This window comes from Ochotona princeps, chromosome 10, assembly GCF_030435755.1.
Source record: "Ochotona princeps isolate mOchPri1 chromosome 10, mOchPri1.hap1, whole genome shotgun sequence".
Lineage (NCBI taxonomy): Eukaryota > Metazoa > Chordata > Mammalia > Lagomorpha > Ochotonidae > Ochotona > Ochotona princeps.
In genome coordinates, this window is record NC_080841.1 from 66,264,710 (window position 1) to 66,755,802 (window position 491,093).

A 491,093-nucleotide genomic window follows, 5' to 3' on the forward strand; every position below is an offset into this window, starting at 1 on the left:
TGTCTTTTTCATTTGTATTCTATTTCCAGTAGTTCTTGGCATGAATGAAGTTTCCCCACCAGCACCCTTGGACTCCTTTATGCCTTCCTCATTGCATCAGCTCACCTAAAAGCTGCATGTAGGGCCAGGTACTCAATCTGCACCGTCGTCTTCCTCTGGGTACGGACTCTCCAGGTTCTACATCTGAGTAAATCCCATTCCCTTGTACTTTGCAGGACCCGCTTTTAGCACCATGCCTGATTTTTATGATTGTTTTCTGTATGTTGGTTCAGTATGTTCTTATTAGTCATTATTAGACACAAAGACCTTTCTGATCTCATTAAATAAAGACTTTGGGCTTCTATCACATTTGCTACTTATTTTTCCCATTACATTTTCAAAAATGTTTTTATATTTTTAGATCCTGTCAACAAAGACGGGAATCTTGTTCTGTCTCTCCCTTTATATATTTTTGAATCAATCATCATGGCTATTATAAAGGTATGCTATTGAACTGCAGAAATTCTTCCTATAATTTATGCCACCACATTACCAACATTTTACTTTCTTTTTATTTCTTTTTTTTATTTCTAAAGGGAAAAATGTGCCTCTATAAATAGTGAGTTAGCTTAATATTTTTTTATTTCCTTTCTTATTGGAAAAGCCCATTTGTTTGCTTTCTACTCTTCATTGAAAATTCAACTTCTCTACCAATGGCATCATATATGTATCTCAGCATCATGCCTGAATAGTTTGAAAGTGTTTTTTTAGAATAGAGAGGAATTGAGGCTTTTTAGAATAGAGAGGAATAGAGGAGCTTTCTTTTCCCCAACCTGACCAATTTGTTTCAAAAATGCCAGAAGTAATATTCAAATACAAGGTTTCAGAAGATATTTTAGATTAAAAACAGTAAGAGATGCTTTCTTGGAAACAGTCATTGAAAATGAAAGAGATGAGTCTGTTCTTAAATTTGAGTTTTGCTAAGGACAGAATTAAGCAAATTTTTAAAAAATGTAGTAAAAATGCAATGGAAGTAATCTAAATTTTCTTGGCTGAAATGACAAAGTACAGAATTAAAGAAATTGCATGGATATGTCAAAGTTTTTCTTTGTCATATCCTGATAGTTCAGTACAAAGTGGAGATCTAATTTGCTTGAATTATCAGTGATTTTTTATCTCAATATTATAAATGGGACAATAGTTATTATTTTTTATTTCCCTCCTTCCACAGAAGGGTATTTTGAGCTATCTTTTAAAATGAAAGCAACAGAGAATCAGGAAAAACATGCAAAGAGGCAGTTGACAAACTACATCACAATAGCCTGTGTACGTACAGAAGTAACATGTACCTATTAGTCTGGGAGATTATAATGAAAGCAGAGCGATCATTTGGCCTAGTGATTAATATTTCCACATCCCGGGCCTGGCGCAATAGCGTAGCAGTTAAAGTCCTTGCCTTGAATGCACTGGGAATCCATATGGGTGCTGGTTCTAATCCCAGCGGCTCTGTGTCCCATCCAGCTCCCTACTTGTGGCCTAGGAATGTAGTCGAGGACAGCCCAAAGCCTTGGGACCCTGCAGCCACGTGGGAGACCAGGAAGAGCTCCTGGCTTCTGATTGATTCAGCTCTAGCCATTGTGGCCATTTGGGGAGTCAACCATCAGACAGAAGCTGTTCCTCTCTGTCTCTCCTCCTCTGTATATCCACCTTTCCAATAAAAATAAATAAATCTTTACTAAAAAAAAAAAAAAAAAAAAGATTGCCACATCCCCTTTCCGAATGCTGGATGTTTGGCTCTATGTCCTGACTAGCTTTCTGCTAATGCAGATCCTGGGGCACAGTAGAGATACCTCAATTAGTTTGCTTCTTTCCACCAATGTGGGAGGCCTGGATTGAGTTTCTAGCACCTGACTTCACCCCAGTCTAGAGGTGGTCAGTGCAGTCATTTGGAAAGTGAAGCATTGGATGTAAGCTCTCTCTATATATTTGTCTGCCAATCCTCAAATGTGTATAAATAATAGCCAGGTTTGACCTAGGCTGAAGTTAGGAGCCAGAAACCCCATCCTCATCTCCCCTTTAGGTGACAGGGCCCCAAATAGTTGTGCCATCTTCTGCTGCCTTCCCAGGTGCCTTAGCAGGGAGCTGGATTGCAAGGAGAGCAGCTGAAACTGGAACTGGGGCTCCAGTGTGGAATGGGATGCCTGTATCACATGCAGTGACAACCTGCACCACAACATGGGTCCAAAGATCTTTTGGATGTATAAGTTCAACCCAGCAGTTCCATTTGTAGGAAATAGCAGAATTACAGTTAGCCTGTCAGTCTTCCAATAATGTGTCCATGAAATATTGTTTGCTATAGAAAGCTGATTTAAACTTCTAATTTTCTATCAGTAGCGAATGGTTGAGTAAGTTAGGGTATATCTAAGTAATATGAGGGTGTGTCAAGAAGTTTGAAAAAAATTGAGTTAAAAGATGAGTTTACTTTTGTGTAACATGATTTGAAATGTATGCAAAGTTTTTTCTCACAATTTGCATTCTCATGAATGTTTTAAAGATTCTTTCATATGATATGTCTTTGTTCATTTGTGCTGCTATGACAAAATACTGAAGACTGAGTGATTTGTAAACATTTTCGTCATTGTGGAGGCTATGCCTGGTAAGGATTGCTCTCAGCTTCCAAAATGATCCTTGTTGTGCATCCGCTGGAGGGAGCAGGTGCAGTGTCCTCATGTGGGGGACGGCTGAAAAGCAAGAGGAACAAATGTTGTCTTCCCAAACTCTGGTAGTCAGTCACAAATTCCACTCCTGAGGGCCTCCTTCAGGCCTGATCACCTCCTAAAGGCCCCGCTTAAAAATCTGCACATGTTCAGTACAGGTATGATTTTTTTTTTTGGTATTTTGAAATATTTAATTTGAAAAGCAGAGCAGGGACTAATGGGACCTTTCTGTGCTGGTTCCCATCTTCCTATAGGAACCAGGTGTCCAATCTATGTCTCTCACATGGGCAGCAGGGACTCAAGTCTGTGATCACAATAGCAAGAGGCTGGATTGGAAGCACAGTAGGGACTTGAATTGAGGGATTCTGACAAGGGATGCAGGTATCTCAATCACCAAGCCAAATGACTGCCCCAGGTCCCACTTCTTAATACTGTCATAAAAGGAATTAAGATTCTATGTATGAATTTTAAGGGACACATTTAGAACATAGCACGATATTCTGAAAAGTTAATTACATGATACAAATTGATATGGGAATGTTTGCTATATATTTTGAAATTTTTATTTATATAACTGAGAGACAGAGTTAGAGAAATCATCCATCTACTAGTTCACTCCCAAAATGGTGGAAATGGCCAGAAACAAGCTGAGCCGATGCCAGGTGTCAAGGGCATGCAGATGCAGTGGCCCGAATGCTTGGGACATCTGCTGCTCCTTTCCCAGCCTCATTAGCAGGGAGCTGGATCAGAAGTGGAGCATCGGCGACTCAAACTGACACACATGTGGGATGCTGGGACCCACTACAGCACAAGCATTGGCCTCTATAAACATTAAGAAAAAAATTACCAAGCAATAAGCACGATCTAACAACATTTTGTTCACAAGATTACAAATGTAAAGGCACAGAAAAGTTCTTGAAGAATAGGCATCAAATCAATTCTTAATTTCTGAGAAATTGTATTTAAGGGAATAAAATTGGACATTTAAATAACAAACATTTTAACAATGACTATGAATTACTATTAAATTTTGAGAAATCACTACTAGGTTATAAAAGCAATGTTTTAAAATTATAAAAACAATGTATACAACTTCACAGTCATTAGGATGGCTGTTATTTTTTAAAAGTCAGAAAATAGCAAATGTTGGCAAGACCATGGAATGATTTGAACTCTTACAACTTTTTGCTGGAAATGTAAAATGGCATGACTTCTATTAAAGACAGTCTAGTGGTTGCTCAAAAAATTAAACATAGAATTATCCTATAATTCAGCAATTCCATTTCTGAGATGTATGACTAAAAAGATTGGAATCTGATTGTCCAGACACTTGGGACACTTGTTATGAGGTTCAGATACTTGTTAGGAGATTCATAACATCATTATTTGCAACAGCTGATAAGTAGATGCAGCCTAAGTGTCCACCAATGGATGATCAGATGGACAATACAGACATTCAACAGACTGGTGCTCAGCCTTCACAAGAAGAGATCCAGACACAGGGAGGAACTGTGAGGACATGCACAGTGTCAAGTCAGGACGAATACAGCTGATTTCACTTCCGTAAGAGACACAAGTCAGTCTAAATCACAAGGAGAAGGTAGGGAAGACTTACCAGGAACTGAGAGGCAAAAGGAGGTAATAGGTAAAGAATGAGGAGACAGCTTTTACTAGGTCAAGAATCTCCCTTGTGGAAGATGAAAAGTTGGGGGGATGGATGGTGGTAATGGCTGCACAGCGGTACACATGCACTTAATGTGACCAAATATACACTTAAAAGCAGTTAGAATGGCCAATTTTGTGCCATGCGTATTTTATCATAATGGAAAATAAAAGAAGAGCCAATGGAAATAAAAGTGATAACCTTTCACTATAAATTAAATGCAAGCCATATGAAAGCATGTGAAGTCACAATTGAGGTACTCTAGTCCTTCTGGGCCTTCCTCCTTTAATTTGCTAGTGGATGAGGTCAACGTGAAAACAATCATGTATGATTTTCTCATTTGTTCACATGCACATACACACACACGGTCGATTTACAAAAATGAGGTTGCATCATATACTATTTGTTTTTGCTTTTTGACATACTAGAGATATTTTATTCCTCTCTCAGGTTTGGCATATATTTAAATTATTTCTTGAACAAGTCACTACTCAGGTCTCAATTTCATGCACAGAGAGCCTACAGCTTTGTCTAGCATACAATCAATGGTATGGAATGCTGAATGAATGGACAGATGTGTCTTTAATGGCAAAATTAAAGCCCTCAAAAAGGGTGAGGGCCACTCAGGCTAGGTTGCAGGACCCATCAGTGAGTGCCAGGACTGGGGTAGGCCATGTCAGGCTGGGCCACAGCACCCACCAGCACATGCAAGATTTGGGGCTGGGAGTGGGCCTAGAAGGGAAATCTGGGGGAATCCCCTGTTAGGTTACAGTTCACACCGGTGAGCATAACAGCCTAGGCTGGGAGCAGGCCTGTTGCCGACCAGCAGTGACACTAACGACAAGGCATACTCTTGAGGGTCTGGGAAAAGCCAGAACCGCAATCAGATCCCTTATTGCCAAAAGCGGCAGCATTTATACCCTTCTCTCCGCTGCCTTTTTCTCGTTGGTCTTAGCTTTTCTCCCTGCTTCTCTAGCCCTCTCTCGGACGCTTTTCCCAGTTCTTGTCCCCGTACTTTTCTTTCTTTTTTTTTAATTATATATTTTTATTATATTATTTATGTATCTGAGGTGAAGGGGGATATTGAGGGAGAATCCCCACCCAGTCTCCCACCCGCCCAAGGTCCCAGATGTGGGGCATGCTGAGATACTTGCTCAAGTGGTCTTAATAGTCTTCCAGTTATGGATCGCTGCCAGTCACATCCCTCCCAGCTCGATTAGGTCATTGAAGAAGCCACTGATTGTCACAGTCCATCATGGAGTCTTCTTTTGCCCAGTATTTCGCTGCCCAATTTTTAGCTGAGGTGGTTGATTGACCTGTTCCGTCCTCCGTCCTCTCTTAGCCAGGGCTCTGAGTCCAGCAGTTCTATTGGGGAGATCACCAAAGAGACTTAGAGGTATTCCCAGATCAGATTCCCGCATGTTCCAGCTAGTACCAGTTCCGGCACAGTCCATCGCCACAATCAGTTGGTGGTTGCAATCGCTGGGCTGGCTCCGTTCTCAGTCCTGACTTGCACTGGAACCAAGGGTGTTGCAGTCCAGCCTGGTTCTGCCCAGCATGCACTCGACTCTTTCATCAACCAGTGGGGTCTGCAGCCCAGTCGGGGCGACCCACAATAACCGCCACCAGGCCCGCTCCTCACCCTGGCCTGCTAGTATACATAGCAGACTAGTCCAGTCTGTCCCGCTTCCCATATGGCTCCAGTACCTGTCAATGGGCATTGAAGCTTAGTTCCCTCCAACCAACTCAACTCTCCAGCCCTCACGGATATTGCTGAGTGCCTCTCCTTCTAGCCACCCCAGCCCCTCTCCTAGTTTTCATGCCCTCTCGCGTGAGTAGTGACCCAAGAGGGGGAACCCCACCACTTCCCTCTTGGGTCTCTCTCAGCCCCGGTTTATGATCTCTTTGGGTGGTTCTGTGGTTTGACTTGACAGAATTAGCTCCCAGTGCCAGCTTCTGCCAGCTGTCTGCGGTTAAGCCCAAACAACCTTCACCCACTCCAATTTATGCTAGAACCGGCAGGAATAGTCAGCCCAACCTGGCTTTTCCCTGTTCTAGTCCACGTGCGGCGCTCAGGTGTTGCAGCCCTGCCCAGTGTGGTCCATCCCCATCCCATCCCACTCTATCCAGTGAGAGTAGCTGTCCGGCGAGGGGACCAGTCCCTCCATCCCCCCGCTGCTCTGCCCTCTCCCATCCTGGTTCTCACGCGTGTTGGTGTCCCCGTACTTTTCTCTCTGTAGGTCTTACTGCTTCTGTATCGCTTTTGTATCCCTCTCTGCCGCTTTTTCTCCCCTTACGCCTTAACTTTTCTACCCTTCTCTGCTACCCCGTTCTTCTTGTTCCATCCCTCGTTCTTCTCCCCGTCTTTCTTCTCTTTGTCCTCCTCCTTAGCTTTTACCGGCTGCTTTATATACCATTCTCCACTGATCACTTCTTCCCGTGGATCCACTTGGCGCTACCTGATAGGCCAGTAGCAATGACAAAATCGCAGCGAGGACATAAGCCTATTGCTGTGACTTCCTGTTTGTCTGCTGGCAAGACCAACCCTGCCCGCCATCCTGCCACAGCCTTTCCTATTCCAGGGAGCAGCTTCAGCACCCCAATCCCCACACAGGCCAGGCCAGGCAAGGCTGCAGCACCCATGGGCATATGTGTGAGCCAGGTTTGGGGGCAAGCCAGGCTGGTCCAGTCCACAGCACAAACTGGTATGAGTGAGAGCCAGAACAGGGTGCAGGCAAGACAGGGCTGGACCACAACACCTGCCAGTTCACATGAGGGCTTGGCATGGGCCAAGAAGGGCTAGGTTGCCACACTCACTGGAGCACACAAGAACCAGAATGTGTGTGGACTAGCTGGGCTAGGCCACAGTATCTGCTGGCAAGTGTGGGGACGGGGTGTGAATCATGCCAAGCTGGACTGCGGTACTTCTGGTAGGCACAAGATCCGGGGTTGGGAGCAGGCCTGATAAGGTAACTGTGGGCACTCCTCTGCTGGGCTGTAGCTGGTGCTGGTGAGCACCTTTAGATATGCACAAGAGCCAGCTGGGATGCGAGATAGACCAGGCTAGGCCACAGTACATGGTGGCACACACAAAAACCAGGACTGGGGGTAGGCCTGGTGAGGGTTCTTGGGTGTCACCATGACAAGGCCACAGCACCATGGTGTGTGTGAAGACTGGGCCTGTGGCAGGCTTGGCTGACCTAGGCTGCAGCACTATTTGGTTCACGTGAGAGATGGGGCTAGGGGCAGAATTGGCAAGGCAACTGCATCCACCTGTATGTACATTGCCTGGTGCAGGTGAAGGATCAAACCTGACTGTGCACTGGCAGGCACACACAAGAATCAAGTCTGAGGTCACCCTGGGCAAGGCTTCTTGGCAGACTCCCCAGCTAGATCACTGGACTCAAACCCCAGCCACAGGGAAAATCACAGTGTATATGGTCCGACCTTGGAGTGCATGTATAGGGGTTGGGTCTCCTCAGTTGCTGTTGCCTGTGGCATGGGCAGCATGCCCAGATGCACATGGAGTAACATGACAGCCCTCTAGGCCAGCAGGGGTTGTTGAGTGCCTCGTCAGAGGATGGAAAGCAGAACAAGTTGGACAACTCTCTTGGGCAGGCTTTGCAACATGTTCCCAGGCCTGTGGATGCACTAAAGTATACTTGTTAGCCAAGAGACCTTGGAAAGGTTGTCTGAACTCTGGTGCAATGAAGCTGACAATGTCTTAGAACTATCAAAATCCCAGAAGTAGCACCCTCGGAACATTCTTCCCCACATTGTGGTCTGACATCAAGGAGTGACCCCTTTCCCTCCTGTGGACACAGGAGAAAAAAAAATTGAAACATTGTCCCATCCACCTTCCTCCATCCCTCAACCCTCAAACCCTCAAACCCTAAGCAGAGACCCACATGAGTGTGCATCCCTCTTAACTATGTAAATAATATTAAAAATAAACCTTAAAATGTTTGAAAAAGTTAGACTTGGGATATAGCAGGTCAAGCCCACATCTGGTGTGCCTGGGATGGAGTCCTACCTCCACTTCTGAGCCAGATGTCTGCTGATCTCACTGAAAGAGAGCAGAAGGTGGCCCACATGCCAGGTTCCTGCCTCCCACATGGGAGACCCAGATGGACCTTCTGGCCCTGGTCCAGCCTTAGCTGATGCTGGCATTTGGAAAGTGACCCACAAATTCAAAATCTCCATGTTTCTTTTAACCTCAATCTCTCTCTTATCACTGTCTTTCAAATAAATAAGTACTATTCTATAAAGTTACTTAAGATAGATGGTTTGTGATCACCACATTTAGATTGTCAACATAACATTTGAACTTTATTCTGGAAGGGCTCTTTCACCTCCTCTGGGTAACTCCCAACCCTTTGTGTTGGTATGTAGCTGTGCAGGAAATGTGGCCTAAGAACCTGAGACCTGGAAATTCTCACTGTCTTCAGGTCTGGGTGCTGAGGGAGTTTTCAGCTGTGCAGAAACTGCTGTGATGCCATTTTTCTCCCTTCTCTGTTTAATGACGGGTGGTATTAATTCTTTCTGAAGAGTTCCCTGCTGCCCTGTTGAGACACTTTCAGCCTGGCGCCCCAGCTGGTTCCTCCCTGTACTTGCATCTCTTCTGTGTCTCCCTCTCAGGCTGCTGGCAGGGCACAGTCCTGAGGGACCTTCAGGTGGTCTCAGGTGGAGTGTGGATGGACACCCGGGTTAACATAGGTGATGACGCAACGTCAGATTCAGCATATGCTCGGCCCTTACTGGCTCTCCAAACTTTGCTCAGGGCTGTGCCTGCCCTTCTGGCTTCTGGTATGGGATCAGCAATGAGGAGAAGTGGTGGGGAAGCGGGCAGGGCCTTCGTTTTCTGTTCCTCTACTAAAACATGGCTCTGAGGAAGTGGGGGGCGGGGAAGCGGGCAGCTTCCTTAACATTAAGTTCTCCAGCTTCTTCCTTACTCTGCCACCACATGTGTGTGTATGTGTGTGTGTGGTCTCCCCTTCCTCTTGCCTCTGCAGCCCAGGATGGCTTAGGTCTGTACTAACGGCCCTGCATATCCTGCCACTTCTGATCTGCCATGCTAAATGTCGTACCCTCATCAACCATCTGCTACTGTTTCACCTGAGTGTGACATCCACATCTGACAAGCACCCTGAGTCAACCTCCTGTGCACAAGTCACAAGGTTACCTGTGCAGCATGCCCAATGGACCTAGATTCACATGGAAGGGATAGTGGAGGGAACCTGCAGGAACAAGCCTTCAAGAGAGGGACAGGATTGAACTGAGACCTTCTGAGTCGTCAGTCTCAGGTTCTCTCAGCAGCTGAAAATGCAGAGTGTCTGAGTGCCCCCTTCTTGAACGTGATCTATGGTCACAGTTCTGCATCCTTGTCGAAGTCTGGCCTCTGTGGTTGAGCCTGCAACCCATGTTCCTTTTGTAGCTCCCTTTTTGCAAGAAAATGTGCACCCAGCAAATTTCTTATAGGATCCTCAAATAACCCCATTTTTAAGTTAGTGATTGATGCTTCTAGAATTAGCAGATTCAAAAGATTTTGTTTTCCCCCAGTGGAATACCCACACAAAGTTAAGAACCCCTGTGGTAAGAACCCCTGTGCTGCCACTTTTTTTTTAGTCATCCAGGCTTACGGAGCATTTGTAACAAATCCTGAGTAACAGGGGTATGCCAGGTAAAATCCTGAAAATTATTTGAAAATAGCCATTTTCTATCTAGAAGAAGGGTTGGTAACTTGGGATAAAACTACACAGGAGTCTGGTCCAGCCCTGGGGCACATCGGGACCTTGATTGTGCAGTTATTTGACAGTTATTGAACTGAGCTGTGCACAAGCCCAGCCCTGGATACTGCCCAGTAAATTTAGAAGCCAATATAAATTATTTACTTATTACTCCTTTTCTCTGCCCCAGGACAAAGTCTGGCTTTTTTTTTTCTTTAGAAAAGTGATTAAATGTTTCCCGGGTGAGTTGAAGGTCTTGTATTTCCTAATTGACTTGCTCTGTCAGGTGCTTGGAAGTGCTCACAGCTTCTCCTGTCTCTGTGCTCCTTGTGGGGCCTGTGTCAGATGCCTGCAGCCCAGGATCCTGCTGGAAGTGCAGCTGTGAGCTGTGTCCAGACTCCAGAGGCCATCCTGGGGCATGCCAGGTGCTTCATCCCCTAAGCAGAAGTTGGGGTAACTACCCAGCTCAAGGGAGAGCCCAGAGACTCTGTCCCATATCCTGGATCCCAGCTGTGGGAAAGGCACAAGATCTTTCCAACAGAACACACATGCTGTTCTTCCTTTGCTTTGCTATCCCTCCTGGAATTCTCACCAGTATGCACTGGGTGTCTGATACCAAACCTCTGAAATGGAGAGGTATTGTATAGTTAATTTCCTGTTACTTAAGGTGTTGGCTTATCCACCATGACATTTCTATCATGTTGTTCCAGCCCAGGTCACATGGGTTTTTGTGGCTGTGGATCTGATGCTGAGATAATGCCCATGTGCTATAGCCAGTTTGAGTGATAGATTTGCTACCTTGAATTGGGGTTGTCTTACCCTGTAGGCTTACGCCCACCCTGGAAGACTTACCTTTTCCTTCCCCAGGGGTCTCAGTGGGGACACTATTACATCCTCTTTTTTTTCCTTTCTTGCTGTGTCCTGCCATCCAGCAAGCTGCCCACATGTAAGTGGGCACATACATAAGCATAACTGAGCTTTTCCACCAGCCTCAAAGAAACAACAGTAGGTATTTGTTTTGAAAGCACAATAGTTAATTGGCACCATCTCTACCTTAAGGACTGAGTGTTTATGGCATTAGAGATGCAAGAGTGAACTATGCGAGCTGGGCATTTTGCTCAGCTGTTAGGGTACCACCCAAGGGCCTGCATTCCATATGAAAGTGTCTGAGTTGGAGTCCAGTTCCACTCCTGATTCCTGATTCCTGATTTCTGTTAATGCTCACCATAGGAAGCAGCAGATGACAGCCCAAATACGTGTTTCCCTTTCACACATTTGGGAGACCCAGGTTGAGTTCCCCAAACCTGGCTTTGGCTTGCAAGTGTTTGCAGAGGGAATTAACAGATAGGAACTTTCAGTCTGTCTCTCTTTTTACCTCTTAAATAATTTTTTAAAGTGAATCAGGGGCTTATCCTCCTCCTATGATAAGACATTAAGCCAAAAGCCATACGTGCAGAGTCTTAGAAAGCACAGAGCACCTTAGCACAACTGAATGCATGTGGAGATGTGGCAGGACAGTGCTCACTGAGCCACTTTGAGGGGACAGTGAAATAGGAAGGCATTCAGGCCCTATGGAAGAGAGGTGTCTAGAAAAGCACTTGTCATTGTCACAGGTCTTTAAGAACCTCCAGCCTCCTGAGTCTACCTATAGCCCTAAAGTGCTATGAGACCATTTTTTGAGGATAGGTCAGGTGAGGAGGGAGAAAGGAGAAAAGCTACCTGTCAGTCATAGTCAGAATATATATACTTTAGGGACTTGGAATGGTGAGATCTGGGTCCTCCATGTTCAGGCACGTCTGTAGCCGGCTGGGCTGCTTAAAACCTGGCTGGGTGGCTGGGGTGCCAATAGCACCTGGCGAAGTCTTCAGGCCACACAGTGGTGCACTCTGGGGACTTGGGTGTGTGAAATTACATATGGTCTGGGGGATGGCACAGGTGGGGGCAAGCAGGGAACCAGGAGAGGAATGACTTCTGAGGGTCTTTCATGAAAAAGGTCACTATACTTGCAAGGCTAGATCACAATGAGGGTAGTGGGTTGGGCCGGACATGGCTGCAGTCTCCTATGGCATGGGTGTGGACTAGGTCTGAGGAGCATCAGACTGGGCTAGACTCCAGCACCAATTGGTACTCATGCGAACCAGGGTGGGTGTAGAACATCCTGGGCTAGGTCTCAGCTCCCACTGAACCCCCAAGAGCTGTGTCTGAGTGTGAACCAGGTATGCTGGGCTGCGACACCCATCAGTAAGAACCACATTGGGTATTGGTTAGGCAAGGACATTGTTTCTGCCAGGACAAGAGGTGGACAAAATCAACTTGGGCCGAGGACCCACCAGTGTGGGCAAGATCTGCCATGGGGAGGTGACCTGATAGAGGAGCTTGGGGAAGCTCCTTTGTTAGGATGCAGCCCCTGCAGGTGAGCACAAGAATCAAGGCAAGGAGTATCCCAAAACAGGCCAGGCTATAGGACCTGCCAGCATACATGTGGGTCAGGCCTGGAGGTGGGCCAACCTGGACCAGTTCATAACATCCAACGGCAGATCTAAGGACCAGGCCAGGATGTAGGAAGGGCCAGTTTAGGCTGTAGCACCAACCAGCAGAGGCTGGAACTGGGGACAGGCTGGACGAAGCCAGGCTGAAGCACCCACTAGCTGATGCTGAGGTGAAGTAAGACATGCCAATCTAGAGGTGGTGGGTGCCAGGGCCTTTAGTCCCTGGGGTGAGGGGTCCAGTGGAATCTGGATCGCCTGTGTCCTTGGGCCCATCTGCTTGGTGGATGCCAGGCCCATGAGCCCTGGAGGTGAGGGGTCTGGTGAGGCCCAGGTTCCTTGGCTCAGGTCCTTGGGCCCACCTGCAAGAACTGGTCAGGGGAAAAGTGGAAGACAGAGTAGTGGATGGCTGACCCAGATCCACATAGAGGACATGGTAGCCCATTGGGACCTGCAGAAGACATGCGCTACCATAACAAAGGAAGAACAGAAGAAATTGGACGACTACCACAGGCCAACGATGACAGCAAATATCTGGATGAATGGAGATTCTAAGGTGGACTATGTCAGCCAATGGACATTGAAAGTGTTCCCTCATCCTTGGATCAGTGAGATCAACAACAGAACTATCAAAACCACCTGGGCAGTACCCTCGGAATGTACACTACATCAGGACCCTGGATTGATACTGAGTGGCCGTTCTCTATCCCCGGGTCCTGGGGTGATTGGGAGGCTAGGTGCAGCTTATCTTCCCTCCTCCCCCCAATACAGGATAAAGAAATGGAAAACCTGGTAACAATGATCACACCCACATTTCCCTAACCCTCAATTCTTTCCACACTGATCAACTATATAAGCCATCACCTAAAATTAAAAAAAAAATTTAGAAGAATGTGTAGTTCAGGTAGTGGACAATAGGACTAACTTGTACACATACACTAAAAGAGCAAGAGACATCCCACAGAAGCATCCCTGTCCTGAGAGAAGGGTGTTTCTAGAGCAGACATGGAGAGCAAAGCAGGGCATATGGGACTCTGGTCAACTGGGGAGGATGAGGTCTCAGCCAGACAGGGTAACACCATAGCGACTTCTCCTGGAAGTCCTATGCAGAGAGTGGCTGAGCCTGTGACACCTGCTTAGCCACTGTGGTGGTGCTTTACCCCCCGACTAAGAAAACCCATCACCAACAGGCCATTTGACTAGTCGGAGTCCTTGCATCCAGTCATTAAAGCTAAGAAACCTGATGTATATGAAATATAATTTGTGACTGCTGTTTAAGTGAAACAATAGCTTGAAAAACTGGCATGATTCGCTCTCCCTCTTTCTCTGTAACTTCGACTTTCAAAAATAGATAAGTGTTTCATAGAATAAAGGGAGGGGCAACATTGGCAAGTTAAGTCGCTAGCACTGGTTCATGGTCTAGCTGCTCCGCTTTCGATCCACCTGCCTGCTTATGGTCTGGGAATGCCACAGTGCTGACTCAGCGCTGGCTGCTGTGGCCATTTGGAGAGTGAACCAGTGGTTGCAACATAGCTCTTTCTCCCTGTCTCCTTCTAAGACTGTTTCAAATGAAATAAATTTCCCTCCCACCCTATTAAAAAAAAAAAGGCAAGAATATCTGAGGGCAGAATTCAAAATCTCTTAAAATTTTCCCATTTAGAAATGAACAATTTTTTTCCCTCTGAAAGTCCAAATACTGTTTTTGGCTTTTTAAGCTATGTGTTCTCTGCTGGGTCGATTCAGCTTGGCCATTGTCAATGTGTAACAGCCATGGGAGAAGCAAATTAACATTGTGTTTGCGTTCCAATAAAATCTTATTAATAGAAACAGGTGACAAGCCTGAGCTGCCTCCAGTTTGCCAATGCTTTGGCAAATTGATTAGTAATTTACCAGCTACTTGTTCTAGTCTCATGCCTTCATCTGGTTTGGTCCAAAGCATTTAACTTAGTTTAGAAGAAGCAAAGTATCCATTCTGCTAGCTGATAACCATGCTGATGTTTTTGTTTTGGCTTTTGTTTTTGGGGGCTTGTTACTTGATTAGTTCTTTTCTTTAAAAAAATTAATTTGCTTTATTTTAAAGGTACAGTTACAGAGAGAGAGAGAGAGAGAGAGAGAGAGAGAGAGAGAGAGAGAGAGAGAGAGAAGTGCTTCTACTTCCCAAACAGTCACAATAGCCAGGGCAGGGCCAGGCTGAGGCCATGATCCTGGCATTCCACTAGAGACTCTCATGTGAATGTCAGGGGCCCAAGCACGTGGACTTTCTTCCACTGCTATTCTAGGCATTTTAAGCAGAGTTGAATTAGAAGTGGAGCAGCCAGGACTCCCAACTGGCACCCATATAGCTGGTGTTTCAGGCATAAGCTGCTATGCCACAATGCCAGCTCCTGCTTCAATGCTGCTATATCCCATATGTGACCTATCAGCAAACCCTGACCTTGACTGTGAATGAAGAGCCTGTAGTCTTCACAATATCTTCTCCCTAACCCTACCCCTTTGCCAGCATTCCTGTGGTGGCTCCTGCTGGGTTCTACCCAGCAACCACAGACTCCTTTCAAAAGATGAGTCAGCTCCTGTCACTTGAAGCTAAGATTGCCAGCCTCCCCGACCTCTCACTCCTTAACCTGCACCCCCTCTTCTAGAGCTCTGCACCTCACCCAGCTATAACCCAACACCCGACCAAGGGTTAACCTCCTAACCCCCATCCCTTGCTCTGGCCTGTCCCAGAACGTGAGCAACACTGACAGATGCTCTTCACTTCCCTGCCTTCATGCTTGCTGCCCTTGGGTGAAGACATGTGCTCAAGATCCCTACAATCCACCCTCTTTTCTTTCCCCATTCTCAGAGACCTTGCTTTCTACTGCGGGAGAGCAGTGTTACCCTGTCTTTGGTGTTCCATCTTTGTGTTTGGCTCACAGCCTCTTTTGCTTAGCGACGCTGTAACAGGATACCGCAGAATGGGAGGCTTACACAGCAGTTCTGGAGCCTGGATGTCGAAGGACATGGGATTGGCAGGATGGGTTCTCGCTAAAGCTGTGAGGCACAGTTCGATCCCACATCTTTCCTAGGTCTGGGTGGTTAGCTAGCAATGCTTGACATTCCTTAGCCTATAGACATGACATCTCTACCTCTGCTTTGTCTTCATATGACATTTTCTGTGCAACAGCATCTAAACGCCCTCTTTTATAAAGGCATCAGTCAAGTTGGATTAGGAAGCATGCTGCACCAGTAGGGATCTCATCCAAACTAATCAATCTGCAATGACCCTGTATCCAAATAAAGTCACATTCAGTGGTAATGGAGGAATGAATTAGGTGTGAGACCCAATTCAACTTATAACAGCCCAAAGCACAAAATGCAAGTCCCATGGAGTCAGGGATTTCATATGACTTATTATCAATCTAGCTAAATGTTTGGTGCACCTGAGATACCCAGTGACTGTGGAATGAATGAACTCCTTTTGTACTCAGAATTCTTCTGTTCCTGAGCATGTCTCGTTAAATGACGTGAACGAACAATGAACCAACTGACCTGAGCAGATTTGGTGCTGAGTGGTGAATGAGCAGATGAGTAGGGTGAGCTGCTGGTCAGAGTTGTATGTGTGAGTGCCAGCCAAGATGCCTAGCAAAGGATTGGTGAACAGACTCAGCTAAAAACGTGGCAAAGGAGGCTGCATACAGGAGTCTCACTGTAGACTGTGCTTTCATCTTGGCTGCATGCCCTTTCCGGGTTTACAGAGGCTTCAAGCAGGGAAGGAAGGAAGATACACGGAAGCTGCTGTTAAGAACCACAGCTGTTTGCAGTTCTTTTCAGTTCTGCGTTTGAGCAGCTTTGAGACAGAAGGAAACTGATGAATGAGAAGTTACAGATTTTTCTCATTTAAATTTTGCATTTTAAATACATTTCAGGCTTGGAGAATGAAACATTATGGTCTGCCTTAGAAATGACTGGAGCCCAAGATGGCTGGTGTGGGCGTGATAGCTGAGGCTGAAGGTGGTGAAGGTGAGAAGCGGATAAGATGGACTCGCACAAGTGGTGGGCATTCTCTCAGTCCCAGTTATGTGTTCAGAAATGTGAACTGGATCCTACAAGCAGATGGGCTCAGCCACCAGATACATCCCCTGCAGGTGGCAGAGTGGGTAGAAGGGGACACGGGAAACATGTCCCTGAAGGAATAGTGGAGAGCTTGTCAGCACGTGAGCAAGACAACGCACTCACCTGAGCAATCTGAGAGTAACTTACTGAAGGGGCTGATTACACATGGGGCATGAAATAGTGATAGCCTGGGGGAAACGAAACAGCAGGACCCTGGAGTGGAGGGGAAGCAGAAGTGAACCTGGAGAGAGTTACATGACAAGGGCTGTGATCTCTGCTGGGCAAGGACAAGGCTTGGCCTCCTGGCCGGGAAGGAGCCCCGGGTGGCTTCTCCAGCTCTCCCCCTCCTTCCTCTGAGATGAGCAGGGACTGGTCCAGATGGGCCAACATCCCGGAGCGCAAGCAGAAGACAGAAGAGCAGAGAGAATGTTTGAGAGTCCAGGTGAAATGGATGCCGTGGGAATGCAGGCGGTGGTTGGACATAGGAATCTTCGTCTGCTGGGATAGTTCAGACTGAGAATACAGATGTGAACCTGTGCTACTGTCTATATCCAGTGTGAAAAGTGAAATGTCACAGTTTCAAGCATAAAATGTAAAGAAACATGAACATTTTATGTTCAGGGAAGTATTTGAGAAAGAAAAACCAAAGGCATGAGTTAAATATCAGAAGGGGGCTGGTATTGAGACAAAGTGGGTTAAGTCACCATTTGTACACTGACATCCCATATAAGAGTGCTGGTTCAAATCCTACTTCCAAATCCAGCTGTCTGCTAATACACCTGGGCAGGTAGTAGATGATGGTAGAGTGGGTCCCTGTCACTCACGTGGGGTTCCAGCTCCAGGCTTCAGCCTGGCCTAGCCCGTCCACTGCAGCCATTTGGGCACTGGTTCATGTCTCGGCTGCTCTAGTTCCCTTCTAGCCACTTGTCTGTGGCCTGAGAAAATAGTGGAAGATGACCCAAACCTTGGGATTCTAAATATGCAAAAGAGACTTGGAAGAAGCTTCTGGCTCTTGGCTTTGGCTTGGCTCAGCTGTGGTCATTGTGGCCATTTGAGGAGTGAGACACTGGATAGAAGATCTTTCTGTCTCTCCTCCTCTCTGTAAGTTTGCCTTTCCAGTAAGAAAAAAAAAAGAAAGAAAGAAAGAAAGAAGAAGAAAAATTCCTTTTTTTAAAAAAAAAAGATTTATTTATTTTCACTGGAAAGTCAGATATACAGAGAGGAGGAGAGACAGAGATGAAGATCTTCCATCCACTGATTCACTCCCCAAGTGGCCGCAATGGCGGGAGGTGAGCTGATCTGAAGCCAGGAGCCAGGAGCTTCTTCCAGGTCTCCCATGTGAGTGCAGGGTCCCATGGCTTTGGACCATCCTCTACTGCCCTCCCAGGCCACAAGCAGGTAGCTAGATGGGAAGTGGGACTGCCAGGTTTAGAACCAGAACTTACATATTATCCCTGTGCATGCAAGGTGAGGACTTTAGCCACTAGGCTATCACATTGGGCACCCAAAAATTAATTCTAAAAAAAAAAGATGACAAATGTACATACACATGTCAGCCGTGTTTGGTTAAAATGTTCTATTTAAGCTATAAGTTTGATTAGCCAAATATGCCACTGCATGGCTCTTGGTGAGTCTCAGTGTTTGACAAGTAAGCCTTCAAATGGCTGGTGAACCAAGAGAGCCAGAAAATGAAAGAATCGAAGAGCATATGGCCAGAGGATATGTTGTGTACACAGCTCCTTTCAAATTTGCTCCTCGAGTGGAGTGGCCTGCACGAGGGAGGGGCGTCCCTTGGATATTCACTCCCTAAAGCTCATCGGCCTCCATCTGATCACCACCAGCTGTGAGCCTTGCTGCTGCTGGGATGTCTTTGTCCTTCCAGGAAATTGTACGGGAAAGTTAACCTCCCATCTCTTCATCACTTCACTGCCTCTGTGAACTATGCCTGCCATTTCTTCTTTTGAACCAGCTAAAGGAAGTGCTTTTTATCTGTTCCTCTTGTTTCCTGGCAGGATTTCCCCCACAAGCTCCTCCTGGCTGACCCTCAAGCTCTGGCTTCTCGTTAGGTTGTGTACCGTGTACACCAGTGGTAGACTTTGTCCAAAAGGTCTTACTCACTTGCTCTCACTAAAAAATCAGTTTCATTGCAGAAGCTTCTTATTTTATCCTATTTGGGCTCAACTTCTTCTAGTAAAGCTCATTTGCCCAGGTCTTATAATTTGTTTTCACCTCCATTCCTCATGCCTGTCCCTTGCCCTTCCTCCCTTTGCACATGTAGCTGGGTCCCATGTCTCCTGAGGTCCCAGTGTATTACTTAGCACAATATCAGCCTCTCTTTCGCCTGAGATTCCCTTCACTACAGTTGGCATCTCCTTGTTTTTAATTATTTTCAATCTTTGGTTTGTCTCCTCGGGTGGATGAAAGGAGCTCTACTGTGCAGAATCACATTGTGATGTGCCTGTAAGTTAACATGTGCTTAACGTATTTGGAAGTGAATGGTTCTGAGTGACATTCTTTCCTAGCCAGTGTTCTTCAATAATTATGACCCTGCTTAATTTGCATTGTCTTCCTTTTTTCATCTATAACATGAATAAGTAACAAATGAAGTCAACAAAAGCATCGGTTGAAGCCGTCTTGCAAATGAATGCTTTCATTTTTATCTTTAAATGTCTTTTAATGAAATTCGCTGAATTGGATGAACAAGTTTAACAGAAGGAATACTTGGGAAATCAAGAATGGGTAACCTATTCAGCAACAGGTTCGTAAACTGGGAAAGTGGGCCCAGGATTGTGTGAGATCTCATTAGACTGAGCTCTGAAAATCGTGGTATTTATTCATATTGCTGCTGCCTGCTCCAGACCCTACCCTGAACAGAGGTGGAGTTCTATAAACTTTAGAACCCAACAAAAGTGTTCTGAGGACTCAAAAACTTTACAAGTCCCATAAAATTTTTGGCAAATTCAAGCACAGATATACTTTGTTTCCAGAGAGCTTTTCATGATCAAGCAACATGATTGGCACTCAGTCACCCTGTGACCCTGAAGTAATGAGTCAGAAACAGACTGTTGGCGGGAGGAAGCAGGGTTTCAAAACTCAAGATCAAGGGCCCGGCGGCATGGCCTAGTGGCTAAAGTTCTTGCCTTGAAAGCCCCGGGATCCCATATGGGTGCCGGTTCTAATCCCGGCAGCTCCACTTCCCATCCAGCTCCCTGCTTGTGGCCTGGGAAAGCAGTCGAGGACGGCCCAATGCATTGGGACACTGCACCCGCATGGGAGGACCCGGAAGAGGTTCCAGGTTCCCGGCTTTGGATTGGCACACACCGGCCCGTTGCGGCTCACTTGGGGAGTGAATCATCGGATGGAAGAATTTCCTCTCTGTCTCTCCTCCTCTGTATGTCTGGCTGTAATAAACTGAATAAATCTTTCAAAAAAAATAAAAAAAAAAACAACAAAACTCAAGATCAAATATTTTGTTTAGTGCCTGGAGCCCATCTCTTTGTTAGAAACTGTGGAAGTCTAAACAGCCTGGCAGTTCTCCGTTAAGTCCCAGAGGAACTTATCTTTTCTAGAGACACTTTGAATAATGTTCACCAAATGTTAATAGGGTTTATTTCTGCATATTGCAATTTTGGATGATGAAAGTTTTTAAAAATATTGGTTTCTGTATGCATGCGTCTTTTTTGGAATATTTATGTATCATTTTTTTATGTATCATTTTTAAAATCAACAAACTTACCTTAAAAATGTGTATGGGAAAAAATGTGTATGATGGTTTCATACTACAGGTTGTGAGGAAAGATTTTGGCTTTTGATTCATTTTATAATATTGAGCAGGCTGCATATTGAGGTTTTTAACCCCATTTCATGCTACTTAACTGTGTAGCACAGTACCTGGTATAGACAGCTTTCCAAAGAATTCATTTATATCACACAGCTTAATGAACTTGTGGAAAACAAGTGACTTAATAGTTATGACATCAAACAGCTTTAACAAATGAAAGAGCAATGTATGTGGACAAAAGTATTCATGACTTTCTTTCATAAGTATCTGTTTTTTCTTTTCTTTAACATTACTGTTAACGTTCCTTTCTGTTTTTTAAATTGCATACATAAATGTGTAAGATGACATAATCAACTAATAGTACACATTAAAATTTCCATATTTTGATCATTTCCTATGTTAATGAAATTCTCCATAAATATAATTTTGACAATCTTATTACATTAGATGAACATACTTTAACTCCTTTAAAAGTTACTCTACTGTTGAGGATATGTGAAATCTCCATCGCTTTTCTCAGAATGGGTAGAAACTAGATGGGTCATTAATTTGCCTTATAGAAGCCTTCTAGGATGTAATCCTGTACTTCCACAAATTTCACACAACAGAATGTCTTACCAAAGCTCAGTTTATAGACAACTGATTTATAAAATGCTGTATTTTACTACCTAGGGAATAACGGGCATATATAAATATTGTAAAGCTATGAAACTGAATGTACTTCATATTACCTTCAAAAATAGTTTTATCTTTTGCCTTTTTTGTAAGGGTCTAACATGCACAAAGATTGCTTCACAGTGAAAATATCAAGAAGAGAAAGTTTTGGGTCTAATATCGATTGTGGTCAAACAGGAAGAGTAACCATGCATTTCATTCCCACTGTTCCTTCCCCTTTGACGGTAAGGCACTATCAGTCAGAGTCAAATATGACTTGTTTGTAGATGATTGTTTGCACATGATTGTTCCCAGTTCCCCTCTGCTCTCACCGTGTGACCTCTGACTAGCTTTCTTCTAAAGATTTATTTATTTTTATTGAAAAGGCAGATCTACAGAGAGTTGGAGAGACAGAAAGATCTTTCATCCAGTGGTTCACTCCCCCAAATAGCTGCAGCACTCAGAGCTGAGCTGATCCAACGTCATGAATCTGGTTTTGGAGAGTGAAAATGTTGCTTTTGTGGTAGAAAGCTTAGCCAGTTGATGTTCTTGGAATTTTTCAAATGGTAAGTTAAATGTTATGAAGGCACCTATCATTAAATGAGTTGTTTCAGTTCATTAGTCTGGGAAGAACATTGAGGAGGAGAGAACAATGTTCAGCAGTCTGGGTATTTTAAATATTATCTATTTATTTACTTATTCAAAAGTCAGAAAGATAGATCTTCTTTCTATGATTTCACCCCCCAAATTCTCACAACATCTGGGGCTGGACCAAGCAGAAGACAGGAATGTGGAACTCTATCCTGGGCATCCACATGGGTGGAAGGCCTGCTTCCTATGGCGCATTAGCCAGAAATTAAAGTAAGGAGTAGAGTCAGGACACAAGCTCTGGGCACTGATTATAGAATATGTCTGTCTTGAGCAAGAACCTGATCATTGCATGAAATCCCATCCCATAAACTTAACTTTTTTCTTTTTTAAGAAAGGTTTATTTTTTTTTAAAGATTTATTTATTTTACCACAAAGTCAGATATATACAGAGAGGAGGACAAACAGAGAGGAAGATCCTCCGTCCGATGATTCACTCCTCAAGTGAGCCGCAACGGCCAGTGCGTGCCAATCCAAAGCCGGGATCCCGGAACCTTTTCCAGGTCTCCCACGCGGGTGCAGGGTCCCAAGGCTTTGGGTCGTCCTCGACTGCCTTCCCAGGCCACAAGCAGGGAGCTGGATGGGAAGTGGAGCTGCCGGGATTAGAACCGGCGCCCATATGGGATCCCGGGGCGTTCAAGGCGAGGACTTAAGCCACTAGGCCACACCGCCGGGCCCAAGAAAGGTTTATTTATTTTTGTTGGAAAGGTAGATACACAGAGAGGAGGAGATACAGAGAGTAAGATCTTCTGTCTGCTGAATCATTCCCCAAGTGGCCGCAATGGCCAGAGCTGAGCCAATCCGAAGCTGGGAGCTTCTTCCAGATCTATCACGTAAACACAGGGTCCCAAGGCTTTTGGTGATCCTCAACTGCTCTCCCAGGCCATAAACAAGGAGCTGGAAGGGAAATGGAGCAGCTGCAGAAACCAGTGCCGATATGTGATCCTGGCTACCATGGTTTTTGTTTGCTTGCTTGCTTGTTTGTTTAATGTGAGATGTAAACCTGACTATAAGTAGCACTGCTTTCCTCTTGAGGAGGTTATCTGGTGTTCAGTTTTTGTTGGAGTTTCAGAAGTAGCTTCATATTTCTAAAACTGCAAGGTGATCCTTCCAATGACATTTCCTCCTGGTGTCTACATGAGTTTTAGAAGTCTGCTTTTCATGTGGTCCCCTCAGAGGCTTTCATTCATTTCACATTAGCATATAAAATGTGAGAAGTTCTTTAGTATAAGAAAATTACTTTGTTCAAGGGTGGCTCAATCAAGGTTAGTTGACAGCAGAGCCACTTTTATTTGTTTCAAGCAGTGCTGAACACATCTCTCTTGGAACACTTCTTAAGAAGAACTACTTTATCCTGTGACATATTAAAAATGGAAAAAAAAGAGCTCTACAGACAGACCTGGACCTTGCCTCCTACTTCACCCTGTTCATTCTCAGTTATTTCTCTGTAAAAGAGAGTGTCATTTTTTCTCTCTCGTGGATTATGTGAGGATAAGTCAAAATGTCCGTATAATGCCAAGATGTGGGTCTGGCATAGAAAAGTGCTTATTCAATAAACCTGAGACCCTCTCCCCCAAGTGATCTACCTTCTTTTCTATTTTCTAAAAAAAAAGGGTTACTTTTTTAATTTGAAAATTAGATCAAGAGAGAGAGAGAGAGAATGCACTTTTGCTGGTTCTGTAAGTGAGTCGAGCTTATCCAAAACCAGGAGCTTCTTCCAGATCTCCCACGTGGGTGTAGAGGCCCAAGGTCTTGAGCCATCCTCAGCTGCTTTCCCAGGCCATAAGCAGGGAGCTGGATGAAAGTGGAACAGCTGGGACATGAACCAGTGCCCGTAAGGAATGCCAGCACTACAAGTGGAGGATTAGGTACTATGCCACCATGACAACCCCTGTACATTCTTTGCTTCAAAACTGAGATTTTAATTCTGAAACTATAAATTCTGATATTTTAGTTACGAAAACTAAACACTGCATTGTAACCTAGAGACAAACTTCATGTTTATTTTAGCTGTTTTTCTGTTGCTTGTAACACAATACCACAGACTGGGTAGGTTATAATGGAAGGAAGTTTATTTTAGCTCATGGTTCTTCTAGGAGGGTGAGGAGCCACATTCGTAGATGCCACTCTTACTGGAATCATCTTTAGGTGGCACCACATGGCAAGAGGCATGGTAGTGTGGTCATATCTCCGGATGTATCTCCCCTTTCTTATAAAAGCCACATCATTCAGTTATAAGATTCCCAACTGGTGACCTCATATAATCCTAATGACCTCCTAGTGCAATATTTGAATGAAGTTTCACCTTGCCAGTGTCTCCTGATGAGGAATTAGCTTCCAACATGATTCTTGGACAGGACCAACCATATTGAAGCCACAGTACCACTAACATACACCTCACTGTACATTCCTTGTCATCTTGTAAATTCACAGTGCATATACTTGGGGGCTCTGTGTCTCCTTCCAAACTTAGCACTTTGGCTCCGGTTACTGGGATGTGACATTGTAACTCAAGCTATGCAGAGCTTGGACCAAAAAATAACCTTGTACAACTTTGATCTCTAGTACTAATTTACTATTATGAAGGCTCTGGGTGTTTGCTGAAATATGGCATAATTTGGACTCTGCGGGCAGTTGATAATTAGGATAAAAAATACTGAATAAAGACCAGAGAGACTCTTTCCTGGTAAGTCAATTATATACAAATTGGTTGTTAATATATCTTTATTTTCAAAAAGAAAAGAGAAGAGGAGGGGAGAGAATAGGAGAAAAGAGAACCCTGACATCCTTCACCCTGGCCTGATGTAAGGTGTCACCAGCAAGGGGGGTATACTCTATCGATGGTATGTTCATACATTTTTTTCATACAGTAGTTATTCTACAGTGCTTGAATTTTATTTATGAAATAAAGCATTTATACTGATTAATTCAGCTATAACAATTTTGTCTTAATTTTAACTGGAAGCTTAACAAATACTTAAGCTCTTGAAAAAGTCAAAACATGAAATTTTTTTTTGGTAGTCAACAAAGGCAAACTTGTCAGAGAAACTGCAAAGAATTTTATCCCAAGTTAGGCACATTTAAGAATAGAAAGGAACTTATGACTTTATTCTGACTTATGGTTCTCCAAATGCCCTAAGCTGAGCCATGCATAGTTGCATGCTCACCATAGGATGTGGTGCAGTCTGGCCTCCTCCAGTGGCTTAAACCAATGAAACCAGCCATAAAGAGAAGTCTTGAAGGGCAAATGGTAGAGCAGCCAAACAAGGGGACTTAGAGCTGAAGTAGTATTTACAGGTAGCAAGTAGCTGTGATGTGCACACACCCACCAACTACCCCTTGCGTGGGGTAAGGTACCCATGAACCAGATCTTTTGGCCTGGTAATCCTTTCTCCCTTGCTTCTCCGTTTTCCACAAACTCCCATATTAGCATCTGTGGAGCCTAGAAAAGCAGAGAACCCAAGATGAGCTTCATTTTTGTGCCTAAGATTTACGTCTGGGACATTTTTTTAATCACAAGGAAATGATACACATTAAATCCCAATAAATATATATTATTATGATTGTGCTATCACCTGTGACATCTACCTTTATAAAGACAGAAACTATACTATAAAATCTTGCAATCAGATAGGGAGAGGAAGGAAGCATAGAGATTACCTTGTCTTTGAGTTACTAGCCCTGGGTATGTCTTAGAAACACTTAAGGAGTCTAGAAAGAATCTAGAACCAACCCAGGCCAATCACTTCACTGTCTCCAGGGCTGATTTTGAAGAACCTTTCAAGTGATTTCAGTTACTCAGGGCTGAGAACTGCTGAAGAATCTCAATTCATATTTCTAAACTCAAATGAGGGAATTGAAACTGACTTTAGAAAACAAGATGTTTGAGACTATGGGGATGCCTCAGCCTTTTGGTAGAGATCTTCCTATTACCAGTAATTTTTAATAGATAGAAACATTTTATTATGGTAGACTATCATTCATTAAAAAATATATATTGGAAAATGCTTATCATTATTAATAATAGCAAAAATGATCACCATATTGTTATGCTGTAAAATTTCATAGTGTATAGACAAAAATGTTTATTTATATTTTAAGAAAAAATATTTATGTTACTGAATGTTAAGAAAATGCCAGTGCACCCTTAAGCATGCATAGAAACCAATTGTCTAGTTTTTTTTTCACTTGGGTGAAACCAATTTTCTAGTTTGTGATTTTTTTCTATTCAACTTTTATGAAATAACAGGAAGTGGTGAAACTTTAGGGATTTTTAGTGTAAAAAGGTAGAGATTGCATTGAATGTATATATTGCTTTTGGCAGTATAGACATTTTAATGATATTGATTTTACCTATCCAGGAGCATGGGATGTTACTCCATCTTTTGAGGTCTTGTTCAATTTCCTTTTTAAGCAGTTTGTAGTTTTCTTCAAATAGGTCTCCTACATTTTTGGTTAGGTTTATTCCCAGATACTTCATACTTTTCTCAGTTATTTTGAATGGTATCTTGCTGGTTAGGTCTTTTTCCATCTTTGGGCTATTTGCATACACTATGGCTGTTGATTTTTGTTCATTAATTTTGTACCCTGCCACTCTTCCAAACTCTCGTATAAGATCTAGCAGTCTCTATATTGAGTTTCTTGGGTCTTCTATGTAGAGAATCATGTCGTCTGCATATAGTGAAAGCTTGACTTCTTCGATTCCCATTTGGATTCCTTTGATTTCTTTTTCTTGTCTTATGGCCTCAGCGAGTACCTCTAGAACTATGTTGAATAGTAGTGGAGAAAGTGGACATCCCTGTCTTGTTCCAGATCTCAGTGGGAAGGGTTCCAGCTTTTCTCCATTCAGTATGATGCTGGCGTTGGGCTTTTCATATATTGCTTTGATTATGTTGTGGATTTTTCCATCTATTCCTATCTTGGTTAGGGTTTTTAGCAGGAAATTGTGTTGGATTTTGTTGAAAGCTTTTTCTGTGTCTATTGATACTATCATGTGGTTCTTGTTTTGCAATGTTTGGATGTGGTGTATCACATTTATGGATTTCCGGATGTTGAACCATCCCTGCATTCCAGGGATGAATCCTACTTGATCTGGATGAATGATCTGTCAGATGATTTTTTGAATTCTATTGGCTAGGATTTTGTTGAGAATCTTAGCGTCGATGTTCATCAGAGAAATAGGTCTGTAGTTTTCCTTCTCAGTTGGGTCTCTGTCGGGTTTTGGGATTAAGGTAATGTTGGCTTCATAGAATGAGTTTGGAAGGGTTGCCTCTTTTTCTATTGTATTGAAGAGTTTGTAGAGGATTGGGGTCAGTTCTGTTCGGAATGTTTTGTAGAATTCTGTAGTGAAGCCGTCTGGGCCTGGGCTTTTCTTTGTTGGGAGGTCTTTAATCACAGATTCAATCTCTGCTTCAGTTATGGGTTTGTTCAGGTCGTTTGTTGCCTCTGGGCTAAGTTTTGGCAGGTTGTGTGAGTCTAAGAACTTTTCCATTTCTTGGTGGTCTTCTGATTTGTTGGAGTATAGTGCTTTGTAGTAATTTCTGATTATGTTCTTAATGGTTGCAGTGTCTGTTGTTATATTGCCTTTTTCATCTTTGATGCTGTTAATTCTTGCTTTCTCTTGTTTTTTCTTTGTCAGTCGGGACAGTGGGGGGTCTAAATTGCCCAAAACATTCTTCACAGATCTGGAAACAATGATTCAAAGGTTCATCTGGAAACACAAAAAACCACAAATAGCTAGAACCATTCTCAGGAACAGGAAGTTAGCAGGGGGAATCACAGTCCCAGACCTCTGGACATACTATAGGGCAGTGGTTATCAAAACAGCCTGGTACTAGCAAAAAAATAGAGAAAAAGATCAATGGAGCAGAATAGAAACACCAGATGGGAACCCACACAAATACAGCCAAATAATCTTTGACAAAAAGACAAATGACAATCCAGGCAAATGGGAAGGCTGTTCAATAAATGCTGTTGGGACAACTGGTTGATAGCCTGCAGAAACAAAAAGATAGATCCACATCTCTCACCATACACTAAGATCAGATCTAAATGGATAACAGATCTAAACCTACATCCAGAAACCTTCAAACTTTTGGAAGAAAATGTTGGAAACACACTGCAACACTTAGGGTAGGCCCTCACTTCCTAAAAAAGACTCCAGATGCAGTAGAAATCGAGACCAAAATAAACAATTGGGACCTCATCAAACTAAGAAGCTTCTGTACAGCTAGAGAAACAATCAACAAAGTAAAAAGGCAACCCACAGAATGGGAGAAGATCTTCGCGCATGACATAGGTGATAGAGGGCTAATCTCCAGAATATACAAAGAGCTACAAAACAACCAAAATGTCAAAACAAACAAGCCACTCAAGAAATGGGCACGGGAAATGGGCAAACACTTTACAAAAGAACAAACCCAAATGGCAAATAAACATATGAAAAAATGCTCAAGTTCCCTGGCAATAAGGGAAATCCAAATTAAAACATCAATGAGGTACCACCTAACGCCAGTAAGACTGGCCCACATGAATAAAAGCACCAACAACACTTGTTGGTGAGGGTGTGGGGAAAAGGGGTCCCTACTCCACTGCTGGTGGGGCTGCAGGCTGGTACAGCCTCTATGGAAATCAGTATGGAGAACATTCAAACAACTCAAATTCAACATACCGTATGATCCGGCAATAGCACTCCTAGGAATATATCCAGAACACTTGTCTTATGAGAAACCAACATGCACTCCTATGTTCATAGCAGCACAATCAGTAATTGCAAAAACATGGAAGCAGCCAAAATGCCCATCAACAGACGATTGGATAAGAAAGCTATGGCTCATCTACTCCATGGAATACTACTCAGCTATTAAAAAAAACAAAATGCAGTTCTTTGTGGCCAAATGGGCCAAACTGGAAACCATAATGCTAAGGGAAATGAGCCAATCCCAAAAGGTTAAATACCACGTTTGCCTTAATTTAAGATGACACGATGTTATGTATAACATGTTATGTTAGGTTTGTTATATGTTGTGTATAAACTAGGGTTGAGGTGTCAGTGAGATGGTCACAGAAGGTGGTTAAGAACTCGCATTTACTTTTACTATATTGGTTACTCATTACTATGTCAATTAATTCCATAATGATGTAAATTTTGGCTGATGGTATGTTGGAGCTTTTATTTGATCGGGATGATACTCTGCTGGCTCTGTCTTCAGACCAGAGAGGGTATACCTAAGAAGCCATTGAACTTGACTGGACAACAAGATGATGGACTCTATGTTTGGTATATGCTTGCAATGGGGGAATCACAACTGAACTTGAACTGTGGTTATGCAACAAGGTGGAGGAATCCACCATGGTGGGAGGGTTTGGGGAGGGGTGGGAAGAATCCAAGTACCTATGAAACTGTGTTACATAATACAATGTAATTAATGAATTAAAAATAATAATTAAAAAAAAGCGGTACTTACTGAATCCAGGTCTAGGATCAAATCAATGTGAAATTTTCTTAAATGCAATGAAAACGTACTTTCTGGAAAACCCCACTTAGGTCATAATTTTCCCATGTTTGTAAAAATGACATGACAATATTTTTTTTCCAAATAAATGTCGAGTGGACTAAAAAAAAAAAAGGTAGAGAAATGCAAGTTTTTTATTCGTGAATAAAGGATAATGGGGTATCAGGAATTCAGTGTTAAATTTGACATGCAGATTTCAATTTTAAAAAATGTTAAGAGCAGATGGCTCTTGTTCTTAATTGATATTGATCTGGATAACACAAATCACAATATCCCAAAGCAAGCTACTAGCATACTTCCAAGGCAGAACTCATGCTGTCAGCATCTAAGATATGGGGAGATATGTACCAACATTCTTTGTCTTGGGTTTTCATCACCTAGTAGATAAGCAGAATAATAAAAATAACCAAAGGAAAAAAAAAAGTGCATCAGTTACCCAAAACTACCAGACTATTAAGCTGATCCTGAAGAAATCACAGATGTTCGAAAAAAAAATTTCTTTTTAACTTACAAAGGGCAATTTCATGGGACTAGGTGTAACTTAATTTGAAGAATGTCCCAACTTAGACATTCTTCCCACTAAGTTGCAGATATAGGATCTATTCTTTGATTTCTGACTGAAACCCATTTTGAGCAAGCGGATCCTTGGGTGCCCCTCTATCTCCAAATCTGCCTGGAACCAATGTGATTTTTTTTCCCAAGGCTTTGCCTTTAGCCAGTTAGTAGGTGAGGCCAGAGCAAGCGTCTATCCAAAGCTCATTTTTATGCACTTTTGAGACAATACTGATCAGTACACTGGATATTAGATATACCAGGTGATGCCCAAGTTTTCCACTCTGGGTAATGAGAACAGAAACTAGCCTTGGCCTTACAAGAATCATCATTTCAGTTGTTTCAGACCGAAGACAAAAGTGGGTCCCTTTACTACATCTTGGCTGGAAAGAGAAGTCTGGTAGATGCGGTTTTAATCTGCGTGAAAGAATTAAGAGAAATATGAACAAAAAGGTGTAATAGAAAATGAGGTTTACCTTTTGGCAAGAACCACTCATTCTAATTCCAACGCTGGCACACCAAAGTGTGTTTTTGCACTCCAAGATGGAGCCAGAGGTTAACAAAAACTTAAATAAATCATGTAAGGCCATTTTTAAAAGTGCAGCTAATGTGCATAGAGCCATAGGGTTAAGGGAACACAAGCCAGGAAGGTCAGACCTTTACATTTTCATTACAGATACTATTTTACTTTTTAATAAGTTTTATATTGTTTAAATTGCCTCATAACATGATGTTTTATTATAGAAAAAATTTGGAAAAGCTCATAGATAATGCTCGCTTTAACAGCAGGTGAACTCATGGTTATGGAGTACACTCTGAAACCCTGTTAAACATTTGGGTCTTCATATGAGGAAAGACGTCTGAATAGCTCTAGTTCCCCTACAATGTCTCAGTAGGGAGGTCTATTACACTTTTATTTAACCAGATTGTTCTTTGATAGGCACATTTTCAATAATCAGGGGTTTTGGTATAGGTTCAAGTAATGAGAGTAGCTTTTGGTGGATTTTTCTTTTTTCTTTCAATGTTATCCTGAAATCCATCGTCTGACATGGGAATAAGCTACTAAACAGGCTTTGTTCTGAATTGACACTTAAGAAGAAAGACAGGGGCAGGAACGTATCAGAGGAGTTCATTTATGGGAGAAAGAAATATGATTGTAAAAAAACGGAAGTCTCTTCAGTTTTCCAATGGGAAACTATTTGATGAACAAGACATAAAACCTTTCAAAACCGTCAGTTAAATCACATTCTGTTCCTTATCAAACTTGTAAGTCATTTCATGAGAAGTTATTTTGGTTTTAACAGTGCACGGATTCAGATATTTGACAAATTTTTTTTGCCAGAGTCCATTTAGCTTTTATTTATATCTGTGTTACATCCCTAGAAAAAGAATCCCAGGATTTTTTCTCTTGTGTGTTTGTCTGGCCTCTTCATGGTCCCTGTTGCCAGCTGAGGTTATCAAGACGATGAAACCAAACTAGCGGGATGGCAGCAGGTTATTCTGCCATTTTTCTAGATCTTTGAGCTGCCCGTGAGGTTCACGATGATCTTCCCAGCTCTGTGATCATCAATGATTTCAAACTCGGCCATGCAGCCGTGTTTCGTCAGCACGGTGAGGAAGCGGACAATGACCTTGGAGCACGGCGGCTGAGCACCTGCAGCTTGCCTCGCTCCTCCGCATTGTTGATGCTCTTGAGGGCATCGGCCAGGATGTTCATGTGCACCGTGGTGGCGGCACGGAAAGCTGGCGGAAAGAGGACGAGAGGGGCCAGGACGCTGACAAATTTTAAACCAAATGAGTTTCTTGTGTAGAGCTATTGAATGAAGTGTGGGTGGGGGTGGCGAATGGAGTCCATTCCTATTCTGCTTCATAACAAAGACAGCATTTTTGCCCAGGGTTTTACGTGGCTTGTTTAACTTTGTTTCAGAAAAGAATCTTGCATCAACTCCAACAGTCTGCATGTAGGCTTTTCTCCTTGATGCCTTTACGTTCCGGATGGACCATGTCAGCTGTCTTCAGATGTTTGTGATCACTGGACAAGGGCACTCCTTTGTGGATGACTGCCCAGTCCCCTGGAGGACACCAGAGCCTGCGACAGTACCATTCCACACCCCACCTGTCCACATCAAGCTCACGTGGTTTCTAAGCCACCTCTGGTCCTGGAGTACAGCCAAGAGTTTTAAAATAACTTCCTTATCATTTCTATAGTTCTGATATAGGAAGAATGAACACAAGGGCATGCGCAGGTGAGCATGTTAGAGCTAGAACATACACCTGTCTTTAACAATGGCAAAGGTGTGTGTAGAGTGCATTAGGATCAGTGGGAAACTCTTTGGTCCAAGGCTGGTGCAAATGTCTGCTGGGAATTATGGAGCCTTTGTCACTGGCAGCGGGCTGATGGATGGACGGACTGGGGCTGCTTCACCATTCCGCCATGAGGAGCTTGCATTTCAGTAGCTTGCTCTGGCCACAGCAACTGTGGGAGCCAGAATGACGCATCCTCACTTTGTATCTCCTGCATCCATGCTGAAGTAAGGATAATAAATACTTGACAAGTGACAATAAGCTGGTGAGTGAGCGTCTGCATGCACGTGGGAGGGCAATCTCTGAGTCAGAGGACAGTCACTGCCACAGGGCAGAAGGGAGACTCATCCCGGAGCCTGAAGCGGGACTTGGGACACACTGATGCGCAGTCCGTGCCAATGCTGTCCCTGCCTCCAGGGAACGTGCGCAGAGTGTTCTTAGGCATAAAGGCTGGATCCATCTCTTCCATCCATCCCTCAGGCTGAAGCCTTGGTAGGATGCACAGATGCTGCGTTAGATACTTTGTGCTTTTCATCGGAATTCTCTTGAAGGAATTTTACAGGCTTAAATTAGCATTGATCAGACATGCTATTTCCATGTGTGACATGGCTTTCCTGATTCAATGCAAGATGAAATATGCCGTTGTGCTTAGAGGGTCAGACACAGATGGCATTTGCACTGCTGGGGCAAAAAACTTGACGGAAAGTGAGGGACATCAGGTAAAAGCAGGAGAATAAAAGGCAAAGGGGTTGGGGGCTGGGCAAGCACCCGGGTCCTACAGGTGACAAGCAAATTTTTGGTTTGTTTGCTTCTTAGATTTCAGTATTTTTGTGGTTTGTTTGTTGGTTTTTAAAATAATGTTTACATAGTTGATCAGAATGGGAAGGATTTAGGGTTGGGGAAAAGTGGGTATGATCATTTTTTCCAAATTTTCTATTTCTTCCTGTTTCTGGGGGAAGGGGAAAGATAAAGGGAGAATCCATACCCAGCCTCCAGACCATCCTAGCATTTCAGAACTATCCAAACTACTTGGGTTGAACCTTAAGAGCATGCACCACATCGCGACCCTGGGTTGATATTGGGACAAGGAAGCTGAGTGGCAAAGCAGATCATCTAGACTAGTATCTTAACATGTAAATATCCATTGTAGGAGATCAATAAGTCCCCAGGAATCTGCAAGCAGAATATTTATGTCATTGAATGGCAGTTGGTTGAGATGAGAATCCTGGTGGGCTTAGTGGGTCTTAGTCCTGGATGAATTTGCTTTGAAGCCATAGAAGGGCTCATCCTTAGAAAACCAAAGGATCCAAAGATATCAAAAAGGGTTCCTTTCACTGATGCAAATCTAGTTATGACTTTAATTTGGGCACACCATTAAACCTAGCAGTTAGGAGATAGGTTGGGGTGGCTGTGTGCCACATTACAGAGCCTGGGCTCCACTTCTGACTGTGCTCTGGGATTCAGCTTCCTGTTGATGATACTTCAGATAGTAGGGACTTTACCACCCACATAAAGACACCTGCGTTGGTTCTTGGCCTCCACCTGGCCAGCCTCTGCCACCTCAAGCATTTGGTGAGTGAACCAGCTGATGGAATTGCTCTCTCTTTTTTTCTCTCTCAAATAATTGAAACTTCTAAAAACCCTTTTGTCTGGTCCTATCCATGATCCATCTGCTATGATATGCTCTCCAGCCCATCCCTCCCTCTTACTTGCCAGAGTTTCTGAAAAAGCTAGACCCGCCTTCTATTCCCAAGGATATAAAGATTTCTAAACATAGAGAAGATAAACCAGCACTTTCTCCTTAAGCTTCCGAACCTCGGTTTTCAAAAAAAAAAAATCAACAGGAATTACTTTCTGTACTCACACCAAGGATTCATATATAAAGCTTGCAATAAGATTAAATTTCACCTACAAAGTTCACCTAGAATTCAACACAAATTGGCTCAGGATTGATGTGAAGTGATCATTTAAACACAAAAGTGGGAATGGATCATTGTAAAGATCCCTGCATCCTACATTCCTACTCTGGTTCCCCATCCCACCTTTCTGCTAATGCAAGTGCTGGGAGGATCGAGTAGCTGGGTTCCTGCCAGCTATGTGGGAGATGTGAGTTCCCAGCTTCTAGATTCAGGCTGCCCCAGTCCTGGCCGTTGTAGACATTGGGAATGGGCGATTCATCTCTCTCTGTGACTTTCCAATAGATAAATACAAATTTCCCAAATAAATGAACTACAAACAGCCCTTCCTGGATTTGAGAATGACGTGACTATGACTCTGAGCTCTGTCCAAAGCCACGGAACAAGGCAGTTGGGATGTACCTGTCACAGTGGCTCACACATGCCGATGGTGTAGTATGGCCTTGAACATACTCGTCTTGGAGTAATGGAGATCCAGAAGAGGGTTGTAAATGAAGAACCTCGCGAGAGGCAGAAGTACCACAGGTATCAGATGAATAGAACACACTCAATGAATGTTCACTGAATGTGTCCATGAATTATGGAGAAGACGAATAAATAACAAGCTGGTCTGGGAAGTGGCAACCCCAGTTTCACATTTCCAGTGTGTTACATAGTGCTTGCATGATCTTTAGTTAACATCACCTCCCATGGAATACACAGGTCTTTGAGAGAAAAGCTCACAGAAAATGTATATCACACACACAAAAATGCATAGGATTCAAAAAATTTTGCCTGGAGGTAGGAAGCAGAATCTAAGAGAGCATGGACACACACCACATACACACACACATGCACACACACCAGCCTGTCAAAATTCCCTGTTCAACTCCAGCCATAGAACCCCTTCCTACAAATTGTCTTCCTTGTATTTGAACATAAACTCCAATAAATCTTGTGTGGGTAATGCATTTGCTGTATGCCAATTTACACATTGCTAAAGTGTCAAAGAACCTGCGGTCTATACCGCTAGAGTTTAAGCCTGTCATTGAAATGACTTTATTTTGTATGTTGCTGAATCACAAGAGCATCCAGTAGAGACAGGAAGTGTTTGATAGATGAGGTGAATGGGTGAATGGGTGAACCTGGTTTCTATTCTCTAACTTCTTTGGGTTATGCTTCTCATGTTTGGACCCACTTTTTATATGGTTATTTTCAGGCTTGAGGGGAAAATTATATTAATAATAATATCCTGGGATAGGCATTGTGGCTCAACAGGCTAATTCTCCACCATTAAGTGCCAGTGGGATCCCATATGGGCATCAGTTTGTGTCCGGCTGCTGCACTTCCCATCCACTGTCCTGATTTTAGCCTAAGAAAGTGGTTGAGGAGGGACCAAGTGCTTGGGACCCTGCACCCACATGGGAGACCTGGAAAAAGCTCCTGGCTTCAAATTGACTTAGCTACAGCGGTTGGAGTCAATTTGGGGAGTGAATCAGTGGATGGAAGATTTTTCTGTCTCTCATTCATTCTATAAATCTCTTTTAAATAAATAAATAAATCTCTTTTAAAAAGCAATATCCCAATTTAATGACAGCAACAGTTGGAAAAGGGAAAGCGAATAGACCACGGGAGCACTGGCAAATTTATACCAGTTACAGCCATTTTAGATAATATTAAATAAAAATAGGGGAAAATCTCAACTGGCATCATCTTTTAAATCTCATTTGCAGGAGGCTGCTACTATGAAGGCCATTTTTGTCAAACTGGTTGGACCACAGATTTCATCATTGCCTGTTTCATAAGCAAATGTGCGTCCAACCCCAGCATTTATGACGTTTTGGATGCTCAACCTCTATTCCTCCTTTTTTGCTAACAGAGTAGGCTGGTTCTCCTCTGGGAACCATGCTTAGCCCACGCTCAGCCCTCACAGTTCCGGTGCAACCTATTTTACCACCATTCCTGAGGACATGTATGTAAATGGCATCTCTGCCTATGCCACTGCACTGCATCATATGATCCATTCAGGACAAATCAAAGCCAGAGAGAAGAAACTGGACATCACAGACAAAAGCTTGAGGAAATAGTTGTCATTTTTTTTTGGGCCAGATTCCAGAATGAAGCTAGACTTGAAAGATGAACTCACAAGTGATGACATTGTTAAATTTCTGAGTCATGCTTTCCCCGAAGTCTGTGCTACTGCTGAGCCTTTCCATCTTGTGAAGCAATCATTTCTTATTTCCTGGACTCCAGTTTCAAAATGCAACCAGAAATATGCAGAAAGTGTAGTGTATGAGGATGCTCATCAAGGGGTGTATAGCAGCAAGCAACTGAAGCCAAGAAAAGTGGATCACTGTGTAGCCTTTAGCAATCGCAGGCTGAGAGTGAGCATCTGGGAGAGTGGTTAAGATATGGCCTGGGATGTCCACATCCCAAGCCAGAGCACCTGAGTTTTTAATACCCAGCTCTGCTCCTGAATGGCTGCTTCCTGCTAATATAAACTGTAGGGACACTCAAGTGATGAATTTCCTTTATGCTCATGGAACACTTAGACTGAGTCCTCAGCCCCTGATTCCAGCCCTGGTTAAGGATATTTGAGGGGAATTCCAGCAAGTGGGCCCTCCAACACCTTGCTCAACCAAGTGTAAAATGGATAATGTGCTATACAAAACTGTATACTGATCTGGACAAATCGTTCAACATATAATTTTGGGTTTATTTTGTCTTTGGAATGTTTAAATGTGAGCATTTGCTTGGAAGAATACGTTTTTCAGCCTTATCGAGGCATAGTTGACAAAGATTGAATATATTTACCATATATGACATGATGTTTTGATATATGTAGACATTGTAAAATGATCACCACATACATACTCATTAGCCTAACCATCACCTCACATAGCAATCTTTGCAGGTATCTATGTACATGTGTATGTGTTGAGAACATTTAACAAATTTAAAGTATGCAATATATATTGCTGCTGTTTCTCATATTCCCAAAACGTCTTCATCTTGCAACTAAAAATTTGCTTTCTTTCATCAACAGCTCCTTACTTCCACTAAGCTCCTGGTGACTACCATTCTAATTCAACTTTTTTGGAGTCCAGTTTTAAAAAAGGATTTTTAAAAGTTTTGTTTAAAAGAGTTATTTATAGAGAGAGGTCTTCTATCTACTACCCCCAACTACTACCCAAAATGACCACAAATGGCCTGAACTGAGTCAGACCAATGCTAGAAACCAAGAACCTCATCAGGGATCTAATCTTCCACTGTTTTTCCCAGGTAACATAACAGAAAGCTGGACTGGAAGTGGAACAACTGTGACTGTAACCAGTATTTGAATTGGCACATATAAGAAAGCCAGAACTGCAGGCAATAGTTTAACCTATCAGTCCTTTGAATTCAAATTTTTTGAGTATACGCATAACTGAGATCATGCAGTATTTATCTTTCTCCATATCTCTTATTTCACTTGGCATCATGCCTTTCAGTTCCATCTATGTTGTTGTAAATGGCAAAATTTTTTTCCTTCTCATGGCTGTAAAATGTTCCATTATTCCTGTATTTTACATTTTTTATTCATTCATTTAGGTTTGATTCTATTCCCTGGCTGTTTCTGAGCAGTGCTGAAAGAGAATTCAGATCTTCAGTATCATGACATCATTTCCTTTGGATATATATCCTGAAGAGGGATCACCGAATTGCTAGGTAATTATATTTTTAATATTGAATCCTGTGTTTTGCAGTGTTTTCTGCACTAGTTGAATCAGATTACATTCGCACTGATAGTCCACAATGGCTGTCTTTTCCTGATTGCTGAATCCACTCCGACACCTGTGATCTCTGATCTTTCTGACAATCACCCGTCTTACAAACATCAGGTGGTCTTAGTGTGGTTTTGATTTGTAGTTCTCTGATGGTTAGGGGTGTTGAGCATCTTCTCATGTACCTGTTGACGATCTGTATATCTTCTCTAAAGAAATGTCTGTTCAAGTACTTTGCTCCTTCTTTAATGGACTTGTTTTGAATTGTATAAACTCTTCACACCTGAGAGTATTTCAAAAGTTTTTGGAGAATGGAATTAAAAGATGCTCACTTTGGTGCCAAAAAAGTTGAAGTCCATGCGTAGTGTGCTCATACTGCACATTTTCCAGCGACTTTTGGAACACTGACATTTGGCGGTTAACTTCTTATCATTTAAGTACCTGGCAAATACTTTCTGCTTTTTGGCAGGTTGCTTTTCCTTTCATTGACTCCTCTGCTGTGCAGAAACTTTTAGTTTGCCATAGTCTCACTTATTTATGTTGCTTTTGTTACTTGCTAACATTATGATAGAAGCACAATATTTTTCAAGTATAACAATTTATAAAATTATTGTAACAATTTATAAAAATTATAAAATTATATAAAGTCTTCAGATGAAAGGTCTGCAGTGATCTATGCTTAAATCCAACTCCCCTTACTTGAGCCATTACTGCTGCCTGCCAAGGTCTGCACTGACCGGGAGCTGGAGCCAGGAGCTGTAGGCAGGTAGTGAGCTCAGACACTCCATCACGGGAAAGGGCATCTTAACCGTTAGATTAAACTCTAGCCTCAGTGTATCTCTTCCTCTCTTCTCTCTCTCTCTCTCTGCCTCACAAACAAAAATAATTTAAAAAAATTTTTTATTCTGAATGTCTGACCTTGTAGTTCTATGAGTTGACGGTATGGTCAATCTAAACCAAAAACTGTAATTCTAGTTGCTTCCGTTTTTACTTAGAAAAGATGCCCTTTCAACATTTAAATTATAGCACTGAGAATGAAATACCTAAGAGAAATTTATTTATGATTACGCTGAAATGCTCCTCCAGGTCTCCCACGCGGATGCAGGATCCCAAGGCTTTGGGCCGTCCTCAACTGCTTTCCCTGGCCATAAGCAGGGAGCTGGATGAGAAGTGGAGCAGCTGGGACATGAACCTATGCCAATATGGGATTCTGGAGCATGTAAGGTGAGGACTTAAGCTAATAGGCTACCACGCTGGCCCGACAATAGTTATTTTAATAAGAAAAAAAATGAGGGACCCGGTGGCATGGCCTAGCAGCTAAAGTCCTCGCCTTGAACGCACCAGGATCCCATATGGGTGCCGATTCTAACCCCAGCAGCTCCACTTCCCATCCAGCTCCCTGCTTGTGGCCTGGGAAAGCAGTCGAGGGCAGCCCAAAACCTTGGGACCCTCAACCCAAGTGGGAGACAAGGAAGAGGCTCGAGGCTCCTGACTCCTGGCTTTGGATCAACTCAGCTTTGGGCGTTGTAGCTACTTGGGGAGCGAACCAGCAGGCAAAGGATCTTCTTCTCTGTCTCTCCAATAAAAATAAATTAATTAATTTTAAAAAACAACTATTGTCCTTACACGGCAGTTCAATGGACTCAGTTCTTCAACACTCTGTGAAGTTTGGGTGATTTTTCCACATAGAGCTGTATTTCTTTGGAAGCAGTTAAGAAGAAAGAACCACATAACCTCAGTGATAAAAAGGAGTAAGTACTTAGATGAGATGCCCCATGCTGGGTCCCTGCCAGGTACAGCAGCAGAACCAGTTTCCTGATGCCAGGCATTGGTGCTGCCCTGCCCCCATCTAGTCATGGTGCTGGTGCTTAGCATCACACTCTGCTTAAACAGAACAGGTTTAAGAGAATTCACAATTCATTTTCTGGAAATTTCTTGCATAAAACTAAAATCCTTAATATATACAAGTTATCTTTCCCCGGGCATTTCTTTCCTTAAACTCATTTGTAATAAGTGTTCACCAAATGATGTCATGCTTTCTGTAACCATCATCTTGTTGAAGTTTCTCCATGAAAGTAAAATTTTTAAAATTATTTTTTAATAATCTTATTTAGTTCATTAGGGAACAAAGGGTCAAGGGCTACAGGGTGAAAGTGGGTAATACTGGCCTGGCATGGTAGCCTAGCAGCTAAAGTCCTCACCTTGCAAACACCAGGATCCCATATGGGCGCAGGTTCTAATACCGGAGGCTCTGCTTCCCATCCAGCTCCCTGCTGGTGGCCTGGGAGAGCATTTGTAGAGAGTCTAAAGCTTTGGGACCTTGCACCCATGTGGGAGACCTGGAAGAGGCTCTAGGGCCCTGGCTTAAGGTCAGCTTAGCTCCAGCCACTTTGGCCACTTGGGGAGAGAACCAGCAGATGGAAAATCTTCCTCTCTGTCTCTTTCCTCTCTGTATACCTGCCTTTCTGGTAAAACATAAAATAAATCTTTTTAAAAAATGTGTGTCCACTTAGTCCACTGCAACACTTAATAGGAGTAGTTTTTTATTTGATTTGATTTTGCTGACATTTTTGTTAGCGTGTAATACTTCTACATTTTTTGTGGGGTTCAGTGCAGTATTCCAATACACATGTGCAGTGTATAGTGGTCAATTCAGGTAATCAGCATTTGCATGTCCTTCTTTTTTCTTTTTTAAAAGATTTTATTTTTGTTAGAAAGTCAGATTTACAGAGAGGAGGAAAGACAGAGTTGAAGATCTTCCATCCGTCGATTCACTGTCCAAGTGGCTGCAACAGCTGGAGTTGAGCCAATCCAAAGCAGCAGTCAGGAGACTCTTCTGGGTCTCCCATGCGGGTGCAGGGGCCCAAGGTTTTGGGACATCCTCGATTGCTTTCCCAGGCCACAAGCAGGGAGCTGGATAGGAAGCAGGGCTGCTGGGATTAGAACTGGCGCCCATATGGGATCCTTGAGAATTCAAGGTGAGGACTTCATGCTGTTTTATGGTCCCACCAACAATGTACTATATGTATGGCCAACCTTCCACACATCGTTAACAGCATTTTGGTGTACCGTGCCGGGCCCTTTCATGACCTTCTTTTAAATTTCCTTGTATGGTACAACAATGTTATTGTGAGCTACAATTGCTCTACTGTGCTGTGGAACTGTAAAACTTATTTCTTTAGTAGTTTGGGAGCTGTTATCCAATCTCCTATATCTCTTTCCCTCCACCTTTCCCAATCTCTAGTATTTACTTTTTTAAGTTCATACTGACTATTTTTTTAAAAAAAAATTCCATATATGAGAGAAAGCATACAGTATGTTTGTGCCTGGCTTATTCACTTAATGACTCAAAGTCCCATCCACTTACTGGAAATGTCAGGGTTGCATTCTTTTTTATGACTGAGTGCTATTCCATTGTATATGTATATGCTACATTCTCTTTGTGCATTTATGTATTTATTCATTAGCAGATACTTAGGTTGATCCCAAATCTTACCCATTGTGAACAGCGCCACAGCGTCTATCGCGATTCAGTTATCTCTTTAATACGCGCACTTCATTTCCTTTGAGTATATATGCCCGGAAGTGAAATAGCTGGGTCATGTGGTAGGTCTACTTCTAGTTTTTTGAGGAACCTATATGCTGTTTTGCATAATGGTTCTAATTGCTTCCCTTTGCACTAACAGTATCTAAGAGTTCCACTTCTTCACATTCTCGCCAGCATGTGTTTTTTGTCTGATAGTAGCCATCCTTGCTGGATGATGTTCTCTGTGTTTTTCGTATTTGCATTTCTTTGATGACTAGTGATACTACATATTTTCCTCATATATTTGCTATCCACTTGCATTTTTGCTTAAGAAGCTATTGACTTTTTTTTTAAGTAATGACAATTTTGGATTCAGGGTGAAGAACACATATATTCTTTTATAGTGGAAAAAAACAATATCTTGCTCCTGCTAAATACACATGGGTTTTCTCAGCAAAATGTAACAAATATTTGAAACTTTTTCATATTTTTTTTTTTACTCAAAGAACACTGAAGATTACAACCTTTACAGACACTAAACTCCACAAATTGAAAAGTGATGAAATTTACTGGCAGACTGATGAAGGCCCAGCATAGCTGAGAATTTTATTCTCCTTGCAAGAACATAAGCAATAAATACAATCATAGATTTTGCTGCTACATTTGATTTATTCAACTGTGTGCCTGATTCCTTTTCTATGGTCCTTAAATATATACTTTGAAGGTGTTTAAAATTATTCCTAGAGTTAGATACATCAGAAATGATGCTTCCTATTTTGTTCATTTACGTAAGGACATTAAGACACTTGTTTGTTCAAGAAAATGTTAAATATGAGCTTGTTTTTATCATTGTGGTGTGTCTGGCTGGAATATGTGAATGGATTGGACACTGTACCTCATTGCGGTGCTGTGAAGGAGTTAGTTTGACTCAAGTAGGCAAAGAAAGATTTCAGAGACTGGATTGACATAAACAACAAAGATAGCTGGTGGGTCTCAAATCTGGCAGTGTTGCTAAGCTAAATCTTCCAGCTGAAATAAAATGATGGAATAAAAAGACTGCGTTGGGGAGAAAAAAAGCATTAAAGATCTGAAAAGAAAGTGGGTAACTCCAAGATCAATCACTGATGATAATAGAAAAGTCAGGGAAGCTGGAGTCTCCTGACCACTTCCATCCTGAGGAAGTCAGTCACTGAAAGCCCTTGGGACATGTATAAGCGACCTGGGGTGGGTAGCCAGCGAGGGCAGGACCTGCCCAGGAGAGGAATTCTTGTAGGAGACTGGATTACATCAACTGGGGATTCCCTTTGTGACCTGACCCCACAAAGGGAACAAACCACGTCGATAGCTGGAACAGAGGCTCCCGGAGAGGCTGTGGTTGGAGGTCAACCTGGGCACAATTTGCTCTACTCTTATCATTATGAGCTCTGGGAAGTCTTTTAGGAAGATGCAACACTATGTATAGAGAAAAAAGAAACAAATCTCAACTTGTTATATCAGACCAACATAACCTTGAGTCAAAAGCCAGTTCAGGACATTGCCAGGAAAGGAAAATTACAGGCTAATTTCACTCTCTATTGACATCCTAAACAAAGCATTACCAAATTGAAGTCAGTAATAGAAGGAGAAAAAAGGTCATAGTTCATGACCAAATTGGATATATTCTAAAAGTAGGTTTAGTATTAGAAAAGCAATGAATATAATTCACCACACTCTCACATTAACTGAGAAATGTATTTAGTTGAAAGGAATGGTTGCAGAAAGGGAGAGAGATCTTTCATTCACTGATTCACTCCCCCAGATAGCTACAATGCCGAAGGCTTGGTCAGGTCAGTCAGGACAGGCACTAACTCCAGGTCTCCCACCTGGGTGTAGGGGCCACCTTCCTCTGCCTCCCCAGGTGCAGCAGGGAGCTGGGTCGGAAGCAGAGCAGCCAGACCCAAATCAGCTGCTGATGCTGTAGGCAGTTATACCACAAGATCGATTCCTCAAACGTTTTGAAAAACAGAAACACCTGTCAATAAACTAACACTGTGAACAGGCTTCCTCAATCTGATAAAGGATAGATACAAAAGATCACCATCATACTCAAGGGTGAAATGTCAAAAATCTGCCTTTGAGATGAAAACCAGCAAGGCTGTCAGCCAGCACCATTTCTAGTTCTGGTCAGAACTTCCAGACCCGCAGTAATAAAAGAAACAAAAGTGACAATAATTATCGGGGAATAAATGAAACTTTCACTATTCACAGATTACTGTGCATCTAGAAAACCCAAAGGAATCTACTAATCTATTACACAGAACTGACTAATTAGCTTTGAAAGGTTATTGCTTGTAAGACCGAGGATATAAGATAAATGTACTAAAAATTGCAAATATGTATTCAAGAAAGAAATAATAAACATTTGGAAACTCTCTTGTTAGAGTAGCATTGAAAGGTATACAATTGCACCCATCGTGGTGGCCTAGTGACTAAAGTCCTCACCTTGAATGCGCCGGGATCCCATATGGTCACTGGTTCAAGTCCCGGCAGCTCCACCTCCCATCCAGCTCCCTGCTTGTGGTCTGGGAAAGCAATCGAGGATGTCCCAAATCTTTGGGATCCTGCACCTGCGTGGGAGACCCAGAAGAGGCTTCTGGCTTCAGATTGTCTCAGCTCCAGCCGTTGTGGTCACTTGGGGAGTGAACCATCAGAAGGAATATCTCTCTGTCTCCCCTCATCTCTGTATATCTGCCTTTCCAATAAAAATAAATAAATCTTAAAAAAAAAGAAAGGTATCCAACTGGGGCAGGTATTTGGCACCGTGGTAAAGCTGCATTGAATGCCCTCATTCCATATTGGAGTGTCTGGATTCACCTGAGAGGCACCAAGTGATAACTCTCACAGTTGGGGCTCTGCCATTCCCACGGGAGACCTGATTGACTGCCTGGCAGTTGCCTTCAGCCTAACCCACTCTCAGCTGTTGCTTCAGGAAGTCTCAAACCCAGGCACCTTAATGAAGGATGAGAGTATTTTAATCAGCATCTTCACCAGTAGGCTCACCCTTGGAAACTTTGAATCGTCTCATTGTCATTATGAAACTAATCTGTGGTGTTCTATTCATTTCCCCTATGAAGGCTCACTCCTTTGTTTAGCAGTTCTTGGTGGCTGGGCCTGAACCACAAATTGTTTCATGAGTGGCAATCTTAGTTTGTTCAGAGCTTCTGTCTTCAGCAGGGTGACTAAGTCTGTCACACATCTGTGTGGGTCAGAGACCCATCAGTTACAAAACTAGACAGCACTTAGAGATCCCCTTCTCTGACTTCTGCAGTTACAGAATTTTCCCAAGCTGCACAGTTGTTACATATTCCTGGCATCATCTTCCTGCTTTCCCATGCCAGTGGCTACCGCACATCATTCTGCCTGAGCAGTCACCACTACACGTGGTGTGGGGGCTATACTTACACTCAGACTAAAAAGACCTCCAAACAGGCTTACTTATATATCTTGCCCTCTGTGCCCATCATAATATGCTTGCTTCTGTCACTCAGCAAGTTCCTTGAGATAGTTTATTCTCATTTTTTTTTTTTTTTGGCATCACTGGGTGCTAACAAATGTTTTCTGCGAAAGGAAGAGAGTTCTGCGATAGTCTTAGTCAATAATAATCAGAAACAGAAAACTTAAAACATTAAATGTGGACATGAGCATCTTAGAAGGGGCTATCTGGTCTTGTGAGAGGGAAAGATTTCTTAAACGAGACACAACACTAATCATAAAGAGGAAAGATTTCTAAATTTTTAACACTAAAAGTAAGAATTATATTCATCAGAGTGCACATTGGAAGAATGAGAAGTTACACTGCGGGAACTATTATTGGAAAACGATTAGTATCTAGCATGTATAAAGGACTTATAAAATTAGATCAAATTTTCTAGTAGAAAATGAACCAAAGGATTTGAAAACGCTTATCACAAAAAAGGTGATCCAAAGACATGATGATACACTCAATCACATCAGCAGTCACAGAATTACAAAATACAACCACAGCATCAACATGAAGGTACTCCTTTACTCTGCCATGATAGAAAAAACATCATGTCACATCAACTACTAACAAGGATGCAGAGCATCAAGAATTTTCACACAGTGCTGCAGGACTGTCAAAGGTGCAATTACTCCAGAACTGTTTAGCATTATGTGTAATTAAGTCAAAAATAATGATACCCTATTATCTAGAACTTCTACCCTATGGATATAACTCAGAGATATGACTAACTATGTGCCTGAAGATACACATATAAGCAAGTTAGAAAAGTGGCATTGGACCAAGCACAGTGACCTAGTGGCTAAAGTCCTTGCCTTGCATGAACAAGGATCCCTTATGGGAGCCAGTCCTAATCCCAGCAGCCCCACTTCCCATGCAGCTCCGAGCCTGTGGCCTGGAAAAGTAGTCAAGGATGGTTCAAAGCCTTGGGACCCTGCACCTGTGTGGGAGACCCAGAAGAGGATCCTGACTCCTGGCTTTGGATTGGCTCAGCTCCGGCCATTGCGGCCATTTGAGGAGTGAATCATTGGACAGATCTTTCTGTCTCTCCTCCTCTCTGTATATCTGACTTTGCAATTCAAATTTTTTAAATATTAAAAAAAGAAAAGTGGCATTATTCACAGTATCCCCAGATTGGAGGTAACCCACATGCACATCAATAATTGAAAGGGTACATGGGCTAGAATACATTTGTTCAATGGAGTTTATTCAGCAATGAAGATAAATGAATGGCTGATACAGAAAACAGCATGGCTGAATCTTAGAAACATAGCATTAAGGCGAAAGGGCAAATCCCCAAAGAGCACATGCAGTGTGATTTATTTGTATACAATTCAAAAACAGACAAAACTAGAGTGTACATTCTAGGGAGGCACACACATGTTCTAAAGCTATAAAAACCAGCCATGATAGCTCAAAATGTCATATTCCCCTTAGGGAAGCACTTGAGACTGTAAAGAGATAAATGTAGATTTGTATGTTCTTGTTTTGGGTAGTAGTCCCAAGGTGTTAGACGTTCCATATTGATGGAATTGTATATAAAATCTTTTGTGTGTATCTGTGAATGCAACCATTATAAATATGGATAAACAGAGATAACTGTTCTAGCGGTACAATCAGCAAAAGTAAAACTACCAAGCATTTTTTTTTAAAGATTTATTCATTTTATTACAGCCAGATATACAGAGGAGGAGAGACAGAGAGGAAGAGCTTCCGTCCAATGATTCACTCCCCAAGTGAGCCGCAACGGGCCGATGCGCGCCGATCCGAAGCCAGGAACCAGGAACCTCTTCCGGGTCTCCCACGCGGGTGCAGTGTCCCAAAGCTTTGGGCCGTCCTCAACTGCTTTCCCAGGACACAAGCAGGGAGCTGGATGGGAAGTGGAGCTACCGGGATTAGAACCGGCGCCCATATGGGATCCCGGGGCTTTCAAGGTGAGGACTTTAGCCGCTAGGCCACGCCGCCGGGCCCAAAACTACTAAGCATTTTAATTTGAAAGGAATAGACAACAGTATTTTCAGACCCCAATGTCTTGCTCTTAGCTTCCCTAAAATCTCAAAAGCTGCAAGTGACAAGAAGACACAGATCTGACCAGATATAGGAGGATGTCCCCAGCACATGCATTTCTTTGTAGGAAGAACTCAAGTCCTCATTGGAAGATATTTAGTCTCTCTTTTTCTTTTTTTCCATTTCTTCCAGTCATAAATGCAGACCTCAAGTGACGATCCAATGGGTTGAGAACAACATATTGGCAAGAAGGATCTTAATGACACTACTGGGCTAACATATTAGCTGTGTGCTTTCACCCTGAGGCTTCCTATTGGATCAGATAGAGAAATAATGTTTATTGGCATTGAGTTTCTGTTTAGGTTGGCTATTAGTTGAACAATGGCCTAGATGGCTTGAGTTCTAGTTGAAGCTTTGCAGTTTAACATCGCAAATATAATATTGGCAAAGTCACTTAACCACTTAACTTTGACAGTTGGTACATTTTTAATTAATCAATTAGTTAGTTTAGAAAATCTCCAAGGTTTATTCCAGCTTAGAGTTCTGACTATGTAGCTGTGTTCATTTTTCTGCATGCATTGTACAGAGCACCATGCAGGAGCTTATGAAACTCAGTGATAAGCAATACAGGGATGGTGATGTCTACACTGCTATTACCTTGATCCCATGAACTGTTCAAATAAAATAGCAATAAAAAACCAACGAGAGTCTGGGGACCTATAAAACAACACTTTTCACTTTTTCATGTGCATTTATTCTGAGAGAGGAATATATTTTAATAGCTATTGAGCTGGATTCTTAAAGAACCCAAGCTATTATCTTGGTACTAACTTAGGCATTTTTAGAAACTACATTAGCTGCTATGGTCCATAACCCAGGGCAAATTGAGGTAATAACTTAGAAATTTTGCATGACTTTTCATTCCACTTCTCTAGACTGTCCATTGAATGTTGGGACTCCAGGCTTCCCTCTGGGACCACTTTTACTCCACCTGATCAACTAGTGCAACTTCACCCAACCTCATGGTCTCAATTATGTGCCATGTACCAATAACTCTTAACTCCTTGCTCCTATTGCCATGTCCTTCTGGGTCATGGATTTACATATATAACAACCTACTGAAGCTTCTGTCATCTCAAACTTTACACATTTCAAATTTAACTTGACATCTTGTCTCATGAATATGCTTCTCTATCTTTCTCATCTTGGTGAAAAGGCACCATTAATGGGTCAAAGAAGAGTCATAGTGTCCGAAGTTGGTTGACACCAGGGCTTTAGGGTTAGTTGTCTGTAGGCCAGCCAAGGGAATCAGCATGAATGCATTCAGGATTAATGCAGGGAAGTCAAGTCCTCTTATTATAAGATCTGGTAAGCAAGCATAGGGTTGCAAGTGGTGATGAAGTCATGGGTCTGGTCAGCAGCCAAGGGCAATCCTACAGGCAGGAGGAAGGACTAGGAAGCTGCATTGCCCTCCCTACCATCAGCTGCATGTGACAGCTCACAGAATTCCTTCCTGGTATGTGCTGTGTGTTCTCTCATGCCTCTATGATTTTGCACACACTTCATTGTCTTCAAGAAACCTCCATATTTTTTTCTTTTTCCAAGCTCTTGTAATTATTCAAGACTCAGCTGAAAGATCATTCCTTGTGTTACATGCAAGCTAATTAGACAGTCAGTTTCTCTACCCTGTGTTCATCTTGTACCTGATTCTTTGTTTGAAGGTCCTACATTAAAAAAATTTGAGTGTTTTTAAAAAGCAGAGAAGGACGAAAAGATACACAAAGACAGAGTGAAGACTCAGTCATTGATTCATTTTCCAAATGACTACAGTGGTAGCAATTGGCCAGGAGCTGGGGTGGACTGCAGCCAGGAACTGAGAATTTAGTTCAGGTCTCCTGTGGGGGAAGGAGGGAACAAACTACCTGGGCCATTACTGCTGCCTCCCAGCTAGCAGGAAACTGGAGTCAGATGCCAAAATTAGGAATTTCGACAATCCAAAGTGGGATGAAAGTATCCTGTTAGTCCAAACGCCTACTCACTCATGGTTTTTTTAATGGTCTAAATCTTTTATTTGAATGACTGTTTTTGAAAGACTTACTTTTATATTTAAGGGCAGAGCTAGAGACAGAGATAGACACCAAGAGAGATTTTCAATCGAATGCTTCACTCCCCAAAGAGCTGTAACAGCCAGTACTGCAGCCAGTACTGCAGCAGGCAAAAGTTCCAGGAGTGTCTGAACTCTACCTCAATATCCCTTGTGGGAGACACAGACCTAAGCATGCAGTCCACTTTCCATTGCTTTGTCAGGCACATGAGGAAGGAGCTTTATCAGAATGGGAGCAGCCGGAACTCAAACATGCATCCACGTGGGATGCTGGTGCTGCAAGCATCAGTTGAGCTTACTGTACCACTGTGCTGACCTCTTACTGTGATATTTGAATTGAAACTTCATTTGTAAACTTCCTGTAAGCTTCTATTTTTATTTTATTTAAGTTTAATTTTAATGAAATTAGTATGTTAAAAAAAAGACTCCAGTTAATAATAGCTTGTGGTTTCTAGAAATATCAGATTGGATTAGTCAGACCAACTCACAAGTTTAAAACAACCTAAAAATGCTACATTATCTATTTTCCTCAATAACTTTAGAAGACTCAAAAATGAGAGTCAGACATTTGATCTAGAGGTTAAGTTGGGGGTCACTATGCTCGTATCACACACGGAGTGCCTTGGTGTGGTGCTATATCCACTCCTCATTTAAGTTTCCTGCTAATGCGCTCCTTGGCAGGCAACAGGTGTTGGTGCAGGTTTCTTGGTTCCTGCCATCTGTTTGAGAGGTATGTATAGGGTTCTCAGTTTCCACCTTTGATCTGGCTCATCCCCAGGCGCTGGAGCAGAAGTTAAAATGTAGGATCTGCATTGACAAAAAGCTTTAGTCAGGAGCCAGAACTGGGAAAGAATCAAATCATTCTTCACTGCTAAGCTAAAAGCCACTAGCTAAATGGCTGTTCCTAAAAGGAACTTTGAAAGACATATCCAGGCACAAAATAATAGTCCCAAATGCAAACTGAGATAAAAAAATAATAAACAACAAAAACAGAAATTAAGTATATAGGCAATTATATATGAATGTTGCCAAAAGCAACATTAACAATAATATTTAGTGGAGTTTAAAAAGAGATAAATTATAGGATGCAATTGGAATTAAAGTGTCTTAAGGTACTTATATTATTTAAGAATAAAGATTTCAATTGCCTTTTAATCTTAACAATTCAATCTTTGATGTTTTAACTTTGAAGATAATCAATAAAATATTTAGGATGTAATAGAGGGGAAAATGATAATAAGGAATTCTAACACTATTAGAGCATCATAAAGGAGAGAAAAAGATGGAAGACAAGCCAAGACAGCAAATCATGAAACATGATAGCATTTTTAAACTTAAAGATTTTAACCATTATTTTTAAGATTTACGTTTCTTTTATTTGAAAGGCGGATTTATAGAAAGATGGAGAGACACACAGAGAGAGAGAGAGAAATTTTCCATCTGCTGGTTCATTCCCCAAATGACACAACGGTCAATGCTGAGCTGGTGCAAAGCTAGAAGTTCAGAGTTTCTTTCGTCTCTCTCAGATGCGTGCAGAAGTCCAAGGGCTTGGTGCCATTTTGCCCTGCCTTTCTAGGCCATAAACAGGGATCGGAAATGGAGCAGCCAGGATTTGAAGTGGGGCCTACACAGGATGCCAGTGCCACAGATGGAAGCTTACCCATGGTGCTGGCCCCAAATATCTTAATAATTATAGTAAATGTAAATGAAATGCAGCTTTTGTTTTTGAATAAGATAAAGTATTACAATTTTTTAAAAATTAAATTATATCATGAAGACATGAGGAGAATAATTGTAAGAGGATTAGAAAAACATACCATTTGTATTTGTAAAAGATATTTTGGTATCTGTTTTGGTAAGTAGATTAATACTATACAAAATAGATTACTATAACACAAAAAGTGAACATAATGAACATTTCAAGATTATGACAATTTGAATTTATCATGAATGCATGATTATATAAATTTTTATGTTACCTCATAAAAATAGTTTTAAGATGCAAGCAGCAAAAATTTGATAACAAATGAGGAAAAATAGACATTCACAATCATTATAGAGGTATATTTTAGTGTGCCTACCTCAAGAATTGAGTGATTGAAATGATCAGACCAGAAAATATCATTTAAAACATAAATGAATGAACCATATAATTAAGCTTGGTTGATGAAAGCCAATAGCCAACTGCAGAAAAGGCACTTTCTAATACACACTGAGCATTTAAAAAATGTGACTACAAGAATTAAACCAACTAAGAGGATTTTAAGCAATGTTTATTTTCTGATCATAATATAATTAAAGAAGAAATCAACCAAAAATAGCAGAGAATTCTCATGTCTTTGGAAATAAGAAATATTTTAAACGAGCGTGTAGTAGTAAATTATAATGAAAATCCCATTTGCAACTGAATATTGAAAACTATATATACTGAAGTGATGAATGAAGCCGAAGAAAGGCTTAAAGCACAGTGTATAGCTTTGCATCCATGTATTTGAAAGTGATTGAAAATTACTAAACTGAACAGTCATCAGAGCATGCAAGTTATCCCCCGACCAAAAGGAAGAATAAATAAATAATAAAGATAAGAGCAGTCACTTAATAAAGCAAGCATATAGTAGGAAGTACTGAGACACACAAAAGTTATATTCTTTAAAAACACTAATAAAATTAGCAACAGCCTCTTGTGAAACTGATTATTCCAAGCTGTAGGTTGCCTTGTATCTAAGCAAGTGTTACACTGCTCGGAGAAAAGTAGTTAGTAGCTGACAGGAATTCTGGATCTGGTTAATGCCAAATTTGTGTTAACTAAACCATTGTGCCAGTGTAGTTGCCTATTCTATTTTCTTTCTTTAGGATGTGTGGAAAAGGTGGGGAATGTCAGACCAGGACATGCCACCTCAGCCCCACCCCCATTGGGAAGTATCATAGAATTGCCTGGGGAGGGAATCTGGGGACATATTGGAGTGGAAGCAGCTTAGGACTTGAATGACAGGGGACTTCTGGCGTCTTCCACAGACTGGAACACTGTACTTATAGAAAGGCAAGGGAGCTGAGATGGAGTGATTTAGAGGAGGGAAACTGGAGGGCATGTGTGGGTCAGGCCAAGGCACCTGCTAATGTTGGGGGACCTGGGATGGGCTAAATAGCATCACTCGCCTCCCACTGGTATACCCAAAAGCTGGGGCTGAGGGCGTGGTTAGGCTAGGTTAGGCTGCACGGGTAGAGGGTTGGCCAGGTCAGGCTGCCACAGCACCCACCAGAATACCAGAGAATCAAATTTGGGAGGTGTATTCTGTAGGGGACCTGTGGCCTCACCTCTGTGAGACTGCGTGGAGAATTGGGGGAGATGAAGGGCTGAGGCAGGCTGGACCAGTGCTGTGGCCTGGTCCGACCTGTTGTCACTTGCAAGGCTAGGAGTGAGGGCTGTGGTACCTGAGGGCATATGTGAGATCCAGGGCTGGGTGCAGTCTTGGTAGGGGAAATTGGGGATCTCCCCTGCTAGGCCACAGCTCCTGCTAGGGAACATAATAGCTATGTCTGGGGGCAGGCCAGGTTAGGCTATAGTAGGGTGTGGACACTGTGCCCAGCTGGGCAACACTATAACGCTAGCCAGTAAGAGCTGAGATGAAGTTGAGTCATGTCAGGCTGCAATGAATTACCCATCAGCACACTAAAGATCTGGGGCTGGGAATGGGCCTGGTAGGGGAACTTCAAGGACTCCTTTGCCGGGCTGCTGTTTCCACTGGTGAGCATGAGTTCTGGGCCTGGGGAAAGGCTGGTCTAGGGGAAGGGCGGGCTGGGCTAGGCTGCTGTCCTGGGCTGGTGCATAGGAGAGCCAGAATTGATGTGAGTCAGCTGGGCTAGGCTGCAGCACTCATTAGCAAGTGCTGGGACTGGGTACGAATCATGCCAGGCTGAACCAAAGCACCCCCTGGTAGGCGCAAGATCTGGCGCTGGGAGCAGGCCTGGTAGGGAAACTGTAGGCATTCCTCTGCTGTGCTATAGCTGTTGCTGGTGAGCGTAAGAGCTGGGGCTGGGGACAGGATAGGCTGGTCAATGTGGCAGTACCATCAGCATTGTATGATGTGCACAAGAGGCAGGTAGGATGCAAGATGGATGAGGCTAGGCCACAGCACATACATGCACACACAAAAACCAGGGCTGAGGGCAGGCCTGGTGAAGGTTCTTGGGGGTCACCCTAGCAGGACACAGCACCTGTAGTGTGTGTGAAGAGTGGGCCTGTGGCAGGCTTGGCTGGGCCAGGCGGCAGAACCCGTTGGTTCATGTGAGAGATGGGGCCGGGGGTGGAACTGACAAGGCAGTTGCATCCACTTGTACATTTATTAGCTGGTGCAGGTAAAGGTTTGAATCTGAGCCTGCACTGGCTGGCCCAAATAAGCATCAAGTTTGAGGTCACCCCAGTTGAGATTTCTTGGGAGACTCCCTGACTTGACCACTGGACTTAGACCCTGGCCACAGGGAAAATCACAGAATATGTGGTCTGATCTTGGAGTGCATGTATCAGGACTGGGCCTCCTTAGTTGCTGATGCCTGTGCAGTGGACAGCATGCCTAGACACAGATAACAGCCAGCTCATCTAGAGCAGAAGAGGATGTGTCTCGTCAGAGGATGGAAAGCAGAACAAGTTGGACAACTCTCCTAGACAAGCTTTGTAACATGTTCCTGGGCTTGTGGATATACTGAGGTGGACCTGGTCAGCCAAGACACCTTGGAAAGATTTTCTCAGTCTGGTGCAACAATATCAATGATGTCTCAGAACAATTCAAACCACTCAAGTAACACCCTCAGAACACTTTCCACCACATGTGTGGGGGTCTTTAAGGCGTCACGAAAAGACTGTCCCCTATCTCCAGGTGCTATGTAGTATGACAGCAAAGAGTGGGCCCCTTTCCCTCCTGTGGACACAAGAGAAGTAAAAATCATTTGTTCCACCCACCTTCCTCCATACTTCAACCCTCTGCACCGTAATCAGAGGTCCACATGGGTGTGCATCCCTCTCAGCTGCGTAGACAATACAAAAAAAATTAAATTTAAAATAAAACTGCTCAAAAATAGAAGGTATAAATATCAGTATTGGAATAAAACAAGAATTTCACTGTAGATGAATGTATCTGAAAAAATGTAGTGACAGTTTTGTAGCAATAGATATGAAAATACAGGTAAGATATACACATTTCTAAAAACACACACACCAAGGTATACTCGGGAAGAAACAGAAGAAGTCCAAAGATGTTTAAAGATGTAAGTCAGATGGTACATATCTTTCTTCAAAGCAAAAATCCAGGCCCAGCCGGTTTTACCAGGTAATTATTGCAAACATTCAGGAAAGAAACCATTCCCTTTTAAACTAACTCTTCTAGACAACACACACACACACACATACACAATCCTTGACATCAAATACAAATAAGAAAGGAACATTATAGACTTTTTTATGCATTGTTATTGGAGAGATAGAGTTACCAAGAATGAAGGCAAGACAGAGAGAAATCTTTCATTTGCTGACTCACTCCCCAGATGGCTGCAGGGGCCCACGCACTTGAACCATCTTTCTCTGCTTTCCCAGACCAATGGCAGGGAGCTGGATTGGAAATGGAGCATCCAGGACCTGAACGAGCACCACTATGGGATGCCAGGGCTGTAGACAAAGGCTTACCTTGCTATGCAACTGTCAGCCCCAAGGCTCATTTCATATATTAGCATGGATGTAAAAATGTTCAAATACATAAAGCCCCATGAAAATGAAGCCCAAATAAAACCTATTCTACAAATATGTATTCCATTACTTTGAAGTCCATATGTGATCAACTGAAACTGGAATCATTAATCAACAATTCTAGGGAAGAGCTGTAGAATTTCAAACAGGGCCCAGTCCCTGTCATGGTTACATATCTTTGGAGGCTCTCTCTGTGGGGTGTGTGTATGTGTGTGTGTGTTTTCTTTTAGCTCTCTCTTTGTTATTTCTGTCATATGTTTGTTAAGGTTTTACTTACCCATCAGCAGAGAAAATTGAATACTGTGACCAGGTGGGTTTTCAAAGACAAAGGCATAGTTTTCAGAAATCTGATTATTAGTAGCCCTTTGAATCAACCTAATCTGTGATGTTTAGCTTAAACAAATACTGGGGTTCCAAAGGCTTAGCTTTGCAACTCCACTTCTCAAAAACTGACTTGTTTAACAACAGCCATCCTTGCAATCCTGTACAACCTCCAAAGAGGTTAAGAAAGCTAGTCAGGGCCCAGCACTGTGGCCTAGTGACTAAAGTCCTTGTCTTGAACATACTGGGATCCCATGTGGGCACCGCTTCTAATCTTGGCAGCCATGTTTTCCATCCAGCTCCCTGCCTGTGGCCTGGGAAAGCAGTCAAGGATGGCCCAAAGCTTAGGGACCCTGCACCCGGGTGGAAGACTTGGAAGACACTCCTGGCTCCTGGTTTCAAATGACTCAACTCCAGCCGTTGCGGCCACTTGGGGAGTAAACCATTGGATGGAAGATCTTCCTCTCTGTCTCTGTCTCTCTCTCTTCCTCCCTATATATCTGTCTTTCCAATAAAAATAAATAAATCTGTTTTAAAAAAAAGAATGTTAGCCAATTTTTCAAAAAGGATAAGTAAATTTTCCAAGTTATTTTGTACCTGACTTAGTTGAATTCCTGTTTGCCAAATGCTACCTATAACATTTATGCTCATTTCTGTATGTTATAATTTGCCATAGAAATGTTTTTCTTAAATATTATAATTAAGCTTCCAATGAAAATATATGACCACATTGAGAATTAGTTGGGTTTCTACTTATTAAGTGCAAAACAATTATGTACCTTTTTCTTAAAAAGAAACATGTAATTTTACAATTAGACTTACAAAGAGAAACAAGTCACCAGGCCTGTCCCATTTCATTTACCACAGGCACACACTGTTAGTGTTTCTGATATTTCTTTCAGTATTTGTCTCCATATTTCTAAACAGTAATTTTACAATGTTTATTTTTTGGTTTTGGGTATTATTTGACTTTCTATATCCACAAGATGAGGATTTAACTTTCTAATCTGTTCAAGTTCCCATACATACATTTTTAATTCTATTCCTTCTCAGTTGTGTACTTTTTGTTTTTTATGTCAATTCTCAGAAGTAACATTTTCTTATGGGTAGGTAAATATCACTCATATAAAAAAATTCAACTCCAATTCGCTTTTAGTATGCCAGTTCTGTCAGTTTTATATTCTCTTCTTGAAAACATCCATCCAGATTTTTCCATTCTTTTTCTCTCCAATCCAGGCTAGCATTTCTATTACAATGCCTTATGAAGATGTTTTTCATATGCTACCAGTGTGTTAACAGTCAGTGATGCTGGGGTTGCTCTCCACTGAAAACATCTATAAATTGGGTAATCTGTTTCACAATTCTCTTTGGACTTTGGAAGAAAGGAAATCCATCAGGCAAGCCCAGTGTTGCTCATCATTGCTTTGACTTTTAACTTGGAGATGCTTTGCCATTGCAGAAGATGGATACACCCAAGCACAATATCGGTCTTCCTAAACTGATAAAGAAGAGAGTGAAGGTCAAGTTTTTATGCTGTGGGAATTCGCTTGATGGGTTTTCTGAGAAAATGATGCCACACAGAGAGGAACCTAAGAAACCTGCCTGGGAATTCACCGAGGGTCACTGGCTGAAGTCTAGGTTACATGAGCAGAGGGTGAAATTCTTGGAGGCTTAGTCGAGATTATTTGCTGCAGACCTAGAAACACTAGAAGGCATGCAGTTTGGGGAGACACTTGGGTGACAGCTTAGGCAGTGGAAAAGCCTCCCTGAGAATTTGGGTATAGAGTCAGTCTCTCAAAAAGATCAAGTCTTAACAGCAACTTACATTATGGAGTAAGAATAATGTCATAAAAATAAGTTATAAATTGAAATACATCCACTCTAATGAAGAGTAAAATCAAAATTGCTAAAACCAAAAGTCAGAACTAATGATTTATCTGTTTGCCAAAACTAACTCAGCATCCTGTAAAAACAGAGGACATGATCTCCTCTGTCTCCAATAAATGCCCATCCTGCAACCAAAAATTAATAGATGCATAGAGAACTGGAAAAATATGAGCCATGGTCAAGAAAAATGCAATTTAAGGAGACTGACACCCCCCCAGATCATCTGTGAGATGGAGTTGGTAATCAAGCAACTGCTAATACTGATTAAAGACATACTTACAGCTACTTGAAGAGATGCAGTCATAATGGGTGAAGGATTTGGCCCCTGTGCCCATGTGGGAAACCAGAAAGAAGCTCCTGGATTCCGTCTCCTGGCTCCTGGCTCTAGGCTCGCACAATGACTCAGTTCTGGCCACCACAGCCATTTAGGGAATGAAGCAGTGGATGGACGATCTCTCCTTCTGTTGCTCCTTCTTTCTGTAAATCTACCTCTCAAGTAAATAAATCTTAAAGAAGGAAAAAATAGCTGAAGGAGTAGGTATTGTGCTGCTGCAAGTAAGCCATCACTTGAGACACCTGTATTCTAAAGAACCCCCCAAATTGGGCCAATATCCACTGCCTTCCAGGAGCATTAGTAGGAAGCCAAATTTGAAGCAGAATACCTAGTGTTCAAACAGGTACTTCAGTATGGAATGTGGGCACTTCAAATGATGGCTTAACTCATTGAGTTACTACATTTGCATAGAACAGGATTTTAAAGTTTTGAAAGAAAAAAGTTATCAAGCCAGAATTCCAACTCCAACAAAATCTCATTAGAAGTAGGAAATACAGTAAAGATATTTTATTGCTAGCATAATTGTACAAGAATGTTACTGGAAGTTCTTTATGACTTTAAATAGAAATTCACATCTGTAGGAATGAATGAAGAGCATTGAAAATGATAAAAAGAAAAGACAATATACTTTCAGTCCTTTCTCTCAATTTTTAGAAAGACTTATGACTATTGAAATAAACAGTATTTCATTGTTTTATATAAGCACTTATGTATGGCTGTTTTATATATATATATATATATATATATATATATAAACTAAACCAAAAGGTATGGAAAAAGTAGTAGGATTTTTTAAAAAGGCTTATTGATTTATTTGAAAGTTACAGAAAGGGGGAGGAAGAGAAGCATAGAGAGGTTTTCCATTGATTGAGTCACTCCATAAGTGAGTGTAATGGCTTTGGCTGAGCCAGGCTGATGCCAGAAACCAAGAACTTCATCTGAGTCTCCTATGTGTGTAGCAGGGGCCCAAGCACTTGGGTCATCTTTGATTGCTGTCCCAGATCAATGGCAATGAGCTGGATCAGAAGTGGAGCATCCGGGACACAAACTAGCACCCATATAGGATGCTGCTGTTGCAAGTGACAACTTAATTCACCACACCACATTGCTAGTGGTCTCCAAAAGCATAAGACTTTTAAATATAATATTGAAAAAAAATCAAGATTTTAGGAGATCTTCCATCCACTGGTTCACTCCCCAAATGGCCAATACTCTCTTACCAGCAAAGTAGGATTGGTTCTTTCCACATCTTAGTATGAAAATAAAAGGTTGGAGTTCTGATATGATGGTTCAATGGCTAAATCCTCACCTTGCAAGCATTGCTGGGATCCCATATGGCACTGTTTCATGTCCCAGCTGCTCCACTTCCCATCCAGCTCCCTGTTTATGGCCTGGGAAAGCAGCCAAGAAAAACCAAGTGGGACCCTGCACCCACTTGGGAGACCCTGAAGAAACTCAACAATCTTAGCTTTGGATCGGCTCAGCTCTGGCCATTGCAGCCATTTGAGGAGTGAACTAGTGGATGGAAGATCTTTCTCTCTGTCTTATTTTCTCTGGAAATCTGACTTTCCAATAAAAATAAATAATAATAATAATTTTAAAAGCCTGGGATTGGTTGCAGACAGACAAGTTTCATTTGTGACATGAACAGTTACTTGAAAACAAGCAGGAAAGTGAAAGTACCTCCCAGGAGAGATCCAGGAGACAAGGTTATCTCCTGAAAATAAAGAGAGGCCAAGGTTTCCCAAAGTGTCTTGGGTTTTTAAGGGTTTCATGTCTTCTTCTTGTCTGGGTGTGAACCTGTAGAAGAGCTACCCCATTGGTCCACTCTAGCCAATTAGGAGGTGACTGGGTAATTCCTGTGTTGCCCACTTGAAAGCATCGTTGGGTGACTGACAAATACAAATGATAAATGTCCCAACAGTGTTCATGCAAACACGGGACAGTGAAATGGTGGCCCAGGGAGAATGGGCACACAGTATTTGGCCCTGGACCTCACACATCATTTTAGCAGGTTTTAGGTATTCTCAACAACAGCTGGGGCTGAGCCAATCAAAAGCCAGCAGCCAAGGCCTGTTTCCTACGTGGGTGCAGGAGCCCCAGCACTTGGGCCATCCTCCGCTGCTTTCCCAGGTTATATGCAGGGAGCTAAACTGGAAGTTGAGTAGCCAAGACACACTGATTGTCCTTTTAGAATCCCTAAGCCAAAATCTATGGATAAGCTTGTCATTGCCACTGCTCTGGTCCTTGGTAGGAAAAAAAATATATATCATGCAAAGTGAAGTCAGGAAAGAAGAAATAAACAAAAAGAAGAAAACAGGGAAATGATAGACCTAAGTCAAACCATCTCAGAATTGTATTATAAGCACATATTATTCAGAGCTTAGCGTTGTATTGTACTATGATGTGGGTGCTGTTTTGTTCCTTTCCTCCCCTAATTTTTCCCTTTTAATGAGCATTTTGGGAACCATTCATAATTTTTCCCATACCTCATAATAGATTCCAGCTACAATTTCCTGCTAGGTACATCACATCAATCAATGGATCAATTTCAGTTTTATGATATTTTTCTTTTAGCATTTAGTACAGCAGAGCTAAGCTGCTGATTGAGAGGAGAGGAGCAGAGAGGAGAGAAAGGGAGGAAGAGGAGGAGAGAGAAACTTCCATTTGTTGTTTTCCCATCTATTCCTAGATGCTCATAATAGCCAGGACTGGACCACACTGAAGTGGAGGGTTAGGAACACTGTCCAGGTCTCCATGTGATGACAGGGACCCAAGTACTTAAGCCATCACCTTCTGCTTTCCAGATTGGTCTTTAGCAGAAAGCTAGAATTGAGAGCAGAGCCAGGATTCAAATTCAGCGATGTTTGTGCTCATCTCAGCAGCACATAAACTAAAATTCAGGCACTCTGCTATGGGATGGGAGAATCGCAATGTGGCAGCTGAAACGCTAGGACAAATGCCTGTGTGTGCCTTTTGTAATTCCTTGATTCAGGATATAAAGTGCTTATCAATATTTTTCCTTCATAGTGATATCTTTTATTGGTTGAATTATGCCTCCTAAAAGAAGAGATGCTGAAGCTCTAATGCCTCATCCCTCAGAATGCAGCTTCGTTTGGAAATGGGGTCTGTGCAGATGTAACCAGTTTAGGATGAGGTCAGTAAGGTCCGGTAAGACTGTTCTCCTCACAAACAAAGGGAAGTTTGGAGACAGATTGAAGGTGGCAAAGTGACAATGGAGTCAGACCCTGGAGGGATGCATCCACAAGCCAAGAAATGCCAAGCATGGGTGTGGCTTTCCAGACACCTGCAAGAGGCAAGGGAGGATTCTTCTTTACAGCTATCAGGAATATCATGGCTCCTCTGATTTTAGGCTCCAGCATGAAACCTAAAGTTCTTTGCTTAAAACTAACAGATCGGTGGCACTTTATGTTAGTCCTGGGGAGTCTAATACAGTATCTAGTTTCCACTGCAACATTTAAAAACTACATTTAGTGGGGAGGAGAGCTGTTTAACGTAGCAATGAAGACACCTGCATTCCACCTTGGAGTACCTGGCTTCAGTCCCATGTCCAGTCCAGTTCCATGTCCTGACTCCAGCCTCCCCTCAGCACAGCTTCTGTAGTGATGGCTCAGCTGACTGAGGGAGACTTGGATCAAGTTTTTGACCCAGTCCCAGTCCTCATGAACATTTGGGGAGTGAACCACCAGCGGAAGTCTGCTTTCTCTGTTTGTCTCACCAGTAAACGGATTTTTAAAATTAAGGGTAAATAAAAATAGCATCATTTTCCTATTTTTACACGTTATTTGATTTCTACCTTAAAAAAATAATCAGTTTGGATCTATTTCTGACTTTGTTCATCATTTCTCCCAACAATGTGTTTTTATGTTTTTTTTTAGTGTAGAATTCTTAAAACTGTATTAGTTTTTTTTTATTGATTACATTGCATTATGTGACACAGTTTTATAGGCACTGGGATTTCCCCCACCCTCCCCAAACCCCCCATGGTGGATTCCTCCACCTTGTTGCATTACCACAGTTCAAATTCAAAAACTTTATTTCTTAAACAATATGGTAACAGATCAGATACAATTCTAACTGCTTTTCTGTTTTTGACACTGTTTCTACTCCTTGATACACATGCATTGGAAAGATCAGCCATCCACTTGTTAATCTCCTTCTGCTTTTCTTGCTCCACCCTCCTTGACCTTATGGAGGGCAAATGGGCAGAGGCAAAAGACTGCAGTACCTCCCGGAAGATTCCCATGGAACAACCGTCCCTCCCAAGTTAGAAACGCTGACTAGAGATCAAAGCTGCAACTCCAGAGTCAGTGGATTTCTGAATTAACTTCCTCATTCTTTACTCAGAAGCATGTTATTCATATGGCACTTATTAAATTCTGCTTTGTTCTCCTGTGATTTGTATGCACATCCTTTTCTTCCTGAGGTCTAAACTACCGAGATATTTTTTGAAGAACCCTCTGTGAGACTGCCTGCTCCAAACAAGAGGATGCCAAGAGGGCTGTGCCAACAGGATGGGTGGCTCTGCGCCTTTGGGGCTGGGGTCACCACTTTAGAACAAGTGTTCTCCTGTGTCTGTCCTAGGTCAGTTTGAGCTGTTTGGAGGTGGCATTTTCATTGAGACATTTTGTGAATTACACACATGACCTTGTGTTTACCTTTCTCAGGTCATATCTTCAGAGAGGTTGTGTTCTTAACATTGGTATTGTATAAAAAGCCAATAGGCAAGGCTTCCCCCTTTGTGCATTGAAAAACAACATTATAGGAACAGGGGATGATAACCCCAGAGATTTTCTTTCTTCATTTCAGATTTATTTTATTTTATTTCATTTGAAACACAGAGTAACAGAGAGACAAAAAGAGAGATCTTCCATCCACTGGTTAGCTTCTCAAATGGCTGCAATAGCTAGGGCTGGGGCAGGCCAAAGGCAAGAGACAGGAACTTCTCCGAGGTCTCCCACATGGACAGCAGGGGGACAAGCAGTTTGGCCATCGTCCATTACCTTCCCAGCTGCACTATCAGGGAGCTGGATCAGAAGTAGAACAGCCTGGACCTGAACCAATGATCATATGGCTTACTGGCATCACAGCTGGTAGGTTTATCCACCATACCACAACACTGGGCCCCAGTCCAGAGGTTATAAGCTATACTAGGTTAGCTCCAAACTAGGGGTAAGATGGGAAAATATGGAAGAATAGAGAGCCACACATATCTCAGAGGGGTGTTGAATTCAGGGTGCGACCAACAGGGCCTCCCCTTTATCCAAGGCCTTAATTGTGACACCCAGAGAGAAGACACCTGCTGTGTAACATATGGCTGAGGACAAAACAGCTGGATCTGCCACTGACCAGTGAGAAGCAGAAGCTGGCCATTACATGCTTTGTTTTATGACATTAGAGATGTGCAAGAGAACATTTTATATCAGAATTTGTGGACAATATGTGATACTTCACAAACTGAGGATTCACTCAGTGTGTCTAAAGCAAATACCAAACTCTAAAGGATTATCTCTTCCATGAGCATTGGCTTGCTCTGTTTGTTTTTATATCTCTTGCTTGGGTGCAAACTTTATGTGAGTGCAAATGAACGAGGGGTTAGGAGCAACACACACACATCATTTAACTCACTGTTTTATGAAACTTTACTTGGATGACTAAATGTCTAAATTCCTCATGAGTTTATGCGAAGCAGGGGGATCTTTTGAACTTAATTTTTGGCTTAATTAACTATAAAGAGTAAAAAGAGTAACATTATAAAAAAAAAAACCCAGAAAACAGGTCTATTTTTTTTTACCCTCCATAATACAGGTTCCTAACTTTTCGTGAAACTGCTCACCCAGATTCACTTCTGGTGGATGTGAGTAACTAACTCCAAGTGTGACTTCTTGTGTGGTTAAAGTGTAGTTGAAGCAATGCCTGTTCCAAACTGGCTGAATCTTGCTTTACCTACTGTCAGTGTTGCTACTCATGGATCACATCTGCTCACTTTCTTGATGGGATGAGCTGACAGGAAGACCAGCCCAATCCATGACTAACTGATACAGTGACTACAAGGCTGCTGCTCTTGCCTGGAGTGCTGACAATGCTGTGGTGTCTGGATGTTATACTGGGAACAGCTCCAGTCCTGAAGCAGGCCATGATGGTCTGATCACTGTCCTGCTCTGTTTTAACCACTCTCTTCCAATCTCTCAGTAATAGCACACCCTCAAGAAAGCATGAGTCCATAGGCTCCTGGTTCAGGCTCTATTTCTTGGGAACACAACCCAAGGCATCATCCAATAACAAGACTGTAAGCATAGCAGGGACCTGAGGCACCTGCACCTACTAAAACATCTTTCAACATAACTGGAGTTCAGATTTTTGGGGGTTGCCCATCCATTCTACTTGGTCCTGTTCTCAAAGGAAAAAGTTCTATCCTCTGGTTTTGCATGGTGATGGTTGGGCAGCCCAGGTGTTGTGGTCATTGAGACTTTCTCAGATGAGTCATCTCCATGGTAGATGGGATATACTTCACTTTGTCCATTTTTACATACTTGCATTGTGTTTGGAGATGAGGTTGTTCAGACTGACTAAAAATTGTGTTTAATTAATTTTATGATAAGATTCTACATTTGATTCATGAATGTTTAGTGGGGTTTTACTTGGTATGAAGGGAGCTATTGAAAAACTGCTTGACTTGGTATATTCATTTTCTCTGTTTCAAAGAGATGAGGTCAACTTTTGTTGTATTTTTCCACATTTTGGGTTTTAATGGCAAGATTTTATTCTTCTACTTCAAAAGCTCATTTGCCATTTGTCTCAAGCCATTGCTTGGTATAAGTTCTGCAAGTGACAATTAATCTTAATAATAGCTTAATTAAGCCAGGCATTAACAAGTCATAATTGGCAAAAGAAATATGCTGCAAAAAATATTACAGCATTTAAGACTAAATAGGAATAATTTTGGCACAATTTGCTATTCTCTGCTATCCGTGCCATCATTAATTTGCATAAATGATTAGGAATTCACTAAAATTATTCAAGCTATCAGAAATAATTCTATTATTGACAGTTTCATATTGATTTGTAATAACATAGACAACCAAATACTTAGGTGATTAAAACAATTTTTAGGAGCAGAAAGATATAACGAGAGAGAGAGGACTGCTGATTAACTTCCCTAATGGCTACAATGCTTGGGCTTTGGCCTGGAGAAAAGCCAGGATATGGGAATGCAATCCAGGTCTCCCACATAGGTGGCAAGAACTCAATTACACGAGCTATCAACTGCTGCCTCCCAGCATCTGCATTGGCAGAAAAGTGGAGTCAGGAGCTGCAACTGGGAATCCAACAGATATTTTATTGGGTGCAAGTGTTTTTAACTGCCAGACAACTCCCCTCAGACAATTTGCCTAAGATAAATTTCATAATTTATTTTCCCACCAAAACAATTTTGAATGACAGCTAAATTCTCAGTTTTTCCATCAAAAGTATATAAAAGTAAATTAATTTCACTTCTGTGGGATTACTTCTCATTTCTTCTGTTTTGTTAGTCTATTTGTTCTTGGGTGAGTAGGGTGAACAGTTTGTTACTTCTAGAAGAAGACAACAGCCAAAGCAGGAATAGTGTGTATGAGTCACCAGGCTTCATCATGTCCACCTTATTTAGCTATTGCTATAATGATAGAAAAACCAGTGTGCCAAAAAGTGCTAATAATCTCTAGAAGGCATAGAAAACTTTCATTCAAGAGTCTGAAACAGTGTTCTTAATGCTAATGAATTAAAACCACATTGATCAGATTATGCATCACTTTCGTGTTTTCTTTAAACCTAACAGTCTGTCCAGGCGGAATTTCTGATAAGATGACAAGAAAAATGAAGCGACCACAAGCATAAGTTGCTAGACATAGTTTCTTGTGTAAACTGCAGTTTAAGAAGATTTTTGTCACAATAGGGATTATAAGCTGTCACCCTACCCCTATAAGGTTTGTAAGTACCTGACCAACTCTAGCCATAGGATTTTATAGTTAATGCTTCCTAGACTTTGGAAAAGGTAAAAATTCACAAAATTGGGACATACAGGAGACAGCGCAGCCAGAACAAATTCTATACTAATCTGATCAGGAGTGAAATAATCAACTCTTATCAGCGGGTAAGACTTTAGTCAAGGTGCGACTCTGAGATACACTCCTGCACATGGAGCAATTACCTCTAAGCTTTGTATTTCCTTCCTGTTAGCTATCTCATGAATAAATAACCCCCTCTGCCTGGCACTGATACCTTTAGCATACTCTGATTAAGCACATTCCTTTCCCACTGCCTTTCTCCCGCAAACAGATTTTCTGACCCAGAGCCCTGTTATAAACGAATAATGAAGTTTTCATTCATTAGAATGCACTTAGAATTCAAATAGACAATAAAGATATGAAACAGGTTATTATTTGGTGTGTTGGTTACTTAATTGCTGAATTACATATATGTACCTGTCTGCAGAGATTGAAACACTGTTTCCAGAACTTGTCTAAGCGAAACTGTTGGATAGCAACGATAGTTCATCGTATCCTGTGTTGGCATCTCTAACCTGCCAGCCTCCTGCAGCCTGCACCCTGCCGGGGTCACTTGGTGATCGATGTTGTGTCTGGTGACTCAGATCCCTTGAGTCTGGTTACGTACAAGCTGGCTTGTCTGATACACTATGCCATGTTATCATGTCAGTAAGGCTGACGGTTGTGCAGCTTCCTGCCCAGTGACAGTCACAAGTTTTCCCAGTGGTCTTCTGAGGATAACTGACCATAGTTTAAAAATGAGACTTTGATCCCAAATGGAAATGTCAGGGCTTTTGGCAGAATGTTTGATGTCAGCAGTCCTGTGGGGTTTTCTTGATTCCTTCTCACAATCAACCATCCGACAACGCTGGGCCTGTCATGACACACATTCAAACCAGGTTATTGTATTTAGAAAACACACGTTCCGTGAGGTCAGCTATGAGTAGAGCCAAATGACACAAGTGAAACAGGCTGGACTGCCCTTTGAGAAACAGTATGCTGTTTATTCTGTCATTCACCACAAAGGGAGGACTAAAGATAAGTTGGGTGCCAGATAAGACAGGGATATAAATTACTAAACCCAGGGAAAACAGGTAGATAAAGGGGTGTGTAATTCCAGTGGTAGGAGAGAATCTTTCTAACCAAGACATTAGAGAAGGCTTCACAGAAGAAATGTTGTTTGGCCTGGGGACTTGACCAGGTACAGTACGATGTGTGGCTGTCTTAGGTTGGCAGGAGCAGAACAGGTGACAGAAGGGGACATGCTGGCAATACATAGACACAATCACCTGAGAAGTAGCCATAACAGCCAAGAATTCTTTAACTGAAAGAAGGGCTGGGCCCTGTGTGAGGGCTCAAAGGCTAAATCTTTGCCTTGCAACCACCAGGAGCCCATGTATGTGCTGTTTGTATCCCAGCTGCTCAACTTCCCATCCAGCTCCCTGTCTGTGGTCTGGGAAAACAGTAGAGGATGGCCCAAAACCTTGGAACCCTGCAGAAGACTTCTGGATCAGTTCAGCTCTAGTCGTTGCAGCCATTACGGACTGAATCAGCGGATAGAAGGCTTTTTTAAAATCTTTCCTTTTGTTTCTGTCAAACTGCCTTTCAAATAAAAAAAAGTTGCTTAGTTTTGAGACAGAGTTGTTATATGTCATAGAGTGATAGTACTGTGACTTATTCAAAAGGATTCTTTCAAAGAGTGATGTCGGAAGTGTTAGGAGGGAAGATCAGCATGGTACTATGAAGGCCTTGAAAGGACAGTAGCTGTAGGGCCAAAAGGAAGGGATGGGATATGGGAAAGAAATGCTGAAGGTAGAAGTTACTGAAACCTGGAATGAGGCATGGCTCAAAGCAAGAATTCCGAGAAAGGAATGCTGGAGTTAGGAATTGCAAACCGGTGGGAGGACTGTGTGATTCTGGGCATCCAAATTTTTGAGGAGATGGTAGATTTCAGGGATAGGAATGATGTGGCAGGCTATTAGGAATGCTAGTCTTTGGCTCAGGGTACACCTTCTAATGGGTTTTCTTGTAGTTCCAAAAGGGCCTGCTGAGATGAAGCACCATTGGGTCAGAATCGGGCAAATGACAAGTTTGGAACTAACACCAGTTAAATCATCACACATAAACCATGGCAACCTATTCCAACATTAAAAATACAGTGCATATTTTCATTTTTGCTATCATCCTGCTCTAAATTGATTTGATACCATTTATTGTTTGAGATGTGCAGTGCCACTTTTCTGTATTGTCACACACTGAGTGTTATGATCTTGGAGACTGGGATTTGAATCCTGATTCCATCATGTTTTATTTCCTTTCATTTGTGACATGAAGCTCATCTCTGGGGCTAAGTGGGTGATGGGTCACTTGTCTTGGAGAGAGGAGAGATGTGACCATCAGTTTTCTCTGTCTTTGCATGTAGACTTCAACAGAAAACCCAACAGCACACCAGCAGGTTTCAGCACAACACAGATCCTACAGCACAGATTCTAAAGGCCTTTGGGGTTCATCTTTTTCAAGCTTCTCATTGTTAGTTGCCTACTTCTCACAACTACTCTCCTGGAAAGATAGTTCTCCATGATCTGTCAAGCTGCTGACACGTAGCTAAGCTGTCACAGCTGCCAAATCAGTGGGAGGCCTACGAGGAATATGGCTCAGTCTTTGTCCTTAAGGAGTTTACATGCGGGGCTATACAGTGTCAAATAGGACAAGAACAGTGAGGGTAGGAGCACAGTAAGGGAGGTGAGATTTTATTTTATTTTATTTTATTTTATTTTATTTTATTTTATTTTTGGAGTTGATATTAGAGATGGTTGGGGAAACTGTGAGTGGAGAGGTGAGGCAGGTACTTCAGGTTAAGGCTCCATCCTGTGTACATAGCTACATACAGTGCTAATTAGCACCAGGTCCTCAGGGACCTGAGCATGGAAGAGAAAAGGCCATGCTGTAGAGTGGCACACACTCCAGTCTCAGGCGAACAAGTGCAGTATGTGGGCTCAGTGCGACAGCGTAGTTGGCTAATCCTGCCCCTGCAAGTGCCAGGGTCCCATATGGGTGCCAGTTCGTGTCCCAGCTGCTCCCCTTCCTATCCAGCTCCCTCCTAAGGACCTGGGAGAACAGCAGAGGATGGCTCATAGCATTGGGACCCAGCACCCATGTGGAAAACCTGGAAGAAGCTCCAGGTTCCTGCATTCAGACTGGCTCAGCTCTGGCTGTTTTGGTCACTTGGGGCTTAACCCAGTGGATGAAGATCTTCCTCTCCGTCTCTCCTTTTCTCTGGAAATCTGTCTTTCCAATAAAAATAAACACGTCTTTTAAAAAGTGTGATTTGTGTTCACTGGCCAGTGCAGTAGAAATCACAGCCTGTGTTTGAGGAGGGGGTGAATGACAACGTCGGTCACAATTATCCAAGGGACGATGGAGGATCCAGCTAGGTGATCTTTGGGAAGCTGTAGCACGAGGGAGTGGCTGAACTGGGAAGACCCGTTCCAGGAACAAAAAGGAGGCCGGATGGTGAAGATTTTGCGTAGTGGAGTTCTGGGGAACAGAGGATGAGTGAAGACCAACGAAGGTGGAGCAGTGCAGATAACCCCATCACCATCTCTCTGAATGGCAAACATGCTACCCAGTTAGAGTGCTAGAGATGATCTCTACCAACCTTCTCATGTTACCAAAGAGTTACCTTTGGGAAATAAAACCCATGGCAGGACCAGTGAAGCCCGGGGTCTGAATTGTTAGAGCCAAGCTGTACTGAACACTCCAAAGAACGATTGGTATCAAGCCTGTAAGAAACAGGTGGCGTTAGCGTTTGTGGAGTTTAGGGTGCTGGGGGACAGGTGAATGAGGTCACTGACAGCTGGGAGACGCAGCAGATCTGGAGCCAGCCTGGCAGAGGTGACCTTGATGCCACAGGAGTTAATAAATAGTCCAACAAGGGGTAAAGAAGGGAGCGGAAGGGAACAAGCAGGCTAGAATCAGCCGTGATGGCTAAGGCGTGGGGGGTGTGACGCCCTGCCGAGTAGGACAGGGCCACCCCAGTCTGAGACAGGACTGGGTTCTGGGGATGGGGCACGATAGAGCAGCACACTTCAGGGTTGAGGTGACATTTAGGGACTAGACGCTCCTGCCATCGCTCAACGGCTCCCCCTTCATAGAGGGGAAGTAAAGCTCAGGGAAAAACACCCAGTAGCTCAAGGTCATATGCTAGTTGGTTCTAGATCCAGAATTCATGCACTGTCCGAGCAGTCCATGCTAGTCTTGTATCGCCCCTTCTAAAAGTATTCATTAAAAAAAAAGAACACCTCAAAACAGCTAGAGCACTTGAAGTTTTAGCTGAGGCGCCAAGAAGGATTCCGTACATCAACCCACAGGGAGACGAGGTGCTGGGGTCGGGCTGCCAGGCCCCTTTTGGACCGGGAGTCACGGGGTATCCGAACCCGGGCCCGCGCAGCCCCGCCTGGCTCTGCGCTTGTGCCGGCCGCGAGGGGGACCACCGCAGCCCCACGCTCTCCCAGCGCGCCCCGAGGAGCGCGTCCGCGCGCGCCCGCCCAGGAGCGCGCGCCCGCGACCCCCCCGCCACCCCGCCGCCTTCCCTGCGCGCGCCGCCGCCCACGCGCGCCCCCTGTCGTCACGAGCGCGCGCAGCGGCGCTCCCGCCGGGCTGGGCGGCCGCGGAGCAGCGAGCCGGTGGCCGTGACCGCGGCGGCCGCAGCGCCAGGAGCCCGCGGAGCGCGGGGCTGAGCGGGCCGGGGCCCGCGTGGGGGCGCGCCGAGCGGGCGCGAGGCCGCCTTTGCGGGGCCGCGCCGAGGAGGCGCCTGAGGGAGGAGGAGAAATCCCTGCGCGCCCGCCCGCCCGCCGCCTGGCCGCCTGGCCGCCCGCGCCCGCGCCCGCCGCCTCCTCCTCGGTGCGGTTCCACTGGGCGCGAGGAGCGGCCGCCGAGACCTCCGCCTGCGAACAAAGAGGAGGCCGGCAGGGCGGAGGCGTCTGCGGTGCGAGCATGGCGGACCGCAGCCTGGAAGGCATGGCTCTGCCCCTGGAGGTGAGGGCCCGCCTGGCCGAGCTGGAGCTGGAGCTGTCGGAAGGTAACCAGGCCCCCTCCCGCCCCGCTCCTCCTTGCCCCGGGCCCAGGGCCGCGGGGCCGTGCCGATCTGTCAGCATCTGGGAGGGCCCCGGGTCGCCGAGGGTGGGTTGGTGGCGAACCCCTTCAAGGGGCAAGGGGGCGGCGGCCGCGGCGATCGGGCCCTGAGGCGGCGGCCGGCCCCGCGCCGTGGTCCCCGAGGCCGGGCCGGGTGCGTGTGCGCCGCGGCCCCCGCCCTCCTCGGCCGTGCCGGCTGTTGTGCTGCCGCGATCCCCCTGCTGCGCGCTGCGGCGGGGCCTTGGCGCGCGGCGTTAGAACGCACCAAGATGGAGCAACCTCTGGGGCCCAGGAGCGAACGGCCTTGCTGTGAATGTACGCTGTGCCCTCCCCGGGAGCCGCGCGTCCGTCCTTGATGCGGCGGCGGCGGCGCCGTGTGCGCCTGCGACCACGTTCGCTTGTCTTAGGTGGGCAGATGGAGAGGACGGCCTCTGATGGTGCCCCGACCGGCCTTGTTCTCCTGTGAAACTTGTCATTGGACTTTCAGATCCGCTCTCCACCACGTCCTGGGCATCCTGGCGTGACCGGGGCTGGGGCGGGGGTGGGGGTGGGGGAAGAAGATACTACTACTATTGTTCGCCCTGGATTGTGATAGGAAGGTGGGATAGCTTCGCGTGGTACCTCCTTCTTCTGGCCAGTGTGGACATCTGGCTTCCATCCCAGCGCATCGAGATTTGGTGACACATTGGCGACTGTGCTTTCTTGGTGGTGGAGATCGTGTGCTCAACTGTCATTAAGTTTTACATGGGATTTTGCTAGGTCTTTAAAAAAAAAAAACAGGTGGGAAGGGGGAAGCCCTCCAAAGTTCCAAAATGTTAAATATTTCCTAGCTGTTGCCTGAGGCCCACTGGGAGACCACTCAGGTAAGGTGCTGAGTGGGGGAGAGGTTGGCTCCTCTTCAATTTCTATTTGGAGCATGGCGAACTTTTTTTTTTTTTTTTTTTTTGTAACGGTTTTTTAAGGGCTGCCGGCCAGAAAGTCAGTTCATTCGTGCCAGCTTTCATCAGCTGGGAGGAGCTGAAGTCGGCTTTATGTTTTCCTGTGGCACACTGTTTGAGCGCAGAAAGTGGTGGGGGTGGTGGGAGCATCAGCGTCGGGGCTGCGGTGTGGCGTCAACCGGCTTTTCAGTTCTGCGTGCCCTGGGAGTGTTCCTGTCTCCCACCCGGGCATTCAGTGGGGTCTGTGGTGTGAAACAGGCTGCCAGCAAGAAGGTGGAAGAAACAATCTTTTCCTGGAGTCTCTGTGCCTAGCGGTCACCCGTCTGACTAGGTGACGATGCTGAGGGGCGATGGCTAGAGGCAGGAAGCAGAGCGGCAGGAATCCGCTGGGAGCAATGTACAGGTTGGCACGGGCTAGGGAAAGCGTGCAGGGCGGGCAGCTCGTTGGAAGGGAGAAAGTAACTATGAGAAATCGTGCGCTCCAGCTCTTTGGTTTTTGTCAGCCTTTTGCGGTTAGATTTGTTTCCCTGTGGAGGTTTTTTTCCCCCACACTTGCCTCGCCAGGGCCTCTCTTTAACGGCAGAACAGGCACCTCTGCTGTGTTTGCATTTACTCAGGTAAGATGTCCCATCCATGTCAGTGACGCCTGAAGCTGTCCTAACTCAGTCGGTTGGAGTCCACCTGCGAGGGGCCACCTCTCCTGCCTCTGCCAGCCTGGGAGTTGGCTGCCATGGGTTCTTAAAGTCTGGGACGGTGCCTGGGAATGCGTGGCCTGGCTCGTGTCCCCGCTCAGGGCCACAGAGTGTTGCATTTTTAGGTAACATGCTCACCTGCCCTCAGCTATCACTCTGGGGAGGGTGAGCTGTCCTGAGGACAGCAAAGTTACTTCCAACTAAGGTTATACCGAGTCTGAGTCCTTTGACCACTGTGTGTTTGCACACTTTTGTTTTTCTTAAAGACTTATCGAGATTCTTGTGGAGTGACAGGGTAGAGGAAGGTCTGTTGTTTGTGTGTAGGAAGCTCATATGTTTTTCTGCAAAAGATTTGCTGAGACCTGACCTGTACTTGGAAGAATACAAAAATCCAAGGGATACCGTGCTGCTCTGATCAACCTGTCTCCTTCCTCTGCCCCTCCTCCTGGGCTATCCCACTCCACCTCTCCCTCCCCCCCACCCCACCCCGCCCCATTAGCTGTACCATCTTTGATTTTATCATGAAATTCCATTTCATCAAATGTTGAGTTTTTAGATTTGTGCCATGAGGTCTTTTGGGATTCGTAAATCACGTAGAATTGTTTTTACTGGCGTAAGTTAGATGAATCAAGTTTTCCAGGATAGCTTAATAGGTACCCTCAAATGGAAGGATCAAAAATCCCAATGTCTCTATGTCGTGGAACTTGAGAGAGAAAAAAAATTCTGCAACAATCCACTTTGAAAGCAAAAACTTAAAACAACGTTTCATGCTGAATTAGCTCAGTGTATTGCTTTCACATTTAGTCTTCAATCAGAATTTATATGGAAGGAATTCTTTAAGTTGGCTGTCATTGTTTTATTAAACTATCAGAAAATATATTGGAGAAACACATGTGGCCTTTCCAGTTCTCTGTTCATACCGAGGAAGATGGAAAAGAAATTCCATCTTCAAGCACAGAATGTGGACTGGGGGAAAAATTAAGTAGAATGGTTTCTTAAGGTTCCTGTGGAGATTGCCAGCCTTTAACAAGCTGGGTATCCTCTGAATTTCTAAACACTGGTGTATTTTTGGTTTTTACCTTCCACCAGGTGCTGTTATATACTCCAGCGTTGTTTTCATGTTATTGGGTCATTGTTTGGCAAAAGGCTGAAAATTGACTTCTTGGCTGTAGGTGTCCATTTTTTTTTTCACTTTGTTGATCCACTTTCCTCCTCCTCCTTGTCCCCCTGCCTCTCCATTTGACTGGCCAGTGCTTCCCGCTGACCTCTTGCCGGGGAAGGTGAGGCTGCGAACAACCCCCCGTCAGCCAAGTACCACAGCTTGCTGCGGGCAGATGTGGCGGGCAGCCCTTGTAAGGGCCCTGGCAGCCTCTGCCCCCCAGTCTGGGTGACTTCAGTGGTGTGGTGCCAGGGATTATGGCTCTGCTGGGATGGAGGAGAAAGCCACAGCGGCATACCAGCCAGCGGGGCAGTGGCGGCTCCTTTCCCACACCCCTGCCCTGAGATGATTTTCTTTTTCCCTCCTGAAGCCTGCATGCTTATCTTTTGAAATAGCACAATCTTTCTTTAGGCTTTAAGGAACTTTCAGATAAACATCATTTGGCTTAAGGAAAACCTTTACTTGGAGACACAAGGTAAATTTGAAAGGAAACAGGGAACTTTGCAATAAGGACAGACTCGTGTCTTATTTAAAAAAACAATTCAATCGATGACTGAAAGTTGGAGAGAATTTCATTTCATTCGTCACTATTTGGGCTGTGCACACACTTCAAACACTGGGCTTGAATCTAAAGAAGGAGCGGCTTCCTGATATTTCAGGGGTGTAATTTTTTTTTTTTGGCAAAAAAGTCTTTTTTAAAAAAAAATCTGTAGGATGTTTTATACCTTTTGGCTTTATAATTGTTAGTGTGTTTCTTCTTAATGCTAATGGGAATTTCTAAATTTACACTCAACTTTGCTAAGTAATAGACCAGATTAATTCAACTATATTATGTTCTACAGAGATCTTCAGAAAGTTCAAGGAAAAACCATGTATATTGTTAAACAAAACTACCTGGGTTTCAGAAGTGTTTTGCATCACAGTTGAACTTTTAATTCCACTTTCTGTGAACTTTCTGTATAATAGAGTTTAACTTAACATGTTCTCAGTGAGTATGGAACTGCTAGCACTTTCATAAATGCTGGTTCTTTTCTGATGGCAAGGTGGAGGGTGTGTAGAAGTTTTTCTTTTTTTCCCTAAGATTTATTTATTTGAAAGAATTAAACACGCACATACACACACACACAAAACACAACACAAAGGAAAATAGAGGCAGAAAGCGAGAGTCGTAGCTTCCAGCCACTGGTTCATTCTCCTGAAGGCCACAGTAGCTGAAACTGGGGCTGCTGAAGCCAGCAGTTTCATCTGGGTCTTCTGTATGACTGCAGGGGCCCAAACACTTGAGCCATCCTCTGCTACTCTCCCAGGTCATTAGCAGGGAGCTGGATCAGAAGTGGAGCAGCTGGGACTCAAACTGGTGCCCATATGAGATGCCAGCATCACAGGTGGTATCTTTACCTGTGAAGCCGTAGCACTGGTCCCGGTTTGTAGATTTTGACAGTCCCTTTTTCAGGACCTTTGGGCACAGTAGGTGTATTTTGCTGTGGAAGTTGAGATCTGTTCACCTACTATCTTCCTCAGCCTTGGGGCTCTTCTTGGGAGATCCTGGTGCTGTACAGTGCACATCTGTGCTAGAGCTTTAACCCTGAGGCCACCTTTGACCGTGTGTAAGAGGAGTCTCAGGTCTCCCTGTTGCTATGCAAAAATTTTGCATGGTATTTTTGGTTGAAGGGTAATTAGCTTACTTGTAAACCTAATGTGTGAACAACTGTTACTTTCTGGAACCTCACTGACAATTTGTTGTTCTTGGGAGAGGAGGAAAGAGAAGGTTCAACAGATGTGGCTGTGGTGTTGGATTAAGCAAGTGACTCCATTGGAGTCAGGTCTCAGGCTTAACCAATATGTTAACTTTGTTTTGTCCATCTGAAAGTTGTTATAGATAACTCTAAGTGTTGTGGTGGATGAAATGGAACCATTGGCATGATAAAATATTGTTTCTTCTATTAGCATGTCAAATGGCAGCAATGATGTTTGTGTTTTTAATTATGTAGGCTTTTAAAAATTCCTGAGTTATAGCAATTGCTCATTTAGAATGTTCCTTTCTAGGTAAATAATTTGGATGTCAAATTTAGCCAAGAAGCTAGGAAAGTAAACACACACACACACGCATACTCTCTCTCTCTCTCTCTCTCTCTCTCACACACACACACACACACACACACATTCATGGCACAGATATAAGGTTGTGCCTAATGCTAATGAGATATTTACAGTGCTGTAGTCATTCTGTTTGGATCTGAACTTCATGGGACTAAAGCTGTAACCGGGTTCTCTATTTTGTTTCATGCGGGATCCACTTAAGGCTCTAAGCTGTGGGATGTTATGAGTCACTTTTTGCTTTTCTCCTCCCAACCTTCTTCAAATGGGTTGTCTCTTTTTTTAGAACTGATTCTTTTTTAATGCGGTGATTTATGGGATGAGTTGTAGCATTCTTATGAATTGTAAAGAGAATTTATTGAATAATCTTAGTTTTGATGTCATATGCACCAAATGACTCACCAGTTCAAATCCTAGTCATATTATTAAGATCATTTCTAGTTCTTATAATTATTCAGGCAACATTAAAAAAAAGGAAACTCCTGGTTGGTGTTGTTTGAGTTATATTTGCAAACTGATTTTTATCTTGGGGATAGGGAACATTTCATTTCTTGCAAAATGGAAGGCACTATTGAGTGAAGTGATTGGTTGCTGACCACCGTTTATTGGATTAGTGTTCTTCCCATGTTCCAGTTTCCTTTCCGTACACCTGTTGTCAACATTGCTGGCTTTCAGTTCCCTTCTTTTATGATTTTATTGTGTGCCATACAGGGTTACCCACTATTGTTTGGCAGTGTTCTGTTCTTGCTGAGGGTCAAAAACTTGTCATGTCTCAAAAGAGGTAATTGCATCCAATTGTTCATGAAGATAATAAATAGTGCTCTTAAAGAGAATGCTCTAATTGGGAATTTCAGCTGGTGTGGGGTAAGAAGATAGGCGCTGACATGCCGCAGGAGTGAGTTTAGCTCTTCTGAGCATATGCATACCTTCTTTCTTCATTGTTTTAATTGGAGAATTAATTTTAATAAGCTCTCCAAATAAAGCCAGGAAATGCTAAGATACTGAGCTGTGAAATTTTAAATTACAGCCAGCAGTCTTTTTGTGAAACTTCCTTGGATGTCTTGTATTATAACATGGGTTTTCTGTAGTATGTGAATTGTAACTTGAGATAGTTTTTTCCCTAAGAGCCTTATACTATACCCCAACTATCCAAGGTAGTAAGGTATGGAGGGATTTTGTGATTCACAGTTAGGGCACATTTTTATCCTTATTTTAATTGTTAGAGAAATGCAATGACATTAATACTGTAAAATGACAAATTATAGGTGAACATATCATCTCTTCCATTCTAGTCTTTGCCTTAATGTAATTTTTAAAGGAGTTGAATCACAGTGCCCTTATACTTTTGCATTCCTTTAATCCCAGTCTATTTCATTTTTTTGTTCTTTTTTTTTGCTTCTTAATTTAGATTTAGTCTGTAACATCCTTAAGACTTAATTTCAGATATGTACAAATGAATACAAGGGCATCCTGAAATCACTGCTAGGAAAGAAAAAAACCAACTAGTTTCTATTGTGTGTTATGTACCCTTCACTTTCATTTATTTTTACTTGAGAGGCAGACAAGGGAAGTGGAGGGAGCTCTCCCATGTGTTGGTTCATTTCAGGCCAAAGCCAGAAGCCAGGAAGACAAGCCAGGTCTTCTTAGTCCAACCACGTGGGTCGTTCTGCCTTCCGGGGCACATATTAACAAGAATGGGACATTGAATCCAGGTACTCCAGGAGGAGGTGCCTCAAGTGGGCGCTGTACAAAACTCCAGTCTCCTATTATAATTTTTAATCACTGGATTTATGACAGCATGGGCATTCCTTGTGGATGACTGAGGTTTTCCTGTCTATTCTACGAAAGTTTGGGTTTTGGTTGGTAGTTTCTTTAATTTTTTTAATTATTTCTTTTGCAAAGAGTTATTTATTTGAATGGCAGAGTCACAGAGAGAGAAGGAACAGGGGAGAGAGAAAGGGACCAAGAGACCTTCCATCCACTGGTTCACTCCCCAAATGCCCACAATTGTGTTTATCCAAAGCCAGGAGCTTCTTTGGGTCTCCCATGTGGTTGTAGGTGCCGAAGCACTTGAGCTATCCTCCACTGATTTCACACACTCATTAGCAGGGAGTTGGACTGGAAGTGGGGCAACTGGGACTTGAACTAGTGCCGACAAGGCCATCTGGCTGCAGAGGTAGGGGGTCAGCCTGCTATGTGATGACTATGCTGGCCCCTGGGTGGTGGTTTTGACATGACTTTAAACAGGGCCTTATTTAAAGGCCTGTTGTCTAGATTTATGATCTTTAGTTTAGGGGAGATGGTTGAAATCTATTCCTTTGCTGGAAGTTGTTAAATCACAATGAAAATATGCTAGATTTTTTGAATGTTGTGACTCTTCTTAATTTGTGGTGCAAATTCAGGGGTAGAAACCATCAATTGGAGATGGCCATTGGCTTTTTTGGCTTGGGATCCTGAGTGTGTTGTTGGAGGAAGTGGTGGAGGGACTAGAACTTTTGTGTTATAGGCGCGCTGTCTCCTTGTGAACAGCCAATTGCTCTAGATACAGCAATATTTGAGGCATCCTGCTTTGGAGCTCACGGTCTGAAAACCAGGAAAGAATAGAGGGTAACTTTGTTGTATTATTAATTCAGCTAAGAGGCTTTTACCCAATACCTGATCAGTGCTATGAGAGCTTACAGAATGGAAAGCTAGTTGTTGTTCTGTGAGTCACGTGCTAGGCTCCTTAGATCCGTGTTAGGTCCTTGGCTGCTGCTAGGTGTTCAGTAAGCACTGGGCAGCAGTTGAGGGGCACAGTGGTTGAACGATGGCCATGCAAATAGCACCAGTCGTGGGTTTTGAACCTTTGGTCGAGGTTGGAGGAGTCTATGGGCTGATTTCTGGATCTGGGTTTTGCATAGACACTGTAGGCAGTCACTGGAGTGAAGTTAACACAACAAATGAAACCTCAAGATGGGGAAGTCTGCATTTGCCGGCGTTTCTCCAGTCTCTTCACTGGTTCCTGGGAAGCTAGTCTTGCATATCGGGAGTGCGTGGATTTGTTTCCTTGGATTCCTTTGCATTGACCCAGGGTCACATTTCTTAACTTCATCATTCCTAGGAAGTATGTAGCCATGCATTTTGAATCTCCATTCTAGTTCTTGTTTGCTTTCTCACCAAAGTGCAATTCGCTTCCCTGTAAAGATGAAAATACTGGACCTGGTATGATAGCCTAGTGGCTAAATCCTCGCCTTACATCTGCTGGGATCCCATATGGTTGCTGGTTCATGTCCCTGCTGCCACTTCCCATCCAACTCCCTGCTTGTACCCCGGGAAAGCAGTCGAGGATGGCCTTGGGACCCTGCACTTGTGTGGAAGACCTGGAAGAAGCTCCTGGCTCCTGACTTTGGATCGTCTCAACTCTGCCATTGCAGCCACTTGGGGAGTAAACTAGCGAATGGAAGATCTTCCTGTCTCTCCTCTCAGTAGATCTGCCTTTCCAATAATAATAATAAAAAAGAATAAATCTTAAAAAAAGAGAAAATGTTGTGAGTCTGTCCTGATGATCTCCATAAGGAAGTTAAAGGACAGACCACAAGAGATTTGTTAAATTATAGTTTGCCTGACATAAAGATGGACAAATAAAATAGTGTTATTAACCATATTGGAAGATCCTGGGTCTTTCTCAGTGAACAAAATAATACAAAGCAGATTTGCCTTCTGTCTCCTGCAGATAGAGCATCACCAGTTATATCAGTGTGCAAGTTGCACAAATGTTGAGAAAAGTGATTTATAGATATGTAAGGATGTCAGGTCTGCCTAAGAATGGTGGCGGAGCCTGAGACTATCGGAGGGAATCCTTTAGTTGGCCAGGTGCTATAGGAGGGCTGGGTTCCCTCAAGGGCTGGATTTCTAGGTATGCTGGGACAGCAAAGTGCAATAATCCATTTTAAAATTGTGGGCGATTTTCTTCTATGCTTCCTGAATCTCTTTGGGTCTTTCTTCACTTCCCTGTTTGAGGTGTTTGTGCCTGGGTCTTGCAACTTGTCTGGGCTGCCTGCCCCTCGCCCCTGGTCCTTCCTGAGGGTCAGATATCTGGAGAGTTCAAGGTCATGCCCGCTGAGTGCACGGCTTCATCCTGGGTCAGCCAGTCTGTCCTGTTTGCAGTTCCCACAGCTGCCCCAGGCTGCCCATCAGATCTACTTTTATAATGTTGTAGTAAGGACCTGACAACATCCCGTCGCAGCTTGGCACGTGTCCCCTCCTTGGCGCTGTCAGCTGGGGCGCAGCTTCCTGAACTCGCTATTTCTCATGCTGGGTTGCCTCAGTTCAGGCTACAGTGTCTATCTAGAAAGAGCCCCAATGGAGGAAAAAAAAAGTGGGAAAATGTAGCTTTCCAAGGACCAGGAATGTGAGTGAAGGTACCACCATGCAGTGACGTCAGGAATGTTGAGCTTTTCGTTCAGGAGGCACTGATGTTTGTTCTTGGACCCATTTGTTCCTCATGATGTTTCTGGGAAAGATAATTCCATGTGGGGTTCCAGGAATTACATCCTCGGCATCTCTACAGGAAAAGGGTGACCTCCCTGGAAGCTTCCCTGTTACTAAGCAGAGCGATTGTGACTGTTTCTACAGCAACCATCCATCACTTACTAAGCAATCAATTTTTTTTAGTTCTTTTATGTAGAGTGCTTTTCTTCTGAGTTAAGTGCCCTCCTATTTCATAGTGGTCTCCAGTTCTTCCAGGAATTGGGGCCGTATAATGGACTTGAACCCTGATCCTCCGTGGCCTCCCCAGAATCTTAGTAGAAGTAACTCGTGTGTAAGTGGGACTTTATAGTTGAATGTTGCTCACTGGTGGGAACAGAGGCTGTTATCTGTATCTGTGGTGTAACCAGAGTCACTACCCATTCATCACTGGCACACGATTCTAGGACAATGTTTAAGGGAAGTGTAGTCTCCAGAAGGCACTTGACTTGTCACAGCTGCAGTTGGCTTAATAACGTCTGAATTTGTGACTGTCTTCAGTTACTGTATTTATATCTTTACCTGCTTAGCAGGAAGCTATTTACTTATAACTCTGAAGGTAATCTAATGATTACAGAATATTGTTAGAACATATTTTCCTTTTTATGTAAATAAAAAAGTCTTAATTCAGGTAAGATTTTTTTTGTTGTTTATTTGACAGATACTTATTTGGGGTATTGTCTCAAGAAATATCCTAGAACATCTGTCTTTTTTTATTCCGATTTCGTTCCACCTCACCCTCATCCTTGATTATTCCCATTTGCAGTGGAATTTTGAATCCGTGTGTGTGAGACTTTCATTGTGTATGTGTGTACATGTGTATGCATTTTAATGTGTATGCCTTTTCCCTTTAACACATTCGATTTGAAGTGTTGTTAGGTAGTGACAAATTCTCATGTCCTCAGTCAGAAAATATTATCAATAAAGACAGTTATGTGAATGTCTGGAACCCCTGAAGATTTTCCTGTATGTTGAATAAATTCCAAAACAAAGATAATTTTCAATACTCTGTCTTTGCATTGAGCTTTCTTTTTAAAAGTGAAGTGATTGCCTCCTGTGTGACTGGCTCCGACATACTGCAAGTCTCATTATTAGGTTAAATGTAAAACGTGGAATATTGAGTTTGTCCTCAGATCTGTGTGTTTATGACTACAGCTGTTCTGTAAACTGTGAAGACTGCTCAGTCTCACCCTAGCTGGTATCATGGTTGTTACAGTCAAGGGAAACGTTAAAAGGAAGCGGATTTTATGTATTTCATACATACAGCTTTAAGAGCATAATAATACTTTCCTAACAAACCTCCCTCACACCCACCTTCTTTTTTTTATTTGTCTTTTAACTTTTGCAATGATTTTCAGTTTTCTTTATAATCACAGGCTTAATCCTACAATAAATATTTAATAAGTAGCAAGAAGAAAAAGTGCCGTCAGGAGTATAGATAAAGGCTGTAAGCAATCAAATCCCAAAATGTCAATTTCTGTTTGTTGGTTTTAAGTAGCTTAAATTCCAAGTCGCATCTTATCTGCATAATAGCCCAATCTTTTAAAAAGATACAATTTTACTTTTAGTGAATTATATTAATTTGATGATCTGTATCTGTATCATTACACAGTATTATGGATTAATTTTAGTTTTGAATTTGTCTCGATAATAATAGAATGGTTCCTGAATATTGACTACAGCTCCAAAAGAAAGTATGACATTGTTACTAGTAACTTAGACTAACTCTTGGTTTCTCTTAAGTAATCATGGAGTATATATTTAATTTCCATTTGTTATTTCTACATTTTAAATTCCTTCTTAAGTCATCTCGTCCCATGCCTTACTCTTTCTCCGTTCTTCTGTTTTGTCTTCTGACTATAGACTCAGTGTATTAGCGGTGTCTCTGTGTATGTGTGTGTATGTGACAGTTGGCGTCTGTCACAAATCTTACATAACCTGTGGAAAGAACTTTCTTTTAAAATTTATTTTAGCTTTATTTATTTGAGAGACAGTACTCCCATCCACACTGGTTTGGTTCCTGAATGCTTGCAATAGTCAGTCCTGGACTAGGCTAAAGTAGGGAGCTGGGAATTCAACCCAGGTTTCCTACAGTGGTTACAGGACCCAGTTCTTTGTGCTTAGCAGGAAGCCTGAGTTGGGGATACAGCCAGATACCACTGGGCAGTCCAGTGTGGGTTGCAGGTATACTGAATGGCATCTTAACTGCTAGGCCAAATGCCTGCCTAATTTTTTTTTTTTAAAGCAAGATAGCTAAATACCTCTAAACTTTCTGTTATCTAAGTATCATCTGTCCTGTGGACTGCAGAGATTTTTAAAGCGTTTTTCCTTGGATTGTGGCCAATCTTTCTCTGTCTCACTGGATAATCCCCAGATTGATATGTGCTGAATCTCAAGATGCATGAGAAGCTCTTTCAAATACTGGATAATTAGAACCCAGCTTTGTAAAAAATTATATGGGGCCCAGCATGATAACCTAGCGATTAAAGTCCTTGCCTTGCATGCACCAGGATCCCATATGGGTACTGGGTCTAATCCCGGCAGTCCCACTTCCCATCCAGCTTCCTGCGTGTGGTCTGGGAAAGCAGTCGAGGATGGCCCAAAGCCTTGGGACCCTGCACCTGCGTGGGAGATGCAGAAGAGGCTCCTGACTTCGGATTGGCATAGCTCCAGCTGTTGCAGCTGCCTGGGGAGTAAATCATTGGACGGAAGATCTTCCTTTCTGTCTCTCCTCCTCTCTGTAGATCTGCCTTTCCAATAAAAATAAATAAATCTTTAAAAAATTATATGGCTTTGTCAATAGTCTTCCCTGCCATTGCATGCTGGTTGTGTTTTGTTTTTTCTTTTTTATGAGATTTTATTTATTTGAAAGTCAGAGTTATAAAGAGGAATAGGGAGAGAAATCTGCCATCCGCTGGCCTATTTCCCAGGTGGCCATAACAGCTGGGATTGAGCCAGCCCAAAGCCAGGAGCTAGGAGTTTCCTCTGGTTCTCCCACAGTGGTGGAGGCTCAAGTTCTTGAGCCGTCGTCTGTGGCTTTTTCTAGGCCATGAGGTGGGAGCTGGGTCAGAAGTGGAGCAGCCAGGACTCAAACTGGCACCCATATGGGATGCCAGCATTGTGGGTAGTGGTCTTAACCACCATGCCATAATGCTGCCCGCTATACTTTGTTCTCATGAATGACTCATGTTTGTAGTAACTACTAGAATTCATGGGGCACATAATAAAGATGATTTCATCTGAACAATGACTGAAAAATAGGATCTGTCGTCCATTTGGGATTTTGGATGACCTGTTGACAAAAAGCACTTGGCTGTTGTCATATCTCGACAACTCTGCTTATATGGCTTTCTATTTAATATTTAGAGTTTGTGCAGTTTTTTCTAGGGGTTATTTCCTCAGGGGGTAATTCAGCAGTACAAATACTGTCTGGAAATTTAGATGGTATAGTTTGTTACTGGTTTTGGGTACTATTGAATACCAAATATAGTAACTTAAGTAGCAGAACATGTCTCCTTCATGTTGAATGTACTAAGTGTATTTCTGTGTGTTTGTGCCTGTGTGTGCATACATACATACACACATAGCCTTAATTAGTCCAATTGTATTTGCTTGTACTTTGTTTGATTAGGTAGAGATTAATTTCTTCAAGCACCGATTTTATTAGCAGCTTTTTAAAAATGAGGTTCTCTATTAGGCTCAATGAGAGTGGTGACTACCTGTTTTATAATCCAGAAGGAGCTAAGACTGAATGTGTTGTGAATTCAGTATTGCTAGCACACACAAGTCATTGAGTGGGACCTGTCCCAAGTCATTGTGAAATGTGCACCACGTGAGTGGTCTCAGCAAGGAGTGATCTGAGTTCAGAAGAAGGAACAGCTGGGAACTTGTGGAGCTGTGACTCTAGGGACTGTAGAGTGACGGTGGGAGTGCTTGGGTACCAGGAAGCTTGGAATCAGTGACTGGGGAGTGGGGTGCTGAGGGGTTGGGGTGCCCACAGATCAAGATGTCTGTGGGCCGTCTGTGTTGGGCTGAGGCTGTCCTCCCTACCTCTGGGCCTCTCCTGCTTCAGGCTGAGGATTAGGGGAGGTGGATCAGACATCCAGCCTGTTGAACCGTTGAATCCGGGCCTGGTCATGTGCTTTCCTGGATCCCAAAGCCACAGATCAATGATTTGGGGTAATACTTTTCTTTTTTTTTAAATATCACTGCATATTCTGTTTGATAGAGTTGCTGTGTCAGAGCTGTTGGGATAATTTTTAGCATTGATCTTGAATTATAATTCCACTCTCTCAATATTACTCTTGAACCTTGTTGGGCGAGTGTATTTGACCTTCCCATTTTCTGAGTGAATTTGCGGAAGCCCAGGGAGGGATCAGCGTAGCTGGCTTCCCTGAGGCAGACTTCCTAACAAGTGTTGTGATACTGTAGTCAGTAAACCGTTAGCAAAAAGGAAAGCAACCCATGCCTCAGTGGTTTAAATGTGTGTGTGTATGTTTTGTGTGCTATATGTGTGTCCTGTGAGTTGCAGATATTTTATTGTGTGTTCTATATGATGTATGTTATATGTGCGTGGCATTTGTATCACACAAACATTTGTTGTATGTGATGTGTGTGTCCTGTTGTGTGAGTGGTGTTGGGTGTGTTTTTGTGAGTTGTGTGCTGGGTATTATATATGTGTGTTGTGTTTTGGTGAGTTGAGTATTGTACATTTGTGTGGTTTATGCCTGCATATGAGTGTTGTATGTTTTGTGTGTTATGCTGTGAGAGAGAATGGAGAGACCACATGTGTGTGTGTTATGGCTTCTAGATCATTGTGAGCCAGTGAGTCTTTCAGAAGCAGCAGCAGATTTGGTCAGTGTGCCTGAAGACTTTGGTGGCCCACAGATTGGCTGGGCCCTCAGTTCTGGGTGCAGCTTTTGTTGCCCCCTGGGTGCTGTTCTGTGGCGTGCTCTGCAGACCATTGTGGAGCTTTAGTGTAATTTTGCCTTGTCTGCTCTTAAGGACCTTCTTCCCCTTCTAGCCTTTAGCATCAAGTCTCAGTTTTTAGAAGGATAATTGAATGTTTTTCCAGAAACTGTGCCACTTGTAACTTTTTTTTTTTTTTTTTGTTACCTCCACCTGCTGGTTCACCTCCCCCACCCCCCAAATGGCCACAGTATCCAGGGCTGGCCCGGCTAAAGCCAGAGTCTGGGACTCCATCCCAGGTCTCAGCACAGTTGTACTGCTGCCCCAGGTACTCAAAGCAGCTATCATGGGATGCACCACAGCAGCAGCCCCTGCTTGTAGTTTTATGAAGTTATTATGTTTTAAAATTCCTGCTTTTTTGCAAGGCAGGGACACACACACACACACACACACCCCCACACACACACCATTTCTGTTGGTTCATTCCCCAGATACCCACAACAGCGAGGTTGGACAAGGCTGAAGCAGGAGCCCGGGACTCAGTCTAGACTGCCATGTGGATGCAGGGCCTGAAGTACTTGAGCCATCCTGACTGTGTCCTAAGGCCTTAGCAGAAGGTGAAAGGAGGAGCTAAGGCAGAACTCAAACCTAGGCACTCTGCTGTGGGATGCAGGTGTCCCAAGGAGCATCTGGACTGCTGAGTCAAATGCTGGTCCCCTCTGTGAATCTTTCCATTGGCCAGTGAACAAAAGGAGTAGGTTTTGGTGAAAGGAAGTGTCATATTTTACTTTTGGAGATGCTCTGGGTCTTACGTGGAGAAAGCTGAGCCAGCAACATAAACAGGACTTCTCTCTCAAGGATTGGGATTGAAGGGGGACCCTCTCAGGGACAAGGATCTCCCTACACCCCTGCTCAGTACCTGCACCTTATACCTCACTGTTCTCCTTCAGTCACTTTAGTGAAGTCAGTAACTGTATTACTTTGTGGAAGGTTTAAACCTTCAATTATCCAGATGGGGAAAACTAATACTTTCTATTATTTAAGATCAGAGAAAAATCTCCTTTTGTCCCGTGTGCCTTTCAGTTACAGCGTGTATGTTTCACGCTCCAAGCTTCACCCTTCCCAGGTCAGAATGCTGGTGTTTCTCCTGCTGTCTGATCAGAAGATTGTGTGTGGGCAGCAGTCCCTCCCTTGGCTGCATGGTGCCTGATGTGGCCCCATGGGGTCGTGGGTGATGACAGGTCTGCCCTGGGGCTGGTTCTGACGATTTTTCTGTGGGACACTGGCCAAGGTCATGGTAGAGAGGTGTTTATCTGTCCATCTGTCTGTCAGCCCATCAGCCTGTCTCAGATGGGCTTTCCTGCCTAGTATTGGACCCTCCCTCGTGAGCTCTCCTGTGCTCTTGATCTGGTGAACCTGTTCTTCTTCTGCTGCAGCCTCGCCCACCTGTTGGTTCTCACCTTCCCTGAGAGTTCTTAGTTTCCCCTGCTGGGCATCTGTGCCCTTCTTAAGAGTATTTATCCCCTGACACAGGTTAAGATGGACCTACTCAAATTCTGTCAATCACGTGTTACCTTTATGAATCTATGATTCAGTAAAATGGTATTCTTTATTTTTAAATATAAAAACATAAAAATGATCTATTTGGAAGAGAGACCAGCAGGTCAAGAGACCTCTGATTTGCTGATTTGCTTCCCCAGATGCCTGAACCAGTGATGGGCTGAGAGAGGCTGTTGTCAGGAGCCAAGAACCCTCTTCAGCTCTTCCATGTGGGCACTTGAGGGCCATCCCTGCTGCTCCCAGGGTGTGCATTCACAGGAAGCTGGAACCTGGAGTGGAGGTGGGACTTGAAGCCAGGTCCTCCCATATGGCGTGCAGGTGGCCTAAGGTGCCTAATGCCCACCTCTCAACATCATTCTTACCAGGAAACTCGCTTGTAGCATAATATTATGCAGAAGATACCCCCCCCCTTTTTTGTGAAAAAAATCAATTTGAATATATAAGGGAAGGCGGTGCTATGGTGCACTATAGCAAGCTAAGCTTCCAACCTGCAGTGCCAGCATCCCGTATGGGTGCCAGTGTGAGACCTGGCTGCTCTACTTCTAATTCAGTTCCCTGCCAGTGTGCCTGAGAAAGCAGCATAGGATGGCCCAAGTGCTTGGCCCCCCTGCTGCCCGTGTGAGAGACCCAGAGGAAGCTCCTGGTTTCTGGCTTTGGGTTGGTCCACCACTGCGGCCATTTGGGGAGTGACCCAGCAGATGCAAGATCCCAACTCTGCTTTTCTCTCTGTAACTCTGCCTTTCAAACAAAAACAAATCTTTAATTTAAAAAAGAATATGCATGAGGAAGGAATCTGTAAGCTGTCACTAGTAGATACTTTCTGAAGAATGATGTTAGGGGTAAGAATATTTCCTGTATCCCTTTGACTTTTTTTTTAAAAATGGAAGAACATTTATGTTCCAAAACAAAACTCATGGTTTATGGAATAAAGTCTTCTGAAATAATAATGGAAATTTTGGAAATATAAATTCATACAACTGTTGGTCATTACAAATTGAAGTTGCTGTCTAAACTGAAACAAGATTTTATCGTTTTCTTCCATGACAAAAAGCCAATCTGTTCCCTTTCCTGTTTTTCCCGTGGAACCCTTTCCTTTGGCTCTGCGTGCTTCATTCTGGCCGCCTGTGCTTTGGGGAGGCACTGTGTCTCTTCCTAGGAAAGTTGTGCCTGCTGGGAGATGTTCTGGAAGAGTTCTTGAGGAACCACTTCTGTCCTTGTGGGCACAGTGGAGCCAGAGGGCTGTGATCACACACCTTGATGAAAGCAGCAGGTCCTCCTAGCCCTGGCCCTGTGTCCAGACGCAGCTGGCCCTTCCAGCACACATGACCAGTGGTCCCTAGCACATCCCGCCTGTGACCTGTGGTTAGCCTGTTCCATTGCCTCTTGGAATTACCGTATGGAATGTTGTTCATTCCAAACTTGTTGGCAAATACTCAAGCCCACTGTTATCTTCATTGCCTTTGTTTTACCACCGGTTCTGGGGAACTGATTCCACAGGTTTGGTTTTGCTGGCCCCAAGTCAGGTGTACAGAATCTCGGGTCAGGGTGATTCCAGGGCAGCTGGCCAGCCCTTGGGAGCCAGTGGCTTCTCCGTTGTTTTTCAGTTAGTCATGTATTTGTATTGGTGTATCTGAGTAGAAAAGAACAGGACCGTTTTGGTTTCATCTTGCGCCTGCTATTCCCTAGCTCTGTGAGCTTGTTTGAGCCCAACACTCTCTCTTGTTTTTCCCTGAAGACTCAGCATTTTGGGGATAGTGAATGATTTCCTTTGTTGCTGCTGCTTTGTGTAGTTTGAGGAATATAAAAATTCTTATATTTATATAAAAATATAAAAAGGGCAGTTGGAAGAATATAAAAATTCAGAATTAATGTATGTTATGTGAACCTCGGTTAGAAGTTTTATTTTATTTTTTCAAGTAAATAGCCTGTCTCTCTCTCTAATGCAGAGGAGAAAGAACTGTTCCTCTCTTCTCTCCTAAAGGCACAGGTCAGGGTAAAAAAGTGGGAGCATGACTTTTCTACCAGCCTAACCCAAGTACCCAAATGGCAAAGCACCGTGTACATGCAAAGGCTCAGACTGCTCAGCTGTATTGCTTCCTTGAATGGTGTCCACTTGGCTCTTTGCTTTGGGTCGGCGGATTGTGCTCAGGGATGAGGGAATTCCCTGCAAGATATCCAGTCTCTTCCACTGAGATCAGTGTGGCTTGGCTCTTGTTTTTATTTTGATCCCACAAGCTTCATCTTCTCCTTCTCTTGACTGATGGGATTTTTGTTTGGAAAGCTACCAGAGGACAGCAGTGTGAAGTCCTTGCTGGGGTTTCCCCAGTTTATGAATCTGGCTCTGCATTTCTGTGAGTCAACATTTCATATCAGAGGGATGGGCCAGGAGTGTATCCAGTCAGATTGTGCTGGGGTGAAAGTGTAAATTCTATAGGATTTTTGTTAGAGAAAATCCAGAGACTGCAGAGAAAAATTGGGTATGTTGTTTCTCTTTTGAAATCTATAAAACCCACTTAATGTACTTAGAGTTTATTTAGTTTTTTGTCCCTTTAATGTGACTCTTTCTGGAAATCGTTAGAATATTTCCATACAAAGTACAAGATCATGTAATTGCTGGAATCATGTGATTAAAATTCTTGCTTTAAATTATGTTACTACTTCTTTTTTTCAGTTAGCCTCATGCTACAGTATTAATGACAGACTACATTTAGTTTTAGAATGAAGTTAGTAATGAAAAACGATCACGGATATGTAACAAGAACACATAGTTAATGTACATATTTTTAAAGTCAGACAAAGTGAAAAATAGATATTGAGATAACTTGCTGGTACAGAAATGTTATGATTATTTTCTTTTGTATTCAGGAAACCTGAATCTTCAATGCTCTGTTTTCTTTAAGGTCAGCTCCAGTGAACATATCTATTCTCCACTAGCCCCCCGGTGATAAGTATAGGTGCTAGGGAAATTTTTTTGGAATTTTCTTGTTATAATACAGCTTACTCTTATTAGTTAATAATTAAGAGATTACATAGTTTTGGAAGTTTACTATACTTTTTTGAGTTTTATTACTACAGGTTCTAGCAGGAATCTATGAGAACTCAGTTTTGCCATTACAAATTATAATATTGGTAAATTAGGTATTTAAAAATTTCTCCTGCTCTAGTATTTATGAAAAATTCCTTATGTATTTTTTTAGATTTATTTATTTTTATTGCAAAGTCAGATATACAGAAAGAAGGAGAGACAGAGAGGAAGATCTTCCGTCCAATGATTTACTTCTCAAGCTGACTCAACAGCTGGAGCTGTGCCAATCCGAAGCCAGGAGCCAGGAGCTTCTTTTGGGTCTCCCATGCAGGTGCAGGGTCTCAAGGCTTTGGGCCATCCTTGACTGCTTTCCCAGGCCACAAGGAGAAAGCTGGGTGGGAAGTAGGGCCACTGGGATTAGAACTGTTGCTCATATGGGATCCTGGCATGTGCAAGCTGAGGACTTCAGCCACTAGGCTACCGCACCAGGCCCTCCCTATGGATTTTATATGTATTTTGGTATGTTTTACGATGATTTCATGTCTTAAAATCTTAGACATCAAAAATATTTTAGAATATCCATTTTTAATTTCAAAGGAACACAAACTTGGGGTAAATATTAAAAATAATCTGTAATCTTATGGTTTTTAGCATAGTATCAGTACATTTTGTTTCTGCATAGTATCTTAACGTTGATTAATCCAAACGTATAACAATGATGAACAGTGTTACTATCCTAGTTTATAATACGGTTTTGCATCTGCCATTTTATTGGATGGTTTATTACCCACATAGACAGATGGTATTAGAAAAAATAAAAGAGAGGTTCAAAGTTAGAACTCTCTATGGGTGTAGCTGGTGATGGACATGAAGCCAGGGACCACACCAGGACTGGTGATGCCCCGACGTAGCAGTCTTGATAATTTGTAGTCACAAGCTTCCAGAACTCTGGTTGATCTCCCCAAAGCATTTCTTCTCTCTTCCTGCTAAGCAAAATGAAATTACAAGGTCCCTGTGTTATGTCTCATGAAGGTTTGCGTGTTGCAAGGAACCATAGTTTGCAAAAGAGGTTGGCAAAAGTTGACATGTTAAGAAACCTGTGAGTTTGTCGAAAACACAAAAGAATTGTGCGAATCAAGATTTCTCATATTAGCCTCTTGAACTGTTGGATCCAAGAATCCTTTGAGGCAGGGGTGTCCAGTGCAGTGGAAGGTGTTTGATGTGCACTTTTGTTGGCCTTGTACCCATCACATGTCATTAGCATCCCTCACTCCCAGAAGAGTATTTAAAAATTTCCCCAAATAGAAGAAGCCTACCGCGTGAGGTGGTGTGTGTGGTGAGATAGGTTTGTATTTTTCGCTAACACTTTTGATATTTTGATAATTGAGAAAAAAAATTTAGAAAAAATTCGCAACAAAATTGGTGGATATCGGCTAACTGCTTTTTTATGCTTTGTAAATGAGACCATTTTCTTAATTTATTTTTTCGTAGTTCATTGTTAGTGTGTAGGCATGCTTCTGATTTCTGATATTATACAGGTTTTGACTGTGTAATGGTATAACAGAGCTGACCTTCAGTCTTCCACGGGGCTCCCCCACTCACTTCACAGGCGCCTTGGCCTGTCCCTTGAGCCTGGCCTACATTTATGTGCAAGCTTGCTTCTCAGAAGTGACAGCTTTTTGATGCATGGATCCCGAAGTACTCTGCTGCGTATGTTCCACAGTGCTTCTGCCATCTGGGTACTTGGAGGGGGCTATAATGTTCTTTCTGTCTCAGATATAGGACTGTGGAACTTTCTGTGATGTTCCATGAGAAGTTAAAGGAATCTGGGGAGGGTGATTCTTTGCTTATAAAAGACTTCAGACTCCCTTTCCCCCGCCAGCAACCTTTTAGTTGGGGATGTGTCTGCTGTCATCTCTGCCTGCGTCCCCTCTCCCTCCGACGGAAAGGGAATAGCAGACACCATCACTGCATAATGGCCTTGAAAGCTGTTATTAGGTTCCCTCTTGGCCTTTAGTTTCCTAAACCAATTCTAGTCTATTAAAGCCTTTCTCTTTCAGGTCTTTCTATTCATTCAGTCAGTGTAACTACTTTCTTGTACCTTATCCAATTCCCCCCACCCCACCCCCTCTTTATTTAAACCGCATTCAAAAGCTGGATGTAGAATTACAACAAAAACCCCAACCCATGCTGGGTAAGAGCTGCCTCAGAATTCTCACCTGGCAGACTGCTGCCTCGCAGAGAGCCAGTGTTGCTTGGCTTTGTTCTCTACCCGTCCCAGTAAGGTCTAGAACATTTATAAACCTTCCCTAGTTAGTAGACACCAGATCAGAATCACTGGGTTCAGGAAGTAGGCGAGGTTGCAGTTAGGAATGGTGGATGTGATACGTTCATGCCTCACTGGAAGACGTAGGAATGACATGTGTCAGTCTTTGGAGGCTGGACTGAGGCATTTTCTGAGGATGGTTCTGCCCTTTGGTCAGCTGTGACTTCTTTCTTGCCTGTTATGCAGCCATAACAGACTGTCTGTAGCTACAGGTGTTTTTTTTTTTTTTTTTTTTTTTGTATCCGAAGAGAATAAGCAATCAATTTGAGAAACAATCTAACTTGAGAGGCTAGATTTGATTATTTTTGTTATTGCTCGTAATATTTTTGTGATTATTTGCCCACTCATAATTTGAAGTCAAGATTTTTTTTTTAAATGAAAGCATGTTTTTTTTTTTTTCTATCAAGTCTTGGCAAAGCATTACATTTAGTTTTTGTAGAGTCAGTTGATCTTTTTGAAGTCCTGTTTCATTGGTGCAAGTAGTAATATGGCTAGTACAAGGGACAGTAACAAGATTGAGGCCCAGTCACAACTGTCCCACGATTAACAAACAGTTCAGCTGATGAGAGCTCAAGCTTGCATGGTCGCCCTGGCTGGGAGGATTCTGCGTGGCACGGCATCTGTGCCTGAGTGAGTGGAAGAAGCCGAGCCCTTTGTTCAGCCGCTGAGGAGGCGCTGGGTAGGGCTGGGTCCAGCCCGCCTGGACGGGCCTCACTCTCACAGCCTTCCGTTCTGGTTTTGCAACAATTTGTATTTTCTGGGAATGACACAAGGATCAAGAAAGTCATTTAAAAATATTTTTGCTAGGGCCCGGCGCCGTGGCCTAGTGGCTAAAGTCCTCGCCTTGAACACGCCAGAATCCCATATGGGCGCCGGTTCTAATCCTGGCAGCTCTACTTCCCATCCAGCTCCCTGCTTGTGGCCTGGGAAAGCAGTCGAGGACGGCCCAAAGCTTTGGGACCCTGCACCTGATGGGAGACCCAGAAGAGGTTCCAGATTCCCGGCTTCGAATCGGCGCAGCACCCTCCTCTGGGTCTTCTACATGAGTGCAAAGGCCCCAAGGACTTGAGTCATCCTCCCCTGCTTTCCCAGGCCATAAGCAGGGAACTGGATTGGAAATGGGGCAGCTGGAACTCGAACCAGAACCCATAAGGGACACCTGTGTCAAAGGCAGAAGCTTCGCCTACTGTGTCATGGTGCCAGCCCCCCAAAAACCTTTTGGTTCTATTTTGCTTGAGGTTTTTGAAGCACCCCTGTAAATCAGAGCAGGATAGGTAGCTGCAGGGTGGCAAGTCCTTCCCTGTCCACATATGAAGGAGCCAGAGCGGTTTTTGGAGAGAATCTTGAGGTCATCCATGGTGTGTTGCTGATGTGTACATTAGGCTGTGGCACCTGGAGACAGCTCGACATAGTTTCTGAGTCTGGTCATTTGAACCACGGGAAAAAAGGAGCAAAAGGAAGGGAACAAGTCAGTTGAGGAGAGAAAGTGAGGAAGCAGGAGAAGGTGACCAAAGTTTTGAGTCTGCGCAGCTTTTGCACAGGTTAGTGATAGTATACTACATTGGAAAGCAGGTGGGACAAGGCCAAGATGATGATCATTTTTTAAAAATTTATTTTGGAGCCAGAGAGAGAGAGAGAAAAAAGAGAGTGCTTCCCCATCTTCTGGTTCACTCCCCAAATAGTCAGGGCTGGGCCAGACCAAAGTCAGGAGCCAGGAATTCCCACCTGGCTGGCAGGGACCCAAGCACATGTGTCATCAGCACCTGCTGCCTCCCAGCGTGCACGCTTGGCACAAAGGTGGGATGGAGAGCAGAGCTGGGACTTGAACTTCGGCCCTCCATTGTGGGATGCAGGCGGCCCCAGTGGAACCTTCGTTTCTGGGCCTAGCACCTGTCCCCTCTTTTCATTCCTGAGTTGGTTTTTCTGAGTTCTTTGTAGTTCCAAGAAAATTCCAAAGGGCACTTAAATTCAGAGTGTGCCTTGTGCTTTTCAGGACAGTGTGTTTAGGTTTCGGATTATTGTTATGAGTAATTCTTAGCATGTCTTTTGTTGAAGCCTGTTGAGAGAGCCTTAACCATCACTGGAATTTGCACAATGTCTCTTGGAAGAGAACACAATTCTGTTCATTCCCGTGCTGTCTGGAGGCAGCATGCTATACTGGAGGTGACAGCAGGTTTTAGAGTATGTAATTCCTCATTTTCAAGTTCCACATATGCGTAAAGTATATGTGTATGCATTATTTTGTGTCTTTATCTGTGTATCTTTGCATGCAGTTTTTTGGATTTAATCCCTAATTGATACTTACACTATACTTGCCCTAGCGAGCCAACAAACTGCAGTAGGAAATGACATGTGTCATACCCTGAAGTCGTGTATTTGAGTTTTTCATGTTTGCTTCTACTTTGGTGAAGGATAATTGAACCTCTGCCTTTTTAGTCCAATGCATTTGTCTCTTCCCCTCTGCTAGTAATAACAAGTGGAAGTTACAAAAAACCTTTGCAAATCTCACCTCAAGCCCATATCCACACAGTGCTCTGACTGGAGATAGGACAGTGGAGGAAGGAAGAGAGCTTGTGAGAAGAGAGCTTGTTTAGTCCTCTGTGGACAGCACGTGAGCCCTTGTATGGCTTGGACAAGGCCCCTTGCTGGGAGGGAGATGGGCTTCGGATGAGAAGCTTTGCAGTACAACAGGTGACTCTTTTAGGAACCAAAAATTTTGGACTGTTTGCAGATAAATTATTGTAACTGTTTTCATAACCATTCTTACATGGAATTTGATGGTGAGGGCAGTTGAAGGGGGAAAAAAAAGAAAGGTTTTGAAGAACTTTAGGAATATAGCTTATGTTCTGATTCCCAGATTTTTGCCTGAAATGCCATTTTTATTTTTGGGTAGGTGTTTTTGGCACTTGTGTTACAGCATTTGGAACACTGTATATACACATATATGTATATACATTTCTGCATATATATATATATGTATTTCTGATGTTAGCAGTGAAAGTATTTAAAATTACTCCTAGAACTAGGTAATGGGAGCTTATGGCTACACTTGCATAGGTTACATTTGAGCACCTTATAGTGGAGTCCTGTGGTGGCTCCTGTGAGTATTCTTAGTGTGTGTAGAGCACCCAAATCATGATGCTGCGAGCATGCTGCTGTTTCCTTGGCAAGCCTGAAGTCCAAAGACTTTGCAGAACATAGCCCTCTCTTATAAACACACTTTCATGTGCTTAGGACATGTCCTCATTGTACTCTTGTAAAGCAAAGAGCACGCATGTGGAAAGTTAACCTACTTTCTTTTGTCTGTAGCCTACTGCTCATCACCTATTTCATTTTCCTTTACGGCAGCTTTTTGTAGTAAGGAAGGCAGGAAGGGGATCTTCCTTCTATACACAAAGAGCTGAACCAGGCTGGGCAATCTACTCCAATTACATCTGTCAGTTGGTGTCCTGAGCGGAAACGCGGGTCCCTAGATTGTTTTGTTTTGTACATTTCCAAAAGGAATCTTTCTTTGTCCTCTCTGGTTTCTTCTGCCGTGGTATTACTTCTTAAGGCTGTTTCTTTGCCTTCACTCTTGACAACTATGATTTAGTTTCTGAGATGATGAAAGGGTAGTGAAAAGGGCATGGAAAGAAAAAGCAGGAAGGGAAAAAATTATCTCATGATTCCAGGCAGAAGGAAATCATTGAGACAGAGAAAACGTTAGAAGTGGGTCAGATCGCAGGAAGTTGGATTGAATAAGTGGCACCATGTTACACAGCCTTCTTTTACATTATTGTTGTTACCAGGGTAACCAAAGGAAAGAGTATCCCTACCTCCCTCCCCCAGGTCTAAAATGTATCTTTGCTGACTCTGACTCTAGCATAATTTGTTCGATTCATATTTGAGACACAAAACAAAGTCTTTGTATTTATGTATTGCACATGTGTTAGAATGTGGATGTGCGCATCTGAATGTGTGCATATGTATGCATGTCTCATTGGAAATGAAGAAATTGCAGTAAAATGGACATATTAATGTCAAGAAGGTACATTTGGGAGCTGTTGCCACTTTTTTGTAGAATTGAAGGATGGACATCGCTTCTGGTGTTTCTGTGTTTGCAGGTTTTCATTACTGTATTTGTGTGAGTGTACATGAATATTGTGCAAATGTGAGTATGTGTAAGCATATATGTACAACATATAACATATATATGCATGCATACATTATTCAATGGATACATGCATGTATGCCTATGTATATACTAGCGTATTTCTGTGTGAATGTGTACATGCATGAATATTATATAGTTATATATGTGCCTATGTGTATAAGAGGATTTGTATGTGTTATGTGTGTGACTATGTTTGAGTTTTTGTGTTTGTGTAGATGCACAGGCATGTTTTTGTATCCTGTGTATGCAGGTGTTTATAATTGCACACGTGTGTGCGTGCTGTGCAGTTGTCACTTGTTACTAACTGAAGTACATTATTACCCAGTCTGTGTGTGACTCTCTAGGTGTCCTTTTAAAGAGGGATAAAAATTCTAAATATTCTAGCCACTAGGAAAATGTGCCTGAAGTTATATAAAATATTCATCTTTATGTATTTTAATTAAGTCTAAAGATATGACAGTCATATAACAGTAGTAATAATATCAATGTCTCCTTTGTTGTAAACTTTGTAAACTGTTTCTTGGGCTTGTGTTTTAATATGCTCTATATAATTACAGCAGGGCAGTGGTGATACTTGGCCAGAAGGTCTGGTTAATGATTCATGTTTCTGATCACAAACATGCAGTTTGAACTTCTCTGGGCCTACACATGGTTGCTGACACTGCCCATTTTAGCATGCCAGACTCTCTGTTCCTTCCTTGTCAGCTTTTTAGTTTCATCCACATCTGGGATAACTGGTATCAGGTGTATTTTTCTTCTTTCATCCCCTAGGAATCTGCAACGTTTGTATCAGTTAATGAGGAATGGGAGATACAGCTGTCTTTCCGCAGGAGCAATGTGAAAATCTGTCCTCTGCTGTCGATTTTATCAATTTTTATCTAAAAGCAGTCGTTGCTGGTATACACTATTGCTGCTTCTATTTCTTTTTCTTCTTTTTTAAGGGTAGAATTTGGCTTTTGCTAAATTGCAATTCCGTGCTGTGTATGCTAAACCATCAGTGTGATTTTCTGTGTGAGCAGGGTGGTCATCCCCGAGCTGTGGTACATGTTGGTGACCACCTCAGTTCCAGAATTTACTCTGTCCATATTACCTGCAGACATTGACAGTCATGTTCCACTGCTTTTCCCAGGCCTTTAGCAGGGAGCTAGAACAAAAGTGGAATAGCTGAGACTCAAACTGGCACCCATAAGGGATGCTGGTATCTCAAGTGGCAGCCGCATCCACCATGCCACAAAACTGACACCCCAAAACCAAAGTATTTTATGTAGACAGCCAGTTCTTGCTTGGCCCAAGTCAAATTATCAGTGAATTTTAGCTCTTTTCAATACTGTAATTATTTCTCTACAATACTTTTTCTATTGGCAAAAAGAGACAGTAAAATTATTACCACCAGTCAATTTTAGCAGAAATAGGAAAAAAGAAAAGAAAAAACAAGTGCCGATGTTCAGAATGCCAGGGCCCCTGGACAGTCTGTACCTGTCCATGTGATTGTGGGAAAGGCCTTTCCGTTTTCCTTCCTTCCTGAGGCATTTTTGTCAAGAACCCCTGACTCGAGCTTCAGAAAAGCGCCCAGCAAGCGGGGCATTTAAGGATCAGCTGTGGAGGGTTGAAAGAGGCACGCAGCCTTCTCAGGCTCACCTGAGGAGGAGGGACGCTTCAGTAGCTTGTTGACTGCAGAAGCCAGATTCCCCCACCACGCTCCCCACCTGGGCCCACCACACGCTGTGCTGTAGGGGGTCATTTCCTCATTGGAACTGGCTGGAGCCTTCTGAAGGGCACAGTGGGTGAAGAGGATAGAATCAGGCAGTTCACAGAAGGCATTTCCTGGCGTGACCATTTACAGTCCACATGCCAGTCTGAAGAACTTTGCCTTCAGGGTCTCGGTAAATCCAAACCTGATTAGCAAAGGGCATCCCTTCCCGCTAGGAATGGGAGCAACTTGGCTATTTCTGGCTGCGTCCTTCCTCTGAAGGCCCTCACAAAGTGAAGCTCGATTTCTCAAGGCTTCAGAATGAAAGATAACGATTTAGTGTGCCTTTTCAGATGCCAGCCTCACTGTGAACACTTTATGAGTTCTTGATGGTTAGGAGATCAAAGCCACAGTGCACAGGTCTCCTGTTTCCCCCTCCCAGGCGCAGACTTTGTTATCCAAGAAAATACGTTCTCCAAACATAGTGAATCAAGGAATTTGAATGAGACACATATTTGTGACCCTTGTCTTAATTTGTAATAAATGGTTGCAAGCTGAAGATTTGTGTAAGGAGTTATTCTAACATGCCACACTGGGCCCGGCCTCATTTTCTCCTGAAAATGAAATTCGCGCGGTCCACCTGTTCACCAGTCAGATGTAACGCATTTCACTTGAGAATCCCACCCCGAATCTCTCCTGGGACTCTTCCCCAGTCCCGCCCACTTACCAGTCATCCTTAGGCATTCACCTGCAGGTACTAATCCCGTTGGGCCTGCCTTCAATCCCTCCCAATCCCGCCCCCCCCCCCCATGTGTTTCTCGTGGACTCCCCTGACATAAAGAGCCCTGGGAGCCACTGCTCTTTCTTTTCTCGACGCTCTCCCACCACCTCTGTCCTGCTCCTGTCTGGCTGGGATGAACCTCCTAACCTACCTCGCTGAGTCTGGTGTTTTCAGCTCAAGGTAAAAGAACTAGGCTGCGGGAATTAGCTGTGTGTAATAACGTTACAACTGCAAGAACTTGAAGTGCTTTTAAATAACTAAATTTGGATTTGTGGTGCAGTTATTACAAAACATGGGTCATGAGCACTTAATGAGTGAGTGTCAACTCCACTGCAGTGAGCTCTAAAGGGTCTGGAGTTGCATGAGCTTGGCCTGTTGCAGTTCCACTTGTTCTGAGGAAGGCCCACCCTCCTCATGAAATCGTCCTTGATCTTGAGATTTCAAGTCGTAGGGATGTCCTTGGTTTTGGCTGTTCTTCTGATTGTCATCATGCAAGATTCGGAACCCCTGAAGGTAGAAATTGTGTGGTTCTTCCATTGTGTCTTGTACAGTGCCTGGGGCTCTTCTTGGCATTTAGAATCTGCTTGCTGACTTTTGGGCTTCATTAGAGTTTGTGGATGCCATCCCCTTGATCCCTGCGCAGCTGTCTCTGTGAAGTGCACCACTGCTGGCTTCTGCAAAGAACTCAGGCGAGGGCGTGACTGAGGCTACTTTAAATTTTTGAGAAGCCTTTCACTTGAGTCAAGATGTCTGTATCTCAGACTTAGCACTCCCCCCACCATTAGATAATTGTTGAAGATAGTTTGTTTCTCTCACCTTGCTTAGGATGGCACTTGTGTATTTCAAATGCTACCTTTGTTTCACTGTTGGCCCTGAGCTGTTAGATCATTAGTAGGGAGAAACCAATGTGCCGCGATATTTTGATAATGTAAACGTCTTGCGGCATCTGAAAAATTGCAGCCAGAATAGTGCGTTTGAGAAAGTCTGTCTTCCCCATAGCACCTCCTGGTACTGTGGAAAAGCAGGTGCCTGGGGCTTCCATGGGAAACAGCTGTGTTACAGCATGGACGCTGATTAAGAAATTTTTAAAGAAGCTAGTTATTTGTCAAGTACACTGGATTTTTTTTTTTTCCCTTAAAGCCATTAGGGCTTTTGTGAATGTTTTTTGTTTTAACTTTTTCCATTTTTAATTATATTTTTGGCAATCTTTACATAGTTAATTAGAGTAAAAAGGTTCAAGGGCTACGGAAAGTGGTTAATACCATTATTTCCACATTGTTTCCTTCATGTATCTGAGGTAAAGAGGGTTTTAAGGGAGAAGCCCAACCCAGTTTCCCACCCACCCCAGGTCCCTGTTTTGTGAATGTTAATAGCTATTAGGATACTTGTGGTTATTTCCCGGGTTTATCCAATCCGTGTAATTTTTGGACCGACACCTATAAGGGTTGATGGACAGGAGCCCAGTGAGATGGACCATTACTATTGTGTCTCCTTCTCTACTGCCGTCCCCAAAGCCTCATTAGCCCTTCCTGCCAAGGTTTTCTGCTTCTGAGGCCCCTGCCAGGATGCTGCACACACCCAACCACTGTTTCTGACGCGCATCCTTAGGAAAATGCACTCCTGTTCCAGCTGGCTCCAGCAGGGGACTTGGGGAGCACTTGTGAGCCCAATTGCTATGGTGGCCTGGAGTATTGCTCAGAGTCGTGCCCACGTCTAGGGAGAGTCCCTCCAGAGTGCCTCAGAACGTGGAGAACTGGTAAAACTTGGAGCTACCTAGCAAGGCTGTCTTCTCTTTGTTAAATTAATTAGGCCCAGAGAAGCAGTGGTTCAAGACTGAGAAGCACTTAGCAGGAATGGAAAAGGAAATGAGGTGTCTTAATTTGCACCAGCCAGATTAGGATGGTGGCACCTGCCTGCTTCCTGGCACCTGCTGGAGGAGCCCTGGGCTTGGGCCCTAGCTCCTCCTCCCCCACTCCCAAATCCTGCCCCAATCTGTTAGTCAACAGATGTACTGAATGATCAGCGTAAGTCCTGATTGAGCTGTCTGGTGGTAAAATTAGGCAAACTGCAGTGATATAGCGAAGAAGGTATTAAAATAAATTCATTCATTTTGTTCATGAAGTGACATGAGTCATACACATTTCTAAGCAGCTAGTGTGATACGGATATTTGAGATCATAAGAATATTAAGAATTTTCAGATCTTAAGAACGTTAAAGATTTTCTTGGGAAATTTTTGGTCTCCAGACATTCAGATGCTGTCTTCTGACTCTACATGAGTGGTTTTAAACACAAGGGAATGTGAATGAGGGTACACACGCAATCTGGAAATACTCAGTATTGAGCAGACATGCCAAAGCCACATTTCCAGCTCACCAATGGAAGACCTTTCTGGAGAGTGGAATTGCAGTATCATGGCAACGTTGTTTGGGATATTCACTCAAAACAGGAGGATGGGATTCATCATCTGTATTAGGAGGAAAACAGTTTTTGCTTGGCTACTGATTGGAAGTGACTGACTGTGTTTTGTGCTGGAAAAGCTCTGTATCCAGAGGTTATGGTCTGTAAACCAATCTGATGTCAATGTGCAGCCCAGAGGAGGGGTGCGGGGGCATCTTCGTGGAGGGAGGGATTGGCCTTTGCCCTGGTTCACTCGGACTGCCATCTGCAAATGCAGTGTGACCATGAAGGCAGCTGCAATGAGGGAGCAGGACATTTGTGAGGAGTCGTGGCCCACAGGCACAGTAAAGATGTTCTAGCTTGCTGGAAGTTTTCTCTCACTTGTGGAAACTTTGAATGTTGGTGTTGATTATCTGTACTCATGGACTCTATTGCATAAGTGTGCCATTATTCAAGGCTTCTCAGGACAACAGTGATTCTCTGGGATTACTGTGGCGTGGCAAGGAGGTTCCCCTGGCTCTTTTGTCCACGGGTCAAGCATTGTTGGTAACATGGAGTCCTGATCTTTGCGCTCATCAAGGATTTGGAGTACCTAGAGAAACATTCAGCATTCAGAGGTGCTGGCAATTGCAGGGCTGTGTGTAATGGACTACAGATGAAACTACTCAAGAAGGGAAGAACAGGGCTTGTCCATGCTGATGTGGAGATTTGCCTAAGAAAGTCAAGTGCAGACCCAAAAAAGTGCTACCTGTCCTGCCTCAAGGTGCATTAGTAGTCCACACTGCTTGCGCAGGGGTAGACATAGGCCAGAAGGATGCTACAGGATTACGTAGAACATTAACTTTGAGACATGAGATCGTTGGTGAGTGGAAAGGGATACTTTTGTATTACTTCTTTTCTACTTTATTTTGTAAAGCAGATGATTAAAATTAAGCTTGGGTGTTAGGTTTACTTAGGCTATGGTTCCAAGTGGAACCTAGTATGTCATGGCTTTAGCCTACAGTGGTTTCTACTTTTTAAATTTTTTTTTATCTCATTGACCATAACATTTGGGCCGGGCCAGGGCAAAGCCAGAGCTCCCAACATCCAGGACCTCCATGTGGGATCTCAGGTGAGCAGCAGCAGGAATCTGGAAGCCAGGATTCGAACCCAGAGATTCCCATATGGGATGCAGGAGCCTTAAGTGGCCTCTCAACTGCCGGGCCAATTGCCTTCCCCCATCAGTTTGTTTCTTTATTGTAAATAAGAAAAGGTGGTGAAGGTTCTGTGTGTGGGCAGAGATGAGGCTGCCCCAGGCAGACCCTGTTGGCAGCTTGCTGTCCTTGGCAAGTGACTCTGAAGGGCGCCTAGGGAGTGGTGGAGGGAGACGAGTTGGGAGGGTCTGAAGGACTGCTTGAGGTCTGTGCACTTCACCTTCCACTCCCTGGACCTCAGTCCTCAGTGTCAGTGGGCTGGGAAGGGCAGTCAGGCTTTCTGGCAGGAGGAAGGCAGAGTGCATTTTGATCCACAGCCAGTGGCAGTCTTCACCGTAGCTGATGTGCCACATTCCAACTTACTGAAGTAGACACTGTTTTAATTTTGAATTTTTGTTTTGTGTGTGTTGGCCATTGAAGGCCATTGAAAGACACTGCTACCTGGCCAGGTTGGAATTAATGTCAGTTGCATATCTCAGTAACAGATCATAGGCTTTTTTTCTAGTTTCTTTTTACACATTCCCTATCATTATATTCTTGCTGACGACGAGAGCAAATTACCTAGGCGTGGTGGCTCATACACTCCTGCTGCCTCCATGGGCGGGCTTCTTCCTGTGTCAAAGATGCTCTTTGGAAAAACCTAGATTTTTAAGATTAGGCCAAATATTTTTAAAGATATATTTGAGTAGCAGAGAGAAACAGACACTGAGATTTTCCACATACTGATTCACACCCTGCAAACTCCCAGGGTTGGGCCAGGCCGAAGCTGAGTGTCAGGGAATCGAGGGCTTGAGCCATCATTTGCTGCCTTCCCAGGCACTGGCAGGTGCTAGGTCTGAAGCAGTGCAGCTGGGACTTGAACTTGCACTCTGAGAGGGGATGCAGACATCCCAAGAGGCTTAAGCCACTGCACTGCAGTCCCCACCCAAGGAAGATTTTGAGGAAGTGAATTCATTTAGATAAATGTTGAAAGTTTATATTCTTCTATTAGAACAAATACACTTTGTCAGGAAAGATCTTTAGAAACTTTATTGAAAGTTTTATTGTAACAAGTTAAAATCTGAAGTTCTTTGTGTGTGCTGCTTATTATATGAAATTGTATCACACATACCTGTTACTCTCTCTTTGCTGCTTTCTACTTAATGTACTTATTTATTCAGTCATTTGATTGTGCCACAGAATTTGGGGGTGCTGGCCTTGGATCTGGGCAAAGGCACAAAGGTGATTTCTGCTGTTTAGGAATTCCTGTTACCGGGGCAGGCAGGCAGGCAAACAGCCAAACTCTAAAGCACAATCAGCAATGCACTGCTGGTGGTGGAAGGAGCTACAGGTATGCATGTGGGGCTGTGGAGGATGCGAGTACTGTGAGGCTGAAGCTGAGTGTGAAGTGAACTGGCGTGGAGAGGAGGGAGCTGCAGGGACTGTGCTGGTGCGTGGGAAGGTGGTACCCTGGGAGAGGAGCTGGAGGGGCGGGCAGCGACGAGGACAAGAGTTAAACGGAGGCTGGAGCCCTGGCCCTGTGAAGAGAACTGAGAGCCGTGCAGAGTGACATAGCGCTTGGTGAGAAGCAGGGGAACTGGGACTCCTATCACCTCGGATTTGTTCATAAGCACATCTGTGACTTCGTACATGGGCTGCAGAAATATTATGGGGCTTTGCCTTATGTCACAGCTGTGTCATAAAAAGGGCAAAGGCAGAAAACTTGAGCTGGGCTGAAGCTCAGCTGTGATTGAAGGCCAGCACGTTCTGGCCGGGTACCAGCTCCTGTGTCAGGTGTCCAGCCCAAAGGGCAGGTGGAAGGGCCCGCCTGGCAGCTCCTACTTACCTGAAGAGACTGACTCACTCCCTTGGCTTGGAAACCAAATTGTTTTAGGGGAAGGATGCTAATGATCCGCCTCCAGGGCAGGTTTCTCTCTGGGTCATGGACTGTGAGTGAAGGGTGAATAGAGCAGATAGTCAAAGTGGCTGCTGGGATCCCAGGCTGTCCATGAAGATGGCTCCCCAAAATTGTCATTGTTCTGTTGTTACTGCCTGCCAGCCACAGGGATTGCTGTCCCATAGGGAAAAGGAAAGGCCCTGCCTCCTGACAGTATTTATCCGTTCTGCAGAGCTCCTGGATTTGGCAAGGACCCTACCAGATCAACTCATGGGTAGGATGTGAGTGGTTGATTCTGTGTCCTGGCCAGCCCCTCCCAGATGCAGAGTGGAGGTTCCAAAGTTAACCCTTCCAGTAAGGAAAGGTCAGCTGGGCGAGTCAGCTTTATTGGACGTGGACTTTGGACAACAAACATGATCTGTTTCCTTTTCAAAACAAAGCATGGTGAATTACTGGTGTGCCACCCAGGCATGAAGCTCAAGTGTAGGTGGTGTGGGAGAGCAGTGATCTCCTACAGGGGACCGTTCACTCAGTATCTGATGTGGGAAGAACCCCATTTCTCTGACATCAGAAAAAGTGCTCCGTCCTTTCCTAGCAGAAAGAACAGGTCCTTTTAAAACTGAAAGTAACTAGAGGCTCACTTTGGCAAGTGATTTGGGGTTTGGGGTTAAACTGAGAAGAAATTAGTTTCATTTTATAGCCTTCTGAGCCACAATATGAGTTAATTATTCCTTGTAAATTTGGATACCGTGTATATACAGTGTTGGGACTTCTGATTTCCCTTTATTTTGCAGCATCTGCTGCAACATGACAGAATTCTAAGTCTTGGATTTATTGGACATTACGAGAAAAGAGAAGTTGGTTCTCTACTATTTTGCTTTTTAGAAGTCATATAGTTACTGAATTTTCTTTTCTTAGATATGAAGTTGTCTGAAAATTAAAAATAAAGTGAAACTGACTCAGAAGTGCATATTTTTAAAAAAGTATTATATAGTCGTAGAATGTTTGGTAATTGCTAAGTTTTTTTCTTTATTCCTGCCTGTCTTTACTACTATTATGCATATTCACATTTGCTCATGAAGAGAAGAAACATTATTTTTGTGAGTTTTAATGAATTTGTTTTGAACTCAATGAGTAGGACATATAAGGGAGTGGGTATCTGTGAAATTTGGAAGTACAAGATTCTAATATTCGCACCTCTGGGTATGCTCTGTCTACGTTGAAGTCACAGACAATTACCTTAATATTATAAAATAAATTGACAGTATAACAAATACTGCAGTCCTGTAAAATTCTGCTTGCATATTTGTTAGTTGCTTGCTTTAATGCAATCAATTACAACACACCATGCATTGTTTTGCTGTCACAGTAATTGTTATAAACATTAATGTGTATGATTACTTGGTATTCTAAAATTAGCAGCAAACTGAAGATGAAATTGCGTAAGTTTTCTCTTGTTGTGAGGGTTGCTTTTTCTTAGACCCTCGGCCTGTGCTTTAAGACAGTGTTGTGATCCCCCACGTGGGTGCAGACCTTGTGGTCCGTGTGGGGTAAGAGCTTGGGAGGTGTCTTTGCCAGTCTTGCCTTTTGGTTTCTTCAGGGTGGCGTCACATTTCCTAGGTTGTAGAGAGTTGGGCGGGTGGAAGAGCATTGTTGGTATAAGAAGAGGAAGATGGGGTGGTGTGGAGGCAGCCCAGAGCAGTGTTATGTGGAAGAGAGACCTCAAGTGTGGCGGAGAATGCAGCTCTTCCTTGCACATTGTTCCTTGGGGAAGTGTCCTTCCGTGGGGAAATGTCTCACATGGTTTCCTAGGGAGCCCTGCTCTTCAGCTTGGGGCCAGATAACCAGACCAGAGCGGGAAATGGGGAGCTGAGTGTCTAGCCCTCAGGTTAGGGGTTGCAGGAGGCTCCCTGGTCTTGCACGGTGCCTGTGGTATTCTCACATCAAAATAGCTGTGCATTAAGCTTTTACACATGGCCTTTCCAAAAAAGTATTTGAGCTAGTATGCATGCTAAGTCTTTTTAATCTACTAAATATTTATACTTCATGTTTTCTCTTTGAAGGGAAAAGAAAGCCCAGTTGATTTTAAAAAATAAGACAGATGGGTGGTTCAGTCTTTCCTAAACTATTAAGTTTGTTTTATTTTTTTCATTAAAAAAGTTATCTTTGTTAAATATCAGGAAATAAAAGCAAAGCCTTCCAGAGATGAAACATTATCAACCTATTGATGTACTTCCTCTCACTGTTTGTTTTTTTTTCAAATATGATTAATATGTAATTCTTTGTAATGGCTTTAAAAGCACTTTTATTGTTAGAAGTCCTATGTGTTCATTATGGAAAGATGATTTTAAAATTTTTATTTGTGAAGCAGAGAGGGAGATTTGTAGAGAGAGAGACAGAGAATGAATTCTTGTAACAAAAAGGGCTGGGCCTGGACTGAGCTGGAGCCCAGAACTAAATCCAGTGGTAGGAACTAAATTATTTGAGTAATCGCTGCTGTCTGCTGCAGTGTGACTTAGCAGGAAGCTTGAGTGGGCAACAGAGCCAGGCCTTGAACCCAGGTGGCCTGAAAGTGAAGACAGCATCCCCAGTTCCCAATGTCTATTCTCATTGTGTTAGAGAGCAAGTCCTGTTTGGAAATTTGTGTAATGCCATAACCCATTTATATTTTAAAATCAGTTTTCTTAATCTTCTACACATTTTTTTTAATAGCACAAAGCATCGTTTTATAAACAGTATTTGTTGGTGTTCTGAATGGAGCAGACAGGAGGCAGCGGCCAAGAAAGGCGAAGCGCTGTCCTTGGTCTTTCAGTCTCTATCAGTGTGGTCAGCAAAGTCCTCGTTTAGGCTTCTCATTTGGGAGAGGGGGTTACTTTAGATTTATTTATATTTATTTATTTGAAAGGCAGAGCTGCAGTGAAAGGGGGATGGAGAGAGAATAAGAATGAATATGAATTTTAATTTCTATCTATTGGTTCACTGACTAAATTGTCACAATGCCCAGAGTTGAGCCAGGCTAAAGCCAGGTGCCTAAGAACTCCATCTAGGTCACTTATCTACATGGGTGGCAGGGGCTCAGCTACTTGGGTCATTTTCTGCTGTGTTTCCCAAGTGCATTAGCAGGAAGCTGGACCAGAAGTGGAGCAGCTGGGACTCGACCAGTGTTGATATTAGATGCTGACATTACAGGCGATGGCTTAACTGTGCCACAGAGCTGGTCCAGAGAGGGCCGCTGAGCAATCACTTTACACGTGCCTTCTGAAATCTCTGTTCTTAGCTTTCACTTCCGTTTTGAGGATATACTTTGGTTGACTTTTCAAGAGAGGAGTTTTTTCTCTATTCACAGCTGTTTTTCTGCCACATTCCAATAGGACATCTCCCCTACCACAGATGTTTGTTGCAGGGGAGAAATCTAATTTGATTGTTTCTTAGTAGGGTAATTATGGTTTCTTTCCTGCATATTTTTTCCATCTTATTTTGCTAATGAAAGTAATGTTCGGGTTTATCTTGATGCAGTGGTGTTTTTCCCCTGGTTTTGTCTAGAATGTCGTGGCCTTTGTCATTGCTTGTTTAGATGTTACTAGTTTTGCTTGCTACCTTCCTCTATTTTGTCCATTTCTATTCTATTTTAAAACTTCATTTTAGCCTTTTGTTTTCAAGATTTTATTTTCATTGGAAAGGCAGATTTACAGAGAGGAGGGGAGACAGAGATCTTCCATCTGTTGGTTCACTCCCTAAATGGTCGCAGCAGCCAGAGCTGAGCCAGTTGGAAGCCAGGAGCCTCCTCCGGGTCTCGCAGGCAAGTGCAAGGACAGTGCTCCCTGCTGGTCCTCACTGGAAGCCTGTCAGTAGCCAGTGGGTGGGTTTGGCACAGTGATGAGTAGTTCCTCCCAAACATACATCTTTGGTAAAATCCAAGGATTGGACATAGGTTTTTCAACACAGTGCATCTCCCAAGAGAACAGGAATCTGCCTAACTAATGCAGGCTTGCTATGGAAGGGTATAAGTCGGCTGGATGCTGCTTTTGGAGTTCGTGTTCATCCCTTGCACCTTGCACAGCCCTGGACTGCCCTGCGTTTTATCTTCCTGGATGGCTTGGGCGTCATTCTTCTCAGGCACTCCTGAGTGTTCTCAGTGCAGACTTGGCATGTTTACTTGCAATTCCATGCGTTTTTCTCTTTTTAAATAACAAATGGGCTTATAGACTCCTGATCTTTTAAATTGCTTTATTTTTGTAAAACGGCTATAACTTCCTGAGCTCCTTTCTGTTTCTGTGAATCTCTTATTTTTCACTGTTAAAAGAACAGAATTGGGATCACAGGATTCAGATGGTGGCGAGGAGAGAGTGGGTATGAGTACTTCCGTTTCTCTTACCCTCTTCCTTATATTTGTCCTGTAAGGGTACTTCTGGCTCTCTATGTGGTTTTTTCCCAGTTCTGTAGCCTTACTCCATCCTCAGATGAAACATTCAACTCATATTTCCCCCACAATCTTAAAAGTGTGTTGTAGGGATTTAATAAATCTATCAGACTGGAATACTTTAAAAACTAGAAGGTGGCAGAAATAAAAAGCACTGATGTATATAACATTACAAATCATCTTGAATTAGTATTTTAAGATTTTACTAATGGATAGGTGTTGGATGACTCAAATACATATTTCCGTTGTGACATGGATTTGATAAAAGGTTAAAGATGAAGGCCAAGTCAGTTTGATTTCTAAATCTCATTTTTGTAAGGTAGGTGCAAGGGCTGCAAGTTCAACACTCTGCTGTGTTAGACATAGTGGAACCAATGTGGACTGGGACTAGAATTGTGCTGCATGTCATGGGCCCCTGTATTTGATTTGTACATTGTTAGCAAAACCCTTCTTCACCCTGGAGACCCTGGCAGTGGCTAGAGGAGTGGAGTTGATATGTTTGTACTGCAGTACTTTCTTGTATTAGCTACTTTAGACTACCAACTATAGTTTATAGAGAAATCAGAGTGAAATGAACATCAGATCCTAAAGTCTGGAGGTTCTCTCTGTCGTCCCAGGTGTAGGTATGGATGCCCTGTAGTACGGGAGCTAGGAGCATGGGGGATGCTGTGTGAAGGGCTCTAACAGTGGTGCAGGCCTGCAAGCTTGGACATTTCAAGTTGTTACTGTAAACCAAATTTGCTGCGTTTAAAAGCCATTGAAATCTCGACTACTTATTTTCCTCTTACTTGAAATACAGAGATGTGAGAGAGGAGAGAAGGAAAAAGAGGTAGGGGAGATACTGCCCATCTGCTGACTCCCTGAATGCCCACATAGTGATGGTTGGGTCAGGCTGAAGCTAAAATCCTTGATCTAGATCTTCCATGTGGGTGGCAGAGATGCAAGGGAGTCATCGCCTTGCCACCCTAATGGGTGCAGGAAATTGGCTTGGAAGTTGAGTAACTGGAACTCAGATCAGGCGCTCTTAATATGGGATGTGGGAGTCTAACATGGCCCATTTTTCTCCATTCTAAATCTCCACTCTCCGAACAAAATTTATGAGCAAGAGGTTTAAGTACGAATGATGTTCATTGGTAGTTGTGTTGGCTATCAGGAGCAAAAGCCGGATCTCCCTTGTGGGTGGCAGGAACCCAGTTACTTCAGCTATCACCACTGTCTCCCAGGGTGTGTGTTGGTAGGAAGCTGGAGTCAGGAACCTGACTGATGCATTGAACCTGGGTACTCTGATGTGGGACAGGTGTCTTAATTATCAGGCTCAATCTCCTTTTAATAGGGAGAGAGGCAGAGTACCATACCTTTTGAAAAGTTTCAGCATGCCAAGTGGGCTATAATACATGAAATCTTAGAGAAATGGTTAGTTGTTGGGTAGTATCCGTTTTAATTGGAACTCACAGAGGTTCATGCACTGTGTCCAGCGTGTGCGTGTTCACAGCCTGGATAACACATTGGGCCTGGGCTCCTCCCAGATCACGTGACCTTCCCATTCAGGATCAAGACTTGTCTCTGTGCTGCCCTCCCCAACTCCTGCCGTGTCAACCTGGCTGTCGTGTGCATCACTACTTTTCATCTCCAATGACAGCTTTATCTTACTGTGAATTTAGTTTCTTGAGGTGTGTGATAAACGAACAGAAGGCACCAGCTTCAGAGGGCTCCAGGGCAGAAGTAGACCAAGAGCCTTCAAAACTCTAAGCAAATATGCTCAGAGACCTTTGGGTGTGTCTTCCCCGTGCGGTAGTGATCCTGGTGGTTGCACGTGATGTCCTTGGGGCCTTGAGGTCCTCACTCTGCAGGAAAGCAGTTGGCTCTTTCAAAGAACAGGCATTAGAAATTGTGCTGAGCTTTGCTTTTGGACACTTAGCCCTTTGCTTTGTTGCTCTTGTAGTTCTCTATCGAAGGGCACTCTAGGGACAAAATTAAGTCCTCAATAATCTCCAGAATGGATGTGTGTGGCATGTCTATGCCCTGGTTCTTCTGTGTCTGCTGTGTGAACACTCAAGCACCTGCTTCACCCTTGGGATAGGTGAGGATCTAGCTTGCTGGTGCTGCTGGATATCAATGAGGGATATGCATGCACTGACTCACAGGTCGAGTGTTTAAGAAAGACCTTTAGGGTGTCCAGCAGGTATTGTGAGCTTCACTGAAACCACCACAACCTGGGCAGAGGAAGTGTTTTCTCAACACACTTGGAAAGCACTTTCAGCACTAGTGTTGGATAATGCTGTGTGAGTCAGTTTCCTCCTTAGTGTCCAAATTCTAGTGATGCCGCGTATTTGTGCTGACCTCTTGGCCACGTTGAGGACACAGAAAGCAGGTGCCCTTGCCAGACGCCAGATTTGCGGTTGCCTTGACCTTGGAGTCTCTAGATCCCAGTGCAAGGGAAATGAAGTTCCATTATTTGAGTCACCAGTCCTGTGGTATTTTGTTACAGCACCCCAAATGGGCAGGTAACGACTTTTCTATCATACCGTGTGACTTCAGATGCTCAGTAGGCATATGCCACTCTTACCAAATGGGGACCCAGGTGAAATTGTATGCTGTGTCGTGATTGGATCCTGTTCTTGTCTTTCAAACTTGACACTTTTTAAAAAACTAAAAGCAGCTAAGTTTTCAAGGAAAAAATGAAGATTTTAAAAATCAGGGCCAAGAATAGTAGCTCTTGGGAAAGTGGAGACCCTTTTGTAGATAGGGTTAGATGGACATATCTCAAATACAGGCGTCCGTGAGAACTGTGAAGGAAAAGCTGGGGGTGTGTTACTTTTGTGTCCAGACCAGCAGTTGTCACAGTGCTGCATCCCTATCGAGAGGATCACTGCAGTCTTAATACGTTCTCTTCCAGGCGAGCTTTGTACAAAGGAAAGCTGTCGCAAACATTTCAGATAAATGACTTCTAAACGGAAACTCAGTGCTAGTGCTGCAGGAAATCAATCAAGGGAAAGCCGCTGCTAAGTTTGGGAAAGCTCTAGATGAAGACGAAGCTGGTAGGAGTGGGTATTAGGAGGCCCAGCCTCCACATCAGAGTGTTTGAAGCCCAGATCCTCAGCTTTTGCTCCAGACGCCAGCTGGTGCAGACTCTGGGAGACAGTGGATGCTGGCTCAAGTGGCTGGATTCCTGCCTCCATTGCTTCTTGGCCTTTTGGCTAAGATCAGGTACAGATAACAGCCTCGATGTGGAAGACACGGTTTGGGTTCCCGGCTCCTGATTTCTATTCTGGGGAATGGACCAGTGGGTGGGAGCTAGTGTATGCTCTCTCCTCTGCTCTTCAAAGAAGTAAATTAATAAATACTAATGCAAGTAATCTCACAATGCATAACTTTTGTAAATTTACAAATATAAGATTAGTTTGAAAAGTTTGTGAAAATGGACTTGAAATGTTTATTCTGGTGCAAAAATTTTGAATTTTGAAATAGCTATTTTTTTAAAAGATTTATTTTCATTGGAAAGGCAGACTAATGCAAGTAATCTCATAATACATAACTTTGGTAAATTTACAAATATAAGATTAGTTTGAAAAGTTGATGAAAATGGACTTAATGTTTATTCTGGTGCAAAAATTTTGAATTTTGAAATAGCTATTTTTTTTAAAAGATTTATTTATTTTCATTGGAAAGGCAAATGTACGGAGAGGAGGAGAGACAAAGATTTTCTGTCCATTGATTCACTCCCCACGCAGCCACAATATTGGAGCTGTGTGGATCCAAAGCCAGGAGCCAGGAGCCTTTCCTGGGTCTCCCCCATAGGTGCAAGGTTCCAAGGCTTTGGGCCATCCTCGACTGCTTTCCCAGGCCACAGGCAGGGAGCTTGATGACAAGTGGGGCCGCCAGGATGAGAACCGGTGCCCATATGGGATCCTGGTGTGTGCAAGGCAAGGACTTTAGCCACTAGGCTACCACGCCGGGCCCAAAATAGCTTTTTCATAATACATACTTTCAAAAATTCCCCTTTTGCATGGGTTTTAGTTTCACTTTACATGAACTATATAAGGTACTTGTACAGGTCTTGTAAAAATAATACACGCACATTATTAGTTAATAAGGTTTTTGTAACAGTATTTATGCAAGGGCAAGAGTTAATATTAAATTTTATGTGTAAATAATGATTATTACTGACCATATCATGTTGACGGAATAAAAGGTCACAAGTAAAAAGGAAAGCTCTGAAGTAAAGAGAAAAATTTAAGAAAAAAGGCATTGGTTTATAGAGGCTTGACAGCTAGTGAAGGGGCAAGGAATGGCACAATGGAAAATCACCATTTTATGTACTCAGCATGGCTGCTGATCCTGTGGAGGGTTTTCACAGGTACTGGGATGACTGGAGAAAGGTGGTCGGGGACTGGCCTCTTCATTGTGTCGGAATGCTTGCCCTGTATGTTCAATGGTTCAAAAGAGAGCAGTGGGCCCGGTGTGATGGTCTAGCGGCTCAAGTCCTCGACTTGAAAATGCTGGGATCCCATATGGGCACTGGTTCGTATCCCTGCAGCTCCACTTCCCAACCAGCTCCCTGCTTGTGGCCTGGGAAAGCAGTCAAGGACTGCCCAAAGCTTTGGGACCCTGCACCCGCATGGGAGACCTGGAGGAAGTTCCTGGCTCCTGGCTTTGGATCGGCGCAGCACTGGCCATTGCGGCTCACTTGGAGTGAATCCTCTCTCTCTCCTCCTCTCTGTATATCTGACTTTGCAATACAAATAAAATAAATCTTGAAAAGAAAAAGAGCAGTGTCCCTGTTGCAATGGAGAGGCTGGGCATCCATGTTAAACATTGTTGAGACTTGGGATGTGTGGTGGTACCATGGTGGCACCGTCAGCTGAACTTCTTATGAAGGCAGCTAATGTGGCCTGGGGGTTTTGGACCTGCATGTGTGAAACCACACCTAGGCTTTCTTCGCCTGCTGTTTCTCCTCGTGTCCGGGTGATTGTTAGAGTGGACAGGTGCCGCTGCACTCAGGGTAAGGAGGCTAGGATAGTGCAGATCCGTCACCCGCCAGCCACTTTACTGTGAAACCTGCCTGCTGAAAAGTGACAGAATTGAATTGATCCTGTACACTCAAACTTCCTGTTTACAGGAAGTTTAGGTGGGTGGAGGAACAGCTTCAGGATAACCCTGAAGAAGTAAACAAATCTTGAATAAGAGGTGTTTGCAAGACAACTTGACTTTGAAAAAGTCAAGATCATGACAGGAAAAAAGAAAAAAGAAAAAAAGAAAAACGGAGTTGTGTGGGGGAGTATAGGAGGCTGTTTTAGATGACAAGAGAATCACTAGTTGCAACATGACTGAGTGGATTGGCTTGGAGAACAGCTACAGGAGAGGCCATCCTTGGCTTCAGCTACCCTTTATGCTTGTGACAACTGCTGCTCGTGCTGTGCAGTGGGTTCCTGCCTTGGTTGGAAGAGCAGGCAGCTGGTCATGGTGCAGGCTTGCTTGGTGTCGGTTGTGAACACTCCAGCGGCTGGGCTGTCCTACCTTACCCTGCTATCACCCAGACTCCAGCTCCCAATCTTGGGTTTGCTTCTGTGCCATTTGCAGCTGGCACAATGCAGCACCAGTGGCTTCCCTGTACCTGGTTCCCTTGGTCTTTGTGCATTGTCCATCTGGGACATCTGTCCCAGTGTCCTTGATGTGCCATCCTGACACCTCCCTGTGTTTCTCAGTTTTCAAGGGAAGAACTGGGTTTGCCCAGCATCTAGTATGTGATGTGGTAACATTTGTTTTGTACCTGAATGAGTCTCACAGCTGTAATTCCCTTAATAGCTTGAATATAAATAGCTGAGAAATCTGGTTATGCTGGCGTACAGGTGATACACCCATGCATACATTTTGTTTCTGCTGCCAGATCTCGTTTCTACAGCAAATCAGGAAGAGTCACAACTACCTGTTGGTTTCTTCAGTGTTAATAATGGAATAGCAAATGAATGTCTGCCCCACTTTGTTTTGTGTGCTTAGAGCTGGCAACTCTTAAACCCTCTGTGTGCATCTTGTGCAACAACTGAGGGCTATTGTCAGAGTTGATTGCCATTTAAGAGTGTGATGAGGCAGGTGTTTAGGTTAGTGGTTGAGACCTGCTTCCCAGCTTGAAGTGTCTGGTTCAGTTCTCTGCTCTGGATTCAGACTCCATTTTCTCTGCTCCTGTGACTTGAAAGACAGCAGTTGATGACTTCAAGTCAGGGCTTCCTGCCACCCATGCGGGAGACCTGGATTGAGATGCAGGCGTTTTGGGTGTGAACTAGCAGATCAGTATGCTCTCTGTTTGTATCTCAGATTAAAGAATTTCAGGGTTGATGCGTTGAGTTAGGAAAAGGGATAAGTTTACTCACATCTTGCTTGTTCATGATTATACCTGGAAACCATCCTCTTTTTAAATTCAGAAGTATTTGGGGCCAATTTGAAATGATAATTGACGGAATATGAGTTGTTGGACAGCATTTTAATCTAATCTTCATTTATATTTTGTAACACTGATGCATTATACCCTTCAGCAGAATTTAAGGTGTTAAATTGTGAGCCTTTGCACTGCAGTGTTAAGTAGTGGCCTGTCCAGTGCTGACGTCCTGACCCCCTGGTGGAACTGAGTTGGCCCCGTTGGATGAAGAGGGGGAAGCAACAATTTGAGGAAAAGCCCTCCTTCTCCAGTGTCGCTCCTTGTGACCGCAGAGGCCCTGATGATCCCTGGAAAGTCTGGCTGAAGGTGAACGTTGGGGCGACTGTCTCACACAGACTACTTCAACCACAGCCAATCATCAGAAAACCCTGACGAGAGTGTTAGGGGAGGAAGCCTCTTTCCTCTTTATTTGTTGGTAGAGTGAGATCTGGATATCATAAAGGCAACATTTATGCAGAACCTGATACTTTTATTAGTGTTTTTCCCTCATAAAAATTGTTCATGGAGTTGTTAAAACTGCTTACTCTGGGCTGTTGTTACAAAAATTTTAGGGGTTTTAAATATATAAGCTATTACCGTTAGCACCTTAGATAGGGTTAACATGAAGCCTTGTAAGATATCAGATGGTATCTAGAGAAGCTTCCCAGAAGGAAGCCAGTCTGCTCAAGACTGGAGGATTGTCTTTGGAGTAGATAAAGCCTCCAGAAAGTGAGTATGCACATGTGTGTATGTGTATTTCTTTAAAAAATTTATTTATTTTTCATTGGAAAGGCGGACATACAGAGAGGAGAGACCGAGAGGAAGATCCTCCATCCAATGGTTCACTCCCCAGGCGGCCGCAACGGCTGGAGCTGAGCCAATCCGAAACCAGGAGCCAGGAGCTTCTTTTGGGTCTCCCACGCGGGTGCAGGGTCCCAAGTCCAGGAGCTAGATGGGAAGCAGGGCCGCCATGATTAGAACCAGTGCCCATATGGGATCCCGGCGCGTGCAAGGCGAGGACTTTAATCACTATGCTGTTGCGCCGGGCCTGCATATGCGCATTTCTGTTGGCCTGAAAGGTGGAGAAAAAGAAGAGTGAAATTCCCATTCATTGTCCACTCTCCAAATGCCGGCACCAGCCAGAGCTGGGCCAGGCTGAAGCCAGGGGCCAGAAACTTCAGCCAGGTCTCTTCTGTGGGTGACAGGGGCCCACATGCTTGAGCCGTCGTCAGCTGCCTCCCTGGGTGTGACTCAGCAGGAAGAAGCTAGGTGTGAAACGGAGTGATGTGACACAGGCATCCTAAGTGCATCTTTCACTGTTGTCCTAAGTTTGTCCTTAAGGAAAAAGGAAGGGACATAATGCTATCCCTTTTTAATTTGGGGGAATGGAATGTATTTTCCTATGTTTAGGCGCAGATTTTCTTTGCTTTCCACTATGTGCCAGTTACCCTGTCATGTATTGGGTAAGATGCCCCCTAATAGAAAGTCATGGTAAAATTCTTCCAGTGATTTTAGAGACTGTGTATAATTTGGTACCTCACTATTTTTGAGTCTCGTTTCTTTATGCACCGTATTACTAAGTGTCATAATCCTTGTGTTGTATGCAAAGAGCAGTCCCTCTTCGGAGCATCTTTCTCCTGGGAGCTCAGTTTGCGGGTGGCCTCGGATGGCCTGAGGCTTAGATGATGGCTCCTGCCATCTTCCAGTTGCTTGGTTTTAGGCAGGTCACTTGATTCATGAAGGTGCCAGTCTCTTCAGGTGGATGGTGATAACTCAAGGGCACCCAAAACATTCAGTTTCAAAAACTATTCTCAAATTGTTTGTGAAATAACGTACATTTTCTCTGAACTTTTTGAAGACCGTTAGTGTGGAAGAACTTTAAATTGTTTTTGCACCAAAAATAAATCTTACTTTCATTTTCTATGAACTTTTCGTTATGAGGGTGGCAGGCAGAGGAGTGCATGCACAGTGTGGTACATTCCATGTAGCTTACAGGATGAGGAACATCCAGCCATGGGCCATATAAGGCCTGCAAAATCCTTTGGTCTGGCCCTGCCAAGGCAATCACAGACAGAACTCAGCATTCAGTAAATCTATAGCAGGCTCATTTTTAAGTTGACAACTTTGTATGACCTGCGAATGATCGAATATTCAGATGATCCTTGGCAGAATAGAAAGTCCCTGCTGGAGCGTGAAAGCAGTGCACAGTGACCTTCCAGGCATGTGCTGCACGTGTGGCTGTTGCCAGGCAGATGTTGCTGTTCCTGGTCCACAGTTGTCTCAGCCCTGTCTTCATTCACCTTGGGCTTTATTGTATCACCCACAGGCAGTAGCTGGTGATGAGGAGCATGGATTCTAACTAACCCTTTCCCCAAACATTGTGTCTACTGTGTTTTGCTGTTGGTGGCCGTCCCCTTTCAGCCCGTCCTACCCAGTTGTAGTGCATGCTTCCAAGCAGTAATCCCAGGCCATGAGTCCAGCTGTTACCATTCAGCACACACAGCTGGGAATGAGCATATGCAGGAGAGACCACCAGCTCGTACTCCCCTCATTCTTCCCAACTATACCAACACCTTGATGCTGAGATTGTGGGAAAATGTGCTTCCTTGCTAACAAGAGGAGGCAAACTCTGTGTTCTCACAGCTTCATGAATGAAGGGGTTTATTGAGGAGAGGTTTTGGAATGCATGTCCTTCAGACATGAGGGCTTGTTCTGGGGCCAAATCCTAGTTTTATATGCATGGCAGAAATCGCTGTGTGTCATTTAGCCCACAGAGCATAGAAGCAGGCAAGAGAGAACTTGTTGAATTGAGTTGAATAGTATCACTGTTACATCCTGCTGATTTGGTTCTTAGTACAGAGTGTCTCATGCTGATGTGGAAGAAATGCAGGAACTCTTGTCAGAATGAGAACAGTGAAGAAGTGGGTACCAAGTAGCTGAGCACAAGCATGGTCCACCAGTCGCAGTCAGATTTTCAGAATCACCTGGGAATCATTTGGGTCTGTTCTCAAGCTGTATTGGAATTGGCAGTTTCCACAGCTCCACAAGAAATTCCAACTTGGTGCCCGGTATGATGGCTAATCCTCTGCCTGCAAGCACTGGCATCCCAAATGGGCACCGGTTCATGTCCCAGTTGCTCCACCTCCCATCCAGCTCCCTGCTTGTATCCTGCAAAGGCAGTCAAGGATAGTCCTAAGCGTTGGAATCCTGCACCCACATGGGAGACCTGGAAGAATCTCTTGGCTCCTGGCTTCAGATCGACTCAGCTCCGGTCGTTGGAACCACTTGAGGAGTGAACCAGCAGGTAGAAGATCTTTCTGTCTCTCCTCTCTGGAAATCTGCCTTTCCAATAAAAATAAATAAATCTTTGGTAAAAAAAATCCTATCCTGAAACAGTGGTTGAGAAGCCCTTCTAAATATCAGTCAATGAAGTGCTCCTTCTGGGGTCAGCATTGGTTTGCAGCTGCTAGTGTTCAGGTATGTGCCAGACCCTGGTGAGCTCACGGATTGTCAGGGTAGCTTTGGAGTAACAGGATTGAGGATGAGGAGAAGGAGCGTGTAAGAGGCAGTGATCTGGGTGGTGAAAAATGGAGTTCTTTCATACTCCAGATTCTTTATCTCAGGAAGTGTTCTTTGAAATCCTCTCATGAAAGAGTGCACCTCCTTTCCAAGCCACTGCATGGTAGACGGAGCTGCTAGGAAATTGCCAAATATCCCCTTCATATCCTCTTTGGTCTGGATGGTGTGTGGCAAATGTCCTCCTCTTGGTTTCTGGGGAAAGAAAGCTCTGGAAGTTTTGTCCCAAGAATCAGCCCCTGTGTGATTCAGAGGCATCTAGATTTTAGGAAGGCAGCCATAATGCTGTGAATGTATTAATGGATCTGTGTGAAAAATATGAAAATACATTCACTGACCTTCATATTCATACGATATGGAAGTGTTTAAATGTTGAGCTGCATTCCACACTTTAAAAATACAGTATGAGGCTTTGTAAATGAAAGTGTTGCTCCCCCCCTATTTAAGAATTTTTCTGGTAAGTCAGATTTCCAGAGAGGAGAGACAGAAAGATCTCTGCTGGTTCACTCCTCAAGTGGCCACAACAGCCAGGGCTGAGTCGATCTGAAGCCAGGAGCCAAGAGATTCTTCCAGGTCTCCCATGTGGGTGCAGGATCCCAAGGCTTGGACCATCCTTGACTGCCTTCGCAGGACACAAGCAGGGAGCTGGATGGGAAGTGGAGCAGGTGGGACACGAAATGGTTCCCAAATGGAATCCCAGTGCATGCAAGGTGAGGACTTTAGTCACTAGGCTTACCATGAGGGACCTTTCTCTTAAATTTCAGAGATTTTAAAAGGAGTTAGCTGGAGAGGGAATAGCTAGCATTGAATGAAAATTTGATAAAAGTTTGTCTGAATATAGTTTTAAGTACACCTCAAGTTTCATCTGATAGAGAATCTATCTGATAGAGAATGCTTTTTTAAATGTGTTATTAGGGGATGGGAAGGCACAAACAACAATTACAAAATAACGCGATGGAAGCTTTGACATCCAGAGTTGGTGAATGGTAACTGTCCTATTCTGTCTCGTAGTTTTGTTATTGGCACAAAGGAAGCAATTAAGAAATACTGATATTTGTAATTAGCTATGTATCAAATGTGATTACAAGTGTCACCAACACCATTGAGTCCCTGCAGATGATAATATCCTTATATAATTTAATTGAAATGGAGAGTGCTACAAAGGCTGTAATGGCCCCAAGGGACTGATAAAAGCCTGGGAAAATGAAAGATTCAGAAACATACTTGCTATACTTTGGTAGAGGAATTTTACTTTCTCCTAATCCGTGGGAAACACAATACAGCACCAAAGTCGATGGTACTTTAAACATTACTGGAATTAAATAGATTATTTAAAGTAAGTTACATGAATCACTTAAATTAATATTTGAAATATTTTTAGTTTTGTGTATTATATGAAGTATTTGCATCCGTCAACTTGAGTTAACATCAAGGGTTAGGGAGGAAGAGACCCATCAAGGGTTAGGGAGGAAGAGACCTGCGTTTCATATTAGTCATTCCCACCACTGTTTGTTCAGGGTTTAGCAGAAAGTTACTGTCCCAGGAACCAGCATGTCAGAGACCTTGGCTGAGAAAGCTGCATCCTGCCTTGCCCCGCTGCAGCGCCAGCTCTTAGGTTGTGTGCAATTCTACAGGGCTTGGGAAGCCAGGTGTCCTGCTTAGTGCAGGGCCTTGCATCCTCTGCGTAGGAACAGGCTTGGGTTGTTCTGAGAGCAACTTGTCTGTGGCCGAGACCTGGGGATCCTTTGGGTTGCCACTGTGTTCCTCTTCTGGCAGTTGGTCCCCTTAATGAGACTTAGAATTTCCGTGAGGGAAGGATCCTTTCTTGTACTTTATTTGTGTTGCCCCTAGAGCCCATTCGTTTATCTCCCGGCCCTTCCAGCAGAATCTGGTACCCTGCATGTCAGTCTAATAGGAGTCATTCTGGAGCATGTGTCGTGAAACATACCATTTGTAGCCAATGCCACCAAGTGTCAGCTGTCATGTGTCGCCTGTTAGAAGTTCACCTAGAAAACTAAGAGAAACTCTTCGCCTCTAATTTTAAGGCCCACTCTGTGTTGCTGCATTTGGCTATCAGATGTTTGACGCATTTGTTAAGATGGTCCCTGTGCTGAAGAGTAACAGGAGAATGCAGGGCCTATTAGGAGTATATTCCAGGTCTGAACAAAATCAGAGGTTTTATTAAATATGCATGATGACATTTTGTTATTCCCCTTTTTATAAGTACTGGAGCCAGTATAATTAACTTTTTGTTTTAAAGTATTTTAGTATTTAGCAAGGAAATTATTGTAATTTTTTTAAAAGCATATGAAATAATTTAAAAATGTTTAGAAACAATTTTAAGTTCCATAGCGATTTTTCTGGCCAACAAATCTTCAGTCATTTAAACAAAAAAAGAAAGATTAGACATGAAAGAAGTGCTAGCAGTGTTTTGGATGGCCATTCGTACAGTTTCGTGTTGCGCTCCTTGGCTTAGTGCTCCTGGGCTGAATCCGTGTCTTCACTTTTCTGACACAAATGATTAGAGCTGGAAGCGAGCTAAGGTGTGAGTTAGTAAAGCTGAGTTCTTCCATTGGTGAGAAAGCAGAGATCTTCAGCATAAACAGTCTCCAAGTGCTGCCGCAAGCAACAGGCGTCACCTGTGTCTGGTGCCTAGACTCGGGGGTAGAAAGTCAGGCTGCTGCTTGCTGTTAAGGGCTTTTTCTGGTATGTCTGAAATTGTGAAGAGTGTGCAGTTCAATAAAGAGACTGCTGGTGTGTGTGTGGGCGGGGGAGGTGGACATGTCTTTGACTAAGCCTGCAACCTCCTACACAGCCAGTGACCCCTTCTCTGCTTCTGTTGTCACTTGGATTTCGGGACACTGCCTAGTCTCTCTTCAGCATCTGTCCCACTGACTCACATTTTGGTGACCTTCAAGCTGTGTTCCAGTAATGAGATCAAGTTTGAAGGATGGTGCAGTACACCTGTACAGTGTGGCTGATTTCACGGAGATGATGGACCTGTTCTGCACGTTGTGGGTATGAACTGCATGCTTTCAGCACACCTGAAAGTGCTGCCTTTCCATCTGTGCAGAGATTACAGACAGGGCTGCACAGGGAGGAAGCTGTGGCATGGCAGGGGACAGAGGGAAGTGTCTTCAGGGTGTTAAGTCTGCAGCTTCCATTTCCTGTTCTTGGAGGGTCAAGTCCAGAGTGACTTGATTCCTGCTAAACTTCCTGGGAATGGAGTCCATGGGGTCAAGAACACACGCACATTTTAGTTCTGATTTTGACTCCCTGTCCCTGAGAGCCATCCTTAGCAGAGAAGTTGTGCACAGTCTCCCGTTAAGGTTATGAAGACTTCGTGGAATCATACATTGTAGGGTTGTTCACAGTAGCAAAGCCCATTGGCTCTTCCTTAGCCCCATGTCTCCCTCAGCCAATTTCTCTTTTTTTCTAAGATTTATTTATTTTTATTGAAAAGGCATATCAGATTTATGGAGAGGAAAAGAGGCAGAGAGAATTCTCTTATCTGCTGGTTCACTCCCCAAATGGCTACAGTGGCTGGAACTGAGCTGATCCGAAGCCATGTTTCTTCTGGGTCTCTCCCATGCAGGTGGGTGCAAGGTCCCAAGGCTTTGGGCCATCATCGACTGCTTTCCCAGGCCACAAAGGAACTGGATGGGATGTAGAGCAGTCAGAACAAGAACCTGGCACCCATATGGGATGCTGATACTTGCATGATGAGGATTTAGTCATTGAGCTGTTGTGCCTGCCAAGTTTCTTATTGAGAGGTTAGAAACAGAGATGGACAGCAATGACTGGGGTTGGGCCTAGGCTATAGTTGGGAGCTGGAAACTCAAATTTAGGAGCTCAGTTCCTCTCATGTGGCATGTGGGCATCTTAACTGCTAGGTCAAATGCCTAGCCCTCCATCAACCAATATCTCCTCTCCATTCCCACCACTACCATCACATTTCCAGCCCTCTAGGTGGAATTCTTGAGGCTGGTCCATTTGGCAGTGTTGGGAGACTCCTGGTTGTCAGGTGGTCCTGCCTGCACATAGTAGGGAGGAGATGGGGATGCTGTTCTCTACCCTGTAACACTCAGCAGGCCCCCTGCCAGTCACAGCAAGTGACCAGCATTTTCAGTCCTGCGCTTCAGAATCCCAGCAAGCTTCGCTGAAAATGATGTTAAAGGCTTACTTGCAAAGGTGCCGTGCTTTGCCACTTTGCATCTTTGCTTTCTCTGAGGTCTGCCCATCTTTCATTTGTGCTCCTTAATTTCCCATCCTTTGGAGCTGAGAAGCAACTCCTGCGGCCTGGTCTCACCTCACTTGCCCTCTGTATTGCGCTGCATAGTCTGTGTGCTTGCTTTCTTTGCCTGGGGCACATACCAGGCCTTTATCTGTAGAGAAGCCCTGTGACAATGGACTGGTTCTCAGTCATGTCTTCTCTTAGGACCTGGCACAGTGCCCTTTGTCTGACAGAGGTCTTGAGTTAATTGTCAGCAAGATGGTGATGCCCTAAATGGCCAAAACCCAAAAAGCAGTGCTTTTGTGGGGTATTTAAAAAATAGTTTGTGCAGGCAGGTGTTTGAATTAGAAGTAAACAGCCTGGGAGTAGATGCAAGAGGCCACCTTCGGCTCATTTATGTAACACTACTTTATCTTGTTCTTTTGGATACTTTTCCAGCCTGGGAACAGAGGTTAGCATGTGGTTAGATCATTTGTTTGGATCCCAGCTGCTGCTTAGTCATTGCATGGTTTCCTGCAGTTACTAAAAATTTCTTTGCCTTGGTTTCCTCATTGGTTACACATGAATAATATAATCTCTGTCACCAAGTAATTTGTTAGTAAGGTGACCGACTTCATGGAAAGCGCTTAGAACTCTACCTAGGATATTGTTGCTGATGACATTAATAATCTTTTAAAAATTCCAATTCTGGCTTTTAGTGCCCAAGTATTATGTTTTTAAAAATGCAGTGGAATATTACAAATACTGTGTTCTTAAGAATTGTATCTGCAAATCTCAGTGAATCTGTTAAACATTATGAGTAATTTATTTCATTTTTTATTTTAATTAAAGAGAAAAAAGCTAATCTATGCAATGGGAAATTAAGAACAACTAACAGGCATAAATTTCACTGAGCTTTAAGTGTATTCAAGTTCCAGTGTGACCAAAAATTATTTATGTATTATATATATAAATATATGCACAACAAAGCTTTTGTGAACTTATGAGAACTCATAAAATAAGATAGATGGCAAATGAGCCCAGTGTGAAATACTGTTTTAATTAGAATTTTGTTATAGTTGAAATCAAACGTGCATATGACAGGTGTTTTCTAAGTGGTACTAAGGAAATGCCTTTTTGTGGAGGTTTGTGGTGATCAGAGCTGTCTTTTAGTCCCATCACAGTGGCCTAGAGTTGGCTTTCGTTTGGAACTGGAGAAGGGACAGCGTCTTACATTGTATATTGTAAGGGTGAAGACTTCCAATGTTGGTAAAGCTTTTCTGAGAAGCTTGAGACTTCAAGTAGGCTAAAAATTTCCCTGCAGTTTATTTAAAGTCTAACTAGAGCCCTGTCTTCTGGAGTGTTATAGAAGTGAAGGTTAACTCAGTGCCTCTAAAGAAAATAGATAAATTTCCCCAATTCTGGGTGATGTTTGGTGGAAGCTATTGGTACTCTAATATCAGTCCTGGGTCATGATGTCTTCGGATACAGTGAGAACCAGCGTGGTAGAGACTGCTTGTTGCCCAGAAGCTGTTTCCCCTCCTCCTGCACTAACAAAGCCCCCACTGCAAACTCAATTCTTTTGCAGTGTGGGGTGGGTGACACAGTTGTAAGAAATGAGATGTTGATAACGGTTTCTAGAGAGGGTGTTGATTTCTGGATAGCATGGGCCTTGTCTTGTCTGGGTGTGACATGGCCACAGTGTCTTGCGAGGATGCAGCCTCTGGAAGAAGGCACATCCTAGGGTGTGGGATGAGCAGCACTGGAAGAGTTGTTGAGAGCTGCTGTTCAAACTGAGGTCTGTCTCCCTCTGGACTCTTGCACAGAAATCCTGGTACAATGAGTGACCTAATTACATCTTCCCTGAGTGACAGGGAAGACACAGTTGGAAGGAAAGAGATGAGGTTTCCTTGCATATGAAACTGTTGATGATGTGTCTCACGAGTAACCCGAGGAGGAATGGTGTTTGGTTGATTGTCAGCAGGAGTGCTGCTGGTAATGGAACTGATTGTTCACAAATGGTCCAGAGTTCTAATGAAAAGAACATTTTGGGCACAGAAGAGCTGAGCTTTAATTCTTTTACTGTCTTTGTCACCATGCTTCTTTCTGTCCTTCTTGAGTTTGATTCCACGAAGATGAGGCTCAACCAAGTGGTTCTGGGGTCCCGCTCATCTTCGGCCTTTCCTCACCATGTAGTGCGTCCCACCTCAAGCAGGCCAGAATGTCTGAACATCTGTCAACAAATGCAGCCTTTTGATGGGCTTGAGGTGAAAAGGAAAGGGAAAACGAAGGAGAAGGGGAACCAGAAATAGAGGTGAGATGAGAAGAGAGGTGGGAGAGAGAATGAAAAATTTCTCCAGGAGCTATTGGTTACCTTTGCCAGCTCAGTCTCCTCCATCTGTCGGCAGGCACATTCAATTCTGAGAGCCCTGGAGCCCTGGTGTGGCTCCGTCACTTAGGATCCTGATCTATGAACCCTGGGGTGATTTCCTTAGTTACTCTTGTTTCTGTTTGCTCATCTGTAAAACGGGATCATAACTGTCTGCATGACCCAGCAGTTATAAAACCACATGTAGAGTGCTTTCCAGGTTCTTTAGCATAGCATCCGTTCTCAGTGTTTATTATTAAATTTGACACAAGTGAAGTGCTTAATGGATTGAAAATTGGGAGGGGACCTTAATGGAAATGATAGTTTCTTATTTGTGTGTTTGTGAATAGTGCATTATTGGTTTTTTTTTCTTTTTAGGGGGAACAATTTAAAAATAGGCTTTTATTTTGGGTCCAGTGTACAATGTGCTAGTCCTCCACATGCTTGTGCCAGCATCCCATATGAGTGCTGGCTGCTTTACTTCTGATTCAGCTCTCTGCTTATGACCTGGGAGAGAAGCAGATGATGGCCTTGGGCCCCTACATGCACATGGGACCCTCTGAGGAAGCTCTTGGCTCCCAGATTCAGATCAGCTCAGCTTTAGCCATTGTGGTCATTTGGGGAATGAGCCAGTGGATGGAAGACCTCTCTGTATGTCTGTCCTTCCCTCTCTGTTGAAACCTGCCTTTCCAATAAAGATAAATGAGTCTTAAAGAAAAATAGCACTTCTGTTTAACAGTTTATGAAGTTCTCTTTTGACCCAGAACTTAGAAAATAAAACATTCGTTCGGGCCTTGGGATTCGGGGGCAACTGCCGCTCCTCACAGTGTGGCGGCTGTGGGGGGTGCCCCTGCCGGGTCGGACCCAATGCTGGGGGCTCACGCCAAAGACACTGCCGCAAGGCAGTGAACGAGTCCTCGGCCTCACCCAGGACCCAAGAGAGCTCATTCCTCAGGGTAAGTGTACCATGTGGGAACTTGGGAACTGGCTTAAAATTCCTAGCTCCACCCAGCTGCTAATATGAGGCAGCTAGGTGAGTTTGGGAGGGGTTCGGGCCTTGGGATTCGGGGGCAACTGCCGCTCCTCACAGTGTGGCGGCTGTGGGGGGTGCCCCTGCCGGGTCGGACCCAGTGCTGGGGGCTCACGCCAAAGACACTGCCGCAAGGCAGTGAACGAGTCCTCGGCCTCACCCAGGACCCAAGAGAGCTCATTCCTCAGGGTAAGTGCACCATGTGGGAACTTGGGAACTGGCTTAAAATTCCTAGCTCCACCCAGCTGCTAATATGAGGCAGCTAGGTGAGTTTGGGAGGGGTTCGGGCCTTGGGATTCGGGGGCAACTGCCGCTCCTCACAGTGTGGCGGCTGTGGGGGGTGCCCCTGCCGGGTCGGACCCAATGCTGGGGGCTCACGCCAAAGACACTGCCGCAAGGCAGTGAACGAGTCCTCGGCCTCACCCAGGACCCAAGAGAGCTCATTCCTCAGGGTAAGTGCACCATGTGGGAACTTGGGAACTGGCTTAAAATTCCTAGCTCCACCCAGCTGCTAATATGAGGCAGCTAGGTGAGTTTGGGAGGGGTTCGGGCCTTGGGATTCGGGGGCAACTGCCGCTCCTCACAGTGTGGCGGCTGTGGGGGGTGCCCCTGCCGGGTCGGACCCAATGCTGGGGGCTCACGCCAAAGACACTGCCGCAAGGCAGTGAACGAGTCCTCGGCCTCACCCAGGGCGGCCAGGGCACCAGGTGGTGCCAGGCTCTGCCTGCTGGCCGCCCGGCCGGGGAGCTCTGGGGTAATGGATGTCCGAATTGCTGCTTAGATAGCTCTAGGGTGACCCCACTGTTTCTGGGTTCTGAGTCAATCCTAAAGATTCCCAACGCCAGTAACTCTTCTTTTGGAGAACTTCTAATCACTCAATAATGCTGAGCTTTGAACACCTATAATGCAAAAGACAAACCCCGGATTGTCTAGCAGGATATTTTTTTGCCTGACATGATGTTGGTTCAGGAGACTGGTCACATTAGGCAGGTCCATAATTTTAACTAGCACTCTAGAACCTTATACTGGGGTGGACTCTGTGCAGGATGTGTGGGCCACACCCTGTAGAAAGTTTGGCCCCACTGGTAAACCTAAATTTTAGGTGGTTATGGACTAAGCTAGGTGTGACCAAGGAGCCTGCCATCAATCACAGGTAAAGGGATCCACCATAGACTGGACTGGGCAAGGCAGCAGCACCCAAATGTGCATCCTGAATAGGCTGTGGGGTGGGCCGGGCTGCAACATTCACCAGCTCATACAAGGCCAAATGGGAGGCCAGAGTACACCGGGCACTGGCCTAAAAACCAATGGCATGTATGTAAACTGGGCTTGGGAGTGGATCAAGTGGAGGTACTTGGGAAGCTCCCCTGGCGAGTCATAGCTCTCGCTGGTGAACATGCCGTCCAAATCTGGGGGTCAGACTAGCAGGGCATAGTAGCTCCAAAATGTGTAACTTGGTAATGGACCGTAATGTACTGGGCAGGACTGAACAAACCTTTGTTTACAAGCAAAACTAGAAACCAGCATGGAACACAGGTCATACCGAGCTAGGCTCTTGCACCTACTGGTCCCCAGAGCAACCACGGGCAGGTGCATGATTTACAGCTAGGAACAAGCCCAATCGGGGAGGTAACGGGACACCCTAACTAGGTTGAGGTTCCCACCAAGGGGCGTATGTGCTGGAATTGGGGCTGCGTTCTATCTAGGAAACAGTTGCAGTCACCTGAGGCACTAGTGTGGGCTGGGATTGGATGCACCAGGCCAGTTCAGACCCCAACACCATCTGGTGGCATGGAGAACCAGGAGGTAGATGTGGGACTGACTAGGCTGGGTCTCAACCCCCTACTGAGCCATGCGTGAGCTGTATGTGGGTATGGACGAGCCATGGCTGGGCTGAAACATCCAACAACAAGAACCAGAACGGGGTGAAAGCCAGCCAGGAAAAGCCACTGTTCCTGCTAGGGCAGGAGGTGAACTGAGTTGGGTTGGCTCAAGGACCCCCTGGCATGCGCAAAACCTGCCTTTGGGAGGGGATCTGATGGAGGAGCCTGGGCAACTCCTCTGGCAGGACACAGTCCCTGCAGGTAAGCGCAAGAAGCATGATAGGAAACAGTCCAGAATAGGCCATGGAAAGTTTCCCACTGGCACACATTCAGCATGGGTCAGGAGCAGACCAGGCTGAATCAGTCCCTATCACCCACTGGCAAATCCGATCACCAGATCAGAGTGTGGGATGAGCCGGGTTTGGTCGCGACAAAACCAGTACACATTATGGAATGCCAGGGCGTGGTTGCCTGTACTGGATATGAATGCAGCACCCAACCAGCACACATGAGATCCAGGAAGGAAGGGAGGGGCAGAACTGGCGGGGGGATTAAGGGGCTGGTTCCCTCGCCGGACAGCTACTCCCAATGGAGAGCGTGGGCTGGGATAGAGACAGACTAGACTATGCAAGGCTACAACACCTGTGCGCTGCATGTGGACTAGATCAGGGAAAAGCCAGGCTGGGCTGATTATTCCTGCTGGTGCAAGCATAAATTAGAGTGGGTGAGGGATGTTTGGGCATAGCCGCAGAAGCTGGCACTGGGGACTAATTCTGTCAAGTCAAATCACAGAACCACCTAAAGAGTGCATAAACCGGGACAGAGAGACCTGGGAGGGAAAAAGTGGGTTCCCCCTTCTTGGGTCACTATTCCCGTGGGAGGGCATGAAGACTGGGACGGGGGCTGGGATGGCTAGATAGAGAGGCACTCAACAACACCCGTGAGGGCTGGATGGTTGAGTTGGTTAGATAGAACTAAGCTTTAATACCCATTGACACGTACAAGAGCCAAATGGGATGGGGGACAGACTGGTCTTCTGCTACACATACTGGCAAACCAGGGTAGGGGGCGGGCCTGGTGGGGGTTATTGTGGGTCGCCCCGACTAGGCTGCAGCTCCCACTGGTTTGTGTGAGGGCCGAGTACGTGCTGGGCAGAACCAGACTGGACTGCAACACCCATTGGTTCCAGTGCAACTCGGGACTGAAAACAGAACCAACCCAGCAATTGCAACCACCAGCTGATCGTGGTGATGGACTGTGCCGGGCCCTGTGCTTGCTAGAGCATACAAGAAACTAGTCTGGGAATACCTCAAAGTTTCTTTGGAGATCTCCCTAATCGAACTGCTGGACTCAGAACTCTAATCAAGAAAAGACAGAAGACAGAGCAGATCAATCATTCATCTCAGCTATATGTTGGCAGCGATATATGGGGCAAACGGAGACTTTATGATGGACCATATCAATCAGTGGACGACCTCATCGAGCGAAACTGGCAGCGATTCATAACCGGAGAACTATTAACACCACTCGAGCACATATCTCAGAGCATGCCCCACATCCGGGACTCGGGGTGGGCGGGAAACCGGGTGGGGCTTCCCCCTCAATATCCCCCTTTACCTCAGATACAAGATGGAAACAATGTGGACATAATAGTATTACCCACTTCCCTATCCCCCTGAACCTTTTTTTTTTCTTTTCTTTTTCTTTCTTTAACTGTAATTAACTATGTAAAGATTGTCAACAACACAATAAAATAGATTATAAAAAAAAAAAAAAAAAAGAAAATAAAACATTGGTACCCTTCATTCAAGGGCCTTTAATTATTATCATCATAGTTTTATTCCTTTGCTTTCTCTAATGCCATGCTCTTTAGTGTCTTAATTCTTTTGTATCAGTGCTTTTAAGTTAAAAATTTATTTTATAATGTATGGTTATAGGTAAATTTCTTTTATATTTTGGGCAGTAGTTCCTTATTTGTAAATAGAAGTACTGAAGACACGTCAGTACTTTTTTGAAAGGTGGTTATATTTCTTTGGAGATAGTAAGAGCTTGCACCCTATTTTAATGTGATTGCAAATGCAGTGTGTATGAGGCCTGATGGCCTGTTTTTTGCAGATTTAGAGGTCATTTTCCCCACAAACCTCCTCATCCTTGCTCACTGCTAGGCTGTCTCTGGCAAGCACTGGGAATCCATGTTGAGTGATGTTTGATGTTAGAATGGCCTTTCTGATGCGGGCAGCTGAGGCCGCAGAACAAGCTCCACGTCACCAGGCCCTGCATCTTACATTGCTCTTCACAATGGAGCAGAAAGTGTAAGCCTGTTATTAGAGTGATGCCAGCTAAGAAAGCCCTTGGCACTATGTTTAATTTAGGAATCAGCTCCTATGAGTTGCTCACTTTTAGGATGCATTTAAATTTTACATGATTATCCCCCCTCCCCCCCTTTGCACTGAAACTAGTGTGTGACTAGCTCTTAGTCATTGTCATGGGACTTAATGTTGATTTGACTAGAACTGGCAGAGGGCGGAACGCTGCCTGGAGTGCTGGCCAAGGCAGTTCACGAGGCTGGCTGGTGAATGGATAATAAAGGGTTTGTTGTCTGCCAGTTGCAGTGAAGTTGAAGCTGTTTTGAGACTGTTAGCATGGTGACCAAGTGAAGAAATGACTGTAATTTATGGTGCCGTATTTTTGTTTTTGTAGTTGACATCAGATCCCTGCTTCTAAAGTGCAGGTGACCATCTAGCCAAGGTGTGCAACTCTAGGTAATTTTTCCTGGGCATCTGCTTGAAGATGAATAAGTGAACTGTTTTTCAGTGGCTTGTGCTTTTTGAAACATCAGGTGGGTGGGGCATGAGTGCAGCTGGGGTGCTCCTGGGAATGTCCAGGAAGCTGGAGTGTGCTTAGGGCCTAATTGTTCTCCCTGCCTTGGTAATTGTTTCCTTCCCTATGTTCTCATGGCAGCCTGCCTGTACCACCATGTTATCACCTTTGGTATGTGTCCTCTATCTCTCTCTCTTTTGGATATTCTCTAGATTAATATTTGATGAATTTTTTTTACTTTAGTCAGTTCTCAGAATAGTTCAGGACACCCTTTTTGAGAGAGTAACTAGTATACTTAAAATATTTACAAACAGGCAATATTAAGACTTTGTCAGCCTAATGCTCTGCTTCTCTTACGGTTAACCTCAGAGACAGCCCTGGTGAGAGACCTGCCTGTTGGGATTCCGGACGTGTGTTGGCTTGCCTTTGTTGGGTTCTTGCTGGCCGGCACGAAAGGCATGCCTGGTGCTAGTTGGGGTGAATTCCAAGTCACTCGAGGGTGCTCTGCTTTTGTATTCATCCACTGGAAAAATCCAATTACATTAACATTTAATAGACCAGTTCTTTGTTTTGCTTGACAGTGGTACACTCTAAATGGAAAAAATAAAATGCTAAGCTTCCAAGTGGAGTTGAGTAGCCAGTTGTTTGTGTTCTGTCGTTTGTAAGAGAGCCAATTCACATACGTGTGTTTCATTTGCTCATCATGGCCTTTGGGGTGCACAGGGTACATGCTGATTCTGTCATACATATGGGAGGGCGTTGCTTAAGTTTTTGGACTCAAAAGCCACACTTGCCCATTGTGTAGCACTGATTCTGGCATTGGTGAGAGTGAGCACAACCAAAACAAATAAATTCCAATGAAGCTTTAGGAAAGCACACCTTTCCAAAAATATTTGCCAGCAGGTTAAAAGCAAAGACATTATTCTCGTTATTAAAAATATGAACTGAAAATTATGTGGCAGAAGATGGTAATCAGTCATCAGAAGTAACCTCTACTAATATGAAGGTCTTCAAATGGCTATGACAAAATGGAGCTTAAAGGTAAGTTTTTGCACAGTAACTTGAAATTCATAACATAGTTTTTCATAATATGCATTCTTATGAATTTTTTTTTTAAAAAGTTTATATATTTTGTTTGAGAGAGAGGCAGTCAGGCAAAGAGTAAAATCTTCCATCTGCTAATTCAGGCTGAAGCTAAGAGCCAAGAACTTCATCCGGTTTCCTACATGGGTGAGAGGCTGGGACACTTGAGCCGCCTTCTGTTGGTGTTTCCAGGTGATTAGCAAGAAGCTGGATTGGAAATGGAGTGTCAGGCACCCATATGGGATGCTGGCCCTGCAGGCAGCATCTTAGTGTGCTGTACCATAATGTCCTTTCCGTGAACTTTTTGAAGATCCTTTAAAAAATAGTTTTCATCTATTTTTTTGTTTTTTTTTAGCTCCAGGTGGTCATTATTTCATCAATTTTTAAAAATATAATTTCCCTATGAACATTTTGAGGCATCTTTGTATTTTTTAAAAGATTTATTTTTTATTGGAAAGACATTTACAGAGAAGGGTAGATAGAAATATCCTCCGTCTGCTGGTTAACTCTGCAAGTGGCTGCAATGGCTGGAGCTGAGCCAATCCAAAGCTAGGAGTCAGGAGCCGTTTTGGAGTCTCCCATGGAGGTGCAGGATCCCAAGGTTTTGGGCCGTCCTCAACTGCTTTCCCAGGCCACAGAGAATTGGATGGGAGATGGAGCAGCTGGGACACAAATTGGCATCTATATGGGATCCTGGTGTGTGCAAGGTGAGGATTTACTCACTGAGCCTCGTGGCAAGCCTGAAGCATCTTTGTTTTATAATGTATATCCTTACAGAGTATGTTTCAGCATCCATTTGCTTGTAAACTTTCCCCTCCTCCATCTGTACTTTTTTTTTTAAAGTGCATCACACCACCGCATGGCATTATCTTTAATAGGTTCTTTTTTTTTTTTAAAGATTTATTTTTATTACAAAGTCAGATATACAGAGGAGGAGAGACAGAGAGGAAGATCTTCCGTCCGATGATCCACTCCCCAAGTGAGCCGCAATGGGTCGGTGCGCGCCGATCCGATGCCGGGAACCAGGAACCTCTTCCAGGTCTCCCACGCGGGTGCAGGGTGCCAAATCTTTGGGCCGTCCTCGACTGCTTTCCCAGGCCACAAGCAGGGAGCTGGATGGGAAGTGGAGCTGCGGGGATAAGAACCGGCTTCCACATGGGATCCCGGGGCTTCCAAGGCGAGGACCCTAGCCGCTAGGCCACGCCGCCGGGCCCCATCTGTACTTTTAATTAGTGCCACTGGATCTTTAGTCCCATTGGTTCACTCCCCAAATGACCACACAATAGCCGAGACTGGACCAAGTTGAAGCCAGGAGCCAGAAGCTGTCCTGATCTCCCATATAGGTGACACGGAGTCCTAGTATTTGGGCCTTCTACTGTTGCCTTTCCAGGCACATTAGCAGAGATTTGGATTGGAGGAATAGTTAAACCTTCACACTGGTACTGTGATATGATATGCCAGTCTTAGAAGGAACTGCTTAACACCCAACGTGTATTTGTGTGCTTTAAGGAAGACACCCAGAATTTCCTTCCCTTTCCTTCTCGGTTTCCCACCGTGGTTTGGCTTGTCTGACACCATTTCCTGAGGGTGGGTTCTGTCTGCCACCACAGCTGTTCAAGTCTCCAGCTGTGTGGTCAGTGAAGCGGAAGCAGACGCATTACTGTCTGTGGTTGAATTATCACGTGTCATTAAAGCTTTTTCTCTCTGATTGTGGGGACCTGTGTAAAGGAAGGTAGAAGTGTGAGACTCTGAGGCCTTTCTGAATTAAGAGTCTAGTGTTTGAGATGATGCAGATATTTCATTGACTTGTTAACTTGGTGATCTGCAGATAACCCAGGTACTTTTTGTGTCATTGCTCCTCAGCTTGGCAGTACTGTCCTTTCCAGGGAGCTGGTCAGATGCAACAATTTTCTGTCTACTAGGTCTTGTTTTTTTTTAAATACCACCCTGAAAAGAAAACTCTGAAAAGCATTGTTTAAATGATTACACATATCCTCTTCTACTTTAAAATTTATTTTCCAATGGAATTGAGGTCTGTAGACCTGTCACTTCTGTATGCTTGAGCTTTCACACCCTGAAGCTGGTTTTGGCAGCGTTAGCAAGGGGCGTGGAAGTGAATTCCAAAACTCAGCTGTACTGCCTGAAGGTTTGTGATTCCTGATTCTGGCATTCTCACTCTGCCTAGCCTGTTCCCATTGTTTCAGTCTTTAAGTGTTCCCACTGCAATTCTGGTTCTGACATACCCAAGCTCCACGCTTACCATGTACATTTTCATAGAAAAAATTGTAAAATTTGACTTTGGCTTTATCTGTCATGTCCCCGGAATTATTTTTCATTTCTTAGTTAAGCCTTAACAGCTAACTCCAACCGCACCCTATCCTCGAGGAAGAGAAATGTCCGTGCCAGTATTACGCTTTGCTGTCCCATCATATTATTCATCTTGTTTGTCGCTTCAATTCTTCACATATTTTTTGCTTTGTCTGTTCAACTACTTTGTAAGTTCCTGTGGAGTGACTGCTGTGTTCCACACCTGTTGAAATCGTTCCTCTCAGTTCGTTGACTATTCTTTGAAATTCAGCTTTGGAATTTAAAAAGCACCTTTCAGTATCATAATCATTGGGCTGAAATTGGGCCAAGATCCTAAATACTTAAAAAAATTCACATTACGGAATTTAATGTGGGAGCATTTAAACTTCTTAAGGTTTATTTCGTTATATTTGTATCCCATCCTGTCCAATTTTTAACACAGCTCTTGGTCATGGAGTTTCTTAGTAAATGGTTATTCAGCTAAGCCAAGCTTTAACATTCCCATCCTGGATGACAAGCCAGTCTTTGAGCAGACAGTAGCATTGAGGGCAAGAATTGTTACCTGTTACTCCATGTGAGTATTGATATGTAGTCCAGTGCACCTGAAATAGAGTTGTTGCTGGCTACCAACTGGAGCAGTCTGTTTTTTTTGTTTTTGTTTGTTTTTTAGTTTTTATTTTTTCATGGATGGAAAAGTCTGTCTGCCTTTTCCCTGCCAGTCTCAGAAGGAGGAGGAGAGGTGGGGAGAGAGGTGTTGCAGGAATCTGACTCATGGTCTAAGGGATTCGCAGAGCCAGAATCAACACCAGCTGCTCAATGGCCACGGAAGATCTGTTAGAAATGCATTTCTAACAGTAACTCTAATGGCTGAGAGCATCGTAGAGAAGGTCAGAGAACATGTTAGGCTGATGGAGGGTATCTGTCCTTAGGCATTCCTTTAATATCATACATTCATTGTATTTTCTGGTGATTGAAAGAAACTTAAAGTATACTAAATAAAGTGTATCATTAAGAAAACAGCTAGACTGTGATGTTACAACAGCAGCAGCAGCAGCAGCAGCAACCGAACTCTGAAAACCAACATTTTGCTAGTTCTTAGAGCTTCACAGGATCTGACGTCACATGTTTCTTAGGTTATGAACTAATGATATCGTAATGATAACAACAAAGGAAAGAAAACACTTATTAGGCACTCTGTGCTGAGCACTGAGATGTGAGCTTTTTGAACATTTTGTTTGTACCTCGTCATAATGCTATGAAGTAGGTGTGCTTGTCATCCATGTTGAGAGTTGAGGTTTTGGGGGAGGGGGTTAAGTAACGTGCCAGGATTGCAAAAGTGGCTCTTGGTGATACTGGTGGTAAGGAATGGCACAGATGTGTGTTCTTATTTACCTGCCAAAGTCTTCCTTTTCCTATTTGTGACTCGATCTGACAGCTACATGCACAAACTCGACATCCGTGTTTGTGTCCACTTGTGCTATTTCATAGAGTTAAAAAGTGATACATCTGGCCAGATGGCCTGGTTCTAGCTTTGAATCTGTGGCCCTTAGGCTCGTATTCCTCTCAGTCCCAACTGATCTGAATGCCTTGAATTTTAAAATTCTTCACCTGCACATTTTTTGGCCTGTTCAGAACCAAATGTCAGAACCAATTAACTGCAGGCTACAAGAGTAAGCACAGTGGGAAAACAAACACTAGGACAATTTATCAGCGTGACTGAATTGGACAAACCATTAGAAGCTCAGTTCAGTTGAGTCGTTATAGGATGCACTCATTGAAAACTTCAGATGAGCGGTGTTTCGAATTTTTATTTTTTTAAACCTTAATGCGATTGATACTTTCTGCTCTGCTTAAAAGCCAGGGATAAACATCACTGTTGATCAAAAGCAGTAACCTTGTAAATTCAGTTTTGATATGAAATGTAATAGCCAAGAGGAAAATGTAAGTTACTCTTCAAGTCTGCTGCTCAAGTTTACTCAAATGGTGTTCTCTCAAAGATCAAAATGCTATAGTCCCTTCTCTGTGTATCTTGTGCTCCCCTATGAATAGACTGGAAACAGACCTCTTGTAAGTCTTCTTTAAAAATTTGTTTCTTTTTGTTGCAAAGTCAGATACACAGAAAGGAGAGATGGAGTTGAAGATCTTCCATCCGATGAGTCACTCCCCAAGTGACCACAATGGTCAGAGCTGAGTTGATCCGAAGCTATGAGCCAAAAACCTCTTCTGGGTCTTTCACGAAGCTGCAGGGTCCCAAGGCCCTGGGCCATCCTCGACTGCTTTGCCAGGCCATCTGCACGGAGCTGGATGGGAAGTGGGCCTGCCAGGATTAGAGCCAGCACCCATTTGGAATCCCTGAGCATGCAAAGCAAGGACTTCAGCCGCAAGGCTACTGTGCCTGGCCTGAGTCTATCTTTTTAGTTTGGTACAAGTTTGGTTAGAGGAGCAAAATGCAGACCTGTAGCTTAACTGCTTTTTTGGTGCCTGTGCAGTATTTAGTGATAAAGCACACTGAACAACCTTGAAAAGTTTTTGTTGGAGTTTCAGATGTCACCACTGTTACAAGTGCAAGATACACTACCATTGACTAGATGGGAAGATTAAAGCCACAAAAATGGAATGAAACACAAAATGTTTGGTATTATATACAGTAGAAAATATATTCGACTCAACCAGACCAACTGTAAAGTCCTTGTGTAAATACGTTTTGTCCATGTGTGGTCCTGATAATGAAGGACACTGATAATATAACTGATTCAAAAATATTTCCAGTGGAGCTACACCCAGGCTGTGCAAGCAAATCTATTTAATTGGGCACCGTGGAGGCGATTTATTTAAAGTGGTCATATTTACTCTGAAGGGGGTGGGGCTCCCAGTGTAAACAGGCAGGGAGATTAGTAGTTTAGTGATGGGGTTATTCTTGGTGTTGCTCATCCACCACGTCTGTTTAAAGTACTTTGATCTCATCAGTAAGTGGATGATTCTGCTGAGACTGAAACTGCCATTTTTGTCCATTGTCATCCTGCGGGTATAGTACCTGGGCCAGCTAGCCACTAGGGTCCACCTAGAGTCAGTGGGACGGGGGCCAGCTGATACAGCTGAACCCACTTTCTGAGGCAACTATAGATCAGACCCCATGCGGTATCTCAGCAGGTGGCCCGCACGTGATCCTTATATGTTGAATGATTCATCATCAGACAAGTTCTCCTGGTCAAGGTCATTGCAGGGGCAGTGTTGGTGCAGGACCATGGCCAGCTGTTGTGCACCCCTTTGCACAGGCGATATCTAGTTAAAGTAACATCGCTTTTAGTTCACAATGAGCAGCTTGTGATAAGGGGTTGAGAAGGAGGTTGAGGTTGGCTCAGATGCAGAGCCACGCTGCCCATGTTATTTTTGTTGAGTGCTAGGGAAAGGGAGAGGCTGAAAAGAATCAGATGTGACCATGGAACGGGTTAGGGTGATTCCAAATGAAGACTCCATGCCATTGCTGGTTTTGAAAGGAGAGTTGGTGCTAGAAACCCAACACAGAAATCCCGGCCAAGACATGACATTCCCTGTAGGAGCCTCCGGAAGAATCTGCTCTCGACTTCAGCTTGCTGAACTGTCATCTCAGACTTTGCATTTCTAGAAACATAAGGTAATGATTTGCTGTTGTTGAAGACAGAGTTTGTATTGATTTGTTACAGGAGTAATAGAAAATGAGTACTCTGAGCTGTATATACCGAAGTGAAATTTATCTACCAATTCTAATGGAGTTGGGTAAATAGCACAATCAGATTTTCTGATGACTATCATTTTTTCTTTCTGGAAGGCAGCTATGCTCAGCACTATACCACCAACACTTTTCTTCTCTAACTGGAGGTATAGCTTGTTACAGAAGGTTGTGTGTGTCACATATCAAGGGAGTAGTTGCTGCAGTTCTGATTGTATTTATTACCTCACATGATTAAAGGTGGGGTACAGTGAGAATATGGTTACAGTGAGACTGAAATGAGATTTTTGAATTCTGAATTATGAAAACAAGGAAAGTATTATGTATGACTACCCTCTCCTGTCATATGTACATCTGTCCCTTTAGATTTTCTTAAGCTGTGGAGCAAGTGAGAAGCCAAATCAAAGTTTTATGGAGGAGTAGGGGGGCTGTGCGGTGGTGTGGCTTTGGCTAGGATGCAGCTCTGTGGGCAGCTGGACGGCTCTGTGCACTTTCGGATGGGGCCTGACCCTGCTGTTGTTCTCCAGGAAGCTAGTAGTTGGTCATTATCTCTAACACAGTTTGTTCCCACAATGATGAATTATTCCACAGTTGCAGAGTCTGAGCCCAAAGGTCTTTTAACTTTGTTGTATGAAAACAAAGATGGCACAGAGTGATGGTTGAAAAATGATCGGTATTCATCAACCGTAAATACATACAGCTTACAGTTATAGCTTGGGAACCCAGCTTGTCACCTGTGGTTGCTGAGAGGATATTTTAAATGTTGGGTGCAAGCCCATGTGCTTGGTCACTGAGTGTCTGAGAGCCCCGTATGACATGTGAGCAGCAGCTGTGCATTTGAGAAATGTGGGCAGGTCAGCAGATCTAGCTGGGCGCCGATGTGAGATCTGGTGAGGGGTCTGTGACTAGGCCACCTCAGTGGTAAGGAGCTCAGCTTTTGCTCAGTAAATGGACTTTTTGTTTTTTTAATTTTTATTTTTGTTTGTTTTATGACACAGTTTAATAGGCGCTGGGATTTCTCGTCCCCTCCCCTCCACACTGATTTCACCTCTAGTTTTTCAGTGAGTGTCGTTCATGAACAGTCACAAGTCCATCATGCTGCCACTGAAGTGTCTGCTGACAATGCAGGCATAGAAATGTTGGAGAGTCCAACATCCTACCGTCAGAACATCTTCAACCATTTCACCTGGAGCCCATCCTTGTTCTGTATGCATAGAAACACACTGCTGTCTCTACCTCTGAACATACCAGTTTCTGCTACACTTCCATTGTGTATCCCCTTCAATACAGAGCCAGTGTACACAGTCCACAATGGGGAGAAAAATAGTAAACTTTCATCAACATGAAATTAATAAACATGCAACAAAAATATGAATGTGTCGCTAAAATGGTGAAAAGTATCAAGAGCCTTCATGTAGGAATAGATGCCAGCGCAAGACCCATGTGGTGCTAAGGAATTTACAATAAGAACTAGAATATCAAGTAAACGGACTTCTGCCTCTACTAGCCAACAGGTCTGCCAGGACTCAGTTTTCCTCTGGTCATCTAATGCCAGGAGAGACTCGTTCCCCAATGAGGTACTTGTAACTTACATTAGTGGACATTCAGAATACCTGGGATATATGTAAGAAAATGTTTTTCATTAAAATGTGGGAAACCTTTCATTTTGGCATATTGATGACTTACAATGGAATTGAGCCATGCAAGGTGATTTCTTTCACTTGTGAATTTTTAGCATCATGTGCAAAGTAAATGCCAGTAGCCTTATGAAGCAAAGCATTTGCAGTTGGAAATCAGTAATCCAACAAACCTAGAATGAGATGTGTTGAGTCCAGAGGCTGCCTCAACAAGTAAGGTGCACAGTTCTTTGAGAACCTGGAGTCAGTAGGTTTCTTAACCAATGTTACAGCACCCAAAACAAAGTAAATGTCTTTACAAGTGATATTATTGCAGTGAGAATGTGCAGACAGGTCCCTTGGACGGAGGTTGGGGCAGGGAACAAGAGAAGACTTCTAAAAGGATGGTTTTTCCCTTAGGAGAACTGTGAGTAGCACTGTGGGTCAGTGGGGTAGGCTTCAATCACAAAGCCAGGCGTGAGGGTATGTGCTTAAAACCCATTCGCTGAGTAAGGCATTTAGTGGCAGCAGAGCATCTGTGGAACTCTGAAAGTTCAATGGGGAAGAGTGTCGGGTGGGGTGGTGTGTTTGTGTAGGTGAAGTGTGGGTCATAGAGAATGTTGTCATCTGTGCCTTGTGGCTCAGGTTTTTCTTTTACTTATAAAATTTTCTGTACATAAAGATTTATTCATTTATTTGAGAGACAGTTACATATAGAGAGGGAGGGCTGAGAGAGAGATTGAAGTGATGGATTTACATTTGAGTTTTGGAGCTTTTGGCATTTATTCCACACTGTGATATGGGCTGCACATCATCTCATTTAGTGTCCCTAGCAACAGTACCAGGTTGTTTCAAATTTGACCTTTGAGACATCTGAGGAGTGCTCCAGTCACTACCACCAACCCCTTTTTAAAGGATCTATTTATTTGAAAGTTGAGGTTATGGACAGAGGTAGAGACAGAGATTGTATGTCTGCTATTCTCCTTATCGGCTGTTCTGAAATGGCTGGATTTGAGTGGATTAAAATCATGAGTGGTTTTATCCCTAAGCTTATACAGCTTGTTAAAGCAGGGCTTTTTTTTTCCCCTGCAAAAGGAATATAGAAGCATATACTTTAAAACAAAGAACCCCAACTAACCAACAACAACAACAAACCCTCTGTGGATAATATGGTGTATTTTCTGCAGGAGAATGCTCTTACTTTAAGGAATAACGCACAAAAATGAGATTTTTTCTTGGTTGGGCTTCTCCAAGCTTCTGTGGTTTTTATTTTCCATTAATTTTAGAAAATTGTTACGATATCTTTGGATATCTCTACTTTGTTTTCCTTCCAAGAATATTGGATATTTCCTGTAGCTTTTGAATGCTGTTTTCTGACTTTTTTCCTTTAGTTTGGATAATATTTTATCAAGTTAATTGATTCAAGGTCATTGATTAGTCACTTCCTTCAGGTGGGTTGAATCTACTGATAAATCCATTAAAGACATTATTCATCATTGTCAAAATTATTTTTATTTTTTAAAAGATTTATCTTTTATTGGAAAGTCAGATATACAGAGGAGGAAGGCAGAGAGGAAGATCTTCCATCTGTTGATTCACTCCCCAAGCGACCGCAATGGCTGGAGCTGAGCCAACCCAAAGCCAGAAACCCAGAGCCTCATCCTGGTCTCCCATGCGAGTGCAGGGTCCCAAGGCTTTGGGTCATCCTCGATTGCTCTCTCAGGCCACAAGCAGGGAGATGGATGAGAAGCGGGGCTACCGTGATTAGAACTGCTGCCCATATGGGATCCCAGGTGTGCAAGGCGAGGACTTTAACTGCTAGGTTGCTGTGCCAGGCCCATTGTTGTCATACTTAAACATTGTGAGTAGTTTATTCCTTATATACCTGCAGCAACTGGCATGGGGCCATGCTGAACTGGAAGCTGGCAACTCAGTCATGATCTCCTGCACGGGAATCAGGAAACTAATATCCTGAGCTGTCGTCTGCTGCCTTCTAGCATTAGGAGTAGAGTCAGAAATTTTCACACAGGAATTCCATATGGCATCTGATTCAAGCTCTGGCTTCACTACTAGGCCAAATACCTCCCTCCCCCTCCTCCTCCCCCATGTATGTTTCTTGTACTGATATTTTCCTTTTTTTTGTTTCTTTCTCTTGAAATTCCTCATCTCTCTTCTTCCCTATTAGCCACTTACTCCATGAGATCTTTAAACCTGTTGATGAATTTTGCACAGTTCCTTGTCCCTGAGTTTTGGTATGCGAGTGGTCTTTGAATCTGGTTGTTTTGATTACTTAGTCTGTTGATAGTGAGCTTTTTTCTTGCGTGTCTATCAGTCTTAGTGATACCTGGTATTGGTGTACAGTTGAGTCAGAGGTAAACAGTATTTACGTTTTGAGGTCAGGTATTTGGCACAACAGTTAAGATGCTGCTTGGGACATCTGCATCCGCTATGGAAGAGTCTTGGTTTGCATCCAAACTCCAGATTCCAGCTTCCTGGTAAAGCACACCATGGAAAGCGGCAAGTGTTAGTTCAAGAAGTTGAGTCCGTGCTACTCTTACAGTAGATCTGATTGGAATCAGCAGCTTCTGGCTTCTACCTGGCATAGCGTTGTCTGTTGCAGACATTTGAGGAAGTAAATCAATGGCTGGAAGATGTCTTCTTGAAGTAAATTTTAAAAAGGTAAATAAAAATCAATAAAAATAAGGAAATGTATGTGTGTGGTCATGGCCCAGTGTCTCCTCTGCTGTGATCAGGGGGAGAGATAAAAACCATGCAGTCAGTCTGTGAGTTGGGTTTGGGCTCCATTGTTAATGGTGACCTGCAGTGCATCTGTTGCTTCAAATTCTTCTGTTCCCACATTGTGCCAAGGTTGGGGTTATTTGAGAATAAATTCAGTATTCCTGATTCTCTCTCTGACTCTTCAGCTAATTTGAGAGAGAGAGAGAGAAGCAGAAGAAAGATCTTGTGTTGAAGGGGCAGGAACCCAATGACTTGAGCCGCCATTCCTGCTATCCCAGAGTTTACAGTGATCAACTGGAGTTTCAAGCTAGGAATCTTACGGCTAGGCTTGATGCTAGCTCTCTACCCTCCACATCTGATCTACTTTTACAGTGGGGTGGCTCTACAAGTACCTACCTAGTCAACCACTGTTGTTCATTACCTGGTGCTTAATAATCCGAGAGGGAACAGGGTTGTCCCTGTGACCCCCTGTCCTCAGAGCCTAGGTCTGGTGTGAGCATTTTTGGTAATGTTGGTCCTTTTCTTGTGGCAGCCAGACTATGCCTTGTATCATTGGTGATTCTTTTGCAGACTTCATTTCTCGTCCCCGCTTTGGGGACAGAGGTTTATATTTTCCCTCCCTTTCTAGGGGCTGTCAGGAAGAGGTGTCCTGCCTTTTCTGTTCTCCAGCTGCCTCCATTCTTGTGTGTTCAGGAGAGAGAGAGTGGCAGAGAGCTCTTCTGGGCCTGTATATATCCCTGTGGTGGATTCCAGGCATGGCCATGCCTAGCTTTTAACAGTAGGTTAAGGTGTTTTGGGAAAATCTTCCCAGCTCTGTTTGGGCATCTTTTCCTCTCAGGCTCTGCTGCAGGGGACTTGTGATGGCACTGCCAGTCTGAGTCACAGAGCCTCAGCATGGGGAGCTTTAGTGGTATGAGGTAGTTATTCTCCACTTCCGCGTCTCCACTTGGTATGTCACTAAGAGTGAAGTGAGCTGGCCAGACTGGAGGCTGGAGTTGCCTTTTACTCATGATTGTGCTTCTTAAACTTCCATATCCATAAGAATCACGTGAAATTAATTTAAATGCAGGTTGCTAGGCAACCTTCCTCCCCACTTGCCTGCAGACCCCCACTCCCTAATTTCTGTGTTTAAGAATGAATATTTTGAAAATACTGTGGGGATGCAAGCTTGACCTCATGAATAACTACCACTTCCAGGAAGAGATTCACAATTGCTGGATATTTTTAGTATGGTAGACAGTCTCTCTCTCACTCCCTGTGTGTGTGTGTGTGTGTGTGTGTGTGTGTGTATCTGTCTGTATCTCTATCTCACCATCTCCCTCTCTCTATCTTCTTTTATCCCCTCCCCTCCCCTCCCCTCTCCTCTCCTCCCTCTCTCTTAGTAAATTCTTTTATTTATTTGAAAGAGCTACAAGAGATGGGGGAAACAGATGTTTCATTCACAGGTTCACTCCTCAGATGGCCACAAAGGTTGGGGCTGCATTGTGTCAAAGCCAGAAACCGAACAGCTTCATCTGGGTCTACTGCATAGATGGCAGCAGCTCGGACACTTGCATCATGTTCCCCTGCTTTTCCTAGGCCATTAGCAGTGAGCTGGAAGGGCAACAGAGCAGCCAGGACTCAAAACTGGTGCCTATTGGGATAATGGCATTATTGTTGGTGGCTTTACTTGCTGTGCTACAGTGCTGGCCCCCACAGCACTATATATTAATCCTAACAGTGACCTGTACACTAGTGAGGAATTCAGAGCATGGCAGATTATTTTCTTGCCGGACACTTGACTCCTGGTTCCAAGGTCCAGCATGTAATATAGCTTTAACCTGTTTGAGATTGCCACTGGATCCCATGGTGTATCTCAGTGCTTGCCTGGGACTACGGAGAGATGTGGATATACTCTGGAGAAATAGAGATAAAATCTTTTTGTTTAATCTGCAAGATCCTAGACATGAATCTGGAGAGGAAAATCTTGTGGGGGAAGCAAATTCATTTGCATTGGACTGAAGACAACACTGCCATTGCTTGAATAATTGGTTTGTTTGTGAAATTGATTCTGTGAACAATATATACGAATTAGTCAACGTTTTCATCTATCTTTGCAATGTAAATAGGAGCTATTTCTTACAGTCTAGATTAGCTTTAAATTTTGCATCACATAGTCCAAATTGCAAACTACTGCTGAATAATTTAATTGATAAAATTGTTAGAAATTCTATACTTGATGTGGAGCCTAGAGTAAAGAGAATGGAATCTCTTTAGTCTGTCAGAAATGTGTAATTGAGGGGTATATTGGAGTGGTTTGGGAATATAAGCCCTAGTTACGTGCACATAGAGTAGTTACTTTCTGCCTCTCTAAGTAGTATTCGGGGTAAAATGAAATGAAAAGGATGCTAACTGCAAAATAATGCTGGAAGTTTCTTACCTATATCATGAACTGCTCATATTATCATAAAATATGATGAGGCTGAGTCAGTACGACCTACTTGGCAGACAAAAAGTAAGTAGCTTAGAAATAGCTGGTGACATTTGGGGCCCAGGTAGTACTTCATTTCCTAGAACTCTTTTGGGTGATTGGCTATGAGTCACAGCTTCTCTTGTTTGCAGGGTAGTGAGTGTATTCTGACACATTAGAAAGTTGCAGATTTTAAACAACACAGCCAAAGCATTGGCTTCCCATGGCTGTCTTCCAAATGAGTCTGTGTGCTACATGAAGATGAAGCATTGTCATCCCTTGGTAAACTCTGTTGGTGATGTCCTGTTGGATGAATCCACAGTTCTAGTGAGGTGTGTAGACGTTTGGCATGGTGGTTGAGTTGCTGCTTGGGGTGCATTCATCTCATGTGAGTGTCTCTGTTTCCTGCCCACCTTCTGTGATGCCACACTGTGAGGCAAGCAGGTGCTGGCTCAAGTAGCTGAGTTCCTGACTCTTCCCTGAGAAATCCACATTGAGTTCCAGGCTCCTGTCTAGCCCACCCCTTACTGTTGCACGCATTTGGGAGGTGAACCAGCAGATGCAAGGCCTCTCTTTCTCTCTCATTATATTTCTCTTTCAACTTTTCAAATAATAAATAAGAGAAAAAAGGTCTTGTGAAGAACAAGCTAAGGAAACACTGTTTAAAGGCTTTAGTTCTTCAAGCTTCCTAAGTAAATGAACATCTTCCACACATAGAATGGTTATGCATGTCTTGCTGAATTGAAGTTGGGTAATATCTTTTCTATTTGTAGACAAATACCTGTGACTTTGATCTCTCAGTGATGAAAGTTTGATTTCAATGTATCTGAGGAGTCAAAATTATCCAGGAGCCTGGCTGTTATAAAACATGGCTCTTGCAAAAATTGCAATTTTTCAGGCTTTGCAGAAGTTACCTTGGTGATACTTCCTAATTGGGATGAAGGCAAGGCATTTGATATCTTCATCAACTGTACAAATGATTTCTCATGAAAGGAAAAGCATATGGAATATTCAGGTTTCTAGTTTTGTCATCTGGATATTGGTAGGAGCAGCAGCACGAAGGAGCCCACCTAAGAACAGCTTGGTTTCTAGCTGTTTTACAACAGTATTTCCATTCATATTTTATTAAAGAGCATAATATGTGTCAAACCAATTGTGTCCCTTGTTGCTATGTTGTAAAGGATGAACAACTGGCTGTGTAGGTCCGGCATGGCATCGCATGCTTCAGAGATGTCCTCTCCCATCCTGCTACCTCTTCAGGTGAACATTCTCATCTTCTAGTTGCAGAAACTGAGAGGACATTGAGATCACATGGGTTGCTAGGCCTGACTGTCTATGCCAGGTCTGACTGCAGTGACTTTTTCTCATTTGTGCTGTTGTCTAATGCTGCCAACACGATGGTTTGTTGGATTGGTTTGAAATCCTTGTAGAGGTTGATTATGTCCAAAATAGGAGCCAACAGCTTTGGGCTACTTCAATTTATGTTAAGTTTCTATTCTAAATAGATTTGAGAAGCTTATAAACAATTCATTTCAATGAAATTCAGTGACATTTCAGTGAAGAATCATTCAGTCACAGTAGCCATGTTTCAGATGCCCAGCCACAGGTGGCTGTTGGTTTTTGCACCAGAATGGCATGGGACATTTTCTTCATCACAAAACGTTGGTTGGACAGGGCTGTTCAAGAGTAGGATGGCTGTGCGGGAAATCCGTGTAGTTGTGCCCCTCCTGGTCTCTGTTGGCTGGGGAAGGTCTTTTGGCTCTCCTTGCACCCCAGTCGTATGCAGGTCCTTGTGGATTCCTCCTGGGACAGGACTTGGGTATTGTGTGCTGATTGCAAAGTGGTGCTCAGGCCATGTGGTCAGGGGCAGAGACAGCGGCATTTCTGTTCGTAATTCGTTGGCCATGCTTCAGCTCTGTCGGTCTGTAGGGAACACCTGAGTGCCCATCACCCATGCTTTGTCCAGAATTCCCTGTGCTACTGATCATCCATTGTGGGTATGAAGTGTGATTCAGCTTTGACTCTTAGCCACATGAAAAAACTAAAAGCTTTGTGTATGCCTAAGAGGAAGCGTTTTTGCTAATGCAGATGTACATCATTTTTGAAATGGACGATTCTGCAAACGACTGCTGCATTAGCTTTCCTGTTCATTAGTGAGTATCAGAGTGCTGTAGCTGATTCAGAACCATGACCTGGAATGCCATCGGTGGTTTGGGTAACCTGGGGTTCTGGGTCATCTATGGATGGGCGAAGTCCCTGACTATCTTGGATCGAAAGAAGGCAGAGGGTTGGCTTGGTTGCTATTTCTGGTTTGGGAGGGTAAGTATCTGAAGGGCAGTTGCTGTGCTTCCCCAATCATAATACGCAACAGTGCTCAAAAGTTGCAGTGGTAGGACTTCTGTGATGTTTTCCCTTGTCCCTCATGAAGGTATGTAAAAAGCTGATTTTTTTTTCCCCCTGGCTGCAGGAACCTGTTGAAAACCATTTCCAGGTATTAATTTCATTGTCTAAAGTCCATTCTTAGTAAGAATCTTTGCCATTGTAATTCAGTAGCAAATTGTGCAATTGCTCTAATTACCTGCCGTGAAGTTTCTGTCCCAATTATCATGAATTAGAAACAGTGATAATTATTAAGAGAAGTACGGAATAAAAGATATCCAGGGTGGGAACTAATGCAGTTGTTGGCCTAGTCAAGGCTTGCCAAAAATATAAAACCAGGGGAACCAATTTTAGGTCCCTTGAATTTCCTCCAAATCAGATTCCTTAGCTGGCTCATATTCCCTCAGCTGCTGCAGTTCCTCCTGGGTCTGGCAGGCACGTTCCAGGCATTTACATCTTGCATGATGCCAGAATGTGCTTATTATTTATAGAAAATAACACCACATTGTTATCTGTTTGAACTCATATTTTATAGGTGTGGAAACTGAGGCTGCGGGAAGTCACACCCTTTGCTGGTTTCTAAGTTCTTCAGGGAGTGGCACATGATTTCCACAGGGTAGAACCTCAGTGGTGCTTGCAGCACTACACAGAGGCGGGGGGTCGTGTTCAGTTCCCTCATTCTGTATGCAGCGGGAGGAAGCAACAATCTCTGCCTTGGTGGTTCTGGGTACTGCTGGCAGAGAGAATAAGGAATGAGGTATTTCCTTATTTCATACCACATGTTCTTTTTGTATGAATTGGCCTCTTCCACATGAAATGAAACGTGCAAATGACAGCACCTCTATCCTTCCCTGTCAGATCTTGGAGCCTGCAGGCTGTCTGAGGAGCTGGCAGCCCCCTTAAAGTGAATGATTTTTAAGTTTCGTTTGCTATGACAACTGTACTTTGTCCCCAGTTTTCCAGCAGGTCCCACATTGAGCTTTGCCCATCTAGAAACAGGTGTTCTTGGTCTGAGTGTCCATTCCTGGCTCAAATTGAGTAGAACTTTGGAGTGACAAGTTTAAAGATCTTTCTCTTGGTTAGCTTTAGGAAGTACATACACCTGGAGCCCACCAATCACGTAACTTTATAAGTTTCACAGCCTCTTGGGTCTCACTCCCCAAAGTTCTGATTCTGTAATTGTAGGAGTTGAGTCTGCACATTGAACCAGCTCCTAGCAGAACAATGTCCTCTAAGTAGCTCTTTCGACACCATTCTTTTCACTGGCTTGAAGGGAGCAGGTGCACACCTGTTCTTTCAAAGTTCTTACAGGACAACATTAGAAATCTCTTGTGAACCCCTAAAACTTTCCTGACTAGAAACTTTGTTCATAGCAACGTGCTCTGTAAAAGAAGAGCTAATGTTATATATAGATGGGAAAAATCTCTGTGCAGTTCTCATAGCCATCTTGGGGCACTGATTGTGCAACTGTTTTGGCACAGTCATTTTCCACAGGTATGGAAGGTTCTAATTTGAACAAGACCAGAGAAAGTATGTGGCCCAAATGCATGGCCACTGCAATCATCTCAAACTGTGCACTCATTGGCAAAGGATTAGAGTGTTTTAAAATATTTATTTAAAGGCTGAACCAGCAAGCAAGATTGTTCCTTTAGTAACTGCATTGCTAGTCTGTTGTGAAATGACATTTCTTGACTTTGAGAAAGAGAATGCTTGAGTCTGTGGAACATCAACATTTGTTTTCTTCCATTTTGATTGTATTCCTGTGTTCAGTGATCAATGCATGAAATTATGATATTTTCTATTAAGGATTCAATAGAATTTTCTCCCTGAAGAACTGAGAGGATGAATAAAGCTTTGAAAGGGTCTACCCTGATGGGAGCAATTAGCTGAGCTCCTTAGAACCTGCTGTGGTCTCGGGTCTTCTCAAAAGCATAGAGGAATATAAAATGCAGATGGAAGAATTCATATTTCTTGTGCTGTTGTCCTTTTGAAAAAAATTTAAAGAAAAAATTGCCTTGATCTTACATAATTTTTCAAGTTTTTTAAAGGAAAGAAAAACAGAAAGTGAGTTAGTGAATGAGAAAAAGGGAGAATAAATCGGGATACCCAGCTGCTGGTTTACGCTGCAGATACTTAAGGTAGAGGAGCGGGAGCTGGGCATTCCATCCAGGTCTCCCACATAGGTGGCAGGGACTCAGTTCCTTGAGCCCTTACCTCTGCCTCTCCGGCTATTACTGCATTATCTGGAAGTTGGCATAAGGAGCTGGAAATTAAACCTAGGCCCTGCGTTGTGGGATGCTGGCAGGCTAACCTGTGACTGTAACCACTGGGCCAAATGCTTGCCCCTCAAGTTTTTCAGTTATTTGATAATGGAATCTGTCAGTCCATTCTTGAAGAGCTTCTTCTCATTTTCGTATCCTCTCTAAAGTTGCAGTTAAACTTCTAAGATACTGAATTTCTTAAAAAATCCGTTCATCTTCCGAAATGTTTGATATTTTGTGAAAAGCTAATTAGACAAAATGGATTATTCTTGGTTGTAGCTAATGTAATTGTTTTTTTTTTTTTAAATTGAGAAACATCTGTATCTGAAAATCCTCAAAAGGTTCATTTGGACAGGATTTGGACACTGGTTTAACATCCCAATATAAATTAGTTAGGAGGGTCACTTGGCCTCGTAGGTCCAGGGTGTGCAGTGTCACAGAGATGTTTGCATTTCAGCAGCTTCTGGACCCGATTTGCCATGTGCGTGCCAGTGGACTGTGTTCTTCTCTGAGAGCTGGTGTTCCTCACTAAAAGAAGGAGGACTCTTTGCCATTTTTCATGCTTATTTTCCACCTTTTCTTTCATGAGTGCGTGTAATGGAGGAAGCATAATTTCTTTGTTGAGAACAAGTGAAATGAAGTGGTCACTTTTTCTATTGATAAACCCAAAGAAGCTTGGCTCAGGGGACATTTTAGGAATGGCTGTTGAGAGAAGGCTCTTGGTAATCAAAGCATTTCCGACATACTTCGTGAGAATGACTGTCAGTGATAAACGTGATGGACAGATCCAGTCTACCGGAAGTGGAAACAGCTTCAGGTACCATGAATAAGGGCTCTTGGGGGTGGGGAGAAGGGAAGGAAGAAAGAAAAATTGAAGCCCCAGGACTCTGTGTAGTAGAATATTAAAAAATCACCAGTTCCAGGACCCTTTCATTTCACCTACACATGCTTTGTATTGTTGGTTTTCTACTCAGTTTTGCCACTCTTGTATTGGCTCAAGCCACATAGCTTCAAAGCTCTCAGGGGAATGCCAAGTTCTTTTCCATGCACAGCTTCCACTGCATAAATAATCAGGAAGGAGCATAATAGGGAGTTTGATCATTCATGCGCCAGCCAAATTGACCATGTAGATCTGGGTGAAAACCGAATGTTACTCACACGAGAACCAAGCCGGCCTTCAGATCCTGACTCCATTTTGTTGTGTTCTTAACCTGGTTATCAGTGTCATCATCAGATCATGTTTTTGATATTTGAGAAGTGATATGTTTTGTTTTCTAGAAAGTAAAAGGACATAGATTATCCTCTTAAGTACTCTAAACTGTAGATCTGTTATTTTGCGGCAGAAATTAATTTCCTTGTTTCAAAGATAAAAGGGCAACTTATGTTGTTTCTGAATAGAGCTCATTATTCAATCTTATGAAGTGGTTTTGAAAGGATGCTGTCGGTATGCAGTATATTAAACTGTTTCTGATCTCAGATTTTAAGATCTGGTGGTCTTGATAGAGTAATGTTGCTAATATTTAAAACCTGCTTCAGTATTGCTCACTAAATTGTAAGTGAATGTAAATAAACGTAAACTCGAGTCTTTCATCTCCTGGGAAAGCACCTTAAACTAATTTCTTCCTGATTTCTACCACCAGAAAAAGTTATCTTGTTGATTCCAGAATTTATGTTGGGGAAGTTTCTTCAATGAGAACAAACATAACATTGCTTGAGTAGTGGGAATTTAGGTATAGGTGGAAATTGTTAAATACTTTGTAGAAATTTGTCTCCATATTTTTCCTGATTGTATGTTACAGTTAGTACAGTGAGTCATAAAAACTAAATAGCTTCTTACCATGTGCTTTCTGATGCAATCCTGCTTGTGTTTATTGCCACTGGCAAGGAATGATGACAAAAGAATGGTGCTTATGAGCCACAGGCTGTTTTTCTTTTCTGAAAAGAGTGTTACGATTTTTAGGGGAACAAGTTAATCATTCTTTTAATAGGTATTGTGCTGTGTGTTGCAGTCATTAGTGCGATGAGAAACACATGACGCTGCTTTATACATGCTCTTTTGTGTGATGAGTTTATTTGTGCCGTTATGTAAAACTGTTTCCTCCTATAAGAAGCATGTACACTGGTTTGGAGAGGCTTGTTTGCTGAGAACCTATTCTGAATGGCCTCAATTGGGTGCAATTAATGTTTCTGAGATGATCTTTGTGTGTGTGTGTGTGGTGGGAGATTTTTGGTCACAAAAGGAAGATATAGTCAGGATGATACTCGGGTATGCTGATGCACATTCATGCATTTTCTAGTGAAAATGTTCTGAGGCTACGTCAGAGGATCTGAGTTTCAGCCTCTAACAGTGTTAGCTGGGAGCCGCAGCTGCCTCCTTAGTACCACACAAGCCAAAGGTTTGTAGTAAGCATCGTTTGTTTCTTTCCCTTTCTCTCTCCCTTCCCTCTTTTCCTTTTGCTTTATTTCGTTGAGTAGAGTTATAGAGATGGGAGGAGCAGACAGAGAGAAAGAGAGAAGGATTGATCTTGTGCTACTTCATTCCCAAATGACTGCAAAGCTGAAGTTGGGCCAGGCCAAAGCCAGGAGCCAACGGCTTCTCTGGGTCTTCATGTGGATGCAGGGACCCAAGCTCTGGGACCTTCCTCTCATTGGGAAGGAGCTGGATCAGAAGTGGAGTAGTGAGGCTTGAACTAACATCTAGGTGGGATGGTGGTGTTAGGTTTTACCTGCCATCCACAGAACTGGTCCTGACATCATTAGTTTTGTTAGTGATTCAGTGTTTCACAGCAACAGTAGCATGCAGAGCTTAATAACCTGTTTTGGCTGTGGATATATATATATACTGTTGAGAACCTAATTTTAAGTATGTGTTTTTTTCTTTATCCATTTTGAGGATGATAAATTCTTGCCTGAGAAGTGCCTGGAGTTTCTGATGATGACAGTGGTCATACTTTCTCCCACGAGTGCTAGGTGATATTGTAGAGATACAGGACTGTGAAAAATAACCTTCAGGTGTGACTGAAAACCCATCTGGGATTGTCGTGACTAGCTCTTGGAACAACTGAGCAAAAATTGCTGTGTGCATGTGTTCTCACATGAGTCCCTCTGTAGTTTGAGTGCATAGATACACTACTTTCCAAGGACAAAGTGGGTTCGCATTGAAACATTGCTTTGCTTATGGGCCATGTATACATTTGCAATCCTTTTTTTTTTTTTAAAACAGCTTTTGTTTTATTTGCTTGAGTTACAGAGAAAGGGAAAAAGTTTGGGAAGAGAACTTCCTTCCACTGACTCACTCTCCAAATGTCTGCTATGGCCAGAGCTAAGTTGATCCGAAGCTGGGAGATAGAAGCTATTTCCGGGTCTCCCACATTTGGGTGCAGGGTCCCAATGACTTGGGTCATCCTCCCCTGCTTTCCCAGGACATAAGCAGGGAGCTGGATTGGAAATGGAAAGTGGAGCAGCTGGGATATGAACTGGCATCCATATGGGATACCACCACCACAGGGTAGAAGCTTAGCCTGATGTGCCACCATGCCAACCTCCTCCAGATTATTTTTAAAAGACCTTTTACTACTATGAAGTTGTTAAAGCCGTGTGGCTTGTGAAACACAGGAAACAAAGAATTTTTATAGCTTTAGAAATCTTAATAGACTTAAGAGCTGGCCTTTATTTTTGAACAGAAAAATACAAGTGGGGACAAATGGGACATTGAGTGCAGCTGCTGTGTGCCTCAGTACTGTACCAGGAATGATAAAGGGGCATAAGCACCAAAATCTGTCACTAATAGTTACCTTGAGTCATAACTTTTATGTTGGACAATAGAATAGAATTGTGCATGAGAATAGAAACTTGAAATATGAGGTGTGTGTGAGGGAGTGGGAGTGAGGGAGGTGCATATCTTGATTATTTGATGAATCAGTAGAAACCACCTTTTCAGATTCCTCAGTCTGAGTCACTGTGATAAAGCTTTTCCGGCTTTATTCTCAGCGAAACGCCCCATGTCAGTGACACCCCCCTTCCTCGATATGTACGTGTGTGTGGGGCTGACTGTAGTTTCTGAGGCCAGAAGTGTCATTCTGTGAACATGCTATTTGGGGTGGGCAAATTAGAAAGGGGTCTTGCAGTGGTGACAGCATGTTGCTAACAAACAAGAACCTCGACTTGCAGAAGGTAATTACGACAAGGAGTGAGTGTTCCTTGCTCCCAACAACAGTGGCCACAGCTGGTCTCCTGCTCCTCCTGAATCACTGCAGATTGTGTATGCTGCAAGGTTGAATGGTTTCTTGTGGGAGTGGATTGAGCTTGTTAGGGTAGGAGTGCTGCTTGCTGCCACCCTTACCCTCCATGCTTGTCCCATGCTGCCATAGGGCCACTCTGCCATGCGCAGGATGCATTCTGAAGACACTACTTAGTAACCAGAAAGCAGAATGAAGAGGATGGATTGGCGGTTTGTGTGGGTTGACACAGCATCCATTGGGTGCTTTGTGATGTCAAACACTCTGGCAGGCTTCTAGTAGAGGATGTTCATGGTCAGACGAGATTGCAGTCTGACTTTGGGCCATGAAATGTGAGGATTGTTGTAGGAACTGGAGGTGAGAGTGGGAGTTTCTCAAGTGGGCCTCATTGAGATGGGCCCAACAAGAGTAGTCGGTAGAAATCATACATTCTTTTTTTTTTTTAATTATTTATTATTTAACTTCAGTAATTACATTGTATTATGTGACACAGTTACATAGATACTTGGGTTCTCCCCACCCCTCCCCAAACCCTCCCACCATGGTGGATTCCTCCACCTTGTTGCATAAAGGAGCTGCTGAAATGAATAAGGCTTTCATAGGCTGTAACAGCCATTCTGTATCTTTGTCTTATTTCTCCTAAGGGAGTCTCCTATTACTGTTTTCTTGTTTGCCTTGTTTGGGGCAGAACACATGCCTCCTTTCCCACCCCCGCGACAGTCCTCCAATGGTTTATTTTATTTATTTATTTTTTGCCTTAGATTCCATTCTAAGTGGTTTTGTTTTGCACAATAGTGTTACGATAGAAATTCACAAGAGTTTTTAACATTCATTGCATCCTTGGCTGAATAACATGAACTGAAAATATGGGTGGATGTAGTGGTTTTGCAGGGTTCCCTATTCAAAGCAGAGGTCAGACAACGGTATAAAGTACCTGTGTGCGTTAGTGTTCTGTGTGCTAAAGAAATGAGAGTTGTGACTTATTCCACCCTTCATACTCATATTTAAAATGTGCTATTGAAATTGCATGAAGACTAGGGTCAGGGAAGAACTTACCTCAGGGACAATCTCGCCTATAAATGGTTGCTTCACCCTATCTTTGTTGAAATCCCTGTCCCACCTCTGTGCGGAAGAACCTTGTTGGATTTGGCAGTGGAATCCTGAGTGACAAATTGAAGGCGGGTGTGAGCAAGTCCTAGGATCTGTAGTCTGTTTGGATTGTGATGATTTCCTAACATTTTCCTCTAACCCGGAAGGTTAGCATGTGAACATTGAATTGTGGAAAGGCCATCACTGGTTCTCCCATATCCTCTTTTCTGAACTTGCTTGCTGAGGCTGTTGTAATGAACAGTCCTCCACAGTGTTGACGGCAAGTCACAGCAACGTTAGCAGCAGCATTAGGCCTTGGACACCTCACATAAAGGTAATTCTAACCATTTTCTGTAAATGAGGTACACAGCATTATCCTTCAATGTTAAACTTTTTCGTATTAGAACACTTTGACTATTGACGGTTTGGTAGGTGTCTGCTTCGCATTCCCCACCCATCCCGCCCCCTCCCAGCTTCCTTGAGCTCTTTAACTTTGAGAAGCTGATGTAAACTTTGCTTTGGCTATTTAGCAGTGATTGCCAGTCCTTCTTCCTGCCACAAACCATTTAGAATTTACAATATTGTTCTTGGGCCATACAAAGTTATCAACTTAAAATTAGCCTGCTATAGGTTTATTGAATTTAATCTTGCTCATGGCTGCCTTGACAGAGCCAGAAGAAAGGGTTTTGCAACCTCCTAAGGCTCCCATGACACCATATGCAGCCTCCTAGGGCCCACAGGCCAGGTGTTCCCCACTTGTGACTGAAGAGGCACTGCTGCTTGTTTTGGCCGCAGGCAGATCTTCTAGAGAAAGTGTTTCTTGTTCTTCTTTAGTATGCCTTTGTAGTTTGTACAGGGACTTGTGAATCTTTCTTATAGGTGAGAAAGACAGACATTGACTGCAGCAATCTAGATGTCCGTTGGCCTGCCTGTAGATCCTGTATTTTTTTTTTAAAGATTTATTTATTTCCACTGGAAAGTCAGATATACAGAGAGGAGGAGAGACAGAGGAAGAGCTTCCACCCGATGATTCACTCCCCAAGTGAGCGCAACGGCCGGTGCTGCGCCGATCCGAAGCTGGGAACCAGGAACCTCTTCTGGGTCTCCCCTACGGGTGCAGGGTCCCAAGGCTTTGGTCCATCCTCAACTGCTTTCCTAGGCCACAAGCAGGGAGCTGGATGGGAAGTGGAGCTGCCAAGATTAGAACCGGCGCCCATATGGGATCCCGGCCCGTTCAGGGCGAGGACTTTAGCCGCTAGGCCACGCCGCCGGGCCCTGTAGATCCTGTATTGCAGAGCCTAGGTTCAAGCCCTTTGCCAGCTTCTGATTCCAACGACCGGCAGTGTGTACCCTGCGAGGCAGTGGCTGATGGTTCCTGCCATCCACCTGGTAGACCCAGCATTAAATGTGGGTTCCATCTTCACTGAGTGTTAGAGTCCCCATCCAGATACTGACCTATCTGTCTAGTAAAAAGTATATAAAACTTCTAGAATATAGGGTTATAGGGCCTAACGTGATAACATAGCAGCTAAGGTCCTCACCGTGAATGTGCCAGGATCTCATGGGCACCGGTTCTAATCCTGGCAGCCCTGTTTCCCATCCAACTCCCTGCTTGTGGCCTGGGAAAGCAGTTGAGGACGGCCCAAAGCCTTGGGATCTTGCACCCGCGTGGGAGATGCGGAAGAGGCTCCGGGCTCCCGGTTTCAGATTGGCTCAGCTTTAGCCATTATGGAGTGACTCATTGGACAGAAGATCTTCCTCTGTCTTTTCCTCCTCCTCCTCTGTCTCTGCTCCTGTCTGTATATCTGCCTTTCCAATAAAAATAAATAATTAAAAAGAATATAGGTGAATATACTCAAAAGGATTTTTTTTTGTAATGAGGTAATTTTGTAATTTGACAGCTCCTAGGATTTGACTTAAAACTTCAGTGTGTAGCATGCACATGTATGTGTTCTCTTGACACTGTTCTCAGCTCTGAAATGTAGTAGGCAGTCAGGGTTCTTTTTTGTTAATTCATAAGTCATGTTGTTGTGGTGTCTTTGTGATTTCATTGTTAGTGATTAAAAAATTTGAGTCCTAAAAATTTAAAAGTTAAAGACAGAAATATTGCAGATATGCTGTTAAGTAATTTTGGTTTTTCAGTGTTTGTTGCTGGCAGAATAGTGGGCCCAGAGATGTCTTTGTCCTAATCCCCATTGCCTGTGAACATACTGGCTCATACATAAGGCAAAAGGAACTTTGTAGGTGTCTAAGCTAAGCGTCTTGAGATAGAAGGTGGATCCTGATGAAATCAAAATGGTCCTTACACATGGAAGGAGAAGGAATGAGGGTAGAAGCAGACACGGGTGCTGCAGGTTCTGGAGCCCCAAAACACGGTAGCCTCTAAGCTGTAGGAAGGCAAGCAAACATGTCCCCCTGTCATCTCCAGAGCTTGTTTGGAGCTTGTAGCAGACGAGTGCAGCAATTTGTATACCTTTGGCCAAAGACCAGTCCTCCTATAGTGGGGATGGTCATCCCCTTTGACCAAATGCCCAGCTTTGGGAGGGACAATGCACTTGGAGTGGAGAAGGGGAAAGGGGACACCTGCCTAGCTAGCCAGAACTGCTGACTCAATCCTGGCCATCAGTGGGGTGACAGATGTCACCAACATACCACCCTCGCATCCCCTCAGTGTCTACCGAAGGGAAGCCGCCTGTTCACACCTAACTCCGTCCCAATGATTCTGCTCACCTTCAGTAGCATACAGGGAGTAGATTTTGTGTGTTTTTGAAGTCATTGCCTTTGTGGCAATTTGTCACAACAGCACTAGGAAATTAATACGGTGTTTCTGTGCTATACCTGTGAGTCTGCCAGGCTTTGATATGCCTTAAATTGAGATGTTTCTAGGAAACAACAGATATTTAAGCTATGGTGAGAAAGAAGAGTACAACACAAAGTATAATATGTTGTCTCCCCCCCACACCCCCAACTTGGGTCTATTATTTGGGTCACTGCAAAAGTTATGTTTGAGTTCCAGTGCAATCTTGTTAAGTAACATTGCATCTGAAACACTTGCTCACAGCTTGGGGGTGGGAGGCTAGTCTTACCAGTTCAATGTCAGACTGCAAGCATAGCAGAGGTAGATGTTGCCCATCAGCATTATTCAGTGTTCAGCGAGGTATTAGGATACAGAATCAGCTCACTTTATGCAATTTTACTGTTTCACACAATCTGCTTTTTTCCTGTTTTATGTACTTTGTATTACAATTCAGTTCATATGTTGATATATCAGAACTTAAATTAGAAAATCCAGCATTTTTCCCAAGAAAGCAGTGGTGATATGAAACGGGGGCTTAATTTTACTGTATTTCGTTTTACAGGATGCAGGGCAAGTTCTTGTCATTGTAATTAAGGTAAACATTGTAAAGCCTCAAGCGCTACTAACTCTCTTAACAGCCCATGTGATGGGTGATGGAGGAGGAGTGTCGGACCATGTGCCTGTCACATTGCTGTCCAGCCCAGCTGCCTGCTGCAGCAGCCACTCCCTAGCTGTAGTTCTGTGCTGGATGCTGGCTGTTTTCCTGTCAGCAAGGATCAGCGTTTTGATTCTAAGTCCACTTCTTGTACCAACTCCCATCCTCCAGAAACTTCTCATGGCTTTATTATGTATCATGTAAGTGCTCTGGTCCATTGAGAAACAGTGATTAAAAATGTAATGTTACTGTCTTGTTCCATTCATGCTGCTGTGACAGAATACTGTAGACTGGGTAATTGATAGAGAGCAGAAATTTATTGCTCATGGTTCTGAAGTCTGGGAAGATTTAGCACCTGGTTAGAAGGGATTGGTGCTCACAGGTGGCCTCTTGCGGCTTCCACATGTGGCAGAAGCCCCCCTGGGTTAGGGTGCTTATAAAGCATTCCTGATGGTGGAGCCTCCAAAAGCCCATCCCTCTAACTGCAGTCACATTGAGAATTCTGTTTCAAACAATGTTTGAAAGGGATGAACATTCAGACCACAGGAGTTACTGTGCTACGGTGCTAAGCTTTTCATGATTTAAAACTATTTCAGAACCATAGCCATCTTTTTTTTCCCTTTTTTCATTTCGTAAGAAAGGGAGATACAGGCACATGGTATGAGTTAGACTTTCATGCAAGAAGCAGAAAGCCTTCTGGCAGTCCTAGCAGGAGAAATTTGCTACAAGGGTCTAAAAATTTAGAGTTATAGCCTGCTGTAGAAATGCGTTCTGCATCAGAAAAACCTTGCAGTCTGACCATGTTGAGCTTTCCCCCATCCCTGCGGTTGTGCAGATACAGTGCTGGTTAAGAAATCCCTCACCCCCTTGGCTGGCTGTGTGAATTCCCTTCCTCACATGTCTTAGATTAAGACTCCTGGATGACCAATTCATTTGGGTCAGACCTGGCTGATGCAGACCCTCCAAATGCCCAATCTTGCCTCATTAATGATAAGATGAACTGTTTGCTTTCATTGATAGTAGGAACAAAATGTGTCAGCCAGACTTTGGTTCAGCTTCTCTCCTTGACCCAGGCCCCGGATCGTTGGTCCTCCTGAAAACGGGTGGCCTCTGGATCATGGCAGCTCTGACCTGTTCTGTCAGCCTCCTGTATATCCCATTACTGGCTCCTTCTGTCATTGCTCACTCTTCTTAAAAAACTCTTTTGTCTTTAATCTTGAGATGCCTCCAGAGCTTCTGGTCATAATCCCAGTCCCTTCTGCACCTTGCAGTCCTCTTGAATGAAGTCTCCCTACCAAATTTGATTTGCCTTTTACTTCACACAATGTTTGCTGTGGAGAGAGCTGGAGCAGGCAGGAAGGGATTTCTTGGCACAAGTGAGCCTGCATTCCAAACTCTTGGACTGTAGTAGACCCCTCTCCTGACATAGGTGTCTGGGAGCGTGGTTTTAGTTCCTCAGCTTCAGGTGGAATTGAAATAGTCAACACACTTCATCTGTCTAGAACCATGGGCTCCTGTAATTCCAAGCATGCTAATTTCTGTGTAAGATTACAGAAAGAAAACCACCCACATTCAGAGCATTGGCACTTTTCTCATACTCATGTTGATAACCACAATGGGAATGATTGTTTTCTCAAGCATCTTTCAAACTATTAAACTCAACCATTTAAACGATTTAAAACCATTAAACTCAAGCATTTTTTAAAAATGATTTCTTTTTATGACACAGTTTCACAGTTTCTGGGATTCCCCTGATCCCTCCCCAAACCCTCCCCCCATATTGAATTCCTCCATATGGTTACATTAGTACAGATCGTAACCAGTCATGATTCCTTCATTGCGGGCATGGACCATGCAGAGAGTCCAGCATCTCATTGTCTAGACATATTCAACTGTTTCATTGGGAAACCATACCCGGTCTGAAAGAGCTGGCAGAGTATCATCCCCTGCAATGAAAAGCCACTACACAACTTCAACAATTTACATAATCATGAAGCTAATTGACATGGTATTAAGTGACCAATATGTTAGAATATGCAAGTTCTTAACCACATCCTGTAACCACTTCATTGACATCTCGATTTTAGTTTCTACACAGCTGGCTGCTATACACTTTAAAATAGTTACAGGGTACTATTCAGCTGTCTCGTGTCTATTTTCATTTTTATATTTCGGAGCTTATAGTATTCAAGCGTGATTTCTACAGAACTATGCAAATCTTAGGATAGTCCAAACAGGCTTATAACTCTAACAAGTCATATGTTAACGATTGAGGAGCAGAACAGTTTTAGGAGGGGTGTTCAGAGAAATATTCAATTCCTTAGTGAGGAGTAACTTTGTGTCCTAACTAGTAAGGTATATGGGAGTCGAAGCTGACTGTTTTGTGTGTGTTCTAAGTTTTTCTTATTGGTCTCTATCATATATATATATATGTGTGTGTATTTGCTTTTTTTTTTTTTTTTGGTGGCTCCGGAGCGACCCTGGTGGTCATTGCAAGAGAGGGTGGGGAGCCAAAGTTGGAACTAAATTAGGACCAGAGAAAGCTCCTTTCCCGAGTCCCGAGGGAAGTTTACTGTTCTTCTGTTTCTGCAGACTGTTCAGGGCTCCTGGCTGTTGTTCCAATGTCATTAGTTCCTATGAGGAAGGATCTGGGCTTCTTCCATCCTGTGTTGGAGATCCTATAGGGAATGGTTGACCTCGGAGTTGTCAGCCTACAAAGGCACTCCAATTCCCTGTGATCTTGAAAGTTGGGATATAGTCCTTGGTGAGGATCCGGAAGTCCCCACGATTCGGCTACGAGTCTCCTCCTGCTCCACTCTAGGGTCCCCTCCTGCTCTGTGCATAAGACGTCCTGTTAAGAGGCTGTCAGGATCGCTCTTGAATCTGACTGTGTCTTCATAGTTTTTACTAATGTCTAATGCAGAATCGAATCAGCTGTCTGTAAGTTGCCTGTTAAAATCTTGATAGGTTATACTTAACATCTTCCTCACATCCTCTAAGAAGGTGGAAGATTTCTCTGCTCTCCCAACCCATACGTAATACCAGGATACTAAAAGCATATCAGGCTTTTCAGTTCTTTGATGTGGATCATAAGTAGTCTGTCTCACATTGATTGTTGGTTCATTGGTTACATCACCACATCTTATTGCATGTGGTACAGGTTGTTTGGGGTTGTAATATTACAATTTACAGGTACTGTTTTTTGGATTGACATTGTTTCATCTTAAATTAAGGCAAAAATGTGGTATCTAACCTTTGGGATTGGCTCATTTCCCTTCGCATAATGGTTTCCAATTGGGCCCATTTGGCCATGAAGAAATGCATTTTGGTTTTTTTAATTTTTAAACTATATGCTTGCTTTTAAACTGTTAAATGGTGTGCACCTTAATTGAGCTTTTATAGTTTCTACCTGAACACCTGAAGATTTATTGAGCTTTTGGAGTGGTAATGATCGCAATTTATATTTGTATGGTATTTCTTTTATTTTCTTCATTTGTGTGAAACAATCAAAAAGCTGCAACTTAAAACTTACATAGTGAAAGCCAGGTGCTGTCCTTTCTGAGCTACCAGGGAAGGGTCAACTCTGTGCTGTTCTGGATTCCTGCTGTATGATAAGAGGACTTAGAGTCTGCAATGTCTTCACATGTAGTGGAGGCCTATTTAGATGGCACGAAACTTGATTCCCAGATGGTTAGCATGTCTACAAGAGGCAAAGGGATGGTGCCATCACGTTGTAAATTGGAGGAGAAAATTAGGAGAAACTTGTAAAGGCAGTTCATGCTGCTGTTACGTTGCAGACCTTGCTGATGTCAGTGGTTGTGCTGGCCCATGGGATGTGCTGAAGCTTGCTGCTGCCATTGAAGATACTTTCCCTAAGAGGTGTGTTGTTCACTTGCCTACCGTTGCTCTGGACACTGCCCTCCCATGAAACCATAGGGGGAGGCTGCTTGGGGGGCCTGATGTCATGACTGCAGGCCTGTGGAGTTCTGCAAACACACAGTGCTATTTCCCCTGAGCAGCTATGGAAAGCCACATCTGGTCTCTGCTGCCACAGAGAACCTCATGAGATTGAAAGGGAAGAGCAAACCACTGCTGGAAAGCTGATCATGGAGCAGTTTCAGGGATAATGGACAACTGTAACCCCTGGGTTCACTGCTGCATGGCCTGAAGGCACAGATGCCTTTTGTCCCTACCTGGAACTTGAGCATTCAACCCACTGCTTAGAAGTGGGCTGCAGCTCCCCCTGTGCAGGCCACTGAATTAGTAGGAACAATTACTGAGTAATCATCAGCTACTCTTCCAGAAGTTTCTAAGAAAAATGGAAATGAGACTGATGGAAAACCAACACTAGTTTCTTTTAAAAAAACAAAATTGGGCATGGCTAAAAGAAGACCAACTTTTCTTTGTTGTTGAACCAAACAAGGAAGTAAATAGTGTAACATAAAGTAACCAATTCACTTTAAAGGGTAGAACACTGGGTGATTACATCATCTTCCGGCAGTGCACCATTTTTTTTACAATACTGTGTAATGTGCCATAAATTTTGGCAAGGTTGGTTGCCAAAGTGCAGCACATCACATAGTGAAGTCACACCTGGACTATAGTTTAGCTTTTCTAAAATAAGCCTTGGAACATAACAATCTAGTTAAATAATTCACCTTTGCTATAAAAAGGGTTAGGACCAGGAGTCCTGCTGACCTGAATTTCCTTAAGATGGTGACTTAGGTATGAAAATCCTTGTACTTTCTGTCAGTATTGGCTTACCAATAATATTTGTTCTTCTAATCTCACTGAACAGAGTATATGGGCCAGTATCGTGCCCCAGCAGATAAAGCTGACTCTAGCATTCCACATTGCAGTGCCAGCTGGTTCAAGTCCTGGCCACTGTACTTCTAGTCTAACACCCTGCTGATGTGCCTAGGAAACAGTGGATGATGGCACAATTATTTGTGTCCCTGTTACCTGCATGGGAGGCCCAGAAGAGTTCCTGGCTTCCTCTTGGGCATTGCTGGCATTTGAAGAGTGAATTCAGTGGATGGAAGATCTGTTTTCTCTGCTTTTCAAATAAACCTTAACAAAAAAAATGAGGCATTGCATGGAAACATCTGTAAGATGGAAAGAACTGTTAACATCCTGAAGGTTAAGAACACTGGTTGAGTTGTGGTCCTCAGAGTGCTGTGTTCCTTTGGAGTCACCTCTCTGTTCTTGTTTCTAGGCTTAGCGCCATTCACCCATTAGCAGCACTGTTTCTCGGATCTAGAGGGCCGATGTCCCTTAAAAACAATTTCACTAAAATGACCAAATGTTGTACAATTCTTGCACATGTTATAAAATGGAGAACTCTCTAGTCATTCTGTAACTACTTGACTCTGCAGTCCACCTGAACTACTGGCTGTATACAAATACTACTTTTTATCAAGGAACAAAACATACTGGAGGAAAAGTTATGTGATTAGAGCGATAAAGTCAGTATGACTTAAGATCTTTAGTGCTTAATCAACTCTGACGCAAGATGACGTGCACTGGATACCATTGGCAGGGTAGGGCTCTGGTTGTGTCCTATTGCCTGTAGCAACCTATTGTCCATCTTAATGTGACAAATTTCACATTTGTTGAACTATGACTCAGGCTTGTACTCCCCTTTCACTAGGACCATCGACTCCACCCTTGGCTTTGTGAAATATTTCTCATTTAGCTCATCCCTGTGTGTTTTGAGGTGAACATTAAGTCTGAGCCAGTAGGCTTATGGCAGGTGAGCTGGGCGTAAGCCAAGTTTAAAATGGCTATGAGCTCATAGTGCAGGTAAAGTGAGGTGGAGGTGTCTGACCACAGCTGAAAGGTCACATGTGCTATATGATTACTCCCCTAGACACATGGTGTCTCAGAATCCTACTGCCTCGCCACTCCAGATGATGCATGACTGCTGTGTGTGTGTTAGTATTTGTTTTACTTGAAAGATGTTAGTCTGTCTCTTTCTCTTTCTATCTTTCATTCTCTGGTTCACTCCCCAAATGGCTGCAACTGTCAGGGTTGGGCCATAGCAAAGGAAGAAGCTTTATCTGGGTCTCCCAGGTGGGTCCAGGGGCCCAAGGACTTGAGCAATCTTCTGCTGTTTTCCAGGCACATTTATAGGGAGCTGGGTGGGAAGGGGAGCATCTGGGACTTGAACTGATGCCAATATGGGGTAATGGTGTTGCAGGCAGTAACTAACCCACTGTGCAAACAGTGACAGTCCCTATTGCTATTTTTGGAGTGAAGAGAGTGAAGTCAAAGATGAAGTGCCTGAAGTAAGTGCACCCAGGAGCTAAGGGGCAGGATCTGTAATAGTCTTGGTTGGCACGCCAGCTGGGCTTTGCTGCCTCTGAGGTTCAAATGGAGGAGGATTGGGGCTGTGGTTTGTCTTAGTGAGTGCTTGATCTGGATCCTGTCCTTTCCAAGACAGATTGCTGACAACTGTTAGTAGCTCTGTTAGTCTTAATCAAATTTCTTTTTTCCTGAGGGACATGCATTCCAGGGTCACTCTGTACCCATAGACATATACTTGTTACGATATTGTTGTCCACCTTGGAACACCACTCCTGCATCAGAAAACATGACCTAGGAGGAAAGCACAGGCCAGATCACAGCAACCCTCACCCCTTGGGCTGCAAGTCCTGCCAGCACAAAAGGCATGTGGTTGTTCTCTGGGAAGTCCCAAAAGGACTCCTCTAAAAATGCTTTTCCTGAGTGTTTTTTTCCCTGTGTAGTCTGTGTGGGTAACAGAAAGGGCCTCTCTTTTTGTGGCCTACAAGAACAGAGATGTGCTAATGCCAGTCGGCAGCTCTGGTCTCTAACGTTGTATGCTTCCATAGGAAAACAATGTTCAATCATGCTGTAACAATACAGACTCTTTCCCTTCTCTCAAAAACCAGGTGGCAGCTGTATTTACGGCTGGAGTACTAAGACCATGGTTCATCCCTACTAGTCTTGCCCAGTTCTTGTATTTTAAAACAGTACTGAAAAACTTAGGAATACAGTTGACATAAACTTTACAGCTCTGTCTCCTAAGGAAGATTCTGGAAGAGTTTGGAGAGCACCTAAGAATGAAGTGTTTCTATTAGAATCCCACCTGTGTGTTTTAAAAATAGACAAAGCATTTCTAAATTGTTAAGTTCTTAAATCTAATTTCAGTGGAATCCAAACCTAAATATGTGGAGATACATATTTTGTAAAGCAGTGATGATAAGGGGACAGTGGTTGAAAATATTTTTTTTCTTAAAGATTTATGTATTTATTTGAAAGAGTTACAGAGATAGAGGGAGAGACAGAAAGGTTTTTCCATCCACTCTTCAGTGCTCATAGTGGCCATTAGCGCCAGGTCTGGGCCAGGCTGAAGCCTGGATCTGGGTGCCTTTTCCAGGTCTCTCGCGTGGGTGCAGGGGTTGAGGCACTTAGGCCATCTCCGGCTGCTTTCCCAGGCACATTAGTAGGTTGCTGATTGGAAGTGGAGCAGCTGGTACTCAAACTAGCATTCGTATTTTTTTTTAATTAATTAATTAATTAATTATTTATTTTTAAAGATTTATTTTTATGGGCCCAGCGACGTGGCCTAGCGGCTAAAGTCCTCACCTTGAAAGCCCCGGGATCCCATATGGGCGCCGGTTCTAATCCTGGCAGCTCCACTTCCCATCCAGCTCCCCGCTTGTGGCCTGGGAAAGCAGGAGAGGACGGCCCAAAGCTTTGGGACCCTGTACCCACGTGGGAGACCCGGAAGAGGTTCCTGGTTCCCGGCTTCGGATCAGCGCATACCGGATGGAAGATCTTCCTCTCTGTCTCTCCTCCTCTCTGTATATCCGGCTTTCCAATAATAATAAAATCTTTAAAAAAAATTATTTTTATTACAAAGTCAGATATACAGAGGAGGAGAGACAGGAAGATCTTCCGTCCGATGATTCACTCCCCAAGTTAACCCGCAACGGTCCGGCACCTACTATGCTGCAATGCTGTTCCCAACAAGTAACCTCTTGTCTGGTGAGTACTCATCCTTTTTCTAGGTTTAGTTGGTGCTTGACTCTCACTTGGATTTGTTCCTTGGGAGAAGACAAAGGCAGAGTATTCACATGATCCACACTGTGTTATCTTTTTCCCATCCTGTTAAAACATATTTTCTGTAGGCTCTAAAAACACAGGCCAAATGTTTCTTGACATCTTCTTGTCTGTTCGCATAAATGCCATTTAACAAAAGCTGCATTGTAGATGCCTGAAGTTGAAAACCCCTTTTATTATAAGCAGATAGAGACGATTAACAACGTAGTATTTTGGGAGGTGGGGGGAGGACCTCTAAGAATGATTTTAGTCTTCTCTGAAATGGTGTAACTATTTAGTTCTTAAATGTATCAAAGGAAAAAAAAAAGTAGGTCATTCTACCCAAGTGAACATTTAAATAGTTGAGACTGAATTCGTTTGCTCTCCTTTTGGATGTGAGCTCTGACTATTGTAAACTGTGCTTCAGGTTAATTTCTCAATGTTTCTCGTTGTCATCAATGTTAGTGTTTCTTGCTAATATCTAGATGTATTGTCAATCTCATGATTTTTATATCCTTGTTCTATTCATGAGTACCACATTATGTGGGAAAAGACATGCAAGATTGGTTAGGATATTTGGAGTGTAACTGTGGGTTTGCCCTCAATTTGCAAGGAAGTTGGGACTCAGTGGTTACAAAGGAGTCATCCGTTCAAGTAAAAGGTTGAATGAAGTTACCTGGAAGGTTCCTTTGGTTATGGAAGGTTTTGCCCTTTTGGGCTTAACGTTTAAACATTTTGAGTTACTTTACCTTTGGATCACTGACCTGTTAATGAAGACCTGGCTGGGTGGCCAGCTGATGAGGAGTGGCTGGCAAGTTTTATTACTTTCTTTGATTGTAAAGCCAGTGGTAGATTTGTACTTCAGTAGAACTTTGTTCTTGACCCATGAAGGGTTCCCTTTTGTTTTATCCTGATTTTTTTTTGTCATTAGATTGCCTGCCTGACTTATGTCTAAGTATTTAATAGTACCAGGAGATCTTTACTCCAATTAGATGAAATTTTCTCAAGTCACTTTGCTTGACTTTACTACGTATTATGATGTCCTGGTGGGTCCTTAGTTCGTTGTCTGTGCCTGGCTGGACCATCCTCATTGAAAGTGTCGGAAGTGGTACTCTAAGGGGGAAGTTTCCGACTTTCTGAACTTGAACACCTGAAAAGTGGCTGTGGTTGTGGAACCTGTTTTGAGAAGGGCTGACTTATTTTATTTCTGGGTCCTGGTTTCAACATGGTCTTTGCTGCACAGTTTATGAAGCAGGGATGATGGAATTTTGCACAGGGACCTATATCCATGATAGGCTGTGATGCAGAAACTTGATCAGCACTGGAAGATGTACCTTGAAGAGAGCCCATGAGCTTTCCTCTACTTTTAAAGGAAACAAGTAATCATGGGCTTTTACAACAGCCTGTGTGAATTCACTGATGGTGTCAAATGCACCCTGTAGCCTACTTCTGGTCTGGTTCAGATAGTCACTCTCCTTCAGGTCTCTACAGACTTAGATGCCAAATGAAGGTTCTCTTTCTTGTTCTGAAACTCTTTGTTTAAAATTTTAACCAGTGTGTGGATTTTCTCTGGCATCTCATGCTGGCTTTGAAGAATGATACATTTCCTTAGGGCAAGTATGTGTGAGGAAGGAGCTGTTGGTATCCATAACCAGCCTTTGAGGTACTAGGCAGGAGAAGGAAGAAGGGCCTGGGGGCAGGTATGGTCAGTTGGCACTTTACTCCCAGTGTGTCACATTGTGATTTTTCAAGTTGTTGCCCACAGGAAATGTGTATCATGGTTTCATATGTTTTGTATTGGTAGCCATTAGGATTGAGGCAGAGAGCGTCCATATTTATGATTCTTGATTGACTTAATACTGGACAAATAAACTGATGTGCAATCCAGGGGATCTCCTAGGAAGGTGGGAAGACATGCGCATTGTTGCCCTGAAAGGGTAAGAAGAGAGGACACCCTCTGTACAGCAAGCAGAGATGGTTATGTTCAGCTTCCTGAGCTGTTCTGGTACTGTCTTCTCCTCATTTTCCTCTCAGTAATACACTAGACATTTCTAAGTTGGTTTTCCTTAACATCTTCGGTTCCTTATCTGGAGAGCTTCATGAATTGTTCCTCATGGGTTGACTCTGTGATTAGACTTACCTCACTGGCAGGAGTCCCGCCGCCTTGAGGTGACTGTAGGCCCTAGTGGTTTATAACATGAAGCTAAACATTTAATTTGATTGCTCAGAAAATGAATTCTATCAGATTGGAGTATGTGCTGGTGTGAGTCATAGGGCGGTTGAGAGGAAGCCTGGTGAGTTGTGGAAGCTTAGTGAGCCCAAACCATTGAGATGTGTCCTGGATCACTGGGATCATGGGCAGGCTCAGACTGGCTCCTGGCTCCTAGCTTCTTCCATGTTTTCATGTGCAGAAGGGGATGAAATCGGGGTTAGTCAGTACCTTATGGGTATAAGTTCCGTCTCCATGTAATCTCAGCTGTTGTCAGTAGTACTATTTATACTTTGCTAACCTTAGGCTTACTTGGTGTAAAAATATGAAGGGACAGAAATAGTTCAAGGGCATTTAAAGACTTACATAATTATTATCAACAGGCTTGGTTTCATGACTTCTCATATTATAAGCAAATCGTGAAACATTCTAATTGTTTCACAACCCGTTATATTCACCCTATTGAATAACACTTTCTGGTGTTGGGCTGCACATTGTGGTGATGATTGCTTGTGATAATATATTACTATATTCTTCATAAAAAGCTAGAAGAGAAGTTGGTAGGCTGTGAGCACAAACAAGTGAGAAAACTGAATGGTTGATTGCCTGGCATGATGAGTTTGTATTATGTGTATGTATTGGAATATTCTATACTCCTTATCAATGTATAAGGCATACATGCCAATTCAAAATCTAGATTCAGGAAGAAAAGTTTGATTCTCATTTGTATAGTGAGCAACATCGATGGTTTGGCTCAGGAAAAATATTGAACACTCTTTGAACTTGAGTGTTTGGCCTCAGTGTGCATCTCCATGTAGCATCGACAGCCCCTGAACTTGCTTCCTTTGAGTGGCCTACAGCCCTGACGCATGGTGCTTGCAGTTTCCTTCCTGTCTAGAACTGTGCAGGTGGGATGAGGATTGAGGGATGCAGGATGCCAGGATCCTGACTCTAGAAAGAGACTTGAAGACCACTTTACAAGTTAATTTTCTTCAAGGAGATAGTCTATGGATATAGAATAACATTTAATAGTTCTGTTGGTTAGGGTTCTTCAGAGAAACAAAAGTTGTGGGATATGCATATATATCTGCGATGAAATTGGCTGCAAGATATTGGTGCATGTGATGACGCAGACTGACAAGTCCTATGATCTGCCATCGGCAAGATGGAGAAGCAGGAAGGTGCAGTTCGGAAGGAGTGAACAGCCCTGAAGGCAAAAGGAGAGTGGATATCTCAGCTCTATGGTCAGGCAGAGAAGGAAAACAACTGTACCAGGCCTTTTGTTCTACTCAGACTCTCAAAGGATGCTGGGTAGGACAATCTGCTCTGGTCAATCTGTGGATTGGAATGCTAATCTCTTCTGAAAACACCCACAGGCACATCCAGAAGTAATGTTTGAGGAGCTCATTGGCCACCTTATGGCTGAGTCAAATGGACACATGACATCGAGCGCTGAGCGTTGTTATTAGTTGTGTGTGTGTGTGCTGCCTCTGTATGTTTCCAGATGGTGTGCTCTCATCTGTTGGCAAACTCGGCAAGGGTGGTAATTACAAATGTTTATCACACGTTGGAAATGAATGACTTGGTAACGATTAATTGATAGAAGATACAACTACCAACTGAGAACTCCTTAATTTACAAGCACTGCAGCAGGTTCTGTGAAGCCAGGTGCATCTCTAATAGTGTTCTTCTGTTGCTTCAGTTCAGAATGTGTCTTTTTAATCTAGGGCTGAATCTTTCAAGAACAAATTCCTGTCTTTCTATCTTCTAAAGTTCTGTGTTTTTAATAGTTGAGTAAATAGGGGATAAATAAGTAAACTGTATGTTGATAAGGAGGAAAACTTAATACAGCACCAACCCTCTTATTCTAGTAGATTTGTTAGATGTTTATGTTCATATATTGAGGTTCATTTAAATAAAATGATAGTTGTGACACTTGAGCTCATAACCCATGGTTTGAATCTTTCAGAATACTTGTTGAGGCAGGGGAAGCAATTACGGTCTCTGACAGGTAGGAAACTAAGAACCAGCACTTCAATACATTTCTGATCCCTTCCAGTAACTGGTGGCCAGGCCTGTCACTCTGGCAGTTAGAGTTCTATCTATATCCTTTCAGCCAAAAGATCTCCCAATCTAATTGTGAGTTGAAAAAAAATCCTCTTTTAACTGTGTTAACTTGTTAATTGAAGGCAGAAATGACTGCTTTCAGTCTCATGAGCTTATCAAGCACGAATAGTACATAGTTACAAGCTTTGTGCCCTGCCTTGTTCCACAGAGGATTCCAGGTGGACTATATGTCATTTCATTCTTTCAGCTTTCTTGGCATAATATTGATGTGTATTCTCTTCAGTGAATACAAGATGGGTTAATGTTTCAATAGCAAATTACTAGTCTGGAAACCTGATTTCAGCCTTTACGATACAGCTTCACCAAAGCTTATGATCATATTTTATTCAGTTGAATCTTAGGAAAGTGCCAGTATTTAACTGGTTTTGATTTACAAAGTGGAAATTTTATAGCCTAACATTTGATACTGATATTGAAAAACAAACAAACCATTTTCTAAATGGAGAAAATCTAAACCCATGCAAAATTGAAGTTTTCTGTTGTGGTGGTGTAAGTAACAAGTATAAGATGGGCATTAGTTCAGATTATTTTCCTTTTTATTAAAAATTTCTTTGAAAAGCAGACAGCAAGAGAAAGAGACCTTTTCATCTGCTGCTTCACTTCCCAAAAGGCCACAAGAAGCCAAGAGCCTGGAACTCCATCTAGATTTTTCATGTGGGTACAGAGCCTTAAGCACTCAGCCCATCTGTTGCTGCTTTCCCAGGCACATTAGCAGGGAACTGGATTGACAGTGGAGGAGCTGGGCCTCAAAGTGACAGTGATGGAATGCTGGCATTGTAGGTAGTGGCTTAACTCGTTGTGCCACAGTGTTAAAACTAGCAGAAAAAAAGAGGTAATGTTTAACTCAGTTCAGGAGATTTATCCACCTGTTCTCAGATGCCAAAGTTGATTCACTGAAAAGATGATGAACTGTTTAGGAGCCACTGTGCTCTGGGTCCCTCTACCCCACTCCCTCTGCCACTCCTTTGCTTAGGAGAAGAGCTCTTGGCCTATCTTCTGTTGCTTTTCCCAGGTGCATTAACAGGGTGCTGGACTGAAACCAAGCCAGGACTTGAACCAGCACCCATTTTGGATGCTGGTGTTGCAGTTGGCAGTTTAACCTGATAAGCCACCACACTGGTCCCTGTTTTGCTTTCTTGAATAATATTAAATTAGTTATTACTCAATAGTTTGAAAACATAGGTTTTGTTCCACCAAGCTAGGGACAGGACTAACAGGGGCACAAATGGTCTTGGTTTCAAACTTTGTAGTATGAGTGCCAAAGGTGCCTGCTTGCTGTCGTCCAGGGAGTCCTAGGTCAAGAACTCATTTGCGGAAGTAACGAGGAGCAAGATGGACTTCAGGATTCCCAGGAGCCAGCAGACTAGTGGTCAGTGTTCCAAAGGGACTGTCCTGTGAAGTTGAAGTGTAAGGACAGTTTCTGGAATCAGATTCTTAGGATTGCTGACTCTGGGCTAAGATCCTGTTGATGTTTCAAGTCTGAGTTGCCAGGAACAAATATGTCCTAAAGGTGACCTAAGGTGTTAGCATCATGGAGCAGTAGGCTAAGCATACGCTTCTGGCCCTGGCTTCCCAATTTGGGGCTGGTTCATGCCCTGGCTGCTCCACTTTCGATCCAGCTTCCATTAATGGCCTGGGAAGGCAGTGAAGTTTGGCTCAAGTCCTTGGGCCCTTGCATCCTTGTGGGAGATTCAGAGGAAGTGCTAGGCTCCTTACTGCCGATGGACTCAGCTCTGCTTTAGCCACTGTAGCTATTTGGGGAGTGAACTAGTGTATGGAAGACCTCTGTCTCTCTCCTTTTCTAACTCTACCTTTCAAATAAAAGTAAAATTAATCATAAAAAAGTCATCCAAGAGTTGTTCAGGCTTACTGTAAACCCGCCCCAGAAACTGGCTTTCTCTGAAGATGGCCTCAGTGCTCTCAGCATGGCTTCTGTTTTTGCCATTTCCTTTTTAGTCTGGAGCTAGGTCATGGGCCTTGCTGCGCTTTTTATAACCCTGTGTATGGAGGATGGAGCGATTCAGACCTGGTCCCCGCCTTACCCTACCAGCTGGTTATGTTGATTCCTCGTGGGGAAGTCTTTCACACATCTGCAGTGTGAACCCATGATGCAGGACTATGGAACTGGTCCTGCCCCTCTTTGCACGTGGTGGTCAGTAGGCAGTGTTCTGTTAGTCCCAGTCCTATGCACCGAGAAGGCTGTTAGCCCTTGTCCCGAGGCAGCACTTGACACCCGCTGTTGGTGGATTGTTGGAAGAAGAAGCTATTGAGATAGCCAGTGGGCAGATGGCCCTGCTACTTTGTAGGTTACTGGATGATGCAGCCCAAACGGTCCTAGGTGATTGTATGCTGCAGTGTCGGCAACATCAGATAGTGACCCCTAGGTCTGGGTTGAGATTCCTGCTTCACTGCCCAGTTATTTGGGTGGTCTTGAGAAAATACCTCCTCTCATTTTGAACCCAAGTTGCTGCTGCTTTTTTTTTTTTAAACTCTGGACTGAGAGCAGCCTCACGTGCCTTTCACTAGCAGACAGGAGAATTGGAGGATTGTCAGGCTAAGCTCCAGCACACAGAAGAGCCCGGAAACAATGCTTCTGCCTTCCACTTACCTTACCTTTTGAGTCATTTGTACTCAGGGAGTTTCTGCAGATGTCTCTGTGAGCTAAAAAGTGGGAAGGTTTCATATGACACTGTACAGCATCTGTTACTTTTCTGCTCTTTGTATGATTAGGATGCAAGCATCTGTAGAACTCAAGGAGATAAGAAAGGCCTCTGATGTGTGTGGGAACATTGCTTGTAAAGATTGATATGCTGCCTAATCTTTCGGCATAGGACCCAATCCGTCTCTCTGGTATATTCTGCTACAAAAGGCAACAAGGATTGTTAAAAGTTATATTATGGAGCCAACACAGTGGCATGTCAGGCTAATCCTCCACGTGTGGCACTGGCATCCCATATGGGCACCGGCTTGTGTCCCAGCTGCTCTACTTCCAGTCAGGTGGAGGATGACTCAAAGCCTTGAACCCTGCAATCACATGGGAGACCAGCAAGAAGCTCCTGGCTCCTAGCTTCAGATTAGCTCAGATGGAAGACATTTCCTCTATTAAACCTACCTTCCAGAAAATAAACATCTTTTTTTTTTTTTTTTTTTTTTTTTTTTACTTTAAAATAAAAGGTATATTGCAGGGCTAGTGTGGTGGCTTTGCAAGGTAATCCTCCTCCTGCAGTGCCAGCTTCGCATATAGACACTGGTTCAACTCCCATATGACCTGGTAGAGTAGTGGAAGATGGCTTAGGTCCTTGGGGCCTTACCTCTACATGGGAGATGTGGAAGCTTCTGGCTCCTGGCTTTAGATTGGCCCAGCTCCGGTTGTTGCAGCCATTTGGGGAGTGAATGAACAGGTGGAAGATGTCTCTCTCTGTATCCCTCCCTCCCTGTCTATCACTCTGACGTTCAAGTTAAGTAAAAAAAAAATTTTTAAAGTTATATTGCTGTAGGCAGTCAGTAATTCTGTCATCAGATTCTGTGCACGGACTTGAAGACACATAGGACGTAGGACTATTTTGTTAATGGCAGTGAATTGAACTAAGACAAATAGTGAGCAACCCTTAACATGGTTAGCATTGATTCCCGAGGCTGGTTGTTCACTGTGACTGGCGTCATTAGTAAATGAAGTGTGTTGCACTTCTGTTTTTGCAGAGAGTGTGAATCTCAGAGGCCCTTTGACTCCGCAGCTGGAAGAAGGCTGAGATGCATGTATTTGTACCAACACATGACATTCTTTAGAAAACAGCCCCTCTTCCCTTTCATGTGCCAGGCTGACTGTGTGAGGTGGAAGGTGAGGACAGACTTCTGCCCTCCTGGATTTTATCATTGAGTGGGGGAAAAATTCAGTGCAGAAAGTAGCAAGAATGGAAATAATGGGCTGGTGTTGTAGCGTGGTGGGTTAAAATCAACATTTCCAACACTGGCGATCTCATGTTGGGGCTGATTTGTGTCCTGGCTCCCCCACTTCTGAACTGGCTCACTGAAGCACCTGGAAAAACAAGAGAAGATGGGCCAAGTGCCTTGGCCCATGCCAATCCCATGGGAAACTAGAAGCTCCTGGCTTTGGCCTAACTTGGTCCCATCTGTTGCCACCATTTGGGGCGTGAACCACTAGTTGGAATAAATCTTTTTCTGTTACTTTATTTTCTCCCTGGACTCCATATCTAACTCTTTCAAATATATCAATCTTTTTTTTTTTTTTAAAAAAGATTACCTTTCCAATAAAAAATAAAATCAAATTTACAGAGAAAAGTAGAGACAGAGAAAGATTTTCTGTCTGCTGGTTCACTCCTCAAGTGGCTGCAATGGCTGCAACTGAGCCGATCCGAAGCCAGGAGCTAGGAGCTTCTTCCAGGTCTTTCATGTGGCTACAGGTCCCAAGGCCTTGGCCTGTCCTCTGGCTCACGCAGGCCACAAGCAGGGAGCTAGACAAGAAGTAGAGCATCTGAGACACAAATCAGCGTCCATATGCGATCCTAGTGCATGCAAGGTGAGGATCTAGTCACTAAGCTACCGTGCTGGTGCCCGAAATACATCAATCTTAAAAAAGAAATAGGGGCCTGGTGTGGTAGTGTACTGGCTAAAGTCCTCACCTTGCAGACCCAGGAACCCATATAGGTGCCAGTTTGTGTCCCAGCTGCTCCACTTCCCTTCTAGCTCCCTGCATGTGGCCTGTGAAAGCAGTCAAGGATGGCCCAAAGCCTCGGGACTCTGTACCCTCATCGGAGACCTGGAAGAGGCTCCTGGCTTTGGATTGGCTCATCTCTGGCTGTTGTGGCCACTTGGAATGAATCATCATATGGAAGATATTCCTGTTTGTCTCTCCTCCTCTTAGTATATCTGACTTCCCAATAAAAATGAATAAAAACAAAACAAAATAATGGAAGTAACTGTTTCATTACTCAGCACTTTTAAGAAATCAGGAAGTGCGGTCAAGTGTTGTATGACTGTTGTCCCTCTTGAATTGTTCAAATCTGTGTGGAAGCTAGACAAGGAAACTAAAACGTGGGGATGCTAGGGACCTTACCTCGAGCTCAGATCCTGATCTGTCTTCACCCTAACCTTGTTGAGAAGGGCGGCATGAAGGAGGCACTGCTGACCTGGCAAGAGCAGGCTAGAAACAAGGGAGTTCTTCCAGAAAGAGGTGTTTCTAAGCTGAACTGCCCTCAGGAGAGAGTGAGGTGGTCCCCAGGTGGCAGAGTAGAGTAGCACAGCTTGGAGGCTGGGGAAGAGCAGATGTCCAGCATGCTGGGGGGGAAGGAGTCTGGGGGAAAGCAGGGGTGAGATGCAAAGGCAGGTGGATTTTTATCCTGTAAGTGGGGAGCCGTTTAATTACCATAATCAAGTTCATGCTGGGAAGCATTTGTAAATCGGCACTCTCTAGGGGTAAGCATGCATTTCATATTCACCTTCAATGGGATGTCCTTGGGCTTCGAAGACAAACATGCATCATCCAACTAGGTGTGAGCCCTAGGCAAGCCTGAGATGAACAAGAGGCGTTGTTAAGTGAGGAGAGGATGCAGGATGGACACGCACACTTTGATAAGCACCTGGAACTGGCGCAGAAGGAAGAGGGCAGAGGAAGTAGAGCCTCAAAGCCTTCCTTCACTGTGGGATCAGGGTCATACAGAACCACGGTTCAGAGTTTCCTTATTTACTCTTAGATTTGTAGTTATGTAGTGGGGCAAAAACAGCTAACGTTCAGTTGTGATTCTGCCTGACTTCATTGGAACTGCTTACCCATGAGATCTATCCAAAAGACCATCAGAACAGCAGTTAGGAACAAAGCTTTTACATTTTAAGAATTTTTTGCAATTTGCAAGTAATTTAAAAATTATATGTAGGCATTGTGTTGAGTTCTTCCTAGATGTAGTCCTTAGCAGATTTACTAGTGGTAATTTTTAAATCACAGGGTCAGCAATATCCTTTTCTAGCAGGTACTTACAACATTGTCTCAGCATTTAAAATAGGAATTGACAGCAGTGGTTTTCACTGCTGTGTATTATTCCCTATGTGAGTCAGGCCACAATCCATCTGTTTTCTTAGTGGTGGGCATTTGAATTATTTTGGGGAAATGGTGTTTATTGATGTTTCATTTTCAGAGTTTCTCTGTAGAGAGGGTAAGAAAAATGTTACACTATTATATGCCACTAATATAAACTCTGATTATAAAACTGATATAATCTGAGTATAGCCATATAAAGCTGCCTTATTTAATTCATATATTGAACATATTTATATCCAGTTACACATGAAGGTTGAGCCTAAACTCATCAGATCATAGATTTTTGAAACTTCTGCCAATCCTGTGTTAATAATACAGAACTCTGTGAATGGAAAGTGAGACCTTGAGAACAGGCAGCATTTTATTACTCGAAAAAATGTCTGACCACAGCTTTTTTTTTCCTTTTTCTTAACATAACCATTGTGTCCCTCCCTGGGAATGTTAAATTATCTTTGTATATTGTTCTCTCACTCTGTTCTAAGGCTTGAACACAGTCCTTTAATGAAAGACAGATACGTTGCCCAAGGAGACTGCTAGGGAAACATAATTTCTTGATAACCAAATTGCCGCTGTTTTCTGTCAGGGTTGAGCTTGTTCCTGATTACTCTGTTGGCACTGGGTGACCTCCTTGCCATCCAGAGGTTGCCTTTCACGTGTGGACATAGTGAAAACCCACTCATGCGTTAACTATCTTGAAGTCCTTAAAGGGCAGTGTCAGGTGTACAGAGCATAGCTGTGTGCCAGTGCCTAGAGCTGCACTTGGAAATGCGTGCTTTTTCCTTCTCTATTTTTATAGTCCTGTTTTATGGGCTTAGCGTTTACACCCCGCTCAAAAAGTATGTAGAGGAAAAGGGGAAATTTTACTCAGTCACAAGCAAGAGTTTATTTGCAAGACTGACATCAATTGGGTATTTGGAAGCATCTGTGCAAAAACAATCTTTTTTTGTTTCTGGAAACATTGTTGGTGTTCGTTGTCTTTCAAATAAGTTAGCTGGTAGCTCTTTCGAGAAAAAACAGGAAGCTAAGTTTGAAAGGTAGAGGAGTAGGTAGGTATGGCTTACAATTCATACAGATGATCGAGAAGAGGGGGATGTTGGAGATAAAAGTAACTAATTTCATTTGTTCTCGACATGTGAAATTATGAGATCTGACACTTTGCCCATCTTGAGGGTCACTGTTACCAAATGATTGTTAGGCATTGCATTGGAGGGCAGAGCAGAGATTGTAGGACCTATAGTGTTGTGGCTGCTGTGTGTCATGAATAAGGGAGGGCTGCAGTGTGGAATGCTGCTGGACTCTGCTCTGGCCTCTTCAGGCTCTCTCTGTGGTGAGACTTCATAACTTGTCCTTCAGATGCATGAGGATGAGTACACAGGTGGGGTGGTATGAGCAGTGGGGAGCAGGGATGCGGCTTGCAGGTAACTGAGCCTGCAGGAACACTGGCTCAGGAACTGGGGGCGTTACCAACACAACACATCACCTTCTGGGTGAGCAGCCAGAGAGGCAATGTGAGGGTAGCACCTACTGTTACTTGCCGTGCCTCTGGGCTCTCGGTGGTGAAGAGTGGCCTGGGCTTACTCTCAGGGGATCCGGGACCCCCTTGTGATGTCCTGAGGACTGGTCCTGACCAAGTCTCTGTCCCTGCCAACCCAGTGAGAATCAGCTCCATTAAATTGAGTGCGGGAGTCAGTTAAGGGTGCTGGAACCAAATGAGCTCAATTACACATATTATTTACTTCTCTTTTGTACAACTTATCAACCTCACCTGAAAAGCCAGTCACATTAATTTGTATTCACACCTGATACTGAATTTAACAGAAACAGCTCCCTGTCACCCTTGATAATATTTACAAAAATCGAATCCTCCCAAGACTGAGAAAGGGCCGTTATTGGACACAATTCATAATGTGTTAGGGAGCACTGGTTTGGGGATCGTTTTGTTTTACTTCATGCCCAAAAAGTGAAAATTGATGTTTACCCTAGAGGAATATCTGAAGCCTTTGCTAGCTGAAAGGACTTTAAGAGTTTGTTTTAGACCATTTTAGACAGAAGGAAAATATTACATGGAGAAGCATTTGAGAAAGGTGGATATGGAGTCACTCATTCATTGGAATAAGTGCATAATTTTCTCTAGCCGTTTTGGAAGGGGCAGCACTTTGCACACTGCTGGTATGTTTAAGAACGGATTATGTTACTATGGTTTCATAGTGTGGTCCACATACCACTGTAGGAAACTGAAGCGGCTGGAACAAGTGATGCACGTTGGCATTCACCTCTTAAGGTGGAATATTTTCCCTCTCAAACATTTCATCAGCATACTGCAAGTTGTTTGATTCTCATTTAGTAGAGTTTCTGGATTCCTTTTGCTGTTCTTTTAAAAATCTGTTCTCTTTATAAAAAGGTGGAGGGGCCAGGGCCTCGGTGTTGAAGGCTCTGCTTCTGATTACTGTGCCAGCATCCCATAAGGGCTCCTCTGGGTCAGGAGCTATGCTGTACTTCCTATCCAACTCCTTGCTTACGGTCTAGGAAGGCAGTGGAAGATGGCCCAAGTCCTGCACCCATGAGGGAGATCAGTTAGAAGCTCCTGCCTCCAGGCAACCATTTGGGCAGTGAACCAATGACTGAATGATCTCTCTCTCTCTCTCTCTGTCTCTCTCTCTCTCTTTCCTCTCTCTGTAACCCTTTGCCTTTCAAGTAGGAATAAATAAATCTTAACCAAAGAATGAAAAAAAAGGTAGAGAGACAGAGATCTCCCCATCCACCATGCCTTTGGCAGGTCAGCTGAAAGAAAGCTGAATTTGGAGCAGAGCCTGGATCCAGGTCTAAGAATTCTCGTAGGAAATGCAGACATCCCATTAGGCCGTACACCTGCCTCTCTTACTGCTCACCCCCTCCTGGTTTCAGTTTGATTTTTAGTGTCTGATGGAAAAGAGTTGGAGAATCAAAACCTCTGTAGCTTGTAGAGTCTAGGGGTCAGGACAGGAACAGACTATAGTGCCCCTCACCTTTCACCCCACCTGTGTCTTTACTGTTCTCTGGCATCACTGGAGAACGAAATTTGTTGCTTTAATCTAAAAGCAAATGGATCACATTTGTGTTTTTGCAAACCAGATTTTAAAGGAGAAATACACTGTAGAAGATAGGACAGCAGCCTTCGTCTTGAACTTCTTGGGCTAAAAGGAGCGGTAGGGCCTTGTATGGGCGGGGGAAAGGGGTCAGCATCAGGAGGTTTAGCCCTGTGGGTATGAGCAGTTTCTGCCTTTCTAGAACTTGCTGTGGCTTTTAAGAATCTGTATTTTGAGTCATTGCTTATTCTACTTGAGGCAGTGTGCTACTTTTTTCCCGTTTGTAGTTAACCTCCAGTAACTCTTTACCTTTGTAACTTATGTCCTGATGTTTGAACCCTCATCATAAAGACACTTGGGAGTTCATCTGGACTCAGCCCAGGAGAGAAATTGAAGATTTTTTATATTTTGAATACTTAATTTTTATTTATTTTTCATTTAACTTAATTTAATTTAATTTGATTTTCGTTTTAATCATGCAGTAGTTTGAGTCTGTGATTTTTGATTTCCTGAATGTGGTTATCAATTTTTACTTTTTTAAAATTGTTTTTGTCAGAAAAGGGCTGTTTTGGTTAGAAATTAGCATTAAGGCTGTGGAAAAGGTTGCCAAGCCCACACCCTCTGCTTAAAAAAATTCTAAAATATATATAAAACATTGAGAAGAAATACTCTATTTCTAGCTAAATTTAAAGTAGAATTGGGATTCATAATTTTTTTTCTAGAGTCATAGAGTAGGAAGACAGCATGTTATAAGCTGATTTTAAAAACATAAATTTTAATCATTTTATTTAATGAGAGAGGATGGGAGGGAGGAAAGAGGGGAGAAAAAAAGAGAGGGAGAGAGAGATTGGTGTCAATCTTCTAGTGCTGATTGATACTCTAGAAGCCCTCAATAGCATGGGCTTTGTCAGATTGGAGCCCAGAGTCCAAAACTCACTGTGGATCTCCCTCCTGGGTAGCAGGGATCCAACAACTGGAGCCATCACCTGCTTCCCAGGGCGCCCATTAGCAGGGATCTAGTGTTGGAAGCAGAGCTGAGACCTGCACCCAGGTACTCCAGTATGGGATGTAGGTGTGCCAAATAACATTTTAACCTCTGCTCCTTAAAAAGCAAACAAAACGACACCCTCTACACATGCTCTAAACAACAGTACTAGGAAAAGTGACCTTAAAGTACTGTTTTACGGAAAAGTTTCCTTAGTTTTCTATTTTTTTTAATTTTCAAGAGAGAAAGAACAGTTACTGTCATCTAGTAGTCCACTTTCCAAATGCTGCTGACTGTCCTGGCTGAGGGCTACGGCTGGGATCGGGGGACTTAGGCCAGGTCTGCCGTGAAGGTGTCAGTTCCCATCTGATTGTGCCATTACCTCCTGCCTCTCAGAGTGCAGCTTAACAGGAAACCGGAATGAGGAGTGGAGTCCAGGCATTCTGATACATTCTGAGTGCTATATTTTAATTGGAAAGACATATCCACAAAGAGAAGGTGAGACAGAAAAAAAAGATCTTTTGTCCACTGGTTCACTCCCCAAGTGGCTGTAGTGTCTGGAGCTGAGCTGATCCGAAGCCAGGAGCCAGAAACTCCTTCCAGGTCTCCCATGTGCAGGGTCCCAAGGCTTTGGACCATCCTCGACAACCTTTCCTGGCCAGAAGAAGGGAGCTGGATGGGAAGTCGAGCAGCTGGGACACAAACTGGCACCCATATGGGATCCCAAGGCTTGCAAGGTGAGGATTTTGCCACTGAGCCATTGTGTCAGGATCCCTGACGAGGAATTTAAAGCACAGAAAGGTTAGCACAGAAGTCTGAAGATCAGCAGGGTCCCAGACAGTGTAGTCTGGCTTTAGAATTTGCATCTTAACCATGCCATACATACTTGAAAGCGTAGGTTTTCTGTTTTCTAATCCTGTTTCAAGACCGTGCTTTGCGGTTGTTGATACGGGCTGAATGAGGCAGCAGTATGCTTGTGGAGCCAAAATGCTCATTGGAACTGGCATTGCTTGGATATCAAATAAGGACAGGTACAAAAATTCTGCTGAACAGATGTATGTTTTGTAGGACTTCTAAAACAGTACATTTTTTCCCCACACAAAGTATATTTACAAAAATCTGTTTACTAAATATTATGTAAACAGAAACAGGTTTTTTGGGTTACACTTAAAATTTTTGAGATGTAGAGGTAAATGAGTTTCAATCTTGAAATTGGGTCCCCAGTTCCACAGGTATGGGTGAATGCCTGGTGACAGGCTGGGGGTAGTGAGTTTGTTGGAAGTTTGCTTGGCCACAGTTGGTTATACAATGCAGTTGCTTGTAGAAGTGGCCTGTGTTGGACCTTGCTCCATGTGATTTAGTGTTGAGAAATAGAGGAGAGGTGTTGATGGTGCAGGTGCCTGATTCCTTGGGTAGACTTGTAGCAGGGACCCTCCTCGGTAGGAGCTGGTGGGAACATTCACACTGAATAAGGAATTTTACCATAATGGATACCATGTAATCATAATTTTGGTTTCCTGAGTCTAATGCATTTTCTTACTTCTGGTGCTTGCCAGTTGCTATCAGTTTGAAAGGAGATTCCTAACTGTGCCTGTGTAAATGGTATTGGACTCCCATTATCAGTTATTGTGGAAACCATGCATTCATTTTGTTTACCTGTTAAAAGCAGTTTTGGGGCCCAGTGCGATAGCCCAGTGGCTAAAGTCCTCGCCTTGCATGTGCTGTGATTTCATATGGGCACTGATTGTAATCCTGGTAGCCCCACTTCCCATCCAGCTCCCTACTTGTGGCCTGGGAAAGCAGTTGAGAATGGTCCAAAGACTTAGGACCCTACACCCACATGGGAGGCCTGAAGGAGGCTCCTGGTTCCTAGCTTCGGATTGGCGCAGCACCGGCTGTTGCGGTCACTTGGGGAGTGAATCATCGGACGGAAGGTCTTCCCCTCTCTCTCTCTACTTCTCTGTATATCTGCCTTTCCAGTAAAAATAAATAAGTCTCTAAAAAAGAAGGCAGTGTCTCAAAACTGAATCCTCTCTCTCTCCAGATAAGTTTGAGAGTTAATTAGGTGGCCATTTTGACTTGCAGAAGGGATTGCAGAATGACCCCAGAGAGGACCCTGAGACCTTGGACCTTTGGTTGTTACCCCAGTAGATGGGCTTCATGCCACATCCTTCTTTAGAGTAGCAGGGCCAGTTCTAGTCTGATCCTGCTGCTTTTTATCTTATTACCTGACTCTGCTTTGAGTGTGTAATTTCCTTGAGGCCCATGGGAATACTTGAAGAGCCTTTGCTTCCTGGCTGGGCAAATTGCCTTTCCCTTTTATAGCTAGGGCTCTTAGAAATACTTGCTGCAAAACAAAGAAACGAAAGTTTTCTCCCAGTCCCCCTCTGGTTAACATGTTGATTAAATGCAGTTAAGTGTGAAGTTCATTCTTTCAGAGTTGGGCTTTTTTTTTTTTTTTAATGTCATCTTTGAGTCATGCAGCTAGTGTATTGATCATTGAAATCTGACGTTTATGCCACGTTCCTCAGTTTTGAATGATACTTTTCTCACATTGTACCTTGGACAGGCCTTGGGTGGAATCACTGTGGGAATTATTAGCATATTGCTAGTTTCGCAGTTTCGAGCTCAGTCCTTGCGTCTCTGTGTAAATTACATTCAGGATCATTTTTGCCTGCTTAACCTGAGCCAACTCTCAGAGCTTCAACATGTGCCTCTGTGCTACCTGAGCTATGATTCCTGGGGCTAAGTAAGGCTGCCATTCTTGGTTTTTATAAAATTATCTACCCTGGGATTATTAAAAATAATTGTACCTGAGAGGCCATTGAGTGCTATTTACTGAGTATAATTTGTGCTCACATTCTTCAGAATCATCTCTACAAAATGCCCTGGATCCAGGAGTATTTGCAGGATGTGCTTTTTGGTCCTATTGACAAGTGAAGCTGAAGTAGCTTTACGTGAGGATTCTGTTTCCCGGCCAGTCCAGAATTTCTTAATTGTCTCAAGTTTGAAGAGCATGCTACTATCGTCCTCTCTTTTCGTAAGCTCTTTATACCCTGAAGCCTTTCCTTATCCTCTGGCCTAGAGGTGATAGGCCTGAATACTTGTACAGGTTATCTTGGGAGCGCCCACATTTCATTTTTTGCCCTGTGTCTACTCAGCTGAGCTCTGCTCTCTGTTGTGTTATCTGGCTTTGACTGCTTTGTCTGTGTTCACAACAACAGTACTGTCGTGGGAGGAAGTGGGTTCTTTCTTTATACCAGCAGGTGGGTCTCAGGACCTGATAGGTGAGGCCAAGTGTTGAGCCGTCACATTGAGAGAACCCATGGCCTGGGAGGCAGCACTCCTGCAGGAACATCATCTTACAAGATTATATCGTGTTGTGAAGATGCAGAACCCTGCATGTTCACCAACTTGCATCAGGATGGGTTTGATTGTTACTGTCACAGTGTACCCTACAGCATTGCTGCCACCAGCTCTGCATCCACAAGTAAGGCTTGGATTGTTAGATTGTAATAAACAATTATGGGAGTAGCTCTTACTAACCTGTCTGAGTCAAGGCAGTTGCTCATCCAGGATCATTGCGTTCTCTACAGCCACCTCTGGCGATGGACGAACCATGTGTCAGGCCTTGCACACCTTCTCCAACTGCACTGGCACACAGTGAGGCACTGGCTTGTTGTTCTGGGTAGCAGAAAAGTGTGGGCCCAGGACGAGGGTGTGGGGGTAGAGATTGCAGATCCCTCCCTGCAACCTGGAGCACCGGATTACAGCTCTTCAAGGAGGCATACTTTAATGAAAATTGCGTTTGGGAATCCCGTTTCAGCACCTCTCGTTTGGGTTTTTGGCCATTTAGTAATAGAAAGAATTTTGTGAAGCCATGGAGCGAGAGAGAACAGGGCGTGGAATAGCCCATTTTACTCTCTCGGTATGCAAGTGAGTTCAAACATGGTCTTTATTTCCTTCACCATTAGTTGCATCAGGTTTCCTAAAGGTGAAGCACACTTCCTTTTATTTTCTTCTTGGTAGGAAATGTTGTATTTTCCTTCACAGCGTGGTATTATGCAGTGGAGTGTGGGTGAGAACAGGCTTGCCCCTCCTGCTTATGCCTCTGCTGGTTGCTAGGTGACCCAGAGACCTGCCTCTCCTGCTCAGCCTTCCCCCAACCCCGCTCCTTATTCTGAACTGACATGTAGCCCACTGTCTTTGACCAGAGGACAGCTGCAAGGGAGGGGGTAGCATTTGATTCCGACTTTCTGCTTCCATTTGGATGTTTGAGCCATTATTCCACCCTGGCAATTATAGAAATAGCCTTTTGTGCTTTGCAAGCCACTCCCTCCAGCCAAAGGCTGCAATGCAATGCTTTTAGAGGTTTAGAAATGTAACTTAACTCATCTTCAATTTAAAGCATATTATTAAATTTTAATGTTTAAATTGATGGCCTTTATTTGATTTTTCTCTTGATTGATTTCTTTTTCCCATAACACAATGAAGCATTTTAAGGGAGAAAGCCAGACATGGCCCCAATTCGTGAGGATCGAAGTGAATTCTGAAAGCTCCTCATGTTGGCAAGAAAATAATCAAGGAGCCATTATTACAGTTACTCCTGTCAACAAAATGCATGCATGCCTTCTATGTGAGGGGAGAGGGAGAAGTAAATGCTAATACTGTTACTTCTTACTCTAGAAGAGAAAAAGGAAGCATCGGAGAGTTACCACTGGGAGTCAGCTGCAGAGGTCCCCTTCCCTGCATTCTTTTCTTCTTGGGTTTGGGGCAGGGAGCTCTTCTACCAGCTTCTCAGTGCTCAGGGCATGGGTCTGTTGAATTCTGAATTCCTTGTCTCCTGGTGTGGTTCTGTCTTCATTGCTAGCATGCACAGGTGCGCATGCCTTCCCAGCTGTAGTGCTTGGTAAGTGAGGAGCAGGAGGGAGAGTGGGGCTAGTCATCCCACAGGAGTCAGGCATGAGCTGATTCACTTGGAAATGAACCAGAGCTTGGCTCTATTCTGAGGTTTGGAGCCCTTAGGCTTGTAGACCAGACCTGGTAAATTCTAGAGCTTCCTCTCAGACACTCCAAAGCCCTCTACTGAGTCACAATCTGGATTCAGGCCAGCCATTCTTGTTTCACTTCTTTCTATCTGCACACATGTAGCAAATTTGTCTGGAATTAAGCATTAATTAATATAAGCCTGTTTGAAATTAGGGTGGGGATGTGTACCTCAGATGAAGATGTGCAGTAGATAGGCACGACATTGAACTGTGGTCCTCGCAGACAGCATGCCAGCCCAGAGCCTTGTGGTTGTAGACAGCTGGTTAGTGTCTGTCTGTCTGTCTGGCTAGCTAGCTAGCTAGCTATTTTTTTTTTAAGATTTATTTTCATTGCAAAGTCAGGTATATAGAAAGGAAGATCTTCCATCCGATGATTCACTCCCCAAATGAGCGCAATGGCCAGTACTGCACCGATCCGAAGCCAGGAGCCAGGAGCTTCTTCCAGGTCTCCCACATGGGTACAGGGTCCGATGGCTTTGGGCTGTCCTCGACTGCTTTCCCAGGCCACAAGCAGGGAGCTGGATGGGAAGAGGGGCTGCCAGGATTAGAACCGGTACCCATATGGGATCCTGACGCGTTCAAGGCGAGGACTTTAGCTGCTAGGCTATCGCACCACTGGGCCCATAGCTATCTATTTTTACTTGAAAGAGCTACAGAGAAAAGGAGAGAGAGGTATTCCTTCTATTGGTTCATTCCCCAAATGGCTGCAACAGTTGGAGCTGGGCTGATATGAAGCCAGGAGCTTCTTCCTGGTCTCCCACGTGGGTGCAGTGGCCCCAGGACTTGAGCCATCCTCCACTGCTTTCCAACGTTATAAACAGAGCATCTATGCAACTTTTTTTAACTGGTTGTAGATTCTGTGAGTCAAGAGCTCACCATTATGGGGACATTGGAGATGATACATTTCTACTCTGGAGCCTCAGATGGAAAGACTGGAACAACGTGGAGGCTCCTTTGGGCACTATTTACCACCTGGACCGTGCTTACTACTCATCTTCCCTATGATGCTTGGGCTTCCTATGTGATGGTGGCTTCAGGACTGTGGCACCACTGCTTGGCAAGAACTCAGGGCTCCAAGAACTCCAAGGGCCAGTGTTTTGGCCAGAAAGAAGGAAGCTGTGATTTATAAAGTTGCATAAGTTCCCAACCATCCAAGCTGTCACAAGGCTGCCATGAATCCAGGGCAGGGAATATACCAGCATAAAATCTGCAGCTGCTTTCTATATTTGTCCCATGGGGCCTCTTTTATTAGGGTTTAGTAAAGTATGTATTTCTTCCTTAAGAGTTTAATCGAAGTAACCCCAAATCGGATTTAGTTAGCTAACTATTGGGGGCATATTTATTGTTTGCACTGGGCTCAGAAAGATTGTCTAGAACTTGGAAATGGGATGAAGGGAGGACAAAGTGCCTTTGAAAGTTCTACTAGAATGTTACGTAACAAGCCCCCTTATGAGCTTTTAATGACTATCTAGACGATTGTCCTTTGGTTTAGTCAGTAGAGGACAGTGAGTCAGGGCCCAGATCTTATGAGCTAACACAATAACCATCAAGGGTTTGTATGGTAGAGACCCAGATGGTTTCTGTTCACAGTAAAGATAATCTAAGTTTTCCTGTAGAACATTAACCTGTTTTATCTTTAACCTAGAAATCTGTGCCATCGTTGTTTTCTCAGATTCCTTATAAATTCTTCAATATTCTTTGAATAGAATCAGCGTCACCACCTTTTGTTTCATCATTAATGACATGGACACATTTCTGACACATGTTCATCCCATATTTTTGTGTGGGAGTTGTGTTTTAGCTCTCTGGAAATTCAACTTTGATAAGTAGAGCATGTAAGCATTTGGAGACTAGCTTTTTTATTCCTGTTTCTCTTGAACCAGAGCGTTTATACTGATGTTGGGTAGATGGGAGGCAGAGATTTTATGCTGAGTATGGAGGAAGCAGAGGAGTATCTACTTTCATACCTCTGATTTTTAATCTGAGTCGCTTTTATAATGAATTTCTAGCTCCGTCATTGTTGTCAGTGGCCTCTGATTCCAGGTAGGTAGCTGTAAACTTGGGTAGGCAGTGTAGGAAATCATTGAGTGTATTTTTATTAAGCACATGGTGAGTATGAAGGAGTTTTGGAAGCAGTGAAAATGTCCTGAAAATGTAAGTCAACATTAAGACAAACCACATACTTGTCACTACACTTGCTAAATCCTTGTGCATGCCTGGGTAGCAGAATGTATATTCAGTAAGAGACCTTTATTTCAGAGAGTGCACATCCAAGCAGCATTCATTAGGCACAGGTTACATGGCACAAGTATTCTGCCAAACATGGCCTTGGGCTGAGGAGGTGGAAAGCAGAAAAGTGTCCCCAACAGCCCAGACAGGATTGTCTTGAAGCCTGAGGATCCTGTCACGTGGTTTTTATAACTATATGATGAGGCTCCAGAAAGTTTATGGGAAATGTATGTTATGAAGACAACTGTATAAATTCCAGAAATTCTTTACAGCCAAACAAGCATCTTTTATTTCCCACAGACATTCTGAAGTGCTTTTAAGCACAGGGAACCGTATGAGATACATAACATATTGCTTGCTAGATAAGAGCTGACAGAGGTTAAGGGCTTCTGTGAATAGCGGATGGACACCTGTAGGTAACCACCTGTAGGTAACCACCTGTAGGAGGGCTCACCACGAAGGACACCTCAGTACTGAGCAGTTCCATTTACATGCACATTTTAAACAGGATGTCCTGCACAAAGGTTCCCCAAAGAAATCCAATGGTCTGTTCCATAGAGGCACACCATGATGTTAGTTCAGGGACAAATACTGTTTCTAATAAAATTTCCAAAGCAGTGTTGTAAAGTATAAAATGTGCTAAAGTAGATGAGACTTTGCTCTTATTTTGTTGGTTGTTCTGCATAGTTTTCATTTCTTTTTTGTTCCTTTTTTTTTTTTTGGACTCAGTAAATCATCAATAACATTGAATCTTCCTGCTGTGACTAATGAGATGTAGACTTGGTGTAGGTGTCTATGCAGTCAGGAGACCTAAAGGGTTTTCATAGCACAGATAACTGCAAAAGAAAGATCTCCCTCATCAGAAATCCCAAGGAATGTTTATTTCCTTAACACTGTGTTGCAGTTGTAAAGCTAAAAGAGGATAAGTCGTCACCACCACTTGGATGTGAGACCCGCCAGGGACATGGAGAAGAAGGAAGTGACAGACTGCCAGTGGCACTCTGTTTCCAGGGAGTCTAACTCTGTAGAAATCAGAAATAAAGGTGCCAACAAAAAGTTTTTCTAAATTCCTTTGAATTTTGTTTGAAATCCCCTTGTAGGCCATAGGAGAACTGGAAAACCCGAAAGCCCCATTTTAACCTCCATATTTTGACTACTCTAACAAATATTTCTGTGTATTGCTTTCCTTAGCCAAATCTCTAATTTGCTTCTATTCATGGGGAGGAAGAAAGCTGCAGCTACAACTTAATTTTGTTTACCTTAAGTAATTCATGTGAGTGTTAGATTAAAATGTAACTCATTAAAATAGGAATTGTAAGGAATGACTTCGTTGTTTAAGTTACCCAGGTTAAAGCCTGGAGGTGAAATTTTATCCAGCTTGTGCAGGTACCTAAGATCTCTTTCTGTTGTTCCTTTGGGCTTGCGTGGGGGTGTGATTTTTGTTTATTTTTTCTTGAGGAAAGAAGACCTGTTAGTTGAAAATTTCAGAATGTGCTTAAAGATCACCAAATACAGAGCTTAAAGCACTTGAGTATGGGTGACTTCCCTGGAGTTGTTTATATTTTCATGAATTACTGCTCCATAAGATGGCTTAGGTTCATCAATCAGTAGGTGCCGCAGAGGAGCAGAAGGGAAGGGACTAGTTGGAGGATGCTTGTTCCTGAAGACTCAAAAATGGGTGGGGAACTTGTTTTTTAAACATGCATTTAGAATCATTAGGTATTATTTTCCAAGGCATCTCTTTTCAATAAAGCATGGTGCATTTGTGTTAAATATGAAAATAAGATTGTGTCTACTAGTGAATCTGACTTGCAATGAGTAAAGACACACTTCTTATTGATTTTACACGGAATATATTTATCATTCAAAAAGCTAAGAAAGTCAAGTGTGTTGTGCTTGGGACGAGCTTCTCCCTCCTAAAGGATGGAAGAGCCCCTAGTGGAATCAGCATGATTACCCCGAGTTTAGCCATGGAAAACGCTAAGGTTTTTATGGAAAGCTAATCTGCTGTGAACTCATGGAACTTGCTTATGTTGAGCAGTCCTTTCATTTAAATGTATCTGCTAGTGTCTGGGTAAGCTGTCTTCATTTTGTGTTACTATCACAAAATATTTGAGGTTATGCCTCAAGAAGAAATTAGGTGTGCGTTAATTCGCAGTCTTGAAGGCTAGATCCAGCAGCCACATGGGACCAGAGTCTGCTGTGTTGTCACATGGCAGATGGCATCATGTAATGGGAGCACATGCAGATGACATGAGCACAGAACCCAGGAGTCTAGGGAAGAACAAGGCCCACTTTGTAAAAGCCCATTGCTATAAGACCTAACCCGCTGCTAGGCCAGCATTAATTGCATCATGAACAAAGTCAAGATCCAGTCTCCCCCAGTAGGATCCCACCCTTATAAAAGTCTTAATGCCTTTCAGTGCCCTTAAATTGGGGACCACTTCTGGCACATGAACTTTGGGGCACAAACCATAGCACGAATTCTGGGCTTCACTCTGTCTCTTCTTATGTAAGCCTTTAATGGACCATGAGTGTGTGTTTGAGTTCACGTATTGTCTAGAAATAGAAGTGTATGTCTAAGTTCTTTTATTATATATTGAAAAATAAACTTGTGTGAAGTTTTTCTATATAAACACCTTCAATACTCAGTTTCTTGCCTCCACCCCAAGACATATTTGCACAGTGATGTTTTATATTGATGTTAGTTTATACCATCAAAACTCTAAGATAGCAGTTGGCCATGACTTGGCATTGTTTTTTGTTTTTGTTTTTAGAGATAAAATAAAACTTATTTATAGGAAGTTTGTAAAACCTGATTTAAGAGTTTTATGTGATAAGGAGAACTTCTTTTTAAAAGATACCAAAAACTAGTAGTACAATGATTTCTTACTTGGACTCCTAGAAAAAAATTAAAAAATAAGGGTAATTATCTAGTTGTTGCTACTTTGTTTTCATGAGCACACTGCTTTTCAAAGTTCTCATTAATTCTGCCTTTTCTGAGAATAAAGAAAAACTTAAATGTGTATCTCCTGCTAGTCAGTCTTGTACTCAAGATTGGTGGTAGTTTTTCCGTATATTTTTACCTAAGAGTAAAACTTCAGGAAGCTTCTATCCAAGATCTTGGCTTGTCTTCAGTTCCAATTTGAACTGTTCCCAGAGGTTTCTGTGTTCATACCTTACTCTGGTAGCAGGTTTTTTTTTTTTTTTTTTGATAATGTGCAGTAAGCTGACAGTTTTGAGTTCATGTGTGATTATGCATGTGGGCTGACTAAAGAATAATGAATTATAATTTAACCCTTCAAGCTGAAAAAGAGGTTAGTTTTTCCCCATTTTTTCTTCTTCATATAAGTCCATTTGTGATACATGTTTTGTGAGTCACTTAAACATATACTTCATTGTACAGCTCAGTTTTTCATGGTTCATTTTACAACTTAGCACAGAATTAATTCTGGTGGGTTAGTTGGAAAAATCTAATAGTATTATTATTGCTGTTGAGTCTACTTGCCAAATCCAAAGGAAGTTTTTCAAAGTCATTGTTAGTAGCTGCGGATACATTTTGAAGCCACTGACAGAAGCAGGAACTACTAGTCTTCTGTTTTGATAAGGTTGCCTTGTGAGGTAAATCGAGTTCAAGAGCAAAAGTCCTGAGGGAGGTCCTGGCTGCAGGGAGTCCTCTTGTGCCTTCTGAGTGCCGAAGGTCTCAGCTGGTGTCAGGGAGAGTGTATGACTGAGCGATCCTGTGCTGTCCATGTTGCCCATGGGCTGCATGTGGGGTGGGAGGAACTTCCAGACAAACTACAGGTAACCTGGCTCTGGGGGTAGAGGGGTGGATGGGGATATTGTTGGAAGGTGGGCTTTCAGTTGGTTCCCTCCGTTGTGAGTGAGCTGCTCATGTTAACACTGTGTGGGCACTGGGAATTCTCTCAGCAGTCCTGGCGGAGTGGATAGAAGGGGTTTGGCTGCTGAACTGAGTCGCTGATGCAGCTGCTGGACCAGATGTTCAGCGATTGGTGTGAGGAGGATTAACACGGTGGCCCCTGTGAACTCCAGCCCTTTTGCTGTTTCTCTGCCCTCAGAAATGCTGGGCTGTTGGTTTTTACTTTGTGATAAATTGATGGTGGTTTTTGGAAATGAGAGCAACACACACTACAGCAATCCTGTATCACCTCCTGTTCTCCTTCTCCTGGTTAGGGAGTGGGAAGGATTCTTTAAGGCCCTGTGACTTCACTGGATTGCCAGTGTGGGGAATTACAGGTCCAGAGAAATGTTTTCCAGTTCACTGTGAGGAAATGAGATAGCTTTTTAGGTGATGGATAGATAATGAATGCCTAAGTGAAACGTGACTTGTGATGACAGCTCTCCCTGGGTGTTAGATCGTACTGGACTTAAATCTCTGTGTGTCTTTGTAACATGATGAGAGAAAGAGTGGACAATGGCAAGTTTGAGGCTTCAAGTTGACAGTCTGTATGTGTGCATCTAGCTGTATGTATGGTGTATGAGTGTCTTGCAGGGATTGTGCATGTGTTTGTGAGATGAAGTATGGAGGGTTGAGAGTATATGTAAGTATATGTTGAAGTATGGCTGTGGTGTATGCATACATGAAGGTACATGAAAGTATATGTGTACACATGTGAGTGTTCATGTGCATGAGTGTGCTTGTGTGAATGCATATAAAGGTATGTGTGGGATGTGTGTATGTGCACACATGTGTGCAACGCATGGGACCAAGCACTTGAGCCATTAGATGCTATCTCCTAGGATGCCATCAGCAGGAAGTTGAATGGAAAGCAGAGCAGCTGGGACATGAAGCAGCACTCCAGTATCTACTGCAGAGGAAATAAGTTTTAAGTCTCTAATGATTTAGTCTTAGGACAATAGAAGGAAGGTATCAGTTTCATATAAGAGCAATTCTTTTGCCAACCAATAGACCTTGGACAGCTTTTCTCAACACTGGAGCATCGAAACCAACAACTTTTCAGAACTAACAAAACCACTGAAGCAGTACCCTTCCCATACTGGGGTCTCTAGGGCATCATCAACATACTGTCCCTCATCCCATGGTGCTGATGTGGTTTGGCAGCACAGAACTGGCCTCTTCTCCTGCTCCCCTGTGGATACAGGAGAAAAGTCTGAAGCATGGGTCCCACCCACCTTGCTCCATACCTGACCCTCCTATGCACCTCACATGGGGATGCATCACTCTCAACCATGTAAACAACATTAAAAATAAAATTAACACAATGACCCAATAAGAATATAATAAAGCTTAAAATATGTTGACACATCATAAATATCTTTTGTAAGTTTAACTTTTACAGTAAACAAAATTTTACCTTAGTGCATTTTGCTGCATATTATTAAAATCATCAATGGCAATTAGTCAGTTGCCACATTTTTACATATTTCACCATTTGACCATCTTGTTTCAGGGATCACTTGTATTTTGTGTGAAAATGTAACACACAGAGAAATGCACAGTCATATTTCCTGTAAGCAACACTGATACTTGAGAAACACAAAAGGAATAGTTGCATTAAAAATATATTTAAAAATACTGTTTTCTTTTAAAAAATGAAATACATATAAAATACAAAACCCAATAGGATACACTAAGAACCTACTAATGAGAGGCTGGAGTAACAATGGGTGCACTGCCTTCTCTCAGGATCCATCTGATAATCGCCCCACAAGCCTTAAAATCTGTATATGTTCCAGTTTGATCATTGTAGTTTCATTTTTTTTTAACTGCTGGGAAATGACCTACAATGTAAAAAGGGCACTTACACTGTTAAGATGAGCGGAGTATTCATTGTGTCATCACGTAGTACTCCTGCAGCAGTGGAATGGTAAATGAAAAACCATGTCTTCATTATTAACAGATACTGAAATCTGCCAAGAAATTATGTCCTAAGACTTTAAGAGGAAGCCCAGGATAGTCCTTTTTCTCAACTTTGAAGGGAGAAGAAAGTTCAGAAGAAATGATTTAGTATTTGTAAAGTGATTTTTTTTGTGTGACAAGTTATCAAATCACACTGAAGTCACTCCTGTCCTGAGGACTAAAAATAGCTTTACCCAGATCAACTCTTCAAATATGTAATGTTTTCTCAGCTAACCGTCTGAGTTAGATAAGCGAACCACTCCAATTCATATGAGCCCAAATTAAACTTTATTCATGTAGGGACATTTGTGTATCATGAATCACCTGCACTGAAATTAATGGACTAAAACATGCTAATCAAACTTAAGTGCATGCATGTGTATACGCACACACACGCACATACACTGTTTTAGCAGTAGGAATGGGCGCTTCAGTGGCATGTTACTGAAAGCATACAGGAGGGACTGGGGTTGTGATGCAGTGGATCAAGCCACTGTTTGCAGCACTGACATCCTGTATTGGAGCACCAGTTTGAGTCTTAACTACTTTGCTCCCAATGCAGCTTTCAACTAATGTGCCTGGAAAGCAATGGAAGATGGTCCAGGTAAGCAGGACCCTGCCACCCATATGGGGATGGAGTCCTTGGCTTCTGGCTTTGGATTGGCTCAGCCTGGGTCATTCAGGCCATTTGGGGAATGACCTAGTTGATGGAAGATCTCTTTTTCTCTCTCTTTTCTCATCTAGTCACTCCTTCAAATAAATATAACTAAAAACAACAACAACAACAAATAACCACATACACACCTGGGAATGTTGAAGACTTCACTATCAGGAAAAGTATTTACCGATTTAGTGAATCTCGAGGTGCTGAGCCACTGTTTCTATATCCTCCTGTTTGCTACACCCCCAACAGAACTATCCACAGGACTCAACTGTTCAGACAGGAAAAGAAACAAAACTATTTGACCTCTGCTCTAATCAAGTTTTATTCAACCAACAAAAAAAAATGATAGCTTAAAAGAGAACTCACCCACCAATGGAAATATTTCAGCTGGCCAGGAACATTTCCACGTATCATCTGTTTCAGGAAGTCAGCTGACAGGGTCCACACAATCTCGGAGCCTGCAACCTGACCTTCACTGAAACATATCGCCGTTCCAGCAGAGTGAGTCTTGGACACTTATCAAATAGTGAGAAACAAGTTTAGCTTAAACCATTAGAAATGTAGACTTTTAGAAGTTTAGAGGACAGCTCAGTTTGTTTAGAAAATCTCTGACCCCGTTCAAACCAGCACATCGTTGCACACCATCCTGTATCTACCCTCCCCCTGCAGCCTGAGAAGGCATTGCAGGGGAGGTTGAGGTAGAGTCAGTGGCTCCTGGCCCCGGCCTGATGTAGCCCTGGCTGTTGCTGGCTTTCTCCTTCTGGCTCCTCCTTGGCCTTTCTCCTTCATCTCCTCCCCCTCCATCCCACTTTTCAAGTAGGTGAAAGTGAATAAACATTAAGATACTTTCATGGCTCTTTCGTGTCCCTGTGGTGCTTTGGTTTCATTTTATTAAAAACAAGAGGTTAGCCGTGAGTCCTGTGAGTGATTCCCGAACACTCAAATTTACAACATTTGTTTGGTGTCCCACGAGTTTTCTTCCACCTTTAAGTCCTTCAGTTTTCATTTTGTTTGTATTGTGAAATAAAATCTTTAAAAAAAAACTATATTATTTGAAAGACAGGGAGAGACAAAAGCTTTCTATCCACTAGTTCACTCCCCAGATGGCTATAATGATCAGGGCTGGGCCAGGCAGAAGCCAGTAGCCTGGAACTCCATCCAGGTCTTTCAGGCGAGTGGCACGGGCCTAAGAACCTGGGCCATCTTCTGCTGCTTCTCAAGGTATATTAGCAGAGAGCTAAATTGGAAGTGGGGCAACTGCAATTGAATGAACCCTCTATGTCAACACTGGTCCACAGTAGGTGTTTGTTTTTTTTTTTAATAGAATTTTCTGTTTTCAAATTGGATCTGGTCCATAGAAAATCCCTGAAGTTAGACTGGTGGTATGACTTGATCTGAAGGATTTGTGGAAGTCTGGGTTAAATGATCAACATACACTTCTATCAGTCATTGTAAAAACACACACTTTATTTCTTTATTTTCACATTGTTGCTATCATTTTATGATACAGCTCCATATTCCCTTATCCCCTCCCCAATTCCCTCCCCCCTAGATCCTCCATATCATTACTAACATAGTTCTTCATACTCAGTCATATGTTCATCGTTGTGGCCGTGGACAATGGCAGAGTCCAGCATCCTATTGTCAAGATATAGTAAACAGTTTCATTGTAAGTCCATCTTTGTCTGGAAGCAGAAATGCATACCACCCTGCATCCTCATATCTGGATGTTAGTCTGCATTTCACAGCTACTGTACATCCCCTTAAATGAAAAGTCATGATACAAAATCAACAATGAAAAGAAAAATAGAAATTTACAATGCCATGAAGTTAAATGACATGTTACTAGATATGACAGTCTCCATTACACAGCTACTATACATCCCCTTAAATGAAGAGCCACAAAACAAAATCAACATCTGGGAGAAAGAAGAAATTAACAGCACCAAAAAGTTAAATAACATGCTATTAAACGGCTAATGTGTAGCTGAAGAGATGAAAATCAAGAACCTTGAAGAACATGATGCCACTGCATGATTTACGAGTCATTGAATGATTTAATCAGAAGAAAGTGTTTTGAAGAGATGAAACCAACAGAAAACAGCAAACCCATGTGATGTAGTTTCCACTGATCTTTGTTGAAGTGTGTCTCCTCCAGACAATAAATAAATGGGTTTTGTTTTTTAATCCAGTCTACTAATCTATGACGTTTGGTTCAGCTTAAGCCATTTACATTCAGTGTTAATATGAATGGGTGGGACTTTGGTCCTCTCATTTTAGGAATAGGTTGTTCATTGGTTTAGTCTTCTGTTGTCATTTTACTGGGATGTTCTTCCCGTTTGCCTTTGGTTTTGGTAGGTGCTATTCCTCTTCTCTGACAAGAGAACATCTTGAAGTATCATTTGTAGGGCAGGTTTGAAAGAGGCAAATTCTTTTAACTTTTCTGTACTGTGAAAGAATTTTATTTCATTTTCAAAGACAAAAGAAAGATTTGCTGGAAATGTTATCCTAGGCTGACAATTTTTTTTTTAGAATCTGGAATATGTCACTCCATTCTCTTCTTGCCTGTAGAGTTTCCTGTGAGAGATCTCCTGTGAGCTTAATTGGCATTCCTTTATATGTCAGTTGATTTTTTTCATGTGCACATTTAAGGATCTTTTCCTTATGTTCGATTGAAGAGCACTTGAGGATCATGTGTCTTGGTGAAGATCTCTTTTGATCAAGCCTGTTGGGAGTTCTGTGCCCCTCCTGGAACTGTTTCCCAATTCTTTCTGTAGATTAGGGAAATTTTCCTTTATTATTTGATTAAATACATTTGCAAACTCAGCTTCTCTTTTTGCACCTTCTGGGACTCCCATAACTCTTATATTTGGCCTCTTTAATAGTGCCTTTCAATTCTTATACTTATTTTGGCCTGATGCAGCTCTGCTTCCAGCTTTTTGTTTGCTTCCCCCTGATGACAGGAACTATCTTCCAATTCTGAGATTCTTTCTTCTGCTTGCTTCATTCTATTTTGGAGACTCTCCACTGTACTCTTAATTTGCTCTACTGAGTTCTTAATTTCTGATATCAGCCTTGATTTGCTTTGTTGCTTCCTTAAATTCTTTGAACTCTTGCATGAGCTTCTCATTTTTGATCAGAATCTTTAAAATGAGTCTTATGGATTCTGTGTGCCCCATTTTCTCAATGTCTTCCTCAGTTACCTCTGGGGTGGGCATAGGGTTTTGCTCCTTAGCAGGGGAGTTTTTAGTATTATTCATTATGCCATTGCCTCTTCTTTTGCTCTTGATCATTGTACTTCTGGTTTATCAGAATTTTCTCCTTGGGGTAGGTTTCTAAGCTGTGTCACCCACAGGTCTGCAATGCGATTTTACTTATTGTAGTTGGTACACAACTTTTTGCTTGTAGCCACTTGTGCCACTCCCTGCAGTGAGTTCCAGGTCTGGCTTCTTCTGTTAGATTTCCAGCATGGTCTCCGGAGCCCCAGCTCTTGTCTCACCACTCTCCACCTCCTGTGATACCGTGCAGAGGCTGCACTGTTCTCCATAACCTTTCTCCCACTTCCGGTTGGAGCAGGTTCCAGGATTAGAGAGAGACCAGGTGTCCTATATAATTAGGTTGTTGGTGGTGCTGATCTTTTCGGAACCTGTTGGCTGTTAGGTCTGGGTGCCACACGGACCTATTTGGACCCATAACATGCCACAGTCGGTATTTTCCTGTGGGACCACTCGCGAGATCAGCACATGCACAGTTCACTGTTGTCCCCTGCAGTCCCAAAGCTATTGCCACAGTGTACAAAATGGCGCCTGACGTACTACCACTACAGTTCTTGATCTGCTGGCCGTCAGATCCGAGGGCTACCCAGACCTGCTGTTGGTGGAACCCATAGAATGCCATGTTGATGCAGTTCACTGAGTCAGAAATGAGTTCACTCCCAGCTCAGTGCATGCTCCGTTCTTTCCCCTGACTTTACCCCTTACGGAAAATGGCTCCTAGTTCTGCTCTAGGGGGTTTACTGGGCTGTGACATCCACCCTGTTCTCGCACTGCCCGTCTGTGGTCTGCTGCTTTGTCTCTGCTCCTGGTCAAATCCAACGGACCAGCAGGACGGATAGATCTTGGTCTGGGTTCACCTCCCGAGCTCCTAGTGAAAGTCCCTTCCCACCTGGTTACTGGTGGAGTTCTGGCTGCTGGTGGAGTTCAGATAGCCATGCTGGAGTATCAGTCACTGCAACACCACACTGCTGTGCCCGCTGCTTTCATATGTCTGTCAGTCTCCAGGTACCCCTCTGCTATTCTGTCCTTTCCTATTTCCTAAAATATGTCCTCTTTGCTTCATCCCGATTAAATGTTTCTCCGTCCATTTAAACGTGTCCTTACCCTATTCCGTCATCTTGATTCTCGCATGACTCATTTTCTGTAAGTCTCAAAGATACTTATCTTTTCAGCCCTACTATCCCCTAGAGGTTTTCTAGCTATTTGCAATTAAAAATCTGTAAGACATTTTTTGACTACCAAACTTTGGGAGTTCAATTTATAAGTTTTTCTTCAGTAAATTTCTTTTGTGTTTAAACTTATTTGTTTGTAGATATGATTGTGTCTTTTTGAACAATGGTTGCTTTTTAGTAATAGTTTCACTTATAGTGCGCTACTGAGAGTTCTGTCATTTGGAAAGCTGTGGTATTTTTTCTTGAAGTTTTTTGTTAAATTTTTTTTTGAAAAACAGACGTGGGGCATTTGTCTTGTCAGCTAATTCAGAAAAAGACAGTGGAATAGGAGCAAATACCATGACCAGAAAACTTGTATTGGCTGGTATCTGGGTGTGCTGTGTGTTCTACTTGGCGTTGATTGCATTCCATTGGTTGTAGTTGCTGGAAAAGTTGACTCAAAGAGCTGACATTACTCTCTTCTTGGGACATGGTCTGTTTTGCCAGAAGAAACCAGAATGGCATGAGAAAGAATTGTTGATTGAAGCCTTGTAGCCACAATTGTATTAAACGAGCTTTGTCTCAAAGGTAAAAGCATGAGGACAAGTCTCTTTTCTAGTTTTTGCAAGAAGTTTGTCACTAATTTGCTATTATATATGTGGCTTTAGGAAACCAACAAACTGTCATTGTTAAGGCAGACCTTTTTGAAGGAAGATTGGTTATATACTTCCCTCAGTGATTTTGTCTCTAGCTATGTTTGTGATGATTCTTTTATAACTTTGAGTTGCAATGTGGGAGAAATATCACTTACACAGAACTGAGAGTGCCTCTCTGTTGTGCTCAAGGACAGTATTATAGTGCCTTCAGAATCCCCAACTGTGCATGCTGTGGGTGTGTGTGTGTGCACTGCGTGTCTGTGTACTGTATGAATCTCCGTATGTACAGCAAAACCTCAAGAAGTTTGTGGGAAAACAGAACTAAAACGTCAGCAGATTTTGGTACCTCAGATGTGTAAACGTATGCCTTTTATTTCTAAACAGCATTTTCCATATACATTTTGAAGATCCTTTGTACTTGTGTTTCTGTATCTGCCATATAAACCTATGTACATTATTTGTATTTATGTGTGTGCCTTGGCTGTATATTATATGTATGTTTCACATACAAAAATGAACACATGTGTGCTGTGTATGCTTATGTCCATATACCATACATATACTGCATAGATAGTTATGTCCATTACACAGGAATAATGCAGCAGAACCCAGTGATGTAGCCCTGGGTAGCACTGATGAGTTTAATATGTAGTTAATGAGGTTTGGGAGATTGTTGGACCTTTGCAGGGATCAATGCAAGGACCAATCATTTCCTTTATGTGTGCAAGTGTGTTTATGTGCTTCTTAGAGCAGTTCTGTGAAGTTTCCTCTACAAATGAGTAAACTGATACTTAATAGTGTCTTAATATCTTGTGCAACATAAATTAAAATGAAATTAATATCATGTCAACTGTCTTTCATTTAGGTCCGGCTTTTTGTTCATTACTTGGAAGTTGCCATCCATAAGGAAATAGGTGTTCATTTTCTTCCTCCTCCTTTTAAGTCGTAATTTCTCTGTGTTCTTGGTGCTGTGTAGTAAAATCCCTCTGATCACACAAACAGTTCAAAATAAATGCAGAATAGCTGTGCCTGGAGCAGTAGCGTAGTGGCTAAAGTCCAATCCTTGCATGTACCGGAATCCCATATGGGTGCCAGTTTGTGTCCCGGCTGCTCCACTTCCCATCCAGCTCCCTGCTTGTGGCCTGGGATGGCAGTCAAGGATGGCCCAAAGCCTTGGGACCCTGCACCCACATGGGAGACCTGAAAGAAGACCAGACTGGCTTAGCTTTCGTCATTGCAGCCACTTGGGGAGTGGACCAACGGATAGAAGATCTTTCGTCCTGTCTCTCCTTCTTTTTGTAAATTTGCCTTTCCAATAAAAACAAAACTTTAAAAAGCGGAATAGCACCACCTTACAATTGCAAATGATTGTTTCAGGTAATATTCTGAAGGATAACACGGAAGATCTGAATGATGAGGGAGATATTTAAGTGAAAAAATACAAGTGTTTCCAAATGTACGAATTCTACATAAGATACCTTACACTTGGGCCCAGCGTGGTGGCCTAGCGGCTGAAGTCCTTGGCTTGAACGTGCCGGGATCTCATATGGGCGCTGGTTCTAATCCTGGCAGCTCCACTTCCCATCCAGCTCCCTGCTTGTGGCCTGGGAAAGCAGTCGAGGACAGCCCAAAGCTTTGGGACCCTGCACCCGTGTGGGAGACCTAGAGAAAGTTTCTGGCTCCTGGCTTCGGATTGGCACTGCATTGGCCGTTGTGGCCACTTGGGGAGTGAATCATCGGACAGCAGATCTTCCTCTGTCCTCCTCTTTGTATATCTGACTTTCCAATAAAAATAATAGGTATCTTTTTTTAAAGATTTTTTAACACTTAAGATTATTTGTCTAGATACCTTGTAATCTTACCGTCTTCTCTTGTAGCTTTTTATTTCCTGAGTAATTTCAGTTTTGCTAAAACTTTCTGATTGCCTACAACTTGGAGTCCACCTCACAAGTAAATGGTAGGTTTTTATCCTGGTGAAGGGCAGAGGTGCTTAGCCACATTTTTGAAAAGGCAATTCTGTTGTGATTCTTAGCTCCTTCAAAAGTTAGTAACAATCACAAAAACTCTTGCTGGTCCCAGGCAGATTCAACTTGCTGCATTCTCATACCTTTTTAGCAATGTTTGTAGATTTTTACTTGACCATTCATGGCCAGTTAAATTAGAACATTAAAATCTCTGTCCTAGGTGGCCTTAAGTCTCTTGGAGGCAGAAGGTTTATTTCAAAGATGTATTGAGCGACAGGGCTGTTGCTGGGCCTGCCAACTCGTTCTTGTGGTCTCTTGCTCCTTTGACAAATGTTCATGAAATTCTTAGTGCATGCCAAGAGCATGTTGCCTGATTCATTAAGGTTCAGAGACAAACACCTGTGTACCGAAGATCACAGTGACTGAAAGTGTATAGTTATGTGCCATCTAGTAAACCTTGTGTTTTAAGTCAGTAGAATGTGGACATTAACTTGCTGGTTAGTTTCTCAGTGACTTTCTGTTCTGATATATTTGCTGTTATTTAAATCCCGATAATAGCATGTGGCTTTATAATGCTTGGGAAAGGGCTGGAGTGAACATTTATCCTCTTACTCCATGCAAAGTATCGTGTCATGTAGTTTACGTGCCAGCTCGTATCGTCCTACCAGTGGACTGTGAAGTGGGCAGGCACTGTTTTTGAAGGAACTGCAGTTGAGCAGACTGAGGCCCTGAGAACTGGGACTGCTAGTGACCCTCCCACGGTTCAATGCCAGGCCTGTCTGGATGATTGTACCTCAGACCACTTGCTAATGCCACCATTCACACACAGCAATTGTCAAAAGCCAGTTGTGAGTCCATCACACTATAGTCTCTGTAATCTCCATCGACTTCACAACTTTGTCACACCTGCTGATCCTAATTAGGAATAAAAGCTGTCTTTATTGTGTAACCCCATGGAAGTCCCAGGAAGGGAGAGCCCATTTCATGAACATGTATAGGATATTTAATGTTCTGGTAGGGGTTACTATATCTGGAGTAGGATAGCAGCATTACATAGAACCTTGACTGATAAACACTGTTTCAAGCTTATCTTAATATTTTCTTAGATGTGGGTTTTTTGAGTTGACACACTCTAAGACATCTGGCCACAAGTGCCTCCTTGGATAGTATTGGAATGGGTTTGGTCAGTCTCTAAAAATTGCAATGAGTTGGGACAGGGCTGTGGCAGAAATGCAGTTACTAACATGAAAGAAGTGCTCTCTCAGCTTGCCAGAGGAATGAGTGAAACAAAGTTGGACTCCACTGTCCATGCAAATGACCTGAAATTGAACTCTCCATGCCACTGAGAGCTGGCTGGAGGCCATCCCTTGGTCTAGTGCTGCTTTGTCAAGGTGAAGCCAATCTCTCTGCTCCCTCTCCTCCCCCTGCTCCTACGCTGCGTCAGCCTGGCCTTGCTCATAGGTGTGAAATGAAGGATGAGCCCCTTAGATTCATTACTAAGCTGCCTTTGCCCCATCTCACGGTCCTTGTCCTTGGGACCACTTCCTCTGGGAGCAGTTCCATTGTCCAAGCTTAGCCTGTTTTCCCATTTTCATCTCGGGTTTCCTGTATGGAGGGTATGTGCTATTTTTCCAGTTTCAGATGATGCTGACCTCAATATTTGCACAAACACATGTAATCTTGGAAAGGAGACACATTATAATCTTAACATCTCGGTCTTTTTTAAAGGAGAGCTCATTTGTTGTAATCAATCCTTTTTTATTTGGTTTCCCCAGAGATAAACATGAAGTTTACACTAGTTCTCCATTAGTATTCTCTTGTTGGTTTTTGTGATAAAAATTATGTGATAGGATAGGTCATGTGACATAGTGAGTTAAACTGCCACTTGGGATGCCAACTTCCTGTAAAGGAGTGCGTGGTTTGGGCCCAGCTACTCTGCTTTCGATCCAGCTCCCTTCTGTTGCTCATTAAGTGTATAAATAAGTTGTGCTTATAATCTTTGATGTCGTTTGAGAATTAACATTCATAAATTTGTCTTCTGGAATGGAATGTGAGTGTGTTTTGCTTAGTTGGTAAAGGTGAAATTGAAAACATTAAATGTAAGATGTAGTGAGTCCATTTGGTTTGTTTCTTCTGTTTCCCCTTAAGGCATGTCAGGCAAACTAAGAGATAAAACCAATTTAGGAGCATCCTGCATCAGGCCAGTTCTTCCTCTGTTACCCATTTTCACTTTGATGATGAACACAAAGAATTGGCAGACTGAATTAAGCGAGAGCTTCATTGTTGTCTTCTGTGGCTAATACAATCTTATGGAGTGGATGTTGTGATCTGAATGTTTCTCTCCAAGATTCGTGTTGAAGTCTCAGACCCCAATGTGATGATATTGGAGAGATAGGGCCTTTTGAGAACTCACTGGAGAGTGCAGTTGCCAGCACCATGTGGCATAGTGAGTTAAGGTACCAGGTACCATCTTTGGAGAGAGAATAGCCATCAGTGTTCAGTTGCTGGCACCTTCATCTTGAATCTCCTAGTTTCCAAACCTGGCAGGAATACCTGCACTTTATCAGCCACCCCATTTAAATGCATTGTATTAAATCTACGCAAATGTACTAAGTTGCCAAATAGGTTTTAGCAGTAGAATTTGCATATCTGTAGAGTATTAAATCCCAAAAGATGTAGTTGAGCCTTGAGGCTTCTGCTTTTCCTGTGCAAAGTTTCTGGTATTGTAGCAAATTTAAGAACTCTGTGGTTTTGCGTATTCAGAAAAAAAAAATGTGTATAGACTTTAAAAGAGTGATGTTTTGAGAGCCTAAACAACCCTGGTTATTCCAAAAGTTTGCGCATATTTATTAACAGCTTAATAAGCTAATATTTGGGTAGATTTTTTTTTTAATCAAAAAGGTAACAGTTTGTGAAAAGGAGATGTTGGTTTCCCATCTAAAAAACAAATCATGTGTTAGCTGTCCTTGCCTGGAATGTAGCCCATCTGTGCCCTGCCATGGTTACTCATACATCTCTTTTGTTCCTGCTTTTCACTTAACAAGGTTGAGGTTAGGTCAGTTTAGTTTGTCACATGGCATATTAGGCTGTCACCTGAAAAACTGAAAAACCATTTTCTGCTTCGTGGCTTCTGCTATTTGAAATACCGTTTTTTCAATGTGTATTTCACTGAATTTGTGTTTGTATTTGTCTATGTAAAATAATTGAGCAGTAATTCTTTAATGAGTAGCACACAATTAAGTATTCTTGGTTGTTTAGTGGTAGAACATAGTGGAATTTATCCTGCTGTGGAGGAATTGTGCAAAATCTTCATGTGAAATGCCTAGTTTATTAGTTTTGATGATAAATGGTTGTGTATCAAAGAAAAAGGCCTTCTTACTAAAAACAGTCATCTCCTCAAATTTATTATTGCCAGTCTTGTTAGTAAAATGCATTGCAGTATGACTCAGTATCAGGGAAAAGCATCGAGAGTTTTTTTCTCCTTTTCTTTTTTCATGTGATGCTGTGAAAATTTCTGAGAACTTTCTGGAAACTATTTAGAAGATGCAATAAAATGCCTACAGTGAGGGAGATTACTGTCAGGAGGGCTAAGCTTAATGAGTTCAAAATCAAACATGAGCAAGTCTTAGAAAAAGTCTTGTTGCTTTTGTTCTGTGCACAATATTGCTTTGGTAGGAATTGAAGAACGCTGCTATTGTGAATAAAACAGCATTTTAGTCTTGGCATTTCAGATGTGATTGTTCAGGTGTGTGAAGACTCTCAACAATTATTTTCTCAGATGAAATACTCTGCCTCGTCCCATAAAAATTTTGAGTGCCTTCAGGACTCAGAAGCACTTTGTCATGTTAAAAAAATGTTGTGTGTATGAACTTTCTGCTGCTGTCACTATAACAGTGCACGTTTAATGATCTAGTGTTAATAGTAGACAGAATCTGCTTATGCCTCTTCCTTGTTCCTTCAGTGTTATGTTTTTCATTCTGTAAAGATTTATTTATACATTTGAAGAGCTTTAGAAGGGGGAGGAGAGGTGTCTTCCATCTGTTGATTCACCCCAAATGGCCACAGTTCACATCCAAGTGGCTGCAACCATTAAGGCTGGGCCAGCTCAACCAGGAGCTCTATCCAGGTTTTTCACGCAATTCTAGGGCCGAAATACTTGGGCCAACTTCCACTGCTTTCCCAGGTACATTAGCAGGGAGCTGGATTGGAAGTAGAGCAGCCAGAACATGATACAGCGCCCACAGGAGCTGCTGGCTTCACATACAGGCTGCCTTCCTGCCTACCCCACAGTGCCAACCCTGATACTCTGTTTTTAAAGTCTGCATGCTTCTCTTAAGTATGATTCTTGAATACTAAGTTGGAATGATTTTCACTTCCCTTGGATGTGAGTTATACCACTTGAATTTTGGAAATATGTTGCATTTGATAATTAAAGGAATAGAGCACAAGTATTCACTGTATTTGCTAAAATTTATGTACTTTGTAATGCTTTTCTCCTAGAACAAAATATTAGCTTTTGTTGGTTGATTGGGTTGTTAACAGAAAGCATTTGTATCTTACTGCCTTATTCAGGAGTTGGGTATTATCCTGCTAATTTTTAGAAAATTCAGGGGCATGGAACACCTTGACTGCTTGAGTACCTTCAGGGTACTGGGAGATCTCAGGAATGTAGCTGCTTAATTCTAATAATGGAAAAGGCAGGGTCCAGGTCACCTTGTTCCTTGGAGATTGGGGATGACTCTGAAGAGATTTACCCAATACAACCCAAAGGAGCATTTTCTCCTCATTGAAGTGCCAATTTTCTCCCCTGAGTCTGTGCATTTAAACCTGGTCTTCTGGTGTTTTTGAAGTTTGTGAGAGAAAACTATGACCTTGACAGTCAGATGAATAGAAGTTATACTAAAGAGTGCTCACTTAGGGCCTGGCGCAGTAGCGTAGTTGTTAAGGTCCTTGCCTTGCATTCCCAGGGATCCCATATGAGCGCTGGTTCTAATCCCAGCAGCCCTGCTTCCCATCCAGCTCCCTGCTTGTGGCCTGGGAAAGCAGTCGAGGATGGCCCAAAACTTTGGGACCCTGCACCCGTGTGGGAGATCCGGAAGAGCTCCTGGCTGCTGGCTTCAGATTGGCTCAGCTCCAGCTGTTGTGGCCGTATGGGGAGTGAATCAATGGATGGAAGATCTTCCTCTGTCTCTCCTCCTCTCTGTATATCTGACTTTGCAATAAAAATAAATAAATCTTTTTTTAAAAAAAGAGTGCTCACGTAGTCTAGTTGCATGGGAGTTATTTGGGATATTTTGCCTTTGGCAGTTTGTAAATCCATTCCACTGTTTAAAGCTTGGTTTTTGAAGTGTTTACTCTTTGCGATTGCATGTGCTGTACACTGGAAACTCACACAATTGTTCATGGATATATTGCAACAAAATGTGGCAGAGTGGAGAAATTCCTGCCATTAGATTCTCAGTAAGAAACAAACATTGACATACCTTTGGAAAGATAGGGAAGGAATACTGAGAAAACATTATCAACAGTAGACTGGCCTGCTCTGTGCAAAGCTCTGCGCCAGCTGGAGAGGACACCTAAAGGTGAAAAGGTAACACTTTGCCCTGGAGAAGTTCAGGTATCCTTGTGGAAGTTAGGGTGCTGTGTTACCTACAGCATAATGGTTAAAAAAAAGGAAGAAAGAAAAGAAGAAAAGTAAAGAGAGAGAGGAGGGAGGGAGAGGGAGAGAGAAACAAGAATTGGTTAATGAATTTGAACGAAATATTTGGGAGCATACAAGCAAAAGTTGTGGCAAGCCTTGGCCTGCTTTGGCCCTTAAGGCACTGTTGTAGAAGGAAGAGAGGCTTCGAGCACTTTATAAACCAGTGGGCCCCTCTCACTCCCACTGGGAAGCCATTATGGAAGGCTGTCCTTTTAGAGAACACAAAAGCAGTTTAGCCTTCCTTATGGCCATTTTTTAAATTATAATACTGCTTAGATATTGCACAGATAACACCAAGTATATATTTCAGAATGGTGTTTGAATTAAATAACTGTATAATTATGAAATTCAGATTAGCATTTACATGTTTTGGTAAAATTGAGCAGTTGCTTGTATCATGAATGTGCTTCCTACCATCGTGTCAGTCTTTCAAGTTGGAAATCGTGTGAGGCATGGGTGGCTGTCGTTTGCTGGGCCATCCTGTCTTGCTTTGGCTCTGGACATTGCTTGGGTGGCACCTCTGCCCCACTGTGCACTAGCATTGTCCACAGCCATGTGGTGGACCTCGTAGGGCAGTGGCTGGTGACAATGTAGTTATCCCAGATGGCCAAAAAAAAGTTTCTTAATTTTTAAGAATAATCATAATCATTGTGATGCAAACACACAGTGGGGTGGAATGATAAGGTGGGGGGGAAAATGCCTTCCAGTGGCCTGCTAAATCCTCTAATCCCAGGAAAAGAAACCGAGGATGATGACAAAGAAAAATGGGAAAGCAAAGAAACGTGGAGGAGAGGAAGAGAAAATGGTTGTAAAACCAAAGGAGAGAAGTGGAAGAAAAAGGAAAAAGATCCTAATGTGGGGAATGGAAAAATGCTAGTTGGCATGGTGCTGTGGAGAATTGCAGCAGGTGTGTTGAGCCTGCCGCTGTGCTAAAGGCCCACAGACATGCCAAATCTTCAAGGGAACTGAAAAGGAGTTGCTGCTGCCTGTCCTTCCTAGCGGTCCCTGGGTGGCTGCTCTAGAGGCTGTAAATCCAAAGAGACTATTGTCACAGGGCTTTTTTCTTTGATTTATGATAGTGTCAGTGCTAAGCTGAGAGGTTTCACTGTGGAAATATTAGGGATTAATAATGTTGGTGGTGTTCTACAGAAGGAGCAATCACTCTTAGCTCCACTAGTTGGTGGAACCCTCCCCCCCAACCCCAACTTGGTATATTCGACTCTGGCTGATGCAGCAGTTGGGCAGGGATTGAGCCTCGTTGGGGGCTGGGCTGGATATGGTGCCCTATGACACCAGGAGTGTCTTGTGTTCTCTCTCCTTCTCTATAAATCTGCCTTTCCCATTAAAATAAATAAATCTTTAAGTCCTTGTGCTGAAATAGCAGTAGCCTCTTACCAAGGAATGCTAATGAGGACTGGTATATTCACATCACAGCGCAGTGGATGCAATTTCAAATAACTGTGGAAACTTAATTTTTAATTACAACTGAAGCCCCTGTGCTGTTTTTCTCTGAAAAGGAAGTATGTTGCTGCTAAGGATTCACCTGCTTATTGCTTGCCTTGTATGTGCAAATGCAGTATTATGGAGCTGGATTGGGGAGCTCTGAGAAATAACTATAGGATTTAGAAAGATTTTTTTTTTAATTAAGAGAATCAGCGTATAGGATAGAAGGGCAAGTCTTCTATTAAATGGAGAGAAGCGCTACTTCTGGGTTGCTTAGAGAAGCTTTTTATGCAGGTAATGTTTGAACCTGGTATTGAAAGAGGAAGTTTGGACAGGTAGGAAGAGGGTACTTCTGCTGGATGATGGGAAAATGCATATTGTGTTTAACAATTCAGGGCAACCTGAGGATCAGGCTCAAGTTGGTGAAGAACCAACATTAAGAGGTACTGGGGTCAACATGGCCCTCATAGAGCTTGTGATTGTCTCATGCTAGGCAGTGATTAAAACTTTATTTCCTTATCTATAACGAGTGTTTAATGAAAATAGTGAAGGCTGAGATGGTGTGTATGCCTAGTCATCCATCCTTTCTCCCTCTCCTGGCACGTTGCAAGCTGAGCCTTCAGCAGCAGCCATCAGTGGCAGCAGTAGGGTGACTTAACAAATACCTTAGTCACATAGAACAGCACAGCCAAGTAGAGCCTGATGCAGCAGTGGGATTCCCTGGGTACTGAAGGTGGCTCTGGAAGTCCTGGCGTGGGGTGTGCAAAGTCAGTGGAAGCTAGGAGACTGTTGAGAGTCCAGCGGTGAGGTGCTTAGAGCCCAAAGTGCAGGTGAAACTGCAGAGAAAGTCTTGGTGAAAGATGCGTAGTAGAGTTTTTCTGGCCTCCCAAACGTGATGTGTGGATTCAGGGCGATAAAGAAGCAGAAAGGGACGGCATTTTAAGTGTGGAAACCGCAGTGCTGGAGGAGGGTAGCTGAGTAGGTGAAGAAGATGCTTCATCTACTTTCGGCTGTTGACCTCGTCCTGTATCCTTTGTTCCAGATCAGGGCCTCATCTCTTATCGCAGGCTTGCTGACTGGTTCCAGGACAGGAGGCCTTGAACATGGACTCCACACATGGCAGAAAATGTATTTCACAGTAACAATATCCCGACTGATTAAAGTGACAAGCAAATCACGCCATGCTATTCTTGCAGTAACAGTTAAGGAAATTTGAGGAGCAGTGGTGTAATAGTTTCTAATGGTGAAGCAAGCCAGTATCTATATTGTAATTGAGTGTTAGTTCCAATTTATCAGTTCACTTTGTGAGGCCAAAACATGCTTCAGTTTGTTTTGTATTTGACCTAGGAAAACATATCTGTTTTTTTGCACTCATGTGTCACTACGTGTCTCAGATTGCATTTCTATCTAGCTGAATTATGTTTCTTGTTTTGGCTTTTACAAAAATTGGATGTCCTTTCAAAACGTCAGAGTGTATTTCCATTGAGGTTCCTTCCTCCCTGTTCCCCTTTTCACCCCCTTCCCCCCACTGAATTTGTTAAGGATTTTGAACCGCAGCTCTTAATATTCCTGGCTTGTTAAAGAGTCAGTGCAATTTCTCACAGAAACACTTCGTGGCTGAAGGCAGAATCTTCTACAAAAGGCCAAGCGGTAAATGTTTGTTTTTCATGGCTCACACAGGTTTCTGGTGGATATTTATCTTTTCACAAACCATCAGAAGAAGAGAAGTCACTGGAATGTAACCTGAGAACTGTTGTTTGAAGGCCCTTAGATCTTACTCAAAAATGTCATCTTTGGAGCAGGAGTTGCTTCATCACTTTATCTGAGAGTCAACTTTGTGCTGAAATTTACTTTTTTGACTGTTTTTAAATGTTCTGCAGAACCCCGGGTGTCTTAGCAGTAAGCATATGGCAGCGCTGCTGGTTTTCATACTGGGACAAGCCAACTACAGCTGGACAGTGTCTTTTGCGTTTTGGTGGTGTTACTTCTCTGCAACCTGGTTCTCTGAGGCAGTCACAGTGGCAGACATCTGCAGAAAAGATGCTAGCAGACCTGTTACCGCTATTAAGATCAAAGAAGAGCTAGCTTTTCTAAAACACGTGCCACTAAGGTTTAATTTGAGACACCACCCTGTCTGCTTCTGTGTGATAGGTTTATTTTGCTCCCATCTGGATCTCTCCTCCCCATCTAGAGCTTCAGCTGTGATTTCCTGGGAGAATTGTCATAGTTACTATTCTTTCACATTCTTCAGAAACTAGTCACCAGAAGTCACAGGTGCTTTGTCTTCTTCCCTCTCTTTGTCTTCCTGTGCACAGGATGTGAGGGTTATCTAAGGGGTAAATACTGTGCTTGCACCATGCACTGCGATCTGTAGCCCTTGCGGAGGGCCGTTCCTTTTGCTGTGCTTGTGCCTGTACACCTGCATTCTGTCCTCCAGCCCAAAGGGTCCAGACATTTCACATAGCTCTATCTCAGGAGAGAAGAGTGTGGAGAACTCTTCTCGACTCACATCGGTCCTCGTCACGAGACCTGTTGCCAGTGTGTTCATCTTGACGGTTATGGAGAACTGACCTGACTCTGTCCATCTTTAGGAAGTTATATGACTATTAAAATCAGTGGTAAATGGGTTGCTCAGACTATACCTTTAGTAATGGAAAAGCCAGGATCCGAGCCACATGCCATGAACCTCTGTTGAAAGTCTTTTCTTTGTGTCTCAGTAATCGATTCTAAAGGCTTGCAGGCCAAGCAGAAAATGGTTTGCTGGAAATAACCATGGGATTGAGAACTTTTTTCTTTTTTCTTTTTTTTAGTAAGAGAATCAACAGCCCAGTTAATTATCTGCCAAATTTCTCCCATTTGTGTGTTACAAGAAGCAGCATGATTACCTGGGGGCTTTCAGACAGGCTCCTGGCCTTGGGCCAGCCAGTTTGGAGCTCAAATAAGAGTATGTAATTCTAATAGGTTCTCAAGTAAGACAGGTCTAGGACCTGTAGCCCAGTATGTGTTAAGATTTAGTTTATTCACATATTTTTGGGATCCCTTCTCTATTTCCAAATGAGCACATTCATCACAGATGAAGAAATTTAAGCCACTGGAACATTGGTTCCAACATTGTTCCATCATCCTTTAATTGTTTAAGGAATCGAATCTATTACTCGAGACTAGATTCAGAGACAATAGTGAGGTGGAAGAGAGACGCAGGATATGCCTCACCTTGGTCTTGGCACAACCTCTGGAGAGCCATCACCTCTGTTGCTGGGTAGTACTGTGTGATCCAGCATTGTCTGATAAGTGGGCATGACTTCATATGTAGGATTAAACGTGGTAGGCCACCGTGGCATTCACATTTGGATCAGTCAAAGGTGCTGGCTGTGTCTTTATAAACATTGCCTCAGGGGATGATTTAGTGAAGGATTCAGAGCCAGGAACCCTATGGTGTTTCCTGTGTGGCTGGTGGCTTATGAACCTCATGGCTGAAAAAGGGTACAGCATGCCAGCACCTTGGTTCCCCCAGCCCCAGTTTTCTGAGCTTCAAAGAATAACTGAACTGTAAATCTAGCAATGGTGCCAGAGTGTTAGCACTGCTTGTTTTTGGTGTACTGTTGAAAAGAGAGGAAAAGCAACCATTATTACAGTAAAGGGTTAGCTTCCTGCTGGCTAGGAGTTCCTGTATCGTATGAACAGATAAATAATAGAGTGGCCTTGTAAAGAACAATTTGTGGCAGTTTCACTGTAGATGAGTTCAATGAAAAACTAAGAACTGCTAACTAGGCTTTTGATAAGTGCTAATTATTATAATTTAAAGATGGACAGACAAAATTACATCATTAGCTCTTTAGCATAGCCAAAGTAACTACTGCCTTGTTTTGGATTTGAGAGGACGGTCCTGGAAGAAGGTATTGATTTAAGGAGTTTTTATACCTTAAAATGGGTTTGTGGTTTACAGTAGGTGTGAGTTTTCGGACAAGGCTTGGAATCTGTTCAGCCGACAATCTCAAAGGCAGTTCATTCTGCATGGAAGGCAGGGCAGTACTCCATGCAGGAGGACAAGGGAAGCCCCAGGGACCTGTGACATGGCAAGTCGAAGACGTGGGTCTCCACCAAGTGAGGAGTTATCCCTCCCCACCCCTACACTTACTAGATAAGTTGTGGTCTGGCATTTTTTCCTCGTTCAGATTTTGCAGTATTTTTATTAAGTTAACAAACTTATGTACTCAAAAGCAGTGTGCCAGGTTGGAGAGAATATAATTCCTGTGTTTAAGTTTTCTTTGGTATTATTTGCTCAGTTTACACTCCTCTGTTTGTAAGCTTGCTTCTATTCTAGACTTTTAGCAAGCCTGTAAGTTTGAAATTTGAGTGTGTTTGATATGCTGTTAGGAGTGAAACTTAACATGTGGCCGATGGAAAAAGCATACTTTTGAATCTTACTCCTTCAGCCCATGTGACTGCTGTGGTTTTAAATTCTAGGTGCAGCTGGGTTAGTACTGTGTAAAAAAAACACTTTCTGGTAGGAGAGGAAAAACTCCTGTATCCTCATAGCACATTGAGTTTCCTTATTAGGAACCAAGAGGGAAAAGAATCTGCTGGGTTGGCGATAGTGGATGAGCATTTCACTCTATGTGAATGAGATTTTTGTTTTTTGAAAGTCTGAGGAGTGACTTGCACACCAGAGTGTGTCTATGCTCTGTGGTCCACTTTTGGACCTGAGGTGCAATGTTTTGTGTTTTTAGGAGCCACGTGCTTCCTACGGTGAGTCAAGTCTTTGGAAAGGGCGGTGGTCTTTCTTGTGGCTAAAAATACATGGAGACAAACAATACTGTGCGCTGCCAGGCTGCTCCTGATTGATGCGTTGACAGAGAGCTAGTGTTCTTCGCTGGCCTCTGGTCATTCAAGCTTCTGACCCTGATGGGACAGTGTGAACTGCAGCCTGAGTTGAGCATAGCTCAGCTGCCCACCACAAGGCTTTCAGGCTAGGGCTGGTCACCTGAGTCCTGCCTTCCCTCGGTGCAGCGACAACACTGCCTAGGGAGCACTTGGCTTCTTGCCACTTGCTCCTTTGAACACGTGAAGGGAAATTTGTGGCAGGAAAGGGGACCACACAAAGCCTCATCCTCTTCTATTCATCCCTGAAAAAAAAAAGGCTTTGTTTGGCCTCACTAGATTTTGAAGTAGAAAATTAAACTCTTGAAGTTCCAGTGCAGTCTTGCTTGAATAGGATGCGGCAAAAGTCAAATAAAACAAAAGAGATTTCTATTGTTTGAGTCTTCCGGGAAGTCAATGGGAAAAAAGTTTGTTTTCTCGTTTTTATCCACATGTTGTACAGGTTTTGTATGACGAATGTGAGGAGCAAACCAGTAATTCTTAAAGTAACAGCCATTCTTTACATGGTACCTATTATATATCAGATGTTCTCAGTATCCCTTGAATATGTGGATTCATTGAACATTTTTTTAAAAAGATGGTTTTATTTTAATTGAAATGCAGAGTTACATAGAGAGGGAGAGACAGAAATCTTCCATTTGCTGCTTCACTCCCAAATGTGGCCAGGGCTGGGCAAGACTGAAGACAGGAGCTTCTTCTAGGTCTCTTACATGGGTTCTGGGGCCTGAGTACTTGGGCCATTTTCTGCTGATTTCCCAGGTGTGTTAGCATGGAGCTGAGTCAGAAGCAGACTTGAACTGGTACCCTCGTGGGATGCCGGGGTGGCAGTCCTGGATCCTATGTACTATGCCACAATCCTCTCATTTAATCTTCATAAACATCCTACAAGGGCAGTACTATTATTACCGTGTTTTACCAATGCAAAAACAGGCTAAACCAGTACTTGAGAAAGATAACAAAGCTAAATAGTAGTCCTAGGTTTTGAGCACAGGCACTTTGGCTTTTGAATTCATGCCCTATCCCTTATCTTATACTATGTCTTGTTGCCTGAGTCTTCAGCTTTTAGAAATAATGGAATGACAGAAACCACACTTACCTTTGTACTTAACACTACTAAAATGTCCTAGGAAATACATGGAACTATACTTCCCATGACTTTTAACTACAGTCAGAGATTGTGAACTGATAAAGAGAAATAACAGATGAGGGGAGCTCGAAAGTGAGCCCCCCAACCACCCTGAGAAAGGTTCCTGGGATATGCTTCAGGAGGCAGAGCACAGCTCCATGGACTCTGTATTTGGGGTGCGGCTCAGTGGCCAAGAAAGCCAAGATACTGAAGATGGCAGGTTCCGCGAGAGACAGGCAAGTTCACGTTGGCACTGCCGCTTCAGTAACCCATACAAGATGAAATATTTTCCACCAAATAATGTGCAGGGAAATAATGTGATGAGTACAACAGACTTCCACTACTTTATCTTTCCAAAAGCATTGGGAAATCATTTCATCAAAACTATTTTTGTTCCATTGCTTTATAAGCATGATTCATTAGAGTACAGGAGTGAATTTCACATCAGGATGTCATGAATTAGTTTTTGTCAACTTTGAAAATATTCTGAATAGCTCATCTACACAGACTGTCTGATGAGACCAAGTCTTCAGTTTGTTGGATTCAGCCCCGAACCCTCAACTGAATAACAGCCTTGCAGGGTTGGAGATGTTGACGCATCAGGAACTGAGGATTTGCTTTGCACCTATTTAACTGTTGAGTAACCCAGAATTTTGAACTTTGAAGCATCTTTTCTCTGAAAGGCTAAGAACCTTTAAAAATCTGTTTTCCTTTGCATATATACGTCTGGCTGCTGCAGCCAGGTACCATGTAGCCATGGCTTTCCTTACTTGGCTGACAAACTTGTCTCCGTGATATTACTCCCAATCACATTTTGTGGTTTTGAGTTCTTCTGTAGTGAAATTTCTGATCTCTCTTCTAAGTAGGAAAGATTGTGATGAGAACATCCTTGTCCTCACATATCACATGGATAGCCGATGATGGTATCACTGTATGCTCTGCCCTTCTAAACTAGAACTAGTTTATATTCTGCTGAGTCTAAAAGTGAATACTTGAAGTACAGCCTTCTCTCTGTTTTTCTTCAGACATGGTACATTAAAATGAAGTGTTATACAATGGACATTTGCTGAACACTCAGAATGCTGTTATGACAACACTACATTACTGGACTTTCATTTAATTTTGTGAAACATGACTCCATGAGGGGCACAGGCTCTGTTACAGCTGAACAAGCCTGCCCTGATGTGTGAAAGCAGCTGCAAGTAGAGTGTGAGCATGGCTGTATTTCATGGAAACTTCACTTTTGAGCATAGAAATTTGAATTTTCTATCATTCTCATATATGATGAAATATTCTTATTCTTTCTTTACATCATTAAAAAATACAAAAAGCATATTTTGCTTATTGACTGTACAAAACCAGGAGGTAGGCTGGATTTGATCCATAGGCTGTCACTGTTCACTGGTCCTTGACTTGAATTAATTTTGAGAAAGTCTGTTTTAACCTGATTTGTTTTGTCATTTATTTCTGGAGATTGATCTTACCCAGTTTAGCAAATTCTGTTTATCTTGATGTTTTGGATAAATGTAGTTACTATTGACACCAAGAATGTTTTGTTGAGGATAGGGAAATTTTACCATTTATCATGATTCTTACCATAAAGGGACAAATGTAAGAATAGGAACGGTTTCAAGTCTTCATGAATACATAAGTATCTTAGAATCCTATGAATATACAAAGCCTTCCTACAGGTGCTACCAGAACAGTTTATATAGCTTGTCATTGGCCTTTGAGTACTGGGTAACATGTGTCTTAGAATACACAGGTATCTAAACACTGAAGTGCTTCTTTAAATATGGATGCAATGCTTAGTGTGACATTCTAGGTTGGGCCCAAGGAAGCTGGTAAGCAAAAACAGGCAGCACAACTGAAGAAAAGCACTGCAGAGAAGACTTCCTACAGGTCAGGTCAGAATTCTGCAAGACAGGAGGCCCTTAAGATCATGTGCAAACCCACATTCACGTATTAATCTGGAACTGTATTTGTCCCTTGTAAACCATGGGCTTTTCTCTGTCTCTGCTTTCTGCCATGAGTCTGTGAAAAATATGAGGGGAACTGGCACAGTGGCATAGTGGATAATGCTGCAGTCTGCAGTGCCAGTGTCCCATATGGGTACTGGTTCAAGACCTGGAAGAAGCTCCTGGCTTCAGATTGAGCTAAATGGGAGTGAACCGGCAGAAGGAAGATTTCGTGCTCTCTCTGCAGTTCTTTCAGATGCATATGTACATACGTACTTACATCATTCTTTTTTTTTTTTAAGTATGTGAGGGTACTTCACAATGTCCCTGGAAAAGGGAACTAAAAGATCAGCTTATTTGGGTGCAAAATGTTGTTGAAATCCCCCACTTGTTTTTTTATTTTTCCTATTAGATACCTTACACTTCTTGAAGACTTTTTTAGTCACTTTCCACCCTTATTTCTGGGTTTCTAGGATATTTCAGAGTGGGCCATCTATTGATGAAAAGAGCTGGTGAGGGACAGAGAACATGATTTTGAATACATTTGTTTATAGTGAGGGATAAATCTTTTAAAAAAGTTGTTAAAATGTTTATAGAATGTTTAATGTTAAATTTTAAATGGTTCTTCAGATAGAAGACCTTGTGATTTAGAAATCCTCTGAATATGCGTACTCTGTGGCCATGACTATGCATGTGACTGCCATTATGCAATAAAGAGAACATCTTTAAAAATTGAATGAAAATTGGTGAATTTCTGTAATTTAAATGATTGGAGTCTTCATGATGCAGATACATGGAACAAACTATTTTTAAAAATGACAAATCACAGTTTTGGGGGCAAAGATGTTTCTGAATAGTTTGCCCTTGTTCTTGAAATAATAATTCATTTACAAAAATGTCTATGTGCAGTGTTATCAAGATTATTCAAGATCAAGATCATTCTGTTGGCTTATTTCTCAGGTGAGCTTAATTTTTCAGACAGGGTGAGTTTATCCTGTGGCTGGAGATGTTAGCGAACAGGGAGAATTCTTTAGTATGATGCTTTGATGTGTTTTGATAACACATGATATGGATTCCTAGGTAAGTTTGGGAAGGAAAGAAAAAGGCTTTTGAGCAGCAAAAGTTGTGGCAGATTTCTTGCAGTTGAACTTATACATTTTTTCTCAAAGAAATATCCTTCTGAAGTGTTTTTTCAACACACTGATTATTTTAGGGCTGTAATCATGTTGATTCTTTGGCTTCTCCTCTTAGTTTGTTAAAAGTAGCAATTGGTAGAAGACCATGACCTCGCAGGTAAGGCAGGTCCCTGTCCTACCCCAAGACCTGCTGAGCACGAGCCGTGACTTCCAAGCTGAAAAGCTGTGCACATGATCTTAGATGGCCTCTAGCAGAGACAGAATCAGTCTCTTAAAAGTAGAGCATGAATTAATTTCATTAGCACTGCTTTCCCAATAGTTAGAACTCTGATTCATGGACTCTATCCTGCTCTCTGGATGGAGGAGTCTTTTGTTCTCGAAAAAGAGAATCCATGGAAGGCACCAGAAGTGAGATACTGTGGTCACTGGGTTAAAAAGTCCCTTCTGAGATTCCTTTCAAATCTAACTCGGGGGGTACAAAAAAGGTATGTGGGGGGCTCTTTGGAAAATTGGCCAACACCCAGTCTCTGGTAAGAAAGCCAGGGTTATTTAAAGTTGATGCATATGCATTACACAGGAATCACCAACTGATTATCATTCCTGATGTCCTAGCATTCCATGTGATTTGTAGACAGATTTTGGGAAAAGCGAAACGAAGGAAATGGTCTGTGATGTTAATAAAATCTGAGCTTTATTGCTGAGTTGGAGTGCAGAAGCACACATGGGTGCAAGTTGGCCGATGAAAGACACTGAGTGGAGCTTGTGTGTCAGAGCATCCCTGGCCAGAGACTGAGCCTCAGTCTCTTGTACAGGGAGTCTTTTGTGCAGCAGGGCAATTGGCACCGCCTCTTAATGGTGAACCTTCTTCATCTCCAAGAAAATGAACACAACTGAATGTTGTTGTTGTTGTTTTTCCTGTTGACAAGAACCAATGTAGTGATTAATATTTTCTTAAATTAGGAGATCAGTTTTGGATATCAGTGAGTTTTCAGCTATGTTGATGACTGAGCTGATGAGCAAACAGAAAAGAAAAGTGGACTTTTGAAACTGATTTGAGAAGCATGTCAAAGCAAACAACATGCACCAATTCAGGAAGGTGGATTCAAGCCTCTATTGCAGGTGAAGACAGGGCATTTAAGAAGTCCTCATGATGGTGTTTTAAGAGGTTCAAGAATTTAAATCTTAATTGACTGGATTTAGTTCAGTGCCTATTTAACTTATATACTGTGATAGGGTTTTTTACACTCCAACTTTGCCTAAATGTCCCCCACCCCTTCTGTGATATTTCTTCTCTGCTTTGCATCACTTCCTTTGTCCTTGGTGCTTCCTTTGTGTGTGGATGATAGTAATCTCAAGGAAGACTCTTCCTGGACTAAAGACATAGCAGGTGCTCAGCAGAAACACTGACACCTGCTGTTTGTAGTTCTCAGTGTCTAAAATAAGAGTGGACTTGGATTTCCACTGTAACTTGCAGCCAGGCCTTCATCGTGCTAACAGGCATTGGGAGGGAGGGAGTTAGTCAAAGGTAGAAATGATGTGCTGTTCTTTCTGCATCAGGTGAAGAAACTAGTTCACCTGGTGTAGCTAGATGTTAATGCTGATTCAGGACACAGTGAAGTTCACTCCTGCAGGGAAGTGGCAGCCCAGCCTCCTCCCTTCTCTTGGTGGGTTGTGAGGAAAATGCATGAAAATCTACTCTACTTACTACTTGAGTTACTACTTGTTACTTGTTGCTTGAGTGGAACACAAAGGAGAACGTGGAGCCGGCTAGTTTGAGCTTCTTGTAAGGGAGAAGTTAGGAGCTTATCTTGATTAGAAGCCTCAGGAGGTGGGAAGTGGCAGTCGGGGAGTGGCAGAGTCAGGCAGTACTCTTGGTTTTCTGAAAAAGCGAAAAGTGTCACTAGCAAGAAGCACATACAGTTGTGGCTGTTGTTTTAGTATTAATTAAGTAGGCAGTCACACAGCTCTGTTGTGAGGCCTTGAGGCTGTGAGCAACAGCTTTTGGTTTGGACTGGTGTGTTCCTTCTTGAAGTAAAGCAAATGTAAACAATTCCTGTTGCTGGTGCTGCTCACTTCTAAATATGAGAGGAAGGACGTGCTTGGGGGCTGCAAAGACCCTCCCCTTCTGTGCTCTACCAAGGTTTCCCCATAAGTACGCACAGTGCTGTTTTCCCAGGTAAACCATCTTCAATGTGTTTAGTCTAGAATCAAGTGCCCAAACACTTTTTTCATGAGCAAAGTTTTTCCTTTAATATACTTAACTGCCCCCAAACATCTTTTAAAGGTTTGTTTATTTATCTGAAAGTCAAAATTTTATGTAGAATAAGGGGGAGACAGAGAGAGAGAGAGAGAGAGAGAGAGAGATCTTCAATCCTCTGTTCACTCCCCAAATGGCTGCAGGATCCAGAGCTGTGCCCATCTGGAGCCAGGAGCTGCATCTGGGTCCCACATGGGTCCAGGGCTCCCAAGCACTTGGGGCATCCTCTGGTGCTTTCCCAGGTGTAATAGCAGGGAACTGGATTAGAAGTGGAGCAGCCTTCACTTGAACCAGCACCTATATGTGATGCCAGCATCACATGGGGCAGTGTTACCTGCCAGACTACTTCTAATAAGCATGCAGCTGGTACTATCATGCAAGTTTATTATTTTCACCTTTAATTGGCATATAGGACACCATTGATGCATATACTCAATTCTCATTAAACCTTTCAGACTCTGTTGTAAACCACTGCTTCATCCTACTGTTTAACACGGCTTCTATGAAGAAGGAAATGGAAGCATGGAAGAGGTTCAGTAATTCTTCATGGTTACACATGCAGCAATGTTCCTGGCACATCTGGGGTCTTGTCTTTCCCTTCAGTGAACTTTGAGTGATGTCACTGATTAGGCAGTCATTCCAGTAGCATCATTACACAGCCTAATTTTTTACCGGCAGACTGGATTAACCCAGTCTTAGTTCTCAGTAGTTAATAGTACCCAACTTGGACTTTTTACTATTTACGTTCTGTTCTTAGTCTTTTCCTCCTATTGTAAACTGTCTGATTCATAGGAAGTACTCAGTAAATATTTGATTATTTGTAAGTAAAGAAAAGTTGTGTTGGTTGACAGGTAAGGTTTTGTCTTGGGCTCCTCTGTTTTGTGGCCCTTGAAAGGTAATTATGATTCATATTCTTTAACAAATGTGTGTGTCTTTGTGTGAGTGTATGTAAAAAGAATAGCCGATAGTTGGAACAGTGGGAAAAAACCTGTTTCCTGTGAGAAAGTGCCTCATTAATCTTCTGCAAAGGATACTAGAAGCAGCACTCAAAACAAGAGTTTACACAAAAATCAAACCCTGGGAATGTTGAAATTAACTATAAGAAATAGTATGAAGAGTATTTATACAAAGATTTCAGAAAGTAATAATTTTATCCTGGTTTCTAAATAGTTGATAAATGAGATACTTTTGAAAACACTGTTGAAGAACTAATTGATCTCAAGGAATTAACATTTATCAGTTCTCAGAGTTATTCATTGACAAATGATTAAGTTTATACAGAGACATTCATTATATTGGTTCTTACTCCTTTAAGTTGGTTGGAATATACCCAGAATTCCTAACTTCTTACCTGTCCAGGCCAGTTCTTCACACCTGACTGGGCATCATTATGGTTTGAAGCAGAAGGGTCGTTGTCCTTTGGCCAGGCCACCTTTGCGACTGCACAGAGAAGTGTCCTTACAGGATGAGGAAGATAATGAATAAAATATTCTTCAGGAAGGTCTCTGCGTCCAGGAATGAGAAAGATTTCCTAGTCTCGTTTTGCAGCTTTCGTTTACTGACATTCCAAGTACCGATTTCCTCTAAATGTTCAGATGCTTAGTGGACCTAAATGATACAAAGCACTTATTTTCCTACTGTCCTGTTAAGTTGGCTACATAAGTATCAATTTAGACTTCTCTCATCAATCCCTTCCTTGCGCAAAGTCAGCCCATGTAGCACCACTCTTTCTTAGAGGAGCTGAGATGCCCTGGGGAAGAAAAATAGGATTTTCTACTGTGAAGCAGGAAGTGTAAGTTCTGGTTTTTCTTTTGTCTCTCCTCCCCTCTCCCCTCTCCTTTTATTTTCTTAATTAAAAAGAGACCAGGAATATCACAAACTCCTGGAAATCTGTTAATGTAGTAAATCAGTGATACGTGATTGTAGAAATGTGTCTGTCTTTACACATCTCTGAATGATTAGAGATTATTAGGTTTCAAGGTTGAATTTCTAAGATTCTGAGAAGCATGTGTGGTTCCACCACTGACAGCCATGACTCACATCTCCCCGTTCCAAATGAAGAATGAAGAATGAGACAGGCTTGGAGTTGGCCACCTGACCTCAGGGAACTTACTCTCCCTGAATCTATTCATTGATTCAGACAATGGGAGTAAGTAATTCCCACCTCTGCGGGCTTGGCATGCCAATGAAACGCTTTTTTTTTTAAAATCGCAGTTAGTATGATGGGAACAGTGTGACTGGCAGCAAAGTGCGTGTTCTTTACCATGTATAAGCAGGAGCGAAGCAGTGAGATCTGATTCTTGCGCTCATCCATAAGATGGTAGGCTTGTTGCTCCTGTCCTGAGACATTTTTGTCACTTTAATTGCGGCAGGTGCCAGCAGGTCACACAGCTGTGAGGCCAGCTCTCACTTGTCTTAATGGAAGGGAGCTGGTGCACCTGGCAGCATTCTCTCCCGTCTGTACTTCGGGTGTTCCCCAGTACTCATTCTGTCTCTGTCTCTCCCCCTTTCTTCTGCCCTCCCTGTCTGTCCTCCCTATTCTCCTTCCCTCTTTCCGACAGAGGCCCAACTTTTGACAAATCACGGCTGGGCCTTTCTAACACTTGACTGGAAAAGTAGGAGGAAAATGGGCCTGTTACTACAGAAATACAGGGAATGGAAATAGAATGTGAGTTATTTCCACATCTTTTTTTTTTTTAATTTTAATCCAGACACAAAAGGCAAGTGTCAAAACAAAACTAATGCCAGTTACTCTAGATAGCATCCTGAGTCCAACTTTGTCTCCTGTCGAAGTTCCAATAGTTTCAAGTGTCTTGGCCTGGGCCCCTGCTGCCATTTCTGGCTACTCAGCATTCAGCAGTACTACAGGATGTATAAAGGAAACCTTGAATTAAAAATTCCCTGATGAAAATTCAAAAACAATGGTTTATACAGTTTTTTTCCCCATGTTTACTCACAGGTCTTAACAAATGCATATTGCTGTGCTGGATGCTGGAGGCAGGCACAGTCTCTGTTCTCAGAGTGTAGCCCAAATACTGAGATGCAGGGTGCAGAATAGGTTGGCAATGATAACAGACAGTGGTGTGCAGAGTGTGGGCCCAACCTGGTCCTGGAGGTAGTAAGGCCAACATTCTTCTCTATGGAGGGCCTTCTAGTTCGGTCAGGTGTCTTGTGCCCAGATGCACATGGCCCAAGAGTCTTGCACGTACCCCTGAGAATTTGGAACCTCATCTAAGTAGAGTGGGTGGTATCTTATTTGTGAAAGTGGACATAAAAATGTACAAAGAAGATCAACACCTGAAAGCTAGGCAGCCCATTATACTAACATTTTAGTGTATTTGAACATATGCATTCACAGTTACCTATTCATATATCCCTCTCCTCATTGACTCATATGATGTATTTTGTATATTGCTTTGGGGTGGCAGGGCTTGCAGTGTGAGTTTTACTGTTTCAGGGAAGAAAAAGAACTCTAGCAACCGTAGTTGTATGAAAGAAATACAATACTGCTAAAATACAGAAAGGAGTGAGGTGGGGCAGAGACAGGCCTCGCTTGTGTGTTCATTATCTCTTGCTGCATAACAACAGATGGCCCTCAAACTTAGTGACTTCAAACAGCATACACTAACTGCCTCATGGGCCCTTTGGGCAACATATTTGGGTGCACCTTTACTGAATGACTGAATGATTCTGGCTCAGAATGTCTGAGATTCAGGAAAGGGACCAGCCAGGACTGTGTCCGTCTGAAGCCTGGCTGGGACTGGAGGTTTCCTTTCATAACAGTGTACCCAGGCCAGGCAGCTGTGGGCAGTGGTCTCAGGTCTTTGCCACTGCAGCATCCTGGAAGAGCTGCTGAATGCAGCTTTGCCACATGGCAGCTGACTTTCTTTAGAGCTATAGAATGTGGGCCAGAGTTAGTCTGTTATAATCGAATGGAGACACCTATGTTCTCTGGGGCACAGACTCTGGTAACCATGAGGGTGATGGTGGTAGAGATCATCTTGGCCCCAGTACTGGATGAAGAAGTTGGACATTACCTTTTTAAAATCAGATTTTTAAATAGGAAAATGGTGGTTTGTCGCATAGAGATGAGGAGGGAGGCTAAAAGTGGAAGTGGGATCAGACAGTGCTGTGAAAGGCTGTGGCTTATCAATGTGGTAACAGTACTGGTTTCTCCAAAGACCTGAAGTATGAGTGTCCTTGGGGATGGAATGACAGGAGTGATGTGCAGAATGGTGCCTTCCTGGTGGAGAAGTTTAACAACACCTTTGGACCGAGGTGTTTTGCATGTGATGTGCTGGATTTGGTCTGCGGCAGGCTGGATGTGATGGGGCACCTTTGATGTTTCTTGGTGGAGGTCTGTGATAGCTGGCTGATTGTCAGGAGCTTGCCCGTGGGGAGTGTGACGATCTGGCTGCACACTGATGCTGAGTGTCAGAGCACCTGTGGTGGCGGCATGGAACAGCCAGAGTGGCTCACTGCAGAGGTGAGCAGAAGGTCTGTGCAGAGAAGGGCGGCAGGAGGGAAGCCAAGCTGACATTTGAGACCCCCCTTCCCTTCTAATGTCAGGCATTTGCATCTGTGTTCTATGTGGATGTGAGGAAGCCGAGGTATCATGGGTGAATGAGATTGTGATGACAAAGACGTATCCAGATCAGTGACAACTCACCTTGATGCTTATTTCTTTGGTTCCCATGCTGTATAACTAAAAATGATTGGAAATTGGAAACAGATGTAACTGAATGAAGTTAAGACTAGGAAAGAACATGGGATTGTAACAGTGAAAACCCAAAATCCTGTTGGAAAGGGTATGATGGATGCCTAGGGAGTGTGGGTGCTAGTGGTGGCTGTGAGCCAGGGAAGCCCCCACTCTGCGAGAGCATTTTCTTGGCACCATTGGCAGTGGCTCAATGGTGAAGCCCCTGAGTGGCACCTGCATTGTGAGTTCTGAAGCGTTGTGTCACTCCGGTTGGTGGTAATGAGCTGTGATGTTTCCTGTTTGGCAAGTGCCCATTGTACATATAGGTTTATAGGGACGAGTCAGAGGGAGAGTTTGCTGGGTTGCCAAATCGCGTTTCTTCCTTGGATGAACTCTCGGGTTTCCATGCTGGTAATTTTTCCCGTTCTCCTCCGAGCTCATTCAGCAATGAGAGACACTCCAAGCAATAACTCAATCACTAGCTAGGTTTTAGGTGTAAGACATCCCCCGAATCTTAATGAAAAACCAGATTAGAACAGTAGTAGTGTGTTTAACACCAGATTGGGAAAAACACTTCCAAATGGGCTTTGTGGGAGAAGGATGACAGATTGGAATGCCGAACCTGACAGTCTTCCCAAGCTAGTCTTAGGAAATGAGTCCAGAGAGCAAGTAGACATCAGGAGGATAGAGGCTAGGAGACAGCGTGGGGAGAGGTGTCCCCCTGGTTTGTTGACTGTTCTGTTTCTCCACGGGCTTTTTCTTGGACTGATTTTGCCTGCTTGTTATCCTGTGAGAGAGGTATTGATGTTCTTACATTTTGTTAGCGGATATGGCCTTGTCTCTGTGCACCTGTGTAAGATCCTGCCTCAGGCTGCGGCCGGGTGCATCCTTGTGGTCCTTTGATGTTGATGTTCACACTCTTGCAGGCAGCTTCTGCATCCTTGGCCCTATGGGGAGGTGTCTCCTGGCTAATGGCTTTCACAGTACATTTCCTTGGAATGTGGCTCTGTGTATGTGTGTGCGCATGTGCACGCGTGTGTGTCCCTATCATTGCAACTCTGCGTCACAAGGCAACGAGGTTTGTAGGTGTAGCTAGAAGGAGAAAGTATCACCATGTGGGGTTGAATGTTTGACCGTACTTGGTGTGATGCTTGAGTAAGGAATTCTGTCATCATCAGCTCCTAAAGACAGGAAGGGACACATTAAAAAACTTTGACATTCAGTTTTTTGGAGTTCTGTGCTGGTGCAGAGTCTTTTTGGTTTCCTTGAGGGAAATTTCACTCTTCTTTAATGGCCCAAAGCAGGGAGGAAGGTGGACAGGAAGAAACGGGCAGGCCAAATATGGACAGGTCCTGCACTGAGTTTTGGTTTTGACATGTAGTCACTCTCTTCATCTAGTGGTGTCCTTGACATATAGCCATGGGGGAATGCTAAAGCTAAGCTTCTCCCATGCCTTTGTCTTCTAGACTTGCTTGGTCAGCTAGCTAAGAAAGTCCTAGCTAGCTTCACCCTGAGTCACTTTGCTAATCTGAATGGTGAAGCTCTCTTGGAATTAGCTTAGTGGTGAAGGGAATCATCCCATTTAACTTTTAGTTGGAACAAAACAATTTCATAAATAGTAGGGGACCGTGTCTTAAACACAGCAGTGAAGTACAGCAGTCTGCCAATCAAATTAATAATCTGTACATGGTTATCCAGCAGTGGCCAAGAGCTTGTGGTAGTTATAGTTTCTGTCTGGTGTGGGCGGATGAGAAAACTTCCTTGGAGCCTTTGTGCCTCATACACGAAAAGGAGAATTTTGTTTCAAACATTGGTTTACAACTTTCTAGAATCAAGATACCATTGTTTAATCTATCAACGAGCCTTATATCAGCAGCACTAATGGAGAAAGTGCTTTTGTTTCCTGATAGACATTTGCGGCAGCCTAATTTCCTGCCAGACACTCTTCTAGATGCTGGTGTTTAAAAAATATATGAGTTGAAATTCCATTCTTTAGAGAGTCCCTGTCTATAGTTTCTGAGAAATTGGCAGGAGAGGAAAGTCATACTTTTAAACACTTAATAAATGAGACCACTTGACACTGCTCACGGAGAGTTGGAATTAATGGATAAGTTTAGGGATGGGCCTGGTAAGATGCCGCTTGAGATGGCTGCATCCCTTGTTGAAGTCCTGGCTCTGCTGTTGATTCTGCCTCCCTGTTCTTGTGCACCCTGCCCCGGGATGCAGTGGTGAGCCTCAGTGATTGTGTCCCTATCACCCACATGGGCAGAAGATTGGGTTTCTGGCTCCTGGCTTCAGTCTGGCTCACTCCCAGCTGTTATATTTGGAAAAGGAACCAAAGGTGGCGATATGTCTGTATCTCTGTATGTCTGTCTCTCGGCCTGTCAACTTAAAATATTGTTAAAAGGTGAGTTTATATTTTGGTGCTACAAATACAGAAATCAATGTAGTTTTTTAAAAGCAGTACACATTCATGATGAACTTTGTGAAGATCCTGCACGACTCTTTGCCTCAGGGAGCATGCTTTTTAATTGGCGAGGCAACTGTAGCAGACCCCTGCAAGAGGAGAGTGCATTGTGAGCCAGAGGTAGAGCAGCATGGCAGAGCAGCATGTGGTTGATGGGATGTGGGATGGAGCTGTTGACTGCCGTGTAGGTTATTAGAATGGCTAAGGGTATCATTGCTTATATCAACAATTATTTGGGCCCCAAGAGTGACTAAATGAGAATCTTGGGAGGTACAGCTTGGAAATGTTTATTTAAGAAAAAGAAGGGAGATTCTGATCTGCCAGTTTGGGAACCACAGATGCAGAGGAGATGAATAAGTAAATGGCTTGGAGCAAAGGAGGGAAGGCAGGAATTACTTGGATGTGGAATTGAGTTATTGCTTTGGGGGAAAGCTAATTCTAATTCTTACTAGGGTGATATAGTTACAAGTTTATTGGTATCTTTCCCTCAAAATTGCCAGCTTATGGTGAAGAAGGGTTGGGAGATTGCCAATTTTGTCTAAACTATACCAATGTGTACCACGAAATAGACAGATTGGGAAATTAGAGCATGCAGTGTTTTTTTTAAATGCTGTATTTTGTTGTCCTTATTAAAGAATCTTTGTCATTATTACATCTGCATGCATGACAGCATTTGGGGGAAGATGATGACATAGTTGAAACATGCTTCAGGCAGAAACCCTGGCATGCACATTCTCAGGAAAAATGACTTCTGCCCCCGCCTCTGTGGACTTACTTGCTGAAATAGTCCCCTTTGGTAGAGTAGCCCTTGATAGTGTGAAGTGCATTCCCTGGACTGGGGACCTCACTGAATTGGTACAGTTGGGGCTGAGATCATTCACAGCCTTGAAAGACATGAGGGGCATGAAACAATACCTGGGTGATGTAAGCCCCCAGGCAGGGTAAGGCTCAGATTCACCTCTCCCCAGGTTGAGAACTAGCAGTGGGCTGAATCTGCCCTTGTCCCCTAGAAGCTGTATTGGTCCAGCCTGCCCCAGTTGAGGCTCAGTCCCATTTTCCTCTCCTTATAGGGTATCCTGATGTCACTCACACCTCCAGGGCTTCCTTAGCTAAAAGCAAGAATTCTTGGTCTCTCTTGCTGTCTCATGAGGGATTTGAAAAATTCAGGTAATTGTAGACCTGACAGATCTATGTAAGCTGCGGCTGCTATCAGCATACTGATCTACTCTCTAACCTGCCCTGAAGGCCTTCCTCTGACTTCTGTTGAGGCTATTCTAACCTGCCCTGAAGGCCTTCTTCTGACTTCTGTTAAGGCTACTCTAACCTGCCCTGAAGGCCTTCCTCTGACTTCTGTTAAGGCTACTCTAACCTGCCCTGAAGGCCTTCCTCTGACTTCTGTTAAGGCTACTCTAACCTGCCCTGAAGGCCTTCCTCTGACTTCTGTTGCTGCTTCTCTCCCTGAGACCCTGTGGCTCTTTGCTCAAAGCTTTTCCTCCTGGGTGAGATGTGCTTCAGCAAGCTAGATCCCCTCTGCCCTCTTTCCCTGCTGAACTGCCTTCCTGAGGCTGGCCACCTCCAAGAGACTGGGTCATCTGCATGAAGGTAGGGGTTTGTGTATCTCATGTTCTCTGTTGCCTTTTCCAGCACTTAGGCAGGCTCAGTAAGCCGCAGAGCCAAGTGGTGTGTGAAAAACTGTCAGGGAAATTCCATCCCCTTAGTCACCTGCCCTTGTGGGTGGTCCCTGTCAATTCTGGAGACAGCACTGAAGTTCTTATCTCTAAGCTGGGTCAGCTGATCCTATAGCAAGTCAGCTGGGCCTATAGGTCCACCAAGCATGCCTGCGGGTTTGTGGGAAAAGGCTCAGAGAAACCTGCCACACTACAGGTGGTTGAAGGTGAAGGTTTAGCATCACCCATAGATCCAAGATGACTGCCCTTGGCCAGTGAACTGAATGTGAGTTCAACACATCTGACAGAATAAGCACATCCACAGTCTTCATGAAGTGAGCTTTTCTAGGAGAATTGGAGCAGCGATATCCCTTATCTCTGGCTTTCCCAAGCCCTGGGATGATATCTGACTTACTAGTGAAGTTGGACAGCAAGTGTGAGAGGATGCTTGGATTAGCTGCAGAGAGAATCCTCTCTGCAAAATGGTTCTTGAGTATTGTGAAACAGCAGGTGTCTGTTTTAAGAACCAGTGTTAGAATAGGGGAAGGATGATTGTGAAGGGTTTGCATGTGTGGCAATGGTGACCTGGATTAGGTTGCAGCTTTTTTTCAGTGCTAAGAAGAAAAGTCACCATGCAGGCAAACACCTGGACTCACTTTCTAAAGCTCAGACTCCATGAATATGGCTTGTGTTTCTTACCATGTTTTCTCCTTTGGCCATGAGCTCCAGTTTCTTCATCTGCAAAGTAACAAAAATCGCACTCATCTTTTGGTTGGTTGTACAGACTGATTACAAAAGAAATACAGTGCTGTGGTTCCAGCCAAATAAAAGCACTGGGTCTACAGGTAATAATATTTGGTGGAGGAATCTTTTGTTGGACCCAGCTTACTTATTGATAGGCAGTATTTTTTTTTTAAAGATTTATTTATTTATTACAAAGTCAGATATGCAGAGAGGAGGAGACACAGAGAGGAAGATCCTCCGTCCGATGATTCACTCCCCAAGTGAGCCGCAATGGGCCGGTGCGCCGATCTGAAGCCGGGAACCAGGAACCTCTTCCGGGTCTCCACATGGGTGCAGTGTCTCAATGCATTGGGCCATCCTCAACGGCTCTCCCAGGCCACAAGCAGGGAGCTGGATGGGAAGTGGAGCTGCCAGGATTAGAACTGGCGCCCATATGGGATCCCGGGGTGCTCAAGGCGAGGACTTTAGCTGCTAAGCCACGCCGCCGGGCCCGATAGGCAGTATTTAAATAAAGCTCTCGAAGTGTCACTTCCTGGAGAGAAGAGTGTCGTGTCAGTTCTGTCTGGATGTGCAATGACGATGATCCCACCCTAGAGCTGACTGACTGCTGTCTGGACCTTCATGTTGACAAGCCTTGCCCTTCTCAATCTCCGCCTGAGTAGACACAGCACTTGGTCAGGTGAACCATGCAGAGGACCACAGCTGTAAAATCCTGAGGTGCTGTATGTGCTTCTGTGCAAACGCAGGCTCTGACTCTGCGGTTCCAGGATGAGCTGGTGTCTGTGGAGTGAGGACATTCAGGAGAGGCTCTTGAGATGTGGTTTTGGGCAGACCATAGCCTGGTGAGTCTGCTAGTCTAGACAGTGAGGATCCACATGTATGTTTCACTAGCAAGTTACTAGAAATCACTGCCGACCTTGGAGAGTGATGGGAGCTCTGGGTGTTAAGTCTGAGTTGGTTGAGCCTGATGTTAGGTCCCTCTTTCACTGTTGATGGGTTCTCGTGACCACTCTCAGGAACTTGAAGAGAAATGATGTTTAGGTTCACCGCAAGTTAACTGAATCACAGACTCTGAGGCTGAAGTTTACGTACGTATAGCTTCTTACAGGCAGCCAAGGCCAAGCACCATTGTTTTCTGGTTTGCTTTATTTGTCTCATTCCTCACCTTTTAACTGCTAAGTTTAGGCTGGGCTGTTGGTGATCAAACCCTCCAGGAAGGGTGACTTAGCCAGGAGCCAGGTTTCTGTATCCCTGATTGCCTTGCCTCTGCCCTGCCGATTCTTAGCATCTTGCCGCCAGGATGCTTTGAGCTGGGCATCCTGTTAGCAGGCAGCAGGGAAGGCTAGAACTATCCAGGGAAGTGGCATATCATGTTTCTGCTCCATCTTCCAGGTCAGGAAGCTTGGGAAGTGTGATATTTTTGTTTTTTTACTCTGGGACCCCATTGCCCTATGAAGTTGGGGAAGGAGATCTGTGAAGGGAGAGTCGGTGCCCACCTCTACCTGGCAGAATTATGCAGGAGGGACAAGGTGGAGTGGGAAGCAGGTCAAATAAGCAAAGGTGAGTGGCTACTATCAGTGACATTTGCAGCACAACCTGACCCTTGCTACCCACTGTGGTCCTAATGACTGTGAGGAAGTAGTTGGGATGGTGATAATACACAGCAATCCTGTCCGGCATATAATTAAACTTGGCCTGGAGCCTCTCCATGAAACTCCCATGGCTCTTGTGTAATGCTGCCTGAAAACAGAGGTGTTCCTTCTGGTCGCATCATTTCACACCTGTTTTGCTGCCCTGACTGATTGCTTGAGGAAGCCTGATCTAAGCACCTGAATTGCATCCCATCCTCAAAGATCCTGGTTCATGAAATGAGCTGCTGTGTTCCTCTAGGACTTTGAGAAGCTGCTTGCAGTTTGCTCAGCGAGCGCTGATTTCTTCTGACAGGCTTTGTAGAGAGATGCATCTCTAGGGGCTCTTCGAGGATCTGTAAATCGTGTGTGCTGGAAGGTGCTTTGGTTATGAAACGTCTTCCCCCCCATTTCCTGTCACGTCCCGCATGGAGCCTCCTGTGTGTCATGCTTCGAGGTGGCAGTGTATGCTGGGAGGGCAGAACTAGTGTAGGGAGTAAGCGTCAGCATTGGAATAAAAAGCCAACTGGGGGCCTGGCGTGGTGGCTCACTGGCTAAATCCTCGCTTCATGTACTGGGATCCCACATGGACTCTGGTTTGTGTTCCAGCTGTTCTGCTTCCCTTCCAGTTCTCTGCCTGTAGCCTGGGAAGGCAGTAGAGGATGGCCTGAAGCTTTGGGACCCTGTACTCACCTGGGAGACCTAGAGAAAGGTCCTGGCTTCTGGCTTCAGATCAGCTCAGCTCTGGGCATTGCGTCTACTTAGGCGATGAACCAGGGGATGAAAGATCTTTGTCTCTGTCTCTCCTTTCCTCTGTAAGTCTGCCTTAAATCTTAAGGAAAAAAAAAAGCCAGCCAAGCGGTACTGGCATTGTGGTGTGATAGGTAAAACCACAGCCTGCGATGTAGACATCCCAAGTGAGTTCATATCATGCTGCTTCACTTCCAATGCTGCTCCCTGCTGATGAACTGGGAGAAGTGGAAGATGGCCCCAAGTATTTGGGTTCCAGCCACCCACATGGGAAAGCTGGATGAAGCTCTGTCTGGTCCATCCCTGGGCATTGGGGTCCTCTTGGGGAATGAGCAAATAGATGGAAGCTATCCCTTTCTCTCCACCCCCTGTTGCCTTTAAAATAAGTAAATAAATCTTTAATTAAGAAAAAGAAGAATAGTTACCTGGAACAATGGCAAAACTGTTTGCAATTGGATTACGAAGCAATTTTCTTAAAAGTTGTTTATCACATTAATGTGGGGTGATTTACTTGGAATCTTGCCAGGCAAGACACTATGTAAATCCTAGAGTCAGCTTAGCTAAGAAGTAAAATGATAATGACAATACACAGTGCCCATTTACAATGGCAACCAGTACCTCCCATTATTCTTGTCTATTGGGAGGGAAGCTTTCAGGGATTCTCCCAGAATCTGCCCTTGACCAGTGTGTTCCACCATGTTGCTAGGGGCTCCATGGGGGCTGCAGAGGCATTCTAACCCTGCTGCTCCAAGGCTCTGGGTCTGCTTTCATCTGAATTGGGATGGTCTGGACCCAGGAGGTGGAAGAGACCAAAGACTAACTAGTCCGCCTGATGGGAGTTCTCTCACCTTTGTTTCAGCTCCTGGGGCCAGCACTGATCTCCTGATGGTGCTGTGAGCCAGCACAGAAGGATCTTGCTTGTCCTATCCTGCTCGCCCTGCCACGGCCCTCCCCCTTTCAGGGGCACACTGACTTCTTTAGCCAGCTCTGTGCCCGGTGGTGGCTCCTGACACCATGCCATTTCAGTCTGTCTGTGAGCCAAATTCCTGTGAGCCATCGTTAGCTACAGATCAGCCTATACATACCTCTGTGCTTGAAATCATTTTTTTCTCTCAAAATGTCATTGAAGGATGCTGATCAGAGAGGGTGGATGAGTGGGGGCCAAGTATGCTACTTGGACAACCCTAGCCCTCTATGCTGTGGCTCTTGTGGTCCTCATTTAGAGGCTAGTGAGGAATGAATGAAGTTATGTGACTAACCATATTCTGTGATGATTAAACCTAACAGTTCCACATCTGGGGTCCTGTCAATCATTGCTAAACACAGAATAAGCTGCTTGTTAGGGCTGTATTCTTACTGCAGCAAATCTGTCTCATTTTGAGCTTCTTTGCCAATGTAGATATAATCTCTGTCCCAGCTGGACTGTGACCAGCAAGGGTACAGAACACTAGCATAGAGAAAGATACAGAGATAGAGCAAGAGTGACAACCTCTCATCTGCCAGCTCCAACTCTAGATGGCTGCAGTGCTGAGTCTGGATCTGGCCAAAGCAGCGATGCACTAGTTCAACCTAGGTCTTCAATGTGAGTGGCAGAGACCCATCCAGTTGAGCCATAATTGCTGTCTCCCAGCATCTGCATTATTGAAAAAGCTAGAATCAGGAATTGGAGCCAGGTATCAAATTCAGGTACTATAATAAGAGCCTACCCGTGGGCTGTTCGGGATACACTGCCCAGGGGCACAGTAAGGGACTTTATCCTCGAGCAGAAATCGAACATAGATACGAAGCAGAACTTTTTGAGAATATTTTCTGACAGCTCAGCATGTTCAGATAAATCAAGTGAACATTTACTTAGCACACCTGGAAGTTCTGCCAGTATCTGGAGGGCTTTTGTGGCTGAGAGGTCAGAGGGTAAGGAATTTTAAAGAATGAGCAAACCTAGTCATCATCATTAAAATATGGAAAACATCATAGATTAGTAGACTGGATTAAAAACACAAACACCATATATCTGTTGCCTGTAAGATACACATCTCACCAACAAAAATCAATGGAAACTCTATCTCATGGATTTCAATGTTTTTGTTTTTAGTTTAATTTCCTTAAGACACTTTGTTTCTTATTAAATTCTTCAAAGACTCATAGATCATACTGTAACATCATTTTCTTCAAGGAGGTTTTTGATTTTCTTGTTCATTTCTTTAGCAACACTTTAGTCATTCAGTAGCATGTTATTTAACTTCATGGCATTGTAAATTTGTTTTTCATCCTGTTTTTGTTTTGTGGCTTTTCATTTAAGAGGATGTATAGCAACTGTGTAATGGAGACTATCATATCCAGTGGCATATTGTTTAACTTGTCATTGTAAATTTCTGTTTTTCTTGTTTCGTGTTTTGTGACTTTTCACTTGGGGATTTATAGTGACTGTGTGGTGGAGACTGACATGTGTGGATGTGAGGATATAGTGCAGTGTGCATCTCTACTTCTGGACTGAGGATGGACTCCCAGCTAAACTGTTGGGTGTGTGTTGACATTGGGATGCTGGACTCTGCCATTGTCCATGCCTGCAATGATGGATTTATGAGTGTTTATGAAGAACTATGCTGTTGTAATAATATGGGAAAACTCATTGTGTATGTGTGTGGGAGGATTTAGGGAGGAACAGAGGAAATCTCAGGGCTTTTGAAACTATCATTTGTATCATAAAATGATAATAGGAAAAGAATAAGTAAAAAAAAAGAATGAGTAAACCTAGTTATCATAACCAAAACATGGAAAAGTTTATTGTAAATGATTTATGGGAAGATCAAATTATCTTTAAGCCTTGGGAAAGCCCTAGGAAGTTTCCAACAGTCTATTTTTAAATGCAGATTTCCAGTGGTGCATTGTGAACACTGTAGTCTTGTAGAAACGGAATCAATCCAGACAAATTTAATTTCCTTCTGTGATAAAGTGAATGTCCTTCTACACAGAGAGAAGGGAAAGAGATAAAATCCCCCCAGACTTTGTTGAGATTTCTGATCACATCTGCAGTGGTGCTCTCATCAGCAGATGGGGTCGAGAATAGATAACATCTGTGCAGGACACTGATTTGAAGCATATACAAAGCCGTATCGTGTTGGCCATGACCATCCTCTTAAGGCTGCGCAGTTGTCAGATTCCACTTACAGCCCTCCCTTGAAATTGAATAGTTGTTAACTGAAGGCTGCCTTAAATTAAGCTGGTTATTTGTTGTTTAATTACTAGTGGTTAGAAGGTGTCTACTCATAGGTCTTTCCAGCTGTACTTTCCCCAGGCTACTAAGGCCCTCTCCACTCTTGGCATTTGAAAGAGTTGATGTACCTAAAGCATTTAGAGCAGTGCGGGGTGCATATAAAGCTCTCCTCTCTTCCCCTTTTTGTTCTTCCCTCGCCTTTCAATCCCTCCCTTCCCCAGTGTGAGACTGGGTGTTCTAAGGCAATCTGTGGAGACCTCCCTGACTAGGGTTTGAATGTGCCATGATGAATGATGAGGGGCAGAGGTCAAAGAAGGGGTCTCCTCCCCTCCCCTCTCCCGTTAATACTCCCTTCTCTCCCCTACCCTCTTCTCCTTACTTCTCAATTCCAAGAACTCTTATGTGGGATGTGGAGCTGAATCAAATGTCCAGTCCCAGTAGCTAGTTTATTTAGTGAAAGACTAAATAACCGCTGCGAGGCAATTGGTGTGATAACTTCTGCCAAAGGCTTGTATTTCTGTTGTGAGGTAGGGAGAGCCTGCCAGGCACCGGATGGTCTGGGTTCTGAAACTGTCTCTGAAACCCAAGTCTGATGGAAACAGGAGAACCCAATGGGGCCAAAGGACCTTTGCCATTTCCTATTTTTCAAGAACTCTGGGGACTACACAATCCTGCTTTCCTGAATTGTTCATAATGGAAGATTGCATGAATTATTCCAATAATTTTATAACAAAGTCTCTCAATAGCACATCAACAGCAAGTAGAAAATAATCTAACAACATTGAAGCAGTGAAGTATGGCTATAGAAAATGTTATTTTCTCTTGGAAATATTTCTTACCTGCCACTGTTGGTTCATTCTAGGATTCCTTATATTAGCTCTTGGAAATTCTCCAGCATTTATAACATCATATCATAGGAATGTATAAGGTCTATGACATGTTTATTGAAGGTGTGTGCTAAGACTTTCTTGTTAATTCCATGGTTATTCAGTGTGAATATTCATAAGATGCTTGTTTGAATGAGTGGGCCAACAAAAAATAGAAGAGACTGCCTGAAGTTTTATGTGAATTTGAAGTGCATTTTGTTCAACTGTAAGTTTCTGAGCTCAGGCTACTACATTCCTGTGAATAACCTGGACTTTTGTATAGAGTGGATGAAGAATTACATAAGCTATGTGAATGATTGTGTGGCTTTAGATTGGCTAAATGCACAACAGAACTTAGCAACATTTGCACTATGAAAAATTAATAACTGAGTTTTGTCAAAAACACACAAAGCACTGTAGATGGTTCCTGCTCAAGGCTTCAGATGTCCCACAGGAGTGCTGTGTTCAGCCAGCACTGCTCAACTTCCTTGAGCGTACCAGGTGCAAGAATGGGGTTAGAGAGGGTTGCAGCTCCTGTCCCAGTACCTAATGTCTGAGAGGGGCCTGGACGGGGTGAGTGTGGGACTGGGCGTTCTACCAGGAAACCCCTGACCAGATTCTGAATGTGCCGTGATGGACAACGAGGAGCAGAAATCAAAGAAGGGAGGAGTAGAAAGGCTTCTCTAGCAGTGAGCCCACTACAAACTTGGATCCCAGCTGTGTTGCAGGTGAACTTCAGGAAAGCAGCAAATAAGGGCTTGCTTCTTAGGGGAATCTGAGACTAGCTACGGTCCTAGTTATTCCTCTGTGGAACAAAGGCTACACGACTGGAGCCTCCCTAGTGCGTAGTTTCTAAGATTTTTTTTTTCTCACTTCATACAGCTGGATTGATGGGGGATGTTTTGTCACTTTTTCCTAAGTTAGATTTAAGGAATAAAGTAGCCCAAATGGAACACTTTACTTTTGCATACTGCATGCATCTAGTATAGATGAATACCTTAATCCTTAATAGATCAGTATAATAAGGAGCTTTCTTCCCTTCTATGTCCAAAGCAAAAGGATAAACAACCTTTTACTTGGCAAGGAACTTACTATGTTTCTAAAAAGCCTGCAAGCACTGTTCCTAAAATAGACCCATCTGCTCCTTTGCATAGATCCTATTAAAATCCTCAGCTAAATTTCCATCTCAATATGACAGATTGTAGAATGTTTTTTTCCTACTGGAAGTTGATGATAGTTTCCTTTTAAATATCAAATAGAAAGTATGGGTAGTAGATCTCAGAAAACTAGCTAAAAAGCTTGTGCTTTATAGAGCGGCCGTTGATAGGTTCCATCAGTTACAATGGGTTATGTAGTCCCTTAGCAACTGTCACTGTATTGTACCACTGAGCCAGGATCATCAAAGACTTAATGCCCAATTTCCCCAAATTGCAGGCCAAGAGGCAAAGGTTATCTGAAAAGATCAGAGAAGGCTTTCCCACTAATTCCCGAGTGTGGCATTCTTGGATCATAATCGTTGCAGCAGCATCTCTGGGGACTTTTTTTGGCGGGGTAGGTGGTGGGGGTGGATTTCACTCCCCGGCAGCACACACTAAAAGAACTTCAGTGTGTAGTGAATGGTCAGTAACACTAACCAGAAAGATACAAGAGCCATGACCTATTGAACTTCCAGCCTGAGCTTGAAGAATCCAGAGTTGAGCTGTTATTGAGAGGCACAGTGAGAGAGAGCTTTGGGCTTTATTCTCCTCCTGCTTATGCTAAAGTTGGTTACATGAACCCGAGCCTTCTGTAGCAGTCAGGATCTTAAGTCTGGAAATATTTGTTGCTGAGTGTTGTGCTGCATTAAAAAAAAATATTTCCCTTTTCTTTTTATCCTGGGGAATGTGGCCATGACTCAGTTGAAACACAAATTTATTTATTTATTTTTTAACATTTTTTATTATCATTTTATGATATAGTTCCATAGGCTCCTGGCATTTCCCTTAACCCCTCCCCCCACCTAGATCCTCCATATCATTACTAAAATACAGTTCTTCATACACAGTCATATGTCCATCATTGCAGGCATGGACAATGGCAGAGAGTCCAGAATCCTATTGTCAAGATATAGTAAACAGTTTCATTGTAAGTCCATCTTTGTCTGGAAATAAAAATGCATACCTCACTGCATCCTCACATCTGGATGTTAGTCTCCATTTCACAGCTACTGTACATCCCCTTAAATGAAAAGTCATAATACAAAATCAACAATAAAAAGAAAAATAGAAATTTACAATGCCATGAAGTTAAATGACATGTTACTAGATATGACAGTCTCCATTACACAGCTACTATACATCCACTTAAATGAAGAGCCACAAAACAAAATCAACATCCGGGAGAAAGAAGAAATTAACAACACCATGAAGTTAAATAACATGCTACTAAATGCCTATTGTGTAGCTGAAGAGATGAAAATCAAGAACCTTCTTGAAGAAAATGATGCTACTGTATGATCTATGAGTCATTGAATAATCAGGAAACTATTTTGAAGAGGTGAAACTAACAGAAAACAACAAAATCCGTGCAATATGGTTTCCACTGATTTATGTTAGTGAAATGTGTCTCTTCTAGACAACAAATAGATGTGTTTTGTTTTTTAATCCAGTTTATGAATCTGAAGTTTGATTCAGCTTAAGCCATTTACATTCAGGGATAATGTGAATAGGTGGTAGTTTGGTCCTGTCATTTTAGGAATGGGTTGTTCATTGGTTTAGTCTTCTCTTGTCATTTTACTGGGATGTTCTTCCCGTTTGCCCTTGGTTTTGGTAGGTGCTATTCCTCTTTTCTGCCAAGAGAACATCTTGAAGTATCATTTGTAGGGCAGGTTTGGAAGAGGCAAATTCTTAACTTTTCTGTACTGTGAAAGAATTTTATTTCATTTTCAAAGACAAAAGAAAGCTTTGCTGGAAATGTTATCCTAGGCCGACAATTTTTTTCTGTTAGAATCTGGAATATGTCACTCCATTCTCTTCTTGCCTGTAGAGTTTCCTGTGAGAGGTCTCCTGTGAGCTTAATTGGCATTCCTTTATATGTCAGTTGATTTTTTTCATGTGCACATTTAAGGATCTTTTCCTTATGTTCGATTGAAGAGCACTTGAGGATCATGTGTCTTGGTGAAGATCTCTTTTGATCAAGCCTGTTGGGAGTTCTGTACCCCTCCTGGAACTTGTTTCCCAATTCTTTCTGTAGATTAGGGAAATTTTCCTTTATTATTTCATTAAATACATTTGCAAACTCAGCTTCTCTTTTTGCACCTTCTGGGACTCCCATTACTCTTATATTTGGCCTCTTAATAGTGCCTTTCAATTCTTATACTTATTTTGGCCTGATGCAGCTCTGCTTCCAGCTTTTTGTTTGCTTCCCCCTGATGACAGGAACTATCTTCCAATTCTGAGATTCTTTCTTCTGCTTGCTTCATTCTATTTTGGAGACTCTCCATTGTACTTTTAATTTGCTCTACTGAGTTCTTAATTTCTGAAATATCAGCCTTGATTTGCTTTATTGCTTCCTTAAATTCTTTGAACTCTTGCATGAGCTTCTCATTTTTGATCAGAATCTTTAAAATGAGTCTTATGGATTCTGTGTGCCCCATTTTCTCGATGTCTTTCTCAGTTACCTCTGGGGTGGGCATCGGATTTTGCTCCTTTGCATGGGAGTTTTCAGTATTATTCATTGTGCCATTGTCTCTTCTTTTGCTCTTGATCATTGTACTTCTGGTTTATCAGAATTTTCTCCTTGGGGCAGGTTTCTAAGCTGTGTCACCCACAGGTCTACAATGCGATTTTACTTATTGTAGTTGGTACACAACTTTTTGCTTGCCGCCACTTGTGCCACTCCCTGCAGTGAGTTCCAGGTCTGGCTTCTTCTGTTAGATTTCCAGCATGGTCTCCGGAGCCCCAGCTCTTGTCTCACCACTCTCCACCTCCTGTGATACCGTGCAGAGGCTGCACTGTTCTCCATAACCTTTCTCCCACTTCCGGTTGGAACAGGTCCCAGGATTAGAGAGAGACCAGGTGTCCTATATAATTAGGTTGTTGGTGATGCTGATCTTTTCGGAACCTGTTGGCTGTTAGGTCTGGGTGCCACACGGACCTATTTGGACCCATAACATGCCACAGTCAGTATTATTTTCCTGTGGGACCAGTGCAATCCACGAAACTCAGTTCTCGTGAGATCAGCACATGCACAGTTCACTGTTGTCCCCTGCAGTCCCAAAGCTATTGCCACAGTGTACAAAATGGTGCCTGACGTACCACCACTACAGTTCTTGATCTGCTGGCCATCAGGTCTGAGGGCTACCCAGACCTGCTGTGGGTGGAACCCGTAGAATGCCACGTTGATGCAGTTCACTGAGTCAGAAATGAGTTCACTCCCAGCTCAGTGCATGCTCAGTTCTTTCCCTTGCCCTTTCCCCCTTATGCAAAATGGCACCCAATTCGGCTCTAGGGGTCTGACTGGGCTCTGTGAAATCTTCCCTGTTCTCGCATTGACCGTCTGTGGTCTGCTGCTTTGTCTCTGCTCCTGGTCAAATCAAATGGACCGGCAGGATGGACAGTTCTTTGTCTGGCTTTACCTCCCAAGCTCCAAGTGAAAATCCCTTCCCACCTGGTTACTGGTGGAGTTCTGGCTGCTGGTGGAGTTCAGATCACTGTTAGCTGAATGCTGCTGGAGTATCAGTCACTGCAACACCACATTGTTGTATCTGCTGCTTTCGTGTGTCTGTCAGTGTCCAGGTACCCCTCTGCTATTGTTCTGTCCTCTATTTCCTGGAATGTGTCCTCTCTGCCTCATCCTGATTAAATGTTTCTCCGTCTATTTTAACATGTCTTTACCCTATTCCGCCATCTTGATTCTCTGAAATGCAACTTTAGTAAGTCATCAACATCTTGGATGGGGTAGAAAGATTTCAGAGTCACATTGAGTACTATATAGGTGTTCTGGTTGATTTGGTGAAAGCATGTGGGCTCAGCAGATATTCCTGGCCGTGTTCTTCTGGTTTTGTGGGTCTTTGTTATTGGTTGCACGGTTTTCTGTTTGCTATTTGAACCAATTTCCTTATCTAGAATGTGGGTGTCAATGCCTTGCCACTAGTCCAGTCGAACAGTCTCCTGTAGTTGGGGATCAGAAGCTGAGACCTCCTTCATTGGGAGAAGTCTGAAAAGGAATTTGGAACTTTGGTTTACAACCAAGCTCCTTTGGTGGTGGTTCTTGGCTGGCAGCAAAGCTGGTCATGGATGTGAAGTACAAAACCTTGGTTCTAGTTTGGCTGTGTAATGTTTTCTACAGTGCCTCATCCTGGACGTGTAGAAAGTAGGTGCCACATCTTGTGGTGAGTCCATTCCTTTGTCTGGCACATGTCGCTCATCCAAGCTTGTCTTGTAGCAGGGTGTCTCAGCTACCTGACATGTGGAAGGGAGGGTTTGACCTTGAAAAGAGTTGGGTGAGGACCTGGAAGGAGGTGGTGAGGGGAGCATCTGGGGTAGAGGAAATGGCTGTGAGTGAAATGACAGAGGGAGAATAAGAATGACCTTAAGTTTTCGTCTTCTACCTTCCTCATGGCTGCCACATGTCCTAAGGATGTTTACTTATTCACTTTTGCAAGTCTAGAAATCATTCTGAAATTTGAGGGGTTTATCAAACATCATAGGAAGAGGGGATTAAGGAGTTGATTTAACATTTTAGGTTTTTATGTTCCTCTACGGTGGGTCAGCATACAGAATCTGCATGGCTATTTTTACAGAAAGGAAAGACTTTTGAAAGAAAGTAACACTGATTGCTGCAATAGCACCGATATTTTTAAAAGGAGAAATGTTAGCATCTGCAGTAAACAATGCAACAGCAGTGGCTTTATCCTGGAGGTACGGGGATCATCTAGAGCTGCGCTGTCCATAGAAACTGCTACAGTGGTGGAAAGTTGTGTCTGTGCTGACCTCTTTGGTAGATGGGTGTTAGCCAGCACTGTGGTTGTTAAGCTCTTGACTAGTGAAAACAAGGAACTGACTTAATTTTACTTAATTAAATTCGAACAGCTGCATGTTGCTTGTGGTTGCAGCATAGTATGGGACAGACAGTGAAATAAGCTTTCTGTGTGTATTATTCTAAAGTACATATTACGTTCAATGATATGGGTTAGATGATATTTAACTTGTTCCTGTTGACACTGTTGCTACAGGAAGGGTCATGGTGCTTAGGTGAGGCAGCAGTACTTAGATCTGCCTATTAGTTGCATGAAATAGTGGCTGGTGTGACTTACATGTATTTTCAGGGCAAGGTCCGACTCTAGAGTGAAAAGCAGAGTGGTCCCAGATGTTCTCTGTGTCTCCACATGCTGTGCACCATAAGGGAATGGTAAACTTGGTCCTTAGCAGGTGAAAAGCCTTATATGTGACAATGAATGTGGCACTCTACAGGGCAAGGATATGTCACAAGGTGAATGTACAGCTTGTTAGTCATGAGTTATTGCTCATCAATTTGGAACTTAAAGTGAATAGTTTTTGTTTAAGTCTGTGTGAACTGAGTAGGATCTCCTTTATCTTCCTCCCTTTTAGTCATACCATGGTGTTTATGGGCTAGGTGAGACAGAAAAGCGTTTTTATTTCAAATATGTTACTTTAAAGGTTTATTTCCTTATTTGAAAGTAAGCGTTACAAGGCTAGGGGAAACCGAGACAAAGCAGTTGATTGGATCTTCTATGCCATGGACCCCAGTGACCAGGACTAGGCCAGACCGAAGCCAGGAGCTTCATCCAGGACTGTCACATAAACACAGGGCCCCAAGCATTTGGGTCATCTGCTGTTGCTTTCTTCATGTGCATTAGCAGGGAGCTGGATCAAAAGTGAAGCAACTGGCACGTGAACCGACACTCATAGGATGCTGGCATTGCCAACAGAGGCATTTACTCTGTCAATGCTGGCTGCCATTTTTAATCTTAAATGGTTTTGCCTTTACTTGTTTCTTTTCTTTTTTTTCCTTTTATCTTTCTGGAGATGAGTTGAGCTGTTCTGTTTTTTTTTTTTTTTCTGGCAATGTACTGTTCTTTGATCTCGGAAGTGAGCTATATTTGTATTGTGCTTTAAATGTACGCAATGGCTCTAAATTGCCACTTTTCTTTAAAGTGAGGTATAACATTTTAATTAAAACGTCATCCATAAATCAGGCTCCAATGAGTCTCCTGGTCCACACACATGTTGGAACTCTTAAGTATGGGGGATTTTTGGAGGAGAGCCACTGTGATTTCCCTCCCTGAGAGTCTTCTGCAAGCTCATGTTCAGCTGCCCTTCTTGTCAGTGTGGAGGAGGCTCCCCGTCTTCCTGTTTGTGCTCATGAATGGATCCCACAGCCTGCTTTGTTTCCCAGGATGTGGCTTCCTTCCTCTCCAGCAGTTGGTCCCCAGGCTTTCTGCAGACCCGGTGTTAGTGCTTTGCTTAGACACAGCAGTGGGGGAAGGAAGGTGTGCCGTTCCATTCTCTCGGGGCTTTCCTGGTGGAGAGCACACATCCTCAGGTGTGGGTGAGAATGCAGAAGCGCTTCCAAGAATGATTAAAGCACACTGGGATAGGAGCAGGGAGAAAAAGGGACCACATCACCACCTTGCTCTCATGGGTCTCAGTCAGTCCACTGAAGCAACTGGTGTGGGACAACTTTGTAATCCACAGTGTGAAAGCAAGTTCATAAAGATTATTACGTGATAGTGAAGTGGGTTTGAGGTATGTTTGAAGCAAGAATATCTACACTTGGAAATGAAAGATAAGGGTGACCCATATCAAGAGCAACAGTAAGGGGTTCTGATGGTGTCACTGAAACTAAGTGTGATGGTAGAAATATAATTGGAGAGCTGTGTGGTGATTAAAATCCCTGCTAATAGGGCCCGGCAGCGTGGCCTAGCGGCTAAAGTCCTCGCCTTGAACGTGTCGGGATCCCGGCAGCTACACTTCCCATCCAAATGGCCACAATGGCCAGAACTGAGCTGATCTAAAGCCAGGAGCTTCCTCTTTTGTCTTCTAAATGGGTAGGACTTGATTCCAGGCCATTGCATATGCGTTGTTGCTATCCTGTAACCCTGCTGTGCCACAGTGCCTGCTTCAAAGTGGCCACTATTGAGTGTCTCTTCTAATGCATTGCTGGGAAAGTGGTTGGAGAGATTACTGTTTTTCTTTTTAGAACTCAGAATAATATAACAGTTATACAAATCATGAGGAATAATGTTAGTCTCATAAAGATCATTTATGAAAAATGGTTTCTGTTGAATATGCTTTGGAAAACATTAGGTAATGGCTAAACCATTAAGGCTGAATTTCATGTAGATTATATGGTACAGCAATGGCTTACAGGATGCTGACAACTAACCTGGACAGAACTTTAGAATTTGTTCAAAGTAACTTTGGGAATAAAAGATTGTCAGTCAGGCCAGTGCGGTAGCCTAGTGGCTAAAGGCCTTGCCTTGTACACTCAAGATCCCATAGGGGCACTGGTTCTAATCCCGGTGGCCCTGCTGCCCATCCAGCACCCTGCTTGTGGCGTGGGAAAGCAGTCAAGGACAGCACAAAGAGTTGGGTCTCTGCACCTGCGTGGGATACGCAGAAGAAGCTCCGGGCTCCTGGCTTTGGATCAGCGCAGCTCCGTCCATCACAGTCACATGGGGAGTGAACCATCGGATGGAAGATCTTCCTCTCTGTCTTTTCTCCTCTCTGTATATCTAACTTTCTAATAAAAATAAAATTTTTTATGAAAAAAATAATCAGTCTCTAAAGACTGCTGTGTTCAAGTAGGTGCAAGTTATGGAGCTGGTATTATGGTGCAGTGTTAAGCCTCCTGCAGTGCTACCATCCCATATTAGTACCTGTTTGAGTCCTCATTACTTCACTGCCTATGCAGCTTCCTGCTGATGTACCTGGAAAAACAGGGAATGATGACTCAAGTGCTTGGGCCCCTGACACACACATGGCAGACTCAGATGGAATTCCAGGTTCCCGAGTTCAGCTTGGCCCAGTCCCAATTGTTGCAGCAATTTGAGGAGTGAACCAGCAGAAGGGATTTTTCTCTCATTACGTTCCTCCCCACAACTCTCCCTCTTTATCTGTCCCTTTGTCTTTCAAATAAATAGATCTTTTAAAAAATAAATATATGGTGCTCGCTTCGGCAGCACATATACTAAAATTGGAACGATACAGAGAAGATTAGCATGGCCCCTGCGCAAGGATGACACGCAAATTCGTGAAGCGTTCCGTATTTTTATCTATTCTATCTATAATTGCTTAATAATATAATTCAATAAAAAAGAGGAATTTGTGAAAATCAAAAAAAAATCTATGAAAATGGAAGGGGGAGCAGGAATCTTACAGATTGTCCTCAGTCTCAATAATTCACTGGAAGAACTCGATCTAGCAAAGCTGCTTACAATAGATTTTAGTGAGCAGGTACAGATTAAAATGGGCTCCAGGGAAGAAGCAAGAGTGCAGATGCAAGGGTTTCAGGTGGGACATCCAATTGTGTCTGGAAAGAGGTCATATTATGGCACATCTTTCTAGCAGCAAGCGTGGAGTGTTGTCAAGCAGAGGTGCTCATCTGACCGCTGGGTCAGCCAAACTACCTACACTGCTGACCTTGGTCCCCAGAGATGGAGAATATACAAACCTGACACAAGGGCATTTTTTAAAAAGATTTACTTATTTTTATTAGAAAGACAGATTTGCAGAGAAAAGGAGAAGCAGAGAGAAAGATCTTGCTTCTATTGTTTCACTCCCCAAATGGCCACAGCGGCCAGAACTGAGCTGATCTAAAGCCAGGAGCTTCCTCTTTTGTCTTCCACATAGGTACAAGGTCCCAAGGCTTTGGGACATCCTCTTGCTTTCGCACACCATAAGTAGGAAGTTGTATTGGAATTGGAGTAGCTGCGACATCCCATATGGAATGCCAGAGGTTGAACCCTGGAGCCAGCCTCAACAAGGGCATTCTATCAGGCACAGCACTGGAAAGGTCTAGTGGTCACATCCAAGGAGCCCAGCTTGAGCTGTTTTTTGGGCTAGGTTAATAGTTTATTCTCAGATGCTAATACTTCAGTAAAGGGTAAAAATGAATCAAGATCCTGACTTGTCTTGAAAAAGAACAAAATCAAAAGTTAGGCTTCCTGATTTCAAAACTTACTACAAAGTTACCAAGACTATGTGGTACTGGTGTAGCATCAACAAAAAGCTAATGGAGTAGAAATAAAACTATTAGTTGTGGTTGTCTCCTCCCCCCCTTTTTCCTCTTCTCTCTCCTCTGTCCCTCCCCACACCCCTTATCCTCCCCATCTTCTCCCTCTTTTTCTTTTCCTTTTTTTTAAAAAAGATTTATTAATTTTTATTACAAAGTCAGATATGCAGAGAGGAGGAGAGACAGAGAGGAAGATCTTCAATCCGATGATTCACTCCCCAAGTGACCACAATGGCTGGTGCTATGCCGATCTGAAGCCGGGAACCTGGAACCTCTTCCGGGTCTCCCACGCGGTTGCAGGGTCCCAAAGCATTGGGCTGTCCTCGGCTGCTTTCCTAGGCCACAAACAGGGAGCTGGATGGGAAGTGGAGCTGCTGGGATTAGAACCGGCGCCATATGAGATCCCGGGGCATTCAAGGCGAGGACTTTAGCCACTAGGCCACGGCGCCGGGCCTTTCCCTCTTTTTCACTCCCTCTCTCCCTTTTCCCCCTCTCTTGTTATTGGAGGAGGAGGACCAGAGTGCCAAGAGCATCCAATAGGAAAAGGACAATCTTCTCAATAAATGGTTCTGAGAGAAGTGGGAAAGAATGAATTTCAGTCTGCCTTGTACTACACACAGAAAGTCACTCAAAGTGGTCAATTGTAAGAGCTAAAGCCATGAAATCCTTTCTATAAGTTTACCAGGGTTGCCAAAACGATAGCACACACTGAATGACTTAAACAATAGGAACATATTTTCTCAGTTACAGAGCCTTGAAGTACATGATCAAGTTTAGTGGAGCTTCTTCCATGTCTTTCCTTGCTTTGAAGGTTTCTGTTTAACTTCTGTGTTTTACCTGGTCTCTGTGAGAACATCCCCATCAATCTCTTCCTGTTACAAGGATGCCAGCGAAATCAGGAGCTACCCATTTGTCTTTGTTTAGCCATAAGTACCTCTTGCCTTGTCATCAAAGATGGTGACATTTTGACGGTTTAAGAATTTGGAGAGGGTAAAATTCAGCCTATCACTACCCTAAAAAGGAAACACGTGAAGCTCTGTTATAGTGAATTGCATGATGGTTTCTTAGATATAACATCTAAAAATACGATCAACCGAAGAAAATATGTATTGATAATTTTCAAAAAGAATATTTGATTGTAAAGCATACCACCAACATATAAAAAGTAACACAGAATGAGAGAAATTATTTGCATATTATGTATCTGATAAAATGTGCAAAGAATTTGAATAGATGTTCTTCAAAGAATGTATACAGATGTCTTAGAAAGCACATGAAACTATGGTCAAACACATTTAGTAAAACAACTAAGTCAAAATATTGGAGAATGAATGTTGTCGGGGGCATGGAGATGGAAATGTGATATGGTACAATTGTTTTAGAAAAGTTTGACAGTTCCTCAAAAAGTTAAAAAGAGGGCTACCATATGACCCAACAGCTCTCCTCTCAAAACTATACCTGCAAAAACTGAAAGTGTATTAAAATATGCAAGGATCTTTAAAACACTAACATTCTTAATAGCTGAAAAATGGAAGCTGAATGTTTGTCAGCAGATGAATGATAAGAAAAAGAAGTGTTATCTGTGCAGTAGAACCCCTGCTGGCCATAATAATGAGGGAATGCCTGCTGTAACAGGATTGGACTTCGTAAACATGTGAAATCAAAGATGGTAGACTCAGTCACATCCTGTCCACATGAAAGACCCAGAATAGACCAAGTCTGTGGAGATAGTAGATTAGTGGTTATTAGGAATTCAGAGAGGAAGGAACCCAGGTAGTTTTACTGGGTAAATAATTTTTTTTGGAATAGTGAAAATGCTTTTGGAATTAGGTTGTGCTAATGAATGTTCAATTTTCAGAATATACGAAAACACTGTGTTGCACCTGTGAAGAAGTTTAGGGAGACCTGGGGTCTGTAAGTGTGTGTTAATTTAAGGTGTTAAAGAGCTTCTTTTTGGTTGTTGGTATTTAGAAAATAAGGGACTATAAAAGATTATGGAAAAACAGAACTAAAAGATGTTGACTGTCTTAAGATACAATTAAAATCATGCATAATAACACATTTTCCATGGATTTCTCCACAGTCCCTTGTATGAAAGAGTGTTACCATCTAACTAATGTGCCTCAAATCTTTAAACTCCATCCATCTTCCTAGGATTTCATACTGTATCTTTGAGCTATAAGCTACAGTGAGCAATTCTGTATGTGATACTCACATTAATGATTTATATTTCACTTAACAACCATACACAGGGAAAGCTAAAACATAAAACATGAACCAAATACTATGCAAAAGCAAATTCTTTTACCCAGATGATCTTTAGCAGTGCACAAGAGAGGCAGTCATGGTACATTAATTGCATCTCCATAGCAACAGGAGTTTGGCCCATTTAATCACTTAAAGCTTCCCAAGAGTTAGCAGCTCAGGGTGGTGTCTGTACATTCTGTCCCCTGCAATAAGTAAGAGCACCTGCACACTTGCTCACTTAGACATGCCCGTGAAGTTGATGAAGAGAGGTAGGTTGGCAGAGAATGGGCAGTGGAGAACATAACCTCCAAAAGAACTTAACATAGGAGCCATTTTATTGATACCAGCGCCAGCCACAAGCAGGGCATACAGGAACATAATTCTTGAGCAGACTAGCGTGGCCTCCAAATCTCCAAATGTGTTCAGTCAAGCCTGTGCAGAGAGTCACTGTTGCTGCTGAAGCCATGTATGTTCATATTGGTGTCACTGCTGTCACTTGGCACTTACTGGGTATGATAAAAATAGCTCATGTAGTTTGACCTTCGCTTGCTGTGGTGTCTCTGTTGATGAATCTTGCATAGCAAAAGTCTCTGGTTTTCTGGTGCTGAAGGTGGTTCTGTGAGGCAGAAGGAAAATGCTATTTTTTTAAAATGGTATTTGATTATCTACCAGGCTGTTTAAACAGAGGCAGAACAGTCCCTGCCCCAGTCAAATTGCTTTTCAGAAGGCACTAAGCTTTGTAGATTGTTACTGCCTTTTAATTACAATATTAAAATCATTTTTCATTTCCTGAGTTTGGTGTGGGACTGGCAGATGTGTGATTATCAAAATGCTGAGGACCAGGCTGATGAGCTGCTTCTTTATTTCCATGCCATCCATTTTTGGAGTTTGTTGTTTTCCCAGGATTTGAAGTAGGGGCACCAAAGCCATGAGGCACCTTCCCATTCTGTGCAGCTCAGTGAGGAGAGAAGGAGGCTCTGTCAGGGGCTGCAGTGGTCTACCCTGCCTCACATGAAAGCCTTGCGCTCTGAAAGCTGGGGTTGCCAGTCATCTGCTAGCAGTCTGGGAGGTTAAGTCGTTTGCCTTAATGTCACATGGATGGGACGTTGCAGTGGTGGGATTTGAAACCTAAGGCCCACTGTGACTCTGAAGCTTATCTGTAAGGTGTGGGCAAGACAAGTGAATTGGACACAGTCAGCCTCAGTGGCCAAAAGAGCAGGGATGGTCCAGGTGGAACTTTGCCAAGCACTGGGTATGTGTAAGGGTGACAGAGGAGAGAAATCAACAGGGAGAGAAGAGCCAGTGGAATGGAGGAATGGTGGTTCAGGAAGGAGAATGGTTGGCAGTGGGCAGGAGAGGTGTGGCTGCAAAGTGCTGCTGGAGTTGAGATGGCCTTCTGTGTCTTTATGAGGGTGTGGGGCAGACTCCCACAGATGGGCGAAGGGCAATGCCCTGGGGTAAACTAGCTTGACACAGTATCCACTCTTTGCCTCCAAGTGTACCTCTGGGAAAGCTGTCTCCATGCCTGAACCAGATAGTTCCCAGGCGGGATCCTATGTGTCACACACTTTACCATGTATGTGGGAGAAATGAGAAAGAAACCCCAAGCCAATACATTTAGAACAGTGTGAGAACTCTCTCTGCTTGGGTTTGGGAAATGGGCTGCTATGTGGATCTCAGTGGGCTGTGGAGAGGGCCAGGTTGTACTGACCTCTGCAGTACTTTGTTCTTTGTACTGCCTTGCAGAGAACAGTTAGGACCCCAGTGAGCATCAGTGGTGGTGGCGTGATGCAGGGCTGATAAATACCAAGAGATTGTGTATGTTCAGTATCTCCTTACAATCCTTTTCCTCCTCTTGTCTTTTGGCCCATGTTTCCTCTCCTGTCTATGTTTAGCAAGCTCACCTTCTTGTTACTATGTGCTTGTCCTGTGACTCCTGCCCACAGCTAACAAAATTTTTCCTTTCTTTTTACTTTTCTGTATTTAAAATCTCTTACAGACCAGTGTTGTGATATAGCACATTTACAATGCTGTCATCTCATATTGGAGTTTAAGCAGCAATCCCTGCTGATTGTTAATCTGTTTGGAAAGGCAGCAGAAAATGGCCCAAATACTTGGGCCCCTGCACCCATATGGGAGGTTAAGGTGTTGCTTCCTATGGCTGTTCTCAGTGTGGTTCAGCTCTGACTGTTGTGAGTCATTTTAGGGGAGTGAATCTGAGTAGAAATTTTTTCTCCCTCTGTCTCTCCCTTGTTTTTCTCCCTGTCATTCTCCCTTTCAAATAAATCTTTTTAAAATTTTTTAAATTTTTAAAAATTTTTTTAAATTTTTAGTTGAATTTTGCAAAAGGCAGTATTCGTTTTTCATATTGGAGTCAAGTATTTTCAAAAGCAAATGCACCTTATAAGATGCAAGAAATTGGAGAGTGTTGTTACAGATTGCTTCTTTTAAGTCAGATTTTATTGTGACAATGAATCCATTTGGAAGAGTACCGGACCCGAGGTGGTAGGCACACTCCCACTGTGCAGCCATCAATGCAGATCCAGAGTGGTTTTGTGTTCCCAAAAGTAACTCCTTGCTTCTCACCTAAACTTGTTTAGCAGTGGAAGGGAAGGTGCAGGGAGAGTGAGGGGGGGGGAGAGAGAGAGAAAGGAATGGAACCAAGGGAAAGGCCAACTTTAGGTGCGAACATGTATTTTGGGCTTTGGTTTCAGTTCCCATTGGAAAACAGCTGTTGACGACACAGAATGGCAGCAAACTCTGATCGCTGACAGACTCAGAATCTGGTGGACTGGGCAGGTTTCCTGGCAGGGACAAGTCTTCAAATGGGTGTCCAGTGTAATCACAGGAGGCCGGTGCTGAGTCGTCAAAGGCCTGAGCTTGGGTTCCTTGCAAGTTGCCTTTTCCCACCAAGCACACAAGGCTTTGTGATTAACCCTCAACTTTGAAGAGACTTAGAATTTGAACATTTGTTATTTGAAGTCAGATCCCTGGAAATTGAGTCTTTCCTCTTTTCAGGAGAGCTCAAGTTAATGCGGCTATACCCTATTGCAGCTATTTTGGATCTCTCCCTTTTTTTTTTTATTATTTAACTTCATTAATTACATTGTATTATGTGACACAGTTACATAGATACTTGGGTTCTCCCACCCCTCCCCAAACCCTCCCACCATGGTGGATTCCTCCACCTTGTTGCATAACCACAGCTCAAGTTCAGTTGAGATTCCCCCATTGCAAGCATACACCAAACATAGAGTCCAGCATCTTATTGTCCAGTCAAGTTCAACGTCTTCTTAGGTATACCCTCTCTGGTCTGAAGACAGAGCTAGCAGAGTATTATCCCAGTCAATTGAAAGCTCCATCATACCATCAGCAAAAATTTACATCATTATGGAATTAATTGACATAGTAATGAGTAACCAACATGTTGAAAGTAAATGCGAGTTCCCAGCCACCTTCTGTGACCACCTTAGCACACTTTTTAAAAGATTATTTGAAAGGTAGCACAAGAGCAAGAGCTGTCTTCCATGTACTGGTTTTCTTCTCAAATGCCCACAATAACCACAACTAGGCTGGGTTGAAATAGGAGCTAAAAATTCCATTTGAGTCTATTTGACACTTCACTATGGGGAACCTGAGTACTGGAGCAGGTTGTGCATTAGCGGGAAGCTGGATTGGAAATGGAGGTGGGACCCAATCGCAGGACTCCCATATGGAATGAAGGCATCCCAAGAAACAGCTTAACATGCTGTGCCACAACACACATCACACAATACTATTTTAGATTGTCTACCTGAGCTCATACATATGAAATATGTCATTTCCTTTTTATTTTGTTAATACTATTTACTGTGGTAACAGTAGCTGGTAGTTCTGTTTGATTCATGTTTATTTTTAAATGCAAGCTCCTAGACAACAAAGATAGTGTTTTTGTGCACAAAGGTTGCTTTTGAACTTTGTTATTTTTAGGAGCTACCTGTTTTTGTGGTAAGTATTTTAGTACTTAGGATTTTTATACTGTAGTGTTTTACATTGGAATTAGCTTTGAAATCATGTTTTTGAATATTTTTGATCTGCTTTATTCTGATAACCTATAAAACAGATGCTTTCAAAACCATTGCTTATTTACTTCAGGAGAACTGAAAATAGCTCTTAGAATATGAATGTGCTTTCTGTGTGAATTTAGTTTTAGAAATAAACTGGTAGTCAACAAACTTAGTGGAATCATTGGGTAGAAAGGCTGGGCTGTATCAAGTTTCAGGAACAGAAAGGGCATGTGATGGGAGGTAATTTCGTAATAAAACAGTGGAAAGCAACTTTGCAAAAGATCGGGTAGATTTCATTACACAAAACTGGTAAGGAAACTTCTTTTCAAACACAGAGATAATTCTAAATGGTGCTAAACATCAAAGATTAAAGGGTTAATAAGATCAACGTATGAAGGGTTTATTCTGGTTGCTAACAAGTTACATAACACTCCTTTAGAAAAACAGGCAAAATGACACACATAAGCAACTTACAGTAGAGTAACAGAATAACAGTTTTCTTTTTAGTAATTACGTAGGTATAATATAATGGTGACATCCTATTTTTTGTTTCTCTGTTAGCAAATTTCTGAGAATTTTAGTACTCAGTGCCTATACTGATATGATTTTTGATATAATAATTTAGAATTGTGCAAGTATTAATAGGTATAATTATCTTTTGTAAAGTTTTGCTGGCTATAAAGAAAAACCCTATTTTTTTAAACACTTTTCTAGTGCTCTGAGGTTTTTTAGAGGCTCTTTGTGAAGTTCTTCAGTTATGAAACAAACAGGGTCCAGGGTGCGCAAAGTATGCTCAAGCATGTTCAGTGACAACATTAGTTCCTGGAATACAGGCAGCCCTAATCACTTCTACTTTGAGACCCCTGAGTAATGATGCTGTTCTGATCCCTCTGCAGTGCTGATCTGAAAGAAAATTCAGAACTGTGCCGCCTACTTAATGATTAAAATCCTCAGAAGACATGTGTTGTCTCTGGGGAATATATAGAGTGGAAATGTAACAACCTTAGAATTTTAAAATAAATTCACAGAGAGATAGCCAGCATGCTATTAAGGTAGACACTAAGAGCCCACTTAAAGCCAGAGCAGTGGAGTCATACCCCATTTTGCATCTTGCTGCAACCCTTTGTCATGTCATGTTCAAACAAAACAACAAAGCTGCTTAAAATGAGACGACGCCCATGGCACAGTGGTGCCACAAGCGTTAAATGAGCTGGGAGACACAAAATGCTTAGAATGAGTTAGGGTAATAGTTATCTGTAATATTTGGTGCTCCTCTCTGAATGCTCTGCCACAGCACCTGCTCTTTGCCCGGCCTGTAAGGAGTGGATGAAAATATCAGGAAGCAGTCTGTCCCCTTTAAGGGGATGCGTGCAAGGTGTGCTTGCCAGTTCTTAGGTACCCCATGGTTAGTTCTTGATCACGAGGCCACACTTGTATAAGAGGCAAGCAAATGCCATCTTCGTTTGGGAGGTCCATGTCCAGTTGAAGGTCAAGCTGTCTGTAATGCCGGGGGAGGAAAGTGGATGAAGAGTGGGTAATATGTCATTAGGATGGATCTGCTCATTCTACCTGATTACCATTCAAGAAATGAGCTTTGGCTTCATGGTGTTTTAACTACTAGAGGAATTTTTTTTTAATACATCAAACTCTGATTTATTTGGTCTTGACTAGTATGGCATTTTAAAAATGATTCTACCACTATGCTTGCTTAACAAGTTAATACTACGAACAGTATTTCAGGAGGATTTCTAATGTCTTGAGTATCACCAACTGCTGGGATAGACTTGAATACCTTATTCCTTGTTTAGTTTCTCCCCAAGGCCATGTTTCCCTGCAACTTTCCCCTTGCAGCATTTACTCATCCAATACCTCTCCAAAGTCGTGCTCCTCTGAGCATCTGCTCATTGCAGGAGGCCTGGCCATGTGGAATCTGGCAGCTTTTCAGTTGGCAGTTAGTCCACCAGTGAGATGCTTGTGAAAGTAAACTGCTTCTAAAACTTCCAGTGATTTTGCTTTTCACCTCAGGATTTCAATGCAAACTTAATTGTATCTCTCGTTTTCATTTCTCCCTCTCAACCACTCCAAGAGTTTGCTGCATTTACTGTTAGCCTTTATTGAAGGAGTCAGTCTGACCCCCTGAGAAGCTGACATTCAATTAACTGGCTCAACACTTAGAAAAAAAAATGTATTAAGCTGCAAGTAGGCTGAGGTCTATGTGGTGAAACTTGGCAGGGTCAGATTTTATAATCTTAAGAGACACTTATTTTAAATGATTAGAGACCAGGAGAAGAGTTCTTTTAAAGGGAGAAATAGCCTGCCTTGCTTGGTCTACTTAGATAATTATCTTCACTCATTTGCCAGTCATAAAATACAGTGGCAGACTGGCTTGACCTTGAATGCCAGTACATCATTTTTCCTCCTGGGACCACCTCTGCCGGTTACTCTGGACTTCCTGCTTCAAGAGGTGGTTCTGTCTAGCGGAGATGTGGTGGATGACGTAAGGGACTGAGAAACCCTTCACCTGAGAGATGACCTGATCCTTGTATGACCAAGAGTGCTGCAGCTGGGGAGCACAAGGCTCTCCAGAGAATGAATTATGGTCAGCTGATGAAGGCTTGTGGGAGGCAGCTCTTAGACATTTATTGGATTCCCATCCGTCCAACAGAGGACACAGCCAACTGTGAACATGGAGCTTCTTGCTGAGGTTTGAGGAGACTTTCAGTTTCTGGAGGAGGATTCACCACAGAGCTTCAAGGGCTCCTTCTGATTTAAGAAGGCAATCGGTCATTTGGGTCAACTTAGGACAGCATGAAGCTTAACATAGTATGTAATGATGTTCTAGAATGTAGGTCCTACAGGAAACCTCTTAGGAGTTTGAGTACCCCGTGTTCACTGTGAGGTAAGGAGTCATGCTCATCACTCAAAGCTTTCACGAAGTACAGGACTTTTGGTTGATCCTGGCCCAAGAACACACGCTGAGATAATAACCCTCACAGTACCAGAAAATTTGCAGATGCCTCATCCTTCCCACCTTTAAGCCTGTTTTCCTGACAATCATGCCCAACTTGAGGCCTTACTTTGTGAGAAAACCCTCGAAACAGTTCACCAAGCGCATGCTGTGGCTCAGTTACATCCCTCTTTCCCCCAAGCCACTTGACAGACTAGTATATCTGCAGTTGTTGAGGCTACCGTGTGTAATGATGACTTGTCTGTCTGCTGTTGCTGGCTTCCCCAGGCTCTACCTGGCCCCATTTCCCCACCACAGGAGGTTTCATGGTGACTGCAATCCACTAGCTTAAGGGTGGAGTCGGGGTGGGGGTCACTCCTGGGGGAAGCAGTGGGTGCTATGGGTTGCTGGCCTGCACAACACTCGATTTCTTTGTATCATAGTAGCAACCATTTATTTAGTTTTCTCTTAGCAATAGCCTTGCTTTTAAGCTTCCTACACCAGCTTTATTCTCTTACCTCCTCAGATATACTGCTTGGGCCTCATCCACACTTGAGAGCCATATCCCTGCTCCCTCAATTATTTTCTCCTCTGTTTGGCTTCATGTTCTGCTTAGGACAGAAATTGTGAAATGGTACCTTAGTTACTCTTCTTAAATAAAGTAACAGTCCTAACCAGTTGAAAGAGTTTTTCCCCAGGAGGTTGGAGATCTGTTTCGACCTGAAAGCCCATAGTAAGTAAGCAAGGAACTGGTCTCGCCTGATATCTGAGAAACACATTGGTGCCAACACCTTTTAATCTATTGTCACATGTCAAATCTAATCAGTGGGAGCAGGGTTACACGATGGAATAAAATACCATGCACAGTACAAGTCTAGAAATGTTCTGAGCTGTCATTTGACTGAACTGACATGCCCAATCTGAGCTCGCCATGGTTGCCCAACTTGTAAAACCTGACAACTCGTGGTATGTTAGCACAGTTTCAGCAATACTGTCGTGCAGTTCATATCCCTGAGAGTAAGTAGCCAGTTGCAGGGGTGTAGGTTGGGGGTGTTCTCATTGCAGTGAATGTAGAATTTATTTAGTAAAGAAATGTAGCTTACCCTTGCAGGAAGAAGCATTCATCAACTCAAAATCATTACGGGGCAGACATGTGGTGCAGCAGGTATGCAGCACTGGGGCGTCCACACCTTGTATCAGAGGCCTGGGTTTGAAGGCTGGCTCTCATCTCCATGCCAGCTTTTTGCTAATCTGTACCCCAAGAGACAGCTCAGGTGATGGGTCCTACTGCCCTCATAGGAGCTCTGGATTGAGTTACCATTCCCTGGCTTTGGCTTTATCCAGCCCAAGCTATTGTGGACACCTGAGAAATTAGCCAGACACTGGGAGATCTTTCTCTGCCTTTTGAATAAGTTAATAAATGCAAAATTAAGGTAATTATAATTTAAATATTAAATGATATAGTTAGGAGTTTAAGTGAGTCACCCCAGGCTACTTGACTAATTGATGGAAGAAATAGTGGAGCCAAATGTCGACTCCCCAGGATTCTTCTACCCTGGCACGCTTGTTAGCCATTTCCTTATAATCAGTGCTTGCCATCTTGCCCTCGACTTTTTTCCTACTTTCCCTTTTGAATTTCTTTTGGAATTTAGATACAGCCTCTTGGTTACCTCAGCGTCATTCAGATTTAGTAAAAATATGCAGTTCGTTTTGAGAAATCCCTCTAAAGATAGCAACCTAAAAGGAAGAAAACAGGACAATACATGAACAATGAGTTTATTCTGTTAGTGAATACGCTTTATGCTTTATTACATAATTGTGACACTATGAAAGGCATAAACAGTGTATTACGGTATTAGCTCTGTTTCCTAGGACATAGAAATTTCTCAAACTCTAAGTTAGAATCAAAAATTTAAAAAGAATGAAAGTTTTAACCAAATTGTGTCATAGATAAACTCCCACTCCGTGTGTACTCCAGACACTGCCGAGCTTCAGCCCCTGCTTGTAAATGGCTGTAATCCACCCCAGCCTGGTCACTGGAGTTGGCTTGGTGGAACTGCATTGCTTTCCTCTACTCTCAGAGAACTCCCATAGATTTTAGGGTGACTTGTGCAGTGCCAGACTTCCTGGGGACTAGAATTCTCTCACCTGCTCTGGGTCGAGGTGTCATGTGATGAGTTAATCTCAAGAGCCCTTGATAGGGTTATCACTTCCATTATTTCTGGGGACTGTTCACATTTATATTCCTTTGGAAATAGAGAAACCTAGGCAGCAGGAAAAGAAACCACGACTCCGCTCTGCTGGGGCCTCTGTGCCATCTGGGCAGTGGTGCTTTTTGAGCTCCTGCGGTTTATGCCAGATCTGGCTTTTGTGGATCCCCATGCATGCCATGGGGCCAAAGTACGTGCTACTGCATGACAAGCGTCTCAGCAGCTGACAGTGAAGGTCAGCTCAAAGACCAGTGAGTGCAGCAGATCCAAAGTGTGGCTGCAAAGGCTGACATCATGTGCTGCTTCGTGATAATACCTGTGCTATCTGTCCATGCAACACCTCCTGACTCAAAGGTAGTTAGTTGTACAGTTGTTCTAGTAAAAAAATCTTGTATCACCAAAATAATAACTACAGTGGCTTTTGGAAGCTAAATAAATGAATTTAAGCAATTATTTTGTCGGTGTGGATAAATTATTAGTGTATATAAATGTTTTAATTTATTATTTGATTATGGCACCATTAAGGGCATAAATAGCTTCATATTGGGCAGATGGAGGCTTAAATATAGTGTAGTGGATGAAAGAACCAAATTTTTTTCTTTTTCAGTTCAGCTGTTTCAGCAGCACTCAGCTCCATAAGGACCTCCAGGAAACCAGACACCTTTTTTGTTTAAAAAAAAAATTTCTACTTCCTTGCTGATGCATCTGAATCTGTCTTAAATGTTAAGGCCAGTTCACCTTAATTACATTGAACACTTACTCTGTAGTATAAAGAAGTAGACAATATTATGCTTTGAGATATTGGCGTCTTTACCGGTGTCTCTTTTAAAAACTGAACTCACCAGTGGTTGAAATTATTAACTGTTATCATTGTTCGAGATCTTGAACTTGCCACCATACAGAGTTTCTAAGCTATATGATTATTATAAATAGAAATTGAAAGAATATAAAGCATCCTTTAAAATTAAATACTGACACTACAGGTTAATTTTGAATTTTACTATCTGAGCAGAATTTGAAGATGGTGGTTTGCTTCAGAGATCTTATTTGTGAGTTAAATTTCTAATCTGTCATTAATGGCTTATTTTCTGTTATAACTCACTTAATTTTCTTTAATTCTAGTAATACGTATCTGTAGCACTATTTTACTTTATGACCATGATGGTAGTGGAGAGTTTTCTGTCCTCTCATATTTGATTTATTATTATTTATTCATTTGAAATGCAGAGATACAGAGAGAGGGAGGGAGAGCTTCCATCCACTGGTTTACTACCTGAACCAGGCCAAAGCCAGGTGTTAGGAGCTTCCTTCAGGTGTGCTTTAAGGGTGCAGTTTCCCAAGTGTTAGAGACATCCTCTAGTGCTTTCCCCGTCACATTAACAGGATCAGAAATATAGCAGCAGGGACTCAAACGGCACCTGCATGAGAGACATTTCATGAGGTGGCTTAACCTATTATGCCACAACATCACCCCTCTTTTTTGGTTTATACTCTCTTCTTGAAATCAGAGTGAGGACACTCTTGAACTGCTTCCCTTCACGTTGTTGGTTTTACGTAGTGTTTTCAGGTTTTGGAAACAAAAGTTTACAGCCTCTTGTGAAAGCAGTTGGTTGCTGGGAATAGCACAGACTCTGCAGGCTGCCATGGTCTCAGCCTCTCTGGGAGTCAAGATTGCATGGCCAATTGCTTTTGCATGGCAACTAATGCTGGGTTTGGAGTCCCAATTTTGGCAGTGAAGATTGAAAATCAGAGACAACAGCCTGAGGGCGCAGCGGTTTCAGTATGTGCTGGGAGCCACCACAGGCCCCTTTGCTGACCAACACTGACCCCAAAAGGCACTGATTATTTACCTCAGTGGTTCTCCTTGGCCCAAATTCTTTGGCTTATAAAATTGTTAGGATTCCCTGTACTGGTGTGGTGACAGCTCCCAGAGATCAGTATGTAAGGCTAAAGCACATGGAATAACAGCCATGCCAGTACTTCAGAAAGAATGACTCTTTCTCCTATGTTTTGCCCTTTGGCTTCTTGATTAAAATTCTTAGTTAAGTACCTGTGTGGTAGCATGCTAGGCTAGTCTTCCATCCTGCAGTGCTGGTATCTCATGTGGCCACTGGTTTGTGTCCTTGCTGCTCCGCTTCTGATCCTGCTCTCTGTTTTTGGCCTGGAAAAGCAATCGAGGATGACCCAAGTTCTTGGATCCCTGCACCTACCTGGGAAATCCAGTGGATGCTTCTGGTTCCTGACTGTAGACAAACTCAGCTCCGGTTGTTATGGTCAACTAGGGAGTGAACCAGTGGATGAAAGACCTTCTCTCACTACCTCTCTGTCTGTTTCTCTCTCCCTATCTGCAACATCTGCCTTTCAAATAAAAAATATTAAATCTTTAAAAAAAAAACCTAAGATAAAGAAAGGATTCATCCCAGTGAGAAATTACATGACATCGAGGCTCACCTGTACATGCTTTCTCTGCCGGGCGCCCAAAGGCGCTTGCCACTCGGATGGAGGCAGAACCTTTCTCCAGAGCACGGTGGGCATCTGATTGGAGTTGTACCCCATATCCGAGAAGCATACGAGAAGCCTAATATTTCTGAGCAGGTTTTTTTTTTTCTGTGTGTGGACAGAAGTTTTGAGCATATTTATGTAAAGACCATGAATACCATTGCTGGATGCTATAGAAAGAGAACGTTTACTTTTGTAAGAAATCTCTAAACTGTCTTCTGAAGTGGCTGTGCCCCTCTGCATTTGCACCAAGGATGAACTGACAGGCTGAGCAGCATGATGCCGCTAAACCTCACACACTTACACCCTGCCTTGATTAGCATGTTCTAGGAAACAAACTCTTTGCTCTTGAATTCGCTTTCATTAGAAGTGTGTTAGAGACCTCGGATGGACCCTTGAAAAAACAGCAGATCATGAAAACGAGGGAGTTATGTTGAGATGGAGGCAGGTGGCGAAACTGTAGTGAGGGGAGAAGCTCCTGTCCTATATAAGATGTTTTTAAAAATGAAAAGTTTAGTGCTTCTGGAGAAAGGGAGGGAAAGCTGTAGACTAGGAGACAATGTTTGCAAAAGGCTGTTATAAACTCAATATGTAATTATTTAAAACTCAAGAACAGAAAATGAACAACCCAGTTAAAAAATGAACATGAAACCTAGATAGCAGCCTCACTAGCGAAGATATAAAGAGAGCAAATAAGCACATCAAGAGATGCCCCACATAACACATCCTCAGGAAAATGCAAATTAAGACAACATCGAGACACTACTGCATAGCTATGATAATGACCAGAATCCTTGACCCTAGAAACGCCAAGTGCTGGGGAAGATGTGGAGCAATAGGAACTGTCATTTGCTTCTGGTAAAGTTACCAGATGGTATAGACACTTTGAAAGACACTTTTGAGGTTTCTTGTAGAAGTCAGCAGAGATCCATCTTTTATCTGCTCATTCACCCTCCAAATATCCAAAACAGAGACCAGCATTGTAGCATGGCAGGTGAAGCCACCGCCTGTGATGCTGGCATCCCATATGAATTCAGACTTGAGTCCCAGCTGCCCATGTCCCAACCAGCTCACTGCTAATGGCCTGGAAAGCAGTAGGGGATGGTAAAGTTATATGGGCCTCTGCTGTCCATGTGGGAGGCCTGGATGAAGTTCCTGGCTCCTGGTTGCAGCTCGGTTCAGTCTTAGCCATGGCAGCCATCTACAGAGGGAACCAGCACAAGGAAGATTTCTTCCCCATTAACCCCAAAACTCTGACTTGAAATAAATAAATATCTAAATGAAAGAGCAAATACCAAAAATTACCAGAGCTAGGCCCATGCCAAGAACCCAGAACTTCATTTGGGTCTCCTTTGCAGAGCCCAAGTTTTGAACTGTCTTCCTCTCAGGATGCATCAGCAGGAAGTTTGATGAGTGGAGTAGTGGCCTAGTGAGGTGGTCTAGCGGTTAGAGTTCTTGCTTTATACGTGCTGGGATCCCATATGGGTGCTGGTTCTAATCCTGGTGGCCCCACTTCCCATTCAGCTCCCTGCTGATAGCCTGGGGAAGCAGTTGAGGATGGCCCAAAGCTTTGAGACCCTGCACCCACGTGGGAGACCTGGAAGAAGCTCTGGACTTTTGGCTCAAATCTGGAGCGCAGCTCTGGCCATTGCAGCTGCTTGGGGAGTCAATCTTCGGAGGGAAGATCTTCCTCTCTGTCTCTCTCCTTCTCTCTGTATATCTTGCTTTCCAATAAAACTAAATAAATCTTTAAAAAAAGTGGTGTGGCCAGGAAGAAAATTAGCATTCCTATATGGAGTGTCTCCACTGTGACAAAGACTGCTACTAGTCTTCTTGGACCACTGTTGTTGAGTGGTTTGTCATTAACTGAGATGTCATTTTGTGGTATGTAAGTACTGTGATATTGTGGAAAAGGCAATACAATAGACGTGAAAAGAAACAATTGATTATCAGGGGTTAGAAGTTCGGCAGGAGGGCCCGGCGGCGTGGCCTAGCAGCTAAAGTCCTTGCCTTGAAAGCCCCGGGATCCCATATGGGTGCCGGTTCTAATCCCGGCAGCTCCACTTCCCATCTAGCTCCCTGCTTGTGGCCTGGGAAAGCAGTTGAGGATGGCCCAAACCTTTGGGACCCTGCACCTGCGTGGGAGACCCGAAAGAGGTTCCTGGTTCCCTGCATTGGATCAGCGTGCACCAGCCCGTTGCAGCTCACTTGGGGAGTGAAACATCGGATGGAAGATCTTCCTCTCTGTCTCTCCTCCTCTCTGTATATCCGGCTTTCCAATAATAATAATAAAATCTTTAAAAAAAAAAGTTCAGCAGGAGAGTTCAGCATTTTGGGGGAGAATGCAGCTGTTATTTTAAATTCTGTTGTGGGGTTTGAGTGCCCTGGTGTGAGGCGTAGAGTGACTCCCAGGTTGATTGAGTTCAGGTTCTTGCCCTCTCATGTATAAGAATACAGCCAGGAGAAATAGACAGAGGTAACCAGGAAGGCAGTATTTATTAAAAAACAAAAGCACTCAGACAGGAGTGTGGAAAGCCTCAAGAAGGAGAATTGCTTTTACCGAGGCGGGGACCATCCATTTAATAAGAAAAGGGGGATGTTACCTTGGACAGGTTCTCACTGACTCAAAGGAGAGGAGTTTGGGGTGGGACTGTTAGACAGGATGTGGTGCCCGTGAAGGTGTCTGATGCAGGATGGAAAATGAGGTGTGGCTGTATGAAGCAGAATGCACACTGGATCTTTAGCCACATTGAATCAGCACGGCGGGTGGTGGGATTTGAGCAGAGTAGATGGCATGGTTGTTGATCATCCTTAGCTTCTCATCCCTCTGATTCCCTTGCTAGGCCGCATGAATGCTGCTTTGTACAATGTGCATACATACATGAATTCTACATGACCAAGAGTGAACCCTGATGTAAGGTGTCCTTGAGTAAGCTTAGTCAGTGTTGATTGATTGGGAGCAATTCCTAGACTACTGTGGTGGTGTGTGTCGATCATGGCAGACTATGTGTGGACACAGCAGGTGTATGAACCATCCCTATGTACCACAGTGTTGTTATGACCCTAAAAGAGAGTTCCACAAAATAAAGTCTAAAAGGAAAATGAGCTAAATATCTGTGTAAGGGTGTGGCCTATGTTGTTTTTATGTCAGGGATCTCCACATTAGCATGTACTTGTCTAAGTGTTTCAAAATTTAAAGCTGAGCATTAACTAATTTTCTAGAAGTTAATTGTGGAATCAGTGCGCCTGAGAGATGGCAGAACTGCTAAGATCAGGTTATCCTGACAGCTTATCTTACAGGCCAAGTGACTTCTCTGGTCCCAGAGCCAGAGGCAGAGCTGTGAGCAAGGATGAGAGCTGACACGGCAGAGATGAAATTAGATCTCCAACTGCTTGGCTCAGGCTTGGCAGGGATAATTTCTTAACAAATCTTTCTTTAAGGAACTAATCCTTTTTTTTCCTGGTTCAATGTGGTTCAATGAGGCCCCACTTTTGGGGCTGCCTTAAAAAAAGAACCATTTCTAAATCCTCCCACTAGCATGCCTCTGCTTGACTAGGAGAGGGCTAGACTCTTACATTGTTGGGTACACTGGCTTGATGTGTCTGTAAGTAATGAAACATCATTCTGTACTTTTTTTTTAGTGCTGCTGCTTTGTCAACTTTAAAATCACTTGCAGACATTTACTTGTAACAGTTGCAGAGCTTGGATTGAACTGTCTGTGAAAATTCCAAGGCAGACATTGGGCCTAGCAGTTGAACTGCCTCTGGAGATACACCCACATCCTGTATCGGAATGTTAGAGTTCAAGTCTCGGCTCTGCTGTCCATTTTAACTTCCTCTTAATGCATGCTCTGGGAGGAAGCAGGGCATGCCTCAAGTACTTGGTTCTCTGCCACCAATGGATTGAGTTCTTGGCTCCTGGGTTCAGCCTGCTACAGCCTCTACTCTGGACTGTTGTGGATATTTGAAGAGTAAACCAGTGAGTAGGATCTCCCTTTGCTTTTCAAATAAAAGGAAAAAGTTTAAATTCAGATAAAATTTGATTTATGAAAATGCTGACGTTCAAATATCCATGCGTAAGCATCTGTGGAAATACTTAAAGCAATAAGATTTATATTCATCCATTCTGGATCATATAATATCCATTTGCAGTATTTACATGCTAATAGGTGTTACAGGACCTCAGCTTTGAATAATGCCAAAGTTCACTAAATGGAAAGCCTGTTGTTTCATGTGTTACCACAATTAGATGTAGTCAATGCGGTGGGAATTACAGCTTCATATGGTTATTTAGTCATTGTCTCAAATGCCCACCTCCCGTTGTCAGAGTCCAAGTTTGAGTCCCAGATACTTCACTTGTGATCCAGTGTCTTGTTAATATACCTATGGAGCAACAGAAGATAGCTCACCTACAAGAGAGGTCTGTTGGAGCTCCTGGCTTTAGCCTGACCCAGTCCTGACTTTGTAGACATTGTAAAGTGAGCCAGTGGGTGAATAGTCATCAGTCTTTATCTCTCTCTCCCTTTCTTTTCTCTCCCTCCCCCTACCCCTCACATTTCAAGTAAGTCTGCCTCTTTAAGATTTATTTTTGTTTATCTAAAAAGCAGAGAGAGCTAGAGCAAGAGAGAGGTATGTCTTTCATCCGTTGAGTCCAGGCCAGTTTCGCATATGCATACAGATGCCCAAAAACTTGGGCAAAGTTTGGCTGCTTTCTTAGGCACACTAGCAGGGAGCTGGATTGGAAATGGAGTAGTCAGGACTCAAACCACTGCACATACGGGATAGCAGTGCCTAACCCACTATGCCACATTGTGAGCCCCAAATAAATCAATTTTAAAAATAAAAATAATAGTGTCTGCCCCTATTAATACATATTATTTAAATTATACTGCACATATAGACTTTGACATGCAGATATATTAACAAACCTTGGAAACAGGTTAGTGCTCTATTAACAGAAAAGGCGAATTTTCAGAAAGTACAGGTTTCTATAGTTTCTCAGTTTCCTGTTTGTTCTGCCAAACTTCCACAAGACAGATATTGTTGGTGGCAGCTTAAAAGGAAGTCCACTAAGTTGTCAAAATGTTGATCGGGCCAGGCTTGGACACCACAGGGAGGGGTCCAGAAGGAGTTTGGCTGGCAGCCGAGAGCAGCTAGCTGAGTATGCAAGGGATTTCAGGAAGAGCCGGTGCCTTCCACTCGGGTCTTGACAGTACTAATACACTTACTGTACCTCAGCTCTTTACTTTGGGCTGGGCATCTTTTTTGTTAGAAGTTCTTACTCTCGAAAGCCACTGTGGACCTGTAAACACTTTGGAATTCATTTCTGATTTTTTTTCCCCTTACCATCTTAATCTCCAGTTTCTGCAAGCATGTGTAAATCTCAGGCAAATGCATATTCTAGTTGCTTAAATCTGTGTTAATATTTAAAAATCCCATTTGATCTTTCAGTTTCCCTGCTGACAACTTTGTTGGTATATCCGAGTATTAAATATTATAGTGGGATTCCCAAAGGAGTCAGCCCATTGTTACTCTTTGCTGGTCGACAATCTTCTGAAAAACTGTTTGTTGTCTTAGCTGCCTAATTCCAACCATCTTGTTTCAGAAATCTTGGGCCCAGTGAAATTTCAGAGCCTTTTAAATGTTGTTGCATGACATTCAGTAATTCAGTGCATTCCAAGCTAGCCTTGGCTGTTATGAGCTTATAGTCTGGGAAGAAGCATCACTCTTTTTTTTTTCCTCAAAATTGATCTTCTTACCTTCTATATTACACTTCAAGCCAAAACAAGGTTTGTTTTTGGGGAAGAAGCTACCATTAAAAGTACCTTGTCACTTACAGCAGTTGGATGGCTAAAATTTCACTTCCTTTGTATCATCATCTGCCCCCATCACTTCTGGGATGGCACGAGTGCAGCACCAAAGGGACAAGGGATCTTACTTCGAATCACAATCGTACATACGTAATTACGTCAACTGGGTATGCAAAGAGAATGATAAAAACAGACGAGGTAGTTTCTGCTCTTCATTCAAAATCACATACTTGAGAAGATAGGATTTTGTGTTTTACTGAATCCTGACTTGAATCGACCTTAGCAATGGATGAGGGTGATTTCTAGGGCTTCTTGGGAAGACCGAGCATACTTTCTGTCTTCAGTCACTCATCCTGATAGACTTGTGATGTCAGGTGGTTCTAATCAGCCTGGTATGTTAGTTTATATCCCCTTATTGGGAAGAGGGGTTTCTGCTGTTTGGTTGGTTGCCACTTACCCTGTCCCTTCATTGACTGGAGTCACCTATGAGTCAGAACTTCAGGTCTCTGTGTGGAGTGGGGAGGATTGCCTTGCTAAACTAAGCATCTTTTACTTATTGAGAAGATTTTGCCAGGTGAATTGTAGCAACAAGTGACACTGGTTGAGGTTCAGAACTGATGGAGGACCACGAAGGGACAGAGCCCAGGGATTTAGCATGGGAAAGCGGCTATTCCAGGTTAGTTACCCAACCCTGCCCTATCTGCAATTACAGAATGATCGTGGGCTGACTATGATATCAAACTAGTGTATCTTTTAAAAGATTAGAGAACAGTTATTTCTAACTTTCTCTCAAAAACCGAACTCTGTGCACCAAACTAGACTTACTCTTGTAGCTTCTCAGTGTTTGTTTTCCCAGTGCTGCGTTTCCTATGAAGATGTTGGGATCGTATGATTCACCTACCGTCAAAATATTTCTTTTGGGACCTGGCACAATAGCGTAGTGGTTAAGGTCCTCGCCTTGCACGCCCGGGATCCCATATGGGTGCCGGTTCTAATCCTGGCAGCCCTGCTTCGCATCCAGCTCCCTGCTTGTGGTCTGGGACAGCAGTTGAGGACGGGCCAAAGCTTTGGGACCCTACACCCTCATGGGAGACCCGGAAGAAACGCCTGTCTCCTGGCTTTGGATTGGCTCAGCTCCAGCCATTGCAGCTGCTTGAGAAATGAATCATCGGACAGAAGATCTTCCTCTCTGTCTCTCTTCCTCTCTGTATATCTGACTTTCCAAATAAAATAAATAAATCTCTTTTTTAAAAAATGTATTTTTTTGTATAAAACTGCACTGAAGACTTTTCCAGATTTTCTTTTGACTTTTGGATGCCACCTGAATCGGGGAGAACAAAACAACAGGTGAGCCTGATGTCGAAGGTGGAATTCAAGAAATTGAGACTCCAATGATGGTTATCCTGAGGGTAGGGAGAAGCGCCACAGGGAAAGGTTCACTAATGAGTACTAGATTATATTTGCATAGGAATAAAAAGCTCAGGGGTTCCATTTGCACAGTAAGGTGGCTATAGATAGTTTACTATATTTCTGTTTCTCTAAAATAAAGCTGGAAGAACTGATTGTGAAAGTTTACACCATTAGGAAATGGTGGATGTTTGAGGAAATTTAAACGTTATGCAGTATATACAGGCATTGAACTATGACATCATACTCCATCAGTATATACTTTTTTTCATGTCAGTTAAAATGCACTGAAAATGATTGCTGATCATTATGATTAGTAAAGTGATCTTTTTTTTTAGCATAAATAGGGACACACTGGGGTAGTGTGATGTAGGTGGAATTTGTTCATCACAGGACAGTCTCTGCCAGTGACAGGTGTGTTTGGAGCACTGATTTGCTGAAGTTGATGGAAAAGGACCCGTGGCATTCAATGTAACTGTTGAAGAATTAATTCAGGAGGCATCCTTAGTTTCCTCACTGTTTTCTTTTTTTAAAGATTTTTTTAATTATTTTTATTGGAAAGGCAGATAGAGAGGCAGAGAGGAAAATCTTCTGTCCGATGATTCACTCCCCAAGCAGCCACAATGCCTGGAGTTGAGCCAATCCAAAGTCAGGAGCTAGGAGCCTCTTCCAGGTCTCCCATGCAGGTGCAGGATCCCAAGGCTTTGGGCTGTCCTCAACTGCTTTCCCAGACCACAAGCTGGGAACTGGATGGGAAGTGGGGCCGCAGGGAGTAGAACCGGCATGCATGTGGGATCCTGGCGCTTTCAAGGCGAGGACTTTAACCACTACACTATTGCACCGGGCCCCTCTCACTGTTTCTATTCACAGTCTCAGTAAAACTGGGAAGTGCTTTTGCCATCCCCAGAAGGATGTGGCTGCTCAAAAGCAGGAGAAGTGAGCTCTTTTGTCATGGAGCTTACAGATGAGGGGTTCAGACAGGTATGAGGCTTGTATTGGGGTGTTTGTGTGGTGGGGGGATAATGGCAAAGGAGCCCAGGGCAGCTGTGGGTGGGAAAGAAGCTGTTATTAACTCTCCTTTCCTTTGTGTTTCCTCTCACTTAGCATTTTTGAAATTGGAATCTGTTTCATCCTTAAGGTGGTTTATCATTTAATTTGTGTTAATATCAAATTTAATTTTTTTTTCTTTTGATTAGGTGACTTGACAAGTTTGTATTGCTGGCTTAACCAAAAACTAGGAGCATCCTGTTTAAACTGACAGAAACTGACAAGCGCACAGAGGAATGTGGGATGATGGTTATCAGCGCTTTCATGTCCTTTAGTAATGCACCTGTTTCCCAAGTCTTTTTCTATTCCACATATTGGTAGTGAATGTTGCAATATTATTCATTTTCCAGTATTTTGAGATCATTAAAAATATACATCATTTCAGCAGGTAAACAGCTGATTTTTCAATTAGGTAAACAGCTGATTTTTAAATGAGACTAGGAACAGGTGTTGCTTGAGCTATGCCTTGTATTTGCACAAGACATGAGTCTTGCTTCTTAAGCTGTTTTCTAGATTTCCTTTTTCCTCCTTTCATGCAAATGAAATCTTTTATAAAGCTCACAGATATAGCCAAATAAAACCTGACATTGTAGCTGCATGGGGCCTAGAAGCCAACTTGCTGTGCCTCCTCTGGACTCCTGAGATGGTCCTGTGGAGTCTGGCCTGCGCCATCTGTGAAGCAGCCATCCAGCAGGAGAACACTGTGAGACACAGGCATGGGAAGAATCGCAGAGCGACACACCAGGAATTAATGCCCATGTCTCTCATCTTGCCCTCGTCTCAATTGTCATTCAGCCCATTCCAGGCGAAGTTCATCTAACAGTGGATCAGCAGACTCGCAAGACTGGAATGCTTGTCTTACACTTTTCGACCCCATCAGTGGGTCCTCCCTGGAAGATGCAGGGCAAGGACCATCTTCACCCTTCTCTAACTCTTCCTGTTGTCTTCCCCCTACCAGGCAGGCCGGATGCAGAAGGGCATTGGGCCCCAGTGCTACTACTGTTTTCAGGAGGACCACCCATTTTCTTGTGGACCTTAGAAGTGCAGGCTGTTCTGTTTCCTCTCTTACCCCTCAAGTCAAGGAATCTAGCTTTGAACCTAAATAATTTATTAATGCCATAGCTCTTACAGCTGAACTCAACCTGTGTGACCAGTGAATTTTGTTTTGATTCAACACCAGTAGGTCCTAGGACTTTCCTTGTACTGGTGATGACTGCACACCACAGTGTGTAGAGAAGAAAGTGAGGCTTTATCTGCGTGTTGAAATCATGTGATAACCATTGCAGTGTAATTCCAGCAAGGATTTTTATAGATTTTTGGAGTGCAATGTTCTTATTTTTAGATACCTTGACATCTTTAAAAGCTGCTTTCACATAGCAAAAATTAGCCTGAGATTGAAACTCAGTCTTGAAATGCACAGGAGGAGAGGGATATAGTCGCAGCTAAGTAAATAATCACCATGCATATGTTAAAAATAGCAGCCAGAAGTTCCCCAAAATACTGCTCTAGTTGGCATTTTATGTCCATTTATGGTTATTCTTTCCTATTAATATTTTGGTAGATTTTTGTGATCACTTTAAGGAAAAATTACTGTTAAAACTGAGCTGTATTTATAACACTTTAAAGAGCTAGTTGGATTACATTATTTGTTCATTTTTCCCGAGGCATTTTGCATAGTTACATAGTTAATGCTTATCTATTTCTTGGCTAGGAATCAATCTGTTTTTCCCTCGGGAACAAAAGCTTGAAATACTCCCTTTCACTAAGTGATACCCGTTTATGTGATTATCAATTTGAATGTGAGTACAAAATTTCCTTGTCTATTTTGGGATAATTCTTACTTAGTAGTGATAATCCTATATGTTAAAATTATGAACCATTTGTTTTCTTAACAATTAGTATTTGCATGCTCACCAAGGTATTAGCTGGTGAGCGTGTGGATGTGAACAAAATGAAATTGTACTTAGCTGGTATGAAAAAAGATGTGTTAAAAACCCCTTTTTGCTCCCACTGTGGTTGCTTAGCTACAGAAATGAGGTCATTGAAGACACTTGTACCATCGGAAGAAATGCAATCAGGCGGAGGAGCCTCAAATTCTGCTATTCAGTCCCCACAGTATCAGCTCCGTGGGGGTGGGTGGTAGTGATGTTGAGTGTTGACATTTACTATGTGGCGTTCCTCCAGACTCACTCATAGGTTGCCAGGAATTAGTAGCCAAGCCAGTTGCATGAAGAACGCCCCATCACAGGAATGAAGAAACATCACATGCTCACGGTAGAGAAGTGAGGATTGGTGTTAAGAATCCACAGGAATGAGAGCAGAAGGGAAGCAGCGGAAGCCAGTCACTGGGTCCTGAGGCTCTGGAAGCATGCTGTTGTGGGGAGAGGCACAGGACCCCTAGATGCTTGGAGCAGCTGCTGCGGAACATGAGAGCTCCGGGGACATTAGCAGCAGCTGCCCCTACAGGATACTGTGAAGTGTCACTGCATAAAGGCAGGGAAGATGCTGGGAACCATGCTGGTGGCCATGCTGTGTAAGCTGTGGCTGCCACAGCAGCGCTGGCTGAGCGCCATCCCATTGAGAACACTGGCTTGGGGCTGCAGGTGTGGCTTCTGTGCCTTAAACTGAATGCAAGGAATACAGATTCAGATGTTAGCATCTCATGCACGGTAACTCTTTAGGAAGGCACTTGCCTTATGCAAATACACTCTTTGCTAGTTAGATTCGAATAGAATAAAACTAAGGGAAATGATGTTGGCAAGTTTCTGTGGTAGAGTTCAAACATGCATCCGTGGAAGCGAATGAGAAACGGAAACCTGTTGGCTCTGATGTGGCTAATACTCATGTTAAAAACGCCCACACGCAGGAAATTGGCATTACTGGGGAACTGGCTCATCTTTCTGTCTGCTGATTGAATGTTGGGAATTTCAAGGTTTCTGCATATCCTGCATCTGAGTGTCTATTCTTTTCAAGTACTTACTTTTCTGCTTTTAGGCTCTGAGCAGTGTGGCACTTAACGGCAGCTTCCAGGCAGGTGAGATGAGGGAGTGCCTGTCTTTGCCATCAGTGTTTGCACATGCCCTTTGATCGACGTTTCCTTGCAAGTTCCAGCTGGGTTTTTTATTTAACTACATGGTACAAGTTGTCATAGAAATGAATCTACCACATACATAGGGTTTTGGCTTGCTTGCTTTTCTGTGAAGGATGGTGCAAATAATTGCATGAATGCTAAACGATGGAGGTCGTGGATGTATATCTGCCTTTTCAGTTTAAATTTGGTGACTCTGTTGTTAAGGTGTGAAAGTCATAGTATGGTGAAAGCATGCTATGAGCCTCAGCGTACATTCTCATTTTGGTCTTTTTGTGTCTTAATCTTTAGTTGAAATCTCTGCTTTTTTGGTGACTATCTGTTGCTTCTGAGTACTATTAGTAAGTGGAGATTGCAATCTTCAGAGGATCATATTGTTTAAAAACCAATATTTTTCAAAAATCCACTCCCCCCCCACAAGATTTATTTATTTTTGTTGAAAAGGCAGATCAGACTTACAGAGAGAGCGATGGAGAGACAGAGAAGATCTTATATCCACTGCTTCACTCCCCAAATGATCGCAATGGTCTGGGATGAACCAATACGAAGCCAGGAGCCAAATGCTTCTTCCATGTCTTCTACACTGAGGCGGGGTCCCAAGGCTTTGGGCTGTCCTGTCCTGCCTTCCCAGGGCATAAGCAGGAAGCTGGATGGGAAGTGGAACAACTGGGATGTGAACCGGTGCTCATTTGGGATTCCGGTGCTTACAAGATGAGGATTTAGTCATTAAGCCATCACACTGGACAGTTAAAAACTGTTTAGCTTTCAAGAGCTTAAACAAACTTAATTTTCAGGTTTTAGAAATTGATAGGTCATTATTCTAGTGACTTAGTTTAAGTTTGTATGTAAATCTACCCTCTAAATTTAACCACAGATTTTACATATGTAAATGTAGCATTCAGTGTATTTCTATTAGAGGAAAAGTAGCCTATTACATGAAGCATTAGATGCATATACGTATAAGCATAGGATTGATTTAGAATACATATAGGTAGGGCATCATATGCAGTTATGTGCGCATGCATGTATGTGTGAATTGCTGTGTGTTTTTCTCCTTTGGTTAAATGTTGTAAACATCAACACTTTTCTTTAAGGTACTAAGAGTATTTTTAATATAAAATAGTTTGCTCTTCCATGATTGGAAATAAAATTTCACAAAATCCTCTTTATCCTTGCATATTTTGTTTGACTGAATAACATTCCTCTAGGATAAAAATGAAATAGAAACAAACCAAAAAACACAGGTGTCTGTCGACTGCATTTTTTTAGGTTTCCACCGCAGCATGCCTCAGAAAGGCAAGCGTGTACAACCAGAAGTGCAGAAAGAGCCACTAAAGTGACTCGGGTAAGAAAGGGGTGTAGGGAAAAGCAAACTGTGGACTCTGACATCGTAATGGATGCGATCCTTGGGTGACCAGACTTGGACTGTGAGAGCCCAGAGAAAGCTCAGGAAAACTGGACAGCAGGATAGGGAACAGCCGCTATAGAAGGTAGAAGCACTCACCCTGTGGTGTAGAGTTCTACAGTCAGGCTTAACTAGGTCTTACATTTTTTTAAGAATACTGATAGTGAATAATGTATCCTTAAATTAATATTACATGTTATAACTGTGACACTGTTATGTACGCACTGTCTGTGTCTCTGTCTGCTTTCAGAGAGTCTCGGCTGGGAGGCTGGCAGATAGGATTACAGTTTTGCTGAGGAGGCAGCCTGGAGCAGTCTAATGCCTTGTAGAAGGTAACTTACTTGATGAGAGGCTGAGAAAGTGTTAGATCTGTCTTTCCGGTCTATTCCATTTCTCTAAAGAATTCAGCTCCAAGCCTTTGTGAAATAGAATAGTTAAGAACTTTTCATAAATTTTATAAGATAAAAAGGATTATAATATTTTACAAGTATTATTTTAAAGATTCATTTTGTTTAACTTTGCTGTTTTGGCAGGGTTGCAGGGTAAAGCAGTAGTCACACATTGCTTTGGAAATAGCACCATTGATTGGTTTATGTTGGATCTAATACTAAGGATCTTGGGTTATGGTACTTTTCCTTTAAAAAAAAATGGGCGCTTGTATTTTCTCACAAATGTTTTGTTAAATCTGCCCACAATAATTTCAGCATCTGAAGTAGTTACAAATGCAGCCAAACTCGCATGTACCAAGGAGCACTTTCTAGGCAGTAAAGGACCATATAGCTTTGTGCCACTGCTATCATGGCAGCTCCTTAGAAAAATACCCATAGTCTATTATTATTTCCATATTGTTTCTTTCCTGTTTAAAGGCGGACATTAAGGGAGAAGGCCCACCCAGTTTCACACCCACTCCAGGTCTGGGATATAGGGCATGCTCCGAGGTTCTTGTTCAAGTGGTTTTGATGCTTCACCAGTTATGAATCGCTGCCAATCTTGCCACTCCAAGCACTATGAGGTCTTTGAAGAATCCATTAATTAACATAGTCCATCATAGAATCTCTGTTTGCCCAGTATTTTGCTGCCAGCATATAGCTGAGATGGTTGACCTGTTCTGTCTTCTGTCTTTTCTTGGTTAGGGTTCTGAGTCCAGCATTTCGATTGGGGAGATCTCCAAAGAAACTTTTCTGAGGTGTTCCCAGACCAGATTCTTGTATGTACTACAAGTACAGGACCTGGCACAGTCCATTGCCTCAATCAAAATACCCACTTTCCTATAGCCGTTGAACCTTTTTACCCTAATTAACTATGTAAAGATTGTCAAAAATATAATAAAGAAAAAAAAATCTCCCATAGTGATTTCCTGAATAAGGTCTTACTGCCTCTTGCTCTTGACTGCACCCTAGTGGCTGACTGAGCAATGCCTTCATGGAAGGATAAGCAGAGGCTTTTGAGAAGTCTCTCTGTGTGTGTGTGTGTAGAATATTAATAAGTATTTGGATGGATCTGAAACCTCTTACAACAAGTTTGTGCTTGAAAATGTGCCTCGAAGGCTGATGGATTTAATTAGGCTGAAATTAAGATCTATGGTCAGAATGGTAGGTTCTGATGAAGTAGTTAGAGAAAGAAGAGAAATACGATAGTGTTTCATGGCCCTGCAGGTAAGGAATGCCTTGATGGTTTTCCTGTACCATCTCAGAGTTGTTAGAATACAGACGTTGAGTCCATGCAGATATCATTGGTCTTTATTTAAAAAAAAACTGCGACCAGACGTCCATAAAGCAGATGGGAAATAATGATGTGAAGTGAAATTTATAGCTGTATGGAGACAAGTGAAAACATTCAGCTACTATTAAAATAGTATTCAGATATACTTGCTTGCCTTCTCTTTGGTGTTCTCTCCTGTTGCCTTCAGATTTTTATCTACATTGCAATTTTAAATTTCCATTCAATTTATCTTTATTGCTCAACCAGCTCCACTGTTGAAAATATCAGCCTTCACTTGACATTGATGCTTCAGTGATTGCACTGTGCTGTGTTGCCAAGCCTGCTTGGTGTGATCAGAAAGCAGAGTAGAAAGCTCTGAGACCCAGTAGGATGACCCTGAAGGAGGGAAATGGCGTTGCTCTCCCACGTGTGGCAGTCCATATAAACATGTGCCATTGTTTAAAAGGAAACCAAGGGCCCCAAAATGGTAGCCTAGCAGCTAAAGTCCTTGTCTTGAACATGCCAGGATCCCATATGGATGCCGGTTCTAATCCCAGCAACCCTACTTCCCATCCAGCTCCCTGCCTGTGGCCTAGCAAAGCAGTCAAGGACGGCCCAAAGCCGGACCCTGCACCCGCGTGAGAGACCTGGAAGGGGCTCCGAGCTCCGGGCTCCTGGCTTCAGACCAGTGCAGCTGTAGCCATTTTGGACACTTGGGAAATGAATCATTGGATGGAAGATCTTCTCTCTCCTCCTCTCTGTGTATCTGACTTTCCAATAAAAAATTAAAATAAATATTTAAGACCAGTCCCCATTAGGCTCAAAACATGGAGCTGTTTCGGGATGACAAGTCTGATTTTTCTCATATAACTTTGTCAATGAAATAACCCATTTTCTCCTTTCCTAATTGGGGAAGAAACAATAAGGCCTTATCCATATGCATTTGTGCTTCTGTTGAGTGAAGCCATATATAAAGTAAGGGTGTAAGATGTGTGAAGTTTAATGAATTAATATTACCATTGCCTTAAACATCCCTCCATACCCCTAACCTCCAGGACAGTGAATGCTACAGGTAAAGCCACCTGTTGGATGTTGGCCAGTGTTAAAGTGGTGACTTGGCTTTTAGATTTGTTGGGTACCATGTGGATCCATGCTCCATCACAGGGTTTCTGAGAGCTGGGCTAAAGCAGGAGCCTTGCTGGCTGTTACTTTCTCTTCTTGTTGCTGTAAGGCCAGAGGTTCTTTTGGAAGCACTTTCCCTCTAGCCATTTAGTGTAAATAACATGAAGTGCTGCAGTAGGACTTACTTGAGGCAAACCTTGGGAGTCTGCATTGTTCTCTTCCTGCTCTTAGCTGTCCCTTAAGCTCATATAAAAACTAATGGAGTTTGTTAGCTCTTTTCTCAGGTGTCCAGTGGTTCATGCATTCACTACTCTTTAAGGTCTTCTTACTAAAGTGCCTTCATTTTCACCCCCAATCAACCTTGGGACTACTTTTCATCTTCCTTCTCCTGTTAGCATACCTGCCTTATCCTCTTTTCCCAGATCACTAACTGACCTGAAAATACAAGCTGCTTGAGATGACTTGTTAATGTGATAACCTGTTAATGATAGGCAGTAGCCCCTCAGAGGTTAATATGACTCATTTTTGCTACAAATTACCTGTTATTGTACTTCTAAATTTTTTAATTTTAAATATTTACATGGTTGAGAGGGATGTACACCCATGTGGGTCTCCAATAAGGGTGGGGAGGATCTGAGCATGGAGTAAGGTGAATGGGACAAATGTTTTAGTTCTTTGTTTTTTTTTCCTCCTTTGTCTGCATCCGGGGGAGGGATGTGGGCCTTTCCTTTGCTGTCAAACTACATTTGCACCAGGGAATGGGAGGAGAGTTATTTGATGAAGCCCTAGAGTCTCCAATATGGAGAAGTGTGTTCCGAGGGTATTACTCAAGTGGTTTCACTGGTTCGGAGGTGTCATCACCTTCTTTACGTCAGGGTTGAGAAAATTTTTCCAAGGTGTGTTGGCTGATCAAGTTCACCTTAATGCATCCACAGAGCAAGGAACATGCTGCTAAGCTTAGCCAGGAATTGTCCAGTCTCTTCTGCTTTTCATCCTCTGACAAGGCACTTGACATCTTCTACTGACATATAGGAGTTAGTTGTCATGTCCCCTGTGTGCATTTGGACATGCTGTCCACTGTATAGACATCAACAAATGAGCAGGCCCTGTCCCAATACGTTCACTCCAAGGTCAGACCACATATATTATGATTTTCCTTGTGGTTGGGGTTTGAGTCCAGCCATCCTTTTGGGAAGTTCCACAAGAAACTATGCCTTATAGTGACCTCAGACTTGACTCTTGTGTGCTCCAGCCATTGCTGAATCACATTCAATTCTTTACCAGTCAACACACATAGTTGGTTGCAGCTGCCTGGTTAGTTCCTCCCCAACTTCATCTCTCACATATACTGATGGGTTCTGTGGCCTAATCCAGCCTGGCCTACCCTCAGCACTCATGTGAGCTGGTGGGTATTACAGTCCAACCTACCCTGATCTATACCCCCTGTTGGCTTTCACTGGTGCCAGTGTGTGTGCTGTGGACTGGCACAGCCTGGCTTGATTCCAGACCTGGCAAACATGTACGCTTATGGGTGCTGCGGCCCAACAGTTCCCAGCTCTGGCTGTTGTGCTCACCAGCAGGAACTGTGGCCTAATACTGGAGCTCCTTAAGTTCCCCTACAAGACTGACTCCCAGCCCTAGATCTTGCATATGCTGGTGGTTGCTGCTACCTAAACTGACTCGGCCAATCCCCAGTCCTGGCACTCACTGCTAGGTTCTGAGGTCTAGCCTAACTGATCTATATCCATTCCAGCTCTCACTGATGGGTGCTACAGCCTAGCTCAGCCTTGCCCATCCCCAGCCCAAACTTTTGTGTGTATCAGTGAGCAGCAGACAATGCTATTTAGCCCTGCTCAGGTTTCCCACATCTCTGGTTTCCCATCTCTTAGCCGCCCTTTCTCAGCTCCTCTGCTTAGCTACAAATATAGTGTCCTGGTCCATAGAAGAACCTCCTTGCCCCCAAATCATTCCTCCTCTGACACATGTGCCCTCAGCTGGTCCCACTCCAACATATCCTCAGAACCCCTTCACTGGGTAATCTGCAAAACCTCCCACTCCTGCCTGGGGGCTGGGATGGCATGTCCTGGGCTGGTATTCCCCACTGTTTGATAGGTCCCTGTTAGCTAAATACTTTTACTTATTATAAAATTGACACTTAGGGACATTAGCTACAGAAGAAAAGAAGAAAGGTCCGAGAGAGGGGCAAAGAGTATATACTACATGTAGGAAGTGGCTATTGGTGTGGTTGGGACCAGCAGCTATGACCCCAAGGACCTAGCTTAGTGTGTGGCATACTGCATGTACTTCAGTGACAGGACTTGCTTGTACAGATCCAATAGTTGGTGTGGTCTAGAGTGGTTGAATGGAAGAGGAGGTGTGGAGCCAGTTTCAGTGGGAAGCTTGTATCCCCAGGTTTGAAGTGAGGGTTTCCTGCAGCTTCTGAATGCATTGGAGCTGCTGGGGCTCTGGTTCTGGCCAGCAAGGATGATGCGCTTAGGTGAGTACTTTGCATGTCTATGAGCAGCCACCTGTGGCACAATCAGACTGCTGCAGATGGAACATGTTTTCCTTGCACACAGCACACCTGAGTCTGCTGGATTTGTAAGCACTGTCTCAGAGAGGTATGTACTCCCCAGGGGAGGCAGAGTGTATAAGTTTCTGCACAGTCTGTGGAAACAGCCCTTGATGAGTGCCTTCTCTACAGAAATGCAGATGACTATCTCTTCTTGTCCACTGTTCTCCCTCCCCCATAAATTTGGGATTAAGTATCCCTGGTGAGCCCATTTCAGGACTGGTCTTCTATGTTTGTGTAGTTGGTAGAACCAGAAGACTCAAGGATCTCCATTCTATATCATCACCAACTAGACCTGATCATAGGAGACCATGGGAGTCTCAGGGATCCCAACTCCATAGGCTAGAGGGAGTGGACAGGTCAGGCACCATTATGAGTTCTGGGGCATAAATCAAATTCTGGGATGTTAGGCCAGGATGCTGTCCCATTGTACAGGAGAATGCAGCAACAGGCTGTGGGGATATTCAGTGAGTATGGATTTCCCGCTACTGTTACTATTTCCAACTACAAGTTTGGGAGTATGAGGAGGAACCAACCCCAGTTTGGACCACATGGGATTGTTTCTTCGCTAATCAGTTTTGTTGTAGCTGAAGCATTCTGTGTCTGCTAGGAGGGCAGCAGCAGGAAACCCAAATTCCACCCCCCAACTTTGCCACTCCCCCACCCCCCACATTTCCCTCGACCTGCCCCAACTTTCCAGTATGTGACCACATGAGGCTAAGTGATGACCAGTTTCTTCCAGTTTCAGAAATCCTTATTTCTGGGTCCATTCCTTGTTCCTTTAAAAAGCAGATGCTACAAATAATGTAATTTTTGTTTTCACTACTTTGCTGATTTGAGGCTTGATTTTTTTTTTTAACAAAACCATAAAGAATTTATGGAATGCTTTCATACAACATGCACTACCATGTTTTTTAAAAGTTAATTTTGGAGTAGTTTTAGATTTTCAGAAAGTTGGTGAAGATAGTTTATTTTCTTATACTTCACAGTCTGTTCTTCCTGTTAGCAAATTAGTGTGACACCTTGTCCCACAGTTGAACAGCCAAATTTGATGCACTGCTAATTGCAAATTGTTGTTTATTCACATTGTCTTAGTTTCCCTCATGTTAATTTTCTGTCACAAGATTCCACATGACGTTTGCTCTCATTTTTCTCTGGACCGTGATTGATAATTTTGACAGTTTTAAACAGTACATGCCAGATATTTTCTTGAATAGCCCTTAATTGAAGTTGTCCTGCGTTTTATTCGTGATTATATTTGTACGGTGGGTTTCAAGAGAAAGTCAAGTGTCCTCATTGTCATTTGAAGGGTGCACACCACCAACATGACCCTGACCATCTGCTTAAGGTTATATTCGCTGGGCTTCTGTACTTACAGGTACTTTTCATGTGCACTTTTTGCTTGCAGAGTTTAAAGTGGCCTTGTTATAGGATCCAGTAATAGAACTCCTATGTGTTTACCTAACAGGTTACAAATTTTAGTCCACCAAAAATATCTGCGTGTAAATGTCTTTAGCAGCTTTACTGAGTTTTAAAAAAAATTTTATTTGAAAGACAGAATCACAAAAAGACACAGAGAGATCCTTTATCTGTTGGTTCACTCCCCAGTGGTCACAATGGCTGACATTGGGCCAGTCCAAAACTGGGAGTCTGAAGCTCCTTCCTGGTCTCTTAGTGGGTACAGAGGTCCTAAGATTTGGGTCATTTTCTCCTGTTTTCCTAGGCCACTAACAGGGAGCTGGATTGAAAGTGGTGCAGCTGGGACTTGAACCAGCTCCCATGTGGGATTCCAGGACTGTATGCCAAGATGCTGGCCTTTAATAGTTTTATTTATAAGAACGAAAATAGTGACCAACTTCTTCAGTAAGTGAATTAATAAAGTGTGCTGCATCCACACGGGATACTGTGGGCAATAAAGTTATTGAGTGTTCTAATCACTCAATAACGTGGATGATTCTTAAATGAATGTTGTTCAGTGAAATGACTGCATACCTTATGATCATGACATTCCAGAAAAGGCAAAGCTGCAGAGGCTGCAGATCAGTATCTTTTCATATTTTAGGATGACCTGTGTTTCTCTTCTGAGTATTGCATGATGAGCCTTAAGCCTGATTGTGTATAAGGAGAGCTGCTGAGAACCAGAAGAAAGGAGCTAAATTATCAAAAAGGGCAATTTTATCTGTGGGATGTGGCTCCTGGAGCAAAATTAACCTTAAATTCAGAGTAAAATTATAAAATTCTTAATTTTCCTATCCTCAGAGAATGACCCTTTTTAAGACCTGTGAATGGCTCTGACCTCTTAACTCTTTTCTCCCCTCATTTTTGTAAGTTTTTATCAGATATTCTAAAAGCTCAAATCATATTCAGACACACATTATCCTCTCCCTAACTCTTCACAACACAGCTATGTCAAAATCTCATTTCTCTTTTTTTTTTTTTTGCCACAGCTCAACCTGCGATCTTTTTGGTTGATTTGGTTCAAGCTGATCCTATCACTAATGTTTCATCTAGCCTTGCTAAGAGAACTCCTGGTGGCTACCAAACCCATAGCCTCAAACAGGTGATCCACACCATGGTCTGGGGCTGGTGTGAGATGGCTCCTTATGCCTATAGACGTGTGTGTGCACACAAATGTGCCTGTTGACATGCAGGGCCTATTTGTTTCTGTGAATGAGGGAACTGAGTCCTAATGAGGATAATAGCCTCCTGGGTAATTGGAATGGCATAGTGTAAATGAGTTGGGCTGCCAGTTGTATAGTCACCCATCACATCAGCTCAGGGAGAGTCTGGGGTGTGAAATGGGAACATGGAGCCATGGATCAATAACTGAGGTAAAAGTGGAACACGGGTGAGGTTGGTCCTGGGAAAGGAGATAGCAGCAGAGAGGGACCAAGTATGATGTCTCAGTTTGCATGGCTCTAGGAGAGAGGGTTCCTGGACCCATCACCCATTACACACAATAGTCTGTCACCCTGGTTACCACACTTTTCACAGGGATGTTTGTGGGAAATTTGTGTTCTAGGCATCAAGTTGAAAGGAAAGTTGGATGTGAGTTTAGGGCGGGAATAGAACATTGAGTTGAAAATTGGTCAACATTGGGTGTTGGGATGACCATCCGAGTGTGCCTGGGCATTGTACATAGCAGAGCTCCAGGTTCACTCATTAGGATCCACTTCCATTTGGAGAGTGGTATAGAGGAGTAATATATTCATTATTAATGGCATTTTGAAAGATGGGTTATTTCAAAAAGCATTGCATTTGCTATTTTAACAGACCATTTCATGTTGAGTGCAGCTCTCAAATGGTACTTAAATAACTCATAACCTCCCCGTAACTTCATTGTGCTGTGCTCATGGAGACCATGTGTTCTGGAACTGCCACAGGTCAAACCAGAGTCTAAAATCATTGAGTTTTTGATTATGAAGAGACAAGTGCCATGATTTCGTTTCCTCTGACAATATTGACCTGACAGAGGTGTTGTCAGATGAATGGAAACCCATATAAGATGTCTGACTCTCAAAGACTGGGAGGGTATGCTTGTTATAATGTTCAGTGAATGTTTCTGGAGTTAACTGTTATTGACATTTAACATTCATTCATCATTGAGCATGTACTGAGTGTTTGTTGCTGAATAGTACAATTTCTGTCCTTAACCTCTTTTGGTCTTGGTTTTCTTGTCCATAAAATCAGAATGGTAACAGTGTCATCTGCTTGGTATTACCACGAAAATGAATTGCTTTATACAAGTGCTAATCAAAGTGTCCAGCAATATATATGTAGTAGCAATCGCATCACTAACTGCTAAATAGCTGTTAGTGTATCAAGAAAAACAACAACAACTCGGCAACACATTAAAAATTCAGTTTTTTTCCAAGTTGATGTGAATATCCCATTATTTCCTGAACTTGGTGTCCATTTCACTTGAAAATGATTAAAAATAAAAATTTGACATTAATGAAGCACTTCTTGGAAATTTTGACTCGCAGTGATTCAGAGCCCTGAGTTGGGACCAGATTAATCTGTGTTTGAGCCCTGCATCATTCACCTTTCTCTACTGTCTTACAGAACAACACTAGCAAGTGACCGTAGAGTTTTATGGTGAGAATCAAAGTATCCTATAAAAGGCTCTAGAAAGTTGTAGTAACTATTATCGTGTGTGTGTATTTTATAAATATATTATATATATTTATATATATGCTATATATATATGATCCATAGATATACATAAGATCCATCAGGACCGGCCCAAAGTCCCGGGAGAATTTTACACAGGTGCTAATGAAGCCTAAGGCACTCACATCTGTGTTTTGATTGACCTTCCCACAGAATCTAAGGGCAGTTTAGATGGTTAGGATTTCACTAAAAGTAATTATTTTTGAGGTTAGCTTTCATAATTCTAGCTGCTGCTACAAAAACAAGTCATTGAGGTTCGAATGGTGCGGTGTAAACATGAACTTTTCAGATGGCATTCTGGGTTAGCAGGCGGCCTGTGTGTACCAGGGTGGGCCAGTGGCTGTCTCCTCTTCATACTACTGGGGCCTCTGCACTGGGACAATGGAAAGAAGGGACAGTGTGGAGCTGGCCTCTTGATGACACCGAGCCTCTCGACCACACCTTACGGCCAGCGTAGCTGAAGAACTTGCTGTCCCTGTGAACTGGGGCAGAGAGAAATGGGTGTGTCATCTGCTGCTCCACAGATCGGGAGATTGGGAGGTCTGTGGCAGAGACCCTCAGAAGAGAGGTGAGAAGACACTGTGTGGTTCTTTGTTGCCTTCAGCTTGGGAATCCTTAGGGCTGGATGAGGAGGGGAGTTTTTGGTCAGTTTTCTGAAGATGCTGCGTCAGCTGCTTTCAGTACCTTTGGCCACATGTGTTTGTTTTGCCAAGGAGAATTTCTCTTTGGAGTGGACATTTCTATTGATTTCTTGTTGGCTTCTTGAGAGTCACCATTCATTTCTCAGGAGGAGAATCAACATTTTTTTTCTAAACCAACCAGGAAATGGGTACATTTTACAGCTGCTCTTCTGTATCTACAAATGCTTTTCCTTTTCTGCATTTGTGCTTGCTCTCATCTCATTTGTGTGCCTGCTTTCTTATCTCATAGTTTCAGCATTTAAGTGTCATTTATAAATAATTCTTTTTTAATAGAACTTTCCTTTTCACTACTTGTTTCATAGATTCTCAACCATTTACAATTTTGTGATGTTCCCTTGAATGTTCACATCATTTTCTCCTCAAAAAGTAGCATTTACTGTAATTGAATTTGGAAGGTAAAGGTAGGAAGGAGGGGGCAGGCATTGTACCACAGCAGGTTAAGCGACTGCTTTGGAAGCATGGGTCCCATATGTGAGTACCAGCTTGAGTCCCAGTTATTCTGATTCTAATCCATCTTCTTACTAATGCATCCTGCAAGGAGACAGAGAATGCGTTAAGTGTTTGTGTTCCTGCCCCCTACGTGAGAGGCCTGAATGACGTTCCAGGCTCCTTGCTTCAGCCTGGCCCAACTGTGGCTGTTGTGAATGTTTTGCAGAGTTGATCTAGCTTATGGAGACTCTTCAATCTCTGTCTCTCTCGGCCTTTCAATCAGATGAAAATGAAGAAACACTTAAAACAAGAAATCAGGTTAGAAATTAAATTGTGTGAAATATTTAATAAATAAAATTGTTTAAAAAGGGATACAAAGAAAAATTGTGTTCCAAGAAATGTTGAGCTCTGTTTACAAGTCATAGTCCCAAACTATGAATAATCATGTTCTTCAATTTACAAGTTATTGGTGAATAGAATGCCTTTAAAAGTAAAATTTTAATTGGTGTATACATTTATATGTGTGTCTGAGGTGGAGGCCAGGGGATCCCCTGGGGCCTTGTGAGCAGTCTGGTCCCTGGATGGAGTGTGTCTATAACTGAGCATGTTTAGCCCCACAGTTGTGAGATAACGAATTATCTTTTAAGTTCATTTTTCTTTTTCTAAAATAAGATTTATTTTACTTGAAAATCAGAGTTACACAGAGAGAGAGAGACGGAAAGATCTTTAATCCAATGCTGCACTCCGCAAAAGGATACAATGGCTGCAACTGAGCAGGCCTGAAGTTGGAGCCAGAAGTTTCTTTTGGATCTCCCATGAAAGAGCAGGGTCCCAAGGTCTTGGGCTATTCTCCACTGTTTTCTCAAACCATAAGCAGGGGACTGGATTGGAAATTAAGCATCCAGGACTCGAACCGATGCCCATGTGTGGTACAGGAACCCACAGGCAGAGTTATGCTACTACACTGGCCCCTTGAGTTCCTTTTTTTGTTTTGTCTTTGTTTTAAAATACTGCTGTTTCCCAGTTCCAGGGATTATACAAGAATTATGGAGTTGGGTTAATGAGATACTTTAATAAAATGTGATTAAAATTTTCACTGCTTCCACTGCTTTTCTCATAAAGTGATTGACTTCTGGCAAAGTGTCCCAACTGCTGAAGTACTCATCAGCCTGATTTCCCCATGAGACAGGGTTTGTCTGGAATACATATTTCATGAGAATTTTTGCATGGTTGTGCATTTCATAAATGTCTTCCTATATATTGCCAAGAGGTTGATAAGTATGCATGATCCTGAGTTATTTTTTTCCAAAAGTTTCAAATTGAATTACACATAGACACACACATGCATCGACTGACAAATTCATGCATCCACATACATATGCGCACACTTACTTTCCTCAGGATTGTATAATTCCTTTAGTTTTAAGTAGCCAGCTTGAGATAAAATGCTGCTGTGCTCCTAACATGGGGACTAGAAACTGGTTCGACTTACATTCCTTTGAAGACGTTGTTGAACTCGTCTGCTCTTTGTTCATTTGTTGGCTATGTTACCTTCATGCCAAACCCTGTGTCAGGAGACAAAAGAGGTTTGAATTCAGGCTGGCACAGCATTTGTTATTTTGTCTCCAGCCGTGTTCCATTGAGTCAGGAATTGACAGAAGTGTGCCTCTCAATGGTAATGAGTAAATGGTAATGGAAAGAGTGCTGAGAAGTGCAAAACATGGTGCCATGCAAGGTCGTTCTGGAAGTAATAGTAACCTGGGCATTTGAATGTTACAAATTTGCTTTTAATTTTTTCACCCGTATTCCTAATTGCCTCCTGCCATCATGTTCACTCTCTCAGATGCTCCAGTTTGTTCATTTGTTTGCAACTCAGTATATACAGAATGTTATCCCTGTGTGGGCATAACTAGCTTTTAGTTGTCACAGTGCAACACTTGCAGAGCACAGCTGGACACTCCAGTCCTCTGGCTTTGTGGGACAGACCATAAGGGTGACTGGGTGGAAACAGGGCAGAACATTGACTTGTTGGTCACTAGTACCCAGGCTGTGATGCTGCAGATGGAAGCCTCTGTCTTTGAGATGCTGTGCTTGCTCCCGTTTGCCTTAGCAGTGTGTACTGGACTCCCAAGACTGCTCATGCCTTATGGCTATGTGCTCCTCAAAAGGGATTAAAGGGATATGTGAGGTGTTCCTCGCTCCACATTGATGAGATGCCAGTGATGAGTTACTTCTTAAGAACTTTGAAATTGTTATTGCAAGACCAAAATGCTGCTAACCGTGTTACCAGCTCACTGTTAGGCATGACTGTTTTCTTTGATGGAGGTAGCCATAGTTCCAGGAGGACAACCTGGCTGTGTTGACATAGGTATGGATGCTTGACACTGTAAAATATGACTTCCTGGAAGGCTGGAATCAGAGCCCTTGGGGTTCCACAAATCAGGCGCCCTGTGTGTTTGCTCAGTGCATGAATTATTCAATCTAGCACTGAGCATTCACATGAGCATAACGGAAGATATATGAAAGGGACCCGAGTCATAAAAAATAGAAGTTTAAAGAGCTTGTTTGTTCTTTTTCTCAGTACTAATTGAAGTAGATGCTATTTGGGTCATGAGAGTTTGCTGTACAACAAAAAGCACAATGCAAATATTCATAGGAGGTTTGATATCTTAATAGTTTTGGTCATTCCATGTTTTAAATGTGAACCCGGAGAGGACCCAGTTAATTGTCACTTTTTGTTACTCAGCCTGTGATGCATTCTAGAAAATAAGATGTATTAGATAATTTAGTGATAACGTGGTGCAACAAGAAATATCAAGGGAACAAATCCACCTTCATTCTCATAATCATAATTTAGTTGGAGATTTTTCAGGCTTTTTTTTTCTCCTCCACATTGTCATCCTGTAGCTTCAGGATCCCATTTTTAATTTACCTTTCACTAATGATAATGATGTGGAGCTAAAGGTCATGCTCTGTGCTGTATTTTTCACTCTGCAATCATATTTAGGGTTGTTCTGTGGTCTGAGAGTGCCAGCCTATTGTGTAGCTGCCAGAGAGATTTTGAAACAGTCCTGGCTTTAGACACCTTCCTCTTGGGCGGGGGAGAGGGCATTCGGTGGCAGAGGCCATCTTGGATGATAGCTTTGCTTCTGTGTCTGCCAGCGTAGCCCTGGTGCCACACATAACAGGCCTTAGCTCAGGGGAATTTTGGAGAGAAGTCATCTTTGTTGCTCTCTTCTGTGCTGGTCAGGCCGGCGTTTTGATTGAAGGCTCTGGAGGAGCAGTCCCCATCCAGCCGTGAAGAGAAGGGGAAGGGCATTTCCCTGGCATTGGCTCTTAGTTCAACAAAATTAAACCCATTTTGCTACCCCAAACGTGGAGCTGATGATTAAATTTAAGTGGTACTAGGAAGCTGGAGTTTAGTAATTTGTTTTAGTAGACTAGTTATTTATTTGCAGGCCAAAGAGACAGATAAATACAGTGATCTCCCCTCAGATATTTACAGCTCCCATGGTTGGGCCAGCCAGATCCAGGAGCGGGGCAGTCGAGTGACGTCTCCCACATGGGTGGCCAGACCCAGCTGCTTGAGCTACACCTTTTTGCCTACCAAGGTGCACATTAGCAGAGAACTGGAATTGGGAGCTGAGCCAGGATTCAAACCCACAGCCTCCAGTATGGAAAGTGGGCATCCCAAGCAACAACAACAACAAAAAAAAAACCTTTCCATCAAATGTCTGAGCTTAGGAGTTAATTCTAGAGTGATATAATCACTATTGGAAATGAACCTATGGTGAAGAATTGAAATCAGTGGTTGAAATTTGGGAAAAGTTCCAATAAGAGATTTAGGCAAAAAAGTCTTACACAAGACTGCAAAGTTCATCAGGGGTAGTACTTTGATGGAAAATTGGAGGGAGGAAAACAGACAAAAGATACCTTGAAATTTTAAATTGTGTAAGAAATGCGTACTTACGCATTTTGATGGAAGGTCATCAAAATTACCCAACTTTCAGTATATACAGTAGGTTATACAGAGAAATACACATTTTCTGTGAGTAATTTATCCTTCTGGATAGCTAGGTGAAAAGACATGAAATTTTCCCATCATTTTCTGATAATTTTCCAAATTAGTGTGTGCTAGCTAGCCCATGATTCCATTTCTATTTCTCCCTCATAGTTTTCTAAAATTAATGTCTAGTAAATGGACTCTCTTCATGTATAGTTCTCTGAATTTCATTATGCTTGCTTGCAAACCATTTATCCAACATTATTGAAGTGTCTGTGCAAGTCTTTGCCAAGTTTTTAATTGCAATGTTTGTTGTGTTTGTGCTTTGAAAATGTTTTTTTCTAGTCAGAATCTTGGTTGTCATTTGTTTTTAGGACTTGTATTGTTTTCTAGTTTTAGGTTTCATACTGTTTTCAGTCAAATGAATAGGTATAAAAGTAAACATAAGTTGAGTTTTGCACAAGCTAGGAGGTTTAGGTTGAAGTATTTTGTTTTGTTTCTTAACAGACTTTCAGTTTTCCTAGCAGTAGGTTGAAAAGACTATTCTTTTGCTACTTAATTACTTTGTTTCTTTGTCAAAACAAAACAAAACAAACAACAGTTTGCTATGTATGTGTGTGTCTGTTCCATTTACCTATCACTTTACCAATATGGTATTGTTTTGTGTATTTGTAGGTTTTCAATAAATCTTAAAATCAACCAGTATGATTCCTCTAACTTTATTCTTCATATAAAATTTTTGAATGTTAACATTTCTTTGTCTTTCAATATAACTTAAAAAAATTAACTTGTCTATGTCAACAAAATTGAACTCTGCTGCTGTTTTTCCTGGGATTGTTAAATCTGTAGATCAGTTTGGGGAGAACTGACGTCTTCATCGCTGAGTCTTCATTCCTTGTGCATCTGACATCTCAAAGCGTGCGGGTCTTTGACCTCTTGCTGCCATAGTGTTCAGCTTGTAGTTCTATTTTAGTACCTATTTCATGAGACTTACACCTGAGTGTTTTTTCACGTGGCTACCATTTTTAAAACTTGGCTCCCAATATAGTAGCTAATTTGTGTACAAATAGATTTGATTTTGCAGAGTTGTTGTTGAGTTAATAGTGTCGATGCTCTTGCATTTTCTAGGGCTTCAGAGTGACCCATTCTTTTTTCTCTTATGTTATTTTTTAACTTCCTCAATTTCTAATCAGTGTTATACTTTTACTTGCTCTGAGTTTATTAAAATGGGTTATATTGTGGAGATCTGTCTAATGGCTAACTTGGCTATATTTTTCAGATTTTTGTTTTGATTTTCGTGGAGTTCAAAATCTTTTTATCTTTTGCTTTTCTTTGAGAGTTCATGGCAGTTTGATGTAGCTCAACCAAATCTTATTATAGCTAGTGATCAAGATTAAGATCCATGTGGGTTTATTTCCTACATTTGTTTGGTGATATTTTCACATTCCGTGCCTTGACTAGGAAATAATAGTAAAATAGTTTAATAAAGCATGACTGCATGTTTTATTGACGATATAAAATTATTAATATGTGGAAATTAGCATTTACATTCTATGAAGGCGCAAATGTTTTGTGTTTTATATTCTAGTATTGCCAGTACCTGGAATATTGTTTGATAGTTGATTTAATATTCTTGAATGAATGAACACTGTGTATATATTCTAAGGCACTGGTGCTTTTTAATGAAATATAATTCAGCTTTCATTTTTAGTTTTTCGCATGCTCTACTCCCTTTGTTTGCCTGCCTGCTCCACATTTCTCAAGCTATATTTGTACTTTTACTTAGGCTTTGGTTACTGATGGATTGGGTTTTTTATACTTTTTTTTTATACTTGAAAGAAGTTTTTCACACCATTGTCTATATATGCTTCTTAGTAAATATTAAACAATTTTCTTTAAACATGTTTATATTCACATACATAGCAGAGAGTTCTGTTAACAGTTCCTACTGATAAAACATCACAGGATAGAGGACTATATAAATTATATATTATTTGCCTTCTAAATATATCATCAGTCATTGCCATTGTTGAAAATTGAGTAGAAGTTTTAGAACATTGTGTTGTCATCACTATCTAATAAGGTAGTGACTCATTGAAATTTTATTGTGTGTGTTTTGTGCCAGGAATTTCCATCCTTTGTGCCCTACAGTCCTAGTTTTTTCTTTTTCTCTTTTATGGGCAGCGTGATATGTTTTTTCCCGTGTGCCTTAGCGTTTACATCTGCCCTAACTCGGCTGTAGCCTCTGCTATTCCAAGACCATGTGTGCTGCTACTCTTGGCCATAGGATTCCCTCCCTTCCTGGTCTCTGTCTCTTCACAGTCTTGTATGCTCCCAAAAGTCCTTCGTCATTGTTTCCTTTCTGACTCGTTCCTGCACCTGTCTTGACTAGACAGTACATTCATACTTTACTGATCCATGCCTGGCCAGTATTGAATATACTCAATCTGTCCAGATTGAATACATGAGGTCCTGGGAGGTTGTGATCTAGCCAGACTAAAGTGGCCACCTTGGAACACAGCCCAAGTTGAGAGGAAAACTTCAAGACTAACTTAAAACTAAAATCATGATTCAAAAATGGGGAAGAATGATCAAACATAAACTTTGGCTCTGCATGAGTAGAAGGATGGATGACCAGCTACCGAGAAAATCTGTATGACCCATATATTCAACAAAGGATTCCCAAATCCCAATGGTAGTATTAAAAATCCACGTTAAAGCTGGACGAAAGACATGTGTAGACACATCACCAGAGTGGACATACTTATGGAAAATAAATGCATGAAAAGATGTTAAACCTTATTAGTTGTTTAAAAAGCATATTAAAACCACTTTGAACTATCAGTAATGCATGTATCACAATGGCTAAAGTAAAAAATGGTAATGGCATCAAATACTGATAAGGTAGCTAAGAAACTAGATCCTCATATACTGACTGTGGAGAGTGATTGTAGCAGTTGCTTACAAAATTGAACATGGAGTTACCAGATAAGCAAAAATTTCACTCTTGGACACTTATTTCAGAGACATTTTTACATGGACATTTCTACATAATTACTCGTAGCAATTTATAATAATTTGATTTATAGTAACTCTTATATATAAGCTCGCCAGATATCCTCTGATGGAAAATGGTTAGGGAGACTGTGGCACCGTGGTATGGAATACATTTCAGCAGTAGAAAGAAAGAATACTGGTAACCACAGTAATTTGCATGAACCTTCAGCAGAAATAACGCAATTCAAGGTGTGAGGATAAGAAATTAATGGTTGCCCAAGACTAGGGATGAGTGTGTAACTATGAAAGGACGGTTTAAGAGTCTTGTGGCAAAACTGTTGTTGAATATCATGATTTTGTTGTTGGTTATATGAAGTTCTGCATGTGAACAAATTGCATAAAACTACACACACACACACACCCTCGATGCAGGTATGTACTAACTACACACATGCATGCCATGCTCATACACAGACATGTTGAGAAAGACACATGCACACCATACTTACACTCATACATTATGTATCATATCCATACACACAAGCACATGGATACTTCAAGACAAATAGCGTGGTAAGATCAGTTCATTTTGGAACAAAAAATGTTTAATTCAATATGTATGTGGGGTCTTTTAATGAAGGTATGTTACAAGGAATCTGCATGATTTCAAAAGTGTTCTGCACCAAAGTAAATTGACCTGACAATTTAATTTTTCAACAAAAAATTTTTACATCCCCATGTGTTAACTGGGAAGATCTGAGTAAGTTCTGTGTATGGCACTGATATCAGTTTTCTAGTTTGGATGTAGTACTCTGGTTCTGTAGAATGTTAGCACCAGAGTAGTTTTGGGCATGATGCATAAACTCCGATATAGTGCTTTGAAGCTTACTGTGAACGTAATACCCATTCAGAACCAAGAGGAGAAAACATGGCCCTGACTTTAAGATAAATAGCCTTGCGATGGAAGATGACAGGAGGCCCCTCAGATCCAAAATCCTGAGAAAAAGGCTGTGGCTGTTTCAGGACCCGCTTATCCCCAAGAGCTGCCCCAAGCCCCAAAGGTAGGCAGGCCAGCACTTGCTGGTAGCTATTCTCCAGGGACCTCAGAGATGGGGCGGCAGGGGTGGGGATAATGCCCCACCTGCAGGTGACATTTGAAGACTTACAGGTGCTTTGTTTCTGGTCCCCACCAAGCTATCTGCTGCTGCAGGCTCCAGGAGAGGAATCTTCTGCATTGCTGCTACCATCCCAGAAGCTGTCTCTTCTGATGAGAGCAAGATCCACAAACACCCTGTGGTAACAGTTTGTTTAGGGTTTCAGTCTGTGGTCTGTTGGTTTAGGTCCTTGAGGACTTTGCTTGGAACCCGTGACTCCTTCTTCCCTCTCCCATATGGTCTAAATTTACTGTGTAATGATTATGAAGCAAGGTCAGGTTAGCAGTTGTATAAATGACATGGTTAAAATCTAGAGTTAAAAATTCTAGCTTTGTCTTCTAATTTATACCATCACTTTTTTTCCCCAGCTGTTTTGGGCTTTATTCATTACTGAAAAAAAAAATATATCGTGTCTGCCCCTTGACAGAATTTCCTTTAGAGGTATATACCCAGGGGTAGAGTTGTTGGATCCCTCAGTAGTTCTGTTTTTAGTGCTTTGAGAACCTCCACGCTATTCTACCTAATGGCTGTGCTAATCTACATTCCCATTATCAGGCTGTAAGGATTCCCTCTTCCGTACATCCTCATGAACCCTTGTGGAATTTGTTTGCCAAATCACTCCCAGTTTCTCTAGGGCAGGCACAGATGATCTGATTGTTCCTTGGAGACTTTTTCTGCCTTGTCCTTCATTCTGGCTGGATCGCTTTGACATTCTAGTGCTTTGATTGAAAAGGGAATATGTGGATGTTGGTTGCAGAGATGCCTTGAGATACTGCATCCCACGTTAGCCTGCCAAGGTTTGTGCTGTACCTCTTCTCATTTCTTGCAATTAAATGCCTTGTGAGATAGCAAGTGGTGATTCAAGTAGTTCAGTTCCAGGCTCCTGGCTTCCATCAGGCTAGCCATGGCTATTACAAGCATTTGAGGAGTGAACCAGCAAATGGGGCATCTCTGTCTCCCCACTCTTCCTCAAAAAAATAAACAATAAACAAAAGACAAGTGGTTAAACAAAGGGCTGCAACTCCTAAATGCAACTGCTTAAATTAATCTGTAAACATTAAAGTCAAATTCTGAGCATGTGTTTCAAAAATAGGAAGGCAGTACATTATTTATGTATGAGAAATTAAGTCTTTATTGGCTCCAGATTCTTAGTTCGTTTGTACCACCCTGACTCTGATGTACATAAATAGTAGCCAGGGGACTCTGTTTACAGAAATGCTCTTCTTGACGTTTACATTTCTGAACTGGAATGAACTTGTGTATTGACTGATGCTAGCTGGTACTTTCCTCTAGTTAAAGAGGTTGTCTTCCATCAACTTGGTGGATTTCTTGTTTCTTGCTGGATCAGTGGTACAGTGTTCTTTCAGAGTATGTTTTGATGCAGAGATTATGTGGTCTGTGCTTCCATAACCATTCTTGGTTTGTCTCCTGGCCTCTGATCAGCACAAGTTGACCCATCATGACTATCTGCATCCTAGAGGAGACGGGGACAGTGCAATTTAAATTGTCCCCCTTCCACTTTGAAGCACATGACTGCCAACTTCTCTCTAGTATGACGTTTGATCATTTCCCATCATGGAATGGTGGGAAAGAAGCAGCACCATGTCAGGCAAATGTCTGTGGGTCATCCAGCAGGTTCTAAGCCTGGCTGAGGCAATTTTAAATAAAATGAGGATGTTAGTGATTGTAAAATCTGTAAAATTTAAGTGGTGTATCTATGAGTTAAGTACCCGTTGTGATCCTTAACTAATTCCTTTCTTTGCTCTGTGCTTCTGTATTCTCCCAACCCCAAAATAATAAAATTGGGTCTGCTGAGGTGGGCACTGTGGTACAGCATGTTCAGCCACCACTGGTGATGTCCCCATTGTTGATTGGCATGCCTGTGGGACTGTCCACTGAGTTTTCTGCTCCTGTGCACCCTGGGAAGCAGCAGTGATGGCTCAAGTAGCTGGATCCCTGTCAGCCTTCAGTTTGTCCCAACCCTGACTGGTTGTGGGCATTTGACAAGTGAACCAGCAGATGGAAGATTTCTCAAATACATAAGGATAAATGAACTTAAAACCGTAAAGCTCTAGTCTTCTTGTTGTACATTATACTTTTAAAATAAACCCTCAGCCTACCTCACTCTCCTGTCTTACATGCTCACTTCTGTCTTTGCAGGAGAGTAGTAGAGTGGGAGGGAGAGACACATACAGGATTCATGAATTCTGGAGAGCAGGAAAAGCCACAAGGAAGGGCCAGGCCAACCTGAATTCAGTGGTCCATCTTCAGTTTCAAATTTCCATGCAGAAGTAATAAAAGATTGGTTCCACCATCCCTGTCAAGCCTCTTCCCACTCTCCTTCCAGTTCTGCAGCAAATGATGCTGAAAATGGAAATGTTGAAGTCTTACGGGGTGATGGACAGTCTGGGTATGCTGGGAACCTTTTGTCGTCTCCTTGATGTCTATAGCTCGTCAGTAACCAAAGAGGAAGGAGGAACACATTCCTGCAGTGGGACAGAAAACTCACTTCAAAACTCTCAGAACACGTCCGTAACCTCTCACAGATATTTGAACTTTTTACAAGTTCTGTTAGAATTCTTAAGATTTGGGAGGGGACTTCTGTCACCAAGTTATTTCCCCACAATAATGTAGTACTTCTGCTGTCTGGTTCTTTCCATCATTTTGTTTATAAATGGGTGGTCTGCTGGAGTTCTTGACATTCCAAAGAGACAAGCTCCAGGGAACTTAGAGAAATATTTTCCTAAGTAGAGTAAGTGATCTGAAACTTTACTGTCTTTTAATACAATACCATAGTTAAAATCTAGTTTGTTCTTTTCATTCGTGACTTGAAATGTTTTAAGGATCCTATGATTGTTGATTCACATTAAATAAAAATTCCGATTCTTGTGACTCTGTGTTTCTTGACAGTTTTTCCACATGCTACTGAATATTTGAAAAAGCCTAGTGATTTTATAAGCCCAGTGCAGATTTTGTGCTTGTTCTTGCTATCTTTAAAAAACAACAAAAAAAAAACTTCGTGGAGTTTAAATTTCTGCATTTTTTCATTAGATACAGGGCATAAGCATGTGAAAAGCTAAAGATAAGCACCACAATAAGGAGAACAACCTTCATGACAGGACAGGGTCAGCTGTGAAATGTGATGAGTAGTGACCTCAGAAGGCAGCTGTGGCTGGCTCAGCAGGTACTGGCCAGCTGGGGGACTAGTGTGGTTTCAGTCCTAAAAGCAGTGAGGAAGGAAAGCCCTCGGTGTGCTCCAAGGAGAGAGGCTGTGCAGTTAGTTTCCCATTGTTTCTAGTGATCATTCTGGCTGCTGTGTGTTCAGGTGCACAGGGTAGTTGGTGGTTTACAGGCACTGGAGCTGCGGGGAGCAGGTGGCCTTCAGGATCTGTGATCACAGTAGAAGAAAAGTGATGGGATTAAAAGGATGTGTTTTGAATTTCTGATATTATGTAGTATTTCTGTGGCTCATTTGCCCGAAGGAGCTATTGCTGCAGCCCATTATGACTGTGTAATACATCCTGCCATTTACTAGTTGCTAATATGTCTGGCAAGTCTGTTGTCACAAGTCTTTGTGTCCTACTCAAAGGTCTGTCCATGTTTCAGTATGAATTGGATATAGATAACTATTTAAAGAATTTTTAAGACTTTTTCTTGCATGCTTTGTGCTTTTTGGGATATTTCATATTGTGTTTTTAACTGGGATAAGATAGATAACTGGCATTACCTACATTTTATCCGTGAGAAAAATGGGACTCAGACTAAGTAGCTGGTCTATCCAAGGCTCCCAACTGCCTTCTTCCTGCCTGGGTGAGAATAGACGCCAGGTCTGCCCATTCTTACCCTGAAGTCCCCACGAATTGTGCATGCAGCAGCTGCCAAGGCAATAACAGTTTCTTTCTAGGGAAAGGAAAAACTGATCACAGAGCTAAAATACGAGCCTCCAGCATGTGCACCCGGAGAGTGGCTTCCAGGGGGCTCCCTGAGCCTTATAAAGCCATCAGTTTAAGCAATGTTAGGGAAGGCTCCTGACAGCCTTAAAATTCCAAACATGGAAATGATTGCTTTGTTATAGAAAGCATTCGTTCGCGTTAAATAATAAACTCCTGACACCAGGAATGGAAACTATCACTGTTAAACCAGTTTGTTTACTGTGAACTAATCCCAGCCAGGCAAGTTGCTCCATGGCACACGTGCTGTATGCCTGAGGACCCAGTGTGCTTCCAGACGTTGGTGGGACTTGGTCGGCTCCACACAAATCCCCCCTGGGTTCATGTTTGCCAGTCTGGGGATGGGCCAAGATGGCAGCACCAGAGCTGAGGTGTCTTCCTCTGTCATCTTCACTGTTTGCATTTTCCATGTCACTTTGACTTTACCTCTGTGAGATTCAGATTTTCGTGCCAGAACTCTGGACTTCCAAATTATTTAGAAGAGTTTTTCCTTTCTGGAAAGAAAGGAAAGGAAAGAAAGATCTGTTTGGGTGCTGTTCAGTCTCACCCGTGATAGTGCCACACATCAGTTTTCACTGAGCTTATGACTTACCGGTAAAGGTAAATTTCTTTGTCACGAAACATGGCAATTTTAATCTCCACTGCTGGAATTTTAAGTCATAAAAAACTGACTTATCTGTGAATAGTAATATAAATAGGAGTTTACATACAGAAGGCATTTCAAAAGATGGCTTTTATTTTTTCGACAGAGATTATAGTGTCACCATATAGTTTTCTATCATATATTCCTACTCCTAAAATGAAAGTGAATTTAATAAATGGATGTTCTACGTACTGAAACATGGGAAATATGGAACTTGGAATTTCATACGGAAAGCACTCAAGTGAGGGATTCTGAGTTCAATTCTTTTGACATTATCAGCTGCTTGTGAGGTGCAAAATTCTTAGGTAGATCATCTGAGACATTCCTATTGATGGCTGTTGATTTCAAAATACACTTGAATGGGGACCGGTGGCATGGCCTAGTGGCTAAAGTCCTTGCCTTGAAAGCCCCGGGATCTCATATGGTTGCCGGTTCTAATCCTGGCAGCTCCACTTCCCATCCAGCTCCCTGCTTGTGGCCTGGGAAAGCAGGTTCCTGGCTCCTGGCTTTGGATCAGCATAGCACTGGCTGTTGCGCTCACTTGGGGAGTGAATCATCGGACAGAAGATCTTCCTCTCTGTCTCTCCTCCTCTCTGTATATCTGACTTTGTAATAAAAATAAATCTTTAAAAAAAACCCTTGAATGAAATTCCTTTAGCTTCCCGGTTCAAAGAATATTAATTCACCTCTGTGAAGCATAGGATATGCATTGAAGAGTACTAGATAAAAATGAAGACTTGCTAATGGAGAAGTGTTTCCTCACTTTTGTAGCCATCATGCTTCAATTTACATAGTTTTCTCCTGAATGCTATGTACCTAGTACAGATCTGACATAGGGAAGAGAGAAAAGAAATACCAATTGATCATACAGCCTGAACTGAACTGATATCAGATAAAGGATAAACATCATGTATTTGCTGTTTCCATAGTGATACCATGGCATTGAGTGTGGGTCAAGCTTTAGATAGAAACCCAGATGGTGTTCCTGGAAGAAAACACTCATATAATGTCAGCCAGCTTCCTTCCATGCCTCCAACCCCCTCCCCATCCATCCATTCACCCACCCTTTCCCATCCTTCCTGTGAACCATCTATATCTGACATCTGTCAGTCATCTGTTCATCTGTTATCTACTTCTTGTGAGTCTATCATCTATGTCATCTTTCTGTGTACATCCATAGTTTAGCACACATCTTTTACCTATCAATTACCTATCATCTGGATATCTTTCCTCTCGTATTAGCACAAATTGCTTTTAAAAAGTTGGTGCATAACAGCTTCCTCCTAGAATGTTTGCTGATATAAAGTTGCAGTTTGTCATAGGCTGCTGGAACTCTGTCAAATGCTAAAGTAATGTTAGAGTTAAAAATGGCTGGACTTTCTGCATGAATAAGAGATGGTAGCAACAGGCGTTTTTTGTTTGTTTGCTTATTTGTTTTTCCCAGATGATTTGGGATCCCAGATGAACCTGATTCCACTACTGTAGACCTTGAATTCTTATAGATAGCACGTTTCTTTTGTTGATTGATTTCTAAGTGTCTCTGTGTCGGGCATAAGGCTTCAAGGATAGACCCCATGTGTAGCAGGGTACTTCAGAAAGTTTTGGAAAATGAAACTAATGGGTAAGTTGGTTTGGGTGCCAACAAATCGAGAAGTTCATGCATATCAAAGGTATTCAGAAAGGCTTATGGAACTCTATTAGGCAAAAACTCTTTACAGATTTCAAAATTTTGTGCACTGAAATAAGCTCATCTTTTAATTTAATTTTCAACAAACTTTTTAGAGTGTCCTCATATGTGACAAACGTAAATTACAATCATCCAAGGTACTACCAACCATTTCACCTCCATTTTTGTGTGGAACTCAAAGCTTGAAGTTTTCCAGCAAGGGAAGGGTCAAAAAGAGAGAAATGTGTTTTCCAGTCTGCCCTAGAGAAGAGAGCATTAGGCGCAGGTTAGAGAAATGGATGGCATGCCCAGGGGTGAGCATATGAGAGCAAAGCCAAGGGAGGCAGTGTGGCACTCTCTGGGCACTGCCTGTACGGGTTTTGCTGGGAATAGAAGACTTCAAGTATGGGGCCTGTTGTGGTAAACTAATATCCTCACCTTGCACACGCCTGGATCCCATATGAGTGCTGGTTCTAATTGCAGTAGCTCCACTTCCCAACCAGCTCCCTGCTTGTGACCTGGAAAAGCAGTCGAGGATGGCCCAAAGCCTTGGGACCCTGCATCCGCATGGGAGACATGGAAGAAATTCCTGGCTTCTGGCTTTGGATTGGCTCATCTGCAGCTGTTGTGGCCGCTTAGGGATTAAATCATTGGATGGAAGATCTTCCTTTCTGTCTCTCCTCTCTGTGTATCTGACTTTCCAATAAAAATAAATCTTTAAAAATTAAAAGAAAGGACTTCAGGTATGGTTTTAATGGAAAAGATTTTGGATTTAGCCTGTGATGCTGGGTAACAAATGTAAGCTTATTTCCTCACCTATGAAATCCATTGTTACAAGAATAAAAGATGAAGACATTTGGGAGTAAGGCCTGCAAACTTCTGTCTATAAATGGCCAAATACTATGTATTTCTGGCTATTCAGGGGATATGGGCTGAGTTGTAGCTTCTCAGCTCAATGGTTCTGGTGCTCCAAGGGAACAGTAACAAGCCATGAGAATAGCCTTAATGAGAATAGGCCGGAGGCTACATTTGGCCAACCTGGTATCTTTGCCAGCCTCTGATTTTAGCAAAGTCTTTGATGTGTAGAAGTTACTCAACAGTGTCTCACTTTCCCTACTCCTAGTCTTTGAGAGAGAATGAAAATCTGACATTTCCTACAGTCTTTTCTGGGAATTTTCTAAGTGCAGATGTTTAGTAATCAAGAGCAATAAAATGTATACTTTGAAGTCCTTGTCCATCCCTCTGTTTCTCTCTGAGATTTAGGTCTGCGAGATAGCAGATTTGACATCCCATTAAAACATTATGAACTTTTTGCCCAGGGAGGAAGAGAAAGAGGGAGAGAGAAGAGGAGACAGAGAGGTCTGGGATCTGAGAATAATTTCATAATTGTCCTTTAGTCTTAAGACTTTAACCATCTAAGCTTTCCAAAATAAGACAGAAACCAAGATCCCTTGTTTTGAAGTTGACCTACCCTGAAAACTGAAGGAAGAGCGTCCCTCCTTCCTATACTGTTATGTTCAAATTAATACAACCTGGGTTGAACTTTGGACAAGATGAAGCTTGGGCTCACCAGGGCTGTTACTTAATTATGGAATTGTGCAGAGCAGCTTCCAGACCAAGAAGCAGGAGACCACCTGCAGAGTGAGGCGAGAAAGGCCACTGATGTGTTTTCCCAGGTTAAGATCACCTCTTGCCGTGAGGCCAAAGGGTGGTGTCCATTTATTGGGGTCCCCAGGTGCAGCCTGCCTTCCTGGTTTCTTTCCCTGTTCTTAGATTATCCTGCGGATGTTCTCTCCAGGAGTAGCAGGCTGTTGTCTAAAACCATGCCAAGCACGAGACAAAATGAATCAAGAAGCTGCACAATTTACATGAAGACTAGCTTCCTCAGTAGTTCCCTTGTTTTCTAAGAAGTGGCTAGAGGAAAAACATATGGTGAAGGACAGGGAATCAGTGCCACTTCAGAAGCTTAGAGCAGCTGCCTTTTCTGGACTCCCAAGGGGGCCTAGGAATGAATGGGATGGGGAGGTTCTTTCTGCTTTGCCACAATGATCCATCTTTTCTATCTGGGCGCTGAGAGCTTATGGCAGCCGGAACCTACCCCAGCCCCTCTGGTTCTTGAGTTCTTTTTATGTCTTAATTCTACCCTGAAGCATGGTGAAATGAGCCAGCTGGGTGGAAGAATCTGCCGCTGCACTGGCGCAGCCCTCTCCGATGGGCCTAAACTGCAGCAGCAACTTGACAGAAGCTCCAGGGACTCTTTCCTCTTCTAAAACATGGTTGTTGTCAGATGTACTGAAAGCCAGAGATTATTTCTTGATGGTGACACAAGCACAGTGGTCTACAGAGAGAAATTGAAAAGGAATAAAGTGTGAAAGTAAATGGCACAGACAGCAAGCTAATACAATAACTTATTCCCTTGTTTCCCCCAAGAGTAATAACAGAAAATATTGCAGAGCATGGTGGGGTTTTTTTTAGTTGAGATTTTGGACATTAACTTTTCAAAATGGGATTTAATAGGGGTATTTCCAAAAGTAATAGAGCAGTCTCAATGGTGAGCAGCTATAATAACATTGTATAAGGTGCATGGCAGATATAATGGTTGGACTGGGGATAAAGCAAGGAAATATAAATTTAATATAATAAGTATAAATAAATATAAATTTAAAAAGAATCTGTCATGGACAGTGGTTAACATACATTACACATCACAAAGTATTTATCAGTTTATACAGACTGTCTCTGTATATGGCTTATGTTTATAATGAGCCAGGCATTCTGGGTCAGTTGCTGAGGGTCACCTGCTCGATGAGCTTTGCCCTAATGAGAAACATCAAATTTACCCATTTGCCTGTGCATCACAGTCGAATTTTCATTTACAAACTCTGTTTTAGAAAGTGAAACTTGAATTTTTAACATTTTGAAAAATGGCACCTTGATCAGAATATTAGCCAAAAAAAAGCTGAAAATAGTCCAGAAATATCCAAGGGCAAAATCAGTATTCAGATTGTGTGTGCGTGGGGGGCATATAATCAGAGAAAGCTGTTGCATGTTAATAAAGGCTGTGTTATCCTGTACATATAATGACTTGGCACATAGGAAAAATGTAAACATTCCTTGTCTTTATGGGACTCTTGGTCATTACCATTTAAATTCTTGTAGAAATGATAGACACCTTTCTTATACATTTTGAATTTCAAAAGGCCACATTTTCTTTTGCTTTGTTAAATGTGCTCTTTGGTCGTAGTCATTGATTTTTCAAAAACACTGTAGCAGTTTCAAGTCCTTGCGAGTGACCAACCTGATTTAAAAAGAAGGAAAAAGAAAACTCATGCATGGAGGAAAATGCCCATCAGTGATGGTGTTGGTCAGCTGTGGCCAGGCCAGGCAGTTGCACACCCCATTGTAGATTAAGCTAACAAGAGCGTTTGCAGCTTCCTGTGCCCAAGTCTACATGCCATTGAGGCTAAACCCAAACAAGGAGGAGCCAGGGATGAACCTGTGTTCAGGAAATGAATTTGTTTGTAATTTCAATGCTATGAGTTGAGAAGGGCGGTGGTTTCTTGAAGGGAAGGTAGAAGAATTCAGTTGAACAAGGTACTGTGTTTTTCAGTGCTAAAGAGACAGTCATAAGTGGATGTCTTCGATTCCACTAACTGAGCAACTCTTTGCATTCAAACCATTCTTAATTTTGTTTTCATTTATCTTACAGGTGATATCACACAAAAAGGATATGAAAAGAAGAGGTCAAAATTGATTGGAGCCTACCTTCCGCAGCCTCCGAGTATGTAAACCTTGATGAGTAGCATAAATTATGTAGTTTTAAGTTAAATATGACGTGGGAAAAAATCGGCTGAGAGCACACCCTTGGTTAATCCTGGCACCAGCTTTGTCTACTTCATGTGTATGCTCTCCAATGTCTGATTTCGTTATATGATTACACATATATTTTGTGAATATAAAAAGCACATATGAGGTTTTATAAATGTGCCTAATAAATTTAATACATATTTCATCAGTAGATAAAGATCAGTAATATACTAATTCCTTCGAAAATAACTTTAAAAATGAGTATATTTGTTATTTACAAATGTTTTTGATTTAGTGAGCTAATCATTATTGTTATTGTTAATGGCTTGAATTAACCCAAGGTTTTATTCATGTCATGGAATACCAGATGGAAAAACTTGAGAGAACAACACAATATCCTGCCTGAGATTAAGAAGTTGTAAGGGTTGGTGGTGTTTGGGTATGTGGTGAAACTTGTGTTCTTGACTCTTGAAAGTTTGTAGTCAATTTCTTTCAGCAGTTTTACAAGGGCCTTATTTGTAGAATGTCTTTACACTTGAGCTGGAATCTGTAAATTTTAGGAAAAAGAATTTGGTTTTCACACTGGAGTTCCAACATCTCAATGCCAGCATCTGTTGAGTCTGACGGGTGATCCTGAATGTTTTCTAGGCCTGAGGAATGGGTTACAGCTTAGTGCGAGCCTACTTTTTTACCCCCTTAAGAACAGAGAGTGGCAGTGTGAGTTGTAAACGCTAGAACCAAGCTCCACAGTTTTCACTGGTGAAACAGAAATGTGGAAGGTTGCAGCCTGCAGAGTATGCACCTGCATGTCCCCCAGTTCTGCTCTGTTCCTCTGAGGCCTGCAGTTGTGTCCCCTCAGCGTGGAAGAGGAGACTGGCTTCTGCGGACGGGGAGCTTCACGTGCTCATCGGATTCTGTGATTTCATTTTGGTTTCTTGTACTCCTTTTCGGCCTGTTGACTTTGCTTGGTTTTTGAGAAAGTTGATGTTGAAGGTGGCAGTGGGTTTGTAGACTAGCTCTAGCCAAAAGGCTGGGTTTTCTAAGGTTTGGCTTCAGGTTTGAGAACACTGGTCGCTCCTAGAGGAGAAAATGGAAATGAGTTGGCTGGAAGCTGCTTGGGAAAGACTTGGAGAATCTGTAGTGGATGCTGTGACCCGATAGATGGTGGTCTGCGTTTGCTGTTGCTTCCTTTTTGCGTCTTATTGGCCCCTCCCTCACTGCATGCTTGTTGGCAGGTGTCCAACACATGCTGCAGGAAGGCTGTAGAGGTTGGTTGGATTGTGGTGCTCCCTGCCTTCCGGAACAGAAGTGACACAGAAGCAGTTCCTTTTTGCCGGGTGCAGAGGGCTATCTTGCCGTCGGTGGTCCCGCTGGTGGTCTGTGTGCTGTTCTGCATGGGGTCGGCAGCTCTGCTCAGCGCTGTAACAAATTTAAAAAAAACTAAAGTCTGAATTAATTAGTTTTTTTTCAACTTGTTACAGCAGCGAATGGAGCTGCCGTGGTTCGCTGTAGACTGCAGCACAGTGAAGCAGCAACGAGAAGAACGTTCCGCTCCGCCCACATCGGGGTGTGCGACATCCGAGACGCCACGACCCGGGAGCGGGCGGCCAGCGCCGCGGGGAACCGGCCTCTGTTTTACTTTCGCTTCGGTGAGCGCTGCTTTGCTGACAGAGGGAGAGACAGAGAGAGATTGGTAGATGGGCCACCCACCTAACTCTTAACTGTTCTGTGTAGAAGTGGGGCGTGGCTCGGGGAGACCCAAAGGGACCTTGCTCGGGCTGCCCAAGCAGGTTGTGATGCTCCTGAGTCTCAGGGCGCAGTTTCCTATGTGTGATTTGTTTTTGTTTTTGCTTTTTTTTTGGCTAAGGGGTAGTGTTCTACTGTTACAACCCCCATCACCTGTTAGAATGAACAATGCATGACAACTAAGGAGCTGTTGGACTTCCATTCACTTCAGTTTTATATTCAGAGGCCCAGGCAGAGATGGAATTGCTGCATCCTGAATTCTGAGATCTGCTCAGTGAGTGACTTGGAGAGTACAGGTTTTTGAAAAGGGTGCAATCAAACCAGTTAATCTAGAGCATATTCCTGACGGTCATGAGCCTACTGAAAGGTCAGGGTCACTGTGATGGACCATGGTTTGCAAGCAAGGAGTTCAGGAGGCAGCTCAAGGCCATCAGAACAGACTTTAAGTAGAATGACAAAGTAAACATTGGGAGATTGTGTCCTTCGGGTTGTACTCACGGAGATACTGCAAAACAACAGGCTCTGTTTTAGAATCATGCACTGATAAACAAGAGACGAACTTTAACATTACCACTGGCCACTGGGGTCTCAGAAGGGGTCATGCTTGTACTGCCGGTGTCTGGAATGCCCTGCCAGGAAGGGAGGAGGAGGAGAACTGATGGGCAGATGACAAAGTAGGCTGTATGCAGTGAAGTTAGTCCACTTCAGAATTTCTGATCAAAAAGTCACGGGGGCAGAGCCTGCTTGGGAATGTAGCTCTCTTGAATGATGCGATACGTGCCCTTCTGTGCTATGTTCCTCCAGCCCACCTCTGTAAGATTTCAGCTCAGGACATCATATCCCAGGACCAATGAACTTGGTTCTCAGCTGGTGGCATGGATTTTACCGCAGATTTTAAAAGATTTTTCTGTTTGAAAGGCAGCCAGTTGGCTACAACAACTAAGTCTTGGCCAGGCTGAAGCCAGGATCAGGAGCTATATAAACAGATGGCAGGAGCCCAGAAACTTGGGTCTTCCTCCCCTGCCTTCCCAAGCACACTAGCCAGAAACTGGGTTGGAAGCAGAGCAGCCAGGACTTGAATAGCTCTCCAGTATGGGATGCCAGCATGCCAACTTGCATCCTAACTCCCATGGAGCACAGTGCCAGCACTCGAACCTTATTTTGGAGAAGTTGCCATTGATTATTCATTAGCGGTGACTATGTTCTCTGGAAAATGCATGTTTCTCAGTATTTTCTTCACTGGCCCCCCTTTTGGGAACCATGGCATCTGTAGGAAAAAAATTTACTATTTTTCTATTTTAATCATTCTTGTACAGTTTCCAATAAGAGGTATGTGTTTTGGTGTACTTGGCTGGATTTTTTTTTCCTTTTAACATTATTATTTACCATAGAAAATGCTAAAATTTCTGTACAAAGTATTCTAAAAAATATCTCAAAGGTGTTGGGGGATAGATGATTTTACAATAGAATGGTGTTTTGAGAAAACTGTTGGCTCTGGCCTACGCTCTTGAGCAGCGGCCTCTTCCTGGGGATGGGCATTGAGGAGCGCATCCTCTGCCCACTGTTCACTGTGGCTCAGCAGGAAGTGCTGTTGTAAAGTGATCGGTGATGCCTCAGATGCCCGTTTCGGTGACTGCAAAGATTGAATGTTTGCTGCTATGGTTTCACTATGCTTTGAGGATGTTCCTGAAGGATTCCTACACTGGGGGCTGGCGCTCAGTGTAGTGATGTGGGGAATTAATGTGACCTTTAAGAGGTGAAGCCAAATAAGAGGTGAGTAGGTTCCTAGGAGCTCTACCTTCCAAAGGGACCAATGCATTTTTCAAGCCAGGCCAGTGTGCTGAAGAGAAGATTATGAAAGAGCTACACTGAGGAGGGTTTGGGCTAGCAGTGGACCACCTGCGTTTCTTATTGAAGGGCCTAGATTGGAGTCCCGTCTCTGCTCCCACTTCTTGTTTCCCTCTAATGCACATCCTGAGAGGCAGCAGGTTATGGTACAGCTAGTTGAGTTCTGCACTCACAGAGGAATAAGCCTGTAGAAAATGAATCATGAACCAAGTTTCTAACTTCCAGCATTGGCCTGATTCAGCCCTGGCTATAACAGGCATTTGGAGAATGAACGCGGGTTTTTTTTTCTGTTTTTCTTTCTTTAATTTTTAAAAATATTTTTATTGCAAAGTCAAATATACAGAGAGGAGGAGAGACAGAGAGGAAGAGTTTCCATCCGATGATTCACTCCCCAAGTGACCACAATGGCCAATGCTGCGCTGATCCAAAGCCAGGAGCCAGGAGCCTCCTCCAGGTTTCCCACATGGGTGCAGGGTCCCAAAGCTTTGGGCTGTCCTTGACTGCTTTCCCAGGCCACAAGCAGGGAGCTGGATGGGAAGTGGAGCTGCCGGGATTAGAGCTGGCACCCATGTGGGATGCCAGCACATTCAAGGCAAGGACTTTAGCCACTAGGTCACTGCACCGGGCCCTAAATTAATTTATTAAAAAAAAGACTATGTGTTGTTTGTTAAATACAGGCTTACAGACCAGCTCTCTGACTTCCTGCTTTGCTTTATGGTCTTTCGTCATGTGTTCTTCCATCATACTCAGTTCCCCAAGGGACACAGCCACAGGGACGCCACGGGAGCTGTGCATATGTTGGTGCCATGCGCTTGAATCTCCCAAATTCTGAGCTAAAAAAGCCACTTTAGACATACCTAGCTTCACGTGTTTCATAATGACAGCAGGAGATGGACTAAGTCAGTTCGTCTAAATCTAGCTGATGAGGGGGATGCCATAACTATGAGGAAATAAGAAAATTACATATTTAGTGAAGGCAGGGTTCAGAAGGAATGTGTTGAAAATCATTTTGTTAGAGAAAATATTACTTAGGGGAACTTATTCATTGGCTGCTTGCCCTCTTACAGATTCTTTTTTCTTTTTGGGGGGTGTATATAATGTTTCATTCAAGAATCTTCCCTTTGGCCCATTAATCTCTAGACCCATTAAACTTGTAAAAATAGAACATGAAATCCACTATCTAGCTCCACTCCCTTCAGGGACATCTTAATAACATAGTGTCAGCCTTGATAATACATCCTCACTGCTCTTATGTCATAGGCCATGGCAACGGAAAGCAGTAAAATCTAAATGTTACCATAAATAGCCAAACTTTCCTTGCCCAAATATAGTCCCCCTCTATCACAGCATGTGTGTTAGCTGGATCTGACTAGCTACATGATTGTCCATGAAAAGTGCTTTTCAGCCACCAACTGATTTATGTAAATCCAGTGTTACTCTCCAGGCTTGGGCCACTGCTTCTTCAGTGACCAGCAGCTTTAGGGCTCAGTGACATGTCAGAGCAATGGGTTGTGACTGAGATTTTGGCTAGCTGATGCCAGGTAGCAGTTATCTCTTCTTTATCTATTTCTCTCTTGGGATCCACCTGCCCAGCTTCCCTCCTAGAAGAGGGAGCCTCTCCTGGTTAATGTGGATTCTTCCATGCTCCTTTGTTTCTGCCAGAGATCGCAGATGGCCCCCCCACTGGAGTGTGGATTTATTCAGCTCCGTCTGTTGACTGTTACCCCACCCTCAGCCTTTGTTCAAGTCCTCCATCTCCTCTTCTTGCAGCAGGATTCCCTGGTGAGTTCCTGCTGCTCTCCATGTTAGGGATTCTGTTGAAAGCTCAGTTTGAACACGGTTTCCTTGAGATTTTCTCCTGTGGTCCTGTTAGGACAGGCCTAGGTTCCAAGCCTTGTGACATTCTTAATTCTGAAATACCACCAGGGTGGCTGGATGTTTGTCATTGAATAGTCAGTGCTCCACTCCAGCCCCCCTTGCAATGGGATATAAACTATCTGAGCATGCCTAGTGTTTCACGCACAGTGAGAAGGTATCCAGCAGACATTTGCTGAACCAGTGGGTGGGTAGACAGGGAGGCACTGGTTGATTCATCTCCCAGACAGGCAGGTGGATTACAGAGTGGTCAGGTAATTTGCGCAAGATTATAGGAAGCAGAGTGGGGCAGTGGTTCACTTTCCGTGACCCTTGAGTTCCTGCCTCTGTCCCCTACACACTGCACCCACATCACGAGGGATGTGAGCAGCAAGACTGGCCTCGTGTTTTGTTGTGCTTAGAGTGGGAGAGCTCGCCCAGCTAAAGGTAAATGCCAAAGAACAGCGTGCAACTCCTGAAGCAGCGTGGCAGACAAAATAACTTCCCAGTGTGCTCATGGTCTCTTTTTTTAATTGCTAATATGGATAAACTAAAATGATGACTGGTGATACAGAAGTGTTAATAGCTGAAATGTCCAAGAATGTCCATGATTTTTAGTCTCGGCATGTTCTAATCAGTCACATCTGATTATCATTATTATTTTAGATCTCAGCTTGAACATTCTAATGTCCAGTGCTTTCACTGAAAATGAGCTGTTCTGACATGAATTCTGTTACTTGACATGACTCACAGTGACCACTTCATGTGACCCAAACAGAGAGCATCACCTGAAACACACCTGTGGATTCTCCCACTAAGATGGGAGGAATATGCAGGAGAAAATGGCCTGTCTGCACGTCAGCTGTGTGCAAAATGAAAACTGTTCCTGTATTTTAAAAAGATAAACTTGAGTTGGGGCAGGCATTGTTCTGCTGATTAGGACAATTGTAACCCGCAGTGGGGTACCATTAGTTGATCACTGTCTGACTCTTGCACCCAACTTCCTGCTAGTGCACACCCTGGAAGGCAGTGGTAGTAGATCCAGTAGCTGGGTCCCTGGTCCCTGCCATCCCCCTGGGGGTTTTGGATTGACTTCCCAGCTCCTGCTTCAGCTTCCTGACTCTTGTAGGTTTTTGGAAAGTGAATCGGTGATTGGGAGTTTGCCCTCTGTATCTCTCTGTCTCTCACATTATAAAGTGGATTTTTTTTTCCCTCTGAAAAGTGGGTCAGGTGGCGTTTTTGTCCCATTATCTTTAGAAAATAAAGCTGACAGCACTGGTCTGTTCTGACTTTTCACGTTAACAGCTACTGTACTTCTTTAGTAGCAAACACACAAGCTTGTATTTTCATTTTGCTGTAAGGCTTATGCTTTCATGACAGAATGTTCTTGCTTGGACATAGATGCCATGTCCAAGTGTCCACGTGTTGATGTGTGTGACATGTGACCTGTCCCTACCCTGTCTCGGGAAGATTTCCTGAGTCCTGGTGCACCTTGTGACCAAGATAGATGGGCATTAAGATGCAAAGTTATAAATCTGAAGAGAGTAAGTGTGAGTATTTAGATTATTATTGCCTCTTTGTGATTTAGAATAAATTCTCTCCAGATTGAGTTTCTAGAGGAAATGAGCATCAGCAAAGGTGAAGTACCTGTGTTTTAGGTGAGCCTTGTTTTTTTATCAGCCATGCATGACACCTGTTCTTAATTAGCCAATATGTATTTTTCTATCTCAAGCATCCATTGGTTTGATCAGATTAATTTCCTTCTGAATTTAGTAACATTTCCTGACAGGTTCCTCGTCCCAGATACTAACTGGTAACTGAACCCACTTGCATGGGGTGTTTCTGAAGTTTGAGTGGGTGTAACCACCCAGCAGTGAGGATGGCACCTGTTTTGGACTGGCTCATATATTTTTGTGAAAAATCTGAGGTACAAGATAACAAACATGGAGAAATACTGCCGTAGGGAGATTATTAAACAAATGTATAGTGATTTATGACAAATGTCACCCATGAAAGAGACTCGCGATAATAATGGAAGAATTAAGTTCATTTAGTTGGAGCAGATGCTAACGTTACTGTGATTTTGTTTCACACTGTTTTGTGTTCTCACCTGAGTCAATCAAGAGCAAGCATAGTAAATTTCTGTACATGGAACAGTACCATTTGCTTTCTGCCCGTGCCTATGAATAAGGGAGCATATTTAAACGCTATAAACTAATGGGACTGTGTTTGGAATCTGCTTCTGGACAGACTTGAAATATGGGAGGGAAAAGTCCCCAGCAATTACACAAAACACCTAGTGCTCGCCCCGTGGCTAAGCTGCTATAGGACCCTGAAATCCTACTGCGCTGTACACTTGTTCTCAGGTGGGAGAGAGAAAGGCAGGAGACACTGGAGCTACCGTGAGGATGCTGGGAACTAATGTCACTCATGGGAGCATTGTCTCTTCCCCACCCCCCCAGCATGTGGAAACTGAGGCTCAAAGGCAATATTTTTTGTGCACATGACACAATTAGAATGTGACCTGAAGCTGGATCAAGGTCTTCTCTCTCTCAAAATGCCTCATGCTTTTGTCTGCCTTTAAAAAAATTAACAGTAGCTGTAGATATTTATGGGCTTCCCCATGATATTTCACTTCTTGAACTTAATGTGTACTGATGGAAAGTAGGGTGAGGGAGTGTTTCCTCTTGTTTGATATTTATGACTGGAGGGTTGGAGGTATATTAGTTTGCTATAGACTACAGCTTCTCCATTATGCTGCGTAAACAGTAAAGAACTTACTTTTCTATCAAACTCACTTGGTGCCCATCACCGAAACTCCTTCTTTTCCAGCTACCTCTCCCAGCCTCTAATAATTATCATTCTATATTCAGAATGAGGTATGGTCTTCTTTCCTTTCTTTAATACTCAAAGTTAAACATGAAGAAAAGCATATGCTATTTGTCTTCCTGTGTCCGACTTGTTACCATCATGTCGTCTAGTTTCATCCATTTTACTGAAAGTGACAGAATTTCATTCCTTTATGTTTGAGTAATATTCTACATTGTGTGTGTCTATCACATTTTCTTTATTCATTTGTCTGGTACACACCCTGGTTGGTTTCATATCTTGAATATTGTGAACAGTGTTGCCATAAATATGATAGAGCAGGAATCTTTTTGATGCAATGATATTATGCATTATGCCCAATAGTAGAAATTCTGGATTTCACAACAATTCTGTATGTTGTTTTATAAGAAGTTTTTATACTGTTTCCTTAGCAAATTGCATTAATTTATGTTCTCACCAATAGTGTATAAGAGCTTCCTCCTTTTTCCAAATCTGTCACATCTATTACTTTCTTTTTAAAAAAATATTTTATTTTTATTTATAAGGCATAGTTATAGAAAGAGAGACGGAAATCTTTCATCCACTGATTCACCCTCCAAATGGCTGCAGTGCCTGGAGCTGGCCTGATCCAAAGCCAGGAGCTAGGAGCTTTCTCCGGGTCTCCCATGTGGGTGCAAGGGGCCCAGGGACTTGAGTCATCCTCTGCTGCTTTCCCAGGCCATAGGCGGGGTGCTGGATCAGAAGTGGAGTAGCCAGGACACCACCTGTGCCCATATGGGAGGCTGGCACCACAGCCAAAGGCTTAGATTACTATGCCATGTTTCTGGTCCTACTTCCTATCTTTTGATACTAGCCATCTAGCAGCAGTGACATGATAATTCATTGTGGTTTTGATTTGTGTTTCCCTGTTAGTCGTATTGAGCATTTTTAAATGTATTTTTAGCTGTTTATGTTGTTTTGAGAACCTTGTATTTGGGTTATTTGCCCATTTCTTAATTGCATTGATTGATTTGCTGAGTTTTTTTTAGTTCTGATGTATTCTGAATATTAATCCTTTGTGGGATAAGTAGCTTTCAGATATTTCCTACAGCTCGGTAGGATGTCTCTAAACTGTATTTATTGCTTCCTTTGCAGTCTAGAGCTTTTATATTTGTTGTAATTCCATTTTTGTAGCTTTACTTTTTAAAATTTTTAGTCTATAGTTTTTAATTGTCTTGTGATGACACAATTTATAATTTCACGCTCATGGCATGTCTTCTCTAACTTAATCCCTCCAATGAGTTGGCAAAAGCACCGTTACTAAAGGCAGGTGTGTATTAGTTCCCCAATTTTATGTTTCCGAATAGCTGTTCCTAGACAGTCCTGAAATCTAACTTAATCTAATGTGGTAAAGAAATCAAAAGTGAAGTTTCACTTGATATTCTGTCTGGTCATGCTACCTTTAAAATTGCCTGCCCTTATAGGTCATGTGTAAAATGTAAGAAGTGATTAGTACTCCTTAATTGCTACGTATCAACCACACTAAAATGCCTTTCCATGAGGCAGAAGTTTAGATACAGGAAATTCTTATTAGATTGACATACGTAAGACCAGAAGTAGGAAGCAATTTTATCTGTCCTCAGCTCTGGCTTTTAGCAGGCAAACAACAAAAACAAGAATGCATGCTGAGTGTTAACATGGTTTTTGAGATGGTGAAGAGCTTTCCCCAGTATTTAAATATAAATACAACCTCCCAGCAGATTTTGAGATGGCATTCACCACTTTTAGGAGAAGTTTGAACATTTGTGAAGTCAAATCATATCCTTAGCAGAGGAGAACAGGGAGAAGATCATTGACTGAGCTGGAATTACTACCCAAATTTTAATGAACTAAGTCTTTTTTTTTTAACTTAACCACACAAGACAATTATACTTAAAATATGGACTGCTAAATAAAAGTATTCTGTCAGCTATTCACGATCTAAATTCTAGTGTAGGATAATTTAATTATGGTACACACAAAAATGTCACGAGACATTTCTGTTTTGTAATCAGTAAGGCGGTGGCTAGCCATTACTCTAGTAGCTTGTTGAGAGAAACATCAAATCTACCGTCTCATTCTTCATGCCAGATCATCTTGGTGCCCGGGATGTACTTTTTGGGCTTCTCCAAGTGCTCCATCAGAGTGCTCTCCCCGGGTGATGCCTTTGTTCTTGCTACCATCTGTGTAAGAGAGGTTGATGGCTTGACCAGTCTTCTGCTCAAACAGACTGTGGAGATCAGGTCTGGTCTTGTGCTTGCCTTTTGTATTCACCGTGTGGCACTGGATGCACTGCTCAACAAAGATCTTGCCTTTCTCAACATCACCCATTTTTTAAAAAAATTCTCTCGTCACCGTCTGCATGTGTAAAGGGTAGTTTCACTTTTGTTTGATTATGCTTTTGGATCTTACCCAAAAGCTCACTGGTATCAATATCTTGAAGTGATTTCTTCTTGCAGTTTCATAGATTCAGGTCTTACAGTAGGCCTTTGATCCAACTTGAGTTGATTTTTGTATGTGATAAGAAGTGTGGAACTGCTTCCATTCTCTCTCTGCACCCAGTTGTTCTTTGCCAAAAAAACCAATTGGCTGTATATGTGTGGCTTAATTTTTGGACTATCTATTTTGTTCACTGATGCATATTATTATGTTTCATGCCAGTACTATGTGGTTTTAATAACTCCAGCTTTGAAATTCAGTATTGTCATGTCTTTCTTTTTTTTCTCTCCCTGAGGTAACTTTGGCTGTTCTGCATCTTTTGTGATTTAACATGAATTTTAGGGTTTTTTTCCAACAATTTTTTAAAGATTTGTTTATTTTTATTGTAAAGGAAGATATACAGAGAGGAGGAGAGACAGAGAGGAAGATCTTCCATCCAATGGTTAACTCTCCAAGCAGCCGCAGCAGTTGGAGCTGAGCCTATCCAAAGCCAGGAGCCAGGAGCATCTTCTGGGTCTCCCACGTGGGTGCAGGGTCCCAAGGCTATATGGGTCATCCTCGACTGCTTTTCCAGGCCACAAACAGGGAGCTGGATGGAAAGCAGGGCTGCCAGAATTAGCACCAGTGCCCATCTGGGATCCTAGTGCATTCAAGGCGAGGAATTTAGCCGCTTGTCTATTGTGCCAGACCCTAAGCAATTTTTTTAAAGATTTATGTTTATTGGAAAGTCAGATTCACAGAGAGAAGGAGAAACAGAGAATGATCTCCTGTCTTCTGGTTCACTCCCCAAGTGACTGCAACAGCTGGAGCTGAGCTGATCCAATCAGAAGCCAGGAACCTGGAGCCTCTTCTGGGTCTTCTATGTGGGTACAGGATTTCAAGGCCTTGGGCCATCCTCTATAGCCTTTCTAGGTCCCAAGCAGGAAGCCGGAAGGGAATTGAGGCAGTCGGCATAAGAACTGGCGCTCATATGGGATACTAGCTCGTGTAAGTCTAGGACATTAGCCACTAGGCTACTGGGCCGGGCCTGATTTTTTTTAAAAAACTTAAACAACGTCATTTTCATTTTGATAGGAATTATATTGACTCTCTGGATTACATTGGGTAGTATGGACATTTTGGTGATATTCTTCCAGTAAATAATAAACAAGAAACATCTTTTCAGTTTTTATAGTCATGGTAATTTCTTTCATCAGTGTTTTATAATTTTCATTGTAGAGCTATTTCATTTCTACGGTTCCACTTGTTGCTAACTTTATTTTTTATAGCCATGCACTTTAATAAAAATCAGTTTCTTTTTAAAGATTTATTTATTTATATTGGAAACACAGATTTTTAGAGAGAAGGAGAGACAGATCTATCTGCTGGTTCAATCTCCAAGTGAGCACAACAGCTTTAGTTGAGCTAATCTGAAGCCAGGAACTTTTTCTGGGTTTGCATCTCAGGTGCAAGGTCCCAAGGCTTTGGGTCATCCTTTACCACTTTCCTAAACCACAAGCAGGGATCTGGATGGGGAGTAGAGCAGCTAGGCCCTGAACCAGTGCCCATATAGGATCCCAGCATGTGTAAGACCGTGGATTTAGCCACTGAACCATTGTGCTGGGCCCCCAAAAGTCTATTTTTAATTTGCATACCTCTCATGTTTTCTTTTCTGAAATACTCATAGCAAGCCGTAATTCCCAGTGTTTCTCTCCCTATCTGAATTTAGAAGTATTAATTTTGTTTTAAGATTGTATTTATCGGCCCCAGCATGGTAGCCTAGTGGCTAAAGTCCTCACCTTGCATACACCAGAATCCCATTTGGGTACCAGTTCTAATGCTGGTTGCTCCATTTCTCATCCAGCTCCCTGCTTGTGGCCTGGAAAAACAGTCGAGAACAGCCGAAAGCTTTGGAACTCTGCCTCTGTGTGCGAGACCTGGAAGAGGCTCCTGGCTCCTGGCTTTGGATAGGCTCAGCTCCAACTGCTGTGGCTGCTTGGGAAGTTAACCATTGGATGGAAGATCTTCCTCTCTCTCTCCTCCTCTCTGTATATCTTCCTTTACAATAGAAAGAAAATCTTAAATTTAAAAAAGATTTTACTTATCTTTATTGGAAAGTACAGATTTATAGAAACACAAACCAACACCTATAATGGATCTCAGTGCTTGCAAGATGAGAATTTCGTTCTTGAGCCATTGTACCAGGGCATAGAAGTCTTAATTATTTTTTTAAAAAAAGCATAGTTAATGCTCTGAACCACCAAATGTTATCTATCCTGCCAAGTCTTCTTCTGACCTGTAGTATATCATTGTATTAGAGAGATAGATGGATGACATTGCCATGTGTTAGTCTTAGGGTTAACATAAAGATTAATATGTTGCCAGCATCTCTTTTACCTAAGAACTGATCTTCTCCTTCTATTTACTAATCTGAAATTGAAGAATTATTAAGGTTAACCAGAGTATATTGCTACAGATTTTCTCTGGTGAATGCTTTCTTAATTACATGTTGAAATAAACTGATTGACGTTCTGATAAAAGGTTTATTTTTTCTGTTTTCATTTCCCTTATGCTTAATCCAGTTTTTACAGCTGGAAAGAGAACAAACACATGAAGCAGTGTAGGGATTTGCTTGGATTCAGGTGGGGTGGACAGTCCAAGGCACAGAGGGGAGGCAGTGGGAGCCACAGCATCCCAACTGCAAGTGACATGTGATCGTGCGCAGGAGCCCATGCTATTTTACTGAACCTGCAGGGCATGGAAAGAGAGGATCATACACAATCTGCATGTCTCAAAACATGGAGTGTGTGAAGGCTGTATAGGAATTAAGCAGTCATGGAGGGGAATGGACTCTGCAGAAGGGCTGTGCACTCTGCTTTCTCGCTTCCTATGCTTTCTTTGTCTTGGTTTGCTCTTGTGCACTTGGGGTTCCCTACATCTTTCAGGGATTTCTATTTGTGATCCCATTGTTACTTTTGAGAAAAATAAAAATCTCACTGTCACTGTCATATTTACATTGAAGTGTTCCATCCTCCCTTTGATCCTGGAAAAAGCTGGCTCATTTATTGGCAGAGGTTTCCTGAGCGTGCCCGTGGGCCTGGGGAGGGGGGCTGTGCAGTGCTCAGCAGGGACCAGTGTTGCCTGTCTTTGGCTCTCTAATGTATTTACCTCTCTAATAAAAATCCCCTTAGGCATAACCTGTCAGATGACCTCAAAAGTGTCTGAATGTTTGAAATTTCACTGCTGGCAAACAACCTAAAATTGTAGTAGTTTCTATATTTTAAAAACTCAGTTGAATAGATACAGATCGCTGTCATAGGATTATGCAGTTACCTTGTCAGAGCTTCAAGGTACAAGCTGTATTTTCTTCATGTAACAAATAATTCTTGTGGATGTATGTGCTAGACACCAGTAGAGGCAGCAGGAGTGCGTCACTCCAGGCCTTACCTCCTGTTTGGGGAGCAGGGCAGTGGGGGTAGATCCAGAATGTTCTGTTCTCTGGGTTAGGGATAATACAAAGGTTGTTACAGACAGATGTCAGAATGCCACTGAGGAGTGCCAGAGGCTGCATGAGTTCAAATTCCACGTTTGTGCCTGTGTCTCCTCATCAATAAAGCTATGGAAGGACCAGGTTTTATGTTATAGCTCATTAAGCAACTTCCTGCAATGTCGGCATCCTTATATGCACTAATTCATGTTCTAGCTGCTTCACTTCCATTACAGCTCCCTGTTGATGCACCTTGGAAGACAGTGCAAAAGAGCCCAAGTGCTTGGACCCCTGCCACCCATGTGGGAGAAACAAATGCAGCTTGCAGGCTCCTAATTTTACTGCCACCCAGAGTCAGCCATTGCAGTTATTTAGGGAATAAAACCACCAGATAAAAAATATCTCTCTCTCTCTCTGCCTCTCCCTCTCTCTGTAAGTCCACCTTTCAAAAAAAAAATCTTTAAAGATTTCAAATAATGTGCAAAATAAAATTATGGTTTTATAATAATAGACTAGAGGAATAAATATGAGGTCAATAAATATAAAAATAATATTTATATATAATATGCAGTAGATTCATATACAATATACCATATATAATATATCATAATAGATTTATATGTAATAGTAGAAAGGCATTGTTATTTTATCTATATAGAGAGGAATATTGAATTGTGGGAAAGTTGAGGAATTTGTCTGCGGTTGCAGGCAGTAAGTGGAGCCAGGAAAATGGTCCCAGACTGTCCAACTCCAAAACACAGGATCTCTCCATGGTACTGTTCAGCTTCTGCATTCACTAGGACTAACTTATGGCCAGCACATAAGTGCCTAATAAATGTTTGTAGGAGAAAGGGTTCCGTCTTCATCCTTGTCATGTTTTTGTCTGAGAATAATTAGCTTTTCCGTCTTCCTGAGTCATGTGCTAGGGACAGTCACCCTATGTCCCTTGGGACTCCTTCCTTCTAAGTGACCTCCTATCCTAAATGGCCTCTCTTAACCTTACCATAGCTGCTGTTGTGAGTCTCCTGGTTTTTCTGAGTCTCTCAGTAGAATGGGTTTGCAATGATGGTTTCACAAATTAAGCGTAATTAGGAAAGGGAGCGGTTGACTGCAGTAATTGAAAGCTGCATATTCATCTGCTGGCATTTTTATTTTTGTTGAGGTGGCCTCCAAGGCCACCTCACATCTCATTCAGAATGAGGTCAAATGAAGATGAACAAATGAAATACGCATTCTAACATTGTAGTTTCTTTTACTATCTTACTGTAGTGACTTGTTGAAGTTCTTCTGTCTAGTTTTATTCATTTTTTCCCAAAAAGTTGGAAATTTTGGAAAGTCTGCATTCACTCTGGGGGAGCCACTATCCGTGATGTTTGTGTACAAATCTGGCTCGGGGCAGAAAAAGATCTGTAAACAATGCAAGCAGGAGCCTGCAACTCCATGCAGCATCTGTGAGCACCAAAAGGAGGTTTAAGGCTGAAAGTAATCCTGGAAGCTTATTTGAATGAACTGGATAGGCAATACCACTGATATTGAAGCCAAGCATTAAATTAAAATCACCCAACTTCCCAAACTGCTCTTAAAATGTCTGTAAATGTGTGTATAAAGTGTAACCCTCTCAGAGAATGGGGGTAATACTGTCAAGTGTTTGCAGTATTGAACTAAAGAAGCGGTGGTATTGCATTTAATAAAGTGGAGAAAATCAACAGGTCCAAATAGTCATGAAAACCATGAGTACCACCTCATCCAGAACAGAAAGAAGGGCCTCTAGGAAATACATCGCCATGTCTTCTACATTTCTTTCAGACTGACTTAGTCTGTAAGAGAAATAAAATCACAGAGGCTTGAAATACTGCTATAGCAGGCAGAGCTGGAAATCGGGGCACAAAATCAGAGCGCCCTCACATTCAGAGTGGCAGACTTGCCCGTGTTGAATCTCAAATTGGGAGGCCAGAAGTCTTGTCTTTGGGCAAATGGGGCATCCCAAATAAAAGGCCCACTGGGAGAGTTAGTGGTACCCTGGCACAGAAAGAAATATCAGCTTGTAGCCCCTTCAGAAGGAATGAGAGGGATTGTTAAAGCTGACACAGGTGAAAAGACCTGTGTCTTTATTTATTATGTAACCATTATTGTATCAACGCAATATTTCTCTGATAATAAAAATGAATAGCAGTGAATAGAAATTATTTCACCTGGAGTTCCATATCTAGGCAGACTACCAATCATGTTAGGTAGAAAGACGGACACTTGGTGTTTGCAGGGCCTTCAAATATGGTCCTAAGTAACCTAAGTAACCATTGATCCTAAGTAACCTAAGAAACCACATAAGACACTCAAAGATAGCAAGTGAAATGCAAAAGGAAGCATGGGAGAACACTAGGAAGAGTCCATCCTCCCCCACTCACACACACACACACACACACACACAAAGAAGGTAGAGGGATGACTGTGCCTAAAGGGAATCTGATATGGTAGTTGTGTTGCAGCTTTGGGTGTCCGAGCTTAGGGAAGGATGGGGCACTCCAGAAAGATAATTAGAATTGTTCTGAAGACTTGTCACCAGGTTGTCAGTGTTTCCATGGGGAGAAATCTGTGTGTGCCTAGGAAAGCAGTGGAAGATGGCCCAAGTGCTTGGGCCCCTGCACGAATGTGGGGGATCTAGAAGAAACTCCTGGCTTTGGCCTGGCCTATCCCCCACAGTTGCAGACATCTGGGCAGTGAACCAGCAAATGAAAGATTCTCTCTCCCCCATCTCCCTGTCCTTGTCTCTTTCTCTCTCTGATTATGTCTTTCAAATAAATAAAATAAATCTTTAAAAAGAAAGAAAGCAGTCTCTACCTAATGCTGATAGTAGCGATAGTGATGACCATGTTGATGTCAGGGAGCCTTCCTTATTGTCTGAGGCGTGTCGTTCAAGAAGCAGGATTATAAACCTGTGGACATATGTGTATAAATACCATTTGTGTGGATTGAATGAAGCCATATTCAAATAAACTTAAAATAACTAGCATCAAATAGAACAAGTTTCCAGAGAGTTACTGCTTTGGAATTTAAAAAAAGGCTGTTAGTGTATGCCAAGTATCATTTACCTGAATTATATTGTGGTCATCTTGGATTTACATTAAAGTTGAACTTTGATGATGAGTATACTTGTACATATACTCAATAGTTTGCATGACTTGTAGGCTTGTCAAATGGAGAGGATCTGAGTCCATCCCTGTGTCCTGAGCATCAGTGGTGGAGGTGGGTGACCTGAGGGAGCATCTGCTGCTCTTTCTGCAGGCTGCGGCACTCACACAGGAAGGCCCTCCCTATGTTTGGGAGCAGCTGCCCTTCTGCTTCCCTCCCTCCTGATCACCAGCTGTGCGGCACCCTATGCCAAACACACTTCCTCCCAGAGGCTCTAGTGTTTCTGCGGGGATGCAGTGAGCCAGGGCTTGGCTACCAGCAAACGATGTGCTCCACTGACGCCATTGACTGCTTCTGCTGAGTGAAGCCTCTCTCTCACCTCACTGTTTTTCTTCCTCCTAGGGGTGGACCAAGCTTTGCCTCCAGAACGCCGGGCTCCTGTCACTCCTTCCTCTGCCTCCCGCTATCACCGCCGACGGTCCTCAGGGTCACGAGATGAGCGTTATCGGTCAGGTAAGGCCCTGAATGGAACGCTGGTACTACCACAGAAAGAGCAGGTGTGTGTTCCCAGCAGCTGTGTGAGGTGGAAACTTTTGAGCTGTCCACAGGTGACAGCATCCCATCTTGTGTTCCCAGCAGCTGTGTGAGGTGGAAACTTTTGAGCTGTCCACAGGTGACAGCATCCCATCTCAACACATGAATGGATTCCTAGAGTAGACATCCCCATTGAGTAAATAGGGACCTCTTTGTATTTGTAATGACAAGTCTTGTCCATTATTCACAGCTTTGTCACAAATGAAGAAACTGAAAGTCAGAAACCAAATTTTTTTAACTTTTTTGCATGACATTGCTAAGCTGGTTTCAGAATCACCAATCGTTAGTACTTGTATAATTTTTCTTCTTAGTCTTTGTGATTTCTGTTTCTCAAGACAATTTTCAGAGGAAGAAGCAAAATCCCTAAACTTGCATATGCTCTGTGTTTATTATTTCCTCTGTTTATGATGCTGTCTGAAAAAACGCTGTCTTGGTAGTTTATTTTTATTGCAGTGGTCACCTGGGCTTACCTAGCTTGCTTTTTTTTTTTTTTTTTTAGCAACAGGAGTATATACAGTACAGTCATCTACAGTACAGTTATACTGTAATTAATATTGTAATTGCTTTTTAAGTGACTTTTTTTCTAACATGGGTTAGAATTGCTTTTTCCTGCTGTTCTAACTACCATATGTAAAAGAAAATTAGCTGTAAGTTTTGTTGCTGCTGCTGCTGCTGCTGCTTTTACTGGATTACCTGGTTAGGTCAAATGCAGATTGCTGATGGTAATGAGCTGGATTGCATTTGCAGGACAATTTATCTTTTTCAAAATAGTTTTCCCTGGTGTTCTCACTTATTTTTGATGATAAACAATGTGGTTGTTATATACGTATTATTATTATTATTATGTTATTATTAGCTTGTGTTGTTAATTATTCCATGTGGCAGAACAGGAAACAGGTTAGGGGAGATAAAGTGACTCACCCAGTTTGTACCAGTGGCATTTGCCACTAGCAGAGACTTGCATGAGAAACCACCAACTATAACTTCCCAAATTGCCTTCCACCTGCCTTTCCTGCATGGATGCAACAGCTTTTGAGGCATCATTTGCACAAAGAATGGATTTGAGAAGCTTAAGAAAATACCAATCCCTATGTCTTCAGTATTCTTCTTGCCTTCTTGGCTCTCCTCAGGAGGCCATGTAAAAAGAGTTGAAGATGGGATATAGGTGAAATTTGTCCCCATATTCAGCCTTTGCATATTCAGCCAATTGCAGAATTGTTGTAACACGTAATACAGGCCCGTTTGGACTAGTAGAGTTGGGATATACATATATGTGCAGTCAACCTGCTGGGAAATCTCTCCCGTTAACTACCTGCTGTTGATACTGCTAGTGTCTAATCTATGTATGCACACAAATGCACAGCTTTTAAAAGGATGGGCCTCTCTTTAGGCTCAGGGTCCCCTCCGTTCCCGACTCTGTCACCCTGTCTTCCCCGTTTTCCTCGTACTTGGTGTCACTCTCTGCTTGGTGGTGGAGATCAGGCCTTCACTGTCAGCTGAATGGTTGGCCTAGCTCGGCCTCACCTATGGCGCTTTTCTTTGGCCTCCTTGTGACTCCAGCCCTGTGCTTTTAGAGGAGCTCAGATCCTCGTGGTTCCCAACAGAGGAACGTGGACATCCATCTGAGCATCCAGAACCCCAGGAGTGTGGTTGGTCCAGAAAAGGTTGGGTGAAACTTTCTTCACAGTTGTGCTCTCCAGCAGGAACAGCAGTAGCTATCAGAAAGCGACAAGAAATAGGACATGGTCACCCATGGGAGTTCGCAGTTAAGGGGAGGAATCAAGCCAGTTGTAATTTGTGTGGCATGTGTTAGTGCAATTAACTGAAATGAGGGTTCCGCCCGGAGCTCGGAGTAGTCTCCTGTATATGGAGCAGTTGTCATGTCTATTAAAATGTGTTAGGTCCCAGCACCTCTCATTTCACTGAGAGCAGGAATCCCCACGGAATCTTGTACATGTGGCCTGTCAACCCTTCACTTCCCTGAGCTCATCTGCCACCTGCCTATCACTCTATTGCCACCAGCTTCCTGGTGTTCTTTGAGCACAAAAGCACATTTGTCACTTTAGGTGCTTTATGATACTGGTTGTTGCTTCTCCCTACAATGTTCTTTCCGCATGTATACTTTCCTGTCCCTCCCCTTCCCTTTATTTAACCATGGCTTTGCTAACACGTTACTGGTTTTGTGAAGCATTTTCTGACTACCCAGTTAGGGTTGTAAAACATTATACCTCTGTGTACAGATTCCTTTCGCTATCCTGATTTATTATCTCCATTGTAGTTATCACCTGCTAACATTCTATCAGTTTATTGTTGCATCAATTCATTTGTCAATCTACCTGCCTATTCATCATCATCTATTTATTTACTATAATATCCATCTGCCTGTCCATCAATTAATCAATCGCCTACATACCTATAAATCATCCATTTATCTGTACTATCCATAATTCATTATCCATCTGTCACCCATCCATCTACTTAGCCATCAGTCCTGTTTATCTAACTATCTTATATCTTCCTCCTTTTATAGTGTAAGGTTTGAAATGGCAAGGATCTCTGATTCTTTCCTGTATGTCAGGCTCCTAAAATACTGCTGCACTTATTTTGTTATTGTGTTCTTGAAAGAGTGAAAATCAGACATAACAAATTTGGGGAAGAATAAAAAAAGTTAGGTGGCAGTGGCCATATTACAAAATATGTTCTGCACCTTGCTTGGGAATTCAGACTTCATCCTGGGTACCACTTGAAGACTGCAGGCAAAGGCACAACAGCAGTCCAACTGAAGGTTTCAAGATTGCTTCAACAGCAATTATGGAGCATAGATTAGAAGTGGGGTCATCTGGAAGACCTCAATGCCTGAATCAGTATATGTTGAAGAGATATAAGCCAGAGCCAACAAGACCTAAGATATGTTTAGAAGGTACAGGTTGAGCCTTCCTAAACTGAAATACTCCAAACTCTAAAATATTTTGATTGCCAATATGACTTAAGAAGTAGAAAATTTCACACTTGGCCACATGTGACAGCATACAAAAATTACTCTGTGAAATTGCTAAAAGCCTATAAGATACCTATAAGTAGAAATGAATTTTATGTTTATACTTGAATTCCCATCCTCAGGATTTCTTATTAGGTATATGAAAATACTCCAAAATTTGAAGCACTTCTGGTCCCATATATTTTATCTGAAGTCTACTCAACCTGTTAAACAGATAGAAGGCTGAGTTAGCATGATAGCAAAAGAGAAAAGCAATAATAGGGAACTCCTAGAAGTCCAAGTAAAAGACCTGCATGGATGATGGTTTCTAATTCAGAACCTATTACTGTGCTTTCAGAGAAGGTTAAAGATGGTGAGAGGTGCCTCAGGCATTGCTATTGACATTAGGCAAACATGCCTTGAAAATTATGCAGCGATTCATGTGACATCATAAAAAAGGCTATTATTCTAGTGTGCTGTTTTAGTTTTTTTTTTTAAGATTTATTTTTATTGCTAAGTCAGATATACAGAGAGGAGGAGAGACAGAGAGGAAGATCTTCCGTCAGATGTTTCACTCCCCAAGTGGCCACAACAGCTGGTGCTGTGCCAATCCAAAGCCAGGAGCCAGGAACATCTTCCAGGTCTCCCACACGGGTGCAGGGTCCCAAGGCTTTGGGCCGTCCTTGACTGCTTTCCCAGGCCACAAGCAGGGAGCTGGATGGGAATTGGGGTTGCCGGGATTAGAACCGGCATCCATATGGGATCCCAGTGTGGTCAAGGCGGGGACTTTAGCCACTAGGCCACTGCGCAGGGCCCTACTGTGCTGTTTGTTTTAAGAATTTTTTTGCTGTTTCTCATTTCTAATAAATAACAGCTGTTTGATGTCAAACCATCGTACTTCATGTGTCGTTTCCATATGTTTGTGAAATCTCAGTTGGGCCTCTCACCAATCGTGTGTTACAGCAGCTATCTTCATAGCCCATGGTAGGATCATGTGTGGATCATTTAGAGGGTTCATTTGCTGATCTTCACTTCCCACTATAATCTTTGCAATCTCCTGTTTTAGGAATCCTAAATTTCGACGTTTTACTGACATAGTTTACTTTCTCTTACAATGTGTGCTTATGTAAGGTTTTGAAGTGAGGTATTTGAGGTATGAGGACTTTATTATCATCTGTTGCCATGGTATGCACTTCAGATTTGGTTTCTTTTCTTGGAGCCAATGGGGAAGACTTAAGGATTTTGTAAGAAAAAGCTTTATGGTATCTCGGGAGATTTGGCTCTCTAAAATGTCTTGAGCATTTATCTTGCAGCAGAGCTACTGCGATTGTTTCAGTCACTAATTTTTTTATGTCAGCTCAAAGTTAATCCTGTTATCTCCTAGGTAATTGACCTAATTAACTATTAGTCTTGTCAGTGCTGAGTGTCACATTTAATCTCTCCTGACTACATTTTCCCGTTTTGTTTCTAAACCCATGACCTTAAATAGTAATGAACTTTTGACTAGATTCTTTAGAGTTGTATACACATCTCTTCTTCCGAAGCACCTTCCTTTTGAAACCTAAACTTCATTTGGGGAGATAGATGAGCGAGCAGTGATTCACTGAACATCTAAGATGTATCAGGGGCTGTGTCAAGCACTGGATGTCCTTGCTCAGAATTAAAACTTAAAGTCCAGTTATTTTAGGTTTTTCTTCCAAGAAACCCCAGGAAAGAAAACGTTGAGATTTATGTTTTATGCTTTACAAGCAGGACAGATAATGACCAAGAAAAATATTGTGATAAAATATGTCAAGCTATTTCTTAATATGTTCAGAATGATTTCCTCTTTTTATGAGCCTAGAACTAATTTTTGAAGTGATGCTCCCTGTTTTATATGAGTCATGGACGAGAGTAGCTTCCTTCTTAGGGATCAAGAGCTCTGGTCTTGATCTTGTCCTCCTTTACAGTAGAAGGTATAATGGATCACTGTGTTCCTTGAGATCAACAGTGACTCCCAAGGCAGTGTGAAACATTTTTATAGATGTCATGAGGCTCAACCTGTTTTCTGAATGACACCATCATGTCATTGGCCCTTTTCATTTTCATACATTCATCAATGTCCATAGAATTTTCCAGACGCCACAGGATGCATGTCAAAAATTTTGCTATCCAGTGGAACTTGTGATTGGAAAGTCTATGTTTTAAAATGATATTCAGTTTACTTTCTAAATATGACAAATTCCCAAACACTACCCTCACTAGTTAAAGCTTTTCAGGGTTTTTAAAAGTTTAGAGGAGCTTTTTAAAAAATTATTATTATTTTGTTTTTAATTTATTTATTTTATAATTTTCTGGTGCAGTTCCATTAGACTCTGGGACTTCCCTTCCCCCCAAAATCTCCACTGCCCCACAACACTGTCCTTAATAAACAGTTACAAGTGCATCATTCTGCTATTTAAGTGTATCCTGACATTTTTGGTTTGTACAATGGCAGAGTCTAGCATCCTAGTGTCAAGATATATTTAATAGTTTCATTGGGAGTCTATCTGTGACTTGGAAGTAGGAATGAATATTGCATTGTATCTTCACATCTGGATATGATAATCTCTGTTACAGTGTTACTACACATCCCCTTAAAAGAAAAGCCATAAAACAAAATTAACAACAGGAAGAAAAATAGGAAATGTACAACGGCATGAAGTTAAATAACATACTACTGAATGAATAGTGTGTCACTGAAGAAGTGAATAAGAAAATCAAAAAACTGGAGGTAAATGATGCTACTGTATGACCTTTGAGTCTGTGAAGAATTTAATAAGAGAAAAACTATTTTGAAGAAATGAAAATATAAACAAAAATCAAAACCCATGGGATGCAGCAAAAATGGTATTGAAAGGGCTATTGATCTTGTATTTTGTGTAAAGGTTGACTTATATCAGAGAGAACATATGATATTTGTCCTTTCGGGATTATTTCACTGAGCTTAATGTTCTCTAGTTGGGACCATTTGGTTGCAAATTGTAGAATTTCATCCTTTTTAATGGTTGAGTAAGATTCAAATCCCAAATGAATTCTTCTCAGAAATAGAAAACGTGATACAGAAGTCCATCTGGAAACACAAGAGACCACAACTAGCCAGAGCTATGCTGAAGAATAAAAATCAAGCTGCAGGAATCACAATTCCTGACCTCAAGTCACGTTACATGACAGTGGTCCTCGAAAGAGTCTGGTATCAGTACAGAAACAGAAGAACATCAATGAAACAGAATGGGAAGTTTAACATGTTCTTTGGGTCAAAAGTTTGAGAATCATTGTCATGAAATTCAAGTGTTGTTGTTACTTTTGAGGAAGAATCTTCAAATTCTTTTTAAAATTCATGGAAAGTGTGCATTATGAGCAAACTGCGTGGATTCCAAAACCTGTCCACACCAGCATAAACTCAGACCAACTTGTCATAATACATCTAAACAGACCTAGTTTGAAGCATTAAGAAGAATCAACCTGAGTCTAGAAAAAGAACCTCTGTCAGTGCAGTATGGATTCTTGTAAAATTATGAAGCAAGTGTATCAACAGCAAGTTTATGATGATGCTAGAGTAGAATTACAGTGAAATAATTGATGTTTTACAAGTTTTATGTGAACAGTTCTCCAATGGAGTGGCAGTTTCCAAATAGGTCACACATTTTAAGAAGCAATAATGTTGCAGACAAAGTCTGTAGTGGCAGATCATTCTTATCCTTTGGGAGGAAAATAGGAATCCCATTCATACCCTAGTTGAGGAAGACTGAAAAGCTGCAAAAAAAAAAAAAAAAAAAGCATCAGAAACATCTCAGTCAGCTTATACTGTTGTATTGAAAAATGAAAGTGGAGCGAACTTTGTGCTTAGTGGATGAGAACATGCTTGCATCTCCCTTCAGCTATAGATAAGAGTAGAGTAGGCAGTAAGTGGGATCAAGATTTTGAAGCACTGCTTGTGATGATTCTGATCTTATTGGAGAAGTACAGTCCCAGCAATGGCAACCGAGAGATGAAACGTGTCCCTTCCAAGAGGAACTCAGGAGCAATGGTCATGGCAGTGGTTTTCTAAGAGGCCCAAGGCTCAATGACTTTCTGTAGTAGCAAAGAACAAAATATCTACTGCTTATGAGATTATTTTCGAGAAAGGTACCTAAAGCTTGAGTTTTAAAGGAGAATAAAAGGAGAAGCTTCATCACAGAGTCCATGTTCACCATGGCAATGTACCTGCTTACTCTTTTCATCAATCAAGAGCAAATTGTTTGAAAGTTTCTATGGAAATTCATTAGGCTCCACCTTCTGGTTCTGAGTTGGCTCTTTTTCTTTACTTATTTTTAAAAGAATATTTATGGGCACCTGTCTTCTTCAGTTAAAAAATAAAAAATAAAACCATCCAAACGTTGAAGTTACATGCAAATGCTAATGGAAGCTTTATTCGTAACTACTGAAATTGGAAGCAACCAAGATGTTTAACAGTGAATGAATAAATTATGGTCAATTAAATACTATTTGATGTTAAAAAGAAATAAATTAACAAGCCATGCAAAGATGTGCACGAAGTTAAATATGTTCTGAGTGAAAGAAGGCAGTGTGAAAAGGCTAGACACTGAATTATTCAACTTCTTGGCTTTCTAGGAAAATCAAATGATGACAATAGTGAAACGCCGGTGGTTGTAGATGAACAGAAAGATCACAGGAGTTTTAGGGCAGTGAAACTACTCTGTGTAGTTGTGTAATTTGGGGCTGCTGATCACCAAATGCACATGATCTACATTACTAAAAGGGAACTTTAATCTAAAAATCAGGCATTTATTAAGATTTAATTGTAAAAAAGTGACAGAGGGTGAGGGAGGGAGGGAGGAAGGGAGAGAGGGAGAGAGAGAGAGAGAGAAAGAGAGAGAGAGACATCTTCCATCCACTGGTTCACTGGTAAATACATACAATGGCCAAGGCTAGATCAAGCTGAAGTCAGCAGGCAAGAACTCCATCTGAGTCTCCAGCATGAGCGTTGGGAACACAAGTATATGGGCCATCTTCCACCTTTTTGCAGATGCATTAGGAGGAAACTATATGGGAAGTGCCAAAGAGCCAGAATTCAAACCAGGCAAATGGATAAGCAGTATCCCAAGTGGTAGCTGAACCAGTTGTAGCACAAAACCCCCACCTCTGTAGTTTTATGTATTGATAATGTTGCAGTATTGTTAAATTATAAAAATGTAGTGTACTAATGCAGTGTTATTAGCTGGTATAATTGGATGTGTGTAAATAAGGAAATGTGGGGGGACACCTTGTGCCTTCCACTCAATGAAGAGACGTCAGAATAGGAAAATTTTTTATTTCTTTTTTGTATTTTTATTATTTTCCATGATTGAGTTTTGTAGGTATAAGGATTCTCTTTATTCCCTCTACATTCCCTTTCCCACCATTTCCCCCACCACCCATAGTATTACAATAGCATAATCCTTGAGCAACAGTCACAAGTCCCACATTCTGCTATTTAAGTGTATCATGGCATTGTAGGTATTGGCAATGCCAGAAAATCTAATGTCGGATTGTCAAGCTATATTTAAGAGTTTCATTGGGAGTCCTCCTTTTATTCAGGAGTAAAGAGGCATATTAGAGTGCATCTTCACTTCTTGGTATGCTTGTCTCCATTTTGCAGTTCATCTCTGAAAATACATGTTATATACGTGTTTACATATGTATCTATTTTTTAATTTGAAGATTGCCTTATATCAGAGAGAATATATGATATTTATCTTTTTTGAATTTTCTTATTTCACTGAGCATAATAGTCTCTAGTTGGGACTATTTTGTTGCAAATGACAGTTTCAATTTTTTTTTAAATTTTGAATTTCATGGTACAGTTCCATAGGATCTGGGATTTCCCTAACCACTCCGCAAATTCCCACTCCCTGACTGATTTTCCCCATATTATTTCAATAGTATAGTCCTTCATAAAGTCATAAGTCCATCAGTTTGTTATTTAATTGTGCCCTGACATTGCTGATACAGACAATGGCAGACCATCCAGCAAGCTATTGTCTAGGTATGTCCAACAGTTTCAGTGGGAGTCCATCTTTGATTTGGAAGTAGGGATGCATACTGAATTGTACCTTCACATCTGGATATGATAATCTCTATTATGCCATCGCTGTATATTACCTTAAATAAGAAACTATGAAACAAAGTCAACGACAGGTATAAAGTTAAAACAAAAACTCGCAGCACGATGGAGTCAAAAAGCGCACCACTGAATAACCAATGCATGAGTGAAGAAATGAAAAAGAAAACCCAAAAGCATCTTGGGTAAACTGAGGCCACTGTTCAGCCCATGAGCCAGTGATGAATTCAACAAGAGAACAGAAACTATTTGGAAGAAATGAAAGTAAAAACAAAAATATCGAAACACATGGGATGCAGCAAAATCACTATTGAAAGGGTTTTTGATTACAGTTTGCATGAAGGGTGCCTTACATCAGAGAGAACACACGGAATTTGTGCTTTGGGAATTGACTTATTTCACTGAGCATAATGGTGTCCAGTTGGGACCATCTAGTTGCAAATGGAATAATTTCATTCTTTTTAATGGTTGAGTAGTATTCCATGGAGTTGATGTACCACAGTTTCTTTAACCACTCCTCTTTGGACACACATCTGGATTGTGTCCATGTCTTTGCTATTGTAGATTGTGCTGCTGTAAATATAGGATTACAGATCCCCTTTTCATATGCCATTTTCATTTCCATTTCCTAGGAGCAGGATAGCTGGGTCATATGGCAGGTTTATTTGCAATTTCCTAAGCATTCTCCAAACTGATTTCTGTAATGGTTGTACTAACCTGCACTCCCACCAGCAGTGAAGAAGGGTACCCTTCTCCCCACATCCATGCCAGCAGGGGTTGTTAATTGTGTTCTGAATGTAGGTCAACCTGATGGGAGTTAGGTGGAACCTTAATGTCATTTTTATTTGTATCTCCCTGACAGCTAGGGAGCCTGAGCATCTTTTCATATGTCTATTAGCCATTTGAATCTGTTCTTTTGAAAAATGCTTGTTCATTTCCTTTGCCCATTTCTTCACAGGGTTGTTTTACTTACTGTCCTTGGGTTTCTGAAGCTTTTTGTAAATCCTGTATATTAGTCCCCTATCAGTTGTGTATTATGCAAAAATTTTCTCCCATTGTGTTGGTTGCTTCTTCACTTTTTAGCTTTTTAGTTTGATGTAGTCCCATTTGTTTATTTTGTCTTTTTCTGCCTGTGCTTTTGGCATTTTTTCTAAGAAGCCTTTCCCCATTCCTGTATCTCAGAGAGTGCTTCCTATGTTTTCCTTTAATAGTTTGATGGTTTCTGCATGCAGATTTAGGTCCTTGATTAATTCAGATCTGATTTTTGTGTAATGTGTCAGGTGTGGGTCTTGCTTCTTAAATCTGCAAGCTGCTATCCAGTTGTCCCAAAAGCATTTGTTGAATAGACCAGGATTTTTCCTGGATTGTTTTCAGTTTCCTTGTCAAAGATTAGTTGGCTGTACATGTGTGGACTGACTCTCTTCTGATGCTTACATTCTGTTCCATTGATCTTCTCTGTTTCTGTATCAGTACCAGTGCCAGACTGTTTTGATGGCCACTGTTCTGTAGTTGTCTTGAGATCTGGAATTGTGATTCCTCCAGCTTGATTTTTATTCTTCAGGATAGCTTTGGCTATTCATGGTCTCTTGTGTTTCCAGATGAACTTTTGTATAACCTTTTCTATTTCTGAGAAGTTTGTTAGTATTTTGATTGGGATTGAGTTGAATCTGTATGTTACTTTTGGTATTGTGCTCATTTTGATGATGTTGATCTTACCAATCCAGGAACACAATAAGTTTCTCCGTTTTTTAATGTCTTCTATTTCTTTTTGAAATGTTTTATACTTCTCATCATAGAGATCTTCCACATATTTAGTTAGATTAATTGCTAGGTATTTAAGATCCCTTTCCACTATTTTAAAAGGGACTGTACTTACAGTTTCTTTCTCAGCTATGGTATTATTTGTGTACACTAATGCTACTGATTTGTGTTCATCATTTTTGTATTGTGCTACTCTGCCAAAGTCTCTTATGAGTTCCAATAGTCTCTTAACTGAGTCTTTTGCTTCTTCTATGTAGAGAATCATGTCATCTGCAAATAGATAATTTTAATACCTCATTTCCAATTTGAAGTCCTTTAATTTGAGGTTTTTGTTTTATTTATTTGTTTGTTTGTTTGTTTATTTATTTATTGCCTAATAGCTCTGGCAAGGATTTTCAATACTATATTGAAGAGTAGTGATGAGAGTGAACATCCAGATTTAGTTAAAAAGCTTTCAGTCTTTCCCCATTTAGTATGATGCTGGCATTGGGTTTTTTGTAAATTGCTTTGATTGTATTATGGAATATTCCTTCTATGCCTATCTTGCTTTCAGGTTTTCAGGATGAAGTGGTGTTAGATTTTCTCTGCATCTATTGAGATGATCATATGGTTTTTATTTTTCAATTTGTTGATGTGATGTATCACATTTATTGATTTGCAAATGTTGAGCCATCCCTGCAAGCTTGGGATGAATCCCACCTGGTCTGGGTGAATGATCTGCCTGATGTGCTGTTAGACCCTGTTGGCTAGTATTTTGTTGAGGATCTTAGCATCTATGTTCATCCAGAATATTAGGTTGTAGTTCTCTTTGTTTTGTTTCTCTATCTGACTTTGGTATTAGGGTGATATTGGCTTCATAAAAAGTTTGGAAGGATTGCCTCCTTTTCTATTATTTGGAAAAACTTGTGGAGAATTGGAGTAAGTACTGCTTGAAACATTTGGTAAAATTCAGCAGGGAAGCCATCTGGTCCAATACTTTTCTTGGTTGGGAAGGCTTTAATTAGCAATTCAGTCTCTGTCTATGTTATGGGTATATTTAGATTGTTAATTGCTTCTTGATTCAATTTTGGTGGATTGTTTGTGTCCAAAAACCTGTCTATCTCTTCTAGATCTTCTGTTATGTTTGCACATAGTTGCTTGTAAATTCTCTGTATGTCCAAGGTATCTGTTTTATTTCCTTTCTCATCTCTGATGCTCTCAATGTGTATCTTCTCTTCCCACCCCCCTCTTTTTTTAATAAGTTGAGCTAGTGGGGAGCCTTTTTTTTTTTTTTTTTTGCTTTTCTCAGAGCCAGCTCTTTGATTTGTTCATCTTATGTATTGTTCTTTTGCTCTCTATTAGGTTTATTTCCTCCCTTATTTTGTTTATTTCTTTTTTCCTACTAATCTTGGGATTGCTTTGCTGTTTTTCTAGTTCCTTCAACTGTAAGGTTAGCTGATATATTTGGTGTTTTCTAATTTCTTTTTTTAAAATCATTTATTTTTATTTGAAAGATTTTTAATTTTTTTTTTAATAATGATTACATGATTGATCAGGGTGGGAAGAATTGAGGTTTAGGGAAAATTGGATGAGTTCATTGCTTCCAAATTTGCTGTTTCTTTTTGTTGTTCCTGGGGGAAGGGGAGAAACAAAGGGGGAACCACTTACGACTTTGCACACATCCCAGTACCCAGGGATGAGGAACCATCACCACCTTGTATCAACACAGAGTCTCAGTGTGTACATATTGCAAGGGTTCTATCCAATTCTTTCTCCAGATTAGAAAAGTTTTCATTTATTATTTCATTGAATATACTTTTTTTAAAGATTTATTTATTTTTATTACAAAGTCAGATATACAGAGAGGAGGAGAGACAGAGAGGAAGATCTTCCATCCGATGATTCACTCCCCAAGTGAGCTGCAACAGCCAGTGCTGTGCCAATCCCAAGCTAGGTGCCAGGAGCCTCCTTCAGGTCTCCCATGTGGGTGCAGGGTCCTAAGTCTTTGGACCATTCTCAACTGCTTTCCCAGGCCACAAGCAGGGAGCTGGATGGGAAGTGGAACTGCCAGGATTAGAGCCAGCTCCCATATGGGATCCTGGGCTTTCAAGGTGAGAACTTTAGTCGCTAGGCCACGCCACCGGGCCCATTGAATATACTTTTAACCCCAGCTTCTCTTTCTGCACCTTCTGGGACTCCCAAAAATCTTATATTGAGCCTTTTAATAGTATCTTTTGATGTTTGGACACTTTTTTTTTTAAAGATTTATTCATTTTATTACAGCCAGATATACACATAAGAGGAGAGACAGAGAGGAAGATCTTCCGTCTGATGATTCACTCCCCAAGTGAGCTGCAACGGGCCGATGCTGCACCAATCCGAAGCCGGGAACCTGGAACCTGGAACCTCTTCTGGGTCTCCCACGCGGGTGCAGTGTCCCAATGCATTGGGCCGTCCTCAACTGCTTTCCCAGGCCACAAGCAGGGAGCTAGATGGGAAGTGGAGCTGCCGGGATTAGAACCGGCGCCCATATGGGATCCCGGGGCTTTCAAGGCGACGACTTTAGCCGCTAGGCCATGCTGCCAGGCCCGGCACTTTTTTTTTTTAGCTTGACCCGGCTCTGCTTCCAGATTTTTTATTATTTCCCCATGGTGACAGGAAATATCTTCCAATTTTGAACTTCTTTCTTCTGCTTCATTCATTCTATTATTGAGACTCTCCAGTATTATTTGAATTTATCCCACTGTATTCTTAATTTCTGAAATATCAGCTTTTGTTTGTATGTGCTTCGCATTGTTTAAACTCCTGTATGTGCTTCTCATTGTTCAGCTTTATAAAGAGTTTTCTGAATTCTTTGTACCCCATTTTCTCAATGTCTTCCTCAGTTATCTCTGTGGGTGATAAAGGCTTTTACTCCTTTGCCCGATAGTCTTTAGTAACATTCACAGTGCCTCTCTCTCTTCTTTTACCTTTTGTCATCACAATTCTGGTTGACAGATTCTTTCCCTTAGGGCAGGTTTCTAAGATGTGTTACCCACAGGTCAATATTCCTTTCTTTGATGATTTGTGAGAGTACTTCTAAAATTTTGTGGGGGAAATGGAGTGATAAATTTTGTGCCAATATTTTTTTTGAATTCGTGTATGAAGCTGCCTTGTATTAATGCCACATTGAAATCCAAGGCTAAAATCACTGTCTATTCACATGAAATTGGGAACTGCCACTTCCTACCCTTCTCATACAAGGAAGCATCTTTGAACACCTTTTGGTAGTTTCATGCATTGTTCCTCATAAACAATAGAATATAAGCATTCTCTTCCCTATAAAATGAAAGGTACTGTTGTAGAGCAAAAATTGTTCTCTCCTGACTAGGAATTTTATCTTTTTAAGTCATATGTATTTCTGGCATTCATTAGAATTCTGAGTGTCTGTTGTATTAGCAGCAAACCTTGTTACTATTGGTTGACACTGTGAAGTCTCATTACAAGGAGATCACAATGTCTATATATATGTTGACCCTTCTGTCATCCTTCCCCATGCCTTCATACACGTGGGAGATTTCTATTCATCATTTTCCCCCTTTCATGGTCTCTCATCTAGTTTCTAATTCAAGTCACTGAATGAAAACTGCATCCAGGACATTTGTAATTAAGGTTATGTAGGACACTTAATCAAGTGCTCTAATGGGTTGCTGATCTAACACAGCTGCCAGATTTCATTCATAGATTCATTTTGTAAAAAGGATTCTGGGTTTTCTAGGGAGAATTTGTTTTGGGGCAACCTATTTACCCATGTTATCATATTTTCTGCTCATGAGCTCCTTTAGAATTGTTCTTCATTTTAAGCTGAGAATGATGAGGTTTTTCATTATATGTGGCAAATGTTCTTTTTCCAGTCTTATGAAAAAGCACACTCAGAGTGGAAAGGTTCCATCATTTTTCCTCTGGCGTTGTAATCTACCCTGAGTCATCTTCCTTTCCTCACTCACCTGCAGGCTTTGACTCTCTATGATGTGCAGCCTTTTAAGCAGTGGATGTTTTAGGAGACACCTTCACCGGTTAGCAGCTGTGAGTTTTTTCTTTCCAGTAGATAGCTGGGCAGACACCCAGTTTTGTTGAGGAGAGCAAAAGATAGATGCAAAGCTGCGAGGACTAGAAGGGCCACCCAGTGTGTGGCTTGGTCTCCTCCTGATTGCCTCTGTCCACTGAGACCTTCCAGTTTCCCCTGTACCCAATTTTAAAGTGTTGTCTGACATTCCTTTTTGGTTTGGGTATTTTGAGTTAGTCTGAAATCATTGAAACACTTCTGTGGCTCAACACATGGAGGTAAATGCTGACTCAGATATTCGATTTAACATAGCAGAAGGTGCTTTTGGTTAAAATTAGGCTGCACAGCTCAAGAGCTAACTTGGGACATAAACTTCAGCTCTAGGAAAGTTACTATATTCCACTTTTTTGCATCATTTTATTGGATTCACATGCGGTCTGAGAACCTGCATTGAACATGCCCAAGAAGCCAGTTTGAATCCTTGATGTTACTACTCAATACGTAGTTTGGCAGAGTCTTCACAGTACTGTTGTAGATGTTTTCCACTGGTTGGAAAGCTATTGTTTGTGGGTAGAAGAAAATGTAGATTTGTCTCTTAAAAATTCTCAGTTTTAAGATTAGTTATTTGTACTATTCACTTTTCTTGATATAATCAACAGTCTGATGTCTTTGTAGTTCCAATCATATTGTTTGCTTGTGTTACCTGAGCCTGGCAGGTCAGCTGTTGGCAAACTACTGTGCCCTGTTTTCATCCTGGAGCAGAAACAACAGAAGCAGCCCCTGGCTGGGGCATACTGCTGTTTGGGGATTAAAAATATTCCATTGTGTTCTTCCAGTTTTGTAAACAAAGAAGACCTACCTACAGTGCTAAGTTTCAAACATGCCTTTTACTTTATGAAAAAAAAAAATTCACAGTGCTTAAAAGTTTAATTATTGTGTGCAGCAAACAAACCAACCCACATTTGTTTGATATAGGAATCTCGCCCTGTGGTTCAGATGCCTGTGTGCCATATAGGAATGTGTGGCTTCCAATTGTGTCTGGCTTCCTGCCAAGGCAGATGTAGGGAAGCAGTGGTGAAGACTTAAGGAGTTGGGTCTCTGCTACCAGCTGGAAGACCTATAGTGAGCTCTTCTCCTTCACAGACCAATGGATAGGAACTCTACCTATCTGCCTCCTTGATTCTCTTGCAAATTGTGTACGTGTGTGCTTGTGTGCACAAAACTTCTGTCTGAATGTTGAGGTCATTCATGCTCAAGGGAAAAAAAATTTCCAAATGTTGGAAGGAGGAGTAGAAAACAATATAGTGTTAGTTGATCTTCAGATGTCTATTGTTAATATTTTGATATGATACATTGAACTTTTTAAAAAAAGTATTTATTTGGAAAGCAGAGTTACACAGAGAGAGGGAGACAGAGAGAAATATGGATTTCTTATTCCATACTGATCATAAATGCCTGCTTGTATCTTTTCCTCCTAAGTTCTTGATGGAACATGGTTCATTTTGGGTTGATGTGGCACAGATAGTGACTGTGGGTGCTGTAGCTGCTTCTGTGAGGAGTCGGCTGCCTTATGTAGTAGCTACCTGATCCCTGACCATGTAGGCATGTCTTTAAAAAAAAAAACAGTTCTTAGGACCATTTATAACACATTATCCTCTTTCCTTCCAATGTCCTCATCCTTGCTTCCATTCAACAGATAGTTTCTGGCAGAATTGAGAAGTATAGTCCGAGTGGGGAGCTAAAGGAAGTATGCATAATTGCCATCAGTTTGTGTGAAAAATCCAGCTGTTGCAGTTCATTTGTTAAACTTCTTAAACTGTAAAAGTCAGTCATTTCTGCCAGACTCATGAATGATAAATGTATACGTGGAACTTGTTTTTTGTTGGATCATCTGCGGCAAAATGGAGGGACTACATATATTCAAAAATGTAGATGAAACCGAACTGTCTATTGTTTTGTTTGCCAAACTTGGCACTTTAGGCTGAGATTCCCAATCCACTTTTCCCAGCACACTCTCACTCATCCCTTGAGATAGCAGAATCTCACAATAGTGTAGTGTTCTCATATATTCCAGCCAGAAAAATCATACCTTGACTTTCTTACCCCTTAGCGCTGCTAAGCTAAACTGCATAAGCACTTTATCTTTAAAATCTTCACCTCTGTGGCTGTTGAAGAAATTGAGAGTGTAAAAGTACTGACTTAGCAATAAATACACTACATATAATCATTTGTTTATGTATGTATGCACACATACACTTCAAAAACTTGTATGGGGTATTTGACAGTGGTAGCACTTACAATTTTTTTCTTCAGAAAAGAATGAAAGAATTTTACTTGTGATTAATTTTGTTGATATTGTTCAACATCTTGCCTTTGTCCAGAGAGATGGAGGAATTGATTTTTATTACCAAGTGAACTTAGAAGTCATTTCAGTTGAAGGTACAGAACACTGTTGAGTATTGTTGGAGGTGAGTGTGTACTATTATCATGTAAAAAACTCCCTTTGTTTCTGATCTGGAAATATTCTGGCTTCTGTCAGTCACCCATGAGATGGTGGCAGAGTGCTCATACAGAGAGCGGCAATAAGTCCTCCTCCTCAGAATAGTTTGGAGTGTTGGAAGGGTTGTCATGTCAGGACGGTGGCTTCCAGCTGGCTTTTTGGCTACTCCTGCGGTCATCTCTGCAGCTGCAAGAATGATCCCACAGAAGTGGAGTTCGCAGTGTGCTCTTCCCTTGCTTGGAAAGTCCTAGGTGCTTTCTTGCCATCCTTAGCTTAGGTGTCAGACATCTTGCCATAGCTGTTGAGTCTGCATTCTGTTAGTCCCACCTCTCCTCACCTACCAGCCATCACTCAGAATGGTAATCTTTGCTTGCATTGGTTTCATTCTGCCAACACTGTTCTCATTTACAGTTAGGGGCCTGCAATTCCGTTTTTCCCTGTACCTTGGAGAGTCTCATCTTGACAGTCAATGGCTAGTTCATTTTTGATATTCACATTTTATATTAAGAGACTCTTCCCTGGCTGCACACTTAAGGGGGGCTACTAGTGCATCTCTATAATACCCTGCTTTCATTCTCTGCCCTGATTGACTACTGTCTGTCTCTTACCTTTTACAATGCCTCTTGCATGAGACCCAAAGTCTAAATCTATCTACTCACCACCACTGAATTTCACTCCTAAGGATGCTACTTTGGAGAATAGGCACCTAATTAAGTACATGTGAAATTAATGCAATGGCTTAATATCCATAAAATACTTCATAATATGTGATTGCTCAATAAGCGTAGCCTGTGACTATTGCTAACACATTGTATAGGGTGCACAGTTCTCTCATCCTGATATCAGAATAGATCGTGGAGCTCAAACAAATGACCTGTAAAGAAATATCTAGAGATCAGGATCCACCCACTTAAAGAGAGAAATCACAGGACAATTTACAGCATGTATTAGATTATTTATACAGATTCTATGGTAGTAAAAGACTGCAAGTCAATTTCCATGGCTTTTTGATGGGGCTTTTACACTGGGAAGTTTTAACTTTGCTTTCCTTCCACACCCATCCATTTTGCAAGACAGGTGGAAAGATGAACTGTGCCAGTGGGATGGAGAGAAAGAAAAGAGTCTGTGCCTTCTGGCTCCTGGGCTGATCCCTGCAGCAGCTGAGCTCTCTCTGTCTTTGTTTTAGATGTCCATACGGAAGCTGTTCAGGCTGCTCTTGCCAAACACAAAGAGAGGAAGATGGCAGTGCCTATGCCTTCCAAACGCAGGTCCCTGGTTGTGCAGACCTCGATGGATGCCTACACACCTCCAGGTGAGTGGCTCGCGGACTGTACTTCACCTTTTATGTGTGGTTTGCATGTCTTGAAACTGGCTTCCAGCCCAGCAATTCATCATTGTAAGAACATACACTTGTATTATTTTTGAATGACACATCATGTAGGTAGTAGATAATATCAGGTCAGGGTAACTAATATTTTCATCATAAACCATTCATTATTTCTTCATGTTGGGAGCATTTAAAATCCTCTGAATTAACTGTTTTGAAATATTGTTGTCATAATTCACTTGTTGCTATCCAGCTGTACCCCCGTACCCTGCACTCACTATCTGTCATTCTCCATCCTTTTCTCCTGCCCTCCCCACAAATTTCCCACTTTCTGGTAAGCACTGTTTCACCCTGTACTTCTGCGAAGTCAGTGTTTGAGCTTCTACATATGTGCAAGGACACAGTGTTTATCTATCTGTGTATAATTTATTTCATTTAACATAATACCCTGCGGTTGTATCCATATTACTGCAGATGACAAAATTCCATCCTTTCTATGGATAAATAATATTACGTGAAAGCAATCCTTCTAGCTTTCTAAACATTGATGCTATAGTTGAGATTTTGTGGACCAGAAGTCCAGAAACAGTATAGGAATTAAACTAAGAAGGAAAATTAGCATTACGTATATATATAAATACAAATATATATATACATATACACATATTTGAGTCCCAGCTGCTCTGTTTCCTGTCCAATTCCCTGCTAAGGGCTTGCAAAGTAAGGAAAAGATAGTTCATATGCTTGGATCTCTGCACTCACGTGGAAGTCAAAGACCCAAAAGAAGCTCCAGGCTTGGCCTGACCCTGCACCTACTGTTGTGGCCATTGGGGAATAAACAAATGAATTAAAGACTTCCAGCTCTCTTTTTCTCTCTTCTTCTCTCTAACAGCCTTTAAATAAAGAAATACTTTTTTTAAACTTTTTTTCATTTACTTATTCATATAGAAAAGTTGTGTGTGTATAGTTCTAATTCAAGTTGGGAGAAAACTTTCTTCTGCTTACATAGTTATGTATATTTTTCCTGCCTTTATAATATAAATATACTATATCACTATAGTGTTTAAAAAAGCATGTGAATTATGTGCAAGCTCCCACATCATGTTTTAACTTTTATAAGCTATCAGTTCCTGTCACAGAAGCTCAATCCCAGCATTCTGATGTGAATGCAACCATGGCAATATGTCAGTGAATGAGTTTGGCTCTGTACCAATAAAGCTTTATTAACAAAAATAGTGTTTGCTCCACAGACCTGTTTATTCCTGTTCTACATAGCTTGACGTAATAGCTTATTTATATTTCCACTATATAATTTGCTTCTATTTAACTTTAAGCTCCTAAAGTTACCCAAATTATTGATTTTCCTTTGCCCTAACAATTATAAATTCTATCATAATCTTCAAAGCCAAAGTGAGTCAGAAAAGCTGTTATCTGCATATTTGAAACAGAGGATATTGATCCTATGAAATCTTTTTCTGTGAATTTGTTTCACCATTATTCCTGTCCTGGTTACAGATCATCATTTGTAGACCTTGATTACCTTGAATACCAGTTTGAAAGGTTTTAATGCAAGAAAAACATAAGGTAGAGTAAGAATAGTTGAATACATGCAACATTTTTTGGGAGGTTTTATATATATATATATATATATGTAGAGAGAGAGAGAGAAGGTTATTCTTAAGTATTGGCAAGAAGTAAAGATATTAATAGGAAACACTTTTAGAGATGAGGCTAGATATATATACCTATCTATAGATAGATATCTATCTATAGCTAGATATATATCTATAAACCTATATCTATAGATAGATATCTATATACCTATATACCTACATCTATCTATAGATAGGTAGATATAGGTATATAGATAGATCTCTATATATATATCTATATATACAGATATATAGGTATATAGGTATAGGTATATAGATATATAGGTATATATATAGGTGTATAGGTGTATATATAGGTATACATCTGTATATAGGTATATATATCTATATATAGGTAGCTATAGCTATATATCTATATATAGAGATATATATCTATATATAGGTATATATAGGTGTATATATATATCTATATATAGGTATATATATAGATATAGACATATAGATATATAGATACAGATAGACATAGATATATAGATATACAGATAGATCTATATATACACCTATATATAGGTGTATATATATCAGTATTTCAGTCAACTCAGTTATTCAGCTGTGTTTTTTACATGTAAGAGTACTAAGTTTTCTAGGAAAGAGGTTAAATGATATGTATTTGGGGAGGTTATAACTTGGTTTTTAATTTACAAGTGTTCTAAGAAATACTTCTCATATCAAGAATGTAATATTCTGATAGTCAAGGAAGTTCTTTTTACTAATTTTCTTATTTAGATTCCTTTCTGTTTGCTTAATGCAAAAATGTAATTGGGAACTAATTTTTAAAAATATTATATGGTTATTTCTTTAATTGATTGCTACAGTTTGCAACATATATAACATGAGAAATTATTTGATATGTGTGTATATAGCAAGAAAAATGAACTTGACAAAAATAATAATACTGCTTAAAATATGTTTAATCATATTTCAGAACTGGGCTCTTGTGGAGGAAATAGAAATTTTTTTCTAAACTACTTTTTAGAGACAGAGTTTGAAAGGCAAGAATCCATGTGATTATTCATGTATGTGAGCGCTTGTACTGAATCCATTCACAGAGAAATGGTTTTGCATCATGACGAACATGATGAAAGAAACTTTCATGACAAAAACCTTGTACAGTTTTTTTTGCAAAATATAGGAGAATATTATTGGAAATGTCAGCTTTGTTGAAACATTTATATTTAGGTATTTAACTGGAATGTTCTCTTACACCATATATTTTGTAAACTACAAGCTCAGTCCTAGGGATAATTTCATATGGAATAGATTTGGACATTCATAAATGTCAACATAAAAATGTTTTATTCACAAAGCTGTTTTGTACATAACAGTAGTGTGCCTATTCATTCATATTCATTAACATATTTGAGCAAAATCTATGGTTCTTTTTTTTCTCTATAATGTTTATTGGTTGCTATTAATAGTTGTTGGAACAAACCCACATTAGTATCATATTGAATAAAAAAAATTGGGAGCATTTCCATGAAGATCATGAACTACACAAGGAAGCCCACTTTCACCACTGCTATTCAAAATAGTCCTGAAAGTTTTATCCACAGCTGTTAGACAAGGGAAAGAAATCAAAGGGATACAGATCAGAAAGGAGTCAAATTATCCCTGTGTGTAGGTAACATGATGACGAAAACTGGAAGACTCCATTAATTATACTGCTAGAACTTAGAAGAGAGAGTGGTACAGTTGCAGGATATAAAATGAACACATAAGCACACAAAATGAACACATAAATATCAATAGTTTTTATAAACACAAACAGCTCCATGGCCAAGAAAATTATGCGTTTTAGTCACAATTTCTACAAAAAATGTTAAATACCTTGGAATAAATGTAACTAGAATGTGAGCAATTTCTGCAGTGAAAATTATGAAAAATTGAAGAAATAGAAGGCATCAAAATTATTTTTAAAAAGCTTCCATATTCAGGCATTGATACAATTAATATTATAAAAATATCCATTCTACCGAAAGCCAATTACAGATTCAATGTAATCACAGAGAAAATGCTTATGACATTCTTCTCAGGTGTAGAAAAAAATGCTAAAATGCGTAGTGAAAGTCAGAGAGCCTGAGTAGCTTAAACAATATTAAACAACAGAAACAAAGCAGGAAGCATAACAATACCAGACTTCATGATGTGCTACAGGGCTCATCTATGTGAGCAGAATATGAGAAGAGACCCATACCTTAGACTTTATACAAAAAAAAAAATCAATTTGAAATGGATCTAGCTCTACAGCCTAATACCATCACATTTCTGGAGCAAAACATTGGGAAAGCTCTGCATGACTTAGGCATATGTAAAAACCTCTGGAGAAAGATCCCAAAAGCACAGGCAATTAAAGTAAAAATGAACAAATGATGTTATATCCTGTTAAGATACTTCTTCTGTGCAAAGGAAACTGTCCACAAAGAGGCAACCAACAGAATGGGTGAAAATCCTTGCAAATTATGCAACTGACAGAAAATCCATATCCAGAATGTAAAGAGAGCTCAAGAAACTCAACAACAAATACAGTCAAGAAATGGGCAAAGGACAGGAACAGGCATTTTTCAAGGGATGAAATACAAATGCCCAACAGACACATGAAAAAATAAAGACCAGTAGCCATCATGGAAATGCCAGTAAAAGCCACAATGAGGTATGCCCTCACTACAGTTAAAATGCCCATTATCAAAAAACTGTAGATGCTGGCGAGGATGTGGAGGGAAAATACCCTAATCTACCATTGGTGGGATTGTAAACTAGTGAAGCCATTATGGAAGACAATGTGGAAATTCTTCAAAGAAATGAAAATAGAAATACGATTCAGCCATCCCACTCCTGGGAATTTACCACCAAGAAAATGAAATCACATATGAGAGAGTTACTTGTACCTTCATGTCTGTTACAGTTCACTTCACAGTAGCGAAGATGTAAAATCAACCCACACGTCTGTCAGCTGATGGCTAAATAGATAAAATCTGGTGTATATATGCACTAGAAAATAATACTCCACCATGAAAGAATGAAGTCCTGTATTTTGTAACAAAATGAATGCAACCAGAAACTGTTACACTTAGCAAAATAAGCCAGCCCCAAAAGATAAATATCACGTTTTCTTTGATATGTGACAGCTAACATAGAACACACACAGTATAGCAGTGAAATAAAATGGTCAGTTTGTTAAATGATTGTCATTTTAGCCCATATTTATACTTGAAATGTGATTTTATGGTCTTCTTAGTTTTTACTCCTTGAATATTAGGATTAGTGGCAAATTAAGCCTGTGGATATAGATTGGATTAAAATTTGAGTCTATTTAAGTACAGTTGAAGAGCCAAAGGAAGGAAGGGATACTGGGGGCAGATGAGGGCAGCCAGGGAAATGTGATTGTCTTGTTAGAACTGCAGCTATGAAATACATAAGATGTCTTCTCTATATATGAATAAAAATTGAAAAAGCATAGTTGTTGCAACCCATCTGAACAAATACTGAAGTTAACTTTCTCTGCACAAAATGATTGACTGCTTACCTGTATCATTATTTCTGGAAAAGACCAAAGTAAGGTGGTTGGATTGCTTATCTACCATTGCTAAAAGTGTTTTTTTTGTCCTTTACAAATAAAAACATAAGTATGATTTGCTAAGACTTCTGTGTCTAGTATAGTTGTACACCAGTTGAGAACTGCTTGTTCTCAATATATTGTACTCAAAAAACTGCATGAAGCAAAGGAGACAATCATTTTTAGGTTGTGAACCATAACTGGATAAAAGTGAATCTGAGATCAAGAAACTGAGGTGAGCCCAGAGTTCACAAGTTACATGCCTTCGAGCATAGAAGAACTAGGGTTGGTGCAGAGCACAGCCATCTTACTCATTTGAAGAAACAAGGATAAATGACTAGAGCTTTCCACACATTCACACTAACCAAGAATAAGTCCAGGCATGCTCAAGGCAAGATGATCAGCCAGTAATTAAACTACCTCCTACAGCAAGAATCAAAAGACTTGAGAAGATGATTACAGGATCAAGAGCCTGTTCAGTAACTAAACACTAGATGTCCAGAAAAATCGGAAATATGATCTGTTGTCAAGATGAAAAGCTGTTCATGGAAAATAAGATGATGTCCACTATACCATTAGTAGCCACTCACCATGTCATCCCACACATGAAATGTGACTAGTCTGAACTGAATTTGAACTGAGAAATAGCAGTTAATGAACATTTTCCATTCACTTTTGTATTTTGTGTCTTGAAAAGATTATGAATAGTATTAAAAATGTAAGAGGCAGATACAGGCTCCTCCGCAAATTCCCACAATGACTGGGACTGGGCCAGAGCCCATGAGCTAAATATTAAATTCAAGTCTTCCGTATTGGTAGCCATGTCCCAACTTGAAACATCAACTACTGCCTCATGGAGTCTATAGTAGCAATAAGCTGGGATTGGAACCAGAACTGGAGATTAAATTGAGCCAGTCTCATATGGTATGCTGGTATTCTTAAGTGGCATCTTACCTGGTAGTCAAATGCTGGCTCTGGATTATGAATATATTGACTGGAAAGAAAAACTACTATAATTAATTGTTACTTATGTATTTTTCATGTTTTTATTTAAAAGGTTGAAAATTATAGGACTCTCATTTCTTGTGGAAAGCACTGATCCAGGTATTTGATATAGAGGACAGTTTTTAAATCTGTGATTACCAACGTTCATTCAGGGAATCAAATGAAAATATGCCACAGAGCTAAAGGAAAGTATTATTCCGCTGCTTCAACTGAGCAGAGGGGCAATTAAAAATGAAACTCCCTTATATCCATTATTATTTTAAGTTCAACGCATAAGGAGCTTGGAAGACACCACTCTATCTTATCTAAATAAAAGCTGAACAAACTGAGAAGTCAGCTGCTTTTCTTAGATCCTGAACAGGAGTGAAGTCCTGGGGAAAGCTGGCCCGAGAACTGAAGAGACAGACGGGTGGAAACAGTAAATCACAACACACTGGAGCAGAGCTCTGCAGGGGAACCAGAGCAGCATTAGAAAAACCCGAACTGCGCTGGACAAATTGTTGAAAGCTAGGCCTGGATAAATCTGAGAGTTAACCTGTCAAGCCACAGGCGTTGAAGAACTTTGCCTTTAGAAGCTCAGCTGGTTTGTGAAAGTAAACACCAGAGCGAAACCGTCTCATACTTTGTGCAAAGGGCATGGAAAAGGAATCAATCTTTTTTTTTTTTTTTTTTAAATAAACCTGACCACTCAGTTACTACAATCTGTCCTCAGGAAAAAAACACAAAAGGGTAAAAGCAAATTAAACAAAAAGCAGCCAGCAAAGATAACTATGATACATATTAATTCAAATATTACTCACTTTCAGCACTAACATTCCAGAAACTGTTGAAAGACAGACTGTCAGAGTGAATAAAAGTAAAACAAGACTCAATTACATGTTATCTGTAATAAACAGACTACAAGCATTCAAATGGATGCAGTACAGCGGATGGAGAAAGCTATGGTCGTACATGCTGTTGCTAAGGAAAAAAAAGTGCAAGTTCTTACGACAACAAGGAAAAATTTCAGAGATAAATAAGATCATTGCATACTGAAATAATTGATTTTCCATGAAAGAGGGCTTGATAATGCTTAATGAAAAACACTTAATTTCTGAGAACAGAATATTTTAATGCTGTTAACTAGTTCAGGTGTGAATAATTAGTCTAGCATTCAAAATGCTGTTTACACACGTTTTAAATATTGGTCTACCTGAGTTCCATTCCCATCTCTGGCTCCTGCATCCAGCTTCCCGCTAAGGCAGATTCTGAAAGCCGGAGGTGAAGTAATTGGGTTTCTGCCATCCTTGTGGTCTGAGTTTTCATCTCCTTTTGGTTCAGTCAAGTCCCGACTGCTACAGCTTTTTTTTAGGAGTGAACTGTTGGATTGGAGCTCTTATTCTGTCTCTATCTCAGGTTTTTAGAGAAATAGACTACTGCAGGCAGAAAGTCAATGAAGACAAACTTAATTCAACAATACCATCCGCCAGCTGGCTTTAATTATCTGTAGACTGCTTCTTACACCTGTAGCAGAATATCCAATTTTCCTCAAGCTTGCATGGAACATTCATCAACACAAACCACATTCTGGGCTGTAAGACACACCTGAATACATTTAAGAATAGGAATCAAAGGATCATGTTTTCAACTGCAGTTGAATTACAATGGAAATCAACACAAAAAATAACTGAAGAACACCTTAAAATTACCAGATTATACAGCACATTTTTTAAATAAAGCATTTATCATTGAAACTCTCTCTCAAGGAAAATTCTTCAAATAAGCAGTGCTTAGAGGGAAATTTACAGGATTGAATACATACATTAGAGAAGAAGAAACTCTTAAAGCTAATAAGCTTCCACTGTGGAAAGCTACAGAAGAGTGAATTAAGGTCTAAATAAAAAGAAGAAAAAAGTAACAGCAGAATTCAGTGAAAGACAATAGAGAAAATCATGTGTATCCACGTCTTAAAAAGTTCAAGTCTGGGCGGCCTGAGAGTTCCCTCGCGACCAGAGAGGGTTGAGCAACAAAGTTCGCGAAACTCCAGCTAGGGTCTCCTCCTCGTCGAGGCAGTGGCTTCTAAACTCCTGCCAGCAGTCATCCTCGGGCTGCCCGGCTCGGGAAAAGGCACCGTGTGCCAGATGATTGCCCAGAATTTTGGCCTGCAGCACCTCTCCAGCGGCCACTTCTTGCGGGAGAACATCAAGGCCAACAGGGAAGTTGGTGATAATGGCCAAGAAATACCTAGAGAGAGGCCCTTTTGGTCCCAGATCATGTCATCACACGCCTGATGCTCTCGGAGCTGGAGAGCAGGAGTGGCCAGCACTGGCTTCTGGACGGCTTTCCGAGGACACTAGTACAGGCTGAAGCTTTAGACAAAATTTGTGACCTGGATCTAGTGATCACTTTGAACATTCCGTTTGAGACGTTGAAAGATCGGCTCAACCGTCATTGGATTCACCCTCCCAGCGGTAGAGTGTATAATATGGACTTCAACCCGCCTCATGTGCATGGAATTGATGACATCACTGGGGAAGCATTAATCCAACAAGAGGAAGATAAGCCTGAAGCAGTTGCTGCGCGGCTAAGACGGTATAAGGACACTGCGAAGCCAGTCATTGAGCTATACAAGAGACGAGGAGTGCTCCACCAGTTTTCAGGGACGGAGACTAATAAAATATGGCCTTATGTTTACACACTTTCCTCAAACAAGATCACACCTATTAAATGCAGACAGGCATTCTGAGCTTGCTCAGTGGAAGAACCAGGAAGATGTGGTCATTCATTCAATTGTGTGTAGTATTGGTGCCGTGTCCAACTTAAAAGTTAGCTGCAACAGCTTCCAGCATTTTTTCTAGTTTACATGGTGAAGCGATAGGAAAATTGAGTAGAACGAGCTCACAACTAGGCACTCCTGCCTCTCCTTCCACATGTGGCCAGCCCTTCCCAGGGAAGCAAGTATAGGCTGGTATTGAGGTGGTGAATAACCTGAGCTCCAGCTGACTTCTGATGGCCGTCTTGCTGCCATAGCAGCCTCCTTTTACCCACAATGGCAGTATTTCCTGGTTTTTCCCATGCCCCACGGCTGTTGAACCACATATGTGATGCATCCCAGGCTTTGTCTCAGGTACTAGCAAATGTGTTGTCCTAATGACAACGGAATTGAAACTGTTGTTCTCAGTGGGTGATTCTCTGATAGTGTTGTTTTCCCAAGTAAGAGTGATTCCTTCTTGGCATCCATGCTCCAAAGAATGTTTGCTCTTTGGAACTTTTGGATTAAAACGTTTTGACTTGCAAAAAAAAAAAAGTTCAAGTCTGAACTTATAAAATGTGTAAGTTTCATGTTTATATAGATTACATTTCTGTATAAATTATGTACAAGGTCAAGTTGAGACCAGAGAATTTTCAGACACCTAGTATTGGTGGCTTTGCTAATAAATATCTAACAACTAAACGTATAAAAGCTTTCAGAAAGCCTAGGTCATAAGATAATGATGGAGCAGTAATGTAAATATTCCTTACTATGATTATTTTATTAAAAGGATTTCTGTTTCTTAAGATTGCCAGTACTCTTGTTAAATGTTCCAGGGTTGCTCACACATCTTTCTTCCTGGCATCTCAGATAAGTCGCTTGTAGGTAGAATCCTAGCTGGCGTTCCTGCATTGAAGTTCAGATAATCAGTGTATGAGTAATTCACTCTTAAAACCTGTGCTATTAAGTAAAGCATTATTAAATATTTTCATTAATTAAAAAACAATGTGTATTTCTCTCAAGTCTTGACATCCAGTTTTCACAGACAAAAATAAATCAACAAACTAACAAAAAATTTTATAACTTAGTTCTGTCAAACTAAATGGTTTGAGAACAAAATGTGATATGGTATAAGTTTATCATATTGCACCCTCAGAAGAGGCTGAGCTTGCAGAGCGTAAACAGTGGCAGAAAGAAGGTAGAGACTCCGTTATTAAGTGCATTTTTTCCCGTGCCCTTTCTTCATCAATACCTTCATCTTTGAGAAGGTCAGATAATTGTTCTCAAACTGAACGTTAAAAATCAATTTTAGCTCAGAAAAAAAAATTAGGACTAAAAATTCATACTTTGAAACAGGAGAGTAGCAAATGCATTTTGAACCTTAGAGAATGCCACCCCATACTTCACACTCAGTGGATGGAGGCAGAGAAATCATTTCATTTCTTCCCAAGCTGTTGGGTGATAGCAATCAGTGCCTTTGACTAAGATTTATATTATCAAAGTAAGCATTTTATCTAATATTTATGTAAGGTGTTCTGGGTAAAACAATTTATTGTACTAAAAATGATTTTAAAAAGTGGGATGACTCCTCAAAAGCGTTTGAGGTACTCATCACATGGTTACTTTGTAAGGTGTGTGCGTGTTGGCAGTGTTCAGAGAGGAGCTGAAATTGGTGTTGCTTTGCTGCAGTCCGTAGTAATTCACATCTCTTTTTCCACACAGATACCTCTTCTGGTTCAGAAGATGAAGGCTCGGTGCAGGGAGATTCCCAGGGTACCCCCACCTCCAGCCAAGGCAGCATCAATATGGAGCACTGGATCAGCCAGGCCATCCACGGCTCTACCACATCTACCACCTCCTCTTCCTCCACACAGAGCGGGGGCAGTGGGGCTGCCCACAGGCTAGCAGATGTCATGGCCCAGACACACATAGGTAAGTGCACTTGGAAGGCTGGCTTTCCCTTGTTTCCCTTCTTCCTTTGTCTCATCCATGTAACCACTGAGCAGCCCTGTCAATCCATACATGTTCTCCTCTTTGTTCTGATTCTACCCAATCAGGAGAATGCAGGGGCTCCCTGCTCTCAGCTGCTCTGGTTTTATTGTTTCTGAAATGCTACCCTGTTGGCTTTTACCACCTCCATCTCTCTAACAGAAGCTGTGGAGCTTGCTGTTCACAAAGGGACGCATTCGCCTTCATTAGGGAAATCGGCCTGCATGTTTTCTGCTTACATGTTTGCTTGCATATACTCCTAATCAAATTGTGGTAGTGCTGGCAAATAAGATGGGCAATTGCAATGCAGAATTGCCATGACTTTGGGAACCATTTAAGCTCACACTGCTGAGATTTCTTGAGTGCTTCACGCTGCTTTTTACATAGGTCCTATGTTTTAGAAGAAACATGAAGTTAGGAAGCCTTGTCTTGAGACACAACAGTAGGAGAAAGGCAAATTATTAGAGGGAAATGGGCTCTGTGAGTTGCGTGAGATATATGAAATGTATGATAGATCACATGTTGTCCCACCCCCATTTGGGCCCTGTGTGTCTATTACGCATCTTGTCCTGGGGCAAGTCCTCTTCTAGTGTGCTTGGGGAGAAGTAGGATGTCCAGATCTCCTCTGATCTATTTTTAGCTGTGGACCAAGATCTTTAAATAGGTCAGTGAGAGTTCTTCATAGAGTAAACTGCTTGCCTTGAATGTGGTTCGGAATGGTCTTTCAATTAAGATAGAAATGCAAAGGAGGGATGATTATCCAGGACCCCAGAAGGCCAGTACATACAGAATTGCCTCCAATCATAGAGCATGGGAGACAGGTGCACACTCGCCATGCTAGATCCAAAACCGATGCCGAGAAATCTATCTGACTATCTACAGAATGGGTAAGTGTAATGAATGAATTAAACAATCCACGAACAGGTACCCACAGTGTTTAATTCTATGTCATTAATTGCTTGACAGCCAGAAGAGTTTCAGACTGACATCTTAGATCTCAGCCCTGTTAAGCACTCGGGGAATACAGTCAAAGCTAAAGGCATCGACTCTTCGCATACCCCAAAACAAGTCTATTTGTCTGCTATGAGGAGTGCTGCCTCTGCTCTTATTTCCATTAACTGATGCTGGCATCTTAAAGTCATTTCTGCCTGTTTGAGTTTGTTAATGGGAGAAGACTATTAGAAATCATTTTTTTTAGCTCTCAGAACTTTAGTGAGTAAGAAGGAGAAGATAGGAGTATTATTCAAAAGTTTTCACAGGCATTTATTAAATTTTAGTTTAACACCTTTTCAGAAACAGATATGCCAGTTAATGTAAGCTGCTAGCCTCTATGTGAAACTGAGTACATCTAAAAACTGACCTAAAATGAGAGGCCATCAGATATGTGTGTAAAATGAAGTTTCTTCTTGAGTATGACACAAGAAACCAGGCTAGTGGCTGAGGCTGTCTCAGCTATCCCTGGCACCTGCATTCAGAGTTGAGACAGCACCTGTGGCTTGGAAGGCTTCACCTTCTCTCACTGTATTCACTTCTAAGGACAGGCAAAGAACCCTGAAAGGAACAGTGCACAGTTCTGACACAATTAATCACTGCTTAGAACACTGGAGGAAATTATAGCATGGAGAATTAAAATTATCAAGACTATAAAAGGTTGCATTACTCGTGTATATCAGGACTTAGTGTAGCCTAAATATAAATCTCAAGCGCTTGTGTGACATTTCAGCAGTGGCACCAAGACAAGTTCCTAGAATACCTGGGAATTTTTCTGTAAGCAGAGATTTCTTTTGCTGAAGAAAACAGTCATAAAATACTGAAGCATGTTGAGAAAAGAATTAAAGTGTTTTATTTCTGCGACAGAACAAAAGAAGTCTGAGATTGACAGCATCTGACCCTTGTTGAGATTGTCAGAATTAACTTTACAAGAAAATAGCTTGAGTGTGTGTGATTATTTTAAGGAATTTAGTGGAAAAAATAAGCTCCTGTGTTGCAATTGCTGATTTCTGCTTGTGAAGGCACTTGAGTAGATAATATAGACACTTCTTTTACCAGAGAGGGAAAAATGCCAAGGGGTTAAAGACCATCCATTTGTCACAAAGTGGACAGTTCCTCCTTGTGAAGATCAAACTACAAGGTTTTGGGTTTTTTTGGTTCTTTGGTTTGATTTTTTTTGTTTCTTGTGGGTTTTTCTGCAAACATAATTGTGCCCGTAATTAAAGGAGAATTTCTCACAGTATCTCAGTAGTCAGGTTTAGCTTAGGACTCAAAATCTGGATCCATTTCATTCTGCTTTTTCTCTTGCTTTGCTATCCTGGAAGACATGCTTTACTGTTCTATTTAATAGTATCAACAAGGATGTTGCATCCTGAGGATGCAGGGACTGAGGAGGTGTACACTGGGGATGCAAGAAAACCAGACCTGCCTTTAAGCCAACACTGTGTATCACAAAGGAGAATCATGAATGGGGTGCATGCACTTTAGGCCCACTCTCCACAGCATGAGACTGAATGACTGCTGATCATCATTAGGAAGCATGTACCAAGAGTCCTTTTGTGTGCAGTGTTTTTTAAAATGATTAAAAGAGAGAACAATGCTGCAAAATATTGAATCAGTATTAAAAAGAGTAGAATTTAGAACAAGTTGAATTGATGGGATGATTTTTACCTTTAAGAGGTATATTTGTAAAAAAACAAAATCAAGAATAATACAAGCACTAGTTAGCTCAGTAAAAATGGGGACATTGAATTGAAACTATATTAGTGAACACATACAGGAAGAAATAGCAAAGCAGAATAGATATTATTTGTGTACACTCAGCATCAAACTTTGAAATCTAGGAAATTGCAAAGGTTTTTAGCTAAGGTGCTCTGTTATTTTTTGGCTCCAGTTGTTTTCTCTGTAACATGACAACATTGTCACGTGGCTCCATCGTCATGTTTTGGAGGTACATTTTCATTAACCAAGACATTCAAAGAGGTAGTTGCCATTGCCAGAGTATCTTAACTTCAGTTAACAGCAATACTGCTTTCTGTGTGTGATGTTTCTAGGAGTAAATAAATTCTCAGAACATTTCCACATTTTTGCCTGCTAAGAAGATAGAAAATCAGAAGATGATCATAGTATCTCAGAGCGGAATGCATGATGCCTACTTGATAAATAATTAGATGGAGCTGGCAGTCATACATTTTCATTTTAGATTCTACTTTATTAGGTAATTTGTACAGACATTGTGTTAAATTACCCTAATTTGTGTTTGTATAATCATCCAAAGTATCAGAGAATTCTTTTATAATCTCTCTACTGATACTGTTCAAACATTTATAAACAGCCTTAAAATATCACATACATGATTAAAGATGGTGATGTTGCCAAAATCCTCTGGTTTGGAATTGGGATCTTCATTCCCTCCCAGCTAGAATGTTCTTGCATCTAGAGCTTTGTAATTGTAGAGTAGATCAGTAAGTTTTTCCTGCAAAGGACCAAAGAATAAATATTTTAAGTCCTGTGGGCCACGAGACTCCTCTTGCAACTACACAGCTCTTTTGTGATATAGAAAATTAGCTATTGACAACCAAGAAGCAAATGGGAATGCCAATGTGCTTGTAACAGACTTCATTTATTAAAACAGGTGTCGGGCAAAATGTCACCTAATTAAACCATATTAGTGAAAAACAAACAGGGAAGTGGGAAAGGATGATACATTCCATAACACCCAACAGAATTGCAGACTTTTAACATTGGCGTTATTTTGTGTGTCTTGTTTAGCTCAGCCCCGAGAGAAGCCTATCTTGAAAAATGAATGACCTCCTTCGTTAATCTGACTCTGAATTTCTAATTGAGTCCAAGTGCTGCCTTCTCATCTTCCATCCTCATATTTAGTTTGTAATTAAGCTGAGATGTACAGAAATACATTCTCTAAAATTGAGAAAACACCCTTCAAGAATCTGGGTTAGATGCCTTGTTATACTTAGCTTCTTTTCTGCTCAGGGTCTCCATCTTTCTCCATCCTCCATTACTGTTTGCTTTTTCTGGAAAGCAGTACTCATTCCTTCCAAGTTTCGTTGGCTCACCTTCACTCTTGATCCCTACCACTAGTTTGCATCTGTCTCTCCCCGTCTGTCTCGCCTCAGGCTTGGATGATGTCTGCCTGTCATTCCCTTCTATTCCCACTCCTAGTCCTCCTCCCCTGAAGATCAGAATTGCTTCTGGGAGCTGCTCTTCCCATGCTGCCTCTGTACTTGCTGTTTCCATCTACTTCTGCAGGGTGAAAAGGGCTGCCTTCTCTTCCACAACATATCCTGTATCATGTACCAGATCGATGTTTCAAACACCTGCTGAGCATATGCTCACCATACCCAAACCTGGTCCTTGAAAACAACAGATTGCCTACTGGTAACTCATCTGTTATCTCTTATCAGACCTCAGGAGCCTCAACTGTCTGACTCCTTCTTGATCCCATGTTCCCTCAGTGTCCAAGACTTGACATCTAGCAACCACACTGTCTGGCAGGCTGCCTCTGGCCACAGTTGCACCTGAGACTCTTCTTTCTTGGAACTTTTGCAATCCCTTCTGGCTCCATATCTCTCCCCCTTTCATGCTGTCCTATTGCTCATGGCCCCATGGGTATTGTTGAAGCACAGGATTGGTCTCTGTCTCCTTTCTCCAGAAATATACTGGGAGTTTTCACCTTCCAAACTGATAGTGCCTATTTGGATTTTATCCTAAGTCAGAGCAATGTTTTGGAGGCCCAAAACTGTCTGAATCCTTCAGTCACTCTGAACTCCATTGTGCAACGGGTCAGTACTTGATTTTGCGAGAGCTTGTTGACTCCTCCCTTGACCTTATTGTCCATAATAGCAATGCATCTATTCATTTACATACATTTGTTCAATGTTTGGATGTATTTCACTCAGAATAGTAACAATCTACTGTAGTTTTATGGTTATGAATTTTGCATATTGCTTTCTTAGGGTTCTTGACAGGCCAGAAAAGATAAGAAGGCAGAGAGAAACCTTTCCCCATTACCTCACCCCCTACCATTGTGCATAAAGGGAACCAAAACCAGTCATAGCCATGTTAATTACCATTCACTTGCAACATTGAGATAATACATCATTTATGACTTTTCTCAGCCACAGTAAGGAGTGAATAGTAATCGTGTTTTCCAGAGGAGTAAACCGAAACTTACAAAACTTAAGTTTACTGCCCAAGTACAGTAAAGCACTCTCGACGTCGAGCAGAAAAGTCAGGGCACTTCTTCCCTTCTTCTTGGAACTGTCTCCACCTGGCCATGCTTATTACAAAACAGAAGAGCTGCTTCCCCAGGCAACAGTCCCATCAAATTTTGCATAAACAATAAAGATGCTAGGGCCCACTATCACCTCAACATCACAGACTCACTTATATGTACATGCTTCATGGTAATTGGAAACTTCCATCATGACATTGAATCTCTGGATTCAAAAAGCTTGTTGTCTCAAGTAAAAGATTTCTGTGTTGGTATTAGGATGTTCTTCCTAAGCTCTGTCCTAACAATCATTGTAACAGCATGGTGGAAATCCTTGGTATAGATGAGAGGAGAACCGTTCCGGATCTGAGAAGCGGCATGACTTGGTGAACTTGAATCCTGACTTGCAGAACTTTGGTAGAGAAATATTTGAATTTAGGAACTCAAGGGCCCTACAGGGGATCTGTCTGCAAATTTGAAAAGCAACCATGAATCACGATTGCCATGTTACACCCAGATATGCACACTCGGTGAAAAAGTCCATTTGTAGCAAAAGGTAATGTTCAACTCTGTATTGTTCTGTTCCTGAAAGATTACTAAAGGAGGAAGATATTTGGAGATCTGTTTTTTTTTTTTTTAAATTCCAGACATATCTCAATAAGTCCTTATCCATATTGTTCATTTCTTTTGTTGAGATGCCAGTTACAGCTGTGTTCTGTGTCAGGCAGTGGAATTAGGTACCACAGTCCAGTGGAACTGAGGAGGGACATCTTGTCTTCCAATTGTGGCTAAGGAAAGATGGTGCAGTAAGCACTCAAGCCACCTCAGTCTCCAGCATCTGCCTAAGTTTTGAACACACACTTGGATGTTCTTACCTCCAGAGGAATGACCCCTTCCTTCCCACATCATTCTAGATTTCTTTCACCATGAGTCGGCTTTCATCCCAAGCCTGTCTAATGCAGTTGTGTAAGGGACAGGGAAACTTATGTTTGCCATAAACCAGGCCTGGTCAGCTTGTGCTTATGTGATTCTGGTGACTGGCTTGGGTCTGGGTTCCTTGGCAGTTTTGTAACTTCTCATGTATTAAATGTCAAACCTTTGAGGGAAGCATTGCATTCAGCATACCAGAGCCATCTGCTCTGGGCAAGTGGACAAATTCTGTCCTCTTGCTTTTACTTCCACATTCTCCTTGGTTTTATGTCATTCACGGAGGGTGCAGTCTGTTCTCCTCCAGGAAATAGGAACAGCCAGGCAGACATGGTGGTCTGAGGGGCCTTTCTCATTGGCACTCTCTTCCAAGGCAGACCCATTTCCTTCCTCACTATCAGTGAGCAACAGCAGTTGAGAGAACCTTAGGAAGCTGAAATTGGATGTTCATAATGTTTGAAAGGCTGAGTTCTTCTGAGAGCTTTATTCATTATCCATTATCAGTACATGAAACACAAGCACATTACTTTCTACACAGTAAAGCCAGACTCTTTATTTCTCTTCATTTAAAGTTATTTGAGGACTGAGAAGTACTTAACATAGTCTATAAGTGAGATCTGTCACCATTTGACACATGGGGACTCCTAAGTATAAGGCCAGAATGAAAGAATGCTGTTCTTTAGTTAGCAGTAAGAGCAGAAGCATTTTAACTCAACATCGTAAAGTATTCATTTTTTATCCATTCACTCTTTGAGCCAAGATGATATAGACTATGCTTTTGTGTCAATGTCTGAATAGGACATCTTATAACTGTCCCCAGTGGAAAGTTAGAATTAGCAGATAGTTATAAGCAGTAGATAATTAGGAAGGAATTACATTGAAGAAAGAAGAGAATCACCCAAACAAGTTCAACACAGTAGTCTAATCAGTACCCTGAAACTGGCCATAGCCAAGAGACAAGTGGTACATGGGCTGTTGACCTTGAGTGACAGACTTAAAAACCTGTGAGTGACAAAAGTGGATGTCAGTGATTGAGCTGGTATCCCATAGCTGACGGAGTCATAACAGCTTAATGATATTGTCATTAAAATGACTTAATGTACACTGTCCAAACTTCCTATCATCCATGTCTTGAATTTCAAGTTCAAGAAGCCCATGCCAGCTGCTCAGAGTAATAGGAATGCCAGGGTAGCTAAGAAAGAGCCTGCCCTGTCGGAAAGCTCACAAACTGTTGGATAAGCAGAGGTAAAAGCATTCCAAGTAGCTCTCGGGGTGGGAATTCACAGTTCGAAGTGATCCCTGGCATGTGGCTTAGAAGGTGGCTGTCATTTTTCTCTTTCTACTGGAATTTCCAAGACATCTAAGGAACAGGTGGCAGTCTTGCTGACAAGATGCGTACCCCTGTGGGCAAGACTCCTCAATCTTCAAAATGCTCCTGAGGCATGCAGTCTTCTTGGCCTCATGCCTGTAATTAATGAACATTTCAGACCTTGAATCTATATTTTGACCCAAAGTCCACCGTTCCTTATCTGTCAACAGTGTTTCTTGAGTGTCAATTTTGTATAAAATTCTTCCCCACGTACTCCCCATTGGTTAAGTCAACTGCCTGGATCCTGAGAGTCTTGATCTCTGTCAGAGTAGACTAGGACAGCTTGCATCAATCAGCACAGCTGCAGGATCTCTCTGGCTTCCTGGTAGAAGCCAGTTGCCGAGCTGATGATCCTGCAGTCATAATAGCACATGCAAGGAGTCTAAAAAGGAGAGGGAACAGAGCTGACATCAATAAATCTAGGAAACACCTTGAAGCCACCCAGCTGTCACTGATCCTATATTTTAATCACCTAGATGTGTCAGAATTATTATTTTTCCAGCCATCAAAGTAGGAACACCACTCAACACAAAGATTAGTTGGCCATCCCCAACTGAAAGGTATCAAAATGCAGTGAGCTCACCTTTTATCTGCCATTGTTTGAAGTAGCTGCCATCATTTGAGGTAGCGTTTTCTCATCTCATCTATTGTATTTTCATTTGAAAGGGTTAGCCCTGAAGAGATGGAGTTTCAGAAAATATGATTCTGAAACCTCCTCATTTGGCAAAGGTACAGGTGGAGTGTGATGCAGAGGATAAAGACAGGGTCTGAAATGGCAAAGAGGTCATGTGAAATATTCCCTTTCTTCCTTCTTCTGCTGGCCATATCTGTGTGGTCATGCATCCTGCCTGTACGTGCCTTCATTCCTGACGACACTCATGGGTCAGATTCCCCTACCCAACCCATGACACTGGGGCTTGCTTCTTCCATTGGCTAAGACCCAAGCAACAGCCTAAAGAGTGTGTTTGTTTGCTAAGGCTGGCCTAACCACACACCACACGCTGGATGGGTTACACACATAAGTTGATTGTCTCACTGTTCTGGAAACTGGGAGGTGGCTGCCTTCTTCCTGTGTCTTCCTATGGCCCACCCTCTGTGAGGCTGTCTCTTCATTTCCATCACCTGTGAGAGCTCAGTCATAATGGATTACAACTCACTGTAAAAAGCCTGTGTTCCTTTAATTACCTGCTTCAAAGACCCTATCTTTAAATATAGTCAAACTCAGGCCTGGGACTACAACCTACAAATCTTGGTGTTCACAGTTCAGTTCTTCATAGGGCAAGTGCTTTAAGAAGGGTAAATGGGAAGTAGGAAACTTGCCTTGTTGCTTAACCACTATTTAGAGGGCTATCGCCACCTTGCCACTTGATAGACTCCACAAAAGCATTGCAACATCCAGACTTTGCTTGTTACGGGGATGCTGCCCTTTGCCATGCTCATCTCACAGAATGCTAGCATTTAGAATATCTTCACCCAGCAAGTATTTGTGTGCCTAATGATAAAAGAGTCTGAGTGCCTATGTATATTTGCTGATTTAATTCCCACCATAAACTTCTGAGGCTAGGTATGACTGTGTCCGTGTTACAGAAAAGGAAACTGGAGTCTAGAAGTTTGGTTATGGTGACTCAGGTGGGAACAGTGGGCCCAGAGCCCCGAGTGTACAGACTGTGTGATCTTCTAGGTCTCATACCTAACCACATTGCCGCCTGCCTCCCAGGTCAGTGAACGTGGGACCTAGGGCTCATGGTGGGCAGTCCAGGAAAATCAGGATGAACCGATGACCAGATTGCCACATTGGAAATGTACCCAGGAAATTGAATCAATCCTTCGCTCCTCAGTCATGCCCATGTGGGATTAAATATGCTTACTTCTTGAAACATCTTGATCCACACTAATCCTGAATTCCATATTTTTTGATTTATCCACTTGCTAAAATTTACTGGCAACTCCCAAGTGAATACATACAGCTTATATTTCACAGTTATTCCTGTACCCTCACAAGGTCCTAAATAATTTGAATTGTCCAGTGCACACATTTCTATCTGAAACCAAACACAGTTGCAGCAATGATTGTCCTTATTTGATGGTTGAGAAAACTGAGGCAAAAGAGTGGCTAAGATACTTTGTAAGATCTCTCAGAGTTTGTAGAACCGCCTTTGAAATCTCAGGTTATCTGGCTCCAAAGTGGAACATTTAACTTCCCTGGCTGAAGTAGATGAGAAGATTTACTCTTGTCCTCTGACTGTTTCAGAACATGGTCTTAGTTCAAATGCTATCGTGATGTCCTGTTTTGTAACTGTATGTTACATTTTACTTTGTTCTATTTACACCATAAATTATCTCGAAGATTATCTTTGTCCTAAGTTTTGTGGCACACTGGTTCAGAGTAATCTCACTCTTTGATGGTGTGTAAGAGAAATGATGATCTGTTTGTAAGGGCCCTACCTGGGTTCTGTCATTGTTGAGCCTTGTCCTTTACATAGCCACCTCAGGAAACCTCATCCTGTTCTTCTTTACAGAAAATCATTCTGCACCTCCCGATGTAACAACTTACACCTCAGAACACTCCATACAAGTAGAAAGGCCACAGGGCTCAACTACATCCCGGACAGCACCAAAGTATGGCAACGCTGAGCTCATGGAGACCGGAGACGGTATGCCTGAAAGGGTTGCTTTTTTTTGTTTGTTTTTTCCCTCCTTTGCCTTTCTATGCTCATGTCTAGACGTGTTTCTTCCAGATAGATAATCCATTCATTGAGTTTGATTTATTAGATTTTCTGTGAACTCCCATAGAAGATGGTGGCCTAAGTACAAGATATGCAGATTTTGTTCAAGTTGACCAAGAGTTACTCATTAAAAAGAAACATTAAAAATATTCCAGAAATTTAGTCATGAAAAGAGAAAAAAATCATTAAGGCACTGATGTTCTGGATGATGAATGAATAATGTGATTCAGTAATTAAGAAATTAGAGAACAAATGTCAAGACCATAAACAGCTACTGGTAAGGCAAGATGGAATTAGATGTAAAAGAGAATAATAGATAAATCCAAACCAGTGTCTTCAACTTAAAGAAAGGGCTTTTTAAAGTCTGTACTGGGAAAAAAAAGTATCAGTTATTTGACAGAAATATATTGGTGGAGGAGTTCTGCTTTACTCTCCACCTATTTAACCTTGATATGTTCTGTCACACCAGCCATTTCTGTTACCCAACACAAAGCAGCAGAACTTGAACATGAACTTGATGCTTTGTTCTACTTTGCTTAAATCCATATCCTAATTTAGATCCAAAAGCTAAAATAGAATCTGCCAATAAAATAAAGATGCCTTTTTGGTGAAAAAAAAATGGGTGAAATAAAGTTGGTGAGTCACCCAATTACCATATTTTTTAGTTGGGATTTTTCTTAAGTGATGCCCCTTTATCTGTTATAATAAGTATATTATAAATGGGATTTTTTATCAGTACATTTAAGTAATACATGTGTTAGTGTTATTGCACAGAAATTTGCATCTCTAGACTTTGCAGAATTCCATTGCCTAAATGGGTTTCAAGGACACATAGAAAGGCCTTTATCTTTCTGAGAGAGGAAGGGCTATGATGCGCTGATTGTACAGTCTGAGGCCCTGCTTCCTTGGATGGCTCAGGCAGCCCTGACTGTCCAATAGTGAGTTGTAACCCAGACACCATATAACTCCTGAGTGTGAATCACCAGCAGGACATCCATTTTGCCTCTATGGGGTGGAGCACTGGAAGTCTTACAAGAAACAGACTCAGGGAAGGACTGACTGCACTCTCAGCTACCTGGCCTGCTTGAAGGGAAGCCTGAGACCCTGTTTCTGAGGGGATTGCCCTTTGGAAATGTCAAGTTTGTAAGATGTTAGAGGTTGCTCAGGCTCATGTGTGACCTTGAGGCTTTCCCTGACATCAGCGGGAGACGGTGCATCTCCTAAAATGGTGAAAGAGAACCATATCCCCTGCTGTGGGAAGGCATGGTTCTCCCTCCATTGCTTAGTGGGCAGCAGCTTTACACGGGTTGTTTGCCTGCCTACCAGTGGATGTTCTTCGTGTTTGAAGCCTTCATCTTGGGCCCATTTTGTAGCTGACAGCGCTGGAGATGCAGCCAAGAAATCTCATTTGGGGCCATTTCTTAGCAGTTGCTTCTTCTGACTGATGGTCGGTCCATCCACCCTGTGGTTTCTGTTTTTCAGGAGTACCAGTAAGTAGCCGAGTATCTGCAAAAATCCAGCAGCTTGTTAATACCCTCAAACGACCTAAACGACCACCTTTACGAGAATTCTTTGTGGATGACTTTGAAGAATTGTTAGAAGGTAACAGAAAACAAAACCAAACCCTTTTCCACCTGTTCCACCAATGGTCCCATAAACAATAGTAAGATTTTTTTCTTCATTATTTCCACATTTTGGTTATTTTTGTCTGTGTGCATGTGTATGTGTTTTTTTTTCTTAAGAGCAACAACCTTGGCATTCACTTTATGACATAAATCTAAATGAGAGTGTAAGTGCTGTGCCTACATGGCTGTGTTAATGATGTACCAAGCACTGGTGCAGTTGGATAAAACTCTGAAATTTACTGTGACTCTTGGTAGAGCATGGGTAGGTTCTATGAGCCAGGTCTGTTTTGAAAGACTCTGGAAGATAATAGAAATGCAAGTAAGCTATGCTAAACCTAAGCTCCCATTGCTTCATTCAGTATGAGCTTGGAGAGAGAGAAACATGAAAAGTGAATGTGACAGATCAGGTCTGTTCTCCTGTCCCTCCAACCTTCACAAATGCATCTGGTGTCTTAACTCCTGGGTGCACATGAACTTTTTCATGCAAACAGTATAAACTCTTCACAATTGCAGCTGATATTTTAACCCCCTGGATGCATGCGAGCAGACAACATAAAATCCAAACAAAACGATTGCCTGTTACAGCAAACTCTAACTCCTTATTTTCTGACTTATTAAACCTCAACTAAAACATTGTGGATGTTATATCCAGCAGGTGAAATTTGTCGATTATGAAGTATTAAAATAAAAATCTTCTCCAGAAGGGAGAGGAACAGTTTCTCACTTATCTAAAGAACTAGAAAGATTGTATCTTATTATGGTATAGTCTTTTTTGTTTTACTTAAAGCAAATTTTTTCTGTACTCTTATTGAGGTAGTCGTTACCCATTTAAAACTTACATCTCACTATTTCAGGGCAAATATCATTTATCAGAATTCCAGCACTGTAGATTTGTAATTACTAATGTATGCTGGGAATTTCCATTTTAAACATGGTTATGTATATCCTAGACTTTAGGCATGGCACAGTGTGAGTTTTATACTTGCTGTCAGTTTGCAAATGTGCTTGGGTCTTTGTAATATCTACATTCCTGTATTGCCTTGGAAATTCTAAGAATTAAGCATTTTCCTTACTTCCTTGGGGCCAATCAGTAGATCATAACATTGTTTCTCAGGGGAAAAATGTGATTTCTGTCAACTAATAAATTTGTACGTTAAGTATAAATCTAGCTTCTTTATAGAGCCTAAGACAGTAAGCATGCCATTATGGATGTAATCTTCTTGAAAACCTTTTGTATTTGAATGTATTCAGTTCAACAACCAGATCCAAACCAACCAAAGCCAGAGGGAGCCCAGATGCTGGCCATGCGTGGGGAGCAGCTGGGAGTGGTCACCAACTGGCCACCATCTTTAGAAGCTGCACTGCAGCGATGGGGAACCATCTCGCCAAAGGCCCCCTGCTTGACCACCATGGACACAAACGGGAAGCCCCTGTACATCCTCACTTACGGTAATCCCATGAGGCCCACTCCCTTCTCTTTGGTTTATTTCTGTATGTAATTGTTAGTGTCTGCGTCAAAGAACTGCATCTCATAAGATAGTTGACTTATGTCTGTACTGCCTATGGTACAGAAATAAGTGGAATCTAGAGGGGAAGCTATTTGTTTTCAGAATGAAAAGTTATGTGTCAGTTTTTTTTAGTTAAAATAAAAAGTGTTTAATAAACCTCTGATGCAATGTTAGATTTCACTTCATGAATTTATGTGGCATACTTTGAAATCTTTGCTTTGCATAAGAATTGGTAGTTAAGGAATGCATGTATGGATACTTTGACAGTAGCTTGGGTGATAACTCTAGTACAGGCCACCATCCTAAATTGAAGTCTCAAAGGATCACATCTGGCCTAATGGTTAAAACGCAGCCTGGGATGCTCACATCCATCTTCCTGGGTTTGAGATCCAGCTGTGTTTCTGGTTCCAGCTGCCAGGCATCATGTACTCTGGAAGGTAGCAAGTGGCAGCTCAAGTCACGGGGTGTCAGGGGCCACCCAGGTGGAAGAGATGTACTGAGCTTCCATTTCCTGACCTTAGGCTCTTGCCCAGCCTCTCCTGTTGGAGATATTTAGGGTGTAAACCAGTAGATGGAGGGTGTCTTTGACTGTCTGTGTCTCTCGGATGAGTAAATAATACATTCGGAGATCTCCAAGGTTTAAAAAAAAAAAAAAGAATACCTAACATCTAGGAGCAGTACTAAAAATGCTTTTCTCTTGGTTCCAAGGAAAAAAGATTGTGAAAAAGAAAATTGTTGGGTTATTTTCAACACTGTCTGCTTGAGCTTTGGAAAAACAAAACTAGCTTAATAATTGAAGACTGGAATGACTCATACTATCTCTCTGTGTATATGAAAGACCTTTTTTTAACTTTCCACAGGGGTAGTGTGTGTCTCCCTCTCTCCTGATAACAAAGGTGAAGCAGTTGGTTTCTACACAGGCCATCAAGGAGAAGAACAAGTTGCTAGAACAGCGGCTTGTAGTCACTGCTTCTTGACGGCTTCTCATTCTAAGGCTTACCTGCCTATGTGTGGGAAAATTGTAGGGTCAACTTACGTGTGTGCAAGAGCACATGCATTCATTCTGAAAACCAGTGAACATTCTTGCACCATGCATTAGTATAATACTAAAGCTTAGGAAGTCAAAAAGGAATAAAAGTTTCACGAATGGCTTGAAATCATGTATAGCACTTGTGTACTGATGAAATGTTGAGAAGAGTAGTGCTGTCTTCTTTTCTTTTTTTTTAAGATTTATTTATTTTCATTGCAAAGTCAGATATACAAAGAGGAGGAGAGACAGAGAGGAAGATCTTCCGTCTGATGATTCACTCCCCAAGTGATCACAATGGCTGATGCTGTGCCAATCCGAAGCCAGAAACCAGGAACCTCTTCTGGGTCTCCCACGCGGGTGCAGGGTTCCAAAGCTTTGGGCCATCCTCGACTGCTTTAGCAGGCCCCAAGCAGGGAGCTGGATGGGAAGTGGAGCTGCCAGAATTAGGACCGGCACCAATATGGGATCCCGGTGCGTTCAAGGCGAGGACTTTAGCTGCTAGGCCATACTGCTGGGCCCACTGTCTTCTTTTCTTACAAGATTAAGATGAATATAGGTTGTTAGATACAGACTGAATGTTACAGGTAAAAAATCAGATTCATCAAAGCTGCATGCCTACAACCAACATATTGCAGCTCCTGCTTCTAAATCTCCCGTATCCCACTGTGCTTTCATCTTAGTCAAATATGAGTCAATCATGGGTTTTCCTTGTTAAACATACAAAATGTACAGATGTGGGGGTATAATGGAACATGCATCCCTGCTTCCAGACAAAAGATGGAATCCCAATGAAACTGTTGGACATGTGTAGACAATGGGATCCCGGTGCGTTCAAGGCGAGGACTTTAGCTGCTAGGCCATACTGCTGGGCCCACTGTCTTCTTTTCTTACAAGATTAAGATGAATATAGGTTGTTAGATACAGACTGAATGTTACAGGTAAAAAATCAGATTCATCAAAGCTGCATGCCTACAACCAACATATTGCAGCTCCTGCTTCTAAATCTCCCGTATCCCACTGTGCTTTCATCTTAGTCAAATATGAGTCAATCATGGGTTTTCCTTGTTAAACATACAAAATGTACAGATGTGGGGGTATAATGGAACATGCATCCCTGCTTCCAGACAAAAGATGGAATCCCAATGAAACTGTTGGACATGTGTAGACAATGGGATATTGGGCTGTCTGACATTGTACCAACAATGCCAGGGTACATTAAATAAGAGACTAATAAAATTATGATTCCTTATGAGGGACTACACTATTGTAACAAAATGGGAAAAATCTGATGGGGAGGGTGTGAGTTTGGGCGGGGGGGAATCCCACCCTACACAAAATTGTACCACACAATTCAAGATTCAAAATAAAAATATATTTAAAAAATACAAAAGCAGTGTGTTTCTAAATGCAGGATTATAATTTAAAGGACATAAAAGTATTGAATGATACAGTGAACCTTATGGGAAAGTGTTATCTGTGTAGAGCCAATGATTGAATGTTCCTGAGAAGATTTAGGAAGAAGCTTATTGAATGAGAATTGTGTTAATATTGAATAATTTAGTCTGCTTGAAGGACTATATTTAAAGTCTTGTATTTTCCTTTCAACCTAGGAGTGAACTTCCTGCCAAGCTCCGGAATAGCAAAATCCCAGCTGAGAAATTTAGGATCTTTAATAGGGAATACAAATGACAAATCAAAGTTGTGAATAAATATAGGAAAGATCTTTTAATTGCGTTTTCCGCTTACCAGTAGAAATAGAAGGCAGACTAAATAGTATGCATGGAAATTCATAAATTAATTTTTTAAAATGCCTGTAGTTTATTTCCTTTTATAGTGTCTTAGCTGGCAGAAGCTTTTCAATTGCATTTTCTGTTTCCCCTTGTGGTTTTAGGGAGATATCCGTGACTCATGCTGCCTTGTCCCAGTGTGCTTCCTGTATTAAGCAAATGTTCAGGTCCACCTCTTTCTCTTTTTCTTCAAAATTTATGATTTTGTTTTTATTCCAGAAGTTTCCAAGGAATTTGGGGGCTTGAGAACTGGGTCCTCTTTCTGTAACCTTCTTACATTACTGCTAATGCATTTCAGAACCTCACTTGCCTGTTCTAAGCAAGTGAACATCCCATGGCCCTCCTCTCCATGGCCCTCCCTGAGTGGATGGCCCACTTCTCTCCTCAGCAGCTGTGCCCTCTGTACAGCTGCCTCCTCCCCACTCAAACCCGAAGGAACAGAATGGCAATTCCCACACGTTCCTGTCTCATTTATAAGTCAGTTGAGAATTGCTGTGTCTACTCTGGTTTGCATCAGCAGTTTGGTCTCCAAAGTGTACGTAGGTATGTTTCCAACACTTTGCCAAAAGTTGGCTTTGCACTTTTCAAATGTTCTATTGGGAACTGCCTTTTTATGAATTTGTTAGGATCCTGATGAGAACAAAGTTGAAACTTTACAAGCTACAGAGGTGCGGATTTTAATTAGCTTTTACATTTACTGCACACTGGGTTTTTCAATTACAACACATTTTTTTTGTAATTGTTCGACTGCAGTAATCCCCTATACATTAATGAATCTGAAGATTAAAAACAATGTTTTCTTTGAGAAAATATCACTCAAGTTATTTCTAATGGGCTAATGACAATTCTAAAACAAAGCCCATAGGGCGAAAGAAAGTTGCAAATAAAATATCAGATGACTAAGCAATATGACTTGAGGGTTACAATATTGAGAATAAGGGGTTAAGGAACGAGAGAGGATATGCATAAAATTAAGATCTTGGCAATACACTGAAAGGCATACAGTAATTTTGTTCCATATTTTATAACTTGTATGTAATGTTAATAAAACAAAGAAGCACTTTTTAGAAGTATGTTATAATCCACGAATTGACATATAGCCTAGAGCAGAGATCTGATATTTTCTGCTTTCTAGCTACTAAAGGGGGAAGAAGTTGATGAATCATATGATGGATAAATATTAATAACACTAACAAGGGTGGCTGTGAACCCATTATGAAATACAACCCATTCAGGATTTTCTTTTTAATTCAAAATATATTCTTTAAAAAAATCTCTGAAATATTTTGTTGAAAATAGGAAAAACTATGAGGTGATACATTAATACTGAAAGTAGCTTGTGTTGCTCTTCACCTACAACTTCTAGCACCTCACTATTTGTGAAAAGCCTTCAGGAGCTAAGCTCTCTGGTCCTGGATGATAAAAATCCCTTATGTGCTCACAAGTTTATCCTTAATTTTAAAGATTTATTAATTTTCATTGCAAAGTCAGATATACAAAGAGAAGGAGAGACAGAAAGGAAGATCTTTTGTCTTATGGTTCACTCTCCAAGCGACCGCAACGGCTGATGCTGTGCCAATCCAAAGCCAGGAGCCAGGAGCTTCCTCTAGGTCTCCCATGTGGTACAGGGTCCCAAGGCTTTGGGCTGTACTCGACTGCTTTCCCAGGCCACAAGCAGGGAGCTGGAAGGAAAGCGGGGCTGCCGGGATTAGAACCTGTGCCCATATGTGATCCCGGTGCATTCAAGGCAAGAACTTCAATAACTAGGCCACTGCGCCGGGCCCGTATCTTAGATGTTGAAGTCATTTTTCCCCATCAGGATGATAATAAAGAAAAGTCTGGCAGTGGAACTAGACATGAATTTGAAACATGCACATTCTTCAGATCCACTCACTTTTTCTAAAGCATTTTATTTTCAGTCCTGCTTTGTGGTTATATTTTTTACAGTCCAAAAAAAAAGGGGGGGTTTGCCTTTTTAAAAAGTGTATTTTTATTTGAAAGGCAGATTTACAGAGAGAAAGGAGAAACCAAGATCTTCACCTGCTGATCCACTCTCCAAATAGCTGCAATGGCTGGAGCTGGGCTGGTCCAAAGCCAGGAACATGGAGCTTTCAGTCTTGCTTTGTGGTGATATTTTCTACAGTCCAAAAAATTTAACCAATTCAAATTATTTGCTATTGTCGTTGCCAGAATTCAAACATGCCTGTCCTAAAGCCTTAACACATTGTGGTTGAGAAACTTGGCACTTGGGGAAGGAAAAGGTATCAGACTTCTGAATGACCATGTGAAGACCGGTTTTGTGGTCTCTTTGTTCATTCCATTGACACAAGTTAGGCCCTGTGAGTAAGGGGAGTAAGTCCCTGGGTCCAATATGAGATGATGGCAGTGGCATTATTACAGTGGGCACTACAGTCCTTCACTCCCTGGAAATCTTTCCTGGAGTTCCTGTGATTGTTAATATTTCCTAAGACTTTGTTTCTGTGTACTCCACACAGTAAGGAGAAGTTTGCTTTGTGTTGAAACCTCATTCAAGTGTTGAGGTCACTGTGATTTTTAAGAATCGGAGTTCTGGGTACTTATTTTCCCATCTCAACTCCAGGGACTGAGAATAAATTGAAAGTTTAAAATACGAAGACTTTGGGTGAACTTTGTCTACCAAGGGAGAATTTTGTTCCCCATTTTCTGTGACATTAGCTGCACCAATACAAACCCTTGACAGCAATTTGCCAGCAGCTCCCTCAGTCACAGAGCAGGAGATAAGCTACACGTGGGCATGTTTTCCCCTTCGCTCCCTCTCTCCTTTAAAATACTGCTTTCTTTGTATTTCCAGGTTCCACTCTTGCTCATCTGCTCTCCTTTTTCTTGTCTTTGCCCATTTAGTTACTCGCCGACCACATATACGAGAGGCAAAATGGAAACATACTAGACTTTCATTTAGAAAAGTAATACTGTTCGTATAGCTTAATATGTGCATGTGTACAATACTAAAAAAGCGTATATGTAATAGTTACTTCTGTTTATAATTTGTGTTGATAGGTAAACTATGGACAAGAAGTATGAAGGTTGCTTACAACATTCTGCATAAATTAGGTACAAAGCAAGAACCTATGGTCCGGCCTGGAGATAGGGTAAGTGCAGTTTCAATTATTGGATCTGCAAAAAGAGTGTTAATCGTGTTATGCGGAAAAGAGCTACCTGCTAGTTTAACCTTCTTGACATTTACTGTGGACCAGGAGCAATCACTTGCAGCACCATCATGTACCAATTCAGTGAGCCACACTAGATTGTTTCTGTCATTGAATACATGCAGAGATGAAGGCCTACAAAGGGTAAGTATCACATCAGATAAAGGCATGAAACTGTCACAGGGCAAAACCAACACCTCTCTATTTTTGTTGACCCCCAGTCCTCAATTTCCTAACTACCACCTGGCATTCTCTTCTATGTGGAAACACAGCCCTTGTCCTCTACCTGGGCAGGCAGGACTTGTGTTTGAGATATTTTTGTGTGTTAGTTAAACTGCCTTGGCAACAAAGTGTTGATAGCCATGCCTGATACCATAATTGGGGAGGAGGGGAACTAACTCAAAATGAACCCAATTGTGTCAGCATAAGATCCAAAATCATAAAACTGTTAGAAGAAAACATACTGAAAAAGCTTCATGAAATTGAAGTTAGCAGTGATGTTTTGGGGAAGCCCACTGTAAAAATAAAAAACAAGAAATAAAAGAGAGGATTAAAAAGACTTGGTCAGTCTGTCTCTCATTAATTGTTGGTTCATTGATTCAATCACAATATCTTATTGCATATGATACAGGCTGTTTGAGGTTGTAATAATATTAGAATTTACATGTACTATTTTTCAGATTGATATCATTTCATCTTAAATTAAGGCAAACATGCGGTATCTAACCTTTTGGGATTGGCTCATTTCTCTTAGCATAATGGTTTCCAATTGGGCCCATTTGGCCATGAAGAAATGCATTTCTTTTTTTTTTTTTTTTTTATAGCTGAGTAGTATTCCATGGAGTATATGAACCAAAGCTCTCTTATCCAATCTTCTGTTGATGAGCATTTCAGTTGCTTCCAAGTTTTTGCAATTGTTGATTGTGCTGCCATGAACATAGGGGTGCATGTTGGTTTCTGGTGTAACAGGTGTTTTGTATATGTTCCTAGAAGTGTTATTGCTGGATCATATGGTATGCAGATTTGCAGTTGTTTGAGTGTTCTCCATACTGATTTCCATAGAGGCTGTACCAACCATCAGCCCTACCAACAGTGGAGTAGGGTTCCCTTTTCCCCGCATCCTCGCCAGCAAGTGTTGTTGGTGTTTTTTTGTATGTGAGCCATTCTTACTGGTGTTAGGTGGTACCTCATTGATGTCTTAATTTGGATTTCCCTTATTGGCAGAGAGCTGAGGGGTTGAGGGGATCCCAGAGCCTATGAAACTGTGTCATAAAACAAAATTTAAAAAAAAGACTTGATCAAAATGTAAAACTTTGCTGTTATGTCAAATGACAATTTCTTGGAAATGACCCTAAAAAAACATAGGAAACAAAGGAAAAAATTAAAAGGGCATGATCAAAATTAAATACTTATTTACATTAAACAGCACTGTCAAGTGAAAGGTAACCTATAGAATGAGAGAATATATGTACAAGTCATCTATTTTGTTAGAGATGATTTATATTTATGATATGTCAGGAATTCCTGCAATTATAACTCATCCACAAAAGACCCTAAAAAACCAAAGAAGACTGTTAAATGGCCAAAACGTCAAATAGATATTTCTTCAAAAATTTACAGATTACCTGTCAGCACATGACAGTCATCATTGCTAATCAAGGCAAGTGTAAATCAAAGCCACAATGAAATGCTATTTCTCACCTAGAGGATGGCTATTATCAAAGTGAGGAAACCTGCAAGTGTTTTCAAGGCTGTGGAGAAAATGGAACTCTTTGTGCATTGCTGGTGGGAACTTAAAAGCTGTTTCAGCTTCGGTAGAGAACAGTCAAGTAATTCCTCAAAAAAAAAAAAAAAATCAGAATTACTAATCGATTCAGCAACTTCATTTTCGTATATTTATCAAAAATAACTAACACCAGAGTTTACAAATGGTATTTATGTGCGCACGTCATGTTCATAACGAGCAAATTTCACAAAAACTGGAAGGTGAAAGCAGCCTGAGTGTCTGTTGATCAGTGAATGGATAAAAATGTGATACGTACATTCAGTGGTATGTTAGGTAGACGTGAAAAGCAAGGAAATCCTGATGCATATTCTACATTGCATGAAGTCTGGAGATACTGTGCTGAGTATATGAGTACGAGACACATAGCAGTAAATATTGTATAATTCCACTTAAATGAGATACCTCAAATCAGAAATGAAGTGGTGGTTGTAAGAGGCTGGCAGGAGGTGGAAATGGAACTTCCTGTACAAGGGGGATGGAGTTTCAGTTTGTGATCATGAAGAAGTTGTAGAACTAAGTAGAAATGATAGTTGCACTGAGTAGAAATGAAAGTTGCACATATTGTGATTATAGTTAATGTCACTAAATTATATACTTAAAATGATTAAAATTACCACTTCAATTATATTTTATGACAATAAAGAAACATCAGTTGTAATATAGTATCTCCCTTATCTATCATTTACTTCACAGTCTTAACAGATTTTTTTTTAAATTTTGTGTGACCTCTCAATTGTGCATAATATTAAATGCAAAATAATCCTCCTAGGTTCAGCTTTAGTATCAATAGGATGTGGGGGTACAGGATTATAGTGAAAAACTTATATACACACACTAGTGGTTTGTTCAGTTTGTAGAGGGCGTAGTGACTACTTTTCTTAAGAAATGCCCATGTGGCTAGTATCTGGCACTTATATATATAAATGAACATAACTACAGTGATCACTTTATATTAACCTCAGAATTAATGGATTTCTTTGAGAATGAATTTTCAATAAAACATTATTTTTCTCAGAATAAAGGTTGCATCTTAGCATAAAAAATTAGACTCTGTTTCCGTGTGTAACTATGCCGGTGCAGCTTGTGAAGGTCCCTTTTTAGACTCCAGAAACAGTGTTTATAATTCCTAAGCTAAATGGTATTTTCTGGATATTGTAGTGGGAACCATGAAAAATATAAAAAATCATCATGCGTGAAACCTACCTTTAAATAGCTCACAATATTTAAAAAAAAACCCTACTTAATAATTAGCTTCTCTATAAACTGGGAAATTGTAAAGACCCTTATAAAAAGACAGTAAAGTATTGAACTTTAGAAAGGAGAGAACATTTTCTGCCTTCTGAGAGGGAAGCATATGAAAACTGAGATGTATTTCAGGGAGTGAAAAGTAAACTCAGAAGTGAAAAGTAATCTCTGAAGTGGTGTGAAAATGAGGTGAAGTCTGGTGTTCTCCTGGACAGAACAGCCGTGTGTCACAGGAACCTTGGAAGGAAGTTCAGGAAGAAGATGGAAATGAGTTTAACATGAAGGGCTTTCACACAGCTAAGGAGTATTGACTTTCAAGTCTTGGTTTGTTGATGTCTGTTCTGCTCTGGGAATAATGAAGCTTAAAGAAGTCACTGGAAAGGAAACTGGATTTGTAACAAAGGAAGCATCTTTATGTTTGAACAGTATTTCACTGGAATCACCAAGGAATTAACAGCAAAATAAGCTGTGTGACCAACATGAATATTAAAGGAAAACTTAACGATTAAGTACAAGCTTCTCTTCAAAGCAGAGCACCAAAAAGTATCAGCTTTTATTCTAAAAACAATTTATGTGTTTGACCCTTTTCTAACAATTTTATATTGTTGGGAGCATACAATGCACTGTTATTCTGCTTTTATTCACTCTACATTGTAACTTTTCACCATATTTCTGTACAACTACACAAGATTGTGTAATATGGCATTATCAGCATGAACTTTAAATAGTGACAAGTCAGTGGGAGTTTTCAGTGCTCAATGAAGTAGATCTTCAGTTGAGCAGATGCACGAAGAACTGGGGTAGAAGCCAGACCTGACTCACTTTGGGAAAGGATTATTCCACAGTCTGGTCCTGGGAAAGTCACTTATCTTCTTTATCTCAGCTGCTTGCCCATGGTGAGGATTTCTGCCTCCGAAGCTAGCAATCTGGAACAAACAGCAAGTGAGCGTTTAGCACATTATGAATGAGTGCAATCATTGCAATTTGATTAAACTTCATTATCTTCTGCATTTTTTAATGCAGTCTGAGCAATGTCCTCAAACTTCTTGATCTACTTCAGGAGAAGATGTTATACATCCGTGATAACCTGGGAATCTTGCAACCTCCTGACTGGATGATGTTTCCTGGCCACATAGAGATTTGAAAATCAGGCTGTTAGCACTTAGTCTGCCGAACGAAGGCTAATGCAAACTTCAGACAGTTGTTTCATATAACTGATTGTGGTTCATATGCATAAGCATGCAAACAAATCACTTTATTCCTTTTATTATTTAGCTGAGTAATAGATTGCAAGAATGTCTTTGAAAAGGTATCTTCATATCTAAAGGTTAATTTTGTTTCTGCAAGCTGTTCTATGTTGCTAAATGGTCAAAATTACAAAATTTAGGGTATGACCTGTTCCTTTCGCAACTACCATTAGAATCCGTTTATCTTGAAGTGATTGCTTAAATATTGAGAAAATTTTATTTTTTCAGGTTGAAATGAAAATAAGTAAAATGTAATTATTTAAGTTAATTTCCTTTTTACTTTTTTTCCTCTTGTTTATTCTTTTATGGGACAATTCTGTAGGCCCTGCATGATGGAACTAATCATTTAGGCCATTTTTTTAAAGGATTTTCTTTTAATTTATTTGAAAGAGAGAGGTAGGGAAAATAAGAAAAAGCAGTATTTCTCATCCACTGATTCACTCTTTAATGGCCTAAGTGTTAGGAATTGGGCCAGTCTGAAGCCAGGGGTTTCTTTTGATCTCTGACATGAGTATCAGGAGCCCAACTACTTGGGCCATCTTCTGTTGCTTTTCCCAGGCCGTTGTTACGGAGCTGGATGGAAAGTAGAGCAGCCAGGACACAAACTGGCACCCAAGTGTGGTGCTGATGCCAAGGCAGTAGTTTAACCCACAGTGCCAGATCATAATTTAGGATGTTTTAAACATAGTTTCAGAATGAGGTGCTGGAAACATGATGTATATATGCAAAATCCTGGGGTTTATGAAAGCATGTTGAACGTAAGTGCCTACAAGAAAGAGAAGTGTTAATGTTACAGAAGTATATGAAAGGCAAAGTTGTGCAGAACTTCATGGGAATCCCGAAGTAGAATTGTCTGTAAAACTATGTCATAAAAAAAGTTTGTCAAAGTCTGGGAATAGGAAGGATCACTTAGGATGGGTCTGTTGGGTTAAATTGAACAAGTTGGATATACATTAGGTAACTGCACTGCAGATAGAGCCAGGCATCAAATAATGATGTTCCGGTCAAATGTGGGCCACATAGGAGAAGGTTCTGGAAGACTATATCATCTGGAGACATCGTCGGTCTCTTACTTTGTGTAAGAGTACTCTGTAATGCTTGCATAGGAATTAAAACACCTAATGACAGTTTTCTGTACTCATTGCTTAGCAATACATCGTTGTACTAAAAGCAAAAAAATCTAGATTAATTTTGAAAGTTCACCGGTCTCACAGTCTACAGGAAATTGGATAGAATATTTGTTAAAGATGATAATATAAGGGAAATTTTGATATATTTACATGAAATATTAAATCTGTGCACCAGCTAAAACACATTGAAATTGAAAATAACACTTCAAGGTCTGCATCATATGAATCAGCACTGTTTCATGTATTAAGAATCCAGATTCTAGAGAACTTTCCAAAATACTAACAGATAAGTAGATAAAAGAATGAAAACCAGTTCCTACAACAAATAATAATTATAAAAAGATCATATGGCAACATGTTCCTTCTTAACATGCACTCTACTGTTCAGCACGACCACAAATGCAGTTAGAAGTCATGATACCCATTATTTGATATGAACATCATTACATGCTAATTTACATGAGCTGCATTTGTAGAACTCAGTGATTGTTCTACCTGTGCATTTGGTGCCTGTGAGAGTGGCTGAGCTAGAGAGAGGATGGATGGGTGGGGACCACTGAACATCTCCAACAGCAGGTTGGCCAACACAAATGCAGGTACAGCTATGGATGCTTTCACCACTACCAGTGCTAATGATTCATGCGTTACCACCAGTTAAGGTTCATGGATACATGCAGTGTTTCAGGAATCATTTTGAGCCCTTTAAACCCATTTTTTATTTGACTATCACCAAAACCCAAGAAGCTTGTGGAACATGCATATTACGAGAAAATTGTGCAGCGTCTCCAAAAATTTTTGGCACCAAAATAAACTTTATCTCTTAATTCTACTGTTCCATATTTTTAGAGTCTCCTTTGCACAACATCTTACCTTTCCAGGTCTGAAGGCTTAGGGTTTTGGCTTAAATTATGCATAAGACCTCAAGGTTTAAAACTACTAGGGAAAAAAAAACTAATAGGGGATCGGAACTGAATTCTGTGTGAGTCCGATTTCCAGATTGTTTGCCCAGCCACCTAATCAAGCACTCGATTTTACAACCATTTGATTACAATTATGTGGAATATACAGATACATTCATAAACGTTAATGAATATGGTTGGAAGTAAAATGGAATACATACTGTAGTTTCATTTATGTAAACATTAAGTATGCAAATTTAAAAGAAAATGTTAAAAAAATTAAGGTAGTTGTATTCTGGTAACATGACTAGAGATGACTATTTTGTTAATGTTGTCACTAATATAAATGTTTAAGCGTCTCAGTAGATATGTATAAACCTAATTTTTATTCCAGCTTTCTTGGTGAAAATTTTAATCCTGTCGGTGTAAGGTTAATCCTTTCCCAATTAAGACAGTCTACATGCTCCTGCTAACTTCTCTGTCTTTCTTGTTCCTCCAGGTGGCGCTGGTGTTCCCTAACAACGATCCGGCAGCATTCATGGTGGCCTTCTATGGCTGCCTGCTGGCGGAAGTTGTTCCTGTGCCCATTGAAGTTCCACTCACGAGAAAGGTACAGGACTTATGATTGGTTACATCCTGTTAGAGGGAAGTGGCAGGCTCAGTTGCAGCTGAATGTGCTTTTATTAGGCAAGAATGTGCAGATGGTCGTTATTAAAATTGGCTTCTGATCTCCACGGGAGGTGAATCAAGAGGTACTGAGAGTTTTTTTTACTATTGAAGACTCATCGCAGGTTTTCTAGAGTTATCTCCGGGAAAGGGAACAGTTGTTAACACACTCAGCTTGGCTCAACTCTAGGGTGTGCACCCTTCCAGAGCTTGGGTTTATCCAGCAACAGAACATGGCTAAAATAATCCCATTCGAGGAAAAATAATAATCTTGCTCTTTTTCATCAGCTGCACTAGAAATCAGGATAACTGATAAATGCTTTCCCAAAACTATCGTTTTGCAGTGTAGTTCTTTTACTCAAATGTCTGCACATGAAGTACCAGGTTTATCTTGATTTTTCAGAACTTTTTCTGTAATTAATGTTACTTTAGTTATGGCTTAGTACGGTATAAAGAAATTAATGTTGTACAAAAGCTATGTATCAATATATTTGTATAAGTGTGTATACATTATATGTATAATTAATTTGTCCATCTACAATGCAGGCTTATGGTAATGTTAAGAAAGAAACGTGTAGGGAAAGAAATCCAGTAGAGCCAATATTGCTGATTACTAAAGGAAGATGGTCTGAAACTAGGAAGGAAGGTGCCAGCAACCGAGAGAGAAGGCGGCAGAGCTGTGCAGGTTAACGTCTCCGATCCCAACTCTGAATTAGCCAAGCCTCACCTAGCACACCTTTAATGAGAAACTATTCTAGCCCCAGGATCCAGTGATCACATATCACCTGGGTTAAGAGTTACCACAGAAACCCTTTCCAATCTTCAGTTGTCTCTTTGGCTGCTCTGACATTAAACCTTATTGATCCCGTATTTAAGAAAACCTGCTACCTCTCAGAACACATCCTGGGCAAGTCAATAGGGTTTGTGGTTTCAGCTCTCATCACTGAGTAGGAGTAGAGGAGTATGTGGCTTCTTTTGAAAACGTGGGGGGAAAGAGCTGGCGTGGATTGGCTCATGCCTCGCTGGGTGGGACACAAAGATTAGTCACTCCTCACCATGGTGTTGAGGATTTTCCTGCACACCCCCCCAAAAAAAAATGTTCTGCACCTTAAATGTCGACAAATATCTTGTTAGAGTTACAAGCCAGTCTAGATTATCCTAAAATCTGCCAAGATCAACAAAATTATACTTCAACACAACAAATGGCTAAATACTAAAATGAAATAGACACGAGACAGCTGAATGGTACCCTATAACCATTTTAAGGTATATAGCAGCCGGTCTGGTCCTGTATATAAACTAAAATTGAGATGTCAATGAGCTAATCATAGGTTGTGGTTAGGACTTGCTTTTTTTTTTTTTTTAACATACTGGTTACTCAAAACCATGTCAAATCCATAATATTGCAAATTGCTGTTGATGTTATATTGGGACTCTTAATTGACCGTGATGATATTCTACCAGCTCTAACTTCGGACCAGAAATGGTCTCCTCAAGAAACTGTTCAACCCATCTGGACAATAAGTAGCTGGACTCCATGCTTGGTATATGTTTGCAAGGAAAGAATCTTGATTGAATTTGAACTGTAATGCTGCATCAAGGTGGAGGAATCCACCAGGGGGGAGGGGAGGGGGAGGGGTGGGGGGGTTCCCAGAGCCTATGAAACTGTCACATAAAGCAAAATAATTAATAAAAAAATATATATATATAAAAAGAAAACGTGGGGGGAAGAGCAGGTGGTGGGGAGAGATGATACCTATGCTAATTTCTGAGGGGTGAAACTTCCCCGGGCTCTCCTGCTGTGGGCAGGTGGCAGGCATGGCTATAGCTGACCCCTGATTCCCTGACCTCATTGCCAGCTCAGGCTAGGCAGAGGTGGGAACCCTGCTGCTTTCTGCCGAGGGAGCTCTGCAGCCAGCGCTCCAGGTGTGAGCTAGAGGCCAGGAAAGTGCTTTCTCGTGTCCTGGAGTTTTGTGAGGGCCACAGCATTTGGGCAGAAAATTGGGGCAGTTGGGATTATACTAAGTACAGTAGCTGAGCCCTTTTAGAATATCTTCCTAGTCTTTGGATTTCATTATGTATGTAAACATATGTGTATATATATATTCATAGTTAACAAAAATTAGGTATGCCTAATGTAATTCTATGGCTCCTCTCTAGTTGATATTTCTTTCAGTGGACAAGTGGGTGGAGACTTTAGACATTTTTTTATTTTTTTGACAATCTTGACATAATTAGGGTAAAAAGGTTCAAGCACTACAGGAAGATGGGCAGAACAATTAGTTCCGTATTGTTTCCTTAATATATCTGATGTAAAAGGGGATTTTAAGGGAGAAGCCCCACTCAGTCTCCCACCCACCCCAGGTCCCGGATGTGGGGCATGCTCTGAGGGTCTTGCTCAAATGGTTTTGATAGTTCAACAGTTCTGAATTGCTGCCACTCTCACCACTCCAAGCACAATGAGGTCATTGGAGAATCCACTGATTGGCATAGTCCATCATAGAGTCTCCATTTGCCCAGTATTTTCATTGCCAACATATAGGTGAGGTGGTTGATTGACTTATATGTCATCTGTTTTAAAAAGAAACCTACTCCAAGACTTCCAAGTTCTAGGCTGAAACTCAGATCCTATGAATTTTCTAAGCAGTAGGCTGATGGTGATGGAGACACTAGTACACGAAGGGGCCTGTGGAGACTGGATCTCAGGCAGAGATCCAACTACCAGACACACACAAAAATGTCACTGTTGATACTAGTACTGCCTACCTTTTTTTCTTATTATGTCTATAACTGAGATTTTTTTTTCTATTTTAAACACATAGCCTGATGTGTTCCTAACCAGAGAAAATTTGTATAGTTGAAGCATTTGTTTGAATGAAGAGGTTAGGAGATGGTTTTTCTAAAGGATGTGCAAGTGCCTGGCTCCACACTGTGCAGAAATGCCATCCTGGCCACAAAGGGCCACAGGGCGCAGAGCCAGAAAGCATCCCAGGTAGTCATCATGAGGGCCAGGAAGGATTTCGTGTAGCATATTTTTTTCAGATACTTTAGAATAATGAAGAATCTCTAGAGTCCCTGTCTCCTGGAGAATAAAGCTGTGTGGGTGTGCAGTCGGGAAACTGCAACAGCGCCAGCCGAAGGAAGTGGAGGGCCTTATGCCACTCCAAAGGATGCGACAGTCTGCTTTGCTGAGATGACCCTGCGTGCCTGATGATAGGTTCATCTTTCATGGAACAGGATGGTCTCTAAAGAGATTCCTTGTGATCCAAGGGCCAGGGAACACAGGGGCAGGAGAATAGCATGGGGCTGTGACGAGCTGAGATTTCTCACAAAATGGCAAGTCAGTAGAAAACGACCTGTCTTGGTGCCTGTACCTCAAACCTCTCCTCCCCAGGCTATAGAGTGGCCCAGCCTCACTCAGTGGCCTTGACATAAACTGTAGTGAACAGCAAACAACTGCCAAGGGCTCAAATCCTTCCTGCCTTGTCTTAGGTAATTTCTGGATGGGAAAGCATTGCCATGAGTTTACTTTGGTTGCATCTCTCTCAGGTTATGCAAAAGTGAGTGGAGGTGTGTACAGCCTTTCTCGGTCAATGTACACGGAAAAAAAAAAAACAAAACCAACTGCATGTTGGAATGTTAGGGAAGTGACAGCAAAGGGGAAAGATCCTCCCCTTTTGTCTCAGATTTAGCAACAAGGTGGCTTTCACAAAATACTGTGTTGTCTTGTTTCTGGTTTTTGACAGATCATAGTTACAAGCTATTATGAAGAACAATGTAAAACTTGGAGATATATGTACCATCTAGGATGATGGAACCAAGCTGACTTATATATCCATTATCCTGGTTACCCTTTTCTGAGGGTCTTGATGGGGGCATTTGAAATTTGCTCCTAGCTATCTTGAAATAGATTAGAGTTTTTGGGGAAAATAGAACTGAAGGATACTTTGTTAAAGGAGTCTTCAGTATGTTTATGGAAGGATGCATGTTATTGAAAACTAAGCATGAATTTCAAACGTTTGCATGCCAAAGTAGACTTGTGATTCCACTTTCCATGAACTGTTTTGATACACCTTCACAGCCTACGTGTTTACTGAAGGTAGTCACCATGCAGTAGAGGAGACGTCCTGTGTATCTGAGACTTTGTGCGCTTGAACCAACACCCCTGCCCCTGTTCCAACCCTACCTACTCCCCCAGCCTCTGGAAAGAGCCATTTTACTCTTATTCTGTATTTCGCTCTCTGTTAGATTCCACAGATTAGTGAGAGCTTGAGGTATTTGCCATTCTTTGCTAGACTTAATTTGCTTAGTATAACATACTGTCTGCCACAGAATTTCCTTTGAAAGGCTAAATAGTGTGTTGCTGTGTATGTGTAGTGTGTCCCCTTTATCCACCCTGTTGATGACCACTGAGGCTGACTGTATCTTTGCTGTTAACTGATATTGTTACAGTGAATGTAGGAGTAGGTGTTTCTTCCACATACTGGGTTTAATTTATTTTTGGATATATACACAGTATTTGGGTTGCTGGGTCATGTGATTCTTTCTTTGAGGACTTCATATACCACTTTCTACAATGCCTACACTAACTTTTACAACACCACGAATGGTCCACAAGAATTTCCTTTTTCCTCCCACATTCTTGCCAACACTAGGGTCTTTTTGATAGAAGTGATTCTAACAGATAAGAGGTGGCATCACATTATGATTTTAATTTGAATTTCCCTAATAATTAATGATGCTGATTAATGATTTTAATACTCCTGCCATTTTTATGTCTCTCTTTGAGAGCTGTGACTTTAGAATGCAGAAGTTCACCTTAGTAACTTGTATTTTTAGCTGAAAAAGTCTATTGACAGATGGAATTCTAAGAGGGGTGAGGTGTGTGCAGGTGGGTGAGCTTCTCCTATCTCCCACTTCTACAGACTCTAGAGTTCTGTTCATTTAAAGGCTGTAATGGAAGCCACATGTCCTGCATTCCAAATGTTGCTTAATGAGTCTAACAATTTAGTTCCGATGTACATGTATTCTCAAATTCTTGAGGTTAAAGGAACAAAGAGGGGTTTTTCCACATAAGGAATTTATTCTCTTTTTAAAAGTGTTCGAGCAGCAGAGCAACAGATGCAGAGGGACTTCTCATCTGCTGTGTGCTCTCCAGTTGTCTATAGTTGCTTCAGGCCAAAACTGGGAGCAGGAAACTCCGTCCAACTCCCCTGTGTGTGTGTGACAGGAACATAGTCTCTCTAGCCACCACCTGCTGCCTCCCAGGTTTCTGCACATTAGCAGGGGGCTGGAGTCAGGAGCCAGAGATGAGAATGAAACACTGGCCTGTAATGTGGAAAATAGGCATCTTTACCATCTCTAAATACCTGCTGAATCACTAGAGGAGTTAATAGTAGGAGAAATGGTGTTCCCGTGATGACTGGGTTAGGCAGAGGACAAGAGCGAGAGAGCGCCTCTATACATGTGCTGAGTAGAACGTATCAGATCACTGTAGATCTGGACAGTGCCTGCCACCATTTATTTTCTTTTTTCTCTTTTTTAATATTTGTTTTATTTTTATTATTATTAATTTGAAAGGCAAAGTTATAGAGGGAAGGGGAGATAGTGAGAGGTCTTCCATCCACTGGTTTGTTCCCCAAATGGTCACAATGGTCAGAGCTCAGCCGGTCCAAATCTGGGAGCCAGCAGTTTCTTCCAGCTCTCCTCTATCAGTACAGTGTCCCAAGAACCTGAGCCAGACCATAAGCAGGGAGATGGGTCAGAAGTAGAGCAGTCAGGACATGAACCAGCATCCATATGGAATGCCGGCACTACAAGCAGAGTCTTTGCCAGCTATACCATGGCGCTGGCCACATATCACCTTTTCTTAAGGCAACTGAATCTGTCCTTAATGCTCACACCTGTCAGAGGAGTGGATTTGCTAACCTGAGAAGTAGGCTGGGCCAATTTCCTTTATGATCTCAAGACTATGCCACAAGAGTCAGGATGGAAAGTGAGGCAGGTTTCTTTTCTCTTAATTTCTTTTTCTTTTCTTTCTTTCAGTTAGGATAGAGGGTTGAAACATGCAAACTCTGAAAATGGACACTTGCTAACCTCAAGTCACAAAAAGTCACCAGTACCTGAATGGTTCAGTCTCCAGAGGAGAACAGCATGGGTTACTTCCTTAGATTCTAGCATGTTGATCATTTATTTGCTTGAATAAATGCTTCCAGGTATCCAGTTAAAACGAAGCTTGTTACATGTTTAGATGTGTGGATGCTCAGACGATCCTTCCTCCAGAGCTAATTAGGTCAATGCACTTGATAGAGAGCTGGAGATCTTAGGAACCAGGATTGGGGATCTGGCAGGGGGAGAAGGTGGTGTTGCAGCTGAGAAGATATTAGAGAGAAGGGAACTCGTGCTCCATTGTAAGTGGGGTCCACTTCAGGGAGGACAACCCTCCAGCTATTGGAAGTATCTGGAGACAAATAGGGGATACACTTTATATGTTTATGTAGACTCCCCAAGTACAAGCATTGGTGTCTAAGTATGCTTATTTATGCATGAATGTGCTGATCTGCATGTGTCAGTATGTTTGCATATGTGTACACACATTTTTTGTCTCTGTGTATGAGTGGGATGGGTAACCAAGGACAGATTCCTGGAACTTTGATAATCGATCACACTCCTCCATTGGCAAACAGGGTTTCTTTCTCCCTTTCTCTGTCTTTATATGTGCTTGAAACTTTTCCATCATAAAGACATTTTTAAATAGCAAAAAAGAAGTTAGCTAATGTAAATTAATCATTGTTATCTTGGCATTGCTAAGGAAAAGTTCATGTGTCTCTTCCCTTGATCCATCTGGGTACATGGCCATCATAACCTTTAAACATGTCTGGCTACAGTGTATCTTTTGTTGATAGTGCAGTGTTGTGTTTATTATCCATCTGTCCATTATTGTATCACAACCATCTCCTCAGCCTATTGATTTGGCCATGCCAACTATTTGGGGGGCTGCAAATCTAAAATGAGTTCACGGGAGATGACTTTTAACAAGCCTATGATAGGATTATTAGAGAAGCCTTTTGTGAAAGATTGGTAGTTTCTGATTGTAAGAATTGGGGAAGGAGTTGGGTAGAAGATGACTGCTTAAGAAGTTACTCCTGGAGAGACTTTATGTAAGAAGAAAAATCTTTCAGAAAGTGGCATACTGAGCCCTGAATAAGGGCACATCAAAAATGTGTATGAAATGTGGAATCAAAACCTAGATTTACTTTGATATGGGAGATTCTGATGTTTATGCATAGTATTTCATGGTATCTGTCTTTCACGAACTTTTTGAAGACTTCTTGTACATACTGGATAAAGAATGAAGTGTGAGCAAGGTTTGCCCTTGGGTTTGGTGTAGTTTTCTTAGCCAGGAAAAAAAAAAAGAATCATTAATGACATTTGCGGTAGAAGAAGTGATCATGTGTGGTCCTACATGTACACTACCCCAAAGGAGATGGCAGCAGCATTGGCATGACTCCAGCAGCCATCTGAATGTGTCAGCCTGTTTTTTTTTTTCTGAGAAGAAAGCTATATGCCAGAAGTACAGGTGATTCTTGGTGGAAAAGTTCATGGGAAATGTTAAGGTCTGAGCTTGTATCCTGGGAGGTTGTGCTTAGTTGCATTCTCTTGGGATGAAGCAGGATGCTTCCCTGTCTTAACCTCAAAGAGAGGCATGCAGAGGTCTATTCTGTCTTTTCAAGGACGAAACTAAGATGGGGAGGATTATGAGAAACTGTTCCTACCAGCATGGGATAAGTTGTCTGCTTCCGTGCCAGGGTCCTCAGGCTGTGTGTGTGTAGAAATAGAAGGCTTCATGTCAGGCCAACACCAGTGCAGGTGTTCATTGTCAAAAGTGCTAAGTGCTACTCCGAGAGCACTGACAGGGACCGCACACAGGGCCCACCCGGGAGCGGTGACAGCTGATCCCTGAGGACAAAGAGGAGAAGCAGGTGTTTACACTAATCACAGCTTCCTCTTTGCAGTCCCCCTCTCTCCTTTGTGGTTTCCAAACTTTTCCTCTTATTTCGGGGGTATTATGTTTTCTTTTGGCAGTGGCGGTGTTGGACTGGGGATTAAATCATGTGCAAGTATTAAGGCAGGCTTCAGGGGTGGCGGGGGGCTGCAGCAGTCCAGGAGACCCGTGGTCAGAGTGTCAGGCCCTCTTGTCAACATCTGTGGAGAAACTGCACACAGCTGTAAGTGGCTCTGACCCCAGCCACCCTTCACTGTTTAGACAGTGCCTCTTGGCTCAACCCAGCGTGTACAAGTTCAGCAAAGAGCCACCCTCCTGCTGCAAAAGCTGACAGGCTCCCCACCACCTCCCTCACCTCTGCAGAATCACTACATCTGCTAACAGCATGTTTAGAGTCATAGAGAAGTAACCGATTATGACTCTGCTTGAAACAGCACTGCCAGAGGGAAAAGTGCCAGAGGAAGTCCCTTGAGTGAGGACTGTCCCCATCTAGTAAGCCCCAGACCTCTCTCCCCCTTACGGGGTTGAATCAAATATGCAAGTTTGTTTACTGGATCCATAATTCAGTGTAGACCTGAGTCTACGATAAAAAAGCACCAATTTAAACACTTAAAAATAATCTTTCAAGTTTTTAACACCACTTAATTTAGTCAGAGTATCTTTCCATGCTTTTCCATTAGCAAGCCATGGACTTGGCAGATGAGCTTCTGGTCTACCCATGGTTCCTAGGTGGTTCAAGGGCTCACACTATGTGTTCTATGAAGGGCCATCTGGGAAATGAAAAGGTAACTCATTCATCACAACACAGCTTTTAGTTCTAGAAATTCTGGCTATTTTGGAGTTTTTGTTTTCCAACATAAACTGCTACAGACTGCTACAAACCAGCCTTGCTGGTGTGACTAGTAGGAAGAAACAAAGGGACTTGAACTGAATTGTCAGCTCGGTTGTTTGCCTGTGGGGGACTGGGTTACTGAGGGGTAAAACGTGCTCGGGCTGTACAGTTTCTATGGGAACAACAATCCGGGAGAACTCATCTGCTGTGTGTCCTGAGATGGGATGTCCCAAAATCCACATCAGCAGCTTGGAGATTATTTGTGCTTGGTGTCTTCAGAATGGGTGTCCTCCAGCCAGGACCCATGTTCATTATGTGTGTATTGTTACTTCATTGAGTGAGTGTCCTTAGTGAGGAAAGGGTAATGCAGGCCTCATCCCTGTGGCTGAAGATGCTCTGACTGCATCCATGCAGTGCACATCCATGGGTGTACATCAAGATTAAACACTTGGTATTAGTCTGTCAGATACAAAGTGTTTTCTTGCATACTTTCTGTCCTTCACACACACACACACACACACACACACGCACACACACATACATACATACACACACACCTTTCTAATCAGAGCCATGCAGAATTGGAGGGAAACTGAATAACTACCTTGTAATAACACCTACTCAATGCTATCCATTTGCTAAGTACCATGCCTGCCCTCTTCTCACTCATCCCTTGCAGCAACTGGGAGAGGCTGCCCTTTCACCCCCATTTTGCAGGTGAGGAAATTAGAGTTGAGGCCAGGCATGCTGGCCAACAAACCTGTTCACGGTGACATGGCTAGCAAACATCACTGAATTGTTGGTTATTCAAGAAGAGAGGAGGGACTAGGGGAGGTCAGTTCACCTTCCCAGTCTCTAAGGCTGGGCAGTGTTTTTGCCTGCAGCAGAGCAGTCTCTTGGATTCTTAACTCTTCTTTCTTTGTTACACTTTCTTTGTTATCTCAGGATGCAGGGAGCCAGCAGATAGGTTTCTTGCTTGGAAGCTGTGGAGTTACTGTAGCCTTGACTAGTGATGCCTGCCATAAGGGACTGCCAAAAAGCCCAACTGGAGAGATCCCACAGTTTAAAGGTATGATAACCAAGCCAGCCTTCAAAGCCGGCTTCATTCTCTTGAGCCCTTGAAGTTGGAAGGCTGGCCCTTCACTTGTGTGTGGGATGCACCCTGTTACATCAGATCCAAGGCCAGAGGCCTTTGTACTTGTTTAAGTCTTGACTAATAACATCCCAGGTTATTAGCACTTGGAATAACGCGGGTGTCCTTTTGATGGTTTTGTTTTAGATTTGACAAAATATAGAAACATCAGAAATTCACTTCAGCCCAAAATGTTGTGTGCAAATGTGCCACATGAACATTGACTAGAATATCTACAAACCTGTTTTGTGAATAACCCTTACTTAGAAGGACTTTGTCATTTATTTCCAAGGTTGGCCAAAGCTACTATGGTTTGTCACAGAATCAAAACATCTCTCTAAGCCCCCTCGAGACTGGTTCCCACACATTAAAGATGCCAATAATGACACTGCTTACATTGAGGTGAGTCAACATGGCCTCTTGCTGCTGTATCTGGGTGTGTATGGGGCTGGGGCAGGTTCACAAACATTTCCAGCAGCTGCACTGCACATGCTCCACAGAAGTCTTAGGCTCTCTCAACTAACTAGAAAGGGTGGTGGACATGGGCCAGGACTCTGCCTATTGGAACCACTCTTGTATGTATTTTCTGTCTTGTTTCAGTACAAGACATGTAAGGATGGAAGTGTGCTTGGCGTGACGGTGACAAGGATCGCGCTGCTGACGCACTGCCAGGCACTCACACAAGCATGTGGCTACACAGAAGGTGAGGACAGCCCCCACCTCTAAGACAGTGATTCCCAGGTGCTCAAGATGCCACACTAAGGGAGAGGCTATGGAATTCCTAATGGGGACCAGTTTCTACCCAGCTCAGTTCTATGTTCAGATACTGAACTAGATCAGTGAGTTACTCCTGGCTGTGACATCAAGTCCCAGCACGTGAGAGGCTGACACGGCAAGGCCATTTCCATGCTTGGAGCTCTGAAGGCCCCGGGTCTCTAAATCAGGACTTCTGCTTCTCTAAGGTCTGTGTCCTGGTGAGACTGACTGTCTGACCTCCTGCCAGTTGCCTCCTGGTTGAGTCCCCACGTGGCCTCTGCTCAGTGTGCACTCAGAGAGAATGGGACTTCTCTTGTTGCAAGGATGCAAGTTAAGGCCCCTCATTTAACAACAATGACCTCCTTCAGGATCCTGTCTCCGTGTAGTCATCTCGGGCTTGGGATTTCAATGTATGGATTTGGGGTTGGGGACATGTTCTGGTCCATGGTAGTCGACACCAGGGCTGGTCATCACAGGCTGTGAATGCAAGGCCTGCCTTCTGCAGCCACATGCCTTCTTTTCCAGGGAAGCACACGGGGGAAATGAAAACTTTGGGGAGGGGAAGAAAACAGCAAAGGCAAAATAAATACAAAGGAAAAAGAATAAGACATTTTAAAATGATGTTATGTTACAGGGAGATATCACTGTTCACTTGTGTATCAGAATATTCAACTAGAGTATCTCTAAGCCTGACCAGTGCTTCTGATTGAATGTGGTTGGAAGCTGCAATGCCCCTGAGGCAGTGTTGGATCGTCTTCACACTGTGGTTTTTCATGTTACTCTGTTGTAACTAAAATTTTTGGATTTCCTTTCCTACTCTGTTCAGCTGAAACCATTGTGAATGTGCTGGATTTCAAGAAGGATGTGGGGCTCTGGCATGGGATCCTAACTGTAAGTGAGGCTCTTCCCTCCACTTGCCTTGCTGTGTCTGTGCATATGTATATGTGAATGAGGTCAGTAGCTGAATCCGAAGGATGATTTTATGTTATCACAGAAAGGTCTTCTGTGTCTTGTGTTTGGATTACTTTTCCATACATTTCTGAGTTGGCTGTGGTGGTCTTCTCTCTTTCTGTTTCATCCTGTCTTTCTGTTTTCCTTCCTCCCTTTCATCAGTGTTATGGATATTGGGAAGATCTATTATTCCACAATTCTACAGTGTAAAGGGGAAAGTATTTTACAGATCTCTCTATGAAGATTCAGCATGTATTGCAGAGAAAGATTTCTGTCATTATTGTTCGTGCCCTTTGATAAGTGATGCTCTGTAGGCATTTCTAACAGAGAAGTAACCTCACTCTTCAAAGGTGCTTGATGCTTACAAAAGCACATGGAAAATAACAGTGGGGAATCTCCCCTCGTCTATCTCAAATGCTGTCATTTTCACTTGCTCATTTCCTTTCCTTTTTAGTCGTGTTTCATGCTGAAACTTATGTTTTCTGAAATATAAGATTCTAGTATTTTTACATGAGTAGAAAGTGTGTACATACAGATTTTATTCTTCCTTGGTAATTAGAATTTATATGAACAAGATAACGTACTGGTCTCAGTGGTGTCAGCTCCTGACAAGCCCAGCTGGCTTTTTTCTGTGACAGAATATTGTTCATTTCCAACATTAGGATACCATTAAATGATAAAATACAGAAACACAGGTCCAAACACTGGCACACAAATGGTGTTCTGATGTATTGGAAAGATGCTAGCTTGGGGGTCAGAGATATAACTGAGAATCAGGCAGGAGACATACCCCTGGATGCAAGAAGCATGTTGCCTTGACTGAGTCAATAGACGCGACAGTCCCATCAGACATGACTGCTGTGAGAATTTTGTGGTCTGCTGTTGAAGAAGCCGCTAGTCTTCCTGCTCATTTGATAGGCATGTTTCGGTGACCATGTCCTTACAAGAACAGAAACCTATGACTGTTACTGTTGGGTTTACTCTCTTTCTTGGAATGTACTGGTGTATGGTCATGAAGTCATCCTTGATAAACCTGCTCTCCAGAGCTCAGTGGTAGTTTCACTTCCTCAGCCTCAGTTGATAGTGTGGACACTATCCTCCTGCTTGCTCCTGTTGCCCCAGAGGACCACTGGCAATGACCAGCAGTCTGTATTTTCTCCTGAGGGTCACTCCTAAGCAAGGCCTCAGCCTGAAAGGTGCTGACACCTCCTACTTCACCAAGCACTGAATGAGGAGGAATCTGTGGGGAACTGGGTGCAACCTCACTGTTGCTATGAAAGACGTAGATTGCCTCTGCATTTCCATTGGTCCTTTCCAGATTCAACCAACAGCCTTCCAGAATGCTCTGGGCCCTCTTACCTAGCCTGCACCCACAGTAGTCTACAAGAATCCAGTACCCCCAAACCAACCAGAAAGAACCTAATTTGCCCACAGTAGACTCTATGGCTGACTTACCTTAGTGTAAAGCAGCATGTACCATGCGATGCCAGAGTAGCTGTTGACAAATCCTAACTGCTTGGCAGGGAGTCAGCAAATACAGTTTGAGAGAGAGTGGTACTCCTGTCATACTCCCCATCTCAGATGCCCCCCCGGGAAGCCTCTCATGCCTGCTGCTTGTGTCTGCCGAGCCTTGACATACTCCTCCACAGAGAGGGAGAAAGTGTTCCCTATTCTCGGCAAATCTGCCTCCTTGTTTACCTCTGGTGTATGTCTCTTCATTGATTCCAGAGCGTCATGAATATGATGCATGTAATCAGCATCCCGTACTCGCTGATGAAAGTGAACCCCCTGTCCTGGATCCAGAAGGTCTGCCAGTACAAAGGTTGGTCTGCACTGTGACTCACGGGTATTCCCACCACTCCCCTGTCATTGTGATCACCTCTCTTTCTGTATCAGACAGTCTGACCGTGGTACATGTCCGCTTACTCCTGCTTCTTGTTTCAGCAAAAGTGGCTTGTGTGAAATCAAGGGATATGCATTGGGCATTAGTAGCACACCGAGATCAAAGAGACATCAACCTCTCATCTCTCCGAATGTTAATAGTGGCTGATGGAGCAAATCCCTGTAAGTGAAGAGTTTCTGTGATAACTCAAAAGGCAGACAGGCTGTTGGGGTCTGTTCTTTCTGCTTTCAATTTGCATTTTCTGATCTTTTATCTTAGTTAATAAATTGGCTCAAAGATAACCAGGCAGCATTAATCAGCTTAGATTATGTAGCGATGTGATGGCATCATAGTTAAGAGCAAGGCTTTTCCAGATACATGACTGAGTTAAGAGAAACATTTTTAGTCCTTGTTTCCTCAGCTGCAAAGTTGTACCTCAGTCAGAAAGTTTTACAAGATTAAATGAAATAATTCCTCAATAAATATTGGCTGTTTTATGATCCATGTAATAGTTTTGTTGATCAACAAATTAATTTGTCATTATCAAATCATGTAATAAAAAACCCAGATACAGTAAATTAGCACTTTTGCAACATGCTATTTATATTCCTTGAGAAATACTTTAGTCAACTCAGAATGATAACTTAGCTCATTTTTATGACAAGAGTATGTGAAGGCAGAACAGGAGTAAATGAATCAAAGCAAATTGAATGAATTTTTCATGTCATGTGTAAGCCTGCAGTATATATATTTGTAAATTAAAACAGCATTTGATTAATTTTCTGGTATCTGAGCTATCAAAGCAGGTATGTAAATAGGAAACTTGGTTTTATGAATGACTCCTTCATTTGTAAAATGATTCCGTAAGTCAGGAGCTAATACACAATTGTTTATGACCCACAACTCTGTAGAAAAAGGTAAATTTGTGTTTGACACTAGTTTGGCCTTCACATGATGCCTTGATCCCATCATTCAATTTAAACAGAGAAAAGTTTTCTTTGTTTAGCTAAGCTAATGTTTATTTAGCTGTCTTTTAGAACTTGCGTAATGCAAACCCGCCAGCAGGTCTCAGTCAGCAGCAGTCTCTCGGAGAATTGGGTTTTTTTAGATTGAGTCTGTAGGTTCATCATCTTCCGTTGTAACATACATGCTAATTGTGGTAGATGACATGTTTTTCCAAGTACCGTGCTCTACTCGTGTCTGAATCCTAACTTCAGGACTATTGTATGTTATGGGATATGTTTTAATTCAGCACAGTGCCACATGTGTCTCATTCTTGTCCCTCTTTCGCTCTAGGGTCTATTTCTTCTTGTGATGCATTTCTCAATGTCTTCCAAAGTAAAGGCCTTCGGCAGGAAGTCATCTGTCCTTGTGCCAGCTCACCAGAGGCCCTCACCGTGGCCATCCGAAGGTACTGTGTCATGTCAGTTAAGATAGGCAGTCTGGAGAGCTGTCCTCATCACACCACCAACAAAGACCTGGAAATCCTTAGTTGGGCACAGTGTGAGAGTGAAAACATGACCCAAACTTTTTTTTTTAAGATTTTATTTTCTTTTCATTGGAAAGGCAGATATACAAAGAAGAGAAGGTACAGAGAGGAATATCTTCCGTCCAATGGTTCACTCCCCAAACAGCCACAATGGCTAGAGCTGAGCCAATCCTAAGCCAGGAGCCTGGAGCTTCTTCCGGGTCTCCCACATCGGTGCAGGGTCCCAAGGCTTTGGGCCGTCCTCAACTGCTTTCCCAGGCCACAGGCAGGGAGCTGGATGGGAAGTGGAGCTACTGGGATTAGAACCAGTGCCCATATGTGATCCCGGTGCGTTCAAGGCAAGGATTTTAGCCACTAGGCTATCGAGCCAGGCCCTACCCAACCTTTTAAAGTCATATTTCCCATATGAAGAACATGTTCTTTCGAATAGTCTAGATTCGTTAGTCAGAAAAATACTAATCGCTCTTTTCAGTTTAAGTTTAATTCCTAAATGTGACTTTGTCTAGTAATATAAGAAACAGGAATATTCTGTCTTGGTAGGTTACTCAGATTACCATTTACTGTTGTTTCTTGTTTTTTTTATTTAGGTTTAACTTAGGGCTGAAATAAACTAAACATTGAAGTGAGATTTTTTTTCCCAGCCTATTGTGTGACTTTACCTATGTAGTTTTTATGTGATCCTCAATGTCTGCCTTCTGAAATGCTGTCCATTTAAAGCACTGGTTTCCCAGCTCCTTAGCACTTTGTGGGACAGCATACCCAGGGCTGTGATAACCAACTGTCCTACAAACAGGCATCATGTTTCCCAGGATTCTTTTGCAGAGGTCATCATTTTTCCAATTGTCCTGGTCCTATGTCCCTCCAGCTTGTCTCAGGGCAGCATAGGGCTTGGAAAGGATGCTGTGATGGGGTTGGGTATAACATTTAATGTCAAAATGAAAAGAAGAGTATCAGTGTACACAGTTAGTATTCCCAAGAACATGTACTTAAAAAGCCTGTTTTGATCATCTGCAGGAGTTTAGAGGCTGGCAGTCAGTTCACAGCACTAATGTGTGGAAGAAGAGCTTGCATCTTCGAGTTATCTGAAGCTTACAACAAAACTTTTTTTCCCCATATAATTGAGTTCTTTGTATTTGCAAAGAATTGTAATTGCATTGTATTTTGTGCAGCACAGATGTACTTGGTTGAAGGGAAGGGTCACATGGAAAACCCAGTATACCAAGTTCTGTGTAATCCTGAAAGATGGGGTTTTACAGAATTATTCACTGAAAGAATTTCCTTAAGTAAGAAAGCGATCTTCTACATGTTTGTTAACAGAATGTTAGATTGCCCAACCATCAGACTGAGAAATCAACCATCTTTAATGTATCAGAAACCACTTTTAATTTGGATTGAATTAGGAATTAAAAGTATCACATCATTTAAAGTAATGATGAAAAATGATACTATTATCCCAGCATTGAAACCTCATTTTTTAAAAGGATCATTCTGTTAACAAACTTGTAAAAGTAGACTCTCTATGAATAATTTTCTGACATCTCTGTTTGACCTTGGAGTTCTAGTATCCAGGATTGTTTTAGCAGATTTACCATCACAATATTGTTCTTACAAGGTGAGTTTTAGATCGTGCCTAATTTGAGCACCTAGGATTAGATGCCAAGAATCTGGAACTACAGGAACTTATTATGGGACAGTGAAAGTCAAAAGTTCAGGTTTGAGCCCTGGATCCTGGCAAGGCACTTAGTTTCTTCTATAAAAAAAAAGGGGGGGTATATTTAGGAATCTGCAAGTTTCTTTCCACCTATAAATGCCTCTAATCCCATAACTGTGCTCATTAAACCAGTGCCACAGATAACTCACAAAACAATCAAAACCCCAGAGTGCTTGTGATCAAGTGATTTACTCATTTGCTTTTCCTAAAGGATGTGATCATTGTGCCAGTAAGGGCAGGCAACAGGTTATGCCAGAGTTGATTTTGAAGGGAAAAGGGGGAAAGCAGAGGATTTGTAATCCTTCCTTTTGAATAAAAATTTTTGAACTATTGCAGTTGATATTTACTCATTTGCTTTTCCTGAAAGATGATAGCATTGTGCCAGTAAGGCAGGCAGCATGGTTATGCCATAGTTGATTTTGAAGGGAAAAGGGGACAAGCGAGGATTTGTAATCCTTCCTTTAAAAATTTTTTTTTTTATTATTTCAGTTGAATGATGAAGAAAATCAGGTCCAACTGTAGGCAAATCAAATGGCAGCTATTTATTGAATGTGTCCATTGTAGCCTGTGAGGTGCTTGCTTTTATAGCTAGTGAAAGTCAAGTATAAAACCAGCACACAAATAAGACTTGCATCGGAGTGTCTGTAATGTAAGTATGTGTGGTTGGAATACATACAAGCATAAATGAGAATGTCAGTTTCAAAATTTTGTCAAAAGCATAACACTTCCTTTTAGGAATAGGTAGTTGTGTTGAACTATTTCCAGATTCTCTTTCTTGTAGAGGTGGCTCTTGCTCTAAGGCAGTGACATTATATTTATTATATTCATCGGAGATGATAACGTGACACAACATAAAAATACCGGTTGGTCGTTTGGTCTTGCTTGTGCACAAAGTGGCTTCTGCATGGAGACCTTGAGCATGCATCAGCTTGTTTTCCAACTTCTTTTATCCTTGACTGCAACCTGTGGCCCCTGTTACAACCCAGGTGTATCATCACATTTGGTTATTTACCAAATAACCAGTGGGAAGATTAAGAACCAGGCATGTATGGTAGACACAAACAATTAGAATGCTTGAAACAATCTTTCCGTTTCTGGCCCTTCACAGTGGATAATCATAGACTGATGGGCAGTTGTTCAAGGTGGTGAGTCACCACAGGCCTTCGATGTCACACAAGGTCATCACCCGAAACATCCAGATTACTAAGTCACAAACTACACATCTCTCTTTGTAATCAAGTGTCTTAAATAGAGCTAACCAAGCAGAAAATGAAATGTGTGATGTTATCCCCATAGCTGGATATTTGCCAAATGACTTGATTGGCAAAGTCTTTTCTAGTTCATATACATTCAGCTTGCTTTTTTTTTTTTTTTTTTTTTTTGCCAGAAGTTAAACTGTCTTTAAGGATAATAGGTTAAGAATGGAAAGATTTGTGAATGGGAGAATCAAGGTGTCTCTTTCTGTTTTGACTACTTTGGAAAATTTGTAGAAAAATGAAATTACAAGATGATGGAAATTTTCGATGAACTTTGAATTTCTCATGTATTCCTCAGCTGAGTGTACTACAGACACTGCATGGTGCTCCAGAAATGTATGTTCCCTTTGTGTGGGCAGCCAGCACTCAGTTCTTCTTGTGTTTTACAGCTGCAGCACAACCTACTTGGTTTTTATCTATCACATTCTTAGCTGTGGCGACTGTAGGAGAGCTTGATTAAGAAAAAAACATTAGAGGCCTTTAAAAAGTTCATAGAAAATGTTTGTAAAAGAAGATATGTGGATTTCAAAAATTTCTGCACTTAAACTTTGAGTTCCGTTTTTCCATGAACATTTTGAAGTTTTTTTGTTTTTTTGTTCTGTTTGTTTAATCTGGAGCTTAGGTCTTGGAGGAGACTTCAGAATATTAAGCACCAAAACCCCCTTCTCCCACAGCTCCTCTTCATGCATGCCCAGATAGCATTCTTCATGGGAAATATATGCCTTCTCCACTTGGGCTCTTACAAAGGAACCTCAGATGGGGTGGCCTGTGCAGTGATATATGCCTCTAGAAGGAATATGCCTTTTCTTGCCTTTTCTCCAACTTCCAGCATCTCTCTGATTCCATGCATTCAGTAAATAGTTTGTTTTTGTTTGTATGTTTTGTCTGCCTCCTGCTTACCAGGCCTGCTCTGTTGACACACTGTTAATGTGAAATATCGTAAAAGATCATATTTAGACACCAAATTTTTTCTATTGATTTTTACTGAAATATAAATAAATAAATTACCATAAGCCTTAGGATGGTGAACTACCTGTCTGTGTATAAAATTTCCTTGGAACACAGACAAACCCATGTGTTGACAAGGTGGCCTGCAGCATAGAAAGCTCTATGGCCCACAAGGCCAAGTATATTTACTTTCTGGTCCTCTTCTGAAAATGTTTGCCTAATGCTTCCAAACCAAAAAGTGAACTGTCTTAATTTAAAACTTTACATGCTGGTCTCAGGTGCGGAGTATATTGGGAAAAGTTGCTTTCTTCATGTACCACTGCTCAGAAGGCAAAATGATTTCTGATCTCTGCCAGTGGGGAAAAAAATGCCACACTTTGAAGAAATGTGGCAGCAAAATGAGGAAATTCTCTTTCAAATTTATAGACCCATGGTCTATAATTTTTGCCCCTTCAGTTTGTTTTTCAGATGTTGGTGAAACGTTCTTTCTTTGTTGATTCAATTGAGCATTTTGGTATGTTTCATATACTTCTGCTGACATATCCAATCTTCATCTTTCTACTCCTTGTTCTCCTCCACCCCCACCCCACCCCATGACTCTGTAAGCAATGCATATTAGCCATTCGCCCAAATTTAGAATATACCAATGAGATGCAAACATGTCTAAGCAGCCTGTAGCCTGTTTATCATGGGGGACTTGTGTATCCACATCTTACCTACCTGGAGTGTAGGCTGAAGTTCACACCTGCTAATTCATCCAGGGCCACAATTAATGCCATTTAATGATCGTATCACCACTTTTTTTTTTGTACTCCTGAATAAAATAAGGAAGGACTCAACAAGGTACATAGGAGGTGGACTGATTCTAACCCTAACCAAACTGCCTGGTTTGGTCAGATAGTGATAATTTGGTGAAAATATACTTACACAATTCAAAGATCCATAAGCTGAAATCCAAACTGTTCCACCATCTGAAGCTTTCTGACCATGGACCTGATGCGACCAGTGGAAAACTCTACACCAGACCTCATATGACAGGTTACAGACAGAATAAAGACACATAACATGACTTATTCAGCCTTCCTAAGAGAAGGCTCTCCCAGGCCCCTTCAGCTGTGATATCTTTTCTCTAACCAGGCCGTTTTGCTCATATAATCATACCCACAGAAGAGAATTAAATAGCTTCTGTCCAGTCCAGAAGCATCAGCAGCAAGCCCCCCACAATACTTCTCATGGGACCCAGACCTTCAGGTCTTACTACTATGTTTTTTTTTTCTTATTCTCAAATGTGTGGCATAATATTGTTGAAAAAAATTTGTAAAGGTTACCCATATGCAGTGGGTGAGTGATAAAAAACAAAGCAGCATTTATGTTCAGCAGCAACAAAAAAATAAAGCTTTTGGAGAAACTGGGTTATAGCAAAAGTATGAAAACATGATAAAGATGACGGGAATGACCACCCCACAGGATCTGGAGAGCCAGAAAGATAGTGTTGAGGTTCATATTGAAAGTGGATCAGTAGACGTTAAGAAACAAGAGAAACACAATAGAGATGAAAATATTAATTACCATGTATTGTAAAAAAAATGGATTGTACAGAACACATACCCCTCATGGTACAAAGATCTTGATGAATTTAAAACCGAAGTAAATCCTGACTATCTAACCGGCTGGTGGCAGGAATTTACCAAAAGACACAGCATTGCATTTTAAAGGCATGTGGTAAAAATACCTGTCAATTGCAAAGCAGTGGGGAAATGTGTTAACAAGTTTGGCAGGATTATGACTGAGCAAGTCCATAATGATGGTGAAGTGTCACCATGGTGGGAATATGGTCCCAGAAACAGCACCGGCCACAGCTGATGTGATAGCCCTTGCCAGTTATTAAGGATGCCAAGGACAGAGTAACTATCAGCCAGCACACGGAAGTATAAACTTGCCGTGATGAACAAAAACCAAGCAGATTTCATCATGGTACATTATTCTAACAAAAAGGCATGGGTCACCAAGGACATGGTTTCTGATTTGTGTCAACATGCATGCTGTGCGCTTTTCCCTATGTGTGATTCCACTCATTCATCCGGATGTCTAGGACATCCTTGACCAATGAGGATTAAATGCAAAAGCATTTCAGTAGGCAACATGAACAGAGGCATTAGGATGGGAGTTTCCAAAGGGAGTTTAATGTGAGGGATGCCACTGCTCAGAACACAGTGACAAAAGACAGACCTGACACATCCTCTGACCAATGGTTATGTCAGTGAATCACACTAACAGTGGGTACCCGAAGGATTCCACAGGAAAATAGGAATCTAGGGTCTTTACACACACAAAAGAGCAGTGCCTTTAGAGCCTGTTAGCAAACTGGAAGATGCAAATTTTGATGTTTTTTTTTTTAACAGTAGCAGTGACTTTCCAATTGTTAAGTCATTCATCAATGCTGAAAGCAGCAAAGGTGGTTCAGAATTCATATCTTCATGGTAATAGTCATGATGAAAATGATGTTAACACTGCAGAGAAATGTGCCCCTAGACAGCCTGTAGACCGGAAATCATGTTGATGTATACAAAGAAGGCTTCTAAGTCAAAATCATTGCTAATAGGGCAGATGACTGGAGGAAACTTGGACTTTCCTCAGCTCCTCACTAAGTCTTCTCCCTTGCCTTTCTCCCAGTCTGCCAAGATCATTAGTGACCTCTGACTCAGGTGGCAGGATTTGTCAGGCTTCCCAGAGCAGGAACTGCATGTTTGTTTTCAATTGTTACATGCAAACTTACAGAATGGCAGAAATTGGCCCCAGCACGGCCCAGATAATGACAGCAGTGTACAACTTCCACCATCTCACCTGGCAGTGTGGACTTTGTGGCGTGGACATCAACATCCCCACGGCCTGCAGCACCTGCACGCAGTCTTGGGGGCAGGTGTTGCTCTGGATGAAGCTCCTGCCAGGTGACGGAAGTCCCTCCCTAGAACTCCCTGCCTGGTGTCAGCTGTCATGGTGTTGTCAAAGATTCTGGTTTTCTGGTCAGATTCAAGAACAAGTTGAGGGACAGAAAAGGATAAAAGTTAAAATTTGAATATCCCGAGGTAAAATTAGCAGTAAAAATATGATAAGAAATCAAAAGTAGTGCTCCACTCAAGTCTTCCTGTTGTATTGCTTTCCACGCACCTTGGTCACTTTTCTGTTTTAGCAATACAAGTGCTATTTCTAACATGTATGCGTATTTCAGCTTGAATGCTGGTGACTATATGAAAGAAGAATTTTTATAATTAGCTATTGTACTTTGATTCTCTAATTGCCTGTAGGTGACTTAAGGTGAGAACTCTTTCAGTGGTGAGTGCTAGTCTTTAATCTAGAATGTTTCTCTGATTGTCTTTATACTTGCAAGTCATTTTCAAATAAATTTGAAGACAGCAGCATGCACATTTGCATCTTTATCAACTACTCCTCTCGAGGTTGCTTTCTTTTTTTTAATACATTTTATTATTATTGTTGTTATTTTATAATACAGTTTCATATTCCCTTATCCCCTCCCCAGTTCCCTCCCCCCCAGTTCCTCTATATCATTACTAACATATAGTTCTTCATACTCAGTCATATGTCCATCATTGCGGGCATAGACATTGGCAGAGAGTCACAATCAAACATCATAGATTAGTAGAATGGATTAAAAAACAAAACCCATCTGCTTATTCTCTGGAGGAGACACACTTCAACAAAGATCAGCGGAAACTATATCACATGGGTTTTGTTTTCTGTTGTTTTCATCTCTTCAAAACACTTCCTTCTGATTAAATCATTCAATGACTCGTAGATCCTGAAGTGGCATCATTTTCTTCAAGAAGGTTCTTGATTTTCATTTCTTCAGCTACACATTAGTCATTTAATAGCATGTTATTCAACTTCTTCATGTTGTTAATTTCTTTTTTCTTCCAGAGGTTGCTTTCTATAACATACAAATAGAAGGGAAATGTTCTGTGTATTGGCATTTCATGTGAGTCACTGTGTTCCACAGAAACTTTGGAACAGCTTCTCATTTTTGCACAATGAGCCAGCTCATATGAACTCATGCTGTGTTCTTTCTTAAGTGCTTACTTTATTCCTGAGACATACTTGAAGTGAAATCTTAATGCATAAGAAGTCAGAGACAGGGTTAGTAAGCAAAAGATATAACTTTGATACCTTCTGTGAAAATGCTTGAAGTGGGAATCTGAGAAAGCTTCTTTACACATTTTGGTGTGAAGAAGAAGATATGCTTTCTTAAATGATCTTGTAAAGTCTAATGTGGGAAGTATTATAATTCTCATTTTATTTACTATTTATAGGTTTTGCAGGGAAAAGAAGGCAAGTGTTTGGCTGTTACATTTTAGCCTTATTGAAGAGAAAAGTCTATAGGAGATGAACTACCCTTCCTTTGGAGGCTTTGAGAATTGAATCCTCCATGCCATGAAACATTTGTGTGTTGTTTTAATAACCTTCCAGGGACAATTTGTTCTGCTCTGATAATGAAGAAGAGATTGAACTTCTAGTAACCAGCACAGTGCAGCCCATGACTTGCTTGACTTTTAGTCCACTTAATTAAAAAATGATACTGAATTATCTCTGGTATTCAGTGAAGATAATTATTTCAGAAGTGTTTGCTCATTGTTTGCAGGCTTTTGACCCTTTCTGGTACATATATTATTATGTGATTCTCCTCTTTTAAAAAGTGTATAACACTGGGGAATCTATACAGAAGCTACTCAGATAATCAGTTGATCTGTGGTCTTGGACCACAGCAGCCAATAGGACCGTACGTAGACACCTATGCCTGTTAAAAAGATCCTCCAAGTCTATTCAGATTTTTCTGGATCACCAGGTGTGATGGGGTGAAGACCATGGCCCTGTAACTGTTTAGTATCTTATTATCACTTCTTTTGGAAACAACACAGAATGCTCCTCTAAAAGCCATCACTAAAACCACCAGCATCCCACCTGATAAATGGGGAAGAGCAAGCAGAAGGACCCAGGGGATGGCAGGTTGAGGCTGGTGAAGACTGGAGCACAGGACCCCAGGGAGAATGACTCTTTTAGCTGTGCTTTTTTTTTTTAAGAGAGAATAAGCTATGATTTAATCATCCCACCCTAATATTTATCACTTTTGATTAGCTATAGATTCCAGTTTGCATCTTGTTAATATTCTAACATGGGTGGGTTCTGTGGAAGAGCCTCGACTTACAAGTTAATGCTGTGGAGAATAAATTTGTTTTTTTTTAGATAAATAGCAAAAGTAGCTGAGGAACAAAGTGAGTAACACAGAATATGAAGCGAGCTATTTACCACAGGCCCATCACATCCGGGTGATGGCTGAAGGGCAGCAGGGCGTTTTCTTTTTTCTTCTGGCTAAATTTTTTTTTCACATTATACATTTTATTATCCTCCTCCTCCTCCTCCTCATGATCATCATTTTATGATACAGCTCCATAGGCTCCTGGTATTTTCCTTATCCCCTCCACAACCCCCCCACCTAATTCCTCTATATCATTACTGAAATACAGTTCTTCATACACAGTCATATGTCCATCATTGCGAGCATGGACAATGGCAGAGAGTCCAGAATCCTATTGTCAAGATATAGTAAACAGTTTCATTGTAAGTCCATCTTTGTCTGGAAGTAGAAATGCATATTACTTTGTATCCTCACATCTGGATATGTTAGTCTCCATTTCACAGCTACTGTACATCCCCTTAAATGAAAAGTCATTATACAAAATCAACAATAGAAAGAAAAATAGAAATCTACAATGCCATGAAGTTAAATAACATGTTACTACATATGACAGTCTCCATTAAACAGCTACTATACATCCCCTTATATGAAAAGCCACAAAACAAAATCAACATCAGGAAGAAAAAAGAAATTAACAACATCATAAGTTAAATAACATGCTACTAAATGCCTAACGTGTAGCTGAAGAGATGAAAAATCAAGAACCTTCTTGCAGAAAATGATGCTACTGTATGATCTATGAGTCATTGAATAATCAGAGGAAACTATTTTGAAGAGGTGAAACTAACAGAAAACAACAAAACCCATGTGATATGGTTTCCACTGATTTATGTTGGTGAAATGTGTCTCTTCTAGACAACAAATAGATGTGTTTTGTTTTTTAATCCAGTTTACGAATCTGAAGTTTGATTCAGCTTAAGCCATTTACATTCAGGGTTAATGTGAATAGGTGGTAGTTTGGTGCTGTCATTTTAGGAATGGGTTGTTCATTGGTTTAGTCTTCTGCTATTTTAATGGGATGTTCTTCACATTTTGTTTGGTGCTATTCCTCTTCTCTGTCAAGAGAACATCTTGAAATATCATTTGTAGGGCAGGTTTGGAAGAGGCAAATTCTTTTAACTTTACTGTGGAAGAATTTTATTTCATTTTCAAAGAGAGCTTTGCTGGATATGTTATCCTAGGCCGATGTCGCCGACGCCCAGCAGCAGCGACACTAAAACCACGAGGCATACTCTGGGGGTCTGGGAAAAGGTGGAACCGGAACCGGACACCTCACTGCCAAAAGCGGCTTTGTTTAAAACCTTCTCTCCACTGCTCCTGTCCCCATTGGTCTAAGTTTTCCTCCCCGCTTCTTCTCTCTTCCCGTCTTTCTCCGTCCGTCCGTCGTCCTTACCTAGCTTTTACCAGCTACTTTTATATCGTTCTCCACCAATCACTTCTCCCTGTGGGTCCACTTGGCACTACGTGATAGGCCAGTAATCACAGCGAGGGCATTAGCCTATTCCTGTGACTTCCTGTTTGCCTGCTGGTGAGACCAACCCCTCCTCCTGGCCCTGGGCCAGCCGCCATCTTGTGATGGCCCCTCCTATTCCAGCTTTCCTATTCTGGGAAGTGGCTTCAGCACCCTGCTCCCCACAGGCCGACAATTTTTTTCTTTTAGAATCTGAAATATGTCACTCCATTCTCTTCTTGCCTGTAGAGTTTCCTGTGAGAGATCTCCTGTGAGTTTAATTGGCATTCCTTTATATGTCAGTTATTTTTTTCACGTGCACATTAAGGATCTTATGTTCGATTCAAGAGAGCTTGATGATCATGTGTCTTGGTGAAGATTGCTTTTGATCAAGCCTGATGGGAGTTCTGTGCCCCTCTGGGATCTTGTTTCCCAATTCTTTCTGTAGATTAGGGAAATTTTCCCTTATTATTTCATTAAATATATCTGTAAAACCAATTTCTCTTTCTGCACCTTCTGGGACTCCTATAACTCTTATATTTGGCCTTTTAATAGTGTCTTTCAATTCTTGAATGCTTTTTTTCACCTGATGCAGCTCTGCTTCCAGCTGTTTGTTTGCTTCCCCCTGATGACAGGAAATATTTTCCGATTCTGAGATTCTTTTTTCTGCTTGCTTCATTCTATTTTGGAGAGTCTCCACTATACTTTTAATTTGCTCTACTGTGTTCTTCATTTCTGAAATATCAGCCTTGATTTGCTTTATTGCTGCTATATCTTGTGTAAAATATTTCTTAAATTCTTTGAATTCTTGTATGTGCTTCTCATTGTTGATCAGAAGCTTTAAAATGAGTTGTCTGAATTCTGTGTCCCCCATTTTCTCGATGTCTTCCTCAGTTAACTCTGAGATTGACATAGGGTTTTACTCCTTTGCAGGGGAGTTTTCAGTAATATTCATTATGCCTTTATCTCTTTTCTTGCTCTTGATCATTGTACTTCTGGTTATCAGAGTCTCCTCCTTGGGGCAGGCTTCTAAGCTGTGTCGCCCACAGTCTACTGTTCGATTTTACTTACTGCTGTTGGTACACAACTCTTGGTTTGCAGCCACTTGTGCCACAGCCTCCAGCAAGTTCCAGGTCTGAGTTCTTATGTTAGATTTCCACAAAGAACTCTGTAACCCCAATTCCTGGCTCACCACTCTCAACCTCCTGTGATATCATGCTAAGGCTGCACCTTTGTCTGTACACCCTTTCTCCCACTTACAGTTGGAGCAGGACCCAGGATTAGAGAGACACAAGGTGTCCTATATAATTAGGTTGTTGGTGGAGCTAATCTTGCCAGAACCTGTTGGACGTTAGGTCTGGGTGCCACACGGACCTATTTTGACCCACAAGATGCCACAGTCGATATTATTTTCCTGCGGGACCAGTGCAATCTATGGAACTCAGTGGATTCTCGTGAGATCAACACATGCACAGTTCACTGTTGTCCCTTGCAGTCCTAAAGCTTTTGCCACAGTGTACAAAATGGTGCCTGACATACGACCACTACAGTTCTTGATCTGCTAGCTGTCAGGTCTGAGGGCTACCCAGATCTGTCTTGGGTGGAACCTGTAAAATGCCCCGTTGATGCAGTTCACTGAGTCAGAAATGAGTTCACTCCCAGCTCAGCGTATGCTCAGTCCTTTCCCTTGCCTTTGCTTCCTTACGCAAAATGGCGCCCAATTCAGCTGTAGGGTGCTGACTGGGCTCTGTGAAATCCACCCTGTTCTTGCACTGCCCATTTGAGATCTGCTGCTCTGTCTCTGCTCCTGGTCAAATCAGATGGACCAGCAGGACGGACAATTCGTTGTCTAAATTCACCTCCCAAGCTCCCAGTGAAAGTCCCTTCCCACCTGGTTGCTGGTGGAGTTCTGGTTGCTGGTGGAGTTCCGCCTGCTGGTGGAGTTCAGATCACTGTTAGCTGAATGCTGCTGGAGTATCAGTCACTGCAACACCACTCCATTGTTTTCGCTGCTTTCCTGTGTCTGTCAGTCTCCAGGTACCCCTCTGCTATTGTTCTGTCCTCTCCTGTTTCCTGGAATATGTCCTCTGTGCTTCATCTTGATTAAATGTTTCTTCATCCATTTAAATGTGTCCTTACCCTATTCTGCCATCTTGATTCTCTTAGCTGTGCTTTTGAGAGTTAAAGAAGCAGGTCACTGTTAGGACAAGCCCCATCCATGTTCCGCTTAGAGAAGGACCATTCTCCACAACAATCACCAGTATCCAGTGTAAGGCTTCTGAGGTCTTTTTAAGAACATGAGCCAGAGATCTTTGTGAGCAATCCAAGAGATCTGCACATCTTTGTAAGTGTCCTTATGCATGTGTATCTGTGTGGTTATCCGTCTTCTTGAATGTTTGCCTTGTAGTGGCAAAGAAACAACTCAGTTCTGTAGTGGAGTTGGCTCCAACATCCTGTGTAGTTCCTGTTTTTACCTGGTTCAGTGGTGTAGGAATTAGAAGATTCTTTTATTAGATGCTCAATCCCCAAAACAGCTGGGGATTTGGGGAAGTCATATTACATACAGTCAACGGGGGAGGGGGACCTCCACAGTGGAGTCTTGGCTTTATCAGAAAAGGAAGCAAGACTGCAGCCAGCACATTTGCTGTTGTGCCATGTGATGCCCACTGCCAAGATATGCAACAAGAAAGTCCCAGCCAGATGCTAGGCTTGCTAGCTTCCAGAGCTATGTGCTCAGCAAATCTCTGTTGTTTATGAAGTACCCAGTCTGTAGTAATCAGTTGCAACAACAGAAAATAGATGGAGATAACTAAGTATTTGCAATGTTACTGTCCTTCTCCAGAGCTGCCACCCATCTATCGTGTTTTGTGTTTCCTGTTTCCTCTCAGTACTGGTTGCAGGAAAAGGGAATATTGAGGAAATAATATTCTGTGATATCTAAACTCATCTGTAAGTGGGGAAATTGCAAAATGAATACAAGAAAGTTATTTTCTCAACCAAGTAGCTCCTTGAATTATCTAAGACCGTTTTCAGCTCTAGAAAGTACATGATGCAATCAAATTTTTCTAAATGCTACACTGTGATATTGTGCTAAAATGTCTTTTGGCTTTTTAAACTAGTACCTTTTAAATAGGAATTTCAATTATATGGATGCTTTAGCAATGAAGAGGTAGTAAGGGTATGAGATAAGAAGTGGGTAATTCCACAAAGTAACAAATATATCACATTGTCATCATAATCATTTTGCACTTGTAGGAAGATTCTAACCTAGAAATCAGAAAGATCAGAAAAAAAACATCCAAAGGGAAAAATACTGTCAAATGCCCATCTGATTCAGAAATTAAGTGACTTCTGCTTGAGACACAACCTCTATCCCAAGGTACAAAAGCAAAAACAGGTTAAGACCAGCCCATGAATTGATGTGGGGATTTCAAGAATAATTTTGACTGCTCAATAACATGAAACTCAGAGATGCATAATTTCATTTTTAGACCATAGCAAGATAAAATACCTCATCGTTATCAAAATTTTGTAAAAAACTTTTTTAATCACTGAAGACTTTAGAAATGAAAATCATCTAAATGAGAACTACCACTGCAGCACTGAGCAGCTGTATTATCTGTTTATCTTGCTCTGACTACTTGCACTCAAGAGTGTGTTCTGTTCTGGTTTGAGTTTGGTTAAACTGTAGGAACAACTTTAATACGGGCAGAGGCTGAGGTGCACAAAGAGGGCTGCATGGGTGGCTCGGCCCTGTGCCTCACACATAGCAAAGCTGTCTCTTAAGGTTCTTGCCCAGCGCTTTGTATTGGAGATGGAAAAGAAGCCGTGCAAATGAAAAAAAAAAATGGAATTTTCAGGTGACTCTTATGATCTTATCCATTTTCATTTTTACTACAAAAAAAGTATCTACAAGTAGTGTACTTATCAAGAAAAAGATTCCAAACCTCTTCACTAAACTTGATAGCCAAGAAAGTAATATTGAGGCTAATTTTACTTTCTGTATTATATATCTCAAAGGGAGTGCTTTGATTTAAGATTGTTTATTCTTTTGAAAGTCAGTTATAGAGAGAGATGAACAGAGATCTTCTGTCTACTGGTTCACTGCCAAGATGGCTGCTACTGCCATGGCTGGACCAGACTGAAGCCAGGAGGAAGACACTTCTCCCAGGTCTCCCGCATGGAGGTGGCAAGGACCCAAACATTTGCTTTTCCCACGCACGTTGGTAGGAGCTGGATAGGAAGTGGATCAGGCAAAATTCAGTCTGGTGCCCACGTAGAATGCTGATGTCACAAACAGCTTTACCCTCCATGCCACATCTTTGATTTTTGAATGATCATCTATTTTTGCTCTTTTACTGAACTGCTGACCAGAGAGACTGACTGCATTCTGTCTGTCTCAGTTAATTGTCTTGGAACTGGTCAGTAATTTCTTGAACACCAAAGGTATCTAGCTCCAGAAACAACCCTCTAGCTCCAGAAGCAATGCTCCGCAGGCAGCTTTGAGAGTCCTGGGGTCATGCTGTGTCTGGGGAAAGCTGCTTTGAACTCTTAGGAAGGGGCCCTGCTGTGTTCCTTCTCTGTATCTCTAAAGTCAAGTGCCATGTTCAGCTCCTGTGTTTAGGAGCCCATCCTCCTGGGTTATATCCTAACTACTAAAGTGCTAACTTTCTAATCCTGTTACTGCTCAGCTCCCTCCAATGGAGATAATCCGAGTACTCAACGTCACTGCCCTGTGTGAGCATTAAATGGGCTCTCACACAGAAGGTAGTTAAAAGTATACCTAGTATGCAGGAAGAACTCAGCAAATATTAGCTGCTGTTATTAGTCATAGTATTAATGCAGCAGTGTTGTGTGTGTAGTCGATAACGATCAATTATCTAGAAGTACCGTAATAAGTAGAGTAGGAGGAAGAGGAGGGTGGATTTGCCTACAATCAACTTCTCTACTTTCCAGCTGCACCATTGTTCCTAAACTGAGGATCCCAGGCTTCCATATTGCTCATGTTAGATGCAGGGGCTTTGTTTTCCCACTTGCAAAAGGATTCAGTGAATGACAAGTGGCGTGACAGTTGTGCAAATGTGTTTCAGTTACACTATGAAACCCTGGCAACGAAAGTGAACCAGGAGACAGAAGCTCTTTCTCAATCTGTCTCTCCTTTTTGCCCCATCTAAATAAATAAATAAATAAATAAATAAATAAATAAATAAATAAATAAATGCAGCTTTCAAAAAAAGACAGTTTGCAGAAATAGGTATCCTGAAAGCATACATAGCAACATCGTTAAATTATAGATTATGAAGGCATCATGAATGTGGTATCTGGCTGTGTCCACAGAAGCGGTATGGGTGGCAAAGGCCCTTCTCTCACTTCTGTGTATGGTTCCCAGAAAGAATAGATTATTAATCTGTGTAAAATATTTAAAACCACTTACAGCCTGTGCTCTGTGCATGTCTAAGTGAAAAATATACATAATATTCACATATTTTAGAACACAAATGGACTTTTTGGAGCCTGTATTTAGGTTTTCTTAAGATCTTAAATTGTATGATTTATTATTTATTTTGCATATTTGAAAGACAGAACAAGAAATATTTTCTGTTCACTAACTAGTTCACTCTTCCAAATAAGCTGCAATAGCTGGGGCTGGGACAAGCTGAAGGAGCTGAAACTCCATCCATATTTCCCTTGTGGGAGGCAGGGATCCAAATACTTAAGTCATCACCTACTCTGGGGCTAGATAATCATGACCAACACTTATATATGCAATGGCGCAGACACTGTAATATGCAGTAACATATAAAATATATAAGTACACCCAATTTTCCCTAAACCTCCATCCTTCCCACTCTGATCCACCAAGCTGGATTACAATATTCATGTTCTTTGAAAATAGTTGTGCTTGTGTATATATGTATTTTATATGTTACTGCATAGTATAGCAGCTGTACCATTACATATGTGTTGATTGTGATTGTGGGACTAGGAGTAGAACTGGACAGTGGAACATCAATAAGGACTTTCCTTTTCTGTTGTCTCGTTGGCCTTGTTCATAAGAGTGGCATCACATGTATCCACTAGCTTGGCTTTGAAATGTCCGTGAAAAGACAAGTGCAGCATACAGAGGGAAGATTATTATCCTAGGGCTGGGGGCTGGGAAGGTTTTGGGATACCAGGGAGAGAGATGGATAGTTTTATCGTCTGACTGTTAGCTCTGCTCTGGATTCATAGTCTACCAAGACACACCACTCATCTGGACAGCTGAGTCGATATTTGCATACTTTAACTTTGCAGCAGGGGTTTAGTATGAATTTTAAATAAAGGCTTGGGATAGTCCAGGCACAGGAGGACCACATACCAGGCATCAGCTCTGTTGTCTGGGAGGACAAGGCCATCTGCACCTCCAGATACTGTGGAGGAGTGAATGCATCGTATGTGGAAGTGAGGCCACTATGGGGAACTGATGTGGTTCTCTCCCTGCACTTTGACGTGCGATTTGCAAACCTGCAAAGGAAAGATCTGGAAGCCTTAGTTTTCTCTGACTAGCAAAGAATTTTTTTTTTGTTTCAACATTTATGTATTTATTTGAACAGCAGACTTACAGAGAGAGGGAGAGACAGAAAGTAGAAAATCCTTCCAATTGCTGCTTCACTCCCCAAATGACCACAGTGGCTAGAACTGGGCCAGCCCAAAGTCAGGAGCCAGGAGTTTCTTCTAGTTCTCCAACCTGGGTGTAGGGACCCACTTATTGGGACTATCCTTTGATGTTTTCTTAGGCATATTAGCAAAGAACTGGCTTGGAAGTGGAGCAGCTAGGATTTGAACCAGTGTCTGGGGGGATATCAGTGCTGCAGGTGGCAGTCCAACCCATTATGCCGCAACACTATCTCCTAAAGGAATCTTCTATATATAAACGTATAGTGGTAGGTCAAATCAATACACATGTCACCACCATTAGTTTACATTTTAAGTAAGTATATTCAAATTCCCTTAACTATGATTTTATTAGCACCATCAAGACTCTTCATAGCAGTTTATAATTTGAGGTTTGTAATCATTGCATTTTATAGTCTTGCTTGTCATGTCCGATTACTGACCACAGAATAGAGGATCTACTCATCAGGACAAACTGCATTACTGAGTCTTGTAGTGATTTTGTCCTGTGTTCTCCTCTCTTGCAGACTTCATGTCACCACACACCAGCATTCTCAGTCCTGCCATGCTCCAGTGACCAGTCATGACCATGCCAGCATTTTGCTGCCGAGTCACTTTTTAAAAAAAATCAAATCAGTGCAGTTTTACTAAGATGGTCTATAGGTTTCTTCAGGTCACTATCACAAAGTGTCGCAGACAGGTGCACCACTCATCTCTGCCTGCCCATCGTTTTCATAGCATTTTCCTTGCTGCTCTGTCTCTTCTGTCTCTTAAGGACACTTGTAATTGAATTTACAGTTTCTTTAAAGACCTCTTTCTGACTCAGAAGATCACAGTTGCCAGGACTGTCTCTTAGAGGGGACATAGCTTACCCCACAGAATACAATGCAGCTTTTCGTTTCTGACTGTGACCTTCAAGCGGCTCTGGAGCATTGGGGTGGAGGAGGAGCTAGTGCCAGGCCAGGAATTGTGAGAACTCACCTCTATGTTTTGATTGATTGGGGGTCTTTGCAAAATAAATACACATTCTAGTGTTTTGATTCCATGAGATCCACATAATTTAATGTGGGTATTATTATTTATGAGATATTTAGAAAACACATCTGGTTGGTGCTACCCCAAAATCTTACAGATATATTGTAGAGTTTATGGATAGAATAATTATATTTCCAGACTCTAGACTACTGTAAAAAAATCAGTTAGTTGATTCACATGTAGTTTCTTTGCAAATTTTAACTTTTATGTTACCCAGTTCATGTCTTTAGGAGCAATGTTAACTTGCATATTTTAAACAAAAATTGTATAGACTTTTAGACCATAAAATTAAAGATTAAGTGGAAAAAAAATCGTAAAAGCAAATGTAATGTTTACTTGATTCACAGACTCTGATTTAACTACACACTGTGCAATGTTTAATTTTCAGGGATAAAATCCATTCCTTTGGAAATATTTTAATTTATTTTGTAATTTAGTTAACAGATATTTACTGCTGAACATTATTTCAAGATATTTTAAGCAGTGATAAGTACCAAATCAGTCTGCTCACCAGAAAGTTAGAGGAGGCTTGGATGTAGGCAGATGGGTGTATGCTTTGAGACAGGTATGCTGAGGAGGAAAGTAGCCATGTGGAGAAGTGCTAGATGGACTTCCATGCCGGCATATTCAACACACTGAGATGCACAATCCAACATTTAGGTCTGGAAACTCGATAGACTTTTTTTAGATGAAAATGTACAGAAAGATGTCATGTTGACCTGAATTGTGAGCACTCCCCAGCTCTACACCATATGGGTATGAGCAAGAACCAATAACAGAACCCCCAAGGTGAAAGGGAACTGGGGTGTTCATGACAAGGAGGGTTGAGACAGAGGGTAGAAGGCAAGGCAGGGCAAGACTGTGGGTGACAGTGGGCCTTAGGAAAGGTGACTTGTGAGCACGAGAGTCTTTGGGGAGCTGTTTATCTGAATCCACATCTTCCGAACCACAAAGCATTCTGTAGCATACCTATATAGTTTTTCCTTAAAGCTTGGCAGCCAGGAAGTATGGCAGTGCATAAACCTGATTTTAGATTCTCACATAGGAGATTGAACATAAGCCCAGACAAAGTGCATCAGAATTGTGGCGAGGCTGTCAGCATTTCTAACTGTACTTCTCATGTGCATCTTGCGTGTGTGTGTGTGAGAGAGAGAGAGAGAACAGGAATGGGGGTTGTGTGGGGAGAATCAGTCAGTCCCGGGTAAGTGTTCATGGAGAGTGGGGCAGGATGTCAAGGGAGTTTGTCTCCGCTGTTCTGGGCATTTCACAGATGTCCTGGCAGCAACAAGGTAGACTCAGCAGAACAGTGAGCCATAACCTGTGGCAGCATCCCTGTTGTCAGGACGCATGTCTGGCCCCCACCGTCCCATCCTGTCTGTTTGAATACACTGCAAACTGACATGCACGTCTGTCATGGGAGTGGCTCAGCTACTCCCAGGTATTCACTTGAGCTCTGTCTTACAGGCCGACAGATGACAGCAACCAGCCCCCAGGTCGAGGCGTGCTCTCCATGCATGGGCTGACCTATGGCGTCATCCGTGTGGATTCAGAAGAGAAGCTGTCTGTGCTCACCGTGCAGGACGTTGGCCTCGTAATGCCTGGAGGTGAGTGCATGGGGTTTGGAGTGAGGAGTCCCAGGATCGACCGGGGATTCATAATCAATGACAAAATGATTCTCCAACATGTGTCACTGTTTCTGTCTGCCCATGTGTCACCATGCACCTCTGGAATGAGTTCTCACACCCAGCACTCAACTAGAAGTCTCTGTTAAGCTTCAGTACCGAAGGCCATGCTTCCCAGTACTCCACTTAATATTCCAAAAGATGAGCAAGGCTGTCTGTCCACCTCTTCCTTAAGACATCATCGTGGGCTGATTCTGTGCTGTTCCCTTCTGAAGCCCAGAGGAACAACTCCCTGTCCATCATTATAACCCCTCAACCAAAGCGGAGTCACTCGAGCTCAGGTTCCCCAGAGGCACCGAAGGCTTTTCACAGGCGTGTGAGAATACTAAGAGACATGCGACTGCTCAGTTTGGATAGGTGTAAGAAGGAGCTCACAAAGAAGACTCTAGCAGTGATATTTCTGTCACTAGGGAAACCGGCAATTTGGGTAATGCTTGTCTCAAGAGAAGCTACAGTGGTTTCTCTTGTGCCAGTGGTGAATGACAGATCTACTTTCTCCCAACTCCCTTTCCCAGGGTGTTACCAGATTTTAATTTTTTAATCAATCTGACAGGTGAAGAATGCTCCAGTGTCATCTTAATGTGAGTTTTTTGTTGTTGTTTTTTACTGGGGGTGAGTTCAGCTCATTGGGTTTAGGCCAGTTCTTTTTCTTAGGCGCTTTAGTCTTTAGTCTTTCATCTGAGCCAGGGCATGCCAGGAAGTCTTGGGTCCCTTCTGTACAGCCCATCTGAATGCGCTGCCTCTGAAGCAGCAGGCTCTGGGACTGCACACAGATATCCGTGAACAGTAAAGGCACAAGGGATGCTGGTGTGCAAAGTGGCACCACTGAATCCTATGCTGAACGACTCAGCATTCTCTGAAGCACTCACTTCCAAGGGAATTTGCAGTCAAGGATTAGTTTCCACCAGACATCCAAGGCTCAAGATCCCCTCTTAATGTAGAACAGCTTTATGCTTTACACTGTTAATCTGCAGCATTCGGGTGGCATCTAGAAGATTGTTCTCATCCTATTGGGGACATATATGTGGCAGTTAACCTTTCCATACCAAGTGTCTGTTCCACCACCTAGAAGGCAGGCTGTGTTGTTCCCTTTCAAGAAGACTTAAAATGGAAGCAATGGAAATATTTCGTGTCTGTCACAACAGTAGTAAGGGTGGACAGTTTTCTGGGTGATGTGACACATCACAGCTCATGTTAGGAGTACGAGTGCCTGGCTGGTGAGTCTGTTAGTAGTTTTATTCCAACAGCCTCTCTATCATCTTCATTGGTGTGAGCTTATCGGTTCAGCTCTCCCTCCCCCATCTCTTGCTCACACCGTGGTTTCCTGTTCTGCTCTTAGCCATCATGTGCTCAGTGAAGCCAGACGGAATTCCTCAGCTATGCAGAACAGATGAAATCGGGGAGCTGTGCGTGTGTGCTGTTGCCACAGGGACATCGTATTACGGCCTCTCCGGCATGACCAAGAACACCTTTGAGGTAGGTTGATGGAGAGTCCTCTGCCACGAACCCTCACCACCATTCAATGTGCCCACCACTACTGCCATCTTCATAATGATAGGCATGCAACCTAAAGGTGGTCAGTTTTCAACAAACCATACATAATAAAGTGGTGGTTATTTGCCCCACTCTTTTTTAATTGCCATCTATACATGAGATTTATACAAATTTATCATGACCTTACAACCAGGGTCAAAAAAGAATGAGCACACTTTCTTAAAAATGGGGCAGTACCAGCTGATCGGAAGAGATGAAAGAACACACGTGCATGCATGGGAACAAATGGGCTCACCGAGGAAAGCCGAGTGGCTGCCTTCCTCATGCCTTGTCAGCCTGTGGGCAGCTGTGAACCTATGGAAACATAAATATGTCAGCAATGTGTGCATTAAATTATCTCAGTAGCATAAGCAAGTCAGTGTTTGTGCATTGTGAGTGGACCACAGGTGTACAGCTTGTGTGTGTGTGTGTGTGCGCACGCATGTGTGGTGTATCCAGTGAACAGAGAGTAAGTAGGTAGGTCCCAGGCGTAGTTGCTGGCAGATGCATGCTAGAGTTCTCAAAACCTTTACCAAATGATGTTCTCACTTGGGAATCACACAAGGTTTGATTAAGTTACACTGTCCAGGATGACTTTGTTGAATTAAGCTGTCTAAAACACCCCCCTTGAAATAAGCTAGATACAGTCTAAGTAAAAACTCTGGCTGTGTGTGTGGTTTATCTGCAAAGTTGAGGGCAGCAAGATTTAGTTTGAACTCGTTTTGGTGCTTCCTTTATACTCCCCCTTGTCAGCACGATTCTTACAAGGTACAACACCATTTTGATGAATAGGATCAGTTACTTTACAAATGGCTGTGCTGTTGAAGATGTGCTTTCCCTTTTAAGCTGTGGTTTTCCTCATCAAAAGAACTGCTCAATTTTATTAGAGAACTGCTCAGAAGTTCGGAAGCCAGGGGTGAAACTGGTGCATATCTATTTAACAGTGGGTGACATTCCGCTACAGGCGGGTAGGGCAGTAGGGAAACTACTGTCCTGTGTTTGTAAACTGTTTGCTAGTACATGTTACCGCCACCTCTGGTTTCAGGCAAGGTTCCTGGGGGTAAGGAAAACCAAGGAGAAGCGGTAAGGATTAAAGCCAACTGACCACATGGAAGGTGGCCTGATCATGTCTCATGTTTCCCCCCCCAGGTGTTCCCCATGACAAGTTCAGGGGCTCCAATCAGCGAATACCCATTCATAAGGACAGGCTTACTGGGCTTTGTTGGCCCTGGGGGGCTTGTCTTTGTGGTGGGCAAGATGGACGGCTTGATGGTGGTCAGTGGGCGCAGGCACAATGCTGATGACATCGTGGCAACAGCCTTGGCCGTGGAACCCATGAAGTTTGTCTACAGGGGAAGGTTAGTTGTCCTCATCTAAAATTAAGTGTACTCTTTTTTCTGTAGAGAACATTTTTATATTATTAGGAAGAGTTTAATGTGGCGTAGGAACCGTAAAGCTAGTTTTCTCTGTTTTGACTGTCTAAGATTTTCAGAAATTTCCTGAACCTCATAAATACATGTTCATTGATTCTCCTTCAAGCTAAATTAAAATATCTATTTGAGAAACTTAATTTTATGAAAGAACTATACAAGATGGTTAAGAGTTCATCTTGGGTTAGATTGGAAAGACCTGATGATAACAACTTAATTTACAAATTTGCATGGACAAGTGGGTGCTCATTTACTGCTTCAATCTACCACAGTTCTTTCTGCCTTTTTCCCTCATTTCCCTAACATGCACATGGTAAATGCTAAGTAAATGCTAAATTAGACACTATTTCTCTTCTCGATTTTTATTTAAACTTACTTGAATGAGGTCATATCTATTTTGTCTTATTTCAACTTGCTAATGAGAAGAAAAAATTATACTTGTGTACAATATTTCCACCATTTATTTCTTTATTTTGAAATAAATATGCTATTTAGTTGATAGCAAGGTTTGTTTCTCTGAATAACAAAACACAGTTATTTGTCAATGTCAATTGGGAATTGATTTAGAATCCTTGCAGACACCAAAATGTACAAATTCTCAAGTTCCTCGTTGGTCTATTAGTTGCCTTTAACCTCTGCACATCCTCTTGTGTATTTTTCAGTGAGTTCAAGATTACTTATACGAACTAATACAATGTAAATGTTACATGAGTAGCTACTTCCTATTGTTTAAGAAACAATAAGAAAAAAATGAGTCTAGATCTTCGGTACAAATGGACATTTTTCTTACTATTTTCTGTCCGCAATTGATTGAATTTGTAGATGTGAAAATAACAGTTACTGAGGAGTGGCTATACAATTTTTATAGCTGGACTAAGCTTGTCACATTCCAGTCTATTCTTAATGTGTATCCAATATTAATTATACCAAGATGATGATTATAATGCAAGAGTCCAAGTGAATTTTCCAAAGTAACTGTGACTAATTTGTCATTCCATTCTTTTTAAAGCCGTTACATGTTTGCGAGAGGTGATATCACCCTAGTGGTTTTGAGTGGCCACAGTTCTGTGTTAACCAAAGGCAGACCTTTCACAGGAGACTGTTCCCACACAGACCAGGTCTGCTGGTTTGGAGAATATCACTTCATTTGTGCAGTCTCAAGATGTGAGTGGTCCGGCTCTCCAAGTCTCAGCCAGACCCTTGCTCACTCCCTCCTCCTGCCTGTACTAGCCATTATAAATCACTGTACTGTATATAGCCTTCCAGAGACTTGTGGGTGATTTTGCCTGTGCAACCTCCTTAGGCATCTCACCTGGCCCCTGTAGTTAGCAAGTGCATGAGAATGTGGCAATGCAGTTTGCTTTTTGGGGGGTAGCCATTAGAACTGCAATCCCCTGTGCCAGGTAACGAATGATGATTATGCAAGTATACAAATCCTTGCCACAACAGCAAGTCTTGGCGAGAGTATCTCCACCATGTGCTCCTGACATGTTCCTCTCTGTCCCCCACAGGATAGCTGTGTTCTCAGTCACCGTCCTTCACGATGAGAGGATAGTGATTGTGGCTGAGCAGAGGCCCGACTCCACGGAGGAAGACAGCTTCCAGTGGATGAGCAGGGTGCTCCAGGTCACTCCGCCTTGCCACTGTCGCTCCCCTTTCTTGTCTGCGTTTCAGCTGCCCTTGTTCATGGTCAGGGTGATGGCTCGGATTCATGTGCATGGCACTCCTTTTTCCCTTTGTTCCGTGTGGTCAGAAGTTACATCAGGCATCCCAGAAGCGAGGTAGCCAGATCCAGGATGGGGATTAGGAGTTTGCAAAGCTGGCTTCCATCGTTCACATTGGGAAAGGGGTATCACAGAGCAAATTTTTGTTGTTGTCTTGAGCACGTACATTCTTCCTTCCAAACAGCCTTTTTTGTTGTGTTTTTTTTTTTATACTCTTTAACAAGTTCTCAGTACAGAACTCTTGAGTGGATTTTTGCCCTGGCAGTTAAATTGCCAGTTGGGATGCTGGCATGCCATATCAGAGTGCCTTGGTTTGAATCCCAGCTCTGCCCCTAATTCTAGCTTCCTGCTAACAAGTGCCCTGGGAGGCAGCAAATGTGTCTCTAGTACATAGGTCTCCTTGTCACCCTCATAAGAGAACCAGATAGAGTTCCTGTCTCCCAGCTTTGACCTGGGGGCCAGGCCTGACTTGTAGGAATTTGGGGGAGTGAGCCAGTAAGTGGAAATACCTCCTTTATTTCTGTCACTCTACTTCTCACATAAATATAGAAAAATAAATACCTATGAAAATTAGATAAAAGTGAAAATTTTTTAAAGCCCTTTTCTCTTACCTTGGCATTTTTATTCCAGGAAGATTGCTTGTGCTTTTTTGTATTATAGACAGTATTTTTGTTATTTAAATGTTTCTTAGATGAATGTTCTGCATATAATTCCTAGTATAACAAATTCCTCTTTTTTGATTTCCCAGGCAATTGACAGTATACATCAAGTTGGAGTTTATTGCCTGGCCTTAGTGCCAGCAAATACCCTCCCCAAAACCCCGCTGGGTGGGATCCATCTGTCGGAAACAAAGCAACTGTTCCTGGAGGGCTCCTTGCACCCATGCAATGTCCTGATGTGCCCCCACACTTGTGTCACAAACTTACCCAAACCTCGACAGAAGCAACCAGGTATGTGCAACTGTGCCCAGTCTCAGACGGGCTATCTGATCTGTCTGCTTTGAGTTCCATACTCAAGAAGGCTGCATCCAAGCCACCCTCGGCCTACTCTCATCTCCGCAGCCATCTCATTGCCTGCATATCACGGGAGGCACGTTTATACCCAAGGGTGGAGAGGATGTAGCAGTTCAGCAGAGTTGGCAGTGCCCAGGCAGAGATGGGCCAGTAGAGGCCTTAGGGATGGAAGGAGATGGCTAGTCCTCCTGGTGGGACATCAAGCCCTTGACGTAAATTAGATTTTGCACAGCCAACAGTCCAGTGACCTCTGGCAAAGCCAAAACTCCTCGTGTCAAGGAAGAAATCCAAAATCCTTACGTGTTTCATTTGGTTAACTTAGGAATCAAAATGTCTTCCTAAGTGGAAGGCATCCTGAATCATTTGAAGAATTCTACAGATTTATTTGTGACATTGTCATAATGTCTAATGCTTTGTAGTTTGGGAATATCATTATCTAATGATAAGAATTCTAATTATATGAATTCTAATGGCTAAGTCAGTCATTCTCCTATGATTACACATAGTTCTCAAAGAGAATGTACTACAAGAATATGCTGGTTCTGTCCTAGGAATTCTTCTCCCATTGTAGTAGCAGAGGGTCCTAGTGCTGATCCAGTGGACCTCAGAGGCGTGTATGAACCAGAACCAAACTCAGATTAGGATACTGGAATAGTGGTATGTTGTGTATTAGAGTAGCCACTATCTCGCGCGCGTGTGTGTGTGTGTTAAGATTTATCTGTTTTTTTGGGAAGGCAGAGCTATATATATAGAGAGGGAGAGACCAAGAGACCTTCCAGGCACCCACTAAATGGCTGCATCAGCCAGGGCTGGGCCTCATCGGAGGGACTTGGATTCTTTTCCACTGCTTTCTCAGGCTCATCATCCAGGAGCTGGATCAGAAGTGGAGCAACCAGGACTTGAACTGGCACCCATATGGAATGCTAGTGTCATAGGTCGGTGGCTTAACCCACTGCTTTGCAAGTCCGGCCCCTCTCTTTGTATGTTTCATTGCATCCTTGTGGAACTCTTGAAGTAGTTGTTCCTGTCTCTGTGATACAGACGAGCAAAAGTAGCCACTGAGAGAAATTTATCTGAGGAGTCATATGCAGGGTATGACTCAGCAGGTGTGACAAGGTCCTGGTTGCCTAGCAACATTCCCTGCCTCATTAAGTGGGAGATGTGTAGTGGGTGATTCCTCTCTAGGTCGGGGAGCTGATGCTTACAAGAGGACTTGACAAAGGACTTGAATTTGGTCTTCTGATTATAAACCACTTGCTACTACTCACAGATGTTTTGTGTGGCAGTCAGTTACACAATTGAATGCTTAGTTCTCTCCTAGTCTAGTATAAATTAATTTTCCAAAAGAAAGTAGGAAAACCATGATTTCCTGTTTCTTAGACACATTAGTTTTATGTTTACTATCACTGTTTGCTTTCTATTTCTTTTAAAATGTTTTCTCATGTCCCAAATTTCCTTAGCTAAATTTCCTCCATTTCTTTTTTCCCCTCTCACTTTCATTTTCTTCTCTGAATCTCCAGTTTATATGATGGCTGTAGTAAAGTGTGCAGTTGTAGCTGACTGAAGTATTCGTTTCCTAAAATTTAATAGATAACAGTCCCTTCATTTGATGAACCCCTAAAACACGAAACATAATAGAAAGTAGAAAAATAGCCTCTTATATCTCATCCCAGAACGTAAGTAATGTTGCGAGTCATGCAATACCAATTGTTTTATCTAGACATGCTTGTTTCCGTTAGGTTAAAATTTATGATGGTCTTGGGACTGATCAGGTGTCCCCGGTATGGAACTGGAAGTAACTGGATCTTCCTTCTCTACCACCTATGCTGATTCATTGTCGGAAGCTCTGACCTGGCTGACCCAGACAGTGGAGACAGTGGAGGTCTCCTGTGCAGGTCCTGAGAGTTGAGTAGTTTGTGAAACATGGTTAAAATAGGTACTATGAGGAGAATGATATGCAAATACACAATACTCTATGATTTCATGACTGCAAGACTCAGCTCACCTGCCAAATATCAAGAAAAACAATAACTCGCCCTCTGATGTGAAGGTGCCTGAAGAAGGCCTTCTGCAGTAGAGATTGGGCAGGTAGAGAATGATCTAGCACATAGGGAAACTTTTTCCCTAATACTGCAGTGTGTTGATGAGGCTTTATGTGGTTAATGACTTTAAAAAAGAAGTTTTAAATATATATATTCATACACACGTATGATGTGTGCATATGTATCCCATCTGTTTTATTAAATTGAGAGGTAATGTAACTGCAAATTCAAGAATCTTTCTGAACATTAAATGGCCACGAAGCTGAAGATCTCAGTGTTGCCAATTCCCTGCCCTAGTGACCTATAATGTACTTAGAGGACATTGCCCCAGCACTCAGTGTCAGACTATGTGATGACACCAGATGATTTCTAAGGCATCCTGGAATGATAAACATTAACGTGACTACAGGAGAGTCATTTGGCACAACTGCATTTCATATCAGCGTGCCTGGTTGGAGTCCCAGCTTCCCCATTGCCAATCTAGCTTCCTTTTACTATTGTTTCCCCTGGGGGAGACAACAGTGACAGCTCCAGTGCTTGGGTCCTTGTCTCACACGTGGGAGACCTGGTCTTTGGCCTATGCTTGCCTGGCTGATTTGCTGATTTAGGCATTTGGGCAGATGGAAGATCTCCGTGTCTTAGTCTCTTTCTCTCAAATAAAAATGACCATTTAAAGACAACTATTTTTAAAAGACTGAACAAGTACCTGCTATTGACAGCCAAAGCAAATGTTCATAGAGACCATTTGTGTGCATCGGAGACATTCAGCTCGTGGACACTGAGTCCTGGGAATTTAGATGATTTGTAGAGAACTAAATTGCCTTCTCCTATTGCATGGCTTTGTATTTACTCAGTCAACAACAATATGCACTGTGAGATTCTCCTAATTAAGTACCAAACTGTTCACAGAGACTTTGAGCCTAGGTTGTGAGCAGGTAGCAAAATTGTAAGAGCTGAAAAAGCAGACACAATTTGCCAGCTTTGGCGGACCTCTGTCCTTCCCCAACTACATTACATGATCAGTCTGCTAATCTACAGGCACAGATCTTCACATGTAATAAATAATGTAACCAATATTCTGATTTGTAACTATGTAAGTAGGCCTCCATTAAAATTTCAGCACGATTTTGAATTAATAATTGCCTTCAACTTAACATTGCCTTCAACTTAACATTTTATAAAACCAAGGATAACAGGCAAACTAATGTCTTATTTTGTTATTTTACGACACGGTTCTTTTCGTAAACTTTCTCACTCTCCCTTGAATTCTGTGTCTCCTCTTACACACATACAATGGTATATTCTCATGCAATTTATGTATTTTTCCTATAAAATGTGTAGATTGGTTCATAGATACGGGTTTAATGAAAAAGTGTAAATGATAATGTTTTGAGGAATGTGGAGAAAACCTAGTGTTTCCAGCAATGCGAAGTTTTTTTAAAGCTTTCTTAGGTTCTTTTCAGAAGTTCTTTTTATGAAAAGTTATGAGAGTATACATGCTTTTCTCCTACAAAATGTTTTCATCCACCAGGAAAAGGGCATTGGTAGGTAGGTCAGTAGTCATGCAGTAAAATAGAGCTTAGGCTTCATTCACAGTCGGCTTGTCATTGGTTTTTGCACTTCTCACAGGGACCTGAGAGAAAACCTGAAACCTTTTCATTCAGTGAATTCACATCAATAAGTGATTTGGTGTCCTCTACCTTCATTAGTGTCCCTTTAATCAATTCCAGGTGATACTTAAAATTTGCAATATCTTACGAATGATCAGTTCTCATTTTTTGCAATAACACCAGAAGATAGGAAAAGACATAACCCAAAAGTCTTTACCTAGAAGCAACATGTGTGTTTTTAAATTCCATGCTTATCCTCTGTCACATTTTTATGGCCACACCTGGAAACCTGTCAGCACCCCTTGAGGTCACCCTGTCTGGAATATAAAGCCATGGACCTGGGAATTTTATGTTTGGTGAAAATCCTGTTGCCATAGAAGTCCTCATGGTGGTTTGTTTATATTAGTCATCATCACCATTTTAGTGATCTCTTTGAAAAGTGTTGTAATCAGACTTATTCAAAACAGGTCATTCAAGAGATTTTCCTTTAGTGAGCTCTTCAACGAGATCGGAAGTCGTTTTAGGAGACTGGATTTGTGCCTCCTCCTGTACATACCTTTGTTTCTTTGTAGAAATCGGCCCTGCCTCTGTGATGGTGGGAAACCTGGTGTCTGGGAAGAGGATTGCTCAAGCTAGTGGCAGAGACCTGGGTCAGATAGAAGACAATGATCAGGCCCGGAAGGTAAGAGTCAAATGCTAACCTCAGGTCAGTCCTGTTGGAATGCACTAGTGGGGCTGAGTGCATCACAGAGCAATGACGCCCTGATTTCCTATTTCCCCAATTGTGTGACCACCACTAGTTTTGCATCTTTGAAGAACTTACATTTCTACCTGCCCTCTTGGTCCTGCAAAAGACATCTGTGTTATTTTATAAGGAAAGTATGTCTGGTAGTGAATCTCATGTTTCAGAAAATTTCACAGTTGTGCAGGTCTGAGTATGTGTCATAACCCCATACTGAGCAGACAGTTTGGGAATCCTCCTGCCACTCTCCACTTGTTCCTAATTATTGCTGCCAGCCCTGGCTTTAAGCTCACATTGCCTCATAGTGATCCTGTGGCAAGGCGTCTGTCCTTTAATCTTGAGAATACAAGAAAACATCAGTTCAAGTCCAAGGTTTGGGAATCAGACTTCCTTTACCACAGCCTAAATAACTGTAGGAGAAATACTCAAGCTGAATTTGACCAAAATGTTCTTCACCTTGTGATGCGTAGCTGCAAGTCATGTGCAGAACCACTCACCCTTGACAACGCGTAGGGTTCACCGAAAGAGATCTCATTTCCTGCAGCGAGGAAGTGGCCCCACTCCATTTGGACTGTAAAGTAATATAGCCAAATCAATCATGTAAAATATTACCAGCTTAGTAGCCCATGGCCTTTTGTTCATTGACCACCCTTCAACCCACCCTACCACCATCACCATCAACCCCATCCCCATAGTTCATTGCTCTTAATAAAAGACATTAGGGTTTTACATGAGATTTCCCACATCCAGATGTGAAGCAAGGCTGACATTTTTACTGTAGTCTGTGTAATATGTAATGCAGAGTAATGACATCAGGCAGTTGCCACTTAAACATATAAATTTGAAAGAATTTAAAAACAAAGATCTGATTGTCTCATTGCAACCTGTGAACATGAACAAAATGCCTTCTGGAAGCTGTGGGATAACGGTGACCCCTACGGAAGAGTGCTAGTACTCCAACACTTAGATTTTCAGAAAGCATCCCTAACCCAAATTACACCATCAGTCAGCTTTGTGGATCTCGGACTGCTGTGCTGAATTCTGAATCACTGCAGGAGAAAAAGGTTTATAAGCCCTTCTATGGTCTGCTGATGATGTGGTTGTCGGGGCTTTTCCTGGAAATGAATGCCCTCGTTTCTGTGGAGATGCATGCTGTTTGAAGGCACCCGAGGCATTAACACAGGGGCCTGATCCGAATCCTGTGCTCTGTTGCAGTTCCTGTTTCTGTCCGAGGTCTTGCAGTGGAGAGCTCAGACCACCCCAGACCATGTGCTGTATACACTGCTCAACTGTCGGGTGAGGCACACGGAGCTTGCTGTTCCTGATGGGTAACCTTCTGGGGACCACCATGGCTCCTAGGGGACTCCCCCGTTTCTTTATAGTTTTCCCACATTAGTCCTATGTGAATTTCTTTTACCGTATTTTTTTGCTATTTTGACTAATGAGACTTTCTCACTTAAGGATTGCCTTTAATTATAATGACTTGTTCATATATATATATCTATATATATGTATATGCAGGTGTTATCTGATAGAGAACCATTGCAAATCTGCCATTTATTTGTTTTTAGCTTGATCTACAAAACTACTTTTTTTATTCATTAACTACATTGTATTAAGTGACACAGTTTCATAGGTACTGGGATTCTCCCCACCCCTCCCCAAAACTACTTTTTTTATAAATAAATAAGTTGTGTGAAGCAGAGATTCAAGGAATGAAATCTTTCCCATTGTATAATTTCTACTTTGTAGGCATAATTTGTAAGTTCCTGTTGATTAGAAAACCAAACTCACCAAGTATTGATTCATATTAATACTTAGGATTAAGGATTTTCACTTCCACGCACATATTTATAAGAGTAAAATTCGATGTAAAATCCTTAGAAAGTTAGGTTTAAATCGTAGCTTTTCTTGGTAAACATAATCACCTTCAAATGCTTAAAAAGTCGTGATTGTTTAGAATTGCTAAATACCAAAATTTTATAGTGTGTGAAGTTACCTCTTACCATTTTGAGGGTAAAGACAAAGGAAATGCCACAACATAGGAAAATTATTCCCCAAGTTTCTAGTTTGGGTTCCTGTTCTGAAACCAGTATGCATGAGGTTTGGTCCATGAAGGTGACCTCTGCACTAACCAACTTCCTCTACCATAATCCTAGGTTGTCCTGTGTGCTGACTTGGTCTCAATGGTTTGCTTTACTGAATCTGCCCAAGGCCATTTCCCAGGAGGAAGCTCTAGAAACAGGAGCGCTCGTTTTGGACCCTGTGCCTGCTGATATTGTTTGGTGGGGCCCCTGGCCTCTACCAGCCTTCCTGCACTGACAGTCCACACTGCTTCTCACGCTCATAGCCATGTGGTAGTAGGGACAGTCCCAGGATCTAAAAAGTCTTTTCTTTCCCTTGACTCCTTCACCAGCCACTGAATATAGACACAACAGTGTTTTCCAAGCCTACATGTCCAGTTCCCCTCCCTTGACTTCTTCCACTCTGTCCCAGTGCCCCTTTAACATTCTTTATCCTCTGACATTCTTTATCCTCCCTCTGTAACGTCAACTGTAAGCTGCTAGTGATGTTTTTCTTCATCTCCATAGTCTCAGTGGCTCTCTAGAGATTTCCAATATCACCTTCCAAGTGATTACCTAAATTTGAACCATATCCTGCCTGCCATGCCTCAGGTGCAGTTCATTGTCTGATCCCTTTAGCAAGTGTACTTCTTCCCTTAATTTCCTTAGCATCTCAGTCATGCTTGTAGTCTCTGTAAACCAGGAATCACTTTTTAAACTCTTCCCCCGCCAAAGCACACACACAGATTTCCAGATACATTGCACCCAGACTGCAGGGTGTTTGTCTCCAGTTTGGAGGTACGATGAGTCACTTAAAAGCAGGAGTCACCCCCTGCGTACACAGAGATTCAAAAATGTCTTCACAGATAGTAGGTGGGAAATAGATTCTAGCAACATCTAATTTGAGGAAAGATCCTTCAGACTGGTCCCTGGCACTGAATTTGGCATCTCGTGCCAGCTTGAGCCCCTGTGGCCTCAGGTCTTTGCTGTGGCTGGACCCTGTATATTCTAAAGTAATATGTTTACTGAAAAGTAGTCTTGTGGTTTAAAGGGGGCTTCAATAGGACCAATTTGTGGTTAATGTGTAGAATCCATGGTCCAAGAATAACTTTTCCTTCTTGGAATAATCTGTTCATAACACACTGTCCACATGGAATCAGTTCCATCCCAAGCTATCTGAAGGGCCACAACATTACTGCTGTTATTTTCCTAAAAGGGTCAGATCCCAGCACCTGTGTCCACTGATACCCTTCTGCTACTTCCCCTGCACACCTGTCACCAATGTTCACCCTGGACTTTTAAGTCCACAGCATAACTTTTATGGCTGATCCAGTACAATTGCCAGTTAAACTGATTTTCAGGTTCAACACTGACCAATAGAAATAAAATGAAAGCCATGTATACATTTTCTAACAGCAGTATTTTAATACCATAAGCAGAAAAAGGTAAAATTCATTCCAGAAATGACTTCTGTCACATATCTAAAGTACAGTTTCTCTACACATGACTGGTGCCCACACCTTGAGGTGTGCATTTCTGTTGATGATGAATTTGGCTACTTCTTACAAACATCCTTTGATCATGGCTCATTTAAAAAGTGGTTGTTCCTTTCAGCTTATAAGTGTAAGCAGTGCTTCCTGGTTATCATATACAGCATTCATTAATGTGTTCTCGTCTACTGTGAACATAGTAATTAAGAATGAGCCTTTAGCACTGTCAAGGAATTCCAATACTATATTGAACAACTGTGATAACAGTGAACATCCTTGTCTAGTACCAGATCTGGTGGAAAAGCTTCCAGCCTTTCCCCTATAGTATGATGCTGATGTTGGGCTTTTCCTACACAGCTTTGATTGTGTTATAGCAGGTTCCTTCTATGCCTATCTTGCTTAAGGTTTTCAGCATGAAGTGGTGTTGGATTTTATCAGATGTCTTCTCTGCATATATTGAAATGATCATATGGCTTTATTTTTCAATTTGTTGATGTGATGAATCATATTTATTGATTTGTGAATGTTGAACCATTCCTGAATGAACCCCACCTGTCTTGGGTCAATGATCTACCTGATGTGCAGTTGGATCCTATTGACTAGTATTTTGTTGAGCACAAGTAGCAAGCATGTTACAGGAGAAAGCAGGAATATAACTCTTTACAAACAAGTGAAAGATTACCTTCTTGAACATTCTTTACATATAAAACAATATCTTAAAATATTTACTTGTTTGAAATTCAGAGAGAAAGATCTCCTATTTACTGGTTGATCCCCTAAATGGCCCAGTCAACCAGGGCATAACCAAGCCAAGTCTAGGAGCTAGGAACTCCCTCCAGGTCTCCCACATGGATAGACAGAATCCAAGCTCTTGGGCCAATATTTGTTGCCTTCCTGGCACATTCACAAGAAATTGGATTGGAGCAGGGCAGCTGAGGCTCAAACCAAGACTCTGACATGGGATGCTGCTGTTGCAAGCGATGTCGTAACTCACTGCTAGACTTCTGTGTTACCATTTTATCAACGCCAAGGTTTCCTTTAGGAAAAGTCATCCCTGATTTATCTGTCAAAATAATTTTGCCTACAACTCTTCATTGGCAGTGGTTTTCATCATGGAAACTTAAGTGTTCTCCATGAATGCTAGTGAATATGCCAGAGAATGATGGCTCCTACTTGAGAATAGATGACTGTTTTCTGGAACTGTTCACCTAGAACATTCATGTCTCTTCTTAGCAGTTATTTGGGAAAATAAAATGTATACCTGAAAAATCAGTGGTGTTTCTAAAGTCTGGGGTGGGAGGCATCTGGTCTACCACCTTAGCACACCCGCATCCCACATTATGGATTCAGTATCTGTCTCTGACTCCTAATTCCAACTTCCTACCAATGCAGATCCTGCGGGGCCATTGTCATGGCTCAGGTGATTGGGATCCTGCCACCCATGGTCACTGAATACAGGCTTTGGGCTTGGCCAGGAAATTTGAGGAATGAACCATTGGATGGGAACTCATTTTTCTCTCTGCCTGTCAAAACTGGGGTAGGGGGTTGGAAAAAGGCTTGCAAGTAGGAATGAACAGAGTCCCCATATGAGCTGTGTCAACCTTGCCAACTGGGAGAAAATAGAAAAATTACTGGTAACTGGGGTAGAATGGCATTTGGGCTGCCAGCTCGCCGTCTGGGTGATGCCTGGGTGTGCTGGATCCAGAGGCACAATGAGAAACCTGCATCTCAGCTTATGGAGCAGCTCAGACTTTTCGCACTAATCACCAAGGTGCTTACCTCACCTGACTCACTGTGATTACAGGTTCCAAAGAAGCTGCTGTTGTTTTGGTGTCTTTTTCCATGCTAGAAAATCACCTGTCCAGTGGTTACCAAGTCATACAGCCCCAACCACTACTCCCCTGAACCATCACCACAGGTGTGATGGAGAGAGTTGTTAGTTTTGTATTAACCCCATAAGAAATGAAACAGAACCATGACAGTTGGGTTTCACAGACAGGTATCAAAATAAAGGCCAGCATACACATTGCACTTTGTCAGTGCCCTTAGGTGGGGGTTCTCTGAAAGAGGATGAACATAGGCTCAGATACTCTCATGGCTGCCAGGTATGAGTCATCCAAGCTTCTCCACTCTCAGGCCCCAAGCAAGTAGGCAAGACAAAGCTGCTGTCATGTGCCCAAAGAGCTAACTGACCCGGAGTCAGCTTCAATGCCCAGCAGGGGAACAAGGCATCAGTTCCAGAAATTGTGCAAGCCATACTGAGAACACTGCTGCCTAAGACAGGCCCAAGATGCCAGTGGGCATGGAGGGTGACAAGGGTGCTGCCGGCTCTCACTGTGAGCCATGGTGTATCCTACCACCCCAAGGCACATCCATTTTCCATGATGCTGGCTTGCATTGTTGAAGGATTGCAAGGGTTGAGGGTAGACCTGGGATTACCCCCATCCCGATCAGTTTGAGGGTTTGTATGATCCCTAGGACTCACCTTTAGCTGTGCTGTGTTTGTCCCATAGAAAGTTTGAAGAGCTCTAAAGATGTTGGAGCCAGGGAGCAGGTCTGTCTTGGTTTGTTTACAGGAGTCATCTCTATGAATAAATGCTCAGAAGAGCAGTCTTATCTCAAAGGCACCAAACTCTTTAACTTTTGGGTTTGACCTCCTTATCACCAACCTTGTCAGATCTTCTGTCTTTTTATCAATCCATTGTGGCCATGTTTGCCATCTGGCTCTTCCACTTCACATGTCTGTGAAAACAATGAAGGAAAGTTGTGTGTGAGAAGATTCAATCCAGAGATGTGTAAGCTGAACCTGTCCTCCACCGACTCAGGCTGGCTGCTAAGGTTCTGCAGGCTGGCGTGGTGAATGCCTGTCACCCTCTCCCCAGCTGGGCCCTCTGCTGCCCTGGCTCACCCCTCGCTGACCTCTGCTGCGCAAAGCTAGCGATGGTGACCAGTCATTTTATAAGCAAGGTAAAAGGCACGTGCTGATGTTCGTACCTAGACACATGAGAAAGTCCCTCCTACCCAACCTGGATGTATGTGTTTGAGACACAGGTCATTTGAGATAGGAATTCTGTTGTGTTTCTTTTCTTACATCATCCCTCAATAACCCCCAATGCTATGACTGCTTGTAATAAGTCCTTTTCCCTATTAATCACTTTAAAGTGGAATTTGATCATAAAGAAGTGCCTTTTTAAAAAAAAGCTGTAGATAATTGTTCATATCTGATAATAGCATATAATTCTAAGTGTATCCTTAAGAAAAACTCTTTGTAATTGGAGCATATTCAATGCTCTCTCTTAACGGATGAGTTCCCTGCTATTTTGTTATATCTAAGTACCTATTTTGTACTGCTCCAAACTGATGGTCCTTTTTTATGGTACTATTCTGTCCACATGTGTTATATTTTTTTAACATATTTTAAAAATCTGAAAGAAGATACGCTGGAATTTTTTGTAGTTTTGCTCTTGATTTGCTTTTTTTGGCTTCAGTGCTTGATTTCCATCTAATTAACATTCTTCGCTAGTCTTATAAGTCTTTCTGTATCTAAATGTTGTTTTGTTGTGGTACTGCTTATTCAGTGTGAAGAAAAAGGATCGACTTTCATTGGATAGAGCAACCTTTTTTGGTGGTGGGGGGAGGGATGATGAAAATATTCTAAAATTGATTGTGGTGATGGTTGTACAGTTTATGAATAGATGAAACATCCTGAAAATACTGTTTTTTTTATCTTAAGCAAACTGTATGGTATGTGAGCTATATCTCAATAGAGCTGTTATGTTCAAAGAATTTTTCTCAACCATTTATTCTTATGATACCCAGGGGACAATAGCAAACTCGCTGACTTGTGTCCAGCTTCATAAAAGAGCTGAGAAGATAGCTGTAATGTTGATGGAAAGAGGACACCTGCAAGATGGCGACCATGTGGCTCTGGTCTACCCACCAGGTGAGGAGAGTTGAGTCCTGAGGGGTGGCATAGCAGACTGCACAAAGAGGCACGTGGTGACACCTGTCTGCCATGGAGTGGAATTGCTGCCTCATTGCCAGACATGAACACAGTGTCCAGTTAAATGAAACGTTTACAAAGACCCTGAGTGTGTTTTATTAGATTTCTACCATTAAAGAGAACTGACTCAGTTAAGATTTAACTGCTAACTACATAATAGCTGCTTTGAGAAATAATGCGGGAATTACTTCTCAGGGGCCTTAACTGAGTGTATGTGACTTCCATGCTTCATCCAGAAATCAGCCAGAGCTGCAATTGTCACGTAAACATCTGGTATGGATGCTGATAGAGAGGGCAGCCATCAAACAGCTAGGTTTGTTTCAAGCAAGAATTCTCATTTCTTTCCTCGCTTAGGGATAGATCTTATCGCGGCATTTTATGGCTGTCTCTATGCGGGATGTGTGCCCATAACCGTCCGTCCTCCACACCCCCAGAACATTGCAACAACGCTGCCGACCGTCAAGATGATTGTGGAGGTAAGATGGTCACCTGGGGGCCTGCGAGCACGCCCCCTACCTTGGAGCTGAGATGGAGGAGCAGGACAAATCACAGACCCCAAATTCCAGCTGGGAGAATGCAAATGTGTCTGGAATCACAAAAGTGAGGTAGGGAGTGGTGGCTACCTTCAGGAACCCTCGTTTGGGAAGCAAGACTTAAACCAGTGCCTGAAAGTGGCTCGGTGGTAGCAGATACCATGTTGCATTGCCAGTGAAGGTGCCCTGGGGAAAGCACGCCCAAAAGAAGTCATCACCCCTACCCTGCCCACCTCAGCTAAGCATACTTCATTTTCCCCTACAACGTTACAAATGCCTGTTCTCTTTGAAACTATGCATTTGTTTTAATTATGTGAGACCTGGGAAAATTTAATATCAGAGTGAGTGTTTCCTCCTCTGGAGGAAAAACCACAGGAAACAGAATGGTTTTGGGCTAGAGAAGGCCAATGTCTTGTCCCACTTGTGTTGTGGTACTCCCACCATGGGTACTTCTGCTAGAAAAACATTTATGATATACTTGGACATGTGTGACTTTTGTGGGGTCAGGTGGCTAATATTTTAATATCCCTTGTGGGTTTTTTATTTCATTTTTCTTTTTTTTTTTTACATCATACGGTTTCATCGACACAGGGAGTCCCCATTCCACCCTGCATTCCCTGCTACTCCTTTGCCTCCTGATTGCAATAGTATAGTCCTTCAGTAAAAGTCACAAGTCCCACATTCTGCTATTTAAGTGTATCATGTAGGCACAGGCAATGGTAGAAAGCATAGCATCATTTTGTCAAGATATACTTATTGTTTTCATTGGGAGTCTTCCCTTTATTCAAATGTGGAGCTGCATACTGCAACATACATTCACTTCCCAGTATGCTGGTCTCCATTATACAATTCCTCTAGGTGAATATATGTATATGCATGTTTACATGCAAGTCTATTGATCTTGTATTTTGCAAGAATGTTGTCTTACAACAGAGAGAACATACGATATTTGTCTTCTTTGGAGTGGCTTATTTCACTGAACATAATGGTCTCTAGTTGTAACCATTTAGATGCAAATGGTAGAATTTCATTCTTTTGATGACTGAGTAGTATTCTGTGGAGTTGATGTACCGCAGTTTCTTTATCCATTCCTCTTTCTGGGTTATCAGGTATAACACAGCCGGGAGTGAAAGCAGTTCATTTCTGTGATCCTTTCTGAATGTGATCAGAACACTGCTGATACTGTTTTGGGGTGCAGGTTTCTTAGTCCCCTACACTTAGTCTGTTTGCTTCTATGAGCAGATCCCTAGCTGTCACACATGTCAGCTAGCTCCTTAGGTGGAAGTGGTGCTCTTGAATGTCTAATTTTCCTCTCAGACTGGCTGCACGTTTTACTATGCATAATATGCACCAGATGTGTATGATAAACACTGTGTAAAGTTTTTCACTGCTGGTTTATATTGATTCATCGCATCCTTTATTCCCTGGCCCTCAGGTGAGTCGTTCTGCCTGTCTCATGACAACCCAACTGATCTGTAAGCTGCTACGGTCCAGGGAGGCGGCAGCAGCTGTGGACGTTAGGACATGGCCCCTCATACTGGACACAGGTCAGTACTTGAATGAGACAGGTGGATATACTTACTTACTCGGTTCTTAGTGATGTCAGACAGGCTGACAGCTTTGTTTTGCTTTCCAGACGATTTGCCAAAGAAGCGGCCTGCCCAGATCTACAAACCTTCTAACCCAGACACACTAGCCTACCTTGATTTCAGTGTGTCCACAACCGGGATGCTAGCGGGCGTAAAGGTGAGAGGTGGAGTCTGTGGAGCATGTAGGCCGGTGACCTTTTAGTTTACAGACTGTGTATGGACCGTCAGCTCTTCTGTGTAACAGCACTCTGATGAAACAGGGAGGTATGCATATGTGTTTCATTCCAAGTATAAAGTGTGGCCAGTTCAGTAGTCAGCTAGACTGACTGATGCCTTCCAAATGTTCCAACCTCTTTTTATGGAAACTGTCTCACAAGTCCGTAATTGAGGACTGCCCATGCTTTCCTTTTGCACTAGTTCTCAGAAGCCCACACTGAGCTGTGAGGCTCTGCACAGAGCAGGGTCTTGCATCTTTTACTCGTACTCCTCAGTGAAGCCATAATGTTCTTTTGATCTGTCAGAGTGTTCCTGTCAAAATGTCAGCCAGAATTAGAACCCTCACAGCAGAGACGAAATCCTGGGCAAGATATTACACAAACCTGAGCCATGAAAAAGCTTCTCTCTCTGCTTTATTTACCAGATTTAGTGTTCACACACCAACTACCTTATAGTAGAGTTTGAAATTGGTTTTCAAAAGTTTGTTTTAAAACAAGAAATATTTTTAAACCATGATCAGTTAGTTACTATGGCACGAAAGTTAGCTTTTAGCTTCCTACTGTTATACCCCAAAGAAAAACACATACCTTTGACTGTTCTATTCACATGCCTCATGGATGTGTGAACTATAATACCAAGTCTGTCTCAAGAAATCTCTCTCTATACTGAGTGTCTCAGCACTGAGGACTTCCGCGTTGCCAGCATTCCTTATTGACGTGCCTGGAGTTGAGTCCCAGCTCTGCCTCTGATTCCAGCTGCCTGCTAATGTGCTCTCTTGAATGCAGCTGATGACAGCTCAAGTCCTTGTGTCCCTCCCAGCCAGTTCTGGGCTCTTGCCTGTCTCAGTCATGGCTCAGGTGAAATCTCCCTGTATTTGCCTTTTTCTGTCTCTGCCTCGCAAATAAATGAAATGATTAAAAAATAAGAAGCAGACTTCTAGATGGAACAAAGATAATGTGGTCTACAACTCTTCTGCTGCGTCTGCTGTCTCTTAAGTTACACAAAGTTCCTTAAAACTTCTGACCATTTGATTTTCTGTTTTTTTTGATAAGTACCTAATTTAAAGTGAAAGATGGTAATACTAGTCAGTGCAAAACTCCATGTGCTTTAAATACTAAGAAACATAGCATATAATTGAAATTATTTTGGGCTTTTGCTCTCCTCCATCTGGAAGTCTATCCTACATCATGGACTCATACATTGCTGAGGTTACTGTTTTTCTCAGAACAAAATGTTTATTTTGTTTCAGCTTTTGCATAAGAATGCCATTGAGCATTCAATTAGCTATCATAAAAGCTGAAAGAGACAAGTGTGTCCAATAGACTTTTTTTTTATAATGCTTGCTCTATGGTGTCTGATTTTATATAAAAGCCAAAAAAGGCACATTAATATGTTCAATGTACATTTACAGCTTTGCCTAGTGAAAATTGTAGATTTGAATTTCAAAGGCTTCTTAATAGAACCTGGATATGTAATTGTTCTGGATAAACAAGCTCAGCTAGAGGATCCACACAACACCTGCATTCAAGATCAGTCACCAAATGGATTTCCCCAAAGGACATTTTAGGACTCTTGGTAGCTGTCCTTTATCTTTACTTCTGGGACCCTCCTCTGCACTCTCAGTCCCTGTGTAACCAAGGAGTGGACACTTGGGCTTAACATTACTGCCATGGGAGGTAGGCCTGCCCAGGATAAGCCACACCACTCATTCCTGGAATCAGCACGGGCGGTCTCCCCATCTAATGCTTCCACATTGATACATATCTACTGTCAGGTACATTAGATCAGAATGTTAGATTTACCATTTGGGACTTCTGGAAAACTGGTTCTTACTGTAGGTTCAAGAAAGGCATTCCAACTCAGATTCTTGGGTTTGTGGTGTTGGCAAGATTTAAGATTTTAATGAGGAGCCTAGCATGCTGACTGAGTGACTAAATCCTCACCTTGCAAGGGCCAGTATCCCATATGGGTACCAGTTTGCATTCTGGCTACTCCACTTCCAATCCAAATCCATGCTTATGGCCTGAGAAAACAGAGGATGGCCCAAAACCTGGGAACCCTTTACCCACCTGGGAGATCCAGAAGAAGCTCCTGGCTCCTGGTTTCGGAATGACTTTGGCCGTTTGGGAAGTGAGCCAGCAGATGGAAGATCTTTCTCAGTTTCTCCTTCTCTCCGTAAATCTGATATCCCTTTACAATAAAAATAAAATAACTCTTTAAAAAATCTTTTTAATGCACTTGGAGACAAAATATCCAACTTCCTTACATCCATCTTTCCTTTTATTCCCTTTCTTATATTATTTTTAAACTTCATTAGCATGCGGAGAAATAGAGAAGGTTTCACGGATTTGCTTGCTGGTTTTCCCTGTGCAGGAGGGTCATGTGTTTCCAAAGTGATCACCTAATTCTCTGTTTCTTATCCTATTTCCATTCATGTTTCTCTGTTTTCTGTTCTCTTGCTAATTGGTGCAAAGGATGTCTTGATCTTGTACAACAGCAATGAGTATGGTTGATGCATAGCAAGCTTCCAGTATCTTATTATTTGGTAAACTGCACTGAAGCACTTAAATTTCCACCTTGAAGTAATGCCTTGCACAGAAAAACAGTGTAGTCAAGGTTTACTGCTGTGAATAAGTGGATTGTGGAGGCTGGATTTTACTGACTCTTGATCCAGAGAGGCAAGAAGTTGGAGGAATGTTGTATAAGTACTACCTCATTTCTTTTTTAAATAAATATTGTGGCTTTGAAAGCAAATTGAAAAGAATTGTTTATGTCTCAGTTTCTAGATCAATTCTCTTTCCCTGTGTGCATTCAGTAAAATTTCCTGAGACTTTATCCTGGGCAGAACTTTAATGACAGTGATCCAACATTTTATAATGGAAGCATTCCCCACCCCCCGTTTCTCTCATCTCTTTTCTGAAGGGATAAATGGGAAACTAGACATTTGGCCTCATTTTCTCATGATTGCAATGTTCTGCTCTGGCGTCCTTATAGGTTAGCTCTGAATGAGATGCTGTTTCCTATCACCTTGCAATGTGTTTTTTAAAAAAACATAAAAACTTAGTTATTTTCTCCTCTTTTTCCCTGAGTTTCTTTGGCTTAGAAAGTCTCTGTTAGAGAATTGATTTTGCTGTAACTCTTATATGTTTCAAACTAGTTCACAGTACATAGTAACTGTGGTAGGACTATTTCTGAAGGGAAGGAAAGGGACTATAGCCTTGTTTGGGGTGGAATGAGATTGGGTTCTGACCATCAGTTTGCAGCAAAAAAAAAAAAAAAATCATATCATGAAGAGGGCAAGGGATTAGAGACAAAAAGACCTTGCTTCAAAGTCCAGCTTTAATTTTTGGACTTGCAGCAAATCCTCTGTTTGCCTCTCATTCCTAATCATTATGTTGGGGTGATTTATCCAGTCCTACCGGCTGCCACGGTGGGCCCTGAAGGTGTCATGGGAACAAGGCCCAGAGTTCTATTGACAGAGGTAGACACGAACTGTGATATCTTCTACCTATTTGCAGGTTGTTAGAGGTGTCAGACAAGAACTCCTTTCTGTACAACCTGTACACCATTCATTCTGTGGCTATACTCACCAGGTCTTACACAAGCACCAGAAACTTGTGAATGTTGTTTACTTCTCTGACATAGGAAGACTTCTGAGAACATCAATAGCCTGCTATTCCCTAGCACAGCAGTTACCCAGGCTTGAGATGATCGCTGTCCCCATCCTCAGAATGTCTTTTAGACACGTGATGTTAGACACTGTTCGTTTAGGGCAGCCTTGTTATCTTACCCATGTCCTTGGGCATCAGGGACCCTGACTGCCGAAGTCTTCCTGCACTGTTGAATGAAGCCTTTCTGTCTTGCAGATGTCTCACGCAGCCACCAGTGCCTTCTGCCGTTCTATTAAGCTGCAGTGTGAGCTTTACCCCTCTAGAGAAGTGGCCATCTGTTTGGACCCTTACTGTGGACTTGGATTTGTCCTCTGGTGCCTCTGCAGGTCGGTATCTTCTTTAGCATCTTTTGGTGTTTTGTTCAAAATTTAAAAAATTAATAGAGGGAGCTCATGCAGCTTCCTTTCTAGACATCTGACTCTAACAGGAAGCCCAAACGCTGCCAGTTCCAAAGGTGTGGTCTACCCTGGAGTGTCTTTGTAGCTCTCCCTGCAGAGCTTAGGGACAGAGCAAGTACTTGGGGGAGGCCCTTCTGAGAAGTTGTCTGCTTCAGACTCTATTTCTCACAGTCCAGAGACTCCTGAGCTTGCAGCTTTGTTCTCTTGCCTTTAAGACCTGGAGTTTTCATTGAGCTCATGGACATTGTAGGCTCTGACCTCCTTTTACCAGGAGGAGGTACCTGAGCTCGGGGTGTCTAGGAGCAAGCTCCTGAAGGCAGAGCTCACCTTTGTGGCTGGCTCCTTGCCTAGCTAGGAGCAAGTGCGTCGCTCGTGGAATGAGTGAAACATGGGAGAGACTAATGTTTCTCTCCTTTGTCATGATTACATATGCATGTTCTTTGTAAATACTTTAGGAAATAAAAGTAATATTAAAAAGAACATAAGCCATTTATCATGCCATTTAATAAATGGTGATTTCATTAAATATCCATTGTTATTATTTTAGTGTATAGTCTTTCATAGTTTGTATCTTCAAGTATAATGCTGTTTTTATGGATATTATCGTATCTATTTTTATAAAATATGCTATAATAAAACCAGTGCTTCACATGTATCAGCTTTTACCAATTTTGTTTCATATAGCCATTGACTTCTTCCCATCCCTTTAAAAACGGAGCATGTAAAAATTTAAAAGCACATATAAACATCCTAAGACTTTGCCCATAAATCCTTAAGGATATGTACTTTTTAAAAATAAGTATGCTTAATACATTTACAAAACTAAGATGCTAACATATGAAACTGGTTGTAATTTTTCTTTTTCTCCATAGCCGATAGTAGAGATTTTCTTGTGCCTTTAAACTCTCCTCTAAAGAAATTGTTTTTAATGTCTTCATAACATTTAATAGTTTTAGATTAGAATAAAATGCAAGCTTGTAATTTTGAAAAACACTGACATTGTAAGTGGAACAGTAATAAAACTTTTAGAGAAAGCAAGAGTTGAATAAGGTAAATGAATGGTTAATGATTTTTCCTCCATACAAATGCAATCACATCATAATTTTTTTTCTTGGTAAATAGCTTAGACTATTCCCAACAGTTGACACAAAAGTGCCTTGAGACATAGATGCTCAGTGGAGAGAGGAAAACAGAAGTCCATTTCACACCACCACCTTGATCAGTAGCAGTATGCAGTTGTACCAAAGGAATGGAAGACTTCCCAAGACTGACTGCTGGGAAACCCACAGAGAAGCTTGTTGAAGGGAAATGAGTTCCCTGTGCAAATTGCTACAATAGATCTGAGGACCTCATCATGCTGCTGCCTTGCTGGCAGAGTGGCAATTTAGATAATGCAAAGCATCACATTGTAAGAGTTAGGGAGCACCTGCCTGTCTCTTTTGTGAGTGTTTCTCTCTTCCTCTCTGCGTGTGTGTGTGTGTGTGTGTGTGTGTGTGTGTGTGTGTGTGTCTGTTTGTCTTTATCTTAGCTACTGGTATAAAAGTCATGTGGTTTTACCTGGTACCTTATCTAGTCCCAATCACACCCTAACGGTCCCATTTCCAAATTCCATATATTAAGTTTTCAGCTCTTAATAGCATTAGTGTGAGACTTAGTGGTTAAATTTCCATGTGAGTTCAGGTGGACAAAGTATATACATTCATTGAATGCAGTCTCCTTTGAAAAAACGACTGGTTTCAGAACTGGACAGAAGAGCCAATTTGAAAGGGCTCCCACTGACCAGTAGCTGGAAATTATGCATCAAAATAACACTTTGGAAGGAAAAAAAGATAAATTATCAGATGTAATTATTTGAGCAAATGGAAAGCTTGGTGGGTGACAAGGATGTGTGTCATACCACCTATAAACTAGTTATTAATTATAAAGAGGAAAATGACAACTACACGGGGGAGAAGTTGAGTCTGGGGATCAGCTAAGATACCATTAGTGATGAGGCAGGTGCTACATGCCTGGACAAGCTGGATACAGAGAAGGTCATCTTGACTTCCCTGACTTTCTTGTGGAAGATGCTTAACCTGGATGTAGCCATAAGCAAGCATCAGACACACATGTTGAAAGACACTTAAAAACACAGCTGTCTGTGGTCTTCACAAAGTTCGTGTCACAAGAGTTGTGGAAACGGGGAGAAACAAAGCACCTGAGTGACGATAGCTCAGTGCAGTCTACGCAGGATCCTGTTAGTGTAAAAGGTACAGCGGGAAAAACTGGCAAAACTTGATTAAGGTGTGAGTGCGGATGGAAGAACTCTACATATCAGAAGACAGTTTAAGACAGTGAAATGCCAAGCCATGGACTGGGGGAAAAATATTTGACAATCAGATATCAAAGTTCTTGTCAGAAGTGTAAGAAACTCAAAAAGCATTGTAATTTAAAGATGGACAATAGATGTGTATGGATGCCTCATCCAAAGAAATTGTACAAGTGAACAGTAAGCACAGGAAAGGATGTCCAACATGGATTAGGGAAATGTAAATTAAATCCACAGGGATGTGCTACTTTCCACTGACCAGAGCAGCTATAGCCAAACAGAGAAACAAAGTCAGGAAGCTTACATGTCCTAATGTGACACTTACATCATAAAGGAACAATGGGAAAGTGGGAATTTTCATACATTGCTGGTAGAAATGTAAGATAGGGATTTTTTTTATACTGTATGACTCCTCAGTTCCATTCCTCATCATCCCCCAGGAGAAAAGAATGTGTGTGTCCACCCAAAGACTTATGTAATTGTTCACAGGAACCTTCCTCAAAAGGAAACAATCCAAATGTCCACCAATGGATATATGGATAAATACTTTTTGTCATATCTATATAGCTAAATACTGCTAAAATTCAAAAGCATTACCCTAAATGAAAGAAACCAGATTAAAAGATCATGCCTTGTGTGATTAGACTACAGGAAATAGCAAAAGGCACATGTAAAGAGACAGAAAGTAGAATAGTGATTGACCAGGGTTAGGGTTGGAAATGAAATGGACAAAGTGGACACAGAAAATACTCTAGGGTGATGGAGATATTCTAGAACAGCACTTTGATGCTATCTATACAACTCTTTAGGTTTACTACAAATCCTCTAAACAGATTTTAAATGAATGAATGTTACAGTATGCAAAGTATACCTACACAGAAATGGTGCTTCCTAAAAGAGAAGTATATGAAAAAAGAGAGAGAAGTGTATGAAATATATAGTGAGTCTGCTGATGAGGGCATTTCAGCTGTGGAGCCCTGAGGGTGATGTGTGGTCGTGTTGCACTCCTTGTTATCTGTAATATTTTTCAACTCTGCATTTTATTGAGTTAGTAGTCTAAAGCCTCTGAATTAGTAATATCCAATGTCCTTTTCATTTATTTATTTATTTTTCATTGAGTTAAGATCTGAACTACAGATCAAGTTCTAGAAATTCCTAGAAAATAATTTCCTTCGAGTTAGCAATATGCTGCAAAGTAGCTTTATTTTGCTCATGAGTGTGTTGATCACCAGAGCCAAAAAATCATGATCGGCTTCAACAAAGAAGGGGCAAGTTGAACCCTTCAGGAGGTTTTGGCTTGTCTTCTATTGCCAGAATTTATAATTTTTCTTTATAGTGTTACCTCCTGATTTATGGCAGTGAAGAAGAAAGTCAAGCACTCTTTGTCACAGCTGTGCCTGAAAATCTATAACCTTGAGTTCACATGGTGAATCTAACTCTTTTCTGGTGCTAACATTTCTGACTGAACAGCTTGTTAATCTTGTTGTATAAGCTTGAGAATGCTAGAGTAGGGTATTTGTATTTCGTTTTCTTCATGTTGGATCTCTTTATGGTAGCATCTGGGAAGTAAAGTCATGAGAATAGTATGGATAGAATAGTCGTGAGAATAGAATGGAAATGATTGCCGTAGTCATGTTTGGTACCTGACACTGGAAATATATAGTGTTTAGCATGAAATAACTGAATTTGAGCTGTAAAAAGAGGCACTATAGAAACTCTGATTAAGGCCATATTGTTAACTGTGATTCATGATTGGGCTAAATAGCTTTGGTGTTAACAGAAGCACTATGTTCTGTTACATCTCAGAGTGGTAGGGCATCATATTTCCTAGTGGGTAATTATGATTTATAAGAGGTATAATGTGTAGGCTCATTATGTCTCAGGCTTTTACCTAGTGTGTGACCCCATTTAGCAGAGGTCAGTGTTCATGATTTTTCATTTCTTCTTGCAAAGTACTGCCTAGAGGTTTCTACCCGAAGTCGGCACAGTAGCTAATAAGAAAGAATCTAAGTCGAAGTGACTTAGTGTGTAGGCTGATCCTAGAGTAAGTGCAATGAGTGGCATTGAGACTGAAAATAATGGCATCAACTGCCAACATAGTTGGTCCTAATGCCTGTTGGCATTAGAAGAGCGGTCGCCCATCACCGTGAAAAGGCTAAGATGAGAGCCTTTATTCACGGATCCTGGTGGAGCTTGGAAAGTGGAGTTATGTTTGTTTCAGCTATAATGGACCATGAAATAAGACTGGTCTCTAAAACCTGACTGCAGGATCTGTGTGAGCGGGGAAGAGGGATGGCAGAGAGAGGAGGAAGTGAGAGAGGCAGAAGGTGACGCCTAAAATGTGTTGCTAAGGATATGGGGCTTTTCTTGGAGCTCCCTCCATATGTATAATTCTTAGGAAATTTTTAAAAGGTTTATTTCACAGAAAGAATTGACAGAAGGGGAAAGAGAGATCTTCCTGCCAACAGTTCACTCCCCACATGGCTTTGACAACCAAGGCTGATCCAGACCAGTACCAGAAGCCAAGGGACTCCATTGGCTTTGCCATACTGTCAGGGAGGGACCCAAATACTTGAGACATCCTCCACTGCTCCCTCAGGCACATTAGCAGGAAGCTGGATTGCAGGTAGAGTAGCCAGGACTTGAACTGGTGCCCTGATAGATGCCAGTGCTGCAGGGAATGCTTAACCTCTGTGTGCCACAAAGGCAGTGTCTTGGAAGCTTATTTTAAGATTCGTCTGAATGGTAAATCTCGAATGTAAGAAAACAAATAAGACATGTTGGAAAACTCCTTTTTGGGTTGATTTTCTAAACCAGAGAGAGAAGCATTGATTTTTAAAGGACCTCAGTTCTGGATAAAAGAACATCTGAATGCAATTTCTTTTGCTTGGAGTTTTCACAAACTCCAAGAACTACACTAAACTGTACCTAAATTTTGTTTGATGGGATGTTACTTGTACTAAATTACTTCAAAGTGTTTGTGTGCAGGTGCATTGCAATGCCATTGAATCTACAGAAGAACCTTATAAATTGTGTTTTGGAATTTTCATTTACATATAATATTTGTACATATTTGTGTAGTGCAGTAGACATATACAACACATGTAATGATCAAATTAGGGTAATCAGCAGTTCAAACCATTCAAATGTGAAATATTTCTTCATATTAGGAGCTTTCAGACTATTTCATTATGTTTGAAATATATCACAGATCACTGTAGACTGCAGTCACACTGTGGGGCTGTGGAATGCCACGTTACCTCCTTCTCCAAACCTCTTTCCAACCTTCGTTTTCCCTACCCTTCCCAGTTCCTAGTGACTGCAATTCCACTCTCTTCTACAAGATCAATTCTTTTCATTTTCACACATGACTTTTAGCTTTCTGTGCCTGGCTTATTACACTTAACATCCTGCAGTTCCAACCACTGGGGTAGCAACGTAGTTTCATATCCTCTACAATGGCTATAGTCAAAAACCTAGAAAAGAGCAAGTGTTAGTGGAAAATGTGGGAATTTGGAATTCTTATATATGCCATGCCAGTGGTTAAATGGTGAAGCTGCTATAGAAAGCAGCCTGATATGTCCCAGCTTTCAATGAGTCCCAGAACAGCTAAGCACAAAGTTGCCACGTGATACTGCAGTGATTATACTCCTAGGAGTATATCTAAAAGAATCAAGAAAAAAGGCTCAAGTAATGATACAACATTTGTTGAGCCTTATTAACAGTTGGGCAAAATAGAAATAAACTATCTTATCAGTGGGTGAAAAAGTTTGTCATACATATACTGTTAGGGATTTTCCAGTTCTGACACATGCTGTACTGCAGATGAGCCTCAAAAACACAATGCTAGCTGAAATATATCAGACAGAACAGGACAGATATTGTGTAGTTCCACTGATATGAGAGGCATCTAGAATAAGCAAGTTCATGGAGATGAAAAATAGATTAGAGGACTCCAGGAATTAGATGAGGAAAGAATGGGCAATTATTACTTAATGGCTACAGAGTTTTTCAGTTTAGAGTGAAAAGTTTGGGAGGTAGATCAGGATGATGGTGGCAAATCATTGTGAGGGAAGTTAATACCACAACAGTTCACCTATAAAAATGTTTAAAATGGTAAAAAAAAAAATTGTGTGTGATTTTTGTTTCACTACAACAAAATTTAAATATTAGGACAGATTACCCAATTTACAACAGAGTATTCATTTGAGAGCTGGTATTTCCCCTCACACACACACACACACATACACACACCCCTATATATATATATATATATTCTAACAAATCTCCTAGTTCAAAACTGTTAAACCTATTGGAAAGGCCACAAAAAGGCCCAGTGTTTATGAAATTACCACTTACAGAAAAAATAATAAAGGATGCTTTGGTAGAGAAGAGACTAGAGGTGAGGACTTGCCCCCGAATGTTATCTCTCACATTCCCTCAATAAATTTGCATACTCAAGGTCCTATTTGAAGTAGATACTGTGAGTGATGCCACCTTCTCTACCTGATGGAACTCTCCAGCAGACCGTTTTGAAATGTTCTTAAATGAGGGCAGCCATTTGACGTAATGACTAACCGCTGCTTTGGATGTTTGTGTGTACCACCTCAGCTTCCAAACCAGCTTCCTGCTAACACACACTTTTGGAGGGCATCGCAAAGGCTGTGTTCCTGTCATCCATACGGAAAACCCAGATTGAGTTTCTGGCCCTGGCATAGGCCCAGCTCAGCCCTGGTTGCTGTGGGCCTGTGGGAAGTGAAGCAGCAGAGGGTGTGTGTGTGTGTGTGTGTGTGTGTGTGTGTGTGTTCCTTCTCTGCTCTCTCTTCTAATTCCCCTTCTCTTTCTGCCTTTCTGCCTCTTCTTTTGAATAAAAATTAAAATAAATGCTTTTTGTAAAATTTCTAAATGAGACCAGGCACTTTAAAAAAGAATTGGCTTTAGTATTGTAACACATCAGTTGTTGAGGTCCAAATTTATATTCATCCATGAATTTTTGTGTGGCTGAGAAATTCCTTTTATTTAAATCTCAAGTGACTTGTCTGAATTATTGTGTTATAATAGATAGTCTCTGTTAGAATTGACGTGGTGGTAAGCCCAAAAACAAAACCTTAAGGCCTTCGCTTAAAATGCAGTCTGGGAAAAGATTTCATTGCTTTGATTCTATGTTCATTCCATGGGTTGGAAAGTCATTGTAATACTCTAGAGCACCTCAGAAAGCTCATGGAAAAATGGAAAAATTATTTTGGGTACAAAAACATTGATATCCATAGATATTTACTCATGACATGCTTCTTTGGTGAACTTTTTGAGGTTTCTTTGTGTGGCTTATCTCTTTTTCTTTCTCTCCATGTATGTTCATATGAAGATGAAGGATGTTTATACTTCCCCTAGTTCTTCCAGTTGCTGATTTGTTAGGATCATATTAAACTAAAAAATCCAAACTTTAAAAGGCGGCAAAGCTAAACTACCTGTAGTGGTTAGAATTTTCTTTCACTTAGTCTGGATACCAGTTTTCCATAAGTTTTTGTTAAATGGACATTTCATTAAATCTTAGGGCTTGTACACCCTGTCCCAACTACTCAGCTGGGGATGGTATTTGAAGTAAACAATTGATGGCCATGTTGCCAATAGCAGGTAGCATCTGTGGTTTGCTGTTTCCTGTTCCGAGTGCGTGCGCACGCGCCCACGAATACACACACAGTCACCTACCTTGCCGCGCTGGCATCCAGTACAGCAGTGCTGGTTCAGTCTAGATATGTTCATCCAGATGCAGCACCTGTGTTCTCTGCTGTCAAAGAGCGGCCAACCTGGCAGTGCCACTGCTGCGAGAGGTCGCTCACGGTACTGTGCGTAAGTGACCCTGCAGCGACTCCCCGCGGTGCTTGTTCCTTTCAGATTGTATTTACCATAGACTGGGTCTGGTCCCCGCCTCTCCGAGGACGTACAGGCCTCATTCAAGGTCTCCCCGCCCCTCGGGGGTGAACGCGGCCCTTGTTCCCTGTGCTTGCTGAGCGCCTGCTGACTGCCACCTCTGTCTCCGCAGCGTATACTCCGGGCACCAGTCCATTCTCATCCCTCCCTCGGAGCTGGAAACCAACCCTGCCTTGTGGCTGCTTGCTGTGAGTCAGTACAAAGTCCGGGATACGTTCTGCTCCTACTCGGTGATGGAGCTGTGTACCAAGGGGCTGGGCTCACAGACGGAATCCCTCAAGGTAAGCAACTGGGCTCCCAGCGGGGCCTCAGGCTCACGCTCTGAGCAGGAACATTGTTGGGGTTGATCATGGTGCAAAGGCTGAGGGACAGCCTGTACCCTGACACTAACACGTGGTTTTCATGTGAAAACATTCTTTCTCATTGCCACAGATGGTAGTAAGCTATGCATAAGTTACCTTATTGATATCTCTTATTCTGCTTGGTCTGTGTGAAAGATCCTAAATTTGCTTTCTCTGATGAATGAAGTTCTTGGTTGAAGTTAACTTTGATACTAGCATTAGAATAGCTGGTTTTGAATTCAGGTGCTCATTTTCTTTTTCTCTATGAAGTCCTTGATTTATAGATCTAGAGCCAGAGGTGGGGACATCCAGCCGACAGGCCAAGTAACACCCATTGGACCATTTGGTCTGGCCCTGCCACAACATCCACAGTCAGGACTTGAAATTCAGGACACCTGTAGTGCACTCATTTTTAGGTTGATAATTTCGTGTGGCCCTTGAATGATGTTATTAACATCCAATGGACCCCTCACTGGCAAAGATCCCCACCTCAGATTCTGGACCCTACCAAAAATGGATTTTGTAATCAAGTAAACAGTGAACAGTTTGTATAGTTTAAGTAATTGTCATTGTGTAAGAATATTACGATTTCTGTCCATTTAAGCACAGGATATTTCAATTGGTATTTTCACAGTAAGTTACCTTGTCCTTAATTCCAAGTCACTGGGAGGGAATAACCCTGTGAGCTATTCACTGTGCTTGTCGTTTTATATATGTAGAAATTATAAGGCAATGCATTTGTCTCTCCTGCACTTTTCTATCCAAACATGATAATTAAGCTTGACCCAGAAAACAAAGTAAAAGGTAATTTTGATGTTAGCCATCATAAATAAATGTGTAATTATTTGATGTTACATGTCAGTATCTGTATGGGAAAAATATAAAATATGATACTACTCGTGGCTAGCTGTATAATAGTATAAGTGATGGAGCACGTTTTCATGAAATGTCGCTGTTGCTGTATACACATGCACAAGTCACCGAAATGAAATACTAACACAGTCGAATGACTATTAGACATTTTAGTTGTTCATTTATTGTCCCCATTTTAAAGTTGGAAAAACTTGTATTACAGAGAAATTGCATATATAGTTTTCCCAAGTTGTTGGGTTTAGTAAACTGGGAGCTGCATTTTTTACTCTAAAACCCACAGTGCATAGCTTCTCAGATATACACGTGTGCCAATTATAATTGGTGCTACCTAGATGCTGATCTGTCCTGTAACTCTGCGCATATACAATCACATTTACATATGAAATGTTAACACCAAAGTTGTTTGGTCCTCATTCAGGATCCCTGGTAGTTTAACTGTGCTGAAACCACCCTGAGGAATGCATGAGGGACTGAATGGTTTGGGTTTTGTTGGTTCTTTTTTTTTTTTTTTTTTTTAAGATTTGTTTATTTTATTGGAAAGGCAGATGTACAGAGAGGAGGAGAGACAGAAAGGAAGCTCTTCCGTCCGATGATTCACTCCCCAACTGGCCGCAGTGGCTGGTGCTGCACCGATCCAAAGCCAGGAGCCAGAAACCTCTTCTGGGTCTCCCATGCAAGTGCAGGGTTCCAAGACTTTGGGCCGTCCTCGACTGCTTTCCCAGGCCACAAGCAGGGAGCTGGATGGGAAATGGAGCTGCCGGGATTAGAACCGGCGCCCATATGGGATCCTGGGGCATTCAAGGCGAGGACCTTAACCATTACACTATCGCGCCGGGCCCTTGTCGGTTCTTTTAAAACACTTCTGATTGTGCTCCAGCATTCGGTGCTCCCTGTCATGTCCAAGTGCAGTTCCTGTTCCTCCCTTTACCTTCCCTCCTCTCAGCTCGGGAGGTGCCAACTCTGATCCCCAACATTGTTGTGTTTTAAACTCTGAGTTGCTGCTGCGATTTTTGCTGTTTTGCTCAGCTGACCAAATTTAGTGCGGAAACGGAGACGTGATTTAATCTCTTGTCGTTAGAAGCTGAGATACATTTGATGATGAGAATTTATCTGTGGTATTTTAAGTCACATGGAATGTCAGTGAAGAAATGTCTTTCACAGAGTTGTCCAGACAATATGGGTTTTGCCCCTCCTTCATTTAAAAATACCACTTTGCTGATTTCCCGCTGATGTGTGTCCTTGTGTATCCATGCTTGTAAGACTGTGTTCAAATGCTTCTCCTGCCCCAAGCCTTGTCCTTCCGCTGTTTTTATCTAGCAAGTTCTTTTTGCTTTGCATGGTAGTTGGCATTTGTTTCTTGCTGTTGCTTAAAATATGTTGGTAATCACAGCCTTAGTAAGTGTTCATTTTCCCCCCAGCATCCTGGAATGATGTAATTAGTGGCACAGATAGACAGACTTGAAAATGAAAAGCCTGTTTGCTCTTGTGGTGTGTAGATGGGATTTCAAGGGAAACAGTCTGTGTGACTCCAAGCTGAAGCCTGAACAAAGGCCGTTGCAGTCAGGCAGACGCAGGGTCAGGACTGCGCGTAGGTGTAGTCAGGTCTGTGTGTATCAGGGCTGCTCAGAGGGGATAAAGATTACAACACTAACCAAAAAGGAAGGCAATACGGCGATCTGAAATAACCCCAAATGTGTTAACAACCAGATAACTAATTCTAACAAGTCAGAGCTACCTGGCCCCTAACATTGGATTGCATATTTGTTTCTATATTTCCTGCTTGCTTGCTCCCGTGGGTCTTTACCCTGTAAAAGCTTAAGATAAAAAATGATCAAGGCTCAGTCATTGTGGAGTGATCCAGGCTGATGCCCTCTGGAGAAATAAAGGTTTGTTTTCCTTTCCCCGTGGTGGCTGTGGGCTCCCTGGTAGTCTTTTGCGTGACAAAGGCTGACGCAGTGGCACTGTCCTTGTTTGTAGGCACGAGGACTGGACTTGTCCAGAGTAAGGACCTGCGTTGTTGTGGCAGAGGAGCGGCCGCGGATAGCACTCACACAGTCCTTCTCCAAGTTGTTCAAAGACCTGGGCCTCCATCCACGGGCTGTAAGCACCTCATTTGGCTGTAGAGTGAACCTGGCAATTTGCTTGCAGGTGAGTGTCACTGGTATCAATAAATACTCTGTGTCAAAAGAATGAACAGCAGGCACACAGCACACACTTGTTAAGCATCGTCGCCCTGGGTGACAGTTAGCTACACTTACCAGAAAAGCCTCAAATCAAATGCATGTGGTTGGTGCACACTTGTTTAAATTAAGGTATGTGCTGCTATTCATTATCTGTAATTACCATTCAAAGCACTGACTCTGTCCTGCACATTTTAACTCTTGTCATTGCAGTAGCAGTTTGCCAGACCAGTTTGCCCTTTAATGCCAACATTAAAAACAAATAAAGTAGATACTAGGAAATGTCTCCTCATGGGCAGAAACCCTATCTCTTGGAGCGCCTCATCTCAGTAGTTTCCACTGGAGGCGTTGTAGTGTGAAGCAGGTTAGGGCATCGGCTGCTGTCAGGAGAATACAGGTCCAGCAGAGCTGCGTTTCTCTGGGATTGACTGCTGGACGTGAGGGAGCTCTCCCAAGATAGATGTGCCATGTTTTTTTCTTCATGATTTCCCATCTGAGCATTTTCACTGTTGTTTTTTCTTTCTGATTTCCTAAAATGCAGCACTGTCCACAGAATAAACCTTGTGTTGGAAAGAAGGGAAAGCGAGTAGGCGTGCCGTGGACGAGAGCTCTGGCTCTGACTTCAGCCAGAGCTAGTTTGAGCCTGGTGGAACCACAGGGCTGATGCCCGAGTGCACTGCACGACTTGACCTCTGGTCTGACTTCATCTTGCCTGTGCTGCAAGATCGGAGCCAGCCACTGTGTTGTCTCAGAAAGCAGCCTCCTCTCTTCCCCACAGCCAGTCCCTCCCTAAAGAAAAGACAGCTACTTAAAAGCTTCTGATAAGTTTGTTATGTGATTATCCCTTCTGCTTTTTTTTCCTTCTTCTAATCTAATCCTTTTTTAAAAAGTTACAAACTACCACATGCCTGTCAAGAGTCCATTAAATCTTGTGCCATGGTTGCAATTAATTCCTTTTCCTAAGAATTGATCTGAAGAGTTGGATTTATATTATCAAACTGGTTCTTTAAGTATTGAAGTCTTGTTTTCCCTGTTCACCTTTATCTGTTCCTTATAAATGTAGCCATTCTTCTATTAGGAGAAATAGGAGATACAGAAATCCCTTTCATAAATAAATTCAGCAGTAGCAGGATGGGACCCTTCCTTTCTGCAAATGAGAGAAGATCAAGAACAGATCAGAAATTTGTGAGACAGACAGACACTGGCACACAGCCACCAGGATATTTGTTCATCTGGGCTTTTTTCCTGAAACATTGAAGGGAATGAAGTAAGAGGAGCAGGGATTTAATTCCAAATAAACTCTTACCTCTCATCCATGACAGCAGGTGACAAAGTTCTGTAACACTTTGTTTGACAAACGTAAAATTTTATAGCTACCCAGGCAAAGAGTACCTGTAATGTTTTAATCTTTCATCACTTAATAATTCAGTTATTTCCACTCCCATAGGTCCAAAATGTTTGGAGATACTTTGTAAACTAAACAGGAGCTGATAAAGTACAAAGGAAAGGAGTCCGTTGAGTGGAAAAAAATAAACATTATAATTTAGAAAAAGAGACCAAAAATGGTAATAAAGTGACATAGGATCAGGAATAGAACTATCCAGGAGCTAAATAAGAGGCTGATGCAGTAAGTTGGGGCATCCCTGTAGCCTGAGTACCTTCGATCTGTACCTGCACACGATGTCTGCTTAGCAAACATGTATTGTAAGAATGTTGAGTAAATGTGATTTGATATTCTTAATAGGAAGTAGCAATATATTTTGATGGAGAACAGTGCCATCTGTGCAACTACTCAATCAAAAGTCAGTACTGCTGGTCAGAGGTCACAGTGCTAACTTGCAATGTTTGCAACATTTCAGTGATGTTTATACATTTTCCATTTCTGTCTGCTTGGGTGTTTTATTCCTAACTCATTTTCAGCTAGAATTTCTTTCTATTAATGGTGCTATTTAAGTATCTGATAGGGATAAATTAACTAACATACTTCTACAAAAGAATTCAGACTCTCAGCCCATGGCCAGGACCCCTGGTACACCTCAGAAATAGGTAAGTGGTGTCACATCCAAGCATGCTGTGGGGAAGAAATTTCTAATAACAGTCACCTATTTTTTCCACCTGCTGATGTGGCAGATCCATGGCATGAAGTGGCCTTATTTGAGCTGGGGTCAACTGTATGACAAGTAAATTCAAAATAATTGAGCATTTCTTAGAGCTCATGAGATTGGCAGTGAACATCAATACTTTTTTTTTAAGAAATGAAGAAAACGTTCTTAGTAAACATAAATAGGATAAAAAGAGCGTGAATAACATGGGCATGGGAAGGCAATGGTGGGTGAGTTAGGAAAACCTCAGTAGCAGGTGAGCTATAGGGAGGCAACAGACACAGAAATGTGGGACTGATACTGGAATCCAGGCAAAAGTGGCAGGAAGTTTAAAAGCCTCAACACAGAGCTGGTCAGGGAAAACACTCATTTTGTATGAAGTTTTTCAAAATTAAGAAATCTGATACTACCAAAACAAAAGTAAAGCCAATATAGTTCAAAGCCGGGACACAAAGTCCGTCTCTTGACACATAATAAATGTGAAACAGGAGTAAGTAAAACAAAATGTTTCTGCATTTTGTGTGGGTTGGATTTCTTTTTAAACAAAAAAATACTTTAAGGATAAAGCCATAAAAATCAGATTAAGAAGTAAGTAAATTATAACACTATAATTCCATCTATCTGGAAATAATCATAAAATTTCAAGTTCCAAACCTTGCACTTAAATGTTTAAGGACATCAAAGCAGTTAACAGTTTTTGCATGGGAGCACCAGAACTTACCAACACTTGTAACATTAATCAGTGGGAGTGTTTGTTTTCAGTCGATTCATTGTGTTTTGCCACCCATCTCCCTGCCAATGCACCTGGGAAAGCATTTGGTGATGGTTCAGGTCATTGGGCCTGCACCCACATGGGAGACCTAGAGGAAACTCCTGGCTTCAGCCTGGCCCAGCCCCAGCCATTGAAGCCATTGAAGCCACTGGGGAGTGAACCAGCACATAGAAGATCTCATTGCCTCTCCTCTGTCTATAGATATAACTCAAGTAAAAAAAAAATCTGTCTAAAAAACAGACATCTTTATTTAAAGGGCAGAATGATGGTAACAGAGAGAGAGAGATCTCCCATACCCTGAGTTACTCCCCAGATGGTCACCGTGATTGGTTCTAGGCCAGGACAAAGCCAAGGGCCAGGAACTCTGTCCAGTTCTCCCATCTGGGTGGCAGGACTTTAAGGACTTAGGCCATTATCTGCCACCTCCCTAGGTCTATTAGCAGGGAACTGGAGGGGAAGCAGAGTGGCTGGGACCCAAATCCAGTCTCTCATATGAGATACGAGCATTACAAGTTGCAACTCAACTCCACCAACCCCGATGACGAACACTGTTAAGAACATATCTGATGTGTGAAATTATAACACTATACTGCAGTAAATTAGGGTTGTTGTTATTTTTTTAATTTACCTTAGTAGTCTTCATCTATAGCACCCTGATCATTTCACCATTACAGCATAAACTGTTTCCCTTGCCCGTTTGGTCAGTGTTGTACTAAATTACTTTCCTGACTGTAAGATCGCCAATGCTTTAACTTTCTGCCACCTGGGCTGTCACTGTCTTTGCCTGACGTGGCCTCTTCACCTGGCACAAGCTGGCTCCTCCTCCAGATCTGCCCAGAGGTCTTTTCTGTTGCCTTCCTCTGTATTCCCCTGACATGGAGTATAGGTTCTTCCGAGCACTACATGCTTCCTAGTATGTGTTACAACTGTGCCAGTGTCTTCTGCCCTGTCCCCTCTGTTAACAGTTGTGTTAGAGGAGCACAGTTCTACTAAGGAGTCTCCCTCACAGCCCAGCACAGCATCCCTCATACCTACACACTCATCCCTTGATGTGCAATGGATTTCCTAAAAACAGAGAAAGTTGATTCATGAAAGTATCCATGCCAGTCATGTGCATTTCGGTATGACTCTCATTAGAGATGTTAAGTGGACACTTACTTATTTAGAGTCTAGTCTCCTGTGTGAAAAGACCACATGACCCTGCTGTGTTTTCTCTGAAAGGAAGCCATAGTGTGAGTCTCCACCAATTAAAACCTGGCATTGTCATGTGTCACTCTTACCTGCAAATGAAAACGGGGGGGGGCGGGGGGGAGATTATTGTTCTGTAAGCTTCCAGTAGCATTTCCGTATCAAACCATAAGTCCAAGGCCTTGGCCTTGGAAAACAAAAGACATCAGTACTCAAAAAAGAAAAACACCAGTACATTCTCCAGGAGTTATGTTGAGCCTTTTGGGTCAGACAACATCTATCCCTCCAACATTCTTTGAGGAAAAGTTCATTTACGTTTCAGATGTGAGAAACAAAGGCCGAGAGAAGTTAAGTGAACTTTCTTAATTAGCAAAATTAGGAAATAAAAGCAGGAATCAATTTAGAAGCACATATGAGCCATTTGTTGTTCCGAGGAATGACATCTTCCAGAACCTTAGCCGCAAAGATGCTCTAAAACAATTTGAATTTGTAGAACTTGGCAAAAAATGTGGGCATTAGAGAAATCGAGTTATTACCCATGTAATTTAATTAGCTTTAACATAAACTTTTTAGTGCCACACTACTAGAAATGTCATTTGCTTTTTAGCCTTCATTTGAAAAGATATTTCACACAGTCACAATTGCTCTTCAAAAACTGTGCCAGGTCTTTGGTTAAATCGGATATCAAACAGGAAATCAGCACCCTCCTTCCAGTAGGAAAAAATGAAACAGAAAATTTGAACTTGATAAATATATACGAAAAATAATGATTTATCTGAAAAGGGAACTTTAATATAAATGGCTTTGTGGAATTAAATTAATATTAGCACTTACACTGTACCTTAAATCATGACACTTACACATCGAAAGAGAACTTCAGCCGCCCATCTGACAGAGGTGTAGAGTGTAGACTGCCGCAAAGATATAATGGTAGATGGCCCAGAGAGGGATATAAATCTTCAGGAATTCCAGAATTCCTAAGAGTTTTTAATTTACTTGCTTCCCTTTCCTGTAACACGGCTGTCAGCTTAAGCAAAGAAAAAGTAAATGAGTTGCTGCCAGGGGTTTCACATCCAGGTGAAACTGTTGGGGCCTCTGCTACTCATGTGTGCTGTCTCAGATACTGGGGGTCCAGGTGGAAAGCTTCCTTTGGCAACTTAAATAAAAAAGAGTTATGAAAAGATCACTGGGTAACTCAGAATTCCCACGGGAACTGGAAGGCCACGAACCACTTGTGCCACAGACATGTCCTTAGAAGGACACCACGCTTTTTTAATTTTTAAAAGACTTACTTCTTATTATTGGAAATGCACATTTACAGAGAGAAAGATCTTCCCTCTGCTGGTTCACTCTGCAAATGGCCACAGTGGTCAGAGCTGGGCTGGTTGGAAGCCAGGAGCCAGGAGCTTCTTCCCATGTGAGTGCAGGGTCCCAAGTCTTTGAGCCATCTGCTATTGCTTTCCCAAGCCATAAGCAGGGAACTGGATCAGAAGTTGAGCAGCTAGGATACGAAGTGGCACACATATGGGATGCTGGCACCACAAGGCAGAGGTTTAGCCATTTGGGCCATTGGGCAGGCCCCTGGAACACCACACTTTTATGTCTGCATCACTGACCCGGTCGGTGTCTAGACACAAGCCGTCCCCATCAGTGTGACTTCCACCACACCTCTCTCCCATTCAGATGCCTTCCTTGCCCTGAGTGGGAGCTCAGCTTATTCCTGCTCTGAGTGGAGGCAGCTGATTGACAGAAGCTTGGTTACCTGCCCCACCATCCTTTTCAGGAAGGCAGAGGAGTGAGATACCTGGATGTCCTTACGAGTTCTGTATCAATCAGGACTTAAGATTGCAGCCTGGGCCTGGCACAGTGGCCTAGCAGCTAAAGTCCTTGAACGCACCAGGATCCCATATGGGCACCGGTTCTAATCCCAGCAGCTAGCTCCCTGCTTGTGGCCTGGGAAAGCAGTCAAGGACGGCCCAAAGCCTTGGGACCCTGTGCCTGTGGGAGACCCCGAAGAAGCTACTGGCTTCAGATCAGCTCAGCTCCAGCTGTTGCAGCCACTTGGAGAGTGAATCAATGGACGGAAGATCTTCCTCTCTGTCTCTCCTTTTCTCTGTATATCTGACTTTCCAATAAAAATAAAAATAAATCAATCTTTAAAAAAAAGGTTGGAGACTTCCCCAGGTACAGACACACAAAAAGCGCCCCATGCTTGCTGACCAAAAAGAAAATGACACATGACCATTCCAATCTATCCCTCAATACACGCTTCCAGGCTTTATTTTTTTTCAAGATTGATTTATTTGAAAAGCAGAGTTAAGGAGAAGAGACTTTTCATCTGCTAGTTTACTCCTCAGATGGCTACAATTATGTAGACTAAAACCAGGAGCTTGGAATCCCATCTGTGTCTCCATGTAGGTAGAAGGAACCCAGACACTTGGATCCTCTTCTGCTGCTGTCCCAGACTCATCCTTGGGGAGCTAGCAGTGGAGCAGCTGGACAGCAGCCGGCACACACAAGGGGTGCTAGTGTAACAGGCGATTTATCCTGCTGGGGCACACAGATGGCCCCATGGCTCAACTCAAACATTTTCTCACTCACAAGTAAGCTGCCATAACTCAGCATTCACCCTCACAGTTCGTGAGGCACTCTGCCCTCTGTCGCCAAGCCAAGGTATCAGGAGTTACTGCGCACAGTTCTGACTGCAGGATTTTCTCAGTGTTTTCAATGCACTCTCTGCATTTCGTCGTGGTACTCCATATGAGTACAGGGTTCCATGACCTGCAGTAAACTGCAGCCTTCCATGAAAAGACTTAGAAGACTGGGGGATGAAAGAGGGATAAAGAAAAGGAACATTCAACCTTCAAACCTTCAACTGTCAACATTTTTGTGTGTCTCATCTGTGCTGGGCACTGGGAGTTACTGCCACGTTGAACCTGCCAGTTTCGGACCTACCAGTTGCTAAATGTGTGTTTTCATCCATCTATCAGAAGTGTTGTGATAATCATAGGAAGAGTTCAGTCCCCAGTAGACTGCGATGAGACGTCCAGCTGATGCAGCATCTCTTGATGGACCTCTGGGCTTTCACTAAGTACAGTGCATCTTCCTTCACTAAGCTGGAGGGTTAAACAGCACAGTGAACTTTGGAACAGGACTGGCAAAAGAGAATCTGGAAAGCAAACAACTGAGCTACAAAGAGATTCCCGGTGGTTTGAAAAGCCAGTCTCCAGACTATAAAGTGCAGAGATCTCTGCTCAATTCCCAAGTCTTGATCTTGCCATCGGCTTGTGAAACCACCCTTGTACCGAGTCTAAGTAATGCTGTAACAAATTAGACCAAGTTCTGAAAAATGGTCTGACAAATTCTGTGTGTCTTTTTATGAGGGTGTTATTTACTTCCTCTATTATTCCTTCAGACACAAGGTTTGCTATACACTCAAAAATGAAAAGACATACACAAGAGTGAGAAAGTCTGCTATACTCACAAGAGGAAATGGTCAATGACGACAGTCCTTAGAGGAAGTTGTAATTATCACAGACTTTAAAATAATTGTGTGAGTATATTCAGAAATCTATTTAAGGTTTACCATATTATGAAGTGATAGCAGATGTGATTTTAAAAAAAAGATAAAAAACTGTTAAAACAAAATGGAGGTGCTAGCAATTAAAATTTTATTGGAAATAAAAATTTCCCCAGGGCTTAATAGGTGATTGGATATAGAAAAGGAAAAGGATATTGAGCGAACTTGAAATCCCATCAACAGAAAACTTCCAAAATAAAACCCAAGAAAATAAATAACAAGATGTAAGAGTAAACTCTATGAAACAACAATAGAATCATAACCACACAGAGCCTAAAGCTCAGGTATTCCCAACATAACTTGAAGTAGTTCAGTGTTCATCTCAATTACTCAGAAAAATTAATGGTACACTTTACCAGCAGTCAGATAAAACACATCCAGTGACAGAGAAGAACGAAGATAAGGGTGACATAAGACTCACTTCCTCGTGTCCTCTAGAGTGTGCCAGATGCCTGCTGCATGCCGTGAGTTAGGCCAATGTCAGAGGAGACAGAAATCATGACCAACAACACACAACCTGGTCCTTGGGTACAGGTGACGATTCCCAGATGAAGCAATTGCTGTGCTTTACAGACATTCTGCCAAAGGTGAATGAGGGTTGACAAGAGCAAGAAAGAATGCCAGCCAGGAACGCTCACAAGGGTGAAGACTGAGTACCGAAGGGATTCAGGAAGGTTAGAAAGGAAGAGTGTGGGCAGAACAAGAGAAAAGGTGACCCACAGCCCATGGCAACACATCCTGTCTTCCCAAGACCACTGGGAAACACTTCTGGGCTCTGGGGCAGAGACAGGGTGTGAAACGTTAACATTTTGAACAGCTTGCTCACATCACATTACAGCTCCTCTACGCCTGTAACATTTCCGAATTCCCACAGTTTGATGTAAATAGAGAACTTCTTTCAGCAGTTGCACTACAAAGAAGTAATCAACCTTTAGTATTAGGAAAATACCATAGAGGTAAATCATACAAGCTGCTTCTTGATTGCTATACTTCCAGTGTCAAGGCTTTGAAAGTGTTTCTCAGTTTCAGCCATTTCTGCTTAGTGGACTCCTACATGCTCCTGCTAGATTGTGCTAATTGTAGCATGATGTGAATGCAAATAGGAAAGTGACCAGTCACCTGAGCTGCTCCAATGAGTGCTGTGTCCGAGTTTGTGTGTTCATATGTTGGACGTGAGTCTATGTATCTGCTGTTCACGTAACAAACAATACCACAAAACTCATACAGCACATTTTTGAGCAATGGGAAACTGTCAAATGTATATTTGACATTTTTGTTATGCAATTTTAAAACGTATCTTCATTTCTGACTTAAGTAACTTGTGATTTTAAAACTTTTACCTTCATTTCTGAATAAGCTTGAGCTGGAATAGGTAACTTTGTTAAGTATGCATAACCTTTAAAGTACTTGTGGGTACTTGCATGGCTCAGGATCTCAGGGGAGCAATGATTTGTATTGTTTGGCAGTGGAAGATCTTTTGTCAAATACACAGGTCTCGATATGTATTTTGAGATTTCAGACTTTGTTAGGGCCTTAGCAATTTAGAAACATCTGTTTTTTAACCTTTGTTGCCTGCTTTATTATTATTTTATTAGTGCATAGGCCTAAATACTTCCACACAATCATCTTCTCCATACACATGGAGAGAAAAAAAAGAGTGGCCCAGTAGTAATACATGATATTCCTGAGATCCTACTGTGAGCTCTTATAGCAAAACTTTGTGAATCAGGGTAACTCAGAGTGAATATTGACTTATTTTTGTTCCAGGTAATATTTAGGTTTCAAGGAACGGTGAAGGAGGACACTTATCTAAGTCATTGCGTTAAACTTTGCTGGTTCATTTTCCCAAAGACTGTGCACACCTTTGTTAGCCCCCTTGGTGTCCTTGTGTCCTCTGGTTTGCAAAGAGAAGGATGTGGAGAGATAGCAGTCCCCACGCCCAGGGAAGTGAAGGAAGTCCCAGAAGAATGGAGAACTCCTCTTTTGAAAATCTTTAGACATTGCTTCTTTTTAGACTGAGTTCCACTTTTGTGTGGCTTTGTCTGTTACCAGATTTCAGGCTGTATAAACTCCATTTTTTAATCAATGCTACTCTCTGGGTGTCTGCCTAGTAGTCTTCACTGTAAGGAATATGTGTGTATGTGTGTGTTGGAACTAGTCCGTAGAAAAAAAACATCAATCCGAGTGCTTATGAAGAATTGTCTACTTTTTGCCCATTTCTGGAATGTTTGGCATACACCTGAAAGGTCCAAAGGAAAATGTGCTGCATCCAAGAATTTTCCCTTCTGAATTTTCTCCACCATGCTGGAGTCATAAAGATAGCAAGCAGATAACAAAATCATGAACATAATGAAAATGGAAGTTGACCATTTCTGTGTGGAAAACAGTGACAATGATGGCTAACCCAGGATACTACCCTTGTCAGGCTACTAAGCTATACTTTCTAAGAGCCCAATGTTTGGCTCCTTCCTGCTTTAACTTCAATCTGCCTCCTTCCCTTTACCTAATAGTTTTGATCAGTAGAGCTAGAGATGCTGATTTCAGATGTAAAAATTTTCAGGTTGGCCTTCATCTTTATAACCAGATACTTGATACTTATTCAACAAAAGAACAGTCAACATCTATAGCCAATAAAATTGAACTGTCTGATAAAAGCATCTACCTTCTATATTAAAAAAATTAGATCTATGTGTCCATGGTTAGTCATCAATTACTCTTTTCTGTTGCCCTGTGGATATGTTGACATCCTTTAAGAATTTGTTTTAGCCTTTAATGGTACAGTGATTAATTTGAGCAGTTTCCATACTTGACATTGTTTTGATCTTCTTTTTACTTTGTTTCCTGCTTTCTGCATTCTCTTCCCTCACCCTCCCTCTTCTGCATCCCATTTCTGACTGTTGGGTTGTTCTGTTCATGTGTCTGTGTATGTGTTGTTCCTTTTTGTTCTTTGTTGGTCTGGTGTTCTCTCCTTTCTTCTTGTTCCCACTCCCCTGCCGCTGTAGCCCCACAGGCTGTGGACACTGGCTGAGCAGGTAGGGGACTTTTCTGTTCATCACAGTGGTACCTGCCTACCTACCTCCCACCCTACACACTTCCAACCATGGGACAGGCTGGAAGTTGAGGGCAAAGGTTGAGGATCTTTGAGACCTTAGTGACTGCAGGTATTAATGGGTCAGGATATCACTGCCCATATTGTTTCAAATGTTTCAACATGTGACATATGCCACATTTCCATTGTACATGATCAGTGATTCCTTTGCCAATTTGGGTTCATCTCCATTTTGCATCATTTTCCACTGATTTTAGTCACCTGTTTCCTGATATATATATATATATTAATTACTTTCAGTAGTTTTTTATTTTGCCTTACTTAAAACACCAAACTAGTGAGTGCTAGCCTGTAACACAGAGTAAATAGTCTCAGGTAGGTGAGAAAGAATCCTCTCTGCATGTCCGTTTAATCTTGCACCCAGGACCTAATTTGTATGTGCTCTTTTATCCCCTTAGCCTGGTAGTAAGAGATCAAAGACCAGAATTAGTCAATAGTATAGATTTTAATGAATATTTCTTTATTTTTGTTTTGCCTTTCATTTAATTCACCTTTGGTGCAAAATTGGGATTCTTTCTTGAAGAACTTTAGGGTAGATCTTCAAATGAGTTTTGAAGGGCTCTCTTTTTGTTCTGACAAATTTGATGTAAGTTCTTTTTCCAGAGTATTACATTGCTTTCCTAAATTGTCTGCATAAGACGTTGGTTTATAATGTTGCCTTAATAATACTGCACTTTCATAGGCCGAAATCACTGATCAGAAGTTAACCCGGCATATTTGTTTTTTAAAGATAGATTTATTTATTTATTTATTGGAGTCAGATATACAGAGAGGAGGAGAGACAGAGAGAAAGATCTTCTGTCCGCTGATCCACTCCCCAACTGGCTATAACTGCCAGAACTGAGCTGATCAGGAGCCCAGAGCCTCTTCTGGGTCTCCCAAGCGCGTGCAGGGTCCCAAGACTTGGGACTGTGCTGGACTGCTTTCCCAGGCCACAAGCAGGGAGCTGGCTGGGAAGCGGGGCTGCCAGGACACAAACCGGCACCCATATGTGATCTCGGCTCATGCAAGGCAAGGACTTCAGCTGCTAGGCTACCACACCTGGCCCAACCCAGCATATTTTGAAATGATTTATGGTGCTGATATGATATATCTGGACCCTTGTAATAGTCAGCTGGCTCATACCACAAAGTCCTACTCAGTTGACTAGGATATAAACATGCAACCTTCTTGTAGCAAGGACTTAATTAACTTCTTGAAACTGGAGAATTAAAACACAAGTAGAACTATAAAGAACCAAATCATCCTCTTAGATCTCCCAGTTTTAATCTGTCAGCTCAGATCACAAGTTTCCTTCAGTATCCTGAGTTCTAAAAATTCTCCTCTTTGGACACCATGTAGTCAGAATTTCTAGCAAATGATGTTTCCTGCCCATGACAACCTGCTTTTACAGCCAACCATTTTCTTGGCAGGACTTAGCAAAACCCGTGGCATGTCTCTTTTCTTTTTTTTTTTTTTATATTTGGTAGTCGAGCTATCTGAAAATCCAGTATTAATAAGATACTCCTTCTGGAACTTTGATTATCAAACAAGTTGACTGGTAGCTTGGAGAGAGGTATGGTTTTTGTGCTTGAGGCTTTTTTTTTTTTTTTCCAGTTTAAGAGCTTACCAGAGAAATGTTTACCAGCTAGTAGGAAGCACTGACCACAGGTTCCCTCGACACAGACTGGAGTTAACCTTGCTTGTTACTGTTCACAGGGCACCTCGGGACCTGACCCAACCACTGTCTATGTTGATATGAGAGCACTGAGGCATGACAGGTACAGTACGCTGTTGCTGCTTTCCTTTATTTCAGTTTATTTTATTTTTCTCTTATTTTATTGGCTGCCTAACTAAAATATACTTTGAGAAGAAAGGTACTAATGTTGATGCGCTCCAATTCTAAATAATCTTTTTAAACTATTTCTTAAATTTTAACATTTTAAATATTTTAAAATAATCTTTTTCAGAAGATAATATATTAATTTTAAAGTCCGTGTTAAAGGGAGAGGTAAAAGAGATTTTGCCACCTGTTGTTTGGCCCCAGATGGCCACAAGAGTCAAGACTGGGCCGGGCTGAAGCCAGGAGCCTGGATTTCCATTCACATCTCCCACATGGGTGGCCGAGGCCCCAAGCACTGGGACCATCCTCCACCGCCTTGGCAAGCACACTAGTAGAGAGTTGGATCAGAAGCAGAGCAGCTGGGGTGCGAACTGGCATTCATGTGAGATGCCAGCATCAGAAGCAGCAGCTTAACCTGTGGAGCCACAAATACCAACCCTGAAGTTGGATTATTTTATGAATAAAGTGGTGTGGGGTTTAGCAGGGTGGCTCCAGCTTTACAAATGGACACTTCACTGGGCAGCCGCACTAATGTGACCTGCATTTCTCTACCCGGCATTCTAACCAGGGCTGAGGGATAGAATCTTCTTCCAAGGAGCATTGGATATTTGTAACATCCATCATGGGCCGTACAGTAGTATCAGCCTTGCTATGTGAACCTGCTGTAGTTTTATTGAAATTGGGCCCCACCTACAAATGATTTGACAGGACCGCACTAGAGGATTTTGCTGACCTTGGACGGCCCCTGGGCCAGATTCTCCCCACCCATCTAACCTGAAAGCAGTAGTCAGACACCATTTAGCAACATTCTCAGGGAGAACTTCCAGTCCCAGCTGCTCCACTTCCAGTCCCAGCTGCTCCACTTCTGATCTAACTTCCTGCTGATGCTCCTGGGAAGGCAGCAGAGGATGCCCCAAGTGCCTGAGCCACTGCAGCTATCCAGAAAGTGAACCAGCAGGTGGAAGATCTGTTCCTCTCTGTGTGTAACTGTTTCAAATAAATACATCTGTAAAATAACATTCTTCCCGTGTTTCTTTACATGAATTGAAATTTTATGTGAACTTGTTTTCTGTGGAATTTTTAAATAGCAGTCAAGTTGCCAGTTCTGTCCAGTGGTAAGTGGTTGTGAGTGTGTTTCTGGACAGAAAGGGGTATGGTCAAGCCAGCTGAGAATGCCTATAGGGGGACTCCTGGCCCAGCAAGGAGCATCTAATGAGATACCCAGAAGGGAAGAAGTTTTTACTGCAGACCTTCCCTATTTTAACCAGGTCATTTTCTTTTTGGTGGTTACACACTGCCTTTTGATTGTTGCTTACATGATGTGTATACCCTGACATTAGTGTCATTAAGAGTCATTGGTGTGCCAGGCACTGTGCTTGCTATTTCCTCTGAATTGTTGCATTCACTCATCTACTGACACATGGCACTATGTGGTTAGTAGGTGGGAGACATGGAGGGAATGATGGGAGCCACTGCTTGCTGCTTCCCATGTGGGTAGGTGTATTGGGGTGGAGTGCAGAGGCCACCAAGGAGGAGCCTGGGTTCTGCCAGCCAGCCTCCGCTGTACAGCTGCCAGAGAGCCTGGGCAATCACCACTCCCCCAGCAGAAGGTCTCGTCAGGATGTCTGTGCCCTGGGTGGACATCTGATCGTGTGTGAAGGCTTTTGATTGGATCAGTGTGGGAAGTGGTTCTGCTGGCATCTAGTTGGTGGAGACAGCACATGACCACAGTGTTAGCAGTGCCAAGAATGAGAAATCGGGCCGATGGCTATAACTTTATCCCACTTGTGGGCCACCTGTCTGCTCCCTCTGGCTCTTGAGTTCGCCCTCACTGTTCAAAACAACTGCTGCTCTGATACAGAACTGCAATTAGAGGCCGTCATGACAGGCCGGAAGCCAGAGGACAACAAGAGTGTCTGTCCCCAGATCGCCAGCAACAAGATATCAAAGTTCCAGCTGGAACACTTTGAAAATTCAGAAACTTGTAGGGAGATGTGAAATAGCTTTTCCTGGGGCCATGCCATTTTCCAGTTACAGCTTCTGGGCTTGTTTTACTCTAAAGTTTGTTTTACTCTAAAGTTTGAGAAGATAAATCAATAATAGTAAAACCTACTCAACAAGTGAGCGGCAAGGCATTTGAGAGTACCAGGCTGAGCAATGTTGGTGCAGACCTGTCTGGAGCCTGGCCTTCCAGACGCATGGCAAGAATACACAAAGAGGGTGAGGGTAGACACTGCCCACCTTTGAGCCACAAATCCCGTTGTGTTGTAAGTCCTTGGAAATCAGACAAGGTGATCACGTGGGGATTCAGGGATGCCCCCCTTCCCTGAAAAGCATTGACTGTCTCAGGAACTGAGGCAACCTACCCTTTCACCGTCTTCACAGTGAAAAAGCTGCCTGTTGAGATAATATCTGATTTAGAAAAAGTGAAATGAAAGTACAGCCAGTACAGCGTGTAAAAATAGAGGTGGAAGTTTAATAGTCGGATCAATATCGCTGTGCTGGAAAGAATGGAGACCTGGACTCTGATCTGGGCTTTCTGTGTGAATTGCCATGTCTTTGACCTTTCCCAAGTCAATAATCTTTATAAGTGATGGTTTTATGCTAATTGGAAATGATAATCTACAGTAACACTTTTCCCCAACTATACTCCCAGCTCATTATTTAGGGGAAAAAAAAAAAAAAACTTCTTAACAATTAGAAGTGCTTTGTGACCTGGAAACTGCTATGCAGTTACACATTATTAGATGTAACTGTCATAATAGCACAGATTGTAAGTATTAACATGGTGTTAACTCTTATTAGAGGGGTCAGGGAAGCTGCTGCTGGCCATGCGTCCTCTGGCCGCACGTGCCCAGGCCACACTCACGCGACAGTGTGCCCTTATTTGATCACAGTGGGATCTCCCAGATTCCAACAGAATGTCCTTGCAAGTCTTCCACTGTAGAAAAGTGAGAAGCCAGGCTGTCCTCTGGATCGTTAGCGTTCATCTTTCAGTCCAGGTTCTGCCCCGGCAGCTCTTCCCTGGGAGTGCAGTGCACTGCTCCTGCCAGGGTACAGCACCTGCTCTATAGCATCTCCCTCTGTCATACCCACCTCTTCCTGGTGCCCCAACACCGAGGCAGTGCGGTTGTCCTCCTGGGCTCCTGGGCTCACTCCATCCTTCACTCTGTTCCCGTAAGGAAGAATCATGCCAGACCTGGTCAGAAAGGTTGTCCAAGAGGAGGTGTGCCCTCATCACACTGGGTAGGCAGCTATGGATGCAAGGCCGGTAGCCGGAAGGCAGAGAAATGGAAGACCCTGCTGAAACCCTGACCCTGATTCCAAAAAAAAAAAAGATGCGGCTATGGCTTTCTGCCTGGAAATATATCAGGGTCTGGTGTAAGGATTAATTACTTTTCCTGTTGCCTAAATGGTTGATCCATCTGGGAGCCCCAAGGCACCTGCTCAATTATCACTTAATTAACCTGGAGAAGGCGAAGTTACCAGTTTGTGTGTGCATTTTACCCTGGAGAGGAGAAGGCATGAGCTTGCAGGAGAGACTCATGGCAGGAGAGAAGCGGTGCAGCAGGAGCACAGAGCAGCTGGGCTCAGGAGCCATGTCACTGTGCTTGGTGTCTGCCCGTTCCATTCCCCAAAACCACTTTGTGTGAGATCTGGTGATCTGCGCATGTGGCAGAATATTTCTGTGTCACATCACGAGAATGCATGATCTCCCCGTTCCCCAGAATAGATTGTGTTTCTGCATGCACAGGGGAGAAATGGTGAAATGATCCTGAGACTATTTGGAAATACCTATTTGGTTTTAAATTATGCGTTAGGTTTATTTTGCATTCCTAGTCTGTCAGTCATATCCAATTTGATCTTTTCTTATGCATTTGAATTTTTCCAACTGCCTAGGAAAGAAAACCATGTTTTTTAAAAGACATATTTATGTGAAACAATGACAGAGACAGGAAGGAAGAGACAGAGAAATGTTCACTCTACCGGTCTCCTGCACCTTCCCCTGAAATGGCCACAAAGCCCTGGGCTGGACAGTGCTGACACCGAGTTGGGCAGTCACTCACTGCTTTTCCCAGGCACATTAGCGACAAAATTAAATGGCAGTTGGGCACCCAGGACCCTAATGTGTGGGATGCTGGCATCATCACAAGTAGCAATTGGACCCACTGTGCCACAACACCAACCCACTTTTTGCATTTGAAAAAATAGTTTCAGCAGTTTATCACATCTTACAAACACAATGTTAGTGTAAAAAAGCTTAAAATGTAAACTATTTGACTTCTTCAGTGCTTATAGCCTGAAGATGGGATTAAAGATGTAATTCAATTTTTTTAAAATGGGGTTGACATGATGGCATAGTGGGCTAATCCCCGGCCTGCAGGACCAGTATCCCATATGGGTGCTGATTCAACTCCTACCTGCTCCACTTTCCATTCAGCTCCCTGCTCATGGTCTGGGAAAGCTGTGAAGGGTGATCTAAGCACTGAACCCCTGTACCCACAGAGGAGACCCAGAAGAAACTCATAGCTCCCCGGCTTCATAGCAGCCCAGCTATGACCATTGCAGTCATTTGGGGAGTGAATCAACAAATAGATCTCTCTCTCTGTTTGCCTGACTTACAATAAGATAAGTAAATCTTTAAAAAGGAGAAAAGAAAACACAAATCCTAAATATCTGGCCAATGATTGGCCAAGTGTCAAGATCCTGTGAGAAGTGAGCATAGAACAAATCCTCTGTCAATAGACTTCTGATTTAGTTAGCAACAGAATGGATGGGACAGAATGGAAATGAAGACAAGGCTGGCAAGGATGCCTCCACCAAGTCAGTTCCTGATTGTGTGTGTGTGTGTGTGTGTGTGTGTGTGTGTGCTGCATATGCACATGTGAATTTGTGCAGCTGTCTTGTATATGTTGCCTTACTGTGTCTATCTGTGCATGTCTCTATGCTGCCCATGTGTCTGTGCTGTGTGTGTTATGTCTGCATGCATATTTAAGTGGGTTGCGTGTGTTATGAGTGTACACATGAAATGTGTGTTAAATGTACTACTTGTATGCAGGTGTGCACATGCATTTGTGTGTGTGAGCATGTTGCTTATGTATTGAAAATGTGGATACATGCATACTTGTGTGCAGAAGTGAAGTATATGTTGTGTGAACATGTTGCACATGTGTTTTGGGTGCACTCAGTATGCGTGTGAGAGCTTTTCCATGTGTGGGAATATATGTTTTAAGTATGCAAGTATATGTGCACATTGTGAATGTGATATGAGTGAGGTTTCCCAAGTGTATATATATATATGAATGTGTGTGGCTTGGTGCAAATGAGACAGTATTGTTAGTGCTGTCTGTCTGGACTTGTGTGTCTGTGCCAGGCCTTACATTGTGTGTTGGGTGCGTGGTGGTACAGACATGTACACAGGTGTGTGTGCATGCACATGGAGGGCATGAGAGTTCTGCAGCTACTCTTCATGGCCTCACCACGGTCTGTGATGTCAGAAGACGGGCAGCTGAACCCTCCGTGGAGCTTGCTGTCCTTTGCTCAACAGTATTATCCAACTTCTGATTCTGTCACACAGCTCTCCAGTTCCTGTACCACTAAGTACACACAGGCAGCCTCAGTGCTCTGTATCGGATTGCAGGCTCAACCAGAGTCCTCCTGGTCTCTGATTTCGGTGACTGATGGGAGCTGTGAGGTCAGGTTAGGCTCAGGACCTGGTCCGTGGATTCGGCTGTGAGCGGCAACCTTTGACGCGTGTCACGTGAAGGGCGCTTACCTCTGATGGCTTCTTCCAGAAAACCCACAGCCCACAACTAACTGTGAAGAGGAACATTAAATCCAAATTGAAAGGCATCCTAGATGGCCAAAAACAGAACATACAGAACGTTCTCAGAGATTCTCACAGCCCCAGAGAGTGGAAGAAAATGGATGCCTGAATGTCATAGGGGGCCTTGGTTAGAAAGGGAATACTACAGGGAAATGGAAGGCATCTTGATGAGTTAATAATATCTCCATTTTGGCTCACTAGTTGTGATATAAGATCTGCATGTGCCTGTGTTTTGTGAGGTTACTGCAAAGGAATGTGATAGTGGTAGAAGTGTCTGCAAAGAGAGGTTGCACATGCAAAAAAGTTTGTCATTTTACATGGGAAAAAAATGCTTCATTTTGCGATTTGCTACATTTATATAGTGTTATGTACAAAATTAGGTGAAAACATTATTTTCCACCTGATTTATAGGGTGATTGAGCCCTGTTTCTAGAACTGTTTCCTTTTGTTAGTATTTAATGTATTTGAAAGAAAAAGAGCTCCTATCTACTGGTTCACTCCGTAGATGCCCACACAACCACGACCAGGCCAGGAACTCCAGCAGTGCTCCCGCTTGGGTGGCAGGAGCATGAGCATCTGTGCCTGCCAGCAGGTACATTAACAAGAAACTGGATCAGAAAGGCAGCTAGGACTCCAGCTGAGGGCCTCTGCAGGCTGGACAGACATGCCAGGCACTTGGCTGCAGCAAACGCACCTGCCCATACACCTTGGTGATGGAACCCTGCTCGCTGTTAGACTTCTGGGCTCACCATCTTGGACTTTGTCTCACTATAATTTTGACTTCTAGGAGAACCCTCCTTTTGTTAGTATTGGTGCCTTCAGTGTATTTTGTCATTCTGACAAACCTACTAAACCACGGTGCCAGCTCCTTCTTTGATAGCTTTAAAGTGAGCCTTTAAGCATTGAGCTTTTTTTTTTTTTTTGGCTTTATTTTGTTTAAATAACCGTAAGGTCAGCATTGTACCATAGTAGGTGAAGAGGCCCCACTTGGGATGCCAGCATCCCATATCTAAACCTGAGTTCAAGACCCAACTACTCTGCTTCCAGTCTGGCTCCCTGCTAATGTGCCTGGGAAAGCAGCAGAAGATGGCTCAATTCCTTGGGCCCCTGCACCCATGTAGAAGAATCAGAAGAAACTACTGGCTCCTGGCTTCTGACTGGCTCAGCTCTGACAGTTGCAGCCATTTAGGGAATGAACCACTGCATGGAAGATCTTTCTGTCTGTCCTTTTCTCTGTATAATCTGCCTTTCCAATAAAAATAAACAAATCTAAATGTGCTGGTTCATTCTTGAGGTGGCTGCAATGCCTGAGAATGTGCCAGGCTGAAGCCAACAGCTTCTTCCCGGTCTCCCATGTGGGTGGAAGGGGCCCAAACACTTGAGCCACCTTGAGCAATCTCCTCCTGCTCTTCCAGGCACAGGTGATTTAATCTGAAGAGCTGCTGAAAGCAGTTCAGCTGATATCAGGCTGACCTACCTATCCGTCTTTCCTTGGGGGGGGGGGTCTGGTTTTTAATATTTTGTGGTCTTCAGTACTGATCTTAAATCTCTATCAAGAAATTAGAGGACTGTGATGTTACTCATTCATCTAAAAGGCAATTTTTAAATTTTTCCAGATTTATTATTTTTTCTAAAAAGAGTTACTTATTTTTATCTGAAAGGCAGATTTACAGAGAGAGATGGAGAGGCAGAGATTTTTCCATCAACTGGTTAACTCCCCAGATGGCTGAAATGACCAGAGTTGAGCTGGGTCTCCCACACGGGTGCAGGGCACCAAGGCTTTGGGCCATCCTCCACTGCCTTCCCAGGCCACAGGCAGAAAGCAGGTTGAGAAGTGGAGCAGCTGGGACACACAGCAGCGCCCATATGGAGGATCAGCAAATTGAACTATCATGATGAACCAGTGAATAGAAAATCTCTCTTCTCTCCCTGTTCTAAGTCTGCCTTTTAAATAAATAAAATAGATGTTTTTAAATATGATGAAATTTTCATTAACTTATTCCTTTGGACTGAAAACACTTCTGTGAAGATGGTATGCTGTCTGAACTGGCTTGCTCAGGCACATCCCATTAGGATGGTACACACTTGGGCCCTGCCTTCCCAAGCGTGTGTTAGTCCCTTGTATAAACAGCACCACATCAGGACCATGTGTGTCCATTGCAGACAACGGGCAGTTCTTTGAAGGATGCCATTTAGCCCTTGTTTCCTTTTTGGCTAACGCTAAGTTGAACCGTGATTGCTTCAAAGTCAGAATCGTTTTTTCCAGTTAATTTGCAAACTTGGCCAGTGCAGCTTCCTCGGCCTTCCCTGTGGCCTTGGTTGCTGGGCTCTCCCAGCTTTTCTGGCCTACCACGCTGTTTGGCGTGCCGTCAGTTCCCCCTCCCTGTGACTTTGACCTTTGCTGCTGTGTGATGCTCAGCGTTCTCAGAGTTTTCTCACGTGGGTACCCATGTGCTAAGTCTGCTGGGCAGAAATACTGAGGAAATCACAGTCACTCGTGTTTCTGTTTATTTGCAGAGTCCGTTTAGTAGAGAGAGGGTCTCCTCACAGTTTACCCTTGATGGAATCAGGAAAGGTAAGTACTCCAAGTGGAAACACACACATTTCTGTAGGAGTCTGAATGTTTGGCCGTTTGAAAGTTTGAGAAGTATATTTTGTAGAATTTTTTTTCCAAAAGAAACATTTTTGGAAATAATATATCAGAACTAAGTTTGTCCATGAGTACAGAAACTTAAAATAATTATGTTTTAAACAATTTTATGTTTTTATCTCTCACATGTCTTTAATTGCTATGGAAGTAGACAGTGAATGGTTATCAGTGGACAACTAGTCTTTTCTACTATAGTGGTTACTTAAAAAAAAAAAATAGAACTGGAGGACAAGAGACATATGTAAGCCCAAATAAACAACTTTGCTGTTTGCACTTCGGTCTCAAGTGTCCAATGCCTCCTCCACTTGACTTAACTCTGAAAGCGTCTTTCGTTATCTGTGCCTAACGGAACCCAAGTTAGAGGCCTTCCTAACATCAGCTCTCACAGCAGGAAGGCACTCCCCACCCTGTCTGATGCTGTCTGGCAGCTGCGGAAACCACACTTGTCAGATCTCACTTCCAACTTGAGGCACAGCAGCAGTGTTCCAAGAGATGTGGTGATCTCACCATAAGATGCGCTTTATCTCAGCCAGCTGTGGAGGGGTAGCATGACATCAGCTGCCCCAAGGCTGGCTGCGTTCAAGACTTTGACAATGGACTGCTGGCTCCTTTCCATCTGTGATTCCAGTGGGCTTGGGAACAATTCCATTAAGAAGGAGATGCCCAAGATTGACAGGCATGATAATAAAAGATGTTTACCTGCAGCAAAAAGTTCTCCGTAATCTGGGACAAAATTCCCTTGGGGAAAGCATGAGGCTTCCATAGAGCCATTCCCAGAAGGCTGGTGGCCATGCTGGCACTTGTCACATGGCAGCTTCCTACAGAGTCAGGTTGCCAGAGTCACTGTGGGTTATCATCGAGGCCTCCCTCATTCCTGAAAACTTTATGCTGGAACTTCCTTAGTGCAGTTACTATAGGGACCACCCTCGTTTGTGTCCGGGGCTGTGTTGTGAGGTATGTTATATTTAAAGTAGCTAAGAATCCACTGAAATGACTGGTAGGTCCTCATTTGCACGGATCAGACTGTGTTAAGTGCTATCTCATTTATCATTTTTTTGTTGTTGTTCAGAACTACTTTTAGTGATTTCTAGATTTTTTCCTAGTGTTATTGAAGTATGTTTGACAATCAGAATTGTTAATTTAAGGTCACTTTAACACGGGATGTTTTGTTGCGGTAATAATTATGATGAAATTGGTATGCTGTAATTTTAGAATGATGTGCAAATCTGGAATGTAATTTTGCTTGAATGTCATACTTCTTTCTACATGACTTTTTTTAAGCAAAATAAGAGCTTGACATAACAACAAGGTTGTTTTGTGAGTGATTCCTGTCTGTCCCCCCATTAAAATAGGTTTTCTCTTCTCGCAAATAGATACTTCCAGGGGTTCGGATCATAATTGCCAATCCAGAAACAAAAGGACCACTTGGGGACTCCCACCTAGGAGAGGTGAGTTAATAGCAGCCCCCATGAGGCATGAGCCCCAAGACTGAACAGACTCTCTTGGGACGCATCTTCTATTCTACTTGACATCCATAAATTTCTCCACAGACATTTATTCTTAGGACAGCCCTCAGTTTAAACTGGATAAGTCACAATTGTCTGGGGAATAAATCAAGATAAGCTTGACTGTTTACATGATTCCATGGCAGGAAACATGATAGATTCTCTTCAGGGAATCCAGAGAAGGTAGAAAACCAAGGTTACACGATCTTGTCTCCTTACTTCTAAGCTCCTGCATTTGTGTCCTTCATGGTTGCCTTAATTGCTGGGAAATTCTACATCAGAAAATATGATAGGGAGACCTACTAAGAGAGTAGTACCGCAACTTAGAATTGTAGCAGCATCGATAAATGGTAACAAGCAGAATAGAAAACTGACAGTTCCAGAATTATCTCAGATCATAAGGCAGTCAGTGCTACCTTAGACGTTGCTTCATTACGTGTATGATAATGCAGCCCTGCTCTGGCTGGGCTGTAACTCCTGCCTTTTTATTCCATGCTGGTTGGATGTGGCTGGAGAAAAACATCATCTTGCACTGCCCCACCGAAGGCAGAGTTTTATTTATTCTAAAATCAGAGTTATAAAGAGATAGGGAAAGACAGAGAAAGATCTTCCATTCACCGCTTCGTTCCCCATGTTGCCACAATGGCTGGATCTGGGGTTAAGGAGCTTTGTCCTGGTCTCCCACGTGGGTAGCAGGGACCCGAGAAGGGCCATCTTCCGCTGTGGGAGGTGGGTCGAAAGCACAGCAGCCTGAACTCAAACCATTGTCCATATGGAATGCCAGTGGTGGGGCAGGTAGCAGCTTAAGGTGCTATGCCACTACGCTAGCCCCAGTTTGTACCCTTTGAGTAATATTTTCTCATCTCTGTTCCTGTTCGCCATCCTCTAGGAGCTACCATTGTATTCTCCACTTCTAGGGGAGAGCTTGTTGAATTACACATATAAACAAGATCACGCACTATTTGTCTCTCTCTATACTTACTTCACTGAGCGTGACATCCTTGTTCTCAGAAATGTCAGGATCTCCTGATTTTCTTTTCTGGAAGTTGAAAAGCACTGCTGTGTCTCAACAAGCAAAATTTGCATTGGGAAACAGAAACCATTTCTGAACCACATTTTCTGATAACACCTTCTTTCTTCGTGTCACTCTTTCATTTTTCAGCATGTCGTTATTAAGTGCCTGCTGTGCCAGGCTGTGCTGGAGGGCTGGACATTCAGAGGTAGACGAGACAGAATTTCTAACATGAAGAACATGATCATTTTTTCACTATAAATACAAAGTAGTGAGACTAGCCCACCCCAGTGTATCTTTCCTGTGAATTCTTCAGCACAAAGCTCCACGAGCATCTTTGGGATCATATTGGCTTACCTATCCCCACTTGTGGTCTCCGTCGTCTGTATAATCTGCCTGGCCATGGCTTCTATCACTCAGGCTCTACTTCACCATGACCCTGAATGACAGCCAGCCATGTTTGTTTCCCATTTCTGGATGTCACACACCTTTCCCCCATGTCTTTTGCTTTGGGTTGTTTCATTCCAGTGTGCTTCCAGAAATATTCCAACTAGGTGAAAGCAGAGAAAAGAAATCTTAACTCTTTTTGTCATGTTTTCCCAGTTACTCTTCAACTAGTACAACCAGGGGTTCATTAATGTGTTTGGTTTTTTTAAACCTCTAATTAAAAACCTTCAATTAATCTGCCTTATTAAAGTTTCCAGCAGATGGATAGCTTAGTTGGTTGCTTGGCTGTAAATTTGGCATAGAGCCTTTATTCTGGTAAACTTTGTGACCCCAGAGACCTGAGTAAGATTAACATCATCTTGTTTGTTCAGTCCAAGGAGACTTGTAACATCACCAAGTATAGATGATGGAAAGGCGGCATTCGCCTTGCCCCCTTGAGGATAGTCTCAGGGTGACCTGCTCATGGTGGCGTTTTGCCCCCTCACAGATCTGGGTTCACAGCGCCCACAATGCCAGTGGATATTTTACTATTTATGGGGACGAGTCCCTCCAGTCAGATCACTTCAACTCAAGATTAAGTTTTGGAGACACACAGACCATCTGGGCACGAACAGGCTACCTGGGATTCCTGCGGAGAACTGAGCTCACAGATGCCAATGGAGGTGAGTTCTGGCCAAAAGCCTTCCACCAAGAGCAAGCAGAGAGACGCAAAAAATGCCTGGGGTCTGAGATAGCCAGAGCAAAGCCAAAACATGTATGTGTATATGTGTGTGTGTGTGTGTGTGTGTGTATGCACCTGCCACATCCAGGCTGCCCCTGTGCACCTGAGTTACAAGAGGAGACACAAAGCAGGGAGGAGCCTGGGCTGCCACGCTCCACCTGTGCTGGTCCGGCTAAAAGGCACCAGCTCCTGCCCATCCCCACCAAGGCCCATCTATGATGGAAACTGGACTGACAGCTGCGGTGGGCGGGGGGAGGTCAGGTACTCAATTGGGGACTGATTCTGCTCAGGTTTGGGAAAGGGGAACGCCCCAAGGCTCAAGGATGCTGACGGCAGACTCTAAACTCCGGAGCCTTGGGACTGGTCCCATGATGAGCAGCTAAGTGAGCCCACAGTCGTTTGCTGCCCATACACCCCTCAGACGACAGTGAGGTCAGAAGTGATCACGGAGCCAGCTTGTGGATGCCTGCTTGTCTTTGTGACTCCTAATTCGTTCCAGATCCCTTCTCACTTCCTCAGCTCTGCTAGAATTAGAGGCAAGACTTGAGTATCTCCCAAGGTTAGGGGTTGAAACTCTGGGCAAGATTCTGCCCTACTGAAACCTCCAGGGAGATGAGTTTCTAGATGTCCATGAACCTGGCCAGCCTTCCAGTCTGCCACACCTGTACACACCTGACCTGGCAGAGGTTCAGCCAAAGGCAAAAGTGTTGAAATATTCAGGCCCAGCAGTTATTTTGCAGAAGTTATAGACTAGCGTACCTGAGCTTGCTCTCTGGACTCCTGTGAAGAGTGAACTTGCCAGATGGAAAGCTGGTGCAGGTTGTACTCCCAGGGCAGACCCAGAAAAAGCAGGGTGTTGGCACAGTTGCTCACCTCGCCAGTCCTCTGTAGAGGAGGCGAGGATCTGTCAGGAGTGCAAGCTGGTAAGTAAGTGTGTCCAGCTCCTCTCTGCTGTTAGGTTAGGAAAGACGCATCATTTACTGTGCCAGTCATTGTTTTCAGAATTGCCCAGATAAACTTATTACCCTATAAAAATTAAGGAAAGAATAGGAATGGCTACATAATATTGTAATCTAAGATTAGCATGAAAGATACAGGCATATTCATTTCATGGCTCCATGAGCAAAGGACATTTTCATTCATGAGTACCACCAGAAACTGCGTCTTCTCTCATTTATTCATGGGATTAATGGCTCAGCGTGAGCCTTGTGTGATGAGGCTGAGGAGAACCGGGGTTCACTTTCCCTGCCCGGAGTCGTGGGTGACGCTGAGTAGACAGAACCCTTGAGTGCTTGGCAAGTGTGTGTTGGTCCCCAGGACTCAACTGGTTGTTGCAACCAGGAGCTGATTCCCTTAGCTGCAGCTGATAAACTTGTACCCATGTTCTGGAAGTGAGCAGCAGCCTGTCTGAGAAAAGGCCTGCTTCTCCTGAAGGAAAGATACAGAGGTAGGATAAGATAGGGCAGGGTGGGGCAGGGCAGATGGTCGAGGGAAGGTCTTTCCACAAGCCTGGGGCAATGGCATTTCTCAGGAACACCTCTGCCTGTGGCAGCCCTCCCCCTGAAGACACCCCCCCCCCCCGAAGACACCCCCATGGGTGACAAGCAGCCACCCCCAGGCCCGTTGTCCCTTCTTTGCAACTTTCAGGACTCACTTTAATCACTTTTGAAAAAGAAAGAAGAGGCCAGTGTTGTCGCATGCTGAGGGCTTGGCTGCCACTAGCAATGCCAGTATTGCCATGGTTTGACTCCCACTACTCTGCCAACCCAGCACCCTGGGAATTCACCTAGGGAGCAGCACGTGATGGCCCAAGTGCTCGAGCTCCTGCCACCTACATGGCTGACCCAGATGGAACCCCTCGCCCCCGGCTGTTGCAGACATTGGAAAATCTGAAACTAATATTTTCTCTCTTTCTCTGCCTTTCAAGTAAGTAAATCAGTCAGTCACTGCTGTGCAATTTACCCGTGTTTTTGTTCCCAGAGCGTCACGATGCCCTCTATGTGGTGGGGGCACTGGATGAAGCCATGGAGCTGCGGGGCATGAGGTATCACCCAATAGACATCGAGACCTCAGTAATCAGAGCCCATAAAAGCGTCACAGAATGGTAAGTTGTGACGTCCTGGGTTCTGGATGCGAGTTAGCAGCAAAATTTCTCAGCTGTTGAAAGGAGCACGGTGGCACATGGCGGAGGAGAGAACTTTGATGAGAGAGGCAGTAGCATGTGCCAGAGTGTGACAGGGCGAACCTGATATTTTTAGGATTAGTAGCAACAGAACACTCACTCTTGAAAATGATGGACTTTTATTGCCATAAGACCTACTGGTGACATTTTCCAGGGAGGCCAGCTGTTTGTTTGCTTTTTAATTTCTGAAAGTGTAAGCGGAAAAAGCAAACTCCCTATTCCATAGACACAGAACATATTGCTGTGACTGTCAGCCTCCAGGGAACTGTACATGGCTGTGTGTTGAGTGGGGAAGTGTCCAATGGGAGGAAGAGCAGTGGCCAGCCTTCAGAGCTACTTGAATGGGACCAAAGTAGAGAATGGCAGAGTGCCCTCTAGGAGGGTCGTGGGGAGGATGGCCAGCTGTCACCCTCCCTTGAAGTCGCTGGGCCTTCCTTTCTGGGCCACTTGAGTCTTCTGCTTGGTGCCAACTGCGGGAATGGTGTTTCCGGAGAAAGGACAGATTTTCATGGCCACACAGTCCCCAGTGTCCTTGATATTTCACTCAGACACACCCATGCCTTTCTGTTGCTTTTAGAATAAATGCCAAAAGTGACTCAAAACCATTAGTTTGAGATGCATTCATTCATTCAACAGCAAACACCATGCCTACTGTGGACCCAGCGTCCAGGAAAACCTGTCTGGAATTTAGGTCAGAAACCTCAGTGGAAACATATTCTAGAATCTCAGTGGGCTTCTTCCTGGTTGAACGGACTGGCTCTCAGCGCGTCCTTTCGTTAGCAAGCTGCTCTGCAGTGGCAGGTTGCTGTTTATTTTAGGCAATGTGATGTTGGGCCCTTGGTGTGGTAGGCCAGCTAGAGCTCAGATACCAACGATTGCTGCATGGCTCAGATGAGCCATGCCCGCACTGAATCTCCGTCAAGGCATTTCAAGTTGCCAGTGTCTTCTCTCCTTGAGCTCCATGGAATTCATGCGCAGATACTCAAGGATCAACCTCATCTCCCTTTTAAAAATAGCCCTAAACATTCCATAGAGCCTTCTGCGTCTCAGGAATAAATTATACTTGGCTTTGGCCACTCCCTCCAGGGTCTTCTGCCTAGCTTGCAGGTGTGCTGTGAGAGGTTCCCGGGCATTCCCCTGTGAGTTTCTGAGCAGTGCAGTGGTCACCTGGTTGACCCCTGACCTGGAGATACACCAGCTGCCAGAGTTAGTGCGTGTGTCTTACTCCAATGTCCTTTAGTTCCCTGGAAACTTCCAATGCATAAACTGCTCCCTTTGGCTCTCCCTCAGCCTCTCCCATTCTGCTACCTCCCCACATACCCTCCTGGTGACTTCCCACTGAGAAACCACAAGCCACAGGTGGGCCACATTCACACCAATCACCTCATTCCTCATCAGTTTGTCTTGAGCAGTAAAACAACACCTGCAGCCCACAAGACCCCAGAAAACTCAGGAAGTCACCGGCAGCCGGCCCAGAGCTTCCTGGCAAACCAAGGGAATAACAGTGAAGTCAGAATGCGCTTGACCTACTCCAATAAATATGGAAAAATCGACCTGATCCAACTACTCCAGGGCTAATCTGCACATTTCAAATGTCCGAAAATTATGTGTTTATGATCTGTGCCCTTGCAGATGCTCCACTCAGGCTTACACACAGTAAAACTGTAACATCCCCAGGAGCCATGCGACAGGCCTGGAGCTTCCCCTACCCCAAGCATGCTGGACCTTCCCGGGGGCCTCCTGCACCAGGATGCCCCTTGCGCCTGATCCCAGCCTCCTGGCAGCTCGTTCACCCAGCTGCCTTCTGGCCTCCTCCGCTTCCCAAACCATGACCCTGACCCAACCAGTTGGACAAGCCACCATCACCGAGTTTACAGCTGTAAGCTTTTCCCAGCTGCACAGGCTAAAAGCCCTTGGCCCCCTTCCCATGCTAGAAGAGCCCGATTCCACCCGCCCTGCATGCTGGAAGACTGCAGCCACCCGGGGGGCTGCCCATTGCCAGTCCCAGCCACCCCAAAGACCTTCCATGCCAGCTCATTGTGGCCTGGGGGGCTTCTGTCCACAGGTCTCTCCTTCACCAACACCAAAGGATGCCAGCACCCCTCGGCACACACTGCCCAGCTTCCGGGCTAAGCCCAGGGCCAGGGAAACATAGGCTGCCATTGGGCCAGCTAGGCCTTCAGCCAGCACACACACCCTGGCTACAGAGCAGGCAAGTCACAGGTGCTGGGCACACTGAGGGCAGAAGCCCTGGTATGCGGGGGTCAGTCCTCCTGCTTCAGGCAAGAAGCCACATCTGGACCACTCTCAGGAGATAGAGTGGCTCCCTTCACAGTACAGAAACCCCAAGGCATGGCGCTCTGTAACCAGGGAAGGCACCTAACAGCCTCAGAGGTGACCACGGCAAGCACTCTGATGGACTGCGGAGAGGGTATGGCCCGTCTGTAGGCGCCATGCCAGGCCGTGTTACATCGTTTTCCTTTGTGTCTTTCAGTGCCGTGTTCACCTGGACAAATTTGTTGGTGGTGGTGGTTGAGCTGGATGGATCGGAGCAAGAAGCATTGGACCTAGTTCCCCTGGTGACCAACGTGGTCCTGGAGGAGCACTACCTGATCGTGGGCGTGGTGGTGGTGGTGGACATCGGGGTCATCCCCATCAATTCGCGTGGAGAGAAGCAGCGGATGCACCTACGTGATGGCTTCCTGGCCGACCAGCTGGATCCCATCTACGTGGCCTACAACATGTAGCCCCGTCTCCCTGACTTCCACGAACTTCCCTGGAGACACGAACCTTGTTCTCGGTGTCCACTGAAAACACGCAGGCCCCGCGAGGGCCACCCCGTGGGCCAGCACAGAGCCTGGCACGGTGTGGCGGGAGGGGGAAGAGGACTTCTCGCAGCAGTCACGATTGGCATGGAGATGAAATGTGAATTTACCACTGAATTTCGCTCAGAAGGACTTCGGATTACTGCCTTCAGTTTGTTGGAAAAGCTCATTTCAAAAACTTACTTTCTTTTTTTTTTTTGTTTTAATTATTGGATAATAAGTGCTTTCTTCGTAAATGTGGTATTTTGTTCAGCCGAAATAGCAATTAAAAAAAATATTCTGCCCTCCTGATGGGTTCTTTTAAACAGTTTATGTAGTGTGACAAAAAATTGTTTTCTCTGTTTTAATGTGTCATGAAATTTTAATGACATGGTCTGTTACTAATTTAAGCCATTGCTAAATCCTTTTAGGGAAGTTTACCGAGGTACGAGAAAACCTTCCAAATAGCACCTTCCAATTAGGTTGTAGCAGCTTCCTTTGTCAAAAACGTGAAGAAGCAAAGGCTACCATACGGCCTGTGAAGTTAGCCTAGAATGAGAAGAAATTATAAATAAGGTGTATTTCGGCAATTATCTTGCAGATATCTTTGTACTAAACTAAAAAGATAAAAATAAGTTAACTTCCTTGATATGTAATTATGTACAAAATGTTTAATTTATTTTGATCTCTTTAGAAGTATAAAAGAGAAAAAAACATTCAAGAATATTAAAGTCTTGTAATGTTTGCTAATATAAAAAAAAAGTGTTGTATTATCTTGCGTGGATAGTATCACAACAAATATATATATATGAAATATAAATTCACTAATGAAAAAGGAGATTTTAAAAGTTTCAATGCAGAGCTTGTCACTTGCATGGTACGCCCTCCACTGTACTCACATACACTTTGCTGTTGCGAGCAACCCCGGCTTGCCAGGGAGCCCCGTCTCAACGTGTTTCTTCTAGAACCAGAGGCCAGCAAGTGAAGTTAGCACCATCTCAAAGATGGTGAAGGAATTTAAGGCAAAATGTGCACTATTTTTTTCTTCTTTTGGTGGGGATAACAGTGAATGCGTTTATGCCAGCATGTGCTGACGACACTGAGGGGTTGTTTAGGTTGGAGAAAGAAAAAAAAAAAACCTCGCAATGTTTAGTTAGCTGCAAGAATTTGTTGCACAATGTCTTTGGGCATTTTTGTTAGACTCATCTCTCCAGGGTCCTTGGTGTGAGAAGGAATGAAGCTCTACGGCCGACTGCACTGGTTATACTGGTCCCCCCTCAGGCCGCCCCAGTGTAGAGTGGACAGCAGGTGCAGCGTGGTTCCAAGGGAGAGGCTCCTGTAAGTGGGGACCCCTTGTCCTCAGGCCCAGCCAGCAGTGTGTCAACTCCCGGTCTTTGGGGTTTTCCTAGTTTGGCAGTAAGCCAGCCCTGCCCCTCCGCCTCCAGGATTCCAGCAGAGCTGGGGCTGAGTGGCTTGAGCCCAAGGCCGATTTCCTGGGTTCCGCAACAGCCGCCTCACACCCCATGCGGCTTGCCGAGCGCAAGCGCATGTTGCCCGTTGAGTCGGCCTGTCTGTCTGCCAGGAAGGAGGTGCCAGCAACCCAGGAGGGAATTATTTTGTTACTACCCCAATATGATCCTGCAATGAGTGTCGGTACTAGATATGCATGACTAAGATTGTTGCTGGGCAAAGCTTAAGAGTGTGCTTTTTTTAATGATTATTATTACATTGTAGGCAATATCTTTGTCTGCCTTTGTTACCAGCCAGCAGTAAGCCCTTTGCTAAGAGAGTTTTGTTTGACTTCTGAGATCCAAGGCTGATGGTTTTAAGGAGATTTTAAACGGCACATGTTTTTAGAGTGGTCTGCATAGACGTGCAGCCTCCCATCTCCACAAAGCATTTGATTTTTGAAATATTGTGTGACTTCACTGCTGTGCATATTTCTCTACACGCTTCACATACACATTCCTACAGTCTTTGGCTTCCTAAGAACAGAGAGCACCACAGTTACACGCAGGGAGAAGGGGACATTTTCCTACACACCCCCACTTGGTTTAAGGGGAAGGTTTACAGTTTCAGAGAAGGCACTGTGGATAAGACCTGTTCGCAGTGTGGAGGAGAGCTTGTGTGGTCCCGCTGATGGCCAGGAGCAAAGCAAACCCAGAGGACACTTCAAGCATAACTTTAACTCTCCCCGTACCAACTTGACATTCAAGGCAGGTGGATGCCGCAGTGCAGGTGTGAGACCGTTCCCAGCAGGTCTTCTCTGCATCCTGTCATCTCTGATGTTAGAGTTCAGGTCCCACAGAGTTGGTGGGCTGGGATCCAAGCGTAGTTGTGCAAGGAAAAGGAGACACTGAAGTACCACCAGTTTCAGCAATAACGAAGGGTCGTTCTGTATTAGACTGTCCTGTAGATAAATCATTCATGAGAATGTAAAAACTGTTTGTCTTGTGACCTTGTGCTTTTGAAGTCAGACAAAACCGTGTAAATCAACTTGCACAAACAGAGGGTACACAATGAACATTGAAACACAGACCTAATCCAACAGGAGCAGATTCCTCATGGTGCTTGTTTATTATATATATTTAATCCTGCTTGACACTTTACCCGAGGGAAACGGTCCCTTTTATCAGTTGAATGTTAGCAGCGTTATTTCAGAGTGTGGTGACTGGTTTGAGAAAAGTCGTACACTCAACCAATCACAGTTTCAAACAAAATTTTTATGTGCAAAGGACAGCAACCTTCTTGTATGTTGAACCACCAGTACGCTTTGTACATCTGTGATAACGCCTGTTTTATATTCAAATGAACAAATAAAAGCTTTTATTTTTGTTGCTCTGAAATAGCAGTTTCTTAATTGGTACCCTGGAAAAAACAAACATCAAGAAGAACAAGTAACACCTGGGAAGGCTTCAGTTCCAGGAAGGAAGTGACTCCTACAGGGAAATGTACCTGACTCTGTTTACATAATTTGTGGCATAACTTAGTACAGATGATCGTACTTTGAACAATGTTTAAATTTTGATGTGGGCATTTATTGCTAAAGATAATTCCTATGGCAACAAATGTTTTGTGAAATGTTTTTTTTATTCTTTTAAATATATCTAAATATATTTGTTCACATTTTGCTGCAAGTGTACAGATTATTGGTAACGCCTCTGGGCCGAATGGCAGGCCCGAGTCCCATGTGCAAACACTCCTGTCAGCTCCGACGTAGGAAAACAGCCTGGCAGGAAGTAGCGGTTGTGGCTACTGCACCCCAAAGTTATCTGTATTTATTTGACCACCAAAAGCTTTTTTCTTTTGTCCAAGCATTGAGAACTGTTAGTCTCATCGTTTGGAAAGCAAATTAACTGATCTTCAGTCTCCTAACTACAAAAAGGCAAATATTTGTAAGCATTAAGATCAGTAGAAGTCCCATCTACCCATGCCCCATGATGCTTATCATCTCAGAGACTAATAGTTTCCTCTTAGTCTCAACTCTCCACTGGTCCATACCATGCTAACCAGGGGGAACAACTGGGCAGTGAAATGTATTCTGCAAAGAAGAGATGCTTCTCCACAGGCCCCCATTTCTCAGGCAGCAGCCGTATTGGTGACTGGTCAGTTACAAACAAGGTGACCGAGAGTTGGGCCTGAGTTCGCGTGTATGTGTGCATGCATGTGTTTTCCCGTGCAAACTCAAGCACTTGGGTCTATGACTGTAGAACTTCCTACTGTGGTGTGTGCTACACCTTGCGCAGCCCCTGACACAAAACTGAGTTTTGGGGACATAATCAGTAGGCATGTGGATGGCTGGTGGATAATCACTCTGGATTCTGACTCCTCTGGGGCTCTGGGATTGCGGTGCTCTGTCTGCCCGGCCAGAATCAGGGAGTCTGCGTCTGTGGAAGGACGTTCCTGAAGCGGAATCCTCCCTCTAACCACTACGTCTGCTGTGACATGTGGCTCTGGATCCCTTCAATTTCTGAGTAGGACCTGCAATCCCCATAGAAGATGATTTTGGACCATTTTCCAGAAGGTCATGCTGGGGACCCAGAAGGTTTTCTCTTGGAATCCCTTGAGTTATCAGAGTGGGAAGGGCAGCTGATAGCAGCACTCATAACCCTGGCACAGAATGCATGACAGGCACTGGCTGCTCGAGCCTTCCTGATGCTCTCTGCTACCACCTCTGCACGCTCTCAGAGTTTTCAAGAGCAATGCTATAAACCAAATAACTGGCAAACGCTGTCTGATGTCTTAGCAGCTGATGTGCACTGGTCCCCATGCTAAGGTGACCTATCACTCTACATGGACATCTTGGATGGTTGGCATTGCCAGTGCTCCCTGGCTTCAGCTGTGCACAGCCAAAGCCAGTCCTGTCCTTGCTCCTTCCCATCACCAAACGAGACTCGAGCCCTCATAGGTATGGTGGGCTTCTATTTGAACTACCTGTGACCAGATGCACACCCCCACCCACCCCTTAAGAGCTGGTGTTCACAATGGAGAGGGAAGAAACAAAGAAGGCTTTGGGTCACTACCTCAAAATGTAGCTTTTTAAACCACACTATCTGGGTTAGTGACTCCTGCAAGGAAGGTAAAGTGGGGTGGGGGAGGCAGGCAGGTGGCGAGCTGAGGAAGTGGGGTGAGACAGAGCCAGGAGGAGCAGAGTGTGTGAGACACACACGGCCTGTGCTTCTGCAGCCGGCAGCCCCTGGGGCTGCTGTCCATACTTCAGGAGGTGGAGAATGATCCATGAAATGCTACCCAAGTTCACACTGAGAGTGGAAAGACAGCAGGACCGGCTGTGCGCTGGTGTTGGATGGCACAGGCTCGTCCTGTTTGGGCATGAGGAGGAGGAACATCTCACTTAGAGCTCTGCATGGCTCCTCCCTGAGGTGCTGCTGACTCGCGTGAGCTCCTTCCTTCGCCTGTGTCTAGCCTCCCTCTGGCTGAGTTCGGGGGGTGAGGGGAATGGGATAGGTTTGCTCTGCAGCCCAACCAGTAAACCTGGTACTCAGCAAACACCTGCAGAGAGCTTCTACACACCACTCCAAGACAAGGAGAAGCATATGTTGCTGTGAGGGAAGAGCTCAAAGCCCTGCCGGTGGGCTGGGCAGTGCCTAGAAGATCAAAGAATCAGAAATACCCTGGAGCTCGTTTTTATACTCCACAGGACAGCAATGAGCCCTTACTACTGTCAACCTTTGCCAGTCCAAGCCATTAGTTATCATTGGCTGCAATTGGTTCGCAAGTGTTGTTATGGTTTGACAAATGACTGGAAAGAAGAGCAAGCAAGGATGACATAAGGAAATGAGAAAGGAGTAAGAAATAAATGATGTGGCTCCTGAACACAGAATTTGTTCACAACATAATAGCATACTAAAAAACATCAATGAAATGATAAAGTCATATACATTGAAAATTGGTGGTGGGGGGGGCATCATTGTGGTGTAGTAGATTAAGCCATTGCCTAAAATGCCAGTATTCGATGTGGGTACCAGTTGGAGTCCCAGCTGCTCCACTGCCAGTCAGTCCACTGCTAATGTGCCTGAAAAAGCAGTGAGTGAAACTCCTGGCTCCTGGTTTTGGCCTGGCCCAGCCCTGTCCATTGTGGCCATGTAAGGAGTAAAACAGCAAATGAAATCTCGCTCTCTCTCTCTGTAACTCTGCCTTTCAAAATCAAAGATTTTTTTTAATGAAAAGAAACAGTGAAGGCATAGAAGAAATCAGAAACCAGATGACCCAAGTGTACATCAAGATGATGGGTCACTGGTTTATTGCACTAAAACATTAGGTTTCCACATATATCATTTTGTTGCACTAGACAGGATTTCATTCTATCTTAGTACTCAGTGGTATCCCATACTGTGTATATACTTTTCTCCTGTGTATTTGGGATGACCACTCTTGCTACGTTCTGTATATCTGTTCAGTATGCCTTCATATGAATACAAGTTACTTGTGATCATATATTTTTAAAAGATGTATTAATTTTTATTGGAAAGTCAGATATACAGAGAGGAGGAGAGACAAAGAGGAAGATCTTTGATTCAATTTTTCACTCTCCAAGTGGCTGCAATGGCCAGAGCTGAGCCGATCTCAAGCCAGAAGCCAGGAGCCTCTTCTGGGTCTCCCAGGTGGGTGTAGGGTCCCAAGGTTTTGGGCCATCCTCAACTGCTTTCTCAGGCTACAAGCATGGAGCTGGATGGGAAATAGGGTTGCCGGGATTAGAACCAGTGCCCATATGGGATCCCGGGGCGTTCAAGACGAGGACTTTAGCTGCTAGGCTACTGTGCCAGGCAGTGATCATATATTTTTATAGTCTCCTTGTTCTAACCCAACAGAATATATTGTATTATTTATTTATTTATTATTTGTTTTTATTGGGAATGCAGATAAAGTTTACAGAGAGAAACAGAAACATAGAAAAAGATATTCCATCTACTGGTTTCTTCCCCAAATGCCTGCAATGGCCAAAGCTGAGCTGATTGGAAGTCAGGGGCTAGGAGCTTCTTTCAGGTCTGCCATACAGGTGCGGGGTCCTAAGGCTTTGGACCATCCTTAACTGCCCTCCCAGGCCACAATCAGGGAGCTGGATGGGAAGTAAAGTAGCTGGGACACAAGCCAGTGCCCATATGGGATCCTGATGCTTGCAAAGTGAGGAATTAGCCATTGAGTCATCCTGCTGGGTCCTGTTCATTATTTCTTTAAAGTTTGTCTTTCTGTGAACTATGTTTCCGTATCCCTTGAACTCTTGAACTTGTCATGAAATACTGCAGAGTTTTAGATGTGCACAAAAGGATTATTCAATATCCTAGCTAGCTCACTCATCCAAGTTATCTCTGCCTTTGTCTTTAAGGAACTCTGTGTTTTGGAGAAAACTGATAATACATACTATTATTGTCAATGGAAATGCAAATTGTGGGGCCAGAACAATTGGCTAACCCTCAGCCTGCAAGTGTCAGCATCCCATATGGGCACTGAATCTATTCCCAGGTGCTCCATTTCTAATCCAGTTCCCTGTTTGTGGCCTGGGAAAGCAGTCAAGGGCAGCCCGCTTTGTTAAGGACAACTTCACTTAGCCAAAGCATGCTTTATGGAGGCCAGCATTGTGGCACAATGGGTTAAGCTACCGTGCATGACACTGGCATCCCAGATGGGCACAGGTTCGAGTCCTGGCCCCTTCACTCCCAATGCACCTCTCTGCTAATATGCTTGAGAAAGTAGTGCAGGATGGCCTGTATCACTGGGTTTCAGCAACCCCGGTGGTTCAACTGCAGGCTTCAGCCTGCGCCATGGCCGTTTGAAGAGTGAGCCAGCAGAGGGAAAATCCTCTTCTCTCTCTCTTCCTGTCTCTGGAGTTCTGCCTTTTCAGTAAATAAACAACAAAAACATTGTGCTTCAAATCTGATTATAGCCACATTTATTTACTTTGAAAAAAGACTCATCTCTCACAGTGCATTCTCAAACAGATTTTCTTTGGGGGGAAGGGAGTGCAAGAGAAGGGTAATAAAGTGGTAAATAACTTCAGTTGCAAATGGGATTTTGTTTGCTCCTGAATTTTGGATGTCAAATTCAAGAACCTATAAAACATAGCTTCTTATCTGAAGGAACTCGCTCCCTTCTGAAAGACCATGTGAGACTGTGCAGCATGCTGCGACTCCACCAGGCACAGAACTTTGGAGACCGCCAGGGTTGATCTGAGTGAAGCTGAGCTGTGTTACTGCTGAACTTACCTGCAGGTGAAGACCTGAACAAAAAAACAAGCTGTGTGAATATATAGATGAATTCTCAAGTCTTTGAGGATTTAAGAAAAGAACTTTCGGAAGCATTCGAAGTGAACCTTAAGTCAATGCAAGCTTTCCAATAAAGCTGTTTTTCTTTGTTAAAAAAAAAAAACCATGTGAGAAAATGAGTGCATTTGGATTGCAAAGAATCAGTGACAAATTAAAGGGACAAATCATAATAACTACATGTGCAAGACTGATTTGCAAAGAAAAGCTTAATACGGCAGCCAGGCTGGCTACTGAGGAAAACAGATTTTAATAGGTGTAGGGTGGGGGATATATGTCATTCTGGAGCTGAACTGAGAAATCATAAAACATCTGACTTTCAAAACAATCTAAACCAAAGTCAGCTGTTTATCCTCTCTCCAGGATAAAAGTAAAAATAAAATACAACTATTCTGAAAATTGTGCCATGAACACTTGAGCTCAGTTTTGTGTGGATGTGTGTCTTCAGGTCACAGGGCAACCCTATTGACCTCCAAAGTGTTTTGCAAGGTGACAGATCATCTTGCAGCCCTCCCAGCCACATCTGCCAGGACCAGTCATGACTCTATCTTCCTGGGTACAAGTTCTCTTGGTACCTGTGGCTGCCTGGTCTGAGGAGTGATGACCTGCACTCAGCAGTTGTCCTGGTGAGGCTGTGCTGTCACCTCACATCATCAGATCACACGGGCGTCACTGCAGTGTGCGTCAGCACACACGAAGGGCACGTATCAAGCAGTCAGTTTTCAGCAGAGACTGCATCCACCATACTTCCATGTGCATTACAGCATATTGGCATAAGACCTATTTTATTGTTGTTTTCTTACTGTGCCTCATTTAAACACATGAGGCTCTATTGGGATATGCATACATAAGAAAAAGCAGTATATTTGGGGTTTGGTACTAGCCACAGTTTCAGGCACCCACTGGGGCTCTTGGAACATATCCCCTACAGAGGAGAAACTACTGTGTAGCAGTCCTGGTGGGAATTCGGTGGCATGTCAGGTGATGTATTTTGTTTTGTTGTGTTTAGTGGTTAGCATTAATTTTCAGTGCCTTCTCTACTTTTGCTTTATTGTAAGGTTGCTTAATACGAGCCCTATTCTTTATATATATATTGAAGGCACAGTTGCAAAGAGAAAGGGAGAGGTCTTCCATCTGCTGGTTCAGGCCCCAATTGGCCACAATCAGGGGCGTAACCTGGAGCCAGAAGCCTGAAGCTTTTTCTGGGTCTCCCACATGGGTGCAGGGCTCCAAGAGGTTGAGTTATTGTTTTCTTAGGTGCATGAGCAGGGAGCTGGATCAGATGCAGAACAGACAAGACATGAACCAGAGCCCATACGGGATGCCAACACCTCGGCTGACAGCGTAACTTGCTACCCAGTACCCATAACTAACCTAATCTCGTCACCAGTCTCTCCAGGTGTCAGACCTTGAGGTTGAGTGCAGCAGGCCTCCAGCGCTGATTCCCATTGTGCTGGCACCCCTCCTCCCCTGCTGTCTGTGACAGCTACACTTCCTGATTCCAAGAGTTTGGCGGTTTTGCATACCACACACACACACACACACACACACACACACACACACACACACACGTGCAGTTTTGAAGCATCTGTCCTTCTGTGGCCGATCTCCTTCAGTCAGCCCAATGTCTCAGGAGGGTGGCACAAATGCCTCCCCAACAGGTGCCACTTGGTGTGAGGATAATGTCCGGCTAAAGACACATGGGAAATAGCAGATGCAGGCGGGGCATTCAGATCTCCCTTTCTTTTTCCTATAAGGGAAGAGACGGAAGACAAAACTCCCAGGAAGGAGGAAAGAGACGCGCCTCAGAGGGGAGTCACAGATGAGTGGATTCTGACCCTGTTTTCACTTCACCTGTCTCCTTACAGTGTATCTACATTCCCACGATTGCTCCTCTCTGCTCATCCCATTGTGAAAGCCCTTCTTGTGCCTGGTCTTTGCAATCTTTACTTCCTCTGTGGCCTCAAGCACAACTTGTATGCCTTTGCTTGCTTCCTAGTAATTGAGCAGCCCAGCAGTGCAGAGACGAAATGCTGCCTCCCTACATCCCTGCAGTCCGTTCATGTTGTCACGTATTTCACACTGCCTTCTTTCCAAGGAAGGAATGTTTTACACTACGTATGTCCTACACTGTCTTGTTCCCGGGTAGACATTTAGGCTATTTCCACAGCTTGGAAATCCTTCTTCTGTTCCTTCCTTTGGCTCTCCCTGCAGCTGTCCACGTCTTCTGTCCCAGCCCAGCACAGCTAAGGATGAAGAGCTTGGCTGACTGCCCACAGATCCCAGCATTCTCCCAATTCCACTCCCTGCGCCTGCGAGGAGGAAGACCCGTTCCCAGAGGGTACGGAGTGGGGGAGCTGTGCCCCTGTGCCCCCAAACACACAGCGGGACTGGAATGAGTAAAGACCATCTACTAAGGCGGTACCGGCAGGACAAGCTCGGCGCTCAGGCCCGCACAGGACCCCGGCCTCTGGGCTGTGAGCACGAGAGAGAGGAGTCCCGAGGTAGGCCAGGATCCAGTCCGACTGGGTCTGTAGGAACCAAGATATGGATTGTTTCAAGTCCTCCAAAGAGGCCACCGAGGCAAGACCGTTTCTGTGACTCTGAAAGGTTTCTTGCAAAAGTGAATATTTCAGCAGTCTAACAAGGGTTAGAAACCAAGTTGTGAGAAGACAGCCCCCTGTGGCCTGGAGATCCTGGGCAGTTAAGAACATGAACACAATCACAACTGTTTGCAGACAAATGAACTCAAAACCTATGGTTTTGGGTCACACACATCTTCACTCTCCCATTAGAAAAAGGCAGCTGCTAGAATTATTAAACTGTTATCCACATTTAGAGCTTAACTTTTTACGAAGGTTTTGGAATCCTCTTCCTAAAAAGGGACTAGGAAGAGGAACTAGGAAGTTTTCCTAAAAACTTGTACTTTTGGTTAAGCTTTACCAGGTGCTAAAGACTTATGGTTATGGCATATACGTATGCGCATGCATACCTCCATGTGTGAATTCAAATAACCATCATCTAAGAAGTCCAGGAGATTGTCTCAGCACCAGTGGGCACTACCCATGTGTCCATCCATTTCTTTGAGGACTTAGGAAATTTGGAGACTATGATTGTCTCTAAGCAAGGAAACCAAATGACTGGCAAGTGGTTTATTTTTTTGCTTGTCTGTTTTTTGTTTTGTTTTAGATTTTAAATTTTACATTGGAAAGGAACATTTATAGAGAGAAGGAGAGAGAGAAAGAGAAACAGCTTCCATGTGAAGTTCACTTACCAAATGGCTGCAATGGCTGGAGCTAGGTCAGCCTGAAGCCAGGAGCCAGGAGGTTCTTCTGGGTCTCCCTCATGGGTGCAGGGTCCCAAGGCTTTAAGCCATCCTGCACTGCTTTCCTAGGCCACAAGCAGAGCTGGATGGGACATAAATCGATGCTCATATGGGATGCTGGTGCTTGTAGCTGGAGGATTAGCATGTTGAGCCACCACACAGGCCCCTGGCAAGTTTTGACTGTGTCATCTTTTCAACCTTTTCACTTCTGTATCAGTTTTGTTAACTAAAAATTTCAACATTGAGGATAGTGTTTTGACACATTGCTAGCCTCTGAGCAGCCTGCAGTAAGAGCTGGTTTAAGCTCCGGCTCTCCAGCTCCCTGCTAATGCATCTGGGAAAACAGAAGATGGCCCAAGTGCTTAGGACCCTGCTCCCATAACAAACCCTGACGAAGGTCCTGGCTCCCAGCTTCAACTTGGACCAGCCACAGACATTCCCACTATGTGGGGAGTGAGCCAGTGGATGAAGATTCTATCACTATTTCTTTTTCTCTCTCTCAAATAACATTAGTCAATGTTAAAAATCCAATGCCCACAGAAGCCTAACAACTTCTCTCTAGGGGTTCCCTTTGTTGGATATTTTGTTATCCTACCTTTCTGTTACCCAAAAACCTTCTTTGGAGTAAAAACAAAAACAAAAACAAAAGTTTTATTTCAGCTCACAGTTGCTTGGAGATGGTTCAGGGTCAAGTGGCTCCTAGGCTGGCGTCTGAAGGCTGCTCATGGCAGACACTGTGGCACCAGCGCCATCACATGGTGAACAAGGAGACAGAGAGAAACACAGACCAAAGTTCAACCCGAATCAGCATCAACTCTTGCCACAGCCACCCTCTGAGCTCACAAACTCCCTGCCCACAATGACACCCACGGAACATACACTCTGAATCTATCAACCATGAATACCAAGACCTCAGCACTAACACGGCATGAGGTGTGCGGAAACAGATCTGGCCATACCCACAACACATGCCAGAAGCCGTTACTTTTCGTCCCACATATGTCTTCCCTGTCTCTTTCTCCTTGCTTTCATCAGTAAACTTTGCAGTAATGCACCGGCATTTCCCCACCTGACTTCCTCTAGAGCCTTGTATCCTCAGGCCTTGCCCGCTGCTGCTCTGTGCCCCGATCCCTCAGCCGCTCTCATGTCGTTGCCCTCGCTGCCCCTTGTCTGTTGTTTGCATTACTTACGTGCAATCTGCCATCATTTTCCTGCAGCTCTCTAGACAAGCCACTTACTTGGCTTTTTTGACTCCCTCATTAAAAAAATATTTTTATTTATTTGAAAGGCAGAGTTATAGAGAAAGAGAGAAGGAGAGACAGAAGTCTTTCATCTGCTTCACTTTCCAAATAGCTGCAACGGCTAAAGCTGGGCAGTCTGAAGCCAGCAGCTAGAAGCTTCTTTCTGGTATCTTGTAGATGTGCAAGGACACAAGCACTTGGGCTGTCCCCCCTCCCCACTCCCGTTGCCTTCCCAGGCTATTAGCAGGGAGCTACACTGGAAGTGGAGTAGCCAGGACTTGAACTGGCACCCATACGAGATGCCAGCATCACAGGTGGCAGGTTTTACCTGTTACAGCACAGGCCTTCTACCCTTATTGTAAAGGTAATAATATTACACTTTAAGAGACTGGTGCAGGGAACAATTGCTTGGATAAGACCCCCAAAGTGTTGACAACAGAAGTAAAACTAGATACCTGGGAGTATATCAAACTCCGAGGCTTCTGCATAGCAAAGGAAACAATCAGCAGGGTCAAGAGACATCCAGTGGAAAGGGAGAAAACATCTGCTTTAAGCTACTTCTCTGACAAAGGACTAACATTCAAAATATACAAGGAACTCAGAAAAACTGCGCAACAGCATGCAATCCAGGTAAGGAATGAACAAAGGACCCCAACAGTCATCGTCAAAAGAAGAAATACCAATAGTTAACAAACGGGTGAGAATGTGTTCTATACCATTAGCTATCTGGGTAACGCAAATCAAAATCACAATGAGTTATCACTTTGCTCCTGCTGGAGTGGTTATCATGAAAAAGGAAAGTACCCAGCACTAGCAAAGACCTGGGCAAAGAGGGGGACTACACTGTTTTGGGAATGCAAGTAAGTACAACAATACGTATAAGTATATAGATTTCTTAGAAAACTAGACACAACTGCTACGTGATCCAGCAGTCTCACTCCAGTGTATATATCCGAAAGACACAAAACCATTGTATCCAAGGGACACCTGCTCCATGTCTGTAACAGCCCTGTTCACAAAAGCTAAGATATGGATTCAACCATGGTGCCCATCATGAGACGAATGGATAAAGAGAGTGTGAATGAGTGTGACTAGTCGAAGTATAAATGTGTAGAAAGTATAAAAATGTATTCGATTTTGAAGAGGTAGTAAAAAACAAAAATGTAAACTACCTCAATAATTTTTAGAGGCTGGCACTGTGGTGCACAGGGTTAAACCAGCTCCTGTGACACTGGTTTGTGTCCCAGCTGCTCCACTTCCAATCTAGCTCACTGCTAATGGTTGGAGAAAAGCGACAGAACATGGCTCAGTTGCCTGGGCCTCTGCCAGTGACATGAAAGAGTGGAGTGAGGAGTGCGGCTTCACCTGGACTCAGTCTTGGCCATTACGGCCAGTTGGGAAGTAACTTGCAGATGAAAGATCTCTCTCCCTCTCTGAAGCTATTTTATGATATAGTTCCATAGGCTCTGGGATTTCCCCTTTATTATTACAATGCATATTCCTTCATAAACATTTCAGTGTATCCTGACAGTGTAGGTATGGACAATGGTGGAATCCAGCACCCCATTGTAAAGATGTAGTTAACAGTTTTATTGGTTTAACCATTCCATCTATAATTTGGAAGTAGAGATGCATACTACATTGTGTCTTCATGTCTGGATATGATAGTTTCTTTAAAAACAGCATTTCTTTGAAAGATATAAAGTCTTAAAAGATGAGAAATACATATAGAAATGACAGAGCAACTAAGATACACTGTTTTCATCTCACCTTTTAAAAAATGTGGCTATTAAAGTTATTCACATGTCTTTCATTGTATATTATAACAGCATTTACTTGTTTGAAATTTAGTGCAAGAATACGTGAAGACCTTATCACTCCAGTGTGGTCCCAGGGCAACAGAATCAATGTCACCAGGAAGCTGTGGGAATTACACACTCACTAGCCCAGTTCACCTCGGACCCTTTGTCAGAGTCTGCATGTTAGCTAGGTCCTCAGGTGAAGTGTGTGCAAGTTTGAAAGACTTGATCCTACGCTAGTATTAGTAGACCTCCAGCAAACCAACTGATCAGACAATTGGATAATCAAGATGATTGTGGGTTCTAGAAATCCATAAAGTTCCTGTGCAATTTCCAGGGGAATGAATATTTTGATTTTTTTGCTCATATTTCTTTAAAAAAAAGATTTATTTTTATTGGGAAGGCAGATCTACAGAGAGACAAAATCTTCCATCCACTGGTTCACTCCCCAAATGGCCATGACGGCTGGAGATGAGTGGATCAGTAACCCAAAGCCAGGAGCTTCCCTCAAGTCTCCGGCGCGGGTGCAGGGTCCCAAGGCTTTGGGCCGTCCTCTGCTGCTTTTCCCGGCCACAAGCAGGGAGCTGGATGAGATAGAGAGCAGCCAGGACATGAACTGGTGCTTGTATGTGATGCCAGCACTTGGAGGTAGCACCATTGAAACCAGCTCTATTTTCATTTTTCTATTTCATATTTCCATACTGCTAAAATGCTAGTTCTCCAGGGGTAGCTCCATGAACAACACTGAGGACTTGTTACTAATAACCTGTTGGAAAGTGGGACCTGACAACGCTTTAAAACTGCAACCCTGGGATACTAATGTGCAAATTGGACAATGACCGAACTAGACAAGAAGGTAAGAAGAATGAAGTACCTTCCAGCTTGATGTGTCTAGTACAAACAGGAGTGTAATGTCCTGAACTGATTGGCAGGCAAGCAGAGCAAGGAAGGGAAAAGTAATGAACTTGATTTTAAATGCATTGAATTTGATGACACTAAGTTCAGATATTTATCAAGTGCCTTTCTATCTGTGTATTTTCTTGCCTAAAGGTTCAGAAAATGGGTGCTGTAACAAAAGATATCGGAGTTTGAGACCTAGCTCTGCC

The 491,093-nt window shown here is 42.5% G+C and overlaps 2 protein-coding genes, 1 non-coding gene and 1 pseudogene across 4 annotated transcripts; 3 read left to right on the top strand and 1 right to left on the bottom strand.

The window, feature by feature from the left end:
• Nucleotides 1-31,191: 31,191 nt before the first annotated feature.
• LOC101522884 (small ribosomal subunit protein uS8-like) lies at nucleotides 31,192-31,574 on the bottom strand (annotated as a pseudogene).
• A 38,329-nt stretch (nucleotides 31,575-69,903) lies between these two features.
• On the top strand, nucleotides 69,904-478,690 carry DIP2C (disco interacting protein 2 homolog C). Of its 2 annotated transcripts, XM_058669544.1 has the most exons (38): nucleotides 69,904-70,336; nucleotides 301,346-301,417; nucleotides 302,925-303,092; nucleotides 319,175-319,285; nucleotides 337,936-338,061; nucleotides 348,761-348,970; nucleotides 359,067-359,201; nucleotides 360,756-360,875; nucleotides 362,150-362,347; nucleotides 368,260-368,351; nucleotides 375,215-375,325; nucleotides 385,164-385,287; nucleotides 385,643-385,752; nucleotides 385,951-386,053; nucleotides 386,933-386,997; nucleotides 388,786-388,879; nucleotides 389,002-389,121; nucleotides 390,236-390,350; nucleotides 410,216-410,355; nucleotides 411,773-411,909; nucleotides 413,116-413,324; nucleotides 414,908-415,022; nucleotides 415,869-416,070; nucleotides 420,358-420,467; nucleotides 421,743-421,823; nucleotides 427,900-428,023; nucleotides 428,438-428,559; nucleotides 430,052-430,163; nucleotides 430,253-430,362; nucleotides 434,288-434,418; nucleotides 442,842-443,010; nucleotides 445,921-446,091; nucleotides 458,573-458,634; nucleotides 467,041-467,098; nucleotides 468,547-468,621; nucleotides 470,625-470,799; nucleotides 472,839-472,962; nucleotides 475,535-478,690. In XM_058669544.1, exons 1-38 carry the CDS (start codon nucleotides 70,252-70,254, stop codon nucleotides 475,785-475,787), a joined length of 4,839 nt encoding a protein of 1,612 aa, XP_058525527.1. In that variant the 5' UTR covers nucleotides 69,904-70,251; the 3' UTR covers nucleotides 475,788-478,690. The 2 variants fall into 2 exon arrangements, with proteins under 2 accessions (XP_058525527.1, XP_058525528.1); XM_058669545.1 differs by lacking the exon at nucleotides 302,925-303,092.
• LOC118759135 (U6 spliceosomal RNA) lies at nucleotides 244,752-244,858 on the top strand. The gene has a single exon (XR_004995989.2). It is a non-coding gene; the product is annotated as a U6 spliceosomal RNA (small nuclear RNA).
• On the top strand, nucleotides 339,251-347,152 carry LOC101522399 (adenylate kinase 4, mitochondrial-like). The gene is given in 4 exon segments (XM_058669681.1): nucleotides 339,251-339,260; nucleotides 346,360-346,514; nucleotides 346,516-346,539; nucleotides 346,541-347,152. Coding segments are annotated over 4 exon segments (681 nt in total). The 3' UTR covers nucleotides 347,033-347,152.
• Nucleotides 478,691-491,093: the final 12,403 nt, after the last annotated feature.

Excerpts from the sequence above, each read along its gene's own strand:
- DIP2C (XM_058669544.1), top strand. The coding sequence starts at position 70,252 with ATGGCGGACCGCAGCCTGGAAGGCATGGCTCTGCCCCTGGAGGTGAGG. Across the intron at positions 319,286-337,935 it reads AGATGAGCGTTATCGGTCAG|ATGTCCATACGGAAGCTGTT; the intron begins GTAAGGCCCTGA and ends TCTTTGTTTTAG. Across the intron at positions 413,325-414,907 it reads AAGTTTGTCTACAGGGGAAG|GATAGCTGTGTTCTCAGTCA; the intron begins GTTAGTTGTCCT and ends TGTCCCCCACAG.